Raw genomic sequence first — 576,716 nt, 5'->3', positions numbered from 1 at the left:
TAACCATTGGTTTCCCCTGCACAGTATGAGATGATGCCTTTCAGCATCTTCCTATATCACTGCTGCCCGATATAGTTCCAGCAGGGATTCGAACTTGCAACCTTCTGCTTGTTAGTCAAGCATTTTCCTGTGTATATAGGCCCCTCTTTTTCTTTTCCCTCTTCAGATTAGATCTAGCAGAAACACACACACCCCAACGCATGCACTGCCAATGATGAGTCAGTGGTCTGGTGCCAACACATGTCTAGAGCCTGTGGGGCCTTCAGCAAAGATGTGTGGACCTGCCAGTCTGAGGTGGACTTTCCTCGTAGGCACACCACATGCATGGAGAGAGGAGCAGAGAAAATCTCAAGGTGCATTATTTAATTTCTCATTCAGTGTGGCTTGTTTTTGCCCTGCCCTCTTTCTTTGCAGTTTGCATACTGGGTTGCTTTTGTTGCCTTGTACCATAGTGTGTGTCTTGCTAAGTGTTTGTTTGTGACAAGAGCAGTAGTAGTTGATGTTTGGTTTGGTTTCCTTGGTTTTGCAGTTGTGTTGGCCTGGTAGGTCTGTCTCTGTGCTTGTTTTTTGGTTTGCAGCTTGGTGTATTTTTAGTTGTGTCACTGCCTGTTGGACTGTGGCCTGCTAGGGGCACAAAACTGGGGTGGGTAGTAGGCACCCATGGGTGCCAACTACCACAGGAACCACATGGTAACTCGAACTGGTTCTAAAAGGTTCTACATAGGATATAATGGGGATCCAAACTGGCCCATTATTCTCTATGCAGAGCACCTAGGGGCACAAAACCAGGGTGGGTGGTAGGCACCCATGAGTGCCTACCACGCACCAAACCCCAAAGCAATTGGACATTCTGCAATTTTAAATGAATTTTGAAGATTTTTACTTTTTTTGCATTTTCCCCATATGGGATATTGGGGATCATCTGCCCTTTGGGGGTGGGGTGCCTTGGCACCAAAGTGGGTTCAATGCAATGAATAAGAATTCCTCCTCCATTCAGAAACAGAACAGTGTGTGACCTTAATTGCTGTGAGCTCTGACTTTAATTGCAATGACTGAAAGGCACACAGAAGTTCTCATAGCACATCTCTCACTCAACAAGTTCCTTTGAATGATGCAGACTCAAGTACATTGCAGGCTTTTTTTTACCTTAAAGGTTACTCTTATTAAACACATTGCGGTAGTAGCAGTTTAAAGGCTTAATGGCATAAGGGCGGAGATTCCCAACCTTGGGTCCCCAGATATTGTTGGACTACAACTCCCATCATTTCCATTCCAAATGGTATTGATGATAGGGATTGTAGTCCAACAACCCCTGGCATCAGAGCATCTAACTCACTCTGAGAGGGTGTGACATTTTGATTGATTGATTAAGTGCTGTCAAGTGGGTGTCGACTCTTAGCAACCACATAGATAGATTCTCTCCAGGATGATCCGTTTTCAACTTGGCTTCAGGGACATAATCACAGGATCAGAGTTGTGTGAACTGATCTGCTCCTCTAAGGCGCATTCAAGGCCCTTTTCCTGAATTACTAAGTTGTTTTTTGCAAGTACCTAGGCATTTTATGTATAGAAAGAGGTGGGTGGAGCTTCAGAGCACACTCTTGAAGGGTGCTGAACGTGGGTACAGCATCCTCACTTTTTATAACATATGAAGAGGGCTTAGGTTTTAATTTGCAACTTCTCCTAAATACATTCTTCTCCCTGTCTTTCAAGTGATACTTCCTAAACTAACACTGATCCTTAATTTCTATGTTCTTTTGTTTTTTCCTTCTTCTAGATGAGGCCAAATGTCCTTTCTCTTGTAGGCATTGTTGTCAATAACCCACAATGAACAACCTCTATGAATTTCTCTAATCAGTATTGTTTCCTACTGGTAAATCTCTTTCAGTTAGCATTAACCTATTATCACAGCATCCCCAATGACTTTTAAGGTAACTGTGATTTTCCTTAGAATTGTAGAGCTTTTTTTAAAGTAAAGGGCAAGAGGTCATGTAGAGAAGCAAATACGGTTACCCTCTATTGCAGAGACGTAAAGTAGGACTTATAGAGATATTTATTAAGCAATACTGCTTAACACTGTCATATATTCTATTATTTTTAGAATATTAGTTTTAAATTGTTTTAAGGTTTTCATTTCTGTTTTCATTTGTTTTATGTTGTTGAAGCCTCCCAGAGATGGAAGTTTGGGATGGTGTACAAATATGATAAATAGATATTTCAGGGGTTCACTCTATACTGCATGCATGATGCACCATTTACCATATGTGTCTTATTAATGTTTGCTTATTAAGTCTTGCTTTCTTTGCCATATTGTTTAATTATCCATTCAAGGTGATATTGAAGTTAATTCATTCAAGGTGATATTTGCTTTTGGTTTTCAGTTAAGTTGCTATAGCTCTATATTGTATAACTCTATAATCTTCTTGTTTCAGTTAAACCCGTGCATTAGTGGTTCATGAGTCTTGTACATTCCTTTCTGATCAAGCATCTGACCACCGATTTTCGCTCACTGGGGCAATTTAAGGACCTGATTTTCTACTTGGGTCTACATAAACGTACTCAAGATAGCTAACTATAATGTCAAAAACCTTTTCATTACGGGCATGGGACCACAGCTCAGTGGCAATGCAGAATGTCCTGTGTTCAATCCAGGGAGAGAGATTCCTGCCTGAAACCTTGGAGAACCACTGCCAGTGTAGACAGTACTGAGCTGGATAGATCAATGGTCCGACTCAGTATAAAGCAGCTTCCTGTGTCTTGTATATGCATACTATGTATAGTAAAAAAAATTAAACACACACAAAATCATCATCATCATAACATTACACAATCAACAAAGGATCAAAACATAACCAATCAATGAGCCAGATTAAATGCCTGCCTAAATAAAAAGATCTTAAGAGGGCAACCACAGGACAACAAGGAATGAGATAGATGTGGGGGGGGGATGGGGGGCAAGGAGTTGTTCTTCAGCGAAGGCCCCTTTCAGTGTTCCCACCAAACACACTTCAGATACAGACAGAGCAGACAAAAGAGATTCCCCTGTTGACCTCAAAAGGTAAGCACATTAACCTATTGGGAGCCTTCATAGTCAATTCTAAAATGTTCCTCTCTTTCATCCTTAAGGCAGTATTTACTCTTCACCAAGGCCTGACACACCACTGTTCTTTCCCTCTCTCCTTCTCGTTCTAAAGCTTAATCCATTTGCAGACAGCATATCACATAGTGCTGCTTTAAATCTCTTCCTGCAATTTCCTCCTAAAATAGAACGCTAAAAGCTTTCACTGTAAGGCTTTTGTTGCATGTGTGTGTGAGAGAGGGCGGGGAGAGGAGTGTGAGTGTAAGAGAGGGGGAGAAAAGGAAAGAGGATAATGCACAGCACTTTGGCCTTCTCAGGTTTTCATTAGGTGTTCAAGCCCTTAATGGGTAGCCAGCATTCTTGCAGGTTCTCTTGCTCAGATTTCTATGACCTTCAGTGAAAGAAAGTTTGCAGTCTTTAAGTACAAATGACAGGGACTAAGTACTATGGACACTAGGTAACAGCAACACAGAGGAAGGGCAATATGGAGTTTCCCAACAGGATATACTTATACATGAACTTCTAGGCAATAACCTATCTTCCTTTTCACTATGTACAGCACTTATTTATGTGCTTTCCATGATCCCTGAATGTTCGAGAAGGAGGCTGGGTTTAGGCATTGCTGTCAGAGGTCCCACTAATCTGTATACCCTAGAGAACCCACACTATCTGAGGGCTTTCTTAGAGCAAGGTATGACCTGCTCCCGTCAGCTGTCCTGGCAGGGAGAATAAAGAGTATACCTAGGGAAGACAGAATCTGCCCTTGTAGTTATAGGGAGACTGAAACCATCCAACATGTATTGCTCCGTTGTCTGTTTTACAGAGAGTTAAGACACTCCCTGATATCTCCTTATCTGGCACCCTTTCCAGGATGCTCAGAAGATTTTTGTGTTTCTTATCTTCTGGCAGATCAATCTCCATCTATTACATATAAGGTGGCGAAGTTTTGTTCTAATGCTATGTGGTTACGTCAGTTTTCTATTTCATGCATTTTTAGTTTATATTTATGTTTTATTGTTAGCAATTGCTAGTTAAGTGTTTGATTGGTATTGTATGTGATTGATGTTTTATTACTTTCTAGCAACTGTTAACCTCTTGTAGGATTCCTTTTATTCTACCATTTCTAGTTGATTTGTAAGCTGACCATGGGTCGTAAACAAACAAACAAACAAACAAGCAAACAAGACCTTCAGTGAAAGAAAGTTTACAGTCTTTAAATACAAATGACAATGACTAAGTACTATGGACACTAGGTAACAGCAACACAGAGGAAGGGCAATATGGAGTTTCCAACAGGATATACTATACATCAACTTCTAGGCAATAACCTATCTTCCTTTTCACTGTGGACACCATTTATTTATTATTTAGAATATTTATATATCAATTTTCAACAAGCAGTGAGTCAGCACAAAGGATGAGAAAATGGTAGGCCTGTGCATCAGAATATCTGTCTCTGATGGAAATGCACAGCCAGTGCTGCCAGGTGTGTGTAGGGGGAGGGTGTAATGAGAATCAGAGGGCGCGCATGGGATACCGGAAGGATGTTACTTGGACTCCAGGATGCTGCAAATGGAATGTGGGAAGGTGCAAAGGGAGACCTAGGAACTGTACTTCCTCCCAGCACTTTCCCCATGAGCTTCCCATTCACAGTCTGTGTCCCTTCGACATCCTCCTGGCAACCATACAGCTTCCTGGCATACATCCCCCCATTCACACCCTCTAATTCCACTGAAAAGCCCCACCACCACCATGCAGGAAACAGCAACCACACTGGGAGAGTTTGCACTGGGAGTGTTTGTGAGTGTCTGCCTCCACACAGTGCTGAGGGAGGGGATGATGCATTTCTGTCAGAGATTCTGACACACAGGCCTAGAAAATGGTAATATCAACATGGAGGAGGGGCAATGTGGAGTATACAAACAGGGAACTATGTCCCAAAGAGGCTCACAATCTAAAAAAGACATGAGAGACACCAGCAAATGGCCACTGGGAGGGACATTGTGCTGTCTGGTGGGCCACTGTATGAAACAGGATGCTGGACTAGATGGGCCTTGGGCCTGATCCAGCAGGGCTGTTCTTATGTTCTTATGAGTTGAATAATAGCAGTTGCTCTCCGCCTCCTAAATATAAGAAAGACACATTAAAAGACACTTAAGCACTTTAAAAGGTGTATTTTTGCCCAGTTAGCAGGGCACACACACACATTTGTCAAAAAAGCCTCCTCAGATAGGAAATCATGAACAAAACAAAACACATAATGGTTCATCAACCTCACAATGCTGACTTTCCTCTGTTCAAAATTGGCACCTGAGCAGTGCTTCGACCTTTATCCTTCTTTCACAAATCCTTCCGAAACATAATTACCACCTATCTATAAATGCAAAACATCTCCTGCACAAAACAAGGACTGCAGATTTTGAAAGGCTCAAAAGGTATTGTGTGGGAGGATTGGAAGTAAAATTAAATGAGGAAGTTGTGTGGTATTTCAGCACAGTGAGCTAACAGTGCACTGTACCTTTTAAGTACAGGCTAGGCCAAACTAGACTGCTCCCCTATGTTGGGACAGGGGGTTCCAACCTTGGGTTTCCAGATGTTATTGGACTACAATTTCAATAGAACTGGCTGAAGGCTATTGTGGCTCAGGATGATAGGAGTCCAAAAACACCTGTGACCCAAGGTTGAGCACCCCATCCTAGAAGAAATCCTGCTGCAAGTCTGACTTAATAACCTTGCCAGGGAGTTGTACATAACCTTTTAAAATAAGCCTGTTGGTTACTAACATCTGTGCAGAGCCTGCATCCAGTCATCAACAAACAGTACAGAAACAAAACTAATTAATGATCCATGCCAAATGGCCTAGAGCATCACTGTGCTGATAACTATAGGTAGAGTAAGTGCTCAAACCGTGTCAGTACAAGGTTCATTTTCAATGTTGAATGAAGGGAAATGCAGGATGCTAGTCACTTACTCCTTGGTTACTGGTATGTAAATTTGCTTCTTCGCATTTGCCAACATTTCATTAGGGCTCCTTCTTCTGACCTTCATGCTGTGCTACACTTATCATTGTTTACTAGAATATCTGTCTTCAGCCCCATGTAGAAATCAAATCCAAGAGACAGAATCTGTTTCCCTTTATAGTATAAATAAAGAATAGTAAATGCTCCCGTATAATAAGGGCTGTAGTTTTGTATACACACTTACCTGGAAGTAAGCCCTGCCCCCATTGAATACATTGCTTAAATTTCTAAATGTATGTCAGATGCAAAAGGTCTTAACACTATATGAAAGCTTGGCTATTCTGTTTGTAAATGTTGAAATCCATTGATTTGCAGCAGACCTTGAGAAGCATATTATGCGCTCCAGTCCTAGCCATATTTACTTAGGAAAGTCTCATTTTTTCAGTGGAACTAGCTTCCCAGTAAATGTGCTTAGGATTGCAGGCTTAGCATAAATTTATAGAAGAGCTGAGAGTTTGCAGGAGGCTGTTCCTTAATCCAGCAGTGGTGCTCTTGTAAAATTTCTTAGGTGCTACAGAATTATTTCAGAAGCCTCGAAGAGAAGAAACGTGCAGTAGCATTTTGAATTTAATTGTCAAGAAAATATATTGGAAGTAGAAGAAAACTTTCAAAAGAAATTGAGAAGTAGATCAATAAAGTATTTTTGTATCTGTCCAAAGGGATGTAGAGAGAAGTATAAAAACAGAATAGACCTCTAGCATATTTTATTTTATTTTATTTATTTGAAATTTGAAGACCACCCCAAACTTCTGGCTCTGGGCGGTTTACAACATAAAACAGATTAAAAATGAAAACATTAAAACAATTTAAAACCACAGTCCAGTTAAAAAGCTTGGGTGGGAAAAAACAGTCTTAAAAGACTTTTTAACAGTTGTCAGAGACGGGGAGGGTCTTATTTCAGCAGGGAGCACATCCCAGAGAGCAGCAACAGAGAAGGCCCATCCCAACGTAGTAGCCACCAGACGAGCTGGTGGCAACTACAGACGAACCTCTACGGATGATCTCAATAGGCAGTGGGGCTTATGGTGAAGAAGTCATTTTCTTAAATACTCAGGGCCTATGCTGTTTAGGGGCTTAATAGGTTATAACTAGCCCCTTGTATTTTGTCCAGAAACTTACTGGTAGCCAGTGTAGCTTCTAGCTACCATAAAGCCTTTTAAGCTAGGTTAACATGTAATTGCTGCAATTTGGCACATGCACATTATAATGGTTGCACTGTATACAGAAGGGCTGCAGTCCAGTGGTCTGATAGGGGGCTTCAAGAGTACAAAGCAAGACTATGCAAACACAGCTGAGCTTACGGCACCCATTATTTCCACACCCAACAGGTGGTCAACGCTGTCAGCCTGAGGTGACGCCAAGTTTGTTTGTTTGTTTATAGTTTGATTGTTACATCACCTTTCATACATTTATACAAGGCGGTTGACAACATTAAAATACAATAAAACCCATAAAATCTATTTAATACAACCATGCAAAACAATGACAGAGAAGCAAAAGAGCAGAAAAACCAACATCCCTTGAGGGGCAAGTGGCTTATCAAACAGCAAGACTGCTGCATAAAGGCAGCCAGGGAAGCTGGGGAAGACACAATCTACTGGAAGAATATATCACAGCTTGGGGCAATAACTGAGAAGGCCCTGTCTTGCATGTACAACAACCAAGCCTCTCTCAATATAGGCTTGAATGCTGAGTGGAGCCCTGAGACAAAGCCCTGCACGGGGCCTCCTATCCCCATGCCATATTCCCCCTGCTGTCTGAACACTTCTCTTGCCACTATGTCTCCCACAAGCTTACCAGAATGGGAGAGGAAGGGCACTGGGAGTGGGGGACTGGAGAGGAGCTCAACTTCCCCCCTGCTCCCCAGTAAATGAGGGGGTGACAGGATGTAGTAGCAACAGCTCTTCTTTCTCCTCTTCCTCACCCAGAGGATTGGAGAAGGAAGAAGCTGCCGCCTGCTGCCGCCGAGTCTTAGTACTGGCTTCTCTTCCTCTTTTCAAATACAGTAGGTCTCTTTCAGAGGCCCCTACATCATTGCAGGGGGTTCAGAGGAGACTTTTCTTTGTCAGGGGAGGCAGCCACTGCCTCTCACACCCACTTACCAACCCTGGAGATGCTCCCGTTTGTGGGTGGGGAGGCAAGTGAGAAAAGAAAGATGCAGCAAGAGAGACCTGCTGTAGCCTCCTCATAGCACCCCTCATATGGGTCCTGTGGGCCTTGGGTCAGAGCTGATTTGGTCAGCCCCTGATGCAGGGGTGTCACGATAATTGAGCAGATGGGTTCAAAGAACCTGACCTGTCCCGCTCCATCTCTCCCTATTTTCTTATTATCTCCCTCACTCTGAGGGGCTGCCAGGGAGAGGGGCAAACACGGGCCTCCTCTCCCCTAGCTATGCCCCTGCCCTGGTGCTTCCCGTATTGTCAGCTGTAGCAGCACTGATCACAAGTAGAGTGGCCAGGACAGAAGGAAGAAGGAGCTCTGTTGTTCCTTTCTTTCCACCCGCACTCAACATAACAGGGAAGACACATGGCTAAAATATCTTTTCTCCTGAAGATTTCTCATTACTATAAAAAATGGACACAGGAAATGCTGCAATACAATTAGGGCTGCAATCCTATACAGGTGAAAATCGGAAAATTAGAATATCGTGCAAAAGTCCATTAATTTCAGTAATGCAAATTAAAAGGTGAAACTGATATATGAGACAGACGCATTACATGCAAAGCGAGATAAGTCAAGCCTTAATTTGTTATAATTGTGATGAGCATGGCGTACAGCTCATGAAAACCCCAAATCCACAATCTCAGAAAATTAGAATATTGCATGGAACCAAGAAGACAAGGATTGAAGAATAGAACAATATCGGACCTCTGAAAAGTATAAGCATGCATATGTATTCAGTACTTGGTTTGGGCCCCTTTTGCAGCAATTACTGCCTCAATGCGGCGTGGCATGGATGCTATCAGCCTGTGGCACTGATGAGGTATTATGGAAGACCAGGATGCTTCATTAGCGGCCTTCAGCAATTCTGCATTGTTTGGTCTCATGTCTCTCATCCTTCTCTTGGCAATGCCCCATAGATTCTCTATGGGGTCAGGTCAGGCGAGTTTGCTGACCAATCAAGCACAGTATACTGTATACTTTTCAGAGGTCCGATATTGTTCTTTTCTTCAATCCTTGTCTTCTTGGTTCCATGTAATATTCTAATTTTCTGAGATTGTGGATTTGGGGTTTTCATGAGCTGTACGCCATGATCATCACAATTATAACAAATTAAGGCTTGACTTATCTCGCTTTGCATGTAATGCGTCTGTCTCATATATCAGTTTCACCTTTTAATTTGCATTAATGAAATTAATGGACTTTTGCACGATATTCTAATTTTCTGAGTTTCACCTGTACACACATACCTGGGAGTAAGCCCCACTGAAAGCAGAGGACTTACTTCCAAGTAAACATGCAAAGACTTTTGCTGCACATGATATATGGAAAAGAGAAAAATACTCAGTGAGAAGTAGAATGTAGTGCGTGAATAAAAGGCTCCCCGACAGATCAATAGACATTATTGCAACTACCCAAACAGCTGCATATTTTACTTTGCCCAATGAGACAAGCCTTTAATTGTATTAGAATTAAACAAACAAAAAGAGAACCAGAACAGTCTGTCAGCTATAAAGGAATTCCTGCTGTGAACTTGAATAGCGATTTCTAATTTAATTTGACTGCTGCAAAGGATTACAATAGTCCAGATAATAATAGATTGCTTTGAGTCAGGATTCCGTCATATCTTTGATTGTTGTTTCTTTTAAGTGCTTCTGTAAAGATATTTAATAGACCTTCAGCACAATCCTATGCATTTTCACTTAGTCCCACTATGTTCAGTGAGGCTTACTTCAAGAGAGGAAGAAGTGAACACAGAGTTGCAGTGCATAGAGTACAGAACTCTATGAGGAAAGCACCTGAAAGAACTACAGGTCCCAGTATTTTGTGCGCACACCTCCCAGCACTCCCTGTGCACCTTTTCAGCCATTGCTGCTTCCCATAAAGGAGCCCCACCACACACACACACACCAGAAGTACACAGTACTGCATGGAGACAGCCATGCTGGGAACGGTCATCTCCATGTGGTTCCCAAGGTTTGGTGCATATTATTTCGCTTCAGCCATTCTGAAGCACTGCCCTAAAGATTATTGTCAAAAGATTGCTTCAAATCTAAGATTGCTTCAAATCTAACATGAATTTGTTTTGTCAACTTTTACATTCCAATACAGGAATATGACAAAGTTGCCTCTTACCAAGGCCAAAAGAGGCTATTTATTTATGCCCATCTCTTGCCTGCGGGCTTCCCAGAGGCTTCTGGTGGGCCACTGTGGGAGACAGGATGCTGGACTAGATGAGCCTTGAGCCTGATCCATCAGGGCTGTTCTTATGTTCCTCTGCATGATGGCTGAAATCTAGAGTAATGCTGCAACTAGTGCAATGAACAAAAATGTATACATGCAAGAAGATTGCACAGCTGAGCAGATGCACAGTCTGCTGCAGTCTTGGTCTGTTGGCACAAACCTTGTGCATCAAGGATGACAGATAGCTTTGCATAACTCCCTGCAAAATATATATAGACTGAGGAAGAGGTTTCACCGCAGGAAGCACACCACAAGTTGCACAAGTGCACCCTGTTGCACCAATGCAGCACCGGAATGTAAGTTCCCAGCTTAGTGGAAGTAGCTAGCAAAATGTCCTTGTGCTAGTGCAGTGTTAGCCTCGATGTCAGCTGACATTTTTCCTTCATAGAGATAAACTCCATATAGGCAAAAATAGGTACACCTGCATTAATATGACACACAAGTTCATTTTGTCACAACTAGATACGTTGGAACGATATGCAACAATAATATGGGGCAGGGAGAGCTGGTCTTATGGTGGCAAGCATGAATGGACTCTGTTAAGCAAGGTCCACCCTGATTTGCATTTGAATGGGAAACTACATGCATGAGCACTGTAAGATATCCCCCTTAGGTGATGGGGTGCTCTGTGAAGAGCAACTGCATGCTTACGTGTAGAAGGTTCCATGTTCCCTCTCTGGTATCCACAAGAAAGGGCTGAGAGACTCCTGCCTGCAACCTTGGATAAGCTGCTGCCAGTCTGTGTAGCCATATGGACCCATGATCAGACATGGTAGAAGGCAGCTTCCTATGAGTGAAGCAGCCTCTGAGATGATGATGATGATGATGATGAAGAAGAATACTATCATGATCATCATCTCCTCCTCCAGTCTAGGAACAGGACAGGCAAAAAACAAAAATAGAGCTCCACAGCTGCACAGCACATGGGATAAAGCACATGGGATACAAAGAAAACTATATTCTATTATACACATGCGCGCGCACACACAGAGAGCTGTTTTCACCATTCAACACATGCCACATCAAAGTGGAAGAACATGATATTGGTAATTATGACATGCAAAAAGCATAAAGAAAGCACACATAAGATCATTGGGGAAGGGAGATTTCAAGTGCATCCAGGATTTAATTACAGCAACTAAATAGGCACTGATCATGTAAACACATTCACTACTATCATCATTAGGCCAAAAGAAAGAGTATAGCTTGTGTATGTAAGAGTATATATTTTCTTTGCCCCCATTTAGGCCCAAGATGTAAAGAGCGAGCACCATACTCACATTGAACTATATGTGCAGAAGTCTAACCAGTAAGTAAGCTAGTTAATTCTGTATATGTATATCCTTTTCAGAACAATCAGTCTCACGAGGTAGCTAATGAGATTAAAAATACATAATAAAACATATTAGTAAGACCACAATAAAGCAATGACAAGCAATAGCAGCATAGGATAAACTAAAACTTTTATGAGTCGTCAGTTGTTAAAAGCTTTGCAAACTAAAAATGTTTTCTGGGCTTATTTGAAAGCAGAAATGGGGCATGACAAATCAAAATACCCAATTCCACAAAGGGGGCACTGTCACCACTGAAAAGGCCCTGTCTCTAGTACCACCAAACAAACCTGACAGGCTAAAGATGTCGATCTTAAGGCTCAGGTAGGTTCATATGGTTACCCGCTGTCCTTAGGATGGAATTGCATATTATGAGAGAAATATAGGGTTCCCATCCTCATATTTCCCTCTTATCACTAATGCAGGGATGGGAGTGATATTTAGATGGGTAAAATAAGCAGGTGAGGGGCCCTTTCTCACCCTTGAAAAAGGCTCCTCCGGCCAGTTTTAGCCATTCCCCCCACCCCTGGCCAGGCTCCAAAACTGGAAGTAAGTCTAGCTGGGGAAATCAAGATATTTATAGCGAAAGATCAGCAAACATGAGGAGTTAAGCACTACTCGGTCACACTATTTCTGCCTTACAAGTGCTGCCCAATCTTTTCAGTTCAGGAACACATTTGCTGAAGTAACATGCTCTTTTGCTGTCAGGCATCCTGCTTTACCGTACTTGGAGAATCATTGCACTAGATGCAAATAGTTTTGCTCCTGCAAAAGTAAATTAGATGTTCTTCAGGGTCCCACTTTTACCACTAATGTACCTACACCAGTCTGTCATCTACATCATTATAACCAATGTACCTACATCACAGTGCCATTTACTGAGTGTGGCAACTCCTTCATATTTTCCCACCCTCCGAGGGTGAAGAAGAGAAACAGTTGTACAGCTATCCCACATCCCACCCACCCCTATTCACTAAGAGGGTGGCTAAGAGGGAGCAGCCACCTGCCTGTTGCTACCATCAGTCTCTCTCCCCATTTAGGTAAGTTAAGGCAGGAGAAGCAGTGTGGGGGATGTATGGTGGCAGAGCACCATGGGGAACCACTGCAGGGCCTTGCCCCAGAACCAGGCTGTTCAATCTGGTTTATTATTCCCCTTGACACTTCTAGCTATATGCTCCTCAAACTCTCTTTTGCATCCCTTTTTGTCTCCTTGCATTTCTTTTGCCAGAGTTTATGATCCTTTCTGTTCTCTTCATTTGGGCAGGACTTCCATTTCCTGAAGAGAGTCTTTCCCCCTTTTATAGCTTCCCTGACTCTACTTGTTAGCCATGCTAGTGTCCTCCTGAACCTGGTGGTACCTTTCCTCCTCTTTGTATACATTCCAACTGAGCATCTATTATTGTGGTTTTAAATAGGTTCTATGCTTTCCAGAGTGATTTGACCCTCCTGACGTTCTCTTTCAGCTTCCTTTTTACTAGTCCCCTCATTTGAAAAGTTTCCTCTTCTGAAATCCAGCACATCTGTGTTGGACTTCCTTGGCAATGCTCCACGCACATGTAAGCTGAATTGGATCACACTATGATCACTGTTCCCCAGTGGTTCTACAACTTTGTCATCTTGCACCAAATCCTGGGCACCACTCAGGATTATGTTCACGGTCACCTTCTCTCTGGTTGGCTCTGCAACCAACAATTCTAAGGCACAGTCATTTAGTATGTCTAGAAATTTGGCCTCTCTGTCAATATCCACACATGAATTTGCCATGTCTCTGTGAGAGCAATTGAAGTCACCCATTATTACAATTCTATCTTTGCCTCTCTCATTTGCTTCTCCAACTCCAAGTCTGTGTTGCCACAACTCTGGGAACAGATGTTGTATGCACTGTCTTTGTGTAGCCCTAGTCCATATTGAGGTTACTTCCTTCAGTCCCAAACATGTGACAGATTATATGGTGAATATAAGTGACTGGTTAAAATATGTGTCCATTTATATATAACTGTACAACAGAGATGGATCTTATCTATGGGCAAAGTGGGCAGTACTCACCTTTAGTTTTTTTGGTCAACCATGTTGTGAGGGGTGGACAATAGTAGTGCAGAACAAATGAAAGCCCCAGAACTTTTAAAATATTAAGGACAGGAGCCAATAAACATGCTCACTTTTGTTTTTGCAGCATGGGTGGTCCTTGGACCACCCTATAAGCCAATCAGAGAGGGACTAAGCTGATTCCCTCAGGTAACCAGCCAGACTGCCCAGCAGTTGGGGAAGTCTTTTTCTTTTCATTACTCAGAAGAATCCAATCACCATATTGGTTAGGGAGCTGGCTGGCTGTTGGTAAGTCTGATCTTTCACTGGCCTCTTTGTGTTTGGAGGGGAAGAATGCAACCTCTGCTTTCCTTCCTTGCTCTCTAATCTCATCTGTATGCAAAGCATTATGGCCCATTCCCAAAATGACTTGCCATAAAACATTGGAAGGAACAGCAAACTGTAAGTCTGGACTAATTAGATTAAACACTAGCATAAGAAGCCAGCAAGTTATTTTAGGGCATATGCATGGATTTCCGAGTCCCCAAACTGCTTTTCAAATAATTTCCACGTAGGTGTAGTATATGAACCTAAGGAATGGATTCTGTTGAGGAAAATAATTTTAAAAGTCAATTTGCTATGCAGAGTGCTAACCAGATTTTTCTCTGGATTGTGGCCAGTATGTCCACTAATGGTTATGGTTCATTGGGCAAGGATTAAGGAAGTGATCTCTATTTTTTAATAAATGTTGCATGCTAGGATGGACACACAGGTTAAGTGGTGGGCACCCAAGAGTGGCAGAGAATGGCACCAAGCTGTTCAGCAGGCATGCAGTAGGTAGAGGGCATCTTTGTTTCCCATGGTGTCCTCTAAGTTACAGGAGATGGTTCATAGCTACATTAAGCATAATTGAAAAACCTGTGGTTATTATTTATGTATGCATTCTTTAAATAGGCAGGCAGAGCTGCCCTTGTAACTTCAGAATGCATTTGTTGGTCAAAATGCAGTTGCTGGTCTCTGCTTTACCTATGACTTATACAGATTTCTTTACTTTTACATGTATAGCCTGTACTTCCTCCAAGAAGCCCAGAATAGTGCACATGGCTATATTTATCCTCCCAACTGCCCTATGAGAAAGGTTATGCTGAGAGATAAGTGACAGACCCAGAGTCACCCAGTGAATTTCATGGCTGTATGGGGATTTGAATTTCAATTTCCCCAGTCTAATCCAGCACACTAACCACAGTACCACTCTGGCTCATAGTTTTTTCTTGTTGTTGCTGTTGATTATTACTAGTATTCATTTTTTAAGTAATCAGGCAGAGCTGCCCTGGTGTATAGAATGCATTTACTCTCCATAGAAGGAGCCTTTTGTAGCTGGTCTGTGCTTTACTCATGGCTTATACAGGTGTGTGTGTGTGTGTGTGTGTGTGTGTGTGTGTGTGTGTGTGTGTGTGTGTACGCTTGTGTTTTGAGCCTGATGGGTTAGATACAAATCTACACACTACTGTAGTCCTCTTAAGCACTATAAAGCAACTGATGTTTTCCATATTTCTCTATATCTCCGCTGATGAGCAACTAAGATTTGTGTGCTTGTGTGTGTTTGCATTTTGATCCCACTCTTTAGCTATGAATGTATACTTTGCCAGTTACTGCTAAGGCACTCACCTAGTCCTGACTCCACTTCTGCAGCTGCCCACAATTGGCTCGACCTCTCACTAGCTGTGGTTCTACCCACCATTTGCTCCGCCTAGCCCCTGCCCCCCACCCCGGTCCCAGGAACCACCAGCTACAAATAAGTAGTTAAAATCCCATGCATTAGCTTCCAAAAGAAATCTAGTCTAAAGGAATCTAAATACCTTCCAATTTCAGGATTTAAAAATAACTTGCATAATATTTTGAGGATGCATAAACAATTGTAAACTTTAGGCAATCACCAGTCATTTTTCAAAACAGCAATACACGCCAAAGTCATATAGAGGTATGCACATCATCCTTTTATTTAGTAGCCAACAATGTTCTTTCATAGGGTAAATCAATAAATAATGTTTAATCAATGTGTAAAACCCCTCTCTTTGGCATTAGATAGTAATCTTCAGGTCAAACTAAAGGCTATGTAGGAACAGTTTCTTAAGAAATCATTCTTCACTACAATATAATGGTGCAGCTTGCTGTAAAAATTATGAGCATTCCCTCATAGTAAAACACACCCTAACCACAAATTCTGTACTGAAAGTTTGACATTACTGTGGTGAAAGGTGTTAAAGAGGAGACAAATCCTAAGCTTCCAAAGCTTGTGCTCTCTGCATTCCTTCTTAAGAGAAAAATAACCCAGTCTTTCCATTCAGAAAAGTCAGAACTATGCCACGAATGATCCATAAATTATTTTGTTTCACATAAAATTTAAGCTCCCCTCCCACAAAATTTAAGCACTCACTTCTAAATAACTTACAGATCAAGAACATAACATGGTTGCACACTGCTTCAGTAACAAACTGCACATTTTAAAGAGACTAAGAAACCATTACAGATTTTTTAAAAAAATTGCTCAAGTTAGAATAGTTAAATAAGGATTTGTTTGGAGACGATTTATTGAAACAACTTTCTAAGCCAGTGCATTTAATGTAATTCATACTCCAGTATTGTAATGTTCACAGCTTTTTATCAAAGCCTGAAATTGAGATTTAAAAAGTAGTAGTCAGTGCTGTAAATAAACTGGAATGTTCCAGTGCAGTGCTAAAAATGTGGTCTGGTAAGACCCTCCCCTCATAACTATGTAATTCGGTAGTACTAAAATCTAAAACTCCATTAATATACTGCAGATGTGGATGCAGAATTTCACGATGTATATACACAATGTAAATGTCCCCATGTAGGCATTAAGATTTTTTTTTTAAAATGAAGGTACTAAATTAAAGTCAATTAGTATTTACCTTCAAAGTATTTTTCATTTTTCTCCCTCAAAATCCTTTTTAGTACTTTTACAAATTTTACAATGAAATCAAATTTGAAATATGAGAAGTAATTCAATTACACTAAAAAAAGAGTCAGCTCCAGTTAACACAAGTAGAAAGTACTCAGGCTTAATATTATCAATGATATTTTTCGTTCCCAGTGCAAAACCAGTTACAATAAATGTATACTGGATTATTTTAAAGAACACATGTCCTGTTCAAACATTTTGTTTTCTATAATGCAAAAAGTCATTGCATACATAAATATGTTCAATATTAAGAATTAAGAGTTTATTTCAGTGCTTATCCATGAGTAATTTCTTACAGCAAGCCCAGTCAGAAACACAAGTCACAGTACATAAATTTCTGAGTGTTAAATTGCCACAACTAAGAATCCATGTGCAAGATTTTCTGTTGAGTAATAGTGTTTTAAAGACATTTGCAGTCAGGATTTTTCAGTAGTTTCTTCCACGTTATTCTGACCCCCACCATCTTCATAATCTTACTCAAATAAATTATGGTCCGGAAACACTTTGCTGATACAACCAAGTGCCATTTGCATGACTGTCAACATTGTACAGATGATCTTGACTCAATGAAGAACTAAGGACAATGTATCTTCATGTATTATTCCTAGCAAACATACGGTCCCCTCTTAGGGTGAGGTGTTGGAGCTGATACTGAAGCACTTCTGTGTCAGCTGGTTCCTTGATGTTCATTCTGTCTAAATTGAGGTAGTCTAGGGATTTAGAGTGAGCCCTTTTACCCTTGAAAAGGCAAAGAGGCAAAGGACCATGAAAAGCCTTGTAGGGTTCATAAGGTAGTGGCTTGGTGCATTTATCCCCTGAGCTGGGCATCCGTCGCCTTCTCCGGCCATTGATCGCTGGGATCTCGTAAGGCTGGTAATATCTGCTTCTGGCTTTACAGACCCGGGAGGAACGGGAAAGTCCTGAATCAAGCTGTTTGGAACGCAAAGTAGGTACCGCTTCTACTTTATTCTCCTCGCTTACAGTGCACTTCTGGGCTAATTTCAGAAGCTCCTCTCCAGTTGTGAAACCAACCAAGTAGTTAGAATCCATATGGAGGATCTGATAGCCTGAAACAGTCTGTCGCATTGGCGAACATGGGGTGCTGGAGCAGCGTGGTTTCTCCGAGTCTGCCTTGGCTGTGGCACTCACTTCAGCAATAGGCAAGGGGAGAGTAGCTAGGATAGACCTGGACTCTCCATTAACGTCAACTTCCATTTTAAGTATGAATTTGTTGGTCTGGAAATAGAAAAACAGCTTTGTTAGTATGATATAATACATGGGAGACACAGCACAAATTGTTTTATGCTGCCAATTCTCAACTGACTGCCTACCACTGTCCCTTTAGATCTACTGTAGCCAAGGCTTCCCTGGCTAGAGGAAACTAGTGTATCAGTGAACAGAAAGTTGGAATTGGATTCAGTTTCCATCTTTGCCATATACTCACTGTACAGCCTGAGCAAATTGAATGTCTATTATGGAGGCAGGGGACTGCAGTTCGATCCCTCTCTATTACTTTCCTCCTATCTGTCCCATCTCTAGTATCTTTTACACTATTAATGCACTATATTGATATAGAATCACCATTACGGTACATGGTCCCTGTCCCCAAAATATGCAATCTGAACTGCTAGTTACTAGTCCCCTGCTAACTGAGCAAAGAGGCACCTTTTTAAAGTGGTGATGCTCTTTATTTAGCAGGGGGAGAGCAACTGGCCCTATCTGTCCCCAGCACAGCATTCCTCCAGTGGCTTGTGCTGGTGTCTGTCTTATGAGCCCTTTAGGGACAGGGAGCCAGTTTGTTTGTTTGTTTGTTTATGTATATCTATGTAAACCACTTTCGGAACTTTTGTTGAAAAACGGTATATAAATATTTGTCATATTCACCTTTACTCTGCCAGTGGCTGACAGTCTGATGTATGAAGCAGACATGCAATGGAAACCCTCACACCTCTCCCCAGTCCTCTAGCACACATGCTGTTGCACAAGAGCCGCAATACTTCCAATCTTACAGAGCACTTCTGGAGTGCTGGTAGCGCTCAGAAATCTTAGGGCTCTTGTGCAACAGTGTGTATGAGGACTGAGGTAGCTGCACAAGAGCTCCCACTGCATGTCCACAGAGACGCACAGCATGTATGCTTCATTAGTTAGGAATTATTACTATATTTTATCTTCTCTATTTTTAATAACTTTAGTACCAATGTGTTATAGTTTTAGCTTCAGCCTTTGGACGATGAGTTAATATCTATTGTTTCTTTAAATCTTAAACTGCAGTCATCCTTAATTTTAGCTTTGTTACCTGTAATTTTTAATCTGTATTAATTTTATGCTGGTCTCCAACCGTAATCAAGGATTGATTGATTAGTTAGGAAGTCAGCCACTGTCCTTTGATGTTCATATAGCACATGCACAGGGTTTACCCATCTTTCCCCTTGCTAGCCTGTCTTCTCCCACTAATCAGTACTTCCCTTGATAACAAAGGGATTGCCAGTTTTCCTGAAGAGTGGCTGGCTAAACAATCCTTTTTGTTTTGTTTTTTAAGTCAGGCAACAGCTTCAGCTCCCTTCTGTGAAAGCTTCCGTGAAACCAGCATTCTCTGAAGCTAGTCTGACATTGCATATCTCCTGTTCAATTCCTACTGATGTGACTGGGAGATTTCAAGAGCATAGCAATTCATAGAATCTAATTAAGTTCTTACCCATTTCTCATTCCTTCTAGCTTCCAGAGGGGTAGCCATATTAGTGTGCTGAGACAAGAACAAAGAGTCTCAAGGCATCTTAAAGACTAACACATCTATTGTATCTATTATTTTAGATTTATGTATTTAAATATTTATTGTCTTTAAGGTGCTACAAAAGTCCGTATTGTTTTCATTCTTTTCAATGAGGTTTCTCATGGCAGGAAGTCTCAGTTTCCATCTGTCTATGGGCCATAACACATTACTCCAGGGCTAAACAGCTTCAAACCTTCTACAGCTTTAGTTATCTCTGATCACTGGTCACTGTAGTCGGGAATGCTGGGAGTTGAAGTCCAACAGCTGGATGGCTGAAACTGTGCAGCCCTGCATTATTATCGATGTTTGCTAAAAGTGAGCATAAAAGCAGCATGTCTTCATACAAACCTTCTAAAAGCAGACAGAGGGTCTGGCAACCCATAATCTATACATACCAATAAATGCTCAGACAACTTCCTGACCATAACAGAATCAGCGATTACTTGACATGCCAAATCAGCTGAATGGGCTAGATGTCTGGGAAGACATCTTTAAAAGATATTTGCATGAATCTATTGTACTGAGCTCAATCATTGAATCTTCTGGATTTTTCAGACATTTAGTAGTGTTTTAGTAGTAGTACCCCCCCCACACACACACCCTCCAAAATGAAGGAACATGCACACATCCAGGACAATATCTCAGTTCTATCTACAATGACTTGGAACCATGTAATGTTGAAATCAAAATAATCAATTTTTATTTTAAGCTTTTATTTTAAATCTTGTACTTTTAAGTCCAAGTTTTCAAAATAGGAAATAAAATATCTAGTACTAGAATCTACTACTTTTCCTTTTACAGTTTTTAGAGTCATTAGAAGTTTGGATTTCATACTAGCAATAGAATATACAAGGCATTTTAGCCATCTGTTCTTTTTTCTTTAGGCAGCTGCAAATGGAAACACACCTCACTTTTAAACTAAACAATGTTCATAAAAATTCTAAACAGTATTACATGCAATACAGAGATATATATTGTCAGAACTGAGAATGGCAGGAAAATGGCAATCTTGAAAAAAAACCTTTTAAAGTGTTCAAATCGTTATATATGCCAACAGAAATGGTACAGCAGTAATACAATTGAACTTATTTAATGGACTGGAAGCCTTGGATTGGATCCAAAGAACCATTGCTTGCTTTCTCCCTCTTCCCTGTTAGAGGTTCCAGCACCCCTCATAAAGCAAATCCTGGAAGTCAGAAGAACCCCAAGGGGAAAAAAAGAGAGAGAGAGATGGTGCAGGGGGCTGCAGATGGGAGGGGAGTGTCATTGGAAATCATGTCCCCTCCCCTTGTGCAGATGGAAGTGCCTTTTCACTTGTGCAAGGCACCTCTGAATCTAGCCCACCCTTGATTCGCATGCTCCTTGAACAGTATTCCGATTTGATTTCGTTGAAAATAATCAGAATGCAATACTGGCTATCCATTTCAATAAAAGTTTATTTTAATCAAAAATGCTAAGAACATAAGAGCAGCCCTGCTGGATCAGGCCCAAGGCCCTATTCCACACAGTGGCCCACCAGATGCTGGTTTTGACCTACAAATTCCTACATAGCCTAGATCCTGCTTAATCAAGATACCTTCTCACTTTTCTTGTCCCACTGTAGTCTCAGGTATCAGCTGGGAACTCTCTCTTGATTATAACCATCAATGCATCATGTATGGGGAACAAGGGCTTTGGTCTTTTGGGGAAACTTTTTATGGCTTCTTGTCTGGGATGACTAGGAGCAACGTCATGTTGAGGAGGACTGGAAACTGTTTTACATTCCAGTCTTTTGCTCATTTACCTGAAAGCAACCAGATATTAATGTGACTTACTTTCAGAGTAAAGACTGCTTTACATGTTGTATACTTCCTACAATATAAGCACTTTCATGTATAAAAACACATGTCATTCATGTGCAGATTGTCACATATGTTGATCAACAGGTAGCCTGTACAGTATTTGTAATACAAACAGGCTTTCTCCATAGGAAATGAGTTAATTTAGGGCTGGAGCCTTGAAGAATTGGGGTTAGTTTGTTCTAGTTTGGAATTAATTTCATTGTTTAAAGTGCTCAAATCTACCTTGACCCACCCACCCCCAGAAAAAACTGGGGGGTGGGGAAGTAGAGCAAACATGAAATTTAAATATGAACCTTCAGAGAATAAAAATTCAGTTATGAAAGCTAAAATAAATGGTAGTAAACTATGTAGAATATAAATTCAGTTTTTAGTCACAGTAACAATTACTCTTGTTTGTATCAACAACTCAGAATTGAAAACTGTACAGGTTGAGAATTTGAACCAGTGTTTCATCAAAGACCTCAAAATCTCAACTAATGTTTCATCAAGGACCTCAAAAAGCTGTGTTTAAAGTTCTTTGTATAAACCAAGTCCAACCGAAACTAATTTTATAGGTATAATTATGGCAGGCATCAGGGATCAGTAAAATCATTAGATTAATTATTAGACTAGTTCTACAGCCTCATTAACTTGTGATGTTAATACAATGGCCAATCTGAAAGTGAAAGTTCAACAAGAAGACTCAAATGTAATAAAATTCAATTACTCATAAGCAGACCAAAATCACCATTATTCAACCTGTTTTGACACCAAAATATTATGTGCACTCCAAGATGATAAAGTATCTAGAATGGATTGAAATGAAATGTACAATAGAAAAAATTACCAGAGTACTTATAAAAGAACTGATAGCAAGACTGAAACTCTGGGAGCCAAAGACAGAACAAGCAAGAAATAACAGCCAAATGCAATCGACAATAATTAATTGAAAATTCAGGAAAAACATTAAGAGACAAATTATTTTTGTTCTGCAAGGGCATCAATGTTTCCAGTGTTAAAATGGTTTCACAGCTTCAGTTTGAAAACCTAGGGAAAACTAGGTCATCTGAAGTTACTGGTGAGTTAGTAGGCCATCAAATGAATCTATAAAATCTCTCTGGAATGGAGGGTATAATAAGCTCTTTAGATCACAATGTAGGCAGTTTCCAACAAGCACATCAAAAATAAGATTGCTAATAAACACTAGAGGAATATTCAAGATTGCTGCACAACTTAATTACACTATTTGTTTGTACTCCTAATAAGAGTGGCTGAAGTACAGTGTTTCTCTACTTTCAATGAATGCTTATGACAGACCAAAGATTCTAATCTGCATTAATGGCTGCTGGTACGGAATCTTGGTAGTTGACAGTTATTCCAAATCATCTACCTAAAATTATAAATTAGTGAAATTGCCATTAGATAATCTCCATTCCAGTGACATATAACCAGTTCAGGAGGCTCAAGAAAGTTTTTGCAAAGGCAGGTTATATTAAATGCTGAAAATGAGTGCATAGCTTATAACGCTAAATTTACACATTAATATATTCAAAGCTAAACTGCTTTTACAGATGCCTGGTTTTAGATTTATCAGGCAATCTGAAGATGTAATCTATGTATAGATGCAATCTGCAGATCAGCTAGTCTCATGACTTATAATCAGGTAGGCAGGCAATATAATTCATTCACACTATTAAAAAAAACCCCAAATAGGTAGTAGAAAGAGAACCGACCAATGGAAAAAATCTGAGCCCTGGACTCAACTGTTTTTTTTACCATAGATATAGAGGATGTAGGCAGGTAGTCGGGGTAGCGGGGAAGGCTGGGTAAACTCACCTTCCCCCCGGATGAGAGAGTGCTTGTTTTGGGAGTGGAAACCGCACTCCCAGACAAGCAGTACTATGAGGGAAGCTTGGATGATGTGTCCTGGACTCCGCAGATCCCACAATGCACTGTGTGACATGCATGATGCATTGGGGGATTCCCCCCAAGAGACGGGTGCTCTAGGAATCTGGGCGTTCCTAGCCTGGGTTAGGCTGCGCATGAGAACAGCCTCATACCATCACCCAAAACAATCGTTCTTGAGACTTCTAAAACTCAGTCTTCTTTTATGTGTGCAATGGGCCATGGGGAAAGTATGTATCCATGTTAGAAGGCCCAGACATACCCACATGTATTGTCCCACATGCGAACAATGTTAGCATGACAGCAGCACAACTATCTAGGACACATTGCTGGTGTGTTAATGTTGCATGCATATGGACCAGTCCAGGTGCAAAGTATATTTTACACATGATAGGAAGCACATGAAACACTTGCATCACTTATAAGTCAAGCCTTAGGGAAGCTTTTTACATCACTTATGCTGTTACCAAAGCCTTTCCCTTACTAATAAGCTTTGGTAATGTTATTTATCCTATTCCTGCCCCAACCCCCATCTTGGTTGTACAAACAATGCTGAAAGGACAGAGATATGCTTGCTTTCAGTGTGATAGATGTGTTTGCCTTTCTACACAAAAGTCTTTGGCATGATAGTTGACAAATGCAGATGCATATCCGGTTCCACATCTAGACAGTTTCAATGTTTATTCTTCTCCCAGCTATTGTTCCACAAAAACACCATGCATACTAAAAATATAGCCCTGCAGAAACTTATTACAGTAACATTGTGTGTGTGTGTGTGTGTGTGTGTGTGTGTGTGTGTGTATAATCACACAATGATCTTTTCAGCATCTCAACTTGTCTAGAAGAAGTAATAGCAGTGTGAGTGACGTAGCATGTGGGGTGTGTGAGAATGAGTCTGATATGTGAGACTGCATTTCTATTGCATGGGTATGTATGGAGGAACAAAGACTGTATTTGTGTTTGGGGGTGCAATAAAATTTGTGTGAGTGTATGTAGAACAGAATGGGTGTGTCTCAAGTTTAAAGACAGTCCATGTGAAAAGAAGGATGTGAAAAGAAGGAACAAGTGTGTGTGTCTGTACACACAATTTGTGAGCACAGACAGAATGCTGGTGCAGAAAGGTGAAGTGCACATATGAAAAAGAGCTTGTAGTTGTGAGTGTATGAAAGGCCTGGGGATAGAGGGCCTTTCATACACTTGAAGGGCCTGTGGGGATAGAAAGATATCATGGAAAACCTCACTGTGGTGTTGCTCACCACAGACAGTTTCCCCACCCTCTCCTACAACTGAAAACAATCGCCTTGACTACAAGCTCTCTCCTATAGGATTCAGAAGAAAGCGTCGGTAGGAGCAAGAAATGTTCTGGAATTTTACACGCCAGTAGTTACCCTAGAAACACACACACAAACACACACCAGCTCAGCCATTATTTCTCTCAGTCCTAGCACTGCTCAGCCAACTGCATATAGAGCGGCCCCCATATGCGAGCTTGAAAGAGACATTAGCCCTTTAAAGCTCAAGAAACAGCTACATGAGCAGCAAGTCTTCTGCCATGACTGATTTTGTCACAGTAGAATCCCTGATAATCTATGATTCTGTGGAACACAATCTGAAAATCAATGACGCAAAGAACAAGCTGGGTTGTCGTCATCTCAAGCCCATAATCTATCAAGGAGCACAATGACCTGTGAATGACCCAAGACATTCAAGCATGGAGATGTTGCTCAAACACCCTCGAGTTCCTTGTTCATGCAGACAACAGGATTTGTTTTATTTTTCAAGATGACATTTGCTGTATACTTAACAGTATACACACTAGCAAAAGCACAGACCTCTTATGTCTATTAAAAATGCCAATGGTGATCAAAAGCCAATCATTAGTGGTATTTTTCTTCCCTTACCTGTCATGCAAAATAGACAGTCAGTTGGTTTTCTTAAGCAGGTGATAATTAAGACTGGTTCATTGTGAAAATGAAATTGCATCAACTAGTCTCTGTCTCTAGCCACTGCCTCCTTAGCAACAGATATTTCCTAATTGTGTTTTCACTATACAGACATATCCAGACCCAATGACTGAAATCATGTATGTAATATATGCATTTTCTCATATCGTGTGGGATTTGAGATTCAGAACCACATTCCTGTACTTGGTTAGGTAATCCAGCATGCATTTGTGTACATGCTGCATTGTACAGGCTGCACTGAACATATCTTTCACACTGCTTTAACCATGCTTTGGCATACAGTATATAACAAAATACTATAAATACTTTTAATAAATAGGCCTGTAGCCTAAAACGTTGACTTTTTTTGTTTATTTTGGGGAAAGGTTGTCAGGAGTAGCTCAGGAGTTTGGAGCAGCTCAAGAATTCATAGCGGCCATGACTACTATGGGACTATCCGAAGTGGTCTCTTGATCAATATATGATGGACCAATATATCACGCACTCTATTGGGTCCTTTGCTCTGTCTAGAAGATTTATGGATGGGGACTCCTGTCATCTCACCACTGTCATAGATGGACCACCATCTGGTTAAGGTAGGACTTGCAACCACAACCCACCTCTGCAGGGGTGAAGGACCTGTTGCATTGGTCCACCCAAGAAGGTTATTGAGTCCAATAGGAAGTTGGAAACTGCTAGTGATTCTGTTGATGCTCTGGTGCAAACATGGAATAATCAACTCACTAGAGCTGTAGGCACAATCGCCCATAAGCATACTCTCTGATCTGCTTCAAAATTAGCCCTGTGGTATTCAGAAGAAATATGGGAGCTGAAGCGGTGAGGTAGACTACTAGAGAGTAAGTGGAGGAAGAATCTGACAGATCACAACGCTCCTGAGGATGTGACTTCTAAGGATGTGGACAAACTGCATTGAACTACACATCCTATAACCTGTTCTCTTGACCCTTGCTCACTTGGCTTATTTCATCTGGTAATCGTATTATTAGAGAGGGTCTGATACATATTAAAAATACTCCTCTGAGGGAGGGCAGTATTGACTCCTTGTCTTGAGGCTATTATTATATCTTATTTTTAAAAAACCTGCATTGGATCCCTCAGAGTAAGCTAATTACAGACCAGTTTCCAATCTTCCATGTATGGGCAAGGTGAGTGGCTGGTGACCTCTCAACTCCAGGCAGTTTTGGATGATATGGCTTATCTAGACCCATTTCAAACCAGATTTTGAGTGAGCTATGAAGTTGAGACTGCCTTTGATGATCTCCAATTGGCTATCAACAGAGAGTGTGTGACTGCTGATCCTTTTGGATCTCTCTGTGGCTTTCAATACTGACCATGGTATCTTTCTGGGTCGCCTGAGGGAGATAGGATTGGGTGGCACTGTTTTACAGTGGTTCTGTTCCTACCTCTCTGCTAGATTCCTGATGGTGTCCCTTGGGACTGCTGCTCTGCAAAGCAAGAACTATAGTATGGAGTTTCACATGACTCCATACTGTCTCCAATGCTCTTTAACATCTACATGAAACTGCTTAGAGAGATCATCAGTTGATTTGGTACAGGGTGATATAAATATGCTGATGACACCCAGATCTATTTCTCCATATCAACCTCATCAGGAGATAGCATAACTTCCCTAAATGCCTGCCTGGAGGTGGTAATGGGCTGGATTGGGGATTACAAACTGAAGTTGAATCCAAATAAGATGGAGCGACTGACTGTGAGAGGTCGGGACCTGAGAGATGGTTTAGATCTGCCTATTCTGGAAGGCATCACACTCCCCCTGAAAGATCAGGTACATAGCTTGGGAGTGCTCCTAGATCCAAAACGCTCTCTGGTCTCTCAGGCTGAGACAGTGGCCAGGAGTGCTTTTTATCAGCTTCAGCTGATATGTCAGCGACACCCATTTCTGAAGGTAAATTACCTTAAAACAGTGGTGCATAGGCTGTAACCTTCAGGATTGACTACTGTAATGCTTTCTACGTGGGGCTACTTTTGTACATAGGCCAAAAACTACAATTGGTACAGAATGAGGCAGCCAGACTTGTCTCTGGGACAACCCAAAGGGACCGTATAATACCAAATTTAAAAGAACTGCACTGGCTGCTGCTATGTTACTGAGCGAAGCGCAAAGTGCTGATTATTACCTATAAAGCCCTCAACAGCTTGGTCCCAGGGTACTTAAGAGAGCATTTTCTCTGTCATGAACACTGTCACCTATTGAGATAATCTGGAGAGGTCCGGTTACAGTTGCCACTGGCCGTTTAGTGGCAACTCAAGACCGGGCCTTCTCTGTGGATCCCCGGGGCTTTGGAATATGCTCCTTGTCAAAATAAGAGCATCTCCTTCTCTGGTTGCTTTTGGGAAGATCCTCAAGACGTACCTGGTTTCTCAGGCTTTTAACAAATTAATTTTAAATAGTTTGTTTTTATCCCATGAGATTTTTTAAACTTTTTATTCTGTGAAATTGTTTTGGTTTTACTCTGTTTTATGCTTGTCATTTTTTAAACTGAGTACATCGCTTAGAAATGCACATATTGGGCAACATATAAATATGATAAACAAACATTTGTGATAGAATTTACCAACCACCACTTAGAATGCTTCTCTGCAAATGTACAGGCTGTATCCACTATACCCCAACACAAGTATGCCATATGTAAATGGTAAATCCGATACGCTTTGCCACACTGGCTATCTTTTTGCTATACAGATGCTTAACGTTAATGAATACACACACAATCATCAGCATGCAATAGCATAGGGCACACAACAATACATTTCCCATAAATGCAAAGCTGTAATCAGGCCTTGGATCTGGCTACTGGATTTATAAGATTATCTATGGAAACAAAAATAGAAGAGAACTTCTGGGCCTAAAAAGAGCTCAGTATATATTTGAACCTGAGTGGGCCATGATGTGTAAAGTGCTTAGGAACCGGGCTAAAATGTGGGTGTGTACCAAGTAGTATCAATACAACATGCTATCTTTGTGGTTGTATAATCGGAATGCATTTAGTAGTTCAGCAACCAAAGCTTTGTTGTTGTCTCTGCTGGATGAAGGGGTGACATTTTAATTTCAAAATCAAATTGCCACTTGTACTTCTAGCCATTCTAAGTTACATCTCTCTGCCATGCTCCTCCCCTCCCAGATCTTATTCAGAGGCACATGAAAAGGCCTCTGAGAATGGGGAGGTGCTGTGGTACTACCTTTCATGGACCATGATTAAAGGCAGCAGTACCAAGGAGAGTCCTTGAAACAGGCTCACACACAGAGACTATGCTTCAGCTATTATTCCTTGGCACAGCTTTTATAGTCTAGCTCACTGATGACAGAGATGTATTTGAGTAGACTAAGAGGCAGAGACTGCACAGCAGCAGCAGACTAGTAGGATTCCAGATTTTTTTACCATTCCTAAGCATAATTAGTTTTAAAACAAAACAAGCAGTCATGGGTTTGTTTTAATACTTTGTCACTTCCTTCTCCCAGGACCTTGTAAAAATTAAAAGAAGGTGCTGTAGTAAAATTGTTTAATTACAAGGGCCTATAACTATATACAGGAACAAGATTGTTGACACATTGCACAGCAGAAATGCCACAAGGCACCATAAAGGTGCTCAGCACTAAACACAACACAGAACACAACTAATTCCACAGAAATAAACAAGTGTGTTTAGCTGTGCACTGGAATGCACCTGTATTTCTGGACATGACTGTGTAGTAGGGATCTGGCGTAACATATAGTAAAGTACCAGGCACACAGATCTTACAGTGTACACATTACAATTCATTACACTGTAATGTAAAGATTACATTCATTCTGTAAAATACTCAACATCGTATATTGATGTTCCATATAAAATAGTATGCTATACAAGGAAACTTTCTTAAGGGAGACTAAACACACAGTATTCTGTGGCTACTGGCCGACAGAATTAAACTACACACAAGCGTGTCTTATCTCAGTCTGCTTTAATGTCCAGTGTATGTATTATAAGATACACCCTCCACAACAATATGCACACAATATAGACAGATGTTCATGATTTAAACTCACTTTATAAAAACACACACAGGTCATGATTTCAGATGCATTTATATTACGCACACTTCTGCACGCCGACACATCTGTACTCATACACGCACATCCCTTATACACGGGCCCTTTAAACGTCAACTTGTTCATGCCAGGTATACGAACCTGTCCATAGGTACTTTCCAGGAACTTTACAGACACGCAAGAACAAACTAGCTTACGAGCGTCTACAAGAGGTACACTTGAGGATGGATGGAGGTGATATTCACACATTCGGGGTCGCTGGTGTTACATCGCCCTGGGAGCAGCAGCCAGACTGCGCAGACTGTAACGTGCCAGAGGTGGGGAAACGGGCGGACAGAATCCCCACCCGGTATGTTTACACCACGCACTTCCCTTTGGGCGCGCGCACAGACAGGCGCGCGCGACACGCTGTGCCTCAACCCGCCGGCGCGCGCACCCTCTCCTGCCATCATCCTCCCTCTGCCCTTCTGGCTCTTTCCGCTCCCTGCTTGCAGCAGGCTGGAGCGCATCCTGCACCCAACTCTGCGCCGGCCTGAGCGCTTCCGCTCTTAGGAGAGAGGCGCCGCAGAGCAGCCCTTGGCCCAGCAGCCGCGGCCCTCCCTCCTCCTGCCCCAACCCATAGCCTCCCGTCTCGCAGCAGTTGCAAGCAGTCGCAGCAACGCCCCCGGCTTCCCCCCTACCTGCGGTCCAGGATGCCGCCGGGGCCTGCGGGCCGCTTTCCGGCCGACGGCAGGGCGCTGTGTGATGGTGAGAAGGAGCGAGCGAGAGAGAGGCTGCCAGCCCCGCCCCGCCCTCTTATTCCACGGGCCCGGGGCGGGGATTGTGGCTGGCGAAGCGGAGGAGGCGCTCCCCCTGCTTCTAGTCCGCCTGTCGCTGCTGCTGTCCCGCCCACCGCCGCCTGCCTCCGAGTCCCTGCTGCCTGTCTCTCTTCCGGGCCTGGTTGGACCGAGAGAGGCGGCGGCGCGGGGTGGGCGCCTCTAGTCGCGGAGAACTCCCAGGCTCACCATCGCCCAGGGTATTGCCGCTCGCTCCTTCCTTCGGTCGTCACTCAGTTGCAAGGAGGACGTGTTTGATTCCCTTCCCTTCCTCCTCTTGCTCCTCCCGGCCGGCGCCGAGTCCTCGGTGACTTCCCCGCCTTGGGCCTGCGGTAAAGCGCAGCCTTGATGGGACTTGTGCTGCTGCCATCAAGCCGGAAAGGAGTCGTCTGGTGACACTGACCGTCCTAGATGTCACACACAGATTTATCGTGGCTGAAGCGTTCGTGGCCCACGAGAGCTTCGGCCACAAGCAACGGGGCCTTCCTTTTGTTTCTTTGCCATAGCTGGTTTAACCCGGTTTCCTCTCTGGAATATGTCATTGTATGCAGGGGTGTAGCGAGGTTGGAGTGGGCCCAGAGACGAGATTTTAAAATGCCCCCCCCCCAAGTCCAGGGCCTCCGCACACTCCAGGCCCCCAAGGATTCAAGTCTGATATTTCAAAATAAGTATGCTGCCTGGAAATACATTCCACTGAATACACATACACACACTTCACAATATATAGTGACAGACATTGAGTACTATATATTTGTGCTGCTTTTAATGCCTAGAACACACTAGAAACACTAATTATTAAAATGACCCCCTCACTGCAGATTAGCAAAGGAGACTTTCAACCATGGAGTATGAGTCTATGCTTGTTTTCTCAAAATTCTGAACAAATTCAGTCAAGTTTGATTCCAGGAGGTTTTTCACATGGGGCTTTTAAAGCCCTTTAACACACATCTCCTCTGGAATGGAGGTGCTGCATTCACATGTTAGCCAGATTTACCCTGAAGTCCCTGCAAGCTATTGGGGAGCAGTTCACACACAAGAAAAATAAAATAAAATAAAAGCACCACACATGCTTCACAGTTCTCACTCAGACCACCTGGGTTGCAAAACAACTTGAACATAAGTGCATTTAAAAATGAATGAATGAATAAATATAATATTGTTTGTTCCAGAAGTTTTCATAATTTTCTGCCATGAAACAAGCCACTTATAGGACTTTTTAGATAGTTTTTTTTTAAAGCCAGGAAATCTTCCAAGCTGTTTTAAATTAAACAAGACCCCGCACAGAGCATCTGTTCGCTCTTTGGGGCCAGCTAGTTCTCTCTCCCACCCACCCACCCCTGTCTCCGGCGGGGCCAAGTACGGCCGCTGCCAGCCGCCGCCTCGCCTCCGTGGCCTCGCCCGGGCCAGGCCCGCCGCCGCCGCCTGCCCAGTCAATTCTCCTGGGTGCGCCTTACCCAATCAGGCGCCCCCGCAGCCCAGCCAATCAGCTGGGCTGCCAGGACGCAAGTTCGAAAGGCACACCCAGGAAAATTATATATATAGACTAGCTGAACCCGCACAGAGCATCTGTGTGGTAGTTCACTTCCTTTTGGGGGTTAGTTGGGAGAATTTGTTTGGCTGGTCCTCCCACAGCTCTCTCACCCGCTCTGCCCCCCCCACAACAGCTCTCTTGCTCGCTCTGCCCCACCCACACCGCCTCTCTCGCACGCTCTGTCTCTCTCCCCTCCACGCCTCTCTCGCACGCTCTGTCTCTCCCCCGCGCGCCTGTCTCGCTTGCTCTGTCTCTCCCCCCACCGTGCCTCTCTCGCTCGCTCTGTCTCTCCCCCCACCGTGCCTCTCTCGCTCGCTCTGTCTCTCCCCCCACCGTGCCTCTCTCACTCTGTCTCTCCCCCGCGCGCCTGTCTCGTTCGCGCTGTCTCTCCCCCCACCATGCCTCTCTCGCTCACTCTGTCTCTCCCCCCACCGTGCCTCTCTCGCTCTGTCTCTCCCCACCGTGCCTCTCTTGCTCGCTCTGTCTCTTCCCCCACCGTGCCTCTCTCGCTTGCTCTGTCTCTCCCCCACTGTGCCTCTCTCGCTTGCTCTGTCTCTCCCCCCACAATCGGATCCTAGAATGTAGAAGGGATAGAACACAACAAGCTACAAAACCTAGGAGGACCAGAGCCTGCCACAGAATCATTATGGGTGACAATACGAGGACTGAAAGGAAATGTGTTACTAATGCTCCAGATCAAAACGCTGAGAGTGACCTGGAGTTGGATGAGCAAATGAGAGAGGCATCAAAGAGAGACAGAACTATAATAATGGGTTACTTCAATTACCCTCACAAAGACTGGGCAAATTAACGTGGGTATTGACAGAGAGAACAAATTTCAAGACATGCTAAATGACTGTGCCTTAGAACAATTGGTTATGGAACCAACCAGAGAAAAGGCGACTTTGGACTTAATCCTGAGTGGTGCCCAAGACCTGGTGCGAGATGTCAGAGTTGTAGAACATTGGGGAACAGGGACCATAGTGAGATCCAATTCAGCTTATATGTGAGTGGAGCATTGCTAAGGAAGTCCAATACAGATGCGTTGGACTTCAGAAGAGGAAACTTCTCAAAAAAGAGGGGACTTGGAAAAAGGAAACTGAAAGGGAAAGTCAGAAGGGCAAAATCACTCCATAAAGCATAGAATTTATTTAAAACCACAATAATAGAAGCTCATCTGGAATATATACGAAGAAGAGCTGGTCTTGTGGTAGCAAGCATGACTTGTCCCCTTAGCTAAGCAGGCTCCACCCTGGTTGCATATGAATGGGAGACTTGATGTGAGAGCACTGTAAGATATTCCTCTCAGGGGATGGAGCCGCTCTGGGAAGAGCAGAAGGTTCCAAGTTCCCTCCCTGGCATCTCCAAGATAGGGCGGAGAGAGATTCCTGCCTGCAACCTTGGAGAAGCCGCTGCCAGTCTGTGCAGACAATACTGAACTAGATGGGCCTATGGTCTGACTCAGTATATGGTAGCTTCCTATGTTCCTAAGTAGGAAAGGTACCACTGAGTTCAGGAAGATGACAGTATGGCTAACAAGTAGAGTCAGGGAAGTTATAAAAGGGAAGAAGTTTTCTTTCAGGAAATGGAAGTCCTGCCCAAATGAATAGAAGAGAAAGGAACATACTCTGGCAAAACAAATGCAAGGAGACAAAAAGGGATGCAAAAAGAGAGTTTGAGGGGCATATAGCTAGAAGTGTGAAGGGGAATAACAAAAAATTCTTTAAATATATCAGAAGCAGAAAACCTACCAGGGAGGCGATTGACGCCTTAGATCAGTGTTTCTCAGCCACCAGTCTGTGAGCTGTTGGGTACTGGTCCGTGAGGGTACCAGTTCCTCACACGTGGAGGAGCGGGGGCTGGGATCCACGGAGCCTGGGCGAGCTCTCCAGAGGTCATATCTAGGCAGGCAGCCCTGGTTGCTGGATAACATTAATTTAGCTTCCTTAAATGAACATTATCCAGCAGTGAGGGCTGCCTGGAAATAAGCTCCGCAGAGCTCTCGGTGGTGGCCCCTACCAGCCCAACATTGTTTTGGGGGGCCTGGGGTTGGAGGGGTGACCCCTATACTAACTGCTGGTCCAGGAAACTGCACACGAAGAATTTACCGGTCTGTGACTCCAAAAACGTTGAGAAACACTGCCTTAGATGATGAGGGTATGACTTTTATTATTTTATTATTATTTATTCGATTTCTATAGCACCCTTCCAAAAATGGCTCAGGGCAGTTCACACAGAGAACGAATGAATGAATAAATAAATAAGATGGATCCCTGTCCCCAAAGGGCTCACAATCTAAAAAGAAACATCAGATAGACACCAGTAACAGTCACTGGAGGTACTGTGCTGGGGGTGGATAAGGCCAGTTATTCTCCCCCTGCTAAACAAAGAGAATCACCACATCGAAAAGGTGCCTCTTTGCCAAGTTAGCAGGGAGTTCTTTAAGAGTATCAACAGATATGTGGATAAAGGTGATTCAGTTGATATAGTATACTTGGACTTCCAAAAAGCTTTTACAGAGTTCTCCTCCAAAGACTCTTGAGTAACCTTAGCAGTCATGGGATAAGTGGACAGGTTCAATTATGGATTGGTAACTGGTTGGAGGACAGGAAACGGGGGGTAGGAATAAATGGACATTTCTCTAAATGGAAGGAAGTAAAAAGTGGGGTCACCTTGGGATCTGTCCTGGAACCAGTGCTCTTTAACTTGTTCAAAAATGATCTGGATGTTGGGGTGAACAGTGAAGTGGCCAAATCTTTAGATGACACTAAACTGTTTAGGGTAGTGAAATCCAAAGAAGACTGGGAAGCTCCAAAAGGATCTCTCCTAACTAGGTGAGTGGGCAACAAAATGGCAAATGTCATTTAATTTAAGCAGGTGTATATAATGGGGCAAAAAAACCCAACTTCAGATATACAGTGATGGGGTCTGAGCTGACAGACTGACCAGATCTTGGGGTCGTGTTGGACAGCTCACTGAAAGTGTTGACTCAGTGTGCGGCAGCTGTGAAAAAGGCCAATACCACACTAGGGGTCATTAGGAAGGGGACTGAAAATAAAAACACTAATAATGCCCTTATAAAAATCTATGTTGCGGCCACATTTGGAGTACAGTGTACAGTTCTGGTCACTGTATCTTAAGGAGATTGTAGAACTGGAAAAGATTCAGGAGAGGGCAATCAAGATGATCAGGGGCCTGGAGCACCTTCCTTACGAGGCATAGCTACAGCATCTGGGACTCTTTATTTTAGAAAAGAGGCAACTATGGGGAGACATAATAGAAGTGCATAAAATTATGCATGGAGTAGAGAGAGTGGACAGAGAGAAATCCCCCCCCACTTCTCACATAACACTAGAACAAGGGGCCATCCCATGAAACTGAATGCCAGGAAATTTGGACCAACAAAAGGAAGTACTTTTTCACACAGTGCATAGTTAATCTATGGAATTCTCTGCCATAGATTGTGGTGATGGTCACTAGCTTGGATGTCTTTAAAAGGGGCTTAGACAAATTCATGGAGGACAGGTCTATCCATGGCTACTAGTCTGGTGGTTATAGGCCACCTCAGGAGCAAGATGCCTCTAAAAACCAGTTGCAAGGGAGCAACAGCAAGATCGTGGGCATGCCTTCACCTCTTGCCTGTGGACTTCTCAGAGGCATCTGGTGGGCCACAGTGTGAAACAGGATGCTGGTCTGGATAGGCCTAGGGCCTGATCCAGAAGAACTGTTTTTATGCCCATCCACAAGAAAAATAATTTAATTAGCAACTGGCTTTACCTCTTTTCTGCGCTAGATGCTAAATTTGCAAACCTTTCCCTATAAAGGAAACAGCCCGCTTTTGTGTTAGGAGAGTTAGGTGGGGTTTGTCATCGGAGAGGCTCTTTAACAAAAAATGGTTGCTGAGGTTGCTGCTTCCATAATGTTACTTTTGTGTTAGTTTAGCTTTGTTAGCTGAGACTATGCTGCATGGCTCCTAGGCGCATGCAAACTTCACCGTGGTGCAAGCTTTGTTTTCTGAACTGCAGCTTAAGACCTGAGATCTACTGAGCCTCCTGTCTAACACCAGGCAGGAAGAAAGATACCTTGCTTGTGCATTTTAATCATTTTGCCTTATTTGCCTGTAAAGTGTCCTGCTTTTTATAGATCTATTTAAATAAACTAGATTTTGTTTTAAACTTGATCTCGGCTGGAAACATGTTCTGTTCTGTCTCCCTATGTGCCTGCTTGGCCTACATGCTCTGTAAAAGGATTTTAAAGTTAGTTTTGTCTCATAGGAGACTGGTGACAGCTCTACTGGTGGAATCTTTAACAGGGGAGGTACAGGTAAGACAATACTCTCCCAGTTCACCACACCCATATTCAATTTATTAATGTAAGCTATCCTCAGCAGTAGTGCACTGAAGGGGTGGGGTACACATATTTTAAATAATAATAAATAATCCTGGATTGATTTTTTTCAATGCTTCTCCCAAGATGTTCTCCATATAGAAAATGGAATTCTACATTTGTGCCTGCCATTGCCCTTTTAAAGAGACTGTGTATATAGTGTCACTGACTCTTTAAGAATGTATTCAGGTACTTTATGCATTAGCATGATAAGTCTAATTCATTCCTCAGTCCTGGCCTAATTTGAAGAAAAATAGGCCATGGCAATAACATTATAGGAAACCATGTTGCTATTCACACTATCATCACGCCTATTTCAAATTTTGGCAATGAATATAAGGTGTTGTTCACTTTGAAGTATCCATTTTTATTCTGCTGAAGCAGTTAACTGGATGCAAAATGACTGCCTAAGATTTGTTTGCCAAAGATGAAACCTAGTGAACTTTGTAGAACCACATAAATCTTAAAGAACTTTGTATTATAGAGATTTAGAAAAACTTCCACTTGATTCTATGATTAATTGCCACAATTATCAAAAATTGTCTCGGCCAATTCTGCTCTATTTTATTTTATTTCAAATTAACTGATAGCAGATAGAAGACTGTATTAGGAATGGAGCCTTCAGGGGCTGCATTTTGAATGAACAGTGATACACTGTTTAATTTGATAGAATCATATCCCCCCCCCCATGAATGGAATGTAAAGTGTTGGGGTAGCTAAGCAAAGGCATACGTTTCCATTTGGAGCTAGGGATTTGCACAGACTGGTCCGGAGTCCATTCTAAGGGCCTCTGGACTGATCTGGACCTGGGGCCAGTTCAGTGGTTCAGTGCTGAGGGGGTGGATCTTTAAGGGCGGGGAAGGGTGTACTTACCCCTTCCGCCGCTTTCCCCCCTCCAGCCCTCCCCACTTTGTAAGCATTCGGGGCAGCAGGTGTTACAGTCCAGGCCTGATTTATATACTAAATATGCTCATTAGCTAGTATACAAAATTAGGTCTGGCTCATAGTGTCACCAAGTGACCAAGTTCTTTTATATAGTGACCATGTATGATCTGGGCGCATGGAAGAAAGGAGATCAAACCAATCCTCAAAGATTCAATGGGCTTTATTGAGTATAAAAGACTAACAACATAATCTAGCAAAGCAGAAAGCAGAACACTCTATCAATATCAGCAACAGTATTTAAACAGAACATCCTTACCACAACCAGTGTTCCTAACTACCATATGTGTGTGCAATTAAATCTTCCTACAGCCTAATACAATTCAAATACAGGCAGAAAAAAAAGGGGGGGGAGGAAGGCTGGGGGCTGACATGGTTTGGGGAGATTAGTAGAGGAAAAGGGGGGGGGGAGAAGGGAGCTGGGAAAGGGGAAGGGATGAGGGGATTCCAGGCTTGTAGGAGCAGCATATTTACCCAGGATCAGAGACTTGAGAGCAGTGAATCTCTTCAGCTGAAGGAGTGAGGCGCTTGGCTGGAGACAGGAGCTTTTGCAGTTGCTTCAGATCATGGCTGAGAGCCAGAGCACCATGGCTGGGGAGTCTTGACCTCTCATTGTGCAGTAGAAGTCACAGACAGCTCCAGTCCATGAACAGAGTTCCTGCTTTGCCCCGCGGCTTAGCAGCCAGCTCTGGGATCCTCGTGAGCAAGATTGCCTGTAGGCATAAGTCTGCTAAACTCTCTGTCCAGTAGCCTCTTTCTTATAGTGTATTTTCCTTTGATCTACATAGAATTCTCATCTTTTCCTGGGTCCCAAAAAGGTGACAACTCGCTGCTACCTTCTGGACAATGTCTTTTTTAATTATTCAGGATATTGGCCAGTCCAGAGAGATCTCAATCTCATCTTCTGAAAACTGTGCACTCAGAAGGGAGGGGGAACATTGCCCAAAGCAAATCTGCATCTGAGAGCTGCAAATTGCATCTTCCCCCAAAAGGTGTTAAAAGTCAGGAGTTAGTGAGAAAATTTAGTTCTATTGGTGAGAGACAGCCATTACATTATTTCTTGTGTACCTCTATATAGTGTGTAATTATACAGGTGTGAGACATTCAATACATTTGGCTGGCGCAGAAGCATCAGTGAGGTAAGAATTAAAGTCTACAGACGGATCTCTGAATGCATCTACCTATGTTAAATCTCTATAGAGAGCAATTGACAAGGATTAACACTGGCTTCTTGCAACAGGAAGTGGGGTGGGGGGAATCAGCCCCTGGCTTCTTTTCCACAGACATTGTGAGTCACCTTTTTAGCATATGAGTAGCTCCGGCCAAGCCTTTGTGCTTACCCATTTTACAAAACAATGCTGGATTGCCTCCTGCTCCACAGAGCAGTTTGAGATCTAGTATGCCTGTTCAACTTGAGTTCAGGAGTTAATTCATTTCTTAATATAAAATGAAATCAGACACAGGCCTATATTTCACATACTTCTGAGTTGGTACCTCTGGTTCTGATATGTTATAGACCGTCCATAACACAGGGTACCTTCCTGCCGCCCCTACCCCCACATGGAGGTGGCATGTACAACGTGTGCATGCGCAGTGATGCTTTTGAAGACTTTTGACAAGGAACAGGAGTAGGGGCGGCAGGAAGGTACCCTGCCGCCCCAAATGCTTACAAAGCGGGGAGTGCTGGAGGTGGGAAAGCGGCGGGAGGGGTAAGTACACCCTCCCCTGCCCTTAAAGAGCTCCCCTCCCCAGTGCTGGACTGGTTCCACGCACACCACTATTTGGAGCACAGGCCCAGCTTACACTGACTAACATGACCCACAATGTAACGTGAGTGGTTCTAAATCAACTGTGGATGTCTAAAACAAATGCCCATGTTGCTGTTTGTTGGGACTGTTCTACGGCTACTTACCATTGTGTGATCACACATTGTGATGTGGCTTGCATTATTCCTAATGCAAGTTACATCTCAATGTGTAATCACACCAAGTAAGTCGTAGCTGTGTTATGCAGCATTGTGGGTGGGTGTTTTAGAATGCAGTCTGGTCCACACAGTAAGTATTCCTAGATTTTATGGCTGGTACAGGAACTTCTCACCACGGGGAGGCCATTAGCATCCCTATGGCAAGTAGAACATATGTTCTAGTCTTCAGACCCTGCTCCACCTTCCAACTTCTTGTATGGGAAAGGAGTTGGATTCCAGTTCTTGCAGGACTGACACAGTGAAGCTATTCATATGCATATGCAAAACCGGGCTAAGGAAGCCCAGACCGGTTTTGGGCCCGATCCCGGAGGTGCTGCAGCAGCAAGCCCGCCTACAGAGCTACCCTCCAAAACAAGGTTAGGAGAGTGAGTGCGCTCCTAACCCCGTTGCTTTGATTGTCTGCCAGGGCTGGCCATCTGGAGGGCTCTCATTTGGCTATGGGGAGGGGAGGGGAGGTGGGATCCCCATAATGCACCGCACACTTGCGTGGTGCATTATGGGAGCTCATGGGGGGTGGGGCGACACGGGGTGATGCGTCCGGCACCCCGACCCTCAGAGTAATAGTCTGGGTGGATGATCCGCCCACCCCAAGGGAAGAATCAGATCTTCTGTGGGGAGGAAATCTTTTTAAGGCTCTCTCCCTGCTAGCCCTCTTGCCCTTTCTCACTGCTCATGAGAAAGCATCCTGTTTTACAGTTTAGGAACACAGGAAGCTGCCATATACTGACCAGCTCTCCCCTCCCAGTTTCTTTCTGGTAGGGGAGCTGAGTCCAGGAGGGGTTCAGTTGTATGACAAGCAGAAATTCAACATCCTGGTGAACATTGCACCTGTTGAATTTTTACATGTTTTCCATTGTGCAGGGGAAACCGGGTGATTTTTTATTGTTTCCCCTTTCCTCTGCAGCCACCTCTGTCTCCTGAAATGATGTCCCTGAGGACCAAGATAGTTTAGGAAGGCAAAGACAAGCTGCAGAGAGAAAGAGAGATCACCGAAAATCACCCCATCCCCCTTGCGCAATGCAGAACCTTGCATGTCAGTGGAGTGTTGGTCTGGATGTTGGCCACTGTATATATTGCATATGTTTTTTAAAAAGAATATTTATTATTATTGTTATTGTTATTATTATTAATTCAATTTCTATACCGCCCTTCCAAAAATGGCTCAGGGCGGTTTACACAGAGAAATAATAAATAAATAAGATGATAAATAAATAAGAATACACATGCATAGGCTCCGGGTACATCTCGCACAATGTTTACTGCTTATCTTTGCAGTAATATATTGTAATGTAACCACATTGCTGTAAAGTGGTTATACTTGCAAATAGGAAATCACTGACTTTTCCTCAGCTGAGCTAAAGTCTGAAACTGACTTCCACCTTGTGGTGAAGGTAGAGAGTGCAAGCAACAAAACCAAACTGTTTTGACCTCAATGTTATGTTCAGTTAATCAGAAGATTATTTATAAATAAACTCCATACTTTCTACCCAAATAGCATCCTTAGAGCAGCTTGCAATCATTTTAAATTTATTAATTATTATTATTATTATTATTATTATTATTATTATTATTTCGATTTCTATACCCCCCTTCCAAAAATGGCTCAGGGCGGTTTACACAGAGAAATAATAAATAAATATGATGGATCCCTGTCCCCAAAGGGCTCTCAATCTTAAAAGAAACATAAGATACACACCAGCAACAGTCACTGGAGATACTGTGCTGGGGGTGGATAGGGCCAGTTACTCCCCCCCCCGCTAAATAAAGAGAATCACCATGTTAAAAGTTAGCAGGGGTTAACACAACAAAACAATTTCAAAACGATCAGTTTAACATGGAAACATGAATGGCCCTTTAATGGTGGTGAAAATTTCAATATTTTTTCAGAAACTGCAGTTCTATCAGTGGTGGCTCTTACCTGAGGGCAGGGTAGGTGGCGCCCACCTGAAAATATTTGTCAGCCATTTTACCTCCTTCATCTTTTGTAGCCATTTCACTGTCTGCCTCTCTAGCTGTGCCTCTTCCCTGCCTGAAGCCTGGCCCCAGTGTGTATATAGGGTGGGCGCCACCTACCCTGTGATTTGGGTGATTTGGCTTGAGGTGTCATTAATATGCAGATGGCACTCAGTTGTATCTCTCTTTTTCATCAGACGCAGGTGAAGCGGTGACTGTCCTGAATCGACGCTTGGATGCAGTAATGGACTGGATGAGGGTGAATAAGCTGAGACTCAATCCAAACAAGACAGAAGTACTGTTGGTCGGTGGTTCCTCTGCCCTGGTGAATGATGTCCAGCCTGTTCTAGATGGGGTTGCACTCCCCGTGAAGGGCCAGGTTTGCAGTTTGGGGGTCTCATTGATCCAGCACTGTCAGTAGAGGCTCAAGTGGCTTCTGTGGCTTGGAGCTCCATTTATCAGCTTCGGCTGATAGACCAACTGTGACCTTACCTGGACAGAGATAGTCTGGCCAGAGTTACTCATGCTCTGGTAACCTCTAGCTTAGATTACTGCAATGCATTGTACATGGGGCTGCCTTTGGAAATGGTCCAGAAACTGCAGCTGGTACAAAATAGGGCTGCAAGGTTATTTATTTATTTATCTATCTATCAATTTGTACACTGCCCCAAACTTTCATCTCTGGGTGGTTAACAATAACATAAAAACAAGTTCAAAACATACAAAAAAGAAAGTCGGGGGAGAAAGGGGAAATTAACAGTTTAGACAATTAAAATAAAAAACAGATTAAAACCTACAAATTTAAAACGCTGAAAAAGCTTGGATGAAGAGGTGGGTTTTCAAATGCCTTTTTAAAATGGTCAGAGATGGGGAAGACCGTATTTCAGTTGGGAGTGCATTCCACAATCTCGGGGCAGCAACTGAGAAGGCCCGTCCCCATGGCCACCAGGTGAGCTGGTGGACACTGGAGACAGATCTCTCCAGATTACTTCAGTGGGGTCTTATTAACTGGGACTGGAAGTTTTGCATACTGCTTTGTCAGTGGCACTGGCTTCCAGTCAATTTCCAGGCCCCGTTTTAACCTTTAACGCTCTAAATGGCTTGGGTTACCTGAGAGAATGCCTTGCCCCATATGTCCCTATGCCTTAAGATCTTCTTTGAAGGCCCTCTGGGTGTTCCTGCTAAATGAGGTGAGGTGGGTGGCTGCCAGAGAGAGGAATTTTTCAGTGGTTGCACCCCGTTTATGGAATAGTCTCCCCAGTGAGGTTCACCTGGCTTTGTCACTCTGATCTTTTAGATGCCAGGTAAAAACCTTTTTGTTCACCCAGGCCTTTTAAATTTGGCTTTTCAGATTTGATCTTATTTTTTAATTAATTTTAAAGTGAGTTCTCAAGCTGTTTTGTATTGTATTTTGTATTTTCTCTTTTTTGTCCGTTATGACTTAGTGTGTTATGTGTTTTTATTGTTCCTCCTTCTTAGCACCTAATGCACCCTGAGCGCCTCATGATTATATGTAGCAGCATATTGAGCAAACTTTTTGATCTCCTTTTCTATTAATTCATCCAGAGTTTGATTCTCCAAGTTATCCAACCAGCAAGGCCAATTTCTGTTGCAAGGTCAATAGTTCCTCCATCTATTTGGGTTTCAGGTATGGCCACTCTGTGGTCCAAGGACCAGTTCAAAACAGGACTTGAGGGAAGGGCATAGCCTATGCTTCACTTGACCTTTTGTTGGAGGAAGAAAATGATGAAATTTTAGCTTGTCTTTTCCTTCTTGGGGGCAAGACACTTGTAAGGGGAGGGGAGATCTCCAAATTCCTAGCACTCTGTCTAGTAAGAACCATTATTTGCATCAAACAATAGCTAAAACAAGCGGATATAAAGCCACCACAGCTGCACAGGCTTCCCAATCTTCCTTCCTTACCTGCAGCCAGGAATGATTCTGACAATCTTTGAAGCGCATTGTGCCTCCTGAAACGAAGTCCCTGAAGAGTAAGCTTCAGGAGAGTGAGTGACAAATCCCCCTTTCGCCTTGTGCAATAGCACTGTATTCACCTGGATGTCAGGCACTGCTGCACTAGTGCAGTGCTGATCTGATGCCAACCAGACATCGCAATTAGAATTCGTAGTTCATTGATTGATGCTGAAGTTAATGATTAAGTTAATGTTGAATGCTGGAATAATGTTTATTGTTTGTGTTGTTGTTTTTTGTTTCGGTCATTGGCTGTAAATAAAGTATCTATCTATCTTCCAATACTATGATTTCAACCAGCATTCTAGGCAGCTGTTGTGCAGGTTTTTGGAATCTGTATCACCACCTAATTCAAAAGTTCAGCAGGACTTAAATTGGGGGTGGCTTATAAATGGCTTTTGCAGTGCTGGAGTAAGGTGGCAAATTAATGGTATTCATGGATCATGGACAAGAGCAGCTGCAGTATGAAATAAATTATATTAAAATTTACAGTTATCTGTCCAAGTTTAGGCTCAGTTTAGATTATATCATTGACACTGACATCATGACACAATGATTGCATCACTGACAGTCTGGATTGTATCAATCACTATTTTTCTCCAATAATTAAAGAGGCGGGGGGTGGAGTAGCATATGCTACAGTATTTCGTTGTAATCAGCAACTAGTTTAGAAACTTTAATGTTGAAATATCATGGACATAATTGTTTTGCATGTTAAACTTTGGCTTTTCATAAACATAGGGTGGTTGAGAGGGTTTTAAGGGACAAGACCTTTTACAATAAAAGAATAAAAAAGATGCAAGCAATCTTAAAAACATAAGCTTCAGCTTTCTCCAGATAAACATGGGAAATTTCCCAATTAAAAGGGCAGAAAAAATCCAAACATATTTTAGTGGGAGTGAAAACAAGCACTAAATGGGAGCTAGGTGGAAAATGCTTTTTCAAGTTCCTTGTTTCATTTAACTTAGTACATGAATGGTTATGCCAATGAGGGAAACATCTAAAATGCTCACCCGCACCTGTCTGTCTGGCAGAGAGAACGAATGTCAGAACCTATCAGCAAGAAGTGACTCAAGAAGACCAGAAGCATGAGCTACTTCATATAAAACCCCCTTTCTGATTAAGTTTAGGGAAAAGTGTACCCTGTTATGTGTGAAGGTTGCATTTGTTGACTGACATCCCCCACAATGCTATGACAACAGAAGCAGCCCAGGAGGAATGCAAGGAGGCTGGAAACTAGCTGTGCCTCTTCGACAGCCCAGCAGTAGTGGAGAATGATTTTCATTGCTCTCTTCTCCCTTATAAAGGACTATTTGCTTTCAGGAATGTGTCTCTGATGGTAAAACAACCCTGTTTATTTTACTATTTGTATATGTATCGGGAAACCACCACTGGCAGTGGGTTCCTAAGATAGTATACATACCTGTTCTGTTTTCACATAACTGTATAGGTGCGTACACTTTCTTTGCCCCATATTCATGTAAAGGGGCAGGGAACCATGTAAGGAAAAAACCTTGATGTGTTACATATCCCTTAGTATCCATATCAAGGTCTATTTCTACAGAATTTTCATTTGGGAATATTTCATAAACATGACACCCCTTACTTATATTACCACCATGCTGACATTTCTTTTGACAAGACCTTAGACTTCTACTATTGTATAGATCATACTATGATATATAATTATCAGCTGCAGGCTTGCTTAACAAAAACTGTTCTTCAGTAGTATCTCTCTGCTGAGTTGTTCTCCAGCAGTCAATGTATTTTACACACACTCTCTCATGTGCGTGCGCACACACACAAACACTCACTCTTTGCTTGCTTTATTTTTGGCACTTATACTCCGCTTTTCAGACAAATCTTCCAAAAATTTAGCTTTTCAAGCTAATTTAAAAATTAAATTTTTAGAACTTTAGAGCAAATTTAAAATTTTAACCCATCACAAAAGTGTTTCTTTTTTAATCAATCTTTATGATATGTGCTTTTTGCTGTATAGTACTGAAAACCTCTCCCTTCTGAGATGGATGTGATGGTGTGACCTAGGATTTGCCCAAATCAGGTGGTGACTGAAGCAGATGAGGAACCAATGGAAGCGCTGCTCAGCTGCCATCCATGATTAACTGGGTTTGACTAATGAGTGGGAAGATCCAGGAAGGGGCCAAACCCAACTGGGCTGTTATTCCTTGTGTGTCACTGCATCTGGGGGCCAGTGAGCACTGCACAACCAAAGCGACATCCATCATATCTATTAAGACAATGTGTGCAACGCACTGGGCTGCAGTGTGTCATTGTTCATCACCTGCAAGGCATGGGGAAAGGCAACCAGCTGACTGGAGAAGATCACTTCTGCTCTCTGTGCATTTGTCAGATTTATTGGTTGGTCCATGAAGAATGAACCCAAACCCAGGCAGGGTGAAGGGAACCATTACTAGGAGCCTCCTATAAATAATCATATATGCAGTTAAAGCATCCCCAGTCTGTGAGTCTTCCTGTTGCTGCATTAATCCCATCCACTTCCCCGGGGCCTTTTGACATGAAGATACCTCTTTGGTGGGAGGACAAAAGTAAATAAGGCGTGTAAAGAATTACCTAATTTTAGAGAGCAAGTAAAGCATACAGGAAGTGTATTCTCAACTCTCTTTTATTTAAGAGCACATCAAAAATTTATGCCAAAGCTTTGGTTTACTGGAATGATATGCACACAGATTCTAACATTTTCTTATAGAAAAATGGTAAAATGACATACATTCAGAGGTAAACAAGACAAACATTGTCCATATTACAAATTTACATTATATAAAATGAAATGTTTACAATGAGAAGTTGCAAACTTATTATATATTTGGTATTTTAAACAGTACTTAAGAATGTCTCATGTGACTTACTGAAATATGCACAGCAATGTCATGGCAAGTTTAAGAAGCAAATACACCTTTCATGGAGCATTGCTAGATGACAATAAGAGCCTGTATTCTTAACAACTTTATTTAAAGCTAGGTGCCCTGCCATTTAACAGGAAAATATTGCTGTTAATGAGAGTCATTTATTTATATTAGTTTCTGCATTTATCAGAAATTTGAGAGTAGGCATTCAATTATTCATCAGTCCACAAGAGAAGTCATAGGACAACTGATGACTTAGATGCTGACTGACGTACCTGAATATTTTAAAGGCATAATTCAAACTGCTAAAGATGTTGATGGCACTAATACAATCTTCAGCTGTCTTTAACTGCTATCTGCTAACAGTAAAAATTAAAAGGACAATGATGGTAACAAGTGGATGGGTTTATGTCCTAGTCTTCAGTCAATTTGAAACAGTAATTACGTAGCTTTCATAATGCTGCAACTTCCTTTATCACAAAAAATTGACAAACAATATCATCTATAGATATACAAGTTACTAGCATGTAATATTAACAGACCAGCTGTTTCTGCTTTTCCTTATAAAGCTCCATTATCCACATGTGGACTGCTCTTTAAGCAGTGTTCTGCAGAAACCTCTGAAGGAAGTAATCTTTTCAACAAAACAGAAGAATATTAAGAATGTAAACATGAGATGCCTTTACTTTAGGACAAGAATCCGTATCTTAAAGCACAGATATTAACAATCAAATTATATTTGAATGTCAAAGGTCTAATGTAAACATATAAAAGAACATGGAAATTCAAGGATATACCATCCCTAATTCACCCCAGCTTGTCTACATTTAAACGGGGCGGGGGGGGGGAGAGGGAATTATGTTGAATAGCAAAATAATATTTTCTTTAGAAATATATTTCAATAAGAAATGCTCCCAGGCCATATTTCAGTATGCCAAGTGCCAGTTTAGAATGATATATTAATAATTACCTCATAACTCATGAATACCCAAACTTTGGACAATAGACCTTTAGCCGCATTACTGTTACCACAGCTGCTATAAATGTGACTCTCTATAGCCGCCTCAAAGCAATGGGGAGGAGGTGACTTGCAGGAGCCATTTCTTAACTGTGAGAGACAGGAGACAAGAATTCTTTAGGCTCTGAAAAAGGTTCAGATCCAGCACCTGGCTCCACCTGGTGTTAGCATGACTGCATGAACAGGGGTCAAGAACAAAGTCTTGCTCCTATCACAGATGCTGTGGAGGGAGAAAATAATTGATATGGAGTGAGTCCCTTAAAACTTGGTGAAATGGCCATCAATCAAGTCATTCAGAAATGGAAGTAAAAAATTTCTGTGAAATTATTGGCTCTTGTGCTGCAGGATTATATTTTCATATCTTTATGTTCCCTACTTCAGTTGCTATTAGTTGCCCTGAGTCTTGTCAGGTTGCAAGGAAGGTAAACGTTATTCTGACTATTTCATATTACTGTTTTATACTGCGAGTCAATCTCCAATGTGGGCTCTCTCTGAACTTAAACTTAGCTTAACTCATAACACCTTCTAATTGGTATCTAAATTATTAGATGATAACTTAGATGCCTCAATAGAAATCTACCAATTATGTTTTGAGTAAGGATATCTACAGTAAGTGATGGGGAGGGCTGGATTTTCCGAGTTTGAGGGTTTAAATGCTTCCCACCTTTCATCCAGATTAAAAAAATGAATTGACATCAAAGGGGAAGCTGGCCATTCAGAAGGCATCTGTTAACAAGAGTCATGTTACTGTGGTTTCATGATAAAAAAGATTTTCTTCCTTTTACTGGCCTTTTTAAATGTCTGCTACAGGCCAGAAAGGAAGGTGTGGCTTTTTGAAATCCTTATTTGCTTCCTGTCTACTTCCAAGCTGCTCCTGCAATGCAAACCAATAAGTTAGGCTGTTTTGGTGTTGCGTTTTATGCATACTTAGGACAACAAAGATGAAAAATGTTTTGTGCAGTTTGTTAATGAGGAACAGTTCCTTAAAATGATGGGTGTAAACTTTGCTTTTGATATTTTAGAAACAAAGAAATAAATTTTAACCTATATATATATATACACAATATATGCACTACAGCAATCATTTTATGTAAAGGTAAACATATTGCTACAGACAGACATAAATAGCCTTTGAAAAACTTTTTTCTACACAGCAATGTGCACTGCAAAGGATGGTTAACAGCAGGCCCTTCCAGTTTTGCCTGAAGTGCTTCACTTCTTCTAAGAGAGTTTAATCCCCAGTAATACATGTTACCCATGCCTTTTTATGATGCTGTCAAATATCAGGATGTGGAAGTACCTGCAGACAAAGAAAACAAAAATTATTTTTAATTTCAGGGGAGAAATAGAAACACACACTTATCCCACTGAAATCACGAGAAAAACAGGTTGCCCACCTGTAACAGATGATCTGGTAGTGATTCCATGACATTCATAAAAATGGGTTCTGCGCCTGCGCAGACCAACTTCGGGTAGCCATCGTTAGCTCCTCGCAACGCCTTCAACCGCCCCTGCACGAGTGTGCAGTACCTCATATCGGCGGTTAGGCGTCTCTGTCTTCAGTTTCTGGATGACTGACACAACTATTATTCCAACCATGTCGATCCATGCAGCCTACAGCAGGGCCGGATGGGCGGGTTTTATGAATGTCGTGGAATCACTACCAGATCATCTGTTACAGGTGAGCAACCTGTTTATCTGGATAGTGATTCCAATGACACTCATAAAAATGGGTGAGTAACGAGCTGCCTACTCTGGAGGTGTGGGCTGCATGCTGCTGTAACACCCTCTTCAAGACTTCTCTGCCAAATGTTGCCTCCGCCGCCGAGCGTAGGTCTAAGGCATAATGCTTTACAAAGGTGTGATCTGAAGCCCAGGACGCAGCTGAACAGATGTCCGTCATTTGGAGGCCAGCCAACTGGGCTGCCAAAGTTGAATAGGCCCGTGTCGAGTGCGCCCTGAGATACTCTGGAGCCGTCTTTCCTTGACAACTATAAGCCAGTTTAATTGCCTCTACTAGCCAGGCGGACAACTTCTGTCTAGAGGGCTGTGAGCCTCTGTTGGTGCCCTTGATCGCCAGAAAAAGGTGGCAAGTCTTCCTGAAAGGCTGTGTCCTCTTTAAGTAGAAAAGGAGAGCTCTCCTTACATCCAAGGTATGCATCTAACTCCAACAACGGGTTTCTGAAGACAGTCGGCAGAGCAATGTCACAGTTAACATGGAAGTTCGTCACAATCTTGGGCTGGAAATCTGGGTCAAAGCGCATCACCACCTTCTCAGGATGGATTATAGTGTCTATCCGAAGAGCTTGCAACTCACTCACCCGCTTTGCGGAGGTGATGGCAATTAAAAATAGAGTCTTTAAAGTTACTAACTTCAAGGTTGTTGTCGCCATTGGCTCAAATGGCGTTTGAGTCATTGTGGACAGAACCAGGGACAAACTCCACTTCTCAATCGGAGGCCTAAAGGGGAGATACAAATTATTAATCCCCTTCAAGAAATCCTTTGACTGAGGATGAGTGAATAGCGACTTTCCATCCCATCCCTGATGGCGAGAAGAGAGAGCCGCCATGTGCACTTTAATAGAAACATTCGCCAAGCCCTGAGACTTTAAGGATGTAAGGTACAGAAGGACCTCCCACAAAGTGGCCTCCCGTGGCCGAAACCCCTCGTCCTCCACATTCGCCACGAATCTCTTCCACTTTGCTGTATAATTCCTTCTCGTTGATTCTTTTCTGTTGTTTAGTAGAATGTGCCTCAAAAGCCTACTCTCCATGCAGTGAGCTTCAGAGTGGATAGACTCAGATGCAATAGGTCTCCCCCTGCTTGAATTATCTGATCCGGCCTCTGTGGTAGTCTCTCGTAGTGGACACCCGCCAGACTTTTCAATCTCAGAAACCACGGCTGTCGTGGCCACCAAGGCGCAATGACTATTGCCCTGGTTCCGTCCTGAAGCAATTTGGCCACTACTCTGTTCAGGAGTGGGTATGGTGGGTACAAGTAAAAGACACTCTGCGTCATTGGAATTGGAACGCATCTCCCTTTGAACCTTCTCCGAGTCCCATCCTTGAGCAGAATTGTGCACACTTCTTGTTTTCTGCCGTAGCAAAAAGGTCCACTAGGAGTGGTCCACTTCCGAAATAGCTCACCTACCAGGTGTGGGTTTAGCTCCCACTCGTGTTGATACAGAATTCTGTTTTGCCTTAGCATCTTGTCCCTGCTTAACGCATCTGCCAAGACGTTGTCCCGGCCCTTTATATGGATGGCCTGAAGGTGGACCTTTCTGGCAATGCACCAATTCCACACTTGAAGGCTTAGGTGGCAAAGAGATATTGATACTGTACCACCCTGGTTGTTTACATAAGCCACTGCCATAGTGTTGTCCATTTGTAGAAGCAGTGTCTTGCCATGAATCACGCCTTGGAACTCCCACAATGCCTTGTACGCAGCTAGAAGCTCCAGGAAATTGATATGAAGGATGCGCTCGTGGCGACTCCAGCGTCCTAATCTCTGCTGTCCACCCAAGTGCGCGCCCCATCCCTGCTGAGAGGCATCCGTTATAAGTGTCATTGCAGGAGATGGGGTACGGAAGGGCACGCCTGCCAGCATGTTCCCTTCCCTTGTCCACCAAAGCAAAGATGCCAACACCCTCTCTGGGATCAGTAGCTGCATGCTTTGAGAGTCCGAATTTGGGCTGAACAGATGAAGAAACCACGTTTGTAGCTTCCGCATACGGAGTTTCGAATACAGGACTGTTGCTGTGCAAGAGGCCATCAAGCCCAGTAGCACCTGGATGACTCTGGCCTGTTGAAGGGGCTGCCCGTGAAACTGGTGGACCAGATCGCGGATGCGATTGAACCTTTCCTCGGGCAGGAATGCCCTCTGTACTGTCATATCCAACACTGCCCCGATGTACAGCAGGCACCTGGCCGGCATTAGGTGTGACTTTTTCTCGTTGATATGTATCCCCAACTGCTTCAGAAGAGACAACACTGTTGACACATGACGCAGAAGATCTTCCTTTGTCCTTGCTGTCAGAAGCCAGTCGTCTAAATAGGGAAAGATAGAAACACCTTTAACCCTTAAAAAGGCAATAACCACTGCCATACATTTAGTAAACACTTGCGGAACAGTCACTAACCCAAAGGGAAGCACATTGTATTCATAGACCTGAGACCCTAGTGTTAAACGCAGGAACTTCCTGTGATTCACCTGTATGCCAATATGGAAGTAGGCGTCCTTTAAATCCAACATTGCAATCCAACCCTCACCCTGAAGGATCGCTTGCAACGTAATCATATGGAACTTCCTAACATCCACATACTGGTTGAGATCTCTGAGGTCCATGATGGGGCGTATACCACCATCCTTTTTCGGAATTTGGAAATATCTAGAGTAGAAACCCCCGTGGCATTTTGACCACAGTACCGGCAATATCGCACCCTTCTCCAACAAGGAGTTTACCTCCTCTCTCAGAATCTCAGTTTCAGATGTAAACTTGATGCCCAATTACTCAGACAGGGAAAGGAACTCAATAGCATATCCAGTCTGGACGATGCGTAAAACCCAATGATCTGATGTTATATTGCGCCATGCAAAGGCATGACTTGCCAGATGGATGGTATTACTGGCTATGCTGTTATTAATGGCTATGTCCAAGGCGATGTTGGGCCTTGGTGCATGTAAGGCGATGTCGGACCTTTTTACGACCGTTGACCGAGTCAGTGATTCAGCTGGATTTTCCCCAGGGTCACTGCCAGGAGGTATGGACCCTAAGTTCCACTGAGCTCACAAATGTTGTTTATTTTGGGTGTTGGGTCTATTCTTATTCTGCTGATCAGACCTATTCTTGTTTGAATAGCCCTTCTTATTCCATCGATTCCATGACTTCCGGAAGTCTCTACGATCTCCTCGCTGGAAGTTCTGCTGCCGCTTGTAAGAAGGCTGATACCTGCTTGAAGTGTACTTCTGTGTCTGATTCATAAAGGTTCTAGCCATGTTTTTGGACTTTCTCCATTGCTCCATGGTCTCATCCGTTGTCTCAGCAAAGAGACCCTTGCCATCAAAGGGCCGTGATTCTATGCGATCCCGCATGTCCGGTTGCAGAGAAGTCGAACGGAGCCAAGCATGTCTTCTTAGCATGATGGCCGATGTTAGTGTTCTAGACTCAGACTCCACCAGGTGTTTTGCGTTGGCCAACTGCTAGCGTGTGGTAGTCGTGGTCTGGAGAAAGGTGCTCTCAAACTTCTGTCTGAATTCTGCCGGAGAAAGGCTGGTCCTCTCCTCATAAAGCTTTTCCCATAAACAATGGGTGTATTTGGCCAAGCAGGCCACGTAGTTAGTAATTTTGATTGAGAGGCAAGAAGTGGAGTACGTGCGCCTCCCCAAAACATCTAACTTCCGCCCCTCCTTGTCTGCCGGTGTAGTATGACGTCTTCCTGACTTAAGAGGTGGAAGCACAGTCTATGACTAAAGAATTAGGTGCAGGGTGTTTATGTAAATAAACATTGTCTGTCTCCTGAATTCGATACAGAGTCTCTAATTTCTTTGAAGTAGGTGTTGATGTCTGCAATATGTCCCAAGCCGACTGGGCTGCATTCTTAATGACCGGTAGCATGGGAAGATAAACCGGCTGTAGTCCCGGAGTCTTTTTCATAAAGTTATAGACTGGGTCATCCAGTTCTGTGGTTTTTGGGCGCAGCTCAAGGCCAAGAACTGCTGCCATTTCAGCCACCTGTTGGTGGCATGTCTTCAGCTGTTTGTTCGGAGAGACCGACAATGGAGGAGGAACCTCCGTCGGTAAGTCCAGTAAGGAAGGGTCTGGTAAGGAAGGTTCAGAGTCATCCCCAGCAGAATCTGATTCGTTGCTATCGCTCTCATCATCAGAGGAGTCTGGAGCAAGCGGGTAGTCCCTCGGAGGAGGAAGAACCACAGGGGTGCCTGACCCCCCTCGGTCGCAACTACTGGGTGATCTTGAACAGTAGTTTGTATAGCTGTTTGCAAAGCTGTCTGCACCGACACAGTTCTTTCTCTGTAAGGTAAAGCAGCCTGTACTGCTACGGTTCTAGCCAGTTGCGGCTGTGTCTGTGTCATGAGAAATGGAAACAGGCTCTCTGAATGGTGTGACTTGAGTGCCTGTATTAGTGAGATATTGCTTCCGCAGCTTCCATTGGTTAAACAAGGTCAGATCTTCTGGTGACAGTGAAAGAGTTGAGGCTCCCCAACCACCTTTAGGAAGCAAACCCCCGATATCTGGGGTTCTTGGGACATCAGGTAGGGCATCCTCCGTTGGTTCTTCATTTTCCACATCCAGGCCAGGGTGTAAGAACCCTTGAAACGTGGAGGTGGTTGGAGTTGTCTCCTCTGAGTGAAGAAGGGTCAGTAAGGCTCTTTCCTGTGTATTGACAGGACTGTCAGTCACCGACGCAGCAACCAACTCCATCTGGTGTTCGACCCCGAGGGGCTCGACTTCGACCACAAGGGGCATTTCCTCTTGTTCAAAAGCAGCTGCGGCATGGCCCCTAATAGGCCCTCTCGATATCGACGCTAACTCCCTCGATGTCGATGTATTGTCTAGCGCTGTGGCCCGAGTTGCTCTAGAAGTCGATGGTTGGGCAGATGACTGGCGACCAGAGTTGTGTTTCCTCGATGCCGAGCGCCTTTCTTGGGTGTGCACCTTCGACACCGAAGGAGTACGCGTCCCCCGTGTTGTGGATTGTGACAGCGAAAGCTGCGGTGTAGGGGCGGGTGAAAGCGAAACTGCCCGATGCCGTAAGCGAGTCTGCTGTAAGCCTGACGGCGACAGAGTGGCTTCCTTAGCCTTCAGATGGTGAGACTTTTTCTTTAGACGTTTGTCTGTCGATACCGAGGTTGACACTTGCCGTGAGCCATTATCATTTTTCAATGTCGAACGTGCCATTGACGTTGAGGGCTCACTCCCCTTCCCTGGGAGTTTAGACTGTGTAAGAGAGACAGCTCCCGGGACCCCAACTGAGCTTGTAGCCGCTGGGCATAGGGCTTCTTCCATCGGGGCAACTTTAAGATGCGCCAATCTATTTTTAAGGGTTTGTTTCGAAAACCCTGCACAGATCTCACAAGCAGTGGCCGTATGCCCTTCTCCCAGGCAGAGGAGACAGAAACTATGTCTGTCTGTAGATGGCAGTTTGCCCCGGAAGCCCTGGCACCGCTTAAAGGTGGTCTTTTCGCGAGTGCTGGCCTTGCCCGCTCCTCCCACAGAGGAGGCTATAGCTTTGGGTCGTTTGCTCATGGGGGGTGGAGGCTTGTCGTAGGTATAAGGGGAAAAGACGCTAAGGGAGCCGTCGTTCGTTTACCGGTCCATAGTCACAAGGGAGAGAGTCCGTCCGTCTTTTTATTTTCCTTTTTAAATTCTTTTAAGTTGTAAGGATATCCAAAGAAGTAACCAGTGCCGAATCCAAAGTTCAAAACCAAGAAATCCAATTAGTAAATGCTGAGGAGCGGTTAAGTTTCCGAAGTGTCTGATCGTAAGGGCGGTCAGAAAGGAACTGAAGACAGAGACGCCTAACTGTTGATATGAGGTACTGCACGCTCGTGCTGGGGCGGCTGAAGGCGTCGCAAGGAGCTAACGATGGCTACCCGAAGTTGGTCTGCGCAGGCGCAGGACCCATTTTTATGAGTGTCGTCAGAATCACTATCCAGATCTAAAAGTACTCAATGATGGCTGGATAATGCTCAATATTACATTCTTTCTCAACTTGAATAAAGTCAAAATTAATTGACTCTGTATTTTATTTATTTACATCTGTATCACCATCTCCTCAGGATACTTTATATTAAGCTTCATGAATCTTCCTTAGCATGAGGATACATCATTTCCATCACATATATAAGGACCACAAAGAAAAGGGAAGTCCAGTGAGCAAAGAGCCTGTATAGCAGGGGTGGGCAATCTTGGCCTCCAGCTGTTGTTGAATAACTCCTCCCATCTTCCCCAGCTACACAACAGCTGGAGGGCCAAGTTTGCCCACTCCTGCCCTATTTAATTAATTTATTTATATTTAACATATTCGTATACCACCCACTATCAAAGTCTCTAGGTGGTTTACAGCAACAAAACTAAGAAATTTTAACAATTAAAACATTAAAAAGCAAATTAAAATACCCATTAAAACTATCAAACAGCTAAAAAGCTTGCCTGAAGATATAGTGAGTGACAGACCACAGGATGCCCACTAGATTCCACCAGTGCAAATGCCAGGGAAACAGATGTGCTTTGCAAGCCATGAGTAAAAGGAGGCTACTTTGCAGCAGTTCTTTGAAGGTTGCTGTACAGCATGTGCATAGTAGAAGAGCTAATTGTAGTGTGCCAGTTTAATATTTGAGAATTCCAGAAGGGATTTCATGAAAGCCTGGCACTCAACAAATTTATGATTGATTACTTGGGACGTCTTTCAAACTCAAGAACTTGGGGAGGATTAAATACACATTTTCCTCATTTTATCCTAACAGCTCTGCAGCTATTGTAAGCTAGAAAAAGGTAATTTGCTGTAGTTGTGACTAGCACTGTCCATTTAATCAGGCATTTCTCTGAATTTAGTTTACTGGTTGACATGTTCCACAGCATTAGTAGGGTGTAAATGGATGTGCATGGATTTTTAAAACTTACCTGAAGGACATTTCTCCACACATCGCCGATCCAATGTTTCTTCGAAAGGTGTTGGCTGGATTTTAGCAGGGGTATATGTATTTAAGGAACCTTTTCTTGATGACATGACATCTAGAAGTGATGGAGTACCTAAGAGGATCAAAATGTGTGTTGCATTTTTAAAAAGTTATTTTGTCTTACTCTTTGCCAAATAACTGACTATTATCCATGAGGAAGTAAGAACAGGCCATATTGCTTTCTGGACACTGGTATGAAGCCGTGTAACTACCATATGTGAAAGTGACCATGAGTATGTTTTGCCCCAGTATTACTTTTTATCAATACATATTTTAAGGTTTTTGTCAATGTCATTTTAGAACATTTGTCATGTTTTGCTTCCAAGGAACCTATTTAGAAAAGGCTGACGGCTGTGTCACTAGGCTGAAGTTGGTAGGCATATATAGCAAATGTTAGCATGTATAATTTGTCATAGAAATGTTAAGAAATCTAGAAGGCACTATTCTAAATAAGACATCAGACTATCTGGCAACAGATGTCATAGTACTCAAAGTCCAATACACGCAAGGGAGCTGTATATAAAATAAGGCTTTCACATTTATTTTTCTTCTAACAGCTGCTCTTCCCCCTCCCCACAACTGCATTTGAAACTTTGAAACTGCATTTGTTTGTTTTTTTAAGCAGGTTGCAGCACAGACAGGGGACTGGTGGTGGCTTGCTCCACCTCTGCAAGCTAAATGAGGTCCCCACTGGGCATGCACTTCTCTGGATCACAGCCATATCTAGTTGTGGAAATGACTCTGGGTACTCTAAAGATATTCTACACAGCATACAAGACACACAAGGAGTTGTAATTATATTGTGGATCACAATCCAGATTAATATGTTAATCAATGATAAAATGAGGAAATACTTATTTAATTTTAGACTGTTTAGTAGTCCTATACCATAAAACATGAATCTTGGTTTTTTCAATGGGTTGCCTATGCCTGGCAGTGTTTTGCAGCTTGAAAAATAGAAAACATAAAGATAATTACGAAGAGAGCTTTCGGATAGTGGAAGACTCTCAGATGAAGCAGCAGCAATGGAGGCAAGAAATTCATCCACCTGCTTTAACGACAAGGAGTTATGGAGGGTTTCTAGAGGACAGATGGAAGGCACCATGGAATACAATTCAAAACCTGAAAAAGATAAAATACACCACAGATTTCCAGCAAAAAAGGAAGCAACTGAGCTACTATATTATCAAGGAAGTGAGAACAAAGGCCAGAATCCAAAGAGATCCATGTGCTCCATTTGTGCATGCAATCACTTCTGTGCAGTTGGCATTTTCTGATTTCTAATTTCTGTGCCTGACTGCAACTGTTTGGCATTGAAGGCACCTGCAAAGGATTAGTTTACTTTTTGGAGAGGGTTTTCAGAGGCAGGTATGATGTACATGGCTCTTAGGTAAGAGTCAGTCAAGAATCCCCACATGTAGCTCTTTGACTCCCATCAAAGTAAAATTTAAATACAACAACATGCAAACAGACCATAACCTTCAGATACTAAAGCAATATGGAGCTGGACTAAGTGCCATCGTTTACTGCGTACTAAGCTCGGGGTTCTACCTATACTGCATCTAATACAAAAGCATGCATGTTTTAAAAAGTTCAAGACAACAGTTCAATCACCATTTAAACTGGTAGTCCCACTGATCTACTGTACTCTCTTATATCAGGCCCTTTTGTTCAATTTACAAGCTTCAATACAAAGCTGACTTGGAAAAAGGTAATTTTATTACAGTGAACTTCTATTTTCTGAGACTTCTGGAGGACATTCTTCACCACTGGGATGATGTCTCTCCCTGGAGCAATAGGCAGGGTCCCCACAGGAAACATCTCTGGGAGAGGGGCCACCCTGCCCTCCCAGACTGGACTGGAAGAGCAGAAGCAAACTCTCAACTCCCCAACTGTCACTGAACAACAACTGATAATAAACAATTGAACAGCATAGATATTCAGCAGGCAAGGGATGGGAAGGGAAGGAAAAGGGAACACAAAAAAGAGGAAAATCTCCAGGAAGCCCTGTCTACCACCTCCATATGTGGTAGCCTTGACTAACACCTCTACCCTTCCAGGACAAGTCCAGCTTGGTAACTGCCAAGTGTAGGCTGAATGCCCTCTGGGAGCCTTAGAGAACAGGAATTCATAGTAAGAAATTACCTTTTCTCCTTAGGCTCCCAGAAGGCATTCTTCACCATCAGGATGTATAGGAGCAGTGCCAACCTAGGGAGGGACGGGGTAAGAGCAATTCCACAGACAACACCCTCTGCAAAACTAGCCTCATCCACAGAAGAAAAGGCATCAGCCCTATATAATGCTTAGAAGATGAATGAACAGAAGCCCAAGTGGCCACCCTACAAGTATCTGCCAACAGGAATTACCTTTAGAGACTGCTGAAGCTGCTGCGCCCCTCAGCGAATGAACCATGATGCCCTTTGGAAGCACCTTACTCAGACTCCTTTGAGCCAAAACAAAACACCCCCAAAGTCACTGTTGCCAGACAGCTTGATTCTGGGGTCACCCAGAGAGCACCCCTCTATCTATATTACTTTGAATGGCTTCATAGCCTGAGACTACAGGATTGTAGCTGGTGAGCAGACCTCAGTTCAAAAGAAGAATCAATCAGGGAAGAAATCCTGCCTCTCACAAGAGATAACAGTGGAACAGGCACACAGATAAGCAGCACATTTCCTAACCCAGTTGAAATTAACAATTTAGCTGTCAAGGACTCAGAGAAATGAGCGCATTGAAACTGGAGCTGTATAATCTTGTATACCTATGGGGCATCCTGTTTTGAGACAGTCAGTCCAGCAGCTCTATTCAACAGGAACACAGTTCCATAACTTCATCATTGCCTTTTGTTGAGCAAGACCCACTCAAGATTATTCAGTCCAGCTAGCAATGGGCAGCTTTGTCTTGCAAGACTCTCCTTGACCTATAGGGAAGGAGAAGCCCCCTTGATTTACTCAATTCACATCTCAGGGCATGATTTCGAGTATATCTGCCCTATGCAAGCCCCATGGCCTCAGAGTCCTGAAGCCTGAGTTCTGACCCTAGCATCTTGGAATCTGTTTGGATCACAATCCTGCGGACTCTCAAGTGAGTCGTAGCCTTTGCTCCTCTCCCTTCTTTCCCGCCTTTCTGCCTGCTCCTCATGAGAAAAGTCCAGCCAACTTGCAACGAACACACCAACAAACCAGGGAAGGATAGGTAAACCAACCTTTTGCCCTTCTAAGCCTCTTCGATGCCTCTTTTTCTCTCCCTGCTTTCACACACTTTCCATGACAAGCCTTAAGCCTCTAGTCAAGCTGACTGAGCTCTAATTAGACCTTTAAGCTAAATTATCGCTAGCCATATTCTTGCTTAGAATATTAGCTAAGATTTATTGCCTTGCCTAACTGAGGATTTGTATTCTGTACCCCATATACTCTTAAATCATCGAACTTTATTTCCGCCTCCTCGTCTTTTCCAAGATACCAAACTTGCACAAATTTGATACTGAAGCCAAGCTGCTCCCCAAGCCAAGCAAATTTTCCCCACTTTAAGCCAAAAGCATAGTTGAGGTGTCTAGCCAGCATCTCGGGAAAGTTCTGGTAAGACCACCTGGAACTGGTGGAGGGGAACACATTCTTCCCCAGAGAGTTATCCTGAAAAGAAACAAATAGAGCCTCCCAATTTCCTCAGGGACCCGTTTGGTTCATGTAAAACTGAAGAGCCCATCGCACATCCAGGGAATGTCATTAACGTTCATGTGGATGTACAGTGTTAGGACAGAAGGTGGTAAAAAATAATTCTTGTGACCTGTGAAACAAGAAATGCATGAACGAGAGATGTGGACATAGGATCACCTTTTTCCTATGAAAAGTACATAACTCTGGGTCCAATGAAAGTGTTCTCAGTTCCCAAACCCTCCTTGTGGATGTGATAGCCACTAGGAATAGGGTTTATAGTGTCAGAATATACAGATCCCATTTGATCATAACCATCAATCATGCCAAGACCATGAAAGTCATTCGTACCTGTTCCTTGACTTGATGCCAGTAGCAGGTGGTGATGGTGGTGCTGGGGAGGTGATGAGAGGTACCTTTAAAATTAAATTACAAAGTGCTTACCAGCAGTAAAACCAGCGCCTGCAAGCTGCTGCGAGCAGTGGTGCTCTGTCCAGCATCCCATGTAGCAGCGCCATGACTCTGGCAATGACCTGTCTTCTGCACATGTGCAGAAGTCATTTGTGTGGTCAGCAACACCATGCTGACCACACAAATGGCCTCTGTGCTTGCTCAGAGAACAGGTCAGTGCCAGAGCCACCAAATGGAATGCTGAGCAGAGTGTCGCTGCTGCGTCAGCTTGCAGGTGCCGGCAGTACCGCTGGTAAGCCCTTTAATTTAATTTTAAAGGTACCTCTTACCACCATCGCCCCCCAGCATCGCCGTCATGGGCTGCCACTATTTGATACACACTCTGAATTATTTTAGTCTGATGCTACTTGATGAGACAAACCCAAGTGTCTATGGTCTCTCTCAGATGATCCAGGACCTGGGCTGGATACAGAGAGCTCTTTTTCCAGCTTATCATGAAGCCATGGATCTGCAGGAAATGAATCATGGCCTCTTTGTCCTTTGTACCTTTTCCTTGGGCAGAGAGATGAACAAGAAGTCTAGATATCAAAAGATAGAGACTCATGTGGTTCTGAGGTGCACCATCAAGGCTATTACGACCCTGGTGAATATTTGTGGCACTGAGGTCAGGCCAAAGGGCGGGGGGAGACCTCTAATGGAAGTATCTGTGACTATAACAGAAGTGACGGGAGTTCTGGTGTTTTTCTCTGATGGGAATAGGAAGCCTTTGTCAAATCAATCAATGCTAGGAAGTCCTGTTGGCACAAATACTCCAATATGGACCTCAGAGTCTCCATCCAGAAGTGTTTCCTCTTCAATCTCTACTGCGATTGGGTACTGAATAGACCCCTGAGAGACATATTGCTTGGGGACTGGTTTTATAGCTTGAATGTTCAGGAAGGATTGGTGTTTGCCTGGGTCCTGCGCCTCTTGAGATGGAACACATTTTTGGCTGGGTCTATGAGTGGACATTCTCTGTGAGTAGAAAATAGGTCACTTTAGAAAAAATGAAGTTAGTCATGGAAGTCCTAAAGGCATCACTGCAGCCTCTCTAAAACCTCTGGAGAGGTGCTTCCACCCTCTTATTGCAGGGATTCTTAGGGCCCACCTCCCTGTGAGTAGGTATCAAGGCTGAAGATAAGGCTGCTATTGCTGGATCCATGGATAGGACTTTCAAAAAGTTCCATGACACAATTGGAACTTACAAAGATTATTAGATAACTTGTGAAGAGATCTTGTCTCAGCTGGAGTGGCCTAATTGGCCTTTAGTACCCTATCAAAGAAGTCTGGAAAATGAACCGTAAGAGTGGTGCAGGTCCCTTGTGGAAAAAACAGACTTTTCTCCTGGAGGGGTGAGGGATAGTCTGATCCAAAGTGGCTGGCGCTTCTTCCAAGACCTGCAAGGTGTGATGTGCCTTAGCCAAAACGGTAGGAAACAGTTCCACCAGAAATAAAAACAGGTTGCACACCTGTAACTATCCATCCGGTAGAGATCCATAAGAATGGAGTAATGCACCTGCACAGGACCCTCGGAGTAGAATGCCGCAGCTCGTTGAGGCAACCGAGCCCACCCACATGCCTTCAGCATGCTATTTAAGGACGGGCCGGGAGCCTGTTCTTCAGTTCTTAGATGACCACCGTGGAGGACGATAATCCGGAATCAGGTGAGTTTATCATCGAAAGAGAATAACTTGCACACTCAGAATGCACATAGCGTAGCACTACTGCAGAGGGGTGGTCCGGGAGGGTCTTATGGATATTGATGGATCTCTACCAGATCAATAGTTACAGATGAGCAACCCGTTTATCTGGATCAAGATCCGTCGAGATCCATAAGAATGAGTGTTTAGCTAGCTCCCAAAGTAGGAGGGTGCAGTAGTAGCAACTGTAACACCCACTTTAAAACACTGCTCCCGAAGCTAACCTCAGCAGCAGAGTGCACATCTATGGTATAATGCTTGATGAAAGGTAACTCAGTGGACCAAGTTGCTGCTTTACAGATGTTTGTAAAGGTTACCCCAATCAGGTGTGCAGCTGAAGAAGCATAGGCACAGGTAGAGTGGGCCTTGATTGTTTCAGGTGGTTGTACATTCTGTGTCTTGTATGCTAGCAGGATGAGCTCCATTAGCCACCTGGACATTCTTTGTCCAGAAAATGCAAGAGCCTCTCACAGGACACTTGAATACGACAGACACTTTGTGTATCTGAAGTCTTGGTGTGATCCAGGTAACATAAGAGAGTCTTCCATACACCCAAAGAGTGCATTGCATGTTCTAAGGGGGTAGATGAGTTCTTGAAGAACACAGGGAGAACAATGTCCTGGTTGAGGTGGAAGTCAGACACCACCTTGGGTAGAAAGATCGCGTCCATACACATTAGCAGTTTATCCAGATGAATTCTGGTGTATGGCAAATCTATCTGCAAAGCTATCAATTCACTTACATGTTAGTTATGGCCAGTAAGAAGAAAGTTTTCAAAGTTACTAGCTTGATGGAGGCAGAACCCATAGGTTCAAATAGATCCCCTGTCAAAGCTGAAAGGACCAAAAATATGCTCCATGGTTTGACAGGTGTGCTAATGGGTGGATACAAATTCACAAGGCCTTTCAGGAAAGCCTTACTCTCTGGGTGTGAAAAGAGAGTCTTCCCATCACCGCCTGGATATTTTGAGGAGAGTGCTGTTAGATGTACCTTTAAAGATACATTAGCCAACCCATGTGATTTTAGCAGAGGAGCACATCCTTAATTGTGGTTCGTGTAGGTTGAAAACTATGCGCCCGTGCATAAGCTTTGAAATGAAGCCATTTACTAAGCCAATTTCTTCTGGTGGAAGACTTCCTTTGGTTAAGGAGGATTTTACTTAAGAACTGATCCGCCATGCTGTTAGAGGCGGACTGTGAGAATGTCTGGATGCAGTATGCTGCCGTTGTCTAGTGTTAGGAGATCTGTTTATTGTGGCAATCTTTGGTACTGGCTTCCTGACAGTTTGAATACCTGTGGAAACCATGGCTGTCTTGGCCACCATGGAGTGACTAGGATACCCAATGTTGGGGCAGTCAAAAGGCGGGCAACCACTCAGCTGATCAGTGGTCACGGCAGAAACATATGGGGACTCTTGCTGCCAATCCAGTTAAAAGGCATCCCCCAGTGATTGTGGGTTGTGCCTTGCCGTGGAGCAGAAATAAAAGCATGTCGTGTTCTCTGAGGTGGGAAAGAGATCCACAGTCAGCCGTATCCAACTCTTGAAGAGAGGTGCAATGTATTCTGTCTTGATTTCCCATTAATGATGTTGCTGTTGTGGGAAAACTTAAGCCGTCCACCAGGATGTTGTCCAGACCCTTTATGTGGATGGCCATCGGGTAAACTTGATGCCGGATGCACCAATGCCATAATTGTAGGCTGAGTGCACAAAGATTTTGGGACACTGTCCTCCTGTGAAGGTTGATGTAGGCCAGTGAAGTGGTATTGTCTAACTGCACTTGTACTACCTTCCCCTGTAGAAGTGGTAGGAAGGCTTTCATTGCTTTGAAGACAGCCAGATGTTCCAGGAAACTGATATGTAATTGTGTTTGTTGAAGGCTCCACTTGCCCTGAATCTGATGTGCTCTGCAGTTGGCCCCCCAGCCTAGCAGAGAGGTGTTTGTTGTTAGTCAGATAGAAAGAGTCATCATTTGAAAAGGAACCCCTTCCAGCAGATTTCTGCCCATTGACCACCAGGTAAGTGAGTGAAGAATTAGATCTGGGATCACTAGATGTAGGTCTTGACAATCCACAGTTGGGTGGAAGACTGACAGGAACTGAAGTTGCAACTTGCACATCTTTAACCAGGCATATTGCACCACTGTTGCAGTCCTGAAGGGTAAGACTGTGATTTGCCACACTCAGATATTTTCTGTGTCGTGCCTTGATGCCAATGTGGAAACACACATGTTTGAGATCCAGCATCACAAGCCAGTTCTCTTGGTACAGAAGAGGTAGGATCTCTTGTAACGTTATCATGCAGAATTCTCACACATGGACAAATTTGTTCAGGTGGTGTAGATCCATGATAGGTCGTATACTGCTATCCCTCTTTGGGATCAAGAAGTAACAGGAGTAAAATCCCTCTTGTCTGTGCACCCACTGCACTGGGGTAATGGCCCCTTTAGCTAAGAGCTCCTTCACTTTCTCCAATAATGCTTGTGAGGGTTCAGTGATCCTCATTTCTGTAAATCTCTGGATTGTTCTGAACTCTATGGTGTAGCCTGAGAATATGATCTTCATTACCCAGCAGTCTGATGTTATGCGGTGCCATGTGGGGGCATGGCATGCCAGCCTGGTGGTGGATGCTGGCAGGAGGGTAGAGTTCGCTAGACTGGCGCTGTCCCTTATTTCCCAAGATGTAGTGGCCCCTGGTAGTGGGAAAAGGGAGGAGTGTAGTGGCGACAGTGGGTAAACCTGAGCCTCAAAGATGTCTCTGAGGCTAAGTCTGCTTTGTACACTGGGGTTGATTTGACTTCCCCTTGCTGTGAAATGGACACTCGTGATAAGGTTGGTACTGCTTTCTAAAGTAATGGCACTCCTGATATTTAAATATGGATCTCTGCTTTGAATAAGGACGGTATTTGTAGCCATAGGAGGAGGCAGATGTTGACATGGTGAAAGTTTTGGCGGTGAATTTAATTTTTTCCCCATTTTCTCCATGGTGGAGTCAGTGTCCTCACTGTAGAGGCCCTCACCATTGAAAGGTAAGCCCTCAATTCTTTCTTTCATATTGCCCTGCAGGTTGGTGGAGTGAGGCCATGCATGCCTCCACAAAAAGATTGCAGCCGCTAAAGAGTGAGATTCATACTTGTCCAGGTGTTTGGCAGTGCTTAATTGCTGGTGGGTAAGTGCCGCCGATTTATCCAATGCTTTTTGGAATTGCTTTTTAAATAAGCAATTCTTCCCATAAGCCATGGGTGTATTTTGCTGTGCATGCTGAATGATTCGCAATCTTAACAGATAGGCAGGAGATGGAATAAATTTTTCTTCCCAAAAGGTCCACCCCCCACCCCCGTCCCTTTGTCTGCAGGCGTAGTATGTCTGTGACCAGACTTAGAAGATGATGAAGTAGCGCAGTCAATGACTAGGGAATTAGGCCCGGAATGCTTTAGAAGATATTCATGGTCGTTCTCCTGTACCCGATAAAAACTCTCCAGCCACTTAGACATGGGGGTGGAAGTGTGTATTACTTCTTATGAACACTGTGCAGCTTGTGAAATGATTGGGGAACAGGCAGAGCCACTGGCTGAGTTGATTCAGACCTAGTCATAGAATTATAGATGGGGTCATCAATAGTGGCTAGTTCAGATTTTAGATCAAGACCTAGCACTCTGGCCATTCCCTAACATGACGGTGAAACACTCATTTCCTCATTAGGGGAGACCTGAGTGGTTGGAGCCATGTCAACTGGAGGATCAACTCTGTTGTCTGGATCATCTGGATCGGACTCGAAGTCAGAAGAGCCATGGTGATCAGAAAGTGAATGGGACGGAGAAGGTGGTACACATGTTTGTGTTTCAAAAGTAGTTGTTTTTGTAGAGTGGGAATACTCAGTGTTTGTGTCCCAACTTCCAGGCTTTCGTAAACAGTCTGTGTAGCCATATCTTTTAAAACTTTGACGGGGGGCCAGGAAGCCGTTTGTGTAGCCACCAAGCCAGTCTTAATTGTAGGTTGTGATGGCATGGTTAAAATAGCACCTGCAGCCAGGGTGTATACAGTATGAATTGGAGCTGTCATTGTAGTTAGTGACAGATATGGTTGAGTTTGTGAAGACTTCCAGCATTGATCCTCTCGAAAGTCGTAGGGGAAACTGGGAGACCTAGTCCCCATAGGTGCCGATGCCAGTGTCGTCCCCACAGCCGATGAATGTGCAAAGCCACACATATGCCACAGCAAGGGGTCTGCCAAATGGGCAGCAGTCAGTGTACCTGGTGCTCTGTGGATCGTGTTGCTACTGATTCCCCAGGAGTTCCTGCTTACGAAGATTGGTGGGGGGACCTTTGAATGTTTTTGCCAAGGGAGTGCTGGAGCTAGAATCGAGAATTGAAAGCAGGGTGTGGGCAGTGGTAGAATCTAATACTGCGTCCCTGTCCTCCTCGTCGACATCAATAGTCAGTATCTTGGCTTGACATCAAGAAGTCACCAACCTCAATGCCGACAGCACTGGTGTGTTTAAAGCTGAAAATTGAACTTACGCTTTTGGAGTCGTAAGAACCTGGGTTGATATTTAAGGTGTCTCTTGATGTCTCAATCTGCAGGTGTCGACGGAGATGAAGAGTTTATCAGAGTAGGAGCTGGAGACAGAGAGCAGGCTCTTGATGTTGAGACTCTTGGCATCGATGCGCAGTCAACGTTGAGGACTCTCAATGTTTCTGACGTTGGTTGATCCTTTTCCTTCAAAGTCGAAGTTCTCTATGTCAAACAATGTTTGTCGACCCCGACATCAGAGGTTGAGGATTTTGAGGGCAGGGTCTGTAGACCTGAAGGAGATGGTGTTCTTTCCTTTGTTAAATCCACTGTTTTTGATTTCTTCAGTCTTGGGGAAGAGGACGAGTCCTCCAACCCAAATGTTTTCATTTTGACTTCCAACGTTCCAGTGTCGAAGAGGGAGAGGACTTCGAAAAGAACTTTGGAATTCGAAATGATGCCAACATTGAGCTCAATTTTGATGGCTGTGGTTTTATAGAAGGGTGCTTAAATGCTGACAGCAAAGTTTTCGAAGTCAATGATGAGGTTGTAGGGCGGGGTTCTCCTAATGTTTAAGGGCTTAGCACCACATCATAAATGGCGGCGTGAAGCCACAAGGCCCGATTTTTTCTCATCTGCTTTGAGAAAGATAGGCTTATCTTGCACGAAGAGACATTGTGCTCTTCTCCCAGGCAGATTAAGCACATATCCATATCTTTTGAGGGAAGCTTGGCATTACAGCCTGTGAACCTCTTGAAGCTCCATTTCTCCTCAGCCATTTCAAGGATATTCCAACTTGTAGTCAAAGTCCATTCCAACCGACGGGGAGTGACAGCCCAAGGACTGAACGCAACAGCAGTTGGGAAAGAATTGAAGAACAGGCAGAAGGCCCACCTTTAAACAGCACGTTGAGGATGTGTGAGCAGTGCTCGGTTGCCTTGACAAGCTGCAGCATTCTACCACGAGGGTCCTGCAGAGGCACATTAACCCATTCTCACGGATCTTGATCCAGATCCAGTCCTATATAGAATTGGAAATTTCCATTTTTTCTTCAGATAACTTTTCCTCCTTGTCATCTAAGGGGATGGATAATGTCTGATCTAGCCAGAGAGTTAGAATGTGGAACTGCCTGTGGCCTTGCCTTTAACAAGGAAACAGGATTGGGCCTGAGGAGATATTGTGTGATTTGTTTCCCTCTCCCCACTCCCACCCCTGGCCCTTACCCAGCACCTCCTCTACCTCTAGGATGCAGACTCCGTTTCATCCTTGTCTTCTGACTCACCTTCAAACTAATTTTCCCCAAAGGGTAAGGCGTGTGAAGAGGAATGAAAGGTTGAGGAGATGGAGTCTGCTGGGCCTATTCCTCTTATGTTAGTGTTTATTCTTGTCTTTGGAAACATGGTTATGCTTCCTTTCACAGTTCCTGCGCTTTATGCGAGAAGAACATGAATGGAAGCAATCACAGGGTTGCTTGCCCACTATAGGAATAACCCCTTTAATCTCACTGGCAATCAGGCCCTCCCCCCATTGGGCAAACTGGAGGCAGGAATCAGCCTCATTTAGATCTGGTAGGGGCATGGCGGGGAACTGCAGAGTCAGCACTACTCACCCCCTCCATTGTAGAAGTGTTGCCAGGATTTGGCACCAAGAAGCCGCCTTGTGAGATCTAGGAATCCATCCCTTCCCCCAAGCTGTTGCCGTCCTCCTCCATCGTCTAGTTTGTAGCCCTCCACCTGCTCTGTAATAAGGGGAGGTGGTCATGGGTAAGTTATCAACCGCAGCGCCTGTTGGCGCAAAGAAGGAAAAGGCAGGGGAGCAGAGGGCTGGCCAAGCACTCTCTGCCAAAAGACATGGCAGCCCTCCTTGCAAACCAAGTTGCTTGCCACTGTTCCAGGCCCTGCCTCCGCAGTGTGGGAAAGACTGCATCACTGGGGCCCTTCACTAGTGCTGACAGCCAAGCACATTGTTGGTACTGCTGTTGGGAAGGTGCTGGCCACAGAGGTGCCACAAAACAAGATCCTGTGCCACCAATGAGAAGCTTACCTCTCTCTTACCTGTGTCGGGCTGGGAAAGGGGAGGAAGTGAAGTCCCCCCAAAATTTTTCCAACAGAGCTTTAGGAGCTCCGAGAGAAGCCTGCTGACCTGATCACTAGGAAGGGCCAGTCTGGGAGGGAGGGGCAGAACCTCCCCCTGAAGAAGCTTCCTGTGGAATCCCTGCCTAGGGCTCAGGGGGAAGTGCCATCTTGATTGTGAAAAATTGCCTCCAGGAGCCTCAAGATAATTATTTAAGTTAAATGTTCCTTATTTTCCAAGGCTATTACCAAAGCTGGCTCTTAAAACTGAAATGAAAGCATTTTTCCCGAGAAGAAAGCAAGAACAACCCCCATCACACATCTTTACAATGCAGGCATATAACCAGTCTCCTTTATATTTTTTACATGTAACTACATTACTTTGTTTACTTTGAAAACAGTTCAAATAAATATGAAATCCAGAATTAGGCCATGTAAGTACAGACATAATGGCTGACATCCAGACAAACACTTTACTAGTGCAAACTAGTTCCACTAAGTCAGGAATTTATGTTCCAGACAAGTGTTGCACTGGTGCAACTGGGTGCACTTGTTCAACCTGTGCCCTGTCTTCTGCTGTGAAATCTCTTCCTCAAAGACTACAAAGCAGCTTTGAGCATTTGCTTAGGTGATGCCACCTTTTTGCATAAGTGCACCTTTGTTCATCGCACTAGTGCAAGATTAGTCTGGATGTCAGCCACTGATTTTTCACTACCAATCATGCATGCTTGCATTACCAATGACAGCAAAGCACATATTATACTTATTTAAGCTTAATAGCTCTCTGCAGAAACTGTGTCCACATACAGCTTTAGTGGCTGACATCCAGACTAATGAAGCATACATGCAGTGTTCCAGATGAAAGCTCAGGTGGCTGAGGGGGTGGGGGAGATTTTTGCCAATCTCTCCTTCCCTCTGAAGCTTTCTGTTGCACCTGAAAATATTCCAAGGCCTGCACAACCCTCAGGGACATATTTCCGGGTGGCACAGAGATCTTCAGATGGAAGGGGAGTTTGGTGAACACCCCTCTTCCCCCCATATGACTGCCTGTGCTGCTTTAGCCTGAAATGCACACACATTTCCTTAGTCTGTGTGTCAGCCAATATTATAATAAAAACTATTATTTTATTTAGATCGCTAAATTTCTTCCAAGACCAAGATTTTGTTTCGATGGAAGGATGGTTAATGAAGAATTATTCACATTTTCAGTTCAAGGTAAATTTCAAAATCCAATATAAAGTGAACTCGCAAAACATATGCTCAAGAATTTAAAATCTCTATTCTCTGGTATCTAATTTTCTCATTTTAAACATATATTGAAAGAATCCTAAAAAAATTCATATGCAAAATAAACTCTTCCAAAGAACATATTTTGAACCTTTATAAAGTACAACAGGTAAGCTTCTGTCTGTGATTAAAATTAACTGGATTTAATACATGTTAACAAATCTTCTAAAAGTACAGCACTACACATGCAGGCAAGCGCAAACCCTTTCTTTGCATTACAATAAATTCCACAAGCACTGCAGCTTTCCCTGACTGGGGGAAAAATCTACAATATGTCTGAGTGAATATCTATATAATTCGAAGAAGAAATTTAGTGAGGAAATGGCAAGCTATTTTATTCTTTTAAAGTGCTCATCTATTTTAAATGCTTAGACTTTAATACCTCAGGAAAAGTGCCCTATAACAAACCTTCAAAGAGTTGTAGCGAATAGGCTAACATTATAATTAATATTTGTGATTCTAACTCTGCCTGGCTAGGCAACAAAAATCAAATAGTCACTTATGCACACACCCACCTTTTAACAGCTTCATTATTGGGCTATGACGTATTAGAACAATGATACAAGGCAACTTTTGCTATAAGGCTATTCCACTGGAAAATGAAAACAAACCATAAAACCTATTCATTTATTTGAAAGATATAATTCTTTCAGAAGAAGTCACCTACATATTGGATAGTGTTCCTTCGAATGTTCGATCTATTGTGAACCAACTGCAAGTCTATCAAAAAACTGGAGTTTCCTTCAAAATGCAAGACAATGAAAGGGTTAGCGCAGCAACTTAGAAAGCCACCCTGCAGTCTTACATTTGAAAGCTATAAAGACATACCACTGGAGCCTAGAAATTCCTCAGAGGAAACCGACCAGCACCTAAAGAGGTCTGGATGTTCTGCATAGAGGCCCAGAAAATAAGGTAAAGCACTGTCAGAAGATACTTGTTTCAGCATGTTCCTTGAACTCAAGATGAAGGCAAAGGGAAGACTGAAATGGGTTAGAGGTTTCATCATTATCTCAAAGCTATGGAAGTCAAAGAAAAGGGAACATCCCCAACACAAAGCTGAAGAAAAGACAATACACCACCAGTCTGTTTTCAGAGTAGTGAGAGTCAACCTCAAGTATCTCGGGGTATGTTAGGCTTCAAAGTAATACATATAGCATGCATTAAATTGTGAACTATGTGAGGCAACAGATTTAGTGGATTGGAGCAATCTGTATTAACAAAGTTATGATTAAGAAATACGAAGCATATGAAATTTAGATCAAATGTGATCAGTTAGCTCTTGAAGCTATAAAAGGAATTTTCCTAATTATGTAATCACTTAATTTTTAGCTCTCAAACCACAACTTTCATTTGTTTTGCATGACTGAGTTTCTCAGTCTTTTAATAACTTAATTTTAGTAAATGTCCACATCTCTCATTTCCAAGGCCACTACTGTTATCCTTTTAACCTTGTAACTATAAATTACTGTAGTGTATTTATAAAGTTTATTGAAGGCTGAAGAAAACCTGTAGCTTTATTATGATCCGCTTTCTATGCCGCAGAAATATTGGAGGGCATAAATGTTGACCTGAAGTTTCAGTAAACTACAAGATTATTTTACCACTAAAGTATATTAATGAATGATATTAGATAATTTTGAATAAGAAATTGGGCATGAGATTATTGGTTCACTTATGCTGAAGAAGCAGTCAACTAAGTTTCTGTGATGAAAGGACTATTTCAGTGAAAAAGCTTGTACATAATGTTTAATACAAAAGGATGGGAAAGATACTGACAAATGTCTAATTTCAGCATTAAAAAAGGGAAAGTTTGTGTTCATCCATGGATGTCAAGAGGAAGATACAGTCAAGGACATCTTATTAAATAAAGAACTTAAGGGCTTAGGTTAAAGAAGCGGCTATTTAAATAAGGTTCAGCAGTCTACTTTGTATCTGATAAAAACCTAAGCAGGTTTTCAGTTAACTTTTATTTTAAGTAAAGAAAGATGGTAGCCAACTATAGCAGTCATTTATAATGAAATCTTGAATTCACAGAGGATAGGTTTATCAACAGGAACCTTCATGTTCAGATGCAGTATACCTGAGTCCCAGATGGTAGAGACAAAACGGGAGAGGCCATAACTTTCATTCCATACTTGTGAATGTCTCAGGGCTATATGATGGCTTCTGTAGGAAACAAAATGCTGGAGTAAAGGGACTTTTGGTCTGCTTTACTTAGCAAGGTATTTCTTATTTTGTGTTCCAAAGGTCCAGGAAAGATAAACCAGGAAGGCAAAGAATATTAAGTTGTGGAGGAAGAACTAGGATCCACTGAAGATCAGAAAGATTTTTTAAACACCAGATATAGTTTATTCTTTGAGTCATTAGGAAGAACGTGTATGATTAGTCATGGAATTCATTTAATTTTTTAAAAAAACATCCCAAAGATTGTGATGAACAAATTTTAAAAATTAGATTAATAAATTAAAAGGGGAAAGGGATTTAAACTATAAATATAGCTAATAACCTCACATCTGTCCATGCGATTGGCTGGAATTAGGAAGGATGATGGTTGACAATACTATACACCTCATGTTTTGGAAGGATGAAGGAAGGGAATATTATTATTTTTAAATAAAAGCAAAACATACCATTGGTTGGGTGTCGAGCAAATGAGATAGAAAACCTTTTAACAGCAGAACCACGTGTGGTGTCTGAGAAAGAGAAAAACAGGTACCTGAAATTCAAAACAGCTACCAAAAGAGGAACATTTCAAGAAAGGAGAGAAGAGGGGGGAAATGGAGAGGAGATTAGAATTAAGTGACATGCAGAAGGGATTGGAAAAGTGCATAGGCTAAACAGGTTTGAAAGTAGATAAACTTGTTTGTTGATACTAAAGGTAAAGTGTGCCATAAGCACATGTAAGCTTGTAATTGTGGTATACTGTTATATACAGAATTTAATACTATGTAAGTGATATTGGAAGAAAAGTGTTTTGTTTTTTAACCCTCAAGAGTATTAACAATCACACTATATTCATATTGCTTCACAACAGTGGACATCTGATGCAGATGTCTGCTCTACTCATTATCTGAAGCCAACAACCTAACACTTGTACATTCACAATAATAATAATAATTATTATAATAAAAAATCTACCTCTCTTTAATACATAAACAAATATAAATGTATCTCAAAAAATAGCCCAATAGCCAAATAGTATTTCCATTCAGTTTCAGGAAATAGTTACCAAATTACAGAGGTTCAAACTATCAGATGTATCTTTTCTAAGATATTAGAATTTAGTGTAGGCTGAACTTCTTAAACCTTGTAAGGGAGGAATAAAAATGTCTGTGACATTAAATTCAAAGGAAATTGAGATAGAAAAGTGGGCACAAAAAATAGTGAAGAGTATTCTAGATTTCAGTCAACAGATCTAGACCCTTTCTTTTGAGATTTAATGTGCATATGAGTAGGTGTATGTAAGTGCATGTGCGAACATGTGCACATACCATCTATGCAGCCAGAAGTAGTCAGCTTTTTACGATGTGTACGAGCATAATCCTGTAGGTTAGGTGCACTTGAAGAAGCCCCGAGCACAGTGGTGCTAAACAGGCCCGCATAGTGATAACCTGATGGGAGTTAGAGCAAATACATACAACAACCAGGTGTTCTTCCATTCACATTGGGGATGCATGCAGCATGCAAGCATATTACTCTTACCACACAAAAGGCAGCCTTTAGAAGTGCCTTGGACAGGTTCACAATATGCTTGTAATGTCACTGTGCCATTTGCAGAATGCAATTACCACACTATATGTTGCTTCTAGATATCACAATTCCCTTTGCTAATTATATTTGGAGAGACTGGACTTTAACGAAGAGACTTGATTGCATTACCTGTTGCCAGGCTTCATAAAGAGAAACATTGCAAGATAGGGGAGAATGTAAAATAAAAAGGGATGAGTGAGAAAGACAACAGTAAAGATTTTGGACATTTGCAATGGAACCTGTTCAAATGAGCACTGAACTCTGGAAAGGGCACCTGGTATAACACATGGGGAACTCTTTGTATGCAAACCCCATTGAAAATCATGGAGCATAATCAAGATTTCCTACACAAGTTCTACTTGTGGCTTTTGCAGACTTTCCCCATGAGATGTATCTTCAAACTACCAACATTCCTATTGGTACTAAACATATGTAGTAATTTTATATTACTACAGAACGAACTTAAATCAAAACATTGGCCTACATGCACACTAGTGCCACCCTGCACAACTTAGGGCCTGTGAGCCTCTGATAATCAGTGACAGCATTTCCATTGCTGCTGAGCCTATCAATCAGCTGAGAGAGGGGTTTGCCAAGCCTGAACAAGTCAGCTAGTTACAAGGAGAGGACGATAGGGCAGGGGTAGGTAAGGGGTATGCTGCTGACCTATCAGTCAGGCTGAGGGAGGGGGTGGGCTGAGCCTTAGCACATAATCAGCCATCAGGAGGAAAGGGATGGATGGATGGATGAGGTCAGGCCAGGGGTATGCTGTGAAACTCTGGCCACAGGGCTTAGAGTACGGGAGGACAGCACAGGTTTGCTTTCATATGTTGGAAATATTTATATGTGGGTGTCACAGTTCTTGGTTGCTTAAACATAATTATTGGCAAGATTTACTTCTGGAAGTAACAATTCTGGGTATGGTTAGCCTGGAGAAGAAAAGACTAAGGGTGAGACAAAACAAATAATCCTCCATCCAGAAAGAAGTTGCAGACTCATATCAGAAAATTTTAATTAGTTATATGTTAATTTAAATAGTTGATTTTTGATTGTGAACCACCTTGAGCCTGTTGTTGTTCAAAAACTGAACTTCGGTATGGTGTCCCTCAGGGCTCCGTATTGTCTCTGATGTTGTTTAACATCTACATGAAACCGCTGGGAGATATCATCAAGAGATTTGGTGCAGGGTTTTATCTAGGAATGTGCACAGACCGGTTCAGAGGCCATTCTAAAGGCCTCCAGACCGGTCCGGGCACTGGGTGGTTTTGGTTCGGGTGGGGAGTTTGGGGGCTTCCATTAAGGGCGGGGGGGCTTTACTTACCCCTCCCGCGCTTTTCACACACTGCCGCCGTAATTATTGAAGAAATTGCTCCTCCGATGGCTGTTCCTATTTTAAAAAATGGCTGCCCCCTTGAAGCCCTGGCCCCCTGCTGCTGCCTTGAAGCCCCCTCCCACCCCCTTAAATCTCGCCCCGGGCCCTTAAATCATGCCCCGATAACATTAAGAGGTGGGCGGCGGGGAGATGTCCTCCCGCCCCCTTCCCTGCTAGGCTGCAAAAGACTTTAGGAAGGCTTCTGCGCGCGCACGCGCAGAAGCCTTCCTAAAGTCTTTTGCAGCCTAGCAGGGAAGGAGGCGGGAGGACATCTCCCCGCCGCCCGTTTCCCTGCCGGTCTGCAAAAGTACTTTTACTTTTGCAAAGAACTTTGCAAAGAAGAAACAGTTCTTTGCAAAGTTCTTTGCAAAAGTAAAAGTACTTTTGCAGCTTAGCAGGGAAGGGAGCGGGAGGACATCTCCCTGCCGCCCGTTTCCCTGCCGGTCTGCAAAAGTACTTTTACTTTTGCAAAGAACTTTGCAAAGAAGAAACAGTTCTTTGCAAAGTTCTTTGCAAAAGTAAAAGTACTTTTGCAGCCTAGCAGGGAAGGGAGCGGGAGGACATCTCCCTGCCGCCCGTTTCCCTGCCGGTCTGCAAAAGTACTTTTACTTTTGCAAAGAACTTTGCAAAGAAGAAACAGTTCTTTGCAAAGTTCTTTGCAAAAGTAAAAGTACTTTTGCAGACCGGCAGGGAAACGGGCGGCGGGGAGATGTCCTCCTGCCCCCTTCCCTGCTAGGCTGCAAAAGACTTTAGGAAGGCTTCTGCGCGTGCAGAAGCCTTCCTAAAGTCTTTTGCAGCCTAGCAGGGAAGGGGGCGGGAGGACATCTCCCCGCCGCCCGCCTCTTAATGTTATCGGGGCATGATTTAAGGGCCCGGGGCGAGATTTAAGGGGGTGGGAGGGGGCTTCAAGGCAGCAGCAGGGGGCCAGGGGTTCAAGGGGGCAGCCATTTTTTAAAATAGGAACAGCCATCGGAGGAGCAATTTCTTCAATAATTACGGCGGCAGTGTGTGGAAAGCGCGGGAGGGGTAAGTAAAGCCCCCCCCCGCCCTTAATGGAACCCCCCACCCCAGTGCCGGACCGCAGCTCCGCGGTTCCGTGCACACCCCTAGTTTTATCAGTATGCTGATGACACCCAAATCTATTTCTCCATGTCAACATCATCAGGAGAAGGCATAACCTCCCTAAATGCTTGCCTGGCATTTAGCTGAGACTGAATCCAGATAAGACGGAGGTACTTATTGTGCGGGGGCAGAACTCAGAAGATGATTTTGATCTGCCTGTTCTGGATGAGGTCACACTTCCCCAGAAAGAACAGGTACACAGTCTGGGGATGCTTCCTGACACAAAACTCTCCCTGGTGTCCCAGGTTGAGGCAGTGGAAGAGGTGCCTTTTATCAGCTTTGGCTGATAGGCCAGCTGCATCCATTTCTTGAGATAAATGACCTCAGAATAGTAGTACATCTGCTGGTCACCTCCAGACTTGACTACTGCAATGAGCTCTATGTGGGGCTGCCTTTCTACGCAGTCCGGAAACTGCAGTTAATCCAGAATGCGGCAGCCAGGTTGGTCTCTGGGTCATCTCGGAGAGACTATATCACTCCTATCTTAAAAAATCTACACTGGCTGCCGATAAGTTTCCAGGCAAAGTACAAGGTTTTGGTTATAACCTATAAAGCCCTAAACAGCTTGGGCCCTGGGTATTTAAGAGAACGTCTTCTTTGCTATGAACCACACCGCCCATTGAGATCATCTGGAGAGGTTTGTCTGCAGTTGCCACCGGCTCGTCTGGTGGCTACTCAGGGACGGGCCTTCTCCATTGCTGCCCTGAGGCTTTGGAACACACTTCCTGCTGAAATAAGAGCCTCCCCATCTCTTACAACTTTTCAAAGTGTAGTCAAGACGCATTTGTTCACCCAGGCCTTTAATTAGATATTGTTTTAATTGTGTTTTAATTTTGTTTTAATAGTTTTAACTTTATTATTATTTTTTTTTTTAAATGTGTTAATCTTTTTATTGGTTGTTATTATTGTTTTGTAAACCACCCAGAGAACTTGCGTTTTGGGCAGTATAAAAATATGTTTGTTAAATAAATAAATAAATAAATGAGTGAATGAATGTTTGGATGGGCAGTATATAAATGAAATAAAGTGCTAGTTTTTATTGCAAAACTGGAGGTAATAATTGGCTTAATTAATAATTTTAATAATTAGTTATAATACAATAATCAACTCCTGAAAATTGACTTTGGCCCCTGAACACCAAGTCATGGGTGGTTCTAGGTCACTGGGGCATTTGAGTTGTGCACCCCTGCACTCATGTTCTGTGAAAAGATACGTGTCTCTGTGTGGTATCACTGAGGTGCTCTGTGATGTTGTGCAACTTCTAGCAGAAGTTCTTCTTCAGGACATAAATTACTGTAGAAGATAATCAACACCTTCCAGTAGTGCACAAACTAGTCAGAAACAGAGGCTCTTTTCTTTGCATAATGTCATTACACTACATCTGAGTGTAACAACTTTATACTAGCACAACATTGTCCCAGATGCAGGCCAATAAGGAAAATGATAATGAAGGTTTAGTTTTGGCAGAGTAAAACACAATCAACTCTACGTATATTTAAAAAATATTTTATGTCAACTATCTGAAGGTGACAGTTGCCAAAAACTTAGTAAGATATATATATATAAATCTATCTAAACTCCCCATTTACTTCTGTTATTCAATACCAAACCTTGTTTTTGAAAAATAGCATATGTGTAATTCTACACCAATGGTGGCTGGCAACCTAATACTGCATATGTGCAGGGAAAAGATACCTGGCTTCAGTGGTTGCATTCCGGCTTCAGAAGTGCAGGTGCTTGCACAAAGAGCAGGTGGGGATTTTTACCCATCTCCCCCTCTACTACTACTGTTAGCAGCAGCAGCAGCAAAAGCAGCACAGCCCTCAGAGACATATATCCTAGTTGCAAAGAGCATTTCTGAGGGGAGGGGAGATTGGTGACACACCTCCCCTCCACACAAGCAATTTCACTCCTGAAGTGGGGACGCTGCTGCTATAATTGGGTATCCTTTCGCTGCACGGATGTGGCATTAGTCAGGATGTTAGCTGATATTTTTCTATATAGGAAAAATCTAAGTGTCTCATTCTAATTCCCTTTGGTTACCGGAGCTTGGCTTTCTAACAATCAGCCACTGATTCAAAATTTCTGTCATTACTAGCAATGACCAAAACAGTGAGAAAAACATTACTAGCACATGTGATAAACACAGCCAATATTAACAAGTGCCTGATCTGTGGCAAAAGCTATAGAGCCAAAGAAATGTCAATTTATGCATGCAAACAGATTAATTTTTATCAACACTGCTATGACATATCATAGAGAACAGGTTTGTGTAATTATTGAGAAGTGTTAGATAAATTAAACTCCAGTAGTCAAGAGCATCTGATGTATGCATTTTGCTAGAAAAACATTTGATACATTAAAACAAAAAGGAAAGATTATGTATGCTAAAGAAGTACATAATTATTAGACAGCTGTAGAACATTTTACCTAGGCTGCATTTAATGTTGTGTATATTACTGAATGTAATATAATATTAAGACAATATCCATTCTATAGTACTAATTGAAAAAAGTATTTCCACACTGAAAATATATGCTGCTTCCTGTAATGAAGGAGTTATAATGGCCAAATCTATACACTGAAAGCTGTGGCTGTTGGAATTTGGGGTAGTGCAAAGAACTTTACTCGGTTTTTAAAAAACAAAAATGGAAGACAGAAAACTGAGAAAAGTTAAGATGTTTTTATACCAAGGGATATCTCTTCAGAGGTTTCCAACTCTCATAGGAACAAAACTCCTAGATATGAAGTATCCTAAAATGTTTTTTATTAACATAATGTGACAAAAATATGATTTGGGTCCATATGAAGAATTCATGCCACAATGGCAACTGACATCCTATTTTAAATGACTCAAAAAACTACATTTGTATGAAATTCTTATGATGAACTATCCAAACAGAATGCAAAACTTTCAAAGAATATAGTTTCATAGAGTGTATACGTACCTATACTACTTGTCTTTTGCTCCACAATAGTTCTGGGTGTTCGGAAATGACTATTGTTGTCTGGTGGGGCCTGGAAATAGGAAACAGATAAATAAGGACAAAAATAGACTAAGAGGCTTGAATAATCCGTTAAGCTCGAAACAGCAGCCTGTTCAAGACAGACAAGTATTAATAAGCCTTATGATGTATTAGTAGGAATACCAACATAATATGGAAGATCATGCAATATTGCTGAAGAGAATCCATTTCACTCATGAGATCCTTGCCATGTGGTGATGCAAAGCAAGCATTCATGACAAAAACAGGACAGACACTTAAGACAGATATGAAAACACAGACAATGTGTTATTTTAGTTTACCAAATGAATACTCCTAAACTGCACCTGTATTGGAGAGGAGAAAAGGGGGAGTGGGGAAGGAAACACAGACAGGCTGATGAAGTCACCATACAGTCACGAATCCATGCAAAGATAAATGTCTGCTGGTCACAGTCTTAAACCTAAAACTCTTTTTCTTTATCCAAGATCTTTACAGTTCCAAGAGAAAATGGAAATAATACATTCTTTTAAAAAGAGGAAAGGATGATTGATAACAGAACACCATCCACTGTTTAGTATAAAAATAATGACTATTTTAATTGATTAAAATTAGTATAGTATATTTTGACTATACTATTTTATGGTATATATGCTGTTTCACTAACTCCCACAATACTGAAATCCTTTAGAACACTGTACACTACAATGGATGAAGTACTGCCATTTAAGAAGAGGAGGGGAGGGAGAGAGAGAAGAGGGGTGGGGGATACCTTCAGTTGAAGGAGTGGAGAAGACAAGAATCAGTACTAGTTTCCCCCCCTGCACAGTTAATATCAGGCCACCAAAACATGATCTACACTAAACCAATTGTGAAATAGCAATAGTGGACCCCAAACCAATGATTTCAAATGGCATTTTGTTTCGTTTATTAGAGAACCATTTTAATGTACCTACCACCAAATTATACAAAGTTGGTTTTGTTTTTCGGGCGAGGGAGAGTCTTAAAGGACAACTAAGCCAAATCTGATGTCTGTTTTATTTAGCAACTAACTATACTCATCACTAAAGTGCTGAAAGGAAACCAATTTAAAATTCAACATCTATACATTAAGTGAAAATTGTGTGGAGAAAAGAAAAGAAAAACATGCACTTGCTTTTTACCCCCCCAAGAATTCTTGGAAGTAATTAGTAGTTGTTTTTTAAATGATATTTTAATGACTGGAGAAATAATTTACTTTGAACAAAATCCAGAACAAGGGATTAGGTGTCCTTAAAGACAGTTGGTTTCTGCTTGGAATGCATAGTAATGTTTAATGAAGTAAAGTTTAAAAACCTGTTGCCATGAGCCAAAAATACTGGATGTAAAAGCCAATGATTTAGGGGAGACAGGGGAAGAAGTGATTTGTTCCCCTGATCTGCGTCTTCGACGCCCAGTACCCACACCACTGGTGTAATGCAGCCAGGTACCAATACACTCTGGGCTAGACACACTCAGGGGGCTCTCTTCCTGGAAGTGAGAAAGGGGGCAAAAAAACAGCAAAGCATGCAACATTAGATTCATAGCCAAATGATAAGAAAATAAAATACAATTTTGCTTGAACCCTTTTCTAAACAGCTCTACCACTATTAATCAGTAATAACTAATGTTTTCCTTTAATACAATCACACAACACAAGCAACTGCAACTATTCATCTACTGTTTTCACTAAGGCACTTAAGCAGTAGTAACTGCAAGTTAATGGAATGAGTACAAATGGTTTTTTTAAAAACCTACACAAGGGGAATTGTTACGTACAGTCTGGCTGACATCCCAATGCTACATCTGTGCAAGGAAAAAAAGCACATGTGCAGCATTAGCATCCTTGCTCCTGAAGCACAGGTGCTTGGGTAGGGGGTGCAATTTTTGCTCATCCTCCCTTCACCTGTGCAGCCCTAAGGGACCTACTTCCTAATCACATTGAGTGCGTCTTAGGAAAGGGGAAATCAGTTTTAAAAAACCCTCCTCATGTGAGCCCTGTGCTTCAGAAGCAAAGACACTAATACTTCACACATATTTTCTTTGCACAAGTATAGTGTTAGTCAGGATACCAACCCTTGTCTTCCTTTATCTACGCATAACAAGTTATTTGTTTGCTGTATTTTCCCTTCCTTTTACTTATTTTTTTAAAATGAACAACTTTCCATCTGGAAATTTTATAATCAACCTTTAATGACAGTAAAAAGGTAGGTGTGTGTGTGTGTGTGTGTGTGTGTGTGTGTGTGTGTTTTAAAAAGCACTCCAAAAAACTATGTCCCAACTTTTTCTAATAAGATACACCAATCGCATTTAGCTTTTATTCTGTATCCAGACACCACATCTATCCTATGCTCAAACATGATACCTCCTTATCAAGCTTTTTATACTTCATGGACCAGGCCAAATCAAACACCAGCTACAGTCTTGCACACCAAAAATGCTGTCATGAGTCTCAATCCACCATTCAGAAATCATGGCATTGCCTTAAAGCATTGACAGATAGCTGGTGTCAGGATAAATATCACCTCAAGGAAGACATCAGGAGCAAACAAAAACAAAATTAAAGATGCTTTTATGTTCAATATATATTTAGACACTTGATTTTTGAAGTTCTATTTTATTTATATCATTTTTGCTCCAAAAAGACTATAGTCAATTTCATTTCTAGAGTGAATGAAAATTAGTCTCTCTTTTAAAATGGTACTGTAATATAGTAGGAAACAATTTCAAACTGAGCTAAATGAATCTGATAGTATTCTTCTAAATGAATACAAAGTGTCTTAAGAAGAAACAAAAATATAATTTAAAAGGTAGCTATGTGTTCCAGATCTTCTCGTATTGCAATTTTTCAGTAAAATAAAATGCAATGTTTACTGACATGGAAAAAACCCAAAACAAATACAAATGGAAAATTACAAAGGATACATAGAATACAGCTACGCTTGAATGTTTTGTCTGCTGGAAAACAAGCAGCTTATCAAAGTATCCCAGCATCATCTCATTTAAAAACTGTGAGCTCCTGAAATTTAATAGTTTAGGACTGCTATAGAAATACACATTTTACCTTCTCTCTGACAAAGACTGTCCAAAAATCAAAGTATCCTTTATTCAAAGTATTGCAGAATTGTCTTTAATGCCTCAGTTTCTCCCATTTGAAACAATACCAGTAGATAACTCTTGGTAAATTTTGCCCAAGAGCCAAGACCCTTGAACTGAGCCTCAATACCCTTCACCCACTTTAAGGCACATGATAAGCCATTTCTGAAATGGGGGGAATTTTAAAGCAATTTGTGAAGGAAAATGGGGGGTTTGCTTCCAAGGGAAAAAGTCCTTGGATGTGTGGACAAATTTAAAGTAGTTCTTTTTGACATCCTAGTGTTATTATAGTTAGTAGCTGACATCTTGGCTACCAATGTGTTCATGTTTCAAGCAGCTGCGGGGACACAGGGAGAGCTCACACACTGTTCTGTTGTGTCCTGAATTATGAGCACAATTATGCATAAGTCCTAATATTCTGGAATGCTCTCTTGTACTCCAGAAGCATCCTGTAGAAGCAGAAACACATCCCTTATGACAGGGATGTGTTTCCACTTCTACAAGGTGCTCCCAGAGCGCAGAAGAGTGCTAAAAATTACTAACACTCTAGTGCAATTGTGCTCAAACTTCAGAACACAAGAGTACTAATATTTTGGAACACTCTGCCATGCTCTGGAAGCAGTCTGCAGAAGTGAAAAAACATCCCTGCCTTAAGGAACATATTTCTGCTTCTACAGAGTGCTCCAAAACAGCGCTCATGTGCAACTGCACTCATAATTCAGAATGCAACAGAGCAGAGCGTGGGCTCTCATTGCATCACTTCAGCAGTCAGGATGTCAGCCACAGAGAACACTATAACATTCATTTGATATCAATGGAATTATTCATATTATGGCACTAAATCTTACAATATCTCCTAAACCATTGCATAAATATGTTCTTTGGTACACATATTAGTCTGCATGCCAGCCACTGTTACTTAAACCTTTGTTCTGTTACTGAAGAATGCTGATTAAAAGGACAACCTGAGCCTCTGCTGATCTGCTTCAACATTTGTGGAGCAGCTCATTATTATGGCAGATATCCTGCTCTCCTATGAGTCAGAATACCTCTATTTAAGATTTTTGAAAAGAACATATATCCTTCACATTGCCTGTCACTTTCATTGATTACCACTACAATACACTTTGTTAGGCAGAAAAGAACTGTAGATAAACAATAACATTCCCACAAAAGAGGAAAGGAAAAACCAAGTTTTTTGGTAGAATACATCTTGTGAGACTGTATGGAAGCAATGTAGGTTAGTCAGCTTGAATGCGTGAGACCTTATTTATGAGAGAACTTGACGTGAACGTGAGAACTTATTTAACCTCCTAAATCTGGAAACTTTGTTTTTTAATTTATGTTTGAAGCAATGTAAAAGTCCTAAAAGAACTACAAATATTTACTTTGCCATGCAATTAAAAACAAAAGGGAACTCTGAAAATGAATAGCTTTGTCTTCCAAACAGGAGCCAGTTTCTACCACAGATATACACTAGGATAGTGACACTTACTTCCCCTGAAGCAATTTTCCTCGCTCTTGGAAGGGGTGATTTTCTGTGTATATGAATTGGATCCGACACCATTGGCTTGAACACCATTACAGATCGGTCAGGTTCATCTCTTTTAGAAGTATGTGATTCCTCATCACTATCGTTTCTATGGGAAGTTTTCTTTGAGCCATCATTCTACAAGAAAACAGGTATTTCATATGACACAAAATAATTCAACTTCATACACCCAACTTTTTATTTTTAAGAGATTTGCCTATTTTGAAACTCATTTTCAAGAAGACCTTGAAGAAAACATACTTTCATTAATAACCCTTCTCAGAGTTCCAGGCCCAGGGGAGGTATGTAGAGCCTAGGTTCATGGGAGGAATTTCTCTGTTGCAGCCCCCTCCTTAGATTCGTAATGCCACCTCTATTCTGTCCTTTAAGAAGCTTTTGAAAACTTATTTATTTTTGCCAGGCTTTTAGTTGTGTGTGTGTGTGTCCCACTTTTCTCTTGTTTTCATTGTTGTTTTAATGTATGTAAACCGCCTTGAGTCTATAGAAGTCAGGCGGTCAATAAATTCACCAGATAGATAGATAGATAGATAGATAGATAGATAGATAGATAGATAGATAGATAGCAAACTACAGGCAAACTTCACCATTTGCGGACCCGACAGCTGCCATTCTGCTTATCCACAGTCGGATAATTGACACCCAACCTTGGTACATGTGGGGGGAAGGGTTAATTTCCACATACCCACAATTTTAGGGTGCCTGTAAATGACATCAGAGGTCATTTCCAGCCACCATTTTAACAAACGGAGCCATTTAGTGGCTCTTAAAAAAACAAAAAACATCCCCCTCCCCATGATTTTTCATGGGAAAATTACTGGTTTGGTACTGGGGGCGGCGGCACATTCCTGGACATCTGGAGACCCATGGAGCATGGTAGGGCATTTTATTTCACTCCCCCCCCCCGTTTTCCACCCTTTCAGCCATTTTCCACCATTTTCTCCAGCCTCCAGGAAGCTAACCCCCCCCATTCCCATAATGCACTGTTATCCACGGTTCCATATCTGCGGTTGTAGTAGAGTCTTATGTATCACTCCATGTAAGAAGGCTTTTCCAACATTACTCCATTACACTTATAGTAATAACTCCTCCTCAAAGGGTGTTGATTTAGTGAAACAATTAGCAGCTAGCCACATCTTTATTTATTTGAAAAAAAATAAGTCGAAAGGGCAATGATTTCCTATTCAACATTCAAGTGCTGTGCAATAGTGTACAGGGTCTTTCTGGAATTTCATGTGTATAAGAAACAGTCCAAATAATATTTACCTCCCGAGAGGCAGGTCTATATCCAAAACCCGATGGTAAATCTTTATCCTCTTCACACCCTTTAGCTCCTGGACTAAAGTGTAACTCCACGTGGAAACGTTCTTCTGATGAAAGCTCCTACAAGAAAAAAAAGATACTGTGGTTCAAACCAAGTTTCTGAGTAGATACTGTATCTACTTTGTTTTAAAAATGTTTATTACCTTGTTTGGATCCTCATACAGCATGATAACAATCTGGGTCATATAATTGAGTTCACTGACAACATTTAGATAATCCATAGCTCGTTTCCACTGTTCATCTTTTGACGCCTTAGATCAAAAGAATATCACATGTTTAGAACTGTAAGAATATGGGCGATGAGCCCCTTTTTATTTATACATCCTCAGTAATACTACATACAGTAAATCTTTTATTATACAGTCCAAGGCTATACAACTTTCCATAATTTTCTTAAAACCAATCATGATTTAGATTATTATGACTTGTACAGCAGTACTTGTGTACATGATACCTTACAAATGCAATCCCTAACCCACGAGGAACTTACAATCCAAAACTGACAACGGAGAAAACAACAGTTGCAGCAGAGGAAAAGATATAGGCTGACATCCTGACTAAGCATGTGCTCCTGTGCCAAGAAGCAGCATCCCTATTATGGAAAGCTTCCTAAACTCCACAGTGCCTATTGTGTAAGAGACAGCATTTTTTTGCTGATCTCCCCTTCCCTCTGAGGTGTCCTGTGCCACACAAAGGGCCCTGAGGCTCACCCAGCCAACAGGGACCTATTTTGAGACTGAACTGGGCACTTTTGAGGGAAAGGGGGATAGGTGAAATGCACCCCACCCCCACATTGTGTGATAGGCACTGTGGAGCTCTCCATAGCAGGATGCTTGCTCCCAGCATGTGCGTGCATGCTTAGTCAGGATGTTAGCCACTGATAGCAAGTAATAAATATGGGCAAATGCAGTTACACATACTTAAAATTTGGTTACAGTTGGCAGGGATTATAGGTTAAACCTGCTAACAAGTTAACAACTAAAACGCTTTAAAATGTCTATAGTAATTTAGCATAAAATCATATTACAAGCAGTTTATCTCCTTTCTGGTGACAACTGCTTTGTATAAAATCTAGTCAAAGGGAAGTTAGTGTTTCCTTTATTGCGCCTGAGAGTCTAATTTCATTTCTAAAAGCTAAAGTGGTATATATTGTGATAATGAAACAGATAAAGAGGCCACAGTAACATTTCAGATCAAAGCAGAATCACGGAAAGGTAAAAACAGGTTGCTTACCTGTAACAAGTGATCTAGGTTTACTCTGGTGATCTATGTTCACTCACAACTGGGGCTTCTGTGCCTGCATAGTAGTCCTACAGAAGAATATTAAGCTCCAAGAGGCGCTTTCCGGCATTCTGAGGTACGCGGGAAGCATCCATTAAATTAGGCGGAAGAGCGCCTTCTCTCTTAGTTCCTGAAGCGGCTGCTGCAATGTGTGAAGAAATGAAGACTGGCAGAGCCCAGGTGAGAACAGGTAAGAAACTAATACTCTAGAGATATACATATCAGGCAATATAAAAACATGATACATTAAAAAAAATTAAAAATAGAGACACACTAGCAGAAGGGTAGGTTGGGTGGGTGTTGTGAGTGAACATGGATCACCAGAGAGATCACCTGCTACAGGTAATCAACCTGTTTATCTCTGAGGTGATCCATGTTCCCTCACAAATGGGTGAATGACAAGCTCCGGAGGCGGAGGTTGGTGCTAGTGTGGTTAGAGAACTTTTTTCAAAACCACCTGACCAAGGTTAGCCTCAGCAGCAGAGTTGAGGTCCACAGCATAGTGTCTCACAAATGGTAAGTATGAAGATCAGGTAGCAGCCATGCAGATATCAGCCATGCTAATGCTGGGCAAATGGGCAGTGGAGGTGGCCTAGGTAGGATGAGCCTGGACCCTTGCTGATCCTGGATTCCCTGCTGTCTGTAATAGGAAGAAATGAGATCGACAAGCCATCTAGATGGTCTTTGTTGCCTCCTGGAGACAAATAACTTGTTGGAATGGCGGAAAGATTTAGTGCAGTTCAAATAGTAGAGTAGGCATCTATAAACATCATGCATAGACTTATCTAAGGGTGTCAAAGAATTAACAAAGAAGGTAGGGAAAATAATACCCTGGTTAAGGTGAAAATCAGGAGACCACCTTGGGGTGAAACGAAGGGTCAGGACAAAGGACTACCTTATCAGGGTAAAACTTGGTATATGGTGAATAAGGTCCTAAAGCAGAAAGTTCACTAACCCTCTTCACCAACGTGCTGGCAATCAGAAAGGCAGTTTTAAAGGAAAGGTTCCTCAGGAATGAAGAGATAAGAGGCTTGAAGGGCAGCTCAGTCAAGAAAGACAGAACTAGAGATAGACCCCAGGGTTCAATAGGTTCTCATATAGGAGGATACAAGTTGTTATCTCCCTTAAGGAATCTCTTAGGGTTTGAGTGTATGCCCTAATGGCTGTTCCATCCAGGATGATGTGTGGAGATAGTGGCCAGGTTGAGCGAGGTGTTGGAAAGCCCAGCTCTTTTAAGAGACATCAAATATAGGATAATCTGCTGGATGGAGGCAGAAAATGGATTGAAGTGCTTTGAGGCCACATAAGAGGTAAAGTTTTTCCAATTGCACATGTAGTTTCTCCTGGTGGAGTCCTTTCTTTCATTAAGAAGGACCTCATCTAGTAATTTATCCTCCAAGCTGAAAGGTTGAGAAGTCCTAGACTGTGATGGAGAATGTGCCTAGATTCTTGGGAGACAAGGTCTTGTCGATGGAGACGATGCTGCTCCTTGGACAAGCACAGTAAGGTGGGAAACCACGGTTGTCCTGGCCCGCATGGAGACAGGAGGATACAGTGAGCCCCCTTCTGGAGGATTTTGCTTGTGACCTTTGAGAGCAGTGGAAAAAGAGGAAACAGATAGAAGAGATGGTCTTTCCAAGACATCCCACATGTATATCTTTCCCACTCCTGAGAAAAAGGTTTGCATTTATTGTTGGTCTGGGTCGCAAACAAGTCTACAAGGGGAGTGAAGGACTTCACTGTTCAACTCCTACTCATGCTGTGTGGAAAGTGCGAGATTCCGGCTCAACAAGTCTGCCAGTGTGTTTTTAACTTCCTTGATGTGGAGAGCAATCGGATGGACGCAATTATTCAGACACCATTCTCATAGTTGAAGTGCCAGGTTGTTCAGGGACCTGGAGATGGTACCGCCCGGATGATTTTATATATGCTGTGGTGGTACTATTGTCTAAGTGAATTTGTATCATACATCCCTTCAGAATACATAGGAATGCCTTTGGAGCCAGAAAGACCGCTAAAAGCAAGAGAAAGTTGATATGAAGAGCTTCTTGTTGAGTGCTCCACTGGTCCTGTGTGTGCAGATCACCACAGTGAGATCCCCAAACTTGAAAGGAAGCATCCATGGTGACGGTTACCAAAGGGGATTGGAAATAAAAGGAAATGCCCTGAGAGGGGACATGAAGGGCTGTCCACCAATGAAGGGAGCATACAACATGGGATGGCCTTGTCAACCTTCTGCTCTGCTTGTCCAGGTTTGGCCAGAAGATGGAGAGGAACCAATTCTGCAGTTGGTGCATTTTCAGGTGAGCATGGGAGAAAGTCAATATGCAGGATGCCATCAAACCCAAGAGGTGCCGAATGGTGCAAGCTCTTCATATGGGAGAGTTTTGAAAGACAGAAATCAGGTTGGTAATGGAGGCTGCTGTCCAGAAGATACACATGCTTCAAATTCACATCTAGAACAGCATCAATAAACAGGATTTGGTGCTGTGGTGTCAGGTTCGACTTTTTCAAGTTGTCAGACAAGCCCAAATCTGTGAGGAGAGACAGAATGTAGTGAACATGAGAATAGAGGGTCCTTGTATCTGCCCGCTATCAACCAGTCATCTCAATAATACCCTGTGTATGTAGGTAAGCTATAATTGCGTTCATACATTGGTAAAAATGTGGGGCGCTGTAGACAGGCTGAAAGGCAGGACAGGTATTGATAGGCTCTGGAACCTAAGCAAAAATGCAGGTAGTTCCGATGACATGGTCAGATAGCTATATGAGAGTAAGCGTCCTTTAGATCTAATGTCACAAATCATTCCTCCTCTGATAAGAGAGGAAGGGTGGTCTGCAAAGAGATCATTCAGAACTTTCACAGGTGCACAAATTCATTCAAATTCCTTTAGTCCAGAATAGAGCAGAGTCCCCTGTCTCTTTTGGGAACCTGAAAGAACCTAGAATAAAAACTGCTGTTCATGGCCTCAGTTGAGCAAGGCTCTATCTCACCCTTTCCAAGTAGGCAAATTATTTCATCTTCTAGGGTAGGAGTTGAGCGGGTGTATTTTATACCAGTATAAACAAGTAGAATACTAAATTTAATAGCACAGCCTGAGGAGACTATGTTTAACACCCAGGCATCAGATGTGTGCTGCCAAGAGGAAAGGACGAGGCGAGGCAGTTCGGTGATGGAAGGGATAGAAGAGGTACTTCCAGGACAGAATAATTAAAATGACTGTCTGGGTTGAGCCTGAGGTTTTGCCCATTGGGGCTGATGTTGAAGCTGATTGAATGGTTTCTTAGAATACAACTTGGAAAAGCATCTAAAGTCTCTCTGATCAGGTGGTTTATACTGGAATCTCTGTTATAGGAATGGTACCTTTGAGAGAATAAAGAATGTTGAGAAATGGCAGCAAATGTTTTGGCCGTGAAGCAGGACTTCTTCAACATCTCCATGGTCTCGTGTGCTTGGGAGGAGAAGAGGTCACCATCATCAAAAGGTATGTTTTCAATTTTGTCCTTCATGTTCATCTCCAAAGGCGTAACTCATAACCAGGGTATGACGAGCAGGAGATGCTGAAGGGGTCTTTGGCACCAGTGGGATGGAAACAGCATTGTCATTATACAGGCCATGCAATGGGAACCCCTTAAAAGGTGGATGCTGGAGGGGTTGTAGTGTGGAACCCAACAGGGATTCCACATGTCTTGCAGAGGCTGTCAAGAAAGCTGGGGAAGGCTCCATGGGAGAGTGTCAGCGATCCCTGTCTGAACTTGAGCTGCCCCTATGAGGTGAATGGCCAGGTGAGGAAGTGGGTTAATCTAATAAAACAGGAGATAGAGGCAGTATTGGTAGTGGAGACAGACTCAACATTGACATTGACGGTATCGGTGGAAGATTGTCAAAGGTCCGATGCTCGTAGATGTCATTGACAGTTGAGTGAAGGTAGATGGTGCTGTCTTATGAATGGGCAGCACCGTTATCTACGCTGTTGATGCAGAGGTTGACAAATAGTCTGAAGTCACAGAAGTGATGGCAGTCTTTGGTATCAACGACGCATGGGGAGAATCAGGAACAGAAAGTATAGTCAACACATGTGAAAAAGTCCCACACCATTGAGCTGTTGATATATGCAGCATTTGGCCTCTGGTAGTCTGGTGGCACTTGGACTCTGGTTGTCCGGTGGTGTCTGAACGATCGTGCTTGTGCTTCTTTTGCCAGTGGTGTCAAATGCCCTTCTTGAGGGAGGATGGTTTCTTAAAGGCGAAGTCACCACGGTGTTTTCCATCGGGTCGAAGCACTCAACATCAAAGCCAATGTCGATGGTCAATGAGGTCAACGGGCTTGGCACTGGGGTTTGGGGCTGGATCACGGTCTTGTATAAGGAGGCTCGTAGGTGACGTGCTGCTTTCCCACATGTTTTTATGGTTAGGCAGATTTTACAAGAATATGATTATTTCCCCCAAAACAAACTGAGTACTCATCATGCCTGTCAGAGGACAGGAGGGTACCCCTGCAGGCCTTACAGCACTTACAGGTCTTTTTTTAGTCCATAAGGCAAAAGAGTAGCTGAAGCCGGGCTGGGGTTAAAACCGAACAGAATAAAGGGAAATCCAAAAAGCAGTCATGAGAACAATCCAAAGTCAAGCTGAGTAAAGAGTAAATGTATTTTCTTCACAAGGAGGGAGGGAGAGAGAGAGATAAGAGCAGAACCGTCTCAATGCAGAGAACTGAGAGAGAAGGTGCTCTCCTGCCTAATTTAATGGATGCTTCCCGCACACCTCAGAAGGCCAGAGTTCTGCAGTCTCCCTCTTGGAGACTGATATTCCTCTGCAGGACTACTACGCAGGAACAGAAGACCCAGTTGTGAGGGAATATGGATCACCTCAGAGATCATGACTGTTACTGCCTATAGATAAAACCCAGTTTGACAAAGTTAATTCTTTTAATTTTATTCACATGTTTGTAGAACAGCTACTATGGCTTAAAATATTAAAATATTTTAAGTATTTAACTTAAAAAATATTTTCCATTGCATTTGCTGTAATATAAAGTTTATTTGTAAAAGAGTGGCAATTTGAGCTTGACATGAAATATTTCTACTTAAAAACATTTAATAAAAGTATGCTGTAGTTTTCTACAAGAGATGGTTGTACATCTCTCTATTGAAACAACCAGAAGAGAACATCACTTACATCACATAAGGAACCATAACGAAGAGTTGACAGTAAGGAATGGACATGACTCTCACTAGTGAAGTAAAGCCTAGTTCGGACATGACGCTCAGGAGACATAACCCCTCTAGAATACCTAAGACCAAACCCAGAGGAAAAAAACTAAGAGATTAAATAAATTAAGATGTGATATAACTATTATATGACGACTATGAGATTCTGGAATCATTCATGGTTATCAAAGTTTTATTGATTCTTCAGCTAAAATGACCTTTGTAACATACTTAAATTGTCCAAGAAAGATGGAACTTACAAAGGGTGGAGTTTGTTTACAGTATCATCATCCTGAGTCCTCTGAAGATCAGAGCGGATTTTCCTCAGCAGTGGAATGCAGTAACCTTTAGCAATCTCTAGTTTTTCAGGTTCAGAAATACCATATTCCTTGGTGGGAAGAAAATTGTTTCTTAAAATAGGCTACAACAAATAATAGGTGACATACAGTCCTCTGGTGCAGCAGTGCACCATTGTCAGAGATGCCTTCTCTGAGTTGCACTCATACAAAGGGACCTTATGGAAGTTGCCCCAAAGGGCTGATTGCCACTCACTGAAGTTATCCCTTGATTCTTGGGAATGGGACCATAGTTCAGTGACAGAGCATCTGTTTTGCATGCGCAAGGTCCCAGGTTCAATCCCTGCCATCTTTAGGCACAGCTCAAATGACTTGTGTGTGAAAACCTGGAGAGCCACTGCCAGTCAGTGTAGAAAATACTGAGCGAGATGAACCAATGGTCTGACTCAGCATAAGGCAGCTTCCTATGTTCCTATTCAGTTAATAGCACTATTTTAATAACCAGAAGAGATATGTCATGCATGTAATTATTAGACACTCCCCTGCTTAAGGAGCAGAAACAAGAGTCTGTTTCCTTCAACACTAACGTTTCATAAACCTCTGGTTTGTTGGACCAGAGGTTGGTGTTAAAGCAGTTAACCTGTGAATTACTGCATTATTTGGAAAGCATAATTGGCAAGACATATATAATTACTGCAGCAAGGACATTATTTTAGATCCATCACATAAGGTACATACATACCTGTGGTATCACAATATCAGCCAATGACTTTGACAAGCTGTATAGTTCCATTGTATTTTCTAGTTTTAAAGAAATATTATGCTGGACATCATATTTTATACAATCATAGATATCTGGAATTTTACTGATGTCATATCTTCCATTCTTTGTTTTAAAATCCTTTTCAAGCTTGGCCCATCTACGCAGCATTAGTTCTAATGTTTCACTGTGGTAAAGTTGAATATCTAGATGGGACAAAAAGAAAAGTTAACACAATCAATTAATCAGAAGCAAAAGCAAAGTAGTTACTGTCATCCCTTACCATCTGCGGTTTGAAGTATACGTTACTGGAAGTTTGTGGACAGTCTTGCCTAATACGACTCAAATATCCACGAGTTATTGCGGGGTTTCGTTTGCAGGAGGCATGGTTTTTGCTGGTGAGAAGTAGGGAAAAGATGAGAGAAAAACATAGGGGAGAGAGAGAGAGAGAGAGAGAGAGACTGACTTGGAGGAGAGAAAGAGGCAGAAGAGCGGAAGAAAAAAAGAGAAGTGTATGTGTGTGCGTGTGCCAGTTTGCTGCATCATGTTGCACAATGCAACATGTGTTGTGGGGGACTGGGGAGAGAACGGGATGTGTTCTTGCTGCTGTGTTTCTTTGCATGTGTTGTGGGGTGGAGGAGCGGGAGCTGGGTAGAGAAACAAAGGTGATGTGTTCTGTAGGCTCAAGGATGTTTTCTTCTTTTTAGGGAGAGGTCGACAAGCAAAGGTGGGCCCAAAGCGTACCAGAAAGGGAGAGGAAGGTGCTGTGTCTAAACGGCCAAGGCATGTCATGTCTCTGTAGGACAAAATCAATACCCTGGCCTGCCTGAGGGAGGGCCAAAGCAACTGTGCAGTTAGAAGATTGTTCAGGGTCAATGAATTGACTATACACACCATTAAGAAGAATGATGCTGTCCTCAGGGGCAATGTTACCAGTGAGACCCAATCGTCCCTAAAAGTCTCCTACATGCCACAAGAAGATGGAGAAGGCCCATAACATTTGGATGGAGGACCAGACACAGAAAAATGTTCCTCGCAGCACCCATGTAATCTGCGCCAAGGCAAGGAAAATCTACAGGCATTTGGTGGAGAGCTCTGGAGAGGGAGACCCTGAGAAGTTTCAAGTCAGTAAGGGCTGGTTTGAGAACTTTAAGAAACAATTCAACCTGAACAATATGAAGCTTGTCAGGGCTGCAGCCACTTTTCCTGCTGAGCTGAAGAGATTAATCCAGTAGAAGGGCTATGTGCCTGACCAGGTGTTCAATGCAGACAAGACTGGACTCTTCTGTCCACACCTTCATTGCCAAGAAGGAGAGAAAGACTCCAGGATTCAAGGCTGCAAAGGACAGACTGACCCTTCTGTTCTGCTCCAATGCCTCAGGTGGCAAGATGGTGAAGCCCATGCTCGTCTACAGGTCCCTGAATCCACAGGCACTGAAGGGGAAGAACAAGAACCACCTCCCTGTGTTCTGGAGAGCGAACACGAAGGCCTGGGTAAAGCATGCCATCTTCATGTCCTGGTGCAACTACTGCTTTGCACATGAGATGAAGTGCTACCTGAGGGAGAAGACCTGGCTTTCAAGGTGCTGCTGCTGTTGGACAATGCCTCAGGGCATCCTCCAGACCTGCTGTTTGCCCACCCCAATATGGAAGTTGCTTCCCTGCCTCCAAACATTATATCACTCATTCTGCCTCTGGACCAGGGCATCAGCCAAGCCTTCAAGATCTATTATATCAGGCACAACTTTGAGCACATTGCTATTCTGATGGCAACCTAACCTTGAAGGAAGCATGGAAAGGTTACAGCATCACCCATGCTTTGACCATCATCCAAGAGACAATGGATGAGATATGGACCAGCTGCCTGAATCCGTGTTGAAGGAAGCTGTGGAAGGAGGCCATAAAAGATTCCAGTTCTGTGCCTGCTGTGGGGGAAGAGGTTGGGAGGATTGTGACTTCTGCCAGATGACTTGGCGATGAGGAATTTGAAGACATCCAACCAAATGAAGTTGCTGAGTTCCTGGCGTCACACTCTGAAGAGCTCACAGAACAAGACCTGGAAGCCCTGATCAAATCATCCAGTGATCAGGAATAAGCTGAAGAAGAAGAGGAAGACTGCAGGGCTGCAGCGAAGTTGACCCTGGAAAAACTAAAAAGGTTTCCTAAGTCATGCCTCAGAGCTGGCAGACGAGGCAGGGGATATGGACCCCTTCGTGCAGTGCATGCTGACATTCAGACGAGGACTAAATAAACTCATTCACCCCTACACAGAAGTCCAAAAAGACCGGAGAAAGATGGAACAACCAGCCATCCTGAACTTCTTCAAGAGAATGCAGAGAGAGCAGCCTGGCACTTCAGGGAGTTTCTCTCAACTGCCTGCAACTGTGGACACATCTTCAGCATCGGGAGGAAGAGAGTACTGGTGCACCCTCTTCCTCATAAAAATCCCCAATGAACCCACCCACCCCCACCTACAGTTCCCTTCTCCCTGATCTCACCTCACCTCACCCCACCCCATCCTTCCTATCCCTCCTCTTCATCATCATAACCATCTGCAAGGCTAGGAGATAGAAAAAACTGTTCATTAAGATTTCTTGTGTTCTGTTGATTTTTGGTGAATTTAAGTACATTTATGTGATTTTGGAGGATTCAAAACTTTTCCAGAAGTTCAATCTGCTTGTTCCTCTTGCTGATTCTTAGGGACTCCTGGTGATTTTTAGGGATTTCTGGTGATGTTAAGCTATTTTTAACCTTTTCCCCCTTGGATTTGAGGTGTTGTCAGGACCGCAGTTCCCCATGCCCCCTCATTCACATCGATTCCTATGGTTTGCCAACTGCAAAATTGACAACTGCGGGGTTTTGCAAGAACTGAACCCTCGTGGTTGGTGAGGGATGACCGTATAAAGAAAATCTATGGTCTGAGTGTCTCTAGGCTTACTCTATCTAAATGTTTTCCCATGTAGGTTTGTTATTCATATCAACCATGACTGCTTCCAATTAAGGATGCAATCCACTTGTATGGCAAAATTAATCATTCAAATAAGCTCTAATACAGGAGTGCACAAACAAGATGCTGTGAGGACCAAGTCAGCTGAAATCAATCAAGGACAAGTTTTCTCAGAGGAACAAACAGAGCAAAGAACCTTGCAGCAACTGTGCAGCAAGCACAGTGGACAAGAAGGAACTGAAGTAAAGTGTGCTGCCCCGCCTATTTTAGCAGGCGCTCCCTCATGCCTCAGAATGCTGGAGAGCATATATTGGAGCTATGTATTCCTCTGCAGAGCTTACTGCGCAGACTTCTTAGACCCAGTTGTGAGGGAACATGGATCATCTCAGAGATCAGCCATTTTCAAAAATCTTCCCTTATTTTATTTATTTAAAATATGTATACTCCTCCCCTCCAGTGCACTACTGCTCCGGGCGGCTCACAACAATAAAATAGATACAAGTTTCTTCCCTTCCCTCCAAAGGGAATGTGTACAAATGTGTCTCTGAGGACTGCGTGAGCCCTGTGGCATGCTTAAAGTTCCTCTGTGAATCCTGGCCCAAAAGTGTCCTCTTTTTGATCCTAGCCATAGTAGCTACCACTAACAGGCCATGCAACCTATAGAGGCATATTTTTATGACCCACAGCGGGCTTCAGAGGAAAGGGGAGATAACTGGAAATTGCTTCTTCCCTCACTTGAGCAGTGGTGAAACCGTAGTCTGGAAATCAACACATGCATCAGCACTGTACTAGTCTGGATGTCAGCTATTATTGATACTGCCTAAACAACATTGATTGAAATAAATATGTCTTAAAGCATAAGAGGCCATGCCAAATCATTAATGTGAAGTAAGTACTAATAGCATTAACAACAATCTACTTAAAATATTTGTCTACCTGCAAACTTAGGATCTTCCATCCGTTGCCTGATCTGAGATGTCAAACTCTGGATCAAGGAATATACCTTGTCACACGTCTTAACAGGATTTTTTATTGCTTGCATTGATTTTATCACAGAAATGTTGCCTGATGGTGTCAGCTGTATCATCAAATTAAAAAAGAATTTGTTAACTATTTGTTAACTATGATACACAAGGCAAAAACAGGTTGCTTACCTGTAACTTATGATCTGGTAGTGATCCGTTATATTCCTTAGGATAGGGACCTCACGGGTAGATTGACTAGCTCCTCATGATGCCCTCTCTGCCCTGCACGTGCTCCGTGCTTTCGTTGAATTCGGCAGTTGGGGGCGCCATTTTCTCAGTTTCTTGCAGACCACCATATCTTGACGATCTTCTTCTAACCCTTTTTAAGGGACAGTTTTATACACACACACACACAAACTACTGTTGCGGGGAGGTTCGGGGGGGTCCTTATGAATACAACAGATCGCTATCAGATCATTAGTTACAGGTGAGCAATCTGTTTATCTGGATTGTGATCCATTGCATTCATAAGGAATGAGATATTAGCCAGCTTCGAAATATGGTGGAGGGCACAGTAGACCCAGAAGCCTATTACAACACCCTTTTCAGCCCACTCCTCCCAAAGCCAGCGTGCTCAGTCAATCTCAGGTCAATAGCATAATGTTTTACAAATGGCTGCTGAAAAAAGCATGTCGCAACCGCATAAATATCTGCCATCCTAATCCCCGACAAATGTGCTGCTGAAGCAGCATATGCTCTTATGAATGTGCTCTTATTGTACGTGGGGGGTCCACACCCTGCTGCTTGTATGTCTGCACAATCAACTCTACCAACCAAAGTGCTAGTCTCTGCTTCGAGATTGGTTGGCCCTTGCCTTTTCCTTTGTAAGCTACAAAAAGTTTCTTTGTTTCCCTAATTGCTCTGGGTTTTTCCAAAAAGTATATCAGTGAAGACAAACATCCAAGGAATGTAGCGCCTTCTCCAATGTTGACTCTGGATTTTGAAAGAAGGTTGGTAGAGTGATTTCTTGATTTAGATGAAACTCTGTCGGAAACTTGGGGTCCAGTCTCATGACCACGTTATGCGGATAGAAATGAGTGTACGAGATGTCTGTACATAACGCTGTCGACTTGCTCACATGCCTGGCAGTAGTGATGGCACTTAGGAATGCAGTTTTTAAAGTGACCAATTTGAGAAACGCCTCCTTCATTGGCTCAAAAGGGCCTTCAGTTAAGGACAACAAAACCAAGGACAAGCTCCATTTTTCCATTGGTTTCCTTATTAGTGGAAATCCTTTACAGTCAGGATGGGAAAATACTGTTGAACCATTCCACCCTCTATGCTTTGACGATATAGCAGCTAGATAGACCCTTAGGGACACATTTTCCAAGCCACTAAGCTTCAATGAGGTCATATGTGTGCCCACACGAAACAGTTGAGACCCTGTAGGTCCATGATCGCCCAAATTCCCATCCATCTTTGGGATCTGAAAGTAACAGGAGTAAAAACTGGACAGTCTCTCCGTCCACCACACAAAGACGATTGCCTGCTTCTCCAGAAGCACCTGCACCTCTTCCAGCAACGTAGGAGTTGCTCTGGTATATTTCAGTCCTGAGAAAGGAGACAAAGCTTTGAATTCTATTCTCATAACCAGTCTCGACAATTCGAAGTACTCACTGATCTGATGTTATGTGGTACCATGCTTGGGCATGGCTTGCCAACTTGCCAATGGAATTGTCAGCAACCACAAAGTGGGTGTTCTGTGCTTTGGCAGTCATCTAATGTTGTTTGTGGGGTGGACAGTTGATCAGATCAAAGAGTCTGCTTATTATTGTCCTCGGGAGGCCTGATGTTTCAGCCCTTGTTCTTTTGTCCAAATCCCTTATTCCTTTGGTATGGCTGGTATTGAAGACAATAATCATGTCTGTCTTGCTGTTTGTATGTGGGTCGTTGGTGACCACAAGGGTGGTAATGGGAAGACACTGCAGAAGTAGATGTGGAAGCCATGAATGTTTTGGCTGTGAATTTTGATTTCTTTAACAATTCCATTGTGGAATCCGTGTTCTCACTAAAGAGGCCCTTCCCATCAAATGCCAGATTTCTACATGATCACACATGTCTTGTTGCAAGGCTGTGGATCTAAGCCATGTGTGACAGTGCAAAGTCACTGCCGTCACGATGGCTCACGACTGTTTCTGCAAGATGCTTGAACGCACTAAGTTGTTGTCTAGTAACATCAGTAGTCTTCTTGTAAAGCTCTGCAAACTGACCCTGAAACTCCTCAGGTGTTAGTGACATTGAATCTTGTAATAAAGTGTCCCATAAGAAGTGACTGAATCGAGCCATAATGGCTACACAGTTGGCAACTGGGGTAGCCAAGCTTGACGTTGTACATATTTTTCTTCTTAATACATCCATTTTTCTCCCCTCTTCATCAGAAGATGTTGTATGGCGGCGTCCAGCCTTTGATGATGATTCACAGTCGATTACCATGGAATTTGTGACAGCATGACGAAGCAACTGTGCATTTTCTTCCTCTTGTATCCTATATAACCCCTCCAAGCATTTAGACGTTGGCGTTGAGATCTGTAGTACCTCCCAAGCTGTCTGCGCCACCTTAGTGATCACTGGCAACATAGGAAGGGCGACTGGATAAGAGATCTTTGCAGTCTACATCATATTATAAACAGGATCTTTCAAGTCCAATCTCAGGTAACTTCAAGTCCATTCCCAAAGCCTCTGCAATTTCTCTTATCAAGGCATGGTAGGCTTTTAACTCTTCTGATGAGAAAGTAAATGTTTTTGGTGGTACATCCGGGGATGGATCCGATGGATGGCTTGCTCCGTCAGAATCTGTATCTGCAGACTCTGAAGAATATCCATCACCATCCCTGACCGGGGGAGGAGGTGGTGCCACCGGGGGTGCTGTCTTTTTCTTTGGCAGCAGTAGTACTCCTGGGGTATCATTGGCCCTTGATGAGTTCGGTCAGGTGCATTATTAAGCGGCTGTGCTGGTGGTAAAGGATAACTTGGTAGAACAGGCTGTGTCTGACAGGCAGTTGTGAGTGTCTGAGTAGATGGCAAAGCAGGGGCATTGCTTGGTAACCCAGAATCCATGTAGGTGCCTGGAGTTCAAAGGTTCAACCTCTCAGGGACAACCAAGATAGGATGCTGAATAGCATGGTGTTTTTTTTAATTTTACATTTACATTCCGCTCTTCCTCCAAGGAGCCCATAGTGGTGTACTACATTCTTAAGTTTCTCTTCACAACAATCCTGTGAAATAGGTTAGGCTGAGAGAAATGTGACTGGACCAGAGTCACCCAGCTAGTATCATGGCTGAATGGGGATTTGAACTCAGGTCTCCCCAGTCCTAGTCCAGCACTCTAACCACACCACCACACTGGTTGCACCTTCCATTGTAGGTATTCAGCATAATCATCTGGTAGCTTAGGAGACGATGAATGCCAAAAACCACATGAATTTGTTAGCTCTCTTTGACTCTACAGGCCTTGAATGTTGTGCTGCAGGAGCCCCTGTGTACTCACATACTGCATGGGGGACTTCCATGTGAGAGGTGCAAAAGCTGATGCCATCATAGCTGGCGCCATAGGTCTAGATAGCAATGGGACACCACAGGCTCTGATACGCACAAGGAAGACATCAGGCGGAAAGGCATTGAAGATGCTATCGTAGTAATGTGTATTGGTGACACTGATGGAATTTTTGGTTGTGACACTGGCACCTCCATGACATCTTGTTCGACACCGAGGCAACTGCTAAGGAAAACATGAAAAGTTGAACCCGAAGGGGGGCTTCTAGAGGAATCCAACATTGCCAGTAATGGTAGCAGTATTTTGGTCTAAAAAAACATCATCATCTTGTTCATGCTCTGCAGCCAAATCCAAGAAATGCCCCTTCTCCTCCATATTCTCATTTCAAGGAGTAGCGGTGGATTCCACTGGCATGGTACTGCTGCTAGAAGAGAAGCTGTTGTTGTCGCCAATGCTGAAGGCTGTGTCAACATCAATGTCAATATCGATGCCGTCAGCTGGTCTGAGATTGCAGTAGTGGTGGGATGCCGATGGCAGACCTTTTGACCATCAACCTCAATGTCGAGTGCTGTTGCATCAATGTTGACCGATTCACTCCCGACACTGAAAGCAGGCTATGAGCTTGCACTGCCGTTGGAGATGGTGTACTGCTCTTTGTTTTGGTTTTGCTATTGTGCTTCTTATGGAGATAAGATTCCCACTCCTCATCCAAGGAGTGTTTCTGTTTCCTGTCTTTACAACGGTGAGCTGATTTTGAAAACAGGCTCTATTCCCTCAGCAGCGTTTTTAGACTGTGAATTCGCAGACCCCTGCGTGCTTGGCATCGAGCCCATCAAGTATGACTGCATCACTGATGTCGAAGGGTAGCTTGGTCTAGGTGTTAGAGAGTGTAACACCTCATCGTATTGTGCAGCACGAAGGCGGAGCACTCTGTTCCTCATTGTTTGGAAAATGAACAGCAAATTTTACATGCTGCAGTTTTGTGCTGTTCCCCTCCAAACAGCGTAAGCATGAGTCGTGATCGTCCATATATGGTAACTTTGCACGGCAGTCCACACAACTCTTAAAAGTTGAATTTGTTTCTATGTTGACAAGGAATGCCCTGAGGGTTCTGCCCTGCGGCAGCAAAAACAAAGTCCATTATACCTAATCCAACCTGTTAAGCAAAGAATTGTCTCAAAACAGCTCAAAGTCAGTAAAGTCCAAAATATCAGTGTTTCTATCTCTTTTCTGTCTGTCTCTAGATAAACTGAGGAGCCAGCAAGAAGGTGTTGACAGTTTGGCAGTCAAATAGAAACTGAGAAAATGGCATCCTCAACGGCCGATTTCAACGAAAGCAAGGAGCGCGTGCAGGGCAGAATGGGCATCAGGAGGAGCTAGGCAATCCACCCGTGAGGTCCCTGCGCAGGTGCAGAACCCATTCCTTATGAATGCAACAGATCATGATCCAGATCACTGGGGTTCCTGATCAGACAGTGCTGCTGCACACATAGAAGCAGCCCTGGCAGTGTTGTGCAGGATTTACAGTTGTGCAACTACTTAAAAGAGTATGCACGCTCCAGCGAAGTGCTGCTTATATTGGAAACAAGGTAAATAAGCACTGTACAAGTGTCATGCATATCATATTGGCCAATAATAATTATATTAACCTCTGTTCTTAACAGTTGCCCACTGAATAACAGGAACGTATGGTACTAATGCACATAAAAATGGGAACCTTAAAGAACAGGAGACACATAAATTGACTCTCAAATACCATGATTGTTTAAGCCCCAATGAAATAAATGGCGCTTATGACACAGCAGGATACTACTTTGTAGAGTATGTTCTAACCTTTTCATAGTCTTCAGAAGTAAAGTCTCTGTCTCTCTGGAGTATTTCATGAAGGCGTGCCTTGACACGATGCTGACAGCTACTAAGAGAATCACTGTCATTGTCAAGTAGACCATTCATATTAGCACTTTTGACCATCTGAACAAGGATAGGAGTAAGCTCTCCTTCCAATGCCAGTAGTCCCTGGAGAGAATAAAAGAACTGAGTAGTGAATGAGAAGTAGCAATGTCTTAAGCCCAAAATATATATTCTAATTTATACAAATACAACAAATATTTATATACCAGTTTTCAACAAAAGTTCCCAAAATTGTTTACATAGTTATAAATAAATAGGTTCCCTGTCCCCAAAGGGCTCACAATCTTAAAAAGAGACACCAAAGTACAGCCACTGGAGGGATGCTGTGCTGTTGATGGATAGGGCCAGTTGCTCTCCCACGCCAAATAAAGAGAATCACCACTTTAAAAATATGCAAATAATTTATTGTTTTGAAGATACTTTGACCAGGATCCAAAGAGCTGCTTTAGGATATCTGCAATAGCCTGGGCATGCCCAGGGTTTTCCCCCTTCACCTTTCCTTTCCTTTGAATAGTACAAACCCCATGCTGTATCACAATTGGCTTTTGAAGTTCCCCTCGGTTCCATAAGGAGTTCCAAAAGACAAAGACATTCTAATCTCTCCATAGGCTCATGCAATCAGTTGCGCAGCTCTTTGGATCCTGCGCTTTATCTGCAAGAATACAGCAAAGATAAACAGGTTGCTTAACTGTAACCTGTTGGTGATCCATGTTCACCCATAAAATGGGTTCTGTGCCTGCACAGTAACCTCTGCGGACTAAATCTTCAACTCCTCAAGGCACTCTCTCCACCCACAGTGCATGAGGCACATCCATTATTTTTGGTGGCTAGAGCACCTGTTGCTCAGTTCTTTAACGACTGCTGTGAGGATCAATGAAACGTGGATGGATGGGAACAGGTAAGTGATTATTACTGTGGAAGCATCCTAGCAGCGGGGAAGGCCAGGCAGGTCTTGTGAGTGAACATGGATCACTAAAAGATCACCTTACAGGTAAGCAACCTGTTTATCCTTAAAATGATTCATGCTCTCTCACAAAATGGGTGATTGGTGAGCTCACCTGAAAGGTGGTGGGTGCTAGGATGTAGTTACAGCAACTTCTTTAGAACCGACCAAAAGTTGGCCTCTACAGTTGAAAAGTTGTCCACAGCATAATGTCTTATGAAAAGGGAGGTCCGGAGACCATGTTGCTGCTTTGCAAATGTCCATCATACTTGTTCCAGACATATGAGCTGCTGACATAGCCATTGCTCTCATAGAGTGTGCCTTGACTCTAGACAGTGGCTTAACCTTCTGTATGTTGTAGCACATGTCCTTTTTTCTTTCCCTTAAAAGAGACAAATAGTCTATGGGATTTCCAGAAATATTTTGTTCTTTCCATATAGTACAGAATAGATCTTCTAACATCTATGGAGTACCTTGACTTCTCCAGAGGAGTAGATGGGTTTATGAAGAAAGAAGGTAAGACTATGTCTTGGTTTACGTGAAACTCAGAGACTTCCTTAGGTTTAAAGGTTGGAGCTGTCCTAATAACAACTTTGTCTGGAAAGAACTTTGTGTAAGGGGAGTGAATCCTAAGAGCTGTTAGTTCGCTGACTCTCCTTGCTAAGGTTATGGTCACTAAGAAAGCACTCTTTAGGGAGAGTAACTTAAGTCAAGTAGAGACCACAGGTTCAAAAGGAGGCTCCAATAGTATAGAAAGGACTAACGGAAGGCTCCAGGATTCAATAGGCTCTCTAACTGGGGGATCCCTTCAGCAACCTTTTTGAATCAGGATGAGAGAAGACAGACCATGCATCTCACCCAGGATGGCTTGCTGAGAGCGCAGCCATATGAACTTTTATGTAGGCATTTGACAGGCCAGAGTTCTTTAGATTAGTTAAGTATAAAAGAATCTATCAGATAGAGGCTTTGTAGGGATCAAATCCCTTAGCTGCAGCATAATGTGTGAATCTCTTCCAAATGCATTTATAATTACATCTTGTTAATTCTTCCCTTTCATTTAGGAGGATGTCATCTAAAAGTTGAGCTTCCATGCCATCAGGTTCAGCACTTGGAGAATGTGGTGGAAGACATGACTCCCTCCCTGGGACAATGGATTCTTATGGGGAAGAAGATGGTAGTGTTGTCCCTTTGACTAGCGGAGCAGGATGGGAAACATGGTTGTCTGGGCTACCACAGGATGAGTAGAATGCATGCCGTGACCTCCTGAAGGATCCTGTTCATTATGGTGGATAATAGGGGAAACAAAGGGGAAAATAGAGGTTTTGTCTCCATGGCATTTGGAAGGCATTCCCCAAACGAGTCTTTCCTCAGACTTGCTCTGGTGCAGTAAAGTCTGCATTTCTTCTTGTTTCGTGTTGCGAATGAGTCTATTGGGGGGCTATGGAGAATCTCCTGGTTTCTCTCCCATTCGTGTTGCTGGGAGAAATTCAAGTCCCTGCTTAGAGTGTCTGCTAGGGAGTTGTCCACATCCTTTGATATGAAGGGCCATTGAGAGGACACCTTGGTGTAGGCTCGAATCCCATAAGCTGAATTGCTAGAGTGTATAAGAATCGGGAAACCATCCCGCCCCCTTGATGACTGAGATATGCAGTTGCTGTTGTATTGTCTAGAAGGATCTGTACAACATGTTTTTAAATTAGCAGAAGAAAAGATTTCAGTTCATGAAACACCACTAGTAGACTCTATAAAATTTACATGTAGAGCTTTGTCGTGGGACACCATTTCCCTTGAACATGGTATCACACATAATGTGCTCCCCAACCTTTTAATGAGGCACCCATTGTTACATATTAAAGGAGTTGGAAGGCAGAAAAGAACACCCTTGGACAGAGATTGCAATTTTGCCCACAACTGGAGGGCCCAAAGTACTGAAGTTGGAAGAGTCAGCCACACATTCTGGCTGTCCATATTCGGTCTGAATACCGACAGAAACCAAATTTGGAGTCACCTCATCCTTAACCTTACATGGTTTACTGTGGTTGTACAAGATGCCATCAAACCTAAGAGTCTTTGAATAGTTCTTGTCCTTTGTTTTGGATTGGCTGAGAATGTGGAGATCAAGTGTACAATCAAGAACCTTCTGTCCTCTGGGAGGTAGGCCCTTTTCATCCTTGTGTCCAAAACACCCCCTATGTATTGTATTCTCCTTTGAGGTTAGGAACATAGGAAGCTGCCATATACTGAGTCAGACCATTGGTCTATCTAGCTCAGTATTGTCTTCACAGACTGGCAGTGGGTTCTCCAAGGTTGCAGGCAGGAACTCGGAACCTTCTGCTCTTCCCAGAGCGGCTCCATCCCCTGAGGGAAATAGCTTATAGTGCTCACACTTATAGTCTCCCATTCATATGCAACCAGGGCAGACCCTGCTTAGCTAAGGGGTCAAGTCATGCTTGTTACCACAAGACCAGCTCTCCTCTGGTCAAGGTTGTAGCTTGACTTTTTCCAGTTTACCCGGATTCCAAGTTCTTTTAGAAGATCTACGATCTATTGAACCTGGGAGCTTAAAGTTTCCTTGTTGGGTGAAGTCACCACCCAGCCATCCAGGTATGGAAAGATGGCTATACCTTGAGTCCATAGATGTGCTATTATCGTGCTCATGCATTTTGTAAATACGCGAGGCGCCATGGATAGGCCAAAGGAAAGTACGGCATACTGAAAGACCTGGGATCCCAGAGTAAACCTCAAGAATTTTCTGTTCCTTGATCTTATCCCCCTATATGAAAACAAAAAACCATCTGTTAAGTCCAATGGCACAAGCCATTCCTCCTTGGCTAGCAGGGGTAAATGCCCTATAAGGTTATCATTCTGGATTTCCTTGTTTTCACAAACTTGCCTAGGTGGCTTGGATCCATGATGGGATGGAAACCTCCATCCCAGTTGGAATCTGAAAATATCTAGAGTAGAAACCCTTCTTTTGATTTCTTTGAGAAACTGGTTCTATCATCCTCCTTTCCCAGCAAAGATTGAACCTTCTTGTGGTGTAGGAGCGGAGTGAATGTATTTTATCCCTGAAAAAAGGGGAGAGGGTGGTCAAATATATGGTGCAGAAACAGGTTGCTAACCTTTAACTTATGATCTGGTAGTGATCCATTGATATCCATAAGAATAGGTACTGCGCTTGTGCAGGATCCTTGTGGTGGAATGCTGCAGCTCCTCGAGGCGTCTGCACCCCGCCTCCAACATGGTACTATTTAAGGCAGGCCAGACACCAAGTTCCTCAGTTCTTGGGTGGTGACCACTGATGAAGAGGATCATCCTTAGTTGGTGAGTTCACCTTTTGGGTACTGCACTTGCGCAGGATTCTTGCGGTAGAATGCCACAGCTCCACGAGGCGTCTGCGCCCTGCCTCCAGCGTGGTACTATTTAAGGCGGGCCGGACACCAAGTTCCTCAGTTGATGCCACAGCTCCACGAGGCGTCTGCACCCTGCCTCCAGCGTGGTACTATTTAAGGCGGGCCGGACACCAAGTTCCTCAGGTGATGACCACCGATGAGGACGATCATCCTTAGTTGATGAGTTCACTTTTTGGAAACTTACTGCATACACACTCTTTATGCTCACAGCGAAACACTACTGCAGCGGAGTGGTTCAAGAGGATCTTATGGATGTCAATGGATCACTACCAGATCATAAGTTACAGGTGAGCAATCTGTTTATCTGGATCGTGATCCATTGAGATCCATAAGAATGGGTGTTTAGCTAGCTCCCTTTGGAGGAGCGTGCAGTAGTAGTCATTGCAACATCTGCTTTAAAACGCTTCTCTTGTAGCTAGCCTCAGCCGCAGAGCGTAGGTCTATGGTGTAGTGTTTGATGAATGGCAACAGTGTGGACCACATTACTGCTTTGCAAATGTCCATAAAAGTTGCACCAGATAAGTGTGCAGTGGACGAAGCATAGGCATGAGCAAAGTGAACCTTGACAGCTTTTGGAGGATCTATGTTCTGTGATCTGTAAGTCAGTATAATTAGTTTATTGAAACTTGAAACTTCTTATATACTGCCTCCTCCAAAGACTCTAGTTCCACTAGCAAGTGGGACATTCGTTGTCTAGAAATGCAGGATCCCTTAGCCAAGCCTTTGTAAGCGACAAAAAAGTGTTTGGTGGTCCTGAAACTTTTTGTATGATCTAGGTAGTATAGCAAGGCTTGTCGCACATCTAGGGAGTGCACAGCTCACTCCAAAAGCATGGAAGGATCCTTAAAGAATGTTGGAAGGATGATATCTTAGTTAAGGTGAAAATCTGATACCACCTTGGGAAGGAAGTCGGGATCCATATGCATCAGCACTTTGTCAGGATAAATCCTGGTAAAAGGCGGGTCTATACACAAAGCTGTTAGTTCACTAACTCATTTAGCCATTGTTATGGCTATACGGAAGGCTGTCTTCAAAGTTACTAATTTGATAGAAGCAGTGCTTAGTGTTTCGAAAGGGCTTTGAGTCAAGGCCGAGGGAACCAGTGATATGATCCATTGTTCCACTGGAGTTCAAATAGGCAGGTATAAGTTCTTGAGGCCTTATCAGGGTGCGAGAAGAGCATTGTGCCTTTCCAGCCAGAATGTTTTGATGAGAGCGCTGCTAGATCGACTTTCTGTGGCACATTAGCCAAACCCTGAGATTTCAAGGTTGTCAAACAGAGAATAACTTCTTTGGTCATAGCTTGTTTCGGGTTGAAACCTCTAGCTTTTGCATAGTTTTTGAAACGCAGCCACTTTCCCAAGTAATTATGACTCATGGAAGGTTTTCTTTGGTTAAGCAATATCTTTGTTAGAAGCCTATTCGTCATGCTGTCATGTATGGCATGAACATGTCTGGATGTAATATTTGACTGTTGTCTTGTGTTAGAAGATCTGTTTCTTGACAGTTTGGGAACCTGTGGAAACCAAGGTTGCCTTGGCCACCATGGGGTCACTAGAATGCACGATATTGAAGTGGCTAACAGGCGTGCTACCATCCAAATGATCAAGGGTTGCAGGGGGTACATGTAAAGACTCTCCCAAGTTCAGTCCATCTGGAAAGCATCCTACAACGTCTGTATGTCGTGACCTACTCTGGAAAAAAAATCAGACGTATTTCATGTTTTCTGAAGTGGCAAACAGATCCAGTTCTCGAAGAGTGGTGCAACATATTCTGTCGTTATTTCCCATTTGTGTTGCTATTGTTGAGCAAAAGTGAGACTCAAGACTGTCTGCTAAGACATTGTCCAGACCCTTTATGTGAATTGCTATAGGGTAGATCTGGTGTTCGATGCACCAATGCCAAAGTTGTAGGCTGAGGGGCACAACGGGATCCTGACACCGTCCCACCCTATTCATGTAGGCCAGGGCAGTAATATGGTCCAGCTGCACTTGCACTATCCGGCCCTTTAGAAGTGGTAGGAAGGCTTTCATCCTCTGAAACACAGCTAGGAGCTCCAAAAATTAATATAGAACTGCTTTTGTTGTGGAGTCCATTTACCTTGAATTTGATGGCCATTGCAGTGAGCTCCCCAACCCAGTAAGGATGAATCCGTTGTTATTTAGATAGTTGGATTTAGTATTTGAAAAGGGACACCCCACAAGAGGTTTTCTTTGTTCATCCACCAAGTGACAGATCTGAGGGATTATCAGTTTGGGCAGAATCCTCATCAGAATCAGTGGAGGAATCATAATCATCATCTGAATTTTCATTTTCCTTATCAGGAGATTTCCCCAAAGGTGCTAGAGAGTGATGGATGATTTCCACATCAGGGCTTTCACAGTGAGTTTGACCATCTCCCTGAGAAATTTAATACTACATGTTAAAGAAGGGATAGAATCTAACAAGCTAGAAAACCTAGGTGGACTGGAGTCCTCCACAGAAACCCTGTGAGTGATAATTCAAGGCCTGAAATGAAATGTGCTACTGGGGACATGCTATCGCCCTCCTGATCAAAACGATGACAGTGAATGGGAGTTGCAGCAGGAAATCAGGGAGGCATCACGAAGAGGCAGGGCTGTAATAATGGGTGACTTCAATTACCCAAACACAGACTGGGTAAATTCACAGTCAGGTAATGACAGAGAGGTCAAATTTCTATATACGCTGAATGACTGTGCCCTAGAACAGTTGGTCTTGGAACCAACCAGAGAGAAGGCAACCATGGGCTTAATCCTGAGTAGTACCCAGGACCTGGTGCATGATGTCAGTATCATCAACTTTTTAGGTAACAGTGACCATAGTGCAATCAAATTCAGCATACATGTAGGGAGATAATCACCAAGGAAGTCTAACACAGACATTTTGAATTTCAGAAGAGGAAACTTCTCCAAAATGAGGAGTATGGTGAAAAGAAAGCTGAAAGGGAAAATCAGGAAGTCACTTTAATTCAGTATGCATGGAGTTTACTCAAATCCACAATACTAGAAGCCCACTTAGATTGTATACCCAAAAAGAGGAAAGGTACCACTAAGTCCAGGAGGATGCCAGCATGGCTAACAGGTGATGTCAAGGAAGCCATAAAAGGCAAGAAGACTTCCTTCCAAAATTGGAAGGCCTGTCCAAATAAAGAGAACAGAAAGGAACACAAATTCTGGCAAAAGAAATGCAAAATGACAATAAGGGAGGCAAAAAGAGAGTTTGGGGAACATTTAGCTAAAAGCATCAAGGGCAATAACAAAAACCTCTTATACATCTGATGCAGGAAACCTGCCAGGGAGGTGGTTGGACCATTAGACAATGAGGGAGTGAAAGGGATTATTAAGGAGGATATGGAGGTTGCAGAGAAGCTGAATGAGTTATTTCCGTCTGTCTTCATAGCAGAGGATACTGAGCATTTACCTGTTCCTGAACCAGGCTTTTCAGGGATGGAGGCTAAAGAACTGAGTCAGATAGAAGTGATAAGAGATGATGTTCTAAACTGTCTGGGAAAACTGAAAACTAGCAACTCACCAGGGCTAGATGGCATCCATCCAAGAGTCCTCAAAGAACTCAAATGTTAAATTGCCGACTTGCTTGCTAAAATATATAACTTATCCCTGCAATCAGGCTCTGTACCAGAAGACTGGGAAGTAGCAAATGTAACACTGATTTTCAAAAAGGAATCCAGGGGCGATCTGGGAAATTACAGGCTGGTTAGCTTAATGTCCGTTCCAGGCAAATTGATGGAAAGCATCCTCAAGGATAAAATTGTAAAGCACATAGAAGAACAGGCCCTTCTGGGAGAGAATCAGCATGGCTTCTGCAAAGGGAAATCTTGCCTCACTAAACTTTTGGACTTCTTTGAGAGTGTCAACAAGTGTGTGGATCAAGGTGATCCAGTTGACATAGTATACCTGGACTTCAAAAAAGCTTTCGACAAAGTTCCTCAGCAAAGACTCCTGAGGAAACTTAGCAGTCATGGGATAAGGGGACAAGTACATGTTTGGATTGCAAACTGGTTAAAAGACAGGAAACAGAGGGTAGGGATAAATGGAGAGTTTTCGCAAAGGAGGGAATTAAGAAGTAGGGTCTCCCAGGGATCTGTACTGGGACCGGTGCTTTTAAATTTATTAAAAGTAGGGATAAGTAATGAGCTGGCCAGATTTGCAGATGATACCAAACTCTTCCGAGTAGTGAAATCTAAAACAGATTGTGAGGAGTTCCAAAAGGATCTCTCCAAATTGGGTGAGTGGGCAACAAAATGGCAAATGTGGTTCAGTGTTGGCAAGTGTAAGGTGATGCACATCGGGACGAAAAACCCCAACTTCAAGTATACGCTGATGGGATCTGAGCTGTCAGTTACTGACCAGGAGAGGGATCTTTGGGTCATGATGGACAGCTCGTTGAAAGTGTTCACTCAATGTGTGGCAGTTGTGAAAAAGGACTATTCCATGCTAGGGGTAATTAGGAAGGGGACTGAAAATAGAACTGCTAATATTATAATGCCCTTATACAAAACTATGGTGCGGCCACACCTGGAGTACTAAGTACAATGATGGTCACCACATCTAAAAAAGGACATTGTAGAACTGGAAAACGTGCAGAAGAGGGCAATGATCAGGGGCCTAGAGCACCTTCCTTATGGGGCAAGGCTACAACACCTTGGGCTATTTAGTTTAGAAAAATACGACTGCAGGGAGACATGATAGAGGTCTATAAAATCATGCATGGTGTGAAGAACGTGGACAGGGAGAAATTCTTCTCCCTCTCACATAACACTAGAACCAAGGGTCATCCCATAAAATTGATTGCCAGGAAATTTAGGACCAGCAAACGGAGGTACTTTTTCACACAACATATAATCAACTTGTGGAATTCTCTGCCACAAGATGTAGTGACAGCCAACAACCTGGGTGGCTTTAAGAGGGATTCGGGTAGCTTCATGGCAGAGAGGTCTATCACTGGCTACTAGCCGGAGGGCTGTGGGCCACCTCCAGCCTCAAAGGCAGGATGCCTCTGAGTACCAGTTGCAGGGGAATAACAGCAGGAGAGAGGAAATGCCCTCAACTCCTGCCTATAGGCTTCCAGCGGCATCTGGTTGGCCACTGTGTGAAACAGGATACTAGACCAGACATGCCTTGGGCTTGATCCAGCAGTGCTGTTCTTTTCTTAAATAGTGAAGAAGATTTTGGGATAGGAGTTGCTTCCATTTCTGAAGGGGGATCCTGATGAGGTGGATTATGTAGAACCCATCAATGATTCAACATTCTTTGAAGTAGTCTTATCTGCAACTGGTACATTCAGGGAGGCTTCTTTAGAAGATTGTCCCCTTTCACTTGAATCAGAACCTTTGTCCTGGTCAGAATCGGTTGGGGAATTCTCAGGCGAGAAATCCACAATGATATGTGAAGCATGGGCCTGCAACATCCCATTGTGGGGTTGCTGGTGTCTTCAGAATTGAAGGAGACAAATTCAGGATGAAGATCCTCGATGCTGGTGTAGATGTCGACGCCATCATCAATATCAAAAATGGCACACTCTAAGTTGCAGTGGTCAATATCAGGGTCAATGCCAAAGTCATACATGATACCGATGATGACACAGATGTCTGAGGGGATACTTGTGTTTTTTGAAGATCTGTTGGAAAGAACTGAACTGCAGAGGGTGAGGGGGCATGGGGAAATTTCCCCAGACCTGCTGATGTCATAGCTGGTGTGGTATTCGATTTCAAAGACATGGAATGAAGGCTGTCCCTCGATGTTGGGTGGGTGTTGATATTGAGGTGTGTCTGTGCTTCAACTCTGAGCAGTTAGGAGAATCATCCTTCGGTGGCTCAATTTTTTTATAATGCCTTTTAAACATCGACTCCGAGAGCTCTTTCTCTGAGCAGTGAATCTGAGATTATCCCCTTGGTGAACACACCGACATCGATCTTGATCCCAAGGGTTGACTATCATCAGACATCGAAAATGTCGAAGGCAGCAGTGACTGTGGCATCAGTGTTGGAGGTCTTAATGCTTTTTCATAGAAAGCCACTCTAAGAGTTGCCTGCTTTTTCTTGTTTGTTTTGAGAATGACAAACTCATCTTGCAGGTTCTAAAGTTATGATGTTCACCCAATCAAATTAAACACCAATTGTTCCTATCTGAGGAGGGAAGAGTTCTGAGGAAGAAGTACATTTTAAAAAGTTTTTGTTAACCATCCATTAGTACCAGTCCTAATCACTATCCAAAAGAGAAACAAACTGTCTTGAGTCCAAAAACCAGGATAAACATATAACAATACTCTCTCACAGGAAAAGAGTTCGAATGAGGAGTGAATCCTTCACAAGGCGAATGCCACAGCAGTAAAGAAGGAACTGAGCAATGGGTTGCTCTAAATGCCAAAAATAAGCGGCTTCCCTCGTGTGCAGTGCGCGGAGTCAAGAGTGCCTTGAAGAGCTGAAGAATTTTTCTGTGGGCATTACTGTGCAGGCGCTGAACCCATTTTGTGAGGGAACATGAATCACCTTAAAGATAGACTGTATCCATGATTTTGTTTGAGATGTTGATGGTTACATAATTTGTCCCAGATTAATAACATGTGAAAATAACACTAAGCAGAAAGCATGATTTATAAATTGTAGAACAAGGAGGTCTTGCTGGGACATGTGTTAAAATATCAAGATGTAGCCTCTGACCTATCTGTCATAGGACTGGTTCAAACATGCCTCTCCACTGCAATATCAAGTGGTAACTTGCATGAGAGAACGAGCATCATAGAACACAAATGCCAGAGATAGATCTTTCCTACCACTTCACACAATGCTTTTCAATTGAGCCTGTTTATACATCAACTCTGAGCCACCACACATAATCAAGCGCTAAGAAACAGGAGAGATATACCTGCATGTGTGAACTGACATATGAAGTGTCATGCCACCGAATCCATAATGAATATATAGTTTGTACCTATTAAGTGTTTTATAGTGCCTATCGTGCAGTCTGAGCCTATAATGAGATAGGCATGCTTCAGCCCATTGATTTTAATCAATGCAGGGTTTTTTAAAAACCCACCTAGTAGAAGTGGAGTTATGGAGCAAAATGTGTGTTCGCTATTTTTTCAAGTGTGTGGATTCTCTGGTGTATAATAACTTTCCCTCAATGAATCCCTATGAGGTTTCATTACACACCTTCATTTCTTCTATTCATTTTGACTATCTTTACAACAGTGCCAGCTGTCAACTGCCATGTGCCAACTACACCACACTCCCACCCGCAAGGCAGTGGGGTACTACTCAGTTTATGTTCTAGAATTTTTTTCAAGTGTTTAGGCTCTTTGGTGTCTGAGTACCCAGTGGCTTGTGGGGTAGTTGGAACATGGGATGCCACTAATTCGCCACTCCCACCTGCAAACTAGTGGGGTCAAAATGAACAGATGAAATGAAGGTGTGCAATGAAGACACCAAACAATCTAAACACTGCAAAAATACCGAGAAAATAAACTGAGTACCCCAGTGTGTGTGTGGGAGGTGTAGTTGATACATAGCAGTTGACAGTTGGCATTGTCAAATGATAGTCAAAATTAACAGAAGAAATGAAGGCATATAATGAATCCTCATAGGGATTCATTATGAAGAAAAGTTATTAGACACCAAAGAATCTAAACATTTCAATATTCCTAAAATTTAAAATGAATACCCCACTGCCTTGGAGGTGTGGGTGTGTGTAGTTGGCACATGGCAGTTGACAGTTGGCACTGTCCAGTAAGTCCAAATGAACAGAAGAAATGAAAGTGTGCAATGAATCCTCATAGAGATTCATTATGAGGAAAAGTTATTATACACCAAAGAATCCAAACACTTGAAAAAATAATGACTGCACATTTTGCTCCATAACTCCACTTCTACTAGGGCTAGATCTTAGTTTTTTTGAAAAATGAAAGCTGGGGATCCGTTTTAGTGTTAGAATATGGCAAATTCGAGTCCCCATTGTTTCCAAAGGCAAAAATGTTCAAAATCAGTTAAAACAAAAAAAAAAATCATTAAAATCAACCAAGTGTCCCACTGCCTTGAAATTTGGTGGTAGGTGGCACTGATGGGGTCCTACCCACCACCCAAATTTGGTGCCCCAGGACCTTGTTAAGTGGTCTGAATCCGAATCTTATCAAAGCAAATAGAAATAAAATCTGGGGTGATTTGGAGGAGGTAGATTTGGATACAAATCAGGGGTGATTTGTTTTGGGCACAAATCAAATTTTAAAAAATCAATTTGTGCACATCCCTAGTTGTTGCTGCTGTCAACCTTTTGATTCTATGTAGACTGTAAGCCCTTTTTGGGACAGGGAGCTATCTTATTTATTTTTCTTTGTAAACTGTTTAGAGAACTTTTGTTGAAAAGCAGTATATAAATTCCCTTTCCAGCCTGAGTGTAGTATCAATTGCACTTCTTGTTCAGTTGCAAAAAGATCTATGACTGGGAATTTCCAATCCTGAGAGACTAGATACAGGCAAACATCTGCTATGCCCCACTAGTGATATTGTGGCATGTGCAGGATCCTGCTTGGTTTGTCTGCTATGGTATTCTTTGTTTCTCTCTCTCTTGAGGTAGGTTCTCTGATCCGTCCAGCATGGCGGTCAAAAAAACCCTGGAGGATCAACACTCCAACCAATGTTTACAAAAGATGTGTTGCCTGTGTGCAGACAATGCTGGAGTGTCATGAGGAGCTCTAGAAGTTTTCCAAAATCTTAACTGCTCATGTGACTCCACAATGTATGGATTCCATGACACGGATCATGACAAGGATCTTTGTTGAAAAGTAGTATATATTATTCATATTATTGTTGTTTCCAATTGTATGACTTAGTGGCTGCCCAGCACTTCTTCTATATTTCCAAGTCAGAAGATATGTTTTGGAAAGTTTGGCATATTCACCTTAAAATTAACAACAGAGAAGGAACAAGTGCATACATCTGAATTTGATTTTCTTGGCAGAATTTGTTTTAGAACATACTGAACATTATGTACATCCATGTTAACATCTGTGCTTTTCTACCATAAGGAAAAAGAAAGTATTATACATTTCAGTTCCAAGGTAACTGGCCAGGGGCAAAAATGACATTAAAAAGGTGAGACACACAGATGAGAGGAAAGCATGCCTCCTATAAACATGGGTCAAGTGATTCATTTCACATCAATTATTTTTTATTTCAAAACTTAAAATTTATTACAAATATTTGAACTTTCTTGTAAAGAGCTTGTATTAACTTTCCATCTATCTATTAAAAACATATTTTTTCATAGTACCTTTGCAAAAGCTGCTGCAGTCATCTGAACTCTTCCTTCATCAGAAGCATATATTTTGAGGTCATGTCGATAAGTACTATGGAGTCTAAGTAAACCACAGCCAGGAAATCCAGCATAGTCACCTACCAAAGAAAAATAATCTTATAGCCTGCTGTTGTTTCTTTTCTAATTTTTTCTAAAGCTATGGCCAAACATCCTAATGAAACGAGTCATAGCAGGAGGCTGCTCTTAATGCAGCTGCAGGCTTCTGCACTACTGCAGCATGGGGTGGGGGGCCTCCATTAAGTGTTTTGTGCTTTTCTAAAATATGTCTCTGAGGACTGCATGGCCCTCAGGGACATATCTTTGGAAGGCACAAAGCACTTCTGGACACAGGAAAGTAAATCTCACCTCCTCTCATATCCCACCACCAAACTACAGTAGTGGGGAAGCTTCTTGCTGCATCCTCACTTTGTTAGTATGCCAGCCAGAGTTTCCTATTCTATTAATGCTAGGAAAAATAAGATACCCTGTCCGCCTGGGTACATGCAACGGAAAGCTCTTCCGAGTTCTTCTGCTTGAACTCTGCCTGCAGGTGTCAGTTCTCCTCCCCATTTCAGAACTAGGAGTAGAGATGGTTCTTCTTTGTGGCTGTCTAAAATGCATATAAAATACATTAACATTCAATAGAAATAACAACAGTTTTTGTTATGGGGAAAATTTGTGTCCCACCCACAATCAGAAACCAGTGACAATTGAGCCAAAATATTCATTGAACATCAAGATTACTAGCTGAAAGAATACTTATGATGTCTTGAACTCTTATGTACCAACAATTCGGGGTGGGGGGGGAATCAAACATTTTGAAACCTGAAAGAACAATTTGCTTACTTTTTAATTCAAAGTGAGAACAAGCAGCATTTCCCCCTAATTTTTTTCACTTAATACATTCCTCATACAGCAGCACTGATGTGATGTATTGAACACAAGGAAACAATTAACAATTTTCATAACACGTGTATGATTGTTTTTACTTTGTATGGAAAGCCCCATACACATCTGGGTTAACACATTTTTCATCTGCAGAAACCAAAACCTTGGTAACCAATTGTTATTTGGGATTATAGTGACAATGTTCTAACAATATGATGTTAGGGTTGATATGATGCTAGAAATATGTTTTTAAAAAAGGTTGCTTACCTGTAACAGGTGATCTGGAAGTGATCCGTTGAATCCATAAGGAAATGGGTTCTGCGCCTGCGCAGGCACCTCGCGGGCTGACTAAGTAGCTCCCCGCAACGCCCAACCATCCTCTTGTGCTCTTAGAGTCTGTTATATTGAACAGTTGGGCGTCTCCCTGTCAGGTTCTGTGCAGACCGCCAGTCATAAACGATCTGCTTTGGCTTGAAGTTCGTCGTGTTCTCTCCTCACTTTTGCAGTGGGGATGGCTTGGGAGGATCTTATGGATTCAACAGAACACTTCCAGATCACCTGTTACAGGGAAGCAATCTATTTATCTGGATCATCATCCGTTGATCCCATAAGGAAATGGGTGAATAGTTAGCTACTCCACCCTGGTGTTGGGTGCAGAAGGCGGACTCTATGGTAACACCCCATTCAAGACACTCCTCCCATATTCTGCCTGGCGCGCCATGCGCAGGTCTATAGCATAATGTTTGATCAACGGCTGCTGAGTCGACTACGTTGCAGCCATGCAGATATCATCCATCTTAATACCTGATAGATGGGCTGCCGAAGCGGAGTACACCCTAGCTGAATGTGCGCGTACAGTCTTTGGGGGAGATACCCCTTGCTCCTTACGCTAGCAAGATTAGTTCCACTAGTTAATGTGCCATGCGTTGTCGGGACACTGCCTGACCTTTATGCTTGCCCTTGTACGCTTTGAAAAGCTTCTTCAACTTTCTGAATGTCCTAGTCTCCTTCAGGAAGTAAAGCAAAGCTCTGCGCACATCCAAGGAATGCAGCGCTCTCTCCAGAGTCGTCTGTGGGGATTGGAAAAAGGTTGGCAGCACTATTTCTCGATTAAGGTGAAATTCTGTAATGATCTTAGGGTGGAAATTTGGGTCCAACCTCATAACCACCTTGTGAGGGTAAAACTGGGTGTATGGCTTATCAACCCTTAGAGCTGTCAATTCACCCACTCGTTTCGCTGTGGTGATTGCAATTAGAAATGCTACCTTGAGTGTACGCATTCGAAGGTTGGTCAAATGTAGTGGCTCCAAAGGGTGTTCAGTGAGAGCTGAGAGCACTAACGAAAGGCTCCAGGGTTCCACTGATCTCTTTCAGTGGAGCATTCAAATTATTAAGCCCTTTCATGAATCATTTACTTTCTGGATGGGTAAAAACTGTCTTTCCATCCCAACCTGGGAGTTTGGCCGAAATGGCTGCCAGGTGAACCTTCAGAGACACGTTGGCCAAGCCCTTCATTTTCAAAGTGGTCAAGTAAAGCAGCACCTGGTGCACTGTAGCTGTGTCTTGTCAAAGGGCGTCTACTATTTTGAAGAATGTTGTTCAGTAACTGAGTCTCCAAGCCATCATGTGCAGAATTTGGATCTCGGGATGCATTACCCATCCCCCCTCTCTTGGGAGTAGGTCAGGAGTTATTGGAAGTTTGTAGTATTTTCCCTTTGACAGTCAAAGTAGTGGTGCAAACCACGGTTGACGTGGCCGCCACGGGGCCAGAAGTATACAGGTTGCTTTCTCCCTCAGGATCTGGGCTAACACCCGATTGAGCAGCGGTAATAGTGGAAACAGGTATAGAAGGCCATGCTCCAATCGTACTGAAATGTGTCGCCCAGCGACCCTACACCCACGCTTGCTCGTGAACAATATTTCTGTCACTTCTTGTTGGCTGCTGTGGCAAACATATCTCTCGAAGAGGTGATTGATGAAAGTTGTTTTGATCTCCCCATCTCTCAAAGAGGCGATTGATGCAAGTTGTTTTGATCTCCCACTCGTGTTTGTGACTGATTTGCCTGGTCCAACTGAGTGCATTGGCCAGGTGATTGTCCACGCCTCGTATGTGAATAGCAATTGGGTAAATGGTAAGTGCGATGCACCAGTCCCATAACCTCATGGACAAGGCACAAAGCATGAGGGAGACTGCGCCCCCCTTTTTGTATATGTATGCAATTGCCGTCATGTTGTCCAGGTGGATCTGCGTTACTGTTCTCTTGATTTGGGCCTCGAAGGCTTTCAGCGCCAAAAATGCTGCCATCAGCTCTAGGTAATTTATATGTTGTTGAGCTTGTCGGTGTGTCCATCGCCCCTGAATGCAGTGTGGTCCACAGTGCGCTCCCCATCCAAGTAGGGATGCATCTGTCGTGATCCAAGTAGGGGTTTGAATGGAACGGAATCGTTGTGTCCTCTCAAATCCATGATGGCCGTGATTCCACCATCTCGCTTGGATATCTGGAAATAGTGGGAGTAGAACCCTGTCAACCTGCGCCCACTGCACAGGAAAATTGGCCTGTTTCTCTAATAACATTTGTATTTCCTCCTCTAGAACTGCTGTTCCTTTGGTGAATTTCAGGCCTGAGAATAGGGGTAGAGTCTTGAACTCAATCGCATACCCCGTCTGTATTATTCCCAGTACCCAGCTGTCTGATGTTATATTGTGCCATGCTTGAGCATGGCTTGCCAGTCTGATGGTCGAGCTGGCAACTACAAGGCCGATGACATTGGCCTTGGCAATTGTTTGTGAATGCAGTGGGTTAGCAGAAGTTAGCAGGGGTCATATTGTACACAGGGCTGATAGTTCTGTCTCTGGTTGTTTCAAATCCATCCCCAGTGCTTCTGCAATTTCTCTTATTAAAGAGTGGTATGTCTTAAGTTCCTCTGTGGGGGATCTTGAAAGGCAGGGAGGAACATCCAAAGGGGGGTCTGAGTAACGACTTGCCCGATCCGAGTTGGAGTCCCCCGTATCAGATTACTCCAGTTCCTGTTCTGGAGATGGGGACGAATGCTGTGTTGGAGGTGGGCTAGACTTCCTCTTTTGCTTTCCCCTAGATTTTTCTTGTGCCAGCACGGGTATCTGTGTCCGGCAGGACATGGAAACTCACAGCCTAGGTTCTGGATGTTGGAGTGTTGATTGCTAGCGTTGATCAGCAGGGTCTGTTGGAGTGGCACTGCAAAGTGCTCAGAAGGTGGCTCCGAACAGCTGATGGCATGTCGCTGCAGCGGCACCTGCACTTGAGGCGAAGGCACCTGCTGTGCTTTCCACTTCAGATATTCTCCATAATTTTGTGGGAGTGAGTGGCGGAAACAACATGAATGAGTTGGTTGTGTTGAAGGTAGGTATATTCCCTGGTCGGTGAAAGATTGACTTGTTCTTGGAGGCACCACCGCAAAAGCTGATGGTGACTGGAGCAAATTTCCCACTGAACCTCTTGGTGAGATTGAAGGTGTCTTGGGTGGAGGGATAGGAAGATCCTCTTCCTCTTGTTCCTCATCTAGACCAGCACTTAAGAATCCTTGGAAGGTGGAGCCCAAAGGGGTACTAGAAGTAGAGTCCAACAAATCTTCAAGGGTAGAAGTTGCATTTTGTTCTGGCAGCTGATGCTTTCCCTTACCCCATAGCGATGGGGTAGAGGGTGACTGTTGAGGATAGGTGCCGGGGATAGTGACAAACGCCTTTGAATTAACTGTCCCTCCAATGGACAAGCTGCCAACACCAACGCTGGTTGCTCAGTAGATATCGATGAGCTCGCTGCCTTCCTGCTTGTATGCTCCCCCCTCGATGTCGATGAGTTACCCGACCTCGAGGGTTTAGTGTCCTTCGACAGCAAAGACTCCCCTGGTCTTGGAGCAGCTGTTGACGTCGATAATGAGCCAGTCCCTTGAACATCCATATCCCAGTCAGCGTCCGATCCTTGAGCTGAAGATGGAGAGGGTGTCCGGTGATTTTCTTTCCGCAGGTCCTCCACCGAGTCATGGCGACGTTTTTTGTCCTTGTGTTTCTTTCCCTTGGTGGAGACCTCCAGTGGCCTCTTGAAAGTATTGCCTGCAGACACGGTTTTAGACTGTTTGTACAGATCCATGCTGCCCCGACCTCAATATTGGCGCTGATGTCGAGCCATCTCCCCTCAATGTCGATGCCATACTCGAGCCATCTCCCCTCGATGTTGATGCCATACTCGGGCGAGGTATAGGAGGGCGCAGCACCTCATTGTACAATGCAGCCCGGAGGCGCAAGGCTCTATTCGTCCTGGTCTGCTTCGAAAACGAGCAGCAAATCTTGCATGTTGCCGTATTGTGTTCTTCCCCAAGACACAGTAGGCAGGCGTCATGGTGGTCGGTAGAAGGTAACTTTGCGCGGCATTTGACACAGCGCTTGAAAGTTTTTTTATAGCCTCGATTTTCTTTGAGTTCTGTTGCGTTTTCCGTTCAACAATCTGAAGTCAAGTAAACCAAAGTAGCTGTCCGATCTGTCAACAAAGTTGGTCCGTTACGCTATCTCAATCCCAGAAACAGTCCTTAGGTCAAAAATGCCAGGTAATCAAGCAAATCTTTCAACTAAACTAGTCCAAAATCCAAAAGGCAGTCCTAATGCAGTCTGTAGTCACAAGCAAGTAATCACAATAATTTCTGCTACCAAGGAGCCCAAACGAGGTCTGAACGCTATGGCGGTCAAACAGAAACTGACAGGGAGACACCCAACCGTTCAATATAACAGACTCTAACAGCACAATAGGATGGTTGGGCATCGCAAGGAGCTACTTAGTCAGCCCGTGAGGTGCCTGCGCAGGCGCAGAACCCATTTCCTTATGGGATCAACGGATCACGAACCAGATCTCTACGTTACTTTACAAATGTGCACCAAGTATAAAGTTACCCCACACTACCTACTGAAAAAATAATGGGTAAATAAAACCAGCACTGAGGGGGGAAATGACTGCCTAAGGTTCAAGTGTTAGAACAAACTGATTTCACAGTTAACTTTTATTTTTCAATAAACTATTGTAACCTGAAATACGGAATGCTCACACTGAAAAAAAATGGGAAGAGGTTTAGTAAGAACATATCCAGTTCAGCAAAAGTTCATGGTCTAACCATGAATGAATAAGAATTAGAAGGATAATGAAGTAATTTTAACTCATGAATCAAGATTGGCAGTTAAAGAAACATTGGACTGGATTCTAAGTGTTAGTTTTAGCTGTGGCTCTCTTCTGCAAACGGATGAACAAACATTTGCAGAAGATTTCACACAACAGAGTACCCATCTCCCCTGCAGTCTCTTTTCATACAAAATACAAAATGATGGTATGGTCACAGTATCTGTCATTAGCAATATCTTAATATTTCCATAGATGTTTTAAATTATGTGTTTCAGAAGTGAATGGAAAAATGCTCCTAAATATGCAATTCGTTATGCATGCCACCAATGACACTAACCACACAATGAAACAAACCTTTTAAAAATGAATTCCATTCATAATTCATAGTTGGATAGTATTTAGCATTTTGAAATACATCAGCTGGTGTATAAAGTTCTCATATCGCCTCAGACATAATGCTTTTCAAGTGAGCCAGCTGGTCCAGAAACAGCCTTGGTCTGTTGAACAAATACTTTGCCATTTCAACCATGCTGCCTATGGTTTAATGACTTATCTAATGCACTACAAACTCTAATGGCTGGAGTGCAAGCACTTCAACATAGAAATGTAAATCCTAATGGATGGTGCATAATAATGTCCATATTATTATTATTATTACATTTATATCCTGCTCTTCCTCCAAGGAGCCCAGAGTGGTGTACTACATACTTAAGTTTCTCTTTCACAACAACCCTGTGAAGTAGGCTAGGCTGAGAGAGAAGTTACTGGCCCAGAGTCACCCAGCTAGTATTATGACTGAATGGGGATTTGAACTCGGGTCTCCCCAGTCCTAGTCCAGCACTCTAACCACTACAAAGGAAGTCAAGATCTGGAAGCACATGCAGCCAAACTTAATATGCAGGGGCCGCTTCCCCATGAGGCGAACTGAGACAATCAGCTCAGCTGCACCTGGGGGGGGCTTTTTAGGGGTGGCAGAATGCACCTCCACACCTTCTGCCATCCATCCCAGTAGTTGATGTTGGCCCCGGGCTGGAATTGTTGTAAACTTGCCCTCTTGCTAGCCCCACCTCGTCCCCACCGCCCAAGGCCAGGCACAACTTTCTATTCTTTGCAGAGCTCATCACCACAGCCATACATCCAGCAGGAGGCTGTCTGGGCTTCTCCGTGACATTTTATTAAGCCTGTGGCAGCAGCAGCATTCCCCAACCCTTGCTTCTCCCAGGGTCTCCTTCCCTCCAGGCATGAGCAGGAGAGCCAGTGTGAGTGAGGGCTGGAGAATGCTGCTGCTGAGACCACCAGTGGCTTGATAACGAGGGCCCAGACCACCACTGTGGGCTTCCTCCCACTGGGCGTGCCATTTGCTCCACACACCCAGAGGAAGCAACCTGGAGCTGCTGCATAGGCTCTCTTATTACAAAGCCGGCAGTGGCAGCAAATCATGCCTAGAAGGAAGGAAACCTAGTGGAAGTGAGGGGTAGGAGAATGCTGCTGCCGCTGCGAACTTAATAATGAGGTGTGAAGAAGCCCAAGGTAGGGTTGGGCTAACAAGGGGGTGTAGCATTGGCTACTCCCAGTGGGGAGGGCCAGCGTAAAGTGGAGAAGCAGGGGTTTTTGTTGTTGTTGGTGGTGGCCTCAAGCATGAGCAAGCATTGTGCAGGCACTGTTACTATGCAACACCAAGTGACTACATTGCTGATAGCAACATATCATCTACAATAATAAGTAAAAGGAAGATACATATGCACTACATGATCTCAAACACTTTTATTGCACATAACACAATGTTAACAACAGAATGGGAACTGGAAACTAATTAAAGGTGATTGCCCCCCAAGCAGTTAATCAACTCTCTGCTTTTCCTCCCTTAGTAAGACCAGTTGGTGTTCAACTGCTGCCGCTTTTCTTGCAAGAAGAAGCATAAGCTGCAAGAGGGCCTTGGACAGGGCACGAACCTGGTCAACTGCAAAGCAAACAAAATGAAAATGATTACAAAACTCTCGCTATGTTATGGGAAATACGGAAAGGTATTTTAGGTATTTTTCTAAACTCTTATATCCCAATAATTAACCAACTAAAGCATTCTGACAGCAGTGGCATAGTTGAGAACATAAACATCAAGCATTTATACTAGTTCTGGCATGGAAAATTCTGGTTCATTGCGAAACAATACATACATACAAATGTTCATATATAAACAAGAAGGTATACAAGACATACACTCTGGCTCTGCATCCTATCAGTGTTAATCTGCACATCAAGCAGGTAGGACACTGGGGAGCTTTTCAGGACTGATGTTGTACAAGAACACTCATCATCCTCTTCAGAAGCTCTTTAGTGCCACCTGAGGTTCCCTCCTTGGGATCATGCTGTCTACTCTGTTGTCATTGTGGAGGCTCATGAGCCTTTCTCTGGTGGCCTTCTTCATTGCCATTGGTCTCCTGTTCCTCCTCCAGTTCAGTACACTACAAACTGTATGAATCTGCAGTGGAAACAAACATCTGTGTCAAGTTACAATGTGTTTCAACAAGTGAGTGCAAAGCAAGTTCCAGTGGATTAAGCACAACCACTTAATCACTGCAAAACAAGTTGTACAGGCTGCAGCACAAGCACAACCCCACTATAAAGCAAGGCCCGAGGACTATGCACAATCACTTCCCCACTGGAAGTCAAGTGCTAATGGGAAGGATTTAAAATAGGTTCTCAGACAATTTTAGTACCCATAGACCATGTGTGAAGCATATCCTAAAGACTAGAAAACAAACTGGTCTCCATAACAAAACACTTGCAGAAGTCATATGCAAACCAGACCACTTAAATCCCCTAGACCAGAGGTAGACAATTAACTGTGGCTAAGGATGATGGGAGCTGTAGTTCAGAAACAGATGGAGTGCCAAAGGTTGCTTGCCCCTGCCCTAGAAAATGCACAAAGCAAATCCTAATGGCTGCAGCTCACCATTACAGATTAAAGCACAAGAAGGTATACAATGCAATGCAATCCCTAATGCACATAGGAATTGAAATTAGTTAATTTGCACTTACCAGGCAGCTTGCTGTCTTTGAAGAGTGGACTCTTTGCTGCTTCCCAGTAGCCAGAAATGTGGATGTGAAACTTTGACATGCTTGAAATCTGCTTACTGCCTGCCTTCAGCTGCCTCTTGCTCCTTTTCCTTGAGGCACTTTCATAGGAAATGGATCTGAGGCATGGTTGTCATGAAGTCCTGTTCATGAAGGCTCAGCCTGTGTAGGGGTCCAGTGCACTGTAGACTTTTGTGACCTACTAGTCACTAAAGAGTTAGGTCTAGGCTTACTTGAATAGCATTGAATGTTCTCATTATGTCACTACATTCCCACTCCATATTCCTTGGTACCACCTTTGCAGGAAGGGGTCAAAGGTCACAAGCTCTGTGGCCTTGCCTCAACAGTCAACTAATTTGTTTCCCTAGCTGTACATAGGTGACTGAATTGGCAAGTGATGTTCCTGGAGCAGCAGACACTGTTAATGGGGAACCAAAACCAGTAAAAACTATTTGCATTGAGTTAAACCTCACACTATGGCACTATTAGTATTGTAGTTGAGGTGATATTTTACTGCGACCTTTTGGTAAGCTTAGTTGTCTTCTTTTTAAAATAGAATACATTTTAACCAACTGTGAGCATTTTAAGTGGTATAATCTATTTTGATGTCTGCAAACAATTCTTCTATCAATCCATACTACTTTCAATTTCAAACATTTTACAAACACATTTGATGTTTTGCATTACTACAACGACAGTCATGAGAAAGAAAGGACAGAAGGAGTTGCAGGACTATGCAAATGTTTAAATGAAAAGATTTTAAAGGTTGCACAAAGGACTGAGACAGAAGGAGGAGCTACGCTTTGAATTCCTGAGGGACGCAACATTAAGTAAGATGTTATGCAAAGTGTTGTACAAAACTTTGAGCAAATGCAAAACAGTACCAGCATTTAAAGGCAATTTCATAGCACAACAAACTCTCACTAAACCAGAAATAATCTCCTGCCTATGGAATACCTGTTTCTATATAAAAGTGAGAATTCAAAACAATTACAATAATTCTGACATCAGGGTACAAGGGGTTGGATTTGAGTCTCAAGCAGCAGCTTCTCTTGCTGCATGGTATATTGCTTTCGAAATTGACGGGAATAACAATGCAGTTTGTGATATGATACAGTTTTTGACAACTAACTCAAAAGACAACTTCTCTCCATCTCTACTTTCTTTGCAGCAGGAGTATTAAAAAGCAAAATATATTCACACTGTAGGAATTAATTAGCATCAAAGTACCTTCTTCTTCACTAGATGTTTTGGGACAACCATGCGGAAGATATGTCAGCTGAACTTTGCGATTTATGCCAGAAAAATGCCCATACCTGAGGACAAAAATGAAGAGGGTGAGGCAGACCATGAAAAGAAGAAAAGGGGGGGGGGACTGGAAACATACTGGAAACCTTATTAATATTACTGATCAGACTGCAAGTCAACTGGCAGGATCCAGGCTAAGCTAGCCATGACTGAAGCACCTTTGAAATCAATGAGACATAACTAAGTTAAGCCCCACTGATTTCAATGGGAAATCATTGTCATGACTAACTTAGTCAGGATCCTGCCCACTATGTATTAAGTAGTGGATATTGTAATACTGGCATAATGAATACATATTTTCCCAGGCTGTACTCTTCCACACGGCTAGAAGCAGATCAGCATGTTTGAATGCTCCACCATCTAAAAGAATTTCCTTCATAAACATGTCATAGAGACACGTTTAGCTTAGTGTCCTTCCTGAATTATCTTTCTCTGCGGAAGGAATTTGTTTTCATAGCAGTGAATTCAAACTTTAAACTGCATAACAACAACAACAACAACAGCATAGGTGTTCAGCTAAAAGTAGTTTAGAAAAAGCAGAAACTAATATGACAAATCAGTGCTCGGTAGGGCACTAATCTGATAACAGTGAGGCCAAAAGCCTCTTATAACTTAAAGAAATCTAGGGAAAATATGGATTCTCAGAAAGCTAGCCCTAGTTTCCCAAGAGACCTCTAAATTAAACACTTACATCTCCAGCACTGTCTTCAGCTGTTCTAGTTTAGCTTTGCTTTCTTCAATTTCAGAATCATTGTTTTGTCCAAGCTCTACTAAAAGCTGTCTTGCAATATCAAGTACTTCCTGGAAAAAGTGATACATTTTATAAACAGTTTTATAAAAAGTGTGTGTGTGTGTGTGTGTGTGTGTGTGTGTATAAAAGAAAACACAATTAACTTACCTGCAATTGTCGAGGTTTTTTCAGTTTCAGTTTCCCAGACTTATACCCATTGCATTTTTCAAAAAGATCAAAAAACCTTAAAAAAACCACATGTAATTAGATGGGCAATTGATTAGTTTTGTCAGCTGTCACCAGAGCTGTAGCAATACTACAGTATTCTAGACATTTATGACTGGAACAAACCAAAGCTGTGTGGTTTGGGCATTCACACCTAATAGAAGCATGTTTGGGAAGCACACGAACAGACACCTAAAAATAGTCAAATATAAATTTTGCATATGTTTGTTGATAAGCCTGGAACCAAAACTCCTGGAAAGTTTGGAAGAGTTAATATTTATGTGGAATGACATTTTATGCCACCCACCATTGAATTCCTTAGGAACAACAGGAAATTCATCAGGACTTATATTCTCTAGTTAGCTGTGAAACAGTTTATAATTAGGGATGAGCCTGAAGCATTTCGGTGCCTCTTTGGAGAGGCGCTGGAATGATTCACCTCCCTGGTGCCAAAACGTTTTGGTGCGGGGTTCTCTTACGAGGAGGCGGGCAGGTCCTACCTGCCCGTCCTACAAGCCCCCACCGGCCCACAGTAGCACTAATGCTACAGAAAGACTTCCATGCAAGTGGCAGCTTGTGCCACTTGCCCCTCTAAAATACCGTGCAACGGCGATGGGATGCGTCCCCAGCATCCCTCGTGCGGCATCTGCACATAAATGGCGTCAACACCATTTACGTGCTGATGCCATGTGAGGGATCCTGGCGACACATCCCATCGCCACAGCACGGCATTTTAGAGGGGCAAGCGGCACAAGCAATTGCTTGCACGCAAGTCTTTCCGTAACAATAGCACCACAGCAGAGGGCTGGAGCTGCCCACCACCTCTTAAGGGAGCCCCTCGCTGCCCTTGGATGTGCACTGAATCAATTCAGTGCACATCCCCACTAATAATCTACATTTACTAGTCAAAGTTCTGAGTTTAATATTGACATCAGGCAATTGAGCACGAATTATTCTGTTAAATACTGCAAATAGTTTCACATTTTATGCAAATTAGTGCTTTGAAAAGGCACTGGTTTTCTATCAAGTCACAATCACAAGATATCCTGAAGGCCCCTCAGCTCAAATAATGACTTTATACTACACATCAAGGTGTGTGTGTGTGTAGGAATCTCTTTTTATTCTCCACCTGGTAGGTGCAAACAAGTTAGATGTCGAACAGGTTTGACATCGAACCTGCTCAGTTCAACGGTCTGATATCCAACTGAACCCATCCACCCCCGGTTCAGTACTGGACACCCCCCTGGTCATGGGGGGGGGGGTGGTCCACAGTTTTTATTCTAAAAAAAATAAATCTTTTTTTTAATTCACCCCCTCTGGGGGGCTCTGTCATGAACCTGCCATGCAGAGGCCCATTGGGCATGTGTGGTGGCCTCCAAAATGGCCACCGACACAAGGCAAGCCCAGAACAGGCCGAAGACCACCAGGATTGAGCAATTTTTACCATTATGGAGGCCAGCGGGGAAAAGGAGGAACTCCAGAGGACACCCCCTCCTGTGGCCTTGGAGAAGCCCCCCGGAGTGGGTGAGTAAAAAAAATTAAATTAGAAGTCTGCAAAACAAAAACAAAACAAACCGCCCCCACCAAACTGAACTAGGGGGTTGAGGGGATGAAAAAAAATTAAATTAGAAGTTTGCAAAAAACAAACAAACCCATCAACCCCCCCCCCCAAACCCAACCAGGGGGTTGAGGTGGTGCAGAACCGAACTGGCCTGGTCCGGTTCAGGTCCAGTTCAGACCCAAACCAAACTGGGCCAGCTGGTTTTGTGCATACCCCTATTCTGCACCCCCCCCCCACACACACACACTTACTTTTGATGTTTAACTTCCATTTTCATTTTTTGTTTTGGTGTCCGGTCTCCATGTCGTATAACAGCAATTACACATCTAAGTTCCATCCTATAAGTGTACAAAGTATATTGTTTTTCTTTCTAGTTGTAGGCCTCCACTTAATATTAAAAATTATATAGTTCAGTTAAGCCATCAACAAAAATACACACAGACAGCAGCAGGATATAAAAAATTATCACATTATTTGAAACAATGTAACAATGAGAAATGAACTATAGTTAAGCTTTAAAAGGAATACTTAGTTATTGCCACCATTATTTTTGGAAATAGGTTTTTCAAATGTAGGTTTAAAATTTGGTTAGGAAAAAGAAATGCAAAATGACAACAGAATGTAGGCCCATTCACACATTATGTTTAACACTCTTATAATGAGTGTACAGTGTGCAAAGGTACAGTCAGTCACATGTGATGCTGGAAGCAGGTACAGAATTACACTTCCTATCTGTACCATGCATTTGAAGGACCTGTATTCAGGTTCATTTTTTAAATGAACACAGGTTCAGTCATTCATACAAACACGTGTATGAGTGTACAAACATCTGTACACTCATGCAGCATAATGTATGAATCGGATTTGTGCGAGAGGTAGAACCGAAAACGTGAGCAGAAGGTTATGCTTCCCTCCCCACATAGCCTTTCCAAAAGATAACTCCCAGGTTTACATTGATTAATTCAGGCTTGATCCAAATTTGGCCCAAATTAAATTGAATCAACCTTATTCCAAATTGAGCTTGGGGAGCTCTGATATCACAATCAGAAACCTGTGTTGACTGAAAAGTTATTTCTTGTTTCATCACAGACAAAAATTATTCGAAGCTGACAAATGAAAGAAGTCATTTTGATTTTTCTCTTGAACAAAGAGAAAAATTAGAAACACTACACAAGGAGATTGCACAACTTAGGCAAGAGCTATTTTTTCTTACATTGTCCCAGATGTGGTTGGCACAATAGGAATATCCTCTGCCTCTAAAGGTATGGACCACGGGATCTGAAACTGTGGAGCAAGTTCTCGCATCACAATATTTCTAATTAAGAGGGGGAGGGGGGAAACAAGGTTTGCCCAAAATCAATAATTCATCTAAACAAAAATAAATAAGTGTACTGGTACTTTACATTTAATTTTTTTAACACCATGAATATTCTGTATTTACCAACAGCTGCCACTTGATGAACCAGTAGTTGCAATATAGAAGTCTGAGAGAACCACAGCCACTGTAGACAGTATAGAACTAGAGAGATTGACTGCCTGACTCAGTACAAAATAGCCTTGTTATGTTTAATAAGTATTAAACCATTCTTTCGTTTCTAATCACAACTCTTCTACAACATTTTGTGTTCTAATCTATTTCCAAACCCAAGTCCTTTCACTTCTTAAATGTTCCCTTTCCTGATCCCTTCCTTTCTGAGTGCTAATTCCTCCACAAGTCTTAATAATAGTCGAGGGTTTGCTTGGCACTACCTTTAACCTTAGTAAAAATTATCCAGGGTTTCAACTGGGTCAGGATTTAAATACAGCTGGATACTGAGGATAGCAAGGGCAGAAAATATGTGAGTAAAGGTTAAAGAGATTTGAGAAAAACAGTTTGCTTACCTGTAACTTATGATCTGATAGTGATCCATTGACAGGGTTCTGCGCCTGCACGGGAACCTCAGGGCCAAATGCTAAAGCTCCTCATGGCGCCTTGCTCCACACCACACTATCAGCACGGTCATTATTTGAGGCAAGTGGGACACCATCTTCCTCGGTTCCTAAACAACCGTCGGAGCTGACAATCATCCCTCAAGGTACAATAAGGTGAGTTCTCTTTTTATTTGTTAGTGTACTAAGTCTACTGACTACTGCAATGGGTTGTTTCTTGAGAGGGTCTTATGGATGTCAATGGATCACTACCAGATCATCAGTTACAGGTAAGCAACTTGTTTATCTGGATTGTGATCCGTTGCCAGCCACAAGAAATGGGTGTTTAGCTAGCTCCCCTAGTGGGAGGGTGTAGTAGCCATTGTAACACCCTTTTAAGTACGCGTCTCCCAAAACTGGCCTCCACCACAGAGCATATGGCATAGTGCTTGATGAAGGGAAGCTCTGAACACCAAGTAGCTGCTTTGAAGGTATCTTTGAATGCGATTCAAGACAAATGTGCAGCAGAGGAAGTATAATCACGCATAGATTAGCCGCTCCTGGACTGTGGAATGCGCTCTCTGCAGACATCCGTAATTTGAATTCTTTATTGGAATTTAGGAGAGCCCTAAAGACCTACCTGTTCGGCCTGGCCTTCCAGTGCTCTTAAATTGTTTTAAATGGTCTTTGATGTTTGTGAACCGCCCTGAGCTATTTTGTAAGGGCAGTCTAAAAATCGAACAAATAAATAAATAAAATAAGTTGCACCAGGCAGTGGGACAAATGTCACCTAGACATGCAGTGTCCTTTTGATTTTTGTTTCTAAGTGATGAAAAGGCAATTTGATAATCTAAAATATTTTGAGTGATCTAGGTAATACTGGAGAGACTGGCTAACATCTAAAGAGTGCATTGCCTTCTCCAGAGAGGAGAATGGGTCTCTGTAGAATGTAGGTAGAGCAATGTCCTGATTTAAGTGAAAGTCAGATACAATTTTTGGCAAGCAATTGTGATCCATGTGCATCAGTACTTCATCTATTTGCAGTGCCATTAGTCCACTCACCATGCTGTAGTGATCACTATTAAAAATGGGGTTTTCAATTTTTCCAATATGATAGGAGCAGTTTTCATGCACTCAAAGGGTGCCAAGGTCAGCACAGACAGGACGAGGCAAATGCTCCACTGTGTAATTGGTTGCCTAAAAGGTGGGTATAAATTAGTAAGACCCTTAAGGAAACTCTTGCAGTTTGGGTATATAAATAAAGCGTTGCCATCCCAGCTGGGATTCATTGCTGAGAGAGCTGCAAGTTGTACTTTTATAGAAATATCAGCCAAACCTTAGGTCTTCAGGGTGGTCAAGTAAAGGAGAACCTCCCTGACTGAAGCTTGTTTTGATTTGAAGCCTTTCGATTTGGCATAGATTTTCCATTTCCCAGCATAGTTTTGTCTTATGGATGACTTACGCTTTCTTTCTAAAAGCCGATTCTCCACACCATGAGATGTAGTGGGCCAAGTCTGGAAGTAACACTTGTCCCTGGTCACATGATATAAGGTCTGGATTTTGTTGAAGCCTGCAGTACCTGTGCTGAGACAGTCTGAGTGCTAATGGAAACCAAGAATGGCTTGGCCACCAAGGTATTATTAGAACACAGGAGACTTGACTGGCTAGCAGATTTGCCACCACCCGGCTTATCAATGGTTGAGGTGGGTACATATACAGAATCTCCCTGCTCCATTCCATCTGGAAAGCATCCCCGAGAGAGAGAGAGATATTCCTGACCCGCTCTGGAGCAGAAGCATTTGCACTTGGCATTTAGAGAAGTTGCAAAGAGGTCCATCAATGGATAGGCCCAGGCTTTGAAAATTGGGTTCAAATAGTCCGAGCAAATTTCCCACTCGTGTTGCTGCTGTTCAGCAAATGTGTGACTTAGGCTGTCTTCCAGAACATTGTCTGTCCCCCTTATATGTATTGCTATTGGATACATTTGATTGCAAATGCACCAATGCCACATCTGAAAGCTTAGAGCACATAGGGACCTGGACATGTGACTTGCCATCAAGATGGTATTGGCATTGACTGTTGGATAGATGGTGGATGTTCCAAAACTTCAAAGATACTGTTTCTGGGCCTCAGATTGTTTGTTACATTGCGCCTGGTTACCCCTGTTCTTTTTTGTGTAGGGACGTTTCCCGTAAGCTTGGTAATGCTTTCTGAAATCCCTACGATCTTGTTGCGTATCATCTATATAGATAATTCTCTTAAACATACACATCACTAATCCCATGTATGGCAGCTCTTGCGAGAGTTCGCTGTAGGGTCCAAAAGGTTTCGATGCCCTCGATGTCATCATTCTTGGCATCCAAGGTGGGGGAAGGATCTTGGCGTCGAAGTGTTACTGGTTTCGACATTGAGAGTACAAGAGTATTCTATGTCAAAGGAATCTCTCAATGCCGATCCACTGGCGTTGATGGAGTTGGCAATTATATGGATGTTTGTGCTGGATAGATTGAAGATTGGAGTCAAGATAGCAAAGGTGTTGTTGGTCTCAATGCTCAAAGTGGATGCTGAGTAACCAGTGTTGATGGGCACCGTGTCGAGTTTGTCGATGCTGATGGCTTTGGTGTCAAGTATACATATGTTGACTGATCATACGATGCTGTAGGTATATTCAATGTTGAGGACTTTTCAGGGACATTACTTGGTAGTGTAGCCTGCAGCCCCGATGGCAATGGAGTGTTGTCCTCAACCCGATCCAGACTTTTATCTCTCTTCCATGTTGGAGCCAAATAACTACCTTCCAAAGAGTGACATTTCTCTTTCTCCTTCTTGTGTTAGAAGAAGAGCTTCCTGTTGGTTTGGGGGGCTTAAAAGTCTGGAGAATCATTAGTGGATGCTGAGTGTTTATAGACTGCTCACGCTGTGCAGCCCTCGGTGTCAGTGTCAATACCAACTTCAATGTTGAGGGGGTATGTTCTCTTGGAGTCGAAAGAACGTCATCATATCAAGCGGCATGTAACCTGAAGGCACAGTTTTTCCTAATCTGTTTAGAGAAAGACAAACATACCTTACAACTTGTGATGTTGTGCCACTCCCCCAGGCAAATTAAGCAGGAATCATGGCAGTTTTGGGATGGCAATTTTGCTCCATACTCAGAGCACCACATGAAAGATTTAGTTATAGTGTGTGGTGGAGTGCAGACACCATGAGGAGCTATAGCATTCAGCCACAAGATTTCTGAGTAGGTGCAGAAGCCGTTTCTTACGGCTGGCAATGGATCATAATCCAGATCACAAAGAGACTTGTATAAAAATACCATCCTGAAGTCCATATATGTTAAAAGCATTATTAAATAAGACTTGCCTTGGAGATATATTTTCTAACAAAATTATATTGGTGTTTACTTTTCTTACAGCAAATAAGGTGGCAGTTTAAGGATTTTCTTTATTTTTTGGCTTTAGTAGAAATTAGCACGATTCTAATAGAATGTGAGAGTCAAAGGATTTTCACCAAAACACATTTGGTGCCATAAAATAGTAGGACTTAGATAAAACATTTTCTCCCCTTTTTTTATTCATTTCAGATCAGCTGTTTCCTCCCCCACCCTCGTTTGTAGTTTTATCTGCTGTTTCCACATAATTTTATTGAAGACCTTTCTCATTATGGCAATACCCTTAGTATCATAGTGATAGAGACTGAGATAGGGGTGAAGTCCGAAATGTGAGAAGGTTTTCAGACTCACGATTGCATGGATCAGGTCCCCTATGACATTCATTTTAAAATGGAAGCAAACTGGAGTCCAGACCTATCAATTACTCAGTTCTGACTCACTTGGAAGTTCATGACTCACCGCCTTGGAAGTCCTCTCCTTCCCCAAGAATTTGTGGAATGAAGGGCTCCAGATAGTAGTGAGCATGTGGATTTATTTATTTATTTATCAATCAATCAAATTTATATACCACCCAAACTTTCATCTCTGGGCAATTTAGGCCTCAGAAACTGCCCCAAGCACAAGAAGTATCATTTGTGGCTGCTCAGACTGAGAAATGGCACTAGTGTGGCTGCTGACGAACCTTATGCCAGGGCCCAAATTCTGAGGTCCACTACTACTACTACTACTACTACTACTACTAATGCCTGGATCCTTTCCTTGCAAATATATGCAGATCTAATCAATATAATTAAGATTTCTTTTATCAGGCGACAGCCCTGGTTGAGTATTTTAAATGCACATTTACTAGTCTGGTTTAAGTGTATTACTAAAAAACAGTAAATGCTCTGTTTTACTAGATATAGTAACCCACCAGTATATTCAACTGGATATTATATCTCCTTTAAAGGAATTATAATTTTTTTAAAAATAAAGGGAGCCTCTCAGCCCAGTCACAATGGCAGAAAATCCAAACTCTTACCCCAGGATTTTAGCACAATCATCATAATATTTCATGGAATTCTTCACAAAACTGAAGCCATTGACATCACATACATAGGACTGTCCATTTGCACGCAGCAAATCAAAACCACAAACTGTTTGCTGTCAAGAAAAGAAATCATATATTTAAAAACTTGCAAAAGTTCATGCATTTATTTTCAATCAACAGTGCAAAAAAAAGGGGGGGGGGGAGGGGGGGTTATTAGTAATTGTAAGATTTCAACAGCCCAGGTTCTGGTCTACTTCATTTTATTTTATAGCCTGCTCATTAGAATCTATGATATCTCAAAGATATAACCCACTGGATTTTACTCCCCTTCAAATATTATCCTTTATCCCATCCTTCTTTCAGTTTGAAAATATATTTATAAAGCAATTTACAATACAAGAACACCCAGAAAAATGTATTTCAATGTTTGTTTATAATGTATTATTATTGCTATTAGTAATAATGTTTATATATAGCTTTTTTTTTCTTAATAGATTTTCACTTTTGGTTGTAGAAAGATCAGGAAGATGAGACTCAACCCTAGGAGATGCTCTCTGAGTTGCATATTCTTCAACACTCATCTGATAAGTAACAGTTCTAGGTAGGAAACCATCAATTACTATTAAGAGGTCAGCACCATGCTAAGTTTTCATATTACCTTAAATGCAAGGCATACTTTCCAAGCTATCAGCTTCTCTCTTGCATTAAGGATGACTGGATATCTGACTTCCTTCCCTTCACTGTCCCGCTCTACTTTCCCATCCAGAGCAGGGGATTTACGGGCTTCTGCATGTGCATAGTCTGGACCTACAGTGTATACCTTTATATAGAAAAACATAGTAGAATGAATAACTTTCGTTTCCTTTGAACGAATCACTCTAATTTCACAGCCAGTTGCAGCACCAAAGTTTCTAGATTCGTGAGCTACTTTCATAGGCTAGCAAGATTAGAGGCAAACTGAAGAGCACAAAAAGCTATATTGCCTTGATGCCACAAACATAATTCAACCTTTTTGGAAGTTTCATATAATATCTACTGCCCATTAGTAGGGGGCATGATCAGATGGCTTGCAATTATTGGCCAGGTTCCAAAGAATGTGCATCTAGTTCTGCATGTCCAAAGGGATTTAGCCTTGTTTTTCTTAAACTGCAGGCCTCTCCCCTCACATGGGAAGCCAGTACAGATACTGGGAGGATTTTTCAAAAGCTGTTTGTGATAAGGCATGGAAATAGCATCCTGGCCTCTTGTTTGTAGCCAGGCCTCTGTACAGCATGAACTAACTGAATGGTGACCTGGTTGTTTTATTTGGATTGCACAGTATCTATATTATTTATCAAATTTGAAAATACTCAATTTCAGAATGCCTCTAACCAATCTTTAGTTATGAATTGTAGTTTTCCTATGTAAAGATTTTATAAGTTTTAGTGTTCAAACAACAAATTTAGGCAATAAAACTGTCCAGCACCAATTGTCCAGTACCAGACCAACACAAAGGCGTTCCAATTTAATTAAACTATACATATTAATTTTTGTCCCACCACCACAAAAACCATGACCAAAAAAATCTGTGTATGATTAGGTAATGTGAATGTTGAGGAAGAGTGGGATATTGGACTGTAGTATAAACATCCTGAGGTGACAGATGAATGCTAAGACTCATAGGCAAGGGAGATTTAGATATTAATGTAATATTCTAGTGAATTTAAAGAAAGATGAAACAAAAAAAGTCTTTCTGATATTTAATATGTAGATGAGACAGGGGTTTTTTAAATATGATGTCCCCACACCCAGCTCAAGCCACAGTTTTTCTTTGCATACTTTGGTTTAGGATAGAAGATAGGGAGAACTCCTCTTGTGTCTGTGGAAAACTAACAACTTCAGGCAGAAAGGATGGATCAGGAAGAATGCTTCTAAGAAGCATTTAGTTGTCATTGAATTTACAAGTGTTGTCCTTCATAAAGAGGGCCTCCCTTCTAGAAACCTGTCTTGCAGAGGTAATAACAATGAAAAAACAGGTTGCTTACCTGTAACAGGTGATCTGGAAGTGATCCATTGAATCCATAAGGAAATGGGTTCTGCGCCTGCGCAGGCACCTTGCGGGCCGACTAAGTAGCTCCTCGCAACGCCCAACCGCCACTGGCTAGTGTGTTCGTTATACTTAGCGGTTGGGCGTCCCTCAGTCAGTTCTGTGCAGACCGCCCCATTAGATCTTTTTGTTTCCTTTTCCCTTTTCCTTTTCTTTGCCTTTCTGCAGTGGGGACGGTCTGGGCGGGACTTATGGATTCAACGGATCACTTCCAGATCACCTGTTACAGGTAAGCAACCTGTTTATCTGGACCGTGATCCGTTGATTCCATAAGGAAATGGGTGAATAGCTAGCTCTCCACCAAGGCGGTGGGTGCAGAAGGCAGTGCTTACTGTAACACCAGTTTCAAGACACTTCTCCCATATTCAGCCTGGCGTGCCATGCGTAGGTCAATAGCATAATGCTTAATAAATGGCTGATGAGATGACCATGGTGCTGCTGTGCAAATGTCATCCATTTTAATGCCTGAAAGATGTGCTGCCGAAGCTGAGTACACTCTAGTTGAACGCGCTCGCACTGTCTTTGGTGGTGTCACTCCCTGCTGTTTGTATGCCAGAAGGATAAGTTCCACAAGCCAATGTGCTATGCGCTGTCGAGACACTGCGTGTCCCTTCCCTTTCCCTCTGTACAAAATAAAGAGTTTCTTTGTCCTTCTAATTGATTTTGTCATCTTTAGATAATAAAGTAGCGCTCTGCGTACATCTAAGGAGTGTAGGGCCTTTTCAAGGTTCGTTTGAGGCGACTGAAAAACGTTGGCAGCACCACCTCTTGATTAAGGTGGAATTCAGTCATGACCTTTGGCCGGAAGTCCGTATCCAATCTCATCACCACCTTGTGAGGGAAGAACTGGGTGTATGGCCTGTCGATTCTCAATGCAGTCATTTCGCCCACCCGCTTTGCTGTGGTGACGGCGATCAAAAAAGCAACCTTGAGCGTGAGTGTGTGGAGAGTTAAAGAATGTAGAGGTTCAAAGGGAGCTTCTGTGAATGCCGAGAGCACCAATGAAAGACTCCACTGCTCAATTGGTCTCCTTAGTGGGGGATATAAATTGTTCAGCCACTTCATGAATCTTTTACTCTCTGGATGTGAAAAAAACGATACACCATCCCATCCTGGGTGTCTGGCTGATATGGCCACTAGATGTACCTTTAGTGACACATTTGCCAGACCTTGCATCTTCAAACTTGTCAAAGCAGTACTTGTCGAACCGTAGCATGGAGTGGACGAAATTCATGGGCTTTAACATAAACCTTGAATCTCTTCCATTTTCCAAAATAACTGTATGTAGTCAACGCCCGTCTGCAATTTATAAGAATCTTCTTTAGTATCCGAGCCTCCATGCCGTCAACTGTAGTGTCCCTATCTCGGGATGAAGCACCCGACCCCTCTCCCTGTGTAGGAGGTCCGGATCTGGAGATAGTCTGCAAAAATTTCCTCTGGACAGCTGAAGTAGAGGTGCAAACCATGGTTGGCGTGGCCACCACGGGGCTAGGAGTATGCACGTTGTTCTGACCCTCAGAATCTGGCCCAACACTCGATTGAGCAGTGGAATCGGTGGGAATAGGTATAGCAGACCCTTGCACCAATTGTATTGAAAAGCATCGCCCAGCGAACTGGGACCCATGCCCGCACGTGAGCAATACTTCAGGCATTTCCTGTTGGTCGCCGTGGCAAACAAATCTACCGTCGGGGTGCCCCATCTGCTGAAGAGTCGCTTGAGGCAAGTCTCCTTGATCTCCCATTCGTGTTTCTGATCAAATTGAGTGGTTTGGCTAAGGGAATCGGCCAGGTGATTGTCGACACCCCTTATGTGAATCGCCACCGGGTAGATGGTATGCATTATGCACCAGTCCCACATTTTCATAGACAAGGCACATAGCGTGGGAGACACAGTGCCCCCGTTTGTTGATGTACGCAATTGCCATAGTGTTGTCTAGGCAAATTTGTGTTACTGTTCCCTTGAGCTGGGGTTCGAAAGCTTTCAGTGCCAAGAACGCCGCCAGGAGTTCCAGAAAGTTTATATGATGTTGGCTCTGCGACCCCGACCATAGCCCCTGTATGCAGTGTTGGCCGCAATGTGCACCCCATCCCAGAAGGGAAGCATTCGATGTGACCCAACTGGTTTTTGGACTTCAAAGACTTCACCGACATTGACCGCTTCAATGTCAAAGGCTTCTCCAACACCAAATGCCTTGATGCCAAGTCTAATTTTACCTTTTTATTTAACGCATTTGTATAACTCCCAAAACGCCAGTTTCTGGGCGGTTTACAACAAAACAATAAAAACAGCAAATAAAAAGGTTAACATTACAACAATCTTCTTTATATACAACTAGCCAACCCCGCACAGAGCATCTGTGTGCACTCTTTGGGGCCGGCGGTTACCTTCCCCCCTTTCTGCCCAGTCTCTGCTTCTGGGCCCAGCCACCTCTCCTCCCCACTGCCACTTATGCCTCCCCCCACTTTCTTTCCCCTTCCTGGGCCTCGCCTCCGCAGCCAGGCCGGGCCCACCACCTTTGGCCTCTATGGCCGGGCCGCCGCCGGGGCAACCAATCCTCCTGGGTGCGCCTCAGCCAATCAGGTGTGTTCACGGCCCAGCCAATCAGCTGGGCTCTGGGACGCACATTCCAAGGCACACCCAGGAAAATTTATATAATAGATTCTCTAAGACATACCCATGGCTAATTCCATGCGTGGCAGCTTTTGCGAGAGTTTGGAAAGCTGCCCAATAGCCACGGGTGGGAGGGAAGAAAATGGTAGCGATGGCCGGGGGGAAAACAGTGGACAAAACAGCAACAGGTGGGCAGAAGGAGGTGGAGGGGAGGTGGCAGCCAGGCCTGCCTGCCACGGAGGAACAGCAGTGGTTAGATCAGCCACCGAGAGAAAATGAGCAGGTGCGGGGGGAGACGGAAATAGGGCTGGGGCAAAGGGAGACAGGGAGAATTAGGGGTGCAGATGCTCTATGCCAGGTCAGCTAGTTAAAAATTTAAAAAGGTTAAAACTATTTAAAAAACAAACAATTAAAACAGTACCTAATTAAAAGCCTGGGAGAACAAATGTGTCTTAACTGCCTTTTTTAAAGTTGTAAGAGATGGGGAGGCTCTTATTTCAACAGAAAGAGTGTTTTTATGTCCTGTAGATGTCAAAGTAGGAGAGGAAGAGGCTCCACATTTCAATTCAGTTTTAGCTGTTTGACCTCTTTCGAAGTCACGGAAGAGGGCTTTGGTGCTCCTTCCTTCGAGACTTGGACTTGTGGTGAAGGATGACTAGATTTTGGGCTCGGAGTAGATGTCGACCTTGCTTTTCCTCACTTAAGGACTTTGTAGATGTTGAAGGATTGAGTGGTTTCGATACCGGGGCGGCCATCAAGCTCGACATTGTTAATGGAGGTTTTAGTGTCAAATTGTAAAGAGTGTCCTTCAACCTCAAAAGGCTAATTTTTTAAACCTGTTTGAAAAACTCTTGACAAATCTTACAGTTTTCAGTATTATTGTCATGGGCATGCTGGAAGACTCCGAGGAGGAGTTGGAGGCGAAGACGGAACTGCCCAAGAATGTGTATTTGCATAGTGCATGGCAACTTGCGGGGGCAGCTGTGCTCTGGCTGGCAGAAAAAGCACCGGCACTGCAAGGCATTTAAAGGGCTCAGAATGCCTTTTCCCTGCCTTGAGTGTACGGAGCGTACTCCTAAAATGCACTATCATGCTCAACACCCCCCCTGGAGATTATGGCCAATCTCGGCCAAGCCACTGATATGGTGACACTTTGCTCATAGTTTGGCTGCAGAGCAGGTTGCAATCGTGCTTAGAGGCCAAGCAGCAGGAAGGGTCTCCACTCTCCTGCAACTGGAGTTTGGCTGACCACAGTTTGGAGAATGTCTGTGGTGCAAATTGGAGTTAAGAATTGGAACACTAGCCATGATTAACTGTGGTTATCTGTTATGTCTGTATGCGACCATAGAATCTGTTGACGGACATTGCAGAAAAGCTGCATTGAGGAACACACATCTATTTTAAAATGTTTACTACTACTACTACTACTAATAATAATAATAATAATGTAATGTAAAATGTAAAAAACGGAAGCCCATGTTGCCACCTTGCAAATGTTTTTTTTCTACATTAGTGTCATTAACAAAAGGTTGCAGAAATGCATAAGGTCTGTGCAAAGTGCTACTTTGTCCTTGTGAAGCACAGCGTGTACAGGTGGATTGACAAGGTCCTGATCTCTGAAATCTGTTACACAGAAGTCACAGTGATCAAAAGCAGTATCTTGAAGATCAATAATTTTAGAGAAATTGTACAAAGAGGTTTAAAGGGTAGTTTGGCAAGACGTCACTCCACAGTGTGAAGCTTCCAAGTAAGAAATCTGTGCATTGTTGGTGGGCTCATTATGCTTGGCCCCTCAGAAGTGGACACACATGAGGATGGGAAACTTTGGCATACTGGACTCAAACTATGAGGACATACAAGTACATGACTGCTGCAAAGGTGGGGGCAGAAAATTCAGTAAAGCTAGCGCACAGAGACCAATGGCTTGAGTTATTCTTCACAGGATGCTCTCCTAAGAAGTGTTTATTTTCCCTGGACAAAACGGAGCATTGGTCTTCACTTACCGTGAAGGCTCCTTCTTGATGCTGGAGCCGAGGACATCTCTCATTGGGTTATCCTTTCCCACGTGCTCCCAGGCAGGACTAATGAAATTCTGTTACTAGCCTTAAGAGCCTGGAACGGATAACCCCGCCCAGTTCTTTTAGGACGAAAGTGCAAGTAGCACAACAATTATGAAAATAACTACCCAATAAAACAGGTAACGTATAACATATATATCAAGATAGATAATAACAGTGGAAGGTATACCAAACCCATATCTCTATATAGGTTGTGCACCAAAACTTCTAGGATTCCCATGGAGTAGGTCAGGACACCACCTGGGAGGGCCAAGATGTCCTCGGCTCCAGCATCAAGAAGGAGCCTTCACGGTAAGTGAAGACCAATGCTCCATTCCCTGATGCCTGGAGCCGAGGACATCTCTCATTGGGACGTACCAAAGCCCTGGCCAAATCTCTCTGGGAGGGAGTGTCCGTGCCTACTCCGGGGGAAGAACTTGTTGGAGCACCCTGCGACCAAATGCCGCCTGTGTAGAGGCAAAGACATTGATCTTGTAGTGTTTTGTAAATGTCTAGGGTGTCTTCCAAGTTGCAGCTCTGCATATTTCATGCACTGGTGTGTTAGTTGAGAAGGCAGCAGATGTGGCAGCTGCTCTGGTTGAATGAGCTAGAATGTGTTCTGGAGCTGGAAGATATTGGGATTCGTATGCGAGAGAAATACAAGCACGTATCCATCTGGCAAGAGTCTGTGATGAAATTTGGTTTCCCATTGAAGCTGGTAAAAAGCTAACAGAGAGGGATTCTGATTTCCTAAAACCCTCTGTGCGCTTCAGATACATCTTCAAACATCTACGGACATACAACTTATGCCATTCCCGCTCCTTTGGGTGAGTTGGTTTGGGACAAAAAGATGGCAATATTACATCCTGAGAATGATGATATATTGAAGACACCTTAGGTCTGAAGAACGGATTTGGAATAAGGCGTACAGCATCCATCGAGAATATGCATAAATTCTTGTGGGAAGACAGTGCATTCAACTCTGATATTCTTCTTGCAGAAGTAATTGCTACTAAAAAAGCCATTTTGTAAGATAATACCCTTAATGGTATGGACCTGATTGGTTCAAATGGAGCCGCCTAAAGAGCTTTAAGAACCGTGTGCAGATTCCATGATGGAAAACGATGGACCACCAAGGGAGTTAAAAGGGTTGCACCCCTAAGGAATCTTTTGATATGAGGATGGTTTATCACCCTGGATCTAGATAGACCTGCTATAACCCCTGCTAAGGAGGCAGCTTGTCTTTTTAGTGTATTTGCTTTGAGACCCTTATCCAACCCATCTTGGAGGAATGCGAGAAGGTCCTTGACCGAAGCCGCACCACGAGGTATGGAATGCCTTGTAGTCCACCGTAGGAAAGTTCTCCACGTGTATTGGTATATATGTTTGGTAGAATCTCTGGTGGAAGCCAGCACAGTATTTAGTACGCTGTTTGTATAACCAAATCTGCTTAATATTCCCCGTTCAGTCTCCAGGCGGCTAGTTGAAACCAGCCTGGATCGTGGTGCTTGACTGGACCTTGATGGAGAAGGTCTGCCGACATTGGAAGGAGACATGGTTCCTGAGTGGCCATGTGATACAGATCTGGGAACCATGGCCTCCTGGGCCAGTAAGGAGCCACCAAGATGACTTGTGCCCTGAGTAGTTGGATCCTGCGAAGTAAACGGGTCAATAGAGGAGCAGGTGGGAATGCATACAGTAGTTCCTGAGGCCATTCCGCTGATAGGGCATCTACTCCCTCCGCTTGTGGGCAAGGGAACCGGGTGAAGAACCTGGGGAGTTGCTTGTTCAATGTTGAAGCGAAGAGGTCGACCATTGGATGGCCAAAACGTCATGTGAGCTGTAAAAAGATCCTCCTGTTGAGCGTCCACTCGCCCAGTAGAAGTTGTTCCCGACTCAACCAGTCTGCAACGGAGTTGAGGTCCCCCTGGACATGGTGAGCCATGATCAATGCTAGATGAACCTCCGCCCAGGAGATTAACAGGGATGCCTCTCTCTGGAGAGAGCGTGACCTGGTTTCCCCTTGCCTGTTGATGTGGGCCTTCGTGGTAGTGTTGTCCATCCTGACCAACACATGGCAGTTGACAATCAGAGGTTGGAACACTAACAGGGCAAGGCGAACAGCTCGTAATGCCAGCCAATTGATGCTGTGCAATTTTTCCTCCATTGACCAAATGCCCTGAGCAGCTCTGTGTTGGTAATGGGCTCCCCATCCTGTCTTGCTGGCGTCGGTTGTCAGTATGACTCGCATTGGTTCCAGGAACTCCTTGCCTCGTCTGATGTTGGCATCCATCAACCACCACTGAAGGGATGTCAAAACTTCTTGTGGGACAAAGATGTTGATATTGACCTTGTTGGATATGGGTACTCTGAACCTCATGAGGAACCATTTTAACGGTCTCAGATGATACTTGGCCCACGGGACCGAATCCAGTGTGGCCACCATTAGACCCAGGAGGCGTGCCAGAGATAACAGTCTGGCCTGGCGGGCCTATAGAACTTCTATGATCTCCTGCTTTAACATCTGTATCCGCTCTTCTGGTAAGAAGAGTCTGTCCCTGTAGGTATCTATCAATACGCCGAGATGCTGAATCTTGTGAGAAGGTAGAAGATGGATCTTCTCCTTGTTTATGAGAAATCCATGTTGCTCTAGTGTGTAGAGTGTTAGTTGAAGATCCCTTCCCGCCGACAGCTTGGACGTAGACCTCAGAAGAAGGTCGTCTAAGTAACAAAAAATGTGTACCTCCTGTAGTCTTAAGTGTGCAATCACGGGTGCGAGGACCTTGGTAAAAATTCTTGGGGCTGAGGAGAGACCGAATGGAAGAGCCCTGTATTGGTAATGTACTCCGCAGTATTTGAACCGGAGAAGTTGGCGACTTTCGGAGTGTATTGGTATGTGCAGATAGGCCTCCCTGAGATCTATGGAGACTAATAGGTCTAGATGCTGTAGAGTCTCTGTTATCGAGCGGAGAGATTCCATGCGAAACCTGTGCTTTGGAACCCACCGGTTCAGAAATTTTAAGTCCAATACAGCCCTGAGAGACTTGTCCTTCTTGGGAACGGTAAAAATTATTGAATATATGCCCTTTCCCTGTTGATGGATAGGAACAAGCTCTATTGCGCTTATAACTAAGAGGTGTTGTATGGCGTCTAGCAAGCCTAAATATTTGACAAGCCAGTGTGATTTTTGAGTTGGTAAAAATCTGTTTGGGGGGAGCTGTTTTTAGCTCTATCATGTAGCCCCTCTCTATTGTTGATAGTACCCACAGATACGTTGTTGTTTTCTGCCATTCTTGAATGATGGTTGACTGACGACCCCCCCAATGAGGAATCATTGCTGTTTTTGAGGTTTGGTCTGGTTGTTAAAGGCCTGTCTGCTGTGGTTGTAGGCCCTACCACCTCGTTGTCTGTTCCACTGAGGACGTTGGTATCTGGAGTCTCTGTCCCTCCCTCGAAAGGAGGGGCAAAAATTCCGAAAGGACTGGTACTGAAATTGAACAGACCTCCTAGGAGGGGGGTGTTCTTGTCTATGTGGCACTGGAGGAAGAGGCATGGTCTTATGCTTATCTTTAGAGTCTACCAATACCTCCTTTAGGGCTTCCTCCCCAAATAACTTCACCCCGTCATACGGCACAGCGGCCAAGTTTGACCGCGAAGTAGCGTCTACTGGCCAATGCTTCAGTCATAAATTACAGCATCCGACAACCGTTGCAGCAGAAGCCCTGGAAAAGAATCTTATAGCGTCCAGGGTTGCATCTGATACAAAGGCCTGTGCCTTCTGAATTTTTATAAGCTGGTGTCTTAGGCTAAAAATGTCGGCAGGCAGATCTTGTATTAGGTCATCTAACCAAACCACAGATGCCCTGGATAGGATGGATGCAGCAGCTGACGCTCTGATTGATAAGGATGAGGCCTCATTAGCCCTTTTAAAAGAAGCCTCAGTTTTTTAATCATTTTGGTCCTTTAAAGCGGACTCCACATCCCTAGGTAACAAAGCCCCATTTAGAAGGGCTACCACGGGGGCATCTGCCGGAGGCATCTTGAGCATGTCCATGGCCTCCTGTTGAAAAGTATAATATTTGTTGGCTACTGCCACAGATTTACGATTGGGTGTAGGAAGCAGCCATTCTTCCTTAACCGTATCAGCCAGTAATTCTGGTAGTGGAAAAAGAAGTTCTTTGACCTTAGGCTTAGGAAAAACCAGAGATCCCTTAGTAGGGGGAGCAGACTCTGGATTACTAGGAGACTGGAGGTCTAGAGCATTAATGGCTCTAGATACTAGGGGGCTAAAATCTTCCTGTGAAAATAAGCGTTGAGATAGTGTGGGTGCAGGATTGTCCTGATCATCCGACCACTCTCCTTCTTCCTTGTCCAGAGGATCTAAAGGTAAATTTCCCGGTATTGGTACTGACATAGGATTTGGTGTAGGAATAGGAATAGGTGCTGCAGGAGATATAGGTAGTGCAAGCAGCAGTGGTTCATTTGGAAGGGGTGGAGCCAGTGGTTCATTTGGAAGAAGTGGTGGTAGAGGATTACTGGGTGTAAGGTCAGGGGATTCCCCCCCAGACCCCTCTGATGAGCGTCCACCTCCTCCTAAATCCACCAATTCAACTGGTCCCTGTGGATGGGGACTAATAAGGCCATCCACATCAGTATACTTCCTCTTACTCCTAGCCTTCTTGGGCGGGTGAGAGGTAGATTCCTCAGAAGAGGAGGGAGATATGGGATGATCCTTGCTCCTTCTCCTAGATCTTTCCCCCTTTTTGCCACCTGCTTCAAAGATATAGCTAAGGTCTCTTTAATCCAATCCTGCCAGGTAGGAGGCATAACCAAGGGCAGGGAAATATGCTGCAATCCCTGGTCATTTTGCAGTTCTTGTACTGGCTGTGGGGCTGTTGGCAATTCTTGGGCAACTAAAGGGTTAAATAAAGAAGGTCCCTGACTAGCCGCGACAAGGAGGGATCTCACCGGTCCTATGTTGCTCTGTCCCAAGGAGGACTCCAGCCTTCTGGGTGTAGATCCGGCTCCCTGGCAATCAGTGGAAGAAGCGCGGCTTTGGTTAGTGGCGGTTCCCGGGCTTCCCGCCCTGCCAGGGTTTCCCGCCAAAAAATTTGCGCTTGCAGAACCGCTAGATGTTGCAGCGGCTGCAATGGTGCTCCTTTTCTCAAGCAGACTCAAGATAGGTGGGAACGAGACCAAGGTCTGGCCCACGCTATCCGGCTGCAGATCGCTCCTGGTCTTCGCGGAGCTCCTCGTCATGCGGGCTATTAACGAAGGACCCGGCACGGCATCCTTGGCCGTCAGGAGCAAGGGTCCCGATCCGGAAGGACTCGGTGCGGCGTCCTTATCTGCACTGAGTAGGGGACCCGATCCGGCATCCCCTGCAAAGGTAGCTTCATCTAGCGGCGCGGCCATTAAGGGCGCGTCCGCTAATGGCAGTGAGGGCGATCCCGGCGCTCTGGTAGCGAATGGGAAGCCCGATGGCTTTCTCCCCGTGGGGACTAAGATACGTCTAATAGCCTGTTGTCTCTCCATAGGCAATAGACATTAAAATTAAAGGAAGTATAAAGAGAGCAAGACGAGGCACAGACAAACGGAGGAAGTGTGTTTTTTTGTTTTTTTTAAGACGGTACAGCAAGGTAAGAAAATGAAGCGAGAATAGATGTATGAGGAAATTAGTAGTATGAAATAAAGAAGAGAATAACAAACAAGAATGTAGAGCAATACAAACAATCTCTGCCTAGGAGCGCAAGCAGGACTAAAAGAACTGGGTGGGGTTATCCGTTCCAGGCTCTTAAGGCTAGTAACAAAATTTCATTAGTCCTGCCTGGGAGCACGTGGGAAAGGATAACCCAATGAGAGATTGAGAGACTCGGCTCCAGGCATCAGAGAAGGAACACAGCTTCTGAAGTATTTCAGATTTAATAATAACAATGCTTTAGGCAGAGATAAATGTTTCACATTTAAAGCTGTTGAGAACCACTTAACTGTTTTAAATATAAACCAGAATATCCACTTGTCATTACCTTAACATCAGTGCCATCTGTAGGCATGAATTCCTCATAAATGTATGAACCTGTTTTCCTCACACTACTTTCAGGGGAATAAACACTGCTTCTGCTGCCAATCTGAAACACAAACCTTTCTATCAAGATAACGTTGCATTAAAGACAATGCCTTTTTCGCTCCACAAAAAAAGCTCTACTTCTTTTCTCATATCACACTCCTCCAAATCCCATTCTTTGACAATTTGGATAGTAAAAGAACAAGCCAAAGTTGTTACAAAACACAACAACAAAATCCTAGTGTGATGTGAAGTGCTGAAACATGTTAGGAAGAAAGAGAAGGGCCCAGATAGGTTCTTCTACCATGAACTGCAGTTGACCCAGGAACCTCTCTGGGCAAATAGACTGAGGTCTGATGACCTTGAAGGTCACAGCAACAAAGAAGGGTGGGTCCGCACTATGGAAAAGGTCTTCTTACCCAACCCTTCAAATCCCTCAAAATTCTTCAACATCTTGCTACTCCACCCATTTGAAAATGCCACTGTTTAGTCCAACTTCACATCGCTTACTACATATAACAAAGCACCATTCCATTATGCTATTGTGCTTTCTTTATCATTTCTATTTCCTGTGTCTTCCTTACACATTCTTATTTCATCCCACCTACATCTACTTATACTATTTATAATGTCATAAAACTATCCATATAGTTGTAACTTCTCGCTTGTGAGGTCTTGTGTCAAAATACAGCAAGAAGAAGGGATGGTGCAAAGGGGTTGCTAATGCAACTCCTAGTATACTATAATATTAAATAATCATGAACTTAAGTGGAGTTGCTGGGGTATCTGAGCTTCACACAATAGCTGAGAAGACTGAGCAAGGAGTATGGGTGGGAGAGGTAGCTGAAAGAGGCAGGGGTGGAGCTATAGTTGAGTGAACGTGTCCAAAGAACATGAGCCGCTCACCTCTCAGGGGCCACCTGCTGAGCTGCCGCCCCCACCCCACCCGTTCACTTGCAACTTCTGTGGCAGCTCACAAACTTCCAGAAGCCGTGGTGATTCCTAAGCTTCCCCTGGCCACTGGCGCTATAAGAACATCACAGCTGGCCAAAATGTCTTTAAAGGGGTAGTGGCAGGGGAAAGCTTTGGAGCCACCACTGCTGCAGCTTCTAGAGCTTTAGGAGTAATTGTGATAGCAGCAGCAGCCCCTAAAACTCCAAGAGCCGTGGTAGTGGCTCCCAGGCTTTCCCCTGCCACTGGCTCTTTAGGGACATCACAGCCTGGTGCCTGGCCATGATGTTCTTATAGTGCAAGCGGCCGGGGAAAGCTTCAGAGCCGAAGCCATGGCAGTTCCAAAGCTCCTCCCCACACTGGCCCTACAAGCACATCAGAATCCTGAGAACAAGAGAGGTCCTGCTCCATTCCTCTATTGAGAGAGGAATAGAACAGGGCCTCTTTGCTTCCCAATGACCCCGAGGCAGATGGGAATGGAGTGCTCATGCACCCTCTTCATTCCCACCTGGCTTGGGGGGTGGGGGAGGAAGCAGAGAGGTTCAGTTCCATTCCTCTCTCCAGAGAGGAACAAAACAAAATGGAGCCTCCTTGCTTTCCCAACACTGATGGGGCTGAAGCAGGAGCAGCCACTGGGAAGAGGATTAATGGAAAGATTAAGTTCATGGATAACAACCTCTATGTATTAATACATACAATGAACAGTTTAGTGATACTTACTTTTCGAAAGAGCCTTTGACTTCCACCACCAGCAGATGTTGGATAATAAATATATACATTGTGGTCCTCAGCACTGACAGGCTTTTCTACAAATGGTTTCTGGAAAACCTCTCCATTCACTTCCACGTGATCTTCTCCTTCAATTAAATTACATTCTGAAAGAAAATGAGTACAAACCTAAGGCTTAGATCACCAGAGATGAACAACCTGCTATTCCAGTGTGAGACTGTTCCTCAGCAGCTTCATGACTTGTATACTAAAAATTCAGGAACCAAACAAAAAAGCCTGTGGGATACAGTCAGCTCAGAAAAAGTATCATTCTGCTAAAATAGCAACAGTGTGTGTGTGTGTTTAAAGTGAAAACAAAACAATTTTAAGTAGTGGCTTATATTCTCCATACTATTATGAGCGTGGAGCTGCTCTGCCCTCACAGTGAACTGGGATAGTAGCAATGAAGGCAGCCCAGCATGAAGGAAGAAGCATAAAAAGGGATTTTTACTTCTCTTCCCTCCCAGCAAAAGCCCTTTTCACTTCCACAAAAATGCCCTCATCCCTCAGGGCATGGCCCCTCTGACCATATTGGACAATTTTCAATCTTCCTGAAAAAGGGCCGTGTGGACTAAATTGTCACTCCTGGGCTTTACCAGCCCGGCCCCCCCCCCCCCGACTTGCTATGGGCCAAGGCGAAAGCAGTCATCAAACAGAGGATAATGGACACTGAGTTCTGGGCTGACCTAGGCAGGGTTCCATCCTTCTTGTCCTCAGATTGGCTTAGATATTCTGCCACCCCTGCAGCATACCTATCACAGCTAGAAATCCAAAGACACAGAAGGGCCTTCACCTTTGCTCACTGTCATGCCCTTCCCTCTGCTGTACTGGAAGGCAAATACAGAAAGATTCCAATCACAGAGAAACTTTGTCCCTGTGACAAGGGGGAGGTAGAAACCACAGAGCACTACTCCTCTTTTGCCCCTTTTATAGAGATATTTATTTATTTATCAAATCAAATTTTATTTATCAAATTTGTACACCGCCCCAAACTTTCATCTCTAGGCAGTTAACAATAGCATAAAACAAGTTAAAAACATATACAAAAAACTGAAAACAATTTAACAATTTAAAAATAAACCAGAGATTAAAACCCCCCCCAAATTTAGGAAGCCGAGAAAGCTTTTGCAAAAAGATGGGTTTTCAGGTGTTTTTTGAAAATTGCCAGAGATGGGGAGGATTGTATGTCAGCAGGGAGCGCATTCCACAATCTCGGGACAGCGACCGTGAATGCCCGTCTCTGTGTAGCCACCAAACGAGTTGGTGGTAAATGGAGACGGACCTCCTCAGATGACCTCAATGGGCGGTGGGGATCATAGTGAAGAATACACTCTCAGATACCATGGGCCTAAGCCGTGTAGGGCTTTATAAGTCATAACTAGCACTTTGTATTTTTATCCAGAAACCTATTGGCAGCCAGTGTAGTTCCATCAGTAAAGAAGTAATATGGTCTCTCCAAGATGACGCAGAGATCAACTTGGCTGCCACATTCTGAACCAACTGAAGTTTCTAGACTATGTACAAAGGCAGCCCCACATAGAGCGCATTACAGAAGTCATGTCTGGAGGTTACCAACAACTGTACCACTGTTTTGAGGTCATTGATCTCAAGAAATGGGTGCAGCCAGCGTATCATCCGGAGCTGATAGAAAGCACCCCTGGCCACCACCTCAACCTGAGAAACCAGGGAGAGGTGTGAATCCAGAAGTGCTCCCAGACTGCGAACCTGTTCCTTTTGGGGAAGTGTGACCCCATCTAGAACAGTAGATCAAAATCATCTCTGGAGTTCTGACCCCGCACAATAAGTACCTCTGTCTTATCTGGATTCAACTTCAGTTTATTCTCCCACACCCAGCCCATATGCCAAACTTATTCTTCTGCTATTTTGCTAGTACCCTGGTCGCCCAAGCCAAGCCTACATTTGGATGCTGCTATTCACATATAACACTGGCAAGTTCTGCACGGCAGTGTATAAGATCTGCCAGGCCCTGACTGCTAGTCCATAATCATGTATCAGCCCTGTATTGCTTTTAACTACTATTTTATTTGCCCACTCAGTCCTCCCAGTTAGCTAACCTACTTTACATATCTTGTTTTAGCCACTTTATTTTACATTTCTCTCCACTTCTTTATTTTATATATGCTATGTTTTTATCCTTTTAAACATAGATGCTTACAATTATGGGTATAATCTTATTGATATTACACCTTGCTTTTATCTTTTTTCTCTATTTTAATGTGTAGTAGTTTTACAGTATTATCACAGTATCAAATCTCAGAAATGTTTATTTTTTAATACAGCTGCTTAATAATCTTGTAGCTACAATTTTTTCTAAGAGTAGCAGCTTTATAGCATTATAATGTAGCTTCACAATATTGGAGTAGTAATTTTGAAGTAATGTTTTTACTTTTCCATAATTTGTTCTTGAATCATGCTCTACTGTTTTATCTTATGCTGGTTGTGGACCATAATAAAAATCATTGATTGACTGATTCCACAAAAATGTCCCTAAGATCATGCAACCCTCTGTGACATATTTGTGGAAGTGAAAGGGGCTTTTGCAAAGAAGGGAAAGAAGCCAAAAAATCACTTCCTCTTGTTCTACCCTCATAATGCCGCAGAGAATGTTAAGCAATATTAAAAAAAAAATCAAGCTAATAACTAAGAAACAGCACCGAGGAGAAAATGTGAACATGGAGTGAGGCAGGAGGAGGAAGGCCCATTTGTCTATGGTAAATTAATCAAACTTTTTTAAAATGGATCCAGCTCCATTATTTAGGTATGTTGAATTGAATGATGTAGACTGATTTTATTTACCATACAAATAATACAAAACATACAAAGACATTACAACAAACAAATATTCACCTCTGCATAATCTTGCAAATCAGTGTTACAATAAAAAAAAATTGGGCGGGGGAGATAAGGGCAACACTTTTTAATGTGATTTATATTTTTGCAGAACAGGAAAAATGATTTTGAATGCATTTGCCATTCCAATATTACATTGTTCAAATGAGTAGATCATACATATTTTTATGTATAAGTTGATCAGATCCTATGTTGCCTTTTTGCCAAACATGGTATCTAGGCTGGCTTAAAACAGATCTATAAAGACAATCAATAATAAAAAAACATCTGACAGGACCACACTCTGTGTTCCTCCTTTGACTGTTCCATTTTATAAACAAGTAACACACAAAACCTTTGCAGTTCAGTCTTGATCATATTTACTTGAAGTAATTTCAACTCATTTCCAAATAAGCATACTTTGCAACCTTAAAACGTACTTAAAAGTAGTACATAGTTTTTAGGCTTCGTGAGATATATAAGGCCTTCTATTATCTTTTCTATCAGTCGTTTGGTAGGTGCTTTGACGTTGGCTGTATGGACAATAGCATGAGCCAGAGAATGAAAATGGGTTGGTAGTAAAGTTTCTGGCAGCGTATTTAGACTTTTTCCACTTCTCCATGGCTGCATCAGTCTCTTCGCAAAACAAGCCCTTGCCATTAAAGGTAGTCCTTTTATTTTTTCCTTCATATCCTGTTGGAGATTGGTTGAGCACACCCACCCATGTCTACATAGTGTGATAGCTGTTATAGTACAAGACTGTTTTTGCAAGATGCTTAGTATTGCTAAGCTGTTGACAGGTGGCTGCTATGGTTTAGTGTAGATTTCTGTAAATTTCATTTTAAAATTCTTCAGGCATAAGCTTGTCATGATCCTGAAAAAGGGAATCCCACAGTATGTGGGTATACTTTGACAAAATAAGCCCTATAGTTGGCAATTTTCGACCTTCTTTATCTGCTGGTGTTGTGTCCCCCCGTCCTATCTTGGAGGATGATGCGAAATCTATTACCAGAGAATATACTCATTCTCCTCCTCTTGAATCCTACATAGGGTCTCCAGGCATTTTGAAGTGGTAGTGGTCATGTGGAGAACCTCCCAAGCAAACTTCACCATCTTAGTAATAACTGGTATCATCAGCAAATATACTGGCTGAGAAGCAGAAGAGATGTGCATAAAATTATATATAGGATCATCCAAATTACTTGTTTTCTTTTTACATTCCTACCCCAATCCAGTTGCCATTTCAGCTATTTGTTGGTGGTATGAACGCATCTCCTCTGTAGAAAAAACAGAAGGGGCAGTAGAGTTTGGATCAGGCTTAGAGTGGTTATTAGTGAATTGGAAGCATCATTTGATGCGTAAGCATCTTCAGAGGAAACAGGCTTCTGTCTGCAAGGTGGAGTGAGTTCAAGCCTTTCCTTCAATTACTGAAGAGTGGTCATGTGATAATGATGTGGTTTGTGTACTGGTAGCTACCACATTACATGGTTGTAGAGGTAGTATGACTGTCTGAGTAGCTATCGCAGAGACAAGCTTAGGCCTCAGGTGAGGTGCACGCTCTTCCTCAAGGAGTCCTGGAGGTGTAACCTGAGTGGGCACCTGACCAAATGGCCAGATGCCTTTTGGCAGCCTTCCACAGCTTAAGATTTGTTGTAATCTGCTGGCAGACCAAGAGAGACAGTACCCAGTTGGTATGCAGCATCACCCCATTCCCCTACGGGCGGAAGCTCTTGCGTGACAGAATAGTCCTTTGGGGATGTCCAAATTGAAGTCTGCATGGGCAGCAATAATCAAGAAGGCACTTGGCTAGACATTGTAGGCTTTGTTGTAGTGTGCACAAATTTGCAGGTGAGATAGTTGGGAGTTTTAGGAACCGTGAATGGTACTTCTACTAAATCTGGATCCTCATTGTCGTCATCCATCCCTTTGCTGATGAAGCCCCTAAATGTCATGAGGAGCTACTCAATCAGCCTGCGAGGTCCCTGCGCAGGCGCAGAACCCATTCCTTATGACCAAAATGGATCACGAACCAGATCTCTTGGTTCTGTTTCAACCTTGAACATGATTGGGGAATGAACTGAGTGCCTCAATATTGATGGTGACTGCTGTGGCATTGGTGTGGGAGGCAGCAATGTCGCACAATGCCTAGACCTCAACTTCTGTAAATCTGGAGCTGCGTTAGGTACCAACATCTGTGGTGAGGCATTTTGTGACAGTACCAGCTGTTGAAGCCCTATTGGAGAAGGCGTGGCTATACTTGATACCATCACATACTGTGCGTTTATCCTTATGCTTTTTCAGTGGAGGATCCTCCTTGTTTGTAGTGGACTTTCATTTCTTTTTGTCCCAAATCCGATGGGAGGCTATTTTATTTCTTTCTTTTTTTTATTTAGCATTTATATAACACTTTTCAGGTTAACCTCCCAAAGCAGTTTAAAAAACTTGAATAAAGAACAATATATCAAGCCACAGATTTATATCTTTACATGGGCCTTAGTCTCACTTCTTTCTTCTCTCCTCCCGTCAAAGCAAGATGGTCCCTGGTACCTCTGTAGTGGCTGTTGGGGGAGGGAGGGGCCACTTCAGCTTTATGCTTTGTAGGAGCAAGTGGCTTCTTGAAAGGTGCATGAGCTCTTGAAGTGGATACCTCCAACACTGAGGGTTTAGACTGTACAATGGATGAGGCAGCCTTTGATGCCTTCGATGGTGAACTCGATACCAAGGGTGATCGAGGCACAGAAGCTGTTGGACTCAGCACCTTTTCCAAAAGTGCAACATGTAATCTCGCCGCTCAATTCTTTAATGTTTGGCGGGAGAATGAACTGCACACTTTGCAGGAAGAGGGATTATGTTTTTCTCCTAGACAAAAGGAGACAGAGCGTATCTGACTGTCGACAGGAAATTCCCCTTACTCTCCTTAACTTTTAAAAGTTGTTTTGTTTCGGGGCTTTTTAGAGTTCATTAGGAAATTAAAGTCTAGTGGTAAAGTAGATGTCCAATAAGCAAGAAGCGAGTCCGTTAACAGTCTGAGTCAAACCAAGAAACAAGAACATAAAAATTACTTCTTTTTACAAACCACATAATACAAATAATAGTCAGGAACAGTCCACGGTCAAACAAAGTCATCAAATCTCTCAATTTTATTACCAATCCACTCTGAGATAACTTTCTGAGGAGCCTAGAACTGAAGGTGTGAGTGCTTTGGCAATCAGAAAGGAACTGAAGGGAAATTGGTGCCGAACTGCCAAAAATAACAGACACAGAGCATGCGTATAAGGCAGTTATCAGCGCACCATGAGGAGCTATCGAATTCTACCCAAATGGTTGTGCAGGCACAGAACCCATCATTATGAGTGTCTACAGATCACAATCCAGATCCTACATAATTTTCCTCTAAATCGTTTCTTTTTTAAAAAATGTTTTCTCTTTGCTGTTTCAAAATTTCTGGAGATTTTACATTCTTGATCTCAGAAGGAAAAAAGAGAGACTTAGATAGAGCTAAAAAGGACTGGGGTCTTGATCTAAATAATTTAATCATTGAAATATGTGAAGGAAAAGATCATAGTCTGTCCTAATTCAAATGTGAACTATTGTTGTAGAGAAAAGCTGGACTTGATGTAATGTAAAAAAACAGGTTGCTTACCTGTAACTAATGATCTGGATGTGATCCGTTGTATTCATAAGAACTAGGTTTCTGCGCCTGCGCAGGGACCTCCCAGGCTGACTAGCTAGCTCCTCTTTGCGCCCCGCCCGTCTGCACGTGCCTTGCAGATTCCGTTGGAATTGACGGTTGGGGCACCTCTTCTTCAGATTTCTCACAGACCGCCATATCAGGGATGATCCGCACACCAGCATCCACTAGTCCATGCACTCTGCAGCGGGGCCGGCTGGGAGGGACTTATGAATACAACGGATCACATCCAGATCATTAGTTACAGGTAAGCAACCTGTTTATCTGGATTGTGATCCATTGTATCCATAAGAACTGGGTGTTTAGCAAGCTACCCCATAAGGAGGCGGGTGCAGAAGACCCCCAGCTATGCCAACACTCGTTTCAAAACTGACCTCCCAAAATTCGCTTCCCTAGCCATTCGCAGATCCAGAGCATAGTGCTTTACGAATGGTAGATGCGAAGACCACGTTGCCGCTAAGCAGACATCCGCCATCCTAATGCCTGACAGATGTGCCACCGACGTCGCATAGGCTCTAGTAGAGTGGGCCCGCACCGTCCTAGGCGGTGTTACCTTCTGGCTCTTATAGGCAAGGAAAATGAGCTCTACTATCCAGTGATCAAGTCTCTGACGAGAGATTGGACGGCCTTTGCTACGCCCCTGGAGGGAGATAAAAAACTTTTTACTCTTCCAAAAAGCATGAGTTCTTTCCAAATAATATAGGAGCGACCTACGCACATCTAACGTGTGGAGGGCCTTTTCCAAGTCCGTCTCTGCACCACTGAAAAAGGTTGGCAGTACTATGTCCTGATTTAGGTGGAACTCTGTCACCACCTTAAGTAGGAACTTTGGATCTAGACGCAACACTACTTTGTGTGGATAGAATTGAGTGTAGGGTCTATCCATCCGCAGGGCCGTCATCTCGCTCACTCTCTTAGCCGATGTAATGGCCATTAGGAACGCAACCTTCAAAGTCAGATATTTTAGTGGAACAGTCGCCAGCGGCTCAAATGGTGCCTCCGTCAGGGCAGAGAGCACCAAGGACAGACTCCATTGCTCCACTGGGCTGCGCACAGGTGGGTAGAGATTATTAATACCCTTTAGGAAACATTTACATTCTGGGTGGAAGAAGACTGTGGATCCATCCCACCCCTTGTGCCTTGATGAGATTGCAGCCAAATGCAGCTTAACCGAGACATCCGCCAGTCCATTCAGCTTGAGCGATGTTAGGTAGTGTAGCACTTCACGTGGGGTCGCACGCAAGAGCGCGACACTGTTCTCCCTCATATACACCTTGAAGCGGTTCCACTTGCAGGCATAACTGCGTCTTGTTGACGCACGCCTACTATTCAGTAAGATGTTGTTTAATACAGTGGTCCCTCGACTTACGAAGTTAATCCGTTCCGAACGCACGTTCGTAGGTCAAAATTTTCGTAAGTCGAAAAGCGCACCCACAGAGGTCTGGAAACATTCGTAAGTTGAGGAAACCGCATCTAAAAATTCGTAAGTCGAGGAAGCCGCATCTAAACCGGCAACGACTTCCGGTCATTTTTGTCGTTCGTAAGTCGAAAACTTCGGATGTCGAGTAGTTCATAAGTCGAGGGACCACTGTAGTTGATTCTCCAAGCAGTCAGCCTGAGAGATTGTACATCGGGGTGTAACACCTTTCCGTGTTCCCTTTGTAACAGGTTTGGAGCCCTGGGGAACTTGTAGAACACCGACTGAGACATTTCCAGAAGTGTGGCAAACCATGGTTGGCGCGGCCACCACGGAGCCAGAAGTATGCATTTCGCCCGGTCCCGCAGTATCCGCACGACCACACGTCCCATCAGCGGCAGTGGGGGGGAAGATATAACAGCCCCATCTTCCAGGTATGTTGAAAAGCATCCCCCAGGGACCCTTGGCCTATGCCCGCACGCGAACAATAGTTGGCACACTTTTTGTTGGCACTCGTGGCAAACAAGTCTATCAATGGGACCCCCCAGGTCTCGAACACCCTGTCGAGATACATCGGGTTGATCTCCCACTCGTGTCTCTGGTTGAAGCTGATGTCCCTGCTGAGCCTGTCGGCCAAGCAGTTGTCTGCACCCTTTATGTGGATAGCCACCGGGTGAATCAAATGTCGAATGCACCAGTCCCATATCCTTTGAGCCAGCAGGCAAAGGGACGACGACACTGTCCCTCCCTGGTGGTTGAGGTAGGCAATCACCGTCGTGTTGTCCAACTCCAGCTGTACTGCCTGCCCCGTTATCATAGGTTTGAATGCCCTTAGGCCCTGGAACACAGTCAACAGTTCCAAGTAATTTATATGCTGAAGCCTTTGCAACTGGGACCACGTCCCCTGTACACAGACGTCGGCGCAATGCGCACCCCAGCCTATCATCGAAGCATCTGTCGTTATCCGTGATGTGGGCTCCCTTGACACAAACTCGACCCCTTTGTTCAAATTGCCCAGATTTAGCCACCACCTTAGGCTGGCGAGGACATGTGGCAGCAATGTCAACTGCATGTTCTGGCCATCTACATTGGGTCGGAAATTGTGGAGAAACCAATGCTGCAGTGTGCGCATGCGGAGGCGCGTGTGCGACACTGTTGTGGTGCATGATGCCATCAAACCCAACATCCGTTGGATTTGAACAGCTGGCTGCCGCGGAGTCCTCTGAAATCGACGTATGAGTTCGTGCATTTGGGTAATTCTCTCCGCTGGTAAGAACGCCCTGGCCACCTCCAAGTCCAGAACCGCTCCGATGAAATTCACCCGAGTCCTGGGTTCGAGTCTCGACTTCTTCCAATTCACAGTGATGCCGAGACACTCCAACAAGTCCAGCATCTCCCGCACCTGGCGGATAAGCAAACTCCTGTTGTGGCTCACCACGAGCCAATCGTCCAAGTACGGATAGAGCCTTGCGCCCTGAGTCCGTAGGTGGGCCACTACCACCGCCATCACTTTTGTGAACACTCTGGGAGTAGTAGAAAGTCCAAATGGAAGTACCACATATTGATAAATCTGTGCCCCCACTGTAAACCGGAGGTACTTGCGGTGACTCTCCTGGATCCCGATGTGAAAATATGCGTCTTTGAGATCCAGAGTAACTGCCCACCATTCGTTCACCAGTAGAGGCAGGATACCCTGTAAAGTCACCATTCTGAACTTCTTGGTCTGAATAAAGAGATTGAGTCCCCTCAGGTCCATTATTGCTCTTATTCCACCGTCTCTCTTTGGTATTTGAAAATACCGGGAATAGAAACCCGTTAGCCTGTTCGCCCAGTGCACCTGCGTGATCACCCGTTTCTCCAGCAGCACCTTGACCTTGTCCTGCAGCACATCCGTGGCTGGCGTATAGACCAGTCCAGAAAAGGGAGGTCTCGTCTCGAACTCCAACGCATATCCAGTCTGCACTATTCTCAGTACCCACCAATCGGATGTTGTGTTGTGCCATGCTTGCGCATGGCTTGCCAGTTTGATGTTGATCCTGGCAACTACAGGGCCAATGTCGTGGGTCCTGGATGGTACATTCAGTAGCGTTGGTTGTAACTGTAATGGGCTGCTGTGAAAATGATGCAATGGACGAACAGTCCTGTCAAAAACTCTTGCTGGAGGCGTCCTTGTCACCTTGACGAGCTGTCTTCCCTTTCAACTTTTGGTTAAAGCCCTTACTGCGCTGGTAAGGTCTAAACTGCTTCCGGTATTCCTTGCGGTCCCGATACCGATCACTTTTTCGCTGATAATAAGTGCGGCTCCTCGAAGTTGAACTGGAACCGCTCGAAGGCACCATGAAGGTGCGGGCCGTGAATTTTGATTTCTTTAACGTCTCCATTGACGTATCCGTGTCCTCATGGAACAATCCTTTGCCATCAAATGGCAAGGACTCCACTTTCTCTTTCATATCCGTCTGCAGGGTCGCTGAGCGAAGCCACGCATGTCTACGCAAGCTCACCGCAGTCACCATTGTCCGTGATTCAGTCTCTGACAAGTGCTTGAATGCGCTCAGTTGTTGGCGCGTTATTGCCATTGTCTTTTCATACACATCATTAAATCTCCATTTAAAGTCCTCTGGAGATAAAGAGGTTGAATCCTGCAAGAGAGCATCCCATAGTAGATGGTTATAGCGCGCCATACAGGCCGCATAATTAGCAATACGAATCGCTAAACTGGAGGTGCTATAGATCTTCCGACCCATAACATCAATCTTCCTCCCCTCCTTGTCAGCAGGCGTGGAATGACGGTGCCTGCTCTTGGAGCATGAAGCGCAACTGACGACCAGGGAGTTTGGTACTGGATGGCGTAACAGGTAAGAGTTCTCTCCCTCAGTCACCCTATACAAATTCTCAATGCGCTTGGAAGTTGGAGCCCCAACCCCCACTGCGTCCCATGCAACCCTTGCAGCCTTGTCTATTCCAGGAATCATGGTGAGGGCCACAGGATGCGAAGTCTTGGACCTCCTCATCATATTATAGACAGGGTCTGCAACGTCCGCATCCGGAGAGCTTATGTCCATGCCTAGGGCTTCTACAATGTCCCTTATGAGGATATGGTAGGCTTTCAATTCCTCCGTTGGAGAGGTTGAAAGTTTCGGTGGCACATCCGAGGGAGGGTCCGATCTACGGCTGACATCATCCCTGTCAGAGGTCGGGCCCGACTCATCGTCCCCACTATCATCAGAGGGTGAAGATGATGGTTCAGAAGGCGGAGGCGTAGCCTTTCTTTTTCTCTTCCCAGCAGGTTTTTCTGGCGCCCTTGGTTGGACTTCAGGCAACTGTGGATTTGCAGGAAGGTAAGTTTGAACCTGCGCCAACGGCGCCTGTACAGGTAAGTTCATAGATGCCACCCGGGTAGAAGCTGCCACCTGATGATCTGACTGCAGCAGTGGCTGAGCAATTTGCCCAGCCTGCACAAGATTTTGCAGTCCTTGCACCGGTTGTACCCCGACTTGAACGCCTTGTGCAGCCTTCCAACGCAAAAACTCTGCATAATCATCCGGCACACCATGCCGAAATCCGCAGGAATGGGTCGGTTGCACCAACGTCGTAGAGCACTCGACATTGGTACGAGGTCCCTGCATCACTGCCGGTGTTAGTGAGGAAGCATGAGGCAAACCATCCAATTCTCCACCTTCAGGACCTTCGTCCAAGCCAGTAGACAGGAAACCACGAAATGTTGCACCCGAGGGTGTACTCGAAGTCGACTCCAGCAGCTCCCTAAGTCCGTCCCCCTGTGCAGCCAGTCCCGGAGTTCTCGGCGTCGAGGGGGACTGCGCCGGCGTCAATGCCGGAGACAAAAGATGAGGAATCCACCTCAATGTCGAAGCCGTCAACACCGACGAAGGAACGGTGCTCACATTCAAGATCTGCTCCGGAACCGTGGACGCCGACGGTGGGATGGTATACACCACCTGACCATTTGCGGACGGCTCCGAAGCCGAGACTAGTAAATGCGTCAACGCCGATACCGTTGTCGACTCCAATGTCTATGCCTGTCCAAGAGTGAATTGGTCCAATCCCGAAGTCGAGGTCGACACCGAAGCCACAGACATCCTGGCCGTCGATACCGAAGGTGTCGACTTCGAGGCCGTAGGAGACTCAGCCGAGTCCTCGTCGTAAGTCTGTGCTGCCGTCGGTGAGGGAGTTCGATGTCGAGACTCCTCACGGTGGCGACCTGCCTTCTCGGAAGCATGACGTTCCTTATCCTTATGCTTCCGCTTTTTTGAAACCTCCTTCGGTTTCTTAAACAGAGTGTCAACAGCGGTTTTAGACTGCGCCTCGGCAGACCCGCTGGAACCCAACCCCGGGGAGCCCGATGTTCCACACTCCGACATCGAAGTCGCCCCCGATGTCGACCCGGAACCCATCGACGTCGAAGGACGAGGAGTCGGTGGTCCAAGTGCCTCCTCATATAACGCTGCTCGAAGCCTCAAAGCTCTATTTTGTCTTGTCTGTTTTGAAAATGAGCAGCATATCTTACACGCCGCTGTGTTATGATTCTCTCCCAGGCACATTAAACACGCGTCGTGATAATCAGTAGAAGGCAACTTTGCTCGACACTTTTCACAACGTTTGAAAGTCTTCTTAGTCTCCATCTCGTCCAATGCCGTTCCGAGTCAAATCCAAAAAACAATCTTAGGAACAATCAAAAGCAGAGTCCGTAAACAAGTCCGTTTGCCGATCCGAGTCAAAGCCGTTCTTGCACAAATTTCGGTAAGTCAGAATCAGAGTCCCAAACTCAAGTCCGTTGTTCCTTCCGAGGTCAATCCAAGTAATCAACAAACAAAAGCCAATCCGTTCAGCAGAAGAAACACAGTCCAAAGTCAAAACTAACCAACAAATGAGGAGCAACAGCCAAGAGGTGTAAGCGCTTTGGCGGTCAAGAGAAAACTGAAGGAGAGGCGCCCCAACCGTCAATTCCAACGGAATCTGCAAGGCACGTGCAGACGGGCGGGGTGCAAAGAGGAGCTAGCTAGTCAGCCCGGGAGGTCCCTGCGCAGGCACAGAAACCCAGTTCTTATGGATACAATGGATCACAATCCAGATCCATGGTTTGTTTTAATGTCTCAGCTCAAGCTTACACACAAACTATGTTTTGTTTGGGGCTGGCAAACCAGGATCTGAAACTCTTTGCAAACCACGGTTTGTGCTAATTATGGTTTGCTGTTATGTTAATTCACTTACCATTGGCTACTGCTCCATTTCAATTAGGCTGCTTGGAGATAGGGGTGAGCCAGCATAGTCTAGAGGATAGCGTGTTGGATTATTGTCAGGGAGACCCAAGCGCATTTCCCATTCAGCCATGAAATTCAGTGGGGGTGACTCTGGGTCGGTCACTTATCTCTCAGCCTAACCTATTCTTACAGGTTTGTTGTGATGATAAACATAACCTCTGGGCTTCTTGGAGGAAGAGCAGGATATAAATGTAAAAATAATATAAATAAATAAAATTTATTAAGCTGGATACTGAGCAGATGGCAAATAAAAAGCAGACAAGCAGCTCTAAATTATAGCTTGCATGTCATATATCTGGCAATTCAAACCATGGTATGGATTCTTAACTATAGTTAGCACAAACCATAATTTCACATTACATGCAAAACCAGCCAAAGTGTCAATCTTAAATTGGTGGCAATGGAGTAATATCTCCCAGAAAGTAATGGCAGGCTGTATAAAATTCATTCAGCAGAGTGTGACTATATGTGAATGCCACATGAATGCCTACATGTGAAGAACCTCTTAGACATGCAACAAGCATTCACATGTAGCCACACTCAGAAAAATTGTTATAATACCAAAAATTGTGAAAACCAAGGCCTTTGACAATGCCACAAAAATAACTCTTACCTTGGGGATTGTTTGGATCGCGGTTTAGAACTGCATAACGAGGAAGTAGAATTCCTTCAGCTTGAAGAATGCTATAAACTTCTCTCCTATTAAAAAAAAGAATTCCCACAAAATGAACCTAAGCTATGAAATACATAAAGAACTCCTATATGAAATCACAGAATTGCCATATAATTGCATACAGCGATTGTCTAATCAAACTTGCACTATTGCTGATGGCTGACATCCTGACTAATGAAACGGTTGCACAACAAGCAAAGTTGAGCTAGCACGAGAACATATAGTTGCGTTACAAACAGATTTGTGCAACTGTGCTCTTGAGCAAAAGTTCCCTTTAAAACAAATGAGATGTGCCACAGTTGTGCAAGCATGTTTGCAGTAGCACAACAGTAGTATGGAACACAAGATCCAGACTTAGCGCAAGAAGCTACTGAGCTTAGTGCTGGCACTATGTCCTTCATTGCTCAGATTTTAGCCAACAAACAAATGTATCATTGCTTGGCATAACAATTTTCTAATTGCTCAAAGCACTTCTTATGCTATTTCTGTATTCATGACAACCATTCTGTAAGAACAGGCTACCTCCAAGTTCAGAGGCAGTATGCCCATAAATACCAGTTGCAGAGAGCAACAGCACAAAGAGAACATATAGGCATGCCTGCTTGTGGGCCTTCCAGAAGCATCTGGTGGGCCACTGTGGGAAACTGGATGCTGGACTAGATAGGCCTTGGGCCTAATCCACTAAGGCTCTTCTTATATTCTTATTAATGGCCAATTTGTTATTATCATTTTATAGAGTGGATATGGGACAGAGAGAGCACCTTTGGATATGAGACAAGGACATCTTCCAAAGTAATGGCTAAACTGAAATTTCCCAATGTACAGGTCATTTTCTTAACCGCTGTGTTACCCTGGGCCCATAAATCAGTGGTAGGATATATGCCTTCAGGCTCAATCCTTGACACCTCCAGTTAAAAGGACTTCAGCTTAAAAATAATGTAAGGAAAGTTTCCTAGTTTGTATGTACTCAGCTAGCTTAAGAAAAAGACTGATATTAAACAGCATTGAAGTAGGTTTTAACATATTTAATTGTAATTATTTTAGATGATGAGCTTATGAATATATCTATGCCCTGAATACTATCAAAGAGAACACAAAATCTTGACTGTATTTGCATTAGCTTTGAACCCAACACAAGGCTGGGAGATGTGAACACATAATCTAGGACAACTATATATGAACATAAAGCCTAGAGCGTTCACTTTGTTTACAAAATGTCTAGGTTTGACAAATATACATTATTTATCCCTGGGGCATATTTATTTTCCCATCATTTTGCTGTCATGATGATAATTTGTATCGGACCAAATAACTGGAACAGACATTAAGCTGAATTCTGTTGTTTGCTACATGCTTCGTATACTTACCTGTCTTGTATGTGATACTGCATATCCAAGTCATTAATAACAAATGGATTCCTGAGCTGTGAATAGGCAACTGCTTTGTCCAATGGAAACCCTAAACAAAATGTTTTTAAGAAGCATTAGCTCATAACTCCTATACTTAAGCAGATCTTTGGGAGTGGAGGGAGGTGTACTGCAATTATTGCTTTCACAATTGACCTCTGCCAAAGAGATTTTTTTAAAAACTTCTTTAATTCCTTAATCTAGAAATGGTATCTGCTTTTCAGCTAGATATATAGTATCTTCAGTTTCAGCCATTCCACTTTCGAAACTCTTGTCCTATAATTTTTACTCCAGTCAACTGAAGAAAAAACAACAACCCAGGTTGCTTACCTGTTAACAAGTGACCTTTCTGGTGATCCATGTTCACTCACAAAATGGGTTTTGCATAGTAAACCCCACGGAAGAGTTCCATAGCTCCAGGAGGTGCTCTACAGCTCCACCGAATCACCCGCGATGGGCAACTGTTATTTTCGGCGGGAGAGTGCCTTCTCAGTTCCTGATCAGCCACTGCGATGGATAAAGTAAGGTAAGCCATTATTACTGAGGGAGTATCCTAGCAGCAGGCAAGGCTGGGTGGGTGCTGTGAGTGAACATGGATCACTAGAAAGATCGGCCACTACAGGTAACCAACCTGTTTATCTTTGAGGTGATCCATGTTCCCTCACAAAGTGAGTAATCAGCGAGTTCACCTGAATGGTGGTGGGTACTAGGATATAGTTAGAGCACCTTTTTTTAGAACTACCCAACCAAAGTTGGCCTCCACTGCCAAGTGGATGTCCACATCATAATGCTTTACAAAAGGAAGATCTGAGGACCATGTAGCTGCTTTACAAATGTCTGTCACGCTTATGCCTGACATGTGGACTGCTGAAGAGGCCATACTTCTAGTTGAATGTGCCTTGACTATGGGAGAAGACTTTACACCTTGTTTACTGTAACAAATGAAGATCAATTCTACCAGCCAGTAGAATGTTTGTCTGGAGACAAGATGTCCCTTTGTCCATCCCTTATAGAAGATAAATAGTTTATTGGACTTTCAGAAAGCCTTTGTTCTGCCCATATAATAAAGCAGAGATCTTCTGATATCCAAGGAGTGCACTGACTTCTCCAGAAGAGTAGAAGGGTTAATGAAGAAGGAAGATAAGACTATGTCTTGGTTTAAATTGAATTCAGAGCTATTTCAGACCTATGTTGGGTCTGAAAGATGGATTCATCCTTAGAATGACTTTGTCAGGAAAAAGCTGTTAGTTCCCTGACTCTCCTTGCTGATGTAATGGCAATCAAGAATGCATTCTTTAAAGGTAGAAACTTAAGGGAAGAAGAGGCTAGTGGTCTGAATGGAGCCTCTGTAAGTGTGGATAGGACTAATGAAAGACTCCAAGGTTCAACAGGCTCTGTCTTGCAGAGAGCATGGCCATATCAACCTTTATGGAGGAACTGGAGAGAGTCCCAAGTTCTTTAGACTTGTTAAGCATAAAAGGATTTGACGAACTGAAGCCCTGTAGGGATCAAAACATTTAATAGCAGCACAGTGTGTGAACCTCTTCCATCTTCATTTATAGTTTTGTCTTGTTTATTCTTTCCTCTGATTTAGGAGGATGTCATCTAAAGGTTGAGCCTCCAGGCAATTAGGTTCAGTACCTGGAGGTTCTGGTGGAAGATATGGCCTGGTCTCTGCAACAGGAAATTTTGGTGGTAAAGAAGACAAAAGTGTTGGCCCCATGACAGGTGGAGTAGGATGGGAAACCATGGGGTAAGTAGAATGTATTGTGTTCTCTTGTAAGATCTTGCTCATAGTTCTGGAGAGCAGGGGAAGGGACAAAATAGGTAGTCCATGGCATTTGGAAGACTTCTCCCATTGAGTCCTTCCCTAGGCTTGCCCTGGAACAGTAGAGGCTGCACTTTTTGTTTTGACATGGTTTATTAGTGGGGTTCCTCAAATGTTGTGGAGAACCCCAGGATTTATCTCCTATTCGTGTTGTTAGGAGAAATTCAGGTCTGCTGAGGATGTCCACAAAGGTGTTGCCTACACCTTTGATATGCAAGGCTACTGGAAGTGGATTTGTCAGGTACAATCGGAGATGTCTCCTGGGAAACATGTCATCCTCTACTCTGGTCAGAGCCATCATCACAGTCCAAACGAAACGGAGAGACATATGGAGAAAAATCTATTGGTATAAGAGATACATTAGAAATGGCTGTCTTTTTAGGGGTTTCCTTTATTTTGGACATTGACATTGTTGATGTCAGCATGGTGGTCGTTGATCGTGGCGTCAATGGCGATGCTGGTGCAGCCAATCTAGTTTTAGGGCCGTTGTAGGTATTGAAGCTGATGCCAGTGCCGAGCCTGATGTCAAGGATCTTGCAGCATCTGGAGATTTCTGAAAACTATGATGCCCATCTTGGACAGTGGATGGAGTTGGTGTATGTGGGAACTGCATTGAGGTCGATGTCAAAACTTTCTCCGAAGAAGCCAATCCCGATGGCTGGTTTGTTGATGTCGGCATCTGGTAGAGGTTCAAGCTTGAGATGCTCGGAGAGTCTTCTCTCTCTCTCTCTCTCTCTCTTTTTTTTGGTTTTGCTTGTGTGATGCCGTCAATCGCCCCTGCTAATGACCTCTGGCTTCTTAAACATCACCTCCCCTTGGTCTCTTTCAGAGTGAGGCACCTGTTACTTATCTTGGTAAGCACGAAGGTGTTGACCTCGATCCCTAGGCTCGACAGACGTCCAGCATCAATGACACTGAAGTCAATGGTAGCAGTGATCTTGGTATTGGTGTTGGAGGTCTTTGTATAAAGCCATCTTCAGATGGGTCTTAAATCTTGCAGGAGATCATGTTGTGATGTTTGCCCAGGCAAATTAATCATTCGTCATGCCTGTCAGAGGAAGGTAGTACCCCTCTACAAGAAGCACACTTCTTGAAAGTTTTTTAAAGAGTCCATTAGAACAGTAACCAAAATGAAATATGAAAGAGAAATCTGAAACAATCCAATTAAAGGCCAAAATTGAGACAAAATCCAAAAGGAGAAACGAGACACAGTCCATTGTCCAAAGTCAAAATAACTATCAAATCTTTTTCTATCAGTAACTGAGAAATAATGGAGCACATCCTTCATGAGGTGAACGCCACAGTTGCTGAGAAGGAACTAAGAAGGCACTCTCCCGCTGAAAATAATGGTCACGCCTCGCATGCAATTAGGCGGGGATTACTGCACAGGCGCAAAACCTATTTTGGGAGGGAACATGGATCATTTCAAAGATCATGTACTGTGTTATCAACAGTAAATCTTTAGTTCATCTAATTTATTGCTTTGTAATTAACTTTGGTGAAACAGAAAAAGCAACAATTGAAAATTTTGTCAGCAGGCAATAATATTGTTGTATAAGGAGACTTTTGGAACTACTCATGACATGCCAATGACTATCCATACCCCAATGCCTTCCTTTAAAAAGCAAAGATGCCTTGGGATAGGAGAATTTCGAGCAGGGAAGTGGTGAGAGAAGAAGAGTATATGTAAACCTTTTCCTGCAAGACTTCTCTTTGGAAATTGTGATTTGGAGCAGGGAAACAGCATGTAAGGAAAGAGTTTCCTTCCTCCACTTCTCTGCCCCATTTTCCCTCTCCCTAAAGTAGCTTTACACTACTTAAAAAAAAAAAAGATGTTGGAAGATTGTTATACGTGTGAATGTGGAACATGAACTTAGCTCCCAGAGTTATTCTTTTACTTAGGATAAAAATATGGATTTATATGATCACTAGATTCCTTCCATCACTACGACATAGTTGACAGTCTACGTACACACACACACACACACACACACACACACACACACACACACTATATTATATAAAATAAAAACAAAAAAACTACTGACTGACATCCAGACTAACACTGCACTAGCTAGTTCCATGAAATCAGAAGCTTCTGTTCCAGACAGAGTGCACCAGCACTATATGTGGCATGCCCCTTCTATGAAGCCTCTTCCTCGGTCCACATATGTTGCAGAGACTTATGCAAACCTACCTGTTATACTTGTTGTACAAGCAGTATGCTTGGACAAAAGTACAAAGACTGAGCAGCTTTGAGCGTTCACTCAGCTACATGACCTTCCTGCATGCCTGCATCTTTGCACTGATACAGCATTAGCCTTTAAATACTACCATTTTAATAAAAAGAACATTGTTTTACAATTAAAATTACATGTATCTAAGGATAAAAAGTAATTCACAAGATTGAGAATTAATACGTAAACGTGTGAAAACACTAAGCGGAATCCTTCAGACTAAGTTAGCCATGACAAACTTCTATTGAAACTAAGAACTAGTGTGTTCTATTTATTTCAATGGTACTTATTCATGACTAACTTAGTCTGGATCCTAGCCATTAAGTACACTGCTGTGATTAAAGAGAAATCACCTTTAGAATGAAAAGAAATGAGACAATCACATAAAGGCCAGTCTTCCACACTGTCATTCAAAATCACATCCTCCTCGAATATTACTACTGTGATATACTTAAACATGGAAAGGCGCTCCAAAATTTCACTCATCGGTTTTGATTTGGACTTCTTTGCCATAGAACATATTCCAACCACGATCTGTCTTTCTGGTGGCTAATAATAATAGAAATAAAGTCAATGACAGCATGACTTTGGGGGACATCTTCCTTCAATGTTTTCCACTAAACATTAAGCAAATAACAATGCTGTTATATTCTTATGAAGTGTTATCTATTATGCCTTGCTCACACACATTTTAATTCCAAAGATAGAGAATGCAATCTGAAATCAAGGACTCATTTCCTGTGCAATATAATACTTAGCATTTGTATAGCATTTTTTTATTTAGACAGCTTTACATTAATTATCCTGTAATTTTTACAACCACCCTGTAAATAAATTATTGTCCCCATATTGCATCTGGGGAAACATTCCGAGACTGAATGGTAATGGTTTGCCTAAAGCCATCTTAAACTGTTCATGACAGAGGGACAATCAAACCAGAAAAGTTCAGACTTGTGGCTCAGTCTCTTCGTCACTACAGTATACCAGCCGTCAACACAATCTTTAAAAAGTGTTTCAAGTTTAGATATATAAACTAAAACAAGTTAAAATGTTAATTTGATTTAATATTCCCATGTGAGGAATAAGGACTTAACTGACATACATGGCTGCAACAATACCACCATTCAAGGCAACTCAAAGTTAGGGAAACACTAGTTGAGGGATATTTTTAAAATGAAATCATACACAAAACAATTAGCTATGTCCTATTCATAACCATCTATAAACATGATTGTTTATGTAAATGTAAGACCACCCTTCAGAATAAAGTACCTTGTACAAACATGGAAGTACAAATAGGGCACAGTCCAACAGGGCATAATTCATAGCCTCCATTAATTTTTATGGAACTTTGAAGCGTGCCCATGCAGCTATTGACAGAAGCTGCATGTCAACAGTACTTGTTGGATTCTGTCCTAAATAGTTTATATACAAGATGATACTTGAAGCTGGAGAATGTTCATGTAACTGACATTTAAACTACTAGACTAAGAAACAATAAAATAAATTCTGGATATTATAAAACATAATATTTTCTTCAGTTTCTATTCAGAGTATAATACAATTTGATTCAACTACAGTTTAAATTAGGATTTTATATGGGTTTTTTTAACTTTAAATATTCTTCTTTGCCAACACAATTTTAAAAGTGATTCAAAGCCGAATTAAAAATGTATTTTTATAAAGTTTCTTTCTTAAGCTTAGTATTTACAACATTACTCACAGAAAAGCCTCCAAGCTTCATTACTGTTTTACTGAAAAGTACTTAAGCACAAAACAACCAATTGTACTTGCAACATAATGCAGGAACTACTGAAATCAGACAGAACTTGATTAATTTTATTTAGGTAGCAATGCTAAAATAATTATTTACATCTGCATCTAGGCATGTTTTTAAATACTTTGCTGAAATGCCTCTTGCAATCATCTAACTTCTCAGTTAACATTTTAGTAACTTTTTAAAGCTTATAAAATTAGTCACTGAAGATCAGTACATACAGAATCATACTCCTCATCTTCATGCTCAAAGAAGGACTCAAATTCTGATGATCCAATGCGATCCAAAAGCTCATCTCCATCTTCACCACCAACAAAAAACCTAGGAAGATCACTCTCTGTCGCACTAACAGACATGATTACAGACCCTAAAGTGATCTACATAAAAACTGCAGCCACACGTATAACTGAGACTCTGTACATAATTCCCAGCGGCTAGGGTAATAAAAATCCTTGCAGTTTGGCACTGGTAACGCAGTTGCTTGCTACTGTGATAAAGTCAGCTGCCAAATGCAGTTCAACTGATATCATCTGTCCATTGTTTTTAATTGTTACATTCGTAAAAAAGAACTCTGCAGTTTAACATTTCCTTGAATTACTGTGGCAATTTTTGATCCTATAAAAATGAGAGAAAGGGAAAAGTAAAAATGAAAAAAAATTGTTACTACATTATTAGTGAGAGACATTTGAAATAACTTGCTTAAAATACTTATCTTACCACAAAATTACACAATATCTAAGCAATAAAAAGCACCAAAACTAAAACTATGAACTTGAAAGATGAACACACACACACCGGAAAAGTAATTTCACAGACTGAATCATATTTCATATTAAGCAACATATTGCACTTAGAAAACAGGAATCGTATGAGAATGGCAGGTGAAGAGCAATGCAAAAAGTCAATGCAAACATTTACCAAAGGGGTGAAAACATTTATTAGTTAAATTAAACTGGCAACTTGATACCTTGGTGTGCCAAGTCATTTCCCCTGCCCCAAACTGCTATTAATATTATATTACGACAAAAATGAACATTTTAAAAACAAGAGTTGCTTTTTAAAAACAAAACAAAAACTGTGCACATTTGTATATCCAGTTACGTCAAGGTTCACTTTAGCAAGCAGCGATATCCAAGACAATTGCATGGTTCTGCACACCCCATGGTGCTATACCCACTTACCTTCCTATCTAATCCATTGACTGCACTGATACAGACATCTTAACCCATGGAGGGATCCAGCAACTGGTAGGTTGCCCCCTCAAATAGAGATGTTGGCAAAGTTCTCAGAAGAGTTATTGGCACTCAGGAGGGAGGCTTTCCCTGCTCCTCATCACTCTAGCACACTCAAGGGAAAAATAGTTTCCAACAGAAGAAATGCAGTGCTGCCTGCCCAGATGTGGCTTTAAGTCATTTCATAGTAACCCTGTTGCACCACACGATTGGGGCTACCTTTCAAGTTGCGCAGTAACCCTGGAGGGTTCCTAAAACTCTTTAAAATAATAATAAGTATTATTTATTCTTAAAGCTTATCTGCGTATTTCAAATAATTTCTTGGCAGCTTACAGTAAGTACTCAATAAAGATGATGATTAATAAAAGAAACTAGCTGGGCTGGGTGCAGAGCACCTGCACCTCTGGCTGGCCCACCCACCGCCGCTGCCTGTTCCTCCCCCGCCCATCCCTGCCAGAACACCTGATCTGGCTTTCTAGGCTTTCTGGCCTAGCGGCCTGCTTCTTCTCTCCCACCTTTTTACCCCCCGGCGCTTTCTGGGTGGTGGGCCGGCCGGAAAGCCAGCCCGCCACATCCTCCCGGCAGTCAGGCCGGCCCGCTTCCTCCTCCTCCTCACAGCTGAGCCGGCCTGCCACCTCCTGCTCCCAGCAGCTGAGCCAGGCTGGTCCGCCGCCACCTCCTCCTCTTCCACCTGCTCCCGGCAGCCAGGCCAAGCCAACCCGCCCACCACCGCCACCACCACCTCCTCTTTCTCCTGGCAACTGGGACAGCCTGGCGCCACCTCCCGCTCCCCGCTATTTTCTCCCCTTCCCATCCCTGTCGCTATCCAGGCAGCTGCTCTCAAACTCTCACAAGAGCTGCCACGCATGGAATTAGCGACGGCTATGTTTAAGAGAATTAAATATAAATATAGAAGATAGATGACCTATACGTGTATGTAGTATGGTCAGCATGGTGTTGCTGAATGGGATGGGAAACTGCATGGGGCAATGGACCTGCTCTCCTCTTTCTTAAAATTCCCGCTCCCAGGTACTCAAACCGTAGTTCAAACCACGGATTGTGTACATGCCTAGCCACCAGCAATCTTGCTACGCAGCTAACTGACTCCATAAAGTGGAGACCCCTACAGATAAAGCCCTGATTCGAGTAACAGCAAACCTCATCATTCTTAATAGTGGAACTCTAAATAGAACCATGCCTCCAGACCTCAGGAGCTGTCTTGCATCATATCTGCCCAATCACCCCTTGAGGCAAGAATCCCATCATCAAGAAGGTGAGGTTGGCTGGTGTCAGGGACTCAACTGTCTGAAGTGCCCCAAGTTATAGGATGAACTAACTGCCAAAGTATTCAAGACCCAGACCATTTAGGTAAAAAGCTCCTCCTCATCCTTTTTTATTTTCTTCTCCCCTCTCTGCAACTCCTTGATGCCCAAATCCTATGGGTTTCTCACCATGTTAATACACAGCTTCTCTTTTTCCTAAAACTTGTGTCAAGTTTATCATAAGCACCCTCCTCCTGCCTGTATGGTCTGTGGTGCACAGGCCCTCTTGTGGCTATTGAGAGATGTGTTTCTTCCAACCAAACCTATTTCCTTCACAAGAGAATGTCATCAACATTCCATGGATAACTTTTTCTCCTCTTCACTTAAGAATGTTATTTAAGATTTTGTGAAATTCAGCCAGTGGTAAGGGAAGAGGAGGTACACACACGTGACACAAGTTGCATGCAAAAAAAGTTTAATTCTCTATTTGTCATTTTGTGCAATGATATTGATTGTGTCTGTGTGTATTCCTGAGAATTCATACTTGTGACCAGTGTTCCCTCCAGTGGTCCCTCTAATTTTTCTCATCTCTGTGCAGAATGAGTTTTGTTCAGGGTGGCAGTATCAAAGCACTGTGTATGCACATGCATTCAGAGTGCCTTCCTGATTCAACATGAGCAGGATCTAAAATTAACTGAGCAGACATCAGAAAACTTGTGAGCATGTGCATAACTTAGAGAGAACAGTGGTTCCCTCCAAGGCGCGCGCACACTCACAAGCTTTTTGATGTCCGCTCAGTAAATTTTAGATCCTGCTCAGATTGAATCAGGAAGGCCCCACTCTGAATGCATGAGTGTGCACACTGCCTTGATACTGCCACCCAGAACTCATTCCATATACAGATTTTTAAAAAGAGAACACTCCTTGTGACATCATGAAAACTGCACATTTTTGCTGATTGGTTCATTTGCACACCCACTGCTTTCAATGAGGGGGAACCACCCCATTTTCCCCATGTATAGCTTTTCTGTCTATAGCTTTAATGTAGCCAATCTACATGGAATTTGAAGTCATTCAAGAACCCCTCCAAGGGAACATACCAGCCAAAGTTCATATAGATATCACCAAGGTGACTTATGTTAAAGGACATTAAAAAGGACACACCTACTAAAAGCTTGCCATTGATTTCTAAGGGAAAACCGGCTCCTCACCATAATTCTAATGTTTTCCAACTTCACACCTTGGAACAATCAAAAGAGTAGCTCACCCCAATTTTCGGCAGTGGTGTGGGGAGTGTAGTACTTGGTTAGCAAATAAAAGGTACCAAGGCAAAGAGCACAAACAGCAAAATGACCAAGCTTGGCAAATGATGCAAGGAAATATGGAAACCATTGAGATAGGCTGAGTAGTGAATCAGCGGAAAACAGGTTAATGAATTATTTCAGAAAAAATCAGCCTTTATCCCCAAATCAAGATCTCAACATGCTGGGAAAAACATAAGTAAAGACAATAGCCAAAGACAATATCAAAAACAATCCTGCCTAAAAACCAGCTTAAACAGATTGAGCAGACTAATCCAGACTATCCCGCCTTCACTTAAGAATGTTGCCTGTGCATGAATTTTTCCTAGCCCTCCCTTCCCTCTGCTGCCCCCAATGTATGTCTTTGAGGATTCTTCAGTCTTTAGAGACATATTCTTGGGGAAAGTAGGATTCAAGGACAACAGAGAGCTGGGAGAGCTTAGGGGAAATTGTTATGTGTGAACAAAACTCTAACACAAGGGTAGAGTTGGTCTGGACAGTCCTCAGTATCACAGAGGGCATAAGTGGAAGTAGGGTGGAATTTCACAGTGGCAGGAATTAAAACAGAATAAAAATTCACTCAAATGTCAGAGAAACAATGCCGGAATAAAAAACTAAAAAATCTTCAATTGAGAAAGCAACTAGCAGTGTAATTCTATACATGTTAAGGATTGAGCAAAGTGGGGGAAGATGGTTCTCTCCTCCTTCTGGTCATGTGCATCATATCTGTCTCAGGCAAGCAGTGGACTAATGCAGCTAGGAGTAAGGCAGGTTGCTCCCTCCTTTTTCTGGTCTCATCCATCTATCACCTAGCTCGGATGCTACACTTATATTTCCAGACAGCATGATAAGCTAGCTCCTGGGAATTGTTTAACCCCACAGTAAGTGATACTGAAAGTTAGAAGACTTGGTCAATGACTGAAATTTCCCAACTTTCAAGGAAATATCTTGGCCTGAGTGTCAGGCAGACTTGATAAATGGTACTCCTGGGGGGAAAAACAGTCCTCTCACGAAGACTGGGAGCATGCTGCTTGCTCTCTCCTATACCCCCTTTTCCTCCCTTTTTCAAGGAAACCATAGTGTAGCTCCAAACTGGAGGTTAAAATCAGGGTTTGAAGAAGGTTTCAAACCCTAGTTTGGAGAGAACCTGATTGGCCTGATGTGAATGCAGCAGAAAGCGACATTGGTCTTACTTGTGAAGGGTTCCTTTTCACCATAATCAGAGCCCATCCTAGAATACAGGGTTGCATATCCAGCATGCTTAAGGCATAGACAGGAGGTTATCACAGCAGAATTTCCAGCCAGTAGGAGGAGGAGCCCCAAAGCCCCAGTTCCTGACTTTCGTAATGAAGGATGCCATGATAAGTAGAGAGAGAGCTGAAAAGGGCTTGTGAGAAATAAGTTAACACAGATAAACAATATACAGGACAGCAAAGGAAGGACTGACACCCTGGGAGTCTTCCGTCACCCTTACTGGCACTGCCCATGAAAAAAGAGATGAAGATCTCCCCAGATAAGCAGGAGGGGAGCCTGGATTGAAGAGAAAGCTTCTATGGGAGAACCGGGTGAGTTCTGTTTATGGTGAAAAAGAACCCTTCACAGGTAAGACCAATGTCTCTTTTTCCAACATAATCAGTGCCCACCCTAGAATATAGGGACATACCTAAGCAGAAACAGAGAAATAGGTTTAGGGAGGGAAGTGGAAGATTACACAACTTGTTTCAGAACAGTGCGGCCCAACGCTGCTTGTTCAGCATGAAAGGATGAGATTTTGTAATGCTTTAATGAATTGAGTGACCAGCGACCAGGTCACTGCCTGACAGATGGGGGCACTGGCAGAATGCCGCCAATATAGAAGCACTTCTTGTTGAGTGGGCAGTAATGCCCCAGGGGACTGGAATGTGCATGGACTCATAGGGATATGGTAGACCTGATCTATTTGGAGAGAGAAGACTTGGCAACCTTATTCCCCAAGGTGGATGGATGGAAGGATACAAAGAGGGAATCAGACATCCTGAATGCCTTGGTCTTATGGATGAAAGTACGTAGGGCGCTATGTACATCAAGTTTTTTTCCCTGGAGTGTACTGGAGAAGGATAGAAGGATGATAGTACTACTGGTTGGGAACGATTGAAGGTGGAGTTGATTTTAGGAATGAAAATCAGATCTAACTTCAGGATGACCGCGTCTGGTTGGAAGACACAAAGTTCCTTATGGACTGATAGTGCCGCCAAATCTGAAACCCTCCTGGCTGAAGTGATTGCTATCAGGAAGACTACCTTGAAGGAGAGATTTTTAAGATATGCTTCTCACAGTGGTTCGAAAGGTGTCTGTTTGAGTGTGTTGAGAACTTGGTTTGAGGTCTATGATGGGAATCTGTGAACTGGGGGAGGGGCCAGATTGTTCACTCCCTTCAGGAAGCATCAAATGTGTAGGTGAATAAGATTGGCGCCTGGAGCATTAATCTCAGTGATGGAGGCTAATGCCGAAGTTTGTCTATGGAGTGTGTTAGGACAGAGGCCTTATTCCAAGCCGGATTGTAGGGATGCCAACACATCTGGAACACCCACCATGCTGGGAAGAAGCCCCTTCTTTCCGGGCCATTGAGAAAATGCCATCCAAGTGGTCTGGTAAATCCTGTTGGTAGAAGGTCTTCAGGAAGACCTTATGGACATCTTTCTGAGCAAGAGGAAGGGATGCTGACTGGATCAGTAGGTTGTCCAGAAATGGATAAACGCAGAATGCCTGCATATGCATGTGTGCTATCAGGGCTATCATGACCTTTGTGAATACCCTTGGGGGCGAAGACAGCCTGAATGGCATTGCCTGGTCCTAGAAATGTAAATTGTTGAAACAGAACTTGAGGAAGTGTCAATGACCCGAGTAGATTGGGACATGAAGGTACGCTTCTGATAGATTCACAGAAGCTAAAAACTATAGGTCTTTCACTGCCTCCTTTGATGGTCTTGAGAGATTCCATCCTGAAGGAGCATTTATGGATGTGACGACTGAGGGCCTTGAGGTCCAGTACTGCCCTCCAGGTCTCATCCTTTTTGGGGACCAAAAATAGAATGGAATATATGCCCTGACATGATTCTGTCCAAGGTACTGGTTCTATAGCCTGGATATGTAGGAAATGGTGGATCTTGGTGGAGATTCCATCCTGAAGGAGCATTTATAGATACGAAGATTGAGTGCCTTGAGGTCCAAGACTGCCCTCCAGGTCTCGTCCATTTGGGGGGCCAAAAATAGAATGGAATATATGCCCTGACATGATTCTGTCCAAGTACTGGTATATAGCCTAGATGTATAGGAAACGTGGATCTCCTGGAACATGTACAGCCATTTGTTGTGCTTCTTTGGAACTGGTGTTGAAATGAAGCTGTTTGATGGCGGGGGAGGGGGGGGAGAGGAAACTCCAACTCCAAGGTAAGGTCCTCGGAGACTGTTTTGAGGACCCAGTGGTCAGAGATGACTCTTGTCCAGGTTTGTGCAAAATCTAAGAGTCTGCCTCCAACATGTGGCGAGTAATTGTTTGTGAGTTTGGAATGAGGAGGATTGAGACTGTTTGTTGAACTGGTGTCTGAATACTCCTCTGGGGAGTTGATGCCACTGGGGGTGAGGAGTTTGTCTGGAGAAGGTTTAGTTGTCTCGAAAGCAGCTGCCCAGGGAATAATCTGGTTGTCTGAAAGATGAACGAAAGGAGGATGAATTCCCTCTGAAAAGTCTACGTGAGTTTGTCTTGGTAGAGGGCATGGGTTACTTTTTATCATGTGTCTCGACCAAAATGGGGTCCAAGATTCACCAAAGAGTTTAGCTCCCTTGAATGGGGTAGAGGTGAGAATTGGTTTTGATTTTGAATCAACCTTCCAGTGTTTCAGCCAGTGTTCCCTGTAACAGGGATTCCCAGATGTTGTTGACTACCAGCATCCCCAGGTGCAGTGGCCTTTGGCTGGGGATTGTGAGAGTTGTAGTCAACATCTGGGAATCCCTCTTACAGGGAACACTGGTTTCAGCCATAGGCATCTTCTAACCGCCATGGTGGATGCCATAGCTCTGGAAGCATATTATATGCAATCCAAGTTAGAGTCAGCCATGAAGGCTGCAGCTTCAGCCATTTTATTAACTCCTAGACAGAGTTTGGTGTTCTCGGGTGAATATATTGTAAGAGCTCCTTGGCCCAAAGGACGGAGGCTCTGGAGAATATGGAGTTTGCTGCTGTTGCCTTGATTACCGTAGCTGAAGAATCATGAGTTTTTCTCAGAAAAAAATTCACATTTCTTATCTTCTGGAATCTTTAATTGTTCCTTGCCATCTTTACTCATGATGGCCCCCGAGACCAGTTGTGCCACTGGGGCATCTACCACGGGAGGGACTGAAATGGCTGAGATCTCTTATGGCAGTGAGTACAGTTTGGCAGGGAAAGGAATGGCCGGTTTATGGGCAAAGGGAGAAGTTCATTCCACTGACACAGTGGAATGGAAGAGCGGGGGGAAGGGTACGGAAGTGGGGGGGGGATGTTGAGGAGGATAGAAACACCTTCAGGTCCTAGCTTGGAGCCAGGGGTTCCAGAGTAGTTACAGCAGTAATGGTCCTCCTCACTTTTGCCATAAGAATTTCAAAATCAGCAGTTTGGAATAACCTGTTCATACTGAAGGGCTGGGTAGCAGTTTCTCCATCAGATATCTTGCCTTCCTCAGACTCAGAGGAAGAAGCATTAGGTAGAGGAGGTTGGGCAAGAGCAGGAATCACCGGGTTGGCATTTGGAGGAGGAGTGGGTTGGATAGGAGAGTTGACCTTTGGAGAGGGACATTTTGGAAGGTTCTCCTCAGAGGAGGAAGAGGAGTGGTTGGCTCTCCTTTTGTGGTGGTGAGGAATCTGGGAAAGAACCACCCCCTTTCTCCCACAAGAATAGCTTTACAAGCCGGGCTGGAGTTCGGGAAGGAGGATAGGAAGGGCTTGGATGGAGCCCTGGGTTGCCAGGGATGGACAGTAGGAAAGGCAGGGGGTATGGAGGGAAGGAGGGAGTGAAACTCATTTGCAATGAATTGTTGAAGCCATTGTGCAGTATCTTCCTAAATGGAGATGGGGTTCATTGAATTGGTAGGTCCCAAGGCATTGTTACTCAGTTACAGGGACCACTGGGTTTCGTTCGGGTTGCTGCCCCTTGTTGGGTGTCTCTAGTGTTTCTGGCTGGGCTGCAGGGAGAAGTAATCGGGGGTTTTGATTACTGTAACTGTTTAATTGTTATTTTAAAATGTTTTTAAATTGTTAACTGTTATATTGTTTTTAAATTTGTTTAGCTCTTTACTGTTTTAGTGGTTTGTTTTAATTGTAAACTGCCCTGAGCCATTTTGGGTGGTATACAAATCAAATCAAACCAAATAAATAAATAAATAAATAATAAGTAGTATGACTGGTTCCCCCTTCTCCAAGATGGTGCCAGATAAAACATCTGCAGGTGGAAAAATGGCACTGCTTTTGTTTCGTGGCATTGTGTGCTAGAAGGCACGGAGAGGGAATCTATCACAACTGCCTTTGTTGACATACCGCTTGCAATAAAAGCCACTCGCTCAGCCAAGCGATCTGTAGTTTGTTATTTTACTTTTGCAGGTGGTAGCAGAGCAGCTGGGAGTGTGTGCTTCATTTTCTTTTTGGCCTTCTTAGGGGCTGCTGATGGGTCTGCACTAGCTGTGAGGGCAGCAAACGTCTGGGTAGTGTCACCCTTAGAAGCAGGCAAAGCCCACTTTCATTTCAGTGAGCCAGCATGGTGTAGTGGCTAGAGTGCTGGACTAGGACTGGGGAGACCCGAGTTCAAATCCCCATTCAGCCATAATACTAGCTGGGTGACTCTGGGCCAGTCACTCTCTCTCAGCCTAATCTACTTCACAGGGTTGTTGTGAGGCGAAACCTATGTAGTACACCGCTCTGGGCTCCTTGGAGGAAGAGCAGGATATAAAATGTAAAATAAATAAATAAAATAAATTTGGAAAACCAGAAAGCAAAAGCAATGAACAGAGTGATGGTCCGAATTAGAAATTTAAAAAACTGTTTGGAATTTGTTGTAATCAATAGACTCCCTTCCCACCCTCACACACCGGAAAATTGGAGGAGGAAGGGAAGGAAGAGATAGAAGGACTAGTCGTAGTGATTAGGAATTGAAGAGCTCTCTCTCTGTGTTGTTGCCTGAAGCAAGACAGGAAAGGAACTGGGGTTTTGGGGCTCCTCTCACTACTGGCTGGAAAATCTGCTGTGATAACCTCCTGTCTATGCCTGAAACATGCTGGGTATACAATCCGATATTCTAGAATGGGTCTGATTATGGCAGAAAACGTTATTCAAACAAATTATTCAAAAGTTGTTCAAACAAGGAAGCGAGGGAGAGAACTGAAACCTACAAGGTGGCAAGCAAGGGGGAGGCAGCAGCACAAACACTTCCCTGATATTCCAATCCACAATTTGGAAACATTCCATCTGAACTGACCCACTGAATCAAGTAGTATTCCCAGGCTGCTTATCTGATCTGTCAGTAGTAAAGAGACCCCATCAATAAGATATGCTGAGCCACCATAAATAAGATTTCTATTTGTATTTTTGCTATCTGTCCAGTTAATTGAGTAATTAGTTGCTTATATGCCAGTCAGCCAATTAAAAATATTTCATTTGTTGACATGCTTACTTCTAGTGAAATACTTTGTGGGATCACTTTCCATATATGTTTCCTCCTCTTGCAGTTAGTGGGCTTTTAGGGAGGGAAATTATGTGTATTAATAATACAAATAAGCACAATCAGCAGGATATCCATACAATTATCAGTACTCCATTTCTAGGTTGTCTTTAGGGCCTGGTAAAACAGGCACTAGTATTATTGCAATATCAATGTTATTTCACAACACATTCATCCTAACCAGTGTACTCTCTAACAGGGATTCCCAGATGTTGTTGACTACAACTCCCAGAATCCCCAGCTGCAATGGCTTTTGCTTGTTGTAGTCAACAACATCTGGGAATCCCTGTTAGAGGGAACACTGCTCCTAACCACTGTCCTACTCTCATATTCCACCTTTAACTGGTGTTTACTTTTAAAGCTGATTTTCTACATCCTCTTGTCTGTCAAGAACCTTGCTTATATATTTTCCCTCAAAATACTGCACTTTGCTTTTCACAATCATATACAAGCGTTTTCCTTCACTATCCTTCTCTTACGGAAAAAAAAATCTGGATAGTCCAATAGTCATGTTTGTTTAATCATTTTTATTATTAAAAGCCACTAATTTCCCTTAGTAAGAGTCCACTAACTGCAAGAGGGAGAAGCATATATAGAAAGTAATAACAGAAAAACATTTCTTATAACAAGAGATAAAAAGTAAGCCTGTCAACCAATTCAATATATTTAATTAGCTGACTGGCATTTAAGCAATTGCTCAATTAAATTTAAATGCATTTGCATATTAGAATGTCTCAACTGGGCTACCATTTTGAGAGTCCTGAACAATGAGGGCAATTTCTTTTAAATATTAGATAATTTGAAATTGTAATGTATCTGCTGGTTTTGGATATAGAACACAAGGCAAAACCTTTAAGGCTCTTTTTAAGCAAATTTGATACTGGGAGGATTAAGTCAGTGTATCTGGGTAACCTGTACAGAAGTCCAGTGAAGCCTTCACAAGTCCAGAAATTTTGCTTGCTGTCAATTAATATGGTAGGAAGAAAGCAAATTCTAACCTCAGCAATAATCCAGTAAAAACCTACAGTCCCAGTCAAAAGGAACATATTATGAAATGTATGAGCGAATAGGTGCATATTTGTACAGACAAGCCCTGACATACATTTAGGAAGTACATTTCAAGGCACTCTCTTTCTTTTAACAAAAACATGTTACTTTTCTCTGTCTAGAATCCACCAGCCTCCTGCTGTATCCTAGTAACCTCAACAATTTTGAACTCTCTACAGACAATGAGGGAATCTGCCTAGGGATCCTAGGGAATAAACATACTTCCTATTTGGCCTTGGACATGCTACTGAAACCAACATCTCAATAACTGCAAGCAATCAAGTCAAAGCAATTATAATAATTATATTATTACATATATACTACTATAAATAAAATTTTATTTTAATAGCATGACTGAAACATTGGTAATACAAGGGGGCTACACCTTCGCATATTAAATAGTATGGTAACTACCTTTTTATTATGTTTGGGGGAAACATTTTTGCTATGTTATGCTGCAGCTTTATCATATTAATACCTGATCCAATACTGACACTTTAGCTGCTAAGGCACAAGAAGTTCTGTTTTGCTACAGCTGAAGTGGTATCCTATCAAAACAAAGCCAGAGTGCTTTCCTCCACTTGCCTTTTAAAATCCCTATCTTTTGTTACTGTATTTTCCTGGCTCAAAGCTGCACTATGCCAAGAGGATGACATTCCTAAATTAGTATCCCTTTTTAACTTTGATCTGGAGTTCATGTACTTTAGCAACAACAGCTGGTGCTGCACCAGTGAAGAGAACATCAAAACAAAAGGGCACGTAGTCTGTTTATAATATATTATCATATCATATGGAATGAAAATTAAAACATTTGTGCAAAATACTACCTATATTCATAAGTAGGTCATTGAAAACTTGAATGACAAAAACTTGAAGACAGAGCAAGTATGATTTGCATTATAATTTCAGCAGTTCTGCACATGCAAATACCCTACTCCGCAGCTAAACCAATTGATGAAATTGCAGTGGTTGTGGAAAAGAAGCAACAGTGAAAGCATTCTTCTTATTTTGTTATCCTTAGTAAAGTCAAAACACATTCAAGCATGCTACTCTCAAGGACAACATTGCATTTTCAATACGAATACATTACAGCGAGTCTATATGTGTGGAACGGCGGGCGGGGGTAATCTATAGCTCGGTGTAACAAATACAAAATAGATCTATTGATAGCAAAGAAACAAGAACATGTAACTAGGGATACCCTTCAGTGTTATTTGTCAAACCTAATACATTTTGGTGTTTGAAATAAAATTAAAAAGGTTGTTGTTTAAATATGCTTCTCTAATAAGCCCTTGAATGTTCAACAGTACAATGCTTCTTCCTTCCACCTTTTAAGTCCATAACTGCAGAGCCCTAGTTTAGCAGCATAAAGGATGATGTCAATAAAGTTCCAAGAGCAATATTTTTGAGATCATTGATTGTGCCTAGCCAACAGAGGGAAATAAAACAAATATTTGAAGCTGACAATCATGAGTTACTAAAGAAGCTATATTTGATGCTTATATAGCATATATTTGAACCCTATCAATTTCAGAATGCCTTCAGAGCATATTCTAATTAAACTAACTGCATTTTCAGTTTTGTTCCATTTCTATTCATTATTCCCCTGTAAATATTATGAATAAAATCTCTCATACTTGGGCTGGATTCCACAATTACAGCAGAGTCTACTGTGGAGGTGTCCAGCAGCTCCTCTTATAGCAATAGACTGGGTCCACTTTCAGTTTGTAACTCCTGAAGAGGTAGACAAACTACCTCGGACAATACGCCCTACAACCTGTTCTCTTGACCCTTGTCCAATGTGGATTATTTCATCCAGTAATTGTATTACCAGAGAGGGTCAAGTAAATATTATAAATGCTTCTCTGAGGGAGGGCAGAATGCCTCCTTGTCTTAAGGAGGATATCATTTTTTGAAGAAACCTGCATTGGATCATTCAAAATTACAGACCCATTTCCAATCATCCATGGTTGGGCAAGGTGATTAAGCAGGTGGTAGCCTCTGAGCTCCAGGCAGTTTTGGATTATTATTATTATTATTAATTCAATTTCTATACCGCCCTTCCAAAAATGGTTCAGGGCGGTTTACAAAGAGAAATAACAAACTGATGATATAGATTACCCATTTGAAACTGGCTTTTGAGTAGGCAATGGGACTGAGACTGCTTTGGTCAGCCTGATGAATGATCTCTAACGGGGAACTGACAGAGGGTGTATGACTCTGTTGGTCCTTCTGGATCTCTCGGCGGCTTTTGATACCATCAGCCATGGTATCCTTCTGGGTCATGTGAGGGAGGAGGGATATAGTGGCAGTGTTTTACAGAGGTTCTATTCCTACTTCTCTGGTAGATTCCAGATGGTGTCTCTTGGGGACTGCTGCTCTGCAAAGTGAGAATTAATATATAGAGTTCCACAAGGGTCCATACGGTCTCCAATGTACTTTAAGATCTACATGAGATCACTGGGAGAGATCATCAGGAGGTTTGGTGTAGGTTGTTATCAATATGCTGATGACACCCAGATCTATTTCTCCATATCTACCGCATCAGGAAATGGCATAACTTCTTTAAAGTAGTAGCCAGTTCTAAAAATGTGCAAGGAACCAGGCAGGGGAGGGTGCACGTACTCCTCCCTCCACTTCCCCCCCCACCACCACTCGGTATTTGCAAAGTCCTATGGGGCAGCAGCATACTTCCCTGCCACCCCATAGGACTCTGCAAATACCGAGCACTGGCGGGGGGGGGGAGTGAAAAAAGGGGTAAGTGCACCTTCCCCACCTTCAAATGTTGAACCTCCCAGTGTTCGTGCACATCCCTAGCCAGTTCCATTTTCCTTCCTGGGATACCATTTCCTTCCTGGGACACCATCCCCCACCCCCACTTCCAAGAATGCATTCGGGGAGGGAAATGGAGCCAGCTGCCAGAGACAAACAGTGTTTCTAGTGCTACTGCTGCTGCCCACAGAGGCAGCAGCTTTTCAGTCCTATGCAAGAAAAATACTGCCACCTTCATCCCCACTACTACTCTGAAAAGTTGTAAACCTTTTGTGAGCCCTCCCACAAAAATCCCACTCCCTCATTTTTGCTGCCCAGAAAAATATTAGTGAAAAGAAAGAAATACAGATCAGCACTAATTTTAACTGAGTTTGGCCTTTTATTGCTGTTTGCATTGTTTTAACTGGGGGGGGGGGGGGCTTGCATCCAAATAATGAGTGGGAGGATAAAATGTCTTTGTGCTATTCCATAAACTCTTATGCAAGCACTAGTACAAGACTTCTTGCAGTGCAGTGCTGCAATATACTGGGATTTGTTACACCTGTGAGAAGGGCCTGTACTAATCAAGGAAAGAGGCACCTTTTAAAGTAGTAATTTTCTCATTTTTAGCAAGGGGAGAGCAACTGTCCCTTATCCAACCCTAGCACAGTGGCTATTGCTGGTGTCTACTTGAGTTTTGTTTCAGATTGCGAGCCTTTTGGGACAAGGAACCATCTATTTATTGCTTGTTGTTTTTTAATGTAAACTGCCTTGAGAACTTAATGGTATATAAATGTTAGTAATCGTGAACAGCTATCATATAGAATGAGGAATGGAATTACTCCCCGTAGCTTCTGAAGGCGGGACCGGAACCAATGAGCTGAAATTACAAGGAAGTAGATTCATGCTAGATATAAGGAAGAAATTTCCAAGCTGCAAGAACAAAATGGCAGATGTGGTTCAATGTTAGGAAGTGTAAAGTGATGCATATTGAGGCCTAAAAAACCCCAATTTCACATATACACTGATGGGGTCTGAGCTGTTGGTGACTGACCAGGAGAGAGATCTTCGGGTCATGGTGGGCAGCTCATTAAAATTGTCGACTCAATGTGTGACAGCTGTGAAAAAGGCAAATTCCATGCTTGGAATCATTAGGAAGGGGATTGAAAATAAAACTGTTAATATAATGCCCTTATACAAATCTATGGTACGGCCACATTTGAAGTACTGTGTACAATTCTGGTCAGCATACCTCAAAAAGGACGTTATAGAACTGGAGATAGTGCAGAAGAGGGCAATCAAGATGATCAGGGGCCTAGAGCACCTTCCTTATAAGGCAAGGCTAAAACACCTGGGCCTCTAAATACCAGTTGCAGGGGAGCAACAGCAGAAGAGAGGGCATGCCCTCAGCTCTTGCCCATGGACTTCCCAGGGGCATCTGGTGGGCCACTGTGTGAAGACAGGATGCAGCACTAGAAAGGCCTTGGGCCTGATCAGGCAGGACTGTTCTTATGTTATCAGTTCAACAGTACAACAGTCTTCGTCATGCAGTGGTGGCTCTCCTTCACTGGAGGTTTAAAAACAGAGGCTGGATGACCATCTAGCACTTAGCAATAGCAATAGCAATAGCACTTACATTTATATACCGCTTTATAGCCAGAGCTCTCTAAGCGGTTTACAATGATTTAGCATATTGCCCCCAACCTTCTGGGTACTCATTTTACCGACCTCGGAAGGATGGAAGGCTGAGTCAACCTTGAGCCCCTGGTCAGGATCAAACTTGTAACCTTCTGGTTACAGGGCGGCAGTTTTACCACTGCGCCACCAGGGGCTCTATCAAGGATTCTGTAGGGCTTCCTGCACTGAGCTGGTCTAGAAGGCCTCCAAGACCCTAAGATACTACAATCTTATATCTGCTTAAGAGTCATGTATGCAAAAATGAACTCTTGAACATTAATTCTAATTAGAAGAAGTTAGTAAGGATTCCCCAAAACGACGGCCATAACCCTGCATGGTATTACATAAGCTGTCAATAGAGTTTGCACTGTTGCAATTACATGTAGGGTTGCAACATTACAATGTATACTATGAATCTCAATTGACAGCTTAGAAAGTAAATGTTTGTTCCTAATTTCTACAAGCTACAAGGCCTTTTCTTCAGGTTATGGAAGCAATAATGAATACATACATTGTTAGGATTTTACTATACAGAGTTCTTCATGATTATTTAGCAGGACTGTACATGAATTTACATATTCTTTATTCAAATTGCTTTTAAAATGATGAATATTTGTTTTTTTACAAAATGAAGAGTTTAAGAGTTCATTCTGTGCTGTTGATTATTTCATAATACTGAGAGTTTCAAAGTTTCACTCACGAGGGTCCTTTTTTCCATAAAAGCAGCTTGAAGCAATGGTTCTGGCCTTAGTCTCCACATAAGTTTTACCTAATGGTAAAAATGGCTGGGCCAAATGGCTGGGCCAAACTAGAGGTGTAGATGCTCTGCACCCGGCCCAGCTAGTATAGGTTGATTACATGTTAAAAGAGAGAATAACGAACAGAATGGCTGTTGCTATTAAAACTTGTCTGTTCAGTTTAGAAGCCAGGATATATAATGATACTACTATTTGCTATTAACAGAATGTACTTGAAAATTTCCTAAAAGATCATAAAAAGCACAGTGAAGTGGTCTTATGATTTCCCAGCATCACACAATTGTATCATATGAATCCAGAAGAAGACCATATTCCAAACAGACGGGATCAGATGAAATACTGGAAACAAGAACTCCCTTCTGTAGAAAGGGAGAGCATACAAGTGGCTGCCGGGAGCTATTGAGAAGGAAAGAAGGAGCAGGAGATGAGAGATGTATATTTCAAGGCATGGTGCCGATGCTCCCAGGAAGGAGAAGCATTTTAAGTAGGAAGCCGGGATATTGAATTGTGTTCCTGTAACAGGGATTCCCAGATATTGATGACTACAGCTCCCATAATCCACAGCCAAAGGCCACTGCAGCTGGAGATTATGAGAGTTCTAGTCAATAACATCTGGGAATCCCTGTTAAAGGGAACACTAATATTGAGAGATCATTTCAAAAAGTGTTCTTAAATCATAGGAAGCTGCCATATACTGAGTCAGACATTGGTCTATCTAGCTCAGTATTGTCTGCACAGACTGGCAGCAGCTTCTCCAAGGTTGCAGGGAGGAGTCTTTCTCTCGGCCCTATCTTGGAGATGCCAGGGAGGGAACTTGGAACTTAGATGCTCTTCCCAGAGTGGCCCCATCCCTTAAGGGGAATATCTTACAGTGCTCACACATATAGTCTCCCATTCATATACAACCAGGATGGATCCTGCTTAGCTAAGGGGACAAGCCATGCTTGCTACTACAAGACCAGCTCTCCTTCCAAATCATCTAACCCAAACTATACAAAATACACCCTCAAAGCAATATTATGCAATTGCAAATATTTTCTTACCAAGAGTTAGAGAGAAAAGCTGAATTATGTAGAAACAAGAGGCCACAACACAGCATACTTGCTAAATTCCTTATAGTCAAAGAGGAATGCAATCTTTTCAATTCAGTACTGGACAGAACTCAATGGCAGTTTACCTCCTAGGATTAAAGAAACACTCAATCAAACACAAATAAGCTTCTGTTTTGACCAAGGAAAGATGGCACATCTGAAAAATTACATTATGAGAAAACATGATATTTTAAGACATAAGAACAGGCAGCCTAATGTTTTAAAACTGCGGTTACAACCCAATGCATAGTTAGTAGGGCATAAGTTCTACTGGCAATGTTTTGAGCAAACACTGGCATGTTCTGAGTAAACATGCATAAGACTGGGCTGCAATAAACACATTTTGCAAGTGTACTGTGAAGCGGAGCTGCCAATAAGAACTGAAACTGGAAAAACTACTGGCTATATTAATTTCAACTCAACAAAGTTGAGTGGTTTTTTTTTAAAGAACAGTACATTAGTAGTCATAGGGTGGGGTGGAATCAGGATTGCAGCATGTGGGAAGGGAGCATTTAAGTCCTTCCTTCTAGTGATGTGCACGGACCAGTCCGGAGGCCATTCTACTTCCCCCACCCGTAAAGGAACCCGCACCCCAGTGCCAGACCGCAGCTCCGTGGTTCCGTGCACATCCATACTTCCCTCCATACTGCGGTCAAACTGCGGTCCTCCAGCTGTTGTGGGCCTACAACACTCATCATCCCTAGCTCTGGCCTGTGAGGGCTGTTGGGGCAGCCCCCACCACCACCTTCCCAGGAGTACTGAAAGACCAGTGTGCCCTGAGGCAAGAAAGGAGGCACCCAGGCCAGGGAGCTCTTGACCTCAGCTCCTGAAAAGACCAACAGCCTGAGACAACCTTTTTTAATTTTCTGTAATTTGCATCTTTTAATATTGTAAATCGCTCTGGGTGCCTTTGTCAAGGCAGAAAGGCGGTATAAAAATGTAGTAAATAAATAAATAATAGTCACAGTGGCCAGTATCCAGGGATGAAGGGAACTGTAGGCCAACAACAGCTGGAGGGCAGCAGTCTGACATCCCTGCTCTATACTGCGGACCCAGTGAAGACTAGGGATATGCACAAACTGTCTGACCGATGATTCAGTGGGGGCGGGGGGTGGCTTACCTTTAAGGAACTGGGAGGGTGTTCTTACCTCCCCCCCCCCCGCTTTCTTTCTCTCACCGGCACTCTCGCCAACATAGCTGGCGCAGAGTGGCAGCATACCACTTTGCTGCCCCAGTCAGTGTCAAACTGGAAGTGCCCGACAGGCGCATGCGTGCACACGCCGCTGAACCAGCTCAAACGCCGGACCTCTGAACTGGTTAAGGAGTCTGGACAACAACCACTGAACCGGTTTGGACACATCCCTAATGAAGACTGCCCCCGCCCATGCTGCTATACGGTCTGTGGCAGAAGTTTCCACTGGTGCCCCCCTTCCCTTTACTTTTGAGGTATGGAAGGTATTATATTTGCCACTGCTGCAGCAGCAATCAGAAACCATACTGCACTTGCCACTTTTTCTTCCCATAATGCCCTCCTCTACAGCACAGTGGCATGCTACATCATCCAAGGGACATTGTGGCAGGTATGGCAGCACAATGAGTCTGCCTTCTAGAACATGCTTCTACGTCTGCAACTACAGCAACAAATGAAGTATATGCATTCCATGCCATCAAAGTACACAGAGGAGGGTCCCTCCTCAAAGTGGAGGGACTCAATCCTTCTCTTAAGGCCAGCACAGACATCAGCAGTAGAATCTCTTGGGAGTACGGAGCCCTTGGCAACTACCTAAGGATTCTCCTGTGTGGTGCTGGGCCTGGCCAGAAGGCTCTGCAGATCAATAAGGCTGCTTCTGTGGATTGGTATATTTAGCAGCCTTCCCCTAAATTCCTCTACAGCTCTTTCTGCTCCTCTCTCAGGAGGGAAGAGCCTAGAGTACAGAGAGGAAGAGAAGGGGGAGAGAGAGTGTGTAACTATATTAAAGAGGGTTTGTAGCTCAGTGACACAGCACATATTTTGCATGCAGAATAGAAAACAGTTTTCCCACATAAAACGGGAAAAGATCCCTTATATGAAACCCTGGAGAGCTGCTGCCAATCAGTGTAGGCATACAGGTAGTCTTCATTATCCATGTGGGTTCCATTCCAGCCTACAACTGCAGATAATGAAACTGTGAATCATGAGACCTTGAGTCTATGGGAAATTGGGGGGTTAGGTTCCTTAAGCCTAAAGAGGGCCAAAAAACCAGAAATAAAAAGGGATAAAGCACAGTACCTTGCTCTTGAGAAAGGCCCTGCAAACCTTCCAAAATTTTAAGAATTTTTTCAAAAATTCTGAATCTTTTACATTCATATTTTTATCTTTATGTGGATTTTAATTTTAAGCACTTTGGAAGCAGCTTTGGAAGTCATTCTTGATTTAGAAGCAGGATATAAAATAAATAAGAAAGTATTCTTAAAGCTAGATAATCACTCTCTAGAAATTATCCCATACAAGATGTATTGTGCCCATCTCTCAAATCACATTTCAAAATATCAAAACCATTTCAGTAAAGAGGTATCAATATCTACAATCGCACTATCAGTCAGATTTGGGAAAGAAGCTATTTAGTGGCAGAGAATATGCTTTGCATGCAGACGGTCCCAAGTACAATAGCAGGGATTTTCAGCTGGGCCTGGGGGAGACACCTGTCTGAAACTCTGGAGAACCACTACCAATAAATATAGACAATACTGAGATAAATGGACCAGTGGTCTGATTCAGCAGAAGCAGCTTCAACTGTTCAACCACAATGTAAGCAAGCATTTATGCATGCAGTTTTTTAAAAATAGGTACAAAGTCCATCATATGTGCAAAATTAAATTATTGTGAATTTACACTATATTTATTTATTACATTTATAAACGGTCCCATCCAAAGGCTCTGGGCGGTGTACAACAAATGTAAAAAGAAATTTGTCGAAGCTAAAAGAGTTTTGTTGTTGCTGCTTTAATCGGCCTGCTTTGCATGAGAGCAGCATCTTTCTCTCCATAAGCATGTTTATATTCCATAAACATTTTTATATTATAATACCATAAGCATTTTTATATTCATCAGGGGCAGGGAGAAAACATTAAAACTGCATGACTTTTGATTTAGTTTTTCTCAGTTAGCTTTCAGGACATTCAACAAACTGCATGTTAAAACTCTGATGTTTTGTGTTTACACCCCAATATTCTACTCTGATGTAAACCAAATGTTATTTTACAGTTATATTAGTGGCACGTTACCTTTAATTTTTTTGCCACAAACCTCCATTAATTGAAGCAAGATAGATACAAAGGCATCTTGGTGCTCCAAAGTGTTAAGTGTAGATAGCTTTGCCCTTCTCTGGCCAGAATTTCACAAATAATACAAAAGCACATAAAATGTTTGTTACCTCAAAAGTAATTCTGGAACGTTCGTTTAATAGCTCAAAAGGCATTGCTAATAATAGGTTTGAAGTATGAGAACTATTTTCATGGCATGCATTCTTTACGAAAGGCTTAAGTCTGAAATGCTGCCTGGCCAAGGTCATTTGGCTGTTGAGATAGTAGCAAATGTTCTGATGGACACTGCAGTAAGTATGTTAACTGGCAAGCACAACAGCAGTTGTCTGTTGCATATCAGCTGTACAAATAACTTTCATATTTACCAACATCCAACTATTTCTAACGCAAATTGTTTCCAATAACACAATCCTATGCATGTTTAATCAGAAGTTCCACAGTGTTCAGTAGGATTTACTTCCAGTTAAGTGCTCACAGGATTCCAGCCAAGAGGATAGTTATTCCTGAAAAAATGATGGGACTTGTTTCTAAGCAGACAGCTTCCTCTTACTGCCTGATCCAGTACAGAATAAAGCATGCAGACACAAACTGGGATTAATGACCTTCTTCTTACCTAGCTGATGTAGAGCATAGCATAACCCATTTTCATTTGCCTTAGGCATGCCTAATTCTACAAAGGATCAGGTTGTTAATCTGACTGATCCTTATTTGCCACCCACATGGTTTCCCTTCATTGTTTCTTTTAAGAAAAATACAAAAATCCTAAAGATAATTCAGGTACTGGATTCCATTTAAATGTGTTATGTCTCTTCTATCCAAATCTCAATCAGAGCACAATTCAAAATTCCTATTATGATCTCAAGAATATCGGCAGCTCACTGGTTTATTCTTTCATAAGTGTATTTGCATTTTAAAAGTTACACAAGCATAAGATATAAACACACCAAATGTGCAGAGGAAGTCCACCGTTAAGTTAAAAATTAACTGAGTACAGTATCACCTCATCAATAGTTTATGTTTGAGCAACAGACTCAATAGACAGCTTGCCTCGACCTATACAGAGGACAGGGAGAGAAAGATCACAATGTTTACTTTTACCCTCAGAAACTTTACGCAAAGCTCCTGTCTTGCAGAAATGAAGGGAAGCCTTTAACCGCATAGGACGCAGGTGTATCTCTTGCCTATCCTGCATGCACCTGGAAGGTGAACAGCCGTGCGCTTGCACGTGCTGCGGCCGCCGCGCCGCCACTGAGGAGGAAGAAGCGCCCCATGCCTAAAGGCGGATGCTAAACTACAGGACAGGCGACCTTGAATCCTACGTAACTGATGCAGTGGACAGTATAACTGAGGTTTAAGCAGAAGTTTCCACAGAAGATTTACGAAGTTTGGGGTTATAAGTTGGATAAACGCAAAGACAGTGGAGAGGGATAACTCCTGCACCCTCTTTATTTACTGGAACATGGAACGCAACGCACACGCAGGGAAGCGCGAGACTCCCGCCTCTCGTTTCATGCTTTTGCGCGGGCAACTCAGGCCAACCAGGCAGCAAGTCGGCAGGTGAAGGAGGGCGAGGAGAACGGCCGTTACGCTCTAGGAGCGCGTGGCACGGGAGGAGAAAGCGGGCGGGCGGGCGGACAGACAGACGACCGCGCACCACCCATCTCAAGCTTTAGTTGCTCACCCTCGACATGCTCTCCTTCTGGGCCCGCCCCCTTTTTTCCATTGGTGCCCTTAGGGGTAGGATGGGTTGCTAAGCTGTGTGGGCCTCGCTCATGGTGAGGGGAGGGTGCCCTGCCTCCCCCCGCATCCCCCTGCTGGCCCGAACTCCTCACCTGGGCAAGTTGCTCCTGCTGTCGCCACAGCTCTCATCGCCTTACTTCCTTCCCATTGAGAAAGCAGAACGAGGCGCTGTTATCACCACCCCGCCCCATCACCCTTGACCTATTGCTTGTCCCCGCCCCTCCTTGCCTCATAGTACCTACCATAGATCTCTTATTTTTAAAAAGCCTAGACGGACAATTCTATTGTCTAGTAAGGAGACTTCCCGATTACTTTTAGCGCCATTTTCTTTTCTGGTAAGCGACAGCTGCCAATGGGAAAGAACTGAGAAAGAAATAAGAGGGCTGCTGGAATAGCTGTAACTAAGCATAGCATGTGGTCACCCTTTCTCTACAAAACGTAGAAACAAGGAAGGAAGGTGGGGCATTCTCTCAACAGCTATTTGTTATGATGGCCAGATGGAACCCCCATGCTCAGAGGTAGTTACCTCAGAATACCCATTGCTGTGGGGAGCAGCAGCAGGGAAGGGCTTTACTTTCTTAAGCTACTTGTAGGCATTCCTTTGGGGCATCTGGTTGGCCACTGTGGGGAGCAGGAATGGTGTTGGACTACATCCAGGGATCTCAACCTTGGCTCCCCAGATGTTGTTGGACCAACTCCCATAATGCCCAACCAAAGGCCATTGGGTCTGGGGATGATGGGAGTTGAAGTCCAATAATGGCTGGGGAGCCAAGGTTGAGACTCCCTGGACTAGATGGATCCCATGAGCCCCTGAAGCTGGAACGGGGATTGAGTGCCTCCAAGAAGAGGAGAGTAGAGCTGGTGGTAGCAAGCCTGGTGTGTCCCCTTAGCTAAGCAGGGTCCACCCTGGTTGCATTTGAAATGGGAGACTTGATGTGTGAGCACTGTAAGATCTTCCCCTCAGGGGATGGAGCCGCTCTGGGAAGAACAGAAGTTCCCAAGTTCCCTCCCTGGCAGCATCTCCAAAACAGGGCTGAGAGAGATTCCCGCCTGCAACCTTGGAGAAGCCACTGCCAGTCTGTGTAGACAATAGAGGGCCAGCGTGGTGTAGTGGTTAGAGTGCTGGACTAGGACCAGGGAGACCCGAGTTCAAATCCCCATTCAGCCATGAAACTAGCTGGGTGACTCTGGGCCAGTCACTCTCTCTCAGCCTAACCTACTTCACAGGGTTGTTGTGAAAGAGAAACTCAAGTATGTAGTACACCGCTTTGGGCTCCTTGGAGGAAGAGCGGGATATAAATGTAATAATAATAATAATATAATATTGAGCTAGATGGACCAAGGGTCTGACTCAGTATATGGCAGCTTCCTAATATATGCACAAAATTAAGTCTCAATTTCTGTATGTGATTTTAGTTTTAGCAGCATCAGAGTGATAGTGGCTTATGATAACCCTGTAATGTAGGTCTACTCTTGATATCACAGTTTGGAGGGCTGAAGCTGAAAAAGTGGTTAACTTTCAATCCTCATATTGGGGGGTAGGAGAAAGAACATAGGAAGCTGCCATATACTGAGTCAGATCATAGGTCCATCTCACTCAGTATTGTCTTCACAGACTGGCAGCAGCTTCTCCAAGGTTGCAGGCAGGAATCTCTCTCAGCCCTATCTTGGAGACGTACTGTATGCTTTGGTAGTTTGTTGGTTCAATTAAAAAATCTTGTCCTATTAAAAAAAAAAATCTTGTCCTATCTTGGAGATGACAGGGAGGGAACTTGGAACCTTCCTCTCTTCCCAGAGCGGCTCCATCCCCTGAGGGGAATATCTTACAGTGCTCAAACATCAAGTCTCCCATTCATATACAACCAAGACAGACCCTGCTTAGTTAAGGGGACAAATCATGCTTGCTAGTTGCTACCACAAGATCAGCTCTTTTCCAAGTTACTAGAGAAACTAACTAGTATCACAGCCCATGTGCTATGTAGAGCATCCAAAAAATTTTAAGGGACCCTTTTGTACAATTATAACATTCGGTCTATAGTGCTTAAAAATTCTTTAGTGTAGATGTCATAAAGCTGCTCCCTCGTTCTGGTGGCTGCCTGTTTCGGAATTCCTGGGGGAAAACAAAAAACCCTCATACACAAATATACCTCATGTTGCAGTAAAGGTAACTAGTCAAATTGGCACCTCCCAGCGCAAATAAAGTACTCAGCTGAATCACTTTGTACTCCCATGTTGCAGATTAACTCTCATGATAGAAAACGGATTCCAAAACAGACAAGAAGGGGGCGGGGAAACAAAGTTTTTTTTAAAAAAAAAGTGTAAAAGGCTTTCATACATATTCTCTAGCTAAAATTGGAGCACCCATTTTTAAATGTTTCCTGGGATGGAAGTGAGTGGCACCCATAGGAATCAATGGAGAAATCCAGAATTTTAACATCGCTTTGATTGGGCACCAGTGCATTCTTCTTTCCTTCCCGCTCCTCTTGAAACAAGGCATTATCAAAGAGAAGAATTCCTGCTACTTTTTTAAATTGATTAAGTGCCGTCAAGTCGGTGTCTACTCTTAGCAACCACATAGATAGATTCTCTCCAGGATGATCTGTCTTCAACTTGGTCTTTTAGGTCTCTCAGTGGTGCATTCATTGCTGTCATAATCGAGTCCATCCACCTTGCTGCAGGTCGTCCTCTTCTTCTCTTTCCTTCAACTTTTCCCAGCATTATGGACTTCTCAAGGGAGCTGGGCCTTTGCAAAATGTGTCTGAAGTATGGTAGTTTGAGCCTGGTCATTTGTGCCTCAAGTGAAAATTCTGAATTGATTTGTTCTAGAAACCATTTGTTTGTTTTCCTGGCTGTACATGGTATCCTCAAAAGTCTTCTCCAGCACCAAAGTTCAAAAGTGTCAATGCTTTTTCTATCTTGCTTCTTCAAAGTCCAACTTTCATATCTAAAGAGTGTCACAGGGAAAACCATTGTCTGAACGATTCTAATCTTTGTAGATGTAGCCACGTCACAGCATCTAAATATCCTTTCCAAGGCCTTCATTGCTACCCTATCAAGTGCTAGTCTGCGGCATATTTCATGACAACTGGATCCTTTACTGTTGATGGTCAATCCTAAAAGGCAGAACCTATCCACCACTTCAATGTCTTCATTGTCAATTCTGAGGCCAGTTGCTACACCCTTTGTCATTAGTTTAGTCTTCTTTACATTTAGTTGTAGTCCCATTTTTTCACTGTGCTCCTTGACTTTCATTACTAGAGCTTGCAGATCATCCACATTCTCAGTTATCAGAGTAGCATAGTGCAGGTTATTGATGTTTCTTCCTCCAACTCTAAAACCATGCTCATCTTCTTCCAATCCAGCTTCTCTCAGTAGATGTTCAGCATATAAGTTGAATAAAGAAGGAGAAAGTACACAGCCTTGTGTTATTCCTTTGCCAAGCTGGAACCAATTTGTTTCACCAAGTTCCGTCTGGACTGTGACTTCCTGTCCTGTCTATAGGTTTCTCATGAGAACAATGAGGTGTTCTGGGATGTCCATTTTCCTAAGGACATTCCTCAACTACTTGCTACTTCTTACTCAGGTCTTATTTCATAAGGGAAATAACACAAAGTTCTTGAGTATTTAAGCAGTTAAAGGAAGCCCTAGCTAGGCAATTTCCAATGTAAATGCAATCCATTATAACTATTTTTCAAGTTCTGGAGATTGAGCTTAGCAAGCACCTTACAACAACATTGCTGTGTCGTCCAACAATGTTTTGAGGCTGGGAAAGTAGCAGAACTACTGTGTTACGTAGTCCAGATAGAAGCAGGCCTGCTCAACTTCCCAGCTTCCCAACCAGGGGCGGAGCCACCATTGGGCCAACAGGTTTAAAGAACCCGGGCCGCCAACCAATCAGGGGCTGTGTCTCGCAGCTCCAACACGCCCCCCCGCGTCTGATGTCAGATGCGGGGGTGCTAGTTGAGCTCCCAAGCGGGGGCCGGGCGGTCCCTTTGGGAGCTAAACAAAGGCTGGCGCTGCGTTCGCAGTGCCAGCCAGGAGCGGCTCTTCCCTGCAAAGGCAGGGAAAGAGCCGCTCCTGGTTGAGCCACTCCTCTTCCCTGCAAAGGCAGGGAAAGAGCCACTCCTGGTTCCTGCAAAGGCAGGGAAAGAGCCGCTCCTGGTTGCGCGCTGCAAACGCAGCACAAGCCTAAAGAGCTCCTGAAGGGGCCGCACGGCCCCTTCTGGAGTTAAAAGGCTGGTGCTGCTTTTGCAGCGCAGCCTTAACTTAGCTGCCGAAGGGGCCGCGCTGCCCCTTTGAAGTTGAGCAGCCCTGAAAAAGTAATACAATAAGGTGCTGCTCCACCCTGTATAAATTACCGCCAGTTTTTCCTGGTGGTCATTTATGCGGACTAGTTAAATCAGGTCTGCTGTAATTTTGAGTACCAAAGTAATTGACTCTCTGTGTTTAAATATACATGAACTGCATTCAGAGACCTCTGTCTGAAAGTTAGTGTACAAATAAACAAACATTGCAGGTTAGGGATCAGACTAAGGCTGAGAGTAGAGCATTCAACAACTTTGCAACTCTTCTTACTACTAGGTGGAAAAAATAAGATAGTCGCTTACCACAGCCCTGTAATGTAACCCGTGTGGTAAATATCACAGGCTAGAGATGCGGCTAAGGCTGGAGGATTCCCAACCCAAAATCCCCATACAAAACAGCTCTCAAATTGCAGCAGATGTCAATCGATATAAATTGTGTTCTCAGGCTCCCCTCCCAACCCGAGACCCACGCTCGACTGTATGCAGAAATTTGTGCACCATTGGCGCATTACACTTTTAAATGTTTTAAATCATACCACATAAAACCCAGGCTAAAAGGAGCAGGAACTCGTACATTTGCTGATACTTTGATTTGATGATGATGGTGGTGGGGTGTGTGTGTGTGTATGTGCTAATTCAGAAACCAGACGGATGTTATGGTAATGAAAAGAAGTCTATAGGGAGTATGACAGTCTAGTCTTTCTTACTCTATGGTATCTGCAAGGTTTTCTATTTTCTTCCCCATATCATCACTTCCGTAAGCGCCACAAAAGTCCCGAAGCGGGGTAATATCCATCTCAGAGGGAGAAACTTGGAAGCTAGGATAGGGGAGTGGGAAGACCGTCTCCATTTTAACCCTTCCGCTGGGCAGAAACAATTTCAAGGAGCCCAAGCGTACGGCAGTTACGGAAGGTATTAGCTCTCCTCGAGCTAGTCAAGGTGTGGGAAGGTGTTTTGTGCGCGTGCGCGGGGGGGGGTGAGCGGAGGCGGCTATTCTAAACTGCTTTGTTGTAGCCGTAGAAACCATCGTGGGAAGAAGAACATAGAGATAAGAAAGCGCTATATAATAGTTGCTTTCTCTGTAGAACGGATTCTCTGATTATTTCTGACTGGTGTAGTTAAACTGGCGTTTGCAAATAGGAGAATATGTTAAATCTAGGACGCAGTGATTCGATAGCATCACGTCGTCATCCGCGAAGCAGAACTTGACACGCTTTCAGAATGATTCAGGGTCATGTCTGCTAATTCTTTGTAGAGCGCCATTCACAGATTATGCTGTATAAAGAATAAGGATGATGATCGTTGTCTTGGGTGGGGAGAATTCCACATTTTGAGGGTTTCTCTGTATATGCGTCGGTGCGTTTTTAATATTTGACATGCAAATGGTTTCTCTGTCAGGAGGGAGGGAATGAAACTATCCAATATTGTTGCTCTTATTTTGTAGGGAGTGAAATTGAGTCATATTATGCCCATGGCGCTATAGGAAGCTAGTGCCTGAGGGTAGCTTATTATGTGATCTGGGTTTTCTGCAATATATTTGTTTTAAATATGATCCTACTTTTTTTCCAAGCAAAACTCACAGTTGCCAGAAAAACTCAAGTCATCCTAGGAGAAAAAAGAATTGTCAGCCTTACTATGTCAACTGTCACTGGTCATACACTATGTTGCAGACTTCTGCTTCTTCCTACCCATCATGACCTATGTCTCTGGCAGTAGCCATTGGCAATCTTGGATCAGTACGCCAAGTTTTCTTCTGCATATCTGGGCCAGTGTTTCCTCTAAGGCATGCCCACATGCCTTTGCTCACAAGTTTTTTGTTTTCTGCTCAGTCCATTTTAGATCCCACTCAGGTTGATCAGGAAGGCCCCATTCTGAATGCGGGTGCAAACACACTGCCTTGATAGTTCCGCACAGAACAAAACTTATTCTGCCCACAGGTGGAAAAAAAAAGAATATGTATACGTAAATGTGGCTTTTGAGTCTGAGAAAAAAATTCTAGAAAGCTTTTCTATGCCCTAAATCAATGTTCTTCATTACAGTGTTCTTCATTGTAAGGCCCAGGGGCCAATGGTCCATCAGTCCTAAGTGCAGCTCCCTGAGTAATTGTTTCTTGGGCCTGTGTGAAGCTTTAGTTAAAGCTGAATACTCTGCATGGTCCCACTGGGGACCATGCAGAGATTACCATTCCCACTGTGCACTTTGCCCAGTACCAAGAAGCTCTTTTAAGGGAAACTGAGCCCTTTTGAGCTCTTGCACTTTCTTGGAAGATGTGCACAGAGAGTTGGGAAGTGTAGATCTAGTGTTTTCCTCTTTTTTCTCCTCTTAAGAGAGAGCTCTGAGAAAAGCACAATACTGTGCAGTAGTCAGCAAGTGGGAAATGACACTCACATCAAAGGCTTTTTTCCAAAGTGGCCACCACTTGAAAAAATAGTGAAGATCACTGCCATCAGAGGTGCACCTAGGTAATTTTGGAGCCTGGACCTAAAGGCCTTTTGGGCACCACCACCACCCACTGCAAAATAAGCTGCAATGCACTATCTTTTATACCAGAAAAGTCTCAAGGAAAGCTGGAAACGTTGTTGTTGTTTTATTATTTATTTATTTATTTTTAGGGGGGGGAATTCTGAATAGGATGCTTCCCACTGATATGCAGATACCACACTTTGCATGAAAAATCCTGGCACTTCAATTAGCTGAATGCACTACCTATCCCCACTGCCCACTCACTTGCTCACCCATCCACCCATTGTTACCTGTTGCTGTTTTCTGGACTGGTCTGATCTGGTGGCGATTCTCTGTTGGTCTGGGGTAGGGGGTGCACACGGTAGCAAGCAAGGGAGGTGTGGGCTGGCTTGCTGGCTTGCTGCAGGCACTTGCCTGGTGCTACTGTTTGCCTCTCGCTCTCCATTCGCCTGTAGTCACTGCTCGGCAAGGAGGGGGAGTCTGTGTGTGTATCTCTCTCTGTGTCTCTCTCAGAGGCTGCTGGTAGTGCTGCTGCTGCTTAGAGTCAGAGGAGCTCCCTCGCAGCAGCCTCCTCTTGCACTGCCTTGTGTGGCACATGCAGGACTTCACAGACTGAGCAGGCATGGGCATGTGGTGCAGGTCAGCCACACTTAGCTCTCAGTGTCCTCTCCCCCCCTCCACCACCACCACTGCACAACAGGAGATTGGGCAGGCTGCAAGCCTGCATGATCAGCCAGGGGATGGGCTGCTGCGGGGCGCCCGGCAGCGGCACAGCAAAGGTTGGCAGCATGGCCACCATTGGGACATTGGGGGGGCCACCAGGTGGTGGAGGACTGGACTTCGGACTGGAAGTCCAGTCCAAAGGGCGCCACTGACTGTCATAAGCTATTTTGGCTTGAGGAGAGAAATAAGAAAATTTCTGTCTTTCCCTATTCTCTATAGCATCCCTTCCCCAGATCTTTATTTTTTTAAATCCTCTAACTTCCTATGCCTCTTGGCTAGGGGACTGAGGCAATCGCCTCTGGTGACACCTGGGGGGGGCGGCTTTTGGGAAGCAGCAGAATGTGCCACCGCAGGCACTGCCACTCGCCGCTGCATGCCTTGGGTTGCCATTTCTGGCCCCACCCCTGAAAGGGAGTCATCACTGATGCTGCCCCAGACCCTTGATGGCTATGCCCTACCTCCCACACCAAGGTGCTGCCCTCTTTCTCCTCACAGAGCACAAACCAGGAATTCATCTCCAGAACATTCCAGGACTTGCCCCTCCCAACCCTCAATGAGCAAAACTGCCAATCTGCATTAGTTGATTGTACTCTAATTATGGTGACTTCAGAGGCTAACCGTCTGTTGTAAACCGCCCAGAGACGTAAGTTTTGGGCAGTATAAAAATGTTTTAATAAAAAAATAAATAATAATAAATAATAATTCAAGATATTCGAGGCTAATAATTATGAGAAGAGAGCTGGTCTTGTGGTAGCAAGCATGACTTGTCCCCTTAAGCTAAGCAGGATCCACCCTGGTTGCATATGAAAGGGAGACTAGATGTGTGAACACTGTGGGATATTCCCCTCAGGGGATGGAGCTGCTCTGGGAAGAGCATCTAGGCTCCAAGTTCCTTCCCTGGCTTCTCCAAGATAGGGCTGAGAGAGATTCTTGCCTGCAACCCTGGAGAAGCCGCTGCTGGTCTGTGTAGACAATACTGAGCGAGATGGACCTATGGTCTGACTCAGTATATGGCAGCTTCCTATGTTCCTATGTAAGAAGTACTGGAAGGATTTCTTTAAAACAATACAGGATTGTGCTGAATCATACAACCGAATTTTTGAAAAACATTTAAAGATACCCCAAAACTCCAGTAGGCCTATTCACACAATCATCAATAAGAGGGTAGAAGTTCCTAAACCCAGCTATTGCTGCTGATTAGAACCCATGGGAATCTCACCAGCCAAACTCACTCAAATGTTGATAGGTAGGCTTTTGTCCCTTGCTCCTTACAAAGGTAGGACGGAAAGAGAAGCCATCCTACCTTGGAGCTGATATTGACATTTCCCACTTCAAGCAGCTGGCCGCTATGTTTGCAAGAGAGCACTGTGTCTAGAGGGATTGCTATCTGTGAATGTGCTGCTCTGCAAAGCATACTCTATGGCCCTTTTTTAGCAATGGCTTCAGTAGGTCCAGGCCCTTTGTGACCAATCAGAGGATGGCTAATGCTGTAATGGAGATCTTCTTTCTCCAGCCAACGTATGTTTTTCTATTTTTAAATGCTGCATGTTGTACATTTTACATCAGATTTGAAGGGGGTGGTGTCACATAAGAACAGCCCTGCTGTATCAGGCCCAAGGCCTATCTAGTCCAGCGTCCCGTTTCACACAGTTGCCCACCAGATGCCTCTGAGAAGCCCACAGGCAAGAGGTGAGGGCATGCCTCTCTCTTGCTGTTGTTCCCCCGCAACTGGTATTGAGAGGCATGATGCTTCTGAGGCTGGAGGTGCAGAAATCACCTAGTTGGTTTCTGCAAATGTTTAGGCAGATTGGATAAGTTTAGATTCTATGACCAATAGAATGCTCAGGGCTTATAATGATAGAATATTGAAGTAATTTCTCATCTTCATTATACTGTCTATTACTGTGCCAGTAAAATCATCAGCTTCTTACCATCTTTCTCTAATACATTCTGTAGTGCTTCTCACACACTTATGTTGTCTTTCACTTCAGCTGTCACTCTTTCACTCTTCCCTATGAACATTTCATCCACTCTACCTATCCTACATGAGAATTCAAATTCTTCCTCTATACGGCTTTGACACAATGTTAACATTATAACATTAGCACTTTATGGTCCTTTTCACCACACCCACCTACTCTTCTGCCATCCCAAGAGTCTCTTGGAATTCTTCTTGATATGATGTTAATTTATCAACTTGTATTATTAATGGTTGCTATCCCTATTAACTTGTTATATATTTATTCTTAATTGTTATATCTTGTTAAATGTGTATTCCGCCTAACATAAAAACATTATCTCAAGGCAGTTCAGAGCATAGCCTTTAAAAAGAATGATAACATCTATAAAACAATTATATTATTTAATCAATTGGTATCTTCTTAATTTCATTATTATATTTATACTTTATTTATTACATCTGATTGGCTACTTCCTGGGTCCACTTGCAGCTTCTGCCCTCCCCCCGGAAGGAAGGGCCTATAACTGGGTCTGTCATTGGCAGCCAATAGCCAGAAGAGACTGCCAGACACACAGCCCTGTATCACTAAGATATTGTACCTTTCCAATAGACTCTCAAAGTGGCTTACTGTTTGAGGATCAAAAAAGCTATCTTCACTGAAACTTGGGAAATAACTACATTTATATCCAACTTTTCTTTCAAGGTTTATGTTCTGGCTTTTGGTCCCCCATCCAGGCAGTGACCAAATCCAGACTTGCTTAGCATAATCAAGGTGGCCATATCCTACTGCAATGATAACAAACTAACAGTTGATTATAAAAAAACAAAGGTCCTGGTTTTCTCTAAATCCAGGAAATTATAGAAATGGGTAATAAATCAGAACCGCATTGAGCAGGTTTACAACTATAAATATTTAGGCATATTATTTCAATATAATCTTAATTGGAATACCCATAGGCTGTCTTCAATTCATATAGCCCGCAATAGTGCCTTTTTGCGATTTTATTACTCTAAAGGGGGTCAGTTTGTTCCCATGGTACTCCAGGTATTTCGTGCTAAGATTGTGGCTCAATTACTCTTTGGAGTCCCGTTATGGATCCAGGGAGTAACAGCTGAACTGGAGAGAATACAGTCTATTTTTTTAAGAGCAATCTTTGCAGTGCCTAGGTGCGTGTCTTACTCTGTTCTATGCTTGGAATCTGGGTCTTTCTCCATAGCCTGTAAAGCCCGGGAGCCTACTTTTGCTAGATGGAGTAAACTTTGTTCAGAGAGTCCGGAATTTTCTTTTTTCCAATATTTATGGGTGGATTCCTATCCTAACCCTTGGCTAACATATGTAAATAACAAAATTATGCAACTGGGCCTTTTTCCTTCAGAACTTCTCACTTGGGAATATAATAAGGTGAAGGAAATACTACTTCTCTGGTTGCATGATATTGAATGGCAGGAACTTATGTCTTCGGCCAATAGGACTTGCTCCCCTTTACATTTAGGGATTTTGCCACCTTGGGGAGATAGAGGTGCTAATTATTTAACAACGCTGCATTTTTCTAAATTTTGGGTTTCTTTTGCTCGGGCCGGTTAAGCGTGTTGCCCTCTTCTCTTTTGGAACGAAGGTTTGCTAAAGATCATCCTGTTATGGTTTTTTGCCCTTGTGGCGTTGGCCTCCTGGAAACTGTCACCCATGTTTTGCTATATTGTTCTTTGTATCGGGATGCCAGAGAAGACCTTATTTCCCCTCTGTTACTCAAATTTCCTGGAAGGTGTGAGCTTTTTTATACATATTATTGTCTCACAGATTTAAGCTCAGAGATTACAAAAATAGTAGCTAAATTTTTCTATATTGCCGTTAGGTTAAGGTCCCAATTAAGTGCTTAATTGCAGGAGCTGTTTATTGTTTTTAAGTAATTTATTATGAGTGATTGTATTTTGTTTTATTGTGTTTTAGCATTGTTTATTGATTGTTGTATTGGACATATTTGTTACTTCTGTTTTTGCTGGCCAATGGCTGTAATAAAACTGATGATGATGAGGTGGCCATATCATATGCCTCTCAGTTATAGGGAAAGAGTATTTGTGGTCTAGCATCTATTGCTTCCTGCCTTCCTCATCCTGCTATTTATTAACGTATAAGAGAACTGAAAAAAGTATACCATGTTATTTTGATGTGCTGTATAAATATCATAGATATTTATATTGCCCAATATTGCCCAATAGCCCAAACGTAGTTGAACTGAAACATTAGATTATAAGAAAACAATAAATAAAATATACTTAATGAGGATGTAGATTAAAATCAGTGTTTTACATGGAGATTATTTTATTAAAATACTTGTACGTATTTTAAGACATGGCAATGCAATTGTGTACAGTTCCTTTAAATTGCTTAAAATTTACGGGCAGGGGGGCAGTGATGCCAGTTAACGTAGTAATTTTAGAAAACCTAAAGAGTACATGATATATGTGCATGATATATACACAGAAAAAGATGTTTATAAAGGGGTGTGTGTGTATGCTGTTTACCCAGTCTTAGAAAATCTACAGGTATCCATATGTGTTCCTTGAAATGGAACATATAATAGCAGCTGGAGAAGGGCGATTTAGACTAGGAAAATGGCATGGCAGGAAAGATTTCATCTGCCTGCCATGGTGCTAATGTCTCATGTAGTTTGCTCCTACAATTGGAACTGGTAGCAATTGGCCGACCTTGCTTGTTATCTTCCTCACACTTACTGTATGTGGGAATAATCTCAATTGATCTCAGTGGGACAATTCTGAGTAAACGTGCACAGGACTGGTCAGTAGGTCTGCCGGTTCTGGTCAGGACTGAGAAGAGTGCAGTTATGTCATGAATCAAGAGTTATTGATTCTAGTAAATAGGCTAGGATCTGGAGTATATCAATGGATTCTGTGTCCTTCTTGTATTCATTGTTTGCTGAATGATGCTGTAGTCATTCTCTTTTTGAAGTTTTGAAAATGATAATATTGGCCTTATATTTAAAGGCCAAAAGTTAAGCAGATATGCTGAAGATGTTTTGAGGGTCTCAGACAGAAAGGTGAGATATAAGTGCTTCCTGTACGTTAGGAAATGAGATTAATATTTTACCTGTTAAATGTGATGTATGTAATATGTAAAGCTATAATACTGTGCAAAATGCTGTAACTATAAAAACAGAACATATTTTATTAGGTGTGAAATAGTAATTCATTGCACAGTAAGAAATAATTAGAATTAAAATGAAATAATTGCCACCTTTCAAAGTAACCCACAGAAACTTAGGAAATTAGGCACACATAGGAAAGAACCTTATTTAGCTTTTCTGCTGATTCATATGCATTAATCATTTGGTGTTCTTGGCCAACAAAGATATAGTCTACATCATAACTTGCATTACTTCCATTTAATTATGAACAAGGGAATCAAAGTTATGAATACTCAATTGCCTGTCACAGTTGACTGAGTAGAATTAATTTCCCAGCCTTCATATTTATTACCCATTTTTCACTGAAGATTGACTCCCAAAGTGGCTTATCACTGAAATTTAACGCAAAGGTACAATACAGGTGAAACTCGGAAAATTAGAATATCGTGCAAAAGTCCATTAATTTCAGTAATGGTTCCATGTAATGGTCTTCTTGGTTCCATGTAATATTCTAATTTTCTGGGATTGTGGATTTGGGGTTTTCATGAGCTGTACGCCATGATCATCACAATTATAACAAATTAGGGCTTGACTTATCTCGCTTTGCATGTAATGCGTCTGTCTCATATATCAGTTTCACCTTTTAATTTGCATTACTGAAATTAATGGACTTTTGCACGATATTCTAATTTTCCGAGTTTCACCTGTATCTTAGGAGCACAGGGTTATGTGTCATTATTGCAAGTGCTGAGGTCCACAGGTTCATGCAGGGCATTGAATAAGAAGCAATGGGAGAAATCACAATCTTAGAGGCCTCATTTCACATGTTGTGGACTTTCTCATTCAAACTGCTATTTCAGGGCCTGCAGAGAGAATAAAATGCAGTGTTGCTGAAGAATTTATATTCTGTGCAACAGACATAAGTAAATGAGTTGAGCCTCTGGTCCCTAGATGGCATGGAAGCATAGACATTAGATTCCAGGGGGAAAGAGGTAATATCTAAAGAGCATTTGTCACTTTTGTGTAATTGACATACATATATGCTATAGTGCCACGTCTGGCTCTGAATACAAATCCAAATGTTAAGTGGGATAGACCTTGGGAACCATATTACACTAGTCTTAAAAGATTTGTATTGGTTACCAGTGTTTCCTCTAACAGGGATTCCCAGATGTGGTTGACTACAACTCCCAGAATCCCCAAGCAAAAGCCACTGCAGCTGGGGATTCTTGGAGTTGTGGTCCACAACATCTAGGAATCCCTTTTAGAGGGAACACTGTTGGTTACCTGTTTATTTCTATGCTCAATTTAATAGAGTGTTAACTTTTAAGTCCAGCATGGCCTGGCCCTTGTTTATTGGAAGAAATGCCTTCAACCATATATTCCTCACTGTGCTCTGAGATCTAAAAAGGAAGCACTTTTGTGAGTGCCTCGTCCACTTGAGGCACAGAGGGTTACTAACAGGTCTAAAACCTTTTTAATACTAGTATCCCAGTTTTTGAACTTCCTACTCAGAGGGGTTTACCTTTTGTTTCTCTGTGCTGGCTTTTCGAACAGATAAAGATATTATTTTCAAGAGCTTTTAATCTGAGTTGATGTGTTGTTCTTGAGGATTACTGGTTTTAGTTATCTTGTGTAATGTTTATGGATGTGGTTTTAGAAAGCCTCTTCTATTATTTATTGTGATTTTGTTGTTTAATATTCTGTTGCAAACCACTCAGGAAGTACTGCTATAGTGTAAGTCGAATAAATAAGGAAACATGGCAGCTGGCAGCCATGGTGGGTTACATAACAGGCCCTGGAATGACAGTTTGAGGGAGAAAGTTCACAGCTTGTGAAGTAAGACCTCCAGAAGATTGTGCTTTTCCCAGTGTATCTTCATTTAGCAAAGGCAACAGTGTGCTGCACGAGCCAGTGTTGATCATTCAACACTTGTAAGAATGATCAGTATTAGAGATCTATGTCTGGAAACATTTTCTTCTCCTAAGTCTCTTCCTATGGTCCTACATGACCATTCGGTTTCATTTGCCTATGTGTGGGTCAAGGTCAGCAGTGAATGTTACTAGTAAAACTACCTGGTTTCCCCCCACCCATCTCCGTTATCTCAGTGAGGCACAATATGATGCTGCTTCTCAAGTACCTCGTGGTTGTTTGTAGGGATTTGCAGAAAACAGATTTTGTGTTCTGTTTCAAAATCGAAACAAAACACAGATGGCTGTTTCATTGAAACAGTGGTCAACCCTGCTGTTTCAACGGAACAAACTCAAAAAGTTTTTGAGTGTTTTGGCCATGCGGAACAATGGGGAAACTCAAAACACCCCGCCGTTCCCCATGGGTAGCTCTTAGGGACACCAAAGTGGCTTGGTTGGTAGGGTATGATGGGTGCTACCTACCCATCTGGAAATGGGTACCCACAAAATAAATGGGCAAGTGGGCGGTTTTAAACAAATTTTTACCGTTTACCCCTAAAAACCCATAGGATCCTGGGGTTTCTATGAAACACAGTCCAAAAATGACCAAAAAAGGAGCCACTGACCCAGAATCCACTGCCAGCCACAGTGCCTGCACTGCAATAACACAAGTTGCACAAGTTACACTTTCACACACAATTATGAATCCTTATGTTACTTCCTAGCATTGGAACAACTGCCACAGCAGCACCTGTAGCAGCAAGCATAGCCATCAGGTATGTTCATAAACCGAGGTTTGGTGCATGAACCAAGGTTTGGCAGTCTGAGGTGCCACGGGGGGGGGGAGCGGCAATTGGCACCTTTAAAAGGGAATACAGCAGGTCCTTACCTGTTGTCCGCTGACTCATGCAGCTTCATGCTGCAACGGTCCTCACTCCAGCAGCCCACACGCAGTGCCAGCACACATTGCCTCCATGTATGTGCGGATACCATTTGTGTGGTCAGCATAATGCTGTTGCAAAATGGAATCCGCGCATGTGTGGACGGCATGTACATGCTGGAGCCACGCACAGGCTGTTGGGGTAAGCACTGTTGGAGCATGAAGCTGTATGGGGCAATGGATAGCAGGTAAGGACCTGCTGTACTCTCTGTTAAAGGTGCTGCTCACCGCTCCCCCCCCCCCGGACTTGGAGCACTGAACCAGTTTGGACCTCGCCCAAACTGGTTTGGTGCTGAACCTGTGCGTGAACCTCAATTCGGTGTACATCCCTAATAGCCATATGCTCAATTAGAGCAACTTGAGCCACATTTTGACTGAGTACACTTTGCAATGCAGATTGTAGAGCAGTGAGTGAAGCACAGGTTAGTCTCAAGGCTGGGCATGGAGCTCCTCGCAGCAATCACCAAGAAATATTACATACAAAGAGAGAGAGCTGCCACTATCCATTTTTCACCCCAACACTATCTCGTAAACAAAACAAACCACAACTCAAGGAAGGAAGGCACCCAAGTTTTGCCTTTTTTCAATCTGAGATCTAGCAAAACTAGATAGTTATAGCAGCAGTAGCACAGCATATTATACTCAGGGCTGAGAAAACCACAAAAACCTCCCCTCCTGTCCTACAGTCCTAGTAAAGGTAAAGTGTGCCATCAAGTCGATTTCTACTCCTGGCGCCCACAGAGCCCTGTAGTTTTCTTTTGGTAGAATACAGGAGGGGTTTACCATTGACTCCTCCCGCACAGTATGAGATGATGCCTTCCACTTCTTCCTGTATCGCTGCTGCCTGATATAGGTTTTTCCCATAGTCTGGGAAACATACCAGCGGGGATTCGAACCAGCAACCTTCTGCTCATTAGGCATTTCCCCACTGTGCCACTTAAGGTGATGTACCTAGTACTTAATCCCTTCCTCAAATGAGGCCCTATTTAAAGAATTCAAACCTGACCGGGGGGGGGGTGGTGCTTAGCTTCTGGCGTTTTCTGCAGGAATCTCACCAGGTGCTGCTTCTGAGGCACTCAGGCTGAGCAGACACTGGTAATAGTTGGGGGCAGGGCTGGTTGGCACCAGGTGGGCACCCACCCCAAAAAAGCAGAAAGGAAAAAGCTGGGAAGGAGGAAACCCCTGCAAATACCAGGGAAATACCAGAGAGAAAGAAATCACATAATACACCAGCCTACAAAAACAAAAAAATGAAATTTAATCCAGACACAGAGCAGCAGTAATGGTGCCGTTTGGGGCTGCAAAAGGAAAAGGTAAAACAGCACAGCACCCCAATTATTAAAGCCACTAGGGGCTGGCTAAAAGTAGAAGAAGAAATCCACAAAAGGAAAAAGAAAAATCCGCAGCAGCTGCCCCGTTAGGGGGTGGGAGGAGAGAGCCAGGAGGCGCTCTTTGTATCTTTCTCCACTGGGCCAGACAGATCAGGCCTCCACCACCCATCTGCTCTCTGCTGCTGCAGTTTCTCTCTGACCCTTCTTCTGATATATCCTCTTGCCTCTTCAAGAGAGGCACAGTATAAAGGGCTCTCTCTGCCTCCCACTCCCCTTAAATACATTTTGAAACTCCTTCCTTTTGGGTACCTCCCTCCCTCCCCCTAGCCAATGGGGCCATGACATATTTGATTTGTTTCATAACAAGCCAACTAAATAGCAAGGAGATCGGAAGCCAATGCCAGAAAACCAGTCAGCAAGGGGAAACCAGGCATCCAGTATGGTGTTCCGAGTTCGAAACAGACCCTTTATTTTAAAAACGGCCCGATTTGAGATATTTCACCACTGAAACATTCTGCACATCCCTAGTTGTTTGCTACTGTGACCTATTTACCTTTGAAATATAGTGTGAAAGCTCACATTGTAGCTCTGTTAGGCTAGGTCATGCTTGTGAAACTAGCTTTTGAATGAAGTCCAAGGACGAAGGGCAAAATGTATAGCCGCAAAGAATAAGAAGTTGTGTGTACTATGTCTGTGTTAAGAGTCCGAGCTTCTGCAAATGTTGATAGTTACAGATATTCATGGGTAGTCATTTAAAAAATGGAAAATGTTTTCTAATAATAGCATTATTATTCACCAACCATGTGAGATGTGTCATTGTTGTTCCAACTACTAAGATGTCCTTTCATGCAATTTTTGCAGGATAGGATATGAAAACATGGCTGTAAAGATGAATTGTAACTCAGTGGGTAGAGAAGTTTTAAAATGCCTCACTTTGGGCCCTACTTACTCTAATTCTCCTCTCATACATCCTGCTTTTTCAGTCCTCCCTTCATGTGGCTCTCTTGTTTCCCCATTGCCTCATCCTTGCCTCCTGACCCAGCTACTTCCACCCCACCTTGTCCCCAGTTTCCTCCCCAGTCCCCACAAGCTTGCCGCATACCAGCTTTCTTTCCTTGCCCCTTCTGTTTTTTGGGAGCTCTTGAGGCAATGACACGAGGTACAGCATTTTCTTATCTCTATTTCCTCTAAGGTCCTGGAGGTCCTTTTAACTGACAAACTTACATATTTCTGCAAACTTATATATTATATACTTACATATTTCTGCATACCTAAATAGCACGCACATGGCCTACGTGCATGCGTGGTCAGCATGGTGCTGTTGTTGTGAACCAAGCCTGATTTTGTGCTCAGGAGATAGCAGATGAAATTAGTCTGGCTTCACCAGTGTCACAAAGTGACCATTTCTTTTATACGGTGACCATGTATAGTCTGAGCGCAAGAAAGAAAGGAGATCAAAGCAAGCCTAAATGATTCAATGGGCTTTATTGAGTATAAAAGAATAACAACATCAATCTAGCTGAGCAGAAAACAGAACAATCTATCGGTATTACTAACAATATTTCAACCATAGCCAGCAACAATATTCACCCAGTGTTCCTAACTAACATATGTGTGTGTATTAAATCTATGTAGAGCCTAATATAATTCAGATATAGATGGAAAAAGGACGGCGGGTAAGGAAGGTTGAGGACTGGCATGGGTTGGGGAGATCAGGAATTAGTAGAGGGAAGAGGGGGAAGGCGAAGAAGGGGAAAGGATGGAGGGATCCAAGGCTTGTGGAGCAGCATATTACCAGGGCCAGAGGCTTGAAAGCGGTGGCTTTCAGCTGAAGGAGAGAGGCTGTAGCTGGAGACAGGAGCTTGGAAGTGAGGTCAAGCAGTCAATTTGCTCAGAGCGAGGCAGGAGTGAGAGCACTATGGCTGGGGAAGTCTTGACTTCTCACTGTGCAGCAGAAGTCACAGACAGTTCCTGTCGATGGACAGAGTTCCTGCTTGTTGCCCCGCGGCTTAGCAGCAAACTCTGGGATGGCTCTTGAGCAAGTATGCTTGTTAGGCAAGATTGCTGCCTCTGTCCAGTAAGCCTCATTCTTTACAGTTGTATCTTCCTTTGATCTCCATAGATTCAAAATATGCTCACCCTTCCTGGGTCCCCCAAAAGGTGACAATTTGCTGTTACCTTCTGTAGATTGTCTTTTAATTATTCCGGATATTAGCCCAGTCCAGGGAGATCTGAATCCCATCTTCTGTAAGCTGATACTTAGGGGAGAGACATTCTACTTTGCCCAAAGCAAATCTGCATCTCTGAGCTGTAAATGGGCATCTTCTCTTGTCCCCAGATTTCTGGTGCTTGGTCCCAGAAGGTGTTAAAAGGTGTTAGTAAAGTAAGAACTAAAATCTATAGGTGTTTTCTTTGTGTGCATTTACCTAGAGTGGAATTTCTATAGACAGCAACTGAGTGTCCCCTTTGGGCATAGCAGAGCAATTATTGACAAGGATTAACATAGACCTTGCAGGAGGAAGTGAGAGCTCAGCTTCTCACTTCTTCCAGACATTATCTGATAATGGGTTAGATTTTAACATTTTGATCACTCAGTCCTGGCCTTTGTGTTTCTTTGAATACCCATTTCACAATACAGTGCTGGGTTGCCTCTTTCTTCGCAGAGCAGTTAGCAGAGGCAGTCATGAGACCTGGGTGTCAGTCCACCTTGAGTTCAGGCATTAATTCATTCCTTAATAAAATGGAATCAGACACAGGCCTGAATTCCATATAATTCTGGGTTGGTACCTCTGGGTCTAATGTTGGGGTCAGGGGGTCCCCAACACTGTTGCCCATGCAAATGGCTTCTGCGCATGTGTGGAGGCTATGTGCATGCTGGTGCCACACGCGGGCTGTTAGAAGTAGCACCATCGCTGCATGAAGCTGCATGAGGTGGTGGAGAGCAGGTAAGGATCTGCTGTACTCCCTTTTAAAGGTGCTGTTTGCCTTTCCCTCCCCAACCCCTCCAGTGGTGCCTTAGAGCACCAAACCTCCCCATCTTATAGTTAGTTTTACTGAGATTCAGAGTTTAACAAGTGTAATAATAATACATTTCTATAACTTGTAATTATTTATCTCTGAACAGCAATGGTCTGTAGTGGCAAGAATGGTGGGCTCCATCTGAAACAGATTTCTTATTACAAACAAACAGGCGGATATCACCCCACAACATTAGCAAGTGAAAGAAGTGGAATAAGAAGAGCAGCCAAAAAGTTTATTTTCAAAGGTAAAATAACATAATGTTCTTGGAGCTTCATGCAGGGGTGGTCCAAGACATTTGTGCACCTGAAGCAGGTGCCAAATGCGGCTTCCCTTTGTATTGCCTGCCCCCCGCCAGGGTTCAAAGTTAGTTCCTGTTGAGAAGAGGCGGCTGCTTGCTAGCAGTTCCCATGCTCATCGCCCCATGCCCCCTTTGAAAGCGTGCTGTAGGGACTCTCGATCTGGTCCTTGCAGCAGACTTTCAAATGAGTGTGTAGCGATGAGAGTAGGATGTCAACAGGCAGCCTCCTGTGGTTGCTGTGCACCTGTTTTTTCTTCTTCCACTTTTCCCTTCTTTTGGCAGTCCAACCTTTGTTGGTGCACAGAGTGCAATGGGGAACTGTTTCCCTTCTCTCCTTCCTTTGCTGACCCTGGATCTTGTTCTTTCCCTTCTTCCCAGTGCACAGAGCACACTGGAGAGTGTTTTTCCATCTTCTAGCCTCTTTTCCTTTTTCAGAGCCCTGAGCCCCCTTTGAAACCCCAAGTCCAGTCTTTGCAGCAAGCTTTCAAAGGGGCATGCAGTGGCCAGAGGAGGCTGCCAACAGGAAGCCTCCCCTGCTCCAACAAGTAGCTCAGTGTGCACCCATTTCTCTTCCCCTCCACCCCACTCCACCTTTTCCCTCTCTCTTTCTCCTGCCAGCTCCCAAGAGGTCCCTTCCCCCCCCCCCCGCCCACCTTCTGTCCCTTCTTTATTCCCCCCCCCATGTTTCCTTACCTGCGGGGAAGGATAGTAGCAGTAACTGCTGCCAGGAACAGCAAGGAAAATAGTGGTGGCAGTGCAGATCTGAGTGGCAGTAATGGCATGGGTGGCAGTGGATATTTTGCTGCTGCAGGCAAGCACAAAGGATATGCCCCTGGCTTCATGGCACTACAATGTATTTTGGGTAAGAATTTATAGTTTAGAATGCTGTGGCCACACAATATTTGGCTCAGTTGATGCTTAACAAATGTGAAGTAGTAGTTGTATATGCAAAATAAAATTAGATTTTATTCTGCTCTAAAGACATTAAGAAAACTAAAATTTTGCGTACCAATGATACAATTCACAATGAATGCTTCATTATAATCCAAGTAAGACTTGAAAAACTTGACATGGAGAGGCAGAAGTATCTATTTCAGGATCATGTGGAAAATATTACCTTTTGGCCTTTTACATTATATACCCCTTCTTTTCTTTCCAAAGATGTAGTGTAGCTTACAATAGGGATGTGCATGAACCTGTTCGGAGGCCCTTTTACAGGCCTCCGAACAGGTTCGAACAACTGGTGGTTTGGCCAGTTCGAAGGCAGGGGGATACCTTTAAGGGCGGGGGACGGTGCTGTTAGCATTCCCACCATGTTTCCCCTGCCAGCACTATACTTCAAAAGGTTCTGGCGGGGTGGCAGCATACCTCCCTGTCGCCCCGTTGCCTCATCGGACCGGAAGTGACAGGAAGTACCCAACGTGAATGCACGCGTCGCGCTCACGCACCCATTGGATGTGCGCAATGTATGCACGCGTGCAATGTGGTCACCACATCTAAAAAAGGACATTGTAGAACTGGAAAAGGTGCAGAAGAGGGCAATCAAGATGATCAGGGGCCTAAAGCACCTTTCTTATGAGGCAAGGCTACAACACCTGGGGCTATTTAGTTTAGAAAAAAGACGACTGCGGGGAGACATGATAGAAGTCTATAAAATCATGCATGGTGTGGAGAAAGTGGATCGAGATAAATTCTTCTCCATCTCACATAACACTAGAGCCAGGGGTCATCCCATGAAATTGATTGCCAGGAAATCTAGGACCAACAAACGGAAGTACTTTTTCACACAAAGCATAATCAACTTGTGGAATTCTCTGCCACAAGATGTGGTGACAGCCTACAACCTGGATGGCTTTAAGAAAGGTTTGGATAACTTCATGGAGGAGAGGTCTATCAATGGCTACTAGTCAGAGGGCTATAGGCCACCTCCAGCCTCAAAGGCAGGGTGCCTCTGAGTACCAGTTGCAGGGGAGTAACAGCAGGAGAGAAGGCATGCCCTCAACTCCTGCCTGTAGGCTCCCAGCGGCATCTGGTGGGCCACTGTGTGAAACAGGATGCTGGACTAGATGGGCCATGGGCCTGATCCAGCAGGGCTGTTCTTATGTTCTTATGTGTGCTTGTGCGTCGACCACTTACTATAACTTCCGGTCCAATGGGGCAGCACAGAGGTTAGCTGCCACCTGGTGTCGTGCCCCCACCCGAGGACATTGGAGAGGAGTGGGGGGCAGGGGACTTACTAGAAATTTGGGAGGTGCCCGAAGAGGAGTAGGCTGGTGATTTGAATGGGGAAGTAGTTGAGACAGGCCAGGGCGAGTGCTTGTCACAGGAGGAGCCAGCAGGGCCAGGTGATCTTGGGAGAGAAGGGTCAGGATCTGAGCCAGAGATTGAACGGCCACTATCTCCTCGAGGACGCAGGCAGGAAAACCATCAACAGCAGGTGAGGGAATTTCGGAGAAGTAGTCAACTGACAAGAAGGCAGCAGGAGCCAGATTGAATCTATGGCAGCTGGCGGGGTGGAGTGTTGATTAAGTGCACGTGGCTGCTAACTATAAATTTGGCATTGAACAAACTGTGCCTTGAACAAACTGCTGGAAACAACACATCTAATCCGCTTGGAGCTTTGGTCGGAGAGTTTGTGACTCTGGTGTTTGGGCTTCTGAAGTTTACTAGAAAGCCTGGGTTACCAGATATGTACTGGGTGTATGATGCTTTCACTCCTCGTTTCTGTATTCATGGTGAGACTGTTAAAACTTATCCTTTATCACTAAAAGCTGAAACTTGAGCTACAATTCCAACTGGCTATTGTGTCATAAATCTCTGGTCAGCTTCTTCAGTAGAGTGAGTGTGTGACACCCAGCAGGACCCTTTTGAAGTGTAGCACCGGTGGGGGATACGTGGTGGGAGGGATAAGAGCACCCTCCCCCACCCTTAAAGGTCCCCGCCCCTGCCTTCGAGCCACCCCCGCCAGTTCCGTGCACATTGCTAGCTTATAATAATTTTAAAAACCATATCAAACAGAATCATGAAAATACACCAAAACAATAAAAAACTCATAAGCAGCTACAATAGCTACTAAAACAAAGCCACAATTGACCCACAATTAAGGACCCTGATAAGGGAAGTAGAAGGTTATAGGTAGGCACAGAATGGCACAGAAACTCTCTTAGAAATAAATGGTCTTAAGTGCACTTAACTCGATATTGGAATGTGGTCCATTTTCAAATACAATTCACCTTCACAATACCTTTCTTGAGATAAATGACCTCAGAACAGTAGTACATCTGCTTGTCACCTCCACACTTGATTACTGCAATGCTCTCTATGTGGAGCTGCCTTTGTACATAGTCCAGAAACTGCAGTTAGTCCAGAACAGAGGCGTATCTAGGGGAAATAGTGCCTAGGGCAAGCACTGAAATTGCGCCCCCTGTCCAAACATCTGACACCCATCTGATTCTCTGTACATAGTGCCAAACTGAATATGTGAACAGTGACTTATATTATATTAATTTTAAAAAAAATTAAAAAATTAAAAAAAATTACCCGTAGCCCCTTTGGGGGGCTTCCTAAAGGCTGTGGGGGGGTCTGCAAAGGTTTCCCCTCCCCTCTCTGGCCTCTAGGGCCTCGCAGGGACCATTTCAGCATGTGCAGTGGCCTTTTTTTTTAAAAAAAATTTAAATGGCCACTGAAAACAAAATGGTGACTGTGCATGCTCAAATGGCCTCTGCGAGGCCTGGCATGGCCTAGGGCCTTACAGAGGCCATTTGAGCATGCGCGGTGGCCATTTTGTTTTCAGCAGCCATTTTAATTTTTTTTTTAATTTTAGAAAAATGGTGCCCCCCTTCAAGTGGCGCCTGGGGCACGTGCCCTGCCTGCCTTACCCCTAGATACGCCACTGGTCCAGAATGTGGCAGCCAGGTTGGTCTCTGGGTCATTTCGGAGAGACCATATCACTCGTATCTTTAAGATCTACACTGGTTGCCGATAAGTTTCCGGGCAAAATACAAGGTCTTGGTTATAACCTATAAACCCCTAAATCGCTTGGGCCCTGGGTATTTAAGAGAATGTCTTCTTCTCTATGGACTACACTGCCCATTGAGATCATCTGGAGAGGTTCGTCTGCAGTTGCCACCGGCTCATCCAGTGGCTACTTGGGGACGGGCCTTCTCCATTGCTGCCCCGAGGCTTTGGAACACAGTTTCTGCTGAAATAAGAGCCTCCCCATCTCTTACAACTTTTAAAAAGGCAGTCAAGTCACATTTGTTCACCCAGACTTTTAATTAGATACTGTTTTAACTGTGTTTTGTTGTAAACTGACTAGAGACTTGCATTTTGGGTGGTAAACAAATGCGTTAAATAAATAAACCTGCCCTATTCTGGAAAAGTAGAAGCTGAGATTATACCATTCCAAAATTCCCTTGCCTCCAAATCCTGCTGACTGTACTAAGAGTAATTTGATTTTTGTTCAGAATATATGGCAAGAAATAGTCTTGAACCAGCCTAACTGGGTGAAAGTGCCATCAATAGCATGAAATAACACTGTTTATTTAAATGTCCTCTTTCAGACAATAAGCTGTTCTATGTGGGAAAAGACAAGAGACAAATGCGACGGGTAATTGTTTCAGATGAAGAGAAAAGTGTTAGAAAGATGCCATGAAAATCCTGCAGGTGTTCATCATGGCATATCAAGAACACTGACCTTAGTGGAATCTCAGTACTATTGGACATCAGTAACCAGCGATGTCAAACAGTGGGTATGGGTCATGCTGACACAATTTCTTGTCTGTGTTAGTGAATTCTCCTCTCTGATGATAGCAATGGCTATCTATATGTTGTTTAAATCCTATTTGCATTTACAATATGGTGTTCACCATATAAACCTTTGATGGTGTTTACAATATTATTGTAGAAGAAATTTGTAGGGCTTGTCCCTTGCATGGCTACACAGCTTTTATCAATGTATTTTCCTTTAAGTGAAGGGTTTGAGAGACAGTGAAGGCCTGTTCTTTGATCATAGCACAGAAAGTTTGCTAGGGTGATCTATGCTGACATCCGTGCTGGCATAATGACCAAAAATGTGCTGTTATATCAGCATTAAAAGTATATAGCATCCAGTATTGTAGGCAGATAATGCAGATTTTTTGGAGTTCCAGGACTGTTTTTACAGACTAATGATCCAATGACAGGTCCTATATACTGTAGAGATACCATCCTTTCCTGGGTGCTATCATGATCACTAAGATCTGCCTAGTGGGTCCTGTGAGCAAAGTCATTCATGCACCATGTTAGAGCCCAAAGTGTGCACATGCATAGGCACACACCTTTGCAGTAACTGTAACATTTTTATAGAACTGCCTTCCCTTGAAGAACATAAGAACAGCCCTGCTGGATCAGACTCAAGGCCAGTCTAGTCCTGTTTCACACAGTGGCCTAGCAGATGATTCTGGGAAGCTCACAGGCAAGAGATAAAGGCATGCCCTCTCTCCTGCTGTTGATCCCCTGCAACTGGTACCCAGAAGCATCCTGCCTCTGAGACTGAAGATAGTCTATAGCCATCAAGGCCTGTTCTCCATGAATTTGTCTAAGCCCCTTTTAAAGCCATTCAAGCTGGTTGCCATCACCACATCCCATGGCAGAGAGTTCCACAGTTTAATTATGTGCTGTGTGAAAAAGTACTTCCTTTTGTTGGTCCTTTATTTCCTGGCAATCAGTTTCATAGGATGATGCCTGGCTCTAATGTGGTGAGAGAGGGAGATAAATATCTCTCTCTCTCTCTCTCTCTCTCTCTCTCTCTCTCTCTCTCTCTCTCTCTCTCACTCCATGCACAATTTTATAGACTTTTATCATGGCTCCCCTTTTTTCTAAACTACGAAGACCCTGCTCTAGGCCCCTGCTCATCTTGGTTGCCCTCTTCTGCACCTTTTCCAGTTCAACAATGTCCTTTTTTTGATGTGGTGACCAGAATTGTACACAGTACTCCAAATGTGACTTCACCATGGATCTGTATAAAGCCATTATAATATTAGCAGTTTTATTTTTAGTCCCCTTCCTAATTCTCCCTAGCATGAAATTTGCCTTTTTCACAGCTGCTGCACACTGAATCGACACTTTCAATGAGCTGTCCACCACAACCCCAAGATCCCTCTTCTGGTCAGTGACAGACAACTCAGTCCCCATCAGTGTACAAGAAAACGTTTAAGATGCAGTTAACTAAGGAGCTCCTTACCTGCTGTCCCCCACCCCACCCTCACCGGTGCTTGTTTTAGAAACAGCCTCACTTGACGTTAACACGCACATAGCCAGGGTGCACGCACGCTGGCCATTTGCATGGTCAGCAATGCAGTGCCAACCATGCAAATGGCTGGCTCGTGTGTGCCCCAGCCATGTGTGTGCCAATGCCACACAGGGCTGCAGCCCTGCATGGCTGTTTCTAAAACAAGCGTCGGCAGGGAGGAAACGGCAGGGTCAGGGTGAGCAGGTAAGGAGCTCCTTGTCTGCATCTTAAAGGTACCCTGCCCTGTAAAGGAGTGAACAAACAGCTCATGCACATCCCCACCTTCAACCACTTACCAATCCACATGTGAACCTTCCCCCATATCCCATGACTGCTAAGTTCACTCAAGAGCCTTTGATGAGGAACTTTGTCAACAGCTTTTTTAAAGTCCACGTATACTATTGGTCACCATTATTACCACATTCCTATGGACAGTCTCAAAGAACTCAGGAGGTTAGTCAGGCAAGACGTACCTTTGCAGAAGCCACTTTCGTTCTCTTTTAGCAAGACCTGTTCTTCTATATGTTTAACAATTTTATCCTTAAGTATGGTTTCCATCAATTTACCTAAAACAGACATTAAGCTAACTGCCCTATATTTTCCCAGATCCCCCCTGGATTCCTTTTTGAAAATTTATATTATTTTGGCTACTTTCCAGTCCTTTGGTACAGAGCCTGATTATAGGGACGATACATAGTTTTACTAGGAGATCAGCAATTTCACATTTGAGTTCCCAATGGAACACCTAGAGGCTACATTGTAAGCTTACCCTAATTCTACTCTGTTTTTGAGAAGCCGTTTTAAACATTTGTCATTGTTGGTACTTGGTGGTGGAGATTAAATAAGGTAGAGTTATTAATTTACTACAGCTTATTTTACGTGTGTTTTTAATGTACCCTGAGCCGTCATGATACAGCAGGACTTTTAACGACAGCATCCACAACAACAACAACAATCTACTTTTGGGTCTTTACATTTCTCAGCAAATGCTTTTATTGCATCCTGGGATAATCTTACCAGTGTTGGTTGTTATATGTGAATGGAATGCATATTAGCTGCAGTAAGCAGCTAAGAGTGGCCAGCCAGAGTAAGTTGATAGCATGTGGCTCTCTGTTCTGAACAAGTTGTCCAGTCACAGCTAAATTGTCATAACGCCAGCAACAATCTCCTTCATGTTAGCCGAAGCAGCTTGATAGGATGTCAAGGTGACATATGCTAGAGAAGCTCTGGCTGTGCTCATCTTTGGCAGCTGTGTTGGTCCTTTGCCCCTTTCAAAAGATAAAATGAAAGCTTCCCTCGGTGATGGGAATAGACCAATGCATTACAGGAAATTCAAGTTGAGTTATATGCCGTTTTTCTCTCTCTGAGCCTTTGTTGTTTGTTGTAACTGGATCTGTTGGATATTTATAGATACTAGTCATAATCGTTTCAGTACAAGGCAATGTAAAATGGTGCAGCTATTTTAAGCCTCTTATTTGAATATCTTTTTGTACCTGAACATCATTTTGCATATTAACACTTGTTTTTATCCCTTCTCCCCAGGAGTATGCTTGCCAGCATTGCAAAGTAGCAAAGAATGTGACCGTTGAAGCCCCTAAATTTCATACTATTAAGGCAGAAGAGCCATGGACTGTAGTTACTATAGAACTAGTGGGACCTTTCAATGCCACCAACAAAAACCATCTGTATGTCATCCTCCTGACCGATGTCTTCACCAAATGGGTTGTGGTTATGCCACTGCATGACCTTTCAGCAGCTGAAGTGGCCAAGGCAATTGTTAATGCATCTTTCTCATATGGACCGCCTCAGAAAATAGCTATAGATCAGGGAGAAGAGTTTGTTCATCAGGTAAAGGGGAAGGGAAGCTTTGCTGTGGGAAAGGATGCTTATTGTATTGGCAGGAAGGGAGAAGCCACAAATGCATTTCAGTACATGTTTTTAAAATGTCTCTCTGAATGAATACACTAAATAATTTTGTACTTTGGGTCTCAAAAGAGAGATTTAGCAGAACAAATCTGGTACCTTTAATAAAACATTTATATTAAAAAAAACCCTCTGATTCTGTTTAATCTTTCAAGCTATGGCCAAAAAGATATGATTGGTTATAAGATCTTCTTCCATCCATCATCCATCATCATGTTTATTTACGGTCATTGACCAAAATTTACATACATAATAATACACATAATATAGTAGTAATATATACATAATATAATCAGGAACATGAACTCATCCTAATCAGCAGTTTCCCGTTTGCATAATCTGGTTTACCATCTGTTGTCTAGCCTTCTTAGCTGCCTCACAGAACTTAGCAACTTTAAATATTACTTCCTCCTGATCTGAGAGCAGATAGTTGACATAAAATGCATCTGGATGACCTGGGAAATCAGTCAGTAATGAGGAAATATAACAAGTTCGTAAGTCCCTATAGAAGAGACAGTGGAGTAAAATGTGAAAGATAGACTCCTGTTCTCCAGAAAGATCTTCTTCATAATTTAGGTTTTTATATTAATAGCTGGGTTTAGTTTTAGGTTGGAGTATGTTAATTATGGCTACTGAGTAGTAATTATGGCTACTAACTGAGAGCCAGTGTGGTGTGGTTGTTAGAGTGCTGGACTAGGACCAGGGAGCCCCGAGTTCAAATCCCCATTCAGCCATGAGACTTGCTGGGTGACTCTGGGCTTCTCACTTCTTTCTCAGCCTAACCTACTTCACAGGGTTGTTGTGAGGAGAAACTTAAGTATGCAGTACACCGTTCTGGGCTCCTTGGAGGAAGAGCAGGATATAAAATGTAAATAACAGTACTAGTACTAGTAGTACTAGTTTGGTGGCTATAATATAGGCCATGTCCAGCCTCAGAGGCAAGATGACTCTAAATACCAGTTGCAGGGGAGCAACAGCAAGAGAGGGAGCATGCCCTCAGCTCTTGCCTGTGGGCTTCTCAGAGGCATCTGGTGGGCCACTGTGGGAACAGGATGCTAGACTAGATGGGCCACGGGCCTGATCCAGCAGGGCTGTTCTTATGTAATTCAGTGCTAGACTAAGTATAAGTTGTTTTATTTTTCAATCTACTTCAGATACAAAAGTGCAATCATTGCAATTATAGCTGTAGATTTATGCAGCTTATACTACTTCATTTATCATTTTTCACCCCAAGTGCTCAAAGCAGTTTATGTTAAATAAATAAATAAATAAAGAGTAAGTAAGTAAGTAAGAAAGATGGCATCACGACAGGACTTGCAATCCAAAAGGAAACCGAAAGTAGACACCAAAAAGAACCACTGGAGGGAGGGATGCTGTGCTGTGCTGGGGTTGCATAGGGATCTTTACAGTGATACAGTATACAAAAGAGATCTTGCAAATTAATTCTGTGTAGTAGCATGTGGATATACCACATTTTTTGTCAGATTGTACCTATATAACTTCTTAAATTAGTACATGACACACACATTTGAATCATTTCCCCCCATATGCTGCCTTCTCCTGTTCTTTCATCTAGAAAAGACCTGGTCCACTCTTAAGTTTATAGTACTTTACCCTGTGTAGTACTTTAATATTCCTCTCAGAAGAACAAAGTATGAATTTGACTACAGTTGCCGTTATTGAGAGCTCAGGGCAGCACCATGAATCTATCATATAACCAAAGTTAGAATTATGACAAGAATTTTTTCTCATTCATATTGCTACATAATTATTTCAGTATAAAATCCACAGGGCATTGATGAAATTTCTTGTGAGTGCACATTTTAATCCGTTATGTGATTAGGTATATCTGGGCCAAAACAATATTAGTGTGTTTGAATAAATTTTAAAAGGTTTCTAGCTCCCATGGTCACTGGAAAAGAATAAGTATGTCTATTAACATGTGCCCTAAACATCTAATATTCTGCACTCTAACTGCATTCAGGTTTCTATAGGGTACTCCTATGTCTACAAAATACCAATGGCGCAGTGGGGAAGCTATCTGCCTAGAGTGCAGGAGGTTGTTGGTTCGAATTCCCGCTGGTTTGTTTCCCAGAACATGGGAAACTCCTATATCGGGCAGCAGCAATATAGGAAGGTGCTGAAAGGCATCATCTCATACTGTGCAGGAGGAGGCAATGGTAAACCACTCCTGTACTCTACCAAGAAAACCACAGGGCTCTGTAGTTGCCAGGAGTCGACACTGACTGAGGGCACAACCTTTCCTTTCCTATATCTTATCTTTACAGATCAACTGTGAGCTGTTTGAACTCTTTGGGACAAAGGAACTAATAATATCGGATTCTCAAACTGATTATGCAAATGAGATTGGTGGGACAATCAGATCTTTCCTTCTCAAATACTGTATGCAACACACCAGAGACTGAGATGATCACTTACCAGCTATTGCATATGCTTTCAACTTGATTCGCTCGGTATGTATGGACAACATTGTACCTCTTGTGTGAGCTGGAACTGAATGTTTAGTATCACAAAGTCGCAAATAAATACAAAGCCTGTAATTTTTTTTCTGTTTGAAATAGGAAACTAACCAGAACACACCCTATTTCCAAATGTTTAATCGTAAGCCTTACATGCCTTCAACTTTAAGTGTGGTTCAAGGAGAGAGTGACTGCATGTTCACCAGAATCCTAACTGCAATTAAACAAACTGAAACTAGAATGCAGGAAAGAACAGCTTCAAGTTGCCAGGTAAACTTCTCCCCATCCTTCATTTTAAAAAAAGCCTGAATTGAGAGAGGAATAATACTAGCCTACATCCTGATTAGGGCTGTGGGTGGACAAAAAGAAGCACACATGCAATGGTGCAGGACTTGAGCACACGGGGGGTTTTCGCCTCTCCTTCTCTCGGAAGTGCTGTGTGCTGCCTGAAATTATGTCCTTGAGTGTCACACAGTCCGCCGAATCATGCTTTTGGGTGGCACGGAGTACTTCCAAGGGAAAGTCCTCCCCCACACACACACTCACACACACTCAAGTGTCCATCAGTGTTCCCTCTAAGTTGGGGACATGTGCACGCATGTCCTTTGATATCCGCTTAGTTAATTTTAGAGCCCGCTTTGGTTGAATAAGGAAGGCCCATTCTGAATTCACATGCGCACACACTGCTTTGATACTTCCGCACATAGATACTCATTCCACACATAGATTAAAAAAAATTAGAACACTGGTATCCATGCTACTGAAGTGGGACTGCAGCCACTAAGTGCATGCTCTCGCTCTCTCTCTCTCTCTTTTTTTTGCTTGCATGCATGCAGTCTTAAGATGTTTGCCATTGTCGCATCACTATGTCTCCAGTGTGAAAGTGCTCACCTGAGCCCCATATGCATGGAGAAAAAATGTATTCTTTGCAGCGCAGAAGTGTGAGACTGTCCAACACAGAACCAGATTCCCTTTTTATTGAAGATGAACCAGGCTGACAGAGACAAAATTTGAGATGTTATAGGTAAAACACAGCCAGCTTGATTCAGAGACTTCATTCAGAAAACAAGAAAATCAGCCATTCCTTGTAGACATATTTAGTCCACAATGTCATACGATAATACAGTTCATATTTTAAATGTACACTATGATTTGCTTCATAGGTCATAAATTGAATAACATCAGCTGTTCACTTGATCCAGCCTTGTACATGCAGACCCAGTGGGCCAACATCCAGAGCAAGAAACTGCGTGCAGGATGAGCACTCTTGCACTAGCACAAGAGGACAGCTTAGTTGCACTAAAAATGGGGATTGCGAAAAATCACCATAGCACTCTTGCATATAAGTTCCCATTGAAATTAATGAGGTGTGCTGCCGTTGTACAGTTGTTATACAACCACAAAACACTACTCTGGAATGCAAGTACTCTAGAATAGTATTTCCTTGCAAATATTTAATTTTATAAAAGCTCAAATATTATACAACATTCACATTGTCTAATACATAACCCAAAATGTGGGGAAATTATGGATTTTGTCCAGTAAGGTACCTATTTTAATTTCCTGCCCAGGAAATTTTAATAAAAAAGAATGAGATGTTTCCCAAGAAATATAAGTCTTATGACTTAAAGACTAAACACTTTTTTTAAAAAAAATGGCATTCATAGTCAATGAGGCGCTTCACACGATTGGTGTGAAGTGCCATTTGGGTTAGTGCAGGAGAGCAGGCTTAGCCTGCTCTCCCCACACACGAGCAGGGAGCCACCCACACGATTTCCAGCTCTGTCATGGAGCTGGCAGGGGCTGTGGGGATCGGGGGCCAGTTGGCCCCTGTAAGTTCCAGGATGCCCTACACAAGTGCATGGGGCATTCTGAAGAGACCTCCGGGGCCAGGAGGCTTGTTTTAGACTTCTATCAGGGGTCTCCCCATGTGCTGCTGCAGTGTGGAGCCGCGTCACAGCAGCACACGATCAACCAGTACTTTTGGTAGTTTGCTGCCAGGAGCTGAGAGGCTTCCATGATGGCAGACCACCAGGAGAAATCGGGCTAGACTCCCTTAGTCCAATTCCTCTTGGTCGTGAGAATAGCTTCATAGAGCGGTATCTACTTCTTAGATGAGGTTTTTCAAGCTAGAGCCCTGAAACACTGTTCCCAACGGGTCTGTAAAAGTTATACTCTGGACTTTCTGTTTTCCAGTTATAGAGATTGCTAACTTAGCAACTACTAACTCCTCACCACATTCTAAGACCACAATCGTGTGTGGGATAAAGCTGCTTTGAATGGGCATTGGGGCTTCTGTTTAAGCTTCCAGATGTTTAGACTGTAACACAAACTAAGCATTTGCTTGACAAAGGTTCAGCTGTGAGCTGTACTGAAAGCTGTTTTTCTAATTAGCAAAATGGTCTTACAAAGAACTCTTACTATAACTGCTCATGAAGCTTGCCTCTAAAGCGGCTTCTATACTCTGTCCTCAAGTTTTAAACTGCTGGTGTGAATTAGGACTGCTGTCAAAGAAAGAGAGCAAAACATTCAGCCCTAACTGCACGACTGTTTCCCTCTGTCCTTAGTCTCTACTTCAAAAATGGTAGGCTTTGTTCATCTGTTACAGCAAAAACAGAGTCTTCTGAAACCTTCAAGACGTATTTTGCTGCTGGTGTCTATCTTATGATTCTTTTAAGATTGTGAGCCCTTTGGAGACAGAGAGCCATCTTATTTATTTATTTCTCTATGTAAACTGCTTTGGAAACTTTTGTTGAAAAGTGGTATATAAATATCTGTTGTTATTGTAGCATAAGTGCCCATGGACTACTATCTCCTTCATATACCTTTCTGGTCTGAGCAAAAGTTCAGTTAAGCATGCCCCCTCTCTCACCTTTGTATAGGCTTGTAATGTGGAAGCCCTGTTAGCTTGGAGTAGCAAATATAAGATAATTGGTCCCACCAACCCCCAAATGCTTCTTCAGAGTGATTTGCCTAGCTTCCTGAATCCCCACACCTTTAGAATTTATGCTAATGATCCACACAAAAGTCGACTTTGAAGCCTGCCTGAGCTTCATTGTTATCTTCTCATTCAGTTCTGTCAGAGTTGAGGGAAGGGACTTGACAGAATTAGGAGATGGTGTTGATACGGCAAGCGCATTTGCAAATTTATAACATAATGGTACAAGAAACTGTACCAATATTGTTCCTACCAAGTGTGTAGATGATATTTTCCACCTGCTGCTTTTGTCATTTGCTACATCAGCAACCAAGGAGCAGTGTTGGCCAAGGAGATATTTTCTCTGGTTTGTGAGATGTACACTGAAAAAGCACATCAGTCTGTGATGAACTGCACAACCGTAGACCAATAAGCTCTAATTAATAGGTTTCCCCCTCCTTAGAATATGAAAAAAAATGCCTGTGGATCAGCAGAGTGCAAACAAGGTTCACCTGAAGAAGAAGCAGAAGCAGGTGAATCCATTTCTGCTTCAAGTTGGACATGAAGTTCTTAGACAAAAGAAAAATTGGTGGAAAGATGGCCGTTTCCAGTCAGAATGGGTTGGTCCTTGTATAATAGACTATATTACTGATGATGGCTGTGCAATATTAAGAGATGCTGCAGGTCCAAGACTTAAAAGGCCAATCAAAATATCTCATCTGAAGCCATATACAAGAGGATCAAACAAACCAGGTGAATGTCATTTCTATTTCTACTAAATGGCTGCCAAATAATAATCTAGGAGCTGGAGTAATTGCAGTGTGATGTTTCCTAGTCTTATACCTATGCACTGTTCTCAGTGGCATTTGTTTCTTTCAAGTGCATATATGCACATGGAGATTTTTCCAGTGTTTTGAGAAGAGTTGGGAGTTCTGATTTCAGAAATGAAGGTTTTCCTGTCCTTCAGACATTGAGGTCATCCTGTAACTGTATAAACCCACACTGCCCTTCTGCCTGTTGAGGTACCAAGCACTTCCACATACAGGACACACAGAGGGTGTTCTCATGAGCAGCCCAATCAGTCAGTCAGTCTTTATTACAGTCTTTGACCAATAACACAACATCGAAAACAATATAAAAATTTAAACATATCCATATTAATAACATAACTGTACATTGGATCTAACCATTAGTGAGCAGAGTGCAACGAACTCACATTGCAGAACAACAGAATTTTGCAACTGTGTGTGTGATAGATGAATTCACATCTATTAGCAAATATTTTATGTAGAATTCATCCGCTCGACCTGGCAGATTATGTAAAAAAGGGTAAATTAACCTTCACCTAAGGTCTAAAGACACACCGCAGGAGCACATGTACGACTTTATAGCAACGATTTTGGGGCGGCAGCGTTCCTCCCTGCCACCCCTGCCCCCTCGTTGCCCATCAAAAGCAGAAGTTGAGAGCACACATGTTCCCGTTGCGGTGTGTGCACCTGTCGCCACCGCCATGTGCACCTCACACGTTGCGTGCGCACGCAACATGTGATGTGTGCGCGGCGGCGGCAGCAACGGGTGCACGCGTGCCATGATGGGAGCATGTGTGCTCTCAACTTCTGCTTGTGATGGGCAACGAGGGGGCAGGGGTGGCAGGGAGGAACGCTGCCGCCCCAAAATCGTTGCCATAAAGTCGTGCGCCAGAGGGGGGAAAGCGGCGGGAGGGGTGAGTACTACTCCTCCGCCCTTAAAGCTACATGCCCCCCAGTGCTGGACCGTGCCTCCGTGGTTCCATGCACATCCCTAAAAAAGACTGCATCATCCACATATAAAAGTACAGGAAGCCGTCTATCTGCCAACTTTGGGGCATGTATATCTAAGCCCTGCAGGCACTTGATTAAAGAATTTACATAGATATTGAACAATGAAGGGGCCCAAATGCACTCCTGCTTGACCCCCCCCCCCGATATCCTAATAGGCCTAGATAGCTGGCCCTGCCGGTTGCACCTCAGTCTAAGGTTTGTATTGTCATACAGTTTGATAAGCAGCAGCAAGAGCCTCATCAATCGAGGTGCTACAGAGACCATAGGTATACTCTAGAAATTGAATTGAAGGCTGCCTTAAAGTCTACGAATGCGGCAAATAAGGTAGATTTGGGGGATCTTGTATATTTCTCAACTAGATGTTGTACAAGCAAACAGTGGTCAATCCTAGAATGCCCTGGTCTAAAAACTGCCTGCTCATCTTCCAGGAATTGTTCCTGCCCCAACCAGTCCATGAGTTTCTGATTTAATAGCCTAGCATACATTTTGCTAATAATATTAAGTATGCTTATGGGTCTGTAATTAGATGGAATGTTTCTATTACCCTTTTAAAAAGTAGGTACCACAATTGCCAGACTCCAGTCTTCTGGTATATGTGCTGAGATGTTTATATGGGTAAATAAGGCTGCCAACACTTGTGCCCACCATTCAGGATTAGCCTTGATAATCTCAGCTGGGATAAAATCATTTCCAGAGACAAGAACAGCCCTGCTGTCATGGCCCTTCTAGTCCATCATCCTGTTTCACACAGTGGCCCACCAGATACCCTCTCTCCTGCTGTTACTCCCCTGCAACTGGTACTCAGAGGCATCCTGCCTTTGAGGCTGGAGGTGGCCTATATTCCTCCGACTAGAAGCCGTTGATAGACTACTACTCCATGAAGTTATCCAAACCCTTCTTAAAGCCATCCAGGTGGTAGGCTGTCACCACATCTTGTGGCAGAGAATTCCACAAGTTGATTATGCTTTGTGTGAAAAATTACCTACATTTGTTGGTCTTAAATTTTCTGGCAATCATTTTCATGGGATGACCCCTGGTTCTAGTGTTACGTGAGAGGGAGAAGAATTTCTCTCTATCCACTTTCTCCACACCATGCATGATTTTATAGACTTCTGTCATGTCTCCCCACAGTCGTATTTTTTCTAAACTAAAAAGCCCCAGGTGTTGTAGCCTTGCCTCATAAGAAAGGTGCTTTAGGCCCCTGATCATCTTGGTTGCCCTCTTCTGCACCTTTTCGAGTTCTATAATGTCCTTCTTTAGATGTGTTGACCAGAATTGTACTCAGTACTCCAGGTGCGGCTGCACCATAGTTTTTTATAAGGGCATTATAATATTAGCTGTATTATTCTCATTCCCCTTTCTATTGATCCCTAGCATGGAATTGGCCTTTTTCACAGCTGAGTTGACATTGAGTTTCGCATTGAGTTGACATTTTCAACAAGCTGTCCACCACGACACCAAGTTCCCTCTCCTGGTCAGTCACCGAAAGCTCAGATTCCATCAGCATATACGTGAAGTTGGGGTTTTTCATCCCTATGTGCATCACTTTACACTTGCCAACACTGAACCGCATTTGCCATTTTGTCACCCACTCACTCAGTTTTGAGAGATCCTTTTGGAGCTCCTCACAATCTGTTTTGGATTTCACTACCTGAAAGAGTTTGGTATCATCTGCAAATTTGGCCCATCGCTGCTTACCCCTACTTCTAGCTCATTTATCAATAAATTAAAAAGCACCGGTCCAAGTACAGATCCCTGGGGGACCATACTTCCCTCCAATGAAAATTCTCCATTTATCTCTACCCTCTGTTTCCTGTCCTTCAACCAGTTAGCAATCCACATATGTATTTGTCCCCTTTCTCCCATGACTGCTAAGTTTCCTCAAGAGTCTTTGATGAGGAACTTTGTCGAAAGCTTTTTGGAAGTCCAGATATACTATGTCAACTGGATCACATAGGAACATAGGGAACTGCCATATACTGAGTCAGACCATTGGTCTATCTAGCTAAGTATTGTCTTCACAGACTGGCAGTGGCTTCCCAAGGTTGCAGGCAGGAATCTCTCTCAGCCCTATCTTGGAGGAGCCAGGGAGGGAACTTGAAACCTTCTGCTCTTCCCAGAGCGGCTTCATCCCCTGAAGGGAATATCTTGCCATGCTCACACATCAAGTCTCCCATTCATATGCAACTAGGGCAGACCCTGTTTAGCTATGGGGACAAGTCATGCTTGCTACCACAAGACCAGCTCTCCTCACCTTTATCCACACACTTGTTGACACTCTCAGAGAACTCCAAAAGGTAGGTAAGGCAAGATTTCCCTTTGCAGAAGCCATGCTGGTTCTCCCCCAGCAGGTCCTTTTCTTCTATGTGCTTTACAATTTTATCCTTGAGGATGCTTTCCATCAATTTGCCTGGAACAGACATTAAGCTAACCGGCCTGTGATTTCCCTGGATCCCTTTTTGAAAATTGGTGTTCCATTTGCTACTTTCCATTCTCTCGTACAGAGCCTGATTGTAGGGATAAGTTATATATTTCTGCAGGGAGGTTGGCAATTTTGCTTGTGAGTTCTTTAAGGACTCTTGGATGGATGCCGTCTGGCCCTGTCGATTTGCTAGTCTTCAATTTTTCCAGACAATTTAGAACATCAACTATTGTCACTTCTATCTGACTCAGTTCTTTGCCACTCTTAAGTTAATCGATAAGTTGTTTGACCTCTGCAATCGATACTGGGGGCCAATTCTGAATACTTTCAAGTGAGAGCCATGAGTAGCCAAGACCACGTTAAGGCAGCCAAGTCCAAGCTTGGCTGCCAGTGAGAAACGCTGGGAGCTGGCTGGCTCCTGTTGGTGCCTCAGCGACAAACCCACCAAAGAAGCCCACCAGTTAGCTGAGGTGAAGGGCACGCTGAGCTTAAGGGTGAAACACTGCAGGGCTCCTGGCCGGTACTGGGGGGATCTCCACAATGCACCATGCACTCATACGGTGCATTGTGGGATTTCCAGGGGCTTGGGCGACAGGTTCCAACCCCCGCACCTTCGGGTTGCCTGGGGCAGCCATGTGTCGTGTAGGCATGCCAGGCTCTTCTGCAGGGAATGTCAGGTTAACAAACCTTCCTCCTGCTCTTCCATCCTGGCTCGCAGTCGTGAGAAAAGGCCTCCAGTGTGCTAAAGAATAAGTGGTGCTAAGGTTTGAGAGCCTTGAACATACAATGCTGATAGTTCCAGTGACTTTGAAGAAAGTGATCTGTGCCCTTTGTCCAAAAGGAAGATGTATGCTGAAAAGAGAACTGACAAAATAGGCAACATCATGTTTTTAAAATAATTCTGGTTACCTGATTTTTTTAAAAGCTTAGGAGTAAGAATGTTGTGAAACTGTGTGTGTGTGTGTTTTGATTTTTCTGACTTTTGTAATGTCTTATTTGATCATTGAAGGCAATGTTAATTCACACTCAATGCAAAATGAGATTTCAGAGCACTCTCTCTTTTTTTAACTTAAATCATTCTGCTTAATCTGGTTAGAGAAAATAATGAATAGTTGAATGTCCCCAATGTTGTCTGAAGTACCTGTACTAAGCCTGTCTCCTAAAAAATTCCATTAATTTGTTCCATGGATTAATATCTTCTGTGTTGTCAGTAAACGCTGTAGCTTTTTTGTCCTAGTATAAGGAAGATAATTGAAATATTTAATTTCCATCTCCAATCTAGTTGGAGAAGAGCTCAGCAATTCAATTTTTCTTCAGTGTTATTTCATTTCCTCTAAACTACCACTGAGTCACTCACGGTGATATTTAGAAATGCGCCAACAACTGCACAGTCCAAAGATCTGAATAAGAAAACAAAAATTGCCTGCATTTTGAAGAAACTCTGTACAAGATGTATTGGTTAACTGTATCTAGACCAGTTTTATGAAGAATCTCCTAGATAGAAAAATTAATCAAGGCTTTTACATGCAGATATTTCCATTTACAAATTCCTTTACCCCCAAATTACCCATATTAACCAATGTTAATGTATATGCAAAGGCCTTTGGAATATATAGAAATAACAAAAAGGGAAGCAATGCAAGTAAAATAATTTCCCAATGTATCCGGCCCAGAGCTAATTGTAGTCTCTTTCTCTTCATTGATTTGTTATCCTTTGGGATATATCCCTTCCACATACCCATTGTTTGCAGCCCTTTCTGACCTCTTCATGGGAACCACCAAGGCCTGCCCAAAACCATCATAAACTGGGGTGGGGATGGGAGAATGCCTGTGTTGCTACATTTCCCCCCATCTCCTTGGATTCAGAGGTACATTGTAGATCTTCCATTTGCTTCCTTGTCAGCATAACGGAAGCCTGAACAGTTGAATCTCCTTCTTGTCATGCTCAGGTTTGTCTAAAATGACCTCTAATCAAGTTGTATTTGCCCATTGCAGATGGCAGCTACGTCTGGCAAAATCTCGTCATGATTGACCATGACTATGTTGGTTCACCAGAAACTTCCACTAAGAAAAGTCCACAAGATGTATTCTCTGAAAAAGGAGTTCTTCCTCCTGACCCTGATAATGCCCTTCTGGACAAGGACCATGTACCAGAACGCAGAAGTGGTGCACAGCCAGAATGTACAGATCCAGATACCCCTACGTCGGCTACTACAAATCCAAAGAAGTGGCCTGCAGCTTTCTGGACTCTTCAAAGTAAAATGGAGGTTACTTGAGTCCAGTATAGTGAAGCTTAATTAGAGTAAATGGTACTAAATTTGGCAAAGTCATGTCAAGGATTCTTACCAGCCATGGTTTCCTTTGCTAAGAATTAACGATTGGACTGCTTAGGTTCAGATAAATGACTACTTGTAAAATGATGGTTTAGTCACTGAACACTCTTTTTATCATGAGTAAAAGGAGGCTATGGTGAACACTTACTATACTATGAAGTAGTAAACATACTAGCCAGTCCTCAACAGGCTGATCCCTCATCAAGTAAAACACAGCATCTTATTGTGCATAGGAACATAGGAAGCTGCCATATACTGAGTCAGACCATTGGTCCATCTTACCGTATTGTCTACACAGACTGGCAGAGGCTTCTCCAAGGTTGCAGGCAGGAATCTCTCTCAGCCCTATCTTGGAGATGCCAGGGAAGGAACTTGGAGCCTAGATGCTCTTCCCAGAGTGGCTCCATCCCCTGAGGGGAATATCTTACAGTGCTCACACTTCAAGTCTCCCTTTCATATGCCACCAGGGTGGACCCTACTTAGCTTAAGGGGACAAGTCATGCTTGCTACCAGAAGACCAGCTCTCTTCCCTGAGAGCTGGTCTTGTAGTAGCAAGATTCCCTGAGAGCTGGTCTTGTGGTAGTATAATTCATGCCAAGATTGATTCATGCCAAGATTCCCTGAGAGCTGGTCTTGTGGTAGCATGATTCATGCCAAGTGGACATAGCTTAGTGGTAGAGCTTTGTGTGTAAGTCTCATGTTGAATCCCTTGTACCCGCATAGGAAGCTGGAAATGCCTTCTGCCTGACATCTTAGAGAACTGCTGTCAGAGTTGACAGTAATGGGCTAGATAGGCCAGTTGTCTAACCCCATGCCCTATAAAGGGTCACCTTGCACCAGTGTGTATGTGTATACTTGGCCAGAGCAAGTATGCCAAATTAATGACAAGTTAGACACAGCACTAAGATGTGTCAGAAGCTATGGTGTAACCCATTTATTGAGGGATTTTAGCAGTTTATTGTCAAGACTTGCTGTTTGCTCTCTAGCCCTATGCAGATATGGAATGTGTGGAGAGGAGGAATGCTATGCTTGCTGACAATGCTGCCTAGGCATCTGCATGTTCAGCACTTCTCTGCAAATGACAGCACTGAACACAGAGCAGGTTCAGGTTCCAAAGAATGTGAAGGGAATCCTCCCCACATTCACTGTTACAGAGAGGTACTGAACGCATGGATGACGGGGAGGAATGGCCATTGGCATGGCTGGTTCGATCCCATACCTCTTACTCCCCCCGCACCCCCCCCCACACGTATACATATACACACTCCAGAGTAATGTTTCTCTAGGGTTTCTGTGTGATGTCATAAGGAACATATACAACACCAGAAGATAGAATTCTTTTAGTATTTTGAGAACTCTGAAAGGTGAGGGTTGCCACCTCTTCTGCCTTCAACCACAGACCTAATAAAGCTATTTATGAACTTTCTGTTTTGAAAATTACACATTCTCTTTGGGAGAGGTTGAGAAATAGCTCTTGTGTTTCCTTTTTTCTCCCTCTTTCCCCTCTTGTATTCTCAGTCCCCATGGGAGAAAAAACGTTCTGTCTTCAGAACAAATTTAGCAAATGTTCCATCTGTGAAATAACTAGTTTTGGAAAAGAACCAAGAATATTGTGTGACGTTATGAAAACCATCATAACAGAATAAAATTAATTTTTGCTCTTGGTTTCAACCACTTCCTCTCCCTGGGCCTGACATAGAGGGGAAGTGGGAGCTTTTAGAAATGAACAGAGAAGACCTGCAGCAGATAAGCAGTAGTTTGCCAGCTCACATTGTAGCGAGACCCGTTTCTTGAGATAGTTTGTGTGACGTGGAATAATGCCATTTCAGGATGAAGGACTCTTTACTTGCAGGCAATGCTAAAGTCCATGTCATAACTGGGAAACACTGAGGTTATTCACACAATCAGAACCTCTGTTCTACCCGGGTTTAGGAACTGTGAGTGCGCCCAATTTTCGGTTGGGCTTTCCTCCAATGTTGCTTCCACACAATCACTTCTACCCAGGTTTTCCTCCTACCTTGCTTCCACACAACCAAAAACTGGGAACACACACAGCTCCTAAACCCGGGTAGAACAGAGGTTCTGATTGTGTGAATAACCTCAGTGTTTCCCAGTTTTTGATAGTGTGAATGACCTCAATGTTTTTTTGCAGCACAACACTGTCCCCATGACAGTGTCCATGTTCCTGTGCTAAATCCAGGACATCAGCTTTTGTCCATTGCTTTTGAGAGAAATAATACTTTAAAATATTTATTTAGAACATGATATGAATTCCTTTATTCTGAATAGTTTCATTTCCTCTAGGGTCTTTGTAAGATGTTCTGAATATCCCATTTTCTATGTGACTTGTGCCACCTGGTGGGGTAATTGAATAACTGAAGAGGGGAAATGGAAGAAATACATTCATTTAAAATAAACTTTGGCTTAATCTGTGTTTGGGTTGTACTGCTTCAGGTTGCAGGTAAGAGTTCCCATGATGGAATGTTCTTCTATAACAAAAACAATGCTCTACATTTAGAGGAAAACACTTCTCCCTACCATTCCAGTGTGTGTGTGTGTGTGTGTGTGTGTGTGTGTGTGGTGTGTGTGTGTGTGTGTGTGAAGAAGTATTCTTTGAATGGAGTATTCAGCCATGTGAATGACTACAGTCTGGAGTGGTGCAGGCTTGACACAAGTTTGTCATAGTGAGGCCTGTGCCATTGAGGCTTCCTTCTGACATTACTTCTACTTATTGGTACACACAATGACTTTAAAACTGCTGGAAATGTTGATCTGTGTAAAATTTCACAGATTTGCATTAATTTTTCATAATTTATTCTGCTAGTCATAGGTTGGAGTGAAAACGGTGCACCCTGCCCCACAGAAAACTGGCTTAGCTATTTCTCACTACAAGTTCTCTCCCCTCCTCCACCCCACTCCCACTTGTGGGACGGAATGATTGCCTATATACTTCTGGGCTTATCTTTGTATCCAGTCCCAGGATGCAAGAGCTGCAAACTTGCATGACACTTTTGACATCTACAAATGTATGACTATTGCAAGATTCAACAGGATTCATTGTGGGCAGCTGGTTATAGAGAACAGCTCTGACTGATAGTGGTGACTGGCTGATTTTAGGCCTGCAGTATCCTGACAGGGGTGCTCAAGTCTCACAAACTTGCTGCTGTGGTCATCTCTCTTCCAAGTAAGGGGAACTGGGAGATGGGGGGAGAGAGGAAGGGAGTGAATGATCCTGAAGTTCATCCAGGCATGGACATGCTTTTTGGAATCGTGCTGAACCATAAGGCTAGGGACATAAGTAACTGCCTTCCCTTGAGTCAAACTAGGTCCAAACTGGGCAGTAGTGTCTGTCTACACTGACTTGCAGTCACTTTCCAGGTTTTCAGGGGAGTCTTTCCCAGCCCAACCTGGAGATGCCAGGGATTGAACTTGGGACCTGATGCATGCAAAGCATGTCCTCCAACACAACTGTGGCCCTATATATTTGCAGGGGATGGGCTTACTACCCATTTTTGACCAATCCTTTACTGACCAGACCTGAACCCGCAGTTCCGTTTGGCATTATGGTGGGAAATGAACCACTTCATTCATTCATTTATTCCCAAGTAGGGAAGATGTAAAAGTTGTGTATCAGGCAAGATGACCATGCAGAGGAGCAGAAAATGTCAGACACTTATTTCTGTACATTCTACAACACGGTCATATTAAGTATGGCTTTTAGTATATTGCCTCTCAGCTTACCAACCACATAACAACTATGCTTGCGTTTGCCTCGAAATGACCCCTCCCTAACCATAGCGACAGAGGCTTTTTATGCAGAACATGCCAGATGTAATCGCTGACATTTCCAGTTGAAAGTATCCCAAATGCAGAGATGGGAAAGTCTTTTCTGCTCAAGGTAATTGCCAGTCAGAATAGACAAGACTGTAGAGCAGTGATTCTCAAACTTGGGTCCTCAGGTGTTATTGGACTTCAACTCCCATAATCCCCAACCAAAGGCCACTGAGGCTGGGGATTATGGGAGCTGAAGTCCATTAACACCTGAGGACCCAAGTTTGAGAATCCCTGCTGTAGAGGATAATTAATTATATAGCAGAGTATTTCAGGAGATAACTCGCTCCTATTACAGCAGAGGTTAACAGGGTCTCAGGGGCAACAGCTTGTAAATGATTAGCATGGAGATTGAGTTAAGGTTCAACTAATCTACTTTATTTAGAAGTACATGATGATAGGAAAGACCTATAACTAACTGCTGGCTACATGATGGTCAGAGAGACCCCAATAGAAGCATGGTGGTTAGAAAGAGAATTAGAAGCATTCTGGGGAGGAGAAGGAGGAAGTCATGCCAAGGAAGTTCCTGATTGATTGATTGATTGATTGATTGATTGATTAAGTGCTGTCAAGTCAGTGTCGACTCTTAGTGACCACATAGATAGATTCTCTCCAGAATGATCTGTCTTCAACTTGGCCTTTAAGGTCTCGCAGTTGTGCATTCATTGCTGTTATAATCGAGTCCGTCCACCTTGCTGCTGGTCGTCCTCTTCTCTTTCCTTCCACTTTCCTCAGCATTATAGACTTCTCAAGGGAGCTGGGTCTTCGCATAATGCATCTGAAGTATGATAGTTTGAGTCCGGTCATTTGTGCCTCAAGTGAAACTTCTGGATTGATTTGTTCTATGATCCATTTGGTTTGTTTTCCTGGCTGTCCATGGTATCCTCAAAAGTCTTCTCCAGCACCAATGTTCAAAAGCTTCAATGCTTTTTCTATCTTGCGTCTTCAAAGTTCAGCTTTCACATCCATAGAGTATCACGGGGAAAACCACTGTCTGTACAATTCTAATCTTCGTAGGTGTAGACATGCCACGGCATCTAAATATCCTTTCCAAGGCCCTCATTGGTACCCTACTAAGTGCTAGTCTGCGGCATATTTCATGACGGCTGGATCCTTTACTGTTGACGGACGATCCTAAAAGGCAGAAGCTATCCACCACTTCAATGTCTTCATTGTCAATTCTGAGGCTGGTTGCTGTACCCATTTTCACTAGTTTAGTCTTTACTTTTAGTTGTAGTCCCATTTTTTCACTGTGCTCCTTGACTTTCATTACTAGAGCTTGCAGATCATCCACATTCTCAGCTATCAGAGTGGTGTCATCAGCGTAGCGCAGGTTATTGATGTCTCTTGCTCCAACTGTAAAACTATGCTCAGCTTCTTCCAATCCAGCTTTTCTCAGTAGATGTCCAGCATATAAATTGAATAAAGGAGAAGAAAGTATACAGCCTTGTCTTCTTTGCCAATCTGGAACCCGTCTGTTTCCCCATGTTCTGTCTGGACTGTGGCTTCCTGTCCTGTATATAGGTTTCTCATGAGAACAATGAGATGTTCTGGGACACCCATTTTCCTAAGGATATTCCACAACCTGATATGGTCGACACAATCAAAGGCTTTTCTGTAGTCAATGAAGCACATATCGACTTCTTTCTGGTATTCTTTGGCTTTCTCAATTATCCAGCATGCATCAGCAATGATGTCTCTTGTTCCCCAGCCTTTTCTGGAACCAGCTTGAACATCCGGCATTTCCCTTTCCATGTAGGGCTCTAATCTGCATTGGATGGTCTTGAGCATTATTTTGCTAGCATGTGAAATTAAGGATATTGTGCTATGGTTTGTGCAATCTATTAAGTCTCCTTTCTTTGGTAAGGGTATGTAGACTGACCTCTTCCAATCTGTTGGCCACTGTGGTGTTCTCCAAATTTGCTGGCATAGTTTGGTTAGAGCCTTGACTGATTCTTCTTCTGTTGCCTGCCATATTTCTGTAGCTATTCTATCAATTCCTGTAGCCTTCAGACTTGGTAATGACTGGAGTGCTGATCTAACTTCATCTCCCCGTACTAGAGGTTCTTGCAAGTAGGCAATATCTTCTAGAGTATCTTGGATGTTGACATCCCTGCTGTACAGATTTTCAGTATACTCCTTCCATCTCTGTTTGATCTTCTCTGAGTCAGTTCCTATCTGTCCTTTGGCATCCCTTAACATACCAGTTCAAGGTTTGAACCTTCTTCTGAGTTCAGAAATTTTTTTTGAAAACTTGCCTTGTTTTTCCATGTCTATTTCCATCCTCAAGGTCTTTACAGATGTCATTGTAGTATTGCTCCTTGTCTCTTCTAACAGCTTTCTGAAATTCCCTATTAAGTTCCTTTGTGGGCAATTTCCACCGTCTGTTTCAGCATCCATGTTGCTTTCTTCTGTTTCTTGGTCTTTGACAGTCTCTTTTCACATTTATCCTTAACAACTTCTTTGATTTCATTCCTCAGATCCTCTGGTTCCCTGTCAATGAGGTTCAGATCTTCAAAGCGGTTCTTGATGTTCTCCTTGAAAATGGTGGGTACATTCTCAAGATCATATTGTGGAAGCTGGATAGCTCCCCCCCCCCCACTTTAGATTGACGTGGAACTTACACATGAGCAGTTCGTGATCGGTTCTGCAGTTGGCCCCTGGCCATGTCTTTGCTGTTATAACTGAGCTCTTCCACCTCATTGCACCAATAATGTAATCAGTTTGATTTCTGTGAACAACATCTGGTGATGTCCACGTGTATAGGCGCCACGTTGGTTGTTTGAAGAATGTGTTCGCAATGAAGAGAACATTGGCTTGGCAGAAGCTAAAAAGTCATTCTCCTGCTTCGTTTCTGTTTCCTAGGCCATATAGGCTGACTGTGTTTTCCTCCTTACCTTTTCCAACTTTGGCATTCCAGTCTCCAACCACAGGCATCACATCTTGCTTGCATGTTCTGTGAATTTCAGACTGAACTTGAGCATAAAATTCAACAACTTCCTCTTCTTCTGCATCAGTTGTTGGGGCATAGACTTGAAGAACTGTCATGTTAAAGGGTTGTCCATGAAAGCGAATTGATATTAGTTGGTCACTGACCACATTGTACCCAATTACTGTCATTGCTATATACTTCCTGACTATGAAAGCAACACCATTCCTTCTTTGTTTTTCATGTCCTGAGTAGTAAATGGTATGATTTTCTGACTGAAAGTGTCCTCTTCCAGTCCATTTTAATTCACTGATGCCCAAGATGTCAATCTGTAGTCGATTCGTTTCATCTTTCACTGTGTTGAGCTTTCCCATATTCATGCTTCTTATGTTCCACGATCCCATCGTAATTCTGTCTTTGCAGCTTCGGATTTTCTTTTCCCATATGGCAACATCACCTGCTAGATATCCAAAAGGCTTTAGTCTAACCGCATCATAAACACCATTGGCACTCTGAGAGATCCTCAGCTCTTCCTCAGTAGCATGTTGAGTACCATCTGACCTGAGAGGCTCATCATCTGGCGCTACATCGACAATCATTCCATTCTGTCTATCCATATGGTTTTCTTGGTAAAATACAGTAGTGGTTTACCATTGCCTTCTCCCGCGCAGTATGAACAGATGCCTTTATCATTGTCCCTGAAGTGATCGTCCACCTCCAGCACCTTCCTATATTGCTGCTGCCCAATATAGGTGCCTGCTTGCTTTAGCTGGACAGCTGGGATGACCTTCTCACTTTGGGTGACTGGAGGTATACTCCAGTAGGGAGTACACCTCCCAGTGTACTTCACTCATCCCTCCCAGGAACACCCCACGCCATGATGAGGCAGCATAGCAGGACGGGGGGGGGGGTCCCCGAGTACACTTTATCAATTGAGGGGTCATAGAGGCAGAGATAAACAGGAAAGAGAAAGAGACCCTAACTGACTGTCTCTGCTCCCAATGCAACTTGTAGTCATTAGGGTTACTGGTGCAAAAGGTCAATGCGATCTGAAGCTGGATCACCAACAAAGACTGGGGGCTAGATAGATTAATGGCCTGGTTCTGTATAAAGCAGGTCATGTGTGTTGTGAATTATGGGTAGTGGAATTTTCCTTTCCTGCGGGCTAATCCAGTTGATGCTTAACTGACCGGCCAGATTGAACCAGTTCTCAACACGAGGGAGACTTTAGTGCTGAGTCATCCCTTTCATGTGCTCTGAGAAGCAGACTGGTGTTTAATCTTTAACTTTCCAAAAACACAGAAAATAAAATAAAAAGAAGTAGTTCTGGTAGTTTAATCTCGCTGCCACCAGATCTCTCCTAAAAGGCTACTCTTCATGGGAATTGGAGTGATCAAAGATCCCTGTCCCCCTTTTCTCCCTCTTGCTAACAAGGAAGAATAAATAAAAACCTTTCCCTCCGATGTGTTTTGCCTGCACACTGAATTAATTATTAATTGGCCAAGTTCACCTTGAGATGTGTTCTGCACCAGAGACCCCTCCCTTCTCCTGGTTAATAACCACTCCTGGAGAGGCTTGTAAAATGAAAAGAGGAAGAAAAAACTTTTATTCAGTTACTACAGACTGGTTCTGTCTGAGGCTTTATAGCTTTTTAGATACACTTAAAAATACTTAATTGGTTAGGAATACTTCAAAAGTGCCCAGATGGTTCTGGGGCAGCACACATTGAAATCTTCATTACTCTGTTGCAGAGAACAGATAGTTAGGAAATGCAAAGCACACACACACACAAATATAAATTCCTGACGTTAAGTCTGACTAAACGCTCTTTTCCTATACTAAATTCCAAAAGCCTCCTCTGATGAGAATCAAGCCTCCTGCAACCCTATCTTTCAAAGATCTACAGTCATCTGGCTGGGGAATGACTCCATGCTGCCTTTCCTCAGCACTCCCAGCACAGACTTCCTTCCTTGTTCCCAGAACTCTCCCTGCAGCTCTCATGTCCCACCCTCCAGATGGACTGTTTGGTCGAGCCCTGGAGATCCTCAGCCTGTCCATCAAGTCAGGGGGTTCACTTCCTGTTAACCCTCTAGAGGGAGGGGTGATTGGTCACCACAATATGTTAACTCGCCATTAGCTAAATCCCCAAGAAGGGAGAACTGGGGACAGCCATGTAGAGCTAGCTACATATCCCCTACTATTTATCCATGAAACACAGCTGGAAATATTGAAGCATGATGGCTGTAAGGGCTTGGCCACAGCTGGCCCTCAGTTTAACCATCCACAGACACCAAAAAGACTGTTAAGCCAATGTGACTGCTTAGGCTTACAGTCACTAAACTCTCTGTCACTGAAAAATAAGACCAAAACTTACAAACAAGCAAATCTGCTAGCAAAACAAATGACACACCATAAAACAAAGTGGCAAGGGGTCACTCCTCCACAATGGCAATGTGACAACTCTCTCTTTTCTACATAATAAGTTCTTAATAACTTCTGAAGAATAATTCCTGGTTATCACTAGCAAAAGCAGATATGGTAAGCCTGCTTTATTTATTTTTTAAGTTTTATTTTTCCTTACTTTTAACCACTAGGTGTCAGTCAACCACTACCGTCTATGAATCTTACTGTAGCAACACACAGTTAATAAAACAAGAGCAAATGCAAACATTTTTTAGCAAATTGTCCACAAGATATTGTGGTGTGGGTTAGGGAAACACTCAGGAATGGCTCTGTCCTATCTTCTTTTTGTCTCTGGTGATCTAGTGGCATGCACTTCATTAACTTATATTATTAACTAATTAATAAGTGAAAGAGCAAAGAAAATTAAAAATTGGACTGCTCCAGGTGACGATGAACTGCATGGCTTTTGGCTTAAACACCTAACAAGCCTTCATAAACAACTATCACAACAGTTCAATCACATTTTGCAAGGAGGTGATATTGAACAATGGCTAACAACTGGGAAAACCCATCTCATCATGAAAGACCCAGCAAAAGGTGCAGTTCCAAGTATTTATAGACGAATAACTTGCCTGCCAACCTTGTTCAAATTATTAACTGGAATAATAGCAGATGAAGTAATGCAACGCTTATTAACTAACAAACAGCTTCCAGTTGAACAGAAAGGAAATTGCCCAAACACCAGAGGCACAAAAGACCAGCTGCTGATTGACAAAATGATTTTAGAAAACTGCAAGAGAAGAAAAACCAATCTAAGTGTTGCATGGATTGACTACAAGAAAGCCTTCGATTCATTGCCTCACACATGGATACTAGAATGTTTAGAAACAACTGGTGTCAGCAAAAAAAATCAGATATTTATTTTTAAAAAAGCAATGAGCATGTGGAGTACTCAGTTAACAATCAATGGCAAGACACTTGGACAGGTTAGCATTAGAAGAGGCATTTTCCAAGGGGACTCACTATCCCCTCTGTTGTTTGTAATCGCCATGACCCCACTTTCACAAATAGTAAACAAAACAGGCCTCGGATACCAAACATCTAAAACATCAAGTAAAATCAACCATCTGCTGTACATGGACGATCTGAAGTTGTATGGAAAGTCCCAGTCAGAAATTGAATCACTACTAAACACTGTCCATATATTCAGTAGCGATATAGCAAACTCAGTGGTGGGAACACCATAAACACCTGGGCTATACCTGTTGTCAGAAACAGTTCAGGAATAATAGACTGGACCCAGGCAGAGCTAGAGACGCTAGATCGTAAGGCCAGGAAAATAATGACCATCAATCATGCTCTGCACCCCCCACAGTGATGTAGATAGGCTATACCTCCCTCGCAGCTCAGGTGGAAGAGGAATGCTGCAAGTCCATCAAACAGTAGAGGAGGAAAAATAGGCCTTGAAGAATATATCAAGGACAGTGAAGAAGATGCACTTCAAATGGTCAATAACCAGAAACTATTCAACACCAATGAAACAAAGCAGGCCTACAAGAAAGAACAAGTCAAGAACCGAGCAGAAAAATGGAAAAATAAGCCACTGCATGGTCAATATTTGCACAGTATCACTGGAAAATCAGACATCACCAAGACCTTGCAATGGCTTAAGAATGGCAACTTGAAGAAAGAAACAGAGGGTTTAATACTGGCTGCACAAGAACAGGCACTAAGAACAAATGTAATAAGAGCAAAAGTCGAAAAGTCAACAACAAACAGCAAGTGCCGCCTTTGTAAAGAATCATATGAAACAGTGGACCACCTAATCAGCTGTTGTAAAAAGATCGCACAGATTGACTACAAACAAAGGCATGACAAGGTAGCAGGGATGATACACTGGAACATCTGCAAAAAATACAAGCTACCTGTAGCCAAAAATTGGCGGGACCATACAATTGAAAAAGTTGAAGAAAATGAAGATGTAAAAATATTATGGGACTTCCGACTACAAACAAACATCTGCCACACAATACACCAGATATAACTGTAGTCGAGAAGAAAGAAAAACAAGTCAAAATAATTGACATAGCAATACCAGGGGATAGCAGAATAGAAGAAAAAGAAACAGAAAAAAATCACAAAATACAAAGATCTACCAATTGAAATTGAAAGGCAGTGGCAGAAAAAGACCAAAATAATCCCAGTGGTAATTGGCGCCCTGGGTGCAGTTCCAAAAGACCTTGAAGAGCACCTCAACACCATACGGGCCACAGAAATCACCATCAGCCAATTACAAAAAGCAGCTTTACTGGGAACAGCCTATATTCTGCGATGATATCTATAACAACAGCAACAACATTGACAATAAAATTCTGGCATCCCAGGTCCTTGGGAAGGACTTGATGTCTGGATAAAACAAACCAGTCAATAACACCTGTCTGACGGTGTAAATAAATGATAATAAATTACAACAGACCAAAAACAATGTACCCTGCCACACAGAAAAATGAGTTTGCTTTGGGGACAAATGCTTGTCCACACAGGATTGTCCTATGAGGGTGGAAAATGCATAGTTTAACAAGAATATCTCTCCCACCCACCCCCAGCCCCCAATTGGCATATTTGATTGCCAGCAGGAAAATAGTAGTACATATCCTGGTAACCTCAAGACTTGTCTACTGCAATGCACTCTTTGTGGGACTGCCTTTGTACATAGTTTGGAAGCTGTTGCTACAGAATTTGTCAGCCAGATTGGTCTCCAGGTCATCTCAAAGAGACCATATTACTCCTGTACTGAAAGAACGATACTGGCCACCAATAAATGTCTGGGGTGTGGTGGTGGGGGGGAGGTTATAAGCAAGGTGCTGGTTATAACCTATAAAGTCCTAAACAGCTCAGGCCCTGGGTATTTAACAGGTCGTCTTCTTCACCATGAGTCCCATCGAACATTGAGATCACCTGGAGAGGTTCTTCTGGAGTTTCCACCAGCTTTTCTGGTGGCAACACAGAGATAGCCCTTCTCTGTTGCCACACCAAGACTCTGGAATGTGCTCCCTGCTGAAATAAGACCCTCCCCAACTCAGACAACTTCTAAGAAGTCTTTAAAGACAAACTTTTTTCACTCAAGCTTCTAAACTAGACTTATGGGTTTAAATCAATTGGTTTTTATGTCTATTTTAATTTGTTTTATGTTGTTGTAAACCTCCCAGAGACAGAAGTAGAAATAAAATAAAATAAAATAACTTTGACGAGCTAGAGCTTAAGTGAGATCTTTCCAGGTGGTGTAAAAGATGTTTCTGTGAATGCCTGAACGGCTGTGTGCAGTTCTCATGTGGAGGAAGCTATGGATCATGGGTGGTCTATTCGGCATAGCCCCTTCTTAAGGACTAGGGATCTTCACTCTGGGAGTTTAGCACAGCAGTGAAGGTGTTGACAGCCCTATTCATTCACACACACACACACACACACACACACACACACACACACACACACCCCATTCTACACAGTTTCAGCACTGAAAGCAGGTCTGGATGAACCACTCCAACACATCACTCACCCTCTCCACCATGCAGCTCACAGTTAGGGACATAGGAAACATACGAAGTTGCCATATACTGAGTCAGACCATTGGTCTATCTAGCTCAGTATTGTCTTCACAGACTGGCAGTGGCTTCTCCAAGGTTGCAGGCAGGAATCTCTCTCAGCCCTATCTTGGAGCTGCTGGGAGGGAACTTGGAACCTTGCGCTCTTCCCAGAGCGCAGTGCTCACACGTCTAGTCTCCAGTTCATATACAACCAGGGCAGACCTTGTTTAGCTAAGGGGACAAGTCATACTTGCTACCATAAGACCAGCTCTCCTCCAGTTACCATGGTGTTTGTCTGAAGAGGCAAATGCTGTAACTGTGATGGTGGGTGCTTCCGTGATAGGCAGCCTGGATCCCAACTTCCCTGGAGAAAACCATCTCTTTGGGGCATCATGCACAAAACAGCAGACTGGGGACAGGTATTTAATTGTTCTTATTCTTTCTCCTTTCCTCATCTCTTCCTCTCTTTCTGTTCACCTTCTAGAATCCACCAGCCACTATTAGAGCCAGCCTTCACTTCCTCATTCCCCCTCCTCATCTCCTCATGGGAGTTGCTTTCACTCCCTGTGCAATTGTAATTGTTTCAAGGTTGCCAAATGTCACCGTTTCCATTGTGCTTCTGTTTTATAAATACACTGTGCTTCTTTGTTTCAAAAGCTTTATCTCTGAGTCTGTTATTCCTTTGGGGCGCCCTAATGTTGCCGTTTATTTATTTAACACATTAGTATCATGCCCAAAACCTACATCTCTGGGCAGTTTGTAACAAAACAATACAAATTACAACAAAATTAAAAATATTAAAACATTAAAATAATGTAACATTTAACACAATGTTAAGTTTTACAAACTGTATAATTAAAAGCCTGGGTGAACAAATGTGTCTTAATTGCCTTCTTAAAACTTGTCAGAGATCTAAAGTGGTAAAGTGTGCTGTCAAGTTGATTTTGACTCCGGGAGCCCACAGAGCCCTTTGGTTTTCTTTTGGTAGAATACAAGAGGGGTTTACCATTGCCTCCTCCCACACAGTACAAGATGATGACTTTCAGCATCTTCCTGTATTGCTGCTGCCCGATATAGTACCAGCAGGGATTCAAACCGGCAACCTTCTGCTTGTTAGTCAAGCATTTCCCCACTGCACCATTGGGAAGGCCCTTATTTCAGCAGAGAGCACATTCCACAGTCTAGGGGCCGCAATGGAGAAGGCCAAATTTGCCTGCAGTCCATTTGTTATTCACACTTACAGTTTTGATTTTGAGTTAAATCCATCCAAGTTAGTCCAAAGGCATAGAAACATATGAGTGGAGTATCCATGTGGTTCAGGTGTTGTTATCCATCCAATATCTTCCATTGCAAAGTTATATGCAATGAATTTGTTCATATTCTCTGCATTCTCCTTATCACCTTTTGGTCACCCTTTCACTTGTTTGTCATCTAGCAGCCCAACAGCTTCACAGCTAGCTTGCTGTTTTTAATATAGTTTTTACATGTTGGTATTGTCTTGCTGTTTCTAGTAATATGCTCCTCAATCTTTTTTGTTTATGCTTGCCTTATTATGAAATGTATGATGGCTTACACTTGTGTTCCGCCCAGAATTTGTGCCCTGCTGTATTTTCCTCATTTAGAGGGGACTCCTACTTTTAATGGGAGACTTCTTGACTTTGATCACTTCCTTTATCTTGCTTATTTACCATGTTGACATACTTTTGGGATTTCTAAATACTTTTTCTAATCTAAGGTATACATTCTATGTGTCCTGGATGAAAGCGATATCAGTATTTATACATGAACATTTTGCCCACTTCTGATTGGGCAAAACCAAGGGAGTAAGAGCCTCCAATTGCATCTGCCCTACTATTAGCACAGTGGTGGTGTGTATTTGAAGGGACCTTGAGAAAGAAAAATCTTGCAGAGAGCAATAGCTGTGTTAATTTGTTGCAGCAAAGACAACAAAGTCCTGTGACGCGAAAGGCACACAAATGGATCGGAGCATGCTTTTGTGTGGGCTCTTCATTATATTGTGGAAAGTACAAGAGGGTGAAATTCTTAGGAAGAAGTTCATGTTTTGAGGTCAACTGTGATGTGATTAAATGCACAAATGGAAAGGTATGAGTCCACAGACCAGTGACTGGAAATCACTGAATGACTTGTTTCTTTTGGTTCTCTGATAGCAATCTGCAAAAGTAGCCAAGAATTCATGGTGCTGAACAATCAATTAGCAGAAATGTCACCAGCTGGAACATTTTGCTCTCTATGAACCCATATGGATAGAGACCCTGATGATTCAGAGAAAATGAAATAATTTCCCAAAATTAATGTGACAGCCCTATCTTAAACTTAGTCAGAAATGGGTCTCAGTGATTTCAGATGCCTATGCTTAGACCGGTAGACTATCAGTGAAACCCTGTATACAGCAGGGGCTTCTCAAACTTTGGTCTCCAGCTGTAGTTGGACTTCAGCTCCCATAATCACCTGCAACAGTGGCCAAAGTTGAAGTCCAACATCTAGGGACCCGGGTTTTGGGATTTGTGTGTATATACATTGTCTTTGTCCTTGCCACTGATGTATTTGTATGCATATCTGTGTTTAGGCTTGGACAGAGTTTAATCATCAGTAGTCAATCATCAGTTCTGAAGACTGATTGGGCAGTTTATATTTCTTACTGGATGCTTCAGACTATTATTTTTCTGTTAGGATGATCTCTCTGAGAGAACAAACAGAAGACCAGTTGCCTGCTGGTCTGGGAGCAAGAGGAAGCAACAAGCTTGTATTTCTCTCCCAAAGAAGATATCAAGTAAGGGAACACAGCAAAGAAATAATAAACAAACAAACCGAGAAAACAAGAGGAGAATGAGAAACGAAGTTGTTAGGGCGGGTGATTTTCTAGGGTTTGATTTCTAGCTGGGTAGAAGTGTTTGAGTCTTTGACAGAAGAGTAGCCAGCGTGGGGGATTCATTCCAGACGAGTGCCTCAGCTTGTGGGAGAGATCGAATTCCTGAGCAGAGTCAGTTTGTCTGCTGGTCTTGAATACAACGGTAAAGGTCCAAGAGCTTAGCAAACAGAACTTAGCCAACAGGGATAGCAAACAGGGCTTTGGAGTTTTGCGGGAGTTTACCGGGAAGTGTGCTGGGGAGCCTGAAAGGAGTCCCCTTGATCACAAGGAGCCCAGTGGGAAGAGAAGGTAAGTACTACTCCCTTCTTCATATTCTTGATAAAGGAAATTTATCAAAAAGTTAAATAGCACCAATACAGCTAAGACCTAACTTTATTAGAAGTTAGGTCTTAGCTGTATTATCTCTAAATACTGTAAACAGCCAACAAAACCAGTCATGAAGAGAGAAAGCCAGCAAAGGGGTGTGTGTGTGTGTGTGTGTGTGCGCGCGCTTCCCAGTGTTTTGCACAGAGTGTTGCATGTATGACTATTTGCTCCATGGGCAGAAGTCATGGGCGTGTGCTTGGTGCAAGAAGCTCCTGGCTCTCAGGGAACAAATCCGTTCCCTCGAGACCAAGGTGGCGGATCTGGAGAAGCTCAAAGAGATAGAGAAGCATGTGGATGAGACCTTCAGGGATGAGACTGTTGAAGCATTCCACTCCAAGGCTGATAGTTCCTCTGCTGTCAAGGAGAATGAATGTCTCGGGGAAGGAAGACATCAGTCTGAGGAAGAGAGAAATGCTCCCTTAGAAGGGACCCCTTCCATGGATGATGAGCCCATATCCTCTTGCACAGACTATACTCCTCCATGGGGTGGGGGCCTCCTTGTAGTGTGCAATTCAATCAGAGGTATAGAGAGATGGGTTTGTGACCTGCGTGTTGACCGCACGGTGACTTGCCTGCCTGGTGTGAAGGTTGCCGACATCATGCAGCATTTGGATAGGCTGTTAGGCAGCACTGGGGAGGACACAGCTGTCATAATGCATGCTGGAACCAACAATGTAGGGATATGTAGTCAGGAAGTCCTGGAAGCCAAATTTAGGCCAATAGGTAGCATATTGAAGTCCAGGACCCCCAAGGTAGCATTCTCAGAAACAGGGCCGGATTAAGCTAGTGTGGGGCCTGTAGCATATGTTATAAAGGGGCCCTAAATTTTTTAAAAAATGCACATAAATATTAAAACGTAAAATATTTACTGGCATAGTAAAGTAATTCAATTTTTTCATTTGCTATATTTTGGCGTATGGGAGACCAAGCCACAAACCCACACTTACTACAACAACAGTGAACATTTATATACCGTTTTTCAATCAAAATTCTCAAAGTGGTTTACATAGAAAAATAAAGAGTGGATAGATGCTTCTCTGTCTCCAAAGGGCTCACACTCTAAAAAGAAAAATGTGGTAGGCACCAGCAACAGCCACTGGACAGATGCTGCGCTGGGCCTTCTCTTAAAATGCACATTTAGCAGAAAAGGGATATTTTATCTAACATGGACCAAATAAAACAAGTAAAGTTTTAACTTTAATTCCCAGTTGGAAGCTGGGTGTGCGGGGCCCTCAAAAACGTGGGGCCCGTAGCAAATGCGACATTTGCTACTACGTTAATCCGCCTCTGCTCAGAAATGCTACCTGTTCCATGGGCAGGCTCAGCTAGACAGACAGGGTTGAGGGTCTCAGTGCGTGGATGTGTTGGTGCTGGGAGGAGAGGTTTAGATTTTTTAGGCACTGGGATACAGTTTGGGGCAAGCAAAGCCTGAACAAAAGGGATGAGCTGCACTTGAACGAAGGTGGAACCAGACTGATGGCACTTAAAATAAAAAAGGCCACAGACCAGCTTTTAAAATGATGCCCAGAGAATAGCCGACAGGAGCTGTGCAGTATCCAGTTCAGCAAATGCCTTCCCATAAGGTGCGAGGGTGTAAAAGATTCAGATAAAACAGAAGGGGATATGGAGGTTGCAGAGAAGCTAAATGAATTATTTGTATCTGTCTTCATGGCAAAAGATACTGAGCATATACCTGTTTCTGAACCAGGGTTTTTGGGGTTGGAGGCTAAAGAACTAAGTCAGATAGAAGTGACAAGAGATGATTTTCTAAACTGTCTGGAAAAATTGAAGACTAGCAAATTGCCAGGGCCAGACAGTTCCTTAAAAAACTCAAATGTGGAATTGCCAACCTCCTTGCAAAAATATCCCTGCAATCAGGCTCTGTACCGGAGGACTAGAAAGTAGCTAATGTAAAACTGATTTTCAAAAAGGGATCCAGAGCAGATCCAGGAAATTACAGGCTGGTTAGCTTAACATCTGTTCCAGACAAATTGATGGAAAGCATCCTCAAGAATAAAATTGTAAAGCACATAGAACAACAGGCCCTGCTGGGGGAGAGCCAGCATGGTTCCAGCATGGAATCTGCAAAGGTAAATCTTGCCTCACAAACCTTTTGGAGTTCTTTGAGGGTGCCAACAAGTGTGTGGATGAAGGTGATCCAGTTGACATAGTATACTTGGACTTCCAAAAAGCTTTCGACAAAGTTCCTCATCAAAGACTCCCGAGAAAACTTAGCAGTCATGGGATAAGGGGACAAGTACATGTGTGGATTGCTAATTGGTTGAAGGACAGGAAACAGACGGTAGGTATAAATGGAGAGTTTTCACAATGGAGGGAAGTAAGTTTGGTTCCCCAGGGAGCTGTACTGGGACTGGTGCTTTTCAATTTATTCATAAATGATCTAGAAGTAGGGGTAAGCAGTGAGGTGGGCAGATTTGCAGATGATACCAAACTCTTTCGGGTAGTGAAGTCCATAACTGATTGTGAAGAGCTCCAAAAGGATCTCTCCAAACTGGGTGAGTGGGCGACAAAGTGGCAAATGTGGTTCAATGTTGGCAAGTGTAAAGTGATGCACATGGGGACGAAGAACCCCAACTTCAAGTATATGCTGGTGGGATCTGAGCTGTCAGTGACTGACTGGGAGAGGGATCTTGGGGTCGTGGTGGACAGCTTGTTGAAAGTGTCGACTCTATGCTGTGAAAAAAGGCCAATTCCATGCTAGGGATCATTAGGAAGGGGATTGAAAACAAAACAAAACAACTAATATTATAATGCCCAGTGACCAGAAGTGACCAGAATCCAACTATGTTGCATTCTGGTCACCACATCTAAAGAAGGACATAGTAGATCTGGAAAAGGTGCAGAAGAGAGCAACCAAGAAGATCAGGGGCATAGAGGACCTTCCTTATGAGGCAAGACTACACCACTTGGGGCTTTTTAGTTTAGAAAAAAGACTGCAGGGAGACATGACAGAGGTCCATAAAATCATGCATGGTGTGGAGAAAGTGGTTAAGAAAATTTTCTCCCCCGGACATAACACTAGAACCAGGAGTCATCCCATGAAATGGATTCCCAGGAAATTTAGGATCAACCAGCAGATGTACTTTTTTACACAACACATAATCAACTTGTGGAATTCTCTGCCACAAGATGTGGTGACACCCAACAACCTGAATGGCTTTAAGAGGGGTTTGGGTAACTTCATGGAGGTCTATCAATGGCTACTGGTTGGAGGACTATAGGCCACTTTCAGCCTCAAAGGCAGGATGCAGGAGAGAGGGCATGCCCTCAACTCCTGCCTGTAGGCTCCCAGTGGCATCTGGTGGGCCACCATGTGAAACAGGATGCTGAACTAGATGGGCCTTGGGCCTGATCCAGGAGGGCTGTTCTTATGTTCTTATGAAAGGAAAGAAACAGTCCAAAATTATGCTCATAAATTTAGCAAGGGCAAGTAATGTTTTGTTTGCACAAGTACTTCACCTTTAAAATGTACATGCCCTAACAGAAAACAGGAAAACAATTTCCAAGAGAGGAAGAAAAATATGGATAAATCTTAGAAAGGTGGATTTTTTTAAAAAACAAGCAGATTTCTGCATGTAAAAGTGAACATAAAGGAAAGCAAGTTGTAGACAACAGAAAGGTGTGTACTGCAAGAGAAATTACTTACAAAATTAATACAATCCAGAGTAAAACCAAGATTTGTAGACAGTGGAGCAACTTCTCATTTCTTTAACCATCTACAGGATTCAGACACTGATATGAACTATAAATTTGAGATATTCTTGGCAAACAGTCAATTTCTGCAGAAGGAAAAAGCACAGTTCTTCTAAAACGTAATGTTGGAGCAGGTGAAATAAAGTAAGCATCCCAGACGACTATTTATGTGCCATGTTTGCAGAATAGTTTACTGAGTGTGAAAACAGCTACAAAATTATTTTTAGTTGCAGTATTATTTAGCTGCAGAATCATTTTTGGAAGAAATTGTTTTGTGTTTAAAGGAGGAAAAGTTACTCAGAGCTGTGTTAGAAGAAAGCGAGTTTTATGAGGTTGATTGTAGAAGCGATTTGGCAAATGTAGTAAGTGACTGTACACATAAGGACTGCATAACCTTATGGCATCATAGGATGGGTCATATCATTTTGTAAGACAATTAAAAGAGAAAAATATTGTTGGTATAATATATTATGGTTCAGAAGAAATGGCTGCAGACGCACTTACAAAACCATTAACCAGAACAGTTTCAAAATTTGTGGATGGCAATTGGGTTTATAAATTAAGGAACAAGACAATGAGAAGGGGAATGTTGGGATATACGGCTACAGTATATACCTTGTCTTTGTTCTTGCCATTGATGTATTTATGTATATCTGTGTTTAGGCTTGGGGTAGAGTTTAGAATGTTTGTGTCAGTTATCAGTTCTGTAGACTGATTGGCCGGTTTGTATTTTTTACTGGACACTTGAGACTATTTTCTGTTAGAATGATCTTTCACTCAGAGTACCACTGTTTATGATTTGGTAATCGTTACGTAATAATGTTTCGTAACTTTGTTCAAAAAACGTAACAGGCCTCAGTTTCTACTCTCTTACATTCCGCTACACCAGATTCTCAAACTTGGGTCTCCAGATGTTGTTGGACTTTGACTCCCATAATCCCCAGCCCATTATGGGAGTTGAAATCCAACAATATCTGGAGATCCAAGTTTGAGAAGCCCTGCTATAAACATTTACTTTTAAACATTTTAGTCCCTGCTAACTGGGCAAAGAGGCACCTTTTTAACATGGTGATTCTCTTTATTTAGTGGGGGAGAGTAACTGGCCCTATCCCTCCCCAGCACAGTAACTCCAGTGAATGTTGCTGGTGTCTATCTTATGTTTCTTTTTAGCTTGTGAGCTCTTTGGAGACAGGGATTCATCTTATTCTTATTTTTATTTATTATTTCTCTGTGTAAACCACTTTGGAAACTTTTGTTGAAAAGTGGTATATAAATGTAGTTGTACTTGAAACTAAGTCCCACTGGCTGACATGCAGACTAAGTTACTCAATAGTACTACTCAGGAGTTACTCAAAATAACTACTTAATTTCAATAGTACTGTCATTTAATTGGGATGTCAATTCAATAGGGGTTACACTGCCTAGTTAATATGTTTAAGACACATGTTTTCACCCCGGCTTTTAATTGGATACTGTTTTAATTGTTTTTAATCAGTTTAATGTTTTAAATTGTTGTAATGTTTTAACCTTTTTATTTGTTGTATTTATTGTTTTGTTGTAAACAGCCCAGACACTTATGTTTTGAGGAGTATACAAATGTATTAAATAAAATGAATAAATAAAAAAATGATTTCAGTACAACTGAACTCTCAAAAGCAGATCTTTTCAATAAAGGCCATCAGTGCTGTAATATTTGATTTTGCAACTAACTGTTCGCAATAATTTATTGTTCTGTCCAGAGATACCACAGGGTTCTTGTATAATTTAGCATCAATGTCCAAAATAGCTGATTTGTTGGTGTTAATGACAAAATGTTCATGTAAAATTAAAAATAAAATAGAGACATGGGTTTTCCAAATTGGTTTTGTTATGTGATTTTTTGATCCCAGCAATTAGTTTCAAGGCTTGGGAGAGGAGATACACTAGTTTTGCCATCTCATGCTATACTGCTATTTCACAAACATTCTATTCAACCCAGTTAGGTGCACCATTTAAATTTATTATTAATGCTGAGAGATGGGAGGCTGTTTGAAATACTTGCATTCACATGTAATGGTTCTAAATTTATCAAATTCATTGCATTTCAAAGCTGTGTACAATTCTTGTTTTACTTGTGTTACAGTCTGGTACACAACTACACATACATTCTATAGATTTGCTACCCATTTCTTGGATCCACTGTGGATCAGCCCACAGTATCCTCAGATATGCAGAGAATTTTGCATGGCAAATTCCTGTGTGGATTGAAGGTCTAATCTGTGCCTCAATGTAAAAATAGCTTCTGATGCAGGTGATTGGGGCTGGCGGTTCAGTTTAAGGGGCACTGGAAGAGACGGGACTAAATTATACTGATTTATGCTATTTATGCTAAATTCTCCAGTGGATGGAGCTTGTGGGGTAGTGGGCAGGGACTTCCCCACATTCCTTCACAACAAGATATTCCCACAACTCTTTGAAGGAAAAAATTGACATTTGAAGATCTGTCACACTTTTTTTCCTATCCATCCTTTGTGTTCACCAGGCAACCATTCCAAGAACAGAAAGGAATAATGTGCATGGGAAAGTTTTGTCATTCTGTTAATATCACATATTACATACGGCACTAGTTTCAGATCTGAAGCTTAATATTCGATAAGAAACCTACACGTTCTTTCCTTTTCATGCCTCACACTTTTGTTAGTACATGGGTTGCTGGAGCAAGAATCAGAAAAGCAAACTAGATATGGCAGCTTGAAGGGACACCCATAAATCAAGCTGAAAAAAAGTGGGGAACACTATATTGCATTGCTCCGATATACTGCATTGATCTATAAATTCTGATTAATTACAGAAGTACACTGCTTAATTGGAAAACACTACTTAATCAAGATGCCTCCCAGGGAACCAATTTCTGCCTAATGATACTTGATGGCAAGGACAGCTGCTTAATTGGGATGGTAATTCCATATAATTGGAACACCTTGAGGTAACTTCATGGTGGTTAGGTCTGCATGCATGGTCTTGGTCTTACACGGACTCTTATTTGCTCTCTGAACAGCAGATGGCTTCCTGCTTCATTTCAATCACTTCTGCTGCATCTATTTGGCTTCTAACATGATCTGTTTAGTCTGCAGCCCATGGCGACTAAACACATCAGAGGTTTGTGCCTGAGCAGCATATTATCAAAACAGCTACTACATAAAGGCTGTTTGTATGTAGCACTCCTCAAGAAGATATTAATGCTACTACTTTTTAGAAAAACCTGCAAGTGCCATTTGGCTGAAAGAACATGACGGCAGCAATCTGGATGGATCAGATGAGTTCTAGTAGAACTTCAATAAAGCTAATATTTAAGAGCTAGTGTAGCATAGTGGCTAAGAGCCAAAGTAGTAGAAAACTGTTAAATTACGGCTGCTGATTGGAATCATGGCTGAGTGGAAGGAGGATTAATCCTTTCCCTCCACCGCAGCCCCATTTTGGATCCGGGTCCTGCTATCGGCACTAAGGTAGCTTCCCTCCAAAGGCAAATCTGATCCAGATCCCCTGCCATGGCTATTTAATCAAAGGCCAAATGATGTGGTTAAGAGACTGAACTGCAAATCAGGAAGCTCCTCCTTCAAAGTGTACATCTGCAATGAATTCACTAGGTAACCTTTAGTACCTCACTACCTCTCAGCCATAGTCCCTCATTTGGGACTATGAGATTGATTCTAACCTATTTTACAGGGTTGTTATAAGATTATGATAATACACATAAAGTACTTTGAACACCAGTAGCGTAGCAGAGTTAAAATGTAGGCCAAGGATGGATCAGGTTCAAATACCCATTTAGCCCCAAGGACAGGGGATGACTTTGGGCCAGCCACTCATTCTCAACTGTACTTGGGTTGTTTTGAGAAGTAAAGTTGTGGCAGGACTTCGCACACGGCCCTGAGCTCCTTGGCAGAAGGGCGGAATAAAATAAATATATGAATGCTAAGTAAGTATTAAATCTGAACGTTCATACTATGATAGTAAGGACTATACTATAGGAAAAGAGAAGGAAATGTACAGAAATAAAATTAGTTCTATTCAAGTTGACACACAGGTTTCCTCTTCGCTCTGATAATGTTTTATTTGAGTACATACCCTGGATTTTCCTTTAAAAATCAATGCTTGATTTTATACATGTAATTTAGGTTGTTGTTGTTTTTTAAAAAAAAACACACAAAAACAAATGCCATGTAATAAAAAACATCTTCTTTCATACAAAATAACACTTTGGTTTCTCTTTCCCTTTCCCTCCCCTTCTCCCTGCTGGTCGAAAGCACTGATAAATGATGCACTGTATTAACTGGTTTGAACTATCTTGTTACAAAAGTTGCATACAAAGATCCCGACCCTCCCTTCCCAAATATAAAAATTCCAAAGTACACTCTGATAGCTAATGCTCTGCGAACACTTTATTACACAAATTACATTCAGCTTCTGAAAATAGTGTCCTAACAGTGTAACCATCTAAAAATAAGACATCCCTGGAAACACACAAAGTCAGGAGGAAGAAGAAAAACCATTTTAAATAGAGGCTTTTAAAATATTTCCCTCAAAGCAACATAATGCCAGTGATTATTATTTTTAAAAATAGGGGGTTTAGCAGCTTTATTTCTCTGTGGCACTGTATTCTCTCTGTCCTGTGATAGGTTACAGAACAGGCATTGAAGTGAAAAGGCACAAAAGAAAAAACTGGAAACTGAAAATTATGTTCTTAAAAGCAGAGTCTGGGACTTATTTACAAATATAGAGAAGGTACCCAACTAAAAGGAGCAAATACTACTACTTTAAAATCATTACTGCAATTAAAATGGGACCGTTCTGCTTTATTAAAGGTTCACATAAGACAATGGCACTGATATGAAATGTTCACATCCCCAAACCAAACTGAAAGGAAAAGAACGAAAGAAAAGGGGAACAAAAAGAAAAGAAAAATGTTGTGTACAGCCTCACAATAGACTAGTACAGGTTACAATTAAATACACAAAATTTAAAACGTGCTAAATCTGGCAATCTCTGCAGAATCATACAATGTAGAAATCAAAGGCTGGTTTCAGGAAGATGGGGGTATCGCTGGAGGTGGAGGCACAGGTTCTTCTTCTTCGGAGTCTGTGGCATCATCCTCATCTTTTTCTTGATCACTCCCTTCAGTACTAAGTCGGTCAAACCCTTTCCGACTGTAGCCTGCACGGCTTGCAAAAAAGTTCCCCAGGTTAAGGCCGCCACTTCCTTTGCCTGCAAATGGAAACACCCTTTTAGAAAAAGATCCATGTGCTCTTCTTTCCCAGGAGACAGTTACTGCATATGCTTATCCTGAGTTGGGGCTTCAATGTTCAGGTGTCTGCTCTGTTTTGTCATCGCCAGTCTGTTAGTTTAAGAACAGCTCCTTCTTGGAGAGCCTGTTCTCGCTAAGGTCAGTATACAATGACTCCATAAAATAAACTTGGAACAGGTCTCTGATCTCCCAGCCAAATTCAGTCAAGTTTTTTGTTTTGTTTTGTTTTTTGTTTTGGCAAGGAAGATGTGGCCCTGTGATGATACAGGGTTTGTACTCCTAGCTATAATAACCTGTATATTTGTACCCCTCTACAGCATGACCCCTAAAATCATCATCTTAAAGTTAGCTCATGGATTATTTGGATTTTAGGCTGAGAGAAATAATTGAAGCAGTTTTTCAAAAATACATATGAAAGGTTTGAAAAAGAAACATTTCTTAGGATTCTTCTCCAGGAACTTTCTTGTATTCCTCATGAAATGACCCAATCAGCAGCCCCCAAAGGCCATGTGGTTTTTTTTGGTAGATAAAGGGATGACTCACCACTATGGCTACAGGCTGCTCATTAGGAAAGACTGTCTGGATCCTTAACTAGGAGTAGGCAGGCACTTAACATGCCAGTCAAAGCCAAGTGCAACTCACACCTACACAGAGGCTGAGCTGGAAAAATCCCACATATAGGCCCATAGAGGTAGACACATGGCATATGTCTGCAAGCATTTCATTGCCTGGTGTTCATTTGTACAGAAACAATCTTCAACTTTTAGGAGTTCAGTAACCAGGCGTTCTCCTTTACTTACCTCTAAATCTGCCCAGGAGTCTCCCTGAATTTGAATCAAGTTTATGTTCAGCATCAGCTACAAAAATGAGACACATTTCTAAATCAGGGGCTAGAACCCTAAAGCAGAATTATATCAATAAAAACACACACTGGAAAATAAAGCAGGCTTTGAGCAAATATAAATATTTTCCTTTCCAAGGAAGGAAAAGAGAACTGAAACTGGACAGTCTGAATGTTAGGCCTGTGATGGTTTTGGTGTTTCTAGCTGGGAAGCAACAATCCCTTCTATTTGTGAATGGCTATTTTCTGCCATGAACCATTTGAAGTATGTGTCACACTAGACTGTTCGAGATACCTCTGAGATTAAATTCATAGGTGCCCCTGGAAATACTCAGAACTAACTGAGAAAAGAAGTTATCTTGCTCTCCTTACAATTATTTTTTGTAATGCACAAACCCCAATGCAAACTCGTGGAAACAAAAGTTGGTTTTCCAAAATACTAGTTCAGAGATTTACTAGCATGTTTCCCCTTGTAAATGTTAAATCTAAGAGGGCAAGAGCAAGACCAAATTAGATGTCTCTCTCACACCTGGTTTTCCTACATACAGACACGGTGAAGGGAGGAAACGGGATTGGGGTGCATGGTGGGGCAGGGGTCTGCTTTCGCCCCATGCCATTCTCCCACAGAAGATGCTCTTTTTGCAATGGCATCTTTGGGAGCAAATCACAGTGTTGGTGGGGGGAGTTTGAGTGGGACAGCAGCATGTCAGACTCCATCTTCCCCATGTGCTGCAGTGCCTCGTCGTGGCAGCTGTTTATAAAGAAAAAGCACAAATGGGAGAGACGATTATGTGCTTAACATATCATCTCGTTTGAGACTACACGGTGGCGCTTGTCTGGATTCATACAACACTTTTCACTGTGGTGTTTTACTGGTTTATATCTTGAAGTTATCTCCTGTTTGCAGAAGTGTTTCTGTTTGACATTTGCAATGTATGTTTTCTCACGTGGAAACTATGCTTATCAAAAAGCCTTAATTAGTTCACTTAGGGCTAAAGACTAGGGCTGAAATGAATTATCACGGGTGAACATTATGGGTCTAAAAAAAGAAATCTGTAGGAGGCTAGTGTTCTCTGAAAGACCTCTCTTCCCAAAGAGTCTTGCCTTTTTCACACTGTTCTGCTCTCTTTTCTTTTCACTGCTCCTCTTGATAAATTCTTTGGCACATTTAAAAAAGAGAATGCTTCCTGCTGGCTATATAACCCAGTCACTCCTAGACACCGGTGTGATGCTGTTGTGACATGATATAGGCAGTCATATTTGGCTATGTGACAATATCACAAAGCTAAATGAGAGTGAGGACTATAGTTTTTGGCCTTCACCCTAAATTGAAGAGCACTGATGCCACATGTCCCCAAATTACGACAAAAAGGGAGGGCTGCATATTTTGCAGTTGCTACAATTACCGCGCTGCTTATATACCACTTTTCAATTGAATTTCTCAAAGCAGTTTACTACTACGAAGGAGGAGGTGGTGGAAGTGGTGGTGGTGGTGGTTCCCTGTTCTTCAAATGGCCTACAATCTAAGGAGGAACTCAAGGGAGGCACCAGCAACGCTGCAGGAAGGCAGTGCTAAGGTTGAACAGGGTCAATTGTTGTCCCTCCGTTAACTATAAGAGAATCACACTTTGAAGGATGCCTCTTTGCCTAGTTAGCAGGGGACAACATTATAGCTCAGCTTACTAAAGACACAATAAGGTCATGTACATAACTTAGTGGCAGGGAGGGCTGGTGGGGAGACAGGCCATAGCACATGAGCAGTTCCGCGGTGAGCAGCAGAGCAAGGCACTGGGGTTAACCCTGGCTAAGTACCAGTGTAAAAAGGAGGGTTAAGTGGGGTGGAAGCTATCCTAGCACACCACACGGGCAGCCTAACCCCAGGCTGGACTGCCCTAGGTTGGGTTAGGTTGCTCATTGGAATAGCATCATTATGTAATAAGAGTCCCTTAGTTCAGCTTAAACAAAACAAAACAAAACAAAACAAAACAGAAACACTACATTTGGAGGGAAAAGAACAAAAGATATTTCCTACCTAATCTAATCTGGCACTAGATTAATCTGGCACTAGAGAAAGGCACGGTTTGAAATTTATTGAGCACTGCAGAATTACAGCCAATTCAGTGGCTGTAATCCTGCAGCAGTTACATGCACTTAAGCACCACTCTTTTGAATGAAGGGTAGATACAGTAACTGTGTACAAGATCATAGTCCATTAATGCAATAGGCACCCATCAGCAATCAATGTATGAGGTACACAAGCCAAGTTAGGATTTGCATTGTGAAATGCTTCTGTTATTGTGCATTTTCTTCAATAAATATTGGATAGTACAGAAACACTACATTTGGAGGGATGACATTTTAAGCAGGGAACTGACAAGGAAGATAGTACTTAATCCGTTTCCCTCTTGCAACTTCTCTGCTCCAAATTTAACTCCCTCCTCACAATACAAATGTCGAATCCTCTCGAAGGAAAAGCTTTCGGAAGGTTGCTTGGAATGGTGAACAGTGAGTGGGGAAGGGTTAAGCACACTCTTCTCCTTTTGCTTCTCCACTGAATCCCTTTTGATCCAGGCTTTTGGCCAATGAGCTGCCCCTTGCTCTTTTTAAATTTCTAGTCGCATCTGTCCTGTTTTTATTGAATTGTTTTTATCATGTTGTTGACTGCTGTGGGGTCTTAGGATAAAGGGTGTCATATAAATCTAAATAACCCTCCCCCATACACACCCCTTCTCTGGTATTCCTTTGTTAGAAAGATACCTAAGTTCCTGAGACACAGCTTGAAATCTATGGCATAGTTTTGTTTGTAGGGTCAGGAGGGGGATATGGCTTCACCTTTTGTGCTCATCAATTTTACTATGTATATCTTTATAGCACATAAGTTAACTGCTGCCCTAACATTGGACCACAAGCATGCACTACACCAGATAAGTTGTAAAAGGAAGGTAAAGAATTATTTGTGTTTGCAGGAGGCAAACACAATTATTATAATTATAAAGACTAAAGACAGATGAACACAAAGGAGAGAGATCTTAATCAAAATAAGCACAAGACAGCGAGGTCACTTCATAATTGGCTGCACTTTCTTCAGCTACCATTGTGAACAATCCACATAGTTTGTACTTCCCCTGCTAAGATCCACAGATTGCTTTACAGCAAATTCTAATCCTAACTTGCAAAGGGAAAGGAACATAAAAACTACTAACTGAACTGAGAAGACCAATTGATATATAATGATAGTGTGTAAATCCCTTGTCTCTGCCCAAATTTCACTGGTATACAGTAGTGGAAAATGAGTATTTCACATAGAATGACATGCTATTTAACATAGGAACATAGGAAGCTGCCATATACTGAGTCAGACCATGGGTCTCTCTAGCTCAGTATTGTCTTCACAGACTGGCAGCAGCTTCTCCAAGGTTGCAGGCAGGAATCTCTCTCAGCCTTATCTTGGAGATGCCAGGGAGGGAACTTGGAACCTAGATGCTCTTCCCGGAGTGGCTCCATCCCCCGAGGGGAACATCTTACAGTCTTCACTATCATTATATATTTCCATAAAGAGTTTAGATATTACAGGTTGGTTATTACCAAATTCAAGAGCGAGTTAATTACCTCTGTAGAGTCTTGTCTTTCTCCACCGAATAAATACCGCAATTGCCAAGAGGACAACAAGAGGAATAATTAGAAGTGTTGTGATAAGGACAAAAGAAACTCCAGTGCCGGCCTGTTGGACCACATGATGATCTTTCTCTTTCATTAATGACTCCTTTGACATGGGTTGGTTTGTCAATTTGGCTTCTATAACAGCCTCTGTTTCTTTAAGAAAGGAAGAGATTGAACACTGACAAACTCCTTCAAGCCATGCAGATTACCCCCAGTGGAACATACAAGTTTACTTTGAAACATACAGATAATAACTGTAAACAGCAGTAGTAACAGGCCATGCTGCAAGTTTTGTAGTCTGTGCTGATCCATCTAAAGCCTTGACAAAGATAAGGAAATATTTAATACTTGATATTTGAACAGTGCTTTCAAAGTGTTCAAAGCACCCCTTATGAATTATCTTCTTGTAATCCTTACAACCACCCTGTAATGTATGATTATCCCCATACTGCAGCTAAGGCTGAGAGAGAATGGTACGTCTAAGGCCGCCTAGGTGAGTTCATGGTGAGATCTAAACTGGGGAAATCCTGAGTCGTAACTCCATCTCTTAGCCACTACGCGACACCACACCAGCTCGCAAGTTTCTTATAAATTTCTAACAAAAGAGGGCCAAGACCAGCCACAATGTAGTTAATTGAACCGGCATTCTCCGACATTTGGAAAATAATCAGCTATAATAACGTTGGGGTAGATTCAGCTGGAGGTCTTCCTCACAGCCAAAAGGCATTGACTTTTGCAGTTACTATGCACAGACCAATTTATTTTATTTTATTATATTTGTACACCACCCCAAACTTCCATCTCTGAGTGGTTTACAGCAACATAACCCAATTAAAACAGAAATTAAAAACTTAACACAACTGAAAACCAGTTAATTAAATAATTAGCACCAAAGTGAACACATTATGCTAAGTGTGTTATTTTTATTACTTGTTATACCATTCTTCTTTCAAAAATCTCAGGGCAGCATGTATGGTCCCCCCCTCCATTTTACCCTCACAACAACCCTGTAAGGTAGGTTAGACTGAGGGAGAGTAACTGGCCCAGGATCACCAGGTGAGTTTCATGGCTGAGTAGGGATTTGAACCTGGGTCTCTAATCACTGGACCATACTGGTTTGTTGAAAACCATAAATGCTTTTTCTTTCAAAAAAGCATCTTAAGGGAGTCTGATCCAGATGGGGCACGATGAGGGAGAAGGGTTTAACCCACTCTAGCTCCACAGCTTCCCTGCTCAAATCTGGGATGCATTTTCAGCAGGAAATGGTACAGGGGAAAGGGTTAAAGCTTCCAAGAGCGGTTTGTTGCTCTGGAACATCAGCCACTCGATTTATTCTTGTCTTTGTTGTCATTTTTCATCTTCTCTCAAAACTCATAAACAGGACCTAAGTTTGAGCCTCTGGGAACATTGTGGCCAATGACCTAAACACTATCTGCCTTGCCGACAGAGAGCTGACCATCTTCTTTATATATATTTCTCCTAGGCATACTCGTCACTAATCCCATGTGTGGCAGCTTTCGCGAGAGTTCGGGATAGTGATGGGACGGCCGGGGGGGGGGGGGGATGGCGGTGGTGGCAGTGGCAGCTGGCTGGTTGGTGGGCGGGAAAACAAAACACCGGCGAGTGGCTGGCCAGGAAGAAAAATGGCGGCAACGGTGTTGGGCAGGCAAAGTGAGGGAACAATGGCAGAGCCGGGGGGAAAGACGGTGACGGCAGCGAACTAGAGGCCAGACCAGCTGGCCGCCGGGAGGGGAAGAGAAGCAGTGGTGGGAGGGGAGGAAAAGTCTGGCTGCCAAGGGAGAATGAAATGTGGCTGAAGCGGGGGGGGGGGTTTTGACATGGAGAACAAGGGGTGCAGATGCTCTGTGCCAGGTCAGCTAGTAACCCCCTTCTTGCTTTAGAATTTAGTGATATAGCTAGATTTTCAGTTGCGTAAAAACATTATCCTTTTTGATAAGCTACAAGTATCTTTTCAGACAGTTATTTGCATAGAGAGACTTCGTAGTCACTAGTAAGTTATGGAGGAGGATCACCTAGGCATCTTTCCCCTCAGCTGCAATGATGCAAGGCCATAACCTTTCCCCCAAGCACTCAAAATTACAAATTGCTCAGAAAAGACTAACCTTTTACTTCCTGTACTTCAATCCCAGCCTTTTTAACAGACCGATGCTCCATTTCTGAAAAACAAAAATTATGTTTAATGTCATGTGCTTTGCATGATTCAAGAGAGGCCATAATGACCATCTTTTGTGAAGCAGACCTAACTTTACAGGTCCGCACAATGGCTCAGAAGAATAAATCTGGAATATGATGGGTAGTAACACCTCTCTCAAAATAGATACTAAGAGGTTTGCTGCCCAGAAAGCTAGAACAGAAAATTAAGTAATAAGGATGAAGACAAACCCCTCAAAACAAAAAACCGCAAACCTCTAAAAATTCTGCATCAAGAAAGCTCATATTCTGTGTTCAGTATATATTTGCCCATAAGGATGTGCCCTACATTTGCATAATACATTCTCAGATATTTTAGCAAGCATTTGTTGGCAGAAAACCTGAATGGAATCTTCAAACAGGTGCAATAGGACCCGACCTCAGTGTCTCCCAGACACATACAATGCTTCTGATCATTTTTTTCTCCTTATAGTTCCCAGGTTTTCGGCATACACTGCCTGGATGTGCTTAATGATAATAATTTGCTAGCTGGTCATTATCAGATAGTGTAAAGAACTTGCAGAAAGCCTGCATATTATGGAACCACCATCAATTTGTTTAGAAAAGCTGTAGATAATATACTAGCAGGTACAGTACATGATGCTTTACAAACTTCACATATATTTATCATCCTTAATGTAACTGTAGATTAAACTATCAATCATAAAAGATACCTAATCTTTTTTTTCTTAAAAAAATCCCACTTAGCTTAATGAACTGACCTATATCAGATACATCACCTGATAAAGATAATTAATTAGGGGTACAGAAAAAGAAGTTACCCTCATAAAGAGTGAAATTCAATGACATTAATTATGAAGCTCAGCATACATTTATTTTAAATCCCATTTTGGTCACACATTTGGTCACACATATAGGAAACACCTATATCGGGAACAGCATAAGAACAGCCCCTGCTGGATCAGGCCCAAGGCCCATCTAGTCCAGCATCCTGTTTCACACAGTGGCCCACCAGATGCCGTTAGAAGTCTACTGACAGGAGTTGAGGGCATGCTCTCTCTCCTGCTGTTACTCCCCTGCAACTGGTACTCAGAGGCATCCAGTATCGGAAGATGCTGAAAGGCATCATCTCACACTGCGCAGGAGGAGGCAATGGTAAACCCCTCCTGTGTTCTACCAAAGAAAACCACAGGGCTCTGTGGGAGTCAGGAGTCGACACCCACTCGAGGGCACAACTTTACTTTATAGAGTGGGTGATAAATGGCTTGACAGTAGTACATGTGAAAAAGATCTTGGAACTGCAGTCACTCACAAGCTGAACTTGTGATTGCACAGCAGTGCAAAGCAGCTGCAAAAAATGGAAATACAATGTGAAGCTGTATTAACCCAGGAAGTTGTCTTATACAGAGTCAGATCATTACCATCTAGCTCAGTATTGTCTATACTGACTGGCAGCAGCTTCTCTTCTCTTTCAGTCTTTCCCAGCCCGACCTGATGATGTCAGGGATTGAACACAGGACCTTTTGCATGCAAAGCAGATGCACTTCCCCTGAGCCTTGCCCCCTCAAACGACAGCTTCCAAGTCACAAGCAGCAATAAATCCCCGCAACCCATCAAAGACCATCTGGAGTATTGCAGCCTGTTTTAGGCACCACACTTCACGAAGGATGTAGACAAACTGGAACGAGTTCAGGGAAGGACAATGTAGACAGTTGGGGTCTGGAAAGCAAGCTCTGTGAGGCAAGCTGAAAGGAACGAAGTATATTTTGCCTGGTGAAGTTCAATACTTCACCAATGAGCCCCTGGTGGTGCAGTGGTAAAACTGCCGCCCTGTAACCAGAAGGTTACAAGTTCAATCCTGACCAGGGGCTCAAGGTTGACTCAGCCTTCCATCCTTCCGAGGTCGGTAAAATGAGTACCCAGAATGTTGGGGGCAATATGCTAAATCATTGTAAACCGCTTAGAGAGCTCCGGCTATAGAGCGGTATATAAATGTAAGTGCTATTGCTATTGCTATTGCTACTTCTTAACAGTAGCTGACATCCTGACTAAAGCAGCACTCATGTCAGTAGGGTCTGTGGGGATACCACTCCCCCAGTCCCCATGCACTCGCACTGTTGCACAAGAGCACTGATACTTCCCAGCTCTGCTTGTGCTCCAGGAGTGCCCTTTAAGGCCAGAGACACATCACTGAGGGCCAGCAACGTTTTTACCCTGTTACAGAGCGCTTCTGGAGCACAGGCAGTGCTTGGAAGTATTAGCCCTCTTGGGCAACAGCATGTGCACAAGAAGACTGGGTGAGTTGCATGAAGGCTCCCGATGCATCCCCACAGACCCTATCGACGTGTGTGCTTCGTGGTTCAGGATGTCCGCCGGAAAGAGCAGTTTGCCAATCGAACCAATTCCCTTGGGGCGGTGATGGGCTCTCCTTGACCGGAGGTCTTCAAGCAAAGGTTGACCAACCGTTCACCCAGGATGCTCGAGATGTGGATTTCCTGCATGGAGAAGGGGGTTGAATCAGATGGCCTAAAAGGCCTCTCTCCAACTCTATGACTCTCTAAAATCTGTATTAGCAACATGTGAGTAACGGTAGAGGGGCATGGATTTTTAGTGATGGAGAGGGAATGCGACCAGTGCTTTGTAGCTGTACCACCTCTCATTTCTCAGCAAAAGCATCCCATAGTTTCTCCCTCTCTCCTACCTCAAGTTGTTTTTCACAAGTCTGGTGTCAGTTATAAAGCTGCAGTTCTCAGTACAGAGAACATACTTTGTGGTTCTATATGAGCCATGCAGGGTCCAAGAGACTTCATTAATGGCCATATGTAGGACTCTGATGTGAGGCCATTGCTCAGCTGGTTGCTTGAGGCACAACTGCTGCACTTGAATCCTCCCTCTCTGCGTTAGGATGGAAGAAAAGGCCTGCTGTCCTGGGGAAAGAGAGTACAAAGCAAGGCAATACCCACGTTCCCAATCAGCTGGCACTGCTGTGCACATAGAAGCCAGCTCCAGTGATGTTGTGCAAGAGCACAGTGTGCTTGCACTGTGCAGATCTTACATTGTGCTATTCTGAGCAGTTGCACAAATGCGCTCTTGTGCTGCACTGCCAGGGCTGGCTTCTACACTGGAGAAATTGGTAATGCCAGCACTACTTTGAGCATTATGTGGGCCAATAATGGTCTTTTATTTATACTAAGCCATATCATTGGTTGCTTTAGTATTGCAGATGAGAAACTTTGCTCTGCAATTTCTATTTAAATTTACAAATACCTTATTGAGCTCTGTTTTATTCTGCCTATTTCGGATTTGAATCGAGCTTTAAGCTTTTACTTTCTTCTGCATTCTTTCTCCATTTTTACTGTGATTTTATATCACTTTGGGTGCCTGGGCTTTTTGTGGGGTGGGGGTAAAGGGGAAGAGAATGTACATAAATACTAACCCCCCAAACCCACAGAACTGTTAAAGCAACCAGTGTATGAGTGGATTCCTTTAATAACAAAACTACTGAAGGGGACACCTTCAGCCAACATCAAATGCCAGCTTTAATGACTCAATAGCAGCAAATGTTCCAGTGGGAGCAACTTATTTAGGTTAACAAGATGCAAAAATGGCATAGGAAAGTGAAAATTAAGCCACACGGCCAGTGGAGTGACTACAATTCTCAGTTGACTTGTCAGTGGACATCAAATGCCAGATGCTGAGGGACAAAGTTGGAAGTGGAGTGATCTCTCTAATAGGATAATAAGCCAGGCATGGTAACAGTGTCTGTAATGTTGCAAACCACCTTGGTGAACCTCTAAAGGGGCAAAAGTGACAAGTGATTCCCAAATTAATAAACATAAAAATAAAAACAGAAGCTCTGTGCCTTTGATGGGCTTTGCTGTTGGAACAAATGGAGAGCATGCAGATGGCCTTCAGGACATTTTGCCACACTGAATGCTGTTCAAACACCTTGTCCTACTGCTTTTTAAATTATTCTGTCCATTTTGATTTGATCTCTTTTGAATGATGAATACAAATGTTAGGGAATTCTAGATTTTTGGAAAATGTCAGGTGTAGAAGTTATCCCATAAATGGGTGTGTGTGTGTGTGGGCTGTGGAAATTCTAAGGGCACATCCAAACTAGGCAGGCTGCTCGTTCACACTGGAGTACAACAATCCATTTTCTTTCCTCCATTTTGACAGCAGACAAGCAGTCATGCCTTCTGCATAGCTGATGCTTATAGTGGACTGATGCCTTTCTGTGGGTTGGACGTGATGAGAGATGCAATGCACTAGCTCCCTACCATGGTTTTCATATATATAAATTGCAGGGTTGGGAAGTATACATTTTCAAACATCAGTAGCCTTGCTCTTCCTCTAAGGAGCTCATGGTACTGTGCATGGTACTTCCTCCCTGCTTTTATCCTCACAGCAATCCTGTGAGGCAGGTTCGGAGCAGAGAGTGTATATCTGGCTTAAGGTAACTAGTGAGCTTCATGGCTGAATGGGAAAGAATTGGAAACCAGGTCTCCCCAATCCTAGTCTTAACACTCTAACCACTATACTACTCTGGTTCTCAGTTGTGATTTAGCATTTAGCAGGGGCAGAGTAACTGGTCCTATCCATCTCCAGCACAGTACCTCCAGTGACTGTTGCTAGTGTCTGTTTTGTGTTTCCTTTTAGATTATGAGCCCTTTGGGGACAGGGATCCATCTTTCTTTATTTGTTTGTTATTTCTCTATGTAAATTGCTTTGGAAACATTTGTTGAAAAGTGTTATATAAATTGTTGTTGTTGTTGTGTAGGGTACTGATTACAGGAGAAATTATACGCAGGAGAAAAAGGAAATTCAGACCCTCATTTTACCTGTGAAACGAACTAGTGGGGAAGAGAGTGTTGGATTCCTTCAAAGAGCATGAAAAGGCTTAATTATAAAAATGGGGGGGGGGGGTCTGGCCCCTGGATCTTTTCCAGCAACACTCCTGCATGAAACTGTTCATTAATTTTATCCTAATTGCATGGGAGGAAGGGAGAATGGTGGATAGGCTTGAGTTGAGACCCCGGTGAGATCTGTTACTAGCCACACTTACTACACCATTTTATTTATTATTTATTTATTGCATTTTCATACCACCCCTCCCAATTTGGCCCAGGGCGGTTTACAAACAAAACAAAAACAGTCAAAATCAGTCAACAACAAAAACCAAAACTCTAAAATACCATAAAACAATCAGTTAAAAAACAATTTAGAATTTTGCGGTGATTCAGTGTATCTCTCAAACACAGCCTCCCAGCCATTTTCCTTCCTTAGCCTGCTTGGAAGACAAATGCTGGCTGCACTCCAGACAAATGGTCATTCTGGCAAGGCATCTCCCTACAGTGCCTTCCAGGTCAATTTGCAAAGGACTGCAATGGGCTGAAGGAAATGCCCCTCTCCGAACTGAGCATAGGCAGAGAGAGATGCAGGGCAGACCCAAATCAGAGTTGAAAAGAGACAAAAGGGAAAAGAATGCAAGCTCTCTTCCTGCATGTAAGATAAGAATTTTCAAAGCTAAACAAAACTGCTCACCTCATTTCCTCCCAGCCCTTATCAAAGGGAGAAGTAATGCCAGACAGCGTGATATGCCCCCCTCCTTCTCTATTCAGGTGATTGCCCAAGGCAATCTCTTTTGTGAATCTTTCCTTGTCTAAAGGAGCATACAGGGGAGTCACCCTGACAGAATTTATTTATTTTATTTATTCAATTTTTACACCGCCCTTCCAGAATAGCTCACATAAGCTAATCAATACCCAATATTCATGGCCTTATTTCGAGCAAGAACTCCTAAGTCATCAGAAATTCCTCAAAGAGGAACTGCAACTCTTAAATCATGCCTCAGGGTATGTTTTTGCCTATAAGAACCCCCTCAAACATGGCATCATGTTTTGCCTCCTGCAATTGCCACGCTGCGCCCTACCATCGGAACTCAGTGCTCCACACTGCTTGGGCACACCTCATTGTTCGCCTCGTGCTTAAGCTACCAGAGCGATGGATTTCCCTAGCTAGAGGCAGAAAACTATGACAAACAGTTTCCACCCTTTTATCCTCAGATCTCTTCCCCTTCCCAGTACTGTAGCCTGGTAATATGCCTCAAGCTTAACCAACCAATTTCATTTCACTTTCTGTTCCCCCATTATGAAGCTACCTAATGGCACAGTGGGCAAATGACATGATTATCAAGCCAGAGGTTGCCGGTTCGAATCCCCGCTGGTATGTTTCCCAGACTATGGGAAACACCTATATCAGGCAGCAGCTAGGAATGTGCACGAACCTGTTCGGAGACCCTTCTATGGGCCTCCGAACACGTTTGAACACTGGCCGTTTCAAACGTCCCACAGGGGTGGGTGGTAGGACTTTAAGGATGGGGGAGGGTGCACTTACCCCTCCCCTCCTCTTTCCCCCTGCTGGCGCTGGAGTTCTGTAAAACCCCTTGGGGCAGCAGTGTACCTCCCTGTCGCCCCTTCCCCTCTTCAGCTGGAAGTACCAGGCGCACGCGCGCACGCTGCGATCGTATGCAAGCCTGTCTGATGTGCACAATCGCATGCCCGGCATGCACATGTGCACCTGGTACTTCTGGCCAAAGAGGGAACTGGAGGCAGGGAGGTATGCTGCCGCCCCGAGGGATTTTATAGAACTTACCCACCGGTGTGTGTGTGTGGGGGGGTGTAAGTGCACTACCCCCCACCCTTAAAGTCCTAAACCCCACCCCTTCAAGCCACCCCCACCCAGTTCCGTGCAAATCCCTAGCAGCAGCGATATAGGAAGATGCTGAAAGGCATCATCACATACTGCGTGGGAGAAAGCAATGGTAAACCCCTCCTGTATTCTACCAAAGACAACCACAGGGCTCTGTGGTCGCCAGGAGTTGAAACTGACTCGACAGCACACTTTTACCTTTACCTCCATTATCCCTCAATAAAACTTTATTTTCAAGAGCATGCGTCTATCCTCCTTTACTCCTTTCAGTGCGTCCATACCACGGCCACAGTCCCGCAGGACTTTACATATTTTATTGCTGTTGATTGGTCTGCACCCATTTGATGCTAATTTCCTCCACTTGAGCAAAGCTTAACTACAGACAGTGATAGCTAACATGTGTCCACACACAGACTTCTTAACAGAACTGTGTAGTTGTCATTTTGTATTTAAGGGAGAGCATAGCCCACGTGCCTTTAAATATGTGCAAGGGAGAACCTTGTGGCTCTAGAAAGACTAGAGCCCGTTTTGTCAGATGCAAGAAGTGTTATCTTAAGTTGGCAGAATATAAACACATAGGCTCAGGTATAGGGGGAAATGTAGACAGCAGAGCTAAAAAATCATGAGATGCAAGAGGTACAGTCTGACTCTGCTTGTAGTGCTGCTTTTTCCACATGAAGCCACCACCTGTTGTGACTGTGAAGGTGTGGCTACTGGGGGCGCAGTTATGGTGCATTATTGTAGGGGTGGATGTGGCTATCGAGTTGTCATGGGGAGCGCCTGAACTTCTGAATTTGCAACTACACTCCTGCCAGGGACTGAAACTGGGATCTTCTGCATGCAGAGCAGATGTTCTACAACTGAACTATGGCCCCATTCCCTTTCCAAGACTACAAAGCAGATGTACCCTTAAAGCAAGGGTGAAGAAAAAGAGTCTTTTGTGAGGTCTATGCCTGTAGGTAGTGTTAGATGCTTTTAAAGTTACAAAGCAGATAAAACTTACTTTCTGTGGATGTAAATTTCCATACCACGTTGGTGTGCGCATCACCAATGTAGACCGTTCTGTTTTCTGAACCCACAATGTCGTGCGGCATCTCAAAACTCTGCCAAGGTAACAGTCAACAAATTTAAAAATCCACACACCAAAATGAAACCATTTAGACCCATTTATTCAACAAGTTGAGATGTGGAATTAAACTCTTGTCTGATATAATCAGGAGACTATCAACTGCGATCACTACATGCAAAAGTGTGGAGGAAGTCCAGCAACGCCTATGGAAGGGAGGCATCCTTCCCCACACTAATCAGAATTGCATGCAGGTAAAGAGGTCCTTCCAACCAGAGATAGGAAGCTTGCTTTGCAGTAGACAACCCATTTGGTTCAAATAGTATGGTCTTAATGATTATCCTTTTACAATTTGTTCTTTTAATCTCTGCAAACACAAGAAAATGACTAGTCATGCTATACTTTTAAAAGATGGCTGCTTGGATGATTAAAAGGATATCTGAACATTGGAAGTGCAATCTTAACAGCCATTAATATAAGAAGAATGAATGATCTCTCTCTGTGTCTAGTGGAATGTGACCAAGGAAAGACCAGAATGCACTTTTGTGTTATAGCCTCAAGTGAAAAGGAGACACGTATGAGATCCCAGGATCCCCTATTCTGAAAACAATCTTACTTTGGAGCCCACATCCTTGTTTTAAAATTTTAACAGGCCACACTGTTTGTTTCCTATTCTTAATAACCAACACTTAAAAGAATGTACTCAAGGCTCATCTGACATTGGATTTAAATTTTCAAGGCAAACAATAATCCAGAGTACTAATTAATTTTAATCTGGCGGCATGCTGACATTACATGCATGGTGGTGATTTCAGACAAGTAAGAAGAAGAAAGGAATGGGAAAGAGAAAACAAATAGTAATGTAGTGACTTGGCCCCCAAGTCTAGTGAAATATCTCTTCTCTATTTGGCTTAACAAATCAAATTTATTTCCTGGCTTGAACTCTGCCTATTTGTAGCTGCAGCTTAATTAAATAAAAGGGCTTTCCGTATGAAGCAATAAGCTGATGTGTACTGAGTAAACCTCAAGCCAGAAACTGTGTGTGGCACAATTTACAGCTAGCTTGTTTGGTGGAAAATGAAGAAAAACAATCATTTTTATCTTTACTGAAAAGGGAAGTGTCTTACTATGAATTCCTCTTCTCTATGACTTCCAGAAGGCATTCCAAAACTTCAGAATAGCATCTCCGCCTACAATGCAGGTAGGGAAATACTTCAAGCAACGGCTCCTTCAAAGAGAGGGGCTACCACATCTTCTTAGGCTTTCCTTTCTCCCTGGAAGAGTCATTGCTTGAAATATCTCCCTGTCTGCATTCTTTTATCAGATTGTTTTGAAATTAGGCATATTTGTAGACCTCAGCAACTAGATCACACAATTCAAGTTTCAAGTTATTAGCTCAATGGTTGTCATATTTATAAGCATATTTGCGTATGGCAGTTGTCATATTTATGTTGAGGTGTATAATTGCTGAAACCCTTCCCCCCTCCCACTACTTGCCTTAATTAAGGCAAGTCCTGAGTCCCTTGATTGACTGATTGATTGATTGATTGATTGAATATACCACCCAATCCACAGACCCGGGTACAAAACAAGAACAGCATCCCAGAATTAATTTTTTAAAAAAGATTTAAAGGGCGAATGCCTGGTGGAAAAGAAATGTCTTCAATAAGCTTTTAAAGGCTGAAAGAGAGGAGGCAGACCGAATCTGGGGCTGGGTGGGGGAGAATTCCAACGTGAAGGGGCAGCAACAGAGAAAGCCTTTCCATGGGCCCTAGCACTATGGACCTCTCTGAGACCAGGGACTGAAAGAAGGGCAACCTAAGAAGGGCAACCTGAGAAGATCTCACATGATGGGACAGGATTGGCTGGGAGAGGCGGTCCTAAAGGTAAACAGGTGCTAAGCCCTGAAGGGTTTTAAAGGTGAGAACCAGCACTTTGAATTGGACCTGGAAGCAATTAGGTAACCACTGCTGCAACCGCAAGAGAGGTGTCACACTATCATTTCTCCTAGCGCCCATAGGCAGGCAGGCCGCCGCATTCTGGACCAACTGAAGCTTCCGGGTCATCTTCAAAGGCAACCCCAGGTAGAGCGCATTACAGTAATCCAAATGAGAGATGATGAGGGCACGAGTTACCATTGCCAGGGCCTGCCAGTCGAGATAGGGCTGCAACTGGAGGATCAGCCGAAGCTGGGCAAAGGCACCTCTGGCCACGGGCTCCACCTGCTGTTTAAGCAGGAGCCATGAATCCAAGAGGACCCCCAAGTTGCAGACCACCTCCTTCAGGGGCAATGCAACCCCGTCCAGGGAGAGCCTCAGACTTGGCAATTGGCCAGATCGAGGAGTAAGCAAAAGCAACTCAGTCTTGGAGGGATTAAGTATGAGCGTGTTTTGGCCCATCCAGACTCTGACAGCCTCCAGACACTGAGCAAGCACAGAAACAGCATCTCCAGAGTGGCCTGGGATGTCAATATACAGCTGAGTATCATTGGCATATTAATGGAATATCACCCCAAACTGACGGATGACCTGCCCCAGCAGTTTCATGTAGATGTTAAAAAGAATGGGTGTGAGAACTGAGCCCTGAGGTATCTCACAAAAGAGTGGCCACAGGGCAGAGCACTCGCCACCAATACACACTGACTAAGTATGCCCACTAAGGAATGGAACGGGACCAATGCAAAACAGTGTCCCCAATACCAAATATCTCTGATTCAACTAACAGGACCCTAAAATGTGACAGCTATAATTATTTGGGTGCCATCCAGTGTTCCAAGGTATGCGCATGTGCACATACACACAGAAGCTTTTTTTTAATGTCAGCTCCATCAATTTTAGATCCCACTCAGGTTGAATCAGAAAGGCCATATCCTGAATGCACATGCGCGCACACTGCCTTGATACTGCCGCCCAGAACAAAACTCATTTGGCAGACAGATGAAAAAAATTAGAACACACACTGGTGTCATCTTGTTGAAGAATTGTGACTGGAATGGCAAACAGCATATAGATACTACTGTCTGAAATATAATACCCAGGATATAACAAACTTGGTCTCACCTTCTAGATAATTTGAGAATCTTTCTGCTAAAGTTTGAAATGTGCACAAGGCATGGAAAGGAAGAAGAATAAATGAGTATTCATGCATTTTTAATAGAACCAAGTGATGCTTCACAATGTGTTACCTTTCTAAGTGGAATGAAAGTGTCAATGATTTCTCCAGTTGAAAAGTTCATCACAAATGCTTGCAGCGGCTCTGTGTCTCCAGGGTAAGGCTTTCCATTAACTGCAAACAGCAGACCACCTGCAAACATACATTCATTCTTCAGTGAGCTGGTGTGTAGCTGAGAATAGTCTTCCCTTTTACAATCCAGTCTAATCACAACTATGTCGGATTAGGACAGGCTCCCTTAAAGTAGTAATGGCAGATGGGCAGGAGCTCATGGCCTTCTGAAATAGGCATTCAGATTGAATTGGGAAGGACTTAGACCTCGCTCAACATGGGGGGAAAAAGCACAACTATTTCAGTCATGACTGCTGCTAGGAAGCTATTGGCAGTGCTCCCAAGTTAGAATCGATTCAAATACAGCTGTGAAAAAGAAATGCATGAGAAATCAAGGAAGTAGCACTCCATATTCTCCAACCCGTTCAGGGCAACCATCATGGAAATATTAGTGTGGAGCTTTTTGCACAAAACACAGTAATATGAGAAGCTATCACTTCAAAAGCAAAAATGATGCAGCACATAAGAAGTCTAGGGTGATACTTCTCTTGTTCCAATGTAAGCTTTGAGCAGACTACAGTAAGCTGTGTGCATATATACTGGACAAGCATGCAAAGATACCCCTGAACACAGAGGATGACATGGCCACATTGTGTTTTTATAGCAAAACATATGATTGGCTGTTTATCAAAAAGAGGGTGATGGAGCAAGAATGCCTTCTAGTCATCTGCTTAAAGGCTTAAATTAAAAATAATGCTCATTGCTTCATAATGTTCATTGCTTATCATCATGTCTTCACAATGCCCCCAACTAAACCAATAAGCTCACTGGCAACTACAGTACTGTTTCATTGGCCTTGGCATTTTATGGATTCATCTGCAGGCAGTGCCTCTTGCTTGTAACTAGGGAGCTTTGAATTTTCCTTTTGCCACCACTGAGTATTTCTTTATAATTATTTCTTCTAATTACCAGGCTCTCTGGATTTTCTCTCCCCTAACAGAGATTTCTTTCTTAGTAGAAAAATATCCAAGTGACTCCTCTAAAGAGAAAACATCAACATTGGCACATGCTTTATACATGCTTTCTTCTGTTTTGATATGCAGAGAGAGCCTTTGAATTATACCATTGCATAGGCTAGGAACAGCTTCCCAATAACTAGGCAAAATGTACTTTATGAGCTACTTTTTCTTAATTTTGGCTTGCCCTGGGTTTCTCAGTTGGAAATCAGTGTTCCCTCTAACAGGGATTCCCAGATATTGTTGACTACAACTCTCAGAATCCCCAGGTGCAATGGCTTTAGCTTAGGCATTGTAGGAGTTGTAGTCAACAGCATCTGGGAATCCCTGTTAGAGGGAACACTGGTAGGAATCTCCGCTTGGGAAAACAGAATAATGCAATGTGGCTGTACAAGGTGGAGCCAAGTAGGGAGTGAGTTACCATCCCAAAAACGTATTTGCAAGGCTAGAATATGATTTTTGTTACTTTCTTAAATACAAATATATTTGGTTATCTGGCTACTGCAGTGTTATCAGGACTAAATAAAAACAATGCTGTGTTTTTCAGATGTTTGCACTTTTAAGATGCTTGAAATCTCCTTTAATGCTCTGTTTTTTGAGAGATTAAATCCCCAGCACTCTCCTTCTTATGTTAAAATTTCTTAATTTTAATTCCGTAATTTCTTCCTCAGTTGAAGTAAAAATATTTTGCTGTTTTCTCTGACAACATTTGAAGATATCATGTGATAGCTTCAACATATAGATAGCAACAACATATATATATTCAACATATAGACAGCAACAAGATAACGTTTGAGAGCCAGCATGGTGTAGTGGTTAGAGTGCTGGACGAGGACCGGGGAGACCTGAGTTCAAATCCATGATACTTGCTGGGTGACTCTGGGCTAGTCACTTCTCTCTCAACCTAACCTACTTCACAGGGTTGTTGTGAGGAGAAACTTAAGTATGTAGTACACCGCTCTGGGCTCCTTGGAGGAAGAGCGGGAAATAAAATTAATAGTAATAATAATAATATTTTAAATTATGTACCAGCTTTTTGACTCTGCAACTATCAATGAAGAAGCCATAAATATAGGTATTTAGTGACACTTGTCTCAAAGGAGGTACGTTTATTACTATTTTATTTTTCTATGTAGCTGTAATCAGGTGGCCTCGTGGAAATTGAGATCCTGACACTGAATGGAATGAGAGGTGCAACAGATCTTGAAATCAATCAAACTCCTTACCCTGTAAAAAGCTGCAAGAATTACTTTTGCTTGAGTTTCCCTCTTTCCAAAGGTCCTAGTATAGAGGTGAAAATGGAGGGAAGTCATACAGCAGACCTGTTTCTCCCGGTACCAAGAAGGCAGCTGTACTTCAAAAAGCAGGTCTGCTGCCCCTTCCAATCAAATTTGCAGCCTCCCACAGCTGCTTGTCTTGAAGCAAAAACATGGAGAGGCCATTACATGTGTCTGCCGTATAATGTCTAATTTGGCCCTGAGGTATGAACTAATGAGAATATTTCAGAATCACAAAATCCAGCTTTGCACCATTTCTGAGGTTCCCAGAATGTGTAGACAGTTACTAGGGGAAGACTTTAATCCCTGTCTGACCTCTCACTTGCTCCATCTTTGTTGTATGACTTAATTAGGACAGGAGCCAAGTGTTGATATACTGCCTTCTCCCCCTTAATATTTGAATCCACATAGCTTACATTTGTTTTGCTGATTGGCAGTGAACCACATCAGTGTCTCATGTGGTAACTTTCCCCACTGTTGCATAGACCTGCTGGCCCTCTGCCTAGGGCAACTCAGAACATTGTTGGCTAAGAAATTTCTATTTATAACAGTTAAACTTGGAAAGGCTCTTCTGACACCCCCCGCCACCACTGTGGCTAAGCTGAAGAATCTCTGGTCTAGTTTGATTTTAAAGATTGTTGACTTCTGTTAAAATAAATTTAAAAACCCCACTTCAACAGTTTTAAATGGAGGAATAAGCTTAAAGGGGCACAGCAGACTTCCACAAAAAAACTGTTGGACTCCTCTGACTTCAAATGCATAAGTTATCATTACGACAACTATGCTTAATGATGGCACCTTTCCTAAATGACATTTAGGAAGCATCAGAGGTCTCAAACACAAAGAATGTGTTTTTTTAGATGGCATTACCTGGAGCATAGGAAACAGCAAATACTTCTCTTCCAAACTGTGGATGACTGATCTCTCTCATAAACTCCCCAGTTTCTGGCTTAAAACACTGAATCCGACCATTCTCTCTGTCTGCTACACACAGTTGACCAAAATCAGACACCAGTGTTAAGCTGTGGGGGATGCTGAACTGGCCTGGTTTAGCTTGACCTACAGAAGTCTCTGAAAAAGAAAATATCCCATTAAAATCAACACAACTCTGAGCTCACTACTTGTGAACATAAATCCTGGTATTTCACGCTAAACAATAAGAAGTTGTACAGTGAAACTGTTTTCTGTCAAGCACAGCAGATTTCAGACTGTGCATGGGCACTTGCTTGGGTGTCAATAAGTGAAATTCATTCAACAACATCTGGTAAGAGAAGGATGTAGTAATTACTACACAGTAAAACAAAAACACACACACACTCTTCACAGATAAACTGTGGCATTTTCCTACATCTGTACATGAAAAATCATATGCAAAGTGGCCCAAGCAGTATTCCCTGTAACAGTGATTCCTAGATGCTGTTGACTATAACACCCAACATCTCCAGCTGCATTGGCCTTTGGCTGGGGATTATGGGAGTTATAGTCATCAACATCTGGGAATCCTTGTTACAGGGAACACTGACCCTCAAGTGCCACAGAAATCAGTGGGACTTAATCCCTGTTCTCATTGAGGTATGAAGCCTGTGTCCGGTCTGTACGGCTTCAAACCGCAGGTGGGTGCTCACACCGAATGCTTATTTATAAAAAAAGAATTCTACACATTCTCTGTGACATATTTTCTATTAGGGGAGAACTGTCTGCACAGAGGATCATTGAATCATGTGAACTGCCATTTGCAGTCAGAAGTGGTACAGCCCAGACACAGGCTTACCGTCTCAGTGACGACTACAACTTAAACTAAGGCACTTAAGTCTAATTGATTTCAGTGCGATTTGGGTGCATTTAACCTCTAGATTAGACCTTATGTGTATATGTGCCACAAGCCATTCAGAAAAAAGTATCCTAATCGATACACAAACATAACCTTTTATTCAGTACCTTCTCCCCACTGCATGATAAATTTTCCGCTTGGAGAGAATTGAACAATACGACTGTTACAGTAGCCATCAGAAATGTAAATACTGCCAGTATGCGGATCCACAACCACATCTGTTGGCTGGCAAAAGTGGTTATTGTCGCTCCCAGGTTGCAAAGCCATTCCCAACGTCAACAAAGGAGATTCCACACCATGTGATGCCAGTTTGAAGACCTACCAATGTAAAAAGGTAAAATGTTTCAGGTTCTTTAATTGTATATCATAGCTAGGACACACACACACAAAGCTAGTTTACAGGAAACACTGTGCGCCTATCCTCTGAAAAAGATCTTTCTTCAGAGAACAGCTATGTATAGATACATATGTATGAGCCCAATAAAGAAATCCATCATCAGGCATGTAACAGAATTAATTCAGTAGTGTTTCTGCATAAAATGTCAATCCATAGCTGTTATGCTAAATGAAGCAGTTGGACATTTGGCAAACATCCTCCCAGTATGAGAAAAATTATAGTGCCAAGTTGTTAATAAGTGATAAAAACTAGTTAAATTCAGGCTCGCACATTTAGCACAATACTTGTGGAAGCCAGTTGGACATACCTGATGAAGAGCTACATCAGTCACCCAGTAGTTGCCATTTTTATCTATACTTAAGCCATGCGGTAAATAAAACCTGTGAACAAAATAAATGAAAGCTGCATTAAGAGGAGAAATTTTCTTATTTTCTCTGAGAAAATAAGGCAACACTTTTTTTCTGTTTAGTCACCATACTGACATGGGGACTGACACAGTTCTTCTTTACACACTTAATCTCCCTACCTTTGTTGCTGCCATTCTTGAGTAAAATAACATTTTTTAAAAAAAGTATAGCTTCTGCCAAGCACAGAACATATCAGTAATAATTAGCTGGTAGTCTTCTGCTAACAACATAAAACAGAGAATTGCAGATCTGAGAAGAGTTAATTGTGCGAACACAAATAACTAAGTGCCACACACATATTAAAAAAAAATAATTTTTTTTTTGGTCGTCTCTCACACTGACATATGCTTTTATATATACCATGAACACATATCCCCACATTATTCCTGCCATGCTGCAGTTGATGGTACATCGGGACATTTCCAGTCTTCAAGTCAAGTTGCTGTAACCATATATCCCATCAGTTCTGATCATTCTTTTTTACTACGTTAAAAAGGAGTAAAAGTACTAAAAGGAGATCAACTGTCTTTATAGAAGATGACAAGGGGTGCAACAGAATATTATTTTAATAGTAGTTTAATTTTCCTGTAGAAATGTTTTCCTAAATGACAAGTCCACCATATGTGGAAATATCTTATTGTGCTTTTGCGCATGTCCAGTGCAGAAGGCTGTAAGTATTGTTTGTTTTATTAAAGATGACTGGTGTCATATATAACTTCATAAACATCTTCAAACACTTCTCCCAAACTCTGCACAATTCATGCATATGAGAACACACTCTCACAGATTAAAGAATTAGAGGGCTTAAAGACTGATGGATTAAGAGGCTTAAAGAAAAGTGGCAAACAATAGTGAGACTATTTCCTTCCTTACCGTCAAGAAAATAGAACTCACCCACTGTGCTTACATGTATGTATTGTAAGAAAGATACTGAATTGGGTATGTTTGGATGATACTTTCCTAGCCCATGTGATTGAAAGGAGTGTACCTGTCATTACATCCTTTGCGGACAGAGGAGAGCTGGTCTTGTGGTAGTAGCAAGCACAACTTGTCCCCTTAGCTAAGCAGGGTCTGCCATGGTTGCATATGAATGGGAGGCTTGATGTGTGAGCTCTGTAACATATTCCCCTTAGGGGGTGGAGCCACTCTGGGAAGAGCAGAAGGTTCTAAATTCCCTCCTGGCATCTCCAAGATAGGGCTGAGAGAGATTCCTGCCTACAAGCTTGGAGAAGCCACTGCCAGTCTGTGTGGACAGTACTGAGCTAGATGGACTAATGGTCTGACTCAGTATATGGTAGCTTCCGATGTTCCTATGACATCCTGACACCCTCCCACTATGTTCCTATATCAAGTGGAGAGGGGCTGTTTGTCTGAACAGTAGATCTTCATGTAACCCACTTAAAACTAATATTTGGATTGCATGTAGAGCTGCTGTTTGGATATTGGTCAATTGTTTCTAGACACTGGCAAAATCTGTTTAAAACAAATTTGATGTGCATAACACAAGAAGAAAGGCTGGACTTGGATAACTCAAAAGGAGACATATAAAAGAAATTTAAAATGTAGAAGACTTACATATTTTTTCCTGTAGAGTGCCGTACTACTGAATTACTTGGATCTACTACAAGAATAGTGCTCTCTTTAATAGGTCCAAGTCCTTTTTGTTGATAAACATAACTACTGTCAAATGAGCTAAAGAAGTAAAGAAATATAGATCAGTAATCAAAATCCAACAAAGGCACAAACTATTTATAGAAGAGGACAGAGGCTTCCATGCCTGTCCCATGCATTTCAACTGGCATATCTGCCCAAAGAGGTAGATGAAGGTTATATTGATACTGTGCTGGAATAGCTGTGGCTAAATCCATCCCAAGCAATTAAGTGCTGGCACAGCAAAGTTTAGATTAAATCAATGTTTCTAGAACTTTGAGTTTATCCTGCCTTTTAAACATTTTCTTCCTTCTGTCCCATCCCTCCCAAATGAGCACCAGTAATTTATTCCACAAGCAAACATCCTTGCAAGAAACCGTGGATGGGACCATTAATCCAACACCTGTGCTAGAAGAGGAACAAAACAGGACAACCCGGACTTCTTTCTATAGCCACTCATGAAGAAACTTCATTAGAACAAAGTAACAACTTCCCCCAGGTCAGGTTGAGATGATGGGACAGTGGAAAGTGGTTATCCCATAAATCTGATGTGTGGGTTAGGGAGTGACATTTTTTGAAGGGGACATTCAACCTATATATATTTTGGTGATGCATGGAAAAAGATTCTATCTGCCTCAGGATTCTATTTCCTCCCTCAAATTTTGTGAGTCTATATTTTCTCCTCTGTAGTTAAGGGCAGCTTCAAGGATGACTTAGATTGATCCACAGTGAAAGGGGAAAGGGTTGGACACTTCCTTTCCCCTCATGACTCCAATCTAAATCAGGCCTCCGTAACGGTTGTTTTTGGAAGAAAAAAATTACATGGAGAGATCTAATCACAGCTGCCCCATGTACAGTGGTCCCTCGACTTACAAACTACTCAACATAAGTATTTTTCGAGTTACAAACGGCAGTTTTAGATCCGGTTTTAGATGCGGTTTTTTCGACTTACAAATTTTTAGATGGGGTTTCCTCCACTTACAAATTTTTAGATGGGGTTTCCTCGACTTACAAATTTTACATGCGGTTTCCTTGACTTGCCTGCCTGTTTACTGCCTGTTTATTCTTGAAAAGAAATGTTCCTGTGCAGTTTGCAAGCCTTACTGGGGGTCTGGGTCTTTTTTCTAGGCTCCGGAACGCATTAATCCGTTCCCAATGCATTCCTATGGGAAACCGCTTTTCGACTTACGAATTTTTCGACTTACAAATGTGCATTCGGAACGGATTAATTTCGTAAGTAGAGGGACCACTGTATACTGCTAGTATGGTCCTTCAGAAAGGATGAGACGGAACTGTAGACAAAAAAGATACATCTAAACGAATTCTTTAATACGCAGCTTCTAAAGACTTTGAGAATAAGTAGTTGACTTAATCCATTTGCCAAATAACTAAAACTAGCTGGTTCGGGTGCAGAGCATCTGAGCCTCTGGTAGGCCTAGCCTGTTCTCCCCCCTCCCCCCCGTTGGCATGCATGGCTTTCTGGCCGGCTGCTAGGGATGTGCACAAACCGGTCCGGAGGCCATTGTAGAGGCCTCCAAACCGGTTCGAATGTGGTGCAGTTTGAACCGCCGGTGGGGGCTGGTTCTTTAAGAGCAGGGGTTCACTTACCCCTCCTGCCGCTACCCCCCCCCCCGGTGCTCCTTTTAAAGAAAACCTTCTTGGGGCACCAGCGTACCTCCCTGCTGCCCCTGCCCCCGTTTTCAGCCGGAAGTACCGTGCATATGCGTGCGCAGTACTTCTGGCCACTTCTGGCCAAAACCAGAAATGGATGTAGCTGACATATCAGCCAAAGCTGATAAAAAGCGCTCCTGGCCACTGCCTCAACCTGAGAAACCAGGGAGAGCTTTGGGTCCAGGAGTACTCCCAAACTACATAACCTGATCTTTCAGGGGGAGTGTAACGCCATCCAGAACAGGCAGATCTAAGCCATCTCTCGGGTCCTGACACCCCCCCCCCCCAGTCAATACCTCCGTCTTATTTGGATTCAACTTCAGTTTGCTATCCCTCATCCTGCTCATTACTGCCTCCAGGCAGGCATTTAAAGAAGATATCTCTCCCTGCGGTTTCATGTAGATGTCAAAGAGCATTGGAAACAGATAGATAGATATAAGTGTATTCGGTCATTGACCAGCAAATTGGAAACACTATGGAGCCCTGTGGAACTCCACACTTTAGTTCTTGCTTTGCAGAACAACAGACTCCAAGTGACACCATCTGGAATTTACCAGAGAGGTAGGAGTGGAACCACTGTAAAACAGTGCCACCCAATCCCACTTCCCTCAGGCGGTCCATAAGGATACCATGGTTGATGGTACTGAAAGCCGCTGAGAGACCCAAAAGGATCAGCAGAGTCACACTCCTGCTGTCAATAGCCAGTTGGAGATCATCCATCAGGCCGACCAAGGAAGTCTCAATCCCATAGCCCACACGGAAGCCAGTGTGAAATGGGTCTAGATAATCTGCATCATCCAAAACTGCCTGGAGCTGAGAGGCCACCACCCACTCAATCACAGATCTGTAATTAGCTAGCTAAATATCTGTAATTAGCTAGCTAATTACATATTACTAATTACAGACATATATATTGTTTACATATGGCCTCTTCATTAAAGATGTATTGAATGCTTTTATACAACACACACACACAAATTTAAACTAAAAATTAAAATATCAATAATTTTGAAATTAATAGGCTTATTGTGAGTCACTTGCATAAATATCAGACATTTATACGGTTATACAAATGAGAAATTATTAGCGATATTTTCCCATCAGTGCAAGAAGCATTTATAACATCCCAGCAGTGCTTCGCATTGATTGAAACAAAGTGTTAACTGAGTATGTGCATGAAAGTAAATAGCATTTAATCTAATTACATATAAAATTGTAATTCAATAATCCAAAATGTGGAAGCCATACAATTTTTCTACATGTTTATTTATTTAACGGGCTTCTAAGTGCTCGTGGAGATTGATTTTTTTTTTAAGAGAAGGCCTACTTTATAACATTAGATGAGTCTGCAAACCAAATTATTAACCCTGTATGTCACCACAACAAAAGAACAGGGTCTGTTTAAAATATTTATACAATAGCTTTCAATTAAGAAAAGTGCAGGCCACTCAAACTGGTCGCACTTCATTGATTAGTACATTGATTTCTTTATTAAAATTATTTGCTCATGAAATCTGCAGTATTTTGTAATTAAAAATATCCATTGTGCACTTAGTAGATATTGTTGCAAACACCTTTATGAGTCCTATTTTCCCCATAACTAACCAAGTACTTTCCAAAATAGTAAATTTAATATTGCATTGCAGCACATGGGGGATTTGAGACTTTGGTGGGGGCATTCCTGGACAGCTGGAGAGCACAGAAGGGCACTTTATTTCCCTTTTCAAACCCCCCACCCCCGATTTTTCCAGCTTCCCGGAATCTACCCCCCCCATTCCCATCGTCTTAATGCCTCATTATCTGCGGTTATAGTGGAGAACAGAACCTCTGTGGATAACGGGGTTCACCTGTACTTTATTAAACTGCCTTGGATTTGCAAGCAGCCTGCTGCATTTACTTTTAGGGATATGCAGCTTTTCTCTTCATGTATTATTAATACATTACTACCATTTTGTGCAGTGCCTGAGGCACTGATAATTTGTTTGCCTCTTCCTTGTTGTATGATGGGGAAGCAATCAACCAAAAAGAATGAAGAGAGTTCCTAAGGCCAATAATTGAGCACATTTATGACTAGTAAAGAACATTACACCCAATTAAAAACTTTGCATTAATTTTATGATTATGTGCATATATTTAGACAAGCCTGATAATAAAGGTCTATTCTCAAAGAAAAAAGAAAAAGTACGTAAAATCTACATTTGTTCTTTTCTATTACTTTCCTCACACTGACATGCATTTTCATGCAGTCTTCATTCAAAGTTTTCTTCACAACTTCAAATCTCAGAGGAACACTTATGGCAGGAAATGGGGATGCACAACTTCCTTACTCAGATGTTCAATATCCACCTTTGGGGTTGTACCCTAAGAGCTGCTTTATGAAAGAAGCTCTGTTTGCTCAAGGGGAAGAAAGGCTATTTTTGCAGCTGTCTCTACAGCTCCTTGTGTGCCCTGAAAGTCTGCTCATGAGGGTCCACAAGCCCCCAGGGACATATTTTCAGGGGCATGGAGGGCTGCAGAGAGAAGGGGAGGACAGCAAAAATGGGCTCTTCCGCCCTTGTGCAATTCTCCCACGAACAGAAGAAACTCTTAGGATACAAAGCTCTGATACTAACATTGTGTAGCCACTGTACAGGCTGTTTCTAAGCTATTAGGTGGATCTGCAGCAGGTACGCCTTCTGTTTACTAGAGCTCTCCCACGTCTGCTTGATGTGAGAGACTGAGTGCCACAACCATAGAACATCATCTATAATTAAAAATAATAATACTGAGAGCTGTCTTTTGGGGGGGAAGTTGTTCGCTTTGCACTCTAGTCTAAATTAACAACTCCCCTCGCCCCCAAGGCAGCTCTCAGTATTATTCATCCCATATCATGTTCACCTAGCCATACCTCAAATGCTAGCTTTTTCACTCTTGATGTTCACCAAACTGTTCCCAAAAAGTGCAAGTACAGGAGAAAAACAGGCTGCTTACCTGTAACTTATGATCCTTGAGTGATCCTAGGTATTCACACCACTGGGATACGTGCCTGCACAGGAGACCAATAGGGAAGATTCTAAAGCTACACGCAGTGCTCCCGACTCTGCCCACGGTGTGCATGCGTACATCAACATAGGTGGTTGGAGCGCTGCTCTCTTCGATTCCTGGACGACCGCCAGACTACACATTGTGACCACCGTAAGTGGAACCAGAGAGGTAAGTGAGAGAACAGGTAAGTGAAAACATAGACAGTGCCCAGTGCATGGACCGGTTGGGATGTGTGAATACCTAGGATCCTTCAAGGATCATAAGTTACAGGTAAGCAACCTGTTTATCCTTGACGTGATCCCATTGTATTCACACCACTGGGCGATTAGCAAGCTCCTGCAGGAATAGGGTATCTTGAACTTACTTCATAACTTACTTCATGTCAGGATAGAACCTGCTCCAATGCACTCCTACCAAAACGCACATCTGTAGAGGACCGCAGGTCCAGTGAGTATTGTTTAACGAAGGGGTGGTCCGAAGACCAAGTTGCAGCCCTCCAAATCTCAGTCATGGAGACTCCTGATAAATTAGTGGCTGAGGAAGCCACTGCTCTTGTAGAGTGGGCTTTAATACCCTTAGGTGGGTCTTTGTCTTGAGACTTGTATGCCTCAACTCTGGCTTGGACAATCCAATGTGACAACCGTTGGTGTATTATTCGCATGCCCTTTTTGTCTTTTCTATAGGAAATGAAAAGTCTGTCATCTTTACAAAACGGACAAGTCCTAGCGAGGTAAAAGGCTAAATACCTGGCGGACATCCAACGTGTGCAGGGACTGTTTTAAGTTGGACTGTGGGTTACAGAAAAAAGCCGGGAGAACCACATCACGGTTGATGTGGAAACCTGTTTTCACTTTTGGAATAAAAGATATGTCTATACACATGACTACTTTGTCTTTGTGAAACCTGACATAAGGGGGATCAGACCTTAAGGCACACCGCTTCCTCCACCCTCCTGGCCAAGGTTATAGCTACCAGAAAGGCCGTTTTAATAGATAAGAACCTTAGTGGCACGGTAGCCATAGGCTCAAAACAGAGTGCTCATGAAACTCATGATAATTAGAGAAAGAGACCACTGTGGCACCGGAGCCCTCGTTTGCGGGTACATGTTCTCCAAGCCCTTAAGAAACTTTTTGGAGAGGGGATGAGAGAAAACAGTAGAGGCATATATTCCCTCATGACAGCTGAAGATGGTGGCAAGATGGATCCTAATAGAGGCATTAAAGAGACCCGCCAGTTTCAGGTTGGAGAGGTAATGCAAGATCTGCAAAACGGTAGCCCCTGAGGGCGAGAAAGAATGTGCTTCCACATATAATGTAAAGTGTTTCCATTTGGCCACATATGTATTTCGCATGGAAAGTTTCTTCTCATGAAGAGAATCTCTTCTAGTATGTGAGCACTGGGCTTAGTGGCTTGATCCTCCACATGGTGAGTTTTACCATGCTGATGTCTAGATACAACACCTGGCCATGATGCATGGACAGAAGGACCGGAATGGCTGGCAGGGGGCGATATCTGCCCTTGGCCAGTCTCAGCACAGGAGGATACCACACTTGATGTGGACAATCAGGGGTAAGCAGGATGTAGTCTGTTCCCTGATGAATTATCCTATTGAGGCCTCTTGGAATCAGGGGAACCGGCAGGAAAATGAAATACAAGGTTTCACTCCATGCAACGAGAAAGGCATCTCCCATGGAGTTGGCACCTATGCCCGCTCTTGTACAGAACATATTGCATCTCACATTCTCTTCGGATGCGAATAAGTCCACTTGAAGAAACCCCCAAGTGTGGAATATTAGCAACAGGTAGGTCATGGGCACGCTCCATTCATGCGTATCCATGTGTGCAACTCAGCAACTGAGTGCAACTCAGCGAGTTGGCCTCCACGTTGTCGACCCCTTTGATGTGAATCACAATGGGGTGAATCCCATGTAGAATGCACCAATCCCAAAGTTTCAATGCCAAATTGCACAGGGGATGAGAAACAGTCCCCCCTTGATTGTTCACATAAGTGATGACTGTCGTGTTGTCCATCACAAGTTGCACTAGTTTGCCTTGTAACATCGGTCTCAAAGCCATCAAGCCGAGAAAGCATGCCAAATGTTTCAGGACATTTATGTGAAGTTGTTGCTGGGTCCATGGTCCATTCACCTTATAGGTGAGGCAGTGAGCTCCCCACCCTTCCTTGGAAGCATCCGAAGTCACAATTATTTGGGGGAAGCATGGCTGGAAAAGGATACACATGTTCAGCTTTCCCCGAAGAGACTATGACTGGAGGGAATTCAGGACCGCTTGTGGTATGTGCAATAGTTGTTTTGGGGACCTGTAAAGGAGATTGAAGGTTCCCAAAAACCAAAGTTGTAGGGGCCACATGTGTAGCTTCGCATGAGCTACTGCAGCGGTACATGAGGCCATCAGGCCCAGCAAAACTTGCACTTGGTGTGCAGTTCTCATAGGTGCCAAGAGGGCCAAGTGTATGTGATGCAGAAGCTTCTGCTCCTCTGGAAGGAGCATCTGCTCCTCTGGAAGGAACACCTTTTGTTCGTCCGCATTCAACAGCGCTCCTATGAACAGAATGGACTGAGTTGGGGTCATTTTGAATTTTTTGTAGTTTATATTGATGCCAAGATTGTGGAGAGTAAGCAGCAGTGTACTCAAATCCCGCTCCAGTCTGTCCTTGGACTGGGCTGTCAAAAGCCAGTCGTCCAAGTATGGGTACAGTTCCAGACCAAGGCGACAGAGATGAGCAACTGCTACTGCCATCACCTTGGTAAACACCCTCGGGGAGGTAGAAAGCCCAAAGAATAAGACTTTGTATTGGTAGGAGAGGGGGCCAACAGTGAAACGAAGATATTTTCCGTCCCTTGGACAGACCCGAACGAGAAAGTTAGTGTCCTTCAAATCAATATACATAAACAAACAGTTTCTCCCACTTATCCAAATGGCTGAGGTGGCAAACCCAAACCAAGCAGAAGAACCTTCTAAAGCGTCCATACTAGTCAGCGGTCGGAAAGAAACTGAGGAGAGTAGTGCTCCAACCGCCTATGTCGATGGACACATGCACACCGTGGACAAAGTTGGGAGCGCCGCACATAGCTTTAGAATCTTCCCGATTGGTATCCTGCGCAAGTGTGTATCCCAGTGGTGTGAATATACTGGGATCACATCAAAGATCTTATTTGCAGGCATTTTATTATCCGCTGCTACCGCAGATACGGAAACCATGAATATTTATTTTTTATTTATTACATTTATATCCCGCTCTTCCTCCAAGGACCCCAGAGCGGTGTACTACATACTTGAGTTTCTCTTTCACAACAACCCTGTGAAGTAAGTTAGGCTGAGAGAGAAGTGACTGGCCCAGAGTCACCCAGCTAGTATCATGGCTGAATGGGGATTTGAACTCAGGTCTCCCCGGTCCTAGTCCAGCACTCTAACCACTACACCACACTGGCATTGGGGCAATGGGATCGTGGGGGTTAGACTCCTGAATGTTGGGGAAATGTTCCAAGGGGGGGCATAAAAATGCAGGGGGAAGTGGTCTACCGTGATCCCCAGAAGTACAGCAATCAGCTGCACAGCAATCTGCCCAAAATCATGATTTTTAACCCTATTTTCCCTGCAAAAGGAGCCATTTTGAGGCCCCCAATCTCAAAAAGGCAGCCGGAAATGATCTCTGAGGTCATTTCTGGCCACCCCAGACCTGCGGATACAGATTGCTGCAGATTTTTTTCACGCATACCAAGGATGGGTGCCAATTCTCTGACCGTGGATACCCAAATGGCAGATATGGAATCCGTGATTAATGAGGTTCTCCTTTACTTTGGACTCAGTGCAATAGTCATCTTAGCATAATGCCAAATGATTTTGGCACAGAGTGACATCACCGATGACAAGCTCTGATAGTAAAAAGATTACATATTTGTCTGGATTCATGTAACAAAATGCAGGCATAGCACCACATTTATCTTCCACCTCACGGAAAACAATGACCTGTGCACTAACTGCTACCAGAATTGCTTCTGGGTATGAGAATTCTGATTTAAATCTGTGATTTAAGTGGGCCTTTCCTCTTGGTGATTTAAATACTGATAAAAAGGTCTTTATTTCAAATCAAATCAACCCTGCCTGTAGATAGGCTTCCTGTCTCTGAGATTTTATGCCCATTATGTTATCTGAACTGGAGACCAGAGACCTAACTCATTTATTTATATATGTTTTGGAACCTGTAAATCCTGTCAGCATCATTGCCTTCCACTCTCTGGGATCTCAATCACCTTGATTATTGTGGTGCTTGTCCCACATTCTTACTGCCATGCAATTGTCACACTCTGTTTGTGCCTACTGCCTGCGTATATAAAATGGCAGAAGGAATTAAGGAACATCCAACATCTGCTTAAACAAGTACCATAACCTATCCACTAGAAGACACCCCCTCTATAGCTCCCAATATGCAGGACCACTATGGAAATCCCACCTTGGCCTGCAATCAATCAATCAGCAAACAAATTTATAATCTATCAGAAAAATAAAAAATATTGGCAGTAGAGGCCAGCATAGGATGTGGATAAGAGACATATGTGAACAGCACTGAAAAAAACAACCAGGTGCATTATTTCAATGTGCAACATGGCTTAGAATATTTGCTTACTTTGAATCCCATATGTGATCACCTCTGTGGAAGATGACCAAGTTACTATTAGGATCCAGGGCCAGCCCAGAAACCTGGCCCAGTTTGAGGTTTATTCCTGGCCAGTCAACAACTTCTTCTATGTTTAAACCTGAAAGATAAAATAAGGGTTACATTTTTCAACAAATATTTTTAGGAGATAACTACAGGGTTAATAGCAGAGATTTTTTGAAGGGACTCTCAGATTTCTGTGTGAGCATGTGTGCGCATTATAATATTTACAGAAAACTACAATATACTTCAGTTTTATCTTTGACCTCTCCCTCCTTTATTCCTCATATCCTCTTTGTTGATAAATCGTATTTCTTCCTCTACAACAATGCAAAAATAAGACCCTTCATCTCTGTTCTCTCAGCGAAAACTCTAGTTCACACCCCCAGAAAAGGTGACTAAGGGCAGACATGACAGAGATTTATAAAATTATGCATGGTGTGTGGAGAGAGTAGCAAATAGAGATTTTTTCCTCCCCCCCCCTCTTTCACAACACTAGAACCAGGGGTCATGGCATGAAACTAATTGCCAGATAATTTAGACAAAAGGAAGTACTTTTTCACACAGCGCAATCTATGGAATTCTCTGCCATGGAATGTGGTAATGGCCACCAGCTTGGCTCTAAAAAGGGCTTTGACCAATTAATGGATGATGAGTCTATCAGTGGCTACTAGTCTTGATCACTAAAGGCTGCCTTCAGGCTCGCAGGCAGGATGCCTCTAAATACCAGTTGCAGGGCAGCAACAGCAGGAGAGAGGGCATACCCTCAGCTCTTGCCTGTGGGCTTCCCAGAGGCATCTGGTGAGCTGCTGTGGGAACAGGATGCTGGACTAGATGGGTTTGGGGGCCTAATCCAGCAGGGCTGTTCTTATGTCATCTTTGTCTTCATTACCACAGCTTTCTCTTATCTGTTCTTCTTTTCTCTCACTTCAGCCCCCTCACCTCACCTCACCTCCACCCTGCATTCTGCTACAAAAGTCATTCACTTTTCCTGTCATTCTGATAACATCATGCAACTCCTTCAATCTGTAAATTGGCTTCCTGTCTGCTCACAGATTCAGCACAAGCTCCTGTTATTTATCTTCTAAGTCCTCCGTGGCCTTGCTCTTCCTCATCTCTCTGCTCTCATATGCCCATTACAATCCTGCCTGTGACCTTCTTGCTTCCACCTCTACCTATCTCAGAATCTAAAGGATTCCGGCTCCCTTTGTTGCCCCGATGCCTAGAATGCCCTCACAAATCTCCTGCTGGCTACTCTTTTACTTCCTTCAAATCCCTCCTCAAAACTCACCTTTTCAGTGAAGACTTTGGCACAATCTCCTAGTCCCCATATCCCACTATGATGAAGCCCAAGTATATGTACACAAAACAAACACATATCCTTCCTCTGACTACTTGTTTCCACCTTCCTTATTGTTCCCCTTGTGTCAATTTCTGGATTGCCAGCCCCTAGGGGCAGAGACCTCTCTTTTAATATGTTGTAAAGCATATACCATGGTACCAATAGAAATAAAGTTGATAAATCAATACCAAAAATAAGTCTTTAAAATGTGATGGTGGTGGTGATGGTGAAGAAACAACATTCCTAAAACAAGTTTCTGCTTTGTATGCAGAGGATCCCAGGTTCAATCCCTGGTATCTCCAGGTAGGGCTGGGAAAGACTCCTGTCTGAAATCCGGGAGAGATACTGAGTAGATAATACTAAGCTAGATGGATCAATGGTCTGACTCAGTATAACATAACTTCCTATGTACCTATGGTTATGGCCCTAATTCCCTAAAATAACCCAGGATATATAAAAAAGCAGGATAGGATAACTGATCTTATAGATTTACTACAATCAGGAACACAAATCTTATTTATTTTTTAACATATTTTTATACCACCCCAAACTTACGTCTCTGGGAGGTTTACAACCAGATTTACAATCTTAATCTGATTACATGCCTAATAAAATATAAAATTGTCATAAGGATCAAATACAGAATAGCTGATCTATCCATTGATTTGAATGGGCCAAGTCAGTGCATATGACTGCAGTCAAAATTCAAGCACATAATTACCCACATATAATTTCTCATTTTTGAACATGTATATGCTTAGTCTTAGCACAGCTCAGTCCTCTCCAGCTCAGGTAAGGTCTAAAAAACCCCAGTAGCATTAGTCCTCAAACCTGCTTGTAGTATTTGGCAGCTACTTGTCATATACAGCATTCACAAAATCTTCTCTCACAGTCCCTTTGTGGGTTGGTAATTATTGTATACATCTGTTCAAGATGGTGAATTTATATAGCAAAATGCATGAAAGAATGAATAAATGAACTAAAACAAAAATTAAGCAAGAAAATACAAAATAAGACAAAACCTAAAGCTATGATGAAACTGCTATTATAATTCTAACACACATTTCTGGTATATCATCCAATGAAAGAGTCCATCTTCATAGCCCATTCCGAGCCGACATTCTAGTGTTAGATGAAGTCATTCTACATCCCTTTGCCAAATTTCCAACAGCCACCAAATGCAAGGCTACTGCAGCCTTCATTCTCTTTCTCCCTCCCACTCCTTATCTCTCCCTGGGAATTGCTTCAATCCCTCATGCAATCAGAGTTCTACTAAGGTTTCCAACCACCACATTTTACACTGGGCCTCTGCATTTTACAAACACTTCTTGTTTTCAAAAGTCTTGTTTCTGTCGCTCTTCTGGGGTACCCTAACGTTGTCATGTCTCTGTCTAGACTATAGACCATTTGTTATTCATGCCTGCAAATTTGATTTTGAGTACATTCTGCCAGTACCTATGCAGAAAGTATAGGTACAGATATGGGTGGTGTACTAGGGTGTGAGCAAGTATGGTAATAAGCAAAATCAGTGGGTTGTGGCTCCTATTTGCTTATTAGAAAAAAAAAATAAGGTACATTTTCTGATCAGGCAAAAACTGCAACCATGTCAACTTTACAAATTATAATGCTCCTATGTTTAAAGAGAGAGAGAGAGAGAAACAGAAATATATTGAAAAAAGCATACAATATGTAATGCACATGAAATATTTTTACTACCTGACAGGGCATTCAGCTGGTGGGGGGCGGGGGAATAGAGAGATAGTGGAATAAGCCCCAAGGAGATAGTGGAATAAGCCAGGTGTACAAGGGGAAAAATTATAATGTTCAATTCTGATTACTCAGTTGAGCAAACTTTTTGGAGATAACATCGTAACAAACTCAAGTTACTGTTTAATATAATAAAAACTTACCTAGTGTTATTATATTAGCTCCCCTTTCATCCAATAGCTTAATTTTCTTATTTTATAAAGAACAAAATGAAATACTATTTGTGTGTCCAAATAATTTTTCCTGCAGAGACTGAGCACTCCACTATATGTCAGACAGCTACATATACAGGAAAGCAAAACTTATTAACCGTTGCCATAGATGACAGGGATACAGTAACATGGGCATTGCTTTAGTCATTGCTGACTCTTAGGCTGGACAAAATGAATTTTTCATCAGTTCACCTAGAATAAAAGGAATGTGATGTACTACTTTGATTTTTTTTTAACACACATTGCTGAGATTCCCTTCTGATTCTGCTAATGTGGAGCACATTTTATAATATGGATACTACAACATAAAATAACCCCAACCCACCTCCTGTGCGTTCTTTTTCCCAGTTCCCTTCACCATGTTTAGGTTGCTGTAAAGCAAGATGCCTGTTCTCTGGTGGCCTCAAGGTGGATTCTAATCTGTGAAATTTGTGAATTCTGTCTCTGACAAGAATGGTATTGGCCCTTTCATCGTTACTGGAAACCTCTCTGGCATCTGGCCAGCCAAGATCCTTCTTCTGGACTACATTAGCAATCTCAGCTACAAGATCTGATTCTGCCTTTTCTGTTGGATTATATTTGTGCACATGAACAACATCTTCCCTTTCTCCTAGCAGCTTGGAAATGAGTGAATAGAAATCACCTGCGTAGAAAAAAAAAAGAGAAGAAAGAGATAAGGAAAAGCAGCAGAAGAGTCAGACAGATTGCAAGATTTTGCAGCAAACTTGACAAAGAATGGAAATAGTAAATTATTCCTACAAACTGAAGACTCAAGTCTTTAAAACATAGGAAGCTGCCATATACTGAGTTAGACCATTGGTCTATCTAGCCCAGTATTGTCTTCACAGACTGGCAGTGGTTTCTCCTAAAAATAAGAAAGCTCTTGGCATGTCTCATAAACATCTGAAGACCATAATTTACACAGCAGTATTATAGTTTATCATGACATTTCAGGACCAAAGCAAATGAGTTTCTCAATTCTGAACAATATCTATGGGAATAAAAGCATAGCTGTAAGAAAGGACTTCCGTAAAGCTTAGATTTGGCAAATGAGTGCACTTACCTGTGCATTTTCCTTCTAATGAACTATATATCTCTAAAGTAGAATGAGATTCAATTCACAGAAAGCAGACATTCAGAAGTGAAACCAGTTCTTAAGGAAGTGAATTTACTTTTTATTAGTTGCTGAACAGGAATTGCTTTTTAGTGTGTCCCTCCTTCCTCCATACTGAACATAAGAAGTTCTCTTACAGTACATCAGACTACTACTACAATGAATTTTTATATACCACTTTTCAACAAAAGTTGTCAAACTGGTTTACAGAGCAAAAAAAAAAAAAGAAGATGGCTACTTGTCCCCAAAGGGCTCATAGTCTAAAAAGAAACATAAGGTAGACCCCAGCAGCAACCACTGGAGGGATGCGGGTTGGATAGGGCCAGTTGCTCTCTCCCTGGTAAATATAAGAGAATCACCACTTGAAAAGGTGCCTCTTTGCTCAGTTAGATTGTCAGGACATCTAGCTCAGTACTATCTATATCAGGCCTGCACAACATAAGGCCCATGGGCCGGATCTGGCCCACAGGGACGTTTTTAGTGGCCCCCAGGGAGGAATATCCTGCAGTATCACAGGAGCTGGAAACTGCCTTATAGCACCATCCTACGCATGTTAACTCAGAAATACATCCCACAGTGTACCCAGTGAAGCTTACTCCCAAAGCATGACTAGGATTGCAACCCTGAAAGTGACAGTGATTTAGGGAGAAGAGCCCATTTATTTGGGGCTGGTGCTCCACTGACTTGACAGGGATAAGGCCTATGTTCTGTCCAATATCCTTGGGAAGGATATTTTAAATAATAATATTTTAAATAACAATTTTAATGTAATAATTAATGTGTTGAAAATTGATGTTGACACCCATGCACTAAGTCATGGGTGGTTCTGGCCCACAGGGGCATTTGGGTTGTGCAGCCCTGATCTATATTGACTGCCAAGATCTCCCCACAGCATCAGTCTTGCCCAGTCAGCCCTACAGAAATGCCAGGAATTGAACCTGGGACCTTCTCCATTTGCAACTGGGAAACATAGACATACAGCCATGCTGGCAGGAGAGATTTTTATCAACTTATAAGGAAATTGGAAATCTGATTAACTGCGGATTTAACATTGGGCTCCAAATGAGCAGCATAGTCACTATTTGGACACTACAGGAATTTGCATTAGAATGCCACTGAAGGAGGCCTGATAACACATCTGGCAAAAGTGAATTGCTCATGCTGGACAACTATGTCATCCTTATATTAGGATTAGCAGGAAAGAGTCTTGCCCTATCTTATGCTGCCTGGGTTCACTTTAGTCTGTTTTCTACAAGCTGAATGAAAATATTAATGCTTATAAAAGCTTAAAAAATAAGCAAATCTCATTCTTGTTAATTTAATCATTTCTGAAATGATAAACATAGCATATACACTTGCAGAACATGTTCAGAATATAACGGAGATTAAAAATACCCAGAATATAGGAAAGAATAAGTAATATCTACAAAAATGATGGACACACCAGGTTTGCTAGCCCCAGGCCCTTTATATCTCAAATAGCATCAATTCTGAGCAAGATCTAACAGCACACTTCAGTTGAGCACTCCAGTTTTGCAGTAAACACTCCTCCATCCCTAATTATTTGCAATCCAGAGTCAAACCTATTGTTACCAAAGCACCATAGAGCAGTTTGAAATTTCTGAGCCACATAGTATATTTATATGCTAGGTTATGTAAAAGCGCAAAAGAAGAAAACATAATTCAAAAGGAAAAATCAGAGGGGTTTTTTCTTGCTACACTTCAATCCTGACCAATCTAGTTTTAACTAGATCCAGTTTGTTTTTGATGTTAACACGTTTGTTTACAAAGGTGCAGCAACTAGTTCTTAACAAACACGCTTTATGTACAGTGCTAGTACAAACCATTAGGAAGGAACATCTTGCTCTCCTCAACAATAATGATCCAGGCAATTGCATCTTCTAGCTATATGTTAGGGCAGCTACTGGAGCAATAAGACATATCCCACAGATGAGTTTGATTGTGCTAATTCCTATTATTCCCCCAACCCCCACCAAGCCATTATCTTTATTCAGACTTTTCATAAGGAAAGATAAACAACATGCCAGAAAGAAAACAGAACACTCAACAATCTAAGTATGTGCAGTACATTCAACAATTCTCTATCAAATCCGTAATCACTTTCATAACAGATACAGCAATACTTGCTATACTTCAGAGTCTTTTCATCTGAGGATTCCAATAAAGCAAAGAAAGGGAACTAGATATAAGAATCAAAATAATATTTTCTCTTTCTCTTTGCATACTTGAGAAATAATTTTTGACATTGTAACTAGCTCCCATATTTTCACCAACCATTCTTTGTAAGCTGGAGGGACAGGCTGCTTCCAGCTTCTCACCTATGCCTATTAGACAGCTAATTAACAGAAGGACCTTGCCGGTCCCTATTAAATGCTCATCTTCCATGATTTGTAATAATATGAGTTTGGAATCCTTCTGAATCTCACAAATCAGCAAATCTCCACATTTTTGATAACCATATCTGAATACACTTGAATCCATGACACTCCCAAACATGAAAACAGAACCCCCTTTTCACTGCAATTTTTCTAGTAGTTGAGTAATAGCTATTAACACTATGAAGTTTGGCTGGAATGTTGTCCATCTTGTCATTAATGTTAACTGAGTCCCTTGGAAATTAGTGCAGTTAGTTTTCGAATTGCTACAATCAAGTCAATTGCCTCATCTTTATTTGTTCTCTTAAACTAGCTCCCAGGCCTGGATCCAGGATGGTTTTGGAAGATAAATTGTGGAGAGTATTATTTTGTACAGCAATGATAGAAAGCTTTGGGTTCTCAAAGGTGTCTGTTAAATAGGAGCTCTAATGGGTTACGTCCATCCACTTGACTCCTAGTCTGAGGTTGCTGTAAGGACTTGAAATCTTAGCTGGAAATACCACATAGGCTTTAGTGTGAACAACTCTGCTTCTTGTACTTTTTCTAATGACCCCATGCCATCAGAGGTTCTCTTTGGACCGGACTTCTGCACAGACAGTTGGTCCTCAGCGACTGGGGGTGGCTGCGCTACTCTCAGGGCTGCAGCCCACTCACCTGCCAATCTTCTGTTATGTGTTCTGGACTAGGGGATAAGGGCTGAGCCAAGTGGGCCTGCCTGCAGCAGCCCTCAACCACCTGCCTCTGTGGAGGCTAAGGCACTGAGCCAAGGCAGGGCCTCATTGGGCCCGGAGCAGGAGAGCTGCTCACTCCACCGCACCTGCCCAGTATGACTCATGAGCGAGTCACACTGTGCAGGGGAACAGCCTCACCTGCTCCAGGCTTTCCCAGTGCTTTACTGGCCGCTGTCACAGAGGCAGGCATATTCAGGCTGCCTCAGGCAGGCCCAGTTGGCTCAGCCCCCGCCTCTCAGCCCGGCGCATCTTGGTTGGCCAGCCGGACTGCGAGTGGGCTGCAGGCTGGCCAACCACCCTCAAAGTAGTGTGCAGACTTGGCCGCCCACAGCCTCCACTGGCCCAGGTGTGGACAACAGAAGAGCGGTGGGCAGAGAGAGGGCAGAATAGTAAATTCAGCTAATTTAAGTGCCAGGACTTGCAATGCAAAAGATGGTATGTGCAGGTCAGTGGGAAGTATCTTCATAATATTTTCTTTAAAAACAATCTTTTGTTCATTCACATTTATTGCAACACTGCAAGAGAAAAGCAAAGCAGCTCCAACTTCTTGCGTGCTTTTCTTAATGGTGGGTTCTTTTTCACATCCAGCCTCCAAGTTGCATTAAAAAGCAACAAAAATCCCAAGGACTCCCCCCGCCTCTCAAATTACCTTGGGTTTTTTTAAAAAAGAAAACATCTTTACATTATTGCAAATTCAGTTACATAAATATTGGATCCTTTAGAGACAGGAGGGAGGGAGTGGGTTAAAAAAAAAGTGGGATGGGAATATGTTAAGTTACATGTTGAAATGTTTCTGCTAATGGATCATCTGGACGCGTTGCAGCATGCCAAAGATTCAGGATAAGATCATCTGGTGGGGAAGTAGGTGAAACCCTGCCTCCCCCGACCCCGCAGCGCTCTGCTCCCCGGCGGGAAGCATGTGAACAGCCTTAATGTCTTATCTGCTTATTTTGCCATCAGGGCCTTGCCTCCCTGGTATTGAAAGATGAGTTCCACTCTAATTGGTGTAAGAGCCTTTATGATAAATTGGGAAGATATGGCCTCTCACCACAATATCTACTACCACTGGGACATGAGGCCGCCAAAGAAATTATTAAACAATGTATTCCAGATACAGAGAACCAATCTGATTTAAGCCTTGTTATCATTAGTAGTATTCCAGGTGGCTTCTTCTACCCTCAGCCAGCTGCGTACCTCACAAATCTGATCACTCTAAATCAGAGGAGAGCTGTCTCACTGGCACGGTTTAATGCCCTTCCTTCTGCCATTTTGGATGGCAGATTTAAGAGAATACCGCTCAGGAACTGGCTATGTCCATATAGTTCAGACAATATAAAGTCCATCTCACATATTCTTTTATACTGCTTTTATTATAGGGACATCCGCATTACCTGGATTGAACCACTTGTAAAAAAAAATATGCCAGGTCAATCAGAAGAGTATTACACTTCCTTCCTTCCTTCCGGCAGACCAGTATATAGCAGTTACAGCTGGGGTGGCAAGATTCTGTGCTGCAGCATGTAAACTGAGACATGCTGTCTCAGTTGATTAATTGTAATTGAGACCTTGGTGTGTACATGTTCTGATGCTCTATTACATAGTCCTGTTTTGTTTTTATTTTACTTTTATTTTATTTTTTTATTTTATCTTTTGATTGTTGGTCATTGACTATAATAAAATTCATTCATTCATCTCCACTTATCCCATGTCTTAACAGTATTTAGCACAATGGGATGATTCTTGCACATCTGGACATGGAAGATATCTTTTTCTCTTCAATTTACTTCAACTGAGGGAAGTTGCTCTGGTCTGCCCAAATCAAAATATTACACCAAACTTCCAAATAACAATTTTAAAGATTCGGGACTATCATGCCACCATTACTTCTTGAGCTCTACAATGTGGGGAGCTTGATCCTCTTTTTTTCCACGTAGTCACATGAAGTAATCCAACTTCTTTCCCCACTGACAATTCTAATGCTGACAAGATATTTACCCTCAGTGTAACAATCCTATCAAGCCAGGATGAATTTTTAAAAGACCCAGTCCTTCAGATCAGTAGCTGATATTCCAACTAATGAAGCATGCATGTTTCAAGGGATTTTGCAGGGGGAGGGGATGAAACAACTCCCCCTTTCCTCCTGAATGCATGCTGTTGTACAAGAGCTATTAGTCTTCTTGGCATTCTCACTCTCCAGAAGGTCCATGCCAGATCAGAAACACATTGCTGAGGGCCAGCAACATGTTTCTGAGCTTGCATAAATCTTCTGGAGCTCATAGTTGAGCTTTTGAAAATCTTGATAGGTGTTTGGAAGTATAACTCTCAAATAAATGTTGCCAAGGACTGGATGACCAGGTAAATGGGGAGGTTCTTTGAAGAGAGAGCTTAGTAACCTTTGATTCTGCCACATTTATGATTGCTTTATCATGGTTAATTCTGTAGACTACTGTAGATAACAAACATTGGAAGTAATCGCAAAAAGGCCTCAGTGGAGTTTGTAATATATGGCATTAGAGAGTCTATGTACATTGTGGCTTTATGCACTGTACCTTTTATTATTGATCCTTTTTTCACCAAGTCACTGTGAATTGAAATGGCTAACAATTCTACTGAAAGAAGCAACAGAAGGGATGATAATGGGCAACTTTGTCATATACCCTTGTGTAGTAAATTTGGGCCAAATGAATATTCCCTGAAAGCTTGTCTATAAGCAATTAGTAGCTTAAATTCACAGCAGTACAAAAGCTATTTCCAAGTTCCATTGTGGCTAGTAGTGTTTGCATGGGGTCCCACTCTACTCTGTCAAGTCAACAAACAAAACCACAAGGGGGTGTTAGTGCTCTGTAGCAGAAAGAACAACATCTATTGTCCTGTGAAGGTTATCAAACAAATGTCTGCTGGATGAGTCCTGCTTGGTCATGAACTAATACTATTCAGTCTTTGAGCTAGGAAAGCAGTAAATAATTTAGAGTCTTGATTCAAAAAAGCGATTACTATATTTACAATTTATTCATATACTTACAAGGGGCATGAAGGTTGGATTGAAAGTACTGCTTAGCAAGCTATGATACCTAATTAAATAGTTAGCATACCCACAACCTATATTTATCAAAAGATCTATAAGACAACAGTAATTTGGGGTCTTCAGCAACCTTTGGAATAAGTATTGTCTTAGCATCCTGCCATTTGGAAGGAGTTCGTCCAGTGGCTATTACAGTATTAAAAAGGTCATATCAGAAGGGGAAGAGGATGTTCTTATTGTTTTTATAAAAGTCTAGACCACATCCATTCATACCCGGTGCCTTACTGTCCATCAAAATCTTCCAGCTTCTTGATTTCAGTGGAACAATCAAGCTATTAGGTTTGTTCAGGTATCAGTTTGGGTAATGGGATCCTCTAGAGATAGTGCTGAGCCCCTTCTTGGGAGGGTGGTGTTCAGAGAAATACAACTTAGAGTAATAGTCTGCAAAGTTTTCATATCAGATCTGTTGGCCAATACTGTCTTTGCAGACTGTATTGTAGCAATCACATTGTGTTTTGTGGAGGTTCCAGACTACAAGTCTGCTCATTTTTGCTCCCTTCACATTAGATTTTTTGTAAATATTAGTGGGTTTTTAAACGTCTGATGGGTCTTCAAGTACTTGTGCTTTTTGCTTGACTTTCAGCAGGTTGTTATACATTCTTCTAAAATCTGATCTCTTGTATTTATTTTCTAAAGTAGCCAACTCCACTAAAATATTTCCTTTAATTCTCTCTCTTTCTCTTTTGTCACAGCTGCTGAGATAAACCACCCGCTGGCAGTGGCTTTAAAAACGTCCCAGATCACTGATGGCAGAATCCCAGGAGTGGAATTCTCTTTGAAGAAGTCTGGTGTGTCGTCTTTGATGTGGGTTATGTTAGGGTTGGTCTTATAATAGAAAACTGTTAAGTTCCAAATGCTAGCATTAGTTCTCTATTCGTTTGGTCTGAATGATAAAGAATTTTCGTGCAGGGTCTGACCAGGTAATTGGAGCCACTATTACATCTCTGAAGTGCAACAATAAAGAGTTTGAAACAAAAAAGAAATTAATTCTCCGGTATGATTTGTGTTTGAGAGAATCAAGTATATTTTCTGGCAGTCCTATAAAGGCTCTGCTGTCCATCTATAAGGCCTTCCTTATAAATGCAATGTTTTAAGAAGTTCAAGTCCTCATTTGGGTGGGGGCGGGCTCTGGAGGTTCTATCCAACTGATTGACCAAGGCCATATTAAAATCTCTCTAAATTGCACTAGTGCTGGAAAGCAAGCCTGGGGGGAAATGCATTGTTTAGAGTTAAGGAGCACAGATCATTCTAATCATGTACTAAGAGCCAAATAAGGTCCCCTTGATCAGAGCATATTGCCCATTTCATCCAACAACATTAAATTTGAAGCTAAAACAATAACTACTCCCATACTTTTGAGGATCCTGGAGCTATGAACTGTTCACTAAATCACAGATGGTTGAGCCATTTCGTTATCATTTTTCAATCTATCCTCCTGGAGCAATAGAAATTTATATCTCTTTTCTGAAAAAGCCTGAATTGCTTTTCAACTCTCACCAAGCCTTTCATATTATAGGAAATAAACTAGGCATGCTAACTATTTAATTAGATATAATATATGAATACGACAAATATTTATATACCACTTTTTAACAAAGGTTCCCAAAGCAGTTTACATAGATATAAATCAATAAATAAAATGGTTGCCTGTCCCCAAATAGCTCACAATCTAAACACACACACACACACACACACACACACACACACACACACACACACGAACAATAGACACCCAGCAACAGTCACTGGAGGGATGCTGTGCTGAGGATGGATAGGGCCAGTTGCTCTCCTCCTGCTAAATAAATAGAATCACCACTTTTAAAAGGTGCCTCTTTGTTCAGTTGGCAGGGGGTAGTAGATTGCTAAGAGCCCCTTGGATTCAACCTTCACACCCCTTGTAAATATAGGACTACATTGTGAATATATTCATTCATTCAATCGATTTCTATACCACCCTTCCAAAAATGGCTCAGGGCGGTTTACATGGAGAAATTACAAACAAATAAATAAGATGGAACCCTTAGGGCTCACAATCTAGAAAGAAACATAAGACAGACACCAGCAACAGTCACTGGAGGTACTGTGCTGGGGGTGGACAGGGCCAGTTACTCTCCCCCTGCTAAATAAAGAGAATCACCACGTTAAAAGGTGCCTCTTTGCCAAGTTAGCAGGGGCAATCTAAATATATATTCATATATCACTAGTCAATATCAAGACACAAAACTATTTGTGGATATAGTTTGGGACATCAAGCCCTCTTGGCATATACTTATTAACATACAACATTAAAAAACCCCTAACATCATAACAACATAGCAACAAGAGAAAAGCCAAAAGTGAAGAATTATCTTTGACTGTTACTCCTGAGCTCTCCCTAGTTCTTATCAGACACTAGATCTGTCACTGTCGGCACAATTCAGGAGTAAGGTGAAGGGGCATCTATGAGGGGTTGGGATAGAGAACTGTCTCTTTCACTCTCATACTTTATGGGAATATCCTTAATGCCCCCCTTCCCTGCCTGGATGTTGATTCAGCTAATTCAGCACAGAGGAACAATGTCATAATTCTTTGTCCAACTGTCTCACCTCCTCCCATAAAAAGACTGATGTGACCCTCTCCCCACCAAAAAAGGCCCAATTTGACCATTCTGAAGAGATTTTGTCTGGAGAAAAAGATCCAAGCGTGGGTCTCTTGGTCTGAAGTATAAACAACTAGTCCTAACATGGAAAACAAGAAACCAGCAGTTTGGTTCTATTCTGTGATGCTCAATGGTGATCTACAGTATGAGAGTCTGCAAACTTAAGAGTCCTGCCAAGGAGTTTTCTTCTGATCTTGGCTCCACTTCCACAATTCTATCTCCTAGTATAGAGCTGCCATGTTTCTGTAGTTTGAGCCTGCTTTGAGCCAGAATCTAGAACAGCTAAATCTTCAGGAGCTGGTAAACTGAAATTACTTTAAAAGCAAGTGGTCTGCTCTCTTCAATAAAGACTTCCAGAAGTCTTTGGCAACAATTAATTTGAAGGAAAACTCCAATGAGTACTTAAAGTCAGCTTTAATTTGATCGAAAATCTCAAACTTCTTACTCTCCAAGGTTGGGAAGAATACACATGCCCCATTTGTTAAATTCTGCAGGAGTCTCAAATACCATTTGACCAGTGTTCTCCGAAGGCTTGCAATTTTTCTTTCCCTGCTACCTTAACTTTACAAAAATCTTTCAGTGAAAGGCTCATACTCTTGGATGCACTAATATTGCTCACTCTCAGCTGAGGAACATCAGGTAGGCAATCACTTTTTTGTTATGTTAATTTCCAGCAGGGATGGAGCTCTCCTAATCTAAGCAACCATCTGAAGCAAAGAGGTCACAGCCTGTTCTAAATTCTATCTAATTTACCCAAATTCTGCACTGGAGTGAAGAGGAAAGTCACTTTATGCTTCTGTGTTTCTATTTTGGATTGTGAGTAGTCAACAATTGCCACTGCTTCCTTTGCTCAACTGCTATTTCAGCAAATATGCTGGCTCAGCAGCATTTCTACTAGATATAGAGGATAATGAAGGCAGAGATTAAGGATTTCAATTATTTTTTATTTTTTAAAAATTACATTTATGGAACCGTATCTTTAAAATGTTCTTGAACATTTCATGTTAAAACAATAATAAGTGAAAATGGGAACTAGCTAAGCTTCAGGCCTTCCATGGAAAATTCATTATTAAAAACTCAGCAAGGGAGAAAATTAAGTCTTTTCAAAATGACCCTTAGAGAGCCTGTCATGTTTATAAACAGTCCTGGCTCGATGATTTCAACTAAATTTCCAATTTCAGCTTTTGGAAGGGGAATATCCCAAGTGAAATCCCCTGTCAGAAAATAATTACCAGAGTTAATGGGGCCAATTTTGGTGAAATGAACAAAGCAAATTGGAGCTGAACAAAATGTGTTAAGCCAGTCTTGCTAATGCTTGGGGAAATATTCTAAATGTTGGGCTGCCTGCTTCTTCAACTAGCCTCCCCAAACCACTGGATATATGGTGGTTTCTTAAAAGGTTTGTCCTCTGGCCACCTAATGGCGCAGTGGGAAAATAGCTTGACTACCAAGCTACAGGTTGCTGGTTTGAATCCCCCCTGGTATGTTTCCCAGACTATATCGGGTAACAGCGATATAGGATGCTGAAAGGCATCAACTCATACTGCATGGGAGAGGCAATGGTAAACCCCTCCTGTATGCTACCAAAGACAAACATGGGCTCTGTGGTTGCCAGGAGTCGACACCAACTCAACGGCACACTTTACTTTACAACACAGTACCCCACACATATTTTGCTCCAGTTATGAATGGTGCACACAGACTTGCATAGTAAGCTACAGCTTTCCCCCCACAAGCCATTTCCAGTCCTTTCCTGTTCACCTACAATTTGTTCACCCATCACAGCTGGTATTATGTGCCTATATTTTGCTCTCGGATGTCTGTATAGCCATCCATAAGAAGCAAACTTAAGAATAAATACATGAAACGAGGGGGGGGGGATTCAAACAGCTATGGATATATCATGCAATAAATATATGAATTTCCATTTCCATATCATTTATTTAAAAAGGTATTATTTTCTGTATCTACATGGCATTATCGGAAGTCTTCAAGCTGCTTCATACAAGTGAGACTCTGGACACATATAGGACTTGGAGAATACATTAAATCCCAGTATACAATGCTTACTTTCTCCCAAAGAGTAAATTAAACTCAACATAACATAATAAGAAGATAGTGAGAATCCAGAAAGGTCCAATAAATACCGTAGCATCAATCCTCTAAAAAATTTAACAACAAAAATCACAAATGTTTCTCCAATTATGATATAGGCATATAACTGTCCAAATCATCTATAGAATTGAAAACAGCTGCTCTCATATATGAGACAATTGTAAAAGGTATCTATCCTCATTACAAAGACCAATTCATTATTAATAAAATGTAATTGTCCATATTGGAAATGTGATCAAATCTTTCCAAGAGAAACAAAAGAATAAATGGCAGTCTTCATATGAGAAAGTCCTAGTACTGGTCAAAAAAACTAGCAGTATATCACTTGTGCAGAAGATCATCCATGTGTTCTTAGACTGAAGCCAGACGTGTTTCAACCCTAAAGTGGTCTTCCTCAGTGGCTTGAAAATTATAAAGATTCAGTCTCCCAATAATAGGTTCAGTTACCAATGTGCATCTATAGTAAAATATCAAATACAATGTGATATAGATATCAATAAAACAGCCAGTTTAAAACAATAAAATAAAATCATTATGAATATAATCAAATGTATAAAAATCTCTTATATACAAATCTTACACAAGATCTTATATTGGTCCGATATCAATATTCCAAACAGGTAGGTACAAATATGTCTTGCCTCTCCTTTGGTCAGAAAAACACTGACCATGAGAGCTTAAATAGTTAAATACCATTTGTTGTTAATAACAGTAATCACTTAAAGAATTCAAATAGAGCTTAAAGTTGCATGCATCCTATAATCACCAAAAACTATTAATCCAAAATACTTAAATGCATATTTTAAGTCTCCATTACCATATACTGATAAAACTATGGTCAACCTCATGTAATAATACTATGAAAACCTATCCATCTCATCATTTAGACCCCTTGGTCTTAATGCTCCAAGGGTACAGTATATATCCAGAAAAGCTCTCTTCTTAAAAGGTATCTGCCTATTGTCACATTATTTGTTTTAGCCTTTTCTATACAGCAAAATTTCACTTGTTCCACTTTATGGTTAAAATTTTTAAAAAAGTTTGATCAATGGAGCTTGTAGTAGTCTATTACGAATACAGCTTTTATGTTCCAGAATTCTTGTCTTTAACACATCTAGTAGTCATTCCCATGTAATATAATAAACAAGTCATGAATGATATACACAACTCCCTTGGTGTTAACATGTGAAGAAATCTATCAGATGAATAGACTTTGAGTCTATTGGGTTGACAAAACTCTGTGGTTTCTGACAATCAGAGTATACCATGCATCTACCACAGGGAAATTGTTCCACAGGGATGCGTCCATCTAAGGTACAGACGCTCTGCCTAGGGAAGACCGTCTTTCCCATAAGTACACTGGAATTTATTTGTCGGATATATAGTGTCTAGGAAGAGCTGAAATTCCAATTGGCTAGCCAATTTACTTATGGACTCACTGGAACAATCCTTTATTCATTCTAATAATTATATGTTGGGTTTATTAGAGCAAAGGTACCTGGATGATATTTTTTGCATTTGGAAAGACTCAGAAAGAGAACTGAGAAAGAGTTTCAACACTTCCTAGTCACAAAGGATGAGCAGAACGTACCAACAGCGAAACGTTCTAACTTGAAACAGACCATTTTGACTGTTTCGAGCTCAAAACAGAACATCTTTTAAATAAAGGGCCTGTTTACAGCTCGGAGCAGAACAAACCCTGTTTTGAGTGAAATGTTTCAATATTCTGCCATCCTGGATGCCAGTTTCCCCCTTGCTGATTGGTTTTCTGGCACTATCTTCTAATTGGCTTGCGATCTCCTTGCATCCTGGTTCACTTGTTACCATAAAAATCAAGTGTTGTCATAGGCAACTGTTTCCCCATTGGCTAGGGGAAGGAGGAGCGGGAGAATACTTTTGGAAGGAATTTCGAAATGTATTCAAAGACACTGGAAGGCAGAGAAAGCCATTATACAGTCCCTTGAAGAGGATACATCAGGAGAGGAGGAAGGAATCAAGGTAGGTTTGAGTTTGTGGTTTTCTTTTATCACCACTGAGTAAAATATTTTTTATTTTTTTAAATTTATTGTTCAATTTTTATTCCGCCTTTCATTAAGCATCTCAAGGTGATTTACAAAAGTTAAAATACAAGAAAATTCCATAAAAGCTATATTTAAAACCTTAAAATCAATTAAACATTAAACCCCCCAAACACCAAGAAACAATTAAAAAACCCCAAATACAAGAAATAATAAAAAAAATATATAATATAAAACAAAATATAATAAAGAATTAAAGGAACAATTTGTTTTATGCTGGCTCTGTATCTGTTTATATTAGTCAAGCATGCTGCTAGCAACTCCTCCTTGTACGTTGAAAAAGATAGTCGAGATTACCAGTAGTTCACACCATAAGTATAAACACATCTAATTATCAGTTTCTCTGCCTAATCCCTAAAATCACTTGAGTTTCCCTAGCTATACAATTTTACTAGCATAAAAAATCACACAAGTACAATCCCTACCTAATATGCTGTGCTACTGCTGCTAGAACTATCTGGTTTTGCTGGATCTCAGATTGACAAAAGCAGAACTTGGATGCCTGCCTGAGTTGAGTTGTGGTTTGTTTTGTTTGTGAGACAGTGTTGTGGCAAGAACTGGACAGTGGCAGCTCTCTGTGTGTTATATCTTGGTGATTGCTGTGATGAGCTCCATGTCTGGCTTTGAGACTAACTTGCGCTTCACTCACTGCTCTGTTCTGTTCTGCAATCTGCATTGCAAGGTGTACTCAGTCAAAATGTGGCTGCATTTGCTCTAGTTGAGCTTATGACCAGGGCTGCAGAAATCCACTCGTATACTTGTCTGTGATGTGTTAAAAAATTTTTCCAGACGAGTGGGGGGGGAAAAAAAAAATCAGAGCTGGCTGAGTCAAGCAATCCCCTCCCTCACCTCATCCTTGCACATGCCTCCCTCTCCTTCAGTGCCTTTCCCCCACTACCCTTTCTGCAGAAAGCTCTCTGCTTGCCCAGCTCCCAGCAGAGGGAATGGCCAGGCTGTGAGCATCAGGAGCCGCTTCTGGAAGAAGTCGAGCCCCTCTGAGTGGGGACTTGTTCTGGGAGATGGTCTGCTACAGACCCAGTTCCTGGCGCAGCTGTGCTCTCCATAATTGCGGTGCCTCCATTTCTCTCCTCAGTGCTGAGCACTGCTTTCTCCCAGTCTGCTCCAGGCAGCAGTGTTCTTTTAGGTGAAAGCGCTTTACTGTGTTGAGCTGCCACAATAATTTTAGCACCTATTAGTCCGACATGCTTCCTTTGTGTTGCCACAGCTGCCTGTTGCTGCGTCACCTCTTTATTTCTCCTTCTTAGCAATCGGACACTATAAGGGAACTGTTTAACTGAAATGACCCACTACCGATGGCAGAGGTGAAGATACCCACAATCCGCCCCCGCCCACTGCCATCTTCTTTCTCCTGACACCACATTTGATCTTACTTCAGTCAGAGCGGGAGAGCTGATTTTCCCAGTCTAACGTGGCAGCCGGAGGTGGGGAGAAAGGTGGCGGGGCAAGAAAGGTGGCATCCTGAGTGATTATTCTGAGCTGTAGTGGAAGCAACCAACACATCTGGAGCACCTTTTAAATTGCTGTCTCAATGTTGTCTACACAAGGAACCAAACAGCTTTGCTTTAACAAATGCCTATAAGTAAAGATATTGTTTATCTAAAGTTATGATCAGATGATAATGAAATTATTATGGGAATGCATAATTAGATTCCTTAGGAAATCCTCTTATTTTTCAAGTCTCCATGCCCTGAATGTATTGTATTGAAACCCTAGTTAGTTTCTCTCTTTGGTGAAATCCCTTAGGCGCCTTGTATTGATAACTGGATATGGCATTTAGTTTAATGTTATTATTGTAGTTTCTTGCTTTCTGGTTTCTTTGGTGATGCATTTTGTAGTTGTAAAATAAATATTAAAAAAGCAAGTTTTGATCAGTTTATCAACCTCCACAATCTCTCTATTTGTCAGCAGGGTATGGCATGCCTAATCTATGTTTGTAAAAAAACCAAAACCCTCGCACTATTTGCTATCACAAGCTTTCTAACAGAGCAGACAGGAGGCTGTGAAAGCAGTGGTGTTCAGGGTCCTATAGTGGAGTGGCTTGACATGCAGTTGGCCTGCTGAAGCCACGTAAGGCTGCCCTGCTCCTATATTCTGAATTGTAAATGTCTCTCATCTCATCCTGTGGATATGTCTCCATCAGTTATGCTTAATGCATATATGATCAATGAGTGCGTTTATACAATGTGGCAGGGTGGTGTAGCTTCTTCCTGATAGCAAATGTACCGCCATAACTCGAGGAATCATCTGACTAGTAAAATTTTTGTCCAGCTGGTCAACTGAGCCAACATTTCTGCACCCCCTGCTTATGGCTATGTTTGCTGCTAAGGGTGCTGTTGTGGAAGCTGCTGCAATGCTAGGAAGCAATGTGAGGAGTCATAATTGAGAGAGCAACTTGTGCCAATGATATTACTGCTGGCAGTGGATTCTTGGCCAATGATTTTTTTGGGGTCTATTTTTGGGCTGTATTTGAAATTTGTGTTCTTTTACTATGTGCTTCTGCAGTGTTTTTCAAGGCAGGGTTGAAAAATGCATTGCACTCTATGAGTACAGTTTGATCTGACCATATGGAACAATGGGGAAAACCGAAACAGCCCATTGCTCCCCATGGATAGCTCCTAGCATGATGGGTGCTACCTACTTTCCAACCCACAAAAGAAATGGGCAATGGGGTGGTTTTTAGCAATTTTTTAACCTTTTCCCCAAACCCCAGAAGATCCTATGAGGGGGAGTTGGGGAAAGTTTAAACGTGTTAAAAATTCACTCACATGCCCATTTCTTTTGTGGGTTGGGTGATAGGTAGCACTCATGTCCTACCACCCAACGCACTTTGCCGTCCCTAGGAGCTACCCATGGGGAACAATGGGGTGTTTCAAGTTTCCCCATTGTTCCCTATGGCTGAAACACTCGAAATGTTTCGAGTTTATTCTGTCGAAAAAAATGGTCAGAACGGTTGCTTTGATGCAACATTTCAGTCCTTTGCAATTTGAAACAGAACGCAAAATCTGTTTCAGCACATCCCTACTAGACTCCCAACAACGAAATTCCAGTGGACTTATGGGAAAGACCAGATTCACTTTTTAGACATAGAAGTTAGAAATCTAGAAGGTATTTTAATCTATGGATTTATATTGGAAACACATGGCAGTTAATTTTATATTACAATATGAGAGTTAACATCCAATGACAATGAAAAGGAACTTTCCTTTTTCTTTAATGTTGAGATTACACAGGAATTGTAGTTCAATGATAAGCTTCCAAGGACAAGCTAATGCTTTGAAAACACAACTGCAGGCAAGAGGTTATCCCAAACAGACTATAAAACAGGCCTACTATAAGCCTACTATAGGCACGACTACTATAGGCCTACTATAGTAGGCCAAGCATAAGCCAAGCATAAGCCAACCATAAGCAGACTATAAAACAGGCCTACTGTAAGCAAAGGCTTCAAAGAGATAGGGATATGCATGAACTGGTTCGTGCACTCCTGGGAGGTGGGAATGGGCCTTTTAAAGGGGCAAGGAGGGTGTCGTTACCTGCCTCACTTGCGCTCTCCCCAAAATCATTGCTGCAGGACTGCAGTGTACCTCCCTGCAGCCCCGGTCAGTGTTGTACCAGAAATGGCCGACATGCATGCGTGCCAAGTACATGTGTGTCGGCCATTTCCGGTACAACACTGATTGGGGCTGCTTGGAGGTACGCTGCAGCCCTGCAGCAACCATTTGGGGGCAAGCGTCGGTGGGGCAGGCAAGGGCACCCTCCCTGCCCCTTAAAGGCCTCCACCTCCAAACTAGCTTGAATGCCAGACTTCTGAACTGGTTTGGCGCTCCAGAAAAGGAGTGCTGAACCAGTTTGTAGACATCCCTACAAGAAGGGAGGTGGTCCTGGAATCAAATAGAAATAGAGATAAGATAGACTGATTGATCATTCAAATTACAGGATAACCTGAATATTCATGGGGGTACCGTTCTTGGCTACAACCGCGGATATGGAAACTGTAAATATTGAGGCACTGGGAGCTATGGGATCGCGGGGGTTAGGTTCCCGGTTCTCGGGGAAATCACCAAAAATTGCTGAAAATCAGCCAAATCTGGGGGGGTGGGAATGTGGGGAGATGCTCCTCATAATGCTTTGCTGCTTCCCCCGAGTTGTGCTGTGCCCCTGAATGCCCCCAAATCAGCAAAAAATCACCTCTGCTGTCATTTCCGGCCACCCCCGACCCGCGGATATATGAGGTTGAGTTTTTATTCCCCCTCCTCCTACATATGCCAAGGTCAGGTGTCTTTTTCCTGACCGTGGATATGTGAATCTGCAGATAATAAGGTTTCCCTGTACGTATTATTTATTTATGTATTATTTATTTATTCATTCATTCAATTTCTATACCGCCTTTCCAACATGGCTCAGGGCGGTTTACAATTAAAACAAAACCATTAAAACCAAAAACAGTTAAAACAGAAATATAAACAATATAAAGCATCAATTGACAATTAAAACATCATAAAAAACAACTAAACCACCAGAACAATTTAAAAACCCTGGAAACCAGGTTATACCATTAAAACAATTAAAACTAATTAAAAACCCTGGAAGGCCAGGCCAAACAGGGCTCTCCTGAAGGTCAATAAAGAATTCAGATTGCAGATTTCTGCCGGGAGAATATGATACAGGTTCAGGTGGGGTAAAACAAATCATCAATGAACACTGGCATTTATTGAAAGACATACCTAGATACCAAAATAGACCTTGGTTTGCACATAAATGCAGCCCAGCTTAAAGGATATGTTTATATATATGGCCATTTATACCTCCCCTAGACAGACTGTCTGTACCTTCGATGGATGCATCCCTGTCTATACTGGAGATTGAATCAGTCTTAAAGGTTTGAATATAAGAGATATCTATACATTTTATACTTTTGATTATATTTGTAATAATTTTATTTTATTGTCTTAAATTGGCTATTCTTATTAATATCTATATCACATTGTATTTGATATTTTACTGTAGATGAGCATGGGTAACTGAACCAATTATTGGGAGACTGAATCTTTATAATTTTCAAGCCACTGAGGAAGGCCACTATCTGGTCGAAACATGTCTGGCTCCAGTTTAAGAACATATGGACTACCTTCTCCACAAGTGATATACTACAGTGTTTTTTTTACCAGTTCTAGGACTTTGAGCTGGTCTTGTGATAGCAAGCATGACCTGTCCCCTTTGCTAGGCAGGGTCCATCCTGGTAGCATATGAATGGGAGACTATTGCATGAGCACTGTAAGAGTCCTTTTAGGGGAATGGAGCCGCTCTGGGAAAAGCATCAGAGGTTCCAAGTTTCCTCCCTGGCATCTCTAAGATAGGGCTGAGAGAGATTCCTGCCTGCAGCCTTGGAGAAGTCACTGCCAGTCTGTGTAGACAATACTGAGCTAGATGGAACAATGGTCTGACTAGGTATATGGCAGCTTCCTATGTTCCTATACCATTTATTATTTTGTCTCTCTCAGAAATATTTAATCGCATCTCCAGTATGGACATTTATGTTTGATTAATGATGAATTGGTCTTTGTAACAACAATAGAAAATTTTACAATTGACTCGTATATGAGAGCAGCTATTTTCAATTCTATAGATGATTTGTACGGTTACATGCCTATATCACAATTGGAGACATATTAATTAATTAATTAATTAATTACATTTCTATACCGCCCAAAACTTGTGTCTCTGGGAGGTTTACATTTAAACAAATATTCAATACTTTTATATTTATATATAATATTTATACAGTTAAAAAGATAAATATTAGTGATTTTTGTTGTCAATTTTTTAGAGGATTGCTATTAACAGTATTCATTGGACCTTTTGGATTCTCATTGTATTTTGTTCATTGTTTGAATTCAAGTGATACATACCCTGTTATTGTTTGACATCATAATAATATGTCAATGTAGTTCAAGTAGGTAGATCTTTTATTGAAGGATCATCAGGAAAGATGGCTTAGATTTATTTTTTTTAATTATGTACACACAGATCACCCCTTCAACCCTGCTGATGTAGGCAGAAAAACAAAAATGGATAGTCACCCAGGATGCCTTTTTAAAAATGGTATTAGTGTTCTGATCTAAATTAGGGGCTTCCTAACTTCCCAAAATTTTTCTGCAGAGGTTCAGACTCTGCTCATAATGCCCTCACCCCTGTATCATTCTACCGGGTGCTTGAAATTCACCCAGCCAACATCTTCCCTGAATTGAAACAATTTCATTTGTATAATTTCAGCAAGGTTTTTAACTGAAAGCTCTACTATTTCTCAATTTGTCTTCATTTTTTGTGTCCTGTAACAATCTTCCACCAGCCATTTTGTCAGAAAACTGAACTATTTCAGAAGAGATCTGTGCAGAACCAGGAGGTTCCGAACAGATTTTAAATAAAATTATACAGGGAGAATCCAAAAGAAAAAAGGAAACACTAATGCTGGGAAACAAGCCAACAAAAAAAAAAGAGACAGGATAGGAGATGTGGACCCAACAAAGAAAAGTGGCATTAATAGATGAATGCAGAACAAACAGAGGAAATTTAGCTTTTATGGTGTAAAGTTAGGTGTAACCACTAAATAAGGGGGGGGGGCATTAATGTGAGTACCGTGTGCTTCTCTCAGCACAAAAGGGCAGTAATGGACTGAAGCAGAGATCTACAGAAGAGCAGAGCTATGAATGTAGATTCAGCTGAAAAGTACATTAATAGGAGAGATGCTGGGGTGGGGAGAGGGCCTTTGATGAAGGTAAGAATGTCAGCCTGTTCAAAACAGGGACAATGAGGGATTAGAGGGGTGGGAATCCATAAACATTAGAACAGTTTAGTATAAGACAAAACACACACACACACACACACACACACACACACACGTACGTATCTAGGGTAGGGCAGGCAGAGCACGTGCCCCGGGCACCACTTGAAGGGGGGCGCCATTTTGTAAAATTTCAATAAAATTAAAAATGGCTGCCAAAAACAAAATGGCCACCGTGCATGCTCAAATGGCCTCTGTGAGGCCCTAGGTCATGCCAGGACTTACAGAGGTGATTTGAGCATGCGCAGTGGCCATTTTGTTTTCAGCAGCCATTTTTAAAAATATATATATTATTTTTAAAAATGGCCACCGCACATGCTCAAATGGTACCTGCGAGGCCCTAGAGGCCAGCAGGGTAAGGGGGAACCTTTGCAACCCCCCCCCACAGCCTTTGCATCCCCCCCCCCAAATATTTTATATTATACACTGTACACATATTCACATTGGCACTATGTACAGAGAATCAGGGCTTGTGAATACTGAACTGACGCTTATGACCTAGGATTGTATTCATTTGCTCTTACTTTGCTTCTTGTGATAAGTGAGTTAAATGTGATGTCTTGCTAATATGGCTATTAATGGTGAGTGTGTCTTTGAATCAGTGTGAAATCCTTAATATTAAGGCCCACTGGGAGTTTCTTGCTCTCTTTCTCTCATTTTAACTTTCTTTCTGAAATACTAGAATATATTCCAAGCAGTGACACAGTTTACTCTGCATATCCTTTAAATATTTACAGAGTATCTGGGAAAAGTCAAATTCTCCATTGATTTTTAAAACTTATGTAATAGTGATTCTACAATGCATAGGAGAGAATTAGACAAACACTTCTGTTTAGTTTTCCAAGTGCACCTCCACATAGAATTTGGGTATTTCATGAGCCCCAGCATACTGAAATTTGTCATTTTCTAGCATTGTTTGGTCTGGCTAAGTCCAATGCTAAATAGTTTTTGAAATATTAAAAGATTAACGAGCCTGACTTGTATTTTTTAGCTGATATTATGGTAAAGCTATCTGAAAGATGGGTGTCAGATGCCTGGACAGGGGGGCGCAATTTCAGTGTTTGCCCTAGGTGCTATTTTCCCTAGATATGCCTCTGCACACACAGCTTTTTAAAAAATGCTGAGTAGAAATTTGCTGATGGACATTGTCCCTTGGGTCTGGCTTCTCACATGCTTTGGGGGAAATGAGGTGGTAGCCTAATGCCCAGAAATGGTCACTACCACAGCCCATTTCCCCCCTCAAGTTTGTAGTAGAGAGTAGTTACAGGAGGAAGGAGTTCTCTGGAGAAAGAAGAAGTCTAGATTCCTTAAATGGACACTGTTTCTCTTATAGCAATCAAGTTCCCTTTTATAAAGGCATATCTATGAATGGCCTACTGCCAGTTAGTTGGCACACCAACTCAATATCCTATAAGAAACCAAGCAACTCTTAAACAAAGGCTGCCATGAGGATGGGGCCAAAGAAGAATGGTAGAGCACATGCTTTGTTTGCAGAAGGTCTTAGGTACAATCCCTGATATTGCCATGTGGAGCTGGGAAATACCACTGTCTGAAATCCTGGAGAGCTGCTGCTGGTCCATGTCCCAATACTGGCCTAGAGGAACCAACCATCTGACTTGGTATAAGGCAACTTAATGAGTGATAGGGGCATGGCGCTGGAGGGAGGGGGGCCCACTGGTGGGGTGACAGCTTGCTCTTTGCTCTTCCCTTCATAGCTCTCTGAATATGAAGGTGGAAGGGTAGGGGCCCATCTTCACTTTGGTCCCAGGGCCCACTCCAAATTTACTACACTCCCGATGAGTGAAGTGCACTACTGCTTTTGATTTCTTTAACAGTGCTTACTGACTTCTACTGAAACCAACACACATCTTCCATGGAAGAGAATAGGCAAGTCTACCTAGTGGGCATGAACCAAAGAAATCCTTTTTCTTTCAACATATCTTCCAGGGGTGTAGGGACCGCTGAGCAAGGGATGACGCCAATCCCTTGAGAACCAGGGCCGCCAAGGCACTTCCTCGTCCTCAGCCAGGGCACTCCTCTGCCCCTTCTCATACCTAGCCAGTGAACCTAGTGCTCGCCGGCTGGGAGTGCGGAGTACACCTCTCTCCAACCCAGCCAGTGTGTGATTGAAATGATGGCTGGGCTGGGGGAGAAAGCCCAACCAACCAGTGTTTCAATGAAATGCTGAGTAGGGAAGATGGGAGGGAGTCAAAGCAGACCCTTTCCCGGGCAGTGGGCATGCCCCCTGTTTCCAACATCAGATGCAGAGGGTATGGCCAGTACTGGGGACAGGGCCAGTCGGTAACTGAAGAGCTTCCCCAATCAGCAGTTCATTGATGCACTGACTGGGTAGGTTCTGCAGGGACCGACTGGCCCTGTTCCCAGTACTGGCAACACCCCACGCATCTGATGCCAGACGCAGGGGCTACGGCTTCGGGAGAGCATGCACTTACAGTCACGGGGGCGGGGGAGCTGCCAGCAGGACTATGTTCTCCAGCCGCCCAAGTGCTCCCTATGCTGTGATTTCTTCCTCCTCTAACTTTGAAATAATTGCCATATTTTCTCCACTGCATCCTGAATAATATGAATAGCAGAACAGAAGACTTATTTTTGAATTTGCCTAGGTTTAAGAAGCAAACATCTCTCGTTTCAAGAAATTTTGTTTGTACTCTTCTACAGGCACTTTAAACAGCTGACTCCACACTGCATACTCAAAACCTTAGGCACTCTGGCCCCATGCCAATCTCTACTTCTAACTGAGTACTGTATTTACAAACCCTCTCCTTCTCTGAAATTATAGAATAGAAAGTTCAGTCTAATAAGAAATGGTAAAGTAGCCACTTGAATGATGAAAAAGCAACTTAAAAGGCTTGTGCCCAAAACGCAGCCAATTTTATTTTAATAATGCAAAAAATCAGAGTTCTATAGTGGAGGGAAGAAAATATGGTGCTTAATGTACTGATAAGCTGGATATCAGAAATTGTTATTTAAACATGTTCACAAGGAAGTTAGATTAAGCAGCTTTCAAAAAGTCTGGGTCCCCAAACTCAGGACAAAGGTTCCTAATTAATTCAATACCTTGGGAATTATTTGTTCAGGTTTAAGAAAGAATGTGACTCTCTATGGCCTTTTATCTTCCTGAACTGACACAGAAGGCTTACAATTTTACATTACTTCATATAGTCAAGTACAATTTCTAAGCTTCAAATGGCACAATACATCTCGTGTGTTCCAATTGACAGACTATGATCTAGCAAGGCTTCAATTCATTTCTGAGTTTAGCCATGACTCTGCATTCATGATGAGCAACCTCCATTTACTCTAAGCTTGACATCATTAAAAAGCAACAACAATGGCCTACCTCACACACTTTTTTTGGACAGGAATGAAAGACAGACAGACTAATAAACATGCAACAAGCATAGGAAAAAAATGAATCTGGAAAGTTATATTCATTGCCAATGCAAATTTAAAATCAATCCATTGTCCAGTACTTATCTTCATTCTTCAAAATAATTAAGGAAAATTTATTGGTACGTTGAGACCTGAATAATTTTAAAAGGACACCTTAATGATTAACAGTTCCAACCCAGTCCCAAAATTGGTTTTAATTCTTTCAGCACTTAAAATTGTGTTAGCTAGAACTACTGCTATTAAAGTCAGCAGGGAAAAAATGGTGTAAGAGATCATTTAAATCAACCTGTTAAAAAATTAATTACAAAAACTCCCACTCAAAGGGCTTTCATTTCTTTTTTGACCAACAAATGTTAAAGGACCAGTTTCCATAGAAACATGTTAGAAGTATATATAGAAAGCAGAGATTTGTTATTAAGCAAGGAAGTCTTGCAGATTCTCTTTGAGAAGATGCTTTTAGAAGACAAGTGACAATGTGAAACCAAATGTGTGAAGCAAAATCAATGTGTTTTGAATATTTAAAAAGAGGTTTTTTCATTCCATGTGCATTGCTTAACAATTCTTGTTACATATAATATGTGACAAGAGGGCACATGAGGACAACTGCTGCAGGTAAAGGTGCGTTCATCAGTTTAAAGACAACAAAATACTTCAAAAGCTTATCATTTCCCAATTAGTCTCCCACTATTAAGCTATTTGTTGATGACATGTTGAGAGGATGACCAGCGACAATTTTATGTTGCCCAAACAAATAAAGTCTGCAACAGTCACATGAAAGGATCGCCACATTATAAATGTAAACTGTAAAGAAAACAGGTAACAAACATTACACCAGAACAGAAATAGAAAATTTCCATTCTGACTTGACATTTGCTATGTATTGCTCCCAAAAGGATCCTTCCATACCACTCTGTAGAAGAAAAACATAACAGCAGAATCAGCCAAAAGAATGAATGACGGCCTCTATCACTCTGAAGGGCTGCAGTAGACATTGAATTCTTGGTCTTTCATTATTCCATTAACTATTCTTGTCCAATCAGGACCAAATGTTAAGGTCTCTCTTTCACTAGTACCATCTTGTCTGTGTTATTATTTATCACACAGGTAGCCCTCGTTATTCACGGGGGTTCCATTCTCACCTGTAGGAGCGAATATGGAAACCGTGAATGATGAAAACTTGAGTCAATGGGAATTGGGGGTGGTTAAGTTCCTTAAGCTTAAAAAAGGTCCAAAAAAGTAGAAATAAAGGCAATAAATCATAGTACCTTGCCTCCAGCTCTCCAGGAAGTACCCCTCAAACCCACAGATGCTGCAAATTTTGAAGATTTTTTTCAAAAATTCTTGGGGGATTTTTAAAAAAGAGCTACAAAATGGTGGCTGGAAATGCCATTGGAAGTCATTTCCAACCACCCAGGAACTGTGGATAAGCTAATTTTGCCTATTTTAAAACCATAGATAAGAAACTGGGTTCCTTTGACCCAGCCACGGATATACAAAACCCTGGATGCAAGGACCACAAATAACCAGGGACACCTGTATATATTTGCAATCAAGCACTAAAAATAAAAGCAGGTTTTTTTTCATTTCTGTGGAGCATTATCATCTCCATACATTCATTTTGTAGCACAGACAAATACATTACAATTGTATTAAGCAAATCAACTTGAGAACAGGAAAATCAAATACGATTAAATTATACTAATGAATTTCACCTGCAAGGTTAGGGACCTGTAATTGACCTTTTCCCTTGAATCATTTATTATGTTGGGCACAGCAATGCAGTAGCAGGTGAAAAGGAAAAACAGCCTCATAGCCACCACAATACATCTCAGTACAATCAGCAAGCTACGATTATTACTACTACAAATAAGTATACACCACTTTTCTACAAAAGTTATCAAAGTGGTTTAAGAATAAAAAATATATTATACATACCCTGATCTAAAACCTCCTCCTCTTCTCTTTTTGGCTGCTGCATTATGGAACCCATGACTCCATTTTTAGCTTCTGAAGGGGGAATGGAAGGAAGAGAATAAATATTATTTTAAGAGAAAGACTGGCAGGAAAAGCTCATGTACCTTTACATACTTGCCTCTTTACAAGTAGGCAAAGTAGCATTTTCTGAAGTGGTGGCTCCCTTACATATAGCACGTGGGGAACAACTATCCTCATCCAGCACAGCATCTCTCCAGTGATGTTGCTGGGGGGGTATGTGTGTGCGTGTGCTTTTGGGATAGGGAACAATTTTCTCATACCTTTTGCTATGTAAACTGCGTTGAGGGCTCTTTTTTTGGTTCTCAAAAATATTCCAAACATTAATGTTCCAAACATTAATTCATAAGTCAGATGTTCATAACTAAGAACGTATATAGTTTGCAAGAGCTATGAGTTGTCCATATGCATGGGTTGGTTGTTTGTAAGTTGGAGACTTCTTTAATGTAAGATGTTATGGAGCTTTGTTTGTATGTACAGATGTTTGTTAATTTGGGGAATGCCTGTAATTTGAACACAACAGCTATTTATCTTCTGGGATCAAAAGATAAATATACATGATTTCATTTAGAACACTACCTATGAGTTTGTTCATTCAGCCCCTCAATCATTCACAGTTGAATGTGTATCAGCAGTTGACCTCCACAATGGACCTTGACCTGGTGAGTTGGGAGGTCATGTAGGGATTTAGAATGTCTTCAGATGATACTTTTTGTCTCCAGGAAAACTCCCAAGTTAACTTCAGTTAGATGGCTTTCTGAATGTACCAGTTGCGGGTGAGTAACAGCAAGAGAGAGGGCATGCCTTCAACTCCTGCCTGTGGCTTCCAGCGGCATCTGGTGGGCCACTGTGCAAAACAGGATGCTGGACTAGACGGGCCTTGGGCCTGATCCAGCAGGGCTGTTCTTATGTTCTTAATGTCATATAGGATTGAACCTGTATGAGCTGTAGCTCAGGGGCAGAGCATCTCTTTTGCATGCACAACGTCCCAGGTTCAGTCTTTGGGATCTCCAGGGTGGGCTCAAAAAAAACCTCCTGCCTGAAACCTCTGAACGCCACTGCCAGACAGCATAGACAAGACTGAGCTAGATAGACAACTGGTCTGACTCGGTATAATGCAGCTTCCTATGTTCTTTGGCACATATTATGCAGTGGCCGACATGTTAAACAGACTTAGGAGGGCAGAGCTCTTGCAATGAGATGGTAAGCTAGCTGTGCTCTAAGCTTGCCGCGCAGCATGGCAGGTGGGGAGAGGGACGACAGCACAATTTTCACTGCTAAAGTCCTTTTCATTGTGAGGGATATGTCCCTGAGGAACACCCAGTCCTCAGGGACATATTCCTGGCAAAGAAGGAGAGGAAAGAGAAGTGAAAATCACATCCTCATTCCTCCTCATCCCTGCCACTGTGAGCAAGCCTTGTGCGTAGCTAGTTTATTTGCTTCCTACAAGGGCAAAAGTCTTGTACTGCCCTCCTAACTTCACTAAGCCTAAGTGAAGTCAGGAACAGGCTCCAGTTAATATAGGGCAAATCATTACTATAACTTTTCTGTATACTGAGATTAATACTAGGTACACAAAAAATAATGGGGGAAAGTGGACCTGAAATTATTTAACTATCAAGCAATACATTCCAGGAATATCAGGTTTGTCTCGCTCATACAAGATTGTCAGCTGGGTGCCATTCAGTTTCTCAGTGCTTACGCAGAATTATCTTTAGATCATCTACACCTGACCTACACCCAAATTCAACCTGCACTTTTCTCCCATAGATGTAAAATTCCTTAGAGTAAAACTAGGTTAACTGGGCAGCTCTGAAGACTATAAATCAATCTTATTGGTCAAATACATTTCTTAGAGCATCCCTCAGTTTCATTTGTGTGGGTAGGCTTCTAGATTATAACAATAGATCTCTTTCTTTATACCTTAAAAGGTAAAGTGTGTTGTCGACTCCTGGTGACCACAGAGCCCTGTGGTTATCTTTGGTAGAATACAGGAGAGCTTTACCATTGCCAGCTTCTGCACAGTATGAGATGATGCCTTTCAGCATCTTTCCTATATTGCTGCTGCCCAATATAGGTGTTTCCCATAATCTGGGAAACACACCAGCGAGGATTCAACCCAGCAACCTCTGGCTTCCTAGTCAAATCATTTCCCTGATGCGCCATTATGGCTACTTATTATTACCACCACCACCCCAAATGTAAAAGCCACACAAAAAAGGTGAAAAAGTGGGAATTCCAAAAAGAAAAAGCACCATTATGCAACCTCATAGTGCAAATTTTCAAGGCAATGTAAAAAACTACTGAAATCCTGCACTTGGCATGCATATGAACTAGAAATATGCCATCTGGCTACACACATTATTTGCAGCCAAAGAAACTGACAAAAATGTAAAAGGAAAGTTGGAATGATAAGCCACTTCAAGCCACTCATGACCAGGATGATGGCTGAGCCCAGGGGTTGAAGCCCAATGTGTGTGCCTCAACACACACTTGTACCCCAAGTTTAAGTTTAAGCTAAAACTGCTTATGCTAGTTCAGCAGTGTTTTCAATGTAGATGTTTTAAGTATAGATGTTGTAGATCCACACAGTCACTTATATTCTAAGTCACCTTAAATTCAGTACAGGTCCGCAGCAGGGTCAAGAGAGACTGGTAACGTTGACATTTGCATGGCATTTGTACTGGTACATCAAGCAAGTACACAGGGCTGTGACATGGCAGTCACTAAGTAATGGGAACTAGCATGGTGTAGTGGTTAGAGAGTGGGACTAGGATTGAGGAGACCAGAGTTCAAAACTCAATTCATCCATGAAAATCACCAGGTGGCTCTGCAGCAGTCTTTTACTTTTCAGCATAACCTACCTCACAGGGCTTTTGGGAGGATAAACAGAACCATGTATACAGCTCTGGGCTCTTTGGAGGAAGAGTGGGATATAAACTTTTTTTTTTATTTTTAAACTCAACAATTCAGATAGGTGGACAAAGATATTATACCTAATGTAACTACCAGCGTGAGTTCTTCGGCTACATCCTGCTATTGCCTCAGCCCAATCCATGATCAGGGGTGTGGCCAAAGGAGGGAAGATCAACTTTATCACATAGAACTCTGCACATGCGTTGGCCTACTGTTGAGGGGAAGGGAAGGCTATATAGGTCCCCAGAATGATGCTATACAGGCTACACAGCTCCCCAGAATGATGTTAAGTTTGCAGAAAATCAATAACTGTCACCTTTAAAACAGTATCTTGATTTATTTAGTTAGCTTTCTTGCCAATACCATCTTTGCTCAGCCATATGGTTTCTGCCTTTTTGCTATTAGCACATAGCAAAAAGTTTTTACCTTCATGGTGCCCATGGGCCATCATGGTCATATCAGGCTTGACAGGAATTGGAATATTTGCCTCCTGTGGTATGCTTCTGAACATCTCTGGGTTTATGTTCTGTGTACAGGTCATGTATGAGACAGCATGTTTGGCTTCCATGTAGTACATAATGTAGAAATTACACATTTCATCACTTGATGTACCCCTAAATAAAAAACACAATATATAAAGAGTCATATGAATAGCATTTTAATATTTTAGTTACAGACTAAACTCACTCGTGGCGACTGACATTAAGCACAAGAGAGAAGGGGCGGGGGAACAAATTCTGAAATAAATGACAGTGCATTTTAAACATTCCACATTAAAAATGCATAAGACCTTTGACATTAAAAGGCCATTATTTCCAGCCTGCACAGTTTTCATAAGTGATATGAGAAATTCTGAAGAATGCTTAGTATTTTGATTGTCCAGTAACAAAGAACCTACCATTACCAATTCTTGCTACCACTATTCCCTCTAATAGGGATTTCCAGGTGCTGTTCACTACAACTCCCATCATCCCCAGCTGCAATGGCCTTTGGCTGGGGATAATGGGAGTTGTAGTCAGCAACATCAGGGAATAGAGGCAACACTGCTTGCTACCTCCCAACTCTTCATGGGCATGTATCCACCAAGTGCTGCTGCTGCTGCTACAGAGCCTCTGCCCATTTTAATGGCCTTTTTGGTGGGTGCTTTCACAAGCCCCCACCAGCATGACTGGAGACTACAAAGCAGTGCTTGGTAGACTGTACCCAAGATCACTAACTGGGAACACATTAGTATAAACTATTTATTCTTTCCTCAATATTTCCACCACAGCCAAGATGATGTATTGCATTTACAAGTTATTAATAATTTACTGGTTTAATTTAGGATTCTTCTATTTAGTGCTTGCCAGATTCTTCAGATGTCCCCCTCCCCTTGCCATTCTGCAAAGTATAGATCAAGCAAAAATGTAGTTTCATTATGATATGGGACACTAAGCATAACATCTTCCATTTAGATTAAGTAGTGCTGTAGGTCCCAGAATACAGAACTTAAATCACACGCTTATTCTGGAAAAAAGCAGCATGTTTTTTAAAAGCAGAGCAAGACTAACACTTAACAAGTAACAGTTACTCAAACTTGAATCAGCAGTGACTTATTTAAATTTCAAGCAACCCAAAGTGAAGTTTTATTTGCATACACACCCACACACCACTGCTTAAATAAATGGCATATGCTGTTGTACACACCTAACATTGGTTTCGAATGTTAATATACATTCGTCTGTGTTGATATACATTTTATTTTGAGAGAAGTTAATTGCAGCATCCATCAGCAGTTCTCACCAATTCACTAGACAAAAACCTTAAAAGCAGTGCCAGGCTTCTGACAAGACAGAGCCTCAAAAAAGCCTCAAAAAAGCCAAGTGGCCTGCAATAAGCCTTTATTTTTAATTAGTTTTCAGAATCAAGTCAGTCAGCCTATACTAATAAAAATGTGTGGGGGCGGACTTTATGCAGCTTGCAAAGACGTCAATGCTGACTTTTTCCTGTAGCATCATGCAGCATTCATTTATTCACCATAGCAATAAGAACACAACCAGCCAGGGAAGAAAAGCAGAGACATGACCTACCAAAAAGGGAACTGGGCAGGAAAATATGATCACTATAGACATCTACCTTGTTTGAAAATATCTTTGAGCATTCATTTCTTTTAATTCATTCTCTCCTTCACCATCTGATTTAGATGCCCTGTCAGAACTGCTATCTCTTTTGAAAATAAGCAAAGCATTGAAGTGCAATTGAGGATAAGCCAACTCACCCACACATCTCAACAGTATCAAAACAATGTCAATGTTTCTATCACAGCACAGTTTGATACTTCTGGTAGATAGAACTAGCAATACATTTGATATCCTTTTCTTAAATAATAAAATTCCAGATATCAGTAGAATATACATCTTTTCATCCATTTAACCTAAGAAACGTTTGCTTCCTACACACGTGGACAAATGTGTTGGTATCCCTCCACAAAAAAAGAAGAACCCACAATTGTCTCTGAAATAACTTGAAACTGACAAAAGTAATTGACACCTATCATTGTTTATTCTGCATTTAACAAAAATCAGACTTTGCTTTAGAGTTTTGATGAAACAGAAGATTTCAAATAATAACACAAATGAAAATGGCATTGAAAAAAATGATGGGACCCTTAACCTAATATTTTGTTGCACAACCTTTAGAGGCAATCACCACAAACAAGTGATTCCTGTAGCTCTCAATAAGACTTTTGCACCTATCAACAGGTAGTTTGGCCCACTCTTCCTGAGCAAACTGCTCCAGCTGTGTCAGGTTTGAAGGATGCCTTCTCCAGACTGCATGTTTCAGTTCTTTCCGGAGATGTTCAATAGGATTCAAATCAGGGCTCATAGAAGGCCACTTCAGAATAGTCCAATGTTTTGTCCTTAGCCATTCTTGGGTGCTTTTAGCTCTGTGTTTTGGATCATTATCCTGTTGGAGGATCCATGACCTGTGACTGAGACAGAGCTTTCTGACACTGGGCAGTACGTTATGCTCGAGAATGTCTTGATAGCCTTGAGATTTCATTGTTCCCTGCACAGACTCATGGCACCCTGTGCCAGACACAGCAGAGCAGCCCCAAAACATAACCGAGCCTCTTTCACGTTTCACAGTAGGTATGGTGATCTTTTCTTTGAAAGCTTCATTTTTTCATCTGTGGACATAGAGCTCATGTGACTTGCCCAAAAGCTCCAGTTTTGTCTCATCTGTCCAAAGGACATTCTCCCAGAAGCATTGTGGCTTGTCAATATACATTTTAGCACATTCTAGTCTGGCTTTTTAATGTTTTTCTTTTTCAACAGTGGAGTCCTCCTGAGTCTTCTTCCATTGAGCCCACTGTCATTCAAAAAGCGACGGATGGTGCGATCAGACACTGATGTACCTTGACCTTGGAGTTCAGCTTGTATCTCTTTGGAAGTTGTCCTTGGCCATTTGTCTACCATTCTCACTATCCTTCTGCCCATTCTGGGGTCGATTCTCCTCTTGCGGCCGCGTCCAGGGAGGCTGGCTACAGTCCCACAGACCTTGAACTTCTTAATAATATTTGCAACTGTTGTCACAGGAACATCAAACTGCTTGGAGATGGTCTTATAGCCTTTGCCTTTAGCATGGTTGTCTATCATTTTCTTTCTGATGTCCTCAGACAACTGTCTCCTTTGCTTTCTCTGGTCCATGTTCATTGTGGGACATACAATGATACCAAACAGCAGAATGACTACTTTTCTCCATTTCAAATGGCTGAATGACTGATTGCACGATTGGAAACGTGTGATACTAATTAAAGAAAACAGCTAATTGGAAAAATCACTCTAATCCAATTATTTATTATCTTTTCTAGGAGTACCAACAAATAACTTTAGAATATCTTTGTAGACCAAGCAATACTTTTATTTCTTTTCACATTTGCTTTGCTTTACCCGATGACATATCAAAGGCATGCAGGTATATATGGGACAATTGCTTTTCATTTAATTGCTTTTCAGGAGGCATAACACACTTTTTCAATGAGCTATAAAGGTACGAACAAATTTGTCCACGTGTGTGTGAACAAGAAAGGAAGGAGGAATTAGGGGCTTGTTTCCATATGATGATATCAGGAAAACTTGATGTAAGGACAGAGGACTATTTATTTATTTATTTAGATTTATATGACGCCCTACTCCCATAGGACCCAGGGCGGCTTACAAGCAATAATATACACAGCAACAGAATTTCATAAAAATAGCGTCATAAAACACAACCCCATACAATACTCATTCCACATGACATAATAACCATGGATTACAAGAGCACTCTACGACCAGCTATCTCAGCGACCGAACACCCGGCAGAACATTTCAGACTTACATGCCTTACGAAAGGCCAACAGATCATGGAGAGCTCTGATATTATCCGGGAGACCGTTCCACAGAGTTGGGGCCACCACTGAGAAAGCTAAACCCAATAATGGGTTTAGACATAAAAAATCTGAACCAAAAGAGGTAGCCACACAGTATTTCTCCCTTGATGCCATTCTTATGTTTTTGGGTTGAAGACAAGTGTAAGGGTCAAAGTAGACAAAATTTCCCCCTGATGCTTCTATGGGTCTCCAAAGATGTGACTGTAGCAAATGGTAACTTTGGAGGCCTATAGCAGCTTCGGGGGTGACTTTTGGCAGAAGAATGGCACAGGAGTAAACACTGTCAACCTCTGTGTCACAGTCACAGTCAAGATCAGGCTTCTGCATAGTGGCTAATTTACATTAAAAGCAAGCCCTTAATAGATAATGACCCATTTAACATTCAGTGTACTTTGGACTTAAGTTCAGCATCTTCGGGTACCCCAGATTTTATTCCTAGGAGATACTTGACAGGTATAGAAATAATAAGATTTGAAATTTCAAAGATAGTTCATCATTATTACAACATTTATATTTATATACCACCCTTCATCCTATGACTTAACTGCTTTCAGATTATTCTCAGCAAGAATGAGGATCACAAATATTTTAACAAGTGTTTGAAAACCATGTTGTTACATAAACATTATTCAGGAGGATTAGTGTGTATGTTGCCCACAATTACACGACAGATCTGCTCCTAGCTAAGGATGATGATATGGAATTCTAAATGGTCACCCCTTGCCAGCTCAATGGGTTTAGAAACAGAAAGCAGTTACCCAATGTAAGCCAAGGCTTATCAAGACTTCCACATAACATGCTACCAAGCTGCTATGGCAGTATTTAACAAAATGAATGTACATACAATTGAATCATTAATTAAATTAAGAGAATATTCGCCTCAAGGATGAGAGTAATATGAAATAAAAGGCACTGATGTAGCTACAGTAGCACATCAGAAGCCTATGTTCACCTGTCAGTATGCAGCCCCACTGGTGGCAAGCGCTGCATACGCAGCCCCCACTTACTCACTCATTCACTCTCTGCCTCCTGCACCCAATGCCACCTCTCCTCCCCACCCACCGCTGCATCTTTCCATTTCCTTCTCTGGCCATACTGTTTGCAAGTGCATGAGCAGGAGGAGAGGGAAAGTGGAGGAGGCCGACAAGGAGAGCACAGGTGGCAGCAAGTGGAAGCAGGCGGGCAGTGGAGGCAGCAGGAGTGGCTGTGGGTGTACCTTGAACATGGGCTCATCTGCACCCAGGGACCCGGCTCCGCCCCTGATAAAAAAGGCACACAACTGTAAGGCATCCGAACCATAACATGGATGCTTTGAGTTCGGAGGTGCTCTGCCAGTTCTACTACAGCAAATCAAAACTTGTTGCTTCCTTCAGCTTTGGGCCTACCTGGCCCTTCCTTCAACTTCCTTCCTGGCTTGCACGCTCCTTGCACTCAGACATATAAGTTGCTTCACTAAATACTGACCCATAACATGCTGATCCCTTCACTTTGGAGACTGATGCAAGGTAAGATATGCCAACCCAACCACTGGCCAAGGCCTAGGTGAGTTACTGGCTGCTGCTCTGGTCCCTGACAAAACAGAATGTCAAGGTAGGAAGTAATCAGTTCAATCATTGTTAATCTCTATATCACATACAGCCATGCTGAAAAACATGTGAAAAATGTTGCAGGTAACATGAAGGCCAAGTATATAAAATGAAAGAGTGTTCAGAAGATGGCTATTGCAGCTCATTAGACTGAAGTGTGTGGGTTAAATTGAACAATTATTCTGCACACTGAATAGGAAAAAGACATTCTAACATTTCAGAAAAATCATCGTAACTACAAGCCCATTGCACAGTAGCAGTTAAAAGTAATCACAGAAGATTCTGGATGGTCAGCACTAGGAGAGGAGACAATATTAAACTAAATTCCAGCGAACACTGTACTTAGATGCCAGGCACCATAAAGTGTGCTGAACCAAAAGGGTTTCACTTTAAAAAATAATAATGGTGTGCACTAGATGGAAAAAGAGATGACCAGACATGTCCTCATCACAGAAGAACAGTCCCTGTAAGCCTGTGAGACACAGGTGTTCAAGCAAGGGGTTTCACCCAATCACATTCATTCTGGTACTCAGGGGCAACGGCATATGGAGATACTCCACCATCATCCTCCTGCCATGTTAAATAACCACACAAACAATGTACCAACACTTTCAAAGCAGCTTCTAATATGTATAGCTAGGAGAAATCTGTTCTTGACAGATGAACTATCTTGCTGTAGTCCCTATCAGCAGTTGCATTTAACTCTTTAGAAATATACACATAGAACACTTGCTATTAAATGTGGGTGATCTCACAAAATTCTAGTAACGATGCTCTGCAGACTAATGTAGCTGTGTGTGTGTGTGGGTATGAGTGATTTTCACCAATCTCCACTGCTGTTGAAACTCTCTCTGCAACCCGGAAGTTTCAGGGAGCAAGGCAGCTTCCAGGTTTCAGGAAGCAAGGGAGATTGGCAAAAATGCCACAACCCCATACAATATGCATGCTGCATTAGCCCAGAAAACAGCAGCAGTGCTGGGGCTTCCTTAGTCAGGATGTCAGCCCATATCATATGATCTGACTAGATACAGAGGTAGGAACATGTCATATACTGAGTGAGACCACTGGTCCATCTATTATTATTATTATTACTACTACTACTACTACTATTAGCCCAGAGCGGTGTACTACATACTTGAGTTTCTCTTTCACAACAACCCTGTGAAGTAGGTTAGGCTGAGAGAGAAGTGACTGGCCCAGAGTCACCCAGCTAGTTTTATGGCTGAATGGGGATTTGAACTCGGGTCTCCCCAGTCCTAGTCCAGCACGCTAACCACTACACTATTGTCTACACAGACTGGCAGCAGCTTCTCCAAGGTTGCAGGCAGGACTCTCTCTCAGCCCTATCCTGCAGATGCCAGGGAGGGAACTTGGAACCTTCTGCATACAAGTGTGCAGGTGCTCTTCCCAGAGCCGCCCCATACCCTAAGGGGAATATCTTACAGTGCTCACATGTTATCTCCCATTCAAATGCAACCAAGGCGGATCCTGCTGAGTGAAGGGGACAATTCATGCTTGCTACTACAAGATCAACCTACAGACTCCTGCTAGTCTGTTACACTTTTGAAACTGAAACATGACAAATTACCCAAAACTTGTGTTTTTAAAAGCCTTTATAATATCTTTAATAATGAATAAATCCATGTTTTACCTTTTTCTGTTGAATTGTTTATGCATCAAAATTATCAATAAAACATGTTTTAATGACTCATCTTAGAATAGGGACACAAGCATAAGTAAATTATTACATTAGATTGCAGGACAGGTCCTAGAATCAGAGAGTTGCAGGGCATCTTGTAGGCAATCTAGTCCAACCCCATACTTGATACAGGACAGCCAGAGCTAGAACATCTTCAACAAATGACTGCCCAGTTCTGTTTGAAAACCTCCAGTTTCAAGCCTACCACTCACCTAACAAATTGGTTCTATTGACAAACTGCTCTTACCTTTAAGGAATTTCTCCTAATGCTCCCCCTAGAAATCAGCACTTTGTGTTCCACACATGCACTGCTATCCTGCTCTACCTCAGTCACCTACATGCAGCATATGATGAAATCTTGACATGCAAGTCTTGACCTGTACTACAGATGACCCTATGACTAACGAGTCTAACTACATATCACATCTGGCTGGATAAGTGTTGCCCTAAAAAGGCACAAAAGAATGTGCCAGCTTCACGACATGTTAACTTTTCTCCAACCAATTAGTTTAGATTCATGAGAACATACTAAGAAACCAGCAAGGTATGTTCCACAGGCTGTTCTGATCTGGAGCCAATGATGACTTTGATCCATAAAAAGATACACAGTGGCCACAACTATTAAAACCCTTAATATATAGACCCACATACCCTATGTATGTTTCTGAAGTTCTGCCTTCACCAGTAAAGACACATCTCGCTGCCAGAGTATCTCCATACTTGATTTCTACAGGGTTTTCTACAGGGTAAAATGCCTGTGGAAGGAAAGGAGGACAATAAACATTTCAGAATATTAAGAAGTATGCTTCCTAACATTATTGCACTGGTATGAAAAATAATGGATGTATAGGATATGATCCAGAGGGTTGTACATTCACACTGTTACTTTAAACAAAATCCTTTTCAAAATGTGTCCTTACAGAATTGCCTAATACTCCCTAGTTGAAACATCAGTTTGAGAATTTGCTCAAGTGGTGTTTAAAGGGAAAATAGCTCCTGTGTGTATAAGCTAATTTTTCTCATAGTTTGAACATTCACAAACAATGAGGTAAAGCATCTAATTTTGTACCTACCAATGATAAATGCTAAAAGTGATTTTGAACCTTTCTAGAGAGACAATATCTGTTTTTCACTGACTTTCATTTGATGTAGTCCTACAAGATGAATCATGCTGGTCATCTTGGTTGCTATGGAATCTGCTGTACTTCACAAGAGTGGCTTACTGGCAAAATAAATAGCCACTGGTTATGTTCTATTAAATTATGTAGGAGATTTCTACAATGCCTGGTATGCAAAACCACTCAACACACAAATTGTCCTTATCAGGCACAAAGCAGCACAGAGAAGTAAGACTCTGAAGAGTCTTCAGAGGGGGAAAGCATGAATCTAGGTCCCAGTTATATTGCAAAGTTAAACTTATATGAAGAAATTCTCTTCCCTGATCGTTACCGTATAACGACATGATAGACTGTTATAATGATGATGAGCAGTAACCATAGTTGATTGATGGTGTGTTATGGAATTTTGCAAATGCCTGGGTTCCCCCCCTCCCCGCCCTCTCATGACCTATTGTTTCAACAATGATCTTGACTCTCCCATCATACTCCTTTTCATTTGAAACAAATAAAAAAAATGATAGTACAAGCAGTAGAAGAATCATATCATACTAGTTTTAATAGCTGAACCTGACATATGTCTGAACAGAAATGATGCAACAAAGCATGATCTCAATAAGTTGTGAAGGCATACCATTCATCATTGTAGCAACTCAACATCACAATGCACATGATGTTAGAGATACATCATGCTGAAGTCAAATAATTGTTTTAAGCTCTCCAACATCCTGGGATGAAAAACTTGCCTTCAATAGGCTCCCAATGTTATGTTTTATTGGAGCACTTCACAATGCTTTAAGTCCTATGTACGCCTGGTAATCAGTCCCACTACAAAATGCAGTGCAGACACTAAGACCAGCAAAGAACTGGTGCCAGAGTGGCTGACATCCAGACCAAAGCTAGCAACCACGTAAAGGGGAAGGGGTGCAGTTGCCAGGGACATATTTTTGGGAGGCACAGTGGACTTCAGACTAGGTGTGTTGCCAGAAAGTCCAATTTTGGGGTAGCCCACAGAGCACCCCTCTATCTATATTATGTTGGAAGGCTATACCGCCTGAAACTGTGGAATTGTAGACCTTACAGTGAATTTTTCACCTGCTTACAGGTGCTTACAAGACTCACAGCTGGTTGCTCAGCATGATCGCAGCAAGGGGGAACATACAACAGAATAGCAAAGAGTGGATGGGATGTCCCCACCCCTGTCTTTCAGAGAGAAGGCAACAGCCAGCGAGTAGACTCCATTTCAAAAGGAGAAGCAATCAGGGAAGGAATCCTCCCTTTTACAAGAGTTAACAATGGAGCACTCCTCAGGAGACACACAGATAAGAGGTACATTTCCTAACCCATTTTTGAATTAACAATTTAGTTGGCAAGGACTCCGGGAAATAAGTGCATCAGAATTGGGAGATGAAGAATTTGCACACCTGGAGGGAGGGATCCTGTTCATCAGATAGTCAGTCCAGACATCTATTCAACATGTCTAACACTTTATTTATTTATTTATTTATTTACACAGTCAGACAGGTGTTATTGACTGGTTTGTTTTATCCAGACATCAAGTCCTTCCCATGGACCTGGGATGGCTGAATTTTATTATCAATATTGTTGTTATTATTATAGATATCGTTGCAGAATATAGGCTGTTCCCAGTAAAGCTGCTTTTTGTAATTGGCTGATGGTGATTTCTGTGGCCCCTATGGTGTTGAGGTGCTCCTCAAGTAGTTTTGAAATTTCACCTAGGGTGCCAATTACCACTGGGATTATTTGGGTCTTTTTCTGCCACAGCCTTTCAATTTCAATTTGTAGATCTTTGTATTTGGTGATTTTTTCTATTTCTTTTTCTTCTATTCTGCTATCCCCTGGTATTGCTATGTTGATTATTTTAACTTGTTTTTCTTTCTTCTCGACTACAGTTCTATCTGGTATATTGTGTGGCAGATGTTTGTCTGTTTGTAGTCAGAAGTCCCATAATATTTTTGCATCTTCATTTTCGACAACTTTTTCAATTTTATGGTCCCACCAATTTTTGGCTACAGGTAGCTTGTATGTTTTGCAGATGTTCCAGTGTATCATCCCTGCTACTTTGTCATGCCTTTGTTTGTAGTCAGTCTGTGCAATCTTTTTACAACAGCTGATTAGGTGGTTCATGGTTTCATCTGCTTCTTTACAAAGGCAGCACTTGCTGTTTGTTGTGGATTTTTTTACTTTTGCTCTTATTGCATTTGTTCTTAGTGCCTGTTCTTGTGCAGCCAGTATTAAACCCTCTGTTTCTTTCTTCAAGTTGCCATTCTTAAGCCATTGCCAGGTCTTGGTGATGTCTGATTTTCCACTTATATTGTGCAAATATTGACCATGCAGGGGCCTATTTTTCCATTTTTCTGCTCAGTTCTGGACTTGTTCTTTCTTGTAGGCCTGCTTTGTTTCATTGGTGTGGAATAGTTTTGCATTATTGACCATTTGAAGTGCATCTTCTTCACTGTCCTTGATATATTCTTCAAGGCCTCTTTTCTCCTCCTCTACTGTTTGATGGACTTGCAGCATTCCTCTTCCACCTGAGCTGTGATGGAGGTATAACCTATCTACATCACTGCGGGGGTGCAGAGCATGATTGATGGTCATGATTTTCCTGGCCTTACGATCTAGCGTCCCTAGCACTGCCTGGGTCCAGTCTATTATTCCTGCACCGTATCTGATAACAGGTATAGCCCAGGTGTTTATGGCTTGTATGGTGTTCCCGCCATTGAGTTTGGACTTGAGGATTTTTCTAACTCTCCTGATGTATCCACTTCCTATTTTTCTTTTAACTTCAGTGTGTACAATGTTATCTGCCTGGAGAATCCCCAAGTATCTGTAATGTTCTTTCTCTTCCAGGTTCTTGATGTTGCTTCCATTGGGCAGTTCTATTCCTTCCGTTTTTCTTACTTTTCCTCTGTTCATTATTAATGCAGCACACTTGTCTAGTACAAACCCCATTGCTATATCACTACTGAATATACGGATAGTGTTTAGCAGTGATTCGATTTCTGACTGGGACTTTCCATACAACTTCAGATCGTCCATGTACAGCTGATGGTTGATTTTACTTGATGTTTTAGATGTTTGGTATCCGAGGCCTGTTTTGTTTAGTATTTGTGAAAGTGGGGTCATAGCAATTACAAACAACAGAGGGGATAGTGAGTCCCCTTGGAAAATGCTAACCTGTCCAAGCGTCTCGCCATTGATTGTTAACTGTGTACTCCACATGCTCATTGCTTTTTTTAAAATAAATATCTGAATGTTTTTGCTGACACCAGTTGTTTCTAAACATTTTAGTATCCATGTGTGAGGCAATGAATCGAAGGCTTTCTTGTAGTCAATCCATGCAACACTTAGATTGGTTTTTCTTCTCTTGCAATTTTCTAAAATCATTTGTCAATCAGCAGCTGGTCTTTTGTGCCTTTGGTGTTCGGGCAATTTCCTTTCTGTTCAACTGGAAGCTGTTTGTTAGTTAATAAGTGTTGCATCACTTCATCTGCTATTATTCCAGTTAATAATTTGAACATGGTTGGCAGGCAGGTTATCGGTCTATAATTACTTGGAACTGAACCTTTTGCTGGGTCTTTCATGATGAGATGGGTTTTCCCGGTTGTTAGCCATTGTTCAATATCACCTCCTTGCAAAATGTGATTGAACTGTTTTGATAGTTGTTTATGAAGGCTTGTTAGGTGTTTAAGCCAAAAGCCATGCAGTTCATCATCGCCTGGCGCAGTCCAATTTTTAATTTTCTTTGCTCTTTCACTTATTAATTCTGGTGTTATTATTAGATCTTGCATTTGTTGGTTACATTTTTTGACCTCTTTCATCCAGCCTGCTTTTTAATTATAATCTATTGGATTGTCCCATAATTTCCCCCAGAATCGCACTGTTTCTTCTTTATTTGGTGTTTCTAGGTTTCTTGCAGTTTCTCCTTCTATGCTTTGGTAGAAACGTCTGATTCAACTGGAATTGGAGATTCTGCCTGTGTTGTGTAATAGTGGCTTCGTATCTGCTAATCTTCTTTGACACTGCTGTTATTTGCTGCTTTATTGTTTTGAGGACTTCTCTAATTTTCCTTGAATCTAGGTGGTATTTTTGGATCAGATACTGTTTGGTGTTTTCATTCTTCAGCTTCTTGTCTTTCATATCTTTCAATTTACTAGCATCTGATCTAAGCCTGGAGATTATATTTTCTAATCTAATCTTCCATTTAGGTGATGCACTATTTTCTTTTTTTACAGGTCCACTGATCTTATATCCGAGCTCTTGTGTTGTTATTGTTGCTGCACTGTACATTAGTTGATTTGTTTCTTGGAAATTATTGGTTGTTATTTCTGCAAGTGCAGCATTGACATCTTTTAATGCCTGAGCAAGTTGTTTTTTGGCAACTGTTTTTAGAGCTGGAAGTCGAACCCTGGCGGTTGTTTGGTTCTTGTGCTCAGTTATTTTTTGCTTTAGTTCTTGTTGCTTTTCTGTTAAATGGCATTTGGGTTTTTGAGGTGAAGGCAAAGGAGAGGTTGCCTGGTTTTGATTTTGAAACAGTTCAGCAACAGTGGCATCCTCTTTTTCTAACATGCCTGAGCCTGAGCAACTTCTTCAGTTGGTGGTAATTCTTATTCCACATCTTGAGCCTGTGTTGCTCTTTGCAGTTCTTCCAGCTCAGCTCCTGTGAATACTTTATTTCTTATTATGAATCTTCTCTGGTCTGCTAGCCTCTGTTCTGTTATTTCTGTATCTGGATGCTTCTCTTTTCAAATTTGGTACATTCTTTTTAAATAACCTCTTCTAGTTGGACTAGACTTGTAATAGCGGATCATTATTTCCTTGGTGGCATTTTTTGTATATTTTTTCTGGTTATGCAACGTTTCTTCCAGTAACCTTGCAGTCTCCAGTCCTGGTTGCTCAACTGAAGATCCTGAGTCCTGTTGCTCACTTGCCACCAGATGTCCAGGGACTCTAGCACCTGGTGCGATCCTTGTTGACCCGGGCGATGACCGATCTGGTATAGATTTATTAAAGTTACGTCTCACCATATTGTTGATGGGAGAGGCACTCTTTGTCTGGCTCCTCTGGTGAGACCTGTCCAGTATGGTTGGACCTCTGGCATAGCTCTCACCTTCCTCAGAGCACGCAAGCTCCAAGAACCATGCCAAGGTAGTGCCTCATGGGGGGGATTATTATTGTTGTTGTTGTTGTTATTGTTGTTATTGTTATTATTATTTTACATTTATACATTTTAAATTTAAACATTTTATAACTCTGCCCATGCCTCTTTTGGGTAAGCTACCTTCAAAGTGATTAAGTTCGAGTAGCAATCAATTTCTTTGTCTTGCATAGAATCTGCCACCCTCTGGATAAGCAGAATGGCTTGGAAACTGCCTCCGGCCACGTTTCAATGTATATCTACCTCTAGCCAAAGCACATGGCCTTGGAATCTGTTTGAATCTCTATCCTATAAGCAAGTGGGGGCCTTTGCTCTTTGCTTCTTTCCTACTTCTCCCTGCTTGTTTATGAGTGAAGAGGTCAATCAATGTGCAATGAATGCACCAACTTAACCAAGGAAGGACAGGAAAACTAACCTCTTGCCCCTCAAGCCTTCTCACCCCCTCTCTCTTTTGAGCCTCCCTGCTTTCAAGCACTTTCCACAGAAAGCCTTAAGCCTGGCTCCAGTCAGGCACCTAAGCCAAGCCAATCGATCTTTAATTAGAACTCAAGCTAAATTATTGCTAGCCATACTCTTGCCTAGAATATCAGCTAAGATTTATTGCCTTGCCTAACTGAACTCTTGCATTCTGTACCCCCATATATGCTTAATAAAACTTTTGAACAATTTCTGCCTCCTCATCTTTTCCAAACTTGCTCGAATTTGATACTGGAACTAAACTGCTCCCTCCAGCCAAGCTAATTCCCCATGCTAAGACAAAAGCATAGTTGGAGTGTCTAGCCAGCACTTCGGGGTAGTTCTGGCAACAGGAGGTAACGGAAAGTTTCTCCTCCTGCCTCGTGCAATGGTGCAGCTTTAGTCTGGATTTCAGCCACTCTTAGACCAGGGCAGCGCTGGTCTGGATTCCAGTAACTGATATTTCCTTTCAAGTAAACACAAAGTGGTTTGGGCTCCTTACACACCAAGAGGTAGAGCAGGAGGAGGCACCAGCCATGATATAAAGATTCACTCAAGTCATTAAGTGCATCCAAGGATCCTTTGGACTTGTGTTTCTTGAATACCACTACACCCTAATACAAATACCCATCCTTGTAATGAGAAGAAATTTCAAAATCAGTATGTTGTACAACATGAAGGTTTGGTGTTTAAAGAAGAAACAAGGAGTCCCAATTATTGGATATAAGTCCTTCTCTGGATCCCAGGTACTATTGCTATCCATAATTTACAAGTATGGAATCCAAACCTGCCCTGATTCCAAGCACTCAGTCTATATGTGACATTCCACTCTTTCCTCTTCACTACACCACTCTCCTTGCTCCCCATTTAATTCCAAGAACCCAATACCAGAAAAAACACAGAAAATACTTTTTGGTTAACCTGAAATATCATCACCCACCCAACACAAAACATGACAGAACAAGACAGACATACCTGTGGCAACTGAGGACTCTGCCTGCCAATCAGCGTCCATTGGCCATCTCGAACTCTATATCCACTTACTACTTTGCCTGCAATATAAGATGGTTAGTTTATAAATGTCACATACATTCATGGAATAATTTTTTGTCATATTGTAACTATTCTACTTCTATTTTCATGTTTCAAAGGAAAATTATTCAAAGCAATCACATAAGTGCTTTATTGGTTTCAGTTTTAACCAAACATCTTAAAGGACTTGGGTTCTGCACATAACTGTCAAGCACTATTTCCCTTGGGGAAAGTATGAGCATGGAAATCTGACCAGAACTTATAGTTTAGGCTGCTTTTAGTGGCAGACATCCTGACTAAAGCTGTGTCCATGCAGCGAATGCATGACCACAGCAGTAGAATTGCTGCTTCTGAAGCATGGCTGCTTGCATGGGGGAGGGGTGTCTTTCACCATTATCGCCTTCCCTCGAAGTGCTCTGGGTAACATGCAATTATTCCCCTAAGGGTTGTACAGCCCAGAGGAACATAACTGTATATTGCTCAGAGTGTTTCTGGGGGAAGGTTATATTGGTGAAAATAACCCCTCCCACATGCAAGCAGCCATGCTTCAGAAGCAGCGATGCTACTGCTGTGGTCATGTATTCACTACATGCACACAGCTTTAGTCAGAACGCAGAATGTCAGCCAGTAATTAGGTATAAATTAGCAATAACACTTTAAAAATTGGGACATCGTGTGACATCTTAAGATTTTATATATAGGTTAGCTTTGGTTGTAATTGGTGTGCCTGCCCCTCTCTCACCTTGTCTCAAATTCTCAATATTCACAAGTACCTATAACCCAAATAATCAGTTTTGGAGCCTCTCGGAGTGGGGGTGAAGGTTCAATCACCCGTTTGAAACTCTGTTCAGTCGTTATTCAGACTAAATACAGTGTATTCAGGTACAGGGAACGGGGAGCACCAGCTAGCTACAGCTGTCAGCTGCTGCTGTTGACATGCTCCTTAGCCAAGTCTTCCTGGATACAGCATTTATCTGCAGGGGCCAATGCTATGCCTAGAAGCACCAAGACCATGGCTAAAGGGCACACTGGCAAGGGAAGTGGAGCCAGCCAGTGCAAACATTTAAGCCCATGCATCTAGGGCTTAAATGTTTTTGAGAACTGGGACCTTATTAATCTCGGAGTTCTTCCTCTCAAAAAATGTTTGATGTGTTGTTTTTTGGTGCTGGAATTAACAATTATAACAGTCTCTCTTGTCTTACAAAGGAAAGAGACAGCCCATATCAACTTTTACATAAGTCAACTAGCTTCAATGTTCCATATTTAACTCAAACATTATAGGCTGACTTGCATTAAAGTGAAATCTATTATGAAAAACAAGGATCAATAAGACTTACCTAAGTGATGGGTGTGTACTCTGTAGGCAAACAGGTGCATTGGGTACAGTTTGTAATGGCAAGCAATATCAGCATCAACCACTGTTATAAAACATAGATAAGAACATCAGGGAAACAAAAACGTACATACTGAGGATGAAATAACTAATTGGAATTGCATCAGCAGGACATAGTGTAAAGATTAATCTTTATTGACTCTGCTCATTCATTTATAAGCACACTGGACAAAAGCACACATCACTTTATATGGACTTTCATTCAAACACTGCTCTCAAGAGCTGCTCCACTGGTTTAAATGAAGGGGCAACTCTTTTCAAGTATGCCTTCACATGCACAGTGTTACTTTTTCCATAGACACAACTTGGATACTAATTAAGAGTAGCTAAAAAGAGGATGTTGGAAGTTGCCTATACTAGGTTGAAATGCTGACCAGGTCTCATTTTTAAAGACCTTGAAAAGTAGACGTACTATTAAAATGAATTCATTCTTTCTTTAATAAAAATAACGAAAATTAATTCTGAATGTATGAGAATCTAAAAATTATACAGTTGTCCCTCATCTACTGCGGTTTCCCCAATCATGGTTTTGGGTATACGTGACTGGGAAAATGAGACCTCCCTCGCCAACCACGACTTGGGTATCTGCGAATTCCATGGGTTTTTGTCTGCGCAAGGGGCAGGGAAATTTGTGGACAGTTTGTAGAGAGAAGGAGAGAGTGCTGGAGACGTGTAGAGAAGTGCTGCAGAGTTATTTGGAGGTGTTTTTGAGGTCTTTTGGAGGCTTTGGAGTGGGAGAGGCAGAGGTGAGAGCTGTGGAAATTGGGGGCTGTAGATGCTGGGGGTAGGGGAGCTTCTGTGTCCTAACTGCTTGCCTAACTGTGTCCTAACTGCTTCTGTGTCTTTAGAACTCTTTCTGCATGGGTTGGCGGGGTGCATGGGTTTGGGGGCTGGCATGGCTTCTGTGTCCCAACTGCTGCTTTTGAACTGTTTCCTGCATGGGTTGGAGGTATGCATGGCTTCTATGTCCTAACCGCTGCTTTTGAACTGTTGGGGGGCTGATGGCTGCTGTGTCTTCACAGCTTTTTGGAGGCATTGCAGTCAAGCAAAGAGAGGTGAGAGAGAGAGAGAGAGAGAGAGAGAGAGAGAGGTGCAGTATTGAAAAATGGGTCCAAACTGTGCAGGCAAGAGAAAGGAGGAAGCTGTGGCCAAGCAGGCAAGGAATGTGATGTCCCTGGAGGACAAGATCAAAGTCCTAGACTGCCTGAGAGAGGGCCAGAGCAACACTATTGTTGGGAGATTGTTTGGGGTTAATGAATTGTCCATCTGCCGCACAAAGAAAATGAAGATGCCATCTAAGGCAGTACTGCCAGTGGGACTCGGTCCTCCCTGAAAGTCTCCTACATGCCACGGGATCCCAATGTTGAGAAAATGGAGAAGGTCATAAGAACAGCCCTTCTGGATCAAGCCCAAGGCCCATCCAGTCCAGCATCCTGTTTCACAAAGTGGCCCACCAGATGCCACTGGAAGCCTACAGGCAGGAGTTGAGGGCATGCCCTCTCTCCTGCTTTTACTCCCCGCAACTGGTACTCAGAGGCATCCTGCCTTTAAGGCTGGAGGTGGCCTATAGCCCTCTGACATCCTGAACATATGGATGGAGGACCTGGCACAGAATGTCCCTCTCAGTACCTGCATGATCATGACCAAGGCATGGTGGATCTACCAGTACCTGGTGGAGAGTTCTGGAGAGGGAGACCCTGAGAAGTTTCAAGCCATCAAGGGCTGGTTTGAAAACTTCAAGAAGCGCTTCAGCCTGCAGAACGTGATGCTTGTTGGGGAGATTTCCTCTGTGGACCATGAGGCTGCAGCTGCTTTCCCTGATGAGCTGAGGCTGATAGAGGAGAAGGGCTATGTGCCGGACTGGACTTTTCTGGAAGAGGATGCCTAACCACACCTTCCCCGCCAAGAAGGAGAAAAGAGCTCCAGGATTCAAGGCCGTAAAGGCCAGGCTGAGCCTTCTCTTCTGAGCCAATGCCTAAGATGGCCTCACAGTCAAGCCCTTGCTGGTGTACCAGTCCACAAATCCAAGGGCACTTAAGAGCAAGAACATGAACCACCTCCCTGTGTTCTGGGCTGCGAACCAGAAAACCTGGGTAGCGCACTCTATTTTCATGTAGCGATTCAACAACTGCTTTGTGCATGCGGTGGAGCACTACCTGAGAGACAAGAACCTGGCCTTCAAGGCGCTGCTGCTCTTGGACAATGCCCCAGGGCATCCTCCGGACCGGCTGCTTGCCCATTCCACGTGGAAGTGGTGTTCATGTCCCCGAACCCCACATCCCTAATCCAGCCGATGCACCAAGGCATAATCCAGGCTTTCAAGAGCTATTATGCCTGGTGGAACTTTGAGCACATAACCAACCTGATGGATGCAGACCCCAACCTGATTCTTAAGGAAGCCTGGAAGGGCTCCAACATCACCCGTGCCTTGACTATCATTAAGGTGGCAATGGGTGAGATCAGGAGCAGCAACCTGAATGCCTGCTGGAGGAATATGTGGAAGGAGGCTGTGAGGGACAACACTCCTGTGCCAGCTGTAGAGGAAGAGGTCGGGAGGATTGTGGCTTGCGCCAGGCAACTTGGCAGCGAGCGGTTTTAGGACATTGAGCCAGAGGAAGTTGCTGAGCTCCTGGAGTTACACTCTGAGGAGCTCACAGAGCAAGACCTCGAGGCTCTGATCAAATCTTCCAGTGATGAGGAGGAAGTGGGTGAAGAGGAGGAAGACAGCAGAGGATAGGTTGTGTGTGTAATGGGAAGGTTTCAGGGATTTCCAAGGGGCTCAATCTGTTCATTCCTGTTTAGTTTTGGTGATTTTAGTGTTTTGGGTTTTTTTTTAACCATTTCCCCTTTTGTGTGTGTGTGATTTCGTGGTCACGATTCCCCTAACTCCCACTTTCCCGTTGACTATAATGCCTCACCAAATTTGCCAGCTGTGAGATTTTCACTGAATGGAGCCCTCGCAGTTAATGAGGGACGACTGTATAACTCTTCTTAGATTGCACTGTTGTGCCAATATAATAATGAAAGATGCTTATAGCCATAATCTTTATTGCAATTTATATGGAAAGTATAGTTGATTCCAGCATTACATCACTGTCTCTACAGTTTTAAAATATCTGTGAAATTATATTCTACAGTGTAAGGGGGAAACAGACTCATTTATGATTTGGGTTTATTTTTTTTAAAGAAGAATTTCCACTTACCTTTCCCCCCTGGTGGTATAACAGTAGAGACTGACATCATAAGATACATGCCAGCAATCATAGGCTGCCTATAACAAAACCAAACAGAAACAAGTAGTTCTGGTAAGAACTAATCTTCCTACTTTCTTTTCACTATCCCTATAACTGGACTAAATTTAGTCCAAATCGGTTAGGCAGTTCACAAGTTAACCCACTTGCACCTCAAACGTCCATAAGTCTGCCGACTTGAACTGTGTGGATGATCTCATCACAAACTATGCCGCTGAGGTGTCCCTTTGTGTGTCACTCACTACAATTGCACCAAATTTGGTCCAAATTGGTTAGGCGGTCCACAAGTTAGCCCACTTGTGCCTCAAATGTTCATGTATTCACCATCTTAAATAATAACATCATTACAAACTATGTCAATGAGCTGTCCCTATATGTCCCTACAGCAGTAGTACATTTGGTTCAAATTAGTTAGGCAAATTTGGTTCAAATCAGTTAGGTCCATAAGTTAGTCAAGTTACATTTCAAATATTCATGTGTCTGCCATCCTGAAAGGGGTGGATGATATCATCACAAATTATGCCGTTGAGGTGCCCCTGTCTGTCACTCACTAAAACTGTACCAAATTTGGTTCAGATTGGTTAGATGGTCCACAAGTTTGTCCATTTGTGCCTCAAACTTCCACGCATCCACCATCTTGAACTGGAGTTGATGACATCATCACAACTATGCCACTGAAGTGTCCCTATGTGTCCCTACAACAGTACCCAATTTTGATTCATATTGGTCCAGGCATTGTAAAGTTGATAGGGAGACACACACGCATGCACGTGAACACACATGATCTCATAAGCTTACTTTTCTTAAAGAAAGTGGGGTAAAAAAAATCTAGAAGTTCCATAAAATATACTGAATCACTAGCTCTATGGTTCTTTCAAAAAAACCAAAATGGTTGTCAATATTAAATTTGGAACTAAAATAAACAAACAGTGCTGTTTCATGTTCATATGGGGTTTGTTTGGTACATGTTGAATATCGCTTTGTTTAGTACATATCTGCACCATGCAGGTTAATTAATCATAAAAATGCATCCTTCATTATAGAATTTTCCATTCATGTGGGCATACTACAAAAAGAGATAAATATTGGGAAATGACTGGAAATCTCAATTCCCTCAATGAAAATTTCTGGACATTTTCTAGTGTACTGCAAATGGCAAGTATATGATGGATGAATTTTTTTGCCTCAAGATGTGGATGGGGCAATACATTTTAAAAAGCAGGGGATGAGTTTATGGCCAATAAAGATAGACAATAAGAGAATATAAATGCTTCTCCCCCTCTTTCCCTGTGCAAATGTCAGATTATAAACTCTCACAAACTTGAACATCCTGTAGAACCACTTCACATCTTATCAAGATGTCAGGAAAGCAGCAATGTGAATGGTTTGTGGTGCAGTTTTCCGCTTCCCTGCTGCAACATGCACAAGAAGATGTTCAAATCTTGCCTTTCATGAGAATCAGAAACCCCAGGTGAGGATGAGTAAGTCCCCACTTTGCACCTTGCAGTGGAAGCATGATTAATTTGCACCTGCTTTCCCCACTTCTTAATGTGTATTAACTCAACTACTGGCCATAAATGCATTCTCTGGTTTTTAAAGGCAAAAAAAAATCCATCCACCATACGCTTGCCATTTGCTGTACACTAGAACATTTCCAGAAATGTTCATGGAGGGAACAGAGATTTCCAGTCATTTCCCATTATTTATGTCTCTGCTCACTTACTATCTCTATTACCTCCCTTACTATCTCCTATTATTTTTCTCTCTCCAACATGCTTACCCTTATAACGTATTTGTTTGGCCTGGCTTTTCAGGGTTTTTAAATTTTTAAATTTTAAATTTTAACTTCATTTAGGGGTTTTAATTACTTAACTCCCCCCCTTGGCCTTTTGCAGAGGGGAGGGAGTTTGTCCCAGCCTGCTCTGCACGAAGCCCAAGAAGGGTTTCGTTTGGCCCTTTTGGTCAAGGGGCGGGTTTTCGGCCAGGATCGGCCGATCCCCGCCCAATTCTCTTTTCAGTTGGGGCCAGGCAGTCACAGGAGAAGGAGCTCTCTCCTCCCTCCCTCCCTCCCCGGTACAGAGCAGGTCTAGCGACTGGTCGCCTGATGGGGCCAAGTAGGAATTTTTTGCTCCCAATGCATTGGCCACTGTTGGGGGTTTTTCCGCCTACTCCGTTCTGTGTTCTGGGTGCGTAGTTAGAATTAGGTTTCTGCCACAATGGCAGAAACAGTGCAGGCGGGGTGGTAATTTGAGGGTTAGAATATCGGTGAGCACCCTTGGATATGAAAAAGGGTGATTGGCTAATCGCTCCTTTGTGGCCTGTGCGGCACGGGGAAAATGATTGCCATGAAACCTGCTTCAGGACTTCTCCAACCTTTGGGCTGCGCAGTCCGGGGTGGACGAATGCCTAGAAGTATCCAGATCCTCTCTTATAGAAGGGGGGGGTGGCTTTGAAGGAATTGAGTGGGGCGTACCTGCCCATTCCTGAGCCAGGGTGTGTCACCCAGTAGGGTGATGGGTAAGACTTCGAGTTCTGACCTGCTTCTATTGGCCCGCACTGTTCTCTAAGGGTGATTAATCACCTGGTGTTCCAGTCTGCCATGCCTGTGTAATAGTTAATAAAGTTGTGGCCCTTTTCATCCATATTAAGTCTGCGTGTCTTCTTGAGCTGGGGTTTGGGGACAATGTTTAATTCTTGTTTTAAAATGTTTTTAAATTGTTAATTGCTGTGTTATTGTTTTTAATTTGTTTTAGCTTTTCATTGTTTTACAAATTTGTTTTAATTGTAAACCGCCCTGAGCCATTTTTGGAAGGGCGGTATATAAATCAAATAAATAAATAATAAATAAATAATAAATATTCATCGTGGATGCCAATATGATGGGCAAAGCAAAGAGTGGGGCCAATTCTGCTTTTCTGAATCCGTTCCTGAGAAGAAATAAGGAACATTTCTCATTAGAATTAGAAGTATTTAGGTGAAAAGAAGAGAAAGAGTTCTCTTTGCCTCGATTCCTCCTTACTGCTACTAAATTCAACGGGGGAAGGCAGGTAAGGGGTTAAGCAGCCCTTAATAATTCAGCCTGCGACTATTATATAGGGGCCTAGTGTGACTCTAGATCACACCAGAGTCAGCTAGAATGGAAATTAAAGGTATGGATAAAGAGATCATGGGGATACAGGTTGATATTCTTTGCTATGGATGGTCGTGGAAGTCACAGGTGCTTTTATGATGTCTTCTAGGGTAAGATCTCTTCCCCTACCCCTCCACTGACCGTGAGAAATGCCAACAAACATATTTGTTTGACAGGAGAAAGGTCAGGAGAAGCTGTAACACAAACCTTGTCAATAATAGATTAACTGAAAGTTGGGAGTGGAAAACAATCAAGAAGTTGGTGATTACTGAATATGATCCATTGAGAGAAGAAATGGGAAGATAAGAACAGAAAGAGAAATATTTGGCAATGGGTATTTTAGAAGTTTCCCAAAAGTCATGAATATAAACATATGATTTTAGAAGACTGAAAAAGGAATTAGGGAAAAGAGGAGGAGAAGGAATTTTTTTAGATTGTGAGCCCTTTGGGGACAGGGAGCCATCTTTAATTTAATTTAATTTAATTTAATTTAATTTAATTTAATTTAATTTAATTTCTCTGTGTAAACCACCCTGAGCCATTTTTTGGAAGGACGGTATAGAAATCCAATGAATGAATGAATGAAGAAGAGGAACCTGAAAGGAAAGGAGTTATGCTAGCACTCTGTATCTTAGGAAAAGAGGCTGATGTGCGATACAAAGGTGGAGGCATGCTGGGGAAAATGCTGCCAATTTGGTACCACAAGTCCTTCCCCTTCACCACACAGATAACCCAGTATGAACGTAACTCTCTCCATTTACACTCATTTGTGTGGAGATCTGGTTCTTGGGGGGGGGGATAATGCCAAACAGGTGCTCACACAAGAGGGCTCAGTTGGGGGGTGGGGTGGGGGCAGGCTTCTACCATCATGTTATTTCAGCCCCTGATCCTGGTTGAATGCACTGCATGTCTCAGGAGTGATCCTATCAGCAGATGAATTAATCAGTTGAGATAAATTAGAAGAGCAAAGCAGATGTGATGAAAGTGCAGATTTTCCATGTGAAGTTGAGCGTACTGTTTTGTTGTTTGGGGAGATGTTGCCAAAAGTGGGGGCGAATGCAAGACAAGTCTCAATATTAAAGAAAGGGGACCCTAAAAGATAAAATAGCAGAATCACCAAAATGAGCTTGGCAGAACAAATCAGAGATGGATAGAACAATCTTTTAAAATGAAAAATTGAGAGTAAAGTAGCAATAGATAAAATCTGTTGGGAATATTCACCTTAGCTACATGTTAAATGTGGAATTACCATAAGAATTTGTTTTTCCAGATGGAAGAACTATTAGTTATTTCTCTCATTCACTACAACTCTCTTTTTCTCCAAATGTAGTCATCAATATAGTCTGGTCAGCCTGAAGGAGTTATTGACCAGTTTTTTTGTTTTTTTGTCTTTTTGTTTGTTTAAAGTTTACTAAGCATTCTAAGCTTCTGCTTAAGAATATATCAGATCCTGCTGAAGGGCTTTGTTCCTCTGCCATAAAGTCTGTGACTCAGATTAATCTCTGCAGGGGAAGATCTGGAGAATGGGGGAATGATTTAAATCTACAGTAATGTGTTTGAAATACTGTACTTACTTTTGATTAGTCAGATGTAAAGTGACACCAGAACAGTCTTTGTGTTTATCTGTACAAAATATTAAAAGTGAGTTTAAATAAAAGCTTTAGCATTCTCTCTGTTAATACTCAAGACTGATAATTAAGTGGTTGCTGCATAACAATGACTTATTAGACAATCTGTGTCGAGCTTAAACAAGCTTTTCTATGCATATTATAGTCACTCTGCTGTGCCAGTGATGAAGAAAATGCATTTGCAGCAAAATCTCCTCTACAGTGGTAATAATATGAACGTAATACACTGTATCACAGAACCTTGATAGTAATTATCTTTAAAAAAACCCAAAAAAACCTAACTGTAGTTTTTTCAATGAAAAAAGAAATAAGAGTAATGCCAAATTTTGAACAGGATAGCAAAACTAAAGCATTCAAAACAGAAGTATTCCTTCTCAGTGCAAATGATTATTTTTTTTTTTACACCATAAAAGAGTGATACGTTAGATGTTTAATGTAACAAACATGCAAACCTTTTAACTTAATTGCTTTTGGTAGTCAAATACAACCACTGGAAAGAAACTAATATTGCAAGGCAAATTGTGAACTTTTTTCCTCCTGTTTTAGTATGTACACTTTTCGTATATGTATATATCACTATTGCTTATCAGTTCAATATTTTACTGCTCAACAGGCCAAACAGTTACACAATCCACTTCAAGAACCAGAAGTGGCTTGCCATTTTCTCTAAAATTATCATTTTTGTAGCTTTTAGTAACACATATCTTAATTTTTAACACAAAATGAACAAGCAGAAAGGATTCTCTCCAAGTCTGTTTTCAGTGACAAGTGCAAGTGTTCAAGAAGTCACGATCCTTGGAAGAAACACAGCTCTTTTTCCAAGCAAAAATGACAAATAATGAGTCACAAGTGCATCAGTGTCCATGGCGTACTGTAACAATGCCTCCTCCCATAAGTCTGATAGTTATTTCAGCAAATATCAAAAGGGGGAAATCATAAATCTCCCTTACATGCAATTTCAGATGTCAAGCAGACATCCCCAGGGTGGCGACACTTGTACATTATTTGCTAGTGTAACAAACTCTGCCTGAGTCCTTTCTAGTTGGGAGCAGGGAGTTGTTTCAAGGATGGAACTTTGAGATAAGTGTGTGTAAAGGCGGGGGGGGGTCGTATGTGGTGAGATGCTTGGAGAATGGAATGTCATGGTGGTAAAGGCAGTTAGATTAGCCAGTTTCGGGATCGTGTGGGAGAGATTGTAGGTTAGCAAGAGGCAGAATGTTCTAATATAAGTAATTTAAAAACAGAGGTTGATATCCAGAAAAACACTGTGATGTTTTAAAGTGGTGATCTTCCTATATTTAGCTGGGGGAGAACAACTGTCCTTATCCAGCCCAGCACAGCATCCAGCACAGCATCCCTCTAGTGGTTGTTGCTAGTGTATAAGTAAAGTGTGCCATCAAGTCGATTTCGACTCCTAGTGCCCACAGAGCCCTGTGGTTTTATTTGATAAAATACAGGAGGGGTTTACCAATACCACCTCTGCGCAGTATGAGATGATGCCTTTCAGCATCTTCCTCTATCACTACTGCCTGACATAGAGTGGGGATTCGAACCAGCAAACCTCTGCTTGTTAGTCAAGCATTTCCCCGCTGCGCCGCTTAAGATGGTACCTTGTGTTTATTTTTAAATTGTGAGCCCATTGGGAACAGGGAACAACATCCCCCCACCGACCCCATGTAGACCACTTTGAGGAGGGGTGTGTGTGTGTGTGTGTGTGTGTTTTAAAGAAGCAGTAAATAAATATTTGTAATAATAATAATAAGGGGTGACATTCTGCACAGTTCTCCCTCAACAGTAAAGACCTGATGGGGCTGTTCTGCAACATCAAAGGCATCCCTGACGGTGCAGCAATGTGACCGCAGCTGAATGCCTTTAAAGTGCTTCTGGGCAGCAGCACAGCACTCTTTTCAACTGAAAAGTGCTTCTGGGCAGCTCAGAATGCCTTTAAAGGCATTATGCAGCAGCCTAATTGCTACACCATCAGGGCTGCCTTTGATGTTGTGCAGCAGCCCTGGTGACTCCTTAGCAGTGACAGAGGGCTGTGAAGATCTAACAAACAAACAAACAAACAAACAAACAAAATACCAGGTGATAGCAATACAAAGTATTGTACAAAGTAGTACAATACTACTTTGTATTGTAGTTCAATACAAAGAACTACAAATTGAAATTGAAAGGCTGTGGCAGAAGAAGACCAAAATAATCCCAGTGGTAATTGGTGCCCTAAGTGCAATTCCAAAACAACTTGAAGAGCACCTCAACACCATAGGGGCCACAGAAATCACCATCAGCCAATTACAAAAAGCAACTTTACTGGGAACAGCCTATATTCTCCGACGATATCTGTAACAATAACAACCATATTGATAATAAAATTCAGCCATCCCAGGTCCTTGGGAAGGACTCGATGTCTGGATCAAACAAACCAGTCAATAACACCTGTCTGACGGTGTAAACAAGAAATGATGATGATGAGGAGGAGGATAAAAAATAGCAGCACCAGTGGTGAATAATAGTTGTTGTAAGGAACAAAATCCAGGGAGGCAAATAAGAAGGGACTATGAGAAGAAGGGGAGTCATCAGTAAATGGGGGTAGGGGGACAGCAATAGTTTTACAAGTGTAGACTACTTTAAATCTTCTCTTTTACATCCTCAAATAATCCTATGAAGTTTTACTTTCATTTTGCAAACAGAGGTCTCACACTGGCTGATCATAATTTGCCCAAGGCAAATCAGTCTCTAGTTGAACATGAACAGGTAATCTCCCAGTTCCAAGCAGGCAAGACTTGGTAGCCACCTGGGAGTTGCAAATCTCAAAAGTAGGAAGTGGGGCTTCAGAATGGCAAACATTTCTGCATGTGGCCTTCCCAAGGTCACCAGTGTCTTGGTTCATAATCATGAATTTCAGACCACTGTTATTTGTGTTACAAAACTCAAAACATCAGGAAATCTGCAACAGTAAACTTCAGCAAGGTAAGTACAAAGCAGGAAAAAATGAAATTTTTATAAAAATTTCAAAATGTGCTGTATAGGTTTTATGTGTAACGTGAAATTATATTGATGTGTGTATCTAGTATATATACAAAAACTCTTTCTTGCAGAAGTTCTTAATAGCTCTGTGTTATATATATATATATATATATATACATACATACACACACACACACACATATATACACACATACACATATATATATATATTGTGTGTGTGTGTGTATTTGAACAAACCAAATTGCTCAAAACAGACAAGTAGAAGCTATTTTCTGCATTTATTTACTTTGATAAACCTTGTTCAACAAGCTGCTAGTTTAACATTGTGTAAGGCATACCCATTTCCTTCAAAGTGTTGTCAAGCAGATTTCACTTTATCTACAATCAGATCGCTAAACTGCAACACTTAAAAAGTTAGGTCAAGCAATCAGGTACAGCTGCCTTTGCATCTGGAGTGAATAAGAGCACTCTTCAATGAATAAGCAAGGCATTATGAATAAAAACCAAAGGAAAATGTTTGTGCTACTTCTAAACCCACATCACTGTGTACTTCAGGAAATTTGCTTGCTATGCTAAAGCAAAAGTGAAGTCTGGTAGGGAAGTGTATACTTTTCTGGAGTGCCAAACCAGTTCAGAATGCCAGTGTTCGAGCCAGTTAGGAGGTGGGGGAGTATCCTTTAAAGGGCAAGGAGGGTGCCCTGACCTACCCCACAAATGCTATCCCCAAAAACGTTGGCATGGGGGTGCAGCGTACCACCCTGTAGCCCTGGTCAACGTCATACTGTAAGTGGCCAACATGCATACAACACTGACCAGGGAGGTACGCTGCACCCCCGCGCCAACGCTTTTTGAGATGGCGCTGGTGGGGGGATGCCAGTGGGGCAGATAAAGTCACCCACCCTGCTCCTTAAAGGATACCCCCCCCCGGAAGTGTACAAACTAGTTTGTGCAGATTCCTAAAGTCTGGGCTAGGCTTTAGAGGTGCAGAATAAATCAATTACCAAGTCTCTCTCTCTCTCTCGTATAAAATAGCTCTTGCGTTAAATACTCTTATGGTGTTTAAACAAAAACTCCTTCATATGGACAAAACTTATTTCTTTCTCTCATACATTCCACTTCCCAAAATGGTCATGTTTAATGAGCTCTCCACTCAGCAGGTTTGAGGAATCAGAAGAAATAGGATCATAACATTTGCTTTGCGGGCAAGTGCTGCATCAGCTAAGCCGATTGCAGAAACACAATGCAATCCTCACATACCATCTTAAAATCATCTTCCCCATTTGCTACTCAGTCTAGGATAATTCCTTTGATTTTGCATTTCAGCTAGAGAGCAAGTACACATTGCTTCTGGACAAATAAATTATTAGCTTCCATTTGCCCTGTGGCAAAGAGAAGAAAATGCATTTATCCCCTCTCAGAAGCAGGTTTCTTTCAAAGCTGATTCTCTATGCAGAGTTTCCAACAGAGATCAAACAAGAAGCTGTGCTTACTAGTGTGGCTTAATAGCACTTCTGGATTGCAGAGTGAATATAACAAAATCCATTGTGATATGCATATCGGCTCCTATTTCTTTGATCAGTGACAAAAATAAATGGTAACTGCCACTAAAAAGATATATTAAAGGTTTATGAAATTGAAATAAAATCAGGCTTATAGTACCAGGATTACAACTGGAAAAAAGCAATAGAAACAAACTTCTACTAATTTGTGCAAAATAAGTGAAAAACATGTGGAAAATGTCTATTAATTAGTCAAGTTTTAAGCAGCATGTTAGAGAAGATTGAGACAAAGGAATTTGACTGCCATGAACTATGAAGCTGTAATATCAAACAATTACTTTCTTAATTTCTCTTGTGTATTTTGCAGCTATGGAATGTCAACGAAATGGGTATCTAGTAGCTAACCATTTAAAATAAAGCCACCTTTTAAATGAGGTCAAACCTTACTTAGTCTTATAACAGAAAGCAGTGTATTCTTTTTGTAGCTCTAATTTTTTTTTTTAAGTACATGCAAAGTAAGAATTCAGCCAGTTGAAAGTTATCTTATTAAGGCTCATTAAGGCTGCACACAGAACAATGTCTTATGCATTACAAATTTTATGTCTCACTTCTGTGACAACAGTGTAATTAATGCCATTAAGTTCATAAAATATCTTTTATACCCAGAAGTAAGTAATGAGAAATTTGAAAAAATGACAGCATACTCACATACACTGGGGAAAACTTACCATAAAGTATAAACGGGTACACAATCTAAAAAGCATGAACTGCTTCCAAATGCAACTTGTTACACCCACATACCTTTTAATTCTCACAACTCAGTTGACTTAGCCACTGAAATCTAATGTGCAATTTTTACATTCTCTTGCAAAAGCAAGTGAAGCTCATAGAATTTGTTCCTCAGCTGAGGAAATGCTGTATTAGGCTGCTGACTGGTTCTGTATGTGTGCCAGACAGTATGATATTCTGTTCCAATTTGCACAATCTTTTCAGTTCTAACAGAAAAATCTTCCTCTCACAAAACAGGTAGTTACCAAGCACAACATCCAGAAGCACAAGCAACAATTGTCTGGGCAAATCTATCTATCTATCTATCTATCTATCTATATCTATCTATCTATCTATCTATCTATATCTATCTATCTATCTATCATATTTTTATACCGCCTGATATGTGCATCTCTAGGCGGTGTACAGAGTAAAGGTAAAACAGAATAAGAACAGTTAGAATTCACCAAACAAAAACAATCTCACAAGATAAAAATATATTAAATAATGAGTAACACAGAGGCATACACATGGACAGCCAACTTTTTATGGCTTGATTAGAATGTATCTAAATGAATTTAGATTTTGCAAAGTCAGGACAGGATCACCTGAACCCTTCAACTGCCATTACTTTGTACCTTATTTCAGTAACTAATGGTTCGTTTCATTCTTGTATATATTCTATATTATTTATAAAATCATGTTAAAATAATATCTGAAGAACACACATACCTTTAAATGCACTAATATCCCCATAATGCACTTGGAGCACAAAGTATTTGCTACCCTTCTCTCCTCCAACTTTGAATCCAACACCTTAATTTTTTAAAAAAAGAAAAAAGACAAGTTGAATTTTAAGAAACTACATGCATGTCTATATTGAACAGGAAACATCCCAAGCAAGAAACTGAACTGAAATTCTAAAATGTTCGTGTTAAAAACTGAGTGGCAAAACTTATTCCAGTGACTTTTAAATAGAAACAATGCAAAATTTTACACGTGTATTTGCCAGAAGCTGAAATCGTGACTAAAGAAGTTCAACTGCTATGTGAGAAGCACTGTTGCTACTTCTGGGTTCCAGACTCACCCAGCACCAGTGCTTGGGGTGGGGGCAAATTTCAACTATCTCCCCTTTCACTGGAAGTCTTCTATGCCACCCAAAAATAAATCCGAAAGCTGCACAACTCACAGGAACATATTTTTAGGTGACATAAAGGCTTCTGGGGAAGGGTAGATTGTTGAAATTAACCCTGCCCCCGGCATGGACACCAATGCTGTGTTATTCAAACCCATCAGAAGCACTGATGTTTCTCATGTAGCTCTTAAGCTGTTAAGACAGGATGTCAGCCAGAAGAATCATTCCTGAATTATTAGCTCTGAATGAAAAACATTAGAGTTGTGAATTCTTCATTCAACCTGGCTATAAGGAATAAGGAGATCAAATAAAACAAGGTATTCCAACTTTATATCTGAATTTCTTTAAGACATTTGCCTAATGCACTGTTAGTGGAAATATGAAACACAGAACTTGACATGGTGTAATGCAAGATAGGAATCATGTGGATAGCGTCCTGCTACATGCCAGACAGACTTCACCAACAATCCATCATTCGTAAACCATAAAGGTTATCTTCAACTACAGAAAAGCAAGGAACACAACAGTTGACTATGTAGTGAAATTTGTTCAGGCTCGGATTAAAAAGGAAGATGAAAACTCCCAGCTCCCAAAACACTGTGTCTGACATCCTAAGTAAAGCATTTTTTGACAGTCAAAAAAGGCTCATTCACAAGGCTTGTATTCCCATTTCTAAAGCATGGGGGCTTGTGCAGGGGGAGTGATTTTCACTGATCACCTCTTTCTCTGGAAGCACTCTTGAGTAATGTGAAATTGTCTCAGAGGGCTGCACAATCCTCAGGGACATACTTTTGTGCAGAGGACTCAGAGGACTTTCGTCAGAGTCCAGGTACCCTGGGGAGTCCTCAGGAAGTGCAGCCCACAACAACTATTTCCCTAATCCAGAGCCAGAGATCTCTCCATTGTTCAGTTCCACCCTTCAAGGCCCTATGGAACACAGGAGTGAGATAACTCCCAAGGAAAACTGTATTCTGGTGACCTAGTTTCCACAGGGGAATTACCAGTGTTTCCCCCAGACATCCAAGAATGCCACCACTGGCCGCAGTTACAACCCTCAACTGGAAGCTCTCTGGCTGATGCTGGAAGCGTTTCCTCATGAGGCCGAGGGGCCACCTCAGAAGGAGGGGACAGAGTCAAGCACAACTATGGGGATGAAGCTGAGCAATATCAGAAAGTGGATGGAGACTTCCTGGCTCTTACTTAAGCTCTTTAGCCTCAGCCCTCACTTGCTGGTGCAGCAGTCCTGCAGCACTCAGTTGCCTTGCCACTAGCTAGCTTGATACGTGGCTGCCTCGCTTGTTTGCTACCTTGCTACCTGCTGTCACCTGCTTCATACAGGTGGGGTATGGATAGCTTTTGGGAGGAAGGAGAGATCAATAAAATTACCTCTCCCCCAATGTGAGCTCCAGTGCTTCAGAAGCAGATATGTTATAGCTGCATATGCCAGCCAGTATTATTATTTCTACAGTTTATTTAATATTATATGCCACTTTTCAAGAAAAGTCATCTAAGTTCTTTATACAGCAAAAGGAATGAGAAAATGCTTCCCTCCCGCCAAAGGATTCACAGTCCAGAATAAACCTCCCAATTTCCAAAAGACACATACAATTTTTGTAGCAGTTTATCTAGATCAGGGATTTTCAACCTTGGGTCAACAGATGTTACTGGACTTCAGTTCCCATAATCCCCAGCCCCAATGGTCTTTGGTTGGGGATTATGGGAGTTGAAGTCCAACAACTTCTGGGGACCCAAGGTTGAGAACCCATGATTTAGATGACCAACTTCATACTCTGAAGAATGTGAAACTTTTTTTTTTTTTAAGATAGCACTTTGGGAATGACTACAACAATATTTGTACATAAATCCATTGTTAGATATAGACATCTCTGTAAAATAGTCATTAAGTGTAAAAACCTTTCAACTAAGTATGCTGTGCCATCACACACTTGTTTGGAATGTAGTAGGATGGAAAATCCCATACCTTTTGGTAGTCTTGTTGGTGGAGCATTTCTGGCCCAAGCATACAAAATGTTAGATGTGTCCAAGCATGTTCCCCCATCACAGTCCCTGAAAGAAACATACCAGGAGAAAAAAAAATCTCTTTTGGCTTGGTACCCAACAACATTTTCATTGGATGGACATTAAGCACTCTTAATCACCCACCAGCTACCCTTAATTACCCACCAGAAAGCCCACTTTTGCTTTCAGGCTTCTTGATGAAGAGAAGCAGTTGATTACATAATGAATCATTTTTACAATTGTGCAATATTTTCAAAATTGTTACACCTGGGCACTTATCTTGGTGTACTCTGCCAGACTCATCTCTTCAACAGGCAAGCTTGCAGAATCCTCACACACCCCATGCTTATATGTAGCCTCCTGCTGTTTCTTTGTGGACTGGGAGCCAATGCAACAGTGGCATGGAAAGAGGACGAACACAATGGAGAGAAGGAGGCAGGAGTGTGCTGAGGGAACCAGTAGCTCCTATGTGTACCTTAGCTTCCGATAGTGCTCATGGCTAGCACAGCTGTTTGGCTGACTCAATGCTAAATCTCTGCTGCAGGAAGGAAAATATGCTCCCTGTTAATCTAAGAGCATCTCCTTACCTGTTTGCTTCAAGACACACTTGTTTCCTCAGACTTAACTGAAATTAATTTTAAACTGTTCAATTGTTTTGATCTCATGAGATTGTTTTAACTTTTTATTCTGTGAAAATGTTTTAACTGTTTTCACTCTGTTTTTATCATTGTTGTGTTTTAAATTGTGTACTCTGCCTAGAGATGCACATATCAGGTGACATAGATAATAAATAAATAAAATAATGAATAGCCCAAGCTTCTCAGAAAGCCTACCCAGAATTCCTGCATTTTACAAAACTTTGAACATGTCCCTTCCAATAGATTCTAACTAGTGGATCTCTTTGATCGACTTTGTATTTCTCTGGGCTATCCTTAAAGTTTGTTGATAGCTTGAGAAAACTTCAGGCAATCTTTTGATCTGTCTTAACAAGATTATTATTATTATCATCATCATCATCCATTCATTCAATTCCTATACCACCCTTCCAAAAATAGCTCAGGGTGGTTAACAAAGAGAAATAATAAATAAATAAGATGGATCCCTGTCCCCAAAGGGCTCACAATCTGAAAAGAAACACAAGATATACACCAGCAACAGTCACTGGAGGTACTGTGCTGGGGGTGGATAGGGCCAGTTACTCTCCCCCTGCTAAATAAAAGCAAATCACCATGTTAAAAGGTGCCTCTTTGCCAAGTTAGCTGGGGTGATTCCACCAATACTCTGCCCAACTGAGGATCCTTAATTGAGATATGTCAGAAAGTCTGGCCACCTGCTGAGATCTCTGGAGCTAGCCAAGAAAAGTTTTTTGCAAATAACCTACTAGCCAGCTAGCAAATGAATGGGGAGCTAAGATGGCATCACATGCTTTACTGCTAATTATTGTTCAACATGAACTCTATAAACAGCTGTGATAGAAAAAGAAATGATGTTGATGGTTCACACGAGGAACATTCTATCTATTTAAAAAAAGGTACCACATTTCAAGTTTGTAAAAGGATTCCTTGTTCTCTTGGGGTATTGATGCTGAAATGCTTTTGTAAAGACATTTTGTACACACAAAACTGACATTTAATGACACAAACAAAATGCTATATTTTGCCCTATATGTGCCTTTCTCACAACAAGTAGAAAGAATAGATTCTGGTCTAAACACCTATAGAGAGCATACTATCAATCTTTTCAACAGCATTTTTTTTTTTGGAGGAGGGGGGGTTTGAGGTCACTAGGCCACCTAATACTTTCAAGCCCTGTTTTCCATGCTATTGGGGTAAAAATGACCACAATATAATGAGAGTATACACGCTTATTTACAAAAACTCAGAAGGGCACAGGGTCATGAAACACAACAGGGCAATTAACAGGGCATAACTAGGCAATATGAGCAGTATCAAGCTGAAGAAGGCAAAGTGTCAATTTCCCCTACTTCTCCACATTAATTTGATTCCACCATCAGTGTGAGGGTTAGAAGTTTTGTCAGCAGCTTCTTTCAGTGGCCATCACCCCAATGCTGAGCTTGTGCAAAGAACAAAGTTGTGCTAGTCCAAGAAGGTTGCATAGTTCCACTAAATCACAGGGATTTTCAAAATTGCATTATTGCGCATAATTCCCATGCAAAATATATGAGGCACGTCGCAGGTTGTGTCCCTTGTGGTGTAAACACTAGACATGTTTGTACTAGTGTAACATTAGCGTGGAACACAAGCTCCACACTTAACACAACTTGGGTAAGTGCAAGGTTAGCTGGGATGTCAGCCACTATACTTATTTTTTAGGTTTTGAAAAATATATATTTATAAAATAAATTCCTTTTAAAATAAAATAACCACTTTTTTAAAAACAAAAAGCATAGCAGTGTACATCTTATGCTATTGACCAGTACAAGACATATGTAATTTCTGTTCTAGAAGCTTAAAAGTGTTAACGTTTTCAATCCTTTATTGGCCAGCTAGCCGATCTAGACAGTATATTAATACCACCAGGCAAGACCATATTCCCACCCAATATGATAATGATATCAACCCATGGGGAAATGTTGCTGATCTATATTTGCTAATTTACCGAATGCAGTTGACTAATAAAGAAGAGTTAATAAAATTTTATTTGGCTTGACTTTTTTTCTTTCAAAAACACAGTCAGAAACTCAAGCAGATGGGGTGGGGGGTGGGAGAATGCAGGAAAGAATCTGCCCCTCTGAGCAAAGTAGTTCTTAACAGAACATTGCCCACTTTTACAGGTAGAGAGGAGTACATTGCAAGCACCAAAGTGGACAACAAAATTAAAGCAAGTGAGACTTTATGCAAGCAACCGAAGACTAGATTAAACATTGATTTTCTATCACAACATACATGGGTGCTCAAGTTAAAAGGTTTATCTAAAATCTGGCATGTACTCACTGCTTCTGTACTGTCCTAATGACACAGCCCAGAACACCCAATGAAAAATATCAGTAGTTCTGATCAATGTATTTCTTGATGATTTAGTGTTCTTGAATAATAGGTCAGCTTTCTGCTTAGACCTTTTCCGATTAAAAGATCATTACAGCTACAAGCATGTCCATTCACATTAAATGGCAATCTGAACAAATGTGAAGGCAAAACACAAAACTAATCAGATCTGTGTTTAGGAGGCACAATAGTTCAGTATTTGACGTCAATGAAAGCTGGTAGACAAAGTCAACACTAACCAAATGTAGATGGCCATTTTTAATTGCTCACACAATCAGACCCTCTGGAAGAACTGCCTTTCACATCTATCCTTAGTGAAACTCACGAACCAGTAACAATTGCAGATTGTGGGTCTCTGTTTAGAGCCCAGCAGACTTCAAAAAGCAAAATGAGAGAAGACCCAAGTACCAATTCAACTAATGTTCAAGATGTAGTTTTTCTACAGACATAATACAGAAATCATCATTAATGAATTAGAATGATTGCTGGTTCCAACACTGTCCAGCCATACTTGGATGAAAAAAATAACAGGGATGAGAGTGGATCACATGGGAAGTAACCATGTCAGACCTCTGGCTCCTTGAAAGGTAAAACACTGATATGTTTAGATCCCATTTGAATATCTCAAACCAATTTTTTTCCAGAGAGTTGGGAGATCCAGCGATAGGGAAGTATTACTCTTAGTACCTCAGTAAGGTACAGGCCTCAGCCGTTAAGGTAACAGAGAATTTGCCTATTTCAGACTGTGAAGCAAATCTCACTGGGTCTTGGTAGACCTTTTAAGAATATCTTGGAAAAAGACAGAAAGCAGCTGGATATCACCATAATTTCTAGTGTATCACCAATACCTACTCAGGAAGCTGCAAGAGCCCAGTGTCTGTTGGGGCACAACAATGAACTATGAGAGAGGAGAGGGATCTTGGGATGGCTGGGATGAAGCAGGAAATGTGTAGTGGGGTAGAAAAATAATTATGTTAAAGCCGAAAGAAAAATGTTAAAGCCCAGTGAAAATATGTGGACCCCTGCTAAAGAATGTATCACTACAAATAATGTATCATCATTATACAAAGTATGTTATAGCAGAAATGGGCTGAAGGTAGCTCAAATAATGAAATAAAAATGCACAAATTAGTGCCAATTAAGAAAAAAAGTGTTTGATCCATAAGGAGTGTACCAATTATACAGCAGTAAGAATGTGTAAAACCATTTTAAAACAACCAACAGGGATTTCAGTATCAAATTCTATTGAATAGTTTTCAGTAACTTATAACAGAATACCTTTCCAATCTTATAACTCTTTGGGGCCAAGTCTGAACTTCTAGTTACTTGTTTTAGAGACTGGCCTTTTCAAATATTAATAACTTAATCAAAATTTAAAAGGTATTTCAAAGCTACTTCTGATTTATTAATAGCAATATCTTATTGATGAGAATGAAGGTGTAGAAATTTGCAACTTGCTTGCTATTCTGAAACTTCAAGGTTATATTTATATTGGGATTGCAATCTTTAATCCATTTAACCAGTAAATCAATGTACTAAAGTTTTAGTTGATAAATCCTTGTGGGGGACATTTCTAACATGTTTAGGGCAAATTCTAATGGGCCAGCCCTCGGCCTCACGCAGGGGGCAGGCTGTGTGCCCTACCCTCACTTAAGCAGCGGCAAAATGGGCCGCCCTGATCAGAGAAGAGAAGGAGGGGGAGGGCACTGATGGACCATTGGGCCATCACTTGGGGGTGGGGTTCACTCTAGCGTGAACGTAATTTGATGGATCACCTGAACCAGCAAATTATGGCATGAATTCATCATACAAAAATGGATTGAAAGAACAATTGTTTTATTCTGGTTGGTTCTCCTAATTGGGAGGCATGGCAACAGTTAGCTGACGTAGATGAAGTGGTGCACTAAACCTGAAGAGACAGGGATTATTTAACTAACGAATACTGTGACACAGTAATGAGGCAATAGTGTTAAAAGGTGGGGATATGGATGCAACAAGTAGTGGGATGGTGGGGCGCTGGTGACTGACAGAAAGCCTGACTCCAAATCAGCTTGGATTTTATTTAGTGACCAAGGCCACCTTCAAATCTGTAGCCTTCAGGATGACAGAAAAGCTGCACTCCAAATCAATTTGGAGTTGCTATTCTTGTAAATCTGTATCCTTCATCCTAAGTATGGTTGAGGATCTGCTCTTCTTGTAATGGTATATCAATATGGGGATCCTTTGCACACCTGTACAGTATGAGAAACAATAACTGCCGGTTTACCAAGTTTGTTTTGGTAGGTATATATGATGAAAGAATAGAGGATACCCAGACCAGAGAACAAAACATATACTGGGTAGTATATATACCGTGTATAAGAGTCTATTCACACACACAACTTTCATGAAACACGGATAGATTAAACATATATAATGAAACACACAATTACGAAAGAAATTGTCTGTGTTCTAGACCCCAAAAAGTATGGCTGAAGGTCAATTATGCCCATAGTCCTTATACATGTAGATATATAGTCCTTCCAGATCTTTTTTCTTACTAGTTCTTGTTCAAGTTGTTGCTCCAAATGTTACTCAAAATTATATATTAGTATATAGTATAGTATACTATAGTATATATAGCATATCAAGCAGGTGATTCATTATTCTCCAGTGTATATCTATGGTAGATACAATGTGTTTGGGAAAAACCAGTGGCCACCTCTAAATTTAAGGTGGGTTCATTGTTGGAATTGCTACTTTACAGCTATCAGGGGGATTTTAAATAACCCAGGCAAGCAAATGCTGTGAGCAGTTACATTTTGGCTGGTTTTGGACAAGCATTCCAAGTCTCCTGTTAATTTAAGGAGGAAGAATTGGCATGTCTCGCCTACTTGGTAGTAAGAAGGCAGAGCAGGAGGGATCTTTTGGTTACACAAAGGAGTAGTGAGCCATCCTTGTTGGGGAGAACAGGGGGCTGACAGTGATGGAGGAGAGAGATTGCTAGTGGGGCAACTATTTTGCCAGTTTAATAAATGTATACGTATTTACGTATGTATACATAATAAAGGTATACCGCTTGGGAAAAATTTAATGACAAGTCAGCTGGGGATGGAAGAACACTGGGTCTTGAGAAGTGAAATATGATAATTTATGCAATAACAAGGAAATAAGAAGATTGGGAAGTAAGACGGGCAGCTTGACTAAATAAGACCAATATTAAATGCAGGGCTTCTAATACATACAGTTCAAATGAGATACCATACAGTTATGTTTAAATCGTTTGGTATTTTCAGCTGCGTATTTCCCTAGGAGCAGCAGTATCATCAATATCTGTGGTATAGACGAGTAAATATTTATTATGGTTGGTAAACAGCAGGACAATACAATACAGGCATGTAGAATAACTAGGGATACCCTGCTCCAGGGTCCGTTGATGTTGATTCCCCCAAAGAGTGCTGTTAATTCTGACTTGGAACACTGGCTACCTACTGTCATTTGATTTATTCAGTCCCACAAATGTTCACTTCAAGGCATCAGTGCATGAGAGTTTTATGCAGCTCCCACTGATTGGTGCTATTTTTCTTCCCCTGCCTATTGCAGGGTATTCTCATCTCCTGATTTTCTTGGCAGGTGCTGGCAGAGCAGCTGCTCCTGGGCATGTTTTGACTCTATTGTTTTCTGGACCTACGGACAAGCCAGTACCTCCCAGATTAGAGACCAACTTGGTTTTGGAAACAAGCATGCAGGTGCTGGTGGAGCGGCGGCTCCTGTGTGTGTTTTGATATATGGCCATTCTATTTCTTTTTGGGCCTAGAGACGAGCCATTACCTCCCAGATGGGAATCCAACTTGGTTTGGGAAAGTGAGCATGAGTTTGCCGTTGGGGATGAGGGTTATGCTGTGCTGCTAGCTGCTTCTGGTGCTGTGCAAGTAATACTGGACAGCATAGTGTTGCAATATGAGAGATCCAACATAGTGTAGAATGTTGGACTAGAATGTTGGACTAGGACCAGAAAGACCGGAGTACAAATCCACATTCAACCATGCAACTCACTAGGTGACTTTGGGCCAGTCATGTATCTCTCCTAACCTATCTCACAGGGTTGTTGCAAGGATAAAACCCTTGGAGAAAGGGTAGGATATACCTGTAAATGATAAACGAACGAACGAATGAATGAATGTTACTGTCCTGCCCTGGGTTTTGATAATTGGTTTAGGGGAAGGTGATCTGGCTAAGTGAACTGGCCTTTCTTTGATTCAGCAAGCCATGTTGGATTCTGCCTCCATCCGGGCCTAGATTCCTGGGGTGGTAATATGGTGGATATATCTGTTGCAACGTAGGGTTTGGAAGGGTGTTCAGAGTTTGGTGGAAAGAGCAAGGAGGAAGATTATGCAGCCACTGGCAGCTATGTGGTTGCGAATGGGGGCAGCTTTGTTCTGCGCCCGGTATAATGTACTCCTCTTCTTACTTTTTCCAGCTGAATGGACTCCATTTGTCTGTGAATGGATGTGACATGTATTTGGTGGATCTACAGCGAGGGTTTGCTGAATTATTTTGTGTTGGGGGGGTTTGAGGTCAAGCTGGGATGACCTCACCCTGTAGCAGGTGAAGTCCGGGCTTTGTGGATGCTTAGAAGCATTTGGTATCAGTGAGCACCCTTGGGTCTTTTGAAAGGGTGAAGTGGTCCTTAGAGGCTTCATAGCTCAGGGGCTACGACTGGCCATTACACCTACTTCAGGCCTTCACAAACCTTAAAGGCTGTGCGGCTTCAGGAGGATAAAGCACTAGAAGTTGCCCTGACCTTCTGGGTTGGCAAGGATGAAGAGAAAGCCAGCTTGCACTGCTTCTACCTTTGAGCCAGGGTGCGTCAGCCATAGGAAGCTTGAGGAAGGACATAAAGTCTGACATCCAGCCTCGTTAGCCCCGCACTGCAAGGAGTTTCAATATCCAGTTCACTAATTCAAAACATTTAATAAAGTTGCAACCCTTTTTATCCAATGCTTGGTGTGTGTGTCATCCTTGCAGCTGGGGATGTGGAAAAAATTTTTTTAAGCTGTTTTGCTTCTAGTGTGTTAGAGAAATATGGAATTAAAAAAATGAAGATGGCCTTTCCTTCTGTCAAGGAGTGGTATCTTCATGCTTTCTTCAATACCTCAAAAAAGACACAGGTTAAAATTTGCACTACTAATTGACTAAAGCTTGAGTTGATTTATCTAATGATTTAAACTTGATTAAAGTTCGATGACTTAAATTTAATAACCATCTGAAATGCTACACAGAACGAATTCTGAAGCACTGAATATGTACTGTATATCCAAGCATAACCTATGTTCCTATCAGCAAAAACCTAAAGGCTCATCCCATCTAAGATAACTTTAGACACCAATGGATTTGAGAGGTTCTTAGCAGTGCAATGGCTTTTCCTCTAAAGAAATGATATATTCTTCCTAGCAACTTAACAGAGCAAAATATGGTTTCTTCCCATAGAAATCCAGGAAATTTCTAGTTGGTTCCACTAAAAATTGATTCCTTACAATTCTATTTTGAACTGACTACCAAAGTGAGCGAGTTATATATTAAGTGAATGAATCGCAGTGCAAGTTATTCAAGGAAGACAACAGCCACTGGAGATATGCTGAGAAGTTTTCCACTCTTCTGGAACAGAAAACCTTGTCTCAAGTAACAGTGGAATTCTTGGCCAACATTCTCCATTGATGTACCAGGGTTTTCTGTTGTGGAAGATAGGGGGCAGTTTTTGGCAAACTCCTCTTCCCTCTGTACTCTCTTGTGGCTCCCAAAACAATGTTCCTGACTGTAGGATAAACAATGTTCCTGACTGTAGTCAGGAGGCACGGGGACTTGCAGAGGGAAGGTAAGAACACTGAAAATTCCCCTCCTTGCATAGTGCAAAACCCTTGCACATTAGTGGAGAGTTAGTCTGGATGTTAGTCAGACAGAGGTTGTGAGGCCTGGCTCTATATCAATAGTTCTGAGGTTCTCTAAGGAGGTACATACAGATACCAGGGAAGACATGAGGTCCTGCCACATCTGCCTCCTTACTTATATTACATAATTGCTCTGAGATTCTATATAGGGTAGTATACATAAATAAGACAAATAAATAAATATTAACATGGTTAAAAATCCAAAGCACCAGCCGCCACCACAACAGTTGGGAAGTAAACCAAGTTCAAAACAGTCAGTACAGAAATTAAGCACTTTTTTCCTCCAGGAATTTGGTCGACTGTATGAAACTGTAGCTATGAATAAACCCTAGTGTTCTTTTAGAAACAGAAATTCCATAGCAAATGGGAAGTATTGAAAGAAAACTTTGAACACCACTGCAGAAAATAAGTAGCTATATTTTGATTCAGTAAAGGACAAGTGTGAGGGTCTTTTTAGTGCACTTTGACAGCTTTGGTCATATAATTGTGACACAAATTTGAATTCACAGTACTAAACTGACAAGCCCAACATTTTATCTGCCCATGGCTAACTTTTGACCATGTAAAAATGTTACAAATCTTATTACACTAATTTGCATTTCCCACACTAGGCCTCGAGACAAATACTTATGGACTCTTATTCTTTATCCCTTCCTCTTCCCCCACACCCCAATCCACCTTAATGTTCATCAAGTAGCATGTTCTTTTTGTTATTGTACATGCAAAATCACACACAATTATGAAAACACAGATACAACATAAGAAAACAACATGTCTCATGTAAATGCAACTTTTGGTACCAATGCAAGTATCTGAAGTAGTAATTGCCTGTCTTACACGCAAATTTATTTCCTTCCTCCCTTCACTAAAAAAAGGACAGGTTGGCAGCAAAGCAATGAGAATAAACCCTTGGTTGTACATTGTTTAACATGGACCTCCCTTCTCAACTTGTATTGTCACTGGTTCTTCCCTTCTCCTCTTCCCTGATAGTTATTATCCCAGATAACTAATTAAGCCAATGCCTTGATTACAAGTCTGTACTTCTTACCAGTAATCTTCATCTGAAGCAGGATTGTTACATCCAAAGAGCAGCATGTGGTGGACTGTATCCATGCTAGCATGAGGTTTGAAGTCAACTGCAAGACAGAAGTAATAAATTATATGGGCTTATTTTCCTACTACAGGAAGCCATTTTATGACTTGCCTTTAGATGCATACTTTGATTATATTTTATTCATATTATATATCAATATATATATATTCACTGCAGGCTGTTGTGTGATCATTATGATAATACAGCAGGAATATAAATTAAACAGCAGAAAAGACAAAGTTACAACATCTGAAGTTGTGTTTTTGCTCTCTTCATTTTCCTTCCAGTCAGACATCTATGTACTTTTGTGTGTGTGGAAGAGACGCCATTCAAAAAGGTGGAACTTGTATGTTATTCTTCTGTTATGTAGTTACCAATTAAAAAGGTACCAAACCCAGCCTTAAAGTGAAAAAGGATAGGGGACAATAATACACACAGATTTTCCATGAACAAATGAAAATCTCACTAGATTTCCCCTCCCCCCGGGCCGAAAGAGATAGATAGAGATTTGTTTGAAAGATAGTAGAGAGCAGAAGCTTTATCTGCAATTGACCGGGCATCTAGCTTGGTGCCTCCTTCACCTGTGTAGTGTTTTTTTTGTAACTTATTTTTTTTGGTGGTTTTTAAAAAAATGTAACTTATGGAAATGTGATCATGCATTTTATCATGCAATATATTTTATGTCATGTTTAGTTTGACCCTTAGTGACAAAGAGCATTCTAAGCATCTCTTACCAAGAATCAGCAGATTAGGTTCTCTGGGACATACCATTTTAATTCAAGTGAGGCACCTAGATTAAGATCACAGGAACAGTGTTGGGAGAAAGGGCTGAAGAGTGATTGAGCCCCTTCCTGTGTGTGTTTTGTTTAGCAGTGCAGAGACATATCATTGAAAAATAAAGCTATGAATACTTTAATAAAGTGGTCTCAGTCCTATGATAACAGCTGGATTTTTACAATTGATGCAAGATGCCGCAAAATCATCTTTCAATTGCTCGCACTAACTGTGTTGTTGATTGGCAGCACTGTAAGGCGAAAAAGACTTCAAAGAGTAGTAAGGAGAATGTTAAATATTAAAATATATTTAGTCCCCAATAGAAAGTACATTAGCTTTATACTCAAGAATGAGTCTAAGCTTCTTCTGAATTATAATTCCTTCAATTTTAGATTAGACCATTGCAGATAAAATATATTCTAAAGCAGGATCTAACAGATAGTATAAATGATGGCTCTTAGCATGGGTCACATAAAACATACATTTAATTGAAGAAAATCTATTTAGGAAGTTTAACTACCACCTAACTAGTCATTCATCACCCCTGTGGGAGGAAATATCACGAGACTGAACCAGCTACTGGACATGCTTTATCTTCAGATACTCAATGGCTATTCCTTCAAAGTGCTGTTTTTTTAAAAGAATGGAAAGACGGCAATGCCCATGCTAATCAGATATCCATTTTTATACTGCCCCAAATCAACAACTGCTAGGCAGCTGGGTTTAGAATCTGCATATAAAATAAAATGTTTGTCTTGTATGAGCTAGGTAAAGAGCAAAGATGAATCTCTTTCTGTCCATAATTTAAGTATCATTTATGTATTATATGTAGGGAGTCAAACAGCACATCTACTTTGCTGTCAATAAAATAATCTCTTTCCATGGCTGACCTGTATTATTACTTGTTTGTCCCTCTTTTCTCTACACCAAACGGAGCATATCAGACAACCTATATCATTTTCAATTGTTGCACAACCAACCATAAATCATTATCCACCAAATGCATAAATATAAAAAGCACTTTCTAGCCTAGATGGGCCTTGTTCAACAAAAGGTAATATCACCAAGCAATAAAGATTTCTATAGTAAGAATCTTACAGTCCTGAAGTACAATAAAGAAATAAAAAAACAATACATCACCAAATTATTTCCATCTATATTGCAGGTAGTAATAGGCCCCATCTCGTTTGTATGAAAGTGTTTGACAAATAGGGTCTTACCATCAGTCAGTAAGGGGGGGGGGGACACCACATTTATTTACTGGTCAACCATATGCGTGAAAATAAGGAAAGGAGAATGACAGATAAATTTCCTGGCTGAGTGGCTTTCTGTCAGACGTAATTCTTCTAAGTGTCAGTAGTACACCCTTTAGCTATTTCTACAGTTCAACAGTAAACAGCAGATTGTATCAGGAGGCACATTCTAGGACTCAGCGACTCCAAGCTCAGGCCCCAACCCAGCCTACAAGGGTGGCTTGTTTCCCCTCATCACCTGAGGAGAGCTGCAAATGCCTACACCCCTCACCAGCCTAGAGTATGGCATGATGCAGCCTGGAGAGGAGAGCTGGTCTTGTGGTAGCAAGCATGATCCCTTAGCTAAGAGGGATCTGCCCTGGTTGCATATGAACGGGAGACTAGAAGTGTGAGCACTGTAAGATATTCCCCTCAGGGGATGGAGCCACTCTGGGAAGAGCAGAAGGTTTCAAATTCCTTCCCTGGCTTCTCCAAGATAGGGTGGAGAGAGATTCCCGCCTGCAACCTTGGAGAAGCCACTGCCATTCTGTGGAGACAATACTGAGCTATATGGACCAATGGTCTGGCTCAGTATATGGCAGCTTCCTATGTCCCTGCCCAATTTTCCAGGTCCTAGACTGGCACTGACAGTGTGCATGCTGCTTCTTCCTTGCCATAATCAAGCTGCCTGACAGGGCAAGGGCAAAGCAATGTGTGCTGTGCCCTTATTCCCTGGGCTGGGTGCGTGCTGCATCCCTCCTTGTAATTATCAGGCGGCCAGAAACAGCAGGCATGAAGTAGCACGTGCTCTACCCTTGTCTCTGTGCTAGTGTGCGCTGCTTGTTGCCTCCAGTTTTGCCAGCCCCAGCATCTCACTGCTGCTGCTGCTGGGGAAAGCACGTGGCAGTGAGAGATGGGCTGATAAAAGTGCATGAACCCAGAAGGTGAGGAGAAAAAGTGGCAGTTTCAGTGCTGGTCTCTGACCTGGAGGGTGGGTCGAGGAAGGAGAGAGTGGGCAGGGTAGTAGCAACAGCAGAAATGAAGCTGAGGTGGCGGCAATTAGGTAACGCCTACAACAGGAGGGCGGGGCCTGAACCTAGCACCCTGTGACAACTCGCCACCTGAAAACATCCCTCACCCTCACAGGGGGACCTGCCCCTGCCAGCCTGCAGCACCATTTCGAATGATGGTCATCAACAGTTGCCATCAACAGCTGTTTCTACTAATGGAGGAGGTGAAGAAGCATCCTAGCCACTGAGTTAGCATCTAACTCCCTCCTGGGCACAGCTCTTGACACACTACTAACACCACACATCGTCACCCTTCTTTTTCCCTCCCTCCTAATTTTATGTTATGTTTGCAATGTCATTTGATTTCATTTGGCCACTTTTCTTCTCCAAGCCATTTTTTTTTTTTTTTTAGATTGCGAACCTCTTGGGGTTAAGAGGAAAATTAAAATTTAGGGGGTAAAATGTTGTGAGCTGCTCTGAGCCCATGGGACAGAGCAGGATATAAATCAAGTCAGACTTTGCACAGTACAGCAAATGTGATTCATGCTTTGCTATTTGTCATTATAAAGTAATCGTACATTTAAAAGGCTATATGGAAAACATTTAAATTTTCAGAAGCACAAAAGAAAACAGCCTCAATTCACATGTTGATCCTATATTTCATGTACATTTTATCCTATAGCACCTATGGAAAAATTGGAGAGGGGCGGGAAGAGACAGAATTAGTTTATAAATCAACAGGAGCACTGTTTCCATCAGATTCATGGCTATCTTCCAAGCTCATAATATTAATCAGAATGAGAACATATTATATATCTAATCAAATTGACTATATATAAATTAATTAAAAGTGAAAAGTTTTACATTGGATTATTATATAAAAGACAGTTTTTATTATAGTTAGCCACTCCTCAGTCTCCATCACAGCTTTCAGAAAGCATGTTAAATCTTTTTTTTTTTTAACCCAGGCTTTTATATGATTGTCTCTGCTGCTGCTCTTTGTACCTTGTATTTTGTATTGTTTTTATAATTGTGTTTTAAAAATTTGTCTTATATTTTAGATTAATATTTTAACTGTGTCATTTTAATTTTGCTGTAAACCACCTTGGGATTGTTTTAATGAAAGGCGGTATATAAATTTAAAAATTAAATAAATAAATAAATAAATAAATAAATAAATAAATAAATAAATAAATTTCTTCAAGAAGCTCTAGAAGAATGAGCAAGTATTTAGTATTATTATTATCTCTTGTTTACAGTGTCAGACAGGTGTTATTGACTGGTTTGTTTTATCCAGACATCGAGTCCTTCCCAAGGACCTGGGATGCCAGAATTTTATTGTCAGTGTTGTTGCTGCTGTTATAGATATCGTCACAGAATATAGGCTGTTCCCAGTAAAGCTGCTTTTAGTAATTGGCTGATGGTTATTTCTGTGGCCCCTATGGTGTTGAGGTGCTCTTCAAGGTCTCTTGGAACTGCACCTAGGGCGCCAATTACCACGGGGATTATTTTGGTCTTTTTCTGCCACAGCCTTTCAATTTCAATTTGTAGATCTTTGTATTTGGTGATTTTTTCTATTTCTTTTTCTTCTATTCTGCTATCCCCTGGTATTGCTATGTAAATTATTTTGACTTGTTTTTCTTTCTTCTCCACTACAGTTATATCTGGTGTATTGTGTGGCAGATGTTTGTCTGTTTGTAGTCAGAAGTCCCGTCATATTTTTACATTTTCATTTTCTTCAACTTTTTCAATTTTATGGTCCCACCAATTCTTGGCTACAGGGAGCTTGTATTTTTTGCAGATGTTCCAGTGTATCATCCCTGCTACCTTGTCATGCCTTTGTTTGTAGTCAGTCTGTGCGATCTTCTTACAACAGCTGATCAGGTGGTCCACTGTTTCATCTGCTTCTTTACAAAGGCAGCACTTGCTGTTTGTTGTGGATTTTTCAACTTTTGCTCTTATTGCATTTGTTCTTAGTGCCTGTTCTTGTGCAGCCAGTATTAAACCCTCTGTTTCTTTCTTCAAGTTGCTATTCTTAAGCCATTGCCAGGTCTTGGTGATGTCTGATTTTCCACTTATATTGTGTAAATATTGACCATGCAGGGGTTTATTTCTCCGTTTTTCTGCTCGGTTCTGGACTTGTTCTTTCTTGTAGGCCTGTTTTGTTTCATTGGTGTTGAATAGTTTCGTGTTCTTGACCATTTGTGAAACTATTCAACACCAATGAAACAAAACAGGCCTACAAGAAAGAACAAGTCTACAAGAACAAGAAAAAACTATTATTATTATTATTATTATTATTAACTATCAGCTTTTGATACTATTGACCATAGTATCCTTCTGGAGCGTCTGAGGGGGTTGCGAGTGGTTCCACTCCTACCTCTCGGGCAGGTTCCAGATAGTGTCCCTTGGAGACTGTTGTTCTTCAAAATCTGAACTTTTGTATGGTGTCCCTCAGGGCTCCGTATTGTCTCCGATGTTGTTTAACATCTACATGAAACCGCTGGGAGAGATCATCAGGAGATTTGGTGCAGGGTGTTATCCGTATGCTGATGACACCCAGATCTATTTCTCCATGTCAGCACCATCAGGAGAGGGCATAACCTCCCTAAATGCCTGCCTGGAGTCAGTAATGGGCTGGATGAGAGATAACAAACTGAGACTGAATCCAGATAAGACAGAGGTACTCCTTGTGCGAGGTCGAAACTTGGGAGATGATTTTTATTTGCCTGTTCTGGATAGAGTCACACTTCCCCAGAAGGAACAGGTAAGCAGTCTGGGGGTACTGCTGGATCCAAGTCTCTCCCTGGTGTCCCAGATTGAGGCAGTGGCCAGAGGTGCCTTCTATCAGCTTCGGCTGATACGCCAGCTGCATCCATTTCTTGAGATAGATGACCTCAAAATAGTGGTACATCTGCTGGTAGCCTCCAGACTGGATTACTGTGTGGAGCTGTCCTTGTATGTAGTCCTGAAACTACAGTTGATCCAGAATGCGGCAGCCAGGCTGGTTTCTGGGGCATCTAGGAGAGACCATATTACTCCTGTATTGAAGGAGTTACATGGGTTGCCAATATGTTTCTGGGCAAAATACAAGGTGTTAGTTATAACTTATAAAGTCCTAAACATCTTGGGCCCTGGGTATTTAAGAGAACGTCTTCTTCATTATGAATCCCACCGCCCATTGAGATCATCAGGAGAGGTCCGTCTGCATTTGCCACTGGCTTGTCTGGTGGCTACTCAGGGACGGGCCTTCTCCGTTGCTGCCCCGAGGCTTTGGAATACACTCCCTAGTGAAATAAGAGCCTCCCCATCTCTGAAAAATTTTTAAAAGTCTTTAAAGACTCACCTGTTCACCTAGGCTTTTAACTGATACTGTTTTGATTGTTTTTAATGTTGCTTTAGAACAGGCATCCCCAAACTGCAGCCCTCCAGATGTTGCAGAACTACAACTTCCAGCATCCCTAGACACAATTTTTTGTTGCTGGGTATGCTGGATGTTGTAGTTCAGCAACATCTGGAGGGCCGCAGTTTGGGGGTGTCTGTTTTAGAATATTGTTTTAAAATTTTTAAATTGTCATTTTTAAAATTTCTTTTTTGTTTTTAACTAATGTTTTAATGTTGCTTTTATTGTGTTGTAAACCACCCAGAGACGTAAGTTTTGGGCGGTATAAAAATATGTAAAATAAATAAATAATAAATAATATTAAAGAATAATTATATACTGCTTTTCAACAAAAATGTTTTAAAATCAGTTTACACAGAAAAAAGGAATAAGTTTGTTCCCAGTTCCAAAAAGGTTTACAGTCTACAAATAAATACAAGGTAGACAGTCCTGAAAACTATTTGAGGCAAATGTAGTGGGTGGCATATCTACTTTACAGTGCATAGCTGGGTCCATCCTCTGAACTTTGCCCCTGTAGAGATGGTATAATCCAAGTTTCTAAGATTGATTATGCAAGTACCTAAATGCGTTTCTAAAATAACATTAAGATTGCAACTGGGAGTCATAAGTGTGGAGACCCAGATGTGGATAACCATCCTTAATTATTGGTTGAAAGTGGTATTATCTCAGATGGGGCTGGCTGCACTGATACTTCAAGACAGTTACCAGTCATGGTGGATGTTAGCTGTTAAAGAAAAGCTCATTTTTAAAAGCTCATTTTTCTCCTGAAGCACTGAGAACTATGGGCTATGAACAAGCAAAAAAGGCTGCAAAGCAAATAATATTAGATATGGAATGGCAACAGGAGATGAGCAGAACCCCGAAATGACTTAAAATATGGAGACTTGTATTTAGTACCAAGCCAGCCGACTATTGTCAAGCTCTAATCATTCTTAAGTACCACAGAGCATTTGCGCTGGTCCGCTTTGATGCATTGCCCTTGGCCGTTCTATACAGTAGATATGGTAAGGTTTCTTATTCTGAACGCTACTGTCCATGATATGCACAGGCCATAGAGGATGTGAGTCATGTTTTATGATATTGCAGTTTTTAATAGGGACTCATGAGACATGTTAATTTTACCTTTGATTAAGAACATACCAAGGCAGGAAAAATGATGTCTGTCTCTCATTTATTTTGTCAGATCATCAAGCCAACATTACTTACAACAGAAGCAAGATGCTGCTAAATACCAGTTGTAGGGGAGCAACAGCTGGAGAGAGGGCAAGCCCTCACCCCCCTGCCTGTGGGCTTCTCGGAGGCATCTGGAGGGCCACTGTGTGAAAGAGGATGCTGGACTAGATAGGCCCTGGGCCTGATCCAGCAGGGCTGTTCTTATGTACAATGTGGCTAAGTTTTGTCTAATACCTAATGTGGTGGAATAATTTACTATGTCATTCAATATCCATAAAAAATTATACTGTTGCTATTGTAACAGGCCTAAGCCACCTAATGGCACAGTGGGGAAATGACTTGATTAGCAAGCCAGAGGTTGCCGGTTCGAATCCCCGCTGGTATGTTTTCTAGACGATGGGAAACACCTACATCGGGCAGCAGCAATACAGGAAGATACTGAAAGGCATCATCTCACACTGTGAGGAAGGAGCAATGGTAAACCCCTCCTATATTCTACCAAAGACAACCACAGGGCTCTGTGGTCAGCAGGAGTTGACACCGACTCAATGGCACACTTTATTGTAACAAGTGTGACATTATGTTCCTTTCTTTGTGTTTCTGTACTGGTCAAAGACTGTAATAAAGTGTATCTATCTACCTATCAGGTAGACATCAGCAACTGCTACTGGAGGGATGCTTTAGTAGGGATGAATATGGTCAGTTATTCTTATCCTGCTCAGTATAAGAGACACCAGGTGAAAAAAGATATAATGTATTTGTTTATTTTGGCCCAAGGGAAAAAAGATACAATGCCAATGGACCTTTTCAAATATTATTCTGATTGATATTTCCTACATATTTTGAATTTGTACAACTCTCCAATTATAACACCACACTTTGAAATACCAGTACTCCTGTATTGCTTTTTGATTTGTTTGAAGCATCATTTTCAATTGAGACACACATGAAAAGTTAATTGTCAGCTAATAAACGAATACCTACATCTTCTAATGTTAAGTAGCAAGCTGATATCTTATATATTACCCTAAAGTCTTCTGCTATTCAGCTGTAAATGGGTTCTAATTAACCAATAAAAATTTAATTACATACAATACTTGTGGCTGAAGCCTAATTTTCAGATCAATCTTAACTAAAATTGTAACAAGACTTACAGGCAGGTTGGAAAAGGAAATATTTCTTAAAAATAATGAACACAATCCAGACAAGTCATGTATGCTTAAGTCCAACTGAAATCAATCATGTAGCCAGTTCAGACATTACGCGAAACCATGGTTAAAGGCTGGCTCTGTGTGCTCCCGTCTTCAGAGCAGCTGCTCTCTCCTTTCCTGATTCCCACTGAGGTTAGAACAAACCAAGATCAGTTGCGATGTTCAAACTGATTGATCTTGGTCATACTTAAATAATTACTAACGTACGTACTTGAAATAAATTGCAATCTGTAATTAGATTCAAACCTTAGTTATAGATTGGTTTATTTCACTGCGATCGAATAAACCATTCATCTGATAACTATTTCAGTCACTGCTGACTGACTTTCTAACACAGCAGCAGCATGACCCATGGGGGCATACTTTCAGGTGGTGCAGGGTACCTTTGGGGCAAGTACAGATTGGCAAAATTTGCCCCCCTCCCTGCTATGTGCCTGATGCTGTGCAACTAGGAAATCTCTCCACAATTATGATATCTTCCTGATGCACTGCTGCTGTGTTAGGATATCAGCCACTGAAATTAAGTCACATCATGTCTCTGAATTCATCCAGAATTTATTCAAATCCAATTCTCCGCAGTTCTAAGGACAGTTTATATAAGGTGCAATATACTTTCATTTGACAAAACCAAATACCAGCCGCAATGAAATGCACCACTTCCAAAAAGATTTTCTATCTTGGTGCTAGAAAAAATTCAGGGAAAACAGATTGTGAGCATACGAAGCTGCCTCACGCTGAGACCACACAGGCCCAGTCCAGCCAAGCATTGCCTAATAGAACTGGCAGTGGCTTCCAGCATCTCAGAAGGTCCTTTCTGATATACGGATTCTTTTAACCCTAAGCAACCATGGTCCACTGCTCCAGATAGCAGCCAATAGTTGCCATCAAAAAACCCATTTGCTTAGTCCTAGCAAAATCTTAAATAATGATTTCCAGCATACATTAAATCAAAGAACAAGCTATTTAAAGTATATAATATAGATTTAGCCCTCATAAATAGTAGTTCATAGTACTGTAGACACATCATAAAATTTTAAAAGTATGTTTGGGGGGGGGCATGCAAGTTTTTAAAATAAGATAATAGGAGCACACACAATTACTTAAATACGAGAAGACAGATATTTAATACACAAACACACATTTAAAAGATGGTACAAAGCACATTACAAAGCCAGTGTGTTGTAGTGATTAAAGTGTTAGACTAGGACCAGCAACACTCAAGTTCAAATCCTCATTAACAGTGTGCATGAAACAGGTTCAGGCGATTCGGTTTTGAACCAAACCTTTGGTCCGTGAGCCAGTTCGATCAAACCAATCAGTGGTCTGGTCCATTCAGGGTGGATTTTATTTAAATCAAATCGATTTAAATCATGATTTAAATCACTAGTCAGTAAGACTAGATTTAAATCATGGTTTTTTACATAAAGACTCAGTCTTGCTGGTATAGTCTTAATATTTGCAACCAGATGAAGGTTTCATTTTTTATCCTCTTCTAGATAGAAATATTACCCAAAATAATCTTAAAGAAACCTATGGAAGAGCATGACATTGTGAATGGATTAATGGAATTCATTTCCCAGAACATGTAAATATTGCATATATACAGCCTCATGCTACATAATTAAAAACTAAACCTTATTTCATGATGAATACCTTTGGACTATAATGTATCTCTAAATAATGTAGACTATAATGTATCTTAGCACCTCTGCTAACTTGGCAAAGAGGCACCTTTTAACGTGGTGATTCTCTTTATTTAGCAGGGGGAGAGTAACTGGCCCTATCCACCCCCAGCACAGTATCTCCAGTGACTGTTGCTGGGGTCTATCTTATTTTTATTTTCAGATTGTGAGCCCTTTGGGGACAGGGATCCATCTTATTTATTTATTATTTCTCTGTGTAAACCGCCCTGAGCCATTTTTGGAAGGGCAGTATAGAAATCAAATAAATAAAATTAAATAAACAAACAAATAAATAAATAGAAAACTATCTTTAGATAGATTATTTTCCTCAAAAAGCATTTTATTTTTAAAAATCTAATTTAAATTTTAAAAAACCGACTTAAGTTTTAAAAATCCAATTTAATTTTTTAAAAATCCAAGTGATTCTGCCCCATCTCTGAATCAGATATTACTGGATATTTCACCATTCCAGGCAGCCACTAACAGCAGCGTTATCTACCCAGAAAGGGGCTGCAAGTTGTATCTGTAATGAGTCATTGCTCTGGATCAGTCCAGCACAGTCACTCCAGCAGAATTTTTGCTCATACACATGCCAAAGAGAAACCTTTCTGGATGTAAGAAGTATTATTCCAACTTCAATTCAGGAAACCACTATGCTTCAAGCTATTTGGGAAACACTACTGCATAGCAAGTAGGAGTTTGTTTTTATTTTTAATGCAGTCTTTTACATCCATTTCCAACCCAATCCTTCCAGGTATCAAGTTCACAGGTAAAAGTCATTCCTTTTAGAACTACTAGTCATATATAATCTCTTGTGGGGGCGGTGGGACAGAAAACTTTTGATTTTAGTTAGGGAAGATACTACCACAGAACATAAGCAAAGCTTAAAAGTACTGATTAATAAGACTAATGTGTCAATCCTAGAAAATAGATAGACAGACAGACAGACAGACAGATATCTTCATTCCTGTTAGAGGAATATAAAACCCAAGTTCGCCTGTAGTCTAAATTAGGCTCTTCAGACCTGCCAAACTGGCAGAACTATTAAAATATCAAAGCATTTCAATAAAAATGTTGTCAAGCCACAGCTTCTAAAGGCAGAAGTAGCAATTCCTTTGAAAATCATATGTGTTCAGCCTCAACCCATTGGCAATGTGAGCATGATGCAAGGATAGTTAGTGGCTTCATTTCATCCTTAATGTGTTTTGAATCCACATTCAGAAGCCTCATTCAGACTTTCAAAAATGTGCCACTGTAACCATGTACAGAGGCTCAAATGTGCCAGAAGTCCCACCTCAACCCATCAGCCATTGCCTCTCCTTGCTGCTCATGCTTAAAGTGGGGTTTGTGTGAATAGCGAAGCACCCTATCTGTGATGGTGAGTATTCCAAAATTGTGAGGCTATTTAGGAATATAGAAAGCTGCATTCTACTGAGTCAGACCATTGGTCCATCCAGCCAGGGGTGTATCTAGGGTGGGGCAGGCAGGGCACATGCCCTGGTAACCACTTGACGGGGGGGGGCGCCTTTTTTAAAATTAAAAAGATGGCCACCAAAAAAAAAATGGCCACCGTACATGCTCAAATGGCCTCTGTGAGGCCCTAGGCCATGCCAGGCTTCGCAGAGGCCATTTGAGCATGTGTGGTGGCCATTTTGTTTTCAGCCTTTTAAAAAAAAATTATTTTAAAAAATGGCCACTGCACATGCTCAAATGGTCCCTGCGAGGCCCTAGAGGCCAGCGGGGGGAGGGAAAAACTTTGCATACCCCCCATGGCCTTTAGGAAGCCCCCCAAAGGGGCTACAGGTAAAAAAAAATTAATATAATATAAGTCACTGTACACATATTCAGTTTGGCACTATGTACAGAGAATCAGGGCTCGTGAATACTGAGCTGAAGCTTATGAGCTAGGATTGTATTCATTTGCTCTTACTTTTCTTCTTGTGATAAGTGAGTTAAATGTGATGTCTTGCTAATATGGCTATTAATGGTGAGTTTGTCTTTGAATCAGTGTGAAATCCTTAGTATTAAGGTCCACTGGGAGTTTCTTGTTCTCTTTCTCTCATTTTAACTGTCTTTCTGAAAGACTAGAATATATTCCAAGCAGTGACACACTTTACTCTGCATATCCTTTAATTATTTTCACAGTATCTGAGAAAAGTCAAATTCTCCATTGATTTTTAAAACTTATGTAATAATGATGCTACAATGCATAGTAGAGAATTAGACAGGCACTTCTGTTTAGTTTTCCAAGTACACCTCCACATAGTATTTGGGTATTTCATGAGCCCCAGCATACTGAAATTTGTAGTTTTCCAGCATTTTTTGGTCTGGCTACGTCTACTGCCATATAGTTTTTGAAATATTAAAAGATTAACGAGCTTGACTTGTATTTTTCAGCTGATATTATGTTAAAGTTATCTGAAAGATGGGTGTCAGATGTTTGGTATGGGGGCGCAATTTCAGTGCTTGCCCTAGGCGCTATTGTCCCCAGATACGATCCAGCTCAGAATTTTCGACACCGACTGGCAGCGACTTCTCCAAGGTTGCAGGCAGGAGTCTCTCTCAGCCCTATCCTGGAGATGCCAGGGAGGGAACTTGGAACCTTCTACATGCAAGCATGCGGATGCTCCTCCCAGAGCAGCCCCATCCTCAGAGTGGAATAATTTACAGTGCTCAGACATGTAGTATCCCATTCAAATGCAACCAGGGCAGACACTGCTTAGCAAAGGGGACAATTCATGCTTGCTACCACAAGACCAGCTCTCCTCTTTATAAGGAGAGTGATCCAGTTTCACAATCATGGACACGCCCATCATCATTGATAGGGTGCTTCCCTATTCATACAAACCTTGCTCTAAGTGTAAGAAGCAAGGAGAAGTGGTGATTGACAGGTCGAAGGTGGGACTTCTGACCTGTTTGCACTTCTGTACACAGTTACAACAGTCTATTTTTGAAGGTCTGAATGGGGCCGAAGAGAGTGCTTTTACCATGTATTAATTACCTTATATGTATAGACATATTTAAAAACCCATTTAAAAAAACTAACTAAACTCTGTTGAAACACAAGTGACCATTTTTCTAGATGCTCTCTCTCCTAATATATTTCCATTCTGCTATTTACACCCTTACTAGTGAAGGTAAATATTGTGCAAGCAGAGTGGAATAAAAAAACCCTAAGATTACAGAGAGAACACGCTAAACAGATGGTGCTCACTTTACTAGCCTACTTACTTAAATTAAACATTGATACAGTGTTGTGGTAGGGCCTGTCATTTACCTGTCATCTCATCCATGCCTCAATGTAAAGCAAGTATATTTTGCAGACAGGTAAGATCTTACTGCGCCCACTGCTTATTGTAAGTGCAAAGAGATTTACAGCCTGTACCAGCAGGTAAATAAACAGCTTGTGCAATGGAGTGGAATTAAGTATCCAGCCACAGACAGAAAGCCAATACTTTACAAATGGGAGCGCTTGGGCCCAGCTGCCAAAGGCATCTGCACAAAGCTCCTTAAGTACTATTACTCATGAGTCTCTCCAGATACAGTTTGTTATCCTCACCTTAAGTGGTTCCCTCTAGTTTTGCTTCTGCATTAGGCATGATGAATGCATTACATAAACTTGGATGGGGAAAGATTAAGCTATCGTGAAGCCTTTCCCGATTCCTACAGGCTTTGGCCACAAGTTTCTGACACAGGTGATACTCACCTACGTAGGCTTCCTCCTCCACTGGCAAACGCAGAGACATGCAGAGGTAGGTATCAGACTATCAAAGGAGGTGAGGAAAAGGGAGAAGGGAACAAACAGCACAAAAGAAAAAAGTTAGTGTATTTCAAAAAAATAATAATTTCAAATTCTGCTTAATCATGTTAATACATATCCATTTTTGCAGGACCTTCCCTGGAAAAAAACCACAGATTTTTTATCTTATTAAAAAGTTTATCTATGTAATATTAAGTAACCACACTAGAATATAATCTTTCAGTTATACTGATATTCAGTACTTCCCAGGACACACCACTGAATAGGACAAGCATTATGGAATGTACATGCAGTAACCAAACTATATCCATTAATAGGAGAGCACTATTATAAGTATGGTAAGACACAATGGTTTTTCTCCATGTTGCACTCTTGATGAAACAGAACAGTGGTGAATCAATTGCTGTGCCAGGAATTAACACATACAGCTGTGAAGTTGTGTATAAAATAGCTTTAAGGCTAAGGGATCATCCTTGAAGCAATTTTCTGCAATATTCATTTACCACTACACTCGGGGTAAAGGGAAAGAATAAATGTGAAAGGTCCCTAAGCCTAAGAGAAAAAGGTGCCAACTCCTTTTCATTGGCAGCAGGTTAGTCATTGAATTGGCACTGTATATTCCATCAACAGATTGACGTCTCCCCAAAACTGCCAAGCACATAAGGTGAATTAGAAGTTCATTAAAAAGGCACAATCCTCAAGGAAGTTTCCCCCACAAAAGCATGTCCTTGGAAATGAACAGGAGCAAGCCAAAAGCACGCTGGATTGTGCCCTACATGCATTTCCAACCCCTTTCGCAATCAACCCACAGATATGCCCCAAAGACACCTGGAAGAAAGATTTGTCCTCAAATCAATAGTACTTCAGGGCTAAGCACATCTCTCCAAGTCACATATCCTCTCCTACTCATACCTCTGTTCTCATGCAATATTAAACATAATTAAGTAGTCCACTCTGGCCACAGAGAATATAAACACTGGAAATCCATAACAGTGGCAGCATACTCTTCATTCCAATTAAAGTTAATGAATGTTAATCAAGAGAATATTTCCTTTAGAAGTAAGCAATGAAAAGTGAGACACAAGCAAGACTAGGCACGATTTGTAATTGTCTTCAGTACAAATTGGAACATGACAACCCTGTACTGAAAGCAGTTACCTTCATGGTCCCAGAAGACACACATTGCAGTGAAATACAAGAAGTGTACCAAATACCTAGCTTCTGTTTTAGGGGTCGATCTGCTAGCTTGATGGCTGAATGGTGTTGTTTCAAAAATCAAAGTCCTTTAAAAAGAGCCAGCAGGGCTCAAGCCCATCTTCCTAAATCACATTTAAGCATGGATTTGTTCAGTTACCGTTAAAAGGGGAACAAGGTAACTGCAACAACTGAATATCAGCCATTTTGCTTCTGGCCTTTCAACATTTGACAGAAATATCTGAGGGCCCAAGAGCCTTCTAATTGCAAAAGACAGAGCAATATACTTAATTTCTATATGATACAAGATGATGGCTGATATCGACACAGAAAGGTTGTAATAGAAGCTGTGTCCTTGCTGCAGGTTGCCGCCCTTAACACAGCCTTAACGCCACTGTGCATACGTGCGTGCGTGTACACATAGGAACATAGGAAGCTGCCCAGACTATTGGTCCATCTAGCTCAGTATTGTCTTCACAGACTGGCAGTGGCTTCTCCAAGGTTGCAAGCAGGAATCTCTCTCAGCTCTATCTTGGAGATGCCAGGGAGGGAACTTGGAACTTCTGCTCTTCCCAGAGTGGCTCCATCCCCTGAGAGAATTATCTGACAGCGTTCACACTTGTAGTCTCCCATTCATATGCAACCAGGGTAGACCCTAATTAGCTAAGGAGACAAGTCAACGTTCCTACCACAAGACCAGCTCCTCCTCCCTGTGTGGGGTGGGTGGGGGTGGGGAGAGATTTTGGCAATCTACTCTGCCTTTGGAAGTACTCTGTACCTTCTGAAAATATGATCCTCAGGGACATTTTCAGAAGGCAAAGGGTACTTCCAGAAGCAGAGAAGATTGTCAAAAACTCCTTACCTTGCCCTCCCTACATGTGCACAGTGGAACTGGGGGAGCTATCTGCAGCACATCCACACTGCCTTAGTCAAGATGTCAGCCATCATGTTTGCTTATGCATGTCTTTATACTGCCTTTCATCATAGACCTCAAGGTGAGACAATCATGAAAACTCATATAACCTAATAAAAAATAAATTTTAAAACAAGCGATAATATAAAAGGCACATAAACACAGCAGACTCAGCAGCATCAATCAAAGGCCATAAATAATCACATCTCTCTCCTCTTCTTAACAGGGCAGTCTATCTACCAGAAGAGAGGTGAGAGAGCAGATCTCCCTGGAGAGGGAATTCCAAAACATGGGGCAAACATGAGAAGACCCTGCACTGTGTGCATGGCAATAGAGAAGTGGTTCCCAACCTGAGGTCCTCCACATGTTGCTGAACTACAACTCCCAGCATCCCCAGACACAATAAGTTGTAGGTGGGGATCCTGGGAGTTGTAGTTCAGCAACATCTGGAGGACCCCAGGTTGGGAACCACTGCAGCAGAGCCTCCCAAGCTCTCAACATATAGAGCATGCCACCCACCCAGATCTCACTGAACAGTGCTACTTGAAAGCAGGTGATGCTGCCAATGGAAACTACCTTGTTTGCATATAACAAAGTCAAACAAATAGCTTCCCTCAGGATAAAGTTCTCACTTGATCATTAGGTCCCAATCCTATGCTTTGATACCCACAGCCAGCAAGTTTCTCTTCTCACCAGGACTCTCCCTTGTTCCACACTGTCAATCTCATAGAAAAACAGGAAGCTGCTGTATACTGCCTCAAACCATTGGTCCATCTACATCAGTATTACCTACTCTGACTGGCAGTGGCTCTCCGAGGTTTCAGGCAGGAGTATTTCCCAGTCCTAACCTGGAGATGCCAGGGACTGAAACTGGGATCTTCTGTATGCAAAGCAGATGCTCTTCCACTGAGCTACATCCCCGTCCCAACAATCCCCTCTCTTTCCGCTGTGTTAGAAGAATGAAGAAACCTGAATGACATGCACAGGAATCTTAACAATAGCAGCAATAATATAGCACTTGCCATGTTTCCCGAAAAGTTTTGGCCACCATACAACAAAAATTAGAGGATGTTAGCCCTTACTATAGGCTTATCATTTGCAAAAGGATTGCTGCTAACATAGAACTCACAAATACTGTATGGCATTGCCATTGAGATACTGTTGGTCTACCTACATTCATACCAAGTGACAACAGCTTCACTGAAAATTGTTTAAAAAGCTACTAAGCAGAAAGCAATTCTGCTTTCTATCCCATTGGCAGCATTTGTGGACACGGCTTTGTGAGAATCAGATATTAGCCCATTCACACATAATGTTCAACACATGTTCAAATTGTGTACCTTGTATGCACATACAGATCGGTATGCATCTACATTTCCTTGTTTGTCTGTGCACTGCACCAAACCTCTGTCTCTGGACAGTTTTCAGCAACATCAACACATTAATTGAAACCTTAACACAATTTAAAACCTCAAGTCTAGTTAAAAAGCTTGGGTGAATAACTGTGTCATTAGCTACTTTTAACAAGTTACTTAGACATTGTGGGCAACTCACATACAGTAATATACTTACTATCTTACCCTCTGTTTGATGGAAAATTTGCCCAGTCACTCACATAAACAGATGCACATGTATATAGGCACCTGTATGCATGCACCATAAAATGGCTGAATAGGGCTACTCTCTCCAGGAAAATGCAAAGACGCAAAAGCAGTGAATTCCATTTAAAACTAATTGCTGGATCTCATTCACATGTGGATGATTGTTTCAAACAACAAATGTACAGTCTTAAACTGTGTGAGTCATTTATCTTCTTTTGCTTTTCTTGGTTAAACAAGGAAGAAGCTGCACATTGGCTTTGTGACTCATAATTTTCTCTGTTTTTAAGGTCATCAAACAGTTTTTAAGGTAATATAGAAGTTGCATAGAAGGGAGAAGACTTTTCAGACTGGGTCTCCCCTAGAAAGCATGGGCACTAGGAAGAAGCGACACAGAAAGGGATTTTTTAAAAGATGAAGCTGAGAAAGTGGGAGAAGGAATCTATCTAGCCCATCCTGATCAACTTTGGCCCCCCAGCTATTTTTGGACTACAACTCCTATAATCCCCAGCCACAATGACCAATAGCTAGGCATTATTATTTGTTTACACAGTCAGACAGGTGTTATTGACTGGTTTGTTTTATCCAGACATCAAGTCCTTCCCAAGGAACTGGGATGCCAGAATTTTATTGTCAATTGTTGTAGATATTGTCGCAGAATATAGGCTGTTCCCAGTAAAGCTGCTTTTTGTAATTGGCTGATGGTGATTTCTGTGGCCCCTATGGTGTTGAGGTGCTCTTCAAGGTCTTTTGGAACTGCACCCAGGGTGCCAATTACCACTGGGATTATTTGGGTCTTTTTCTGCCACTGCCTTTCCATTTCAATTTGTAGATCTTTGTATTTGGTGATTTTTTCTATTTCTTTTTCTTCTATTCTGCTATCCCCTGGTATTGCTATGTCAATTATTTTGACTTGTTTTTCTTTCTTCTCCACTACAGTTATATCTGGTGTATTGTGTGGCAGATATTTGTCTGTTTGTAGTCGGAAGTCCCATAAAATTTTTACATCTTCATTTTCTTCAACATTTTCAATTTTATGGTCCCACCAATTTTTGGCTACAGGGAGCTTGTATGTTTTGCAGATGTTCCAGTGTATCATCCCTGCTACTTTGTCATGCCTCTGTTTGTAGTCAGTCTGTGCAATCTTTTTACAACAGCTGATTAGGTGGTTCACGGTTTCATCTGCTTCTTTACAAAGGCAGCACTTGCTGTTTGTTGTGGATTTTTCGACTTTTGCTCTTATTGCATTTGTTCTTAGTGCCTGTTCTTGTGCAGCCAGTATTAAACCCTCTGTTTCTTTCTTCAAGTTGCCATTCTTAAGCCATTGCCAGGTCTTGGTGATGTCCGATTTTCCACATATTGTGCAAATATTGACCATGCAGTGGCTTCTTTTTCCATTTTTCTGCTCGGTTCTTGACTTGTTCTTTCTTGTAGGCCTGTTTTGTTTCATTGGTGTTGAATAGTTTCTGGTTATTGACCATATGAAGTGCATCTTCTTCACTGTCCTTGATATATTCTTCAAGGCCTCTTTTCTCCTCCTCTACTGTTTGATGGACTTGCAGCATTCCTCTTCCACCTGAGCTGCGAGGGAGGTATAGCCTATCGACATCACTGCGGGGGTGCAGAGCATGATTGATGGTCATGATTTTCCTGGTCTTACGATCTAGCGTCTCTAGCTCTGCCTGGGTCCAGTCTATTATTCCTGCACCGTATCTGATAACAGGTATAGCCCAGGTGTTGATGGCTTGTATGGTGTTCCCGCCATTGAGTTTGGACTTGAGGATTTTTCTAACTCTCCTGATGTATCCACTTCCTATTTTTCTTTTAACTTCAGTGTGTGCGATGTTATCTGCCTGGAGAATCCCCAAGTATTTGTAAGGTTCTTTCTCTTCCAGGTTCTTGATCTTGCTTCCATTGGGCAGCTCTATTCCTTCCGTTTTTCTTATTTTTCCTCTGTTCATTATTAATGCAGCACACTTGTCTAGTCCAAACTCCATTGCTATATCGCTACTGAATATAGGACAGTGTTTAGCAGTGATTAGATTGCTGACTGGGACTTTCCATACAACTTCAGATCGTCCATGTACAGCAGATGGTTGATTTTACTAGATGTTTTAGATGTTTGGTATCCCAGGCCTGTTTTGTTTAGTATTTGTGAAAGTGGGGTCATGGCGATTACAAACAACAGAGGGGATAGTGAGTCCCCTTGGAAAATGCCTCTTCTAATGCTAACCTGTCCGAGTGTCTCGCCATTGATTGTTAACTGTGTACTCCACATGCTCATTGCTTTTTTTATAAATATCTGAATGTTTTTGCTGACACCAGTTGTTTCTAAACATTTTAGTATCCATGTGTGAGGCAATGAATCGAAGGCTTTCTTGTAGTCAATCCATGCAACACTTAGATTGGTTTTTCTTCTCTTGCAATTTTCTAAAATCATTTTGTCAATCAGCAGCCGGTCTTTTGTGCCTCTGGTGTTCGGGCAATTTCCTTTCTGTTCAACTGGAAGCTGTTTGTTAGTTAATAAGTGTTGCATCACTTCATCTGCTATTATTCCAGTTAATAATTTGAACATGGTTGGCAGGCAGGTTATCAGTCTATAATTACTTGGAACTGAACCTTTTGCTGGGTCTTTCATGATGAGATGGGTTTTCCCAGTTGTTAGCCATTGTTCAATATCACCTCCTTGCAAAATGTGATTGAACTGTTTTGATAGTTGTTTATGAAGGCTTGTTAGGTGTTTAAGCCAAAAGACATGCAGTTCATCGTCGCCTGGTGCAGTCCAATTTTTAATTTTCTTTGCTCTTTCACTTATTAATTCTGGTGTTATTATTAGATCTTGCATTTGTTGGTTACATTTTTTGACCTCTTTCATCCAGCCTGCTTTTTTATTATAATCTATTGGATTGTCCCATAATTTCCCCCCCGAATTGCACTGTTTCTTCTTTATTTGGTGTTTCTACGTTTCTTGCAGTTTCTCCTTCTATGCTTTGGTAGAAACGTCTCTGATTCGGCTGAAATTGGAGATTCTGCTTGTGTTGTGTAGTTCTGGCTTCATATCTGCTAATCTTCTTTGACACTGCTGTTATTTGCTGCTTTATAATTTCCAGGACTTCTCTAATTTTCCTTGAATCTAGGTGGTATTTTTGGATCAGATACTGCTTGTGTTTTCATTCTTCAGCTTCTTGTCTTTCATATCTTTCAATTTACTAGCATCTGTTCTAAGCCTGGAGATTTTATTTTCTAATCTAATCTTCCATTTAGGTGATGTACTACTTTCTTTTTTTACAGGTCCATTGATTTTATATCCGAGCTCTTGTGTTGTTATTGTTGCTGCACTGTACATTAGTTGGTTTGTTTCTTGCAAATTATTGGTGGTTATTTCTGCAAGTGCAGCATTTATATCTTTTAATACCTGAGCAAGTGGTTTTTTGGCAACTGTTTTTAGAGCTGGAAGTCGAACCCTGGTGGTTGTTTGGTTCATGTACTCAGTTATTTTTTGCTTTAGTTCTTGTTGCTTTTCTGTTAAACGGCATTTGGGTTTTTGAGGTGAAGGCAAAGGGGAGGTTGCCTGGTTTTGATTTTGAAACAGTTCAGCAACAGTGGCATCCTCTTTTTCCAACACCTCCTCCACCTGCGCCTGAGCAACTTCTTCAGTTGGTGGTAATTCTTCTTCTATGTCTTGAGCCTGTGTTGCTCTTTGCAGTTCTTCCAGCTCAACTCCTGTGAATACTTTATTTCTTATTATGAATCTTCTCTGGTCTGCTAGCCTTTGTTCTGTTATTTCTGTATCTGGATGCTTCTCTTTCCAAATTTGGTACATTCTTTTTAAATAACCTCTTCTAGTTGGACTAGACTTGTAATAGCAGATCATTATTTCCTTGTTGGCATTTTTCATATATTTTTTTTCGGTTTAGCGACGTTTCTTCCCGTAACTTTGCTGTCTTCAGCCCTGGTTGCTCAACTGAAGATCCTGAGTCCTGTTGCCCACTTGCCACCAGATGTCCAGGGACTCCAGCACCTGGCGCGGTCCTTGTTGACCCGGGCGACGACCGATCCGGTATAGATTTATTAAAGTTACGTCTCACCATATTATTGATGGGAGAGGCACTCTTTGTCTGGCTCCTCTGGAGAGAGCTGGCCAGTATGGTTGGACCTCTGGCATAGCTCTCACCTTCCTCAGAGCACGCAAGCCCCACAACCACGCCAAGGTAGTTCCTCACTGGGGGGGGGCATTATTATTATTATTATTATTATTATTATTATTATTATTATTATTAAAAATTCTATACCGCCCTTCCAAAAGGCTCAGGGCGGTTTACATTAAAACCTCAGGCCCCATTAAAAGGCTCAGGGTGGTTTACATTATGGAAGTTGTAGGCCAACATCTGCAGGAACATCGAAGATGAGCAGGTCTGATCTAGCCCAACAATGGCTAAGTCCATATGGCCTTAAGTAGTAATGGCTCCCAAGAGTCCAACCAGGCTCCTTGATTTGCAACACCTATGCAAGGCAAAAGAAAAGAAGGGAAACCAGCAAAGAAAGAAAGATGGGCCTGCACGTGGAATGGAACCACAGGCCATGGAAATTTCGGTATATGAGAATCCACAATTGTAAAATAACCAGCTGCCTTTTAATACAAGACATTTATTTGGTGGTTTGTCCCTTAAATTGCAATATCATCCTTTATTCTCTCAAGAATGTTTTAAAAATTATTTCATGCTCTGGGTTTTTCAGAGGGTCTTGAAGGAAGCTATGAATTCCAAATACTGAGTCAATATTCTAATATTACAGCCAAACATTTAAGAATTCAAACCAATGCAAAAGTAAATAATTTATACAGAGAGTGAACTTTAATGATTGTACAAAGACACACTGCTCTGTCTTTCAAGCTGTGAGTGGCTGATAGTCATCTACACTAATGGATACACCACAATTAATAAGCAAAACAGACGAGCACTGAAAATGTCAATTGCTCTGCAATCTTCTGTCATTATTTCATATATTAGTCTGCAAGCAAACATTATGTGAACATTCACAACAGTAATGGCTTAGTAGCAAATAATGCACAACTGAAAAACCTTTTTCTTTAACCTAAAAGGTTTCCAAATACCTTCCAATAAACTGAATCATGATGTGGACCAGCAGGATGAGGCTGGACCCATGATGGATGGGCAGTAAGGCCTTTGGGCCCCATCAAGACAGGGGAAGGAGGAATCCCAGCTCAATTGATGAAAAACATCAAGCACACCCAGAACCCAGATTGGCTGAAGCGAGCCTTATTGGCAGAGCAATCAATCAGGGCTCAGAGCTGGCTGTAAAAAAGGAACTGGTGGTACCCAAGCCGGGTGCGGGGGGGAGAGCAGCGGCAGCTAGCTCAATGCCCAGTGCCTGTGGGTGAAGAACAAGGCTACCAGCTTCAGAGAGAATTGGGGCTCAGCTTCAGGGCCATAGGAAGAGCCATCAATGGAGGCTTGTGACAGAGACAATCACGCTGAAGCACCCTAAAGGAAGTCCAGAGAGCATGAAGCAATGACTCAGTCCAAAAGAGAGAAGATTGGGGACTCTCCTCTGAAGTTCAAGGGGAGAGTGAGATTGATTGGGACTTGGCTGTTGTTTGCCATGAATAAAGGCTATACGTTTTGGTTAGTCTGCAACTCACATAAGTGGTCTTTCTTTGCTGCTGACTGCTTACCAGCCCCTTTGACATGGAGTTACATTCTTGGGGTAACCCTGACATCACACATGACCTCTTATTTAAGCAATCTTGCCTCTCCTTTCCTTCCCATGTTTTCAATGTGAAAGTACTGTTCATTCAATTTTTGCATGTTTCAACTTTTTTTTTAACACATCAGTAAATTCTGAACCTAGCAAGTTCAGAAGTGACAGTTTTGTAGTGCTTACATACATTTAGGTGTGGCTGCTAAAGAAAAAGCTAAGTAGTCTAGGAAAGCTAGTTTTCCTAGAAGATATCAAACAAACAAATCCAAGAAGGGTCATAATGGATGCCAGAATTTATTCAAAGGGCATGCAGTTCCAAATTCAAGCTTGCCCATACTAAAAAAAAAAAAAAAGATCATTACATTCAACTACCATCTATGACAAGCTATAGCTTTAGGAACAAAGAAGTGGAATTTGGGCATGGTTTTTCTTCTATGAGGATCAACATATGTTTAGTTAAGTAGACAGCACTTACCCTGTAAAAGATTCATCTTGTCACCTACAGTTTAGAGTCAGTGAAGCCCGCTTGTTCCCTTTTAAGTCCCTGATCCCAAGGCATGCATAAGCACAATTTAAATGACAGTAGCCATTTGTGTGTACTGTCTCCACATAAATTAAACAGTTGTGAAATGATACATCTTCCAGTGATGCATGTTCTTTTTATTCACCACCCCTTTTCCCAAAATCATTTTGAGCACTACTGCACTGAGCATAAAGATAGCCTCTGTATTATACATTTGAGCAAGACATTTTCATTCAAATGCCTTGCTCTGAACAAACAGCAAACACCTTTGGTACAATTGGTTGGTTTATGAGAATATCCTTCCATCCTTACCAGCAGTAATTACTTAAGGCTATCCTGATTCTTTAAAAAATACCATAGGTCTTGATATAAAAGGTCCATTTTTCTAATTAACCCGGCCAAAGAATTCTTCAATCACTGATCTCTGCACTTATGCCATTTGCATTCATACTACACTGAAGCCTGCTGACAGTGCTTAGAATTATTCCAGATGAATACTACATTCTTCCACGCTATAGTGCAAAATATATTTGCCCCCACACAGACCGTGCTTCATGACTGAGATTTAATCAAGCATTAAAGAGAACTGCTCTAAGTAAGGTGTTCGGATAATTCTGCCAAAACTAAGAAAATAAAACACATGCCACGACCGAGAGCCTGAATTTGATGATTGTGAGCGAAGAAGAAAGGATGTATTTTAAGATGTGCAGGTTAACTATTGCAGCCCTACAGTGTCTGGAATGCTAAAACGTTGCAGAGGTTTTCATTTGCATTCAGTAAAAAAATTGATGAAATATATATTCATCATGACAAACTTGGGGACAAATTTTTAAAATGCAAATCTTGCCACTATTGCATAAAATAATGGGGGTGACAGAGCAACTTAAAAAGTAACTCCACTTGCATGGCCAGCTAGAAAGAAGGTGGAAGATTCTTCCCTTCCCCAAGCTCCTCATTCCCCTGAAATCTGCTTTTCTGAGCAGTTTTTCCTCAAGGCATGGGTCTAAGGGTCAAATTATCCAAACACTAAGTTATGTTTTTAAGAGGCACGATTAAAACTGGAAGTTCCTCTTGTTTCATCAAAAATAAGCCATGAGGAACCAAACCTGATCAAGACTGTGGAGCACATGGAAGGGAAGATTAACTCTTTCCCTTTGTGACATTTTCCCGCTAAGCTGATATTAGCCATGAGGAGTTGATTCAGGGACTAACAGCTGCTTCAGGGCAAATAGTTGCTTGGGGCTGGGGACCAGATTTGGGGCAGGAACACAGTGCAAGTGCAAAGAGCACATGGAATTTGACATCAATCTAGTGGGAGGTTGGAGAGGGTGAAGAGAGGAAGCGGAGTAGATTCTGTCAGCTCCCTGACCTCTCTTGACGAACAACAGCCATCTTACCCTACCTGCACATTCCTGTCTCGGCTGAGGAGGTTTGTTTTTGCAGCCCCAGACCTTCAGAAGAACCAGCTTGTGGCAGCCTGATTGCTGTCCTCTTTCACCTGTGCCTTCTACCTGAGTGCTTTGACTTGTTCCACCTGTCCCCAAGGACCAGAGATCTCTCCTAAGAGAAGAGATTTCTGGAGCCCTTGGTAGCACATATTGGAGGAAGGCATGCCGGAGGCGTAGCCAATGGTGGAGCTGGCAGACTGCCTGTAGGCAGCAGCCAAGGCCAGCTGCCAAAGGGGGCCGGCCTTTGGTGCTGGGCCTTCGGTGTGGGACTGGGGTCTGGGGAGAGGGAAGTTATATTATTTATTTATTTACCTATTTAACGTATTTATATACCGCCCTAAACCAAGGTCTCAGGGCGGTTCACAACAAAACTATAAATAAAAAACATTAAAATCAATTAAAATTCTAAAAACAGTTAAACCAAGAACAGTCTAAAATTTAAAAGTTAAAAACCTGGGTAAAAAGATTAGTCTTCAGACACTTTTTTAAAGCCACTAGAGACAGGGAGACTCTTATTCCCATGGGAAGCGTGTTCCAAAGTCTCGGGGCGACAACAGAGAAGGCCCATTCCTGGGTGGCCACCAGACGACATGAAGGCAGCCACAGACGAGCCTCCTCTGAGGTACGCAGTGGACGATGGGGACCATGCATAAGAAGATGCTCTCTTAAGTACTGTGGGCCTAAGCTGTTTAGGGCTTTAAAGGTTATAACCAGCACTTTGTATTTTGCCCAGTAACTTATTGGCAGCCAGTGCCACTCTTGTAATATAGGAGTAACATGGTCTCTTCAAGATGACCCGGAGACCAACCTGGCTGCCGCATTTTGCACTAATTGTAGATTCCGGACTACGTACAATGGCAGCCCCACATAGAGCGCATTGCAGTAATCAAGTCTGGAGGTTACCAGCAAGTGTACTACTGTTCTGAGATTGTGAACCTCAAGAAACAGACACAGCTGGCATATCAACCAAAGTTGATAGAAAGCGCTTCTGGCCACTGCTTCAACCTGGGGAACCAGGGAAAGGTGTGGATCCAGAAGCACTCCCAGACTACGTACCTGTTCCTTCTGAGGAAGTGTGACCCCATCTAGAACAGGTGGATCAATATCGCTTCCTGAGTGACGACCCCACACAATAAGTACCTCCGCCTTGTCTGGATTCATTCTCAGTTTGTTATACCTCATCCAGTCCATTATTGCTTCCAAGCAGGCATTCAGGGAGGATATGCCTTCTCCTGATAATGTTGACATGGAGAAATAGATTTGGTTGTCATCAGCGTACTGATAGCACCCAGCACCAAATCTCCGGATTATCTCTCCCAACTGTTTCATGTAGATGTTAAAAAGCATTGAAGACAGTATGGAGCCCTGAGGGACCCCATATAAAAGTTCAGATTTTGAAGAACAACAATCTCCAAGCGACACTATCTTGAATCTGCCAATAAGGTAGGAGCGGAACCACGGCAAAGCAGTGCCTCCAACCCCCCAACTCCCTCAGATGTTCCAGAAGGATATTATGGTTGAGTGTATTGAAAGCTGCTGAGAGTTCCAAGAGGACCAACAGAGTCACACTTCCTCTGGTAAGTTCTAACTGGAGATCATCCATCAGGCCGACCAAGGCAGTCTCCACTCCATAGCCCGTCTGAAAACCAGTTTGAAATGGGTCTAGATAATCAGTTTCCTCCAAGGTTGGAGGTCTGGGTTGAATATTGTTAGTCCTCCTTTTATTTGGTTGTGCCATGTTCTCTTAGGCAGAGTGGTGTGGGGGTGTGGAGTGTGTGTGCGTCCGGCAACTTTGGGGCAGCTATTACTGTTGTGGTGGGGAATAGAAGAATTGGCGTTGGCAGAGCAGCTGGCCGTTACAGGGGAAGCAAAACTTACAGGGGAAGCAAAACCAGGAATTTAGTAACTGTTTCCACTTCCGGTTGCCAAGTCAGCTCTCTGGCCTTGAGGAGCAGTTCCTTTGCAATGCCAGGTCGGTTCAGAACAACACCGAAATCATCCATGACTTGATCATGGATGAGGGAGCCAACCTGGCTTGTATAACTGAGACCTGGATGGGGGAGGCTAGTGGCTCAATTTGGGCCCAGCTTCTTCCACCAGGCTACTCTGTCGTGGAGCAGGCTAGGGGAAGTGGGAGTGGGGTGGAGTGGCTGTGGTCCATAAGAATACCATTTCCCTTACCACGGCCCCTGTGCAACAGTTGACTTATATTGAGTGTGTCTTTCTGAGGCTGACAACTAGGGATAGATTGGGGATTCTGTTGGTGTACCATCCGCCCTGCTGCCCAACCAACTCCCTAACTGAGCTGATGAAGCTTGTCTCGGAGTTGGTGTTGGAGTCACCCAGAGTTTTAGTTCTGGGGGACTTCAATATCCATTGTGAGGCTGACTCGTCTGGGGAGGCTCAGGAGTTCATAGCAGCCATGACAACTATGGGCCTCTCCCAACTAGTTTCAGGACCAACTCATGTTACTGGCCACACACTCAATTTGGTCTTTTGTTCGGATCAAGGCAGTTTTCCGTGGGTGCAGGATCCTGTGGTTTCCCCATTGTCATGGATGTACCACTACCTGGTTAAGGTTGGTTTCACAGCCACAACCCAGCCCTGCAGGGGTGGAGGACCTATTAAGATGGTCCGCCAAAGATGGCTGCTGGACCCAGTAGGGTTCCAAAAAGCCTCGGGGGATTTTAATGTTGGTCCTGCCAGTGATTCTGTCAATGCCCTGGTGGGAACCTGGAACAGGGAACTCACCAAGGCATTAGACACAATCGCTCCTAAGTGTCCCTTCTGATCTCTTTAAAAGTGGATCTGTGGTATACAGAGGAGTTGCGGGGTCTGGAACAGCAAGGTAGGTGACTGGAGCGCAAGTGGAGGAGAACTCTGCTTGAATGTGACAGGACACAGCATTGAGCCCATTTGAAGGTTTATGCGGAGGTGGTGCGTGCGGCAAAACCACAATTCTGGTCTGCCCACATTGCTTCTGCAGGTTTGCATCCAGCAAAGCTATCCCGGGTTGTGAGGAGTCTGATTCAGGCTCCGTCCAATTTGAACCAATCCACGGGGACTTTGTTCTGCTGTGATGCTTTTAAGGGGTTCTTTGCGGCAAAATCTCTTGTATTCAGGCTGACTTGGGCTCCACTGCTTCTGCAGAGTTTATTAAGGTGGTGTCCAACAATCCCTCTTGCAGTATTAGATTGGATCAGTTTCAATCTGTGATGCCTGATGATGTGGACAAGCTGCATGGGGCAGTGTGGCCTACCACTTGCTCTCTGGATCCTTGCCCGACTTGGCTGCTTCTATCTAGCAGGGAAATTATTGGAGATAGCCTAGTTAATATCATTAACTAATCACTGAGAGAGGGTAGGATGCCTCCTTGCTTGAAGGAGGCAATGATCAGACCACTTCTACGGAGATCCCTCCCAGATGGATAGTTATAGGTCAATTTCCCATGGTTGGGCAAGGTGGTTGAGAGAGTGGTGGCTAACCAGCTTCAGGCAGTTTTGGAGAAAACCGATTATCTAGACCCATTGCAAACTGGCTTTAGAGCGGGCTATGGGGTTGAGTATGTATTGGTCGGCCTGATGGATGACCTTTACCAGGAAATCAACAGAGGGAGTGTGATTCTGTTGGTTCTTTTGGATCTCTCAGCAGCATTCGATACCATTGACCATTGTGTCCTTCTGGATTGCCAGGGGAACTGGGGATAGGAGGCATTGCTTTGCAGTGGTTCTGCTCCTATCTCTCAGGCAGATTCCAGATGGTGGAACTTGGTGACAGTTCCTCTTTAAAATGGAGCTATTATATGGAGTCCCTCAGGGCTCCATTCTGTCACTAATGCTTTTTAACATTTACATGAAACTACTGGGTGAGGTTATCAGGAGATTTGGTGCAGGGTGTTATCACTATGCTGATGACACCCAAATCTATTTCTCATCATCATCACCATCATCATCATCATCATGAAATGGCATTAACTCCCCAAACACCTGCCTATGGGCCGTAATGGGCTGGATGACGGAAAACAAATTGAAGCTGAATCCAAGCAAGATGGAGGTGCTCATTGTGGGGGATCGGAATTTAAGAGATGAGTTAGATCTTCCTATGTTGGATGGGATTACACTCTGCCGGAAGGAACAGGAACGCCTCTTGAGAGTGCTCTTGGATCCAGGCCTCACCCTGGTATCTCAGGTGGAGGCTATGGCCAGGAGCGCTTTCTATCAACTTCGGTTGATTCAACAGCTGCGTCCATTCCTTGAAGAGAACGATTTCAAAACAGTGGTGCATCAGATGGTAACCTCCAGGCTCGACTACTGCAATGCGCTCTACATGGGGTTGCCTTTGAACATAGTTTCGAAACTTAGCTTAGTTCAAAATGCGGCAGTCAGATTGGTGTCTGGGGTAACCTGGAGAGACCATATTATGCCTGTCTTAAAACAGTTGCACTGGCTGCTGATATGTTTCCAGGTGAAATACAAAGTGCTGGTTGTTACCTTTAAAGCTCTGAATGGCTTGGGTCTGGGCTACCTTAGAGAGTGCCTTCTTCGGTATGATCCCCATCACCCATTGAGGTCATCCGTTACCACCGGCACATCTGGTGGTGACTCGGAATTGGGCCTTTTCTGTAACTGTTTCTGGCCTATGGAATGCAGTCCCGGCAGATATCCGCAGTTTAGGCTTGCTGTCGGCCTTTAAGAGAGCCCTAAAAACTTACTTGTTTGGCCTGGCCTTCCAATGTTTGAAAATTGTTTTTAAAGTATTTTAATTAGTTTTAAATGGTTTTTAAATTTTTATATTGTTTTTAGAACCATTTTAAATTGTGTGTGTGTTTTATGTCTTTTTACATTTGTTGTACATCACCCAGAACCTTTGGATGGGGCAGTTTATAAATATTGCTAGTTTCACACAATGCGTGATCCACTTGTGGAACTCTCTGCCACAGGATGTGGTGACAGCCAACAACCTGGATGGCTTTAAAAGAGATTTGGATAACTTCATGGAGGAGAGATCTATCAATGGCTAGTTGGAGGGCTACAGGCCACCTTCAGCCTCAAAGGCAGGATGCCTCTGAGTTCTAGTTGCGGGGGAGTAACAGCAGGAGAGAGGGTATGCCCTCAACTCCTGCCTGTGTCTTCCAGTGGCACCTGGTGGGCCACTGTGCAAAACAGGATGCTGGACTAGATGGGCCTTGGGCCTGATCCAGCAGGGCTGTTCTTATGTTCTTAAATACATAAATACATAAATAAATAAATAATAGAGGTAAACTCAAACATGGAAGAAGCAACTGAGAAGACAGAAATGTGTGCAGAGGAAAGGTCCAGTATACCCCATTGCCTGCACATGTAGGACATTAAATTGCCCTCATTCCTTCACTATGTAGGCAAATCAGTACTAACTGGTCTGCTGTTGGCATATCTGGTTTGCTAATTTGTTTCCTATAACAAAAATGCTAAGAAACAGGTTGTGTTTCAAAAGTCTGTTTGGAAATCAGATGTTCACAACTTGTAATACACACAGTTCCCATATACAGTCATCCCTCACCAATCATGGGTTTCCCAATCGCGGTTTTAAGCATCCACAACTGGGAGATTGTGGCAGGTCTCACCAACCATGACCTGAGTATCTGAGTATTTGGCGAGATTTGGGGGCAATTTGGGGTCAGTTTTTGCAATTTCCAGGGGTCCGGAGTGATTTCCGGAGGGTCAGGGGGGTGATTTTTCTATTTTTAACTATATTTTGTGGTCTTTTCATGACCGTGATTCCCCTAACCCTGTTTCCCATTGGTTTTAATTCACCAACTGCGAGGTTTTCCCAGAACGGAACCCTTGCGGTTTGCAAGGGATGACTGTAGTTCCCAAGAGTGCCAACTTGTTTGTATGTGAGGGTTGGCATTTGTAAGTTGGAGACTTTTTAAAGGTAATATCTATGGAGCTTTGTAAGTCAACGAGTGCCTGTATATGTTTTGACTTTTAAAGGAGCTTTCATATTTAAAGCCACCTCTTATGAATTTCTCATTGTCACATTTTTATTTTGAATAAAAAGCTACACAAGCCCTAATTATAAAGCTATTTTGAAATTCAGGAATATAAGGAAACATTTGTAATTGTAAGTTCAGGCATCCAATAGAAATAAGCAACATTTCAAGAATGAACAATCTAAAAAAAAAAATGCAGGGATCAGAAGGGTATATAGAGCATAACTGAATACCAAGAATAGCTCCATATCTAATTAACTAAATTAGAGAGTCATTTGGCCTTAATTCTAATCTCATATCAGCTATGGGCTGACTAGAAGGGCCTGGGCACAAATACATCTATAAAAACAGGAATAGGTTACAGACAAAGGGGTGCTGTGGAGATGGACATGGTTTTAAGGTTAAAATTCTATGTACTAGGCCTGTGCATCAAATAAAATGTCAGATCTGATATGACACTATAGGATTTAAAATGAAAAGAATCCCAATCAGGATCCTTTTAAAATGTCCGATAGTCAGATCATGTCTGATTTCAGTCAGAAATATCCAACTTAAATCAGATTTCCTATAGGGATCAATGAGAAACATTTAAAAATTAATAAACTTACTAATGGCTGAACAGAAAGCTCTGAAATGTCACATGGTAGTAGTACATGATTAGTGCATTTGTATGAACTTTGAAACTAATTAACTGGTCCACTTGTTGAATTCTTAAATAGTTTCTATAACTTCTTAGAAGTGCCATAATTGCTTTGCTTCATGGCAGAAAGTTACAAAAAGTGCAGGAATTAAAGTCCTTACTCTGACCATCAGCCATGCCTTATCTGGAGCAAATTTGTCCTTGCCTTCATATAAAAGGAATACCCCCTTTTTGATACCCCATGTTATAACTCGGGGATGGCTCTGGAATGTAGTACTCACATATCACATGAGGATAGCATTATGTGTGCTTAACTTAAAAGGAGATCAGTCTACCCATTTATTTTTAATGAATTTCTAAAAACATTTTGAAAACTTTTCAAAAGTGCTTTGCTTCATGAGAGGAAGTTACAAAAATTACAAGAACTGAAGCCCCTATTCTCACCATTGATCATGCTTCTTCATATCACTCCATCTTTTCACCTAAGTTTTCCCAGCTTTTTAAAATAGTCTGTTTTTAATTTTATGGATGTTTTTATATGTGTAATTTAATTAATTAATTAATTAATCAGCCAGCCAGCCAGCCCACCCGCCCGCCCCTTTCTGGTACACAATAATATTCATAAGCAATTTCCCTTGACCAAAAGAAACCCTGAAGTTTATACGCCTCCAATAGTCTTAAACTGCCAAAGGTCCAATGATAACAGAGTAACAGAAAAAGTAAGAGTAATAGAAAAAGTAAAAGGGTGGAGAAGGCACTTGAGGAAGCATCTGTGTCCCTTCCCAAAAAACACTCTGATTAGAAGGCAAAACTCAGACCATTTGACACAACACATTGTAAATGGCCAAGCTTTTGCTGTCACTCCAAAGCACCTCCTTCCTTCCCCCTCTCAGCCTGTTCCAAATAACACAACTGCTACAGCAACATTCTAGAAGCCCCGAAACAGTTTTTTTAAATTCTGACATTCCCAACAGAAATCTAACACAATAAAGATTTTGTTCAGACATTTCAAACATAATAGGACCCTATGGAAGTTGTGCCAATTAAGTCAGAATTAATTCAGAATTAAGCCAACATTTTCCAATATGGCCAATGTTAACTAGTTATGTTATAAGCTCCTGATTGGGGCGAACTTTACAATCCTTACGTTGCATAATGCTGATACTTTGTTTTATCGTGATTGGTTCAGACAGTGCGCTGTAAGCTCCTGATTGGTGGGCCTATGTTTGCATCAAGATCTGTAACTGTATAAAGAACTCTTGCCAAGTCTACTGGGTGTGCAGGCACCCAGCATGTCGTGATAATAAACAGAGGTGTGTCTACTGGAGCCTGGACCTAAAGGCATTTAGAGGAACCCAAACAGCAAGTTAAGCATCATATTTTAACACCTAGGTTCTTGAGGGGCACAAACCACAAGACCCAGGACAGACTAAAGATGATTTGGGGGCCCCCAGGGTGTGTGGAAGCCCTGGACTCCAGCCTCAAAGTCCGGGGTAAGAGCACATCTGATAATAAAGTTTGAACCTGATGGATGGTGTGGCCTCCGCTCATTAAAACCAACTCCTGGAGATTTCTCCGTCAGCACACTTATTTGGGAGTAAACTCCTTTAAACTTAATGAGACTTATTTCTGAATAAACATGCATAGGATAACATTGTAAGTCACTTTGTGGGTTAAAATGTAAAGTTGTGCCATCGAGTCGGTGTCAGCTCATGGCGACCACAGAGCCACGTGGTTTTCTTTGGTAGAATACAGGAGGGTTTACCATTTCCATGTCCCACACAGTATGAAATGATGTCTTTCAGCATCTTCCTATATCGCTGCTGTCCAATATAGGTGTTTCCCACAGTCTACCAGCGGGGATTTGAACCAGCAACCTCTTGCTACCTCGGCAAGTTACTTCCCCACTGCACCATTATGTGGCTCCACTATATCATTAAACAGAACAAACTTTAATGATATACGTGGTTGCTTTCACACTAGGACTCTCTAGCACTGCTAAGGCACTGCTTTTTCACAATTAGTTGAGAGTGGAATTAAAATCAAGGTTTCAGATAGCACTTAGAAGTGCACTATATTATCCAGCATTGCCAAGATGCCCTATAACATCTACTTGTTAAGCACTTTTCAACAAAGGTCCTTTCCAATGCCAACTGAAGCTCCCTGTGCTCGTGCCAGTATAACCAGCATAAAATTAGTTGTATAATTGCTGGTTCTTTGCCTTTCCCTCTTTTACTTCCTTTTATATAAAATCATATTATTGTGCTATAAAAAGAAAGAAAAGTGTGGGGGGGGGGAGTAAGAAAAAAAACCAGGAAATGCCCCCCATACTAGTCTAATGGAGAACAAAAGCTGAGTAAATATGGGGAATTCAGTACTAATCCCTCAGTCATGTTGAACAGGAAGCAATAGAACCGGCTGAACCTGCAAACTGGTAAAAGAACAGTTCCCCTTAAGAGCCTTAACAGCATTTTTCCTGACCTCACTGAACAGGCGGGCATTTCAATCTATCTATCTATCTATATCTTTCTCCTGGGTGTGCCCAGGAGAAATGTGTCCCGGCAGCCCAGCTGATTGGCTGGGCTGCAGGGGGCGCCTGATTGGTCCACACCCAGGAGAACAGCGGCGGCGGCGGCCATGGCCAGGGAACCAGGCGGGCCCGGCCGTGGACATGAGGCAGTGGGCCGGGACGGGCCCGGCTGCACTCGGCCCCCGCAGGGCGGCGGCAGCGGCCGCACTCGGCCTGGCCGCGGTGGCAGCCATGGCCGGGGAGCCAGGTGGGCCCAGCCACGGAGGCAAGGAGGCGGGCCTGGCCGCACCGTAGGCCAGGCAGCGGCGGTGGGCCAGTGGTGGTGCAGCGGGGGTGGTGGTGGTGCGGCTGGGTGGGGGCGGCCCGGCCGCGGCGGCGAGACTTGGCAGTCGGCCTGGCCGCGGCGGCGGGACTCAGCGGCGGGCCCCTGCCCGCCCGACAGCGCAGTAGTGGTGGTGCGGTGCGGTGGGGTGGGGGCGGCCCGGCCCAGCCCGGCCGCAGCGGCGGCACTTGGCCCGGCCGCGGCGGCGGCACTCGGGTCTGCTAGTATACAAATAAAAGGCTTAGGTAGACCACTTAGGTGGTACATGGCAAGCTCTGCCCTCGCAGCTGCTAACAACCCTGCCGAGGAAAGCAGCGGAGCATAAGAATGCTGCCATGTCAACCGCCTTCTGTCTCTCTGGCTCTCAGGGGAAGGGGTAACTACCCTGACTGCCCCCTCCCCCCCACACACACACGGCAACCACAGGAGAAAGGGAAGGAAGGAAAAGACGGAGGCTGGGTGGTTGGGTAAAGAAGTTGAGGTGGCGAAAGTGAGCTGGGTGGGGAGGGAGAGAGCGAGCACACATGAGGAAGCTGAGCGCCAAGCGTGTCTGTGGCCGAGGAGAGAAAACAAAACTAGCATGCCAAGGAGAAAGGTGCCATATTTGTTTCCTAGGGATGGGATGGAAGGGGGGGGGAGAGCAAATCAAGCTACCTGGATGGGTGGGGGGGAGAAAGAGAAAGAAGGTTTGGGGAGGGGTGTTGGGAGGGCATGGCAATGAAGTGTGTGGGGGGGATGGAGGAGCAGGGCTCAGGTGAGGTCTCTGGGGTGAGGGGTGGGGGAAGAATCAGGTATTAGTACACAGATGCTCTGCATGAGTTAAGCTAGTCGTTTTAATATAGCAAGAAAACAAAGAAACAAACCATGCTATGTGTGATGAGGGAGGCAAGGGGGAACCACAAGACAATACAGAAAACACCGCAATACAACAACAATTTGTCAACCCTGTCATATGGATTCCTGATAAAAAAGTGAGTGAGCAAAAGTTGCCAATTCCAAGGACAAGGGCTTGTGTGGAAACAACCAAAGGAGAGGCTTGGAACATTAAACCTATTAAGAATTAAAACTGTCTTAAGATTCTTGCAAACAGCCATATAATCTAACAATGGTTGACTGTCCAGAGAAGCATCCTGATAGCTCTTTTTAAGAGCTTTATGTCAGTCCAGCCTATCAAGCAAGTACAGAAACAATCCAGATGGCCATATATACTGCTGCTGCCACTTGCTAAGAAAAAAGAAAAGAAAAGAAAAAAGAAAAGATGATCTTGACTGACATCCTACGGCAGCTACATGCCCTCAGGGACATATTTTCAGAGGGCTCTGGGCATTTCTGAGGAAAGCAAAGATCAGCAAAAATCACCCCACCACCACCTGTGCACTTTGTGCTGCAGAGCTCTAGAAGCCTCCTGCAATCTTCCCAGCACATTGATGCTGCCTGTTAAGATGCCAGCCACTGTATATCAGGGTTTAATGCATGTTTACAGAAAAACACAGCTATTCTTGCTTAAGTCATCCACATTGTACATTGACTCTTAATCATTTGTATTCAACCTCATGAGGTTGATTCTTCCTTTAAATAGTGCAGGTGTTCTTTTTTAAGGCAAGAGGCCCTCTAGCACAGTTGAGCTATTCTTACTTAAATACAGAAATCTCAACCCATTGAATAAATGAGATCTCACAGAGAATGCACCAAAAACTAAATGTTTTCAGCAGTTGTCTGTTTGTATTTTTGTGATCAGAGACTGAATGCAAGAGCAGAACCGCTTAGATACATGCTAGAAAAATGCATACAAATAACAGTTTCAGTGTAACTTCCCCCCCACGAGTATGTGTATACATAATCGCCTCAAGAAGTCAAGCTGTTGTTATGAATGGTTAAACTTGTAGTAGTCCTTGCCAGGATTCTTTAAGTTGCTTGAGTGCTTTGTTGTGTTTTGTTCCCTGTTCCTGCCCCACTAGAGATCAGCACTCCTAAAGTTGCTGTTAGGGATGTGCACACACTGATTTGGTGCAGAGCCAGTTCGGACAAGATCCAAACACCATGCTGACCACTCAAATGGCACCTGCGCATGCACAGACCATGCGTGTACCGGCGCTGCACACAGGTTCTTGAAACAAATGCTGCTGCTGCGCAAAGCTCCATGCAGCGGTGGAGAGCAGGTAAGGGCCTGCTCTCCTTTTTTTAAAAAAAAAGAGATCCCGCTCCCTGCAGCACCAAACCAGTTTCATGCACATCCCTAGTAGCTATATAGTCAATATATGCACTTAAGGACACGCTGCAGCAAGTACTAGTCAGAAGAGAAAACTAGAGAAGAAATGGGAAATGTGATGTTTTTGAGCAAATATGATCCTCTCAAACTCCACAAACCATTTCATAACTTTATTCAGAGGTGCACCTAGGTAATTTTGGAGCCTGGACCTAGAAGCCTTTGGAGCCCCCTCCCCCCCCCCGTAGATTAAGCAGCATCATGCTCTGCTGAGGAACCAAACCACCCGGGACAGACTAAAGAGGATTTGTGGGGCCCCAAGGGTTGTGGAAGCCATGGACCTCAGCCCTGAAGTCCAGGGGTAAGAGCGCCTCTGACTTTATTCAAGCAAAACATTAGACATTTTTGAAAATACACCCAAATGACCAGAACAATTTTAATTATAGTGGGAAATTTGCCTCAAAATTCAGGAGAAATTGAGGCATGATCTCGTATTCAGCATAAGGAGGAGCTGCACACACTGCCCAGGGCATAAGCCTTGAGGCAACGTCCAGACTAATCCTTGTGTAAACAATAAATAAAAAGATTTTTTTTGGTCCTACTATTTATTTGCAGATATATCTTTTAACTCACAAATAGCCTATGCTAAGCTTAGAACGCATGCAATTGGCTGTAACACTTATTTGAAGAGGCATAGAATTATTTCGGAAGAGGAATCCTCTACATGTGAATGTGCTTACCTTCAGGAGAAAAATATTATTAATATTATAGAATATCTTCTAAACTGCCAGTTTTTATTTGAATATAGAGACAGATATCTTTCCTTTTCTATGCATATCATGTGTTCCATGATGGTCTTAGCAGACAACCATTTTGTTGCAGGAGAGAGGAGAGCTGGTCTTGTGGTAGCAAGCATGACTTAGATAAGCAGGGTCTGCCCTGGTTGCATGTGAATGGGAGACTAGAAGTGTGAGCACTGTAAGATATTCCTCTCAGGGAATGGAGCCACTCTGGGAAGAGCAGAAGGTTCCAAATTCCCTCCCTGGCTTCTCCAAAAGAGGGCTGAGAGAGATTCCTGCCTGCAACCTTGGAGAAGCCACTGCCAGTCTGTACAGACAATACTGAGCTAGATGGACCTATGGTCTGACTCAGTATATGGCAGTTTCCTATGTCCCTATGATGGTATCTTTAAAGTTACTAAGCTAACTAAATCGGTTTATGCTGCTGAAAAGGTGAAGAAAACGTTCTTGGCTCTTTGATGATACTGAGTGACACATACAGGTGAAACTCGGAAAATTAGAATATCGTGCAAAAGTCCATTAATTTCAGTAATGCAAATTAAAAGGTGAAACTGATATATGAGACAGACGCATTACATGCAAAGCGAGATAAGTCAAGCCTTAATTTGTTATAATTGTGATGATCATGGCGTACAGCTCATGAAAACCCCAAATCCACAATCCCAGAAAATTAGAATATTACATGGAACCAAGAAGACAAGGATTGTAGAATAGAACAATATCGGACCTCTGAAAAGTATACAGTGTACTGTGCTTGATTGGCCAGCAAACTCGCCTGACCTGACCCCATAGAGAATCTATGGGGCATTGCCAAGAGAAGGATGAGAGACATGAGACCAAACAATGTAGAAGAGCTGAAGGCCGCTAATGGAGCATCCTGCTCTTCCATAACACCTCATCAGTGCCACAGGCTGATAGCATCCATGCCACGCCACATTGAGGCAGTAATTGCTGCAAAAGGGGCCCAAACTAAGTACTGAATACATATGCATGCTTATACTTTTCAGAGGTCCAATATTGTTCTATTCTACAATCCTTGTCTTCTTGGTTCCATGTAATATTCTAATTTTCTGGGATTGTGGATTTGGGGTTTTCATGAGCTGTACACCATGATCATCACAATTATAACAAATTAAGGCTTGACTTATCTCGCTTTGCATGTAATGCATCTGTCTCATATATCAGTTTCACCTTTTAATTTGCATTACTGAAATTAATGGACTTTTGCACGATATTCTAATTTTCCGAGTTTCACCTGTATTTTAATCTGCAGTTATTTTAACACCATTTTATCTCTATGTAGATTTAATTTTGTTTACCTAGTGTTTTGTGGGTTTAAGTTATAAAGCATGCAATAAAGACGTAAGCATTAGCCACCTCCTCCGAGATTCCATTCTCTAGCACAAGGAGACTCGAGGAGTATAGGATGCTTCTTCCCAGAGCACTTTGCCCTGAAGACATTTATCGACTCAAATCCTACACTTTACCGTCATAGCAACACATTCACCTAAAACGTTTCTCAGTTGAGCAGCACATGCCTTTCATATATACTCAGATTCCAAGTATCTGGATTCTTTAAATTTCCAACAAAAGCTTCTTTACCAAAAGCTTCTTCAAGTATTTTTACTTGAAGCCTACTTGAAGTGACATGTCTCTTTTGCATCCACTAAATGGAAACAGCTGGATCCAATAATAATTTACCAGGAAATGCTTCCCAATAACTAAAAACCTCATTTTCCTTCCATTTTAAAGTGCTATCTGCAACAATGAGTCATCATCTCATCTGCTGGAAAACAACATCTGAACCTTGCCTTGAAGCTGTTTTTAAAAGGAAGAGTGCTATCATTTTAATGACGTACACAATTCCCAGTACAGTCTAAACATTCTTGAACCTCCTTTTTTCAGGGTTTTCAATGTTCTGTGTCCATTGCCCATTCCCGTGATTACTAGAAGTGGTTACGGTATGTAAAATAAGTCATGAAAGCTTTACTGCATAATTTTTATATTGAATTCACCTTCTCTTAGGACCAAACCAGATGTTACTTTTGACTCTGCAGTTCTCCCGGTGGGGGGACAAATGGCATGTTTGTGTGGGGAAAATCAGATTTTAACTGTGGGGTGGGGGCACAAGCACCTTGACACTTTGCCCCCACTACAGCCCTGACTGTAGTATTTTTAAAACACATACCTCCATGTATGCTATTTCCCTTGGGAAAAGAGCTTCCATTGCACCTTGGTGCACGCTTTTTTTCTTTTTCTTTTTTAAAGGTAAACTACAGGGCCAACAGATGCTTTTAAAAGTAGCGTACAGTTTAACTTTTAGGGCAGAATTCAGATCATCTTTGTGCATCATTTTTAATTTATTGTTTTGGATACAGAGAACAAAGTCCTTATTAATGTCTCTTAATTTTTTGCTGTGTCAGCAACTAAATGTTTAACATAGTACACACCCCACTGTTGGATTACAGCAGTTTTGTGAACCATGCCAATGCTGCAGAAATGAGATTCCAGCATTTTGGGACAGAAATGCTAATGTAGTTTTGGATCAGACAAAACTGCATCTGCATGACTGAAAGGGAAAAAGTGTTTACATGGCCTGACCTAGTAAGAATGATCCATGCAAGGAATCCTTCTATATTAGAAAGTGAACATGAATAAATATATTGCCTGTGCTACATATAGAGTTCCAGAAACCTAAAGAGACCTGTCTTGCATAGTGGCCAGCAGAAATGGTCAGCTTTGATATTCCTCGTCACTTGCTTTGCAAGGAGGAAGGACTGAATCCAAGTCCCCACCCTTTCCCCTCCAACCATTAAAGTTGACCATGCCAATCCTCTGTTAGAATCTTGTCTGGGATAGGGCAGGGAGTGGCAGAGAGACCTGCTGCACTGCCACCTGCAGGAATGTCTGGGTCCAGAGTCATAAGTTAAGTAACAAATGGGTTGGTCTAAGAAATGTTTCTGGGAGAATATGCTTGTTCATCAGTTTAGATACTTATTTTTACATTATACTGTTCTACAAAGATGACAAGAGAAGAAAACAGTTCTCTTGAGCTTATGAAAATGAAATGACTTTTAAATCTTCCCATAAAAAGGAGGAAGCATGAGTTCCAGTTCCTTGGCTAGAAAGACTCCAGATTTTTCTATGCAGGTGCGGAACCCATATGTAGGATTTCACAGAGGAATCCATCTTCATATCATAGTTATGCTCTAATTTTAATGACTATTGTGGAAAGGTTTCAAATCCCACCTCTACCCCCAACAAACAGCAAAGAGAAGCACTTTGTCCAAAAAAGCCTAAGATATGATCAACTCAGAAACTATCAGCATGCACTCTGGACATTAGTAAGAGCAAGCATAACAACCTAGCAATCAAGGGAGCTCGCTTTAGGGCAGTTGTGAAGGCACTACAAAATACAAATAATGGCCTATATGTTGCTCAGCATTACACAGGCATTTTCAATTGGCTTGTGCTGCTGCAGGAGTCTAAAGAAGTGCTGGTGGTCTTGCACAAGAGACCAAGTATGTAAGTTGCAAACCGGAAGTGTAGATGCGCAACTTTAAATATTTGAACTCTTACACAAGACTGCCACTGCTTCTTCCGTTTCCTGCAGCAGCACAGACCAATCAGAAATGCCCATGCAATGCTGCGGAACACATGGGCGACTGATAGTGCAGCTATAAAATACTCTCCATAATGTCTCTTAATGCAAACTAAGATATGACACTGGTTGTATTCAGAAGTCTGTATGTTCTCACCTGCTTAGGCGTCACTCCAGGCATGCGAATGTCCAACGCAAAATCTGATAAACCTAGTGGAACCAGCTGTTTGTTGCTGCCAAGGCATTCATTAGAATGAGACCTAGGAGTGTCCTTATACCTACAATTAAGAGATCAGGCATATTAAAGATGTATCTTGCAGTTCACATTTATTTACAATTCTGTTTTTAACTGTACTGTTACCCTCTTTGAGGCAGTAAGGCAAAAAGTGTAATACAACTGTAAAAACAAATACATAAATAATATTTCATTGGGCTGATAAGATGCATCCACTTGTATTCAACTGGGGCATATGCATATTAGAAACATTTGGAAATCTCAGCCAACTGTTTTTACTTGATTTTTACTAGCAACATTTTTTGTGGATTATAAAACAGTTTGAAATATTAAATGCTGCCAGAACATTAAAATAATTTCAAACATCCGGTGATATAGTGGCTATAATGACCATGTAATTCTTAATATAAAAGGGAGAAAGAAACATTGGACTGACCGTGAAGGGTTCTTTCTCCTCTGAAGTAGGAGGTCACGGCTTACATAGGGTTAACTACCACTCCTTTGCTCCCAATAGACAGGAAGTCTCAGGTCTTTCAGGTGTCGTAGGTCCGTCCCCTTTCCCAGCATGCCCAGGTGTGCTCCCCCAGTTCCGACTGTTGCATCTCATGATCAGCCTGTTGTTGCTCAGGTTTGAAAACGGTTTGTGAAGAAGAGCAGATAGCAGATAGCATGCAAGGGGAGTCCGGGAGTAGACACGACAGCCTGAGATTGGAAGACCTGAAGTATTAGTACGGAGTTATACAATAGTTAGTGCTGACAGAAAGGTCAGCAGGACATGTCTAAGATAGTGCTGGAGGAGTAGTCAGAAAAAGGCATGGTCTGACCCTAGATAGTTCCTGATCCACGGGAGGGCCGCGTGACCTCCTACTTCAGAGGAGAAAGAACCCTTCACGGTAAGTCCAATGTTTCTACTTCTCCCTCGAAGTAGGTGGTCACGGCTTACATAGGGACCTATCAGAGCAGTATTGGATCCTGGGGGGCGGCGGGGGGAAGTGGATCAGTGCTGTACCACCTGTTGCAGTACCGTGCGCCCAAAGGCTGCCTGCTCCGCAACAAGCGCATCAACTTTGTAATGTTTGAGGAAGGGGGAAATAGAGGACCATGTGGCTGTGCGGCAAATTTCCCCCAATGGAGCCTGTGCTGAGAAGGCTGCCGACGTGGCTGCGCTTCAGGTGGAGTGCGCCGTGATGCCTCGGGGCACTTGCAAGGACAGGGCCTGGTAGGCTGACGCAATACATGCCCGAAGCCAGCGTGCAAGAGAGACCTTGGAAGCCTTAGCGCCCAGGGAGGTAGCGTGGAAAGATACGAAGAGGGCCTCGGACCGTCTCAGGTCTTGTGTTCTCCGAATGTATGTGCGCAGGGCCCTGCGCACCTCTAAGGAATACCAGCTGCGTTCCTGTGGATGTTTGGGCTTCGGGCAGAAAGAGGGTAAAACTATTGCCTGTGACCAGTGAAACATAGAGTTTACCTTTGGGACAAAAGTAGGATTGGTCTTTAAGATTACTGCATCAGGCTGAAAGACACAGAGCTCTTTTCTTATTGAAAGAGCTCCCAATTCTGACACTCTGCGGGCCGAGGTGATGGCCACTAGGAATAGGACCTTGTAAGAAAGATACTTCAGTGGAACTGAAGAGAGCGGCTCAAAGGGAGGCCGTGTGAGGGCATTTAGGACTTTATTGAGATTCCATGAAGGAAAGCGATGGACTGGCAGGGGGGCTATGTTGTTCGCTCCTTGCAAGAAGCGAGAGAGGTGAGGGTGGAGCATGTTGTTCCCAGCCCTCCTTAACTTAAGGACTGACGCTAGAGCCGAAGCCTGTCGTCTCAGTGTATTGGGCCTGAGGCCCTGTTCCAGCCCCGCCTGTAGAAAAGCGAGTACCTGGGGAACCTTGGCGGAACAAGGACCCACCTTCTTACGCCTTGCCCATCTGAGGAAGGTGACCCAGGTAGTTTGGTAGATCCTGTTTGTGCTATGCCATCTCGCTGCCAGGATCGTGTCCTGCACTGTCCTGAAGTAGCCTCTTTTTGCTAATTGTGCGCGCTCAAACTCCAGGCGTGTAGTTGGAGCCACGCTGGATCCGGATGGCGCAACGGCTCTTGAGTTAGAAGGTCTGGCCGTAGGGGGAGGGGCACTGGGGGCACTATCGAGAGTAGTATCAGGTCGGTGAACCAAGGGTGCCTGGGCCAGAACGGTGCCACTAGTATGACCTGTGCTCCTCTTTCTCGGATTCTTGCCAATACCCTTGGAATGAGGGCTACTGGGGGGAAGGCGTACAGGAGACCCTGTGGCCATGGGGAGTTGAGGGTGTCCGTTCCCTCCGCGAGGCGGTTGTGGAACCGTGTGAAGAAACGGGGAAGTTTGTTGTTTGTCGGGGACGCAAACAGATCCACCTGAGGGAGCCCCAGGTGGCGCTGTATCTGACTGAAGGCCTCGGGGTGGATTGGCTCAGCCAATTGGCTCAGCCAATCCGCCTGGATGTTGGCTGCCCCGCTCAGGTGCTCTGCCCTGATTGAGGCCAGATGACTCTCTGCCCACTGAAAGAGTACATTGGACTCCTCCATCAGGGACCTCGACTTGGTCCCCCCCTGTCAATTTACGTGGGCCTTGGCTGTCATGTTGTCTGTTCTCACTAACACATGTTCTCCCTGCAAGTGGGGGGGAAATGTATCAGGGCTAGTCTGATGGCCCTCAATTCTAGCCAACTGATGCTGTGTATGGCCTCCTCTGGGGACCAGAGACCTTGTGTCGTCTGCTCCCTGCAGTGAGCCCCCCAGCCGGTCAGGCTGGCGTCTGTAGTGATGGTCACCCTGTTGGGTTCCCTCAGGGGGTTTCCTCTTTTTACTGCTGGGGACAGCCACCACAGTAGGGACTGTCTCACCTGCAGAGGTATGGGAACCTTCTTGTAGGAACGGGTGGTGATCTCGTCCTGATAGGGCAGCAGTGCCCATTGGAGAGTACGCACGTGCTACCTTGCCCATGGCAGGCATTCTATGCAAGCAATCATGGACCCCAGAAGTTGGGCCAGAAGCGAGACCTCTACCTGGGACCTTCGCAAGAGTGGCTGAATCTGCTTGCGAATCTTTTCCCCTCTCTCCGGGGGAAGGGATATGGTTGCTGCCCTGGTGTCAAACCAGGCCCCCAGGTGTAGCAATGTCCTGGACGGCCGGAACTGGCTCTTTGAGTCGTTCACCAAGAACCCATGTGACCGGAGCAGTTGGTGAACCTTGTACACGTCCGCTTCCGCCTGCTGGAAGGAATGCGCTCTGATCAAAATATCGTCCAAGTATGCATGGACCCGCAGTCCTTCCAGTCTCATGTGTCCCACCAGGGCAGACAGTACTTTGGTGAAGACCCTCGGGGCTGAAGAGAGGCCGAATGGTAGGGCCCTGTACGGTAAATGTTCCTGGTTGTAACAAAACCTGAGGAACCTCCTGTGAGCGGGGAAAATGGGTATGTGGAGATAGGCCTCTGTCAGGTCTATAGATGTTAGTAAATCGCCAGTGGCGACCACCTCCCTGATGGAATGGAGGGATTCCATGCGGAAACGCCGCTTCTGAATGAAGCGGTTCAACTGCCTGAGATTTAAGACCGCGCGCCACGAACCATCTCTCTTGGGTACCAAGAACAAAACGGAGTAGACGCCATGACAAAAATCGGTCAATGCCACTGGCTCTATCGCCTGGATGTGGAGCAGATGGATAGCCTGTTCCATCCGAAGGTTCTTGTTTTGGTCTTTGGACTTTGGAGAGATGACGACTTGATCGCGTGGCAGTGTAGTAAACTCCAGGCAGTAGCCTGACCCGAGTGTGTCTAGAACCCATTTGTCTTGTGTTGCCCTCGCCCACCTGGGGGCGAAGTGCTGCAGCCTGGCCCCTACCGGCAGATAGTCAATTTTGTTTTCGGTTCTGTCGCCCCCCCCGGGCTGGAGGGCCGTTTAATGGCGGAAACCTGGTTTGTTCCTTTGGTTCCGGCGGTTGGTGTTTCCCCACTGAGGTCGTCCCTGTAATCTGCTGGAGCGTTGGTCTCGGAAACGAAAGGCCTGCTTAGAGGAACGAAAAGGCTGTCGGTTATTGCGGAAGCGGCTACGGCCATCCCTGCGACCTGCAGGCATGGCCCTTTTCTTATCCTGTGTCTCCACTAACACCTCATCCAGAGCTTCCCCAAATAGGCTACCACCCTTGAAGGGGGTGGAGGCCAAATTGGCTTTGGACTTGTCGTCCACTCACCAATTCTTCAGCCAAAGCGACCTGCACAGGACCACATTGGCTGCCATAGCTCTGGAAGACGACTGAATGGAATCCAGGCTCGCATCCGCCATGAAGGCGGCGGCCACTGCCAGCTTGTTCAGAACTAGCCGAAGTGCTGTCTGACCGGGTTCGATCTTGGTGAGAAGGTCCTTAACCCACAACACCGAGGCCCGGGCCATTATGGATGTCGAGGCAGAGGCCCGAATGGCGGTGGCTGATGCCTCATGAGCCTTGCGCAGGAGAGCATCCGCTTTCCTGTCCTCTGGTCCTTTGAGTTGTTCATCCCCCTCCTTGTTCATAATGGCCCCAGAGACCAGGGCCACCACCGGTATATCCACTTTTGGTACAGAGATCTCCGCCATCGTCTCCTCAGGCAGCATATAGAACCTCCTAGGGAAGGAGCCTGAATGTTTAGTGGAGGCAGGGTTTTCCCATTCGGTCATCATAGTGTTGCGGAAAAGGGCCAGGAAGGGTACCACCGGCCGATGCTGACCAGTGGAGGTCGGAAAGACCTCCTGTGAAAGCTGCCCAGAAGCCTCCTGTGTTTCAGGCGGGGAGGCCGCTGCATTAATGACCCTCATGGCCTTGGAAAGGAGAACCTCATAAGCCTCCTGGGAGAAAAGCCTCAGAATGGGGCTGGGCCTCTGGGGAACCTCCTCTTCAGAGAGCTCCCCCTCCTCCTTATCTGATAAAGGCATCCCCCGCATGCTCATTGGGGTTGGAACCCCGATCTGGAGTGACCCTTATAGGGGTGCTTCCAATTGGCCTACCATGAGTCGATGTGGGAATCCCCACTCCTCTCCCACTACTGCTACTGGGAAGGCTGGCACCTTGGATGTCCGCAACTGCGCCAACTGAAGACTGGCGGCGCCTCCTCCTGGACCGGGCCCTGGTAGGGGCTGCCCTTTCGAGGCTGCTATCGGAGGATGAAGAGGAAGAATTGGCGCGTGAGCGCCTAGTCAAGGGCTGAGGCGACAAGTTTGGGACTGTCCCTGTGAACTTCCTCATTTCCAGGGCCACCATCTCTTTTACAGAGCGTGAGAGGCCCCTGGCGCTCGCCCTCAGCTCTCTGGCCATCATGTCCCGCACCCAGAGGGACATATCCTGCCGTAAGTCAGGGTCCCCACGCATGCCACTCACCTGATGACGATCCGGGGTGCTGTCCCGTACTTGCCCCTCTGAGGCCTCTAATGCCTCCGTTTGCAGGCGCAGTCTGGCCTTCCTCTCCACGGTCGCCGAACACAGCAGTGAGTCCAGGCGGTCATTGAGCAGGCGGCATGCCAACTCTTGCCTTGTTTCCTTGTGGGGTCTGCCTTGTGCCAGGCCTCCCAAGTTGAGGGTGAGCGGCCCAGAGGCTTCGCCCAGTCTGCCAGGCGCTTGGACCATAATGGTGTGGGTGAGGGGCACCGCGGCTTCGCCCAGCTGGTATGCGCCAGTGCGGGGTTACTGCGGGTGAGAGGCTCCAAGGCTTCGCCCAGCCCCCTGATGGCACTTGGGTCCACTCCCAATGGTGCCGGTCCCATTGCTTGCATCACAGCCAGCGATAGCTGGGTGGATGCCTGCCCCTCGCGCTGAGTTGCTTGGGACGGTGGAGGAATCGGCACAATCACGCTTGTTGGGCGAGGGGGCGGGTTTGCTGGACCCGCAGCTGCCTGCCATGAGGTGCCCATAGGGCCACCGGACGGGGTGGGGTGAAACACTGCCCCTTCTGTGTCTAGCCCGGTGTCCGCTGTCGAAGGGGAAAGGGGTGGCGCGGCGCGTGCAGAGCCCGCTTCTGGGCCGTTGCTCTCCGCCACACAGCTGATCGGCACCCCAGTCGCCGGGGAAGAGCCGGCCGGGGAGGAGCATGCTGCCGCGGCAACTATTGGCGGACCGGGATACCGAGCACCGGTCGCTCTTGTTGCAGCGGTCGGGGCTGGGACCATGGGGCCAGGGTTGCCCTCACTGGCGCTCCCGCCGGCCGAGAGACCGTCTGGATGGTGCGGTCCTGGGGCGGCGAAGATAACCGCCTCCGCCTCCACGTGGTCCATTGCGGTCGCGCCGAGGGACAAGACTGGGGGAAGCTGGGTAGTTAAGTCCCCGCTTCCCCCATGCGACCCGCCAGCCACGTGTGCCCGAAGTTCCAGGATGGGTGGAATCGGGGGGGCCAGGAGGATCGGAGCTCCGCTTCCCGATGTCTGCCACCGGCCACATGCATCCCCATACTCCCGGGCTGCTGCAGCGACTCGCTGCAGACAGCCTGGATAAGGATCCGTTCGCTTTGCCTTGGAGCAGGGATCAAGCCTTGCTTTCCCTTGTCTCCCTTAGGTTGAGGGGGTTTCTTTCTCTTTCCCATGCCATGTGGGTCAGGGGAAAGATGGCAGTGCCGTTTAGTGGCCTTTTTACTAGCCGCCTTACTTCTCTCTTCCCCCCTGTGCTCTCTGATAAGGAGCCAGCTAGGGTGTCCCCAGCCTGTGAAGGATCCATCCCAAGAAGCAGAAAGGAGAAAAACAGCTCACCAGAAGACGGATGTATCTAGATAGAAATGGGCAGGAGCCCAGGTGTGTCTGATCAGGAGCATAGACAGGAAGGAACTGGGGGAGCACACCTGGGCATGCTGGGAAAGGGGACGGACCTACGACACCTGAAAGACCTGAGACTTCCTGTCTATTGGGAGCAAAGGAGTGGTAGTTAACCCTATGTAAGCCGTGACCTCCTACTTCGAGGGAGAAGGCATATCTATCACATAAGAGGAAAGCTCTATTGATGAAAGGAGTTTCATAAGTTTTAGTCAATCAATCAACCAAGTTATCATCAAGGATATGTTGATTTATGGTGATTGACATCCAGGACTAGCCTTCCACAGATGCACCAGGTTTTTCCATTATGTGAGGAGGGAGTGGTGATTTTCGGCACTCCCCTGTTGCATCTGTAGCTTACTGAAACTATGTCCCCGAGAGTTCTCCTCAGAGACATCCTAGTTTCAGGAGGCACAGTAGGCTGCAGAGGGAAGGGTGTAGGAAAGGAAAGGTTGTGCCGAGTGCCGGTGTCAACTCCTGGAGACCACAGAGCCGTGTGGTTTTTTAGTAGAATACAGGAGGAGTTTACCATTGCTATTTTCCATGCAATATAAGATGATGCCTTTCAGCACCTTCCTATATAGCTGCTGCCCGATATAGAAGGGTAAATCACCAAAAATGGTGTCTCCTCCTTTGCACAATGGGAAAACTGGCACGCCCACAGGAGGTTAGTCTGGATACTGGCCTATTTTTTTGCCCCCAAGCAAAGCTCAAAAGTTGCATTTGAAAGGTTCCAGGTGGCCAGACATACATAACAGTGATTCTAATTCACAAGAAGAGGGTCCATATCAATCTCCTCACGTAGTGACTACAGTACCAAGAATTCATTTCATGGAGAACCACTGCATGGTTCCATCAGCTGGCTGCGACATATGCTTCTTCGAATGCATTAACAGATGTGCAGATCCTTTAATATGCAGACATATTAAAGAACTAGTGGTTTTGTAGCCCGTTGGATAACGGGCGCTAGGGGAGCTCTGCGCTCCAGACCACCGCTGCCATTACCCCTCCCGCCCACGGCTCTGGCCGGGTCCGCCACTCACTGCCGCCCGCGGCTCCGGCCTGGTCCACCGCTGCCCGGGCCCACCGCCGCATTCTTCTCCGCCGCCTCATCCGGCGGCCATCCTGGGCGGCCAGAAGCGGCCGCCCCGAAGAAGCCGGGTAAGCGGCAGCACGGCCAGGCCTCGGCCATGGCTCTGCCGCCTCCCTGGCCGCGCCGTCTCCTCTGGCCGAGGCGGCGGCTTTGCCGCCGCCTTGGCCAGTGTCCCCCGCCGCCGCTTACCCGGCTTCTTCAGGGCGGCCGCTTCTGGCCGCCCAAGATGGCCGCCGGGTGCTGGCGGTCCTGGCTCCCTGGCCTCTTCTGGCCATGCGCTTCGCGCATGCCCAGAAGAGGCCAGGGAGGCACGGACACACGCTTGGTGTCCGTCCACGGACGGACGCCAAGCGTTTTATAGATAAGGATTAATATGCAGACATATTAAGAATATGCAGACATATAACAGAATTCCCAATGCATAGAGACTGTACAGTTTGAACAAGTTTGAAACATCTTGAATTTCACTTTTTAAATGTTAACTTCCACCTAATCAAACACACTCCTCGTATCTTTCATACCAAAGTAATCACAATAAATTTTATACATAGTTTTTGTATAGAAAGAGAATCCAGAGAGTATTATATGTAAAATGAAAGCAAGACAGATGTCTGCTATCTTCTAAGCAGCAAGATATGAGAGAAGCATTTGATGCAATATGAATACTAACATATATCTGTAGATAAATATTTGATGTGGTAATTACTGGGACTATGCTATACATACAACCATATTTTCTTCTGAGCAAATACAGATGATTTTCCCTAAAGAAGACAAACTAAAAATGCAAACCAATATCTTGCAAAGGCTAATCAAACAATTGAAAGGGGAGTTAATGCTCTTGAAAAGGATATTTCAGACCAGGAAGCGGAGAGGACTTAGGGAAAGGGTTATATATATGAAAGTCACTTATTAGGGAGTTTCTAAATTACACCTGGGCTTGGCATAAAAACTTCAACAGTATAAGCAAATTATGCTTCACTACTTGTAGAACAGTGAACATTTCAGTGAGCAGTTATTAGCAACCGCAGGCAGAATTTCAAGCAGAAATCTGCGTATCTCAACTCAAAAGAAGTCAACTACATCAAAAAGGCTTTCGTTTGCGTTGCTACGTTTCCTTTTAAGTCTGGAACATGATCATGAAAACAAATTGCAACACTAAGCAGTCTGCACCAATAAACACAACAGAATTTCTCCTACATAACCCACCTCTTAAAGACAGAAAGGGGGCTTCTGAAAGCCAAACAGCTGTTTTGAAAAATAAGGAACAATATTAGCAGGTTGTTAACGAGGCCAGCCATGTCCACCCTGCTGTTTCTGACCCGATTAAGGAAGCAGGGAAAGGGCAGTGCAGCTCTGTCTGCTATGATCCTGACAATTAGGCAGCAGCAGCACTATCAATTTGCTACTTCATTATGATGTTCTCTGCAGGCATCCTACAGTTTTTGACAGACCATCTGTCTTGGAAGGTGATGTGCTCTAAATCAGAACGGTAGGCTGATATCTATGGCGTCTTCATTAAAAGCAGCAGAAAGTAGAAGGAGGGTGTGAAGAAAGTCTTTCCTTCGCAGATGGGATGCACTGCAATGTCCAGTGAAAGAGCAGGGCCAGAAGCCACAGCCCTTGTGTTTTTCTGCAGGCTACTGCCAAGTCTCCAGGCTACTTTTATCAATCCATTCCACAGTGAAAGAGGCTCCAAGTGGCAGCACAGAAACCTATGTCGCTCATCATTCAGAACCTGTAAAAATAGAAACAGATAATGGATGACTAACACATTACAGCATTAGTGTTTAGCAAATCCTTGAGAAGGCTTTTTCACACATTAGGCGTTCCCCAAGCTTTATCTCACCTCAGGAAAGGTATTATGGATGACCCTCTCCCCTTCTCCATTTTCATAGTACCACATAGTAATTTCTCACTAAGTACAGAATATATTATTTGTAACATTAGCTGTGAAAGCCAAAAGCAATCCTATCAAATGTAGTTTATCAAGCTCCCCAATGCTTTCAAGTGAGAGCAGATAGAAAGCTTAAACGCATTCCATTATTACCTATTTCTCTTATTTCAAATAACACTGTATTCAATTATTTTACATGCAATATTACACTTTTACCAAAGCAAATCCATTTAGATTTGTAAACTTTGGAACAAGAGTGAACTTCCTTAGCGTCCTACGCCTGATGTTAGAGGCTGAAAATGTAAAGTTAATGTTTTTAAAAAGAGGATTTCTCTTAGTTATCTCACCCAGCAGATAACAAGGAAGTGGCATGAAAAGAGCACTGCATATATGAGAAAAATTGGCTCATACTGGGCTGATCTTAAAATAAATCATCAGAACATAAGAACAGCCTGCTGGATCATGCCCAAGCAGTGTTCCCTCTAAGGCGTGAGCATGTGTGTGCCCACACTAGTTTTTTGATGTCTGCTCAGTTAATTTTAGATCCCGCTCAAACTGAATCAAGTGCACACAAACTACTTTGGTATTGAGTGAGAACAAAACTCACTCCATGCACAGATGAAAAAAATTAGAGGGAACATTACGCCCAAGGCCTATCAAGTCCAGCATCCTGTTTCACAAAGTGGCCCACCAGATGCCTTTGGGAAGTCCACAGGCAAGAGCTGAGGGCATGCCCTCTCTTACTTTTACTCCCTGCAACTGGTATTTAGAGGCATCTTGCCTCCGAGGCTAGAGGTGGCTTATAGTCCTCAGATTAGTAGCCATTGATAGACCATGAATTTATCTAAATCCCTCTTAAAGCCATCCAAGCTCTTGGCTGTCACCACATCTTGTTGCAGAGAATTCCACAGGTTAATTATGCAAACTCCATACTTCCTTTTTTCATCCTAAATTTCTTGGCAATCAGTTCCATGGGATAGCCCCTGGTTCTAGTGTTATGCAAGAGGGAGAAAATTTTCTCTCTATCAGCTTACTCCACACCATGCATGGTTTTATAGACATCTATCATGTCTCTGCTCAATCTTTTTCCTGAACTATAAAGCCCCAGGTGTTGTAGCCTTGCTTCATAAGGAAGGTGCTCTAGGCCCCTTATCATTTTGGTTGCCTCTTTTGCTCCTTCTCTGGTTCTATAATGTCATTTCTGAAGTATGCTGACCAGAACTGTATGCAATACTACAAATGTAGCCACACCATATTTTTAAGGGCATTATGATATAAGCAGTTTTATTTCCAATCCCCTTCCTAATGATTCCAAGCATGAAATTGGCTTTTTTCACAGCTGAAAAAGTCAACACTGACTTTTGAGTCAACACTTTCGAGAGGTGCACTACATACCAAAGTTTATCCTCACAGCCAGCCTGTGAGAGAGTGACTGGCCCAGAGTTGTCCAGCAAGTATCATAGCTGAATGGGAATTCGAACTCGGGTCTCCCCGGTCCTAGCCCTAGTCCAGCACTCTAACCATTACACCCGCTGTTGGTGGGACAGAAAGGATCACAAACAGGGTCGCAATGGATCCACCTGGGGATCCCCAGGCATTGCTGTATGTGAACGCACACCTCGGGATGGAGAGCCCACTCCGACTGGTCCACTATCTGTCAGTCAGCCTGGACATTGGATGCGCTGCCCCGATCAGGCTAGGTGACCTTCTGCCCACTGGAAAAAGGGGGCATTGGTTGCCTTCATCAGGATGGATCTGTTCCACCCTTGGATACGCATGGGCCCTGGCTATCACGTAGTTGGTACTCACCAATACATGCCGCCCCTGTAAGCGGACTGAGAAATGGGCTAGAGCCAACCTGATGACTCTTAGTTCTAGCCAATTGATGTTGTGTAGGGCCTCCTGAGGGGACCAGAGGTCCTGCACTGAAGCTCCTTGCAATGTGCCCCCCAGCCGGTCAGGCTGGCGTAGGTTGAGTCAGTGACCATGTTAGGTTCCCTCAGGAAGTTTCCTCTTGTCACCGCTGGGGAAGGCCCCCAGAGGTGAAACTGCTGCACTTGCAGCAGCAGAAGGCCCTCCCAACACGCAGTTGTGATAATGTCTGGAATGGCAGCGAGCTGTTGTGATAATGTAAGCCATGACCTCCTACTTCTCCTAATTGGCTTTTTTCACAGCTGAAAAAGTCAACACTGACTTTTGAGTCAACACTTTCAACGAGTTATCCACCATGACTCCAAAATCCCTCTCCTGGTCCAGTCACCAACAGCTCAGACTCCATCAATGTATATGTGAAGTTAGGGGTGGGGGGTTGCCCTAATATGCATCACTATACACTTGCCAACACTGAACCTCAATTACCATTTTGTTGCCCATTTCCCCAGTTTGGAGAGATCCTTTTGGAGCTCCTTGCAATCTCTTTTGGATTTAACTACCCTAAATAGTTTGATTTCATCTGCAAATTTGGGTACCTTGATGCTTACCCAACTTCTAGATCATTTATGAATAAATTAAAAAGTACTGGTACGAGTACAGATCCCTGGGGAACCCCACTTCTTACGTTAGATAACTGTCCATTTATACCTACCCTCTGTTTCCTGTCCTTCAACCAGTTACCAATTCACACTTGTAATTGTCCCCTTATCCCATGATTGTTACATTTACTCAAGAGTCTTTGATGAGGAACTTTGCTGAAAGCTTTTTGAAAGTCTAGGTATCAACCAGATCACCTTTATCCACATGCCTGTTGACACTCTCAAACAACTCCAAAAGGTTGGTGAGGCAAGATTTCCCTTTGCAGAAGCCATGCTGGTTCTCCTTCATCAGGGCCTGTTCTTCTATATGCTTAACAATTTTATCCTTGAGCTTGCTTTCCATCAATTTGCCTGCAATAGACATTAAACTGACTGGCCTGTAGTTACCCAGATCTCCCCGAATTCCTTGTTGAAAATCAGTATTACATTGGCTACTTTCCAGTCCTCCAGTACAGAGCCTGATTGTAGGGATACATTATATATTTTTGGAAGTAGCTCAGCAATTTTACATTTGAGTTATTTAAGGACTCTTGGGTGGATGCCATCCAAGATTTAATTAAATGGTGATTTAATTTTTAATTTTTCCAGACTGTTTAGAATGTCTTCTCTCATCACCTCTGTCTGTCTCAGTTCTTTAGCCTCTGTCCCTGAGAAGCTCGGTTCAGGCACAGTTATAAGCTCAGTATCCTCTGTGGTGAAGACAGATGCTAACAACTTGTTTAGCTTTTCTGCAATCTCCATATTCTCCTTAATAATCCCTTTCACTCCCTCATCATCTAACGGACCAACCACCTCCCTAGCAGGTTTCCAGCTTCTGATGTATTTAAGGGAGTTTCTGTTCCTCAAGCTTTCATTTTGTCTCCCTTATTGTATCCTTGTATTTCTTTTGCCAGAGTTCGGTTCTCTTCATTTGGGCAGGCCTTCCAATTTCAGAAGGAAATCTTTCCCCCCTTCTCTCTTTGCATGCATGCTGAATTTGATCACACTATGGTCACTGTTCCCTAAAGGTTCCATGGCACTAACGCCTTGCACCAGGTTCTGGGCACCACTCAGGTTTATGTCCAAGGTTGCTTTCTCTGGTTGGTTCCATGACCAACCAGTGTTCTAGGGCACAGTCATTCAGCATATCTAGAAATCTGGCCTCTCTGTCATTACCTGAATGTGAATTTACCCAGTCTATGTGTGGGAAATTGAAGTCAGCCATTATTACAGCTCTGTCTCTGACACCTCCCTGATTTCCTTCTGCAACTCCCAGTCACTGTTAGTGTTTTGATCCAGAGGGCGATAGCACATCCCTGGTAGCACATTTCCTTTCAAGCCTTGTATTGTCAGCCAGAGTTTCTGTGGAGGATTCCAATCTTCTTAAGTTTTCTAGCTTGTGGAGATTCTATCCCTTCTTTATCATACAGTCTTCTCCACTCCCAATTCACCCCTCCCTGCCCTTTCTATAGAGTTTATATCCAGGAATAACAGTGCCCCATAGGTTCTCACTGTTCTACCATGTTATGCCCACTATATGTTTTTACTGCTAACCAAGCACTGCAGCTCACCCATCTTGGTATGGAGGCTTCTGGCTCTGGCATATAATCCTATTACAGATCTTGACTAGTGACCACAGTTTGGAAACACCCATATTCTTCCTTCCCCCATCCCCTTAACCATTTCATTCCTCACCCTCCACACTTTCTCAGAGGGGAAATAAAATTATGTTGCTTTGTACGTTCTTGATTTGGCAATTCTAGAGGGTCCTATATAGATATAGAAATTTTCAACACTGACTTCATAATTATACTAACTAGACTACCATGAGTAGTTCACGGTTTTATATTAAATATTTGATCAAGTGTTTAAAATATTTTATATTAAATGTCTGCCTGTATATGACGACTACAACTTGCAATACTGCGACTGGCACTGCAAACATGATAAATGTGGGTGATTAAGATAATACTCTAAATTTGAAGTAACATGTATAGACATGGTAACATTAACATAGTGTGCCGAAGTGGCTCATCTCACACATCAGGAAGGTCAAATTTTAAGAATAGATTTTTGTTTATTATTTATGAATTGCCTGAAGTATGCTGGGCATTCCACTGAACAATTAAGAAGCAAATTCAGTCCAAAGGAGCTTTCAGTCTATTTTAAACATGAAATCAAGGAACTATAGAATAAAATGGAACAAGTGAGGGATAAGGGATACAACAACAAGATTACACAGTTGCTTAGGTTCATTATGCATGCATCTTGATATAGCAGCTTTGCTTTGAATTAAAGTATACTAGTGGGCCCGGGCGCAGAACATCTGCGCCTCTAGCATGGCACAGCCTTTCCCTGCCGTCTCGGGGACTGGGGGCAGAGCCAGCCGTGCCGCCGCCATCGGCGGCTCCCTCCGCCTCGCCCCCCCATGCCGCCGCTGCCTCCTCCCTCCACACACCCCTTTTCCTCCTTGCGGTGGTGGCGGCGCTCCACCTGCCGGCCCAACCGGCTCCTGTTGCACTCTTCTCTCTGGCGGCTGGCCCCAGAGTGCGGCCGCCGGCGCCGGCCCCAGAGCGCCGCCGGCGCCGGCCCCAGAGCGCCGCCGCCTCGCCTCTGCGGCTGGGCCCGCCTGGCTCCCCGGCCATGGCCTCCGCCGCCTCGCATAATTCTCCTGGGTGTGCGCCAGGACCAATCAGGCGCCCCCGCAGCTCAGCCAATCAGCTGGGCTGCCGGGACGCATTTTTCCTGGGCACACCCAGGAGAAATATATATATAGATGTTCCGGAGCAAGGGAACAAAAACAAAACAAAACATAGAAATCAAGTCAGGATTAGGGCTGTACAATTATTTTGACTTATTAGGAGCCAGCACCATGTTTTCAAGGAAAAAGCATTTCATTCCTAGTGCAAATGTCAATCCCTAGCAGTTTCCAGGGTTTTGTGTTTTACTCCCACTTTATGGCATCAAGAGTCTGCAATTTATATGTGCAAGGTTGTAGTTTCATTATCTATCTAACACATTTATATATCGCCCACTACCAAAGTCTCTAGGCAGTTAATATATCCCTTCCTGTTATGTTGTAGGTAACATCACCAGTTGTAGTTACACAACTGGCCAAATGTTCAGCTACAGACCTTGTTTAGCTGTATGGTAAGGCCTCTTAATCAAGTTGTCAACCATCTGTGTCAGCTGAGTGGAGGACTCAGAGAAAGAAAATGGATGAACATCAATTGTGTAGTTGTGGACTTGGGAGTAGCTTTGGATGTTTAAGGAATTATCAACCAAGAAATGTGAGGGGTGCATCCAATGTATAACTTCCCACCACCCATCACACACAAGCCTTTTGAACATTGCATCTGAAATGCACCAACAGAAAGCAAAAACCTTACTTTGCTTCCACTCCCATGTTTTTAAAACAAGATTTTCTAAGCTACTCTTAGATGGTTTTCTTCCCCAACCTGATCTAGAGTAAATATGAACGCATAAAATATGAAGCTAGTTGAGAGTGGAACGCATACCTTTTTATACACTGCTCTGAGTTTGCCTATATGAGCTGCCCATCCAAAAGTGGCCCTGAGGGAATTCTTGGAAAGGGTTCCATGGACATTTGTGCAGGTGACAGTGGTAATAATTGTAGTGAACTATTTTGGCTCCATCTTGCTACCCACTGGCACCTAGACTGTTCAGACGACAGAATCTTAGCCCTACTTCACATGACCATCTGATACAACCTGCTCAACTCCAATGACAACACCAATCGCAACAACTGAATTGTGACACACAATTCAAGACTGTACAGTGCATTTTATTCTGTTTCTCTGAACCAAGTCTACAAATGGCTTGATGGACTTCAAGGTTTCAGGTCTGATCTGTTCTTGGCACTTAAAACTTGTCCAAGGTGGTCCACATTACCAATGAGGTGTTGAATAACTGTTCCTGCACTGATTGAAAACATTTATCAAACTATATTAAAACAATTAATAGGCATTGAGTTAATCCTGATTTTTTCAAAATTGATAAACAATGGAAATAATCCAACCAAACTCAATAGCTACACTTCATTGGTTTTTAATATTTCCCATTGAAATGTCCTCCTCCCCATATTCTCAAGTCCTGAAAAATCAATGGAAATTTATGTGCTCTATCTAAGATATCGCATTTATATACCACCCTATATAAAATCTCAGGGCGATTTACAATCCAATAAAAACCTAAACATCCTATAAACAGATTCAAATTACCATAAAGAAAACCTGAAAACATCATAAACTAAAAGCCTGATCAAACAGGCGTGTTTTCAAAAGTTGTTTAAAAGCAACGAGATATGGGGGGGATTCTGATTTCATTTGGGAGTGTGTTCCAGCATCTAGAGAAGGCCTAGTTTGGGGTGGCCACCAAGCAAATTGGTAGCAACCACAACCAGACCTCCCCCAATCATCTTAATAGGTAGCAGGGTTCATGAAGAAGAGGTTGCTCTCTTAAATGGGCCCAAGTTATTCCATACAAAGTTAAACATTTTATGTCCACATCAATACCATTAGTGTAAAAATTGTACTTAAATATTTTAAAACTATATTTCATATAACAAAAATAAGAAATTGCCCCTAAATTGTTTTCCTCAGTCCTCTCATTTCTTGCTGAATGTCCTTTTCAAGATTACTATTGCAGATATCCTTACACAAATCCTTGTTATGTATACACTTTCCATTCCTACTCATCCATTTCTGAACACATATACTGAAATGCAATTCTTGTTTCACTCATGAAGCAAACACTTGCTTTTGAAAGCATGCATCCTATCTGCTGGTATGCTGTAAATCTGTAGCCTCCATTCCTCTAGAGAATTCTAGAGTGCACAAAAAGCATTTAAATGGTTACAGATAATGTAGTAGACTGCTTAGATAGTCCAAATATCCTGCTATGTCTTATGCTAAAACTACTTCATTTTCCCAGCAGGAAAGATTCAGGAAATGCTCCATTTAACAAAGAGCACAATAATGATAAACAAGGCAGCAGGATCTCCCAAGAGATTCCACATTTCCAGATGTCCATATTAAAAAAAGAAAAGGCCATTAAGGAAATCACACAAGTTATCCATGCAAAGCAAAAAATTCCAGATGAATGTGTTACCTTTGTACGTTTTTCAATAGGCTTGCCATAGCAACAGGAAAACTGTTTCTTTCATGGGATGATCCCATGAAATTGATTCCCAGGAAATTTAGGGCCAACAAACAGAAGTACTTTTTCACACAACACATAATGAACTTGTGGAATTCTCTGCCACAAGATGTGGTGACAGTCAACAATCTGGATGGCTTTAGAGGGGTTTGGATAACTTCATGGAGGAGAGGTCTATCAACGGCTACTAGTCGGAGGGCTATAGGCCATCTCCAGCCCCAAAGGCAGGGTGCCTCTGAGTACCAGTTGCAGGGGAGTAACAGCAGGAGAGAAAGCATGCCCTCAACTCCTGCCTGTAGGCTGCCAGTGGCATCTGGTGGGCTACTGTGTGGAACAGGATGCTGGACTAGATGGGCCTTGGGCCCGATCCAGCAGGGCTGTTATTATTTATTCAATTTCTATAACGCCCTTCCAAAATGGCTCAGGGCGGTTAAGATCTAAAAGGATGTGTCTGAAGAAGAAAAAACTCTACAAAAAGTACATTTAGAATGTATAAAAGATTCCTTAGAGCAGATCTAAAAACCTATCTGAAGTAGCCCTTTCCATCAACCTGGACAACTGCAAAGATTACTAATGTTTTATAAACTATTGGCCTAACATATAAACCTAACACAGAAATAGTTATAGAATAGTCATCATTGATTAATCGTCTAAAACTACCGTGTCAACTTTGCTGCAGTAACATATACTATTTTCAGTTTTCCTTTGTCATTGGTAGTTTTTGTTGACAATAAAATGAAGACACTGACATTATTTATGTCATATCTAGTTTCACATGTTGTATCATGTCTTATCCGATAGCAAAGCTGAGTGTTAATTTTTATAATAAATTAACACATTTTAAATTTATATTATTTATTTGGTTAACCGGGTGTAGAATTGTATGTAGAAAATAGATTTTCATGGTTAAGGACAAAATTGTGATTCTACCTTTTATGATCTTACCTTTTCAGTTTCTACAAGAATCACCACAATTTTTCAATACTGATTCACTTCTATTCAATATATACAAAATTGATTGTACTTGGATGCCATCAGGACTATGAAGAGGAATAATTATGCTGTTTGCAGGTTAGATTAACTTCAATACCATAAGACAATCCATCCAGCGAGTAAGGCAAATATATGAAGGAACTTAAAGTTCTATTGTCTCAATTTAACAGGATTCCTCTTTCCAACAAAAATAGCATTTGCCGCAGAATGCTCTTTAAGCAACCCCCTTTTCAACAGGTTAACTAGCTAAATTCTCCCTATTACTGTATACAAATCTCCCTATTGCTGTATACAGATTTAGATTGTGAGCCCTCTGGGGACAGAGATCCATCTTACTTTTATTTATTATTTCTCTGTGTAAACGACCCTGAGCCATTTTTGGAAGGATGGTATAGAAATTGAATGAATGAATGAATCTAACACATTTAATTTATAGTAATGAGCACTTTACAAATGGAGAATAAAGTAATGAAACCTGACAATTTATTCTTTGCATAATAGTGCAGCAGAGAACCGTTTCCGAATTACAGTATAACATCTAACATTACATGGATGTGTTAACATCCACACCAAGGAAGATGTAAAGTCTGAACTTGCTTAATGTTCTGCAAATTTTCTCCTTTTGCTCTGAACTGTCACCAGTGAATATTAATGATTGGTGTTAAATGAAGCAAAAGTTGTCAAATCATTTTGACAGTATCTTTTTGATACTTCCAAGTCTTCCTAAATCAAGGCAGCAGGGAATTATTTTTGAGCTTCCCTTAGAGACGATGGTTCAGCTATTTGATACCAGCATAGGGCCAAGAAAATCAAGTAGGTGAAAGACAAACAACACAAAAGCCCTGGAAAACAAACCTCCAGCACTATCAAGGTGAAAGAAGATGAACATAAAGCAAACATAGTGGGCTGCTTTGGATAAGACATCCTCTGCCCCCCTCAAATACATGGGGGAGTATGGGTGTGTGTACATCTCTCACCCTATCCAGCACGTTACCTTCCTGCCACTTAATTGAAGAATATGAATAAAGCAGCACTATATTGTTCAATGAAACACTTAAAGTAATATTTTATTTGCACATGGGGGGGGCAGCTAAGACAAACTGCCACATGTGCAATTAAGTGATGTTGAGACAGTGCACACCAGGTGGCCATACTCCTTTTACATGCATTTGAAAAGACTTGCAGGAATATCATGCAAACTAGTCCAGTGTCAGCAATGTATTAACTAACTAGAAAGGGGACAGATGAGACATTTTGACTGTAGAACAAATGAAGGACTCCCTCCTTCTTAACATAGCAGGGTGGATTTGATTTAAATCAAACTGATTTAAATCATGATTTAAATCACTAGCAGGGTGGATAAAAATAAAAAAAATCCGATTTAAATCAAAAAAATCGGATTTTTTTTTATTTAAATCGGATTTTTTTTATTTTTATCCACCCTGCTAGTGATTTAAATCGTGATTTAAATCAAATCCACCCTGTAACAGCCAAATAATCTCTGTGTCACAAAATAATCTCTGTGCCATTTAAACACCAGTCTTGCCAAAAGATAAAAAGTTATTCTCATATGGTGTTCTTTTTCTTTCTTTTGAAGATCATGATGATTGGTTGAGACCATTACAGAGCACAGCAACCAATATAAAGAGAGAGGAATCTGAGAGCTACTTTTAAGCAAACCTTTTCCACATTACACAGTCTGGCAAGCCACCAAGTGTTAGCCACAAATGCAGCACAATGCTAGATATAAATACGTTATTTCGACTTCAGTACACTATACTGATTGCAATGGAGAAACATACAATGTAGCCCGTAAAATAAAAAATAAAGCCACATAAAACCTATATGAAAATGTAATTGCACCAATTTTTAACCCCAACCACCAAAAGAAGATCTTATAATGCTACCAAAAGGCACTCCAGGATCAAATGATTGAGAGTTTATTATTAGGTGATCTCAGATATCCTAATATTTATGTATTTAGTGCATTTGTATACTGCCCTAGAATAATGTTCGAGATTCCATAGTGAAGACAGACAGATCGCATAATGAGGAAGGTGTCTTAGGTACACAGGACCCAAACAGCTTAGGACTGGATAGGTCCAAACTAGCACCCTGGTGGTCTGACAAGATGTAATGGTACAGCTAAGTGTATTTTATACATATGGTTGGTTGCCCCATTGAGAAGGAGTAGAAGGGGAGGTTACTTTTTACTTGAAACAAAGACTGCATTAGAGAAAAGTATAGCCTCTTCTTGCTCCATGTGGTTACTCTGAGCCATTTTCCTGCAGCCCAGTACACTGTGGTTAGAGACAGACTGAAGGTGTAAATATAGGTTAAAGCAGAAGGAGTCAACGAGCTGAAGTGCACAGGTTCTGCTTCCCTTCCTCTGCACGGACACTCCTTTTCATGTAAACACTAGATTCCCACCCCCCAAATGTGAATGAGACACATGTACGTGGCTGCCCTATCACATGTAGTTTGCATGAGAAGACACCAAGGACACATGCTTAGAGCATCTCTCCCAAGAACATTTTCTGCTACATTACAAAGTTGGATATATTTATCCTGTTATAGCAGAGTCCGGCTGCCTGTCCTTGAGCTCCTGCTGCAGCAACAGTACAGTAGCCTAAAAGCTGCCCCAGTATTGTCGGCCCCAGAATGTTCTCAACAACCTATGAGACTACTATCCTTGGAAAAGTCTGAAGACTTAATAGGTAGAATATAGTAGTTCTGACTCACACAGTTCAGAGAAACATATGCTGGTGAAGTGAAAGGGTAGTGGGATTAAAGCAGCTGGTTATGAGGAGGTGACAAGCACTGGTGGTTTTTTGGGGGGTTTTTTTCATCTGTATGCACAACGAGTTTTGTTCTGTGGAGCAGTATCAAGGCAATGTGTGTGTGCACTTGCATTCATAGTTGGTCTTCCTGATTCAACCTGAGCAGGATCTAAAATTAACTGAGCGGACATCAAAAAAAGGTGTGAATACACACACACACCTTAGAGGGAACACGGGTGACAAGTATGCCACCTGGAGAAACGGAGGAGCAGAAAGAGGGGAAGATTTTAAGGAGAGAAGGACTGAGTTAGGGGCATCCACTGGAGTCTAGTAAGTTACTGCTTTTCCATTCAAGCATTTTTTTGGACAGGACAGAAATAGCTTCTAATTACTGTAAGTATGATCTTTGTTGTCCTAATAAAACTTAATAGCCCTTTCCCCCCCTGAAAATACTGAAATCTCCAACTCAATGTCAATCATTCCTACTGACTTGAAGTGTCTCTTCTAAGGTAAAATACTAAGAGAGCAAAGAAAAAGAGATATGTTTTATCTATACATTCCCCAATACCTGTAAATAAAGGGTCAACATGAGAACATAAGACCAGCCCTGCTGGATCAGGCACAAGGCACAAGGCCCATCTAGTCCAGTATCCTGTTTCACACAGTGGCCCACCAGATGCAAATACAAGTGCAGATGCGCATCTCCGAGTTAGCACACAACTGTGCTCTTGTGCAACCCCACCGGGCCTGGGGCTAGATTTTACATGTGCAGCAACCCCAGCGAAGGGGAAATGCTGGTGCTGGTCTGTGCATTAATTATTTATTATAATTATTATTCCATTAGTGTGCATGGTGCTTTACAGAATGAGAAAGAATAGGTCTCTACCTCTAGCAGTAGCTTGCAATCTAAAATCGAAGCAATCTCAAAATTGAAGCAATGTCAAGCTACACATAATGGCAGCGATCCACAATCAGATCTCCTGATACTTTTTTCTTTTACTAAAAGTGCCCCCCGTAACGTCTCAAGAAACCAAACAACTGATTCTTCAACTCAAGAGTAGGAAGGCCCCTGGCAATGATTTCATCCCTCCCAATCTACTGAAATTTAACAGTGATTGGTGGGCCACAGTTCTGGCCTCTGTATTCACATATATCCATCAGACGGCCCAAATTCCACATGACTAGGGTCTCGCTATCGTAGTTCCCATTTTAAAAAAAGGAAGCAGAGAAGATACAGCTAACTATAGGCCAATAAGCCTTTTTAATATAATCAGCACATTATATGCCAAACATCTCTGTATAAAACTATGCAATTGGTTAGAAGAAGCCTTTCTGGAGAAAGAACAAGCTGGCTTTAGGTATGGTAGATCAGTTATGGATCATTGTCTAAATCTGCAGTATTTGATTAACAAATATGTTTGTTCTGACAAAGGATCTCTTTTTGTAGCCTTTGTCGACTTTAAAGCCACCTTCAATTCTATCTCTAGAGGCCTCTTATGGTCAAAACTTTCAAACTCATCAATCGATAAGCGGCTGTTACTATTAATCTACAAACTATACGAGAATATCACTCTCCGTGTCCAATTTAGTCCACAGGGCCAATTATCTAATTCAGTTCCAACTTCAAAAGGGGTGAGGCAGAGCTGCATATTGGCACCTTTTCTAGTTAACATCTATATTAATGCGCTAATTGAACAGCTACAGAGTTTGGACATCCATGCTCCAAAACTAGCTGACAAAAGGTTACCAATACTTCTGTATGCTGAAGAGAGTCTTAAGAGAGCCTTGGGGGCCTTGGCTCTCCACTGCCAAGAGGAGCATTTGATTATCAATTACTCCAGAACTAAAATTGTCCGTTTTAACAACAGAGTTAAGAATTTTGCTTGATCTGCAGATGGTCATCGAATTGAGCAAGTTAAACGTATTAAATATCTTGGAGTGGTTTTTCAGTACAATGGTAGGAAATCTGCACATGTCAGACTGCTCTCCGACATGGCACAAACAAGTGCAGCAGCTATACTGAGGTTCCACCATACTCAGGGCAGTGGCTATGTCCCTGCTGCTACTAAACTATATTGAGCCAAACCTATGACACAACTTTTATATGGTGCCCAATTAGGCCCCTATACCAATTTTGTCACTCTAGAAAGGATTCAGTCAGGCTTCCTGAGAGCTCTTTTTTCTGGACCTAGGTGCACTGCTAATGTGGTGATTTTCCAGGTTTATTAAAGGTAGAAGCCAGGGCTTGGCTGTTAATCATTTATTATTGGCTGAAACTTCATCTTTAACCAGTAGGTCTTATACCCAAATTTTTTTATCGGTCATGCCTCAACTGTTTTGATGTCTGAAGATAGTCAATAAACTCCTTCTCCTTGGATAAGCTCCAGATTCTTTAAACATGGTCCGTCAGCAACTGGAAGATATTGAGTTGCAGAATGAGGTGGCTTATCTGTCTGCATTCTATAGATCATTAAAGATTGGGTTGGGTTTTTCTCCTGCACCATATCTGACATTACTTTTTCTAAATTCCGCTGGGCCTTCTTGAGAGCCCATATTAATGCTTTCCCCTCAGCTTTGCTTACTGGGAGGTTTCAACATCTACCCATGGAGGCTCGGCTTTGTCCTTGCAGCTCTGGTGAAATCGGAACTACTGCTCATATTTTATTGTACTGTAGTTTCTATCAGGAATTTAGGCACTGTCTGATTCTACCCTTATTGACTAGATTCTCTGGACATCCTGATGATTTTTTACTGAAATTTTTACTTGCAGATAATGATTCTTTTATTTCTTATACTGTGGCGAAATTTTGTTATATACACATTAGGGTGCATAGCTCCTTGACTGATTCAAAGGGGAGCTCAGATTGTTCATGAGACTGCTGCGATGACCATTTCGTATCGCTCTAACTGCTATTGTGATATTGTCTGTTCATTTGTTTTTTTGCTATTGCAGCCTTTGTAATTTCTGACTTTATTTGTGGTCAATGACCATAAACTAACTAACTAACTTTACTAAAAGCAGCAAGAGGGGGAAAGATTTGGATTGGGATTGCAGCACTGATCCCAATTTGGGAGATCTGGATTGGGGAGACAGGGAATAAATCTATCAATTCCTCAATGCAAAACTGAGTCCCCAACACAGAAGCTACCATTAACCACAGAGGATGAGCCAGCGTGGTGTAGTGGTTAGAGTGCTGGACTAGGACTGGGGAGACCCGAGTTCCAATCCCCATTCAACCATGATACTAGCTGGGTGACTCTGGGCCAGTCACTTCTCTCTCAGCCTAACCTACTTCACAGGGTTGTTGTGAGGAGACACTCAAGTAGGTAGTACACCACTTTGGGCTCCTTGGAGAAAAAGCAGGATATAAATGTAAATAATAATAATACTATTTATTTTATATGTTATTTATTTAAAATATTTCTATACCGCCCAAAACTCTGGGCGGTTAACAATAAAAATCATTTAAAACATTAACTCAATTAACAATTAAAATCATTACCTGCATGTTTTCCCTTGCAAAGCTAATAGCAGTGATGTGTTTAGAAAACCAAAGAAACTCCATGTTTGCCCAGAATACCACATTCTAACTCAAAGTAACCCCAGCTGAGCTCAGGGACATTACTGCCTCTCATGATCAACGTCGTTATCTCTCTCCACTAAATTGTAACTAGAGAAACTTGGTTCTCACAGGATTCTTACTGTTCTTTGCTGACAGTTTAGAAAACAGGATGTAACCAATAAGGAGTAATCACCAGATGAACAATGAATCATTCGCATGCATACTAGATACTTAGTTCACCATTTTATTGCCACGTATACTATGTCTAGGGTGTCAGCATCATTCAGATTGTCTGTATAAATGTAAGATGCACCTATAACCAATTTGTATTCAGTGTAGTGCCAAAGCCCACTGATTACCTGTTGCAACTGCAGTGCAATAAAATGCCTCTAATTGATTCCCACTGAGTCTGTTTGATTGGCAAAAAGGTGGACCCAGGACGAACCGAATTCACATCAGCAGCATAAGGGGTGGGGTTGCAGACAATCGGCATGGGGGAGAGAAAGGTAAAAAGAAAAAGAACTCTACCCCACTCCATCTAGTGTGGATGGGTGATCTAGATCCAATCCAGCTACAGCTGCTTTTAGGAAAAGAAAAGACATTGGGAAATCTGATTGAAGGTCTTTTGTGTAACATTTTGTTTGGCCTTAGCAATTACAAGTGTTTGAATTCAATATGCTTTGAAAACGGCTTTACCAAAGTAGCTGTAATCATGTAAAAATAATATGAAGCACCACTAATGTCAAAAGGCAGCATCTGAACGTGCTAGAGGAAAGATCCATCCTCACTGGAGTAAAAGCTATCTCTAAAAAAGGAACACACACTTAAGAATTGTTGGAATTAATTCGGTTAACATACACAAATGCTGAAATACATTCATGACAGCCACTAAAAAGATGGTTAGGTCATATTATTTTAATTTTTCAGATAAAAAACTGCATTTGAAGCAAGAACAAAGCCACAACTTCACGAGACAAGCTGCTACTACTGGTATCACAATTTATCATTAAAAGCAATCAAATTGTAAAGTTAAAGTTAATCCTGATGGTCCCTTGCAGTCACCTCTATGAATAGCCTCAAATCAAGAATACGGACCATAAAGTGTGTGTGGGCGGGGAGAGTATCAGGATACCATCCTGACTGCCACATGCACTCTCCAGTTGCTCATTTGCACTTACGTCAATTGCCACTGAAGAAAGCCACATACATTTGCCAGTATAGTCAAAGTTTATATACACATGAAGTGGTCTTATCCCAAGTCGGATTATTGGTCCAGTGGGTTAGACAGACCAATAGCCTGTCGAGTACAATCTACTCTGACTGGCAGTAACTTTCCAAGGATTTATACCGAGATATTTCCAGCACTGCCAGAGTCCTCTTTCAGTGGGGAAATGAACTTTCTATATGCAAAGCCTGTGGCTTACCATTAAACTGCTCCTAAAAACAGCAGCACAATGCAGTATTTACTACAAACAGTTACTTATACTGCAGGGTGGGGGGGAAAGGGATTTGCTTTCAATTTTAAAGGATGATACTATTTATTCTGTTCACTTCTTCTAAACAGTCATAAGAAAATTGGCATAAATTACATATTAAGAGGAATCAGCTCTGTATAATATAAACACATCTAAAAATGATGCTGCAAAGAAAATAGTTTGATTCAGCATACTAAATATCCGTCCACCTTAAGTGCAATTTCACAAATCTAATTTCGGTATATCACAAGAAAATAAGTTTCTGTGCATTTTTACAGACAGGCATTAAAATATTGTCTAGAAGACCACTCAGCACAGAGAAGGAGCTGAAGGAAATGTAGCCTTCACTCTGCTCTGGTAACAACATAAAGAGAATTAATGCTTAGTGAAATTTATGCTCAAAACATGGTAGTTCAAGTGAAAAGGTTCCCCTTTCCAAGATTCTACGGCACAAAGAAAAGCACACTCATGAGAGAAGCTACTAATGCCACTTTTAATGTCCCAGCACACAGTTTAGGTCACAGTCTGACACACTGATGAAGCCATTTGTCTGAGGAAAGGCTCATTTCTTTCAGTCCAAGAATGGACCCTCCCAGCTCTAATTCACCCTAATGGCAGAACATGTGGTAAAGCTGTTCAGGGACTATCTCACTTCAGAGTGCAGATGGGTGGGACACAGGGATGTCCCTTCCATGAGGCGAGGTGACACAGTCACCTCAGGTAGTGGATTATGGGGTGCCAGCAAAAAGCTCTCCCCCGCTCCCACACACCACTTTTTCTTAAAAGGGGGAAGAAGAGTGCGTGCATGAGGTGGATTTGGCACCTTGCCTCAACCACACCAATGTGGCTGAATGCAACTGAGCATCGGGCCATACCTCAGTAGTAGAGCATCTACATGCATACAGAAGGTTCCAGGTTCAATCTCCAACATTCCCTGGTAGGGCTGGGAAAGACTCCTGCTTTGGGGAAGCTGATGCCAGCAATTAGAGATAAAACTGAGCTAGAAGGACCATTAATCTGTCTCGGTATAAAGCAGCTTCCTATGTTCTTAATAACAGGAAACTAGTAAGCAGAAACCAGAAGCAGCAATGGCCTTAGCTATTCCTACTTGGGATATAAAGCATCAACACCACAACACATGACAGAATTCCAGGCCAAAGCACCTTTAAAGGAGAAACATCCCATCCATAAGCTGATAATCATCAGGAATCACTAGTCTCAATCAGGAATCAGGAATCTCTAATCAGAAGCCTGCCTAGGACTCTTTTTGCTAGTCTACTTTAGAGAACCCAACCCAACCACACCCTTCCTAACAATATTCCACAATTATTCACAGGTTTTCAGTTTAATTATTGAAAACCACACAACTCTATCACCTTTGCCCTAGAGTTGCATTAAAAGCACCCTCCAAGCAATGCTTTTGTACCACATCATTCAATTCAAGTCATAAATGCACACATTACAGCCCTTGGCAACAATAGTTTAAGAAAGGTATGGGGACAGGGAGAAGGCCTTTCATTTTATTCCCCAACAAGATTTGTTCCTTGACATTTATAGTGTAAAATGTACTTGATGAATACCTTACACTCTCACCAGAAGAAGACATGTAGTCCCTAGGTTTTAGTCCACAGATCACCCCATCCACAGAAAGATACATCAACTCTTCCTACTTCCGAAACAAGATGTCAAGGCAAAATCAGAAATATGGCAAAGAGTCCACCTTTAACAGGACACATTTGTTCTCACTCTTGAGTCACAGCCAGCTGTTTGCTTCGGAAAAGCCGATTACATTTTGATTAGACCAGGCTATGAAAGTGTCTGGAAAATAGGATTAACCAGTCTAGCCGTGGTCAGAAGAAGGAAAAGGTTGAAACCCAGATGGAAAGGTGGAAGTGTGACAGTAGCTAGCCATCAGTTTAGTGGGAGGGGGGAATCACTTTTATACATTCAAGGTTAGATTACATGATTATGTTCATTGCCCTCATCACATCTCATCTCCTTCATAAGTCAAAGTGAAAAAATTACTTGGTTATTTTTGCAAGCAAGAAAGACATGCCAATTACACAGCAATTGGCCATTATCAATTAAATGCATTCACACAGTTGTTTTTAAAGGGAAGGGTATATAAAATATTTTCTTAGCCAAGAAACAAAACAGAACTGCCTATTATAGATTACCAGTTAATTATGCCCTCCGCACCCAAAAAGTTAGGAATGAAATATTGTGTGTTTCTCAATTCAGTTCAGCTTAATTCATATCATGGCTCTTTCACACATACATATTGGGCACCCAGTATTGGCAGCAGCTTCTCTCTTGCTGCTACAGCTGCATCACTTGACTGGCTGACTCTCCCTTGACCCGTCCAGTAACCACCTTCTGTGCTCGGTCTGCCTTCAAAGTAGGGGAGACAAAGTGGACAAGTTTGTTGGCGGGAAGAAAGAGGCAGGGAAGGTGAATGAGTGATTGCTTGTTAGCCAGAGAACAGTGCTGCAAATGGCTGCAGAAGAAGCAGCCAGTGAGGACTAGAAGAGTGGCAAATCAGCACTGGGCTTCTGGCCCAGGAGTACTTAGTTAGGCAGCTGGGCCAGCTGAGTCAGAAAGGCAGAGATGGGGTGGCGCTGGCACCAGGTCCATGCAGGGGAAAGGGCCACCTAGGCAAGGTAAGTGATAACATGTAAAGTAAGTGTAACTGTTCTTAAGGTGGCACATTGGAAGTCACTTCAAGCAGCAGCAGGGAGCAAGCCACCACCATACGTGCAGTCTAGAGTCTAGCTTCCCCCCACTTTCTAGAAATCTGGTGGCAAGGTCCCAAATGGTTCTCTCACCCCCACTACATTTTGTTATTCACTTGAGCCGTACATCATTTAGGATAAACCTGCACTCCCCAAGCTGTATGCTCAAGCACACTAGTGTGTCATGAGAAATAATTAAGGACTCCTATATGCCGATAATACTGGTTCACGAGGAGACAGCCCACTGCCTCTCTAGGTGATTGACTGCTCTGGTCTTTCCACCTTTAAAATCAGTCTCACTGCTGATTTACTCTGTTTTGTTGGATGTGACTGAATGATCCAGTTACTCCCAATGAAGAAATGCAGCAGAATTCCCTATCCTGGGGTTCTCAAACTTTTTTTCAGTCTAGCAGAGTGCTCTGGGACTGCTCCAGGAGCACAGGCATGCTCTGAAAAGTATTTGTGCTCTTGCACAAGAGTAGAAGAGTGCTCATGCTTTGGAAGCATGGCAGATCTGCACAGAGGCCAGTGCTTCAATGGTGTTAGGAGCACACACACTTTGTTAGAAAGGATGTCAGCCACTGATTTTATTAAGTAGAGAGATAAAGCACAGTCACCATTTAAATGAGGATGAGCTTGCTTGCTTCTTAGTTTTTCAAACTTGGGGTTGTTGTTTTTTGAGACTGCCAATCTAATTTCAGGCCCCCAATTATTTTCACTAGGTATTTGCTCATTAAAGCAGCAACTGCTGAAAACACAGATTCACAAAAGTAGAAATCAAGCAATAGGAGTCAGTATTCCCATGGCTTTCTTACTTAATTCTTTGTACTCAGCTTGCACACCATTTCAAAATTCAGGAAGAAGCACTGTCAAGAATGTAAAGCTAGGAGTTGCTCCAGCTTCCATTTCTAGAACTCCTGCACCCTTTGAGAAGGCTGCATGTTACAATTTTGGAGGAATCACTTTTCATGGTTTATTCCCTTCCAGTCAGGAGACATGGCCAGATCTATGAATTATGTGGAAGCATGGGGTAGGCTCACCTGGGGGAGGATACAGTATTCACCTGAATCCAGGACTGTCCTGCCCCCTCCCCACCCTGATATAGAAATTGGGAGGTCACCTTAAATTCAGAGTCCTGTTCCTTTGCAGGTATAACCTGTATTTAACCTCTACTTTTTAAGGGGCTTGTCTTAAATTCAGTCTTCTTCAATTTGGGTAAATATAGGAATTACCATAAGTTGCAAGAATGTCTCTATCACAGTTTACCTAGATACTGGCCATGATGAGAGCAAGACGGAGGAGATCTGATCCAGCTTGGATTCCCGACCCTGGCTACAGAGTTGGCTGCTCCCTTAGAGAAGACCTGGAAACACTGAGGAGGGCTCAGCACCACCTGGTGGACCAAGTTCTGGCTCCACAATTGAAAACGAGCACATGCTTAGTATGAGGTGTTCACGAATCGGTTTTTGCAATTTCATCTCAAATCAAATTGAAAAATTCAAGTAGATTTGTCAAACTTGCCAGCCACTGCCAGCCGGTTCAATGAATACATTTGAGAATCCATGATTTACCCATAAGGGAATTCGAATCACCCCACTGATCATGGGTAGATCCTAGGGACACCAAAGTGGATTGGATGGTAGGGGATGATGGGTGCGACCTACCACCCAACCCACAAAAGAAATGGTCAAGTAGGCAATTTTTAAAAAATTAAACTAAAAAAACCCACCATAGGATCCTATGGGGGTTTAGGTATTTAAAAAATTTAAATTGCCCGCTAGCACATTTCTTTTGTGGGTTGGGTTTCCCTCAGCCCTACCCATGGGGAACAGTGGGGTGATTTGAGTTCCCCATTGTTCCTTATGGGCAAAACAAGCAGAGTGCAGTACACACATTTTGCAAACCTGCCTTGAAAAACAACACAGCAGAACAGAAGCAGCACACACAGTCCCTCCCAACACAGAACAGATTTTGCCAAACACACAATCCAGATATGGCCAAAAAATCATCACTGACGCATAATCCACTGCTAGCCACAGTACTTGCACTGCAATAAGATCATTGGCACAAGCTGCTCTCTCAGACACAATTATGACTCCGTTCTTACTTTCCAGCATTACAACCGCTGCCACAGAAGCACCCTTAGCAGCCGCAAGCATAGCCATAAGCTCAACTACAGCCACATTTTGACTGAGTACACCTTGCAATGCAGACTGCAGAGCAGAGCAGTGAGTGAAGCACAAGTTAGTTAGTCTCTCAAGGCCAGACATGGAGCCCAGCCACAACTCCAGGCAGGCAGGCACCCAAGTTTTGTCTTTGTCAATCTAATATCCAGCAAAATCAGATAGTTAATATGGCAGCAATAGCACAGAATATTATACTCAGTGCTGAGAAAATAAAATAACAAAATCCTACCTACCTACCTCCTCTCCTGATGTATCCTCCTCAAAGGCACACTAAGGGCTCCCTCTGCCTCTCAGGCCCTTTGAAAACATTTTGAAATTCTCTCATTTTTTGTTCCCTCTCCCTCCCTCCCTCCAGCCAAGGGGAGTACAGCTGCCCATGACAACACTTGATATGAATGACAACAAAACAACCAAGCAGCAAGGCAATTGGAAGCCAGTGCCAGAAAACCAATCAACACAGTTCACCAGTGTGGTGTAGTGGTTAGAGTGCTGGACTAGGACCAGGGAGACCCGAGTTCCAATCCTCATTCAGCCATGATACTCTGGGCCAGTCACTTCTCTCTCAGCCTAACCTACTTCACAGAGTTGTTGTGAAGAGAAACCTAAGTATGTAGTACACTGTTCTGGCCTCCTTGGAGAAAGAGCGAGTTATAATTTTTTTTAATTTTTTTTTTAGGCCGTTCCAATCACATGAAACGATTTGTGACAAATTGGGGATAATTCAATTCTAAAGCAAATCAGCCCCTTTATTTTAAGGACTATTCTATTTGCGTTAAAATCACATGAATAAATTCACACACAAATTGACATGCACATCCTTAATGCTTAGCTGCCTAGGAATTCAGAAATGGGTGGAGCCCCTGTTAGTCACCACCTGCTTCTTGCTGGTTCAACTGCCTTGCCTGACCTGTGTTTGGACAATCTCCAGTTTTATCTCAGAAAATACACTTGCATCAGCTATTGGAAATGTGGAACACACTGTACTAAACAAAGACCTGGCTGTACATAGTCAGTGAACAGGCTGCAGTGTAGCTCTTAAGAACAAGGAACCGCCTGAAACACAGTAAGAGAGAGAAGGATTTTTAATAATTGTAATTATACAGGGACAGCTGATCATCTAAATAATGAGATAAGATAATCTTGAGAACAACGCTAATATTTAACTCAAAAGTTTGTATAGGAAAATGCAACCACAAAATGTCCGGGGCATCCTCCATACAAACAAATTTAATGAAGTCTAATATCTTATTGCTGAAGTCCAGAGGCAGATAACCATTTACACTTTAAGTACTTAAGTTTGGATGCTGCTGCATCTCTTTGGCAGCAACATTATGAAGTTAACTCTCCATGTCTTGATAATGACATCAAGAACTTAGGGTTTTCTTGCACTTTAGAGCAAGAGTTCAAAAGGATTATCCTCAACTTTCACCCTGCCCTCATAGGAAACAAAACATAAGCCAGCCTACATGCCTGCAACTCAATTGTTTTGTGTGTAATAGTTAACCAAAGCAATGCTCACTTGGATAATTCTTGATTTTACGGAAAGCTGTATTTAAAAGAACCATAAGAAATTCATAGGAAAGTTCATTTTAAGAATTAAAATTATATCAGAGACTCCTGTGGCACCTTGAAAGACTAAACACATTCATTGTAGCATAAACTTTCATTGGCTTCAACAACCTTGTGTTGCCATTCCGGCTACCAAAAAAACACAGTGACACCTCTGGAAATTAAAATTACATGCCACTTGCAGATCTTCAGCAATACTTCAGCAAACAGAAGTGACCATCCAAAAGGTGGTTTCACAATCTCAAATTTGACTTTGTTCCTAACTCATGCAATAGGTGAGCAGGTTAAGACTACTTTATGTAAATCTAGTGTTTGGTACCAAGCCATTCTGCTACCTAAAATTCTAAAATCAGTCTTGCAACAGCAGTGGATTCCTCATGAACAAGTTTACTTTGTGATCAAAATGGACGTTGGAAACCATATACAATGGGGGGGCGGTGGGATTAAACCAGTTAACATTTAGAAGTTGACATTCCAAAAGTACATTCAAGGCCCTTCAATGTGAAAGTGGGTTGAATACCAGCAACGTAGCATTTTGTGGACAGTGTCCAAAGCCCACTCCATTAAATCCTCATGAATGAAATTCAAATTCAGACCTTACAAAACTGAGAAGTTCAGTTTATTAAAAAGCAGTTTTGTTTTCTTGGTAATCAACTACTAGCAAAACCTTATAACAGAAAGCTTCAGAATACTTTAGAATTGTAACATTACTAAGTAATGTTACAACTAAGAATAAAAAATCTTAATGTATCTATATACAATTACATTTAATTTATCAAGATGTACACTATCTGCATTTAGGCTCATCGTTTTTAGTATTTACAATGTCAAACAGAAAAGCCATACAAAATATGCAAATAATTCTACATGACAGCAATACTGAAATTATCCAAAAACCAGTCAAATGTCCTTATAAGCATTGCCAATCTGTAAACAGCAATTACTCAAAAAGTGAGATCTAGTCCAAAAGCAACAAAAATAACCTTGTCAAGAAAACTCTACTGTCCAGGGAAAATACTGAAGGAATCCCATTCAGCTAGTAAAATAGTTGATCTCCTCATTTCAAGATATACCTTAACATTCAAATAATTTTAAAATAAACTTTATTTAGATTTTAAAAGCAATTTACATTCACATGAACTGAACTACTGTATACATTATACATAAAAAAATCATATATATGCACACTATTTTCCGTGGTTAGAAATGTACATCAAAGCTTCTCCATGCTACCCTCACTCTATCTACAGAATACCATTTGGCAGCTGATTGTTCACATCATGGAACAGGGTTGGAATGGAAGATGGCTCCGTTGGACAGTTCTAATTTATGTGGTACTTTGCCTCATCAAAACATCTGTCTTTGTGAGCCATCATACTACAGATTTATGCCACCAGTCCTGTATGCACGGTTTTTGTAGAATAATAATAGCTGCAAGAGGAAACCAGGGAGATGACAAGTAAAGGGAAAAGCAAAGTACAAAGGAGGAAGAACAGCAAGACAAGAGACAGAAAATAGTAGTGCTTTAGTTGTATTCCATTTCCAACAGTTTCTAAGACTAGACTGTCCACTGCAACACTAACATTATGAGCCTTTACTACGTCTAAGAAAAGATCAAATCATAGATCTGAAATTAAAACTCTGTTACATCTCCTATCTCCAACTTTGGACAGGGTTTGGTTTCTAGGACGGCTGACGATCTGCACCTACCATGTTTACTTGGCAACTTATGCACAACATGAACAAATTTGCTGTAGAACTTGGCTTTCTCTGCATACCTATTCCTCATTTTGTATTTCTGCCCATGACCAAGACAATGCTTATCTTCTTACAGAAAGCAATAATCTCTTATCAATACCCATTTACCACTTTCATTTAAGGAATAATGTATTGGTTTATACCACATTAGTGTCATAAGGTCACTGACTACAAGCATGAGACCAACTCATGATCAGTTCTGTGTCACAGAAAGATGTTGCAGGCATCAAATGCAGGCTTTCAGGGGAATATTACACAGTAAAAAGAGATACCAAAATATAATTCTAAACCTAACTTATCAGTATCCTGATTAAACTAACTGCATGGTTTTATCACACTACAGGCCAATACCTCAGCCATTTCATAACATAAATTCATGAAAACAATAAAAACAAGCTTGTTGAGATTACAAGGTGTCCTTGAACGCAAACAAGCAAAAATAGTGCAGGCTGTTTTCCTGAATCGGGTGGTATTATATTCCAACACAATACAAAGATTCTTCAGAGATCCTATTGTTGTGGCTCTGGGGTGAAGCATTCCCATTCAGTTGGGAATGCTGTACATTATCTTTCACCTGCCATATTTCTAGCTGCTTCAAGAAGGTTAATAAAGGAGAACTATGTTGTGAGCACAATCCTTCAGACCTCTGTAAGCTGTCCCTGTACACAGATTAGAACCTCAGTGGCTTCTCAGGCAAACATTCAGAGTTTATTAACCTCTTTCCTAGTTCAATATTGCCCCATACTTTTGACATTTCTCACCAAGCAAAGCTACTATATTTTTGAACATGGAAATTCAAAGCAAAACCTATTCTTTCTGTTCAAACCCCTCTTGAAAACCAGCTTCTTCTTCAGTGCTAATGCAAAAAGATAGCCGATGTGATTTCTGACAAGGTTTGCAGCAATTATGTCTTGCTCTGTTTTATGTTAAATGTAGAAATTTATTTATTTATATTTATTTTTACATTTATATCCCGCTCTTGCTCCAAGGAGCCCAGAGCGGTGTATTACATACTTGAGTTTCTCTTTCACAACAACCCTGTGAAGTAGGTTAGGCTGAGAGAGAAGTGACTGGCCCATAGTCACCCAGCTAGTTTCATGGCTGAATGGAGATTTGAACTCAGGTCTCCCCAGTATTAGTCCAGCACTCTAACCACTACACCACACTGGCTCTTATTTAACAAAAGTGGGGTTGGTCGTCCCCCCCGCCCACATTTTTAACAATTTCTAGAATACTGTAAACTTCTTACTCCAAAGATCATTTCAAGTAAAAAAATAAATAAATAAACCAAAAACTTTTCTAATTTAAAGAGTATATATTTAAACATTATATGCTGGGCACATGTGTTTGCATTTAATGTTGTGGGAACATAGAAACATCATCATCATTATTATTATTCGATTTCTATACCACCCTTCCAAAAATGGCTCAGGGCGGTTTACACAGAGAAATAACAAACAAATAAATAAGATGGAACCCTGTCCCCAAAGGGCTCACATTCTAAAAAGAAACATAAGATAGACCCCAGCTACAGTCACTGGAAGTACTGTGCTGGGGGTGGATAGGACCAGTTACTCTCCCCCTGCTAAATAAAGAGAATCACCACGGTAAAAGGTGCCTCTTTGCCCACTTAGCAGGGGTATTGTTCCAACTTAATGCTGGAACACAGAAAGCTGCCTTATACAGATTCAGACCATTACTCCGTCTAGCTTGGTACTATCTACATAACTAGATAGTACCAAGCTAGATGGACTAATGGTCTGAGTCTGTATAAGACAACTCTAACATGACATGACTACAGCCACCTAATGGTGCAGTGGGGAAATGCTTGACTAACAAGCAGAAGGTTGCAGGTTTGAATTCCAGCTTGTACTATATCTGGCAGCAGCGATATAGGAAGATGCTGAAAGGCATAATCTCTTACTGTGCAGGAGGAGGCAATGGTAAACCCCTCCTGTATTCTACCAAAGAAATCCACAGGGCTCTACGGGTGCCAGGAGTCAAAATCAACTTGACGGCACACTATACCTTTACCTACATGACTGGCAGCAGCTCTCCAAGGCAGGAGGGGAAAGGCAGGAGTCTCTCCCAGCCCTACCTCAAGATGCCAGGGAGTGAACCTGGGACCTTCTGCATGCAAGGAATCGTCCACTGAGCTATGGCCTAACCCCTAAGGGGAATATCTTACAGTGATCACATGTAGTCTCCAAACTCCAATCCAAATGCAAACCAAGGCAGACCATGCTTAGCAAAGGGGACAGTTTATGCTCACTATCAACAAGAGCTGTTCCCCTCCCCTCCCCTGTTCTTTGCTTGGTTTCAATAGGCATTTTACTAAAGCACATTCTGCTAATAAATGACTGAAGGTCAAACAAGGTGTGATGTGAGAGGTTTGTGGATGGGATCACCAATTTTTAAAAATGTGTTACTAGCAGAGACAAACATCTTTAGCCATTAAAGAAATTTGCTCATGTACTCCAGTCCAGAGAAGCCAATGCTTGCGGGAAAGCAAATTCATCCCTGCCAATCAGTTCCATCACCACTCCAAAATGGCCACTTTGGGTATGGGGTGGAAAGAAGAGGACTACTGCATCCAGTGCAGACCAAAGCTCCCTAAAAGATGATGATAGTAGTCAGTCACAACAACAATGAACATATGGGACAGAAAGCACATCAGTAAATATATTGGCTTCTGCTTCACTTGAGGATTCCTGAATCAGGGTCTCACTCATTATACATCAGAGGGAGAATATAAGAGCAGCTTTGCTGGATCAGGCCCAAGGCCTATCTAGTCCAGCATCCCGTTTCTCACAGTGGCCCACCAGATGTCCCTGGGAAGCCCACAAGCAGGAGATGAAAAGTCAAAAGCATCCTGCCTCTGTACCTGGAAGCAGCACACAGCCACCAGATATGTTTAGGAGTGACAACACCAGATAAGAGTATCTTTTTATTATCATGCATTTCTTTAAAATTACCATTGCACAGAACATCTCTATCTCACTCGCTCACGCACACACACAAAATCAACAGATGTCAAGAAACAGTATACTGAAATAAGCCCAATACATTTTGGGCTTCTTCAGGGTTAATTCTTGTTATCTAGTCCTTGCACTGTCTCTCATGCTGTCTCCTAGACTGTACAAGCCTGACAATTCACACAGTGATTAGTAGCAATCACATTTCTTCGAGCACGAAGAATGGATTCAGTATCAAAGAACGAGGCAACGGTAACCTTAGTTACTTGTGCAGTCTATAGCAAATGGGTAACCATTTTGTCCAGCAGAGATATTGCTTCTTTTAAAAGGGGGGGGGGAGGCTTCTTGTGTTCTCCCCTCGACTGCCCACCCCTGCCATTTTCTCACATAATTTCATTCCAAGAATAGTTCCATTCAAAAGAAAAAGCACAACGTATGTGCTTTATTAAGCAAAAAGACTACGTAGGAGTCCATTTGAACAGAGACAAAACATTTAATTTCTTACTGAAGAGCAGCACCATGTACAAAGCAGAACTTGTCCAATAAATTGCTTGTGTAAGGTTTATTTTATTTTATTATTTATTTAAAATATTTCTATACAGCCCAAAACTTGCGTCTCTGGGCGGTTTGCAGAACCTAAAAATCAAAATTGGAGGGAGGGAAGGAGGGAGAGAGAGCGAGCGCGTGCTGCTATTTATGCCACAACTAGAGCTGCAGGAATCCCATTTGTCTTGCAGTTTACATTCAACACTTGAATCTAAGACGAAAACATTTTTCGGGGTGTAAATGAAGTCATCAAGGCTTTTCGTATAAAGCTTTGTGAAGATGTGAACATTATTTCTCAACTAGCTTGAAAGATATACAAAACTGAATCTAATGACACAAACTTAAAATCTGTAACAATAAGGTCTTTCACATGACTGTTACTGGGGCAGGGAGGGAAGTCCGGGTTGAATCTACCTGGCCCCTAGATGATCCTCAGTCTTCTGTGTGGCACACAACTTGTGCACCCGCACAATCTGCGCTGCTCTGAGAAGCATGGAACTCGGGGCTTGGAAAATGAAGCCTGGCCTCCAGATATCCCTAAACGCACCATGCAAGGCGTGTTGACTGATTTCCCTCAAGCCGGGCACTCTAGGAGCCTGGCTCTGTGTCTGCTTGGGCTGCCTGGAGCTTGAACACAATCATGGTCCTGGGTAAAGAGACACACCTGCACCCATTTTAAAATCCCAGGCTACTCGAGGAAGCAGCACCGGGATCAGCCTCAATCCCAGTGCATGCTTCACATGAGCAGCCCTACTCAGGTATGGCTGCCCAAGCATGGGTGGGGTTGTTCGTGTGAACAGCCTCAATGTCTTTTAAAGCATCTGCGTGTTATTAGGACATAAACCTAAAACCAATTCAGAGTATTACCACCCATGGATATTTCTGGATGACATCCCTTTCATAACAGCTCACAGATAATATACTGATCAAGCTTTCCCAAAGTCAGTTCCCTGACAGTTTGGCTCCAGCAAATCTCTGGATCTGGTTATGGGAACTGCGGGTTAATAGGGCAACACTTCACAGTTTGGCAAGTATTTGCATATTGTTTTCTCACAGGAATTAGGGCATAAGAGTTTCATAGCGTTCTCTCTCTCTCTTTCTAGGCTAAGGTTGCACAACTTCAGCCCTCCAGCTGTTGTTGGACTATAGGAATATAGTTGTTACTCCCCTGCAACTTACAAATGTCAAGTGCAAGCCAGCTGTGCATGCTGCTTCTTAACATCTTCCTGCTTATAGCATCAAGAAGCCCCTCCTAATCATGGATCAGTGTTCCATTTTTTAAAAAGAAGGTTCTCCTGTTTAAAGCCCTGCTCATAATTTGACAAATGAATGGATAACTACATGACGGTCTATGTGGTGATTAAAAGTGTGTGCATGTGTGTAAATAAAATAAAATAAAATAAAGGCAGACATTGGCTCTTAAAGCACTGGGGAGGAGCAAGACTGACAACTGAGCCAGCATTTGATTTGCTGGTATGCATGTCTGCTTAGCAAAACTAGGCTTGCACTGCAGCTGCAGAATGCATTATGAGCTTTGTTTTCCTGCTGTTAACAGCTTTTCATATTAGTGGAAATCTCCCCTAAGTAAATACTGTGCCAGTTGTGCCAAATGTGAATAATGATTACCGTTTCTGAGTGTCAGGTTTGAGAGAACCTCAGCAATTTTATTACTTTTAAAATGGATTGTTATAAATATGTGTTTCTGTTTAGAGTTGTACTGCTTCTCTTATTTTGTCAGTGTTCTTCTGAACATTGTAAAGCTGCTTTATAATGTATTATAATATAAATAAAGCCAGTTTAATCATTGCCACCTTTCTCAGAGGTTGTTCAGCCAGATGCTGGACAGCTGCAAGAGCTGCTTAAATTATCCTTGGCCTGAAAGAAGAACTCTCCCCCCATTTCATTAAAATATATTTGGATGTATATTGTTTGCACTGAAACAAAAGGTTTTCCATTCTTAAATACTACATGTATATCAGTATAATAGCTTACATTTTATAAATGAGAACCTCTCCAACTCTTCATAATAATGTAAAGCTGTGGCAGTTAAAGTGAATGGGTTAATTTAAAATAATTAAAACACAGATGGAGCTCATCCCTCCACCAAGTACTTGATTGGCAGATGCGCTCTGGTCAGTGGTGTTCTAGTTAAATACACAGGGATGGACCATCTGCCTTCACTGCTCTGGCAGGAGGTGATCTGGGAAGAATCGTTGTGATTATTGCATGAGTTAATTTTAACCTCCCATCTGAGCTTGTCCACCTCCAGCCAAGCATTTCTGATGAAGACAAAAATAGAGATGTCAAGGTTTACACAAGATCTCTAGTTTAAAGGGATGCCATTGACATGAATCCCAGAGGTGTAGCTATGTTAGTCAGTTGCAGCAAAAACAGCGGCCTGTGGTACCTTAAGTACTAATAAATTTATTATGGCATATGTTGAGGGCTAGAATCTCTCTTGCATACACAAGCGGTTGCCTAAGTGGGTTGGTTTCTACACTCAGAATATAGCAATCCAAAAGGTTAAAAAAAATATTGAAGCAAGGGCAAAAGGCCAAGCAATACATGTGACAGCAGTAGGTGTATAACATTACTGTGTAGATAATGGATGGTTCTGTCTCAGCCAAATGTAAACAAGATCCTGTATGTATTTGTTCATTTGTGGTCTGTATAATAATATGGCACACCTATTGCTATCATATGCAATGTTCTTTATCAAGATCTAGCTTTAAATCTAGTTTCTACCTTTCCCACGACTGGTGGAGATATTTCCCAACTCACTCCCAGCCATGGAGTGAGGAACACATGCACACACCTTTCCCCCCCACACCCACACAGCGCTTCATCCCACAGCCATATAATCACATGGGAGTGGGATGTCTGAACTGCCACTCATCACGTGATTTAAATACTTCATTAGAGTAGAATTTATATTGTGTGGTGAGGAGAGGATTGGCCATTCTGCCTGTCCACATAGTAGGGTGGTATGCCAGGGGGTGAGACATGGGTACCATGGGCACATATGCATCTCTTTGTGCATTTGAGTGGGCCAGTGCAGCAACCTTTTACATATATCTGATAGATTTGAATACTTAATGCTACTGGGTATGCTCAAATGCTCCATTTGAGCATGCTCCATATAGTAACAAATCCTGTGCTGCTTTGTTGCCCACAACATTCAGTTTTCACTACTTGTTTCACAAACTTGATTGGAGAAAAATCTACATCAGTACACCACCACCCCTCCCAAGTCCAAAACTAGAAAAAATAGAGCATGCTCAGTCACTGCTCTGACCCTGTCATGCTGGCTGTCACAACCTTCTCACACATACACCCCAAATGTAGACAGGCAGGGGAGTAACTACTATTAGGCATGGGGAGGTGGCTGCCTGGGGGCCCCCACGCATTGAGGCGCCCCCCCAGAGGCAAGTCACATGACTATATATTGTGAAGTGTGTGTGTTTGTATCAGCGATGGACCCATTTTAAAATTTTGTCTCTGGGCCCACTCCAGCCTTGTTACGCCCCTGTAGACAAGAGTTGTGTTCTCTTTATAAGGAAAGAATTTAGATGCTTATAATATGACAGCATCAAATGAAAGAAAACAATTTAGGTTTCAGTAACTTTAAAGTCATTGCTTTAAAGAATACGTGATTGAAGTCCTGCAAAATGACCACAAGAATCAATTGATCAGTCTTTATTACAGTCATAAACCAGCATAAAGTGTAAGGGTGATTACATGTTAAAAGTGAGAGTAGATAAAAAGTTATTGCATACAGAACAGTACTAAAGGTACATATATTAATACTAAAAGTAGTAGATAATACACCAGAAGCATGAGGGCATAAAAGCCTGAAAAGTAGTGAGTCATACAAATGCATAAAAGGCATTAAAAGGGGAGGGGCATAAAATGGATGTAAATAGATTAAAAGACATGAGAAGACAGAAATAAATAAAAGCCTGAGTAATAAAACTGGATAACAAACAGACTAAAGGCTATAAGGAGAAGTTAAAAAAAGGGAAGAGTGTAAGTTTTTCTATTGAATAGTACTGAGTGAGCAATTGTAGACCTGCCCTGAGTCGCCGGGGGTCAGATGGAGGCTGATAGGACTCACTGCCTACCATCCACCGATGAATGCTGATCATAGCCACACAGTACCTGATGATGCTATATGTGATGACAGGTTTAGAGTCAGAGAGCAGCAAGGAACTGTAGAATTGGCTCGAATGTCCTGGATACCTGCTTAGTAATGGAAGGATAAGGGAGGCGTGAATGTCTCTATAGAACAGACACTGGAGGAGGACATGCTCTGTAGTTTCAATCTGCCCTGAGTCCCAAGGGCATAGTCATTCTGCAAATGGGGTTCTATAATGGCCTTCTAGCACTGCTGTGCTGAAGGGAGACCATGACAGCAAGCCAGAGTGAACACCCTTCTGTGCTTCGGAGCCTCCAGTTGGGTGAGAGATGCTGCCGGAGAGGCAGAATATCTAATAGCAATAGCTATTATCTAATAGCTATTATCTAATAGCAATAGCTATTATCTAAGCCCGTCACGAATATGAAAATTTGGGATCCTGCTGAGATCAGTTTGGCGTTCAGTGTCTATAATGTGCTGCTTGACGGTGGCTTTCGCCTGGTCGTAACCCATGCTAAGCAAGGTCAAGAAGAAAAGACCCAGAGTACCACAAGAAAGTATACGATGTGTGATCTCTTGGCATTAAGTGGATGGTCTTTTAGGGTCAGGGAAACTGGTGCTTTAGGAGAGGACTTTGACAGCAGACGGGGTCACATGCACCCCATTGGCTTCTATATAATACTTTTTTCAGTTGCAAAATTTGTGGATTATGGTCAGGCTGAAGCACTTAAATGAATTAGCATCAGTAGCTAGTGTCTAATATCCTAACTGAAAATTGAAACTACGCAGGATCATGCTGAGGAAGAGATTCCACAAGTATTGTCCACTGGTACTATAGCATTTCTTTGTTTGGATATTATATGGACATAGTTTTTGTCACTACAAAAAGGAAATGGCATTTCCTTTTTGAATTTTTGCTGTTGATTAGGAAAACAGGATTCTCAGCAACCTAAAGAGACAAAAAGAGTATTTATTTCTACACCCACTCAAAATCTCTCCCTTCATATTAAAATGCAGGCAATGTTTATACATTTCTGGCTGCATGATGTGTTGTGACGGGAAGAACCCATGGGGAGCAGGATTTAAATGCAGCCGTTCTTTTTACTCTTTGAAATCTTCTTTATAAAATAGTCTGTGTTCTGCATTTGGATTGGTAAAGGAAGACAGTTTTATTGGAGAACAGAAGTTTGATAGCTGACCTAGGCCAAGATCTGAGTGAAGCCTTCATCTGCACTGCTATTCTAACCTTGCTATGTGTTTGAGATGCACAAGGCAGCCCGTCTTGCATACCAACTGTTTTTAACCAAGTTTCTCATCTGTGTAATGGTAATGGAAGTAGTGGACTGTCAAGAATATTTGTGGGCAAATATATGCTTTGTCTCTAGACTATCCTACTGGTGGGGAATGTAAGGTCTTTCTCTGAACATGAACTGGAAGCTTCATCATCAGCTGTTGATGCCTGTGGGGTGTTGTCAGTGGGTAAGGATGATGAAACCGGAGGAGCATCTTGTTGGTAATACAAGGTAGACTGAAAACATTAGGTGATTAATTGAATTCTCTGCCACAAGGTACCACAGTGTTTGGGGAAAATTGGATATAAAATCCATGTTCAGGAGCATTCATGGATGTTTAGGAGAATGTTTTGTCTCCTCTTCTTTTGATACACCCTTTTTCAAGAAAAGGAATTTCTTCTTCTCCAGAATAGCCCCTTCAGGTAAGCTGTGTTGTAAAAGTAGCTCTACATTCTCTGGTGGACAGAGACCCATTGGAAAGAAGAGTGTTTCCTACTTCTGTAACACACTGAAGAACTGTGTGTGTACAGTTTAGTACACACTAATATATAATAGTATATATTCCTGTGGTCTCCATTTACTACAGAAACAAATATGACAAATATTTATGTACTGCATTTATAGACTACAGATAATCATTTGGTATCTGATAAGTTACCATGCATAAATCATCCAGTGAAAAGGATTAGCAGGATATTCAGGATGAGCAAAGCAGGTATGTTTTGACACTGCATGTAATAATTAATGGAATTTACTGCCACAGAATGTGGTGGTAGCCACTAGCCTAGATGGCTTTGAAAGTTGACTAGACAAGACACATTCATGGAAGAAAGGTATTTCCTTGGCTGTTAGTCATGATGGCTACATGCTACCTTCCACATTCAGAGGCAGAAAGCTTCTGAATACCAATAGTTGGAGAGCAGCAGTGGGAGAGGGCTGTTGACCTACATGTCTTGCTTTTGGACTTCCTAGAGGAATCTGCTTGACAACTGTGGGAAATTGAAGACTGGACTAGATGCAAATTTGTTCTGATCCAAGAGAGGCCTTCTTTTGTTCGTTCTTCAAAGTACCAAGTGTTGATGGGATTTTGAGTGATCAAATGCAGCAGAGTAGAAATCTTCTCCTCAAATAACAAAAGAAGGTTGTTGCCAAAAGAACTGAAGGAGAATGTGAATCCATAGACTGATGCTGAAATAATTGATTTTGTGATGAGATATACCAGTGTGTTTTGTAATCATCTTCAGAGAAGAAACTCTTATTTCACGTTATTGTGGCAACTTACTTAAAACATACCTGGCTTTTTAAAATTAAATAAAGAGCATTCCAATCAGGATCACAGTAGAACGTCCCTGTTTATGTGAGCCTAGAGCAGGGCTCCATAACCTTGGCCCTCAAGCTGCTGTTTGACCATAACCCCTATCGTCCCTGTCTATTCGCCACTGTGGCTGGGGCCGATGGGAGTAGTAGGAGTAAGCAGCGAAGTGGCCAGATTTGCAGATGATACCAAACTTTTCTGGGCAGTGAAATCCAACATGGAGTGTGAGGAATTCCAAAAGGATCTCTCCAAACTGGGGGAGTGGGTGACAAAATGGCAAATGCAGTTCAGTGTTGGCAATTGTAAAGTGATGAACATTGGGACAAAAAACCACAACTTCAGGTATACACTGATAGGATCTGAGCTGTTGGTAACTGATCAGGAGAGGGATCTTGGGGTTGTGGTGGACAGCTCGCCAAAAGTGTTGGCTCCATGTGCGGCAGCTGTGAAAAAGGCCAATTCCATGCTAGGGATCATTAGGAAGGGGATTGAAAATAAAACTCCTAATATTATAATGCCCTTATACAAAACTATGGTGCAGCCACACCTGGAGTACTCCGTACAATTCTGGTCACCACATCTAAAAAAGGACATTGTAGAACTGGAAAAGGTGCAGAAGAGGGCAATCAAGATGATCAGGGCCTAGAGCACCTTTCTTATGAGGCAAGGCTACAACACCTGGGACTATTTAGTTTAGAAAAAAAGACGACTGCGAGAAGACATGATAGAGGTCTATAAAATCATGCATGGTGTGGAGAAAGTGGATAGAAAGAAATTCTTCTCCCTCTCCCATAACACTAAAACCAGGGGTCATCCCATGAAATTGATTGCCAGGAAATTTAGGACTGAGGTACTTTTTCACACAATGCATAATCAACTTTTGGGATTCTCTGCCACAGGATGTGGTGACAGCCAACAATCTGGATGGCTTCAAGAGGTGTTTGGATAACTTCACGGAGAAGAGGTCTATCAATGGCTACTAGTCAGAGGACTGTAGGTCACCTCTAGCCTCAAAGGCAGGATGTTGTAGGCAGTTACAGGGGAGTAACAGCAGGAGAGAGGGCATGCCCTCAACTCCTGCCTGTAGGCTTCCAGCAGCATCTGGTGGGCCACTGTGTGAAACAGGTTGCTGGACTAGATGGGCCTTGGGCCTGATCCAGCAGGGCTGTTCTTATGTTCTTATCTCAGTGGGCTTTCCCCAGTTTCCCCTGAAAGTTAGTTGTTGCTGGTTTCTTTTAAGTGGGTTCTCACCTGTTTTTTATGCTGTTTTTAAAAATTATTGTATTTTTATTGTTGCTTTCTTTCAATGTTTGTTAGCCATCCTGAGTCTATGGAAAAAGTGGGGTATAAGATTTAAAATAAATAAAAGGTTTGTACAGAACTACCCCCCAGTTAGTACAGAACTACCCCCAGATATCTACACTGAGGAATAGGTAACTTGAACATAGAGCTGCTAGAGCAGTCTGTGTGTACACCTTCATTCCAGGTGTGGAAGAGTGAGGTGGTCACCTCAGGTGCAGGGAAAGCCATGGGGATGGCAAATAACAGGACCTCACCTCCAAGGAGCCACTCTGCCATCCACCACCACTACCACCCCTCATCCCACTGGGACATACTGCTCATTCTCCTCTCCTCTTCCCTCTGGGCACACTTCTTCCCAACTACCAACGTGAGCTAAGAATGCCCCTAACACCACTGCCTAGCTTGGAGATATCATCCAAGCGCCTCAGCAGCATGGCCTCAACATCCATCTACAGATTTGGGGTGGAGCGTGTGGGAGGGCACCCTATTGTCTTTCACTGCAGGTAGCAAAATGTCTTGGACCACCCCAGTTTCACTCTAAGATCGAAGAAGAGAACACTCTGCCTTTTACCACTTGGGTAAACACGGAATTAAAAATATCCCAGGAAAACTCAATTAGTTCCACCATAAGGACGTTATTTTCTATTTTATTAATATGCATCACAATATTAGAGCTGCACAAACAGTAAATGTGTCACCATATATTCATCTTGTAGCAACAGAATTGGCACCCTGCTTTCCACTCTCATCAAAACAGTGTTCACATTTCAGAAATGTGAAAGTGACAGAGTATTCATTAATTTTCATCTGACAAGTATGAAACATTATGGTGTGCTCTCCTCTAGGGCAAGTACTGTTTCCAAACCAAATATATCTTCTCACCTGAAGCTCATGTAGTCAAAGCATATAAATGAAACATACTGATACAGAACAGCAATTTTCTGGAATCAGCCACAATCTGACCATAAGACAAAACCTATTGGAGATAAGCATACAGGAATATACTGGATTCTAAATGTCTAACCAAAAGACCCTGTTAACCTGTACTTTTGCCCGGTCCTCCACAGCAGCTCCCTTGCCAACCCAAATGTGTGTAAAAAGCTGCCTGTCTAGGTAATTTGTCTTCTCGGCATTTTAACATGCCAAGGAAGATATGGACCTCTCAAGGGGTCACGAACCACGTAAAAGGATTTTTAAAGGTTTTATTTATTCATTTATTATAGAAACATAGGAAGCTGCCATATACCAAGTCAGACCATTGGTCCATCTAGCTCAGCATTGTCTACACAGATTGGCAGCAGCTTCTCCAAGGTTGCAGGCGGGAGTCTCTCTCAGTCCTGTCTTGGAGATATCAGGGAGCGAACTTGGAACCTTCAGCATGCAAGCATGCAGATGCTTCTCCCAGAGCGGCCCCATCCCCCTAAGGCGAATATCTTACAGTGCTCAGAAGTGTAACCTCCCATTCAAATGCAACCAGGGCGGACCCTGCTTAGCAAAGAGGACAATTCATGCTTGCTACCAGAAGACCAGCTTTCCTCCCTTGGACCAGCTTTCCACCACCCCAAAGTCCGTCTCTGGGAGGTTTACAGCAACATAAATGAATTAAAATAGAAATTAAAACCTTAAAACAATTTAAAACCACAGGAAGATATATCATATGTAGGGAGCAGTCTTGGATAACTTGTGGTCTACAACTCCCATCATCCCCTGCTTTTAGCCAATGTGAATGGGAATAATGAGTGTTGTGGTCCAAAAACAACAAGTTACCCAGGAATGGTAGATACAGGTCTTTGCACATATCCAGATGGACACTGGACGAATCTGAAGTAGTAGCAGATGTGACAGTAAAAAGTTACATCTTTTTACAAAAGTAAAATAGTGCCCCTAAAGGGGTCTTACATTCTGCAAGGTAAAAGGAAATGGCCTACGATTTGCAAGATTTTGGGGTAGAGGCAAAACCTGTCCATTCTAAGAAACTGTGCTCAGGAAGGCAGATTTTGCCCTTATCCCAATAATATTTTTCCAAAGTAAAGGCAGACTGTTTCTCTCTTATGTAGGTGAATGTCTTAGAGTCAGCATGGTACAGTGGCGAGAGTGTTGGACTAGGACCAGGAAGACCCAAGTTCAAGTCTCCATTCAGCCATGAAACTCACTAGGTGACTCTGAGCCAGTAACTTATCTTGCAACCTAACCTACCTCATAGGGTTGTTGTGAGGAGAAACATAACTCTGTATACCGCTCTGGGCTCCTTGGAGTAAGAGCAGAATAGACAAGTAAGTAAGTAAATAAGTGAAATAGTCTGCAGTTTACTCTACTGAAGAGAAGAATTGCATTTGGCAATCCAGTTACAGTGCAATCAAACCTGACTTCTACCTGGCACTGGGTGGCCCTGAAAAATCTCATGGAAGGCAATGTCCCTCACACAGAGGTTCCTGAAGCACACTCTGTCCTTACCAGGTCAACAGTAATTCCGGTAATAATCAGCAAACCTGATTCCAGTATTATTCCAGTAATAATCAGCAAAATCACAATTCAATAGTGAAGTGAAGTGTTTCAAATCGACATGTACTAAACAAAAGATAAATTCTAAATAACTGAAATGTTATATGTAATCAGCAAATGTTTAGTTTACACACACACACCGCCTGCCCCAGTTCTACACCCAGGGCTACCATAGAATACAAAAATTCGGATGCCTGGGCACTTGAAATCATTTTCCAGCTTTGCTCCTCATAATTTTCCACACCTGCACATTATACGCAGCAGCAGCACAGTCCCCAAATGGGTAAAACCTAAGTAGGGAAGTAGTTTCAACCAAGTAAATATGATTAAAGCTTCAATCATGCAAAATATTTTCTGCACACTCTCCTCTCTTAAGCATATGTGGACTTGCTGACATTTGTGTGACATTTAATGCTTAAAAGTCTTTTGCAGAATAAGAATTAGTTTAAGACTTTCAAAGATAATCTGAAAAAGATGTTTTTTCACAGAGTTAAAGAACTAGTAGGTGGGTGAGCAAAGAACCTCAATTGATTTTAAAGACTAAATATCTCCCTCTAAGTAATAAATCTATCAGAAATAAGACAGATGCTGTGAAGGAGGTTCACCCCTCCACCCGATTTTTAATGAGCCAGTAGAAGATTTAATCTATGTCCACTCTAACAAGCTCTAGAATGAAAAGTAGCCCTAAACCATTTCTGTGCCTTGTTTTGAAGGGTGAATTACAATGAAGCTAATGTCAAAGCTTAAGCATTTGAACCGTGAGACAGGAAAGATTTTCTTTCCAACTTATTGATACAGCTTCAGTAAATCAATGTCTGTGAAAAATAATGAGGGGTACATCTCTTGTTACTGAAGTATCTATGGTTTCATACATATTATACATGGTGGCTGACATCCACACTAACACTGCACTGATGCAACAGTGACGACATCCAAACTAACGCTCACTGTCGTGTGAGGGGCAGTCAATCAAACATCTTTATTAGGGTCATAAACCAGCATAAAATACAGGGAATGATTACACAGTACAAAGTATAGTGCATAACAATATGTTAAGAGGCCTAAGGAAACATTAAAAAGCATTTAAACACATAGAAGAGAATAAAACATAAAAGGTATACAAGACATAAAGGATTAAAAGGCATTTTAAAAGGATAAAAAGGGATACAAGGCACAAGAAGATGCAATTGCATAAAAGTCTAAGTGAGCTGGTCTTGTGGGAGAGGAGAGCTGGTCTTGTGGTAGCAAGCATGACTTGCCCCCATAGCTAAGCAGGGTCTGCCCTGGTTGCATATGAATGGGAGACTTGATGTGTGAGCACTGCAAGATATTCCCCTCAGGGGATGGAGCCGCTCTGGGAAGAGCATAAAGTTTCAAGTTCCCTCCCTGGCATCTCCAAGATAGGGCTGAGAGAGATTCCTGCCTGCAACCTTGGAGAAGCTGCTGCCAGTCTGTGAAGACAATACTGAGCTAGATAGACCAATGGTCTGAATCAGTATATGGCAGTTTCCTATGTTTCTAAGTGATAAATACAGCGAGACTATATAAGTATATATAAAAACCACAAAGCTATAACGCAAAAAAATGGGAAGAGCTTACGTCTTTCAGATGGTGTGCTGTGTTGGATGAATGAATTATAGCACGCAAGAGCCAACAGGAGGTCAGACTAGGGCTGCTTGGACCCACCTCTTTCAAGTGTCCAATGGATTTTGGATGCTGCCACACAGAACCTGGCAATGCTGTAGTAATAGTGGGCTTAGAGTCAGAAAGTAGCACAGACACATAGATATGGCTCAAACGTCCTGGGTACTTGCATAGCAATGGGTGGATAACAGAAGAGTGAAAGTCTCTGTAATACAGACAGTGAAGTGGGACATGCTCAGTAGTTTCAATCTGCCTGGAGTTGCAGGGGCATTGTTGCTCTGCAAATGGGATCTTTCTGAAATGGCCTTCTAGCACAGCTGAAAGGAGGGCATGGCAATGTGCCAAGGTGAATGCCTTCCTATGTTTTGGGACTTCCAACTGAGTGAGATATGACGCCAGGAAGGGTAAATATGTAAGACTTACATTGATGAGAAAATTAAGGACCCTACTTAAATCGGTTTGGTGTCCTATATCCACTATATGCTATTTGATAGAAGCTTTGGCCTGATCATAGCCTATATTAAGTAGAATCAAGGGGGAAAGAGCCAAGGACACTTGTCTCAATTGACCATTTCTATTTAGATTGGTAGTCGTCACATAAGATTAAAGGAGCAAGAGCAATGGGCTGAAAGGATGGTCTGAGCTGATAGCTGTGAATGGCCACCCACACCCTGGCCTCCACTTTGATCAGGCCTATCTCCAAACGCAGAATGGCATTAGACACACAACCTGGAACTTCAAGGGCTGCCCGCAGGAATTTGGATTGCACGCATTCCACTGGGACGAAACTGTGGAAGGGACCCAATTGTGCGCCATAAAGAAGCTGGGCTAGTGGTTGGCAACTAACAGGTTGAGGGCCACTGGTACCTAATGTCCTCTTGTATGCAGGAATTTTATGATGGCAGCGGAGCTCCTCTGGGCATGTTGAACCACATGTTCCCAATGTGCTTCCCTAGAGTCGCTAGAGTGAAAAAACTAACCCCAAATATTTAAAGCATGGGACCTGCTCAATCGTATGTCCATCTAGCCTCCAAGAGTGAATTTTAGGCTGTTTGGTAAAGACCATGATTTTAGTTTTATGGTAGTTAATTTCCAGGTGGTCTTCCTTGCAATACTGTGTTAGGACCCTCAGCGCTCTTCTAAGGCTGATGGGGTTCCTTGAAAGGATTACAGCATCATCTGCATATAACAGAGTGGCAATGTGTCTCCCAGCAAGTTTAGGGGGATGAAAATGCAGGTTGTTGAGCTGGTCCACTATTGTATTAATGTAGAAATTGAATAGGAGTGAGGCCAGTATGCATCCTTGCTTGATACCCTTCTGGGTTGAGACTGGTCTTGAACGGTGGCCTTGGAGATTGCACCTTACCTTAAGTGACGAGTCTGCATACAGCGTGCGAATTAAATATAGCAGACACCGGCCAATGGAGGAAGCTTCCAACTTCTCCCACAGTTTGACACGAGAGATAGAGTCAAATGCTGCTTTGAGATCAATAAAGGCAACATAAACAGAAAAAGAAGAATCAGTCAAGGCTCTAACCAAACTATGCCAGAAAATTTGGAGAACAACACAGTGGCCAAGTAATTAGAAGAGGGCAGTCTACATACCCATACATACCACTGCACAATATCCTTAATTTCACATGCTAGCAAAATAATGCTCAGGATCATCCAACACAGATTAGAGCTCTACATGGAAAGGGAAATGCTGGATACTCAAGCTGGTTTCAGAAAAGGCCGAGGAACAAGAGAAATCATTGCTGATGCACACTGGATAATTGAGAAAGCCAAAGAATACCATAAAGAAGTCAACATGTGCTTTATTGACTACAGAAAAGCCTTCAGTTGCGTCCATCATGTCAAGTTGTGGAAAGTCCTTAGAAAGGTGTCCCAGAACATCCCACTGTTCTCATGAGAAACCTATACACAGGACAGGAAACCACAGTCCAGACAGAACATGGTGAAACAGACTGGTTCCAGATCGGCAAAGGAGTAAGACAAGGCTGTATACTTTCTTCTTCTTTATTCAATTTATATGCTGAACATATACTGAGAGAATCTGGATTGGAAGAAGATGAGTGTGGTTTTAAAGTTGGAGGAAGAACCATCAATAACCTGCGCTACACTGATGACACCACTCTGATAGCTGAGAATGTGGCCAATCTGCAAGCTCAAGTAATGAAAGTCAAGGAGCACAGTGAGAAAATGGCACTGCAACTAAATGTAAAAATAGAATAAACTAATGACAATGGGTACAACCATCAGCCTCAGAATGGATAATGAAGTCATTGAAGTGGTGGATAGCTTCTGCCTTTTAGGATTGAACGTCAACAGTAAAGGATCCAGAAATCAAGAAATGCACCACAGACTAGCACTTGGTAGGGTTGCAGTGAAGGCCTTGGAAAGGATATTTAGATTCCATGACGTGTCTACACCTACAAAGATTAGAATCATTCGGACAATGGTTTTGCCCGTGACACTCTATGAATGCGAAAGCTGGACTTTGAAGACACAAGATTGAAAAAGTATTGACGCCTTTGAACCTTGGTGCTGGAAAAATCTTTTGAGGATACCATGGACAGCCAGGAAAACAAACAAATGGATCATAGAACAAATCAATCTAGAATTTTCACTCGAAGCACAAATGACCAGGCACAAACTATCATATTTCGGACACATCATGCGAAAACCCAGCTCCCTTGAGAAGTCCATAATGCTGGGGAAAGTTGAAGGAAAGAGAAGAGGACAACCAGCAGCAAGGGGATGGACTCGATTACGACAGCAATGAATGTTTGGCCTCGTGTCTCTTCCCAACTGCGAGGCACGCCTGCGCAGTGGAAAGATTGTCACTACGATGATCTTTCCACTGCACAGGCACGCCTCGCAGTTGGGAAGAGACTCAAGGCCAAACGACAGGCCCTGTGTCGCTCTGAGAGTGAGAGGATCCGCCACTATCAGGGAGGGAGAAGGACTACTTCTGGATCACCCCCTGGCAGCCATCACTCGGCGGTGCAGCAGCAGAAATGTAGAAGAAAAAGCATGAAGGTTTAGTGGGACGAGCTGGCTCCTCTCATAAAGCCTGCAGCCTCTCTTTCTCTTTTTCTTTCTCAAGTCAAGTCTCCGGCCCCATCCTTTCCTTCTTTCTTTCTCCCCTCCCCTCCCCTCCCCCTCTCACCAAGCCTCCTGCCCCATCCTTTCCCTCTTTTTTCACCCCTCTCCAATCTCTCTCTTTTCCTCCTTCTCTCAAGCCAAGCCTCCTGCCCCATCCTTCCCCTCTTTCTTCCCCCCCTCCCTTCTGATCAAAGTGTAACTTCTCATCCAAAATTATGAGAAAAACTTTTACGGTTGGTTTCGGCCCACCAGGTCATTTGAGTTGTGCATGCCTGAGTTGGGGGGGTCCATTTAGCGCAATAATGTGCCCTTCCGGTAGTAGATATGGATGCGGGGGGGGGTTGATAGTGATCCTCAGTATGGGACTGGAGAATGAAGGGCTTCCAAGTGTCATTGGAAGATGGTCACTATCAGACCTTGGGATAACCTCAAATCTCTCCACAAGCGGGAGCAGATTCCCTGAAACAATAAAATAGTCGAGACATTCATTCGTGAGCTGGACAAATAGGTAAACTCGCTGGGATGTCATTTTCAGACAAGATGTTTAGGATAAAGAGGCTAAGCCTGGAGGTTGTTTGACCCAAGCAGAAACCCACTAAGTTTCTGGACCTTTGAAAGGCAGGTATGTTGGAGCCCGTCTACCTCAGAGTTGGGTGGGTAGGACTGCTGTTGAGTATACAGGTGTGGTCGTCGGGCTCCAACCTTGCGTGAAATCACCTTCCATCACCACATACACATTAGGTATAGAAAGGAGGTGGTCAGCTATGTAGTTTTCCAGTTCAGCCCACATACTTCTGATCTGGAGTTTTCTCTGCTGCATTGCCCTCCACTGGAGTAGCAATAGTCACATCTTGTGGAAACCTCCGAAGATACACATACACACCCATAGCCTCGGAGAAGCCCCCTGAAGCAGAAGTGGTGAATTATACTTCTAAAATATTATTATTAAAAATCAGAAACCAGCACACACACACACCCCAAACTGGCCTGGGGGTTGGGTTGGTTCGAGATTGAACCATCAAACTGAATTGGTTCAGTGTTGAGCAGGTTCAGAATCCAACCTGTTTTCACATTCCTATCACAGACACAATAGCATAGTGTTAGTCTGGATGTCCCGTTGCACCAGTGCAGTGCTGCTAGTAATCGTGTCAATCACTAGTGGTCTTTAGACTTTTATTTATCTGTTTTTAAGCATCCTTGTTTGATCTTAAGAGTAGGATTGTGGCAAAATATGGAGTTATGAAGCAAAAACAACAAAGAGTCTTATGGCATTTTAAAAGGCTAACAGAGCAAAAGCTTTACAAGATATAGGTGGTACAAGCTTTCCTGGATAGAAACTACTTCTTCAGATGCATGAAATGTTATCTTCAGATGGCAGATATATATTTTTCTTGTGGGGGGTGGGGGGGACAAAAGGCCATGAAATGCCAAGAGGTAGCAATAGATATGTGTTATTTCTATACATAGGTCAAATTTATACAAAGTAAAAACAGAATGACTAGTTCACAACCGTCACTACAATAATACTATCTTTCTAGTTTATTACATGTAAATTAAACACCCATGTATAATTAAACACCCAAACAGAATTAAATGTGCTTATACATTATAGTTAAGCAAGTTCCCCTTTGAAGGACAACCTATTGTCAGAATATTGACTCATTTTTCTGAGATTATAAAATGAACCAACAAAAGGAATTTTGCACAATTTTATTCTTTAGCCTATTTTCCTTAAGGAAAGTAAGCTTATAAGATCACCTGGCATTCCGTGTGTGCACCCATATGTCCCCCGCTATCAACTTTGCAATGCCTGGATCAATATGAACCAAATTGGGTACAGCTGTAGAGACACATAGGGACTCAATGGTATAGTTTATAAAGATGTTATCCACCCCAATTCAAGATGGTGGACACATTAACATTTGAGGCACAAGTGGGCTAACTTGTGAACTGCCTAATTTAATTGAACCAAATATGATACAACGGTAGGGACACATACGGACAGCGCAAAGGCATAGTTTGTAATGATGTCATCGACCTCGATTCAAGATGGTGGATGTATGAATGTTTGAGGCACATGTGGGCTAACTTGTGGACTGTCTAACCAATCTGAATCAAATTTTTTACAATGGTAGTGAGTGATACATAGGGACACCTCAACAGCGTAGTTTGTGATGTCATCCACCCCAATTTTAGATGGTGGACATGTGATCATTTATGGCTGAAGTGGGCTAACTTGTGAGGATCGTAACTATCAGTTACGATTATAGTGAAAGGAAAGTAGGCAGATTAGTTCTTACCAGAACAACTTGTTGAACTTCACTATGATTTAGTATCCATCACAATTTCCAGTAATTACTATTATGATTTATATACTGCTTTCCAGTGAAAGAGGTATGGAAGTCATTTACATAGTAGAAGATGGTTCCCTATCCCCAAAGGCCAAAATCTACTCCCCAAAAAAACCCACAAAAGCAGACACAGGAGAGATGCTAATGTGGGGCTGAATGAGGCCAGTTTCTCTTCCTCTGCTAAATATAAAAAGATTCACCACTCCCAGAGGGTTCTCTTTGTCCACTTAGCAAGGGGTGGGGTGGGGAGAACATTACTTGCCCTTTCCTGACTTCTCCTATGCTCAAACGATTTCACTGTGCAACCTCGGGGCTGTTTCATTTGCTTCAGTGCGGCTCACCACAAGCAGTTTTGGACTGTCATTAAGCTTTTTCTTTTATCACAAGATTTAACTGCAGAATTAGGATTTACTGAGTTTAACAAAGAAAAGAAAAAGGGTTGGAAAATTGGGTAAACAAGGATTTATTTATTTTTTTTAAAATCAATAGTAGTTTCAGGAAAGGTACATTAAAAAACATGAACTGTTCTTGAAAAGACACTCTCTTATCTTTGGAAGGACAGCCAACTGGTGGCTCCCAAAGCAATTTTATCAGCCCTCTAGCTAAGTTAATGCGAATTAACTTACAAAATAACTTTATTTGGGGGCGGGGAGTAACTGCAATAGTACACAATATATTTAAAGCATAAAATATGAATGGAAACGCTTGGAGATGTAAAGCATTTGTTTAAAGTATTAGAGTACAACATATAATTGGATATAGTTGCCTTGAGGCTATTCTGCAAACAGCAGGTTAAATATACCTTAAAACATAAATAGAAAAGTACATTTACCAATGATTCGGCTCTAAACCAGAGTTGGAAGCACTCTCCCAAAGAACTCTCTCATGCAGGAGACTTCCAGTAACTAGTTTTCACGAATGCTTCTGATGTAGAGTTATCTCACACAACACACAAGGCCATTGCAATGCAGTGTTGAACTAGGACCAGAGATATCCAAGTTTAAATCTCCATTTAGCCACAAAACCCACTAGGTGACTTCAGCACAGTCACTTATTTCCCAGCCTAACCGACCTCACAGGGTTGTTATGATAAACTTAACCATGTACACCACTCTGGGCTCCTTGGGAGAAGAGCTGGACATAAATGTAAAAATGCATACAATAAAATAAGGCATAACACATTTTATGGATTGCTTCAATCCATAAGTTAGTCAGACCTTTCAAGAGTCTTCTCATTTCTTGTATTCCCTGTCTCTTTCTTTTTTGCACCATCCAGATCCTTAATGTGTTTGGGTTTTTTGCCACTTTTTTGAGTGGCCTGACAGACATGGTGGGATTAACCACCAAGTATGGGGCCCCCACTCACCTCCACATGCCGGCTGGTGCGCTCTCACACTGAGGAGAGGCCGACCTAGGTCTCTTAGAGGCGGGGAAGAGCACCCTTTCAGGATCCCTGCCCCGAGACTCCGAATGAGGACCCTTTGAGAGGAAGCCTTTTAAAAGGTCCCCAACCTGGGATACCTCCATAGCTAAGCAAATAGCCAAGTAAAGGTCCAAGCCAAATTTGAAATATATCAAAAACAATAATCAATTTAGTATTGCTAAGCATGACTCCCTTACCCTCCCTGCACACAGAAGAAGCAGAAAAGGAAATAACTAGCCTGAATCAAGAGTTAAGAACTCAAACCAAGAGCTGTCTATTGGAGTGAGAAAGGACCGGAGCTGAGGTTTGAGTGACAGATGTCTTACTAGACATACAGCACTGTTCCCTCTAAGGTGTGTGCATGTGCACGTACTGACAAGTTTTTGGATGTCCACTCAGTTCATTTTAGATCCCATTCAGGTTGAATCAGGAAGGCCCATTCTGAATGCAGGTGCACACACACTGCCTTGATACTGCCGCCCAAAACAAAACTCATTCCGCACAGAGATGAAAAAAGTTAGAGGGACCACTGGCATACAGTGCCTGAATTTTGATTGGTCCTGTCTGAACATGCAGAGGCTGTCAACCCATCACATTAGGATGACCTCCCTATACCATGGGAAATGACTAGTTATATGCAGAACAAGAAAGTGGCCCCAATTTAATAGACTGTCTTACAGAGATTAGGAAACCTTCCAAAACAATTTAAATGACAGCAATTATACTATGGCAATATATACAACCTAAATACTGTATAACAGCAAATTCAGCTCCAATGCACTAGATGTGGCAGATCCCTCAGATATACAGTACTGATTTATTATTTACTGTATCATATACACGATAAACCTATCATAACAAATACTATATCAACTGACATTTATTGAGTTTTCCTGATGATGAAATCTGATGGTGTACATCAGATGGTTCAAATCACTGTAACCTGGAATCAAACAACATCCTACACCAAAAAAAAAACAACAAGAAGAAGTGTACCTACAACTAGGTCATATTAGAATAAAATTGAATCAAGAGCTAAATTGACAAACACTTAAGATTGAATCCTTGCAGCCACAAGGCATTCTACATTGGATTTTCACTTGCAGCTCATTTGAAAACAAATGCTACTGAAGATGTATTTAGGCCCCAGGAATCTTCTTTCATCTGGACATTTTCCCAAGGATAGCTTTTGAGGCACAGCAGTGTGCAGGTCAATCTTACAACCACATGTAGTAATATTCTCTTCTGGAAAGTAGCAGCAACCAGAACATATTTTCTCCACAGATTTAGATATCTAATAAATGAAATTTGTGAGGCCACTTGACATAGTCTTAAGAGACAAACTAGTTGCAACACTAAACACGTTATCTCATAAAACCTTTAGTTTAAAGAACACATAGCAGCCATGGAGGGGCCTAATCCCTAACAAGACTGCAGCACGGAAGTAGGGGGCATTTAGCCCTTGACTTCGTTTCTATTGTCTTGCCCCAAATTCCTCCCAAACAATATTGAGGGGTGGAATTTTCTGTAGGTTTAACAGGCTTAAACAACCCTCACCTCTGTGCCATGGTCTCCTTTTAGAATGGGTCTCCTCAAGGCTATGTTTACCATCAAATAAAGCCCAAACTAGATGAATATGCATGTATTTAGCCCTTACTTAACAGATGGCACAAACCTACACAAATATCCACTAACAAGATCCACCACTGGATGTGATGATCCCTTGATCACACCATGCTTTTCTTCACAGCAGGACTCAGCAAATCCCAGGAACCAGGGAGCAAAGGTGCCTACAGATTTAACTGTGGCACCTACACTAGGATATTCAGAGAATGTATTTTAATAAAAATGTTTATTTGCCCCAGACAGCCCTATTTTTGTTCTAAGTATGCTACTTGTAAAGGGGATAAATATACACCATCCCCAGTGTCCCTCACTAAGTCTGGTAATGTTGTCAAGTGTGCATTGTCTAGTTCCTAAATATTTGGGCTGCTTCCTAGATCCAAAGAAAGTGTGTCAATACCTGCTTTACAGTCAGTGTCACTGCATGAACTTTATCAGATAGTTTACTGGGGGAAGGAGTGGGGCAGCATATGCAATATAACCTCTGGAACATGTACAATCTCATGCATGAAATACATTATTATATTATATTATATTATATATTACATTTATAAACTGCCCCATCCAGAGGCTCTGGGCGGTGTACAACAACTTTTAAAAAGACATAAAAACACACAATTCAAAACACAGTGCTGAAAACAATATAAAAACATTCAAAAACAAAACTATTTAAAACCAATTAAAACACTTTTTAAAAAAAAATGACATTTTATAAGCCTTGGAAGGCCAGACCAAACAAATAAGTTTTTAGGGCTCTCTTAAAGGCCGACAGCAAGCTTAAACTGCAGATATCTGCCAGGAGAACATTCCAGAGACCAGGAGCAGATACAGAAAAGGCCTGGTTCCGAGTCATCACCAGACATACCGGTGGCAACTGGAGACGGACCTCTCCAGATGACCTCAACGAGTGATGGGGGTCATACCAAAGAAGGCACTCTCTAAGGTAGCCCAGACAGAAGCCATTCAGAGCTTTAAAAGTTAACCAGCACTTTGTATTTCGCCCAGAAACATATCGGCAGTCAGTGTAGCTGTTTTAAGTAAGGCATAATATGGTCTCTCCGGGTTACCCCAGACACCAATCTGGCTGCCGCATTTTGAACTAACTGAAGTTTCCGAACTACGTACAGATGCAGCCCCATGTAGAGCGCATTGCAGTAGTCGAGCCTGGAGGTTCCTAGCTGATGCACCACTGTTTTGATATTGTTCTCTTCAAGGAATGGACGCAGCTGTCAAATCAGCTGAAGCTGATAGAAAGCACTCCAGGCCATAGCCTCCACCTGAGATACCATGGTGAGGCCTGGATCCAAGAGCACTCCCAAGCGGCGCACCTGTTCCTTCTGGGGGGAGTGTAACCCCATCAAGCAAAGGAAGATCTAACTCATCTCTTAAATTCTGATCCCTCACAATGAGCACCTCCATCTTGCTTGGATTCAGCTTCAATTTGTTATCCCTCATACAGCCCATTACTGCCTGTAGGCAGGCATTTAGGGAGTGAATGTCATTTCCTGATGGTGGTGGTGGTGATGGTGATGATGATGATGATGATGATAAGGAGAAATAGATTTGCGTGTCATCAGCATACTGATAACACCCTGCACCAAATCTCCTGTTGACCTCACCCAGCAGTTTCATGTAAATGTTAAAAAGTATTGGTGACAGAACGGAGCCCGTTTTAAAGAGGAACTGTCACCAAGCTCCACCATCTGGAATCTGCCTGAGAGATAGGAGCAGAACCACTGCAAAGCAGTGCCTACTATCCCCGATTCCCCCAGGCGATCCGGAAGGATACCATGGTCGATGGTATCGAACGCCACCAAGAGATCCAAAAGAACCAACAGAGTCACACACCCTCTGTCGATTCCCTGGTAAAAGGTCATCAATCAGGCCGAACAAGGCAGACTCAACCCCATAGCCCGCGCTAAAGCCAGTTTGAAATGGGTCTAGAGATAATCTGTTTCCTCCCAAACTGCCTGGAGCTGGTTAGCCACCACTCTCTCAATCACCTTGCCCAACCATGGGAGATTGGAGGCTGGCCTACATAGTGCACCACCAACAGCCATAGTTATATCCCAGACTGTATAGCAACAGAAATCACTTATGAGAAATGTGTGTAAACATACAAATAAATTCCTTGGGGGAGGGGAGACTCCTTGAGGATTCTCAATCCCAATCCTTGGTTATTCCTTGTGGAACCAAAAGCAGCATAATATGGAACTACACAATTCTATTTAACCGACAACAGCATAAAATTGACCTACCAGAATTCTATTTAATGTGGCATCCTATCAAAAAAATAAAATAAAATAAATTCTTCTTTCACCAGCAGCCACTGCACTTTGACCACTTGTCAAGCCCAGACTGATATACACATACCTTTGTATGCACCTTTATACCCTCTCTCATATCTCCCGATAGCAATGGAAATTCTATTAACTTCATTAATCATAATTATTTTTGAACTTTTTAAAAAATGCAGTTTTAACAACATATTCCAAAGGGAAAGTGTCTTTCTATCCAATGAAAACTCCTTCTTGATGTGGAGAAAACGTAACAATTATCAACATTCTGTCGGCGGGGGGTGCGGGTTGAGGGGAGGGAGAGAATCCACAACCATTACTAGCTACAAAAACACTTTACTAGCCTGCATCTCAACAAATATGTATATTAGCTACTTGATGGCATATCGGGGAGAAAGATCTCTCAATTCTTCCATATCACAAGTAGTTGCTTTATAATAATGGGTACAGAGCCCATTTTTGCTAACCATGGACAAGTATGGGAATGGCTGTCAGAAGTAATAATTTTCAATATTTGCTCAGCACTCTTCCTAAGTTCTTCCAGTACTTCAAAACAACTGTCGGTAACCCCATCATTAAAGAGGGCCAGGGGGAGAAGATTGAGGCCAAGATAGGGTTTGCCCTAAGACTGAAGTGATATTTGAACCAATGAATTCCTTGCTCACAACTCATACTCTTAGCTGCCATGCTACCAACTCTTCCCCGAATAAACCCTGTTTAAAAAGTTCAATACAGAAAACAGATCAGATGTATTTATTTAAATTAACAATACACTATATAAAGGGATCCCTTTATATGTTCATATAATTGAAATCCCTTATTAGAAATTCTATTACTCAAGACGACACCTACTGTCTTAAAGTGAAAATTGCTTATATGAACAATTTCATCTTTCATCAAAATAAGCAGGCACATTGGACTTCAAGTGTTGCTCTAGGATATGCCACCCAAAGTCTGACTAAATCTGCATTGTGCTTGCACCCCTGTATATTTTACCAAGGCTGAAGATAGATACGCAAGGCTTTTGAAGAAGGGAAAAAGCTAGTTACTCCACACAGCTAATTTTCAAGTTATCCAATAGAAAGTAAAGCACTTACCTCCCTTGCCTGTATGTCTGACACAATACTAAATACAGAGCATTTCAGAAAAGGACTTATGATTTTTCAGGAAGGGTGAATCATCTTCACGTAGATGCTGTGAATAACCCCTGTTATGCATACTGACATCATCAGTGAAGGCTTGGAGGCAGAGGATACCATGGTAACCAAGCAATGTGCTGAGGGACAGAAGCCTTTAATTGCTTTAACAACTTCCCGGGGCTCTGGCTACTGCCTTTCGATTTGCTAAGTAGGAAATGAAGGTTGTCAGAAATGCAGCAAGTGCGACACCAGTTTGAGAGCGCTCAGTGAATCCTGAATCTATTAATTCGGATGTGACTTTTAGCAACAAGTGCCATAGCCTAAATCCATTACTGATATTCCCATGACATCTGCAAGCTCTGCATAACTTACAAAGTAGTGATACTGTCAGGCAGAAATTTCATAAGCATTCCTAAATTGCACACTATATTAGGCCTATAAAATATCTTTTTCCTCCAAGGGAAAGTCTTTTGCTAATTTGGACATTCACTAATATACCAAAGGTAACCAATTTTAAAAGGTCAAATATAGTAAAGTATTCCATATTTGCTGTATTTACCTTCTTTGCACACATCTGCTGTCTTGGTGCCTGACAATATATCACTTAAAGGACAAAACCCAAGCTAATGAGGGAGAAATGTGTAAAGACACAGTAACATGATCAAGAGAAACCTGTATAGCAAGATTTATGGAGCAGAAATGTCTACAGGATCTTCTGTCAGTCACTTACCACAACAAAGGATCTATCTTGTGTTATACATTGACTTTTCAAAGTCAATGTATAAGCCATGCAGTCTTTTGAGAATTACATATGGAGCTATTAGCACATTCTTGGTCTCCTCCCTGCAAAAAGCTATCTAGGTATACACATCTCTTTTGAAAAAGGTGTATTCTACAACCATGTTTTAACTTGCCGGAGCATGATTTTGAACCAAAGCCATATTCAGAGCATAAAACAAACACGTAATCTATTTTCAGCACCGTTCCTCTGGTACTGAAGCTGTTCTTTGTTATGATTGCTCATGTATAAATGCATACAAACAGTGACTAAAGTTTACCACCCAGTCTGGCTGGAAATACACACACTTATACCTATCATGCAGCTGCTCTGGTGAGATTTAACCTCTTTGTGACTGCTGAAGTACAGAGCTTAAGGATGTTGGCCATCTGGCAGCTGTGTGAAGAAAAGATGGAGAAGGATGACACAAATGCTCTAGACAAGGGTTGAATGAATATGTGAACAGGAATTCGGTTTGGAGGCTGGGCTGTAGCTTGCAAAGTGTTTTTATAAGAAAGAGAAGACACGGTTATGAAATACAGAAAGGCTACCTCTTTACTTACTGCATACCTAAGACCAAACTCTGGGTTTGCCAATATAAAGCTGACAATATTCATCTTTACTTTTGCTGCCTCACAAGAGATCTGTGTATTCCACACATTCCGTTTGTGAACATTTATATCCCATGTCCCCCCTCAAACAGAAGAGCCTGAAGCAGCTAGCCATCAGATTAAAACACAAAAACCAAAACAACCAACAGACAAAACAAAACTCAAAACACTAAAAATGCAGCAACACACACAGAGAACAAAAAAAAGTGTGTTGAGGGGGAAGTGTCATCAAGCGCCACCAGAACACTCAGAGCAAATCTAGGCTGCAGAGATAAGGAGTTCTACCACTGGGCACCACAATGCAGAACAGCAGACTCATGCGCCAAACAGAGGTGGTACATTCAGAAGGGCCTTAGGGAATAGGAAGATGCATATAGAGAGAGGCAGTCCTTGAAATACGTAGGTTGAGTAACTGCTCAAGTTTGTATTTTTTTTAAAAATACAGATCAGCCATTACTGTTTCTTTATCCCAGCAACCTTCAGTGCAGGTGAAAAATCTGTTTTTCACCTAAAAGAGAATCTATAGCAGTGGTTCCCAACCTGGACTCCTCCAGATGTTGCTAAACTACAACTCTCAGCATGCCAACTACAATTTATTGTGGCTGGGGATGCAGGGAGTTGTAGTTTAGCAATACCTGGAGACGCCAGGTTGGGAACCACCGATTTATAATATAAAGTTGCTTGGACCTCACTGAGTGACATGAAACTCCCAGACCACAATGTAAAATATGGAAACATGCCATTTTTGCAGCTAGGTTCCAGGGATGTGCCTATATGCGATTTGGCTATCTGAATCAATGGCACCTCCCTTTAAATTTGAGTGCTTATACAGCCCCTTTAAAGCAGAGGAGAGCAGGTCCATACCTGCTCTTCCTCCACTTGGCGCCATCCCGGCGCTCCCCCCAGCTATGCCTGCGCACTGGCAGGGCATAACCCAGCTGCCCCTGCGTGGCACCAGCACATACATGAGGTTTCTACACATGTGCTGCAGCCATTTGCATGGTCAGCGTGGTTGCAGACCACACGCAGCTGGGAGACGCCCCGCAATGGCAATGGCGGCAAGTGGAGGAACAGATACAGACCTGCTCTCCTCTGCTTTAAAGGGGCTGTATAAGCACTCAAATTTAAGGGGAGGTGTCATCGATTTGGACAGCCAAATCACATTTTGGGACATCCCTAGTAGCCAAAAAAATGGAAAACCCTAAAAAAAATGCATTACATTCCTGGGAAATTCAGGAAAACTCCCCCACTGGAAAAGCATAGGTTAGGGTAATTGTGAGGGTTAGCATTGGGGGTGGGGTTTGATGTAGGGCTAGGTGCTGGGATCTTAACAAACCTAGCCAGTTTTCTCAGAGACTTTTACACACAGGAAGTCTGGGCTTTGTGGTACAGGATGTATGCTTTAGAGATGTGTAAGCAGGTTCAGAACCAAACCGGCTCAGTTTGAAGGCACGTCCCTGGACCAACCCCCCGCCAGGCCGTTAGGGGGGTTCGCAAACATGTTCTTGGTTAAAGAAAAAGAATTAATTATTTTTAAACTTACCCCCTATGGGGGGGGTTCTCCGAGGCAGCGGGAGGGGGTCCACAGCGGTTCCCCCTCCCACCTCTGGCCTCCCCTAATTTGAAAATGGCCCTGTTCAGCCGATCTTTGGCCCATTTGGACCTTTTCCCCAGTATGGTGGCCAATTTGGAGGCTGCCACACCTGCGCAATGGGCTTCTGCATGCTGTGGACCCCCTGCTGTCTCAGAGAACCCCCCGCCAAGGGGTAAGTTTTTAAAATAATTTTTTAAAAACCAACCAATAAAATGTTCGTGAACCAGTCTGCAACCGGGAACCAAGTTGCAAGGGCAACACACTTGTTCCCCACCTTAGATCCTGTTTCTCCCAACTTCTGAGCAAGGGAACATATGTGGTTCCCTTCCCACACAAAGAGTCTTCTTCTTACATTACTACTTTTCCTTTATGCAACTTTGGGCAAATGAGATGTGTTGAGGGCAGTCATATTTGTTATTCATATGTCTGTTCTGCTCACATATTAAACAGGGGGTAAGAGTTTATTTTTCATGGCAAGCAATGAGCTGAACCCCAATTCTCAATGTTCCATCTCTGTAGGCATTTTCTCCTAGACCCACTCCAATCCTTGGCATCAGCTGGGCTGGAGAGAAAAGTGTCTGAATTAACTGTCAAATTGCCTCCATTAAGTGATAGTTATTGTCTTGGTGGTGTTGCTATCATGGGGTAGCTTTGTTTTCCAGCCAATGTCCAATCAGAAAAGAATGATAGTGGCCAACATGTTCCACAGCATAATGCAGGCGGTTCTAAGCCACCTGCACAGCTGTGGGCTAAGTAAGTTCCAGAGTTCTTGCATAAGAATATAGATACTTAAAGTAGCATGCCGACACTACAGAAGCCTGCAGCACAGGTGGCTTAGAACTGCCTAACTTACACTGGGGCCACTATTATTAACTGAAAGACACTATTCATTATACATTAACACTACAGGTTGGAAAAGTATTTATGATGCCCATTTAGGATGAGTTGATTTCTTTTAAACACAAAGGTCACCAGAAGTCTACTCCTAAAATAAATTGCTAATGCAGGATGTGTTGTAGATCAGTGTTTCTCGGCCACTGGTCCATGGACCGGTGATGGTCCACAAGGCATTGGGTACTGGTCTGTGAGGCATCACTAATAAAAATCACCCCCCACAAAAAAACAACCCAATTTCAGGCCAGCGGAAGCTCTCTGGAGCTCATTTCCAAGCAGCTCTTGTTACTGGATAATGTTCATTTCGCTTCCTTGAAATGAACATTATCCAGCAGCGAGGACCACCTGGAAATGAGCTCTGGAGAACTGCCTAAAATTGTTTTTGGGGGTGCCAGGGGGTGGGGTTGGGGGTGAAGGGGGCAATCCCCTTACTAACAGCTGGTCCAGGAAACTGCGCATGAATAATGACTTCAAAAACGTTGAGAAACACTGCTGTAGATTACAATAATTCATTCTTACATGAAATTGTTCATACAACATATCAACACGCCTTCATGTGTGTTCACCCATTTTACTAAGAATATCAGAAAAGGTGCAAATGAACGTTTCCTGAAGGCAGGAGTAACATGGCTTTGCATTCCACAAACAGGAGATTTTACAGGAATTTTGCAAGAAATGAATGCGTATGGCTATTTTGTTTCCAAGTATATCAGACATGGTGTGAACAAACTCTGAATGCACTTTGACATAGAGGTTACCTCAACAAAATACTGTCTAATATGTTCAGGCAAAACAAGTCCTAGAAATAGAAATTGCTTTGGGATAATAGGCAGGGCTCAGGAAATACACCAGTTTACTTCTCTGTGAGAAATGAAAAATGATGCTTGACAAGCGAAAACAATCCTGATGAGTAACTTACCAACACAGCTTAACGAGTAAAGAATTTTTGCCTGGCTGGTGAACAGAGCCAACATTTCTTCACTCCTGATAACAGGCTTTGCGTAAGAAACTCCATATGAGAAAACCCATTCACTCCTGGGGTACAAACCTACCCCAGGCAGTTTTTTTTATCCACAGAGTCCAACCTATGTATTATAACTATCTGTTCTTTGCAGGCTTTGGGTACTAGGTTGCCATTGACAATGTTCTTTTAAAAAGGAGTATAGAACCATGGACCAATAAATTTTGCACCTTGTGGGAGTTTGCGGGCACAAAATTACCCAATACATCTGAGGATTATAGCAATAGCAATAGCAATAGCAATAGCACTTACATTTATATACCGCTCTATAGCTGGAGCTCTCTAAGCGGTTTACAATGATTTAGCATATTGCCCCCAACATTCTGGGTACTCATTTTACCGACCTCGGAAGGATGGAAGGCTGAGTCAACCTTGAGCCCCTGGTCAGGATCGAACTTGTAACCTTCTGGTTACAGGGCGGCAGTTTTACCACTGCGCCACCAGGGGCTCCAGGATTAACACAGTGAAGAGCGGGAGCCGAACCTGGGGAAGGTTTAGCTACCTCACCCATGCAGTCCTTTTCAAGTAGAAAGTAGACGCCACATATCCCTTTTTAGAAAGGAACGTGGCAGACATGTAAATAAATGAACATTACTGAGTCCTCTATTGAGTTCAGTTTGCCTTCAGTGAGTTACTGTAGGACTCAACTGTTACATTCCTGAGGGAAAAAGAACTTGGAAAATTTTGTGTGCTGTCATGAGTGGGGCTGGAATGTTATATATTGGGCAGGGTTAGAGGGTGCAAGTTGTTTTTAACAGTGCCTGAGTGAACTGGCTGTCCTATCACAAGTACTCTTTTTGCTTGTCCACAGATCGCCCAGAAAGAAAGAAAGATTACTGCAACCAGCCCTGTGCCCTCAAAATAAAGCTAAATAAAATTCAAAATAAAACGAGTAAAGCTGCTGTGCCACTGAGAATTCCTCAAATGTAAGTGATGAATGAACATCCACAATCGGTGTTTTCATGTACTAGGAGATTTAAAAAGGAACATTGGTCTTACCGTGAAGGGTTATTTTTCCCTATGACTGGAGCTCATCCATATGGGTGAGCATGCTTGAGAGACAGGACCAAAACATGTGAGGCTCGTTTCCTGTTGCCAGAGGGCACCATATCCCCAGTTCCGGGACTGTAGCATAGAGTGCAGAACACATAGAAAGAGAGAAATAAACTACAAGGGCAACAGGTTAAATACACAGGAGCTGCATACTAATGCTGTTATGTTCTGGAAGGTGACTCCATCCAAGATACAAAGAAAAACCCCAATAACTATATACATCCAGAGGAGGGCCTGATGACCTCCCATCACAGGAAAAAAGAACCCTTCATGGCAAGTTCAAAGTTCCTTTCCCCCCGTGCTGGAGCTCATCAGTATGGGATATGCCCAAGCAGTATGCGAAAAAACAACAGAGGGAAGGATGTATTCAAACTACTTGTAGGACGACAGTAGACCCAAAGGTCACCTAAGGTGTCTACAAGCAAAATATATGTAGTGATGAAAAAGGAGATAAATGGAGGAGCAGAATAGCTGCTATACCATATCCAAAGAATGTGTGCTGAGAAGACCGCTGTGGCTGCCCTGGGGGTAGAGAGAGCTGTAATTCTTCTAGAAGAGGTATTGAAGGAGACAAAAGGGAGGTCAGACATGTGAAATCCTATAGTGCGCCTGATATAGATGCATAGAGCCCAGCAAATGTGTAAGCCAGGTCTTTCTCTGTGGTGAGGCGGCAAAGGACAACATCATAAGACCGGTGGAAGGAGGAGTAAGGTTTCAGTACCATGTAGTCAACTTGGACATGCAGCGTCCTTATGTATAACAAAGCGGTCAGCAGAGACATGGTGCGGGACGAAGATAAAGCGACCGCAAGGACTGAGTATGACAGAAACTAGAGAGAGGAAGAAGATAAAGGGTTTGAATGGTGACAGGGGAATGGCATTAAAGGCCGCATTCAAGTATCCTGATAGTAAAAAACACTGGACAATAGCAGGGAGCCAATCAGAGGTCCATTAGAGAAAAAATGTGAACTGTGGGAATGTTGGACAGAACTACCACACTCTGAAAAGTTCAGGATCAAGGGAAGATCAAAGGTAAGGCATTTGAGAGAATTGGAACACAGACCAAAGCTCTAGACTGGTGAAGGCAAGGATTTTGGCAACCCCTGTGGCCAACAGATTGGATGTTGCCTGTGTATCTAGAGAACCTGGCCATGCCTACTGAAAGGCTAGATGGTGGGTGGCTGCTAGGAAGCCAAGATGGAATCTTGCGCAGCTAGCGAGTAGCCCTTGGTGGCAAGGTTCAAGCGTTCAGCTTCTGGACTGCTGGAATTGGAAGCTAGCTGCAGACCCTCTGAAAGGGATCCTTGCAGCAGCTCTTCTGCCTGAACAGGCTCCATAAGGAGTAAAGGAAAACAAAAGTGAAACTAGAAATTGCCAATAGTCTAATTAGGAATGGAAAAATGTTTAGGATTTAGGTTAAAATAAAATGTTAAAATAGCTCCCTTCCCACTCTCACACAATCTAAGGAGGAAGATAAGTAAAAGCATAAAAAAGGAAAATGAGAAATTGGTCTGTCTTTTTTCCAAAAAATGCTGGAGAGCTTTCACAGCCCTGCCACCTCGAGCAAGACAGGACCGGAACTGAGGATATGGTGGCCTCTGGCAACAGGAAACTAGCCTCACATGTTTTGGTCCTGTCTCTCAAGCATGCTCAGTGCACAACCCAGACTGAAGAGCTCCAGCACAGAGGGGAAATACTGATTATATAGTGCCAAATATTGTATTTTAAGCCTAGTTCCCAAGATACAAATTACTTTGTAAATAATGACTCACGCCTGAAATCTGGCAACACTGCCTGGACTTTATCACACACTGAGCTGATGAATGAAGTTAAAGAAAGATACAAAAACAGTAAGGTCATTTCATTTTAGAGGAACCAAAATTAGCTCAGGAGTATGTAACACTCCTTTTGATTGAACAGAATGGGAAAAGAAAGTTAGAATATGTTAGATGAACAAGAATTTATAGGAGCAATGAAAATACTTCAACCATTTAGAAAATGAACTAATCAAAGCTTTTGGTTCTTACAATACATATACCATACATGAACCAAGAGCTACAAATTCAGAAGCTATTAAATCCATTGTGTTACATGTTCAGCTGTTCATTTTATCTCTTCTTAAGTCCCAGAGAAGGTCGCAGAGAAGGGGGGTCATGTAGGACTGAGACACAAAACAAATGTGTTCTTGGCCATTGTACTGATCAAGCCAGTAGCAAAAGTCTGTAACCTTGCAATTTTAATGTATAAGACTGATTGGCTCTCTCAAGCAACTAAAATAATTGCTGAAATAAATGCATTCTAGATTGATAATTAGCTACTTTTCCATTTCCCCAAAAGAAGAATATTCATTCTTCAGTTAGTCCCCTGCTAACTGATCAAAACATACACCCTTTTAAAGTGGTGATTCTCTTTATTTAGCAGGGGAGAGCAACTGGCCCTGTCCATCCCCAGCACAGCATCCCTCTAGTGACTGTTATTGGTGTCTGACCTATGCTTCTTTTTAAGATTGTGAGCCCTTTGGAGACAGGGAGCTGTTTAATTCAATTTATTTAGGTCTATGTAAACTGCTTTGGAAACTTTTGTTGAAAAGCAGTATATAAATAATATATGAAAATCCTTAAAAATGCAATCTCCTATTTAAGAATGCACATTCCTAGAACATTGCTTTTTGTTGCAGAGAAAAGTGTGAAGCCAGAAGACTACAAAATATCAATTTACTTCATTGTTTTGGAAATGACACATTTGTATTTTTAAACAGGTTTTTCGCAATTTTGAACCTCATTTTGAATAGTTAAAAGCCAGGTTCTTGACCACTCCGGCATGCCAATAAGAGGCTTTCCGGTAAACTAAGGAATTATTTGCTTAACTTAGTCTATGGAAAAAACTATAAATATAAAAACTGTGAGCTGCCATTTTGGATGCAAAGGCTGCAATCCTATGCCAACTACCTAGGCATAAGCCCCACTCAACACACTGGGATTTATTTCCAGGTAACCATGTACAGGATTGCACTGCAGTGCACATCTTCAAAAGCATAAGAGATTAAAATGGTCTTTACAGGAATTTAAACTATGCTCATTTCAGTTACATTGAAACATGTTTCTGATGTATGCATATTTTTGTATCAAGACAAGATAGCTGCCACCTGCATGCTAATACTAGTTTCACCTCTTGGTGCTGATAAACATTAGAAGACTTGACCCCACTCTTGTCTATCTGTCCCTCCCTAGATATCTTGCTTTTAAGATCTCATTAATGTCAGTCTTTAAAATTGACAAATAGAAGTTATTTACATACATTGTAAGATGACAATGAGCTAAAAAGCCCAAGAGGCAGTTCCCAAGATCAGTGGGAACCACTGAAATGGGGTTAGCAGAGAGAGCGGGCCGCCCACACGACTGCCAGCCCCGTTACGGAGCCGGTGGGGGCTGGGGAGTTCGGGGGCTGCGCGGCCCCTGGAAGCTCCAGCATGCCCTGCGCGATCACGCAGGGCATGCTGGAGAGACCCCCGAGCCGGGAGGCTGCTTTTCAGCCTCCCGGTAGGGGGTCTACTCATGAGTTGCCATGGAGCGGGGCTGTGCCACAGCAACCCACAATCGAAAAGCCCTGGTTAGCGGAGCGCTCACTCCACTAACCTGGGCTTAGGAGAGGGTTGTTTTGGCGGGTGACCTGCTTTCGTGAGACTGGGCTCAGCTGCGAGCCCAGTGGTTCTCACGTGCATACAAAATCAGGCTAGGCTCCCTTAGCCCGATTTTGTATGACCATGAGAATAGCCTCCAAGTCTATTCAAAATGTAGTCAGCATCAACTAACTATGAGAGGTGAGACAGAGACACATTACAAAATCAAATAGACTTAGGCTTACTCATTCAGCAACATCAAACACAGTAAGTCACTATAATGCTAAAACATATCCTAGCTCCCTTATAAAGTCAGACCATTGGTCCATCTAACTCAATATTCTGCACTGACTGGCAGCAGCTGTAATGTTGCTTCCCTTGAAAGATTGGAATGAAGACAATACTGTAACTGTACAGTAATGTTCAGATACCATTAACATGCATTTAAGGTATCCACAGGAACAATAAGGCTTTAGTTACATGACCAAGAAAGTTCTCAATCTCGCAGCACTGGCGAACAGTGGGTTGGACACAGAGATCTATTCAAAAGTAATCCAACCCAGTATTTTAAGCAGCAAGCTTTCTGGGGGCAACGTTGCTCAAGTTTCTGTCCAGGCATCACCAGGAATGCAGTAGGGAAGTTATAGCTCTTTAACGAGGTACCAATTTTCCACAACAGAACCCGAAGGTAGAAGCCTAATGAAGTTAATTGACACCCAAGATGAGATGCAGAGAGCAGCAGATGTTCTCTGAATATCTTGGGACATATTCCTGAAAAAACAACTAGTGCAGACATACAGTATCTATCGTGACATCCACTACTTGGTTGCAATATTGTTTATACTTCCCTTTAAAAATCACTGGAACTTTAAAAGCAACCCTATCGCTATCAGATTATGAATGTGGAACACTTTTTCTCATACACAAACACCCCGTTTGATTTGACCAAAACCAGTAAGTTATGGCAGAGCCAAAAGCATGGATATTTTCTAAGCAACTACGAAGATCTTAATAAAGAAGTGAAATTATCAGTCTAGTCGTGTTTTTGATTTACTTGGTTTTCTTGGAGTGAATTTCAGGAACAGCAGGAAAAAAGCTTGAGGCAAAACCTTATCTCACCTTTTTTCTATTAATACCCACAAAGTCAGTGCAATCTGCATATGGTAGTCCTGGCAGGCACTCTATTGCCCTGTTCTCCATACTTAAAAGTAAACCAGAGTGACAATTCTCCTGCACTTCAATTTTCCCCTCAGAAATCTGGGAGTAATAAAAGATTTGTTTGGATACGGTTCTTGTCTCTCTTCCTATCACCAGCAGCTTTCTGATCCGTGAGACATTCAAGAAGCTCCAACCGACTTGGTGTTCCTAATTTTGGAAGCAAACATTAAACACAGCATTTTAACAGGTATCCAGTGCTATTGAGATTATAAAAAAGCAAGCACCATATTAAGAATAAGCTACTATTTCAATAGAAAAATGTACTTTTCTTCCAAATCAGCAGCTCTAAGTCAGTATCTCAGTTTACACTAAAAAGCTTTGAAACACCCATCAACTAAAAGCAACGGATTTGAAATCCTGAACCTTCTATTAAATACATCCCCTGAGGCGGAATACAGTCACATTACTTATGAAACCCACTGCTATAAGCAAGCAGTAAGTCCCACACAGTTGCTCAGATGCAACTTTCAATCACCTTGGCACACTGGGGTGATTATCATTCTCTACTCTGGATTCAAGCCAACACGCAGGATAAGGTGAGCCAGACCGAATGTTCACAAACATGTGGAATGGTTATGCTCCTGCTTCAAGTACCACAGGCGGCAATTTTTCAGTAAATGCCCACATTTTTACAGTACTATCACCATCATATAGACTTCCAACAGGACACTTGTGATACAGTAAAAGGTAGGAACAGATAAAAGGTATAGAAAAATAGAAAATGTATAGAGAAACGTGAGACCAGAGATGTATCTTGTTTTAGCATCGTTCTCTAGGAAAAAGAACGACTCCTCTGATTTTACACTCCCTGCTCAGGTACCCTATTCCAAGTAGAGTAACAGGAATTTGAGAGGGAGGGTGCATCTAGCAAGCCAGCTGGCTTTAATATTAGTTAACAAAGCTACCAAGTTAACTAAACCCTCCTCAGAAGCTGTTCAGATAGCGGAGTTGCTAACTGGTGCATGTCTGAAATACAGTTTTGCAAGCTCTTTCAATAACTGTGTGCCATAGAAAGGCCTTCACCCTGGTGGCGCAGTGGTAAAACTGCTGCCCTGTAACCAGAAGGTTACAAGTTCGATCCTGACCGGGGCTCAAGGTTGACTCAGCCTTCCATCCTTCCGAGGTCGGTAAAATGAGTACCCAGAATGTTGGGGGCAATATGCTAAATCATTGTAAACCGCTTAGAGAGCTCCGGCTATAAAGCGGTATATAAATGTAAGTGCTATTGCTATTGCTATTTACAGATATAAACTCTTTGGCAACAGCTTCTTTTTCTTCAATAATCATTTCAAGACAACCGGACAACTGACCTCCTCCTTCTTCCTCCAAGCAAAGTAATATTACTCCAAAGATGGCCCCATCACGACTCCTTTTTCACCAATACACAGGTATGCTCATTTACTCCTCAGGCGTTTCCACCAGAGGTGTTTTGGTTTTTTAAACTTTTTTTTTTTAAGCACTCTGCTACCATGAGAAAGATACCAACACAGCCATACTGCCCTCTTCATGCATAGCCATAGGCCCTATGTCAGAGGTCAGCCATCTTAGGCAACCAGCCAATCAGAAGGTCCACAGCCAAGCAGCAAGGCCCTGCCCAAGGCCCAAATTCATGCAGCTGAAAAAGATGTGGCCATGTGCTGCTGCCAAGGACTTCTTCAGGCTGCTGCTATCCAACTGCTAAGCTAAGCTCCCACAAAGGCTTAGGGGGCCTACCAAAGCACTTGCTCGAGGGGTCCACTGAACCTGGAACCAGCCCAGCCAGACACTCCAAAGTGTCATGCTCTCGCTTAATCTGTACTGAAGTACTTGCCACTGTCAGAAGGCTGACAGGGAAACGGCACTTGACTTCTGCAATAAGAGGGTCCCACTGACTTTGATGGAGTTGGCCACTTTAATTACTCCTATTTTATGTTTTAAACATTGATGTAAACTCAGCAAAATCTAGCCTACTTGCTGCTCATTTGGCAATAAGCTCAACTTATCCCACAGTTCCCAACTCACTAATTTCTATCTCCTAGACATTGGGGGGGGGGGATGCCTGGGGTCCAGGCCTGTCCCTGAGTAGCCACCAGAGGAACTAATGGCAACTGCAGGTGGACTTCTTCAGATTATCTCAAGGGGGGAATGAGGCTCATACAAAGAAAGTTATCTTAAACTTTCACTATGACCCTGGTTTCCGGGAAGTTTGTAGGGGCAAAGCCATAGTGATCAATCTATTCACAGTAGTCAGACAGAAAACTCATAACAGTAAGCCTAGTTTAATGATTCTGAAGTCTTGCATTCTCTACAGTTACTGGCTAGAATCCTGGCTAAATTACTCAGTGGAAACAAGTTTAAATATTTATTTATTAAGTAGTTCTTTAGCCACCTAATGGCTCAGCGGGAAAATGCCTGACTAGAAGGTTGCCAGTTCGAATCCCCACTGTTATGTTTCCCAGACTATGGGAAACACCTATATTGAGCAGCAGCAATATAAGAACATGCATAAGAACAGCCCTGCTGGATCAGGCCCAAGGCCCATCTAGTCCAGCATCCTGTTTCACACAGTGGCCCACCAGATGCCACTGGAAGCCACAGGCAGGAGTTGAGGGCATACTCTCTCTCCTGCTGTTATTCCCCTATGACTGGTACTCAGGCATCCTGCCTTTGAGGCTGGAGGTGGCCTTTAGCCCTCCAACTAGCAGCCGATGATAGACCTCTCCTCCATGAATTTATCCAAACTCCACTTAAAGCCATCCAGGTTGTTGGCTGTCACCACATCTCATATAGGAAGATGCTGAAAGGCATCATCTCATACTGCATGGGAGGAGGTGATAGTACACCCCTCCTGTATTCTACCAAAGAAAACCGCATGGCTCTGTGGGCGCCAGGAGTTGAAATAGACTTGATGGCACACTTTACCTTTAGAGTAACTCCTGAATAGTGCCATGGAGTAACTTAGTCTGGATGTAGCCAATATTCCCAGATCAGTATCCCACTCACATAAGGTTCTCATTCATGGCAATGGGGAAACAATATCTGCGGGTGCCTAGAAGTTCTCTTTTCCTTCCATAGCTGATAATAAATATTTGTAGCTGCGTAGCCCACCTAATGGCACAGCAGGGAAGTAACTTGCCTAGGGAACAAGAGGTTGGTGGTTCAAATCCCTGTATCGGGCAGCAGTGATATAGGAAGATGCTGAAAGGCATCATCTCATATTGCGTGGGAGATGGCAATGGAAAACCCCTCCTGTATTCTACCAAAGACAACCACAGGGCTCTGTGGGTGCCAGGAGTCGAAATTGACTCGACGGCACAACTTTACTTTTACCAGTTTGGTAAAAGTGTCCAGTGTGGGAACCATTTTCCATCTCCATGCAATGCTGTGCTTTCCCCAGTGCTGGGGGGATGGTTTTAATAATAAAGCCCCGTAAAGCCCCAGCACCATCTTCAAGGGCACACATAGAACTCTGGGAAGTGTCATCCTTCCCAGCACTTTGGCCATAGAACTTTGTGGGGGAAGTGCTGGCAAGAATGGCACTGCCCAGCACCTCTGTGCACCTTTCAAAATGGTGCTGGGGCTTGATGGGGCTCCGTTATTCTTACAGCTCCCCCTCCCCCTGGTGCTAAGAAAAGCAGAGCACTGCAGGGAGATGGGGGATGGCTCTCAGTGGAGATTTGTGTTGTTGTTTTTTAACCAAATTGGCCCCCACATGCACCTTCCAAGATACTGTTGTACATATTGTGGTTTATTTTTATTTATTTTCACATTTATATCCTGCTCTTCCTCCAAGGAGCCCAGAGTGGTCCACTTGGTTATGTTTATCATCGTAACTAAGTGACTGGCCTGAAGTCACCCAGTGAATTTCATGGCTGAATGGGGATTTGAGCTTGGATCTTCCTGGTACTATTCCAATACTTTTACTACACGGTTATAAATTGGCTATTCCTTTTTTAGAGAAACAGATAAAAGGTTCACAGAGATAGATGGAGGAAGGGAGCCTATACACTGCTCTGACCTCCTTGTATAAGCACTAAAACACAGAGACACAAGACTACAGGGGCACCCATAATTGGAAATGATTGTCTGAAGCAACCTTAGTTGTACTAAACAAGTTTGACAGACTTACTATTTAAATTACATTATTGCAAATATCCCCAAACTATGTTGTTCCTTCCCAGATCACTCAGGTGTTTTGCTACCAAGAGACTAACATCCCAAAAATGTGATTTGAAGACTTATTCCAACCCTGTGCTATCAATCACAGAACAAGACCAAGATGACAGTCCTATGCCAGCTTACCTGGTAGAAAACCCTAATGAAAATGGTAGGACTGTCTTCTGAATAGCCATACACAGGATTGCACAACCGAGGTTTCTTTATTTTAAAGCCACCTTTGCTTGAGAAATCCTGCCTCACAATTAAAATGTGTGGTCACTGCTTAAGCATTCTCTCAAGCAATCTGGCTTTCCCCACAAATCCCTTAATTACAGTGGAACACAAAGAACCCTGCATTCTAGACTTTACGTGTTCCAGAACTTAGCCAGCAACTCTTTAAATATTCAGCATTGTAATAGCCGGTCTTTTGTCAATAGATAGGTTTTGCATGAAGTATCTTCACACACTAGGATTAATTAAGAAAATGTTTGGGTCTGCACTTATGTTTGTAAATACATTATAGCAAGAATCCTCATCTACGGAGTAGGTGGCCCACACAAGGTGTGGGCCACTGGAAGGGATGCGTGATAAACATTCTAATGAAGGACAGAAATCTGAAAAGGGGTGGTGCCTTAGCCCCACCACCAGCCTTATTGATCTATACAGGTTTTGTATGGATAAACTATCTTTACTGCCCAATCATCCCAATGTGACCTGGGAATTTCAGAAAAAGCTGCCACTTTGTAATTAAGCTTCCTTGCATGTTGCTTCAGAGGAGGGCTAATCAGAGATAGCATGTTTCATTTCTTTTCTTATGCCTGTGTGGGATTACTACCCCAACCACAGATTTTAATCTGCGACAAGTAGTTTTATATATATGACTGCTATGCATATTCACAAGTGGAATTATTAGCATTGGGTTGGGAGCCCCAGCAGAAGGGCCTGAATTCAAAACATTTGAGAAACACTGCAAAATATTTATGCTGTAATATAAACAGTAGGTGCTTAGCCATTACAATGGCAAGCCCACTATTAGCAAAGGATAAATAAAAGCTCAACAGACAAATACTGGAGTTAAAGCAAAATTCTAAAGATTAGTGTCTGCACCTGATATAGCACAATACCCACATGAATTTTATTGCTTGTAAACATTGATCCCAGGAACACACAAGTAATTTTTACTTGTCAAAAAGAACCAGCCTTTTCTTATTGAAGCTGACTGGGGGAAAAGACAAAATGATCATCAATAAACACAACAGTCCCTGACTAACTTTGGGGTGTTCTAAAATAACAGGTACAGAACACTGACAGTTAAGACAAAAGATAATGTATGTAATCAGCATATATGCTAAATTAAAGCCTTGGGGATGAGGCAGAATGAATCTAACATCTAGAAAGACATGGTTTTAAATGAGGGAAAGAAAAGTGTGAATTTCCTTGGCAGCCTATTAACTTCTCTGGGGAGAAAACTCAAGTTTCTAGCCCAGACTATGCAGCCTTGCCTGCTTCCTTGGACATTCAGAAATTAAACTGAGGATGGATTTCTTTTGCTTTGTTTTTAAGACAGTATATTAAAGCAAGACAATAAAGGTGATGTGACCTGGCAACAGAGCACAGTAGCTGCTGTTCTGATTAGCCCTGAAAAACTTTAAACAGGCAAACCACATGTGGGAACTGCTTCCAGCAAGAAATGTAGTTTAATATCATAGCTTGACAACAGAAAATAAATAAATGCTTAAACTCAAACAAGGAACATGCTCGGAAAATAACACTTTGTAAAATCCAAACAACAATACCTTAGGGACTATTTGTGTTTTGTGACACATACAGATTTATTACACTAAGCCATGTTCTTATTTGTCAGAATGGCCAGAAATGCACCCAAAACATTTCAAGCCAGCAGGTATCTAGATAAACAAAAACACTATTACATAGTTACAGAAAGATGGAGTGTATGGGGAATGCACTGCATCTGGATAACCAAGGCAGTGTTCACACACAATGAGAGCAGGATTTTCTGTAGATAATAATTGGCAAGGTATGCCTTTCAGCAGTGTTCACATGCATTCCCCTTTTTCTCCCTAGAAGAAAAATAATGACCACTGAAATTATGCCACAAGTGCTCTGCAGAAAGATGCTACATAAAGTGCACTTTTTTCCTTCTGAAAGGAGAAAAGTGCTTTTTATTCAATTCTATGAAGCCTTGTAATCTTGCTCAGGCCCTCTCCATTCTAGAGAGAGCTGGTGTTTTTAAAAACCACCCTACTCTACTGCCAACGTAACCACCTAATGGCGAAGCAGGGAAATGACTTGATTAGCAAGCCAGAGGTTGCTAGTTTGAATCCCTGCTGGTATGTTTCCCAGACTATGGGAAACACCTATATTGGGCAGCAGCGATATAGGAAGCTGCTGAAAAGCATCATCTCATACTGCACGAGAGATGGCAATGGTAAACCCCTGCTGTATTCTACCAAAGACAACCACAGGACTCTGTGGTCGCCAGGAGTCAACACCGACTCGATGGCACTCTTTACCTTTACTGCCAAGCTACAAGGTCTAGGTATGTCAAACAACTAATGGGGTACAACAGGGGCTCAACACTCCACAAATTATAGGTTATTGAAAAAAGAAATCCATGACCTGGAAAATGAAGTCAAGAGACACTAACTGAAGCAAAAGCCTATTTTGTTTACTGTGATCAGAAAGAGTGGGGGAACCATTCTTCCCTTCTTTCCATGAGCAAAGCCATTGGTAACCAAGCTGAAATCAAGTGTGCTTGAGGACTGCAATATGCAACCCTACTCTACAAAAACCGCTGCTGCTTTGCTATCTTCAACTACTTCCCAGATAACCCCAATGCAAAGGATGTCCTTGCCATAAAGATTCATGGCTTTATGTGAATTTTCCATTGTAAAAAGCTTGAGTTGCAGCAGCAGCAAGAAAGATTTAGAACTGGGAATTTCTGACTGAATCCCTCTTACCTCTGCCATTCGAAGAGGTCCTAAGAAGACAGTGCCCATGCTAGGATTTGGTTTGGCATGATTGCTACTGGCACATGACAGGTGGCTAGTGCATATGCAGCAAGGACTGGGAGAGCTGAGCGCTTTATATTAGCTTTGCAAAAAAGGTATTCAAGTCAAAAATGTTTAGAATAAATAGCTTACGATGAGTATTTGGGAAAGCCCGTCATTATGTTGCTTTCCCTAGCTCTTTCAAAGAATTAATAGAGGGTTTGATACCTAAATATGTACAGTACACATGCTCTCAACTTTAGAGGTTAAAAAATGAAAAAGCTGATTGTTCATGTTCCGCAGAAGATGTGACCCTCAAAGGATTGAGATTTTCAGTATAGCAAATTTGTTAAGATTAGATGAGTCCACCTTTGTTACTGCCCAACTTCCTGATATATAAAGCTACATACAAGATGGCTCCTTTGTCTAGCATAGCTCCACACACATTCTCCCCCATGTATATTTTAAGACACTGGATACATGATGAGAAACTCTGTTAGCCATATAAAATAGAACTTGACAAGAGCTCCAGGGGTTGAAAGATAACTGCCTCTCCACCTGTCTGGAGCATGTAATATTTAAGTCACAGCATTTCTTCTTGTAAGTACTTTCGCTGTCCTCAAACTGACATCAGATTGACAGAAATAATCAGATGCTGCAAGGTTGACAGCTGACTGAAGTTATACACCCTTACACCAGAAGCAAGAATACTACCCCAGGGCAAGCAAAGACTAGCAACCATGCCAGCCCAACAGCGGATTTACATAGCTGGATATCTGCAGAGATCAATCTACTCTAATTATTGGGTTTGCCTTTTATTTTAGGAACAGGGAGGAAATATGCAGCAAGTTGAAGAAAGCCAAACCACATTATTTTCTCTAGCAGCCATATTGGATTTACAGAATGAGAAATAGCAGGCATGAAATCATACCTTTTATTTATTAGGCCTACAATTCTAGGAATTAGGCAAATCTGTTCTCCGGCCCCCTCCCCCATCCAAACACACACAGTGCCAATCTCAAGACAGAAAGGAACAGAAGGAGAAATAACTGTTGCAAGAGGACTTGCTAGTATGCCCTTTACTTGGACGGGGGAAGCTGGTACTTGAGACCCAGCCCCTTCACTCTCAGAAGTATCCTTCTAGCAAAGAAAGTCATCTGAAATCTTTTCATCTTTCATATTCTTCTGAACAAGTATGGGTGTTTACAGTAACATATATATACATACCAGTCCTCTAACAGCAAATTATAAGTATTACTTTATACCATTTTGTTTTTGTTTTTTTAAAAGGTGAAGGTTTTGTTGGGAAAAGATTTTTTTCCAACCAACCAACAAACAAACCCCTGTATAAAGGGGTTTACATAGAAAAACATACTGAGGCTGTTCTCACGTGTAGCCTGACCTCGGCTAGAGACACCCAGCCCAAGTTAGGCAGCACTGCCTGGCCCAGCTTTTAAGCCCAGCTGTTAGTCAAGGTTAAGGGAGCAAGCATTCCCTCACCCCCAGCTACCTGCCCATGTGTGAGCACAGGCTGCTTCCAGCCTGGCTGCACACAGAGATGGGTGTCTAAGAGCACCCATCTCTTGGGGGAATCCCCCAATGCAGTGCGGGTGTCACATGGTGCATTGTGGGCTTCACAGAGTGAAGAAAAAGAAGAGGCTTTAAGGTCCTCAGGGAAGGCTCTGTTAGAGGCAGCTAAGGGATCTAACTCAATTTCCTTTTGGCGCATTGTGAATAGGCATCCCCACTCCTGCATACCCCGGGCTATACGTCAGATCCCTATGAATGAATGGGTGTCCCACTTTAGTGCTTTATAGAACTCCGAGACATTCTCTTGGACTCCGGTGAAGTTGGAGCTTGGCTCCCTTCCGGTTTGGCCCCCGGTTGCAACTGCTGAGATGGAGAGCCTTATAGGAGATCTGAAAGAGGACAAGGCCACAGGGTCCGATTATATTTTTCCTGAAATTATCAAAGCAAATGCTGAGTGGTGGACTCCCTTGCTGGCTGCCCTGTTTATTCATATCGATGCCACAGGGTGCTTCCTGAAAGAATGGGGGACGGCTATTACCATGCCCATCTTTAAGAAGGGAAAGAGGAATATTCCCTCTAATTATAGACCTATCTCGCTCTTAAGCATTGTGAGCAAGTTGTATGCCAAACATCTTTTAGTTAAACTGCAAGCCTGGTTAGACGAGCATGCCATTTTAGGGAAAGAGCAGGCTGGATTTAGACCTGGGCGCTCTACCCTCGATCAGGTATTCATTCTCCAGCACCTAACTGAAAAATATGGAAGCAAGCCTGGGTCCTCTTTTTTTGTGGCCTTTATCAATTTTAAGTCAGCCTTTGACTCTATACCTAGATGTCTTCTGTGGGAGAAGCTGGGGCAAACCAACATTGATAAGCGGCTGCTTTTTTTTTTTGGATACAACAGCTTCATGAAAATTCGAATATTAGAATAAGACCTCATCCCAAAGGAGCTTTATTCCAGCCGATTCCTACCTGTCAGACAAGGGAGCATTTTAGCTCCTATGCTTTTTACCTTTTTGATTAATGATCTTCCCCTTGTTTATGTGACTCTAGTTTTCATTCTCCACCAATTGCAGGAGTAAGTATGCCTCTGTTATTATATGCAGATGATGATGCCATTATGGCCAGGTCACCAGTTGGCCTTAGAAGAGCCTTGAAACGTCTGGCTCTTTATTGTAGAACCAACCAGTTCTCCATTAACTATCAGAAGTCAAAGGTTATGGTCTTTGCGAGAAGATCCAAACTATTACGCCGGTCGATAGATAATCATCAGCTCGAGCAGTTTTATACCTATAAATATCTGGGAGTGGTCTTGCATGCCAGAGGGACCTGGAAGGCTCATATGGAATATGTAACCTTGATGGCTCAGAAGAGTTCCTTGGCTATACAGAGGGTTTTTTAAGTACTGGAGGCGGTGAGATCATACCGGCAGCTCTCAAGTTGTTTGCAGCCAAAGCTAGGAGTCAGCTATTGTATGGTGCGCAGTTAGGACCCTATCCTTCCTATAAACCCCTGGAAGCTGTACAAAATTTCTTTGGGCAATCCTGAGAGCACCCAGATGTGCTTCTTCTGTGATGTTGAGAGCTGATCTGGGTGTTCTGAGAACTGGAGGCCAGAGCTTGGATGCTGATCCTAGCCTTTTGGCTTAGGATAAACTTCTTTCCTCAAGGATGGATCTCAGCGATTTTGGCTGATGGTTTTCAGTCCTCATGGCCCCAGGCAATTCATGCTAAAATTCTTTCACTGGAATTTTCCATGGATTATCTGGTTTTGCTGAGCCATAATCAAGGTCTACTGGCCTTGAAGCAGAGAATCCTGGATATTGAAAATCAACACGAGCTCTCTATGATCCCTGAATGCTCAAGAAGAAGGTTGGGTTTTTGTATTGCTGTTAGAGGTCCCACTACTTATTTGTATACCTTAGAGAATCTGCGCTATCTGAGGGCTTTTTTTAGAGCAAGGTATGATATGCTCCCATCGACTGTGCTTGCGGGGAGAATAAAGAGTATACCTAGGGAAGGTAGAATATGCCCTTGTGGCTATGGGGAGATTGAATCTATCCAACATGTATTGCTCCACTGCTCGTTTTACAGAGAGCTAAGATGCTCCCTGATATCTCCCTGTCTGGCACCTTTTCTAGGACGGTCAGAAGATTTTTGTGTTTCTTATCTTCTGGCAGATCAATTTCCACCTGTTACATATAAGGTGACAAAGTTTTGCTCTAATGTTATGTGGTTACGTCAGCATTTTATTTCATGTGTATGTTCTCCTTGAACTTTTAGTCTTATATTCATACTTTTATCGTTAGCAATTGCTAGTTAAGTTTCTGTTTGGTACTATATGTGATTGATGTTTTATTACTTTCTAGCAATTGTTACCTTTTGCAGGATTTTCTGTATTCTATTATCTGTAATTGATTTGTAAGCTGACCATGGTTCGTAAAACACACACACACACACACACACACAGAGTCCTGGCCTCAGATCAATCTGCCCTGCACCAAGCTGCACAGAGGGTTCATTGTGTGGGAACAAGGAGCACATTCCCACCAGGCTTAACAGGATCGTCTGGGGGAGAGGTAAGATTTGGGAAGCCTTCCCCCTGCCCATCTGGTAGGTGGTGGGAATAGCCCCACTGTATTTACCTGAAACCAAGACTAGGATTTTACCAAGTTTTTTTATGTTAAAATTTTTGGGGTGGGGGGGATCTTAAATTCAGGTTCCTCTTCCTTTTGAGTAAATAGTATAACCTATATTTAACCCATATTTTAAAGGGGGTCATCTTAAACCCAGGGTCATCTTCATTCATTCATAAATGTATGTATGTATGTATGTATGTGTTTCCTTTCACTAAAAGGTCCACAGTCTAACAAGACACAAACAAAGTAGACACCAGCAACAGCCACTGGAAGAGTGCTGTGCTGTGGCTGAACAGGGAAAATTGCTCTCCCCTTGCTAAGTATAAGAGACTCACCACTTAAGGTGCCTCTTTCCCAGTTAGCAGCGATTCAGGTGGCTGGGTGCACTTATCAGTTTGAATGCAAAACAGGGGCACTCAAAAATAAGGAATTGGTTTCTGCATAGCTAAGTTTGTAAACTGAAAGAAACTGGGGAGGTTCAACCAATAGGGCCCACCTAGTATGTGGGGTGTGAGTATGCACATCCCACTCCTGCTTCCAGTGCACCATCCCAACCTCATAATTGCCTGCGTGGCCAGTTTAACTGAACCACCCCTCACACACGTTTTAAATATACTGCATTAAAGATTAACCATCCCTCACAATTATGAAGCTGAGAGGCAGCATGCTGAGAGGGATGGGATTCATGTGCTCATGTCCTGCATCTCATGATAGAAAGGGCCAGTCAGACATTTCACCACAAGCGACCCAAAGACCTAAAAACAAAAGCAGATAATCCTTTGAACTTTCAGGATCCATATGGCGTTTCAGACAATCCAAGACATACAGAGATAAGAAACTTCTAAACTTATCTCATGTTCTGGAGAGAGAACCTCCCACCTTTTCTGTTATCTTTTGTTGGAGGGGAGGAGTTGCACTGCCCAAGCACAGATATACTAAAATCCTGGGTTCTTTTTCTGTGGGCACCTCTCATTTCATCTCCAAGGCAGAAAAAAATAAACCAAAATTTGAGTAGGCTGTATGAATCTATTATTTAAACCTATTTTTGACAGCAGTTCAACAATATTTGGGTGTCTACAGGGAAATGTGGAGGGCAAGGGGAAAGACTGGGAATTGGCCTCCTCATTGCTTGCAGTAAGTATCCTGAAGAGAACGAACTTCAGATGGGTAGCAGGGATCCATGCTGTGAGATTCAAAGACTCCCTTTTCTGAACTACATAGGGGATGTTTCAGAAGGAAGGAAAAAGACCACCAATCCCTTTGCCATGCGATCTGAACAGTACCACAGCTGACTGTCTGTACCAGGCTGACTCCACACACACGTAGAACCTGCAACAAAATATACAGAATACTGTACTATATTCACAGCCTCTTTTTGTTGCATGTCGTGTGTGTGTGTGTGTGTGTGTGTGTGTGTGTGTGTGTGTGTGTGTTTTGTTACATGCGCATACTAAAATGATATCATGGTTGAGTTTGCAGCTCTTTACAGTACAAGAGCAGGAAGCTAGGAGAGACTAAATTAGTTTACAAATAATTAAAGCTTTTAAAGAGACATGGCTGGTTGCTCGGCATACAGAAGCCCTTCAGACATGAAGTACCAAAACAGAAAATATGCAAGAACTGGAGATTTAATGAACCAAGAATTAGGCATTTTTCCTTTCCCCGTTTTATTCTGGTCTCATAGAAGTCTTGTAAGGCAGATGGCAGTTAAGTAAAATAAGACATCCACTTTATATGTACTGTATACTGCATTTGCTTTTAACTCTACTAAAGCTCCTTAATGCAGTCTGCCTTAAAAAGCGCATTGTTCAGAATAGCATTTCTAAGATGGTCATAAGTCGTTCCAGGATTTTAGTACTAAATCACTCTTCCAGATCTATAACATATAGTATGGGGTGCATTTAAGAAACTACTAGCATGGACGAAGAACATCTGTCCCAATGCAAGGTGGCCTACTTAACCAGTAGGTCAAATTCATCTTAATGTGATTAAGAAGGATGCTAATAATGGTTGGCTAAAGCTAATGATCAAAGATCAGTAGCCAGATAGGATATACAGAAGACCAGCCTAAAGGAAGCCCAGATGAGAGGAGAAGCTTGGCATTTTAAAGGAAATCTTAAGTGACAAAGAAAGAAACAAACTTTAGAACTGGACCAAAGGCATGGATTTATTACACAATAATAGCCTTAATAACAAGTTTTCTATTTAAAAAAAAGTGGAGGTCAAAAATTAAGACAATATGATTGCAATGCTAGAAGGCAAAATGTAATGCCAAGTTATCACCAACATGCACAATATTTGCACCCCAGAAATAATGAGAGCCAGTGTAGTGGTTAGAGTGTGGGACAAGGCCTGGGGAGACCTGAGTTCAAATACCCATTCAGCCATGAAACTCACTGGGCAACTCTGGGCCAGTCACATATCTCTCAACCTAATCTACCTCACAGGGTTGTTGTGAGGATAAACATAACCATGATACTGCTCTGAGATCCTTGGAGGAAGATTGGGATAGAAATGCAAAGGAAAGTACTAAGAAGTACCTTTTCGGTTGTGACCCCTCAGCTTTGGAATGCCCTCCCTGAAGAGCTTCACCATGCTCCTCCCCTCCTTTTAAAAATGCAATTGGAAATGCATCTTTTTATTGTTTTATCTGCTGCTTGTATCTGGTAGGGTTTTTTCTCACTTTTTAGCTTTCCCACTATGTGATCGAGCCTTTGCGAGTTGCATGCTTTTGTGCTTTCCCCTTGGTTCTCTGTTTCACATGCGGGGCGGGGGGGGGGGGCGGGGAGAAACCTTGTACTTTCATTCTGAAGTTAATTATAGTTCTGCATGATGTCTGAACTCAGAAATTGATTTGCTTTAAACCACAGTTAGGGAAAAAAAGAGGAAGGAAGATGCAAGGGTCACTCCATCAGTAAATACAAATATTTATATACCTTTTTTAACCAAAGTCCCCAAAGTGGTTTACATAGATAGATAGATAGATAGATAGATAGATAGATAGACAGATGAAATGAAGAAATGAAATGGCTCCCTGTCCCCCAAAGGGCTCACAATAGAAAAAAGAAATATAAGATAGAGACCAGCAATAGCTACTGAAGAAATGCCATGATGGGGATGAATAGGGCCAATGCTCTCCCTCTGCTAAATAAAGAGAATCACAACCTTTAAAAGATGCCTCTTTGCTCTTTTAGCTAGGATAAAGGAAAAGGTGAAGATGTAAAAAAGAGGTAATAAAATGGACAGTGAGGGTCTCTGTAGTGCTTAACTTTAATGTGTGCACTAGGTTTGTTTTCTTGCCCCAAAGCATCACAAACTATACTGGCAGCAAAAATAAGCTAGTAGTTATGCTGAAAGACAGACAAGAGAACTGGAGGAGAAGTTTCCATCCACACTATGCCTCATTAAGAACAATGAGGAGTTCTTGATCCGGTACATAGGGAACATTGCAGCAAGGAAAACAGCAGGAGACTGAATGAGGAAGACAAGATCTGTTTGGAAAAGAAACTGCATGGAAGAAAGTGAGTAACAAGAACAGGAGAATCAGAAGGCATTTTGAATCACTGGAATTAAGAAACTGCTTTCAGTATCTTTCCATTGAGAGTAGTCCTGCATATCCAGAGAGAACAGCTAGGGCAGGCTACATCACGTGAAATGGAACACTCTCAATCCTTTAAGGACCAAGATGACTGAACTACTAACTACAGAAAGGAGGAGGAAAAGAGGAGTAGTGGTGGTTGGTGACGCCCTGCTGAAGGGGCATGGAGGCCAAATGGATCTGCTAGCTCAAGAAGTGTGCTGTCCTACCAGTGCACAGATCCAGAACATGATGAACAGGTTGCTAAGATTTATCAGACTCACTGATCTTTATTCCCTGTAGCTTACCCATATGAAAGTGAATGACACTATCAGGCACAACTATATATATATCATATCTGACTGCAAAACTCTAGAAAAGAAGGTGAAGGACCTTAGACCTCATGTGGTGTTCTTGTCAATTCTTCTTGTAAAAAGGTAGAAGACTGCAATACTTTATGCAGATGACTGGTTACACAAATAAGGGAGATTTAGTTTCTGGGACCATGGTCCAAGCTTTAATGAAGGAGCACTAGTAGGAAATGAGCTATACCTCAAAGACTGGGAGAAATGTGTTTGGCAGAAGCCTTCTGAACCTGATCAAGAGGGCTTTAAATTAAATCATGTGGGGGACAGAAAAAAGTCCTGAAACTAAGTACTAAATACATATTGGTGCTACAGGGGGGAGCAGAGACGTTGTCTAGCAAACCACACAACAAAATAGCTGCAAAATGTTGGAGCACAATACTGTGGTCACTTGCCCCTGCCCAGGGCTTGGCTATTAAGCCACCTTTGACTGAGGTGCTCAGAAGAATGCCTATACCAAACATGATTATGGAAACTTAACCACACCCCAGAGGATTGCTTGGTCATGCTCAGAAGAAGCATGCTGAGGTCATTCACACAATCAAAAAACATGTTCTACCTGGGTTTACAAGCTGTGTATGCGCCCAATTTTCAGTTGTGTGGAGGCAAGGTAAGAGGAAAATCTAGGTAGAAGTGATTACATGGAAGCAAGGTAGAACGAAAAGCTACCCAGGTATTCTTCCTACCTTGCTTCCACACAAAACTGGGAGCACACCCAGCTCCAGTCCTGGGTAGAACAGTTTGGGGCCAAATACATATGTAACACGAAACCAGACTTAAAATGGGGCAGAGGTTGGAACTCCATTACACCTGAATTTGTGCAACCGTGATTTTGAGCCAAAAGCAACCTGCAGTTTGTCTTGCCAAACTCCAATTTAAACCTTCATTTTGCAGTAAGGTTCGACGCCGGGACCAAAGGTTTGGCCACCAAAGTTTTATGTCCAAACACAGCTGGTGCCATAACCACATTTCTGTGAGGTTTTTGAAACTGCAATCATAGAGACAGAGGCACAGACCTGCCTGGGATCTCACCCGCTCCATGCCTGCTGTGCTTCTCACTGGCCACCTCTCCAAGCACCAGCCTCGCCCCTCCTGTCCGATGCAGTTGCTCAGCAACAGGGACGCCACAACACCCCACCCAAGCATGTCAGCCTGTCAAGTGGCACTCTGCCCCTTGCTCCCCTCAAGCAGGGATTCTTGAACAACCAGTTTCTAATTTTTGCACAAAAAAGTTGGGGAAGTGGGGCCCGTCCCCTTTCCCTTAGGGGTACCTGTGGGGACACTAGGCTTACTCAAGGGAAGGGTTGGCCAGCAAGATCAGCACTGCTCCAGTGAAAGGAGAGATTCAACATGTGTGATAACTACAGATGCTGATTCCAAGCAGACTGCTCACTCATGGGAGTATAAGGCCATAGGGACATCCCCTCACTACTCATGAGAAGAACTGAATGTGGGACCAGGGTGTTGGGCAGAATCTCTAATAATATGTGATGCCAAAATACCCCCTTGTCCAATGTACAGTTCTCTCATGAGTGTCCGGCCATGGGGGGCCCTATATAGACACAGGTTACTCTAGGCAGGAAAGCCGTGGTACCACACAAACTGCTGTCCCTGTCTTGGCAACTGCCACCAAGTAGCTGTCACAGCATTCCCTCTGCCAGCAAATCCACCCATGTAGACATATGCACCCTTGCTTGTGCCCCGAAACGGCGGCCTCCCTTTTCTGAGGTGCTGGAAATTGGGGCTCCCCTCTCCTGTAATTCCCCACGGCAGCAGATCTGCATATGGCACAACGCCAGCCCACATCCAGGAATTTTGGGAGTAAAGATCTGTCCCTAAACCTGATGTTCCCCCTGTCCACACATGCAGCTAGGCTCTGAAACATGGAGCATCACAGTATCCTTGGCGGCCCCACGCAAGTGGGGCCTCCTTTTCTCGAGTTTGCTCAACTCATGAGTACACAGTCCAATGGAAGACCCAGCGTGCTTGTCCCAATGGTCCTTCCCAGTAGACTGACCCTCTCATGAGAGTGCTAGTCTGCCGGCAGGAAGCTGTCAGGTGAGCCGGAGTGTGATTTGGTCTGCATGGACTGCTTTGCCAGGGTGAGCTGTATAACATTACATGAGAGGACATGTTCTTGCAAGAACATACTAGGTCACAGTGGGACAGATTCCCTCAGGGTCCTTTGCCCTCCCTCATATACATATCCTCTTCTAGGAAGTCATCATGTTCCCTTCCCTGAGTAACAGGGAAATAGTAGCCCATGCACAGGCTACTTCAGCTTACTTCCAGTCCAAGGAGAGGATGGGGCGGAAGGGAGGTAACTGCCTTCCTGCTGGACCAGTTTTTTAGTGAGTGACAGTGGGGGAAACGGGCAGGGGGGATGTGCACCCACTCCCACCCTTAAAGTTATCCTCCCCCCACCTTTGAACCGGCCCCTGCTGGTTCTATGCACATCCCTAATAGAAGATAAATTACAGCAGTTCTTGGTGGATGGAACCTAACAGAGCTCAAGGAAGCACTCTGAACATGAAAGTCTCGTCCAGAATCAGCTAGTCAGTCAGATAACAGTGGAAGGCTGCTGGATTTCCAAACAGAGTTATTACATTTCTTGCCTTGCAGCATTCTAGCAGTAGTTTGCCAGCCCACGCTAGTGAAATAGTTCAGAAGGAGAACATTACATAGGTAGATTGCTCCCAAATATAGTTCCAGTATCTGAAAGTAGCACCATGGTAAATGCAAACCTCAGATATAGCTCACAGAGGATTAATGTAATGTTATACAGCTGATAATGTTATATTAAAATACTATAGAGTATGGGTAATGTGGGGGGGGGAGTGGTTTTCATATATTCCCAGTGGAATAGTTTATTTGTGCTCAAAATACATACACAAACTTCAGAATAGCATGTTGCCCTTTTCTGCATCCTTGGTTCATTATTCCCTTTTATAGTGGCACAGCTACTGGGTGCTGCTGTCATTTTTTGTACTACACAAAATGGGCAAGACAATGCTCCAGTATGGCAAAGGCAAAAAAAAGGCAAAGACCTATCATGCCCCTTTGGATTTAGAAAGGTATCAGCGCAGTGCTCAGTCCAACAAAGCTCAAGCCTCTTATGCAGATCCCACCATGCCTTACATCCAGAGATGCTGCTGTATTCCCTCAAGTGCCACCAACCAGTTTCCAACACTCCCAGCCAGGAGCTGAATAAGATACCTTATTCCCAGTCTGACCATTGTTGCAACTCACAGGAAGCACCTGCTTAGCTCACAAAAGTTCTAAAATAGCATCAGTTTTCTCATGGTTCTTTCTCCCTTCCCCTCACTAAGCTTTGGGACTGATTGATGCCATCACAGCCCTAAACAGATTCTAGCAAACTGGACTTATAGCAGCTTAGTTGGGCAATGTTGGGTTCACCCACCAGCATAACCTCTCTTTTGGGATGGGATGCATGGGCTAGATTAAAATTTCCACAGCCAGATGAGGAACAGCTTCATGCAGAACAGTTTCCTCTGTGCAACCACCACCATGTTTGCTGTGCTGGCAACAGTCAGTCCTGAAGCTTGGTGAGGGGAAGAGGCAGCACACACACACACACACACACACACACACACACATCACCACTTCTGGATCTTCCATCAGTCAAATTCTGCTGCAATTTGGTACTGACTAACTAGATATGTTTTATGATTGCTTTTTAATCTCACAGAGATGCTTAATAACAGAGATTTTAAAATATAATAAGTTGCATTAAACCATCTATTATGTTCAAGTGATTCTAACATTAAGTGCTCCAAAAGGTTAGCATGAACACTAAATACATGGCTTAATATTTATGAGTACTACTTATCGAGAGATAAAAAAGCAACTATATATTCACCATTGTCCCCAAAATCGTAACTTCTATTGTGAAATCAAGTTACAATCTCAACAGTACAATGAAATGAAGTAGTATTCTAAAATATCAGTCTGATAAAAAGCAACCAAAGCTTGCCTCTCCTACTATAACTTGTGACAAACCTGTGCCTTGCCCTTTCCTTCACAAACTCTAATAATATTGGAAAGAAAAAACAAAAAACATAACACCACAAATGAGAAAGTCATTCATTTTGGAAATGAAGATATTTTCGTTCTATGTTTCCCATTCTAAAACACTTTGATCAATTAGCCTAAGAGTAGATCACTTTATATCGAAATTACAGAAAGCCAGGCTTAGTGTATAGCTTCCAAATGTAGTTCAAAAGCAGCTGTTCAGTATTTTAAGAGTCTAGCTGGTCCAACACAAAGTACTACTTTTCATTTCTCTTTCTACATGCCGTATGTGGTTACCAACATACTGATGCAAACTGGAAAGAGTGTATGTTTGTAGAATCAAATCTTGAGTTATTTGTAAACTTTTGAACACAAGTAAGCTAAAGGGACTTTCTACATTTGTCTTAGCACCAAGTTTTCTCAGCAGCTTATGCCTGTCAAAGTTTCAACGAACATCATCACAAAAATAGTTCACAGCATGGCCTGCAACAAAAAACACTGCATATCTAGGAAACAGAAAGTGCTATATTAAGCTGATGTTGTATACACAACATGTAGAAGCTTTATTATGTCATTCAGAGGCAGTTTGCAAATACTGATGGCAGGACCTCAACTCAACCCAGCAAAGATGGCTTATCAGCACAACCACCATTTATTTTGTTAGGGTTAAAGGAGAAAGAAGACAGAGAAAAACTTGACACACAAATTGATTGGGAAGGGGAGCAAACCAGAGAAAGCGAAGAAGAATGGACATAGCAAAAAAATCCAAAGTGGCACTATGTTGTAGCCTACACTTGTAGGTTGTAATAAAGCTACTTGTAGCTTAATTGTAGGCTAGTTGTAGGTTGAGATAAAGAGGGGACCATGCACTGAAAAGGCATAAAGTAGCTGCTACCTCAGATGATAAAAGCCACACACATTACTTCTGCACACAGACAATATTTAGGTAATATAACCTATCACTTCTATAGAACATTTTTAGACTGGAGGCTCATTCTCTCAAGATCTGGCCCAGGGGCATAGCTAGGGGAGAGGGGGCCGTGTTCACCCTCTCCCTGGCAACCCCTTAAAGTGAGGGAAATAATGAAGAAAATAGGGAGGAGTGGAATCTGGGAGCCCCAGGTTCTTTGAACCCATCTGCTCAGGTATAACTACACCCCTGATCTGGCCCTATCATAACATTACTTGCACATACAAAAACCACACACACACTCAATGCAATGCATGCCAAAATGTCCAGCAGCGTTTCTGTCTTCAGTACAACAGCAGAAGACAAGACTCAAGATTAATGGAAGGCAGCATGGGAAACTTTGTAGAGAAAAGCACAGCGGTTCACTCCTGGGCTTCCTTACCAAAGAAGAGAGGAGGGAACCGACCTCATGTTGTGTGAATCAACACTGGTCCTCCTTCTCCCCCCACCCTCCAGCAGATAGGAAAGAACGGATTAAAGCTTTAAAAAGCGTGAAGCCACGAATCATGGATTTTATAAACCTCACAGGAGAGCGAGGGGTGGGGGATAAAAGGGTGAACTGAATGTGTCCGAGCGATAAACCTCTACGAGAAGGAGGTTATCTACCGGAGAGATCCTTAAACTATCTCGCCAGCCGCAGCCAAAAAGGATTATTATTTCCCCAGGGGAGCGCTCTTCTTTGCCCGCTGCTCTGCTGTAGCCACACTCCTCGCCCAGGCACCATCGCGGAAGAAGCAGCCCTCAAAACAATAACAATCCCCACCAGCCAAGAAATCAGAGGGAGCGGGGAGGGGAGGGGGAACATTCAGCCTGGGTCCGACAGACTCTTCCAGCTCGTGGCGGCCTCGAAGCGGATCTCCACTCGCCCATCCTCCCTCCCCCTAAGAGGATGGAGAGGAGGCGAGCCTCACATGCCCCCCGTCGCCCACCCGGGCAGTGCCCAAGTTTGCTCCCTACTACCCCCGTCATGCCAACTAACCTCCTCCCGGGCACTAGCAAAAAGTTGCTCAACAGCAAAATAAGCGGCGGCGGCGGCGCCTCCCTCTGCCTGGAAGGAATGCAAGGAAAGAGACACGCACTCGCCACCGGGGCGGGCAAGGGGAGAGGCAGGTGCCCGGCGGGATCCCCAGACTCGGCGTGGTCCAGAGAAGAGAAGGAAAGGAGGAAGGAAAGGGGGCATTTAAGGACGGAGGCGGGGGGGGGGAGAACAGCAAGCCGGCAGGTAAAGGGGGACGAGAACTCGTGCCCGTGGGGGAGAGCGGTATAAAGGAGGTCTGGGAAGCGGCGTCGGGCTGGCCCAGAGAGATGAAGGGGAGGCGCAGCCGCCCGCCTGACCAGGCTCCGGTGGTGCCCACACGCAAGGGGAGCACAACTTGCCCTCCTCCGTTCTGCTGCGTCGCCCCTTCGCTTTCTCGCCCCCTTCCCCCTCGGGCTGCTACTCACCGCCAAAGCCCGCACAGCTCAGAGGGGCTGACGACCGACCCGGGGCTTTCCCCAGACTCGAGCAAACGGCCGCGACGGTGTCTTCCTGTCGCCGAGTGGAGCCTCGGCCCGCCCCGCAGCCCGCTAGACCCGCCCTGAGCCTTCCCACCGCCAGCGCGCAGCTCCGCCTCTCCAAAACCCAAATAGAGGCGGCCTTTGGACACGGGGCTGCCTGCCGACGGAGCTTTTGTTTTGCTTCGCCACGCTCGGCTGTGGAGCTTGGCTGAGGAAGCCCCAGTCCCGGCGGAATGGCGGGAAAGAGGTCTGGAAGGAAAGGTCCCTTTTTTGGACGTCTGCGAGGCAACAGCACAGGGCGATCCCCTCCTCACGTTGTCCTTCGTTGATCAAACAACGGACTGAGGGAAGGAAGGGAACCCGAGGATGTTCCCATCCCAAGGGTGGTGGGAGGTAGTCTTCCTTATAAGCAGCTGCTCTGCGCACCTAGGGCCGCTTCCAAACGTGAAAAAACCCCACCCAAAAGTTCCGATCTGGCATATAGATTGTCAGGTGTGTGGCAACTGTGTTGTGTACGTGTTACACGCATAGGAAAGCCACAGCCAATCTCGGCCCGTGTACACACACGGGCACTTGTCACTCGTGACTGGCAGGATGCTGTTTCCACCAGGTCAACCTTGTCCGTGCCCTGTAGGTATTTGATCACGTCCCAGGTAGCCCAGGCTGAGCTCAATGGGAAATGGGGCCAAACGTCCAAATGGATGTAAGCTGAGTGCTATCAGATGTCTGAGGCAGAATCCCCTCAACTCATCTTCTCCTAAGGATCTCCCAGTCCCCGCCCTCTATGACAGCTGAAGCAACGTGTAAGAATTACTGTGGACAGCATCTTGTGTGTGAGAAACTGGCTCCTGCGGTTTTTAATCGGGCATCTGGCAGAAGCTTTAAGAGTTGGGCGCGCTTAGTTTTACCCTTTGGTTGTGACACCGAATGGTAACTGCTGGGTTCTTAGCGTAGCAAGCTTACTTCTAAGCACTTGGCTAAGCACAAGTGACTATCTTCCAGTATTTACTAGGCTAGCACCTGTTGGCTTTTGCTGTAAAAACTGACGGTTGACAGGAGCTCTACTGCTGTGTTCACATTTTTTAAAGGCAAGCTGTGTTAATTACTTATGTGAGGATTACTCGGGAATTAATAATTAAATTCCTGTTCTACTCACATATACAGGAATCTATGTACCTGCAAATGGGGGGAAAGGAGTTTTGATACATGTCCGTGTACCTTGCTTCATGTCCTTTGGTGAACAGAAGTAAAGAATAATGATGCTGCTTTTACAAATTAGGCTGCATGCACCCACAAGCTGCTTTGATATTTCAGCTCAATAGGGACTGCATCCAGGGAGAAATTCAACAGATGCAGTTAATCACTGGCTAGAGATTAACCTGATGAATTTTTGCCTGGTGCATCTCTACAAGACAGAGTGCTTCTCCAAAATGCCACCTATTCAACAGGTCCCCAGTTCAACCATGAGCAGTTCCTACTGATACACCTGATGGATTTCTGTCTGTTGCTTTGCTGAAACATACAGTTCTTCGCCCTAATGCTATATACTATAGCACATGTCCAGACTGAAGTTCAAGACATGTATGAGTTTTACATATCATTTTTCTAGGAAACCATCCTCTTCCCCCCCCCCCACACACACACCCCTGCCCACACTGTTCCCTGATTGCCTGCAGCAAGAGCTTTCTTGGCCCTCAATCTGAATGGAGGAGAGAGGAAAGACTGCTAGATTGGAATGGAACAATTTATGACTTTTTGCACTGTGTTTAACTATATTTCACTGCATGAACAAGAAAATAGGGAGCACTTGGGTATTTAATTTTAAAAATTAAAGGTAATACGTTTATAGTTACTTCTCAGCTTCTCTGGCTGTTGAGGTGGGCCTGGCCATGGGGGCTGTCATGGAGAGCACCTGCATTTCTGAATTTGCAACTGCACCTCTGCTTGAGCATCCTTGGAGGGCCCCCTCCTGCTTGCTGGAGCTGCCTTGCGGGCCCTTCCAAGATCTCCACTTCACCATAGCCCCTTGTGCACCACCACACTGCCACCTCACATCCCCTCACAAGATACCCACCACCTTGTGCATGCCCTTGCAAAGCTCCTCTGCCCTCCCACCTCAGTGCACTCTTGCAAGGCCACTTGCCTCACCAGTGCTACCTCACACACCCTCGCAAGGGAGCACCTCATGTCCTTACAAGCCACGCCCCCAGCCACATCACTCCTGCCGCCTGCCATGCCTTTGCCTCTGCAGTCTCATGAGCCTATGCCAGGTCCCTACCACCCACTGCCTCATGCTCCTTTGCAAGGCCTCTGCCACCTCACTGCCACTCCCCATGTGCCTTTGCCAGGCCCCTCGCCACTTGAGACATCTCACAAGGCTCACCATCACCTCATATGCCTTTGTATGGCCCTCCAGCAACCTTACCGTCACCCCACTTCCCCTGCTATTTCATCCCGCAAAGGCCCCCTTGCCCCTTTGCCACTGCCTCACGTGGTCTTGCAAGAAACACACACACCAATCACTTTGTGGCTGCCTTAGTGGAGGGATAAAATAAAAATCCATAAAAGGAAAAGGAGGGGAAAGGAAAGTTTTGTAAACTACAGAAGTACCAGAGTGCTGCTAGGTTGTCCTTATCAAGCAGCAATGTTCAGAAGCAAGAAGTCACTCTCCAGAGTGACGCCAGAATTTTCCAGGACTTGTCACTCCCAGCTCTGGCTTAGGGACATAGGGACATAGGAAGCTGCCATATACTGAGTCAGGCAGTCCATTGGTCCACCTAGCTCAGTATTGTCTACACAGACTGGCAGCGGCTTCTCCAAGGTTGCAGGCAGGAATCTTTCTCAGCCCTATCTTGGAGATGCCAGGGAGGGAACTTGGAACCTAAATGCTCTTCCCAGAGCAGCTCCATCTCCTAAGGAGAATATTTTACCCTTTTGTTATGGTGACTTCAGAAGCCAATAACTCAGGAAGTGTTTGGTAGTTTTTGTGCCCCCCCCCCCCCCGCAAAACACAGCATTATGCTTCAGCATATACTTGGATATTTAGAAATATGTAAATGGACATTTTAAAAAAAAGATCTCTGATGGCAAAAAGTAGCCAACACTTGTTTTCTAGAGTTTAAGGGTCAAGTTTAAAACTGCTGCATCTCAGCCATTTTACATGGGACCTGCAGCAGATTTGCAAGGGTGTGTTGTGTTTTACCCAGCAGATGTCTGCTAACTTTCAGGGAGACTGGACAGACAGTGTAGATTTTATTACCAATAGAATGTTCAGGACAGAAAGGCAGAATGTTGAAACAACTCTTCATCTTCACTACTGTGCCAGTATAATTGAGGAAAATAATTCAGCCCCCAGGAACCACAAATAATGCCAGAAGTTCTATGTGGCAAGGAAAATGACAAAAGTGATTCTGTAGGAATACAAGAGAATGCTGTGAGAGGCAAATGGATGTTTGGTTTTTCTCTCTTGGGTATGAGATCAGAGGATATATCAAAAATAATCCTGAGAGTAGAGACAGGGGTATACTTCTGGCTTTCAAATGAAATTCCTAAGGTGTCTTCTTTTTATGTTGTAGGCAGTCAGTACAATGAAACAAAAATACTTGGGGGTAATCTGTTCTCTTCGTATTTTCTGAATGCCATATGCTTTGGGATATGATGTGGAGGTTGAATTGTTTTAGGTAGTACACTTGGAAGTTGAAGGCTAAACATTTTAGGGGGCTGGGGGCATTCTCCATTGGGAAAGCCCTGAAATAAACACATCCCAGTTTGGTGAATTCTTCTGCAGGCGAGATTATTTTTGTTGAACCATGCAACTGTACAGAGCCTCCAGGAAGAGGATGAACTCCACCAGAGGCAAGGCAAGAACATTGCTCTCAGTGGAAAAGCTCCTTGGCAGGCAACAACATCAATCACTGGCAGAAGATTTGTTGTGACAACATGAAGGGAAGAGGAGCTCAGGATGCTCTAGATGTTCGCTCTGCTGTTGTGCCCTTGGAATACAATTAACTGTGTTTTTTTAGGCTCTTTTAAAAAAAGTTTTAAAATTTTAATGGGGGGGGGAGCTCTGTTTTTTATTGAAAAATGCTGATGAGGGAGACTACCCAGCCATTCTGTGAAAAGATTATCATAGCTGACACACTACACAAATGCAGTTTGAACTGCTGCAGAGGCATTGTTTTCAATATTTTAGCCTAACAATAGAATTTTTAAATGGATTTGAATTAATAATGCTGTCTAGATTGCCATCTTGCAAGTTGCTAAGCACTCTCCCTAGAAATATCGTATGAGTAAATGCTCACTACCATGACATTTGGTGTAATGAGGCTGAAAGAATCGGGATTGTGAAAGACCCTAGCCAATTCACACATACAGTTATTCACACATTATACTAAATGCATGCACAGTAGTACACTTCATTGTACCTTGCATTTGAGGGGGTCTGTACCCAGGTTCACTTTTAAAATGAACGCATGCATTCACACAAAAACATGTGCGTGTGTACAGACACTTGTATGTATGTACAATGTAATGGACAGGTTCATACAATACCTGCCCAGCACACGTGAAGAAAGGGGTGGTGCTGAGAGCACTCCCATGGGATCATCCCCCATGGATGTCCCAACGCCCTCTAGGTGTGTCTCTTGATCACATTTGAGAGGTGTTCATTCAAATGGTCCCTAAACAGTCGCTACAAATAGTTGTTTAGTGCATGTTTAGGAGCCATTCAGATGAACAACAACCACATGCAATCAAGGGAATGCTCTGGGAGGGCATCAGGACATAAATGTAAATTAATAATTGTCCTGATCACTGTTCTCTCTAACAGGGAACACTGGTCCTGATGGGTGTGCCTTTGGCACCACCACGCTTTAATCATGGTGCTGGGTAGGTATAGTTTGAACTGGCTCAATGTCTGAGCAGAGCTTCTGGCAGCAAAAGTTCTTCAAGCATTTGTCCTGCTGCAGTTTTTTAAGGACTCGGCCTATTGCCCCATGATCTGTATGCTGCAAGCTAATGGAACCAAGTGGCAATAAATGCTGGAGAGTGGAAGAGCCAGTGGTTAATCCCCCCCACCGCCCCCAGCTCTCTTTCTGGCAAACAATATTTTTTGTTGTTTTGCTTCATTCAGAAATATGTGCTGGAATTCAAAGCTAAACTGTATTCTCTGTTGTCCAGTACAATCCAGTGTATGTTTACTTGAAAATAAGGCCCACTGTGTTCAAGGTAAGTGCATATAGGACAGCCTTAGAAGGCCTGTTTTCTAACTCCTGGTGATCAGGATTATTCAGTGGTGAGAATAGAAGAATTATTCAGTAGTAGCTGACTCCACAGATACCAACTGGCAATCTAGCAGGCTTGCAGGTGACAAGAAGCAGCATTCTGTCTAATTTATGTTAGGTTCTAGTATCCAGCAGGGGTTTCTAACATGGTCTGCAGCATCCCACACTGAAGTTTATTCTTTGGTTCTGATTATGAAAGGAATCTAGCCACATAACACACTCTTCTGCAAGTTTTACAATCCTCCCTAGAGCCTAATTTGTAGATTACGGCAGGAGTTGCTGCCTAGTCTTTAGCTGTTAGGAAATAGGAAACTGCCATATACTGAGTCAGACCATTGGTCTATCTAGCTCAGTATTGTCCTCACAGACTGGCAGCAGTAGCTTCTCCAAGGTTGCAGGCAGGAATCTCTCTCAGCCCTATCTTGGAGAAGCCAGGGAGGGAACTTGAAACCTTCTGCTCTTCCCAGAGCGGCTTCATCCCCTGAGAGGAATATCTTGCAATGCTCACACATCAAGTCTCCCATTCAGATGCAACCAGGGCAGACCCTGCTTAGCTATGGGGACAAGTCATGCTTGCTACCACAAGACCAGCTCTCCTCTCCTAGGAAGGGGTTATTTTAGAATAGGAAGGGTGTTGTCTGGGGAAAACATTAGAATGGGTCTTGAGGATACCTTTATGTAAATATGTTAATATCGATTTCATAGATTCACTGGCTGTCAAGGAATCTATGAAATGATGATTAATGTATTTACATAAAGGTATCCTCAAGACCCATAATCCCTGGATGGGGGTAGGGCAGGGTTCTTATACACAGCCTCTGTTTCTATATGCAACCTTGGAGAAGCCGCTGCCAGTCTGTGAAGCAGGGGTGTAACAAGGCTGGAGTGAGCCCAGAGACAAAATTTTAAAATGGGCCCCTCACTGATACACACACATACACTTCACAATATATAGTCATGTCACTTGCCTCTGGGGGGGCCCTCGGGGCGTGGGGACCCCCAGGCAGCCACCTCCCCTTGCCTAATGGTAGTTACGCCCCCGCTGTGAAGACAATACTGAGCTAGATAGACCAATGGTCTGACTCAGTATATGGCAGCTTCCTATGCTCCTGTTTAATTTATAAATAGAACATGCATTTAAAAGATTATCTACAATCTTAGCTGTGCTGAGTCTTCAGTTACTATTAAGGCTGGAGTTTCTTACTTTCTTACCATGATGTGCTCCCTGGTAGGATCATCATCGAGCTCCATTCTCTGTGCAAATGGAACACAAGCAATTTATCAAGCACATACAGTAGCCATTGTCCAGGCTGAGGATTAATTTCCAGGATTTGTATAAGAATGGATTTGAATAAGAATGATCCTGAATCCATTCCTACATCCTATTATTCCAAATACAGTGTCAATTAAGAACTACTCCTAACTAGCAGGGCCGGACGCAGAGCATCTGCGCCTCAGGTCAGCACCGTGGCTGCCTCCCCACACCAGCTCATCTGGTTTTGTGGCCGGCTGGCTGGCCTGATTCTCTTCTTCCCACCTTCTCCACCTCCCACCCCCACAGGCTTTCTGGCTGGTGGACCGGCCAGAAAGCTGGCATGCCACCTCCTCCTGCCTGCCAACTCCTGGCAGCGGCTACCTCCTCCCACTGGCCGGGCCGGGCCACTGCCTCCTCCCGCCAACCGGGCCACTGCCTCCTCCTGTTCTCAGCAGCCAAGCCAGCCCGCCGCCACCTCCTTCTCTCAGCTGGGCCAGCTAGCTGGGCCGGCTAGCTGGTCTGCTTCTCTTCTCCCCCCTTCTCCACCTCCCCTCTGGCTTCCTGGCTGGCGGGCTGGCCGGAAAGCCAGCCCACCACCTCCTCCCACCTGCCCAACTCCCAGTGCTGCTCCTGGTAGCCACTGCCTCCTCCTGCTGACCACCACCCCATTTTCTCTCCCACCCCCGTCACTAGTCCGGCAGCTGCTCACCAACTCTCGAGAGAGCTGCCACACATGGGATTAGCGACGGGTACGTTTAAGAGAATTATGTATATAGAAAATGTGAACTAAATGAAGGTTGGTGTGGTTGTGCAAACAGTGTAAGGGCTAATCCTGTAATTAAAATAGTACACACTGAGGTCATCCACACAATCAAAAACTGTATTCTACCCAGGCAGGGGCGTAACTATAATAGGGAAAGGAGAGACAGTTGTCTGGGAGCCCGCTGCTTTGGGGGTCCCCCCAGAGGCAAGTCACATGACTGACTCCCCCAGCCACGCACTCACCCGGGCCTCCTTCAGTTGTATTCATCCTCCGAAAGTGATGTGAGTGTTAAGACCTAGAGCTACCAGAACAGCATGTCTTTCTCTAGGACCATTAAATGACTTGCATCGTCCACAATTTACAAAACCTTTAAAAAAAATTAGGATGATGTTCTGTTGTGGCACATAGGATATATATCTCCCCTTGGCCCACTCCAACCTTGCTACGCCCCTGTACCCAGGTTTGGGAGCTGTGTGTGCTCCCAGCTTTTGGTTGTGTGGAAGCACGGTAAGAGCAAGGTAAGGAGAACAAGACGAAAGATGAAAGTTTGGGGTAGTGTACAAATTAGATAGATAGATAGATAGATAGATAGATAGATAGATAGATAGATAGATAGATAGATAGATAGATACTACCCAAGTTTCCCTACCACCTTGCTTCCACAAAATCACTTCTAACCAGGTTTTCCTCCTACCTTGCTTCCACACAACCAAAAATTGGGAGCACACACAGAACAGAGTTTTTGATTGTGCGAATGACCTCACTGACTCCCTTGAATATTTCACTTTCATACCCTGGTTTAGAAGTTGTGTAAATCTTGCTTTAAAAAACAACAACAACAGAACAGCTTTACAAGTGATTCCATTGTCTGGACTTAGGCTGCAATAAATACAGTTATAGCTTGGCATCACAAACAAGTTAGTAATCTGAAGTTTCTCCCTTTTGAAGGCATTCTGGCTTGGGCAATATGAACTAGCTTTTGTATAATGTAATCATATAATTAATGGACAGCTTCAGGCTATGTTAGTCATTACTGACTTGCCTCATTGATGTTGATGGTGGTTAGTTATGATTGACTAGTCTAAATAGTGCCAACATTTCTGTTCCTCTTTTTAAAAACCCAGTCTTAGACACTAACTTTGGAAGATGAAGCACTCAGCATGAGCACTAGCACAAATAAGTGCTTTGATGAAGGATGAAAAGGGAAAACATTGTCATGAATTATCTGGATTTTGACTATAATTAATCAGGTAGAGTGTTGATCAGTGGATGGTATAAACCTATGCTGTTCTGGAAAATATTTCTAGTAAATCTCTCTTTGCTCTCATGGGCAATGTAGCTTGACTGAGTTTCTTGTACAGACCTGGACTGGTTTAGAACCATGATCTACTATTTGCCACAGTTTGGGTGAGCCTACACAGCCTGTAAAGGCATGGTTCATTGCAGAATAGAATCTAAAAGAATTGAACTGTAAAGTCCTTTTTTGTGAAGCCGAGATTCCTGCAAGCTGTATGCCTAAGCTATTAAACCATTACCCAACACAGCAGTAAATGATGCATACTAATTAATTCCTTGTTAGAAGCCTGGTTTAAAAATAAAACTATTGAAAAGGACCACCAGGGTCACTCATGTTGTACACATTTTCCATTAAGGGAAACTGCAATGTTCTGAAATGTATTTTGCTGTGTGATAGCACATAGAACTTTGGCCCACCACTGGTAAGGCACTACTGTTGTGCTGCAAGAGTGCCAACCCAAGGAAGTAGATTGTCTCCTCTTGTCACAGGAACATAGGAAGCTGCCATATACTGAGTCAGATCATTGGTCTATCTAGCTCAGAGACTGGCAGTGGCTTCTCCAAGGTTGCAGGCAGGAATCTCTCTCAGCCCTATCTTGGAGAAGTCAGGGAGGGAACTTGAAAGTCCTTCTGCTATTCCCAGAGTGGCTCCATCCCCTAAGGGGAATATCTTACAGAGCTCACACTTCTAGTCTCCCTTTCATATGCAACCAGGGCAGACCCTGCTTAGCTAAGGGGACAAGTCATGCTTGCTACCATAAGACCAGCTCTCCTCTACTGTCTTTTATCTTTGTTATGGTTTTTGAGAAATGTTGAGGTTTAACTGTCAAAAACATTTAGAAAATATTGACAAACTATTTCCATATATTTAAACAATGTTACAACATATTTCTGGCCACAGTATTTGCAACCAAGCTCTTGAAATCTGTCCTGCACAAGAACTTCAGATACATCAAATGACTCTACTCGTTACCATGAATTTTACCTATTTCCATGAATTAGTGTAGGTTTGCATATGCTTAATCACTCATGCTCTCACTGTTGCATTTATCATCATCAGGTAGTCCAACCTTTTGCTCTTTGGTCCAAAAGTGATAAGCCTGTTCTGACGTGGGACAGAATTGATGACATCTTCATGTTATGAGCATCTGTTTCTCGGTTTCCTTGGCATGCAGCCCAACATATGTTGCTATTGTGCCAAATTTCCTTTCTTCTTCTTCTTCTTCTTCTTCTTCTTCTTCTTCTTCTTCTTCTTCTTCTTCTTCTTCTTCTTCTTCTTCTTCCCCATACACATCTATTGGATCTTTCCAGTGCTGACTGCTAGGTCCAGCAACTGAAATCTAGGTTTCACTGAGGCTTGATAGGGAAGCTCTGTAAATAGGATTAATGTTTTAACAGATCAAAATCAATGAGTCTACTCTTTTTAGTTTCCCTCATCTGGCAAGAAACACCCATGTAAATGAATATCCTTTTGAAAGATGTCCAGTGCTTTGGGTTACCACTTCTAGAGGGGACATCTATTTCTTTAAGAGCAGCAGGGAAGAAAATAGTTTTGCAGATACAGCTTCTCATGGCCTGATAATACAGAGTTAAAAACTATGGATAGCATCCATAATAATTAGTCACGACTAAGCACCATTGAAATCAATGAGACAAATTAGTCATGACTAATTTAAGTCTCATTGATTTCAGTTTAACCCCAATCTGAATTAACCCCATTTTAACCCCAATCTGAATTAACCCCATTTTCAGTGGGACTTAAATCTGAATTAACTCCATTTTCTTCTGAATCTGAAGAAACCCCTAGTGGTTTCTTCTATGTACTCTTGCCTCTTGGTATCTATCTTTATTTCTTTGTGCTCTCCTTGTCTCCCTCCACTCATCAAACACTAATTTTCTTAATAAACTTCTGCTTGGTTGTATCATTTCTCATCTTCATGCTTTTTCTCAAATGACTTTTTATGTGTAGTACACCCCTTGGATATTTGTAAGGCCTCTCTCTTTCTTCTTAAAAAAACACAAAAAACTATTTAAAACCCAGTTTTTCCCCTTTGCAGTTCCCTCTTGATGTTCTTTTTGATCCTTTTTTTAAAAATTATCTCCATGTTAGCAATTTAAAGATTTCCCTTTACTCTAATTCCTTTCTTTCTACATTCATTTTAGCTTCACCCCATAAGTTCAAGGTTTTCCCTTTCTCCCCCAAGTTGTCTTCCCTTGTGTTTTTTGTTTAGATTGTGAACCTGCAGGCAGGGACCTGTTTACTTTTGTTTTAGGAACTTTTACAAATATTAGATGACAATGATGGTGATGCTCCACTGAACAGTACTCCACCTTTGCTTTGCAGTTCAGTGGCAGAAAACAGGCAACTAGATTGCTGTAAGACTCAGATAAGAGAAGCTGCATCATTGTTTCTAGGGCAGGTCACAGCTCAGTGGCAGACCACATGCTTAGCATCATGACTGCAGATTTAATCACTGGAGTCTCCAGTTAAACATCTACTCAAGGCACCAGTGAGCTGCTGCCAATCAGAACAGAGGGTTGGCCAAGACAAACAATTGGACTGAGTCTTTATAAAGTAGCTCCATATATAATTTCCCTATTCCCACAGTTTATGCTGTCTGTGGAAAGAGACAGCATTCTGTCTCTTCACAATTTCTTAGATCCAAAAAGCAATTTCAGATCTTATACCTATGGAGGCTATTCTTACAAGCAGCCAAGACCAGGCTAAGCAGCCAAGCCCAAGCTTGGGCTGTCCATGAGAGCCAATGGGATCCACGCAGATCCCAACGGGGCCTCGATGACAAACCTGTCTAGGGAACTCATCTCTTAAACAAGGTTAAGAGAGCGAGCACTCCCTTAACCCCATTGAAGTGATCATGTGTCAGTGCCAGCTGCTTTCAGCTGGTGCTGCAACACTGACAGATGCCTGCCCATCACTGGGGGGGCAGGGTCCTCACAATGCACTGTGCACTCATGCAGTGCATTGTCGGATTTCCGGGGCCCAGGATGACACATCCCCACCTCGGCGCTCCCTGGGGCAGTGAGGATCTCCGAGGTTCCACATGCACATATGATTCTCAGAGATTGCCTGCAGGGAAGGTGGGCTTCTGCAGCCTTCCCCGCCATCCCACCCACCCAGTCGTGAGAATGGCCTCATGGTCACCTTCCCATTTGTACTGCTACCATTTGCAGGGTTGATGGTTTTCATGGAACATGCGAGTCTTGCTCTCTCAACTCTCTCTTCTGCAGTCAGTGTCCCTAGATGACTAGAGGGTCACCGTAGTCATCAGAGAAGGAAGGCAAGCTATTCAGGGCACTAATATATTATGCTGAAACCACAGGTAATCCTTCCGAGACCTCTTCCACCATCAGTAGACACAGAGGGCTCTCACACAATCAAAAACTGTGTTCTACCTGGGTTTGGGAGCTGTGTGTGCTCCAAATTTTTGGTTGTATGGAAGGAAGGTAAGGGGGAAACCTGGGTAGTGGTGATTACATGGAAGCAAGGTGGTAGGAAAATCTACCCAGGTTTTCCTCCGACTTTGCTTCAACACAGCCTAAAATTGGAACACACACAGCTCCCAAACTTGGGCAGAGCACAGTTTTTGACTGTGTGAATGACCTCACTGCCTATATATTTGCAAGCTTCTTTCTTCACATGCTGAAGCATTTCATTTGAAAAGCAACCTGAGATGCAAAGAATTCCATATTCTGTGCTATTTACTGGATTCCATCCTTGAACAACAGATATATGAAATTCACACAGCTCTGTTCATAGAAAGCAAAGGATTTTCATCTCAGTGAAGCTACACAGTTTAGGTTCCTGTTACAGCAGGTTTTTAATATATATATATATATGAAAATGAATGACTATCTAAACTCGTAAATCCATATTTAAGCTCCAAAATAAGTGGATTGGTTTTTTTTTTTTTAATGCTGAGCACCCAGCAGCCTCTCAGTAACTTGCTGAGGCAATTCATCCTTTCATTAGTGTAAACGGCTTACATAGTGAGTGAGTTTCTGAAACCATTTCGATATATTCCCCAAATGTGATTGAATGCTAGTCTACTGCATAACAATGCAACACTTAGTCTACAAATATTTAGAATATGCTGAAGAGAAATATTTCCTTTAAAAACATTTGAGATGATTTTGAGAAATACTCCCTTGGTAGAAATTATAGCCAAGGGTCAAGTGCAGTAGGACTCAATAGTCTTGCCTGAAAGGGGTGGGGGTAGGGACTCAATGCAAAATACAATTTAAGTGGTTAAATCTTTGTATAAGCTCAAGACTGGTACAGATAAGCACTACCAGATATTCATACTATTGCTTATCAGCGGCACCTTGGGTTAATTCACGATGTCCTGCCTCTGGACATTAAAAAACCCCAAATAAATAATAATCAAACGTGTATATAACACTTCCAAATGTTAAAAGTGTCTCAGTAAAAAAATAAATATCTTCAGTTCTCACAAGAACTCAAGTCAGGTATACCAATATTTATCCCCATGCAGCAGATGGGGGACTGACAGTGATTGGCTTGTAGTAAGGACGATTGGTGAGTTCATGGCAGAGGCGAAATCTGAGCTAGGGACACCAACTCTTAGAAAGGAATAAGGGCTTCACGTTTATTTATTTTGTAAATTTGTATACCGCCCACTGCCGAAGTCTCTAGGAGGTTTGCAGCATAAAACAAACCAAGAATTTAACAGTTAAAACATATAAAAGATCAAATTTGAAAACTCATAAAAACACACTAAAGTGTGCTGTCAAGTCAATTTCAACCCATGGCGCCCACAGAACCCTGTAGGTTTTTTTTTTTTTTTGGTAGAATACAGGAGGGGTTTACCATTGCCTCCTCCTGCGCAGTATGAGATGATACCTTTCAGCATCTTCTTATATCGCTGCTGCCCAATATAGGTCTGGGAAAAATACCAGCGGGGATCCGAACCGGCAACCTTCTGCTTGTTAGTCAAGCATTTCCCTGCTGCGCGATTCGGTGGATGAATAGATGTGTCTTTAGTTGTTTCCTGAAAGCCTACAGGGATGGAGCAGCTCTAATCTCAGCAGGAAGTGCATTCCACAGCCCTGGGGCAACTACAGAGCAGGCACGCTCTGCCTTTGAGTTGCCACCAGACGAGCCAGCGGCAGGGTTCATAATGGAGCTTTATAGGTAATAACCAGCACTTTGTATTTTGCCCAGAAACCTACTGGTAGCCAGTGTAGATCTTTTAGAACCAGATAAATTAGAACATTAAGAAATCAATCCGTATTAAAAAGGAATAAGAAATTAGTCCACATTAGAAAGGAATAAGGGCAACACATCTTGTCAAATACATACCAAGTAGTGTAAGGTCTAGTTCAGGGATTCTCAACGTTAGGTCCCCAAACGTGTGTCTTTATTGCACCACATCAGTTACGTTTAAAAATCTAACATTTTAGGCAAAAAACTCTATGTGCAGAATTTATTTATTCTGTAATGAGGAGCATGAGCTCACGCTAGCAGCCTGAAGTAGTACAACCCAAACATGTTACAGTACTGCATCAGTAAGAACAAGGGGCCAGTCTACACACTGGTAATAAGCCAACCATGTTTTAAGCTGCCAGCACAACCTTACATCTTCTCCTTTAGGCTTAAAGCCAAACTAAATGTTGCTAAGAGTCTCCTAATATTTTTTAATGAGAAGCAATTCTGTAAGACTGCAAGTGGAAGCAAAGGAATGGCAGAAGGGAGGAGCTGATTAATCTTTTCCTCTCAGGCTTTGTTTTTTTTTTTGCTCAAAATCCCTTTCCCCAGCTCACTCTTTTTCATTGCAGCTGGATAAGATAAATGCACGGAAGACAAGTCTATCTAGTCATGATGATCTGGGGTGCATATCCCCCTCAGTTATTTGAGTAGTTCCCCTCATTTTACTGAACTCCCTACCAGGGGCGTAACTACCATTAGGCAAGGGGAGGCAGTCGTCTTGGGGCCCCACAGCCTTGAGGGGGCCCCCAGAGGCACCTCACATGACTCCCCACCCACCCATGTTGCACCCCCTATGAATTATGTTGAGTCTCTTGGAGATCAGCAGGAGCAGAGAGTAAAAAAACTAGATTCAATGTGAACTGGATTTTCACCGTATTCATAATAGGGATGTGAGTGTGAGTGCACGATATATTGTGATGTGTGTTTGTGTGTGTATATCAGCGAGGGGCCCATTTTAAAATCTTGTCTCTGGGCCCCCTCCAGCCATGCTACGCCCCTGCTCCCTACCCAAACACATATTTTTCTACCCCTCAAAGTGACTCAGAAATTTGAGTGAGGAGTTGCTCTTCAAGCATCACCTCTGTCTTCACCCCTGATTACTCCTGCCTACCTTTTTTCAGAGGCAGCATGCTTCTGCTTGGCCATTGTGGGAAACAGGATGCTGAACTAGACAAGTCTTTGGCCTGATCCAGCCAGGCTTGTCTTATGTTTTCCAAATGTGGGGAAAGTATTTTTCCTCCTCACAAGTGGAAAAGCAGCTTGTGGAGGCAATTTTGAGGGGAAAACAGAATAGAGTGGGAAAGGCAGTTCCACACAGGGCCAGATTAAGCTAGTGCAGGGCCTGTAGCGTATGTTATAAAGGGGCCCTAAATTTTAAAAAGGCACATAAACATTAAAACATACATTATTTGCTTGCATAGTAAAGTAATTCATTAAGTTGTGCCACATAAAACTGTTGAAACATCCACCACAGCTTTTCATCACTAACCACATCCATGCCACTCTCTCACATCACACCACACTTTGACATAACACTCATCAGTCTAAACATATGCTTAACCAGTTCAATAAAGTTAAATTTGAACGAAATTATTTATTGGTATCATGTTGTTAATGACGTCTGTAATGATTATGTACTACTTCAGTCATGCTAGAGGAAGAACACCATGACGAGTTCGCACTTGTACTTTCTCTTCCCCCTTCCAAGCGGGCATTTATACATGGCACACACAATCACACTTGCAAGTCACAAAGTGACAGTAATTAATTGACAGTCACTGATATCTGACTGCGTCCAGCCCTGGAGTTGCACCCCCCTTGTCACAGGCTCACTGCGGTGGTGCACCCTCCAGCAGTGTAACAGCGCATGCTACAGTGGCTTGGGAGCGTGGGAGATAGCACAAAGGACACCACACCTGCACCCAACACTGCAAGCAGCCAACCAACACATGCCTGCACACACGCAGAACCCACAACACGCACCATACAGCATGCAGCTCCCCCAACATGTAAACAACAGCCTGGCCAGATCGTGAGAATATGGTGAGATGCCAATTTCACCAGACAGCTTGCAAACATTTAGGGCGGGGCCCTAAAAAATGCGGGGCCTGTAGCATATGCTATTTTTGCTACTAGGTTGATACGGCACTGGTTCCTCGCCCCACTATTCTTCTGCTCCCCATCAGAGCCTCCTGTGGCTGTAGACAGCCATTGTAGCTGAGGAAAATCCACAGGTCTGGGCTCCTGTCAGAATCTTTTCTATTTCAAAGTGAAAGGCAAGAGGGATATATTCACAAGGAGGAGTGCTGGGATCAAAGGACAGCTATACTGCTTTGTTCCTGACTCCTTGCTTGCTGTGTCATCCACTTTTGAAGGGGTGGTGGTGGAAGAGAGTGTAATGTGTGTAAAAACAAAGCACGTAGAAGTCTTTGAACTAGCAGATACAAGTTACTTTCTGCCATAATTTGGGTTTGCCCTGCATCTGTTTATATTCCCAGTGTCTTAACGTAATTAAAAGAAGAAAAATGCTTTTTAACATTGAGTGCTATGGAAGTCATTAATTTAAAAGAGTGTAGGCCTTTTATATTTAATCAAGTACTATGACACACAAGATTATTTTGTCTCTGGTAACTAAATCACTACATTTTACTATACTTTATATTTAAATATATTAATAATTTTGGAGTTACATTTTAGTGCTTCATTTGAATTTTAGTTTTTCCCCAAGCTATTTGCCTGATGATCAATGAAATGGACAAAATTTGAGTTGGAAAGTAAGCCCCATATATACTAAGGGTGCAATCCCATATATACTATCCCATATATACTAAGGATGCAATCCTATGCTAAATAGGACAGTCTTGGAGGAAACTGATTATCTGGACCCATTGCAAACAGGCTTTTGGGTGGGCTATGGGGTGGAGACTGCCTTGGTTGGCCTGATGGATGATCTCCAATTGAGAATTGACAAAGGAAGTGTGACTCTGTTGGTCCTTTGGGCTCTCTTGGTAGCTTTCAATACTATCCACCATAATATCCTTCTGGAAAGTCTGAGACTCTTGGGGGTGGGAGGCATTGTTTTACCACCTCTCAGACAGATCCCACCTCTCAGGCAGATTCCAGATGGTGTCGCTTGGAGACTCACTCTTCAAATTGTGAACTTAGGTATGGCATCCTTCAGGGCTCCATGCTGTCTCCAATGCTTTTTAACACCTACATGAAACTGCTGGTAGAGATCATCAGATGCTTTGGTGTGGGGTTTTATCAGTATGCTGATGACAGCCAGATCTATTTCTCAATGTCAATGTCATCAGGAGAAGGTATAACCTCCCTAAATGCCTGCCTGGGAGCGGTAATGGGCTGGATTAGGGAAAATAACCTGAGAATGAAGACAGAGGTACTTATTGTGCAGGGTCGGAACTCCAGAGATGATTTTGATTTGCCTTTTCTAGATGGGGTCACACTTCCCCAAAAGGAACAAGCACACAGTCTGAGAGTGCTTCTGGAGCCACACCTCTCCCTGGTATCTCAGGTTGAGGCAGTGGCCAGAGGTGCTTTCTATCAGCTTCGGCTGATATGCCAGCTGCGTCCACTTCTTGAGATGAACGACCTTAGAATGGTGGTATATATGCTGGTAACCTCCAGACTTGATTTCTGCAATGCGCTCTATGAGGGGCTACCTTTGTATATAGTCCAGAAACTGCAATTGGTACAGAATGCAGCAGCCAGGTTGGTCTCTGGGTCATCTTGGAGAGACCACCTGTGTTGAAAGAGCTACACTCTGGTTGCTGATAAGTTTCTGGGCAAAATACAAAGTGCTGGTTATAACCTAGAAAGCCCTAAACGGCTTAGGCCCTGGGTATTTAAGAGAACGTCTTCTTCATTCGGAGCCCTGTTGTCCATCAAAATCATCTGGAGAGGTTAGTCTCCAGTTGCCACCGGCTCATCTGGTGACCACACAGGGACAGGCCTTCTCTGTTGCTGTCCCAAAACTGTGGAATGCGCTCCCTACTGAAATACAAGCCTCCCCATCTCTGACAACTTTAAAAAAGCAATGGAAGACTTACCTCTCCACCCAAGCCTTTTAATCTGACTCTGGTTTTAAATTGTTTTAAAGTTTTTATTTCCTGTGTTTTAACCTGTTTTATGTTGCTGTAAACTGCCAAGAGACGAAGTTTGGGGTGGTGTACAAATTTGATAAATAAATAAATATATACTGGATAGAGTGCTTTAAGATTGGTCTTTGCACCAGTGAATCTCAGAGACTGCACCACTGGGGACCCTGTTCTGGTGTAATGTTACGAGTACACCAGTGTACTGTTACTTTGGTAAATCCCCATTGCCAGTTCAACTCCACTAGCAGAGTGGCCCAAACTGGGCAGCACTGAGGGTCAGCTGGCTTAATCTCAATGCTAAAATCCCTCCCTCCTTGCCCAGCATAAGGTTACACTGACAAAAGAAGTGACACAAGTCAAAACATTCCCATAGAACTTCACGGAGAGTCAAAATATACTGTTGTCATTGCCTCCCCACTCTTAACAGGGAACCTACAACTCAGATGACAGGGTGCATGGCATGGATACATCTCTCATGTCTTACACACTTAGAGCACACAGGGGAACTTTGGGGATGGGACCTATGGAAAAAGGGGATTTTGTTCCACAAGGTTTGTGGAAAGTGCTCTCTTTTTGTGACAGCCTAGCCTCAGAACACACATAGGAAGAGCAGATTGCTAACACTTGTCTTCTCAAAACTCTCATAAGCATCCTGTCTCAGGACTCTATATACAAACACTCAACAGGAACTTCTATTCTAGAACAACAACTAGGAATGCAAGACCAAATTACCTCACACAAAGCAAAGGGCCAGGAATGAAATACTATGCCTCAAAGTATAACTGCTACACATGTCTCCAATGTCTCCCCTTCCTTTCCTTTCAGTACTGATAATTATGCATTGGCTGACCATTCCTCTCTCCCTCAATAGCCAATAAGAACGACCCACAGGCCTTTGCCATTGTAGGAGGTAGGGTTGCCAACTGTCCCTCATTACACAGGATATCCCTCATTTCAGGGATGAAATGTTGGTCACTATAGGGACAGCATTTATCCCTCTGTTCCATAGCATATAATTCAAATACATATACATCAATGATACTCAGGCTCTTGATTACCACTGCACACACCTCCCAGCCCCCCACCCCAGCCAGGCCCCACAAACTTGTGTCCCTCATTCTGACAATGAAATGTTGGCAACCCTAGTAGGAAGTATCTTCTTCTTCAGACATGGTAGAGGTTTGGGGGAGTCTGCTTCCTCCCTCTCTGCCAGAAAAGAATCTCCCCTCCAAGTGCCAGTTGCCCAAAGGCAGAAGAAGCGAAGGGAAACAGCACCCTCTGGCCTCATGTCTCTGTGTGTGGGTTCTTTGTAAGTCACCTTGGGTGCCATTGGGTCAAAAGGCAGGATATAAATTAAATATTTATTTATTTATTTATTCATTCATTCATTTATTAAATTTATATCATATGTCTCTGGGTGGCTTATAAAGACAGTAAGAGCAGCAGTAGTAGTAACAGAAGTGTCTCCTACACAGGAGACACAAGAGTAAGTATGCACTAATCAAAAGAGAAGTACTCCTTGTTAGTCATGAACCTGGTGGCCAATAACCTCACATGCAGATAGGTTTTTTGATGGTGAACACCAGGCACTTCACTTCAGCCACTGCTACTGCTAACGAAATACTTGTGATCCCTTTTGCTTTGCAGAATCACAGCCTGGCCACATGGAAAATTTAGGATTAGGACTGCAGACAGAGTTGCTCAGCACGTTTCTACAGGGGAAGGGGTAAACACTGGCTCAGCGAACTCATTCTCTCCAAACAGGTGAGGAAGACTGAAGCAAGGGCACTGAAGGAGCACCTCAGTAATAACACTGGCTCGTATCCAGACTACCGAAGCATGTGCATCATCTGCAAGACTAATAGCCAGTCTACTGCAGGAGAACCTCAGCCTCAAAAGGGTTCTCTCTGCTACTCAAAAGAGTATTGGCTTCTTCAGCCAGTCAAAATACAGATTAGATAGTATGGAAGCCCATGACTGAGAGAGTTCCCAGGGTCTCAGGGTGCCTAGAATGGCCAAGGCAGTACACAGTTACTATGTACACAGGGACATGGGTAAATATATGTTCATATAGCTTTGTGTTCTGATCAAGTAATGCCTTGCATTGTAAGAGTTCCAGTGACCATATGCAGACTGCTCGCCTTCATGGGGTCCTTCATTCACCTCAGTGGAGAGGGCAGCAATGCATGTGCAAGGGATGACAGCATGGATTAAATGCTGGCGCTATTAAATGCCAGGTCCATAAATACAAAGACCACAGCCTTCCAGGAAGTTATCCCAGATGAGCATGCTGACCTGGCATGCATTACAGAGACCTGGTTGGATGAGGGGGGAGATATTAATTTCTCCTAGCTGTGCCCACGAGGTTTCCTGGTACAGCATCAGCCAGGTGAGTGGAGAAGTGGGGTTGCCCTGATTCATCGGGAGACCATCCCCCTCACCAGATGCGATGTCTGCCATTTTGACCAGTTTGAGTGCCTGCATGCAGTGCTGGGATCACAAGACAAAGTTGGGATTCTGTTGGTATATTTATTTTATTTATTCGATTTCTATACCACCCTTCCAAAAATGGCTCAGGGTGGTTTACACAGAGAAATAATACATAATTAAGATGGATCCCTGTCCCCAAAGGGCTCACAATCAGGGTATACTGCCCACCCTGCTGTCTAACGGTATCCCTACCTGAGCTGCTTGAGGTGGTCTTGGATGTGGTGTAGAGGGCCCCAAGTCTGTTAGTCTTGGGGGATTGTAACGTCTGTGCCGAGGCTGCCTTGTCTGGTGCAGCTCAGGACTTCATGTCCTCTACGATGACCATGGGCTTGTCTCAACTAATTTCTGATCCCACACTGTGGCAGACCTTATGCTTGACTTGGTTTTTCAGTCAATGGTAGACAATGCTGCTCCATGAATAGTCCAGGAGGCCTTAATACCAGTGTCATAGACAGATCATTATCTAGTGAAGATTGGACTGAAGGTGAACCCAATGCATCTCTACGGGGTGGGGAACAAGTTAGGCTGGTCTGCCCATGGAGGCTTATGGATCCTAATGGATTTGTGATGGCTCTGGGGGATTTTGATGATGGCTCTGTGGTGCCATCAATATGCTGATGATACCCAGCTCTTCCTATCTTTTAAATCAGCTTAATCTGGTCCAGAATGCTGCTGAAAGGATGCTTGTGGGTGCAAGACACTTGCTGAGTGTCACACTCATCCTGCGGCAGCTTCATTGGTTACTGGTACACTTCCAGACTAGATTCAAGGTGCAGGTCTTGACCTATAAAGCTCTACATGGTTTGGAGGTGGAGTACTTGTTGGACCACATTCACCCATATGAACCTTTCAGGACCCTCCGCTCATCATCTCAGGATCTACTCATGGCCCCGCTACTAACAGAGATCCAGTTGGCGAGGACCAGAGAAAGGGCCTTTTCAGTTGTGGCCCCTTGGCTTTGGAATTCCCTTCCTGAGTGTTTTTTAAAAAACAATTAAAAACACATCTTTTAAAAGAGACTTTTATTTTTATCTGTGGCTTATATGTGGTAGGTTCTTTAGTTTTTGTTCTCAGTTTTTAGCTTTTTAAATAACTTTTTTAAAATTACAATTTTTAAAAAGGTTTCCAATTAAATGTGGTTTTAGCCTGGTATTTTAACTTAACTTGTTCAACTTAATTAGTTTTATTTTACTTTGTATCTGTATTATCAATGTTATGAGGTGGGGTTTACATATTTGAAATAAATAAATAATATAAAATAAATAATAATAATGGATATGCCTCCTCCATGGAAGTAAAAGTGGAACTCTTCAAGTGCAGACACTCTCTCTGTTGTCATGGCAGTGCATGTGGGGTTTTTAACCGGAGTCACTCTGCACTGCATAAGTCATCACATCTTCAGGCAAGACATTGCACTAGATTGTCATTATCTCCTTTTATCCCTATGATGACTCATTCTTGAAAACATACTGTTTCATTTTTCCAGATCCCTGAGCAGGCGGAAGTTCAGGGTGGCCTTCAGTGTACTTTTGTTTTGCGCAAGAGAGCTCAGTGTAATTTTCCTTTGGATAAGAAAGCATTGGAGACCTATAAAATAAGCAGCCTAGTAGAGAGCCAGTGTGATATAGCAGTTAAACAGTTGGACTAGGACTGGGAAGGCATGGGTTACAATCCTTGTACAGCCATCTTACTAGGTGATTCTGGACTGGTCATCACCTTTCAGCTTAACCTACCTCACACAGAGACCATAATGAGAGAAAGAAAAAACCCATATATGTATGAACTCACTGCCAGGAGCTCCCTGGAGGTAGAAAAAAAGGTAATTTTTTTATTTATTACAATAAAGAGAAATTAACTGATTGATCCTCTATTACAGGGGTACAGAAGTAAGCATATGGCTGACAGCCCTGTCCACCTCCCCTGCCCCATTCAAATCAGCTCTTTGCCAGCCAAACTCAGTCTTCAGATAACCTTGCAGAAGTTCTGTCAGATTGAGCAAATCAGTTTTCACTTCCTGCAGGTAGATAGGTAGGTATAGGCTTCGGATTCTTGAAGCAGCCTGCTGCCCATTAAGCTCATTGTCTCTCATCAATAACCAGACCACACCAGGCTCAGGGAGTCCTCTCTCTCATTTGCTCAGCAAAACAGCACGACTAACATCAGTACCTAACGGACCCTGGCTTCTTGCATCTCTGAAATGAGGGACCTTTTATACTGTAGTGTTTCTGACAGTTATTGCATTTTCTTAAGATTAAGTAGACTGCCAACCTCACCTTTCCCTTTGGTTATATAGAATATCTTATCTGTATCAGACGACACTGGGGAGATGTGGGAAGGTTTTACTTGGTAAAGGGAAAAGCATACTGGCAGCAGTATAAAGAATGAATGCCTTCCGAGGATGGAAATCTGCCCATGAATTACTTTAGGCTGCAGCATTATTCAGTGCTATTTTCAAGATTTTATTATTTCCACTTAGTTATCAGGATAAAAAATGCCATATTTAAAGAATCAATGAGCTCGAATCGTGGATTTGCAAATTCAGAATCTCCAATATTAGCTGCTGGCAGTTTATGGAATTGAAAAATTTAGGGTGGCCAAATGCAAAAGGGCTTCTGTATATTTAATCATTGTGTCAGAGGGAGTTTGAGTAGGTAAAGCTTCCCTACACTGCTGCTAAAGGGACAGAAGCCCTGCTTTCCTTTGCATTCAGCTACCCTAATAGACTTAGAAGGGGCCAAAAGACAACCAGACCCTTAGTGTCCTGAAAATGCAGAGGACATTCAACTCTTATTTGACTTCAGCGTTCCAACCTGGAGAACCGCACTGTGCCTTTACATTTACCCTGAAGCCTGCCTGAGCATTCCCTGCCTGGTTCCTCTCCACTCGTCCCACTGATCACCCTCCTCTCCTGGCTGTTGTATGGAGCAGGTTCCAGGCATTTCACAGTAACTCCCCTGCTAACTTGGCAAAGAGACACTTTTTAACGTGGTGATTCTCTTTTATTTAGCAAGGGGAGAGTAACTGGCCCTATCCACCCCCAGCACCGTACCTCCAGTGACTGTTGCTGGTGTCTATCTTATGTTTTTTTTAGATTGTGAGCCCTTTGGGGACAAGGATCCATCTTACTTACTTATTATTTCTCTGTGTAAACCGCCCTGAGCCACTTTTGGAAGGGCAGTATAGAAATTGAATGAATAATAATGAATAATAAAGGCAGGGGAGGAGTGGTGGATCACAGGATGAGGGAATCAGTTGGAAATAAGAGAGAGAAGCATTTCCTTTCAGTACTGCAGCAGATTTGAAGGGATACAGGGAGCTTAACCTTATTTGGCTTAAATGAACTAAGTATTTTTTTAAATATTGAATGAATCCTTAAACTGAAACTCAAATGTCATTTCAGTTACCCGAATGTGCCAGTACAAATACTACTCTGATCTGGAAGCTGTTGTTGCCCTCATGCCTTAAAATACTTCTCATCTCTTTCCTGCTTTCAGCTGGCTTGTGTTGTGCAGTGAATGCAGAAGTGTAAATGTCCCAGTTCCTCCATATATCTCACTTGGCTCCCTTTTCCCTAAGAGCAAAAAAACCCCAAACCAAAACAAAGCTATCAGTAGCCCCAACATCTATACATGTTTAAGCATGTGGGTATATTCGCTGTTATTCCTGAGACCCAAATAGATGCAGTGTGCACTGTGCACCCTTAGCGCTTCAACTCTAAGCATATTTTGTAGAAATAGGTCCCATTGCACTCAAGGCAACTTGTGTCCAAGTAAGTCCATTTAGATGCGAGTGGTAAATCTTACTCTAAAGTGCTTATTATGCTTAACTAAACTGCAGTGAGAGTTGGCTGGAAGTTAGTTTGGGGTTCAAATTTTTGCCGCAATCTAGCATATTAGCTCGATTCCCAGATTTTGCAAATTTGACCTGAATCTTGTTGGTGCCATATTGACCTAGGACACCACTTACATGACTCCAGTTTGCTTGCCTGCTGCTTCCATACACTCCGCAGGCCTGAACAATCAGGTTTGTTATTTGTGTAGTTTTATTTGTATATCACCTGCTCCTTGCATTTGTGCAAACTCATTTTGTTCAGTATTTGGAAGAATGCACCATAATGTATCCAGTGCTAAACGCATGGTTTTTAATAAGCATAGCTCAGATGTAATGAGATCCTGACAATTAAGTACTCTATGCACACAGATTTAAAAGCAATTAAAAATAAACAAGGGACAACATTATCAGCAAAGCCGAGGGCGGGAGGGGGGGGAGCTCTAGCACTTAGATGATGCATAAAGCAGTTACTACTGAGCAAATATGCACTAATTAATCAACACAACAGCCTTATGAGGTAGGTAATTGTAAATAACTGTCCTACTTCTTTCTGCCAGTTTTGCAAAGTAATGTGTTTTGTTCAGTGATATATATATATAGAGAGAGTGATTATAAATACAAGAAGCAACTTGTGCTGATAATTGGATGTATAAAAAAGCCACAGCCAGTATAAGATTAAGTGTTCTGGGGAATCTGGGGTGTTCCCATTTACTTATTTTCTTTAAACATTCATATCCTGCATTTTTCTTGTTAAAAACAGATCCAAGGCAGTTCAAATAATAATATTAATAAAACCAGTTAGTTAGTTAGTTGTTTATTTACGATCTTAGATCAAACAGCAATAGAAACAGAATATACTCAGTAAAAAGAGAAAAACGGAAACAAAAACTAAAATGTTATCACATACATAAAATCAAGAACCTTTGGCAGTAGCTGATTGCTGTGCTCTAGCCTCTCTTAGTTTGGTCAAAATATAACAGAATCTGGCAACCGCCAATAATATTGTTGGGTCCCTATCTTCTAATAAACATGTAAGAATCGTCTCCTCCGAGTGGCTTTTGAGACCTTTCAGGTACTGGGATAAAAATTAATCTCTTTCAGAGATATAAAGCGGGCAATGTAACAGTGAATGCTTCAATGTTTCAGGAGCAGATCCGCAAGGGCATAGTCTCTCATCATAGGGTTTTCTCTCAAATTTCCCTGATAACATCGCTGAGGGTAGGGCATTCAGGTGAGCCCAGCAAAGTTTTGGTGAATAGATTGTGTAAAAATAAGAGGCTATGGCCCAATCTTTCTTAGCGCTTAGCAGTTGTGGAGGCCTATTTATAGAGGCCCTTTCCTCCTGAAAGTTTATGTCCCTGAGCCTTTGTTTAACTAGGCTCGTTGACTCGCCGTACTCTAACAATTGTGCTGGGTAAAAGCCTCCCGAATCTCTCCTCAACTGCCTTACATCAACGGGGTTGTGGGGTAGCGGCAAGGAGGTTGGGTATACGTCCTACCGGGTAAAGATAAGTCTTAATCCAATACAGGATTATAAGAAGCCAGGCCCTAGTCTCCAATTTCAAAAGCTCAGTCTCCAACTGTATTTTTTTAATTTAATGTTTTTAAACATTTTATAACATTTTATATTTTGCAACAACATGCCCAAATTGCCCCCCACCCCCACCCCACCCAAGAAAGAAGAGGAAGGGGAAAGAAAGAAAGAAAAACAGAAGAGGAAAAAAGGAAGAGAAGAAGGGAGAATCACCATTGCACTAGAAGATGTGGAACAGTGATCTCAGAAAGCCCGATTGGACTTTTTCTAACGCTTGTAGGCCTTTTAACAGTCTAACCTGAACCCCATATAGCAGCTGAGGCATCACTTTGGCCTGAAAGGCTTTATTTGCTGCCACAATGTAGCCAACACCTTGTGCCCAGGAAAATTTCCTAATTGCCATAGAAGATCGGGTGGCATTCAGTTTAGCGGCACTGGTGTGCATAGAAGTACCCCCATTGTACTGAAACACCACCCCCAGGTATCTGTAAGACTTCACCTGCTCTACTCTAGCTCCACCTATAGACCATTTAAAGATCCATTGCTTCTTTGCAAATCTCATGATTTTGGTTTTGGTATAATTAATTTCCAAAAATTCCTCTTTGCAGAGCAGACTCGAGCATTTTAGCGCTCTTTTTAGGCCGACTCTGGTCTGTGACAATAAGGCCGTGTCATCTGCATATATGAGGATAGGTAAACACCTATCCCCTATCTTTGGCGCATGAGTTTCAACTTGCCGTAGGCGGGTGATTCGGCCATTTATGTAGAAATTGAAAAGAGCTGGTGCTAATATGCATCCCTGCAGGACATCCCTTCCTACAGGGATCTCTCTGGATAATTGGCCATTATGGTCACATTTTACTCGCAGACTTGTGTTCTCATAGAGTTTATATATTAGAGTTAGCAATCTCTTATCAATAGAAGAGTTTGCGAGTTTCTCCCAGAGAGCATCCCTGGATATTGAATCAAAGGCGCTCTTAAAGTCTATAAAGGCGACATATAACGGCGCCTTTCTGCCCCCAACATATTTTTCTATTAAGTATTGGAGGACCAAAGAGTGATCCATCACTGAGCTTCCTTTTCTGAACCCCGCTTGTTCTTGTTCTAGAATGTTTTCTTTCTCTATCCAGTCCAACCATTTGGAATTTAGATGTTTAGCGTATAACTTACCAACTACGCTTAATAGACTTATGGGTCTGTAATTTGACAGGTCATCAGATGGGCCTTTTTTGTAAATTGGGACGACAATTGCCTGTCCCCAGCCATTGGGCATATTTGTTGTTAGGTCTATGTAAGTGAACATGGAAGCCAAGAGCGGAGCCTACAAGCTGACACTGGCTCTTAGAAAGTCGGGGTGGGGTGGGGATATAATTTTTTCCTGGGGATTTGCCTCTCTTTAGCTGTCCAATCAAATCCTCCACTTCTTCAGTGGTAACTGGAGGCAATTCCTCTGGGGGGATGCTGGGCCAAAATGGAGAGATTAAGTGTACTTTTAGATACACTTAGATTTTAGTGAAATGGTTTACTCATATTTCCTCCAGGATTGAAATTTGTCTAGGGAACGAATTAACCCCGGATACTAAGTGCCAGAAACTGGCTTCATCCTTATTGTTATGGGCCATTATAAATTCTAACCACCATCTTTCTTTCAGGGCCTCCTTTTTGGCTCTAATCAGAGACTTGTAACTTCCCTTATACTGTTTGAATGTCATGTCTATGGATAAGGTATTATTTATTTTACGGTCAGCAGAGAGTTGTAGCAGTACTTTTTTCGCCTTTTTACAGTCCTGGTCGAACTGGGGTTTATTGTAAGATACATGCGAGGCGGCCCTGGCTTGAGTGCCTCTGACCAATAAAGGGATAAGTAAAGAGATCAAGGCTTCATAATTAGCAGTCACATCAGTCTGGGACACCTGCACCCCTTCGGGGGCGGGTCCTTTGCGCCATTTAATGCAGGCTAGGGTTATTTTTTTATGCTCCTCCATTCCTGCTTCTGAATATGTCAAGATAGGATAAACAAAATTAAGTAAACTGACAAAAATAAGAAACAAAAAAACAGTCGAAAACAAGAACAGGATCTCAGTAAATAATAACATATTATCTGGAACATATTATCAAAAAATCAAGCAGACAGAAAATAAAAACCAACTTATTAGTGTCAGATAGGTGTAATGACCTTTTAAAAATGTTGAATTTTGACTCAGCATTTTCTGCTGGCCAACGGCCATAATAAAATTGATGATGATGATGATGACTCAGCATTTAAAAGAATATAAAATCTGAGCTTAGGAACACAGGAAGCTGCCTTCTACCAAGTCAGACCATTGGTCCATCTAGCTCAGTATTGTCTGCACAGACTGGCAGCAGCTTCTCCAAGGCTGCAGGCAGAAGTCTCTCTCAGCCCTATCTTGGAGATGCCCGAGAGGGAACTTTGGAACCTTCTGCATGCAAGCATGTAGATGATCTTCCCAGAGTGGCCCCATCCCCTGAGGGGAATATCTTACAGGGTTCACTTGATGAGCTTCCTTGGAGAGAACATTTCATAAAACTGGGGTCACTGCTAAAAAGGTCCTGCTCCTAGTGGATGCCTGCTGAACCTTATTCACAAAGACACATGGAGCAAGGCTACAGATGGTAAACAAAGGAAGATGGAGATGCCAAGGATTGAACCTGGGACCGTCTTCAATCAAAGCATGTGTTCTACCACTTTCCTATGGGCCCTTCTCATCAGGACTGGTGCCACAGGTTGTCCAAGTCAGACACAGGCCTGAAGGCCAATGCAACAGCCCACTCAGCATCTGACCAGACCCTATGTGGCAAAGGAGCTGCTGCACAAGCTGCGTATATAGAGAAAAGAAAATAGTAGAGATTTGTTATCTTTTCCATATTTGATTATCATTGCTTTATTTACACTTGGAATCTGATATTTGTTTAAAAACAACAACCCAAGATGGTACACAGCATATTAAATAGGCAATAAAACATCATAAAACTCAGTTAGTTTTAAAAAACCAAAAAGCTTAATCAAAGAGCAGTCATAAAAACCCTATTAAACATTATGTTGTGCATACGTTCAGGTGTCTGCACACATATGTTGTTGTGTGAATGACAGTATGTGCTGTATACAGATAGGAAGTGGTCTTGTGGTAGCAAGCATGACTTGTCCCCTTAGCTAAGCAGGGTCCACCCTGGTTGCATATGAATGGGAATCTAGAAGTGTGAGCACTCTAAAATATTCCCCTTAGGGGATGGAGCCACTGGGAAGAGCAGAAGGTTCCAAGTTCCCTCTCTGGCTTCTCCAAGATAAAACTGAGAGAGATTCCTGTTTGCAACCTTGGAGAAGCTGCTGCCAGTCTGTGTAGACAATGCTGAGTTAGATAGACCAATGGCCTGACTCAGTATATGGCAGTTTCCTATGTTCCAGGGCTGTTTTCTTGGAAACTTATCACTGGGAGAGGAGAGCTGGTCTTGTGGTAGCAAGCATGACTTGTCCCCATAGCTAAGCAGGGTCTGCCCTGGTTGCATATGAATGGGAGACTTGATGTGTGAGCACTGCAAGATATTCCCCTCAGGGGATGAAGCCGCTCTGGGAAGAGCAGAAGGTTTCAAGTTCCCTCCCTGGCTTCTCCAAGATAGGGCTGAGAGAGATTCCTGCCTGCAACCTTGGAGACGTCGCTGCCAGTCTGTGAAGACAATACTGAGCTAGATAGACCAATGGTCTGACTTAGTATATGGCAGTTTCCTATGTTCCTATATTCCTATGTACCTGTGTTCAACATAATATGTCAATATTCATTTATTTCACATATTTATACACCTATTTATATATAAAATTCATGTCTCTGGTTGGCTTACAATAACATTATGAAGCTCTTCTCACAATCAGTGAGAAGAGCTTTGGGGCTAACTGCATGGAGAGCAGGCTTAGCCCGCTCTCCCTGCAGACGAACAGCTGCTCGTAGCTGGGTGGCCAGATAAGCTGCCCACAAGACTGCCGGCTCCATCACAGAGCTGGCAGGGGCAATGGGAATCGGGGGCTGAGCGGCCCCCAGAAGTTCCAGGATGCCCCACATGAGTGAGAGAGACCCCCAAGCCTGGGAGGCTGGAGAGATCCCCAAACGTGGGGGTCTCTCCAAGCTCTCTTCTGGAGAGCTCTCCAGACCCACAAGCTCTCCAGAACCCCAAGCCTGGGAGGCTGCTTGCAGCCTCCCAGTCGGGGGGGGGCGGGTCTACTTGTGTGTCACTGTGCACCACGGCGACACACAAGCAAAAAGATCTTTTTAATGGAGCACTCGCTCTATTAACTTCCGTTAACCTCTGTTATGCTCCCTTAGCCTGCTTTCCAGTGATCGTGAGAATAGCTTCCTTATGTGCATACTAACTGTAAGTGTGTACAGATCTGTACTTGTACATACAGAATAACTATGTGCATACAGATCTGTACTTGCATACACCATACACAGATTATACATCATTGAACATACTATGTGAATAGGGCTGATATCACACCTAAAACTGTGCAAAACATGCATAAGCTCCCTGGCCAAACGTCTGGATGAAAAGAGCAGTCTTCAGTCCTCTTTGGAATACCAGGGAAGGAAGGCACAAATGGAATCTCCTCCGGGAGGGAGTTTCACAGTGCAGGGGCAACCGTGAGCCACCCCAGGCAGTCGTGTATGGGAGGGGTGGGGCTAAATATTTTAAATAAATACATACATAAATCATGAAGGAGGCCCTGGCCCACAGGCACAAGTGAGCCTCTGCTGGCATTGGCACGCGGAGCAGAGTCATCCCAACAGTTCTTGTCCAGTGAGTTGGGATGTGCACAGAGCCAGTCGGCACACCATTCTAGGAGCGCTGCCTGAACCGGTTTCGTGGACCAGTGTTCGAGTCAGTTCGGGGTGGGGGGTTAGTGCACTCTCGTAAAAAGCAAGTGCACAGGAGTGCAGCGTCCCTCCCTGTGCCCCAGTCAGTGTTGCCACAGAAATGGCCAACGTCTGTGCGCACGGTGCACTCGTGCAGTGCATCAGACAATTCCATGGCGACGACCAGGGCACACGGAGGGACACTGCATCCCCACTTTTTATGAGCGCGCTGGTGTGTGTGTGGGGGGACAGTGGAGCTTGGGCATGAAAGGTAGGCAGCACCTCCCCTGCCCCTTAAAGAACCCCAACCCCACCCTCCCGGGAGTGCATGGAACTGGTTCTGTGCACATCCCTACTGGTGAGTGGGGAAGGTGATTCTTCAAGTGACTGGGGCCACAACCATGAAGAGCTTTAAAGTTCACAACCTGCAGTTTAAAATGCCCCCAGAAACAAGTCAGCACCCTGAGGACTTATGTAATGTGTGCACACACTGCACAGTGCATGGTATCAGTCAGTAAACCGGCCACTGCACTCTGTACCAACCAACTGCAATTTGTGAATAAGGGCAGCCCCACATAGTCACGTTGCAGTAAGGTGACAAAGGGATGGGTATGGCCAGATCTTTTGTCTCAAGGATGGACCATAGTAGTCAGATTAACCACAGCTATGTAATGTATATTTAACTCACACAGCAGCTCTGTCATATCCCACCCTCCCCATTGGCCAATGGGGAGAAAACTATTAGCTGGTGGGAGTTGAAGGCTTTTCCCTTCAGGGATTAGGGGAGATGAAGAGCAGAACTGCAGCTGGGGGTGGGTACTTGCATACCACAGGTCCCCCATACCTACCTCTCCTAAGGGCCTGGGCCCAGAGAACCTGTCACCAGCCCTACTTTCCACAGTGTACGTTTCAAGCAATATAGAAGTGGAAGAAATAGCATTCTCATTTAGATCAGACTTCTTAAGAAATCTTAGCTGAGAAGCATATTATGAGCTTTGGGTTTGGAAGCAAAACAACTTGGTTCAAATCCTTATTCAGCCATGAAGCCCACTGTGTAGCCATGATCAAGTCATTATTTCTCCACCTAGCTCCACAAAGAAAAGGCTAGAGTGAAACTGGCTCTGCTGCCATCTCTTGAGCAGGCAGAAAATGAGCTCTAATATGGAATCCATTAGTGTGCACAGAGAATCCTGAACATCTCTAACCGTCATAATCAAAATGCTTTCTCTTTCCTTCCAAAAGCCATATTCACAACTCCAAGTAGCCAGGTTGGTTCTTCCCCACTCAGAGTAAAATCCCAGAGTTCCAGGCCTGCAGGATGCTGAGTGCATCAGCTACACCCTAAATCAGCTACTCTATCTCTTTAAAAGGGGTTTTAATGACATGCAGTTGTTGCTTCGACATAATGCTCAACTTCTCACTTGATGGGTATGTTGCAGCTTCCTGAAACGTCCTTGCTTGCTTCCAATGAGCCGGTGTGGCATTGCAGTTAGGGAGCTGGACTGGGACTGGGGAGACATGAGTTCAAATCCTCCCTCTGCCACAAGTCTTACTGGGTGATTCTGGGCCAATCACTTTTCTCTCAGCCTAACCTGCCTCACACGGTTGTTGAGAGAGTAAACACAGCCATGTACATTGGGGCTCCTTGGAGGAAGAGCAAGATATAAACGTTGTCAATAAAACAAACAAACAAGTGTATATCTACCGCTCCAGAAGAATTTTGTGTGAATACTGAGTCCTGCCTCTTCATGGATGAAAAACTATGTGCTCTAACATGTGCAGCCCATTATGCAATAAATTAGTTCTCTCATGTGTAAACAAATTAGACAGGAAGGGCACGTGGCAATGTATACATGTTTTCTAACACAGCTGTATCTCAGGCAGCGGGGTGGGGTGGGAAATGTAATCTACCAAGTGGCCCGGAGTTGCACATTGCTCTCATGCAACTCCCATTCATTTCAAGGAGGTTAGATTAGGACAAGAACTCCCTAGCAGCAGGCGTCCTTAATGTTGTTAGCCTCCTAAATGCAGGGGAGTTGATTTCAGATTGCTGTTCTGGAACATTCCCCGGGAGTTGCGCAAGCAGAGCATTTTGAGGGCTGCAGTTAGATATTATACAGTCTGTTAACAGCAGGGGTGGGGTAATATAATTAAAGCAAACTTTCATTAAAGCTTCAATTTTAACAGCAGGGGAGGGGCAGTGGGAGATATTGTATTAGATGGCATTATTCATTGTAATCAATTAGTCCAGTAAACCAATGAAAAAGAAGTGGGAGGGGAGAGAAGAGAATTGACTACTTGTTTTTTTAAAAAACATGTTAACGTTATACCTAAATATGTATTCTTAAAAAGGAAAATAACTATCTACTTACCAATAGACAAGATAACATCAGTATTTTAGGGCCTGTTAGAAGGGCAGAAAGGAAATAGCTAAAAGATACCATGGTAATGTGACAGAGAGATGAACAGGACAGATGAACAGAAGAGATGAACAGATGAACAGGACAGATGAACAGGAGAAGAGAGCTGGTCTTGTGGTAGCAAACATGACTTTCCCCCTTAGCTAAGCAGGGTCCACCATGGTTGCATATGAATGGGAGACTAGAAGTGTGAGCACTGTAAGATAGCCACTCTGGGAAGAGCAGAAGGTTTCAAGTTCCCTCCCTGGCATCTCCAAGATAGGGCTGAGAGAAATTCCTACCTGCAACCTTGGAGAAGCTGCTGCCAGTTTGTGAAGACAATATTGAGCTAAATAGACCAATTGTCTGACTCAGTATATGGCAGTTTCCTATGTTCCTATGTTTCTAAGTAGTACAATGGGGAATAAAGCTGCAAAGAGCCCAAAGCAAAACCACTTCTTGAGCTGTAAAGACCATCAAAGAACATATAAACAGGGATGTTCATTGATTTAGTTGCTAGATTTGAAATATGACTAAAATTCTGGCCCAGCTAGGAATGCTGAAGTAAGATTGCAGAAGCCATTTAGAAATGTGACAGGGTGACATTTCTGGTTTTGCCATTTTCCCATCCTTACCCTGTTCAAACAACTCTGCTAAGTGTTGTTTGAACAGAACATTATTCTGTTCATCTAATGAATTCTAATGAATGCATGGTAGTGTACAAACCCTTTTCACTCTATTGATGTGCTTTCTTTATAAATGAGGAATTGTGGGTCCAAGCTTGCTGAAAACACTCCATTTAGATAATGCACCTTAAGATTCATAACGATGTGGTTTCTTAAGGAAAGTTTCATGTATTCCATTTTACTGCAGTATGGTTGCATTCATAAGAACATCAGGAAAACCACTTTGTAGATTTCTGCAGGTTATTTACAAGGGCATGGCGTGCTTTTCTACTGTTCAGATATATTTTAAGAACTGGAGTAGACTGCCAAAAGTTTCACCCCAGGAAACTTAGATGAAGTCTTGCAGTGATAACCCAAAATTCCTTTTGGCTCTACATCCTACAGTTCATGTAGTCATACTATCAGTCACAGGGTAGGCACTACAAATGGTATGACTGCATCCTTCTTCTTGTTAAGAGGAAGAATAGTTCAAAATGGATCATAGAACAAATCAATCCAGAATTTTCACTCGAGGCACAAATGACCAGGCTCAAACTATCATACTTCGGATACATTATGTGAAGACCCAGCTCTCTTGAGAAGTCTATAATGCTGGGAAAAGTTGAAGGAAAGAGAAGAAGAGGATGACCAGCAGCAAGGTGGATGGACTTGATTAAGACAGCAATGAATGCACCACTGAGAGACCTTAAAGGCAAAGTTGAAGACAGATTATCCTGGAGAGAATCTATCTATGTGGTTGCTAAGAGTTGACACCGACTTGACGGCACTTAATCAATCAATCAATGAGGACAGTGGAGTTCATACTACTGTTGTATAATAGTCATTTTGACTAGTTTCTACAACCCAATGAAAACATTCTTCCTATGTGGAGATCACGGAAAAACACTTCTGCCTGGCAGCTTTCATGAAGTGCAACACAGCATTTATATCAGGGTTACCAGGCGAGTCAGCCCAATGTCATGGAACTGTTGAAGTGGTTTTCAGTGTGAATAGTGCAAGAGTTAAGGAGTGACTTGAAGGACAATGGTAAGCTAAAGAGAGAGCTTATGTTAAAGTTGACTCAACACAGCTAAATATGTGTCTTTGTATATGTAGGGTAAGTGGCTTTTCCTTAGCAATGCCTGCATTGGTTTTAAAATGCAGGTATTAAAAACAACATGAGATGAAGACAATGTAGCTTGTCAGGAATCCCACCATGCAACAGAAAAAAATGATGGGCTGGATAAATGCTTTCATTTCATTGGAGAATGTGCACTTGATACTCAGCGTACAATGATGGTGGAGAATCAGTCCTGTTCTCATCACATTTTAAATGTTTCATTCCATATATTCAGCTTAATTGGTGACATTTTTCACTTAATGCTATAATGTTCCCTGTGCTATAGTGATTTATAAAATCACTGTCAGACTCAGATTGAGATCAGCAGCATTGCAGCCTCCAGCACAATGTACCATACTGGAAATAATCATTGTCCTTTTCCACATTTCACATAACAGACAAAACAAACAAACAAAAAACCCTAGAAAGGGATGAACGCGGTGCGGGGGGGGGGGGGGGGGCGGATTCTTGCATTGGTGTACTTGCCCTTGGGTACAGCAATTGAGAATTGAGGTATATTGTGCAAACGTCCATTCAGCAGGTCCCTTGAATTTGTTTAAGTATTTAACCTGGGGCAAAGATAGTATCTAGCTCTATTGCTTTATAATAAAAGACACCTCTTTTGTCAAGACCTCTAGGGCATTGCAATAATGATAGTACCTTTTGGAGACAAAAGAGACATCTACGCTCTTGTCATAAGTCCCATGGAAATGAATAGGAGCTGTGAAAGAGTACAGCCATTGGGATAGAAGATGATTCAGAAGGATGGTGGCAATGGACCATGTGAAATCACATTACTAAGTTTGGCCTTTTCTTCCCTTCAGCTGATATTTCCCCATCTATAGTAGACTGAAAGCATAGTTACTCTGTAGGTATAGCTGGTAACATCAAGCATAATTCTGGGGATAGGATGGTTTCACAGGTGATGCTAATAATATTTTGAAATATGGAGGCCAAGGCCAGTCCAGAATCTAATAATCCTGCATAATTTGGATGCTGGAGATGTGGAATTGAGGCCTACTTCAAGCTAGATTCTCATGTTAGAGAAATATGGGATTTTGAAAAGCTGCTGTAAAGAGTACTTTATTGATGCAAACATTTTTATATGAGTAAAGGTAAAGTGTGCCATCAAGTCAATTTTGACTCCTGGTGCCCACAGAGCCCTGTGCTTTTCTTTGGTAGAATACAGGAAGGGTTTACCATTGCCTCCTCCCATGTAATATGAGATGATTCCTTTCAGCAACTTCCTATATCACTGCTACCCGATATAGCGCTAGCAGGAATTCAAACCAGCAACCTTCTATTTGTTAGTCAAGCATTCCCTCGCTTAACCACTTAAAGCAGCTTAACATATCCTGGCAAAACTTAGAAAATTGGGTTGGATTTTTAAAATTACACTTATGAAAAAGCATTTTAATACAAAAATTTATAAAATAATAAATAAAATCCATTGTGTACAAATACACTTTTACATTCATTTCTGATAGTTCATTTATTTTGTTTATCATTGTAACATCCTTAGAGATAAACAGGCTGGCTTTCAAGTTGGTCGATCTACATTAGATCAGGTCCTGGTTCTAAGGCACTTATTGAAAAGTATACCAACAATTTCTCCCCTTATATGTGGCATTTATTGATTTCAAAGCCGCTTTTGATTCTATCCCTAAATCTCAACTCTGGAGCAAATTGGCCAGTACCTCCATAGACCCACAATTACTCTTCCTCATCCGTATGCTATACAAAAACACCTTATTGAGAGTAGGGTGTAATAATAAAGGCTATTTGTCTGAACCTGTTGCTACGCAGAAGGGGGTTAAGCAAGGATGTATTTTATTTATTATTAATTTGATTTATTTGATTTCTATACCGCCCCTCCAAAATGGCTCAGGGTGGTTTACACAGAGTAATAAATAAATAAATAAATAAGATGGACCCCTGTCCCCAAAGGGCTCACAATCTTATGACAATTTGGGCAGATATGGCTTCTCGCCGCAATATTTACTGACTTTGGGTCATGATGCTGCCAAAGAAATTATTGAACAGTGTGTGGCAGATATGGAGAAGCAATTGGATTTAATTCTGGTTATAACCAGCAGTACTTGGGTGGTTTTTCAAACTTCCCCCTGCCAGCTGCATACTTCACCTACTTGACCACCTTAAATCAGAGGAGAGCCTTTTCGCTGGCACGGTTTAATGTCTTACCTTCTGCCATTTTGGATGGCAGATTTAAGGGGATACCGCTAAAGAACTGGTTATGTCCATGTGGTTTGAGTGACATTGAGTCTGTCTTACATGTTCTTTTATACTGTGCCTATTATAGGGGCATCTGTACTATCTGTATCAAACTATTTTTTTTTTTAAATAAGCCTGGTCAATCAGAACAGTATTATATTACATCTCCTATCTCTTGATGGATCAACATGCAGTTGTTACAGTGGGGACAGCAAGATTCTGTGTGGCAGCAGCCTGTAAACTGAGATGGGAACAACTGAGTAGTTGTAATTGAGATTTTTCTATAACCTCATGTTTTGTTATCTAGTTTTATTGTTTTGATTTTGACTCCTGAGGAAACTTAGCGGTCATGGGATAAGGGGACAAGTACATGTGTGGATTGCTAACTGGTTGAAAGACAGGAAACAGAGGGTAGGTATAAATGGAGAGTTTTCACAATGGAGGGAAGTAAGAAGTGGGGTCCCCCAGGGACCTGTACTGAGACCGGTGCTTTTTAATTTATTAATAATTGATCTAGAAGCAGGGGTAAGCAGTGATGTGGCCAAATTTGCAGATGATACCAAACTCTTCCGGGTAGTGAAATCCGAAACGGATTGTGAGCAGCTCCAAAAGGATCTCTCCAAACTGGGGGAGTGGGCGACAAAATGGCAAATGCGGTCCAGTGTTAGCAAGTGTAAAGTGATGCACATTGGGACAAAAAAACCCAACTTCAAGTATATGTTGATGGGATCCGAGCTGTCGGTGACGGACGAGGAGAGGGATCTTGGGGTTGTGGTTGACAGCTGGTTGAAAGTGTCGACTCAATGTGCGGCAGCTGTGAAAAAGGCCAATTCCATGCTAGGGATCATTAGAAAGGGGATTGAAAATAAAACGGCTAACATTATAATGCCCTTATACAAAACTATGGTGCGACCACACTTGGAGTACTGCGTACAATTCTGGTCACCACATCTTAAAAAGGACATTGTTGAACTGGAGAAGGTACAGAAGAGGGCAACCAAGATGATCAGGGGCCTAAAGCACCTTTCTTATGAGGCAAGACTACAACACCTGGGGCTTTTTAGTTTAGAAAAAAGACGTCTGCGGGGAGACATGATAGAGGTCTATAAAATCATGCATGGCATGGAGAAAGTGGAGAGAGAGAGATTCTTTTCCCTCTCACACAACACTAGAACCAGGGGTCACTCCATGAAATTGATTGCCAGGAGGTCTAGGACCAACAAACGGAAGTACTTTTTCACACAACACGTGATCCACTTGTGGAACTCTCTGCCACAGGATGTGGTGACAGCCAATAACCTGGATGGCTTTAAGAGGGGTTTGGATGACTTCATGGAGGAGAGGTCTATCAATGGCTACTAGTCAGAGGGCTGTGGGCCACCTCCAGCCTCAAGGGCAGGGTGCCCTTGAGTACCAGTTGCAGGGGAGTAATGGCAGGAGAGAGGGCACGCCCTCAACTCCTGTCTGTGGCTTCCAGCAGCATCTGGTGGGCCACTGTGTGAAACAGGATGCTGGACTAGATGGGCCGTGGGCCTGATCCAGCAGGGCTGTTCTTATGTTCTTATGATTTTGGTTTGTTCTATGCTGATTTATATTTTGGTGTGTATATTGACTGGTCACTGACCATAATAAATTATTTCTTACTTACTTAGCTGTTTATCATTGCATGGACATGCATGTAATGAGTCATAATCTTGGCATATTTATTTCTCATCTTTAGGTGGTATACATAATTCTATCTCTAGGTGGTATCTCTAGGTGGTATACATATCTCTAGGTGGTATACATAATTCAAAATACAAATATAAACAGAATAAAAGCAAAGAGTTTAAAATTAATTTTAATTAAATGCTTAAAAAAACAGGTGTCTTTGAGGACCTTTTAAAAAGCAATCAGAGATGGAGAAGCTCTTATTTTGATAGGGAGCATATTCCAAAGCTTGGGAGAACTCATAGAGAAGGCCTAGTCCTGAGTTGCCACCAAACAAGCTGGTGGCAACTGTAAATGAACTTTAGGCAGCAGGATCAATGACAAAGGAGGTTCTCTGTTACATGGGAGCATATGTGGGAGTTTGCGGATGACTGGTCAGTCACTATACCAAAAAACCCCAAGGGAAAACACATGGAGGCTATCTTCAAAATCATGTGGACCGGGGTGGTGTTGGTTTGCGGTGGGGGAAGGCAGGGTCAAACTCACCTTCCCCCCAGACTATCCCAGAACATGCTGCTGGGAGCATGGGTCACACTCCCAGATGATCTGCACTCCTCTGTGCAGTGTGGATCATTTGAGGCTGAGATTCATTTCCCTAACCTCCGGATATCCCCCATTGAACCGCACAACAAGCACAGTGCATTGGGGAATACCCCTGTGAGAAGGATGCTCTAGGTGCCCATCTCTCTGTGTGCTTGGACTGCAAGCAGCCGAAACACACACATGATCCCAGCAGTATATACTGCTTTTCAACGAAAGTTCCCAAAGCGGTTTACGTAGATTTAAATAAATAAATAAAATGGCTCCCTGTCCCCAAAGGGCTCACAATCTCAAAAAGAAACATAAGATAGACACCATTAACAGCCACTGGAGGGATGCTGTGCTGGGGATGGGTAGGGGCATTTTCTCTCCCCCTGCTAAATAAAGAGAATCACTACTTTTAAAAGGTGCCTCTTTGCTCAGTTAGCGGGGGCGGGGAGAGGTACTGAATGGATCTAAATTATCAAGTTTTCTAAAAATGAATGCATGCTCTTCATGCATATTGTGAGGCACAGCATCAGAGGATACATGGGAAGACATGATGCTGAAACCTGAGCAATGGATCACATTTCAAATTACATTAAAGGCATAGAGTATGATGGTGACATTTTCAGATGTTGCCTATCCAAAGTCCTCATCAAGCACTCCATTCTTAACATCTGTATTGGAATAAAAAGCCCTTTGACTTCCCTGTGACTTTCTTCATAATTAGTATCAGCTCCTCCAATTTATACTTGGGCTGTGAAATTCTCCATTGACTTCAATTCTGCCAAGCAGTAGGGTTTTCTTTTACCATTATTATTAATAAAAAGTTGAGGATAATTGAACGGTTAATGTTGTCAGATTCACCCAGAGCTATAATTACCAGTGATGGCAGAATCACTTAGGAAAATATGCTAACTGAATGTGATCACTGAAAAGGAGGGAGCTGGAATCGCCTGCCGTTAAACGTTGAACTGTGAAAGAAAGGCATTATGACAGGTGCAGAAACTAGTAGGGAGGCTTCATTTGTTCTGCAGCACTAGACTAAAATTTAGGGATCTTATTAAAGTATGTTGAAAGTTTCTTCCCTATGGAGGGTAGCTCCACAGTCTAATCCTAATTTCATGCAACATAACTAGTTCACCTAGTAGTGACTGCTACAGAGGATACTGGAGCTCAATGGTAGAGTACATCCTTTGCATACAGAAAGGCCGGGGTTCAGATGGGCATCTACAGGTATGGCTGGAAAAGAACTTTCTCTGACATCATGGAGAGCTGCTGCCATTCAGTAAGGCTCTGCACACGAGCAGTGTGGAGAGCCTAAGAGGGCTCCGCAGGGAGAGCGAGCTTGACCCACTCTCCCTGCAGATGAGCAGGCAGCTTGCCCTGGGTGGCTGGATCGGCTGCCCACACGATCCCCCAATCAACGGTGGAGCGGGATCACCGGCGGCCTGTGTGAAGCCGCCGCAGTGGCCCCACTGACCCTGCTGGCCCCACCCCCGTGTCTGACATCAGGTGCTGAGGCTAGCCACACCCTCGCGTTTGACATCAGACGCAGGGGCGTGGTCTGGCTGAACGGAGCCTTGAGACTCCGTTCGGCCCTGGATGGGAGAGTTGCCCTTTAACTGCCAAAGGGGCCACGCGGCCCCTTCGGCAGTTAAACGAAGGCTGGTGCTGCTTTCGCAGCCCAGCCTTTTAACTCCTTTCCTTTGCAGGGAAGAGCCGCTCCTGTCTGGTGCTGTGAACACAGCGCCAGCCTTTGTTTAGCTCCCGAAGAGGCTGAGCGGCCCCCGCTCGGGAACTAAACTAGCCTCCCTGCGTCTGACATCAGATGCAGGGGCGTGTCGGGGCCGTGAGACGTGGCCCCTGATTGGTTGGCGGCCCGGGTTCTTTGAACCCGTTGGCCCAATGGTGGCTCCACCCCTGTCCCCAATGCTGGGAGGCTTGTTGTAGCCTCCCGGTTGTGGGTCCCCTCGTGCGTCACCGTGGCGGCGCACATGATCAAAACAAAAGGTTAGTAAAGCACTCACTCCACTAACCTCGTTTAAGGGTGGGGGGAATTAAGCGGGCTTGTTGGCGGGAGCAGTGAGTGGGAACTGGACTGGGCTCTCTTAGCCCAGTTTCCACTCTGTGTGTGCTTAGCCTCAGTGAGTAAGATGGACCAGCAGTTCATGCTGAGTAAGATGGACCGGCAGTCTGACCCCAGGATAAGGCAGCTGCCTATGTTCGTATATGCTTGATAAGTTTCTGATTGTCTTTGGTTAGGAGGCTGAAATCCATGATAGCTTCTTCATGATAGCTTAACCCTAACATTTACTATAAATCACCCATTTTATTGTAAACCGCTGAGAGACGTATGTTTTGGGTAATATACAAATTAGATAGATAGATAGATATGGATGTCTGAAAGGATCAAGGGCATCGTTTTGGAGCAGTGGTCATTTTGTGGAAAGTAATGTGACTCCTGCTGCCTTCAACTAGCACATTGAGTTTACATGTTGTCATGTGAAAAGACATGGTTGTCTTCACTATTTCCAATTTAGTCTCCAGCAACTGCTAATAGGAAAATTATTATTATTTTACATTTTATATCCCACTCTTCCTCCAAGGAGCCCAGAGTGGTGTACTACATACTTAGGTTTCTCCTCACAACAACCCTGTGAAGTAGGTTAGGCTGAGAGAGAAGTGACTAGCCCAGAGTCACCCAGCTAGTATCATGGCTGAATGGGGATTTGAACTTGGGTCTCCCCATCCTAGTCCAGCACACTAACCACTACACCACACTGGCTCTCTAAGGCAATGCTTTCTGATAACTGATTGTATGGTCATTAATGACAGAGGCTACTCACATTTGGATTATCCACTGGTAATTCCAGAATACCACAAAGATGACAACAAAAACAGAGCAATACTGGCAGAGTAATTGTGCAATTGTTACTCAGTAGCTAAGGTCACCTTAAGTGGTGCAGCGGGGAAATGCTTGGCTAATAAGCAGAAGGTTGCCAGTTCAAATCCCCGCTGGTACTATATCGGGCAGCAGCGATATAGCGAGATGCTGAAAGGCATCAACACACACACACACACACACACACACACACACACACACACACACGCTAGTATACTCAATGCAGCTGTGAATACTTATGGAACATTGTGTGTGTGCATGTCACTGACATGTTGGATGGAGGAGAGCTGGTCTTGTGGTGGGAAGCATGGCCTGTCCCCTTTGCTAAGCAGGGTCCACCCTGGTTGCGTTTGAATGGGAAACTACATGTGTGAAAAATGTAAGATATTCCCCTTAAGGGATGGGGCTGCTCTGGGAAGAGCACCTGCATGCTTTCATGTAGATGGCTCTAAGTTGCCTCGCGGGCATCTCCAAGATAGGGCTGAGAAAGACTCCTGCCTGCAACCTTGCAGAAACCACTGCCAGTTTGTGTAGACAATACTGAGCTAGGTGGACCAATGGTCTGACTCAGTATATGGTGGCTTCCTATGTTCCTGTGGATAGTGCTGCCTGTGACATCACTATTGACAAACAACGCAATCCTTCCCTGTCCCCTGTTGGCCTTATTTTAAATATTAGTGTTGATATAGAATTTTTCTTACTTGTGTAGAGGCTGAATGCTATCACACTGTGCCACTCACAGGGAGATTGTTCTTCTACTTGAGTAAGTAACATGAGTTACTTCCACATGAGTAAAACAGCAGGAATTCTGTTGCCTGCAGCAAAGTTACTCCCCTCCTTATATACCCCAATTATGCAGGACAAAAAACACAGACATGCACTATTGGCATTTGTTGTAAACTCTGTCATGGCTGGCCCTGATTACAGTGCTAATACATGCAAGGTGGGTGCATAAAATGCTGCAAAATTATTCCTAGAAGGAAAGTGGGTTCCCTGTGAAATTTCCACAGGTAGGGATGCCAACTTCTTAAGTGGCCACTGTAGCCATGCCTTTATGCGGTGGAAAGCTTCATCTGAACATTTGTCCAGAATCCAGATCAAGATGCTGTTAAAGGTACAAGTGCAGGCCAACTAGGATTACCCCCTCTTTTTCAGCTGGCAACCCGACCCACAGTCTCAAGTGCTATGGGCTTTCTTGAATGCACAGGTCCAGACACAACCTTAGAAGAAAACAAACAGAAAAGTGTGTTTCAGTTAACAATTAACTGAGTATGGGTTGTTGACTTGCTTGTCCTTATTTCTACTCTAAGAAACAGCTTCAATTCTTATTTTAAATTTTGGTCTAAAAGCCTTGTTTCACTTCTTTTGAATATACTTTGTGATATTTCTGTTTTCCCCCAAGTTAATTTAATTTTTAATATTTTTCTTCCTTCCTCTCCCATGAGTGATGTATCTGCTTTGTTCTTTAGTAGCATATGGTTCAGAATTATTCCTTGAAGCAAAGTACCAGTATGATTCTCTGTGAGTCTTGTAGAGGAGGAAAGACCCTTCATTACTCAAGCAATCAATATTGCACACACACAAAGTGGAGTATCAACAGTGTTTGAAATGCTTGAAAGGACAGCCTTATTTCCCACTCAGGCTTGCTTAATGGGCTTTGAATGCCTGCAGGTGAAGATTTTATTGTTAATGTAATGATTTAATTTGGTTTGGGGGTGAAATGTTATCTGTTCATAAATATGGTGCAAGCTTAATGCCAAGAACCTGGATTCTTGCTCTGTGTCTCCAGTATTATGTGTTACACTTGCCTATAAAGGCTGTCACACACATACTATACAAGCACAGTGTTAGAGACTGGACCAGTTTTAATGCCAGTTTGCCTTGCTTTCAACTGCTTGATGAATATTTGTTTACAGTACTTCAGTACTGGTGACATATTGAGAATATTTAAAGACAAGGGGGTTCTCTTGACTAAATAACACATAAGCTTGCAATTTGTAGTTGTGGCCATCCAGTTATGAATACTGTACACATAAAAACATGTTCAGACAGTTCATAAGATCATTTCCCCAAATGACCTTATATATACCTTGAGGCTTTTAAGATAATTTGGGACAATGATAACGGACACAGATATAGATAACTGACACGGGTTTTCGTGCATCCTTTGTTTCCTCAGTGTCAAGACTCAGGAGCTACTGCAAGGTCTATAGATTTGGAATTTGCCATGCCATGTGGTAAGCTCAAGGTTACAACTTGGAGCATTCCCTAGGTATCCATTGATTCCTCTCACCAGGAAGAATAAGGAAAACGTTCTGTGCAGGCCGAGACGTTGAATGCAGAATTGTAGTTTTTACTGGCTTCTGACTTACCCTGGGACACCTGCTTGATAGCAACACAGGAACATATGAAGCTGCCATATACGGAGTCAGACCATGGGTCTATTTAGCTCTTTGTCTTCACAGACTGGCAGCAGCTTCTCCAAGGTTGCAGGCAGGAATTTCTCTCAGCCCAATCTTGGAGAAACCAGGGAGGGAACTTCCCTGAGCAGCTCCATTCCTTGAGGGGAATATCTTACAGTGCTCAAACGTCTAGTCTCCCATTCATATGCAACCAGGACAGACCCTGCTTAGCTAAGGGGACAAGTCATGCTTGCTACCACAAGCCCAGCTCTCTTTAGAGGTGTGCAAACAGGTTCAATGTCGAACCGGTTCGACCATTTGGAGTTGAACCAAACCAACCCCTGTTCATTCCGGCCCCAGACCGAACACACACACCCCCCCCGATGTTCAGGGGGTACAGGGTGCATGGAGGTTCCCCCTCTCCCCGCCGGCCTCCTTTATGCAGCCCTTGGCCAGTTCGGCCGCTCTTCAGCCGATTTTCAGCCTTCACCCGGCAGCCCGGCAGTCATTATGCAGGCCACATGCCTGCGCACATGGCCTCTGCATGGCCCAGGCCATGTATGCAGGTGCGCAGCCTGCATAATGGCTGCTGGGCCACCAGGTGAAGGCTGAAAACTGGCCAAAGAGCGGCTGAACCGGGTGAAAAGGGTCCTAAGGAAGGCCAGTGGGTGGGAAGGGGAACCTCTGCAGACACACCTCCCTGGAGGGGGAATCTGGTAAACAAAATTTCTTTCTTCTTTTTTTTTTAGAAAAAACCGGCCAAAGAGCGGCCAAAGGGGGCATGAGAAATGTCAGTGGGGGGAGGAGGAACCTCCGCCGCCCCCCCCGCTGCCTCCAGGAACTCCCCCGGGGGAGGAAGGAGTTCTCTCTCAAACCTATCTTGGAGGTGCCAGGGAGAGAACTTGGAACCTAGAGATGCTCTTCCAGTGCTCACATGTAGTCTCCCATTCATATGCAACCAGGGTGGGCCCTGCTTAACTAAAGGGACAAGTCATGCTTGCTACCACAAGACCAGCTCTCCTCCCAAAAGCCTGATAATGGCTGCCTGCTGATCAGCTCTCCGGCTCTACTGCTTACAGTGAAACAATGCTTTTCAGTGGAGGCTGTTCACAGATTTAGTAACTTGCACACATACATTTGTGAAATCAGGCCTGAATGAACTGAGTAATATCACTTCCAATTTTTGACACAGAGTATAGCTATAACACATTTACATACATACATACGTATCATCATCATCATCATCATCATCATCATCATCATCACCATCATCATCATCATCTCAGAGTGCTGGTAACTGTGTCAGTATGCATTTCATTTTCTCTTCTGCGTTCCATTTACAGTATACCCTGCCTAACTTCTACAGTGGAACTCAAAGAACCTTCATAGGGTCCCCAGGCAGTCTCCCATGCAGGCACTTAGCTTCAGCAAAGTTGCTGCATTATGTGCCCTCAATGGATTCCAGAATACTTTGAGAATTTTTGGCTGGGGGAGTGGAGAAACAGAGTACACACTTAAATCTATAGGGAAAGATCCATGCATGTCCTGCTGTGCTGTAGATCCCCATGCACTCATGATTCTTGTTTTTACATCATTAAAAATTATGGTATTTTGGGAAACCATTTCCTAACCAATTTAAATTATACATCTATTAGAAATGTCTGTTAAAACATGTATCATGGAAATGCAATACATGGGTTATATATAGCTATAATTCCTATGTGCAAAATCATGTAAAATAATTACTGACTTGCTGCTGATTCTGTAGAACTAGAGGCGGGTCTCACGATCCATGAGACCCGCTTTCTGCAAAACTGTGGGGAGAGTGGGCTAAGCCCACTCTTCCTGCAGACAACTGGGCAGGGAGCCCTGGGCGGCCAGATTGGCTGCCCACATGGTTGCCAGCTCCGTGATGGAGCCGGTGGGGGCTGGGGGGAGCGGGGGCTGCATGGCCTCCCAAAGCCCTAGTATGCCCTGCGCACTCGCGGCTTTTCGTGGCTGCGCACTCGTGGCTTTTCGCCTCCTGGCCGGGGTCTACTCGCAAGTAGCCACGGCACGGAGCTGCGCCATGGCTACTCACGAACAAATCATGCAGGTTTGCCGAGCACTCGTTCTGCAAACCTGGGCTAAGGGGTGGGCTACTTGAGCGGGGTGGTTCTTACGATTAACAAAAATTGGGCTAGGCTCTCCTAGCTCGATTTTTGTTAATTGTGAGAATAGCCCCCTAGTCTACTAACTAGAAAATCTGCATGTTGTTCATATATTTCATTGCAAATATATTTTCATCAGGATTGCATCTATACGACTCTTTAATTCAGTAGTATTAAACTACCTGGAGTAGTCAGAAAATACCTGGAGTGAGGGTATAATCTCCCAGCCCTTTCTCCACTTAGTGCTGCCATGGAGAAAAAACTGATGGCAGCCGGAGTGGAGCTCTTACAACTGCGGCTCAGTCAAGGAGAAGTCCCGCCCTCCCTAGTACTTCAGTCAGCTGCCGTGTTCTTCCTGAAGATCATTTTCTAGACTCTACTTAAGAGGCACAGCAGGGAAATGCTTGACTAACCAGCAGAAGGTTGCCGGTTTGAATCCCCGCGAGTATGTTTTTCAGACTATGGGAAACACCTATATTAGGCAGCAGCGATATAGGAAGATGATGAAAGGCATCATCTCATGGGAGATGGCAATGGTAAAACCCCTCCTGTATTCTACCAAAGACAATCACAGGGCTCTGTGGGCGCCAGGAGTTGAAATCGACTTGATGGCACACTTTACCTTTACTTACATCAGGTCTGCTTTAAGAACCAACAGCAGCTGCAACCAGAAACCTGTGTATTCTGTTGTTTTTTTGTATGTAAACTGCTCTGAGAGGCCTTGGCCTGAAAAGTGGAGTGTGTGTTCTGTTCAGATCAGTCTCTCAATGGTCAATATAATATCTGCCCCAGAAGCTAGTTCACCTTCCACAAAGCCTTTTCCTGCCTCAACCACTTCTCTGCTAGTGGCCACTGATGTTATTGATCAGTTTGATTTGCAACACTTTGCGCAGTTAATGACTGAATGCTCAAAATGTACACCAGTCCTTGAACATCAATCACTTACATGGATTCTAAAAACAAGTATGCTGTTTGGTATGCTTCCCAAGCTTGGCTGACATTTTTCTATCCACTTCAGTAATTATATTGTACTACCTTCTCATATACTGCAGTCATGGTTCTGAAAGCAAGAAGTGGGCTTCCCTGCATGATCACAGGAAAATGAAAGCCAGGAAAGGTCTGAGGTAATCTAGAAAGCTCCTAACATAGTGAAGCTATTCCCACGATCATGGGAAAGCGGGCTAAGGGAGCTTAGCTCGCTTTCCAGGGATTGTGGGAACCACCGGGCTTGCAGCCGAGGCTGGTGCTCCCAAGGGGGCTAGCCTACCTAGAACACCCTCCCCTTAAATGAGGTTAACGGAGAGAGCGCTCTGTTAACCTCATTTTTTTTTCTAGTGTGTCGCCGCAGCACGTGACGACACACGAGTAGACTCCCGGGCTCGGGGGTCTCTCCAGAATGCCCCGCATGCTTGCGTGGGGCATCCTGGAACTTTTGGGGGCTGCAAGGTCTCCGATCCCCATAGCTCCCACCGGCTCCGTGATGGAGCCAGCAGCTGTGTGGGCAGCCAATTCGGCTGCCCAGCTACGAGCAGCTGCATTGAGATGCACATTGAAATTGCATTGAAAGCACATTGAGATGCTTCACAGCAATTGTGTGAAGCGCCTCAGTGTCATCATTGCGAATAGGGTGGCCAACCCTCCAGGATTGGCCTGGAGTCTCGAGAAATCAAAGCCAATCTCCAAATGACAATTGAAAGCAGTCCTAGAGATTGTAATGGCTTGATAGCATGAAAAATATTGGGGAGGGGGGAACCTCTTGGAAGAGCTTCATCTGAATTGGCAACCCCAACTTAGTAGTGCTTACCTAGCACTTGTTAGCCTAACTTGTCTTTGCTTGACCATTGCCTTCAAAGTGGTATTGTTGTGGAATGAATAACCAATTGGTTTCCAGGCAAAATACAAAGTGCTAGTTATAACTTATAAAGCCCCACATGGCTTTGGCCCTGGGTAACTAAGAGAGCGTCTTCTTCACTATGAGCCCCACTGCCCATTGAGGTCATCTGAGTAGGTCCGTCTCCAGTTACTGCCAACTAGTTTGGTGGCTACACAGAGACAGGCCTTCTCGGTCGCTGCCCCAAGATTGTGGAATGTGCTCTCTGTTGAGATACGATCCTCCCCATCTCTGGCAATTTTAAAAAAACATCTGAAAACCCATCTTTTCACCCAAGCTTCCCAAGCTTTTTTAAATTGTATGTTTTAATTTTATGGTTGACTTTAAATTGTTGAATTGTTTTAACTTTTTATATGTGTTTTAATTGTTTTATGTTAACCGTCCAGAGATGAAAGTTTGAGTGGTATAGAAGTTTGATTGATAAACAAACAAACAAACTTATTGTTGAAACAAAAGAGGTGCAGGCCTGTGATCCTCCTAGAGCTGAGCAGGGCCTGCCTGGGAACTCACGTGGAACTCATAGTAGCTCTCTTGGATTTTCAGAGAAACACTGACATCAGTGTGATAAATAAAAGGTTATTCTTCTTGAGATCTTCTTCTGTGTGGCCCTGCTCCACCACATCCCAGCATCTTCTGAAGTGGGGTTGGTGGGTACATAGGACAAGGTTTTCTTGATGGTGGTGCCTAGGCACTGGAACCCCCACTCTTAGGAGGCATATGATTTAGCCTCTTCCCTTTTATGAGTGAGACAGATTGTAAAGATGCTTTTGTTCAGTAGAGTTTTCTGTGTTCAATGACCTTTCCCCCTTCATTAATCTACATCATTTTATGGTGATGATTCTGTACTTTTTATTGTTGTTTTTATTATTTGAATTGTTGGTTTTCATATTAAATTATATTTTCGGGTTGGTTCTGAGCTGCTTTGGAGGCCTCTTCAAAGCTGGAAAAGTGGCATAGAAATGTAATACATAAATAATTTAGGATGAATGTATATTCCACTCCTGAGGCAAAACTCTCACAAAACAATATCAATTCCACGAAGAGAAAACAGTAGCAGTAATATGAAACCAGCACAGCAAATGATTGGCCAACATCCAGACTAACACGAAAAAATATGACCCTGAAGATCACACAACTCAGGGATATATTTTCAAGAGGGACAAAGGGCTGCAACAGAAAGGGGGTGACCTGTACTTTTTGGGGGGTGGGGTGGAAATAATGCATGGCCCTCTTTCCTTTCCTGCTAATCTGGCAATGGAAGGAAGGAAGATTGAGATCTCTGGAATAACAGGACTTCAGACAGAGACAATGGGAATCTTAAGAAGTTGTGAGAAAATGTGTGCAGCCATTAGCCTATTATAATGGAAAGTGGAAACAAAAGACAGAATGGGGGAGCTAATTACTGACAAAGGGAACAGAATAGAAGGCAAATGAATGCAGGAATGGAAGAAAAAGGCATCAAAGGGAATATAGGACAGGTCAGTGTGTACTGAATGGAAAGTGCAAGCCGGGGAATAAGGAAATACAGAGCTGATTATGATGCAACATTTCCCAGCCAGGCAATTGCTTTTTGTATCGATCTAGTCAGCATATGCATATGGAAAAGATACAGTGGGAAAGGTTAGCTGTGCAATGTTTCCCAGGGCGATTCTGCAAGCAGGAACCAACAGCAAAGCAGGGGGGAACCCAGCTCACAGGATTGTCTTGGGATTAATTATATGGATAATTCAGTCCATTGTAATTTTTGACAAGTACCCACCGAGGTTAGAGTCATTGTATAAGCAAGATATATTTGCTTACAGAACTGGCCTGTAGGGAAGTTCTAGGGGGGAAAGCCCTAAATATAAGGACTGGGAACTTTAGACTAACCAGAATCTTTTCCTCTAACAAAATAAACCCAACAATACATGGAATTGTGAGGAAAGTTCAAGGCTGCACATGAGGAGGCCAAGGTTAAAAATGAGAAAGAAAAACCTCTCCGGGGCTTCCTTCTTTATTCACAGCTGGAGTGACTTCAGAATAAAAAGTAGCATTGTACAACGTCAGGGACTCCGTACCATGCGCTTGTATAATTTTATGAAATCCTTAGACTTCAAAAAGGAGAAGCTGCTTGGAGCTCAGTTTTCTAGACCTCTGTGAATTTCCCTTTCCCTTTCTGAAGCATTTCATTTATAATCTTCCAGATAATCGCTCTGTGTTTAATTAATGTAAAATCGAATCTTACCGTAGCTGATTGAGAAATGGGCCTCACATATTTTCCTCCATCAAAGAGAGGGAAGGAATTCTCACCTCATTTATCCTTGAATTGTGCCCATAGCGGCTCACAAGATGTGACTGGCATCAAGTCAGGATTTCGTACAAATCTTTCAAAGCAACTGAGAACCGCACTCCCCTCCCCGTGATATTTACAAGGATGATCAAGGTTTGCACTTGGGGCAAGGGTTTCTGACCAGAGAGGTTTCCTTCACCAAGACATGAAAGGCTTTGAAATTTATTCAAGCAGAAGCTATGGCATGAGAAATAAATGGTTTTCTTATGATAAACTATTTTATAATAAATGCAAGGCATAACAGTACATTATGTGCAAAGTCATTTTTTTAAAAAGTTGATGTGATGCAGATAGTGCAAATGGGAAGTGTGAGAATTAATGGCCATAATTTTATTTGGCATTCCAGCCTCTTATCTTTGCTTTTGGAATATAATGTTCATAAGCCAGCATCAGGAAATACGTGCCCAGTACAATAGCTTAGGAAGTTTAGGTACTATACTTAACTGTAAAGTATTTAAATGATAGTTATATGTACTATATCTGCATGTTGTATCATTAGACGGTAAGAAAAACATGTCCACTTGTATCAAGCATTGATAATGAAGATTTAAAAACAAAACCCTGTGCAATATAACACACCACTACAAAAGCTATTGTCCAAGCAGGAAAAATACTTGTTGTCAGAATTGAAAGACAAATTCTCAATTTATGAGCAGTAGAAAAAACACTGAAAGACTGGGAGAGTAAGGAAAAGGGTTTAAAACAATCAAAATGTAAGATGTACTGCTTTCAAATAAGCTGCTTTTCTTTCTTTTTTCTTTTTCGCATTTTCCCCTCCTTTTATTGCCGAGATGAAAGTTCACCTAGTAAATATGTTGTATTTTACAGCTATAGGGTTGCCAGATTGCAGCCTGCATTGTAGTTTTAAAGCTATCAAAAAAGCAGAAGAGGGGGGAAAAATTCCCTACAGAAACCTCATCTCTGCAAAGGGGATGGGAAGTACCTCAGAGTGTGAAGTGCAATTCCCAGAAATCCATGGATCAGGCCGCCATGCAAGGAACTACAGTGGGTAAAGAGGCCCTGAGCAGAGTTGTCAATCCTCCACGATTGGCCTGGAGTGAAGTCTCCAGGAATTGGTAGGCATCCATCTTCAGGTGACTAGTGACAGCAATCATGGAGATTTGAATGGCTTGATTTTGAAATATATTGGATCACATAAGGAAAAAACTTCCAGGAATAGCTTTAGTCAGAGCTGGCCACTCTAAACCACAGCCAGTCCTCAGACATCTAATCCTAGGCCAGCTTTGCAGATCAGCCATAACCATAGTCCTAGCCACAGAACATGCAAATGAAGCTTTGGGCTTCTGGAAGTTTCTTCCTTCAATTTTGTTCTTCCAAGTTTTGGCTCACAATATAGGAAAAGTGACAAAACTTTACAAAAGAAGCAGACGGCAGGTCTTCTGCTCTTAATTGTCATCATTTTCTTGGTATTCGGTCGGCATTTTTAGCTAGCATCAGATTCCCAATTTATTCTACAGCTTTTCTTTACATGCATGCAGCTTGGCCTCTTTTTTAAAACAGAAAAAAAGATTAGGAGAAGTCTTCACAAACTTTGGATCAAGGGAAGCAGCTTTGCTTCTATGTGACAGAGAGCCTTTCATGAGTGAGAGAGTAAAGCAGCTGGTTTATTTTGTACATAAAACATCCACTCACTTCAGAGCAGAATAGCTCTCACTCCAGCCATTTAAAATCTGTTTTATACTGATCAGAGGGATTGTATAATAGCCCAGTTTTCTGTCACAATATTGCATCTACTGAAGACTGCTGAATTTGGGGAAGAAGAAAAAACACATTCTTTTGGGATACTTTCAGACACAAGGAAGACAGGCCTGGCTACACCCTAGAGCAGCATACCTACACCCTAGAGCAGCATACCTACACCCTAGAGCAGCTACACCCTAGAGCAGCATTCCAAATGAGAAAATGTTGGCAGGTATGCAGCAGGGGTAGGCAACCTTGACTCTCCAGCTGTTGTTGAACTACAGCTCCCATAATTCCCAGCCACAATTTGTGACTGGGGAAAATGGGAGTTGTAGTTCAACTGCAGCTGGAGAGCCAGGGTTGCCTACCTCCAGTGGCATACCGGGGGGAAACGGCACCCAGGGCAAGCTATGGCCCTGAAATGGTGCCCCCCCGCCCCCACATACCTGGCCTGGCGCAGCGGCTGGTGATTCGGCGGTGGCGGGGTGGCGGCGATTCGGCGGCGGGGGGTCGCGAGTGGCGGCGGCGGATTGCCCGCTGAGTGCGGCGGTGGCTGGTGTGGTGGCTGGCGGCATCCCATGGCCTGTGTAGCAGCAGCGCGGAGTGCGGGCAGCGATGCCGAGCCAAGCGGCCCGGCGTCACTTTCCAACTGCGCAGGCGCACCTCGGCATCGCTGCCTGCACTCCACGCTGCTGCTACACAGGCCATGGGATGCCGCCAGCCACCACACCAGCCACCGCCGCACTCGGCGGGCGACCCACCGCCGCCGCCACTCGGTGGGCGACCCGCCGCCGAATTGCTGCCACACTCCTGCCGCCACACTTGGCGGGCGATCCAGGGGGGGCGGTGGGGGGAAAGCCACTTTTTGGTGCCCCCCACGTGACCTGCCGGGGTGGCGCCCGGGGCACGTGCCCCCCAGCCCCCCTATAGTTACGCCACTGCCTACCTCTGCTCTAGAGAGTGGCCTCAACTCATATGAATCTGGCCAACCCCTAAGATCACCTGCTGAGACCCTGAATGCACTCTCCCTCCTTCCCAACTGCTGAGGTATGTGAAGCAGGTAGACACAAGGGATGGGGCTTTTTCTGTGGTGGTGCCAAAATAGTGGAATGTCCTGCCAAAAGAAGTTCCGCTGGCCCCATGCTTGCTCGTCTTTTGGCCCCATGGCAAGTAGCTAAAACATTTCCTTTTCTAGCATGCCTTGGGTATGTTGATCTGACCTTGGTTTTTGTTTGCTGCTGTTCTCTGTATTAGTTTGTTGATTTTGATAACTTCAGTGCATGGTTTATTATTTTCATTTATTGTTTTAATAATTTGTAGGCCGGTTTGGATGATACCTCTGACCAGCCCCACCCACCACATATTTAAGAGTGTGAGCATGATATCCTGCTCCCTTCCTGGTGCACCATTCCACTTTTCATTATTATGTAGGGGTGAGGTTCATTAAAACCGCCCCCCATGCAATTTTTAAATGACATTAAATTGTCTCCCACGTGATTATTGAATGTGGAATGGCTTGTAGAGGGCAGAGTGTGCACTCTCATGTGCTAAATCACAAGATGACTGAGGTCAGTCAGATGCATCGTCCAATTTGGCCCTGTATATTGTTAGCTAATAAAGGACTTTTAAAAAGAAAGTCGAGATACAAATTCTGGAAATAAGTATATAGAAACTTGGAGGGGCTACTCAGATGGAGTCCTAGTGGACCCATAGTCATCCAACATACTGGCCCCATTTGCACATAATGGGAAACCAGAGTTAAAGGTGCCTGAGATTGACTTTCCTGTACATCCGAATTTGTGAAACCCTGATCCTGACGGAAAAGTGACCCAAGGTTTCCCTTCCAAACACCAATCTGAAACCTTGGGCTATAGTGAGTTTCACTGCTCCTGAGGTTTTCAGCTACCTGCTGTACATCTGAATTCTGAACTTGGTTGTGTCGGCTGTAACCAGAGCTGAGAGAGGAAGTTCCTCCTGCTCTCCAGCTTGATTGGCTGTCAGGGCTGTCCTTCATGCCAGAAGGAAACCCACACAGCCAGTTCCCTCTCCTCTCTGCAGTCTCCCTGCAGAGACTGCAGTTTAGTTCCTGTCAATTTCATCCAAATGTAGATAGGTAAGTGCATGGGGGCGGCAGGGGTGTAGCTGTAATTGAGTGAAGGGGTTCAAAGAACCTGGGCCCCCCAGATCCATCCATCCCTATTTTTTTCATTATCTCCCTCACTCCAAGGGGCTGCCAGATAGAAAGGCAAACATGGGCCCCCTCTCCCCTAGCTACACCCCTGGGGGGAGGGGAGGCTGGAACTGGGGGTCCATTAGTTACATGCAAATGGGCAGGAGCGTAGCTAGGGGAGAAGGGGCCCATGTTCATCCCTTTCTCTGGCGGCCCCCTAGAGTGAGGGATACAATGAAGAAAATAGGGAGGGAGGGAGCTGGAGGACCCTCAGGAGCTGGGGGCTTGTGTTCTTTGAACCTTTTCGCAAAATTATAGCTACGCCCCTGCAAATGAGGCGATTGTGTCCATGGGTATTCCTGTGGTTAGTAAATCTGGAGGTTCCAATATAAAATAAAGTAAATGTTGCAAGCCTTAAGTCTGTCTCTCAAAGAGTTGCACCTAGATAATTTGGAGCCTGGACCTAAAGGCCTTTTGGAAGCCACCCCCCCCCCAAAGTAAGCATTATCATGCTTGGCTGGGCAACCACACCACCCGGGACAGACTAAAGAGGATTTTGGGGGGCAGGGGCTTTGAAGGTTCTAGACATTGGCCCAAAAGTCCAGGGTAAGAGTGCCTCTGTCTGTGCACCCCAATGGAACAAACAAAATGTTGGATGTGAGTTGGAAACAATCAGATTTAAATCCATGCTCAGCCAGTTCACCAGGTGGCCTCTCTCAGTCTAACTTATCTCACAGGGCTGTTGTAAGAATAAAATGAAACAATCCATGTATATTACTCAGATATTGTTGAAGTCAAGGTAGGACACAAATGTAATGCATCAATAAAATAAAAGTATATAGGAAAGAAAGCAGAAGAGAAACTGAATTTACATTCTAACCAATGTGGACTTTATGTCTGCATTACAGTCCAATTTAAGTACAAACCCATGTGTAAAAATGTCCTTAGAAGGCATTCAACGAGTACAGAGAATTTCCACACTTGAAAATTGGTTTTTCTGCACTGCTTTGTAATGTGTAAATACTTTAAAAAATACCCAACCAAACCATCCCAAACAGTGACGTAACCTTTGTAACCTTCATTTGGCTGTTGTATGACCTTAATTCAGCAGTTCTGCACTTTGAGTCTCCACATGTTGTTGGACTGGAACTGCATCATCCCCAGCCATAATGGCCAATTTAACCCATGCCTTAATTAATCTCTCAACAGAATGCTAATCTTTTGAATGGCCATTGCATACCTTTCAGCTTGTACTTACTGAAAGGAACAGGGCTTCTCACTATTTGTACTGATCATTGCATTATCCTGCATTTGTAATAATGGACCTTTCCTTCTTTCTCTGCTCATTTGTCTGGTATACAAGCGCCTGGAAATTGGCAAATGTGTCCTGGATTTTGAAATGCTGAACACTTTAATATCTAAAGAGTGAGATACTTCACAAAACCTATGTATAATGTCTAAATGTGAAAAAAACACCACAAAGATGGATTGTGGGGAAATATGTGATTTTAATATCTAATTTAAAAATACTTCTGCTGGGGGGATACCATTAGATCCCAGATAAGAAGGCAGCTCATTTATTTAAATTTATATACATCTTTTCTGTCAATGCACTCAGGGCAATTCACAGAATAAAATAAAACAGCTTCCAGCATAACAGACATGATGGAAAAGGGATGGGAGAGGAAATAAAAAATCCCCAAAATAAGGAGCCTACTGAGTCAGACCATTGGTCCATTTAGCTCAGTATTGTTTACACAGACTGGCAGCAGTTTCTCCAAGGTTGCATGCAGGAGCATGGAGCAGGAGCATGGAACCTATCTTGGAGATGCCAGGGCGGGAACTTTATTTATTTATTTATTTATTTATCTATCTATTTATTTATTTATTTATATCCCACTCTCCCTCCAAGGAGCCCAGAGCGGTGTGCTACATACTTGAGTTTCTCCTCACAACAACCCTGTGAAGTAGGTTAGGCTTGAAACGTTCTGAATGCAAGCACACAGATGCTCTTCCCAGAGTGGCCCAATCCCCTAAGAGGAATATCTCAGAGTACTCACACATGTAGTCTCCCATTCAAATGCAAACCAGGGTGGACCCTGCTTAGCAAAGGGGACAAGCCATGCTTCCATCTCTCTCAGATGCAGCCTGGTGGAACGCTGCTAATGGAAAGAGTTTATTCATTTATTACAGATAATCTGGTTGATGGTGTTGCCAAACACTTGCATTCCAGGCTACAGCCTTGAAAAAGATTACAATTCCCAGAAAACTCTGTGCCTTTCCAAGACTGCAGGGGGTGGGGGACCACTTCTAGGAGTCACTTTAAGGTAATGCCAAAGAAGATAGTGCTACCAGATAAAAATAGAGTCAGCCTGTCTTCTGCCCCTACCTAATAAGGACCTATTGGGGCTGGGGAAAGTTGGAGAGATGGGGGAAGGGCCAGAGTGACTGCATTGCTTCAGTAGCAAACCAGCCCAGTTCAGTCATGGTTGCTTCGATTTGGACCAGACTAGCAGTCTGCTGGTTTTCAGTGGATGAATTGGGCTGAATCTCTTCTGAATTGCATTGGCTTTGAAAAACCCTGTTTTTTATATTTCTGCCATTATATGATTATTACCTTTAAAGTGCTGGTTATTACCTTTAAAGCCCCAAATGGCTTAGGCCCGAGTTTCGTCAAAGAGTGCCTTCTTCTGCATGCTCCCCACTGCACATTAAGGTCATTTGAGGAGGTTCATCAACAGTTACCACCTGTTCGTCTGGTGGCGACTCAGAGGCGGGCCTTCTCTATAGCTGCTCCGGGGCTGTGGAATGTGCTCCCTGTGGAAATCTGTAATTTGAATTCTCTATTAGCTTTCAGGAGAGCCCTTAAAACGTATTTGTTTGGCTTGGCTTTCCAGGGTTTTAAAATCGGTTTTAATATTTTAACCTGGTTTCAGGGTTTTTAATTACTGCGATTGTTTAATTGTTGTTTTAAAAAAATTTTAATTGTTAATTGTTGTTATATTGTTTTTACATTTTTGTTTTAGCTCTTTACTGTTTTAGTGGTTTGTTTTAATTGTAAACTGCTCTGAGCCATTTTGGAAGGGCGGTATAAAAATCAAATAAATAAATAAAAATCAAATGAATGAATGAATGTCCTGCAATGTGATTGCACTCCTAATTCTTTTCAACAGCCATGGTTTGCCTTTTTCTTTTCTTTTTAAAATTCTCATCTGCTTTATTCCCTAAAGCACAAATGTATAAATGCATATAAATATATAATTTTAAACTGCCTAATATTAAGTCGTTTACAAAAGAACAAGCTGTTTGCTTGTTCCTGCAATTCAGCCCCATCTCCACCACTTTTCAGTAGCACTTTTTCCTTAAGTGGTTTTACTTTCATTTCATGTTTGCAAGCAAGTTTATGTGTGCTAATCACACAAGATAAAAAAGAATAATGAGCAAGTGATCACACTGTTTTGCTTTGGATTGCTATAGCTTGGGCGAGAATGCACCAATCGCTTTTGCTTTTACTCTGGGAATGGGCATTGTGGGATTGTAATGGGTAATATAGTTCTATATTAAGTGCCGTAAGGAACAGCTGCAATAGACCTACTTCCAGCTAATTGTGGAAGAGCAATGCCCCAGCAGCACTGAAGGGACCCAGATGTCACTAAAGAACCCACTGTCAAGTTTTGCTAAGTCTTCACATATTCAGACACCCATATCCTGCACTCAGGTATTTCACCCTCTGCAGCTGTGTACGGGTGTGTGAGCTGGCTTGGAATCGAGCCAGCTCAAGGTTGAGTCAGCTCAGCTTGAAGTCTCAGGGCCAGGTTGGTGGAGCCTCCCGCAAGTCAGGCAAGGCACCCCTGATTGAAATACTAGGTAGAACAGACAGGTGGAACTGCTGGCTGTATTGGTGCTGCCAGGGATGCTGTGCTTCTCGAATAGAAAGAGTGGGTGGGGGGATGGACCCACACTGCTGCCATGGAATGTGCCCTAGTAGATGTGCCAGCACCCTCCTCTTGGTTCCTGAGCCTCCTCTGCTCCTCCTCTCTAACTCAATCAACCTGGAGGTCCCTCCACCCAGGCAGATTATCCACACAGACGGCTTTGCCCTTCATAGTTGGGTCACACAGGCAGGCCAAAACATGGTCTTCTTAGTCACCCAACTTCTTGTAGAGCCTCTCCACTACCCCAGTCCTCATCCGATCTGCCAGGGCTCTCAAGGAGAAGAATGGAGGGTAAGGCCTGACTCAGAGTCGTTGCCTCGGCGCACAAGCTCTTCATGGCAAACAGGAAGGGCTCGAGACTGTCTCAGACATGATCTTCCACTCAGAGTTGGAGAGGTCACACACGTTCAAGCCACAATTTCTTGCCACCTCTTGCCCCAGCAGGCTCTCGAGCAAGAGAAGGGTGGAGTTCCATTGGTTCTTGACATCCCTAGGGATGAGGTGTCAAGGGAGGTCATGCTCATGTGGCTTGATTTTTCTTTCTCCAAAATCAAAATCAAGCCACAATCATGCAAATAAATCAGGAAATGTTTTATTCCCTCATTTGTATATGAATAGAGCTGCCTCCCTTCTTGTGGTTTAGTCATGAATGCAAGCAGGTGCACTTCTCCTTTTGAAACATTACCCCTCAAGGATGTATTTCAAAGATTAAAGAATTCAATAGAGCAGTTGAAGCAGAACGGGATGGCTTGCACTTCACTGACAGTGTAGGAACAGAGCTGTTAACTCTTGCCTTTTGCCCCTTGCTAATAGTGCAATAGTATAAACACTGATGTGAATCAGGTATCAGTTTACTTGTAGTCATGATGCCAGAGATGAAACTGAACTACGCAGAGATTAAAGAATTGGTTCTTAGGAGCTTATACCAACTTAACATAGCCAAAGCATCTGGTCCAGGTAGAATGGATCCATGACTCAGAGGACACAAACAAGGGTACAGAGAAAGCCGTAGCTTAGCCGACTGTTCTGTTTTTAAGTTCATTTGGTCTAGGGATTTAAAAGACTCAAAGCCGAAGGCAGGAAACACCAATACTCTTTTAAAGACCTGGGAGATTTTCCTAATGGGGCAAATAGCAGCTGGGGGGTGCATATGGTGGGAAAGCATTAATCCCCTGCCCGCAGCCCCATGATCTCAAACCAACTCAGGATCACCCCCTCAAGCCTGTTGTTTCACATAAAAAATTGGGAAATGTGAGATCCAATCATGGTTCTTCAATTTTACAATGAGAGCCCTGTAGAAATAAATGTATATAAACCAGGGATAAAAGAGAGCCATTTAAAATACAACAGAGAGGGGAGGAACAGAACCATTCTCCTTCCAGACATATCTTCTCCCTTAAACTGTTTCTCCACAGGGTTTGTTGTCCTTTCAGTCAGACTTCAAGATTGGACACAATCCCCACAAAGAGAAAAAGGACAGCGGATAAGGGATTTCAGGACAAACAGTATGGGTGGGGCTGGAAGGATTCAGCTCCCCTTGGCCATGCTGTTCCCCACTCCACAGCTTTATATTAATTCAGCATGGCCCAACTGGGATCATGTCACCAAAATGTTTAGTTTGCCCTGAGACAAAATTTACTCACCATTCCTTGAGCAACAGAGACTTGACAAAATCACCAGACTTTATGATGGACATTGAGGAGTGTGCGTGTGTCTGTTTATGTCATTCAGATATGAAGAAGCAAGAGAGCAGCCATCCCTCCACAATCTTCCCCTCAGTCTGAAAAGGGACAGCAGCGCCTAACAGGTGCTGCATGCTGTGCCTCCCTGCTCAAAGAAGCAAGAATGAAAGCCTCAGAGGCATGTGCAGTAGATCAGAGGAAACGCCAGCTGGTTCGCGACATGAGCATGATGGACTTCTTTTGCCTAGTCTTTTTCTTTATCCCTTTTCCAGCGACCCTTATCCACTCCCCAATTACTTTTTTTGCTAGGGACAGAAAGAGCGAACCCCAAAAGCTCAGTAAGCATTCTGAGGAAAAGGCAGCCCTCAGGAGCACAGTCACTGAGGTTACGGTGCTGAGGTGGACGACGAGGTTCACGAGTTTGCTGATCTTGCAGAACCACAGACATGAATGACCCTAACATTTCCCCCCACAGACATTTGTGTTCCACACTTGACTGATTTCTGGTGTGCACCCAATAAGGCACGACAAAGACAGAGATGAGATAATTGGAGCGATTTGTTGGAGACTTCAAAAGTCTGCTTATTGTTTTTGCTTTGTTTTCCCTCTACAAGCTAATATCTAAAAACCTGCAAGAGGGAGGACTGTTCGACTGTTGTGCTACAAGGTTCATTCATTAGCATAACAAAGCCGAAGGCATATAAAGGCTGTTAGTTTGAGATGTTTAGATAGTGATCCAATTAGCTTGCTTTTGCACTTTTGCCAAGAAGCTAATCTAAATAAAAGTAGCATCTTGACCTATTCAACATTTCCCAATTTGTGAGATCAACACCATAAAAAAAACCAATTTTTGTTGTAAAGACATTTCAGGATTTGTATGGTGGTGTTGTGTCCATTCGCCATTTCCTCAAGCATTCCAGGGTGCAGTGTTACGAGGTCTGCTTGGAAGTGTGGTAGTTACCACCCTTTGTGACTATGTTTTCACTCAAGTGGGTAATTAACTCAAATTGGGTGCAATCTTATTGACTCAAGTACAAGGAAAGCTGGTTGTGGGTAGGGTACCCTAGAATTAGGATGCTCAGGAGTGAGCAATGGAGTCGAGACATTTTCCTTGAAAGCAAAAGCTAAGTTTTATTGAAGAATAGAAATGTAGACGTCAAAGCAGTAATTGGCAATCTCCTGTAGAGTTAGGGACATAGGTCTCCCTTTAGAGCCTAAAGCTCTGAGGATGGCACTAAATGGTCTCCAGTGCACATTCAGGAGTTAGTATTGAAGGTCACGGGATAGTGTTATGGGCTAAAGATAGAGAAGGGGAGTAGTGACAGAGACACTACTGTATATACCTATCCTAGTCTGTGAGATTGGGTTCAAGGATTGCAAAGAGTCTGGCTTCTTTATTGGAAAGAAGGTGTCATCCTTTTGTTACAGGGGGGAACTCAGGAAGGCACTCCAAAGTCTCTCCCAGGAAAGGGGAGGAAGCAAAAATGCTCAGGGCTAGAGAGTGGACCAGGCCCATAGCCAGTGGGGGAGGGAGAAAGGGTTTACCTGCCCCCTCATTTCTCTCCCCCCACCTCCAGCCTGGGCCAACCTGTTTTCAGCACTTCTCATGCCTCTGCCCCTTGCTGCCACCAACTGCAGGCGGGGGAAGGGTTAATCACCTTTCCTTCCTGCCCTGCCTTCTCAGGCACCAGCAGCCACCCCTAATTGGCTCTCCAGGAGGCTTTAGACACATGGCTTTGGAGAGTGTGAGTCCACATATCAGCTGCCTTTACTTCGAAGTCCCTTTGGGCTATCAGCGACCAGTACAGACAGAACTCTGGTTTCCCCACCGAATCGAGGCTGCACAATCTGACTTAGCCCGATTTATGTCCGACTTAAAAATAATCCTCTATTTCCAGCGGCTTTTGAAAAAAGCCTGTTATGCCCCACAGCTTTCCCTTGATGTGTGGAGTGGAGTTTTTCAAAACTCGGCATTTTTCAAAACTCAATGAGGGGGAGTTTGACAGCTGTTGGAAATGGTCTGCTCTGAGTATCTGCAATTGTAAGCACTGGAGGGTGGGGAGGGTTTTTAGCAGATTGTTGAAATTCTGTGGAGGGAATTCAGGGGAAGGGGAGGGAGAAATTCCTGAGTTAAATGCAAGCAGAAACTGCAAAATGTGGGTCTTAACATAGGCTTTAGATATGCAGAATGGAGACTACAGCCTGATGTAACCTGAGGGCCCCCCCCCCCTTTTGAACTGATTTGCCTGCATTTTTAATGCATTTCTTAATGACGGAGAAAGCAATGGCTTCTACTTTAAACTTCCCTGCCTCTGGGGTGTGTGTCTGTGGGGGGGGAGGGGACATGAGGTGATGAAGGCATTCACTTACAAAGTCAAGTTCATTCTAAAAATCAGCAAAGACCCCCCCCCCACACACACACCCAGCAGAACAAAAGAGGCATCTTTCTAAAGTGGTGATTCTCTTTATTTAGCAGGGGGAGAGCAAATGGCCCTATCCACCCCTAGCACAGTACCTCCAGTGACTGTTGCTGGTGTCTACATTTCTTTTTAGATTGTGAGCCCTTTGGGGACAGGGATCCATCTTATTTATTTATTATTTCTCTGTGTAAACCGCGCTGAGCCATTTTTGGAAGGGCGGTATAGAAATTGAAATAATAATAATAATAAGAATAAGAATAAGAATAAGAAGAAGAAGAAGAAGAAGAAGAAGAAGAAGATTTGGATCAGATTTGGTAGGCTCAGGTTAAGCTTTCTGCTGTTTGATCCCTTGGCAACTCATCATGCAGTTCTTCCACAATGCTGTCAAACTAACAAAACAAAACAAAAGCTCTCTCACCTCCTCCTTTGAGAGGATTGGTTGGAGGGAAAACCCAGAACCAGCTCGTGCGAACACACAGCAAAAAGATCTGCCAGGGATTGCAGAGAGGAACCAACACTATGTGAACTGTCCGTTTAATGCCCTGAATCTGCTGCTGCTAAACAGATTTGCTCTTCAGATAACCCAAGGCATAAAGCCACGTGTGAATAAACTCCAGGAGTTTTGTCACTTGTGTTCCTCCCCTGCTCTGCATCTGAATGCAAATGCAGACAGAATGAATCCACGAGGAGAAAAGAAGATGAATGGAATCTGGGCTCCTCAAAACAAGTGAAAATAAAAAACGTATTTGTATTGTGTGTGTGTGTGTGTGATTTGTCTCCTCGCTTCAGTTACTGTGTTTCTCTTTCTCCCCTGAATTTATTTATTTATTTATTTATTTATTTATTTGATTTCTATACTGCCCTTCCAAAAATGGCTCAGGGTGGTTTACACAGAGAAATAATAAACAAATAAGATGGATCCCTGTCCCCAAAGGGCTCACAATCTAAAAAGAAATGTAGACACCAGCAACAGTCACTGGAGGTACGGTGCTGGGTGTGGATAGGGCCAGTTACTCTCCCTCTGCTAAATAAAAGAGAATCACCACATTAAAAAATGCCTCTTTGCCCAGTTAGCAGAGGTTGAATGAACTGTGTGTGTGTGTGTGTGCATTTGAAAGCCAGTGTGTTTGTTTCTTCCCCGTCTCCCCGCTATAGTGTTTATGTGTGTGTGAGAGATCCCCCCCAACACACACACAAACACACACACACACACACACTTTCTTCCCCATCTTCTCCTTGGTGTGAGTTTGTGTGTGTGATTTTTAAGCTGGTGTGTGTGCCCCCCATCCTGCATGTCTTTGCCTTATATTATTAAAATATTTATATACTGCCTTTATTTAAAGCAACTAAGTTCTCCAAATGGCTCGCATAGCAGAACATAGGAGAAAATGGTTCTCTATCTCAATGAGTTTCTCCTGCCAACTGAAAAAAACAAACAAACCACCTTTTAAAAGTGGTGATTGCGCCCAGACCCAAGGCGACATGGACACATGATTCTTTGGTGAAATTGGCCACATCTATTGAAACATAGTTCTTAGTGTGCCAACTTGGCAGTCAGCTGGGATTGGCACTCCACCCACCACAGTGCACAGCCTTCCTTCCGGGAGTGGCTGCCTTGGCCTAGACGACAGTGGCATTAGCAACTTGGCTCCAGGCGGCACCCTCGTTTTGAAGCAGGAGCCGCCCTTCCTAGCCGACCTAAGGCCAGGTCTCTGGTACTAACAACACCCCTCTGATGCTGCACAGCCGTACAGAAGGATGTTGTTTTGCAGAGAAGAAGGGCTGAGCAGCATCCCTGATCTGTCAGGCCTCAAGGGATCTGCTCCTCCTCCTTGATGCCAAACACTGACCTAAGGTGCCGCACCGTAGGGATGTGCATGGTCCGGACTGGTCCGGAATGGCACCGAGGGGGGGTCTCCCTTTAAGGGCGGGGGTGTAGAACTTCCCCCTCCAGCGCTGTCGTTTAGAACGAAGTTTTTGGGGCGGCAGTGTTTGTCGCTGCCGCCCCTGCCCCCATTGTTGTTAGTAAAGCCTTCGTAAGAGCTCTTAGAGAAGAAGCATGTGTGCGCGGCGGCGCGCGCGTGCCTGTCGCCACCGTGCGCACTGGCAACAGGCACGCGCACCGCCGCGCGCATGCGTGCTTCTCTAAGAGCTCTTACAAAGGCTTTACTAACAACGACGGGGGCAGGGGCGGCAGCGACAAACACTGCCACCCCAAAAACTTCGTTCTAAACGACAGCGCTGGAGGGGGAAGAGCGGTGGGAGGGGTAAGTTCTACCCCCCCCGCCCTTAAAGGGAGACCCCCCCTCGGCGCCGGACCGGTCCGGATCCGGACTGGTCCGGAGGCCTCTAACATGGCCTCCGGACCGGTCCGTGCACATCCCTACCGCACCGCTTTCAAGCTGTTGCTTCCCGCCTCAGAGAGGAGAGTTGGTCTTGTGGTAGCAAGCATGACTTGTCCCCATAGCTAAGCAGGGTCTGCCCTGGTTGCATATGAATGGGAGACTTGAGGTGTGAGCACTGCAAGATATCCCCCTCAGGGGATGAAGGTGCTCTGGGAAGAGCATAAAGTTTCAAGTTCCCTCCCTGGCTTCTCCAAGATAGGGCTGAGAGAGATTCCTGCCTGCAACCTTGGAGAAGCCGCTGCCAGTCTGTGAATACAATACTGAGCTAGATAGACCAATGGTCTGACTCAGTATATGGCAGCTTCCTATGTTCCTATGTACCTGCCCAAAAACGTGACCGGAGGATTATGGACCTGACTAACTACAGGGACTACAGATATAGACCGGGGCAGGCAAAAAAAGGCACACACCTCCGGCCAATTTGGTGTGGACCCAAAAAATTCCTGCCCGGCCCCAAACAGCGACCAGCCAAGCCCAGCCTATATCTGAGGTATGGAAGGGGGGGGGCCTTCCACAGATGGACTGAGGCGGTGCATGCGCGCTGGGTCGCTCGCTGCCGAAGCCCTACCTGGGGAGCACCCGGGAAGCCAATAGCAGGGCTCCCCGATGCCATGTGCTCCTTGGAGGGGGCTGGAGCAAACAAGCTACGCCGCCCATTCGGGCAGGTGAGTGGCTGGATTCTCTTTATTTAGCAGGGGGAGAGCAACTGGCCCTATCCAACCCCAGAACAGCATCCTTCCAGTGGCTGTTGGTGGTGTCTATCTTATGTTTCCTTTTCAGACTGTGAGCCCTTCGGGGACAGGAAGCCATTTTATGTATTTATTTATATCTATGTAAACCACTTTGGGAACTTTTGTTGAAAGCAGTATATAAATATTCATCATAATCGTTATATTTCCTATTTTATTTTGCTTTGTGCTTGTAACAGTATATAAATAACATACATATTGTCTTTTTTATAAGCTTATAGTGGAGTAATATACCCCAAATTCTTGAAAGTAGCTTCATAAGTTGCTAAAATGAACATTAAGCATTTTTCTATCCTCCTTCACCAAAAGTACATCTTTTTTTATACATTCTTTAAAATAAGACTTTGCAATCCAGAAGGTCGGAGTGAGAACTGTGAAGCAAGTGGCATGTGCTTTTAACTTTCCCCCTTACAAATGCACTACAAGTCCGAGCTGGTTGGACATGTCCAAAAACCTCACCCACTCACTCACACTATTTACACAGTATGTCATCAGTCAGTATGATTCTGTAATCAGATGAAATGTTAAGGAGGTCCTGCACATGCTGATTTGCCCCCCAGCCCTGCACCCCACTAGGACGGCCCTGTTGCTTACTTTGGTTAGTGAATCTTAAGACTGACTCTTAAGACTGTTTGCAGACTATGGGCCTCCTACTGTACTGCATAACCAGTTTCTCCCCTGCCCGCCCCCCCACTCCCCCCCCCCCCACCTTGCTTGCTTGGCTTAGCATGAGCATCCTGCTTGATGAAGCATTCTGGAGAGTTCAGAAGTTTGCTTCTCAAAACTGTGTGTGTCATTTGAGCCTTAAAAAGAGTATAACCAGACTGTTGCTTTTTGGTATTTTTGAATGGTTACCAATGTTTTTTGTATCACTTTAGAGTCCGTGTTATAGTGACTCCAATGTGAGGCTTGTGTACGGAAAACAAGTTTAGATTTCTGCTCATCGTAAAGCTTATTGCAGAGGTCCTCAAACTTGGGTCTTCAGATATTGTTGTACTACACCTCCCCTCATCTCCAAAGGCTGTTGTGGTTGGAATAAGGATGATGGAAGTTCTAGTCCAGTAACTTTTATTTATATGTATTTAAATATTGGAGAATGGCTGTCAGTAAACACAGATTCAGTTCTGTGGGGTTCTAGTAGTGTTCCATGGGGTTGGTCCCCCGCCTCTATCATTAATGTAATCTTTGTCCTGACATGCAAGAGATTGTATGTACAGATGCTTGGGGGGGTGGGGGGGTGGGTAGGGGTTAGCGGGCTTGACTCTTCAGCTGTTGCCCTATAACCTGCCCCCCCTGACGTTTGTGATTCCCCCCTCCAAGAGATTTTGGCTGTTTATGGGCCTGAGTGAATCCCTGCTTGCAAGAAAAATGCCAATGGTGGCAAAAGCAAAAAGCAGCTCATTTGACTAGGTTGGGGAACCAGATAAACGAGCAACTTGCACACCTGGGGTTAATGCAGTGATGGGGGAGGTCAGGCGAGGCAGAATGAGGCTGCTGGGGCAGGGAGAGGTAAGTGGGAATGAGCCGTACCTGCAGCTTGTTTACTGCCCCCACCGCCTCACTCTGTCTGCTCAGGCTGCTACTGATGACTTGGATAATATATGGAAATCATTACGACATCCACAACATCATGTGAAGGGAAGTTCCTTTTGAAACATTCCTAGATATGTCTGTGGGGCATCTATGATATAGACTTGGCAAGTGAGTAAAAACATCTACCTGGCCTGCTCCTCTGCCTTGGATAGCTGCACGGCCAGTAGAAATTAACCGATGCAGCATTTCACAGTATGCAGATCAGCAAGATCACCTGCTAATGTCTGAAGATCAAGCTGCAGTTAGGGGCAGAGGAACAGGGCTTGGTTAAAACCTTGGCAGTCCTAGCGTAAATATTTGAGAATCAGTAATAAGATGCATGCATTTTCAGACAGCAGAGAAAATCTGCCTGAACTATCTTATGGCAAGGAATGATGCCTAAGGCAGGTTTGTGATAGTGAGTGAAGCCATAAGGGTCACAAACAAAGCACAGCTGAATGATTACCGGAGCTCCTCTAAACCCAGTGTTTGAGAGAAACCATCTTCAGCCCCAGGCTCACTGTTAACCCAATGAACTGGAAATCATAATAAATGCTATTTAATAATAATCTGCATCAACAGTGTCTTAGGGAAATAAACTTTTGGGATGTGCCAGTTAACCTTTCATGTTTTAGACATGACCAGATGTCAGCAGCTCCTCTGCAACCTCCTCCCCCACTCCCATGACCCCCTCTAGGATTATGATGAATCCAGGAGCCTTCTAAACAAATGAAAATCAATAGACTGCCAGCTGATTCATTCAGATAGGTCTGAGTGGGCTTAAAGTCATGACAAGCAGTAGATTTATCAACAATGGACTGTGCACGAACAAAAGGTGTGGGTCATTGTCTATTATTGCTTCAGCCTCCCAAGAGGAGGTCTGAGTCAGTCGCAGATGTGTGTGCATGAATAATAATATCATAATGTGCATGCTTAAGAGCAAAGAATAATTTGTCCTGCACAATTTACTTTCCGTACTGCATCATATAATGAAACAGCATTAGAGATATAACAAGAAGACAATCATTTTCATCCTGATCTGTGAAGGGTATTTAGGCATGGGAGATTCTACAACAATATTTGAAATAAACCAAGCCCAAATGAAGAAAGGGTTAGAAAACAGTGTTCCCTCTTCCCTGTACAGTTCAATTAATCTTTCCCATCCCCAAACACAGAGTAGAGCTGTGATCATCCTATCTGAAAGGACATCGTACATGATTATCCATGCAGGCTACCTCTCATCTTACAGTTAATGTGCGTATTTACCCATGTGCTCAGAGGCGTATCTAGGGAAAATAGCGCCTAGGGCAAGCACTGAAATTGCGCCCCCTGTCCAAACATCTGACACCCATCTTTCAGATAACTTTACCATAATATCAGCTGAAAAATACAAGTCAAGCTCGTTAATCTTTTAATATTTCAAAAACTAGCAGTGGACGTAGCCAGACCAAAAAATGCTGGGAAACTACAAATTTCAGTATGCTGGGGCTCATGAAATACCCAAATACTATGTGGAGGTGTACTTGGAAAATTAAACAGAAGTGCCAGTCTAATTCTCTACTATGCATTGTAGCATCACCATTACATAAGTTTTAAAAATAAATGGAGAATTTGGCTTTTCCCTGATAATAAATAATTATCTGAAAATAATTAAAGGATATGCAGAGTAAACTTTGTCACTGCTTGGAATATATTCTAGTATTTCAGATAGACAGTTAAAATGAGAGAAGAGAGCAAGAAACTCCCAGTGGGCCTTAATACTAAGGATTTCACACGGATTCAAAGACAAACTCACCATTAATAGCCATATTATTAAGACATCACATTTAACTCACTTATCACAAGAAGCCAAGTAAGAGCAAATGAATACAATCCTAGCTCATAAGCTTCAGCTCAATATTCACAAGCCCTGATTCTCTGCACTTAGTGCCAAACTAAATATGTGTACAGTGACATACATATATATATATATATATATATATATATATATATATATATATATAAAACCTGCAGACCCTTCAAGTGGCTTCCTAAAGGCCATGGGGGGGGGGGGTCTGCAAAGGTTCCCCCTCTCCTTGCTGGCATCTAGGGCCTCACATGTGCGGTGGCTGTTTTTAAAATATATATATATTTTAAAAATGGCTGCTGATAACAAAATGGTCACCGTGCATGCTCAAATGGCCTCTGAGAAGCCTGGCATGGTCTAGGGCCTCACAGAGGCCATTTGAGCATGCACGGTGGCCATTTTGTTTTCTGCAGCCATTTTAAAAAAATGGCGCCCCCTTCAAGTGGTGCCCAGGGCACGTGCCCTGCCTGCCCCACCCTAGATACGCCCCTGCATGTGCTGCAAGTCGAGGGAGCAGGGAAGAGGGCACAGCATGAGACTTGATTTCATAGCTTCTATAGCACACATTGCACTGGTTTAAAAAATAATCCCGCTCCCCACAGAACCCTGGGTAGCCATAGGTCTGTGAGGACAGCCAGAGAACTCTAACAGAGAATATTTAGCACTCTTACAAAACTATACTTCCCTGGATTCTTAGCAGGAAGCTATGTTAAGTGGGTAATAAAACCTGTAGTGGTTTGTAGTGTCGAAACACTCTTTGAAGCTCTTCTCACAATCTGTGAGAAGAGCTTCTTTTGGGCTTGCGGGAAGAGTGGGCTTAGCCCGCTCTCTCCGCAGACAAGCAGCTGCTTGTAGCTGGGCAGCCGAATTGGCCTCCCACACGGCTGCTGGCTGCGTCATGGAGCCGGTGGGGGCTGCGGGGATCAGGGGCCGTGTGGCCCCTGGGAGTTCCAAGATGCCCTGCACAAGTTTGCAGGGCATCCTGGAGAGACCCCTGAGCCCGGGAGGCTGCTTGCAGCCTCCCAGTTGGGAGTCTACTCGTGTGTCGCCGCATGCTGCAGCGACACACAAGCAAAACAATGAGGTTAACGCAGCGCTCTCTCCATTAATCTCATTTAAGGGATGGTGAATTAGATGGGCTAGCTGCCTTGGGAGCACCGGGCTCAACTGCGAGCCCGGTGGTTCCCATGATCCCTGGAAAGTGAACTAAGCTCCCTTAGCCCGCATTCCAGGGATCGTGGGAATAGCCTCTTTGACTTCTTAAGCTTGGGAAAGCAGTGTGGCAGCAGAAAGGGTTTACTCAAATCCTGGCCTACTGTAACTGTAGCCCTATTCACATGTTATGTTCAAAACACATCCAATCCGTGTACAGTATATGTATGTACAGATCTGTACACTATTCACATATGCTCAATGCACACACCATTATTAACATTTATATTCATACCCTGCATCTGAGGGGGCCTGTACCCAGTTTCATTTTTAAAATTAACACATGTAGTCATTCACACAAAAACATGTACACAGACACCTGTAGGGATATACAGTGTAATGCCCATCCCAGGACTGTATGACTGCAGCCCTCCTACAGATGTTGCACTACCATCACACCTGACTATTGGCCACTGTGGCTGGGGATGATGGGAGCTGTAGTCATCATCATCATCATCATCATCATCATCATCATCATCATCATCATTATTATCATCAGTTTTATTACGGCCATTGGCCAGCAAAAATGGTAGTAACAAATATACACAGTACGTCAATAAAACAATGCTAAAACACAATATGACAGATTACAATCAATAATAATAAATTATTTAAAAACAACAGACAGCTCTCGCAGTTAGGCACTTAATAGGGACCTCAACCTAATGGCAATATAGAAAAATTTAGCCACAACTGCTGTAGTCGCAGGGCTCGAATTCGCGAGGCAGTAATAAGTATAAAAGAGATCACACCTTCCGGGAAATTTAAGTAACAAAGGGGAAATGAGCTCTTCTCTAGCATCCCGATACAACGAGCAGTACAACAACACTTGGGTGACAGTTTCCAGAAGGCCAACGCCACAAGGGCAGAAAACTGCAACAGGATTATCTTTTGCAAACCTCCGATCCAAAAGAGAAGAGGGCAACACATTGAACCGGGCCCGGGCAAATGCAGCCCGAAATTTGGAAAAATGTAGCATTGTCAAATAACTAGCACCTCTATCTCTCCAGGGTGGCAAAATCCCAAAATGTAAAGGGGAGCAAGTCCTATTGGCCGAAGACCTAAGTTCCTGCCGTTCAATATCGTGCAACTGGAGAAATAATATTTCCTTCACCTTATTATATTCCCAAGTGAGGAGTTCTGAAGGAGAAGGGCCCAGTTGAATAATTTTATTATTTACAAATGTTAGCCAAGGGTTAGGATAAGAATCCACCCATAGATGTTGGAAAAAAGAAAATTCCTGAATCTCAGAACAGAGTTTACTCCATCTAGCGAAAGTAAGCTCCCAGGCTTTACAGACAATAGAGAAAGACCCAGATTCCAAACATAGAGCAGAATAAGGCACACATCTAGGCACTGCAAAAATTGCTCTCAGAAAAATAGACTGTACTCTCTCCAGTTCAGCTGTTACACCCTGGATCCATAGCGGAACTCCAAAAAGTAATTGGGCCACGATCTTAGCACGAAATACCTGGAGTGCCATGGGAACAAACTGGCCCCCTTTAGAGTAGTAAAATCGCAAAAAGGCACTGAGGGTATTGCGGGCTTTGTGAATTGAAGACAGCCTTTGAGTTTTCCAATTTAGATTATATTGAAATGATATGC

General features: G+C 42.8%; 4 protein-coding genes and 3 long non-coding RNA genes across 53 annotated transcripts; 2 read left to right on the top strand and 5 right to left on the bottom strand.

Annotated features, from left to right (window-relative positions):
- Positions 1–15,835: 15,835 nt before the first annotated feature.
- On the bottom strand, positions 15,836–30,675 carry MACIR (macrophage immunometabolism regulator). 3 transcript variants are annotated; one of them, XM_053302799.1, is made up of 2 exons: positions 30,361–30,675; positions 15,836–18,078 (listed from the first exon to the last, which is right to left on the bottom strand). In XM_053302799.1, exons 1-2 carry the CDS (start codon positions 30,361–30,363, stop codon positions 17,434–17,436), a joined length of 648 nt encoding a protein of 215 aa, XP_053158774.1. In that variant the 5' UTR covers positions 30,364–30,675; the 3' UTR covers positions 15,836–17,433. The 3 variants fall into 3 exon arrangements, with proteins under 3 accessions (XP_053158774.1, XP_053158775.1, XP_053158773.1); XM_053302800.1 differs by lacking the exon at positions 30,361–30,675 and adding an exon at positions 30,037–30,338; XM_053302798.1 differs by lacking the exon at positions 30,361–30,675 and adding an exon at positions 29,498–29,725.
- A 14,889-nt stretch (positions 30,676–45,564) lies between these two features.
- PPIP5K2 (diphosphoinositol pentakisphosphate kinase 2) lies at positions 45,565–198,109 on the bottom strand. 39 transcript variants are annotated; one of them, XM_053300881.1, is made up of 36 exons: positions 192,966–193,085; positions 192,078–192,186; positions 187,783–187,919; positions 170,206–170,599; positions 168,561–168,756; positions 164,104–164,194; positions 162,677–162,762; positions 148,779–148,933; positions 147,070–147,171; positions 134,948–135,109; positions 134,281–134,402; positions 129,177–129,278; positions 128,215–128,301; positions 126,346–126,421; positions 126,139–126,248; positions 125,370–125,455; positions 115,517–115,642; positions 115,009–115,130; positions 101,270–101,452; positions 95,855–95,996; positions 91,954–92,177; positions 91,176–91,303; positions 90,884–90,998; positions 84,568–84,675; positions 84,368–84,484; positions 83,048–83,221; positions 79,774–79,947; positions 78,762–78,785; positions 78,403–78,472; positions 72,702–72,821; positions 71,841–71,903; positions 70,039–70,098; positions 67,461–67,589; positions 56,518–56,661; positions 55,484–55,612; positions 45,565–48,141 (listed from the first exon to the last, which is right to left on the bottom strand). In XM_053300881.1, the coding sequence occupies exons 4-36, from the start codon at positions 170,338–170,340 to the stop codon at positions 48,125–48,127; spliced, it is 3,879 nt and encodes a 1,292-aa protein (XP_053156856.1). In that variant the 5' UTR covers positions 170,341–170,599; positions 187,783–187,919; positions 192,078–192,186; positions 192,966–193,085; the 3' UTR covers positions 45,565–48,124. The 39 variants fall into 39 exon arrangements, with proteins under 39 accessions (XP_053156856.1, XP_053156861.1, XP_053156862.1 ...); XM_053300886.1 differs by lacking the exons at positions 192,078–192,186; positions 192,966–193,085 and adding an exon at positions 197,885–198,109; XM_053300887.1 differs by lacking the exons at positions 192,078–192,186; positions 192,966–193,085 and adding an exon at positions 197,481–197,612.
- Positions 73,661–95,863, top strand: LOC128346998 (uncharacterized). The gene is made up of 4 exons (XR_008317335.1): positions 73,661–73,775; positions 83,003–83,235; positions 89,061–89,190; positions 92,679–95,863. It is a non-coding gene; the product is annotated as an uncharacterized LOC128346998 (long non-coding RNA).
- On the bottom strand, positions 122,814–124,091 carry LOC128346997 (uncharacterized). The gene is made up of 2 exons (XR_008317334.1): positions 123,282–124,091; positions 122,814–123,024 (listed from the first exon to the last, which is right to left on the bottom strand). It is a non-coding gene; the product is annotated as an uncharacterized LOC128346997 (long non-coding RNA).
- Positions 198,110–208,638: 10,529 nt separating the features above from the next.
- Positions 208,639–235,566, top strand: GIN1 (gypsy retrotransposon integrase 1). Its single transcript, XM_053300923.1, is given in 9 exon segments — positions 208,639–212,592; positions 212,772–212,912; positions 217,529–217,598; positions 217,600–217,717; positions 220,780–221,085; positions 223,449–223,634; positions 223,743–223,905; positions 227,005–227,310; positions 232,795–235,566. Coding segments are annotated over 9 exon segments (1,590 nt in total). The 5' UTR covers positions 208,639–212,573; the 3' UTR covers positions 233,076–235,566.
- Positions 235,567–257,252: 21,686 nt separating this feature from the next.
- On the bottom strand, positions 257,253–504,659 carry PAM (peptidylglycine alpha-amidating monooxygenase). Of its 7 annotated transcripts, none has more exons than XM_053291367.1 (26): positions 504,362–504,632; positions 418,791–419,319; positions 409,608–409,728; positions 381,930–381,987; positions 367,694–367,781; positions 357,676–357,761; positions 355,292–355,375; positions 349,248–349,296; positions 344,496–344,563; positions 341,237–341,317; positions 339,843–339,919; positions 332,769–332,872; positions 324,845–325,032; positions 321,446–321,517; positions 295,406–295,723; positions 291,730–291,859; positions 282,312–282,428; positions 280,637–280,709; positions 280,040–280,250; positions 278,972–279,172; positions 275,771–275,889; positions 272,524–272,623; positions 264,758–264,811; positions 262,584–262,781; positions 258,934–258,990; positions 257,253–258,093 (listed from the first exon to the last, which is right to left on the bottom strand). In XM_053291367.1, exons 2-26 carry the CDS (start codon positions 418,880–418,882, stop codon positions 257,912–257,914), a joined length of 2,928 nt encoding a protein of 975 aa, XP_053147342.1. In that variant the 5' UTR covers positions 418,883–419,319; positions 504,362–504,632; the 3' UTR covers positions 257,253–257,911. The 7 variants fall into 7 exon arrangements, with proteins under 7 accessions (XP_053147342.1, XP_053147340.1, XP_053147341.1 ...); XM_053291365.1 differs by having other exon boundaries at positions 262,584–262,787; positions 504,362–504,612; XM_053291366.1 differs by lacking the exon at positions 504,362–504,632 and adding an exon at positions 471,833–471,948 and having other exon boundaries at positions 262,584–262,787.
- LOC128343030 (uncharacterized) lies at positions 305,965–315,430 on the bottom strand. Its single transcript, XR_008315322.1, has 2 exons — positions 315,165–315,430; positions 305,965–307,613 (listed from the first exon to the last, which is right to left on the bottom strand). It is a non-coding gene; the product is annotated as an uncharacterized LOC128343030 (long non-coding RNA).
- Positions 504,660–576,716: the final 72,057 nt, after the last annotated feature.

This window comes from Hemicordylus capensis, chromosome 2 (genome assembly GCF_027244095.1).
Source record: "Hemicordylus capensis ecotype Gifberg chromosome 2, rHemCap1.1.pri, whole genome shotgun sequence".
In the NCBI taxonomy this organism is placed as follows: domain Eukaryota; kingdom Metazoa; phylum Chordata; class Lepidosauria; order Squamata; family Cordylidae; genus Hemicordylus; species Hemicordylus capensis.
The sequence above is the reverse complement of the archived record's forward strand: the minus strand, read 5'-3'. Positions and strand labels throughout refer to the sequence as shown.

Bases quoted from the DNA above. Each gene is read 5' to 3' on its own strand.
- PAM (XM_053291365.1), bottom strand. From the start codon at position 418,882: ATGGCTGGCCTCGTTAACAACCTGCTAATATTGTTCCTTATTTTTCAA. The intron at 409,729-418,790 runs GTGGGTTATGTA...TCTTAATTGTAG, and splicing joins CCCCTTTCTGTCTTTAAGAG to GTATAAGGACACTCCTAGGT. The intron at 258,094-258,933 runs GTAAGTAAAGGA...TTCCATTTGCAG, and splicing joins ACTCCTGGGCAGATTTAGAG to GCAAAGGAAGTGGCGGCCTT.
- PPIP5K2 (XM_053300886.1), bottom strand. From the start codon at position 170,340: ATGTCTGTTAGTGCGACAGAGAGTGATCTTCCTAGGTTTTTTGTTGGT. The intron at 135,110-147,069 runs GTAATGACAAGT...TTCTATATAAAG, and splicing joins CAGATGGCACTGATGTTAAG to GTATACACTGTAGGTCCAGA. The intron at 129,279-134,280 runs GTAAGAGTTTGG...CCTCTTAATTAG, and splicing joins GATTGTGCTAAAATCCTGGG to AAATATTGTGATGCGAGAAC.
- MACIR (XM_053302798.1), bottom strand. From the start codon at position 29,605: ATGTGTGAATATCACCTCCATCCATCCTCAAGTGTACCTCTTGTAGAC. The intron at 18,079-29,497 runs GTTCGTATACCT...TTCTATTTCCAG, and splicing joins TGGAAAGTACCTATGGACAG to ACCAACAAATTCATACTTAA.